The 491,654-nt window shown below is 48.8% G+C and overlaps 4 protein-coding genes and 1 pseudogene across 24 annotated transcripts; 4 read left to right on the forward strand and 1 right to left on the reverse strand.

Moving 5' to 3' along the window:
* Positions 1–17,091: 17,091 nt before the first annotated feature.
* Positions 17,092–231,176, forward strand: TBL1X (transducin beta like 1 X-linked). Of its 4 annotated transcripts, XM_072744979.1 has the most exons (17): positions 18,898–19,035; positions 94,328–94,401; positions 163,716–163,804; positions 179,580–179,687; positions 204,710–204,855; positions 206,433–206,691; positions 209,112–209,244; positions 209,734–209,875; positions 210,615–210,678; positions 210,787–210,884; positions 214,692–214,752; positions 219,299–219,420; positions 222,078–222,152; positions 222,561–222,688; positions 224,337–224,502; positions 226,717–226,818; positions 227,745–231,176. In XM_072744979.1, the coding sequence occupies exons 4-17, from the start codon at positions 179,630–179,632 to the stop codon at positions 227,769–227,771; spliced, it is 1,581 nt and encodes a 526-aa protein (XP_072601080.1). In that variant the 5' UTR covers positions 18,898–19,035; positions 94,328–94,401; positions 163,716–163,804; positions 179,580–179,629; the 3' UTR covers positions 227,772–231,176. The 4 variants fall into 4 exon arrangements, with proteins under 4 accessions (XP_025871113.1, XP_072601080.1, XP_072601078.1 ...); XM_026015328.2 differs by lacking the exons at positions 18,898–19,035; positions 227,745–231,176 and adding an exon at positions 17,092–17,255 and having other exon boundaries at positions 226,717–227,349; XM_072744977.1 differs by lacking the exon at positions 227,745–231,176 and having other exon boundaries at positions 226,717–227,349.
* GPR143 (G protein-coupled receptor 143) lies at positions 209,384–296,731 on the reverse strand. 4 transcript variants are annotated; one of them, XM_072744981.1, is made up of 9 exons: positions 276,560–276,909; positions 271,182–271,291; positions 270,261–270,355; positions 263,145–263,237; positions 260,574–260,683; positions 259,199–259,307; positions 257,740–257,857; positions 257,079–257,313; positions 209,384–209,539 (listed from the first exon to the last, which is right to left on the reverse strand). In XM_072744981.1, the coding sequence occupies exons 1-9, from the start codon at positions 276,822–276,824 to the stop codon at positions 209,472–209,474; spliced, it is 1,203 nt and encodes a 400-aa protein (XP_072601082.1). In that variant the 5' UTR covers positions 276,825–276,909; the 3' UTR covers positions 209,384–209,471. The 4 variants fall into 4 exon arrangements, with proteins under 4 accessions (XP_072601082.1, XP_072601084.1, XP_072601081.1 ...); XM_072744983.1 differs by lacking the exons at positions 209,384–209,539; positions 276,560–276,909 and adding exons at positions 231,144–232,830; positions 296,522–296,731; XM_072744980.1 differs by lacking the exon at positions 209,384–209,539 and adding an exon at positions 232,262–232,830 and having other exon boundaries at positions 276,560–276,906.
* On the forward strand, positions 295,998–441,051 carry SHROOM2 (shroom family member 2). 14 transcript variants are annotated; one of them, XM_072744967.1, is made up of 10 exons: positions 295,998–296,230; positions 369,029–369,180; positions 382,427–382,558; positions 385,739–388,217; positions 389,503–389,600; positions 420,147–420,827; positions 427,117–427,641; positions 428,820–428,991; positions 435,151–435,423; positions 438,281–441,051. In XM_072744967.1, exons 4-10 carry the CDS (start codon positions 386,334–386,336, stop codon positions 438,545–438,547), a joined length of 3,900 nt encoding a protein of 1,299 aa, XP_072601068.1. In that variant the 5' UTR covers positions 295,998–296,230; positions 369,029–369,180; positions 382,427–382,558; positions 385,739–386,333; the 3' UTR covers positions 438,548–441,051. The 14 variants fall into 14 exon arrangements, with proteins under 14 accessions (XP_072601068.1, XP_072601067.1, XP_072601065.1 ...); XM_072744966.1 differs by having other exon boundaries at positions 296,194–296,230; positions 435,154–435,423; XM_072744964.1 differs by lacking the exon at positions 295,998–296,230 and adding an exon at positions 297,164–297,452.
* A 4,850-nt stretch (positions 441,052–445,901) lies between these two features.
* CLDN34 (claudin 34) lies at positions 445,902–456,156 on the forward strand. 2 transcript variants are annotated; one of them, XM_026015303.2, is made up of 3 exons: positions 445,902–446,041; positions 448,231–448,361; positions 455,357–456,155. In XM_026015303.2, the coding sequence occupies exons 2-3, from the start codon at positions 448,261–448,263 to the stop codon at positions 456,021–456,023; spliced, it is 768 nt and encodes a 255-aa protein (XP_025871088.1). In that variant the 5' UTR covers positions 445,902–446,041; positions 448,231–448,260; the 3' UTR covers positions 456,024–456,155. The 2 variants fall into 2 exon arrangements, with proteins under 2 accessions (XP_025871088.1, XP_025871089.1); XM_026015304.2 differs by having other exon boundaries at positions 445,945–446,041; positions 448,253–448,361; positions 455,357–456,156.
* Positions 456,157–469,819: 13,663 nt separating this feature from the next.
* Positions 469,820–472,976, forward strand: LOC140596284 (uncharacterized; annotated as a pseudogene).
* The last annotated feature ends 18,678 nt before the right edge of the window (positions 472,977–491,654 follow it).

A 491,654-nucleotide genomic window follows, 5' to 3' on the forward strand; every position in this document is an offset into this window, starting at 1 on the left:
ATAAATAAAAATTTAAAAAATTTAAAAAATAAATAAATAAAAAATAAATAAAATGAAATGGTGAATGTCATAAAGTCGCAGAAGATGTGCCTTTAAAAACTAGGTGTTTTTGAAATCTTATTGAAGTATCTCTGCATTTCATTGAATGAAATTATAAGTAGGGCAATTACAAAAAGTAAAGAATACAGAATTGTGAGCTTTTGGTATGCCTACTAGGCAAACTCCAAAATTAGAAAAATAGATGCCTTCTTATGGGATAATTACCCTTCCCATACATACATGCTCACTTATTTCTATCATTTTTCACTCACAACTTTCAGTACAGATAATTTGCCTTCTACTAGAGTATAAGCTTCCAGAAGGTAGGGCTGTATCTTACTGTTTTTTCTCTTGTAGATGCATAAAATAAACTCAATAAATGTCAATTTGAACAGAATTAAATTTACATGACTATGAGGGTTTTTTTTTCCACTTTGTTTATTTTTGCCAGAGGATGTACTGAATTGCTGTTTTAGGAATGCCCACTGCCTAGAAGGTTACAGTTGTATTAAGTGAAGTTAATTCCTAAAAGCATCCAGATCCAGCAAGGAAGTGCAATTTGAAAGGAAAATTCAGGCTTACTTTGTCAAACAAGTTTCTGTTTTCAATGATGTTAGCTCAATCAAGATCTGAGCCAAAGGCAGGTGCTCAACCACTGGGCCACTGAGTAGTTTTATATATGCAACCTCTGGAGTTTGCACACAGGTTCTGCAAAGCTATTTGTATCACACCAACCCAACTGGCGGTTCAAAAAATCTGAAGTGTTTAAATCTGAATGATTTTTCGAGGTTGTAGCAGAAAGATCCCCTGAAGAAGGAAGAAATCCTTATCTGGTCTACTTGTATTGACTCTGAGACAAACATCTAATTTAGAGGGGATGTGTACATCAGCTCGTGCACATTTTTAAAATATTTTTTTAAAAGTAGGCTCCGTACTTCATGTGGGGCTTGAACTCATGATCCCAAGATCCTGAGTCCAGTGCTCTACCCACTGAGCCAACCAGGTGCCCTGGCCCCATGCATTTGTGAGCTGCACTAATTCTGCGTCTAATGTCTAGTGCAATTCTCTCAGTAGCAGTAACTGCTGTTAGGGTTGTCAATACTGTTACTGTGAGGTCCTCCCTATTGTCAAAGGGGGCCTCGGGACTTGGAGGTCCGAGAGGACTGACGGACTGGCTTCATCCCCCTGCAGGTATCTGACTGCACTGTCTGCGGGCTGGTGACAAAGAGGAGAGCCGGAGCCTTCGTGGCCCAGGGGTGCTCGATCACGCGTGCCTGGGTCGAAGCGAGCTCAGCAGCGCTTGGCTCAGTATGCGCCCCGGCAGCTGGCACCAGCTGACGGAATATGCCGCTCGACGGGAAGCCCTTGCTCTGGCTCCCAGGGTCCCGCCGCAGGTGTCACAGGTCCCCGAGGACAGCTAGGTGCAGGGCAACCGGTGGGTCAAGGGCCTGAAGCAGGTGCTCCGGCCTCCACGGGGCTCGGGCATTCATCAGGGCGCTGCCTGGAAATCCCTTTGCCCCCTTTGGTCCTTTCTGTCCCCATCCTGTCTCCTCCCTGAATGGGGAGACGCGCCATGAACACAGGGCCCTCTCCCTTGGCCACTGCAGCCTGTTGGGCCTTTGTTCCCATCAGTTGTTTCTCAGTGCCCGCTTTTGAGCTAGCAGCGGCTGGTGTCCCCAAGGTTCGTGTCTTTGCGGGGCTGGAGGGCCACCATGGCTTTGCAGGGCTCCCGACCGGTCCGCGGAGCCCCTCGGGGGACGGCCCACGGGCTGGGGAGAGGCCTGGGGATGGAAGGACGGCGACGGCTCCTGCAGATGGCGAGGCCGAGGCACACTGTCCCCTCAGGGCCTGCAGCCCGCAGGGTGGCCCCGGGCCGCTCCCCACGCCCAGGGCCCGCCGGCCTAATTGTGGTCCCGCAGCCGCTGGTGCCCGGCCCTAGAAGTCACCATCCTCCCAGCCGGCTCCCCCCCAGCAGCGTGGGGGTGCTGCTCCCCCCGCAGCCGAGCCTGCGGCCGCATCACAAGCCCCCCCACCCTGCAGCTGGCATGTCCCCGCGCTGCCCAGGTGCCTCTGTGCACCGGGTGGCCTGAGGGGGCCTCCTGCACCCAGCCCCGAGGCGCACAGCAGCGGCTCCAGGAACTGGGGGGGGGCGGGGACCGCACCCATCCTGGCTCGGGGCCCAGGTCGGGCCTGTCCGGGAGGGCTCTTCACTCTGCGCACGTCTGATGCAAAGTGGTTGCTGGGGGGGAAACAGAAAGGCCTCTGAGGACGGAGAGGGAGACACGAGAGGGAAGGGAGAGGGGAGGGCAGGGAGGCCCCCACAGCCCATCCACACCCCGGCTCGGGGGATGCTGTCCGCGGCCCCTACCCCACCGGGAGCCCCCGTGTGCACCCCCAGAATTCACCTCCCTCCACCAAAGGGGGGCAGCCTGTGGACCTGTCTCCTGATCAGCAGGCTTAGCGGGCGCCGGGCCGCAGGTCTCCGCCTGTAAATCATTAAATTGGCTCTGAGTGAGATGAGGCCCAGATCGGGTGACATTGGCCCACCTGAGCCCGGGCCTGCCAGCCTGCCGCGTGCTCCCGGAGCCCCACCCCTTCACCGCACAGGTCGGAGCCAAGGCCAGGCCGAGACCTGGTCCCTGGCACCCGGCCTACGGCCACCGCTTCTGTTCCGCACGCTCCCCCCACCCCCAAGTCAGGGAGCCATAGGGCTTCCTCGCTGACAACGTGCTGCTGCGCTTCCGGCTAACGGGTGTCAGGACAGCTCTGGGTACCAGTCACGGCTGAAAGAAGCCGTCCCTTAGTCGGGGGCCCGCATCCCGTGGGAAAGGACGGTGCGCTAGGAGCGCAGGCCTGCGGGTCAGTGCTCAGGAGCCTTGCCAGGGTCTGGCCTGCTACCACTCTGGTCCTGCTCGGCTGCGGGGAAGTAGCAGGACGCAGGAGGGACGGGCACTGGCAAAACGCAAGCCTGTGTGTGTCCTCAGGGTACCGGGGTGGTCGCCCTCAGAGGGCTGGACGGCCTGCCCCCCCATGTGCACAGCGGGGGGCGATCTGCTTCCCGACCAGGCTCTTGGGGGCCTGCCCTCCAGGGAGGAGCTCAGGACACACAGGGCTTCGGCAACACCTCGGGCACCGGGAGGTTGACGGAGCACCCGGGTGACAGCCACTATGCTGTGACCTGCCGGCCTCGAGGGGCGGGACTTGCTCAGGCCACTGGGCTCCAAGGAGCAAAGCCAGGGCCCGTGCGCGTTCACCTCTCTCGGCGCCTGCTCACTGCCACGATCCCGCAGAGGAGCCGTGCCCTAAACCCAGGTTGGGTGTGCTCTGAGGGAAGCAGGGGGCTCGGGAGGGGAATTGGAAGGGTCCTCGTCTGCACAACATGTGTCCCCTCAGGGATCGGAGCCACCAGCAAATTCTCAAGAGGCCGCCTCTTCTGTAGAGTCCAGTGCGTGGCGAGCCTGGCGTGCCAGCGGGATGGAGAACCCCACTTCGTTCCAGAAGCGCGGCCCACAGGAGCCAAGTCTCATCGCGGCTTCTGCTAAGCAGACAGCCTGTGGACAATTTGGGCTTTCTGGCAGCCAATTAGCACATAATTTCTTGGTTTGTTTAATTTCCAAGCAAGAGGGAAACCACACGTGAGAGGCGAGATCAAATCTAAGAGATAACTAAACCTGCACACGCGCCGCAGGTCTGCGTGGGGCCACGTCCAGATCCCCGGCCTTGGAGCTGGTGTCCAGCCAGCTTGTGGGTGTTTTCGGGGGAAAGACAGTCGTTTCATCCATGGGTCATTCGTGCCAAGACTCAGTTGGACCAAAATGTACCAGGAAGTCAGGCCTTCAAGGATGCTCGTTGACCACAGCCTGCGACACACACACACACACACACCCATCTACCTGGGGCTGCCTAAAGAAGGAAAATGGAAAAAAAAATAAAAAATAAATTAAAAAAAAAAAAAAAAGGAAACCACTAGATGCCTGCAAGCAGCTACAGCAGCTGGGGGTGGGGGCTGCCAGCACACAGGCGGCGAACCCTGTGGTGACAAAGGCCACAGAGATTCCCAAGCTCAGGCCATGGTGCAGGTTTCCCCGGCGGGCGGTCCTAAGTGAAGGTCACACGTGTGTATGTGACAAGAGCCAGTGGAATCCGCAGAGGCAGAGAGAGTTTCCCTGGCCGAGGACGAGGCCCAGCTGCCCGCACGCCCGAGGGTCCCCAGGGGTCCTCGGTCCCCCCGAGGCCAGACCGCCGGCCCGGGCGCCCTGGCCGAGGACGGGACCAGGGTCAGGGAGTCTGTGGGACAGTGAGCCGGAGCCACTGAGCAACGCGTGCATTCATTACCCCGTCCCGCCTCCTCTTCCAGTCCCTGGAAGTGACCTGGCAGGGGCGCAGGACACATGCCCGACGTCATCAGGGGCTGGGAGAGGCAACAAGGAGCTGCGGCCACTGGTGCGGGCGGCGGGCCCGGGGCATCGAGCTGCTCACACCCTGGCTGCAGGGACGCCCTCCTGCGCCTGCGGAGGAGCCCGGGTGGCCACGGCGTGGCACCCCAGGAGACCACCGTGCCCGGGCGACAGCGTGTGGAGGACAAGAGACCCCACTCCAAGTCAGAGCTCTGCCTTCCTCATTTTTATTTTTTTTATTTTTATTTTTATTTTTATTTTTATTTTTATTTTTATTTTTATTTTTTTCTTCCTCATTTTTAAATGCTATTTTTTTGTGGGGGGGTACTAGGGGCTTCCAAACAGGACAATTTTGTCCGCCTCCGCCAGGGACCCTGGTCACTGAATGGAGACACTTCGCAGGGAGGGGACGCGATTGACACGCATGGGCTCAAGGCCAGGCCTGCTCCTCAGCGCCCTGCCATGCACAGGAGGCCCCCCAGCAAAGGACGACCTCCAGATATAAGGAGGGTTGTGCTGACAGGGAGGAAACCCTAGGCCTCGAAGTGTGTCCCAGGGGGCAGCGTGGGCGCCACCTCGGAGCTGGCGAGAAGTGCCGTCTGGGGCCCACCTCAGCCCCACACCTCTGCAGCTGGACCCCAGCTCCCAGGTGGTGGGGCAGGGGGGGTGGGCTGACCGCACAGAGCAGCACGGGGCCTGGACGTGGGGCGCCCCGACACACCCTGGGCGCGGGGCAAGCCTTCCTCCAAAAACATGACAAGTCACAAGAAGGGAACTTTGATGTTCTCCTCCCACCGGTTCTACCTGAGGCCTCCTCAACTCCCATCCTCACCGCCCGCCTTCCCCTCACGTCCTCTGTCTGTCGGGCGTGGGGTGGGTTTTTAACAGCTTCACTGACCTATAATTCACATACCGTCGAACTCATCCCTGCAGGGTGGACACTTCAGGGGGTTTGTGCCTTTGCCCGGGTGTGCAAGCACCATCCGGCTGCTGAGCATTCTCACTTCGAAAGGAAACGCGCTGCCCATCAGCGGCGCTCCATGGTCCCCGCTGCCCCGGCCCCTGGCAACCACTAATCTGCTTTCTGTGGCTGAGGATTTGCCTGTTCTGGACATTCCATATGCTACAGGCGGGGTTGTGGAACCCCCGAGACTCACACACGGGAGCCCTAATTCTCAGCACCTCAGAACGTAACCGAATTTGTACATAAGGTCTTTAAAGAGCTGATTAAGGTGAAATGAGGTCAGTGGGATGGGCCCTGAGCCCATCGGGCCGGTGTCCTTGCAAGAAGAGGAGATTAAGACGCAGACACACACAGAGGGCTGACCACGTGAGGACACAGCGAGGAGGTGGTGTCAGCATGCCAAAGAGACAGGCCTCAGGAGGATCCGGCCCTGCTCACACGCTGAGTTTGAATTCCAGCTTCCAGAACCGAGAGAGAATCCACTTCTGTTGTTCAAGTCGCCGGGTCTGTGGTGCTTTGTTCTGAGAGCCCTAGCAGACTAACACGTGGTATAAATAGAATCGTCCAGCTCGCAGCTTCCCTGCCTGGCCTTCCCTCATTTTCCATCTGGTGGCCCCCCCTCCTCCACCCCGTTCTATCCCTCACTGTCCTCCCTTCCCCCTCTCTCTTGGGGGCTCATCAACTTTCTTCTTTGGAAAAGCTCTAGTTCCTGGCCACTACTGCCAACCAATCCCAACGGATGCGGATGTCCTGGGGACAGCCTTTGGACAAGCCTTAACTATTGTTGAGGCAGAACCAAGATGCTAAGTTGATTTTTAAGATGTAAGTTTATACATGATCTGAACCTAGCGACTCAGAAACATTAGTTGTGGCATTTGCGAACTCATTTATCTACCACTCTCATTTTTTAGCGTTGAAGATGATTTATTTCTAGTTCTTCTTATAAATGACTTGATATTTTCACCCACAATATTTTGGATTATATTCAAGGCATATCATGAACATTTTCATGCAATTTACTGTTGCAAATAAAGAAATCACATTCCTTGGTTTGTAGCTGCAGTAAGATTTGTGATCCTGTGTTTATATATCTGATAAATTCAAGGCAATTCTTGGATCTGGATAAAGCATTCAGGATTCAGCCTGAGAAAAAGAAACAACAAAAAATACATGCTAAGAGATTTATCGCAAGGAATGGGCTTGTGCCATTGTTGGGGATGGCTAGGCATGCCTGAAATCTATAGGGCATGCACTTAGGAGGGGCAGGCTAGAATTCTCTCAGAAATTCAGTGAAACTGCTGTCCCCTGGAGAAATTTCTTCATTTTTGGGGAAACCTCAACCCTGCTCTGCAGGCCTCTTACTTGATTGCATGAGGCCCACATCGATTACTCAGGATAATTTCCCCTGCTTTAAGTCAACTGATTATGGACCTTAATCACATCTAGAAAACACCTCCATGGCAACATTTAGATTAGTGTTTGTAGTGGGTTGAATTGTATCCCCTCCAAAAAATCCTAACCCTTGACTTTATTTGGAAAAAGGGCCTTTGCAGATGGAATCAAGTTAAGATGAGGCCATACTGGATTAGGGGAAATCTTACATCCAAGGACTGGTAATCTTTTAGGGAAAAGAGGCAGAGATTTGGGTACACACACACGCGCGCGCGCGCGTATACACAAGAAGAAAAAAATCCATGTGAAGATAGTGGCAGAGATCAGAATGAGGCAACTGTAAGCTTAGGAACACCATGCATTGCTGGCTACCACCAACGGTTGGAAGAAGAAAAGAAGGATGCTTGGGGTTCCCGGGTGGCTTAGGTGGCTGAGCATCCAACTCTTGACTATGGCTCAGGTCATGATCTCACACTCATGAGTTTGATTTTCACATTGGGCTGCACACTGGATGTGGAGCCTACAAGAAGAAGAAGAAGAAGAAGAAGAAGAAGAAGAAGAAGAAGAAGAAGAAGAAGAAGAAGAAGCAGGAGGAGGAGGAGGAGGAGGAGGAGAGGAAAAAAAGAAGGATTCTGTCCTAGAGCTGTCAATGGGAATGCTGTCCTCCTGACATCTTGATTTCAGGTTTCTGGCCTCCAGAACTGTGAGAAAGTAAATTTGTGCTGTTTAAGCCACCCGGTTTGTGGTCTTGTGTTACAGCAACCCTACTAAATGGACACAGTGTTTGAGTAAATAAGTGTGGACTTAGCTTCGCCAAGTGGACATGTCAAAGGACCATGACACCTGCCTTCCCTTCCCATCCCTCTAGTCTCACCACCTGTCCTCCGCTGAGCTCATATTCCAGTGAGCGGAAAAGACAACATGAACAAATGAACAAGAACACTTGAGTATGTTGGCCCATGAGACACGTGATGGAGATGGAGGGGGCGGCCCGCATCCCAACAGAACCTTTAGTGCCCTGATGGGCCAGGAAGAGGCAGGGCAAGGAGCAAACCCTGCAGGAGAAACAGCAGGTGTAGGAGTCAGGCACAAACAGGAGACATTTCCAGAACAGCATGGCCCAGGGCGGCGGTGGGATGGCAGTGTGGACGTAAGTGCAGGCAAAGTCAGAAGAGCAGCTCTCCCACCACTTACTAATGTTTATTTTTTCTCTAAGTACACAAGAAATCCATGCGTGTATATGTCTTCTGTCTATACGGCTTGAATTATTTTATACACACGGTTTTCCTGGTCCCTGCCCAAGACCCATTCTCTCTCCCCACTCTTCACAGAGATTCTCAAGTGATATCATTCTCAATTTCTTAAAAAATGTAATTGTGTGTCTGTGCTGATACAAAAATGTTTTACATCTAAAGATAATGCTCTCAAGTCAACCGAAAGCATTGTAATGTGTTTAAGCAAATTTTTAAATTTTATTTTATTTTATTATTTTTTAAAACGATTTTATTTATTTACTCATGAGAGACACACGGGGGGGGGGGGGGGACAGAGACACAGGCAGAGGCAGAGGGAGAAGCAGGCTCCGTGCAGGGAGCCCGACGTGGGACTCGATCCCGGGTCTCCAGGATCACACCCTGGGCTGAAGGCGGTGCTAAACCGCTGAGCCACCAGGACTGCCCAAATTTTTAAATTTTAGAGCAGTTTTAGAGTTATGGAAAGCCGAGAGTTCTGTTTACCCCTCACTCAGTTCCCCTCCTGACAACGCCTCACCTCCCCATGGTTTACAGTCAACTGTGCTCCAATGCTATTGCCCAGACTCCAGACTCTATCTGCATCTCCCTGGGCTTTCCCCTAATGACCCTTTTTCTGACCCACATCGCACCCAGGATACCACATTACACTTACTCATCATGACTCCACAGGCTCCTCTGGGCTGTGAGAGGCTCTTCTCCTTCCTTGTGTTTGATGACCTTGACAGTTTTGAGGAATGTGGGTCGAGGCGTTTTGTAGACGGTCCTTCGGTTTGAGTTTGTCTAATGTTTTTCGAGGATGAGATGGAGCTGCTGGGTTTTTGGACGGTCTTAAGTTTTTATTTACATTTTTTAACATATACAATGCCTCCGTAAACGTTAGGATCTCTTAAAACTAGAACTGCATGTGTAGTGCAGGAGCTGTCATGCCTACTTTTGTCCTCTTTGTATAAAACCACAGCAAGCTTGGGGAGGTGCAGCCATCATTTCATATTCTTAGCTCACATATGAAACCTTCCCATTTTCGACTCTTACCATTCTGGGTAGAACTTTAGCATCTAAAAATTCAAACCACCTTGGGATTATCTACTCATTTGGAAAAGCTATTTTAGTCATCCAAGGGGATCTCTGCACAGGCAAACTACCCTTTGGGGAGCATACGTTTTGTTTCTCCATTCCAGAAAGCATTCCTTACTTCCGAGCTCTTAGGCTCTGCTCAGACAGTTCCTGGGAAAGCCTCTGTCTGGTCACAGTCAGCCCCCGGCCCAAGCACGGATGGCCATGTGCTGGTGGGGGCTTCCGGGAGTGCGGGGGGTGGGGGGGTTTATCTGAAAGACTTATTTATAGAAATGTGACTCATTCTCATTATTATCTCAAAAGTACATTAAAATGATCACTCCTTTCCACACTCCCTTAGGGACATTTGAAGAATTTTACATGACATATTTCTGATCTTATCAAGCGGCTGTGATCTAGTCAAAATAACAACAAACAAAAAGACATATCCGTATGCAGGTACTGCAGGAAAGCCCCGTGCTGTCATTTCATTGAGATTTTATAGTGTTTTCCTCCAATTCTGGATTTTCTTTCTTTCTTCCTTTTTTTTTTTTTTGGTTTCTGAAGTCGATTTTATTGAGGTGTAATGTGCATATAGTCAAGCCCACCTTCCAGAGTCCAGGCCTATGAGCTCTGGCCAACATTTGCAATGACGTAAGCAGCACCCAAATCAAGTGAACAGCTTGGTCACTGCCCCCACCACAGACACACAAAACTACCCCTTAGCCCTCTGTAGTCGATGTCTTCCCTGACCCCTGACCCCAGCAAATAATCATCTCAGTAGTTCTGCCTATTGTAGAGAGCCAAGTGCTGTAAATGGCATCAGGGGGACCGTTGGCCTTTGAGACGGGCCTCACCGGGCGGCGCATCCACGTGCAGCGCGGGGCCGGAGCCCGTGTCCTGCTGGGGCCCGTTAGCGCTCCAGGGTACGCGAGTGCTCGGTTCCTTGATCCGATCCTCCGTCCCAGGACATCTGGGTTGTTGCCAGCTTCTGGCCACTCTGAATAAAGCTATTTGCGGACACATTTTTGCGTAAACCTACGTTTTCCTTTCTCTCGGGTTTGTCCCCAGGAGGGGGTGGCTGCGGTATATGCGATGCGCGCAGGACACGCGTCTGATCTTATCAGGTGGCTGTTCGTTTTGTAAAAACAACATCAAAAAGACTTGATGACAAAGGCAGCGGAGAGAAGGCAAACGTTCCACCTCCACTCGGTTTCACCTGTGCTTCTCTTGAAACTGCTGGGGTTCCTTTGTCGCTGCGGTGTGGTGCTTCTCGACGTGGGAGAGGAGTTTTGTGCGGCAACTATTTATAAAGTCGGCCTCTCTGGCAGGCTGGTTCTCTCCAGCCAGTTTGAAACACTCCAGGCAGAAGCAGAAACAAAGGGAGGGGGGAGAAAGCACATAATTTCTTATAACAAAATATCTTACCGAAAGAGAAGGGGAGGAGGGACGGCCCGTGGGAAATGATAATCTCCTGTTAGCTCGTCGCTCCGACCAGCTTGTCGCGTATTATTTGGGCAGAATCGGAGCTGTCGCCTGTCCTGTGCACTTTGAGGAGACCTGGGCCGTGTTTTCCGTCACTGTTTTGGGTGTTGCTGGGTGGGTGGACTGTGAAATTATTCACTGATTCACAGGCAACGGGGTTAATGTTAGAAAGACCATGGGTTTTGGAGTCATTTGCGGGATTTGAGTTGGCTTTGCCTCTTTTTTTTTTCTTAATTTTATTTATTTATTTGAGAGTCCCTCGAGGGAAGCAGGCTCAGGGACTCTGCAGAGGTGACTGACTGGAGAAGCTTGCCATGGAGAGATTGTGATGGCAGCCAGGGGTCGGCCCGATCGCATCACCAGGAGGACGTCTGCAACTGGAAGAGGGAAACCGAATGGCAGGTGGCAGTTGCGCGATGTCAAGAGGACAACACCTGCAGGAGGTGCCACGGGATGTGGGTTCTGGATGGTGGGAAAGGCAGGGACACACGGCTGTCCCCAGGACCTCCAGGAGGCCACTGCCCTGCCACCACCTTGGTATTAGTTAGCCCTGTGGTGCCCAGGGGGACTTGGGGCCTCCACAGTGGTCAGATCACACGTTGGTTTGAAGCCACCAGGTGTGCGGTAATTTGTTGCAGCAGCGATTGGAAACTGGTACAGCCACTAACCCGGGACTCAACTTGCAACCTCTGTAAAATGGATATGATCCTAATTGTATCTCCGCACCCATTTCCTAGGTTGTTATGATGATCGGTGAGGTCATCTTGAAAACGTTTAAAAGCTGTGAGAAAACTCTGTTACATAGAAAAAAAATGTGGAGTTCCCACAGTCTCGGTTCTTCCTTTGCCCACCACCGTGTACGCCTATCAGGGTAACATTTAATTTTGCTGGGTCTTTTCTGATGACCTTTCGTCTCCCTGAGTGGATGGCTGTGCCCTAGCTGCAGGCACTTACGCTCTTCTAGAATCCATCAACATCCACTAACAGGATGAGGCTGGTCCCTAAACACAATCTGTGCTTGTTTTCTACCACAATTGTTCTTGTCTTTTTTCTTAAATTAAAAGTGTTTTTTTTTTTTTAAGCATGGATACCAACAGGGCTTGAACTCACGACCCTGAGATCCTGACCTGAGCCGAAATCAAGAGTCAGATATTTAACCTACTGAGCCACCCAGACGCCCCCCTAAAAAGTGCCTCTTGATTTAACGTATTCTGAAAAATCTGTTGAAAAAAAAAAATAACAACACTAGAGTGAGGATTAAAAATCTTCGTAGGGAAAAGTTAACAAGTTATGTGAAGAACCTTGACTCATTCGGTCTCTCAGAAACAAGGGTCAACAAACTTTCTGGAACCTGCCAGACAGTCGGTGTTATTCATGCTTCGTGGGCCACAGGGTATGTAGCAGCCACTTAACTCTGCCGTCAGGGCGCTGGAAGCAGTAAAGGGTTGGGCGTTCTTGTGTTGCAATGGAACTTGATTGATGGGCACTGAAATTCAAATTTCAGATAATTTTCACATGTCACCATTCTTCTATGGTATCATTCTTCTATGGATCCAGCCCTCCCCCCACCCCCACCCCACCCGCCATCCTTTAGAAAAGGTATCCTTAGCTTGTGGGCTGTACAGACAAGGTATAGGAGCTGTCACCTGCCAACTCCTGTTCTAGAACAGATGCTCCATCAGGGCAGGGAGCTTCAGCTCCCTGGGGAACTCCTCCTTCCCACGCTTGGTGCCACGTGCCCAGCCGGTCAGATTCGGGTCCCCGGGGAGGGGTCCGTGGTGGCGGCATGAGGAGGCCTGGCAAGGGGAAGGGCAATAGAGGACCAAGGGTTCCAGCTGACACCTTCTCCCTGGACAGGAAGATCCCAGGGATGGATGTCCGGGGCCTGTGATCGCACACGGGCAGAGACTTGGCCACATTAGGATAGGAGCTCTAATCACTCACTGAAATTCGGCGTTTCAGACGCCTGTGACTATATTGCTCTCAGATGAATGACAGCAGCATTAGCAATATCTTTAATTTGTTACCAATTTGTCACCAAGAGAAGTCTGATGTATTTTTAGAGCAGGTTACAGTTGAAGCAGATTTGGTTTATACTCATCACTATTTTGAAATGACAGAAGTTATTAGAGCCTCTTCTAGAGCTTACTGTTGGAAGTATTGGAAAAGAAGCAGCACGTGCATGACTGTATTAGAACTCTAAAAAATATTTGATGACTGTATTTTAACAGAATTGGGCCTCTCTGTGATCCTATGCATTATTTTATGTATTTTATGCATTTAGAAGCAATATTCACTGAATGACTAAAGAAGGTATAAGGGGGGAATTCCTGGGTGGCTCGGCAGTTTGGCACCTGCCTTTGGCCCGGGGCGCGATCCTGGAGTCCCGGGATCGAGTCCCACGTCGGGCTCCCGGCATGGAGCCTGCTTCTCCCTCCTCCTGTGTCTCTGCCTCTCTCTCTCTCTGTCTATCATAAATAAATAAATAAATCTTAAAAAAAAAAAAAAGAAGGTATAAGGCATAGAAATGGTTACAAACCCTCTTCCCTTGATCCTTTAACCTCTTAAGTTGGGTCTTCTCCTCTGAATTTTGGAGATAAAAACCCCTGCCCTTCAGCATTACTGGGAGAATTAGATCTGATATCCTGCATGAACACCCCCTACCAAATGCAAGGTGTTCTCAGTATTCAAATGATGTGAACTGAATGTGACATCCCAAATGGAAAAAAACAAAACAAAACAAAACAAAAAACAACAACTCCCATGCATTAGTCTCCTAGAGCTGGCATAACAAAGCACCGCAGCCTGGGTGGTTGAAAAAGAAATTTATTTTCTCACAATCCTGGATGCTGGGAGCTCAATAGCAAGGTGTCTGTCGGATTGGTTTCTCCTGGGGCCTCTTTCCTTGGCATGTAGAGGCTGTCTTCTCTTAGTGTCCTCACATGGTCTTGCCTGTGTGTCTGTGTCCTAATCAAGTTTTCTTACAAGGACACCAGTCACATTGCATAAGGGCTCTCCCCTAATGACTGCATTCAACTTATTTACCACCTTAGAGGCTGTATCTCCTCGTTCGGTCATATTCTAAGGGAGTGGGGTCTAGTGCTTCCACATAGGATTTTTTTTTGGCTGGGAGGAGGACGCAAAATTCACCCCATACCATCATATTAAAAAAAAGACTGGTGCCTATCCAGATCAAGGGGAACAGAGGAGTCTGTCATCACATCCACGGCAGGTGAGGGACCTCTTTGTCCTCTCTCCTGTTCACTTCTAGTAACAACTCATGTGCGGCCACCTGCCACCACAGCTCCTTTCATAGTTTGTTTTCAGTCTGTCTAAGGAAAATTGGAAGCAAACCCCAGAGCAAAGAAAGGTCCGAGGTCGGTACATAAAGTTGGAAAGCACATATACCCAACAACCCCCGCCCCCCTCCCTTTTTCATAAGCAAAGATCGTGGTGGGCACTTACTCAAAGTTAAGGCATGCTCTGTGAACGTCAAGGAAGGCTCATTGTGACATCCAGCGTGTCAGTCGCGGAATCTCAGGGTTTTCTGAAGGGGCCACTCATGGAAACAGATCTTGGCCTATGTGTTAGGAATCTTTGAAAGTCAGATGAGCCTAGGGGATATTAGGTACTGGAGTCAATAAAAACTGGACATTAAGTCTCGTGAGGAGTTTGATACCTCGTCCTACTTTTTTTTTTTTTTTTTTAAAAGGTTTTATTTATTTGAGAGAGGGAGAGAGGGAGAGCACAAGTAGGGGGAGTGGCAGAGGGAGAGGGGGAAAAGCAGACTTCCTGAGGAGCAAGGAGCCCATCAGAGGGCTTGATCATGAAACTCGGGATCGTGACCAGAGCCAAAGGCAGATGCCCAACCGACTGAGCCACCCAAGGTGCCCCAGAATTTTTGTTTTAAAGAACAGTTTTAGATCTACAAAACAATTTAGGGTGAGTGCAGAATTCCCATAGTGTCTGCCTCTCACACACAGTTTCCAGTGCTAACATCTTTCCTCAGTGTGGGGCATTTGTTACAATTAATGAATCAATATGGATAAAATCCATAATTTACATTAGAGTTCACTCTTCCTGTTGTGCAGTTCTAAGTGTTTGGACAAATGTACAATGTCGTGTATCTGCTGTTACAGTATCATTTGGAATAGTTTTATTGCTCTGAAAATGGCCTGTGCTCCAGCTGTCCATCACTCCTCTTCCATCCCCAGAACCCCTGGCATTTGCTGACCTTTTTAGTTTTGCTTTCTTCAGAGCTTCACAGAGTTGGAAGCATTTAGCATAGAGCCTTTTCGGATGAGTGTCTTTCCCTTAGTGACGTGCATTTAAAGTTCCTCCATGTCTTTTCATGGCTTGATAGCTCATTCCTGTTTATTGCTGAATAGTATTCCGTTGTAGGGATGTGCCCCGCTTTCTCCATTCACCTCCTGAGGGGCGTCTAGGCTGCTTTCCATGTTCAGCCATTATGAGTAAACTCATGATAAACACCCCCCTGCGGGGTTTGTGTAGACACAAGTTTTCAACTTAGTTGAGTAAATATGTGGGAGCACAATTGCTGGATTATACGGTAAGACTGTGTCAAGCTTTTGGAAAATGCTAAACTGTCTTCTGAAGTGGTCACACCATCTTGTATTCCATGGGCAATGTATGTTGGTCTGCATCCTGTTAGCATTTGGTGTTGTCACTGGGGAGGGAGGGCGGCTGTTTTAATAGATGTGAGATGGTATTTTATTTACTTACTTTTTAAAGTTTAAGTAACCTCCACACCTGGTGTGGGGCTCAAACTCACAACCTTGAGATTAAGAAGCACAGGCTCCTCGGCTCCTCCTACTGAGCCAGCCAGGTGCCCCAGTATTTTGTTTTAATGTGCAGTTTCCTAGTGATAAATGATGCTCAACATCTTTTCATATGCTTATTTGCCACTTGAGTATCTCTTCCATGAAGTATTTCCAGATCTTTTGCCCGTTTTTAAAATTAGGTTGCTTTCTTATTGAGCTTTAAAAATTCTCTGTAAATTTTGGATACAACCCTTAATCAGATATGGATTTTGCAAATGTTGTCTCCCAGGCTGTGGCTTGTCTTTTCATTCTCTCAATGGGGTCTTTTGCAGAGTAGATGTTTTTAATTTTGATGTTCAACCTAATAGTTTTTTCTTAAATGGATCATGCTTTGGGGGCTGTATGTAAAAACTCACTGCTAAACCCAAGGTCATCTAGATTTTCTCCTATGTTACCTTCTGGAAGATTTATAGTGTTGCCTTTTTACATTTAGACTTACTCATTTCGAGTCAGTTTTTGCGAAAAGCATAAGGTCTCTAGCTAGATTATGGTGTTTTTTTTGTTTTTTGTTTTGTTTTTGTTTTTGTTTTTTTGCATATGGAGGTCCAATTGTTCTAGAGAACCATTCATTAAAAAGGATATTCTTTCTCCATTAAAATGCCTTTGCATTTAATTTCGTCAAATTAGTTGAGTATATTTGCGTGGGCTCCTCCTGCCTTTTAATTAAAATTTTGGCTACTGTTTAGGGGGAAATACTGATAGCATTTGTTGCAAGCAGGCTCTTGTCAGCTCCCTCCAGCCAGGAAAACCAAAAATAATTGTTTGGCATATAGATAGATCCTGAGCCGCGGATGCCGGTGGAAATCATCGCTGCTCACACTCTCCCTATTAACCTTTAGTTTTTTTTCCACAATGCAATAGCTCCTTTCCTGCTCTGCTCTATTTCCTGTTTCCCTTGTTTTCTCCCACTTCATAAGACACACACTTTTGAGAGCTCTGCAAAACACATGAGATAAAAGAGTCTAATTTACCACCTACCTACCACTCATCTAGCATTTCAGAAAGAGGAAATTTCAGTGACATCATGATAAAGGTAGGCGGTGTATTTTCCTGTCTGGGGTCTTACAGACGGGAAGAGGGGGCCTAGGATAAGCTAGGCTCCCTACTTATGGAAGACCTTTGGGATTGTTGGGACGTTACCCAAGAGACACGATGGATTCTGGGCTCATCTGGGCTCGCTGGCTCTCACTGCTACACCAAAGGCCAGCGGTCAGAATGGGCCACACAGCGGTGGTCACAGTTGGGAGCGAGGATTCCCACCCCTTTCCTATCCTTTCAATGATTGGCACCTGCCGAGTAATCAAAAGGTCCAAAGAGGCTTTTCACCGAGCTCAGCTCCGAATTTCCAGGCGCCTAACGACGGGCAGGGCTGGCCAGCCCGAGGGCCAGTTTGGGCTGCGCCGCTACTCGAGAGTGTGCGGTAGCCGAGGGCCGCGTCCCCGTAAAGCCGAGAGCTGTAATGATGTCAACTTGTTATTTACTTTCCAAATCTGAATGACTGAGCAAGGCGAAAGGAGAATCAATCAACCACAATGTGACCCTACAGGCGGAAAAAACGCAGCGCTCCCACCAGCAGGCGGTGGGGGAAGGGAAGCACGTGTAACTCGGGCAGGGTTGCATCATGAGCTTGCTCGGGCTTTCTATTGCACCCTTGGTTTTTCGATTGCATGTAATACCTCAGCATCAGTCCGCACAAGCCCAGGGAGCCGGGGAGCATCGAAGGGCAGGCTCCAGGGAAGGCCCCACCACGTCCTTTTGGGGGGCCCTTGAATGGCAACTGATACATAATAAGACACAATCTATTCTGCTGATTCACAATTATGGAGACAGTGTAAGTGTGTATTTTTTATTGATGTGCTCTAATAATGGTGTAGCAACAGTCGTTTTACATCATTGACGTTTTACAGCAGTATCTGGCCGGCTGAGGTCTAGGTCCGCCTTTTTGATGGAGGACCAGCCCCTTAAAAACTCACCTCGGGCCCCTCCTCCCCCCAACAACCTGAACAACAAATGGTCCAGTGTCCCAGAAGGAGCAAGTGAGGTTACAGTTTAAAATGCTGAGTGTACTGGGCTCTGAGCGCAAAGCTCATTAGACAGCGAAGGGAGGGGCAAAGTTATCTTCAAATATTCGACAAAGCAGACGCCCCAGTGTGGGGCGGTGGGCGCGGTGCGGGTTTAATTGAATTAAGGCCGCGAGCGGCGGGCAGGGGTCTCCAAGCCGCGGGGCGGAGGGAGCTCTGGGGCCTTGGGTGCGCTGGGCTGGGCCGGGCCGAGTAAGCGGTTGCAACAGAAAACCCTTCGCGGAGCCAGGGGGTGGGGTGCGGTGGGGTGGGGTGGGGTGGGGTGGGGTGGGGGGCGGGAGTGAGGAGGCCCGAGAGCCCCGGGCCCCCAGCCCCGGCGCCCCCGCCCTGCCCCGGAGCTCCTGGCTTCCCCCCCGTGTGTCTTTCCTCCGAGTTTCTTTCTCCCCAAGCATTTCTGGCTCTTTCCGGGAGGTGTTTTGCAAAGGTCGAGGCTCCGCCTGAGCCCCCAGCCTCTTGGGAGGGGGGACGGGGCCTTGGGGGCCCTCCGAGCCGCGCGTTTTGAGGGAGGTGCACCCTCGGGCAGCCTGCAGGGGGTGGTTAGGGCAGCGGGGCAGCTGCCTCTGGAGGTGGGGGAGGGTAGGGCTCTAGCAGTGGTTCGGGTTTCCCTTCCCCCTCCCCCCCCGGAAACCGCGGGGGTGGTGGCCCGGGTTCCTGTCCCCTCTAGGCAGTGGGGGAAAAGGTTGGGTTTGGGACTAGGGCGGCGGGGGGGGGGGGGGCGGGTAGGCCGGGTCCCCTTCCTCCCCCTGCAGGCCACGGGGTGGGGGAGGGGGAGGCCCGGGCTCCCCTCACCCGCACTAGGCGGGGTGGGGGTGGGGGTGCCGAGGACCGAGCCTGGGTGCAGGGGGCTGGATCAGTCCCCCCAGCAGCAGGACGGGGGCTGGATTAGCACGCGGCCCCCCCGACCGTGCGGACTGCGCCCCCTCCTGCGCCGTGGGGGAGGGGCGGGCGGGGACGCGGCCCCCCCGGGGCGCCGGGGCGGGGCGCGCGGACGCGGGTTCCCCTCCCCCCGGCCGCGGGGGAGGGGCCGGGCTGGGGGTGGGGGTGGGGGCTGGGGCTGGGGCTGGGGCTGGGGCCCGGGCGCCGTCCCGCCCTGCGTGCCCGGCGGCCCCCCTGGCAGCCCTCCCGGCCGGGGCCGGCGCGCCGCCGGCCGCCCCCCCGCCCCCCCGCCCCGCCCGGAGGTCACTGCCCGTGCCGGTCCCTCCCGCCGTCCCGCCCTCTGCCGCCGCCGCCGCCGCCGCTCCCGCCCCAGCCCCCCCCACTCGGCTCTCGGGAGCGAGGAGCCGCCAGCGCCCCCGCCCCGCCGCCGCCGCCGCAGCGCCCTCGGCCGCCATTCGGCACCCGAAACTTTCCAGCGCCCGCGCGTCTCGGGGACTCGCGGCGGCGGGGCGGGGGCGGCCCGGGGGCGGCGCGAGGCTGCTCCGGGGCGCCGGGCCCTCCTCGGCCGCGGCACGGCCGGGGCTCGGCGGCGGCCGGCGGCAGCGAGGCCGGGAGCGCGGCGGCGCCGCCACAAGTTGCGCGGCGGGCGGCGAGGTGAGTGCGCGGGGCGCGGGCGGGGGGCGGGCGGGGGGCGCAAACTTCGGCGGCGGGGTGGGGGTGGGGTGGGGGCGCCTGCTCGCCCCGCCCGCGCCGCGGGGTCCGCGCGGCTCCGCGGGGCTCCGTGGGGCTCCGTGGGGCTCCTTCGGGCTCCGCGGGGCCGGGGCCCCAGGTGTCCCCGCGGCTCGGGCCGGGCTGCGGCGCGCTCCCTGCAGGCGGAACAATGCCCCGGGCGGCCGCTCCCCGAAGTGCGGGCGCGCGGGGCCGCGGGGGCCGCTAAGTTTGGGGAAGCGCTCGGCCGGCGCCCGGGGTCCCTTTGTCTGGCGCTCCCGGGGCCGCGGGATCCCCGTGGGGGAGGGGCGCCCCATTCATCGGCGGGCGCCGGCCAGCCGGCCCGGGACCGGGGAGCGCGGCGGCGGCGGCGGCGGCGGCGGCGGCGGCGCGGGCCCGGCGGCTGCTCAGTTCGCGGACGCAGAAACTGTCAAGGAAGTCGGGAGCTGCCGGCCCGAGCGCGCGGCCGGCCCGGGGCGACGAGTGTGTGTTGGGGGCGCCCCGGCGAGGCGGGGTCTGCGGAGCGCGGCCCGCCGGGGGTGCAGACCTGTTGCTCGGCGCCTGGGTGGGGGCGCATCCCCACCGGGAGGGGGCGGGGCGCGGCTGGCGGCGGCGACCCGGGGTCCTGAGGCCGCCCGCCCGCCCTCGCCCTCGCCCTCGCCGAGCAGGGCCTGCGCTTCACGTGCGTCGCCCGAGCGCGCGGGCGCCCAGGCCTCGGCTCCCACTCCCCGCGCGGCCTGGCGTTTTCCGAGCCCGCTGCACTGCAAATTCCACAAAGTTAGCGGTGCCCCCCCCCCCCCCGCACCCCGCACCCCTCCCCCCCCGCCAGTCGGTGCTGCTGTGCAGCTGAACCCACAAACACCTCCGCCGCCCCCCCCCCCCCCCCATTGCATCTGCAACTGTTGGTGCTCTGTATTGTCACATGGGCTTGACCCGACTTTTCTGGATGTTTTTCTCTTCTGATGAGTCGCAGGAGCCCCTGCTTTAACCTGGAGGGGGAGTGGCGGGACTCTAAGGGGGAGGAGAAGTGGGGGGGGGCTAGGGAGAGCCCTGCTAAGGTCCCAAGTAGGGGCTTCCGGGTAGCAAATGGCTCTTCACCGTTTTTACAAAAAGTTTACAACTACTCATTTCTAGAAAAGACGCGGTGGGGGATGGGGGACCAGAATGTGGAGTATGGCCCAATGAAGACGTGAGGATGACACTTTCATTTTAGAAGATGGCAATGTCTCAGGTGTGCTGCAGATTCTCCTGCAGAAACGCACAGCTGGATAACTAATCCAGGGATAAAAGTTGAACTTCGTCGCTTGACCCACTTATTAAAATGGCCCTTAAGGGGATTCCAGCCCATAACACACACCTGTGGGACAAAAATTAGGATTTTAGGTGTTTGAGTTGCTAATGTGCGCTGCAGGGCAAGGATCCCTGGATCCTGTGGGGTTGGCTTCTCTTTTTGCTTTTATAGACAGCTTAATCAGTCCAGTAATTATCAACGACACCCCCATTTACATTTCCCAAACCTCACTCCTCCTGAATGATTGAAGGTAGGGATGGTGCCGGAGTCATGGGGCGGTTGGTCTTGATCTCATCTTCACTTGTGGGAGCTTTGGGCTCCTCATCTGTGCGATGGCATCTGGAATTTCCCTGAACGGCCTGTCAGGAGGGGCTCAGTGGTTCTAGGGCTTGCAGAGAGGTGGACAGAGCCCTGGAATCCAACTCCGTCTGGACACATAATGCTTGGCTCCAAACCCAGCCTTTGTCCCTATTTGGCCTGAACTAGTGAAAGGGCCCACCCTCTTGCGCTCCACTGCTGCAGCTTTTCTGAGCGTCATTTCTATATGTGTAAAAAGAAGAAAAGGAAAATTGCAATCGTGGTACTCAGTGTGTATTGTGAGGAAACGTGAAAGAACACGTGTGTAAGTTTTCTGAAAACTATAAAGCTGCTTATAAATTTTAGAGTTGCTATTGTGCACGTCGAATAATTGTCTTCACGTTATTTGAATGCCATGCACTGAGGATTTTACAGGCACTTCATGCCCTGTGCCAGCAATGATTATTTCCATTCTGCTGCAGAGAACTGACTTGCAAACATACAGTGGAGGGAGGGTTATCTGATTCCTGAAGCCCGGGTCTTAGGCTTGGTGTTCCTGTTTTCATGCCTACCTAGCATGACTGCTCACATTTGGACATTAAAGCTCTTTAAATTACATACACACGCCCATGAAGAGAATCTACATTGAGGTGTGTGTACGGATACAGCCCCAGCTCCCTGGGATCAAGAGGCATTGGCCGTAGTGGCTTTTATAGCTTCATTGTCCAACATGGTAGCCAGTAGCCACGTGTGAACATGGAGATTCAAATTAATTTACACTCAAGAAAATTAACAATTCAGTTTTTTCAGTCCCTGTAGCCAGAATTCACATACACAATAGATGCCTGTGTCTAGTGGCCACCATATTAGTACAGTTCTGCGGAGAAAGTTCTGTTTCAAGGGTGCTACTTTATAGTTAATGCAGTGAGATATTAATAAAACGGAGTTTGTGTACTCCTTTGTGGAGGAAGGGGAGAAGGTATAAAAGTTTGAAAATAATTAACAGGTAAACCTTTAAAATAAAAAAAAAAAAAGACCCATTTCAGCCAGGGATTGACCCAGGAAAGTGATTTCAGCAAATGGATTTTTTTTTTTACTTAAGATTTATTTATTTATTCATGAGAGAGAGGCAGGGACACGGGCAGAGGGAGAAGCAGGCTCCCTGTGGGGAGCTCAGGGTGGGACTCGAGATCCCTGCACTGGGGATCACAGCCTGAGGCAGACACTCAACCACTGAGCCACCCAGGCGTCCCCCCCCCTCTTTTTTCTTTTTCTTTCTTTTTTTAAAAGTAGGCTCCCTGCCCAGTGCGGAGCTTGAGCTGACCACCCTGAGATCAAGAGTCACATGCTCTCCTGGCCGAGCCAGCTCGCCCCCAGTGAATGGATTCTTAACCTGAAATTAAGAGCTATGGTTTTGGATTGAGGTGCTTTGGATCAGTTTTGAAATAGAAAAGCGGAACTCCAAGCCAAAGCGCCTCCCTGAGCGCTTAACGTTGACTGAGGCAGGTGGCATCTCTGCATCAGTTTCCCCATCAGAAAATGCAGAGAGCCCTTAGCGAGTCCCCGAGGTGGCCCAACTAGGCAGATCTTGGTGAGCATCGCCTGGGATGCTTGGGAGCCCAGGGTGTCCCCGTCAGCGCCGCCCTATGTGAGTGATTGCGGGTGTGACCGTGGGGGGTGCGTTTAGCCCTGGCTTGTGGATACCACGGGCTTTCGGCACCCTCTACCCCTTTGTAGTTTAAGTGTTGTTTTGAGGTTCAGTCTCTTGAGGTCAGAATCTTCTGTATTAAAAAGACTGATAGGGAATCTTTCCAACAAAGTGAGATTTCAAAGTATGTTTTTTTAAAAAATGGCTCAGTGCTAGGTGTTTCCTGTATACCGGGTCCCTGGGTTAGGATGTTATTTTTATTACTTTGTTGATAATGTCCTATTCACAGTTCTTTGTATTTTTTATAGTAAGGGGTTTGAGATTTTGTTTGTAGATGAGGATGGGGGAGGGGAAAACGCAAAATCCTGACTGTCAGAGGGGTGACTTCTCAGATCCCCCTCTGCCATTTGTCCTCAGTCGCTGCTACTTCCCCAGCGCTCTGGTGTGACCTGTTGGCTTTTGGCTGAAGGTGCTTATTAAATACCTGGGATGTCCCTGATGGTCTTCTAGAGGTGGGAGCGGGGGTCCCGCTCGCGGAGGTCCTCGGCGCCAGGACTTCAGGGTCCCCGTGACCTGTTGGGTCAGCCGTAGCCAGGGCTGCCCTAGCTGCTTCCTGCTGGGGCATCCCTGGTGGTGACATGCGACGTGCCACGCCGAATGCCTGGCCTAGGTGACGGTCACAGTTGCTCTGGGTGTGAGATGGTGACGTCTCAACTGTGGTTTCCTGATACCTTGCTTTTGTCCCCTCTTTCCCACTCTTTGAAAGAAAATAATATGCAACATCCAATAAGCTGGTAACCATTCACCTCTAAAGACATTTAAAAAATAGTTCCTTTTTTTTTATTTTTTAAAGATTTTATTTATTTATTCATGAGAGACACAGAGAGAGGCAGAGACACAGGCAGAGGGAGAAGCAGGCTCCACGTAGGGAGCCCAGCGTGGGACTCGATCCCAGGTCTCCAGGATCACACCCTGGGCTGAAGGCAGGCGCCAAACCACTGAGCCACCCAGGGGTCCCTAAAAAATAGTTTCAATCAGGAAGCAGGACTAGAGTCGTTTTGTAAACGCCTTTTTTTTTTTTTTTTTAAAACTTGGACAAGTAAACTCCCCCCACCCCCAGCTATTTTTAGTAGGAAGGAAGTAACTGCGTCCTGAGCGGAGGCTGGATGTGTTTCCCCTTGGGTCTTGCCCTCCTCGGCCCTTGCCTCCTCGCTGTCCTCTCCGCGGGGCTGGCCTGCGCTTGGCCACATTGGCAAGATGAGACCCAACAAAGCCAAAATAAGAGCTGGATGTGGGAAGGGACTAGGAAAGTCAACATGTTTATGTAGGGCAGAGAGCCTGGTCTGAGAAAATGAGCTTCAGGCCTCAAGGGAAAAATTGGCTCCCCGGGGGGCTTCTTGACCGGGGTGTGGGGAACCTGACCACAGAGTTGTGTTCGCTGTGCGGCAGGTTCGCTGGGGCATCGCTGCTATGAAATGTTTGTTGATCCGCTGGGTGATCCAAGACGGAAGGAAGCCACCAAAAAACCGGAATGGGGCAAATTTCAGGTGAATGCACGGGAGAAGAGATTTTTCAGTCTCGCGGAGGAAACCGGGCGCCACGGCGGGTGGGAACGAGGTGGAGACGGGATGGCACGCGGGTTCCAGGGACTTCAGAGATGAGGGCCGGGGAGATGGTGGACTTGAGCCCCGAGCCCTAGAATCTGGCAGTCAACTCGGGGTTCTCTGAGGGGCCTGTTTTGCCCACTACGTAGTCCCTTGGCGGTAGCATCGAGACATTCGCAGTTGTCACAGCTCAGGGGAGGCGGATGGGGGTGCTCCTGGCGTCTAGGGGCTCTGTGGATGCTGCCAAATATGCATTGCACAGGGCGGTCCCCAGCACAAAGAATGATCTGGACCCACATGCCAGGGGTGTCCAGGTGGGGAAACCAGCCGTGAGTCCGTCAGTTCACAGTCGTGTGTGGGACGGACTCTGTGGCGGGAGGTCAAGGTCTGTGTTCTCGGGGTGCGCCGTCCTTAAGTTAGGGCTGGTTTATATACACGTGTGTATGTGTAGTTTTCTGAATCACCGTATGATGACGCTATCGGCTCTTTCAACGTAGAGTTCTATGAACGTCAGCACATGCATAGGTTTGTCTAACCAGCACCAAAACGGGGATACAGAACAAGTCCGTGGCCCCCAAAGTGTCTACAGTGCCGTCCCTCTGGCGCCCTGGAGTCACCCCACCCCCGCAGCACTAACTGAGGAGCTGGCTGGGCAACTGCGCCCCCAGGTCCTGGTAGGTGCATTTCAAGTCCGGATCGGTGCCCCCACTCTCCCAGGACCCTCCTTCGTTGTTTCTCTCTGATGACACGTGAACTTCACACTTTTGCACGCTTGAGCCTGTGCGTTTGACTCAGAACAGCAGGGTTTGCGCTGTGGGTTTCATCAAAGCAAGGCGAAGAAAGCCTTACTGGTCCTTAATGGTATCTGTAAGCCATGGAGAAAGAATATCAGGTGTCTTGTTGGGGCTGCCAAAGATTTGCTCTTTTCTTATGCCAGTTAATTCTTGCTGCCAAATTAGTCGAAATGGGATGTTTTCTGATGCCCTTTCAGAGAAATGTTTCCCGCATCTTCCCATTGTACTCCCGGAAGACATTTAATATGTGAAACGTATCCGCAGGTTATAAAGTCCCGTCTTCGGTTTCAAAAACAGGACCCACGCGTTGAGGTGTGCAGTTTTGCTAATGGGGTAATAAAACAAGCTAAAAACATAGAGTTGTATTTGCATTACTTTGTAGGGAAAAAATGAATTTCAGTGTCTGTGCTTTTATGTAGTTGTTGACCTGCAATTTACTTTGGGCCATAATTTTACTTTTTGTGATCTAATAAGAACTGGCATGTTTTCTAGAGGAACTGACTTGGTCTTTTGGCATTTGGCTACTTTCGTCCTGCCCTGGGTGGTCCGCCTGCTTGTGTGAGGTCCTTTAAAACCTGTGTGTGTCCTCACGTGTAGAGTCAGAGGGTAGGTGAGCTGATCTTGGATTTTTCTCTCTCTTGTGTGAGGGCTTTAATTTGGGAAAGGGATGCTATTTGATTGTTGGGTTGGTTTTGTTTGTTTTTAGGAATGGTTATGGCTTATGTTAGTGAAAAGTTTAGAGAAACTGATGATTCTTTATGCCCATGCTTTGGCTATTACTTTACCCACTCTTAAAATAGGCACCGTTTAACTTCACGTTGGTACCTTAGTTACATATTTTACTTAAAGCATGGGCACACAAACACACACACAAAATGGCAATTCAGAAGACATTTTGCCCTGTTGGGTGCATCTGAATAATTTTTCCGACTGTTGTAGGTTCCCAGTCTCACCAGACTCTGTAAATTAAGCACAAACAATGCTACGGTACATTTCACAGTGTTTATTCGCGCAAAGGGCATCCTTTGAATTCCTGTGATCGCGTCCCCTCCCCCCACTACCTTGGTGGATGTAGCCTGAAGGCTGAAAAGAAAATGAGAGTTTTCTTCACTTGCTTCCCTGGAACCTGGAGTCTAGACTATGACCCTAAGTAGCCAGCACAGAGTACTTCCATTTCTGGAACACTTGCCAGCAACCCCCAGAGAGAATGCAGAGAGAGGTAGGAGGAGGCGGGAGGGCTTCCACCCTCCCAAGCCTGATTGCCTTCCCACTTTCTAAGAAATTGAAAACTTTCCTAACGTCTCCTGAGAGCTAGGTCCCCAGACATCACCCATATTGGAGTGAGCTTAGGACACTGTTCCTTTCCAGAGCGCTTGGTTCCTTCCTTCGGTCGACTTGCTCGCCCGTTGTCCTCAGGCTTTATAGGCCCGTGAGTACATCTGGTACTGTTCAGTTCTGCAGACGCTTCTGCTTGTTTGGATATCCCAATAGGTGGAAAGGAGGACAAAAAGAAGCTTACTATACGTGATGCCATTTCTTAAATCAGAAATAACAAATGCTTTAATACTGTAAGACCGTGTAAATCATTGTAAGAATTGGGAGAAAAATTCAGCACAGCTGAGCAGCGATTTCTGTTTCTTGTGCAGGGAGTACTTAGGCTTTAACCAGGTCAGCTCTGCTCCTCCAGTTATCCTTGTAATCCTGACATCCATTTGAAGATGAGAGATGAGAAAGAGGAGTAGAAGTCTGTCACCGAAGTCATGTCACGCAGAAATCTGTTGCACCAGCATGCAAACCTAATTCCCAGCTTCTGGGTGGTTGCAAAAAAATAAAGAAGTTCCAGGTGGTTGCAGAGTTGTAGGTTGTATTTGGTAAAAGCAGCTGAGCTGAGAATTGATGTCTCTACCATTTGGTTCATTTGGGGAACGGATTAAACTTGGGTCCCTGCCTTAGGTTCTTTTTCCAGCAGAATCCTTATCAGGCACTTGAGTCCCACGCAACTTTAATGCCAAGTCATTGTTGGTAAAGACTCAAGTATTCAGAATTATCAGCTCCAAAACAGTGATTGCCAGTTCCTGACAGTTGCAGATCGGTCTGGGAGACACGGTTTGGTTTAACTTTTAACTCGGTCATGAAAAAATACCACATCAGATTGGTATTTCTAAGATGCGCGGGTGATTCTACGCCAATTTCAACCATTTCCAGGGATTTGTAGTGGAATGCTTTAAAAAGCCTCGCCAGGAGAAACAACATTCGAGGTGTACCCAGCTCAGAAGTTGATGAAAATAAGAATTAATGATGTCACGTGTCCAGTGCATGACAGAAATTATTGTAGACCAGATGAGAACAAGGCGAGAGGCCTGTGGAAATTAGAGTTGCCTTATAAATTTCATGGGACTCGCTGAAAAATTTCATGGGCTTCTGAGTACATTTCCTTTAAACCAACACGTACTCCCTGTTCCCCGTGGCTGCAGCTGCCAGAGTGTGTGCGCCTGGGTCCCTGGGTGTCGCGCCCTGGAGAAGCTGGAACCAGATTTGTGTCTTAGCACCAGGTGACCGTACCTCGGTTGCAGGTGCATGAGGAAGCCTGGGGATAGGGCTGTTCTTTTCATGCATTTCGTGACTCGGCAGTGTTTTCATAATCACTTAATTCTGTTTATAAATCAGCTGCTTTCATTGGTGGTTGCCCTCAGGGCTCCTGAGAACCAGGCTTGTTGAAGAGACTCAGACTTTAGAGGACAACCCACGTGAGAAGAGGGTGGCAGGGACGGATGGGATTGTCAGGAACGTCTTTGGCTTTCTTCAGTTTGGCTGTTTAGTGGTTGGGTCTTTTTCCAAAGACCTCTGTTTCATCGGTCATGGTTGTTATTAAATACATTTTAAAAAATATTTCACAGTAGAGAGGGTTTTTTTTTTTTTTTTCCTTCTTCCTCTTTTAAGAGAAAACGTAGGGGGCACCTGGGTGGCTTAGTTGATTAAGCCTTTGACTCTTGATCTCAGCTCAGGTCTTGATCTCAGGGTTTTGAGTTCAAGCCCCACGTGGGGCTCCACGCTGGATGGGGAGTCTACTTAAAAAAAATAATAAAGAGAAAACTCAAAAAAAAAAAAAAAACCCTCAGTCGATGGTGTATTACTGATGTCACAGAGAGCAAATGAATATGAACATTAAATTCGTGATTCAGACCACACTGTGGGCTGTGGGTAAGAATCAAGACTTAACTCCACAAACGTAAGGTCTTTTGTCTGAGCTCATTTGCTGAGAATGGTCGAAAGTTTGGGTTTCCTGAGACTAAGTGTCCTCCGTAGGTAGCTCCAGCATTTCCACATCAGTCTGTCTGTCTAACTTGAAATGATTGATAGGTTAGCTTTGGTTTTTCTGTGTAATTTTTGGTGTTCACATCCATTTTTCCCTTTGTGAGTACTGAATTTGCAATGTAACTTTGTATGTAAAACAAAGCCCGGAAGACTTGCAAGTGAATTCCAGAGCCTGCGGTTCACAATTCTGGTTCACTTCTACATGTCCACAGGCTGCTGAGGGCCACGTGTCCCTAACGCTGCTCAGGACCTACGTAGACGTTCATTTGTCTTTTGGTAAAGTGAAATCGTTATCTCCTACTTAAAAAAAAAAATTTACTTCCTCTTTATAGCAATTGAAGGCACCTACTGTACAAGAAAGATTTTTTTTTTTTTACTGTTGTGTCATGAGCCTTTGTCTCTCTGCTCCAGTGATCAATACGTGGAAGTTCCAGTAGTAGATCACTTATGATTAGCGTCTTGGGAATGTACCTCACCTGCCCCCGCAGCCTGCCGCTTTAAGAAGAAAGAGAAGTTACACCAAGTATTTTGCTTTTAGCCAGACTCCTTGAGCTATGTCCAGGTCTTGACTTCATATTGCAAGTAGGTCAACCAGACACCAGTGAATCACTTCAGCTCTGAGCCGGAATCCTCTTCTGTCTTTCTTTTTGGGTAAAACACCAAGAATTATTCATTTGATTGTTTGCCTCCCAAATTATCCTGTGTAGTATTTCAGAGATGTAGCTCAGAAAATGGCCCTAAAAGGAGAGTCTTCCTAGGGGCCCGAACAAAAGTTGATTCTATTTCCTCAATGCAAACCTCGGATACTGGTGAAGTGCAGATATGTGTGTATGATTTCTGAGAATATGCGGCCTAGGCGCATGAAGCAGGGGTGCCGGGAAACAGGGCAAATGGTAAAATCCATCAGAACATTAAATTTATGTGTACGCTAACCTTCGAAAGAGAATATAAAAACAAATTAGTTTATAGCTTTGTTGAAGTACCGTTTACATAATTTGTATCAGAGAAGGCAGTTCCTCTTCCTTAGGAAGATTGGGTTATTAAAATTAGCTATCTTCATTTTTCCAGAGGAAAAAAAAAATCAATTGTAGTTCAAATAATTGTATGTGAAGCTTTGTAATTGGAAATTTGATGTCAGCAAAATTATATAACCTTGGTTAATTACATTCGTATACTCAACCTAAATATAGAGTAGGATTAGCTCATGGAAATAGTTCATTTTTATCTCAGGCGGTACAGTGCGCATTCATGTAATAGTTTCTAGTTTCATTTTGTTTTATTTATTTTTTTTATTATCCTGGGCATGTTTTCTGAAAAGTTACTTAAAACGGGGCTGTATGTTTTTATTTCCCGATTCGTGTTTAAATATAAAATGGCACCCACAATAAGCTGTCCCTTGGGAATTTTGATTTTCTTGGTGGCCTCTGTGTTCGGTGCCTGGCATGATACAGGGCTAAGCTGGGGGTCCCAGTTTTTAGCATGACATTTACCTTCAGGGAAGATTGGGCGCAGTTGGCCATCTCAGAGTAAATGACCAGCCTCCTCTGTTTCCTGTCGTGTTTGCTTTTCCATTGAATGTTCTATATTTGGACAAGTGTATTTTTTGGTGTGGGTTTCTGCTGGCCCAGATGTTTGGCGGAGTGGAATTTCTCTGTCCATACCACTGGGTTGGGCAGTTGGTAGAAGCCTTGTTTAGTTCACAGGATTGAGTTGTACGCGCTGTAGATTCAGGTTGGATTGTCATTCCCTTCCTGCAAGCTGTGTGTTTCTTTGTTTTTGTTTGGGTTTGCCCTAGATGTTTGCTTCGCCTTTGGATTGCTGTGGATGCCCGCTTGCGGTGTGTTTAATTTAATATGGAACTCTAAATCTGACTTATATCAGGTTGATTTTCTGAAACCACTTTATTGTGGTATAAATTACATACCATAAAAATCACCCATTTTAAGCGTACGACTCAATGAGTTTTAGTAAATTTACGGAGTTGTGCAGCCATCGTCATAATCGATTTTCATTCCTCAATACGGTCATTCGTGTCCATTTGCCATCAATCGTGGCTCCTACCTCCCAGCCACGGGAGGCCATTCATCTCCTTTCTGTCTGCAGATCTCCCTTGCCTCAGAACAAGTACTTCTGTGCCTTCCCAGTGGTGGAGGGTGAGGCCCAATTTCATGGACTTCCTGCCCTTTCCCGGGAGAGGGATTAGTGGGGGAGAAGGGGAAGGAAACCAGGATAATAGGCGGCAGGAGTCCGTTCCCTCTTCTGCAAAATCTGCAAAATCAGGGTGGTCGTCAAGTTCTTGCAGGCTCTCAACGGGGGGCCGTGTGGGAAGTGATTGGCCCAGAATCTGGAGGAGCTTGTCTTATGGGGTCATATTAAGAATCTGGGGATCCTGCATAAAGGGCCCCTGGGACAGGTGAGGAGTGTGGGCCGGAGCCGAGCTCTCCAGCGATGGGCTCCTCCCGCGCTGGGAGGCCACTGGGCCCTCGTCCTTGTCCCTGCGGTCCCCCCGTGTTTGTTCCATGGCGTTGAATCGGAGGCTTGGAGGGAAGTTTGCTCTTGGCCTGGGATATTTAGTTCTCAGCTCACTCTTCCTCCGCCGGGGGCCTTCCTGCCTCCGGGGGACACTGGACAGTGTCTGGGGACATTTTCTGGTGTCTACAAATGGGGAAGAGGTTCCCCTGGCGTCTGGTGGGTCGGGGCCAGAGGTGCTGTCACACGTCTGCGATGCCCGGGGACGGTCCCCTTTACCAGTAACAGTTCCCCAGCCCCAGAGGTCGGTGTGTGGAGGCCAAGAAACCCTGCTATCGGAGCCTTGCGTCTGGGGGAGATTTAAATGAGGTACTTGGGTCTTCCACGAAGACTTTGTGACGCGGAAGGAGTAAAGGTGGACCATGGGCCTACGGAATCGTGCGTTCCAGGGAAATGGGGATTTCTTATTTTTTAAAGCACAGGATAAACACAATTTTTGGAGTTAACTTTAGAGGGGGAAGATTACGTTTAATCCCTTTAGAAATACTCACTTGCAAACAATGAAGTTGCATCAGAGGCAGAGAAATAGGGGCCACCTCTTGGCTTTGATCCAGGACTCACATTTCATCTTTATCTGTTTCCCTAAGAGGTGAGAGGAGAGGGAGAAAGATCCAGACCTTCCAGAGAGACTCTGAAAATTAGGACTGTCCGAACGGAAGGGGCTGCGTCCAACAGCACATTGTCACGCAGAGTGTTTCTGGACTGGCTGGGGGGTGGCCTCTTTGCCTCTGCTTATGAGCCCCCGGGTTTCTCCAGGACAGGCAGTCGTTCCCCTGAAACGTGCACTGGTGGTCGCCCCCTGTGCCAGCGCCCTCCCTCTGCTTTTAGTGTCTTTGGGCCCGTGTGCCGGAGCCCCCTGAGAAGTGGGGCCTCCTGCCTGGGACTCCGACCTGCACACCTGCGTCTGTGTCTCGTCACTGCCACAGCTTCGCGTTCCCTCCAGCTCTGGTTTCTACCCCGCGGGGCCTCTTCCTCCCCTCTGTCCCCCCCCACCCCCCCAGCCTTCCTTGGCGCCTTCCAAGGTGCGAGATCTCCTGACATCCCCTTTGTGTTGCTCTTGCGTGTTCTAAGCTCAGGCTTTCCCCCGAGGTGATACATGATGGCACGCTGATGTCCACGAAGTCAAGCTCCGTGGGCTTGTATCCTCTCGTCCTCTTCCCCAGGAATAATCAATATTCAGTCTATGAGTGTGGCCGTATAGATCTGCCTCGAGCGTGCTCGGCTGTCCGTGTGCAAATGTGCAGTCCTGTGTTTTTACCCAAGGGCAATCCTACTTCTCCATCGGCCTGCTTGCTTTTTACGACTGTATTAAAGTATGATTGAAGCACAGTAAAGCGGGCGTTTATAAATTGTGCCTCTAATCAGGTTTCTCGTTATCTTGATTGTGGTGTGGGTTTCACAAACACGTAGGTAATCTACCCGTCTATCTATTTTTGTGTCAAAATAAATATTTCCCACGCTTTCACACTTCCTTGTGTCTTTCTGTGATCTCCCCCCCCCCCCATCCTTGCCTGGAGGCCGAGCGTTGATTGGCTGTTACTAGATCAGTTTGCATTTTCTAGAGTTTTATATCAATGAGATCACACAGTCTGTACTCCTGATTTTACCTTTTTTTTCACTCAGCATAATGATTTGGGGTTTCATCCGTGTTGTGGCCCGTCTCACAAACTCATTCCTTTTTATTGGCAGGTAGGATTTTTGGGGATTGGGATGCGCCACAGTTATGTTTATCTGTTGCCCAGTTGTTGGGCTTTTGGATTGTTAACATTGTTTTGGCTCTTAAGAATACTGCTGCTATAAATATTTTTGTAGCCGTCCTAGAGGTTCTCAACCTTCACCGTGTACCAGAACCCCGTGGACAGCTTGTTAAAACGCAGATTGCCAGGCCCTACCCCCACAATGTCTGATTTAGTGAGTCTAGGCTAAGGCCCAGGACTGGGTTTGCGACGAGTTCGCGGCTGCCGGTCCTGGCCGCGCACACGTTGACAGCCACTGCCTTGGAGGCCGTCTGCATACACTTTGCTCGTTGGTGCATTGTTTCTTGTTCCAAATAGTTCTCTCTGGACTGTTCCTTGTCTCCTAAGGTCTTGTAATGTCGCTTGTGGTTTTAATCGTCAGGCTTCCCCTTTTCGTGTGGTTGTTGGTATCAGTGTTTTCCTCTTGGCTTCTGGGTTTTACTTCCTTATGTCCAAGGGACGAATAGGAAGAAGACCTCCGGGTTGCCGGGTCGGGGTGCTACTGTCACCCAGACGCCAGCCGTGATGCCCCCGTCCACAGGGGTCTGCCCTCGTTGGACTTTTGGGGACCTGCCTTCTTACCTCCTGAGCCGGCGTTGGGGTCAGCCCCCAGCCGAGTGAGGCTGCCGTGGACTCAGGCCGTGGCCCCGGGGCCCCTGGTGCCGCTCTGTCCCCTGGCCCGGGGGGCGGGGGGGGGAGCACGGCTGCTCTCCTGCCTTTTCTCTCACGAGGAGACCAGATCCATCCCTTCCGCGTCCCACCCCGTCACCTGAAACAACCAGCCCCAAACCAATAACCCTCTTATTTTCAGTATGTGCTTGATCTTTAGTTTCCTCTTGAGGACTCTCGTCCAGATCCACCGCTCGGAGCAGCAGGTGATACCGGTAGATGTTTATTACCAAACCAGCGCGTGCGTAAAGTGAAAAGTTTGGTTTTGTGCTGGTGTGTGTGTGTGTGTGGGGGGAGGGGGGGGGATACGACTTTGGCTTTGGGGAGCAGCTTTAAAGATCGCAAACTCTTGTTTTGTCTCCCCTGTAGAAGCCCCTTCCCGCACCTGCTCGCAGCCCCGGCCCGTCCTCAGCGCTGCTGTGGGGGTCGCTGGAGCTCCTGGGGCGCCAGCCCCGCCGGCCCGATGCTCCCGGCGCCCGACAGAAGCCGCGTGCCCGTAGCCGTCCTGGCCGGCTCCCCGGCCTGACCTATTCTGGACGTTTCCTACAGGTGGAATCCTGTGCCCAGCGGCCTTTGGCGTCCCGTCTCTGAGGTCCCTCTGAGCTGTAGTGCCTGTTGGGCCGGTGGCTTGGGACGCTGTGGAAAGGCCGGGGGCACGGGGAGGAGCGCTGGGGAGGAGGGCCTGGGAGGAGAGCCAGGGAGGAGCATGGGGGAGGAGCGCCCGGGAGGAGGGCTGGGGAGGAGGGCCGGGGAGGAGCGCCTGGGAGGAGGGCTGGGGAGGAGCGCCCGGGAGGAGGGCTGGGGAGGAGGGCCGGGGAGGAGGGCTGGGGAGGAGCACCCGGGAGGAGGGCCGGGGAGGAGCACGGGGGAGGAGGGCCGGGGAGGAGGGCCCGGGAGGAGGGCCGGGGAGGAGCGCCTGGGAGGAGGGCCGGGGAGGAGCGCCGGGGAGGAGGGCCGGGGAGGAGCGCCGGGGAGGAGGGCCGGGGAGGAGTGCCCGGGAGGAGGGCCCGGGAGGAGGGCTGGGGAAGAGCGCCTGGGAGGAGGGCCGGGGAGGAGGGTGGGGGAGGAGCGCGGGGGAGGGCGCTGGGGAGGAGGGCCTGGGAGGGGTGCCGGGAAGGAGGGCCCCGGAGGAGCGAACCGGAGCCCCCTGCTCGGCTTGGGTCCGTGTGTGGGAAAGGCGGTTCCCGTCTCTGCTGCTCTCCAGCCTCCACGCTGCCTTCCCTCCCTGCTTCCGTTCTCCCCTCTCTGACCCCCCAGAAGACCCTTGGGGTCAGCGGCAGCCGCACCCTGTGGTGCTGCATCTGCGGGTGGGGGAGGGTAGAAAGTCCTTCCTCGGGAGAGAGCCCTCCCAGGAAGCTGGACTTTGCCGGGGTGCGACGCAGGGTCCCTGCCAGCTCTGAGGTCACGGGAGCGCGTCCAGTGAGGCTGTGGCATCTTTTTAGGCCCTCCCCGAAGCCACAGCCCTGACTTCCACCATAACAGGATCGTAGGCTTGTTGACGTTTCTGAATTTATGACCCCTTGTGTAGGACCAAACTGACCATTCCGGGGGGTTGGGGGGGATTCTCCAGCTGTCCCTGGGCCCCGGCCTGCGGGGTTGCCCATTCTCCAGCGAGTATGGCCATGTGTCTTTTCCTCCTTCATCTCTTTTTGACCGACTGAATTGGTCTCTTATTGCTGTTGTGACCAGTGAGTGCAGGCCACCTGGCTTGCATGACACAGACGTGCCATCGTACAGTTCTAGAGGGAGGAGAGGTCTGAAGTGAGGCTCCTTGTGTGAAGTCAAGGTGTCAGCAGGGCTGCATGCTTTTCCAGAGGCCCTGAAGAGAGTCCCTTCCCTTGCCTTTCCAGCTTTGAGATGCCACCTGCGTTCCTTGGCTTGTGGGCCCTGCCTCCGTCTTCAGAGCCACCAGGCAGTGTGGCTTTTCTCTGTTCTTCCATAGTTACGTCGTCCCCTGACCACAGTGTTGAGAGATGGTCCCCATGTGACGACATTGGGCCCACCGGGGTAATCCAGGGTCGTCTCCCTGTCGCGGGAGCCTGAATTTCACCCCTTCTGCAAGTCTCTTCCATGTAAAATGTCTCAGAGGCCCCAGCATTAGGGGATGGCCACATCCAGGGGTCATCACTCCCCCCTCTCCATTGACGTTCTTTATTTCTGTCTTATTTTTTTCCTCTGAAGCCAGGAAGGTCCACATATTTATTGAACATTTTCTGTGCGTTTCTTGAGTAATTTAGAAACCAGGGTGCCCTGAAACCTTTTGCTTGTGCTGGTGATACAGCCCACTCACTGAGTCTTGATCTCCCTCCAAGCACAGCCAGGAGTTGTTTTCCGTGTTGGAAAGAACCGGGATTGTTGGTGCTGCTTGGGGACACACTTGTACATTGGCCAGTGGACCCCGAGGGCGTGTTGTTTTGCTTCTTCCATCCAATATGAGAAGCAGCCAAGCTAAATCACGTGGGCACATTGAAAACACCCACTAACACCCCACTGACCACAATAGGTGACACGGCCAGATCCACACCCATGGAGCGGGGAAGGCGGGTCTAGTCTGCAGGTCCTGTCGAGTCACAGGGCAAGGGGAGCAAACACATACTTGTGTTACGGGGAGGGAGGGAAGAAGTGGGATCTGTGTGTGGGAGGGCAGATGGCCGCAGTGGAGGAGACTGCATGCACACCCGTTTGGATCCAGGAAAATGAGCTCTGTAGGCAGATGTTGGAGGTACCAGGACTCGTTAAACACACAGCTCCTTTCCATGTTGGGGCCATGTGGACGGGGGTGGGGGAGGCACCACTTATGTCCCCAGCAAACATTTGGCAAGGCCTGGAGGCATTTTTGGCTGTCCTAACTAACTAGGGGAGGGGGTGCTCCTGGCATCTTGTGGGTGGAGGCCAACGGCGCTGCTAACCATCTGAGGACGCACAACACAGGCCTCTACTAGGAATTGTGTGGCCGGGGCTCAGATATCCAATAGCCGAGAAGCCCTGCACAAGCAGGTATTTTCCAGGTGATCTCAGTGTACTTTGAAGTTTGAGAACCGTGTCTTGCCAGTACTGTCCCAGCAAGGAAGGGGAATTGGCGATCCTTTCCATGTAAAGACCTAAAGGCCTACTGAGGAGGGGAAGTGTGTTGTTTAAACAAATCTCACTGTGTAGTAGTGTAGAAGCAACTTAAAGCTCATGGGTCTTGACTGGGTCTCTATGATACCGGTGACTTTATTTTATTTTTTTATTTTTTTATTTTTTTTAAAGATTTATTTATTTATCATAGACAGAGAGAGAGAGAGAGGGGCAGAGACACAGGAGGAGGGAGAAGCAGGCTCCATGCAGGGAGCCCGATGTGGGACTCGATCCCGGGACTCCAGGATCGCGCCCTGGGCCAAAGGCAGGCGCCAAACCGCTGAGCCACCCAGGGATCCCCTGATACCGGTGACTTTATATCGTTTGCTTTGTACTGTATTAATCCTTTAAGTTGTATTAATTCTTTATTATTGCTCAGCTAATAAATGGACCATTTATTTGGTGTTGAAAAATCTGTTTTTTATTAGATTTCCATTGTGAGCTTAGCATTTTTTTTTTCCTCCAGGTGGCCCTTTGTCAACTATTTCTGTTATGTATTTTCTTTTTCCTCACCAGCGAGACTGCCAAGTTCTTGATAGCAAAGATGATGCCTTAACCTTCTTTGTTCTGCATAGTAGTGAGCGTACGATCGTTACTGGTCAGTTGCCAGTGGTGTCCATTGTAATGCAAGTTGCATTCTGAGTTAAGGGTCATTTATCAAGTGTCCACAGACTTGCCTTTTATACCTTGCTGTAAATCCTGTCTCCAGTCTTTAAGGGCCGACGGTTAGCATGTTGGCGTGTGCTTGCTGTGTGGCAGAAAGCAAGCTTTGACCTCATTAAAGGTCAGCGGCATGTTACTGAGAGGCTGACCACCTCATTCTTCTTGCTACACTCACGTTGTTTTCTTTTGGTGATTGAGATGTTTGAGGTACCAAAAAAAAAAAACAAAACAAACAAAAAAAAACAACTTCTTGCTGGCAGGATGACCAAAGTATAACGCAGCGAGGTAAAGCTTCTCTGGTCCTCACCTCCATTGTGCATAGTAAGCAAGTAGATTTTTTCTTTTAAAAAGCTGTTTGGGGAAGCGTTTGCTGTAGAGTATGCCGTATCCCCTAGAGTTGACTTTGATTGGGTCAATCACGTATCACCTCTTGGAGCTACCAGCCAGTTTTAGAAGTAATCGAAATGGTTCTCTCTATACGGATCAGTGGTGCAGTCGTGTTGAAAGTGGGGCTTTGGTTCTTCCAGAATGCCTGTGTGGGAAAAGACCTTTACTGACTTGTGGGATGCAGAGGGAAGATGAGGGCCCACTAAGGCTGTTCCATCCTTTAGTTCTTTTTTTTCTTTCATCTTTGTTATTAATTAATTTCAAGGATATTACTTATTTATCTGCGAGAGCTTGAGTGTGCACAAGAGGGGGTGGTGGCGGTGGGGAGGGGCAGAAGGAGAAGCTGACTCCCCGCTGAGTAAGGAGCCCAGCATAGGGCTCAATCCCAGGATCCTGGGATGGTGGCCTGAGCCGAAGGCAGATGCTTAACCGACTGAACCACCTAGGCACTCCTTTTTATTATTTACATTTTATTTGTTTACTTATTTTTAAAAAGATTTTATTATTCATGAGAGACACACAGAGGCAGAGAGAGAGGCAGAGACACAGGCAGAGAGAGAAGCAGGCTCCATGCAGGGAGCCCGATATGGGACTTGATCCCAGGTCTCCAGGATCATTCCTTGGGCTGAAGGCAGTGCTAAACCCCTGAGCCACCCGGGTTGCCCTAAATTTTATTTATTTTTTAAAGATATATTTTAGAGCATGAGAGGGAGAGAGAATCTCAAGCTGACTTCCTGCTGAATGTGGAGCTCAATTTGGGGTTCGATTTCATGACCCCGAGATCACGATGTGAGCCGAAACCAAGAGTTTGACTCAACCTGCTGTGCAACCCCAGTGCTTCTTATGTTTAAAAATTGAAATATCAGGGCAGCCTGGGTGGCTCAGTGGTTTAGCGCCGCCTTTAGCCCAGGGCCTGATCCTGGAGACCTGGGATCGAGTCCTGTGTCAGGCTCCCTGCATGGAGCCTGCTTCTCCCTCTGCCTGTGTCTCTGCTGCTCTCACTCGCTCTGTCTCTCATTAATAAATAAATTTTAAAAATCTTTTAAAAAATTGAAATATTATAATTGACACAATATTGTGTTTCAGGTGTACAGTATAATGATTTATTTATATATTGTGAAATGATCACCATAATGTAGTTAGCATGCATCATCACACAGTTACGTATTTCTTTTTTCTCATGTTGAGAGCTCTTTTTAAAAAATACTTATTTATTTAATCACGAGAGAGAGAGAGAGACACACACACACACACACACACACACACACAGACAGAGAGGAAGAGACACAGGCAGAGGGAGAAGCAGGCTCCATGCCGGGAGCCCGACATGGGACTCGACCCTGGGACTCCAGGATCGCGCCCTGGGCCAAAGGCAGGCGCTCAACCGCTGAGCCACCCAGGGATCCCTTAAGATAGTGTTAGAAACATTCAGATGCATAACATAACGTAATACTGCGTAAGTTATGTCCCCAGGACTCCATATCGTATGGCTGGGAGTTTGCACCTTCTGACACCCTCCACCCATTTCGCTCCCCTTACCCCCTTACACCCCCATCTATCTTCTGTGTGCCTGATGCTTCATTTTTTTTGAGGCGTTGCCTTGCCTCTCATCGGCTTGACGGTGAGGACACCTAGTTGGTGTGTCTGACAAGCAGCCGACCTAGGAATTCGCGTGTAGTAAGAGGAGAGGAAAACAGAAATATGTGAACTACCTTAGGAGGGGCGCTTGGCTTCGTTATAACGTGAGAAAGGCCCGTAACTGCCACGTTCTGAGGGACGTCTAGCAATTTCAGATGTTGTGCTTCTGGTCTTGGTGATTTCCACCTGGGCTTTTGTCGAAAATAACATTTCCATTAAGATGAGCTGACCTCTTGAAAGCCAAAATGTAGCAGTTAGAAAAGCAATGTGAGTTTTTGGGAAAGGAGCCCCACTGCGGCGGGTCACCCTCGTAGGGGCACCAGAACCTCACTTGTGCTGAAGGAGTTTAGCTGGAAGCCACGTAGGAGGAAATGGAACTTCCCTTTCCATTCTCCGTGCCCGAATCCGGATGTTAGGAGTAGTCATTCCTGGCACGCAGGGGCACAAGAGGCCCCACGTATTGCACGCGGAGCGGTGGGTGCGGCCAGATGGGAGTCGGGTGTGCAGCCTGGGTGTGTGCGCCGTGAGTGCGCTGCGAGGGTGCATGTGTATGACGGGGAGAAGGGAACCGGGGGACGAAGCCCTTTGGACCGCGGGGAATATGTTGGAAGACAGGCTTCGAGGACCGCGATGAAATTTTGCAGTTGTCTGGGCTGCTGCCCCGTGGCTCGGGCCGTGTGCTGGAGCGTGCGGCCTGCACGGTGCTCCCCGGAGAGGACATCGTCCCGCTTGCTTCTCTGTTTTAGGGACCCCGGAACCGATCCGATGCAGTAAGCGATGTCCAGGCCCCTTTGGTGATTCTGTCCTTTACCGGGGGTGGGAGGCCTGTGATTTTCACGCGAGCGTGACTTCGCGTGACGTACGGGTCCTCACGGCCCACCCGCAGGCCGCGTACGATGGGAAACGAAGGCTTCGGAGGGGGGTTGAGGCTCCTGTGTGGACACTGGGGTCATGGGAGCCAGTGTAAATCAGTTCCTGACTTCGTGATTTTTACGGCATTAAACCCAAGAAGAACCGTATAGTTGTAGGTTATGGGTTCTCTCGTCCAGTGTGCAGTGATGTTTCCCTGGAAGGAGCCCTCAAGTGGGAACAGAATTCTTGAATTCTAGTCCTAATGTGGTCATTAAGCACCCCTGTGACACTGTCCCCAAGAGGATAAAGGAATTGTCGCATTTCTCCTGCCAGCCGAGGGCTAGGGACAGATGCTCTCTGCGATCACTCTGGCACCACCACATGATGGATTTTCAAGACTGTTCACAGCACCTCGTTTGAATTAGTGAAATTACAGGCAATTGCTCTACCGTTCATGGTGGTACAAATTACATATGGTGCAGTCCAGTGCTTGGAAGTCTCTAGGATCTTCTGGTCACCTGGTAAGGAGTGTTCCATAATAACGATGCTCGCTGCAACAGTGAACAGTTCTAGTGACTGAACTGCCTTGAACAGGAACCAGGAAAGGCCTACCTTCCAGCAAGTTCCATCTTGGTAGAGTTGTCTTATACTGAGGTCTGAGCGTACTTCTTGATCAACTAGCCAAGTGGATGTGATAGAATTAAAGGCTAATTTGGACTCTATCTGAGAAAATCAAATTCAGACACTTAGTCTAAGTAGAAGTAAGGAATACGGTTACCTTTATCACATTATCTTCTCTTTGGAAGACCTAGAAGCGTGTCCGTGGTGGCAGGCATCACATACGGAGGGACTTTTGTCTTTTGTCCCTGCAAAGTCCTTGGAGAGTCATATCGGGGATTATTCAACTTTAAGAGAAAAAGCGCAAACAAACAAAAAACCTAGTTAATTTTCTTGTATTAAAATATTTAGCTTGAGAGTCTGTATTGAAAATTGGTAATCTTTTGCAAATTTACATAGGCTTTGATGCTTTTTGGGAGGATTCTTTCCTGCTCGATATGCTTGGTCCTTTCGGAATTTAGATCAGGATGGTTCTCCAGGAAAGGAGGTGTTCAGTGGTGGTACCTGCTGTGACCGATGGGCTTGGGAGACGTCGGTCAGCAGAGGGACAGGATTCATCTCTGTGCCTCGTGCTCTGTCATTTTGTTCTCTTTGGCTCCAGCTTTTTCCTTCCATAGCTGCCCTTGGTGTTTGTGTGAACCACATCTCTCCTGTAAAGAAGGGCTAGCACAGAGCTCGCTTAGCCAGGTCTAGTATATGAAGCAGCAACAATGAGGAAATCGGCTCACCTTTTGGTGAGCAAGGAGTGTGTGGAATGGGAAAACACGGTAAGATGGATTGAGGTGTATTTTAGGTTGAGTGGAGATGACTGATGGCTGGCTCTTGATGTAATTTTTACGTATCTGGGAGATTCTCGTTATTTCTGGTCCTTCCATTCTATAAAGTCACAGAAACTTGATAGAAGCTTTGCTCCTAGGGGAAAAATAGGGATAGGTTCCTGTGAGTCTCTGCTTAGTACATAAGTGTTTTTTTTTTTTTTTTTTTTTTTTAAAGATCGTATTTTTTTCATGAGAGAGAGAGAGAGAGGCAGAGACACAGATGGAGGGAGAAGCAGGCTCCATGCAGGGAGCTCAATGCGGGATTCCATCCCAGGACTCCAGGATCACACCCCAGGCCGAAGGCAGGTGCTAAACTGCTGAGCCACCCAGGGATCCCTGTACATAACTGTTTTATGTGAGCTTCTGTTTAAAGACACCTTATTGAATATGTATTGTTGATCCATTCACACCAGACTCCTGCCTGAGGAGGCTCATCCAACACATGGGCTTTCTCTGTAAGGTACACCCCCACCTTCTTGCCCTTAGAGCACCATACTAAACAGCCCGTCAGCACCGTGCTCCGGACCATTCTAAACAGACATCATCAACAAAAAACACAAGAGATGTGAGAAACTTTGGCACTGAATAGACCACATGAAGGACACTTGTGTACAGTCTGGCAGCGGAAACAAGAAGGAAGAGTATTGCCTTGTTCAACCTCACCTGGAAACACGTGTCCTCCCTGGTGACAACTTCTCTCCTGCTCCTGAGTGTCCTTGTGTGACCATAAAGTACTGTGGGTATTAGTTTTGGGGTTACAAATACATTTAAGCAGATGGGCATTCAGAGATGGTGCATGGTATATAATCCTGTGGGTTAGAGACCTGCATAAACATATTTATATTTTGAGAGAGATTTTAACAACTAGAAAGCAATCCGCATTCTAACTGTTGTGTCTGTTGGGCCCCTTGGAGATGGACTTGGAGCTGCAAGTGTTGTAATGGAGTTTTGAGAAGGCAGGTAAAAGGTACATGGGGCGGGGGCGGGATAGAGTAGGAAAGCCTCAAGCTCGAAGCCGAGCTGATAGAATCTGGACCATCCAAGTAGCTCCAGAGCAGAGATTGCACATTAGTTCGAATCGGCCTCCCTCAGTCATGGAGCTGCTCAGGAAGAGCAAAGCCTGGGTGGGTTGGAAAATTCTTTGAAAGGAGATAGAAGATTTACATTTCCATAGTTTCAATAATTGCATTAATACAGTTGTTCCCATAGTTGTAAGCCAAACTTTTGATAACATTATTACATGTAAAAAATTATTTTGCACCCATATTAGGTTGAACTGAACAATGTTGCTGGTTTTATTTTTTTAAAGATTTTTCTTTGTTTATTCATGAGAGAGAGACATTGGCAGAGGGAGAAGCAGGCTCCTGTGGGGAGCCTGATGCTGGACTTGATCCCAAGATCCCGGGATCAATACCTGAGCTGGAGGTAGATGCTCAACCACTGAGCCACTCAGGCATCCCAGTGTTGGTATTTTTAATCAGAAGTTGTCAAGTCCTGGGACACCTTGGTGGTTCAGTTGGTAAAGCCTCCAACCCTTGATTTCGGGTCAGGTCATGATCCCAGGGTTGTGAGAGCAAGCCCTGCTTCAGGCTCTGTGCTCAGCTTGGGGTCTGCTGGTCCTTCTCCCTCTGCCCCCCTCACTTGTGTGGACACGTGCTCTCCCTCTTTTTCTCTCTCAAATAAATAAAATATTTAAAAAAGTCAAGTACTAGCAGGTCTAATGGGTTAACCCAGTGGAACCTTTTTAAGGTGTAATGATGCCATTTGAAATAAGGATAACACTGATGTCTTACTGTCCTGTTGGGAAACTCCACTGTACCTCATTTGAAACATAATTTGATTCACAGTGGGAGCCACTCAGTGGCCTCAGGACCTTTCGATGATTCTTGGTTGATTGGTTTTATCGGAAGGGAACTAAAGTTTTGAAAAAAATTGAGTTTATGAGTAGGTGTTGATGTATATATATTTAAGGTAGTCTCCATTTGGGAAAATGAGCTTTTTTCTGGGCACATCCTTCCTCTTTCTTTTGTGGGTGTTGAACGTTCAAGTGCCGTATTAAATTATTGAGCAAATGTTCTGAGGATAAAGTCCGTACTTATGATTACCCCTTCAGAAAGGATGGAAATATTAAATATCATTTGATTGAACATGTAACTACCAGGGTAGAAAGTAAAAAGCTTCTCAAGTTGGACTTAAAACCAAGGAAATATGGTTCATTTCATCAAAAATATACAGCTGATAAAGGATGGGTTGTGTCCAATGGTGATAAAGTCTATTTTAAGAAATTGGAAGAGGGGATCCCTGGGTGGCTCAGCGGTTTGGCGCCTGCCTTCGGCCCAGGGCGTGATCCTGGAGTCCCGGGATCGAGTCCCTCATCGGACTCCCTGCATGCTGCCTGCTTCTCCCTCTGCCTGTGTCTCTGCCTCTCTCTCTCTGTCTGTGTCTTTCATGAATAAGTAAATAAAATCTTAAAAAAAAAAAAATTGGAAGGAAAGTACTTTGTTCTTATCTGCAGTTCGTATGGATAAGTTCTGTAAGCAGTGGATCGATTCTGTTTCAGGTGATGGGAATTGGGAGGCTCATTGTTTGAAAGAGATTTGGCCTTAATGTGTGTTTAGGTACAGTCAGTGTCCTTGGCTGTAACCAGCAGGAACACACATACATGAGGTTGGTGGACCCGGTCTGGCTTGTTGACTAGCTGCAGTTGAGGGGACCATGGACATCTCAGTAAAGGGCGAAGAGTTTAAAAGAGTTGGTCTTGTGTGCAGTGATTTGGGGCGGGACTTAAGGAATCAGATCCTTGTCTGATGTTGGTTGTCTCTGAAATCACTCATGGTCCAGCCGGACAATGCCACGACCTAGCTGCTTTTCTCTTTCAGTGTATATAGATGTGATTGGCAGATTGGATGGGTGATTGAATGAATGGGTGTGTGCTTAAACATCAGAAACATCCCAATAAAAGAATTGTCCTGAAAGGACTTCTTAATGGTTACTCATTTCTAAAGTCCTGCATTGTAGCCACTGGGCATGGTTCTGCCATCATCTGTAAGTCTTGATGCGGAAGGAAAACCAACTTATTTCTACAGAAGAACCCTGTCGAGTTGATGAGAGAGGTGGACCATGGTTCAGGATTATAGGAATCTCATGGGTGGAGGTGAGCTGTAACGATGGCACTTCTGTGTGGTTCAGATTTTAGAGCGGTAGATGTATTCTTTTTTGGTGCTCTCGTGAGTGCTATTTTCTTAATTTCATTTTTAGGTGGTTCATTTCTACTATTTGCAGAATATTATATTTGAATACAGTAGAAGACCCTTCTCACTAGTTAAGGAAGAGTTTTTTTCCTCGTTCACTGACTTCATTCATTGCAATTAATTTTTATCAACTGGGAAGGCCTTCACATGGTTCATTTATGTCCCTTGGGTCTATTATTTTTAGTTCTCCAAAGTACCAAGAGGGTGCCACAGTAACAGACTGTGATAGGTTTTCAAAAATTTATTTTTTATTTTAAGTGATTTATTTTGGTTAATTATAGACTCACAAGAAGTTGCAAAAATAGAGGTTCTGTGCACCATCACCCAACTTCCTCCAACGGTGGCATCTTACATAACCTTAGGACACTATCAAAACCAGGAAATCAGCATGGTGCAATATGCCTAACTAGTCCTCAGTCCTTCTCTGGGAGTTCACTAGGTTTTGCACGTACTTGTTGGAGAATTATATTTTATTTTTTTTAAAAGACTTTTCATTTATTTGAAAGAGCAGGTGTGCACAAGCAGGGGGGAGGGAGGGGCAACGGGAGAGGGAGCAGCAGACTGCCTGCTGAGCACGAAGCCCAGTGAGGGGCTCGATCCCAGGACCCTGAGATCATGACCCCAGCCGAAAGCAGCTGCTTAACTGACGGAGCCCCCCCCCCCCCCCCCCGAGAGTTACATTTTAAGGGTAAGTGCAAGTAATAGCAGAGGATGATGGAATAATGAGTTGAGGTTATAAAGAGGGTACCCCATAAGGATGACCTTGACTTTCTTGGCGGCCGATGTAGATGGGACAGGTGACAGCACCCTAGGATGGCCGGAGATTCTTCTGGTGGTTAAAAACCAGATGTGTGTGCCGCCCATGCCGTGTATGGGGCACGCTCCTTTTTGTTTTTGGTGCTGTAATAAACCATTTTCCCTTTAAGGTCCAGGCAGACTGATGTAGAATATTACACTTTAATGCAGTAGAAGACCCTTTTTCTTGCTAGTTACAGGGAAAGGTTATAATAATAGGGAAGGAAAAAACCCAACACATCACAATCTGAAATCCTTGGCCTTGGATTCACTTCTTCACTTCACATATTTCTTATTTTGTGAATGGATGAAACAGCCTCTTTCCCCCACTTCAGTGACAGTAATACCGTGTTGAGTACTGTCTCCTCCATTGGGACCTCACTTTGGAATCCTTTGTTTTCCTCTGCTTGGATGGTTTGCCACTCGGCTTGCTGGGAAAGTGGAGATGTCAGCTGATACTGCAGTGGACACCAACGTCCCATCACATGAGATGTGGCGGGATGGTTCTTCTTTCTTGCCTGTCTTGGCTGTGAAGGTAACGTGATTGGAAGTGGTCACTGGTGGCGGGGAAGCGGCCCCGAGTGAGTAACTCTCCATGGGCGGCGGGGCGGCGGGGGGGGGGGGGGTACTTTGTCTCCAAGAGCCACCTAATGGCAGGTCTACCCATCCAGGGCTCTGGACACAAACCGGTCAAGAATTCAGTGCAGTAGCTTCTGGTGTGAGGATTGAGGAGCTCTCGTGAGTGAGGCGTGGAGTGAACCTGCAGGAGCCTTTGTGACTTGTGCAACCTGAGCCTGGCTGCCTTCCTGGCTTGCACCACTGAGGTACCGTTAAGATGAGGACATTCGTTTGTGAATGTCATTGATGCCAGGGAGCCAGTCAGGCACTGGTGGAGACTTGGGAATGAACCAGAAAAGCTTTAAAAGACCCATCTATGGGGGCGCCTCGGTGGCTCAGTCAGTTAAGCATCTGACTCTCGGTCGTGATCTCAGGGTTGTGAGATTGAGCCCCGCGTCAGGCTCCATGATGCTTGGTGTGGAGTCTGCGTAGGACTCCTCTCCTCTCTTTCTCCCTGCAGCTGCGTGCTCTCTCCCTCCAAGCTTCTTTAAAGATTGTATTTATTTGAGAGAGAGCGAACAAGCTGGGGGGCGGCAGAGGGAGAGGGAGAAGCAGACTCCCTGCTGAGCAGGGAATGGGACTCCATCCCAGGACCCTGAGATCATGACCCCAGCGCGAGGCAGACACACAACCAACTGAGCCACCCAGACACCCCTCAAATAAATCATTTTTTTAAAAGATTTTATTTATTCATGAGAGACGCACACAGAGAGAGGCAGAGGCACATGCAGAGGGAGAAGCAGGCTCCCTGCAGGGAGCCCGATGTGGGAAGTGGGACTCGATCCCAGGTCTCCAGGATCATGCCCTGGGTTAAGGGTGGCGCTAAACCGCTGGGCCACTGGGGCTGCCCTAAATCTTTATTAAAAACCAATAGACCCATCTATTGAAACAAAGATTAGTGGTTCCCTAGGGCTGGGGGCTTGGGGACGGGGCCTGGGTTAGCCGCTGCTACAGGGGGTGCTGGGCTTCTGGGGGACGGCGAAGTGTGCTAAGACAGCTAGCTGATGGGGTGGCACGATGCTGTGAATACACTAAAAGCACTGGAATCGTGCCCATCCAGGGGGGACTTGTGTGGCGTGTGACTCCCAGCTCAGCAAAACTGTGCAGAAGAGGTTTTGTACTTTGCTTTCGTGCTTTCACTTTTAAGAGCGCTCCTGTGCTCGGAGCCCCTCCTTGTGCACCGGCGCCCTGTGCTTTCGCCGTGGACAGAGCCGGCTTTTCTGTGACCAGTTCCCGAAACCGGGTCCCCGGTCTCACGTGTGCAGGCGACGGAAGTGTGGCCGCTAGCGGAGTGCGTGGGCCGCCCCGGGTCTCTTGAACTCCGCGCCTTCCTGCTGCCTGCTCCGCCCCGGCTGGTTCCATAGGCGGCGAGCGACACACCCCGAGCGATCGGGACCCTGGTGTGACGGGAATTGCTCCGGTTCGAGCAGGAGGGACGGTGGGGGGCGCCTGCGGGGCTCGGTCAGGGCGGCCTCGGCCCTCGCCCGGGTCACTCCGCTGGCCCCCCCGCCCGTGCTCCCCCTGTCTCTGTCTCAAACAGGTGACCAGGACGCTGAGGCCGCGTGCAGCCGGCCTCCCTTTGTCAACAGCCACAGGCAGGTGGCAGTGCGCGGAGCACACTCGCCGGAGGCTCCGTGTGACTGGCTGGACGTGGGAAACCATCCGAAACCCCTGTACCCCGAGTCCCCCTACTGCCTTCGGTGCAGCCATACGGGGGTTTAGGGAGCATGCAGAGGAGATCGCGGCTTCGGGCTGGCACGTTGACGATTGGTCTCCAGTGAGTCTTGCTGAGAAACGACCAGAAGCCCGTAATCCTAAGCACCATGAACTGTTTCTCCATTCGTACACAGTTACGTAAAAAGCACACTTCTGGGGGGGGGGGGGGGAATCTGGAAAACGCCTTATGATACCCAGGTGGTCACTTCCTATTTCCGATCGGTCTGCGATTTTGCCGCGAGCTCGGAGCGGGGGCTTGTTGCCCGGGCCGAGGAGGGAGGGACCGCAGTGCCCGTCGGGCGCGACCAGCTTTTGGGGGCTTAGTCTCGCGGGGAGAGGTGGCCTCAGCTGCCCCCCTGCTGGGAGCCGGGACCCGGGAGCCGGAGCGGGAGCTGCTCCAGGAAGAGGCCCGGCCCCGTGGCGTGTCCGAGAGTTGGATTTGCGGGCGGGGCTTCTCGGTGGCCTCTGCGCTGGGCCCCGGTGGCCTGTCCCGCCTCTCACCTCTGCTGTCAGAGCTGCGGCTCTGTCCACGCGTCCTGCCTCAGCGGGGCCAGGGGCACATCCCTGGCTTGGCATCTGAACCTGGACTTCGGGGCGACGGTGGGCATGTACCGAGCCTCCTGGGGAGATGCGGCCCCGCGCTGAGCACCGCGGCCAGGACATGCGCCGTCATGGGGCGGTGGCCTCGGTGCACTGGTACCTGCCCGGGGAATCCAGGTCATTGCAAACACCCTTCCTGTTTTACAAGTGGGGAAGCTGAGGCCCGGGCGGTGCGGGGCCTGGTGTGCAGGTGTGCAGCTCTGGACCGTGGCGCCTGGGCCGTAGGCTGGCAGGCGGGGCGTTGTGACATCAGAGCCTGTGCCCTCTCGGGCCAGCCCGCATTCCCACGCGCCAGGCTGGTTTCCCTCCCGTTCGTGACGCTGCCCAGTCTTGGGATCTGCAGGCCGCCCCAAGCCTGCGCGGGCCAGTGTGATGGCTAAGAGGCTGCGGCCGTGTGCATGGGAACCCTGAACATGACAGTGCCTGGTTCCAGAAACGTCTCTGAGCCGAAGCTTGAGCCAGCCTTGCTCTAAGGCAGGGGCTGCATTTGGCCTACCACCTGTTTTTGCACAGCCTGTGAGCTAAGAATGGCTTTATATTTTTAAATGGCCAAAAAAAGAATAATATTTTGTGACACGTGACTAGGATATACAATTCAAATGTCAGTCTGCAAAGTTTAATTGGAACACGGCCACGCCCATTCATTTGTGTGTCCTCGGCGGCTGTCATCTCTACAAACCGCGTCGCAGCGGAGCTGCCGTGGCCCCGGGAAGCCTGAAGACTTTCCTCTCTGGCCATTTGCAGAACAAGTGTGCAGTCAGTCCCTTGCCTGCCGCAAGGCGTGTCCCACCCCCCTGCTGCGACTTGCTTCTCCCCCCTCTTCTGATCTCTTCATTTGCACCCTGCACCACAGCTGGAGAGCCGCTTGTCGGGCTTGAAACACGTCCCCATGTCCCGGTTCAAGTGCCCGTGGTCCTGGGAGAGGTGACGAGCTCCTCCACCTTAACATTTGCATGTTTGGGACTGGGAAGGGCTGGTGCTGGCCTTGTTGCAACAGAGCAGGGCTCGTACAGAAGAGGAGGGCTCTGGGGTGCCCCTGCGTGTGGCCAAGAGGGGAAGTTGGGTCATTAGGAGTGACCTTTGTTTGCTGCCTGCTTTTCTGCATTTTCCCGCGGTCGCTCAGGCGCTGGGAGTGTTGATAGGCCAAGTGCACAGCTAAGCCCCCCTGTGGGAAGGGCCCGCTTCGAGAGCCACCTCACCTGCCCGTGTGTCTTCCCTCCCCCCCGAAGAACACGATGACAGGTGCGTGACGTTACGGGTCCACGTGGAGTTGTAAGGCAGGGCCCGCAGCTAGGAAGGGGTACAGTCAGGATTTCACTTGGACAGCAGCCTTCCAGTCCCCATGCTTTACTACGTTCTGGCACCTTCTGTGCCGTGCTGGCTTCACCTACAAGGGCGAGAACCCATTTCTTGCCTTTTTATCCACGGTTTTTGATGGTTGCTTCTTCTAAGGCCTCGGCAAAGCCGAGAACTAGTGAGGGACATGTCACGAGGCGTGTCTCGCCCAAGGTACCTCGTCTCCCAGCCTCGGGAAAGACACATTGCCCCGGAAACATCAGCACGTCCACGCGAGGTGCGTCAACGCTGCCACGGGGTCCGGGTGCCCCATCACGCTGTCCTACTTGCCTGTTTCTCGTGGCCGATTTACATCTCCGTTACGTTTGCAGGCTTTACGAGGCCATTCTAGACTAGCTGGGAACTTGACCATATTTTTATAGCATTGTTTCTGGGAGAAAAACATTTCTGAGTGAGAAACCAATGAAGATTTGGACTCCATCCCATTTGTAATTCGGAGGCTGCTTTAATTTCAAGCTTCCTTCTTTAAACTTGTTTGTGATGCACACGGTAGCGAGGCAAAGTATTATGTTCGCTGTGGTACCTTCCGTGAGTGGCTTGCTCGCTTTGCATTATCTTGCGTTTTCTTGCTTCACTTCTCAAAGCATTGCTCAAGCATTCTAGAGGCATCTACCTCTTCTGGCTGGGGAGTGGCCTGGAGAGGGGGCTGGGGAGAGAAGGGATCAAAAATTAGCTAGAATTTAAAAGCAGCACTGACAGCCCAGATAATTTTTCATGCTAACCTACTTTAAGTGCTGCCAGAACCATTCGTAGAATGGAAAATCTCTGGTTTCTCCTGTCCTGCTCTGGCGAGGTCTAAAAATAAGTCAGTGAGGAGATGGGCATGTGGCCCTTTGATCTCGTCGGCCTGGGAGACTTCTTGGTCGGAGCAGAGGCTTGAAGAGACTTGGTGTTCCTCAGAGAGCTTTTGGGTAGTTGGAGTTGATGGATGGCGCCAATTACTGGAATCGTCCTCTGCCATCAAGCTACTTGACCTGTCACTGGTTTCCATTTCTTAAGCTTCTCAAAATCCTCTCTCTCCACAACTTTCATTCGTGCAACTGAGAAGTGGAATATGTGTACGGAAGACCCAAGCAAGATGAATCATACTTTGCCAAGCACCGCTGGACTGGATTTGGGAGCTATTTATTGAGGGCCTCCTATTCCGGAATAACTAGAACACGTCTCTGACCCCCACAGGGTCTGCGGTTTAGGTGGACAGCACGACGGCAAGATGCGATGACATTTATAGTGGAGGTGTTGCAGGTGCCTGGGCGCTCTGCTGACGGGAGTTTGAGAGCACTGGCTGAGAGCCGACCGGGGGCCTGGGGCAGGAGGTGAGGCTGAGAGGAGGTGCCCTCCTGGGAGGATAGTTGTAAAGGAGCGTGTCCTCAAGGGGAAGGTAAGAGGTCCCAGAGAGCCAGGCTTCCTCGCCCGTGCGGAGGTGGGACAGCTGTGGGTGACCTTGGGGAATCTTGAGTCTGGTTTTCAGGATAGGAGTGGTGGGTCTGCAGCAAGTGGGGCATGGGATACGTGGGGGCAGCGGACACGTGTCTCCTTGGAGAGGTCCAGCCCCGAAGGTGAGGGTAGAAGTGGAATAGCCTTTGGCAGGGAAGCTAGCATAGGCGAGAATGCTTAGAGGACAGACTTGGTGGTTGAGTGGAAGTGGACAGGAAGGGAGATGTTCAAGAGAAGATAAAGCATGGAGGAGGGACCGTATTTCTTTCAGGAAGAAAATTGTACAAGCTTTATTTAGAGTTGGAGAGGGGTAGTAGGGACATTTGGGACAGATGAGAAGGCGTAGAATGTTTAAAAGCAGAGAAGGAAATGATTCCTCTGGAAAGTTGTACCAAGAGATGACCTAACATGAAGGCCTAGGTTTTCTTTTTTTTTTTTTTTTTTAAATTTTATTTATTTATGATAGTCACACACACACACACAGAGAGAGAGAGAGAGAGAGGCAGAGACACAGGCAGAGGGAGAAGCAGGCTCCATGCACTGGGAGCCCGACGTGGGACTCGATCCCGGGTGTCCAGGATCGCGCCCTGGGCCAAAGGCAGGCGCCAAACCACTGCGCCACCCAGGGATCCCAGGCCTAGGTTTTCTAAGAGAGCAGGGAGTCCTGACTTGAAGGAAGCCGATGCACGACACCAACTGGGCTATCTGGCTGTACTCAGGAACAGAGAGTTTGTGCCCGGGGACATGGTAGCCAGTGGCCAGTTCTCTTTCTCCTGCTTTACACCCTCCTTGACCACCACCGTTGCTTAGAATCTGAGTAGCCCACGTTTAATCCACTTGAGATGAGGCTAAGGCGATTTGAACTATACTTTGATTCTTAAAAACCAGTGGACTGGGACACACACCAAGGCAGAGCAGGACTGCATGAGGACGGGCTAACCCTCAGCAGCTGGCCAGTAGAACTTTCTTCCATGATGGACAGGTTCCATCTCTGCACTAGTGGTTAGCCTCCGTATCTAGTAGATAGCTCCATACCGAGTGGGTGGCCTCTTACTGGTGGTTGGTCTCCACACCTAGTGGATGGTCTCCACACCTAGTGGATAGCCTCTACACTGGTGATGGTCTCCACACTGGTGGATGGTCTCCACACCTAGGGGATGGTCTCCACACCTAAGGGATGATCTCCACACACTGGTGATGGTCTCCACACACTGGTGATGGTCTCCACACTAGTGGATGGCAGCCTACTGATGATGGTCTCCATATCTAGTGGAAAGCCTCTGCGCTGGTGATGGTCTCCACATTTAGTGGATGGCCTCTGCACCTAGTGGATGGTCTCCGCACTGGTGGATGATCTCCATACCTAGAGGTTAGCCTCCACCCTAATGGACAGTCTCACATGGGAGCTACGGGCCATGCGTGGCTGTGGATTGTTTGGGCTTTAGACGACCAGGGAAGAAGAGGGCTTATACAGTGTCTGAGGAGGATCGTCTGCCAGCATAGCCTCCGGACGCCATGACTGTGGGGAGGGTGAACGTGACCACAACCAGGTGAGCACAGAGAACGGAGGTGGGGAGAAAAGGTCCAGGTGCTCGTGGCCCCCATGAATCAAAGCTGGGCTCCCTGCATTTCACCCGCTTCTACTTTTTTTTTTTAATATTTTTTTAAAATTTATTTATGATAGTCACGGGGAGAGAGAGAGAGAGAGAGAGAGAGAGAGAGAGAGGCAGAGACACAGGCAGAGGGAGAAGCAGGCTCCATGCACCAGGAGCCCGACGTGGGATTCGATCCCGGGTCTCCAGGATCGCGCCCTGGGCCAAAGGCAGGCGCCAAACCGCTGCGCCACCCGGGGATCCCTCTACTTCTTAGTACCTGTTGGGTGTGCTGAGGCACAGGACTGCGGCTCCCTGTGCTGAGCGGGGACAAGGGTGCCGCGCGCCCTCGCCGTCCAGGGCGCCCGCTCGGAGGCTGCCTCTGGGGACCGCGGTGCGCAGGCGAGGCCCACCTCCTGGCTTGGGGAGGGCCGGGAGCTCCGCCGGAAACCCTCCCGCCGGGCGTGAATAGGGACCCTGTCAAGCCCTCCGTCATCTCTGTTGATGTTTAGCCTTGGAAAGGAAAAGATCATCTCAGAGTTTCCATCTGTGAGCAGGGTTTTCTGAACACGTTGGAAACGTGGGTTTAATTTTGTGAGCTCAGCAGGAATCCGTGTGCTTTGGGATTGATTAAACCCTGTAGGTTCCGTGAGGGGGGCCTCCTCTCCCACCTCGCTGTTCTGCAGACGCCGTCCTTGCCTCTGGCACCAACAGCATGACGGGCGAAGGGCGCCAAGCCCTCTGCTAGGTCCCTCTGCTTGCTGCCCTTTCTCTGTGTGCCTCCCCGTTACCCATCTTCAAGGGAAGTCAGGCCCACTCTGCCTCCATGCCCTCGCCCCACACGCCGTGACCCCTTGCAGTCTGGCCTGCCCGCACTCGGAGGAAGCGCCCCTCCGGGGCTTCCCGGGACCTTGGGGTTCCCCAGCCCTCGCAGCCCCTCTGCCCCTCCCTGGCACCGCCGGGCCTCTCCCACTGCCCCCTCCCTCCCTCGTCTGGCTGCTGAGGGGCCCCCCGCCCCCAGCTCCAGGGGCTGAGCAGCCTGCATGGGGCAAGCGCTTCAGAGTTCCCCCGTGGCGATGCCAAGTTCGCAGTCCTCGTACCCCACGCTCTGAACCGTCCAGCTTCCTTATTTGCCCCGTTCTCGTGGATCCGGCTTCTGAGCCATCTTTCTGCGTGCTCGGACCCGCTCTGGCTGTCCATCGAGGCCTCAGAGGCTTATCAGAATAACTTTTTTTTTTCCAGAATAACCTTTTCAGATGCGTCTCAAAATCTAGATAGGCCTGCAAAGGAGGTGGTTGAAAGTAGGATTATCACACTATTAAAAACAAAATTTGTTTGTTGCAGAGTAGGAATATGTGAATATGTGCCGCCCCCCCCCCCCCCCCCTTTTTCTTTACTGTGGTCAAATATAAATAAAGTAAAATTTACCCTCTTGACCATTTTGAAGTGTCTAGCTTGGGACGCCTGGGTGGCTCAGCGGTTGAGCATCTGCCTTTGGCTCAAGATGTGACCCTGGGGTCCTGGGATCGAGTTCTGCATCGGGCTTCCCGTGGGGAGCCTGCTTCTCCCTCTGCCTGTGTCTCTGCCTCTCTCTTTCTCTCTCTCTCTCTTTGTCTCTCATGAGTAAATAAATCTTAAAAAAAAGTGTGCAGCCTAGCAGCATCTAGTCTTTCACGTTGTTGTTCAGCCATCCCCATGGTGCATGTCCAGAACGTCACCTTCCCCAGCTGAAAGGGTCCCCAGGAGCTTCCTCCTCCTCCTCTCTGCTGCCCCAGCCCCCCCCCCCCCCCCCCCGTTTCTGTGCCTGTGGATTGGCCCGCTAGGTCTCCTGTCAGTGAGAGCACACGGTATGGGTCTCTCCATGACCGGCTTTCACTGAGCATCATGCTATCCAGGTTCACCGGTGTCGCCGTAGCAGGTGTCAGCATGTCCGTCAGGTGTCAGCATGTCCATCCTCTTTGAGCTGAGTAATATTCCACGTGTGAATAGACCACATTCTGTTCATCCATTCATCGTCGGTAGACGTTTCAGTTGCTTACACCTTTCGTGACTGTGAGTCAGGCTGCTGGGAGCGTGGGGGTACCAACATCTCTTCGCGATCTGCTTTCAGTTCTTCAATATGGTCTTTTCAGATATTTTAAATAACTCCCATGTAGCGGTGGCTTTGACTATGACCGTCCTTTCGAAGTAGCGAAGCAGTATTTGAAGACATCTGTGACACGATAAAAAAAAACACATCTACAGTTTTTGTGGGTGAAAATCTCAGGAGTCTGTTGATTCCACACCGGCTTGTTACCTGCGTTTCTAATGTAATTCAGTAAAGGTTCGTGAAAAGAAAGCCGTGGGCCTGCGTCTGCCGTGCGGGTTCACTGATGCTCCTAAACTTTGCCCTGTGGGTACGAACACTCCAGCCAAGGGAGGCTGACTTTCCCAGAATACACGTGGGACCTTCTGCCTCTGTCACAGGGGTGTCCAACTAAAATCCCACCCACTGGGGTGCCTGGGGGGCTCAGTCTGGGAAGTGTTAAGCGTCTGCCTTTGGCCCAAGTCATGATCCCAGGGTCTTGGGATTGAGCCCTGTGGCGGGCTCCCTGCTCAGCAGGGAGTCTGCTTGTCCCTCTCTCCCTACCTGTGTGTCCCCTCTCTTTCTCTCTCTCTGTGTATCACATAAATAAATAAAATCTTAAAAAAAATCCCACCTACCAAAAACACTTGCTTGGCCAATAGTATCTTGCCCCACATCCACTCACTCACTCCTTTGTTCAACAGAAACTGGGTCAGTGCTGTCTAATAGGTGCCCCCGGTACCGGGCACCCAGCAGTGGACAAAACACACGAGGTTTGTGTTGCCGCGGCGTGCGTGTCCCGGCCAGGGCGGGGAGAGGAGTCCAGGTGTGCACACAGAGTTATCGGGTTGCAGCACTGGTGCGTCATGGGGAAGCGCAGCAGCTGTGAGCGTGTGTAGGGGCACGTCTGGTCACAGGAGGGGACATTTACGGTGGCACCTGAGGGCTGAGGAGGAGGGGATGCCTGGCCAAAGATGTGCAGAGCATGTGCAGGGCTCCAGAGGGGTAGGCGGCAGAGGGGAGGTGGGCAGGGCCCCTCTGCCATCAGGTGTGCGCTGTGGTAGGAGGTCAGCGCTCGTCTGTAGGGCGGCACCGATGGAGAGGAATGACCAGATCTGGTTGAGATGGGGCTGCTCTCTGGACACTGACTGGGAGACACTCAGTGACGAAAGTGGGTACACTGTCAGCCTACTGGAGTATTCTAGAGGTATAGTTACTCGGACCAGGGACAGGAGGGCATTAATTACAGATAAGACTCGGGCATTTTTTTTTTAAGATTATTTATTTATTCATGAGAGACACAGAGAGGCAGAGACACAGGCAGAGGGAGAAGCAGGCTCCTTGCAGGGAGCCCAATGTGGGACTCGAACCCAGACCCCGGGATCACGCCCTGAACCCAAGGCAGATGCTCAACCTCTGAGCCATCAGGTGCCCCATTTATTGGGTTTTTTGATTCGTCAGTTTCGAGAGACTTCCCTTCCGTCCTCTCTCCTTCCCTTGAAACCCGTAACGCTGTGTTTCATTCTAACACGTTTGTATTCCCGCCTTAAGTGTGGTCCCTTCCATATGCTTGCCGACTCTCTCGGAGATGGAGGTCACAAACCGAATTTGTTTGCTTCGAATGTTTAAAACATGATCCCTAATCGTTGAGCTGCACGTGTGCGTTTTGCTTTTGTATTCTGCATTCTTGGGTGTTTGAGCGAATTTCCCACTAAGTGGACATGGGACTATACGTTAGAAGAGCAGATAGTGTAGGGGACCCTCTCCACCACGTGTTCCCCTACTGAGCCTTCCCCAGAGGACCACATAGTACCTCGTTTGGCGTTTCATCAGGAGACGGTTTTGCTGTGATTTACATTCTAGAGTTTTGCTCTTAAAAAAGAAATTATCTGGGTTTTAATGGAAAAATTGTATAGTCTCCTGAGTGTTGTTTTGCCTTTTGGTTCTGTCCTGTTTAAGAGCTGATTGTGAGCCAGGGAAAATAACCCACTTTGTCTGTAATAAAAATGTATGTTTGGTATTTAAAGTATATGTGACACATAAAACAATACCAGCTTGGCCAGCATTTAAATTGTTATGTAAATCAAGTCTTTTTTTTTTTAAGATTTATGCATTTATTTTAGAGAGGGAGCGCGCACACCAGCGTGCACGTTGGGGAGCAGCAGAGGGCGAGACTCCCCTGCAGACTCCCCTTGAGCATGGAGCCCGGCGCGGGGGCCCGATCTCCCGACCCTGAGATCCTGAGCTGAATTCAAGAGTCCGACGCTCAACCAACTGAGCCGCCGGGCGCCCCAAATCACATCTTTAGATGTGCGCGTTGCTCTCTTTGCCTGTTTTTGCATAGAGAAAATAATCTTTCCCAGAGAGGTTTTGGGTTTAGACAAGCCCTAATGCAGAATGAAGTACGCTGTGTCTCGGGCTTATTTTTCCTCGCTTTGGCGGAGAGGATTGGAGGCTGAAGCATTTAGTGATGTGCGTGCACACGGGAACATTCCTGCCTTGTTTTCCCTTCTGGTCCCGTTTCCTATGCAGGAACGAGACTAATGAGTGCAGTGGGCAGCCACAGTTCAACACCAAGGGGCGTGTGTGTGTGTGTGTGTGTGTGTGTGTGAGTGAGTGAGTGAGAGAGAGAACACAGTCTCTTTGTCAAACCTCAGTGACCCCCCCTGCCCCCCTCCAGCAGTCTGGCTCCCTGAACTCAGGTGAACTTCCCTCCTCATTTTTGGGGCAGGAGGCCGAGGAGAGTTCAAAATAAGCAAACATGTAGCTGGAGACGAGCCGTGTCTTCTGGAGATGGAGTCTGCATCTGGTTTGGAATCCCACCGAAGCTGGAGGTGGCTGCCTCCAGCAGAAGGAATCCAAGGGTTAAGTTGGGGGAGGTACCTGACCCGGGGCGGGGGGGCAGGTCTTTTCTTTCCACTTATGGGGAGACTGGGCCGGGGATGTGCTGGGGGCACCGGAGATTCAAACCCTGGGTGCGCTCGTCTACACTGGGTGGACGGTGGGATAGTGCACCTACTTGTGCTGGCAGGGCGGTGTTGCAGGGCCCCCATGGAACCGGGTCCTGCGCTGAAGCAGCCCTGGACGCTCTGGCCACATGCGAGTGTGTGCCAGGGTCCCAGGAAGATTCCACTGATGGCCCCTGGAATTGGAATTTCCTATAATTTTCACATCTGAAAGATTATTCTTTTTTAAATTTTTTCCCCCACTGCCTTTTTTTTTTTTTTTTAAAGATTTTATTTATTTATTTGAGAGAGAGAGAGCACACAAGCAGGGGGAGCAGCAGGCAGAGGGAGAAGGAGAAGCTGACTCCTCGCTCAGCAGGGAGCCTGATGTGGGGCACCATCCCAGGACCCTGAGATCATGACCTGCGCTGAAGGTCTGAGCTTCACCGACTGAGCCACCCAGGCATATCCTGCAACAACCATTTAAAAAAAAAAAATCTAGAAAACCACCCGTAGCCCATGGGCTGCATGGAACAGGCCGTGGGCTGGATGTGGCCCGAGGGCCATAGTGCGCTGCCCTCTGGTCCACGTCGCGTTGACTGTGTGGATCTGTGTTCGTAACTGTTCACATGGCTCGTGCTTCCTTCTCACAGCCCCCTGTCTCTGTGTTTCCTAGACATGCATGGGATTCCCTGACCTTGTCCTGAGATGATGGATTTGTTTTTACTCATGTTCTGGGAGCAGATTGTTTCATTTCTGTGGAGTTCTGTGTACGGTTAATCCATTGGTCATTTGATTGATTTCTTCAGTGCCTACTTGTTTGTTGTGTGCAGGCCCCGGCGTGGTGGTGGTAAGATGAGGCAAACGAGGGTGAGGGCTCCTGTCCTCCTGCAGTCCATAGACTAGTTGGGGGGGTGGGTGCGAGTACTGAAGGGCTTTTGCAAACCCAGTGGGGTACCAGAAGGATGGTTCCCTGCTGATGGGGTTGCTGCCCTTCTCTGAAGGTTTGAAGGGCCCTCCCAGGGGATGGAACCAGAGAAAGCCGAGACCTGGAGGTTGCAGGTGGCTTGTCATGAGCCGGGAGCAGGCACTCTGTCCCAGGCCAGGAACCCTGATTGAGAAAGAGATGGGGCCCATGCACCCTCCACCCCTGGCCTCTCTCCACGGTTCAGGTGGAGTCAAGTTTGCTGAAGGTCAGGTTTTTGAAGAATGACCAGTTCACCTCCACCTCTGAGGAAAGTGGTCCATTTCCTCAGATTCCATAGTTGATTTTGGAGGTACAAGAGGGATTATTTACAGAAAAGGACCAGAGACACAATAGCCCATATTAGTCACTGACCCTAATTGTGCATTAAAAACATTTTGGGGGGACATTTTGGTTCACTTGTGTGAGGGTCAGCAAACTTTTGCATAAAGGGCCAGGTGGTCCCTATTTTGGTTGTTTTGGACCATATGGGATGTGGACAGTGTGTGGCCAGAGCAGCCACCGATCATAGGTAAGTACCTTCACGCGGTGGTGCAGCCAGTCACCCACTCCTCGTCTGGCAAAGTGAGGCTGTGTATGCATTTGACGACATGCTCCCCATCCATCCCCCGCAGCCCCCGGCAGCCACCATTCTGCTTTTTGTCTGTGTAACTTGGAGGAGTCTAGGGAGAGTGGAGATAGACCCGTACAGTGTGTCTCCTGGGTGACTGGCCTCTCTCACTCAGCCTCATTGGCATCAAGGTTCGTCCCTGTGGTAGCAGGTGTCAGGATTTCCTTCCTGTCTTGCAGCTGAATCCGGCTCCGCTGGAGGTATAGACCTCTGAAGAAGTATTTTGAGAGTCAATTTTCTTTGATTACTTGGAGTCCTGTTTAGCTCAGCATAGTTTGCCAAGAGTTTGCCTAGTCGAAGGAAGTCTTGGGAACGCACGGGATTTCCCTTTCTGAAGAGCGGAGACTTCTCCCGAGGCCCTGGAACTCGTGTGAACGTGAAGCACAAGTGGTAGGGGATTGGCGTCCTGGATGAGCGAGGGTGTGCGTGCGTCAGTGCAAGGGGAGGGGGCTTGAGAGCTCGGAGCCCGCCTCTCCAGGATTCACCAGTCACTCGCCCAGCGTTGCCTGCTGGCCCTGGAAGCCACCCCTGCTTGTAGCGGGTCCCTCAGAGCAGACTCCTGGGGGAGGATCAGCACCCAGCAGGCCCCCAGGCGAGGGAGAGGGAGAGGGAGAGGGAGACGGCTGTGGGGGTGAGCACCTGCTGGCCGGGCTGGGCGCCGTGAGCAGAAGCCGGCTGCGCTCAGGGATCGGGCGGCCCAGCTGAGCTGTCCCAAGTCAGGGGCGTCTCCCCTCCCCGCACCGGGGCCAGACCTCGGGGAGCACGACGCCCAGCAGTGGGCCGTGGGGTCGGGGCGGCCCGTGCGGCGTCCGTCCCCGCTGAGGCGTGTTGCCGACTGTTCCGGGGAAACTGGCGTGGAAGAGTCAAGTCCGAGGTTTTCTGACTGTTCCATCTGTTCACCTGGGAAAAGCATTAGACACCGTGTGCGGCTTGTCAAACTGCGATCCCAGGGAAGTGCCCGAAGCAGGGCTGATCATCGCGCCCGAGTCTGGGCAAGGGGCTCCCCTGGCCCGGGTCAGAGCTCCGGGCACCCGGAGGCAGTGGCGGGCGGGTGGCCCGCAGGGCCGGGGAGGGGGACCCGGCCCCCCTTCTGCTGCCCGTGGGGCCACTGGTGGGCGGGAGGGTCCCGGGGTCCCGCGGGGTGGCCCTGGGCTGGAGCCCCAGGCCCGGGGGGGTTGGCAGCCCCAGGAAGGGGCCCTGAGGCCTGGGGTGTGAGGCGTGGGGTGCGCCCCGCCCATCTGCGGACCCCGCGGCGAGGGAGCCGGCCACGGCCAGGGGGCCCCGTCGCTGCCCCGGCGGGCGCAGGCCCCTGTGGGGGCGCCTCCTTCCCTGGGGCCAAGCTGGTGGCCGCGGGCTGGGCCTGACCTCCGAGGGCGCCACGGCGGGAAAACCTGCGTCTATCACGACTCTTCTGCGTTCAAGTTTGCCTGCTTCTCCTATGTTGGCAGGAGCGAGGAGTTTCCTTACATTTTTGCCAGCACAATTTAAAAGCAATTAAAGCAAATTCAGTTATTACATTTGGAATTATTGTCTGGGTAAATTAGAGTTTAAAATTTAATTTATACTAAATCCTACACTTTAATGAACAGACCACATCACACATTTTTATGTTCTTAAATTATCCACAGCTTGAACGCTGTAAAAACAGGGCTCTTTTTAAAAAAGCACTGCTTGTTTCTTTTTAAATTAAATTTTTTTTCCCTGCCTCTTCAGAAATATTTACATTTCTCTTTGAAAATAAGGTGAGAAAATCCCTTTGGCCTGTCAGCTTTAAGGAATTATACTTGTCTTTCCATTTCAAATTGTCATTTATCTGGCTTGACTTTAACGTATGAAATCTTAAGACGTAATAAGAGGAAGGCATTTCTGGATTTTTTTTTTTTTTTTTTGGTCTTTTTTGTCTCAGAGTACATATATTTTTGAATGGCACATTTTAGCCTTGGCTTTAATTCCTGCTCCTTCATTACATTTTTAGATGCCTTCACTTGGAAGTCCCCTGTGCAGGGTGGAGCAGCCCGCGCAGGCATCTGAAAGTACTCGCCTGAAAGCCTTTCCTCTGGGCTGTTTGTGAGGTGATACCAGGTCATCAGCAGATAATCCTGGAGCCTCCTAGAGCCTCCTGGAGCTGGGATGGGTGTGTTTATGCAGGAACTTGACCCGGTGTGATGGGGAGGGGGGCATGGTGACGGAGATCCTGAGGAGGTGGCCAGGTGTCCCTTTTGCCTGGTCTCCCCGTACTTGCAGACACCTGCTCTGTGGAGTCCCACGTCTGAGCTGGCGCCCTGCCCTTCATGGGATGTGTCCGCTTCTCAGGTCTCCCTTCTGGGCGTGGGAGCGTGTCACCTGCTGTCCCCAAACACCTGCTCTGGGCGTCCTGTAGGCCCAGTGCGTGTAAAGGATGAGGTCTGTGCCCTCCGCTCCTGTCCCCCGCTAGAATGGCCGGGCCTGTGGCCTGTTACTGATTTGGGCATAATAATGGCATGAGTTTCATGAGGGCGAGTCAGGAAGTTCAAGGTAGAAGCCTCTGGGCCTCAGTGTAGTTCCTGATCTTGATCTTTCTGTTCCATCTTTGTTGTTTCTCCAACAAAATGCCCACCTGTCGCCTACTAGCAGTTGAGCGAAGGCTCCTGACCGCCTCCTACCCTCCCTTCTCTGTCTCCACTTCAGAGAGCTTGCTACTCCCTCCGTCTCCCTTCTCAACCAGAGAATTCCAAATGCTGGAATTTCTTAGGAGCTCTACGGATTTTCTGGTGCCTAATTCCTACTTCCACAGAGGCAGGTTTAATTGGTCTGGGGCCTGGCACTTGTGGGCCCCCCCCCCCCCCCAGTTTTAAAAACAATGTGTATTGAATGCTTGTAGCGTAGGAGGGGTTTTGTTGGGTACTGCTTGTTCACTCACTCAGGGAATCCTAAGTGACCGCCTTCATGTTGCAGCATGCCATGGCACAGGTGGAAAAGAGAGCTGCAGAGAAGAGAGGTGTTACATACAAGCGCATCTGTTTTTTTGTTTTTTCTTAAAAATACGAGACAGAGGGTCCCAGGGGAGGGGGAAGCAGCAAGATAAATCGTGAGCCTCCCCACTCTGTGTTTCCTATTCAGGATTGGGGGAGAGAGTAATTTTGCTCAGCATTCCCATGCCCCTCCCTCGGCTTGGCACGGAGCATGGTGGAGCATGTGGAATAGCACACTTGGGGCGCCGGGACAGAGTGCCACAGGCTGGGTGGCGGCAACAGACCTATATTTCTTGCAGCCCTGGAGGCTGGAAGTCTGAGACCCAGGTGTCGGTGGTGGTGGTGGTGGTGGTGGTGGTTTCTGCTGAGGCCTCTCTGCCTCACTGTGTGTTTTCCCTCCGTATGTCTGTGTCCTAGTCTCCTCTTAATAAAGACACCAGCCATGCTGGATTAGGACCTACCCTAATGACCTCCTTCTTAACTTAATTACCCTTTATAGACTCTGTTTCCAAATACAATCACATTCTGAGCTCCCGGGGCTTAGGGCTTCCACGTATACATTAGAGGGGACACGGGCAGCCCTCAACAGCATAAGTTCTTATTAACGCTCGTGTTGAATCTGTGAGTGCTGTTTCCATTCTGCAGACTTTCCATGGTTTTGTCTTGTTTCTGATTTTATAATCATACATCTCCTTCTTCTCCTCTCCAACGTTTCAGAAAACTTTTTCTCTAGTCCTTAAGCTTGTATAAATAAAATTCTGTAACCATAAATGCTACAGTTCAGAAATGTTTTTATTATGAGGGAGATACATTAGGAGGACAGTTTTTGGGAACTCTTTAGTTTCCTTTTGAGTGAAAAATCTTCAATGAAAAGATACACTTCCCCTTTTGCAGATGTTGAGAAAATGTTGTGTTCAAGTTCTAACCACAAAGAGTATCCTCAGATTGCTCTGGAATCCTCTGAGGACGTTCAAGCTGCTTATTTGGGGGGGAAGCTTAAGGTCAGGGCAATTTTTAATGCAAAAGTTGACAGTCTTGCACACAGAAAAGCCAGAGCAAAGACAAGTGAAAATGTGGTATTTATGCTATAGTTTGGAACCATGAAAGTCTGGGATGCTGCATTACCAGGTTGGAATGGTCAAGGTACCAGAAATTCAGATCGGGACACGAGCTCTGCTTCGGGTTGTCCTACTTGGGCTGCTTTGAAAGAAGAATCATCCAGCAGACTGTCTCTGGCTACGGTTGAGTTCGCTTCAAATCACTGCTTCTTGAGTGCTGATGGTGCCGGATGCTGGTGACGCGGAGGGAATGTGTTGATGGAGCCAATGGTCTGCTGTGGGCGATGGCATGAATCATAGGGAGGTGAGCAGAAGGAAGTGCGCAGGAGCCTGCTGGCCCGAGACGGTGTTTTGTCAAACTGTCTTTTCTGCTCAGCGCTCTCATTGCACTAAAGACTAGCCTGAGAGATGCTGAGGCGGAAATGGTGGGTGACAAATTTTTGTTCTCTTTCCCTGCGCTTACAGTGACTTTTTCACGGCAGAACCAAAGTCAGTTAAATCCTTGTCATTATAAGGATTTATATCATTTCATTTGGCAATGCTCCCCTAATTTAAAGCATTTACCTTTTTTTTTGAATCAACACACAGTTGTTACTCACTAGTCACGTGTTATCATCACATAGTTCTCTTTACTTGCTTTCTCTGTACAAAATAATATTTCTTTCAATTCAGATGACATTGTTCTGTGATTTACTTTACAACAGGATGCAACTCATTCTTGGCTCTTCTTGACTTTTAAAGAAACAGCTTTGTTAGGATGTAAGTCGCATACCCTGCAGTTCATTCATTTCAAGTGTATGACTCAGTGGTTTTTAATTTTTTTTTTTTTTAACAACATAGTGTTGAGTATTTCCCTCTTTTCCTTTGTTGCTAAGAGAGATGTGGCATTGGGGTAACTGGAGTCAGTGTCCTGTTTGACTCCTGCTGCCATCACTGACGGGAGGTCGAGGTCATCGGCAACTCCCTGGATAGGGCTTCTTGGAACATTGTGAAGCAGCTTCGTGTAGAGTGCTCGGGTGAGGGCCTGGTGCTGGGTTAGCATTCAGTCATTGATACCTGTTTCTGTTACTCCCTTTTAAGGGGCGGGACATAGGAGTTTCTGTCTTTCCACAGCTTGGAATTTACACAGACTTGCCTCCAGAAAGCATCACTTGGATTCCTACCCCTTCTTCCTGCTGCAGAAGCTGCAGAACCCTCATTGTCTCCGGCGATTTGGTGCCACCGCTCGCGAAAGGGCTTAGCTCTGTGTGCTCTGCATGTGTGAGCCATGCTCTTTTTGTTAAATGTTCAGGAGATGGAGGAACCTTCTAGTTGTCTGTGAAGAAACAAATTTACCCCGCACAGGTGTAGTTCTCTTCTGTTCCTAGAACGAAGGAAACAGGGTGAAGGATGTGCAAGATTTGCACTCTTGGGAATGTGCTCGGACATGTGCAAGTTTGCCTCCAGATTTTATTTTAAATATTTTATTTTATATTTTATTTTATTTTAAATATTTTATTTACTCATGAGAGACAGAGGCAGAGACACAGGCAGAGGGAGAAGCAGGTTCCATGCAGGGAGCCTGACATGGGACTCCATCCCGGGTCTTTAGGATCCGGCCCTGGGCTGAAGGCGGTGCTAAACCTATGAGCCACCTGGGCTGCCCCGCCTCCAGATTTTAAACTGGAAGTAAATCTGAATTCCCCTTGTGAGCACGCTGCCTGAGGGCTGCCCTGCATCTCTGATCGCAGCAAGGTCTTTGGGTATTTAAGTCAGCAGACCCCTCACACGGGAGTCACACAGGCCGGGGGAGACACGATGAGGAGTTCTGAGAAATATTTCCGGTTTTGTGAAAATAACCATGAACTCTTTAATTATGCCCCAGTGATGGGCCTTGACTCTGATTTCTTGTCAAAATTCATAATAAAGGACAGTGTTCTTTGTGTGTAACTTGTTCAGATCCAAGTATGCCCCTCTTTCACGCTTAGTGCCAAACCCGTAGTATTAAAGAACAGTGTGCTTTATGGTCTATGTGTTCGGCTGTGAATAACTTGTCTCTAAAATTTGGTATTTTAGGGGTGCCTCTGCAGTACTCCTGTGAGATTACGTAGAGAGAGGTGTCTTGGGCTTACGAGGATCCCAGGGATGTGGTTCGAGTCCCATTGAACACGCTGGCAGGAGAGTGTTGGGGACAGAGAGTGGGCAAAGGAGGAGGATGCGTGAGTGTCCCCCGAGCGCTGCTGAGCGATTGGCTCCTTGCCTTGGACTGGCTTGGCTCGGTCGGCCCCGGTCGGCCAGCGCGGGCTCTGTTAGTTTGGTGTCCTCCCGCGAAGGTCCCCGGTTGCACCTTGCTTATGGTAACTGAGGATCTGAGCACACAAGCCGTGGCGTGCTTCTGTCCTGGGAGGACTTAAGTACATCGCTTTTATGTTTTTAAAGTATCTCAGAAGCATGTATTACAGCAGCGATGATGTGGCCATGACATAGGCCATCACACCGTAACCTCTCGGCGGTTCTTGTTGCTCGGGTGTCAGAACTGAGCGCTCTGGTGTAAACGTCTTAGTGGCCATGCCCTGTAAAGTGAAATACGTCCTATTTGTTAGACGCAGGTAGTAGTTACAAAATATTTTCCACGGAATGCGAGTCTAAGTGTTGACCCTGCAGCCTCCTTCGCTTAGGTATAAAATCCAGGCACAGCTAATCCTGATAAGGCGAGGGCGCATCTTCCAAACGGGACGCCTCCCCACCACTGTGGTGCATTTAACCTCACCAGAGGGGGCACGGAGCTAGCAGAGTAAAATGACGCGGAGGTCAGAGACTCCAAATTGAATTTTGATGATAAAGACGGCATGTTCCAGCCATTGGGTTGAAGCAGTGACTTTAATTTCTCTTCCGGTGGTGGGACAAGAGCCATTTATCTCCCTTGAAAGGAAACTGAAGTGCAGAGTCTTTTCACTAAAGACTTTGTGTTATTTTAAATATTTCTAGAATGACTTTGGGGCCATAAGTTACTGTTCTGTCTTTTTCGGTCTTGAAGCAATTACTGAAAGGTCAATCCCCTAATTCCTTCCAGAGTTACCAGAGACCTTTCATGTAATCATCTGGAACTTGATTCCAAGTAGCTAATATTTATCGAGCTCTTATTTTGAGCAAAGCACAGATGTGGGGACAGGTAGTGGGGAACCTGAGGGATCTTGGTCCTTCGCTGGAGACATCTAGGGTCTTGACTGACCTTTGTATGTTAGCAGCCACAGGGCGTTGGCATCCTTGTTTGTTGGGGCATCCTGGAGAATCTGGGGTTCACGTGGTTTTGGTTCTCACTGCTCCTCACTCCCTAGCACTGCGTTGGCATTGAGTAGGTGCTTCATAAGGGTAACATTGGGGCGCCTGTGGAAGGGTAACATTGACGTGACCGTGACCCTGTTTTATGTCACGAGGGGCTTCGGCTCTGTGAGGATCACTGATCCTGATACTTTGTCAGCGGACACTGCTCACGACATTGACGAGTACCCAAATACCTAAGAGTTTTGAAGCTTTTCTGGGGTGGTTGTCATAGTCTTTGCGGGCTGCTGGGACAGGTTACCGTAAGCTGGGAGGCTGAGGAAGAACAGAAGTTAATCTCTCACATTTCTGGAGGCCAGAAGCCCAGGGTCGTGGTGGAGGCAGATTTGGGGTAGGTCTGCTGAGCCTGCTTCATAGGCCACCGTCTCATTGCGCTCTCGTGTGGTGGCAGGCCTGAGGGAGCTCTCTCGGGTGTCCTTTTTTTTTTCCCCTGAAGATATTTATTTGAGAGAGAGAGAGAACTGGGGGAGGGGCAGAGGGAGGAGCAGGCTCCCCGCTGAGTAGGGAGCCCAATGTGGGGCTAGATCCTAGGGCCCTGGGATCAGGACCTGAGCTGAAGGCAGATGCTCAACCACCTTAGCCATCCAGGCGCCCCCGGGGTGTCCTTTGTAAAGGCACCAATCCCGTGGTGAGGGCTCCATCCTCATTAATCACTTCCCAAAGGCCCCCCTCCCCCAAATGCCAATACATTGGGCATTAGGTTTCAACATAAACATTTTAGGGGGACACAAGCATTCAGTTTGGAGCAGTGATTACGCAGGAAAACAGGAGTTTGACGACCGTCAGGCATGCTGGTTTCTGAGAGACCGCCCGAGTACACGTGATAAATGAAACTGGTTCTGACGGTCACAGGTCCCACATGGGTTTCTGCAAACCTGGTTTGGTGGTGGGCAGTGGTGATCGAGGTGAGAATACCTCTTAAATGTTGCTTCTGATGCCACCTTGAAAAGACAGGCCACTGCTCTGAGAAGGCCTTTGTTGACTACCTGTGATGTAGGAATAATGAGTCCTAGGAATCCTGGGAAGGTCACGTAATACGGGGGGAAGCTTGGGTATGGGGGAGCACTGGAAGGCTTGAACTGGAGACAAAGACCTTGGGAAAGGTGGTGGTCAGTGAGGGAGGTTGTGTGTGTGCTCGGAGCTGTGGTGTGAGGGCGAAGAGCTTTTCAGAGATTTCGTTGGCATGAACGTGGCCTGACAGAGGCATAGAGTAGGCTATGAGGGTGGGTGGTGCTCGGAAACGTTTGAAGGTGAACAGGGAGCTGAGATGCTCAGGGCGGGAGTTGAGGTCTTGAACAGGTGCCCTTGGAGGATTGAATGTATTCCGTAAAAAGAGGGGAATCACTCAGATTGAGCCTGTGGCCCGTTTTTATACGACACCCCCACCCCAAGCTAAGAGTGTTTTTTGCATTTTCAAAGAGTTGTAAAAGATAAAGAGTATCACAGGACACAGACCGGTGTGATTTGCGAGCTTACAGTCTCTATTATCTGACCCTTTATTGAAGTAGTTTGCCAAGCCCTGGTGGATTGGGAAGGAGAAGACAACCCCAAAAAACCATTTTCCCCCCTACAGTAGGAGGAAATTGAGCTTGTTTGCAGAATGCAGACTCTTTTGGAATTACAGATGTGGAAAGATGAGATGAGATGAGGATGGGGTGGGTGAAGCTGGGCCTAGAACAGGCAGGAGGGAGGGTGGAATCGAGAAAAAACATTGGTGAGATTAACTTTGGAAAGGTGAAAAGGCTAATTCTTGGTTTGAGACGATGGGAAGGAAAATGGGTGTAGAAAATTAGCTCGTGGGTGGAGGAGAGGTAGGTAGAGACTTTTTAGAAGAGATCAGCACTGGGTTTGGGGGTCAACCCTTGAGAAGAGTGGAACATTCTGGAACGGGTGCTGTGAAGAGCAAAATCCAAAGACACTTAGCCTTTGGATTCTATCGGTGAAATATCGTGTGTTATGTTGTGATTTATCTTTTAAACCGTGGGCTCCTCCGTCATCCAGTGGAGCACTCGCTACTAAGAACGTCTTGCTAATGTCTCTTGAGCAACACTTGAAGCACGTGGGAAGCACAAAGATGAGTGGTGTTTAATGATACTTGGTGAATGAATGAATGAGTACTCGGTAGCACGACAGGCCAGTTAAATACAGAGAATGTACCTTTTGGTTGTGCGCATCGGCCCGGTTTGTTAGTGAAGGGGAGCTCGTTCACATCCCCCGACCAGCGCTGTCCCATGGAACTTGCTGTGGGGATAGAAGTCTTCTGTGCTGTCCAATGTGTTGGCTGTGCCAGTGGCCCAGTAAGCACTTGAAATGGGTGTGGCTTGTGGGATGGAAGAACTGCATTTTAGGTTTTATTTACCTTTATTTATTGCAGTAAAATACATATAACCTAAAATTTACCATTTTAACCATTTTAAAATGTAGAGTTCTGTGGCTTCAGGTATATCCATGCTGTTGTGCATATACTTAAGCATCACCACCAGCCATCTCCAGAACCTCTTAAGGATAAGTGATACTCTGTTGAGTGTATATGCTATTTGTCTATCATCCATAGACATTTGGATTCCATTTTTTTTTTTAAGATTTTACTTATTTATTCATGAGAGGCACACAGAGAGAGAGGTGGAGACATAGAGGGAGAAGCAGGCTCCCTGTGGGGAGCCCGATGCGGGACTCGATCTCGGACCCTGGGATCACGCCCTGAGCTGAAGGCAGATGCTCAACCACGGAGCCACCCAGGCGCCCCAGCATTTGGACTCTGCACCTTTGGGCCGCCGTGGATAATGCTGTGTGAATATGGGTGTGCATACTTGTCACTGATAGAAGCTTGCATAGACGTGGGGGGGTTTGTGAGCCACTCCTAAGAGAGATGGGTGGCATGATGGGACTTGAGCCTTGGAGGCTTTGGAAGGAAAGTGATTCTCTGTGCCTGCGAGCAGGCCCCAAAGCTGCCCTTTTGGGGTGGACAGAGTGCATCGGCGTTCAGGGTCATAGGCGTTGAGGGCCATGCAGGGGACAGGCCGCTGACTCAAGGAATTCGTTAAGTGTTAACCGCTTGGGCTGTTGGTGCTGTGTTTGATGTCTGGAGGTTCAGTTAATGGTTGAAGCATAATGATTTGTGGAGACGGAGATGAGATTTAATCTGTCCGCTGCTTATTTTTCCCTCTCTCAAAGGTCAGTTGGCATTCATGCTGCCCTCCTAGTTGTGATCATTTCAGCCTGGCTTATGTGACTTTTCTTGTAGCAAAGGGTTATGGGTGATTCCAGTTCTGTCTCGTGTATCAGTTTCCAGGATGGTATTTGTTTTTGTGCTTTTTGTTGTTTGGAGGGTGTCGCATGTCCAGAGCCCAGAGTGTGTTTATTTTCCACCCGTAAACTTGAGGTCTGTGTGATGGGCGTGTAGTAGGTAAAGGTGGTGGGGGAAAGGTCGCGTGCCTGGGTGCCCCTGTTGGGGGGAGGCAGGGCCGGGGCACCTGCACAGAAGCTGTGGGGAGGACGTGCTCAGACAGCAAAGCCCCAGGAGTGGCTGGAAGATGAGGGTCCAGGGGACAAGAGACTCGGAGAACCACATGACCATCTTGACTTCTCTCCTGGGGTAGGTCTTCCAGTGGCTTCCAGGAGGACAGGGGTTGGTTGTGTTTGGGTGTGGAAGGAACATCTGGACACGGGTGTGCTTGTTTCATGCGTGGAGGCCTCCTTGTGACCTTCCTGCCAACACGGTGTTGCCATGGGACTCGTTGGTATAATGGGAATTGGGTTGGTCTGAGGGTGATCAGGGTCAGGGAGGGAGGAGGCTCCTCCGTTGCATCGCTGTGGCACTTGGCATCCCTCTGCTGAGGCTTTAAAGCGTGCCCGGTCAGTTGCAGATAATCCCGGGGACGGCGGGCAGAGAGGCCCGGACCACCCAGTGGGCTCAGGAAGGTGCCAGGGGACACTCTGGCCCTGCGTGGGGTCTTAGACGACAGCCGCCGTTGGCAGCAGAGCACAGCACCCACAGGGCTGGTACATGCGCGACAGCTGGTAGTTGGCGGGAAGGAATTGGGCACGAGAAGCGCGGCATTGAACGCGAGGACCTGGGTCCCCCCTGTCGCAGAGCTCCCCATCGTCTCCACTGCGTCTGAGCAGACACACCGGGGCACTTTCTAGGGGCCGGGCAGAGCGTGGGGTGTGCAGGGCCGGGTGTCCTAGGTGGGCGACTGAGACAACCAGGCACGGAGTGCACGTCCCAAGAATGTATGCCCTAGGTGTCACCTGAGTCCTGCCAGCAGTCCAGGTGTGCTGGGGCCCGGGCCTGGCGGCGCTTCCCGGTGCCCGCGGGCTGTGCGGGGGGACCCGTCGGCGGTGGCGGGTGCAGGCTCCGGCCTGGCCTCTCCGTGGGGGTGGACGTCTTCTAGTGTGTCTTCCTCGCCACACTTAACCTCCTCTCGTGCCTGTGGAATGTGTGTCCCCGAAGGTTGCGGCCCCTGACGGAAAGGACACCAAAGGCCGAGTATGTGCCCTTCCAGTACGTGCCAACTTAGAAGCAGCCAAGTGTTTATATTATATCGACAAAGGCCTGAGTGAATCACAAGTCTCAGTTCAGTGGATTAGGCGGTGGTGTTTTTTTCCTGTAATTTTTTTTTTTTTTTTTTTAAACTGAGGGTGAAGTTGGGATGGAGATGGTGGTGCGTTCACTGATGCTTGGGGTGTTCTTTGGAAAATCCTATGTGGCAGTGACAAGCCCCAGGGAATGTTGCTATTAGTCTATTATTCTATATTGTTTGTGTCTCCCTCTCTTATTGCTGTTTAAAGGACGTAAACGTACTTTTTATATCAGATTAATTACTTATGAGTGGGGCATTAGTTCTCTCCCAGTGTCTAACTTTGCTTTTTCTTTCTAGTCTGAAATAAAGCAGAAAGTACTTTTTGCTATAGGCGGACACAGCAAACAAAGGGCATTTCACTCACCAGCATAAAGAAGGAGCTTGGGAATCAGGAAACCTAAGAACAAAACAAAACCAAACAAAAAACCCAAAAATGTGTTTGGTGGAATTCAGCTGTAATTAAGTGTACTAATTCAGTATTGTGGAAACAAATGATCACAAGGCCCTTGTGGTGTGTAACACATTGATTCATGATTTTTTTTTTTTCACGAAATGTGAAGCACCTAATGTGAGAAAGTCAGTGTATTGGGCCTGAGCTGTCAGGGCTAGATTTGGCAATTCTGTTCTTCTCTGGTGACGGAACCAGATTTCTGCCTTTTTTGCTCATTGAAGATTGGATTGCATTTAGCCCACAGATGGAGATGGGCCTCAGGGTGAATATTGTCCGAGGGCATTGCCTTAGAAGGAAGGGAAACAAAATCAGAAGGAAGGTTAAGCATTTCTCATGGATGAGATTTTATTTGCTGAGTCTGACCCTCCTTTTAAGTTTCTATGCATTTATTTTTATTTTTTTAAAAAATGTTTTATTTATTTATTTAGTCATGAGAGGCAGAGAGGCAGAGACACAGGCAGAGGGAGAAGCAGGCTCCACGCAGGGAGCCCAGTGCGGGACTCGATCCTGGACCCTGAGCTGAAGGCAGATGCTCAACCACACTGAGCCAGCCAGGTGTCCCTTATTTTATTTTTTGAAGATTTAAAAAAAAAATTTATTTGAGAGAGAGCGAGCAAGAATGAGAGAGAGCGTTTCTCACGAATAAATAAAATCTTTTAAAAAGACAATAAAATCATAAAAATTTTAATAGTAAAATCGTAAATTTTTTTTAACAAGAGTACGGAAGGGTATGAGTAAGAAGTAAAAACCTCTTTCTCCCTCTTAACCCCGCTTGCAGAGTAACCACTGTTGATAGCTTGTTCATGTTTTCTGGATGTTTTCTGTGCAATGAAAAGCATGTGTGTACGTACACAGTTGTATACAGCGAGGTCCTAAAACAGAAACCAAGCTGTAAATACAGTAGCACGCACACACAGACATCTTGGACGTGTTGGGGTGTACCAGTAGACATACTTCCTTCCCCGTGTAGCAGGTGAGTGTGTCCGTTAGGGTTCTTGGTTTTCAACAACAGAAACCGTTTCTGGCTAACTTCAGCTGGGAGGGTTTATTGGAATTGATGGAGTGTGGGGAGCAGCAGGGATCAGGGAGGCCCTGCGGGACTGAGAAGGGGGAAGCAGGTATCACAGCGGCGTTCCCTGCGCCAGGAACAGCTCGGCCTGGATACGGTCACATCAGTGTAACCAAGACTCTAAAGGCAAGTCCAAATACACGTCTGTTCTTGTGTCAGTACCTCTGTGTGTGTATACGTGCGTGCGCGGGGCAGGAGCACGTAGCCAGTTGGTTGAACCGAAGTCACGTGTCCACCTGTAGGCCAGAGCAGAGGCCAAGTAGAGCCAGAGTCCGGTCACCGTGGTGTGGCGGTCTTCCCAGTAGGAGTTGCCCTTACCGAGTGTGCGTTTGGCGACTGGATGGTTCTTTACGGGTTTTGAGGGGCGACTACTCATAAACCATTTTAAAGTTAGCAGGTAACCAGGCACCGGGGCGGCTCCGTCAGTTGAGTGTCCGACTCTTGGTTCTGGCTCAGGTTGTGATCTCATGGGTTGTGGGCTCAGGGTCCGTGCTCGCGGGGAGTCTGCTTGGGGACTCTCTCCCTCTCTCTGCCCTCCTCCTTGCTTGTGTGCACGCAGTCTCTCTCTCTCTCTCTCTCTCTCTCACTGAAATAAATCAATTAATTAAAAAAAAATAAAGGTAGTAGATACCAAATATCACACTCTGGGAAAAGAACATTTGTGACTGAAAGAATTGACTGGTGTGTGTCCATGTTTTTTCCCCTTTTTTTTTTCTTAAGCTGCATATTCTTAGGAATGGCCCTGGTTTTGTGAGATCATTTTCTATGGGGCAAACGGATGGTCCAGGGTTTCCTGTAGCCTGGTGACCGCTTGTTGCTGCTGTTACGATGCTTTACAACGTCTTAGGGATAATGGCATGTGGACTTCCGGCTTGTTAAATTTTGGAAAACCTCTAGTATTTTATTTGACAAATGATAAAAACTGATAAATGATGTAATACCTGATAAAATGTCTGTGGAAGGATTTCCCCCACACTTAATCGTTTCTCACTTTGTCCTCACTCAGTTTCACAACCTGATGTGCTGTCTGGCGCTGCCCATGGGGTCCTGACGTTGGGTGGCTAATCCTAAAAATAGAGCCTTCCTAGAAGGCATCTCTAGGCCCGCACAGCTCGCAGCGACAGCCATATGGGGGTACTCCGGAGCCTCGTAGCTCAAGCCCGCCGAGCCACAACGTGGCGCGTCACCGTAGCTCTCCCTCCCAGTTGTCACCTTCTGTGGGGTAGACAGTGGAAGGACAAGGGGACTTAGCCGTGGCCTGAAGCCAGTCTGTGTTGCTTTTGCAAATTTTTATCACTGAACGCTTTGCTTTGTTCCTAAAACCTTGGAAGAGGCCAGAGCAAGAGGCACTGGGGGTTCATTGGCGCCACGATCCGTTCTCCTGTTCTCAGGGGTGCTTGTGACACTTTCCCCAAAGAAATGGGGGTGCTGTCAGGAAGTGGGATAGACAAGGGGCGGTTACAGCCTCCTCCGTGTCCGCTGCGCCAGGCCCCGCCAGACACGCGCGGTCGGAATGGGGTTCCACGCCGCTCTCTATCCTTGGTGTTCAGCAGAGTCCCGGGGCGCAAGGACTCCTAGGCGGGGTCTCCCCGGAAACGGCGCCGTTGAGCCCCAGAGGAATGCGGTGCCAGCCCTGGGCCGTCCACCCAGGCCGTGGTCTCCCCTCCGTGGTTGTCTGTGCTCGCGGCCTGCAGGTGCCTGCGGTCGCCGGTCTGCTCTGCTGCCCTGTTCTCTGGGGACTAGGGACGTGACGCTGCAGTCCCCACTGACACGGGGACCCCTCCGGGCCGTGGGGCTCTGATCCAGGGTGCCTGCTGCTCAGCCTCCCTGCGTGCCCAGACCTGATAGGCCAATGCTCCGCGGTGCTTGTGTCAGTGTGTGTCCCTGGTGTGGGGGGACCGCGGCGGGGGCCGGAAGTCCGTGGGCTGAAGGGACCCAGGCGCATTGGCCGTCCGATCGGTCGGGGCCACCTGCAAGCCGGCCGGGGTCTCCCTTGTCGCGCAGCAGGCTTGCCGGGGGGCTGACCGCGTGCGCTTGCCTGCTGGTGAGCAGGTGCCCTGCGCCTTTGTCCCCCGCGGCCTCCCGGGCGTCCTGGTGCCCCCCGTGGGCGCCCTGCCCGGTGGGCGTCCAGGCCGGGCCGAGCGTTGACTGCAGGCGAGCTGAGGCGCCTTCCCCAGCCCGGACTGTCCCCGGGGCGCTCCAGGGGCCGGCGCCCTGCGCCCGGTGGGGAGCTGGCCAGTCCCGCGCCGACCTGGGGTTCCAGGCCGGGATCGACGGCCACACGCTGTCGTTCTTGGTGGCAGCAGGGAATGTGGACCTGGCGACATGGGTGCTGATTTAACCGAGCGCGGGGAAGGTCGAGGGTGAGGGAGGCAGAGGGGGGGGCATCCACAGCACGAGGGCCCGGGGGCGCACGGCCGGCGGGGGGCGCTCTGCGTGCCCCCCCAGGAAGCTCTCCCCGGCCGCGCCGTTCAGGAGGCAGCTTACGGGGCCTCGTCAGGAACCCAGAGGCTCGCAGGGTGCTCCAGCCCTGTGCGCGTGGGGTGCGGCAGGCTCTGCTCCTCAGCGTGCACTCCGCACGCCAGTCTCCTCTCACGTCGGGCCGTGGGTCTGGCTCAGCTGTGACTTGTCAACTGGGGTTTCCCTCGAGGAAGTGCTTTAGCTCAGGAGGAGGGAGTTGCAGGTACTCTTCCGCGTGGTCTCCGGGAAAGGCAGAGGTGGCAGCTTCTGTAGGGAGATCGTTGACCTTGACCCAGGCTGCCTGGAGACAGAAGGTTCTGTGCAGACTTCACTAGGCTTTACACCCGTATGTTTAAAGGAGCAATCTGTTGTGTCCTTAAAAACAGTAAAAATCCAGGGGCGCCCGGGTGGCTCAGTGGTTGAGCGTCTGCCTTCTGCTCAGGCCGTGACCCCGGGGTCCTGGGATCGAGCCCTGCATTGGGCTCCTTGCGTGGAGCCTGCTTCTCCTTCCACCTCTGTCTCTGCCTCTCTCTCTCTCCCTCTCTCTCTGTCTCATCAATAAATAAAATCTTCAAACAAAAAAAAAAAGTAAAAATCCAAACCACCAGGTCCCCGGCCTAGATGGTGGCAAGGACTGAGAAGCCTATTCACCGTATGCCTCACGCAGATACCACCACGTAGCATGACAAATGCACGTAAAGGCTATCGTGAATTACTGCAGAATATTCCAATATTAGATCATCAGGTACTTGCTCACCTGAGAGTATGGTTAGTAGAACTGTCCCATGGGGTCTGGGAAGCTTTCTGGGGAGGGGGCCTAGCTGGACAGCCTGTGGATGTGCTGTCCGTGGAAATTCTGGCGCAGTTTTTATTTTGATTCTTAGATCGACTGTACAATGCCCGGCCTTCCTGAGTCTGCAGGGGACAGGGTTTGGTCACATCTGTCCCGGACCCTGGCTGGCAGGGTCCACACACGCTTGTGGAAGTGTGCGGTGGGCTATCCATGCCAAGCCCCACGCAAGTGCAAACTCACTTTTTTTTTTTTTAATAAGGGCATTTTGAAGTATTGAAGAATATGAAGACTGATTTAACTAGGTGTTTTTGCTGAAAACAAACAATGGCCAAGTGGAGCTGGTGTCAGAGAGCAGAAGGACTTGGGTACAGCCAAAGTTGATGCATTTTTTTTTTTACTCCCGACTTGATATTCAAAAAATTTTTGAGTCTAGAGAAAAATTCATAAATACTTTTCGTCTGTTGTTAGCATTCTGCCAAATTGGCTTTGTCTTTATTGTGTGGTGATTTTTTTCCTTTCCCTTCTGTTTTTTCTCTCTCTGCCCTCCCCTCCCCCGCCCCCAACCTTGGGAGAGTAAGACTATTTGTAATATAAAAACATTTGCATGGTCTACAAGTCCAAACTCTATTAATAGGTGTTCTCCAGAGTCCCATGCTCACTCATCTCCTAATTGATTTTTTTCCCCCTTTTTTTTTTTTTTAGGATTTATTTATTTATTTGAGAAAAGGAGAGAGAGCTGGGGGAGGGGCAGAGGGAGAGGGAGAAGCAGACTCCCCGCTGATCCGGGGAGCTCAGCAGGACCGGGCTGGACCTCAGGACCCTGAGATCATGGCCTGAGCGGAAACATGACCTGAGCGGAAACCAAGAGTCCGACGCCCAGCTGACTGAGCTCCCCCAGCTGACTGAGCTCCCCGGGTGCCGCCCCTCCTAATCCATATTCACTATTTTCTGCTGCATTTCTGTGTTCCTCCCCGCACTTGTGTACTGTGTTTAAAGCCCTACCCCTTGAAGATCTGTCGATAATTCTTCTACAAAGAAAATCTTATCTCCTTAAGTAGGTTTTGTAACTGATCCTTATCAAAGCATCCTGTCTGTGCTGTTTTAGTATTAAATATTGTACTATGTATTGTACTAGTATTAAATATTGTACTAAGCTCGCTGTGTAGGATTTTTGGTGCCGCTTTGGAGAATTGTAAGCATTTCTCCGAAGACGTGATGAAAAGACCTCCGGCAGGCCACGTGTGATCAGTTGATGTCCACGTTGATGGGCGTGCAGTACAAGGAGCAACACCAACCTCCATTTGTACTCATACAGACTAACTACTAAAAAATAAGGCGCAAAGCTTATGGGTAAACAGTGTCATTTATATAAAAAATCCCACACTTTTCTCATGCTTGAAGACATCAGTTGTCCCGTGGCCTAACATTCTTAGCAGAAACAATACAAAAAGTCCATTCTGGGCTCAGAAAGCTTTTCCTCCCGGATGTCCAAGTGTGGGTTTCCCTCCCTTCCTCTGGGGCCTTGTGGCGTGGCTGTGGGGCAGCATCCTGTCTTCTCTCCAGGCCCCGAGCCGACCCGGCGGCGGGCTCTGCTCCTTCACCCCTGCATGGCGGGGGTCTCCGATGGCAGCCCCAGCCACCCCCCACAGCCCCCCCACCTCTTGTTCTACGCCCTTCATGCTGAACAGTGGTTTGGAACATTTTTCAATGGTCGGGCGAAAACATCAAAAGAGAGGCCTGTTTGGTGACACGGGGAAAATACGAAATGGTGTTCATAAGATTTCGAATGTTGTCAGTGCAGATCTGGGGGAAATTTTTTTCTTGTCATCACGGAGCAGGTGTGATGTTGGCTACCGAAGCCAACTGGGTTTCCCACCTAGCCTTTCCCAGAAACTGTCTGCCGACCCCAGCTCCATAGAATTAGACCTTCTAGACAGATGTCAGAGGTCCTGCGTCCCGAGCTGGCATAAGAGCCACTCGGATTCTTATGTTTGGTGAGTAAAAGTAAGGGGAATCGCTCGCCCCCCCCCCCCCCCCCCCCCCGAGCATAGGGTTTCCCTGTACGTGGCGCTCACCGTACAGAAATCTTGCCGTCTGGACCCCTCTGGCTCTGGATTCAGTCATGTGCAACAGCGAAGTTTGCTTTGGAATTTTGGAGAAACCGAGTAAGTACCGAGCTGGCTCCCCTCTGCTCGGGCCCTACAAGCGGCGTGAAGGACGCTTTCATTGGCTTGGCGCTGCCACGCAGGGCAGGGCGCCCTGGAGCTCCGAGGGCGCAGGGCAGCGGGGACGCGTGTGGCCCGTGCCCTCTCCAAGCCCCGCCTGGCCTGGCGCACCCCGGGAGTCCCCCTCACTTCTGATCGGGGTCACTTGGAAAGGGCATTGCGGGGCAGGGGCCCCAGAAGTAGTGCTCTGGGATTCTGCTCCCCAGGTTCGGGCCCTCGCGGGAGGAGGAGGCGGAGCTAGAGCAAAGCGTGACAGTCCTTTCTGGAGTCGTCGTGAGAAGGAGAAAATGAGATCTTTGATGTAGACTCTGTTTCCAGCAATCCATTTGAGTCTTTGTCCACAAGCCGAATGAAAATAAACAGTAATTTAGAGGCAGTATTTATGTAAGCTAGAAAAATGTCGGTCAACGGGGAAGATGGAATCTGGGTTAATGCAAGACCACCTCCCGGGCTCTCTCCCTGATTGCGGGCTTCAGCGTAAAGCTAATGAAAGGAAGCAATTTCGGGTTTTGTTAGACTCTTCAGAATCATCTTGGTGAAATATGGACTTTTTATGCATGGAAAAATGCAGATTTTTTCGTAAGAGTGTATAGTTTAGTCGTTTTAATGGAATGTAGGTCAGAAAAGTGTAATGCAGAATTTATTGCATTTTTAAGACCTCTCAAAGAAGATAATTCTGGTTGTAATTCATAATAATCTGGGAAAGCAGATTGTTCTCATTTCAAGGACTGTGAATGCCTTAAATAGTGTCAGGCCACACTGCGGACTCGTCGGTAGCTTAGAGCAGCGATTCTCAGCTAAGGACAGTTGTGTTCCCCAGGGAGCATCGAAGGTGTCTGGAGACAGTTGTGGTTGTCACAGTTGGAGAGTGGAGGGAATAGTCCTGACATCGCCTGGGGAGAGGCCAGGGATGTTGCTAGACATCCTAGAGGACACGTGACAGCCCCCCCGCTCCCCCCTCCCCACCCCGCAACCTGGCCCCAGATGTAAATAGGGCCAAAGCTTAAACGCTCTGAAGAATGTCTTAGAGCTTCATCTCATAACTTTTTTCTTTTTAAGATTTTATTTACTTATTTATTCATGAGAGAAAGAGAGGCAGAGATACAGGCAGAGAGAGAAGCAGGCTCCCTGCGGGGGGCCCCATGTAGGACTCGATCCCAGGACCCCAGCATCACCACCTGAGTTGAAGGCAGACACTCAACCACTGAGCCACCCGGCGTCCCATCTCATAAGTTTTTAAATGTCGAACATGCATGTACACACACATGTGCGTGTACACACGGAACCGTGCTCACTCTGCACACATGATGTATGCCATGGGATGTGTGCCACGGTCTCCAGCTTTAAGGTGAATACCGCACAGTTGCCCAGGGTATTGTAATTTTGGGGCACTGTTGGATATACCATGTTGATGAGGTTGGTGACAGTGATATTAAGACCAGAGGGCTTCTTCTGTTCTGCTCGGGTCTGAAGTAGAGTTGATTTCTATTTTTCAAAATGTAGTTTACAACGTTCTAATTTTTAGCGTGGTGTATTTCAACAACAAAAAATTTTTTAAATGACATCTTTTTTTTTAAGATTTTATTTATTTATTCATGAGAGAGAGAGGCAGAGACAGAAGGAAAAGTAGGGAAAAAAAAAAAGAAGGAAAAGTAGGCTCCCCAAGGGGAGCCAGATGCGACGTTCGATCCCAGGACCCCAGGATCACAACCTGAGCCAAAGGCAGACACTTAGCCACTGAGCCATCCAGGTGCCCCTCAACAGAACTTTCTTTTGCACTTGCAAATGGGTTATGTTCTAAGGTTTCCCTTTACAGCTTCCTGCTATAAAAGCAGTGATGGGTAAATAAATAGAGACTCTTAAGCAGACATGCAGCCCCCTATAATCATGGGGGAGGAATTGTATTGGTACATGATAGTTTTGGGGAATGCTTGTGTTCCAGACTGTTTGTGGGGAGGGTATTTCTCCATGTTTAGCTTTGGAAAGGGAGCTCAAGAAAAAGAGAATAATAGATTCATGATGCGGACGCTTCATGAGGACACTGCCAGGTGCTCAGCAGGTGCTGGAGTTGCAGAGCATAGTTTTGCTCCATGAGAACCTCAGATCTGGTCAAAGGGGCATGCGAGTACCGGTGGCCCCCACTGCAGGGGAAGGAGCTGCGAGGGTCATGTGGTTGTTTCTGGGCTCCCCGTAAAGATCTGCTAGACATGTGGATTGCAGGCCTTAGCTGAGGGAGGAGGTGAGGCGTGTGGTGTCCAGGAAGAGACGAGGCCACGTTGGGCATAGCTTGGCCCCACTTGCCCTGAGTCCTCGAGTGAGCCTCCATCTGGGCCTGTAAATCTCATGGTCGCATTTCTTCTGGCTTCGAGATAATATATTTCTGGTTCGGTGTTTTAGGGAAAAGGGGGTAGAAGTGTTTGGGGACTGGGCTGACCTTGTAGGTGACGACGAAGATGGGGAAGATGGCGTTTATGGGCAGGGGAAGAGGGAGTGGCCTGGAATTCAGATGCCAGCCTTTGTGTTGTGCAGCTCTGTGGTCTTGGGAAAATCATCTGGCCTCAGTCCATTAATCCATGATTTGGGGGTAAGAGTGCATGTGGGGCTTGAATGAGTAAGGTGTCAGCGTTTGTGTGCCTTCTGAGGTCAAGCTCCTTTGAGGTGGAGCCGGCCAGACTTGCCCCCACCTCTGGTTCTTGATGTCAGGCCAACCTAAACTAGTAAGTGTGCAAGGCAGCCCACACGTGCCCACCCCCTTGACCACAGTTGTCTACCAAGGAACAGCTATGCTACCGGTCAAAGTCCTAAGGATATCATTCCGGTGTCCAACCACTGTTTCTGTTGCCATCACTGCACACTGAATTATGTTTCATACACTCCAGGTGCTCCTCCCATTTCTTAAGATGGTCCTTGATAGTTGTGACAGGCAGGGCAGTGGTCCTCGACTGGTGTTCCAGTCCCAGTCCTGGAACCTGGGAGCAGGTCTCCAGGATCTTGAGATGGAAAGACCTCTGATTAGGCCACAGTCATCACAGAGGTGTTTCTACGCGGAGGAGAGCAGAGGAGGGCCAGCATCTGAGAGGAAGTGTGTCCACTGAAGCAGAGGTCAGAGGGACGGGGGCCCGCGGCCTACGGGATGCTGGCGGCCTCTAGAAGTTGGACACGGTGAGACCTGGATTTTGCCCTGGAGCCTCCCGAAGGGACACGTCCTTCTGACCGGGTTTAGACATCATACCTCTAGAACCCAGAGAACAAATCTCTGTTCCTTAAAGCCACTAAGTGTGTGCCCGTTTGCTAGCAGCAGCCATAGGAAACCAATACCATGGATAAGCCAGCTGGTGTTACAGCCAGAGTTGAATAGGCCGGGACCAGGGGGCCCAGCCAAGAAGTGGCAGCAGATCAGGGTCCAGGACTTCTGCTGACACCTCGACGGCCGCCTCTTCCTCTTCGAGTGAGAAACACAGCCTGGCAGGGAGATGGGTCTGCTGCAGATTGTCCTTTCCACCGACCCTACCCGTGTGCTGTATGCTGCCAAGACTGACCAGATTTGAATATGTCCCTTTGAAGAACCTGGGAAAACAGTAATGGCTCTACAAAATTCTGATTTTAGAGTGGTGGTTCAGCCTGAAATAGAAGAGTGTATTCACAGAAATAAGCTGGAATTAAAGAGGGTGAGTTGTAGACCTGTTTAGCACCCCTGAACCTCCTGCTTGTCTGGAAAAAAGCTCTGCAACAGCCTCATTAGCTACTGGGCAGTTTGGAAAATACATTTTACTGTCATTCTTGAAGCTTTTGTCATGTGTCACAACAGAAAATTGAATTTCTTAATCTACTTATATTGAATTTAAAATCCAGTTAAACGGGGGCTTCACATATTTGTATTCTTGACTCCTAGTAAGCAGCTATCCTATTGAGTTTCGTCTTCTGGATCCTGTTGTGACGTCTAACTACGTAGTTTGGTTTTCCATCGCAAAGCAGCTGAAAATCATATTCTGTCTAAATGTGACTTGATTCAATAAAATTTACTGTTCAGGTGCAATTTGAATTAGAAAGCCCTTCTATATGCCTCTTACCAAGTTAAATTAGGTAATTATGCTTTTGACATTATAGGAAATGCTCTAACCACAAAATTCACCTGTTGTGCAATTCAGTGATTTTTTTTTTTAGTAAATTCATCAAATTGTGCAGATACTATCACAGTACAATTTTAGAACATTTATCAGCCCCAAAAGACACATCCTGTGCCCACTGACAGTCTTCCCCTCCCTGCCAAGCCCTAGCAACCAGTAATCTTTTGTGTGTCTGGATTTGCTGCCTGTTCTGGATATTACAAATAAGTGGAATCATACAATATGTGTCTGTTGTGTCTGAACTCTTTCATTTAATATAATGCTGTCAAATCCATGTTGTAGTATGAGTCAGTATTTCATTTTTTTAAATTGTTGAATGATGCTCTCGTTATAAACAGACCCTATTTCGCTTATCCATTCATCATTTGATGGACATGTGGCTATTTCCACTCTTTGGCTATTATGAATAGCTGAGCTGCCATGCATGTTTGTTTGCTTCCAGGTTTTTGGATAAACCTGTTTCCTTTATTCTTGGGCGTAAGAGCGAAATTGCTTGGCCATATGAATATACTGTGTTTAACTTTTTGGGGAACTGCTAGAGTGTTTTCCAGAATGGCTGCTACATAGTGCCTTCCTCCCTTGGATGTATGAGCATTCCAGTTTCTCCATATCCTCACCAACACTTGTTATCATACCTCAAAGAAAATTTTGAGCCTCTATTAAAACACCTACAGCGTCCCCCGTTGAGTAATTAGGAAACGAGGGATTTTCATTACCTGCTTCAGAGATTACAAGCTCCTTAAGGAAAGGAACTGGGCTGGTCGTCTGCATCCGTGCCTTGTAGCCAGCCTCCCCTAAAGGTTGGTCTCAGTGGATGAGACAATAAAGGAATTGATGAATGATTCCCAACAGAGAAAGAAATTGTGGGGCAATACCTACCCAAGGGCCCATGAAGCCAGGGCTTATTAGGCTCAGAATATGAGTGTGGACCATTGAGTGTGGGTTCTGTGCCATTTGTCCCGGGAGAGAAGTTCCCAGACTGAGAGTGAAGCTCTTTTCCAGGTCGTTAACCATCATTCTGTACTTCTGAAGACCTTACTGGAAGACTCTTGAATTTTTGGGGGACAGGTTGAAGTTTGAAGCTCCTGGAGTGAAGGCAGGTTTTTCAAACAAGCTCTAATGCAAGGAGGACAGCAACACCACCATTGGTTTGTCAGTCTTCTCTTGGGAGGTGCTATAGAGACCTCGCTTGATTGTAATGTAAATATTGAGAGACCAGGAACTCTCTTTTTTTTCTTTAAAGATCTTATTCATTTATTCGAGAGAGCTAGTGAGAGAGCACAAGTGGATGGAAGGGTAGAGGGGAGGGAAAAGCAGTTTCCCTCGTGAGCGGGGAGCCCAACATGTGGCAAAAACCTCTAGGACCTGAGGTCATGACTTGAGCTGAAGTCAGACACTTAACTGACTGAGCCATCTGAGTGCCCCTAGAACTATGTCTTGGAGTGATTACAAGGGATACAGTCAGCTGTTTCTAGTACAGAGCGCTAAATGAACATGGAGAGAGAGAGATTCCATGGGATCGCAGTCGTAGGACTTGGCATCTATTTGAGGGAATGTTGGTAGGGGGATGGCAGAGAGAAAGGAGTGAGTCGGTGGTGGGAACAGCAGAGTTTGGGGTGTGGGAGTGAAGGGTAACAAAGGATGGGTCAGAAGACATACTAATGTGAGGCTGGGGAGAAAGCGAAGATCGCCTTTGAAATTTCAGGTGCTGGACAGTGGCCCAGGTGGAAGGCAGGTGGAAGAAATACTGCCTTGAAATAGAGCTTGAGAATTCTCCCTGCAAAGAGGACCACCGTCTTAGATGATAATTGCAGGGGAGCAAAGCTAGAGGGAAAAGATTCAAGAACAGAGCGTTGGGGGATGTGCTTACATTTAATCATTTAATGGATGAGATGATGAAGAAGAGCCAGAGAAACAATCTGAGAAAGAGTAGTTATGAAACAGAAAGAGGTTGAGTCATTCAACACATATTTATTGGGTGACTACTACTTACCAGCTACTAAAGAACTAAAAACAGATGCAGTTTCTGCCCTCATAGAGTTTATGATCCAGCTCGAATGCTCTGGGCCCACTTACCTGGATGTGTGGCCATTGCATTAGCCAGTGGAGGAGGAATGCCAGGTGTTCCTGAGGAGTGGGAAGGATGAAGTGCGGTCATTACGTTTGATGAGTTTGTTGACGTTACTATTTCAAGATAGCAGATGGAGGAAGCTTCCTTAGATGATTCACGTGGTTCCAAACAAGGGCCCTTCCCGCCCACTTTGCCATGTGAGGATTTCCAGGTTTAATAAGTCCCCGTTATTTTATACAGAACCCTTGCCCGGGACTTTGGCGTTCCTAGTTTGTCATTCTGGAGCCTGGGCCATCTTCGTTCCTGACTTGTCTCTAGCATCTAGAGTCGTCCCCTAATTTATTGTCCATATAGGACACTTTTGAGCATGAAAGGCAACACTGTTCCTCATTACCTTGAAAGAAAGGGATCCACCAGAATCGTCTCGAACACCAAGACGAGTGAATATGTTGCTGTCCTGAAATAAGTCTTCTTGGACTCTTTACATTTCTCCTGAAATTCTCAAATTAGTGAAAAGTTTTAAATGTCAGATGTTTTGTGATTATTTCCCGGGAAACCTGGAAGTGTGTTCGTACGCACTCACTGTGGGCATTGTTTACGGACTGTGGCCAGTTGTCTCACGCGTGCTGCTGTCCTGCAGACGCGCAGTCCCAACTGTGATTGATGGAAGCACTAATAATCGTAAAGGCATCATTGAACTTACTGCCATTATGTAGTCTTGCCATTAGGTATTTCTTCCTTAAACATTAGGTAATAAGAGCACAGCTTTCATTTTTTATGTAGGTGGCCCACACAATTTTTTGACACTTAAAAAATGGTTCTCCTTATTTATCGAGCCATTGCTTAAAATAGCAAGGAGTTGAATGCAATGGTGAAAAAAGTTTATTTAGCCCATACAGTGGGTTCCTAGGCAACTGTTAAAAATGATGTTATACAAATGGTATATTTATTGGCATTGAAATGTGTTTACAATATATCGCAGCGTGTTGCTGTGACCCCGGGAGACCCGCAGCCCAGTTGGGACTCTGAGCACTTCTAAAATGTATCCTTGGGGTCATACCAGCTGTGGGGAGATGTGCACACCGCTACCATGTTGTTTATCCGCTCAGACTTGGCTTATTTACCTACACTTCGGTGTTCTGTAGTTACCTCACATGAAGAATTATTAGAAGCAGCAACCCAATGAAACGTGTCCTGGGCCCCATTTACTGAGAACAGGGTTGGACGGAGCCCACACTTTCCCTCCCTGGGGCCCCTGGGAGAAATTGTGCACGTGTATCCAGTCTAGAAGTTGTGTTTTTAATTATCTTTTTCATTTTCTGGATACAAACATCTACTCATACTTGTTTCTTTGAATAGGTGGCTAGGAAACTCAGAATCCGATTTTAGTTCCCTTGCAACTGAGGTAAAGTTGTGTCTTTTCGTAGGCTTTGCATCTGGTCTTCATCTCCCAGCTCTAGCTCTTTCTGACTGCCTTTACCTTCTCTTTGCTCTGATTCCCCAGCTAATTATTTTACTGTTCCTCGTGTGTGTGTGTGTGTGTGTGTGTGTGTGTGTGTGTGTTTGGAATCCACTTCAAGTCCTTTATTCTTTTTCCTGGTGGAGAAAGACTGCGTATTTAGTGAATGAGTGCAGTGTGGATTCTTGGAGGTTGTTGGCTCACAATAGCTTTTGAATTCTCCTGTGTTAGCAGCATCTTATTTTAATCTGGCTGCTTCCTGCTGGTGTACGTCGGGACAGAGTATATTTCTAAATTTAGTATGATGGAGATGTGGGCAAAAGCAGCTGGTGAGCAGACCCCAGGTAGAGCTTTCTAGGCCTTTCAAGTCTGAAAGTTCAAGTTCTATAAAAGCAATTTAGGAAAGAAAAATTTATAACAATTAGCAACACTCTGGAGTCATTTCATTTTCCTGGGGAAAAAGCTCGCACCATTTAGGAAAAATAAATTCTTCGGCTTGAAGGTCCATGGAATGGAGCAGAAATTCTTTTTCGGTCTCTGCCAGCGCGGAGGGGCCGTTTCCTGCATGCTCCATGGGAAATGGGACTTCAGAGCTCTGAGTGTGCTCCATAACTTTGGTGAGAAACAGGAAGGGAAAATGAGGTTACAGAAGCAAAAGTTCTTAAATGTCTCCCGATAACAAGTATAAAGAATGAGCGCAGAGGGGCGCCTGGGTGGCTCCGCGGGTTAAGCATCCGACTCCTGGTTTCCGCTCGGGTCGCGATCTCGGGGTGCTGAGATCGAGCCCCGCCGTGGGCTCCCGGGCTGGCAGGCAGTGGGCAGGGGTGGGGACGGTGATGCAGTTCCTGGCCTGGCCCGTGTGGTCCTTCCGAGGGTGCAGGGCTGGGGAGTGTGACCCCCGGGCGGGCCTGCCCCGAGGGTGTGTCAGCGCCCCACCCGGGTGGCGGCCTCCGGTGCCCCTAGCCCTTGCCCTGGGCTCTTGGGGGGGCACGGTCACCCCAGTGGAGAACCGCCTGTCTAAACCCTTGGAGCAGCAGTCACCCTCGGTGTAAACGCATCACAGTTCCCGATGGCCCCTTTCTCCCAGCTGTTGAATTTGACGCTTAAAAAATTCCAGGGGTGCTGGCTGGCTCATTTGGGGGAGCACGGGTTGTGATCTTGACCTCAGGGTTGTGACTTCAAGCCTCACGTTGGGCGTAGACATTACTTAAATAAGTAAATGCGGGCAGCTCAGCAGTTTGGCGCTGCCTTCGGCCTAGGTCCTGATCCTGGGGTCCCGGGATCGAGTCCCACGTCTCTGCAGGGAGCTTGCTTCTCCCTCTGCGTGTGTCTCTGCCTCTCTCTCTCTTTCTCTCTCATGAATAAATAAATAAAATCTTTAAAAAAAATAAGTAAACGCTTCTCAAAAATTCCAGTTTTGGGAAAGCCTGGGGTTTAAAAGTTATTTTGAAGGCATCTATCTCCAAAGGGGTATGCATTAGAAAGTCGGATGGTTGGGGGTTTGCTTTTATAAGAGTTCTTCAATTTCTTTTGATACAGTGAAGCTACAGTGTCTTTGTGTAAGAGTGTTGGGTGTTCCTAGTCTTAGTTTTTCATTTGGGATTTTTTTTTTTTTTACAGATTTTATATATTTATTTGAGAGAGCGAGAGAGCGAGAGCAGGGGGAGAGGGAGAGGGAGACTGTGCTGAGCAGGGAGCCCGACCTGGGGCTCCATCCTGGCACTCTGCGATCATGACCTGAGCAGCTCCTGAGCGATGCAGATGCTTTCCTGATCCAGCCACCCAGGCGCCCCTGAATTTTTAGTTGGGACATCTTCCTGATATCCTGAATGTGGAGATGACACTGGAAACACTGTGCTTCGTGAATAGGAAGAGGTGTGTGTGTGTGTGTGTGTGCACGTGTGTATTTTAATACTTAGTTCTTCAATTAGCTGATTGTTGATATTGGTGTCCCAAAGTTTGAGGTATTTATGTAAGCAAATAATTGAATTTAATTGTTTCACAAAAGGGATTTGCTTGCCGCATTGTTCAGTGAAATCGAAGGCAGTATAATTGACCTTTCCAGGTGAGTGGGGGTAGCATGTGTTTGCCAAATGATAGAAACTGAAATGTGAACACTAGGACCATATGGTGTTCAGAAACTTTTATCATAATTTCAGTGAATAGATAATGTGCTTGACAATTACATCTAAAATTATGCTTAATGCTCACTGCAAAATGTGGAGACGGTGCTTGGGGAGATGAGGAAGAGATTAATTGGGATTCATTTCTACCTCATGATGCACTATGTCATCTATAAACAAAAAACTGATTAGAGTCACGTGAGGATTATCTGCATACACTTTGCTATTGTATCTGAGGGGAGAGATTCAAATCACTGTTGATTGACAATTTGCTGAATAAAAAAGATGTTATCCTAATACTTTAATAGGTCTTCTTTAAATGTGGTTATTTTTCTCACTAAAGATTAGTTTCATGCCATTAAGTAAAATGTAATTTATCATTCTAATTTAAATAATAATAAATGCTTAGAAACAAATATTGTACGACTGATAGCTTATTAAAATTTGCTGTGGGTTTGTTTTCTCTCCGGTGGTGTTGGCTCTAGAGAGATTATATATGATTATAAGCCCAATTGGGTCATGCCATTTCCTTATATCAGATTTTCATATGACAAATCATGTCTTGGTCTTTCTGTATGGAATCTTTTTGGTATATCATAGTTTTGAGCCAGGAACCCACTTTTTATTTGTTGTGAGTGGCATATGGTTGACTCTACTGGTGTGGGGTGGTGGGTAAATGATATAAGTGTCTAACCATATGCATTCAGATGCATCAAGTATGGGTTTAGAAGCATTGATTTTGCTGGTTATACAAATTCAAAAATCTTATTAGCATCATAATATATTAAAAAAGAAATCAAGTTTATATAAGCATCTTGTTTGTTGTCTGGTTTTTCTCCTTTTTGAATAGTTTATGCTAAACTTGTAAAACTGACAAATATAATAAAATGTCACGTTTTGCAGGAATGAATAGATATTAAATGGCTTATCTGAAGACTAGATGAAGAAAATGTGTTTCCCCGTTGATCCTTAAAAAATGAATGATTCCCCCTGTACGTTTATTTCCCTATTCCCATAGTGCTAGTAGGTTTGTTTTTTAGTTAGTTTGTTTCTTTTTTTCAAAGCTGAAAAAAATAATGACTTTCTTTGGGTATTGAGCTTGCTCTTAATTTGTTTTCAGTGCACACCTGGTACCTGCCTCTGTATGGTGGGCACTAGCTTTAAAGAAGTTGGTTTGCAATGATTGAGATGAAACAGTAGGCTCATTGGCTTTGGCTTGGGTGCCCAGAACTTTGGGAGTCTTGTTTTTGTTTCAATTTTTGAGGTTTCAGTTTTTCAATTTTTGAGGTTCTGTTTTGTGTCATGGTCATTGTTAATACAATGTCTGGATAACAATTTATTATGTTGGTGATACTTGTTGAGTGAGTAAATGAATGCCCAGAGATTGCCCTGGTATGCCTTTTCAGTCTCCATCCCCTAGAGCACCCACTATACAGAAGTAGTAGGGGGTCTTCAAGTTCTTAAGAGGAAGGAGGCCATAAGGAATGAAGTCTTAGAACCTCATATTGAAAATAGTTGTGGTGAGGATTTAGAAATTACATTCAGGGCAGCCCCAGTGGCGCAGCGGTTTAGCGCCGCCTTCAGCCCAGGGCGTGATCCTGGAGACACAGGATGAGTCCCGTGTCGGGTTCCCTGCATGGAGCCTGCTCCTCCCTCTGCCTGTGTCTCTGCCTCTCTCTTTCTGTCATGGATAAATAAAAAATTAAAAAAAAAAGAAATAAGAAATTACATTCAATTTCTTTTTCTGAACATCTTAACATCTTCTGATGTTTATTTTTTTATTTTTATTATTTTTTTTAAGATTTTAAAAAATTTATTCATGATAGAGAGAGAGAGTGAGAGGCAGAGAGAGAAGCAGGCTCCATGCCGGGAGCCCGACGCGGGACTCGACCCCAGGATTCCAGGATCGCGCCCTGGGCCGAAGGCAGGCACTAAACCGCTGAGCCACACAGGGATCCCCTTTTCTGATGTTTACTATCATCTTAGAGTTGGTGCTACAGACACTGCTTCTCCTGTGTTGGTTTTTTCCCCCATTTGTCATAGTCTTTAGATTTGTATTAATACAGTAACCCCTGGCCACATGTGACTATTTACACTTAAATTAATTAAAATTAAATAAAATTTGAAAGCCAGTTCCTCAATTGCACTAGCCAAACATTTCAAGCACTTAGTAGCCACATACTTTATTGGTCAGTGAAGACCTAGTGCAGAAAGTTTTAACACATAGATGAGAAATGATTATTCAGAGTTTTGTCTAATAGCTATTCCAAGGAAGAGAGGGTGGAAAAAATCTTAAATCTGAAGAAGAGAGAAATTTCATACCAGTGACTAGAACAGAGAATGAAAAGCATATCCCCCAAAAAATTATTACATGAAAGCTCATATTTGTCATTTTGGAATATTAGAGATAAAGTCAGTATCTAAGCATTATCCTAGATTCAAAAGTCATATGAAGGATCTGGAATCAGAATGATATTAGGTTTCCTGGTAGCAGCATTGGAAGTTGGAAAAGAGACTAAGTATAGAATTCTATGCAAATAATTTTCACTCAGATTCTAAAGCCATTCCTCTACTAGTTGTTAATTAGAGTAGAATAAAGATATTTGTACATATTCAGGATATCAGTGAAATTCAGCCTTTACACATCACTCCTCAGAAATCTACTAGAGAATGTGTCCAACCAAATTGAGAGAGTAAACCAAGAAAGGGAGAGATTTGGGATCTTAGAAACCAAAAGAGACAATATATTTTCAAGATGTTGTGGTTTTGAGGTGGCATGAACTCTGTAGCAGGCCTAATACAGACAGGTGCAGACTGAACAGAGATGAAATTTCAGAAGGTCTAATGAGTGAATATTTGGGTGATGTAGGAGTGATTGAGGGGGAAACCCATAGAGCTAACAGATTATCTGAGAAATTTGATCATGTGAAAAATTGAATCAGAAGATTGTGGACAATGCTGCATGAATTCCCAAAGGATAGAAAGAAAGAAAAAAAACCCCAAAACCTAAGGAAATAAGAAACAGATGCAATTAGTAACCCCAGGAAAACAAAAGGGTTGCATAAGAAATGAATCATAATCATACTATATTGCTTGCTCCTCAGCAGTGCCCGTTCCACTGCCAAAATAGTATCTGTCAGATACAGATTTTTAAAAAAAGATTTATTTATTTATTCATGAGAGAGACAGAGAGGCAGAGACACAGGCAGAGGGAGAAGCAGGCTCGTCACAGGAAGCCCAATGTGAGACCCCATCCTGGGACTCCGGGATCGCGCCCTGAGCCAAAGGCAGATGCTCCACCACTGAGCCACCCTGGCGTCCCTTAAATACAGATTTAACCAAAAACTATTAGACTATTAGGAAAATGGTAGGGTGAGCAAGGATTGAGGATGGAATTTAAATAACCAGAATCCTCATTTATGTGTGAAAAAATCAAGTAATATCTAAAGCTGATAGGGAATATTACAAGCAGATTATTTAGAAACATGGAAGTCATCCTGAGGGTCACTGCCAATAATACAAACAGTTCTGAGATTTGAAAATGGTTGCTTTGGGAAGTAGAATTGTGGATAGACGGTGCTATAAAAAGCTTGTAAGTAAAAAGAGGAGTCTTTTTGCCTCACCTGTAATTTACTTTTATTATTTGTTTTGAAGATTTTATTTATTTATGAGGGACATACAGAGAGAGGCAGAGACACAGGCCGAGGCACAGGCCGAGGGAGAATCAGGCTCCTTGTGAGGAGGCCGATGGGGGACTTGATCCCAGGACGCTGGGATCATGCCCTGAGCTGAAGGCAGATGTTCAACCACTGAGGCACCCAGGTGCATCTGTATTTTACTTTTTTTTTCCCCTAAGATTAATTAATTAATTAATTAGAGAGAGAGAGAGAGAGAGAGGCAGAGACGCAGGAGGAGGGAGAAGCAGGCTCCATGCAGGGAGCCCGACATGGGACGCGATCCCGGGACTCCAGGATTGTGCCCTGGACCAAAGGCAGGTGCTAAACCGCTGAGCCACCCAGGGATCCCCTACTTTTTAAAACAATGTACCTGCATTACTTTGAAAGGAATAAAAGTGGTTTGGAACATGAAAGTATGTAAAGGATGTATCTCCTGTAAAATTAGAGAAACTTTAGTGTGGTTGACCTTGGCAGTATTGATATTTGGGCCAGATAATTTTTTTTGCTAAGAAGGGTTATGCTGTGTGCTGCATCCCTGGCTTTTCTGGAGGCCCAGAGCATTCTTCCTCCAGTCCTGACAACTAAAAATGTCTCCAGACATTGCCCAGTGTCCCCTGAGAGACAGCCCCATCTGAGAACCACTGATTTAAAGGATTTAAAATCTGTTATTGAATGAATCATCACCATACATAAAAATGATATTCAGTGTTGGTAATGGAGGAAACAACAGCTTCATTACATAGAACTCGAACCTCATAGCAAATGAAGTGTTCAGAATTCTCTGGCTCCTCAGGCCAGTACCCGGCTTAGCCCCTGGCTCTCGGCCCGGTTAATTCAGGGTTCCCTAAAAAAAGAAAGGACTCAGAAGGAAATTGCAGCTTCTCTGTTATGCTCAGTGGCTTCTGAAAACATATTTTGGATTTTTTGCGTTGTTTTCATGATGGTACAACTTGAATTTCTCTGGGGTGCAAGTGTTAATCATTATGGCCACTTTGGGAAAATATAGCAGCCTTAGGATATAGTTCTGTGGTCAGTGGGCTGCAGGACAGACAGATCCATCCCCCCCGCCCAGCATTCTTGTGCATGTTTCTGGTTCACTTCTTTGCAAGTGTTTTCCCTTCGAATTTACAAGGGAAGTCAACAGGAAAATGGTTCCTCAGATTTTTTCATGTGTGGATGAAACCTCATAAATAATTTAATACCCTCATTTCACAGCCGAGGACTCTCTGGTCCAGAGAGAGTTTCTTATAATTAATTAGGAGCAAAGTGAGGCCTGTAAACCTGCCCTTCTTTTTTCCCCCTTTCCTTTTTCTATTTTTTATTTATTTTTTAGTACAACAGTATTAAAAGTGAGACTGCTGCTGTGGAATGAAGACAGAGCAGGGTAGGGCAGTGGACCGGCCATCTGGCACCTTGTGTCAGCATTTCACACAGTGCAGGGCTCTGAGCGTCGGCTGCCAGGGGCATGAGCCCTTGTTAGCTCAGAGAAAATGAAAAAGAGAACTGGCTGGCTCAGCGGGGGGCCCTGGCTCCTGCCTGGGTGGACCTGTGGGTTGGCTGCTATTTCGGGGTCGCCCCTGCTGGCAGCGCACCGTCTGCAGGGGCATCTTGCACAGGTGGCCTCCTCTCCCCTCTGCTGGACGGGGCACCCGTTCTCCCCGCTGCCCGGCGTCCCGGCACTCTGCTGCCCACACGCCCTCTTCCCGAGCACCCCGGGAGCATCACCTGACGTTTTTAGCAACCTCGTTGCTCTCTGGCCTACGTTTGTGGCCTCCAGCACCACTCAGGCTGCAGTTCCCTTCTCTTCCTCCTCGCCTGACTCCAGGGGCCCGTAGAAATGCTGCTGCCTCCAGGAAGCCTCTCTAGGTTTCTTCCGGGTGGTGAGCAGGGGCAGAGGAGACCGTGTGGTTTCTTGCCATCTGCTGTCCTTGTCATCCATGTTTCATGCTCCTCTTTCCTGCTGGCACTGCGAGCCACCAATGGGTCTCTTCCGAGCAAGAGCTTCTCTGGATTTCATCCTGAGCATGATAGGAACCCCTGAGGGTTTTTTTTTTTTTTAATTTTAATAGCTGAATGATCAGATTTTCTTTTCTCATTAACTGATGCTGGGTGAAGAATAAGGCATTGTTGGGCCCGTGTAGGATCACTTTCCTTTCCATGGGCTCTCAAGTCCTCTGGGACCTGGGACCTGCTATTACTCACCCAGCCCACTAGGCCTCCTCCCTCTTGCCAAGGTCATTCTCACCACAGGACGTTTGCACTTGCTGGCGTCTGCGGTCTGGCCTCCCTGTCCCCCATTCAGATGCTCTCTCCTCCAAGAGTGCTGCCCCAGGCCCCGCTGTAAACTCCTTGCCCCTGGTCTCTTCCTCTTCCACCACCAACTGGAGTTTCCGTAGTTCTGTCGTCTGAAGTGGGCCTTGCTGTGCGTTTGCTTTCTAGTTAATCGTCCCTGCTCTTGTGTCACCAGGCTCTACCCCCGTTTTCACTGCCAGGATGGGTACATTCTGCAAGACCAGACACTACGTGTCCCTAGTACCAGAGCAACACCCAGCACCGTTTGTGTTTCCCGCAAGACGGAGCGAGTCGTGGTTGTCAATAAAAACTTGCTGAGTCGGGCTGAGTGTAGAAGTACCTGTATTTTCACTTGGCGTGCTTTGGGGGGGACGGGGTGTTAGCATCGTAATTGGTTGTGAGATAAACTTCCGAGCAGATTTGTGTGAGCAGTTTCATCGTGTGCTCTAAGTCGAGAGCGAAGCCTGAGGTTCACCGATGGTGCTCGTGTACCCGCTGACGTAGCAGACGTTTCCCTTTGTCCCATCTCTGGTTCCATATCCTCTGCTGGCCCGTGGAACGGTCATCGGTACACTTGAGGACGTTTGCATGGACACGTTGGCCTTACTCTGGGTGTTTTTCATTACCAGGTAACTGAAGACCGAAAACAAGCCCAAGAATAAAGCCTCGAAGGAAGGAGGGATTTGCCTGCATTTGGCTCTGAGTAAGTGAAGTTGTACCATGGATTCCTTATTATGTCATAAATATCCTGTCAGCCTCTTCAGATTTTCTGCGCTTAAAAATTAAATGTCAAAAAAAAAAATTAAATGTCACTGTATTGGCCGTAAGTCCTGGAAATGGTGATTTCTTAAGATTTCGTGTAACAGGTAATTGTGCTAGCAAGAAAATGCTGTGCGTCTGCGTGGCACAACTTCTTTCCTGTTTCGGTTCCGGGAGCCGGAAATTTTCGAGAAGAGAAATGGAGATGATTGTTAAAATGTGTGTGCTTTGGAGAGGAGGAGCAGCACTTCTGTTTTCTTTCCCATATACAGTTGAGGTATTTGTCCCTAGAAGGCTGCTGTTTGCACAAACCAGGGCTTTTGACTCTGTATCTGCCACAGGCTCCCTCAGGCTTGTCTGTTCTTCCCAGTATGTGTTTGGGACATGACAGGCCACCCCGGCCAGAATTTTCCAGAACGACCTCCTTCGGGCCCGGAACGGGGCCTTCGGGGCCCCAGAGCCGTCACGGTGGCCGCAGCTGCAAAGCCGGGCCCGGCGTCCAGAGCACTCGGGTGACAGCTCTTCCGTCCCCGGACGACCCTGGGGAGCCCGTCCCTCCGGAGCGTGCTGCGGGCCCAGCCGAGGCGCGGCTGCTGTGGGTGGTTCCCGGGTCGCCCGCACGCGCGTGTCCGTGGGTTTGCCCAGGCCAGGGCGGTCCGTGTAAACAGGGTCACACGGGGCACGATCACGGCCGGCTTGCGACCCCCCGCGGGACGCCGTCGCGGTCCCCACGTGTGGGGGGCGTGCGCATCCTTCCTTCTCACCAGATGCTGGTCTGTTGTATGAATAGGCCACGTTTTGTTTATCCGTTCATCAGACGGTTCGCAGAGAAGCTGCTTTTCCGAATTAACCTGAAGCTCCCGAGAGTTTGCAGAAAGAGCCCCTGAGATCCAGAATACCGGCCCCTCCTGCCCGTCCTGGGGGCATCTTGCCTCCCCATCCTGCGACACTGCTGTCCGAGGGCGAGGTGGACGCTGGCCTCAAGTGCAGACCTTCCCTGGATCTCACCAGTTTGCCTGTGCACATGTGTGTGTTTGCATGCACGTGTACACGTGTGTCGCATGTACACGTGCATGCAGCCACTGCCATCATCTCCCCCAAAACTGTGGCCTCACCAGCAGAGCTCCCCTTGCCACTCCTTTATGGCACTGTCTCCAGCTCCTGGCAGCCCCTGGGTTCTCCATCTCTAGAACTGGTCATTTCGAGAATGTTCCATAAATGGAATCATGGCATCTGGCCTTTGGAGACCACCTTAATTCACTCTGCCTAAAGCCGTTGTGATCCATCCACGTTGTGGTGTCAGCAGCTCGTGCCTTTTCGGTGCTGAGCAGTGTCCCACTGCAGGGGCATCCAGAGCCTCTTTGTCCGTTCGCTCTGTACAGGGCGTTTGGGCTCTTTGGGATGCGGGGACAGGACAAGTTGAGCTGCCGTGAACATCCGTGCACCGCTTTGGTGTTCTAAGTCCCCACTTTTGTTCCTCGTGTGGTCCTGTGAGATCGGTGCCATTGCAGGTGTCCACTGACTGGACAGGGAAGGGATGGCACAGGCAGGCCCTGGGCCTCCCAGGTCCCCCCCGGGGCAGCACCCCCGAAGCCCGCAAACCGCAGCCCCCTGGGGGGTGCAGCCCTGCTGCCGGGCCTTCTGCCTTCTGGCCCGTGGATGTGGATACAGACCCGAGACCCGACATGCAGACTGAGGGCTGCTGGCCATGCCAGGGGGTGCCCATGGGGCGCCGAGCCGTGCCACCCGGGACGATTGCCTTCGTGGATGACACAGACCTGCCACCGGAGGAGCAGAGCCCAGCGACATGTCAACCTGCTTCCCCATTGGGGGACCGTCGTGTACGGGGCCGAGGCGGCTCAGGGAGGCAGCTTCCAGTTCCTTCGGCAGGGCTACAGCCCGGCGGGGAGTCCTGGGGGTGCCGTTAGCTGGTGGGGTTGGAGGCAGACCCCCCCCGGGGCTCTCCTGGGCTCGTGCCCCCCCACCTGCGAGTGACTGGGAACCCTCGGACACCCAGTGTTTGCTGTCGGGCTTTATCCTGTTTGCCCAGCGCGTGCGCGTGCGTGTCATTCTAAACCCCTGCTGTCTACTTTCTCATTTATCTCTGATTGCCGTCCCTTTGGGGTCTACGTTACAGGATGGGTGACCGATCCTCGCCAGTTCCGTTTTTATTCTTACAGTCCAGGAAGGGCACAAATGGTCCATCCAGGTAGTTGTGATCAAAGGGCGCCGTGGCCCGCAGAGTGGCACGTCGAAGCCTGAAGGATCGGTTCGTGTTAGAGTCGATTGGAGCCGGACGTCGTGGCAGGGACAAGCCCGGGACTCCGGCCCGTGTCAGCTGGCTGGTGCTCGGGTTGCAGAACAACTGCCCTGCAGGTGTTTTCATACTAACTGGGTGAAGGTGGCGCCCCCGAGGGGTCTCCGAGCAGGCCAGGGAGGGTGGGTGGTGCTCACCTTATCAAAAGCAGTGAAGCTTCACAGGTGACCTTGTGGCCATAGCTTTTTGATTTAAAGGCGTCAATCCCGTATGGATAATCCGATAGAGCAGTTGCTTTCTGTGGTCTCCCGCGATGAAGAGTCCCTGATGAGCGCTATTTGACAACACGATTCAGCTTTTTGTTCTCCCTTTCGGTTTGCCGTGCTGATTTATTGAGTGTTCTTTTCTTTCGAGCGACATTTGTCTTCACCCGTTTTTGCAGATGCCGGGAGCACGCAGATGCTGCTGCCTCCGGGTTATCGGGAAAACGGCTTTCTTGGGAGAAGCTGGGTCTTCTTTTCTCTTGAGCCCAAGCTGACCGGGAGGGCCCACCCTCCTCCCAGCTAACACGTTGAAAGTCTAGTGGGTTCCTTCAGGGTGGAGCTTGATCACATGGGCATTAATTAAGTTCTTGATGAATTGAACTCAAGAACAAACTCTGGAAATGGTTTTTAGATTCTGGTCGTAACATGGCTAGGAAGGGGCCTCAAGATGGTGAAAGAATTCTTGGCATTTCTTTCATTTTTCACTACTTCTGCCTCTTATAATTAATCAAAGTATGTTGTTTTTCCTAATGTTTGCTTTGTAAACATGGGCGGTTCCCAAAGTGTCTCTCAGGTTAGGACCGTGGTTGTCAACTGGGGTGTTTTCCCCCCCAGGGGACACTTGGTAAAGTCTGGAGACATATTTTTCAGGACGTTGAGTGTGTGTGTTGCGGGGGTGGATACTTAAATCTAGAAGGTGGGCCCCAGGGATGCTGCTAAACATCCTCTAGGGCACAGGACGGCCTCCCACACCAGAGGTATCTGGCCCAAATGTCAATAGTGTTGAGGTTGGCTGGTTTGGGACCTGGCCCACAAGTTTGCATATGTAAAATACGGCCCTGTGTCTGGTTTCATAGTAGCTTGGGTGTGAAGCACTGTAGCGAGGAGCTAGACACGTTGGGCCTCCGACAGTGACTCCGATGCTCACTGTAACTATAAATTTGGAAAAGAATCAGGCTATAGGCCTGGATTTTCTATTCCTGAATAATGTTTTTTTTTGTGTGTGTTAAGAAATACAGTTTTGACAACATGATCATGTGTATATTTCACAGGCATCAAATCGGGTTAATTTCATTTAATTTGTATAATCCATTAAGAAAAATAATTTACATAATTTGTGGTGTCTTTAGAGTCAGTAGCGATTCTGAATTTATTACTTAGAATTATTATGTAATTCTTCAAATCTGTATGCAAAATTAGCAAAATTTTTAAAAAGATTTATTTTAGAGTGAGCAAGAACCTGAGTGGGGGGAGGGGCAGAGGGAGAGGGATGGGGCAGACTCCACGCCCCGCCCTGTACGGAGTCTGACACCGAGCTCCATCTCATGACCCTGGGATCATGACCTGAGCCGGTATGAAGAGTAGGACAAAATAGCGAATTTTGACATGAAAATAGTCCCCTGCGGAAAGAGGAAAGATCATGCCTTTACTTAATACCTATCAAAGTCAGATTTTACAAAGAATTCTTTTTTATCGTGATAAAATACACATCACGTATAATTTACTGTCTTACCCATTCTTGAGTTTCACCTCAGTGTCATTATGTTCACATTTTTGTGCAGCTCTTTCATCTTTCATCCCAAACTGAACCTCTGCCGCATTAAACACTGACTCCTGATTCCTGTCCCGCAGCCCCTCGCTCCCACCATTTCATTTTCTGTCTCTGCGGATTTGCCTTTCTAGGTACTTATATAGGTGGAATCACACAATTTTTGTGTGTGGTTTATTTCACTCAGTATCATATCTCTGAAGTCCATCCATGTGGTAGCGTGTGTCTCCTTCCTTCTTTAGGCTGAATAAAATTCATTCTCTGTAGAGACCACATTTGGTTTATCTGTTCATCCATTGTTGGGTGGTTGAGTGGTTTACAACAAATATTTTAAAGCTGGATCCACTGTGTCTGGCTCATCACTGCTGTGTAGACATAGCTAGCAAGCGGTTCTGGGTTCTGGTGGTGAAATCGTGTTGTACCCACGCAGAGACTGGCACAGCTTTCCTCATGCACATCCTCAAGTGCTGTTAACACAATATTCTACTATTTTACGAACTACAGTTGACCCTTGAATAACATGGGTTTGAACTGCGCAGGTCCACTGAGATGCAGGTTTTTTTTTTTTTTTTTTAGTAAATACTGTACTGTACAGTACAGAAGAAGTGAGGTGTCATTACCCAGGAGCTGGGGGAGGGGCATCTCCTGCTCCCCCTCAGCCCCAACCCCCTCCTCCAGCCCCCCCACCCATCCCAATTTTAGTTTCATGCGATAAAAAGGCCGAACTTTTTATTCCATAAAACATGAAGGAAAAAACTCAAAATAAAAATATATTTCAAGTTCATGACCAGAAAACTCCCACCCCTTGCCATTCCCAAAAGGACCTTTTATGTACGTGACACTTTTTTGTTGTTTGTTTTGTTTGGGGTTTTACCATTACTGGGATTTTTAAATTTGTTTTCAGGGGGTTTTTTTGGGGGGAAAAATTTTTAAAAATGGAAGCTTCTAGCAAGCCCCCCCCCCCCCCGCCCACCCCAGTCAACCTCTTTGCTTTCTTCTTTTAAAAAAAAAAAAGAAAGAAAGAAAAAAGGCCAAAAAAAAAAAAAAAAACAAAAAAACAAAAAAACCAAGCCCTGCTGTCTGTACCCAAGCCCTTCCACCAGGAAAGCTAGTCTAGGTGTGAGGTTTCATGCTGTCTTTGTAGCCATCTAAAAATAATGATAATAATAATAAACTGGGCAGTTTTTTTTTTTTTAAAACATAGTGCATTTATTTAAACTGTTGCTTTTCATAATTCATTGAATCTTATCCCAGGTCAATATCTTCATTTTATTACTTTACTGAATACATTCATTAGTGTTACATAAAACTTCACATAAAATTACATACAAATTAAAAGTACAGTTAAGAACATAGTCATGATCTGTGTGAAAGGATTCACCGTTATGGCACCCTAGTCCCTGATGGGAGTACTTTTTCTGTTTTGTGGGCTTCACAACCTTAGACTCTCTTCTGTTTTAGAGAAAATAAAGCATCTCCTCTGAGCTCTATGCCACGAGGTGCCCAGCCACTGCATTATCGGTTTGTGTTCACCCAGTGGTACCTGTCCACCCGGTGGTTAGCAGCAGACCTCTGACCTTTAGGATGTTTATGCAGTGCATGAGAAGTGTTCCCTAGGAGGCCCATATGGCCATCTGCCATATTCTTTTTGCGGGAGACATGGAACCAAGTAAATCTGTTTTCTATATGATTTTTTAATTTAATTTTATTTTTTTAAGATTTTATTTTTATTTATTGAGACACACACACACACACACACACACACACAGAGGCAGAGACACAGGCAGAGGGAGAAGCAGGCTCCACGCTGGGGGCCCACCGTGGGACTTGATCCAGGGTCTCCAGGATCACAGCCCTGGCTGCAGGCAGCGCTAAACTGCTGCGCCAGCGGGGCTGCCTTGATTTTCTTTCTTTCTTTTTTTTTTTTTAAACGTTTTATTTATTCATGAGAGACAGAGAGAGAGAGAGGGGCGGGGAGTGGGGCAGAGACACAGGCAGAGGGAGAAGCAGGCTCCATGCAGGGTGCCTGATGTGGGACTTGATCCCAGGTCTCCAGGACCACGCCCTGGGCTGAAGGCAGCGTTAAACTGCTGAGCCACCTGGGCTGCCCCTGATTTTCTTTTTTAAAAAAATTATTTTAGAGCGAATGAGAGGGTACACATAAGCGAGTGTGAGCAGAGTGAGGGGCAGAGGGAGAGAATCTCAAGCAGATGCCCCACTGAGCGCAGAGCCCAATGCAGGGCTTGATCTCACAACCCTGGATTGCAACCCAAGCTGAGTTCAAGAGTTGCATGCCTAACCGACTGAGCCATCCAGGTGCCCTTCCGTATGATTCTTGCTTGCTTGCTTTTTTCTCTTCTCTCTTTCTCTTTCTTTCTTCTTTAAAGATTTTATTTATTTATTCATTAGAGACATAGAGAGAGAGGCAGGCTCCCCCTGGGGAGCCTGATGTGGGACTCCATCCCAGGACCCCTGGGATCACAACCGGAGCCAAAGACAAATGCTCAACCACTGAGCCACCCAGGTGCCCCTATATGATTTTCTTTTTTTTTTTTTTTAAAGATTTTATTTATTTATTCATGAGAGACAGAGAGAGAGAGAGAGAGAGAGAGAGAGAGAGAGAGAGAAGCAGAGACACAGGCAGAGGGAGAAGCAGGCTCCATGCAGGAAACCCGACATGGGACTTGATCCTGGGTCTCCAGGATCAGGCCCTGGCTGAAGGCGGCGCTAAACCGCTGAGCCCCCCCAGGCTGCCCCCCATATGATTTTCTTAATGACATTTTCTTTTCTCCAGCTTACTTTATCGTCAGAATACAGTGCGTAATACATATCACATACTAAACGTGTAAATGGAGTGTTTATGTTATTGTTAAGCCAATTGGTCAACAGTAGGCTGTTCATTTGGGAGGAGTCAGAGCTTTTATGCAGACTTTGAGCTGTGTCAGGGGTGGATGTCCCCATCTCCTGAATTGCCCAACGGTCAACTGTACTCTTCTGAGATGAGCTTTTATACATTTGTCCACCCTGCCTCTTTATTCCCCTAGCTTCCAATGGAGTGAGCAGTAGAAGTATTTATTTTAAGCAGTAGCAGAAGCATCCAGAAAGGCACTCATACCCTCCCACTTCCTGCCATGCACTCTTGAAATGAGATCTCTTTCCTGCCTCCCTCGCCTCGTTTGCCTCTGGCCACCCTCTCTATGACACGTAACCGTCCCCACCTGTACCTGAATGGACTTTCTTCCCCCCCCCTGCCTCCTGGGACCTCACTTCTCTGCCATAGAATAAACTTTGGCTCTGTGTGCATAAACCTTTGAGACATTTTGTGTTCAGCACGTTGAGATCTTTACATGGAAAGATTTTTCAGTTACTCTTAAATGAGGTGCCTGTAATTGCACACTGCTCGGTATTGGGGTCTGACTTTGTCCTGGCCTGTTATCCCTGTACTTCATCCTCAAGCAACTGCTGTGTTTTGTTTTTGTTTTGTTTTTGTTTTTTGTTAAGATTTCATGTACTTATTCATGAGAGACAGAAAGAGACAAGAGACCTAGATGCAAGGAGCCGGATGTGGGACTCGATCCTAGGACCCTGGGATCACACCCTGAGCTGAAGGCAGACACTGAGCCACCCAGGCGTCCCGCAGCTGCTGTATCTTTACCTGAGTATCTATTCAGTTGCAATGAGTTTCTGACTTTAATCACACACAGCAATCAGAATGGATTTCTTTGACATTTTGGTGCAAAGTAGGACAGCAGAACTGCTATTGATTTATCTGTTTATTTGTTCAGCAGGTAATGAGTTCTTCCCGAGTGCTGGGTGCTAGGGATGGAGCGGGATGTTGTTCGTGAGGGCAGCCACTGCCGCAGGGACTTGATTTGATTTTTTGTTGTGGATGATGAAAATGTCAGGAGCAAGCATGGAGCTCATTGAGGCAGTTTAAAGCCTCAGTTACAGAATCTGTAGGATCTGTAGCAATTTTTTTTTTAAACATTTTATTTATTTGAGAGAAAGGAGGGAAGAGCACAAGCAGGGGGAGTGGCAGGTAGAGAGAGAGGGAGAAGCAGACTCCCCTTTGAGCGGGGAGCCTGGACTTGGGGCTCAATCCCAGGGCCCTGAGATCACAACCTGAGCCAAAGGCAGACGCTTAATGGCCTGAGCCACCTCGGTGCTCGAATCTGTAGCAATTTACCTTACTTAACAAAATGCTCTAGTGGCATTTTAAGTTATTCAAAATGCACGTCTACTTTTTTATTTCAAGCTAATGAAAGAGACACTGTCAACCACTTGTTTTGTGAATCTAAAGAAAAACTTCCTCTGTAAGGCAGGACTTCACTGCTGGAGGATTTTTCTGGCTTAGATAGTGGGTTGCATTTAATCTGTTTTATATTGCTGATTAATTTTAAGTAGGACTTAAATTTCAATTTATGTTTTCTTTTTAAAATTACATTATTGGGTGCTTTCATGATTTCATTAAAAAAAAAAAAAACCTTCCTATTGGAAGGCACCGCATTTGACAGCAGTGGGGGGGGGGGGCAGAGTGTTTGACCTTTAATATTTTTTTTTTTACGTCTCCTTTAAAGACATTTTTTCTGTGTGAGCACACAGCGTTTGGTTTTCAAAATCCAGATTCCTCTAAACTCCCAAATTTTCGTTGCAAATACCATGTTTGCTGCTGAGTTCTTCTCCCAGTGTTTAGTGCCGTGGAATATTGTCATTTTGTACTCTGAAGCTATTTGTCTTTGTCAGAGGATGTAGGTGGAATATTAATCTTGTATGAAATTCAGATAAGCAGGGAGCAGATGGATTTATGGCTCTTGAAACCTCTAAACTCTACAGCTGTGGTGAGTCGTTAACCTACGAATAAAGAAATTCTGGAGTGTGGTTAGCAAGGGCTGGCGTGACCCGACTGGCACAGAATGCATCACCCTGCCGGGGAGAGTGGTCTTGAGCCCCCTCTCCCCTGGTTTGGTGTTGACACTCTCCTACTGCGTTCTGGGCTTCCTCTGAGCGAAGGAGGAATGCTAAGGTGTGGGCTTCGCGGGAGTTTCCTGGGCTGCAGGCAGAGCTACCCCACAGCCCCGGGAGGCTTTGGGGGTCCCAGTAGCAAAACAGGTCCCCGGGTCTATTATATCCGCAGAAGCTGAGGAGAGTGTGCACCCCAGGCCCTGTGTCAGGCAGCCACAGGCAGGCGCAGGAGAGGCCCAGCGTAGAGAGGACCTGTCGGGGATCCCTGGGTGGCGCAGTGGTTTAGCGCCTGCCTTTGGCCCAGGGCGCGATCCTGGAGACCCGGGATTGAATCCCACGTCGGGCTCCCGGTGCATGGAGCCTGCTTCTCCCTCTGCCTGTGTCTCTGCCTCTCTCTCTCTCTCTCACTGTGTGCCTATCATAAATAAATAAAATAAAATAAAAAGTTTTTAGAGAGGACCTGTCCCGGCCGGCATCTTAGAACACGCAGCCTGTCACATCTAGTACGACTTCATCAAGAGGACGAAAGCACATGCAGGTCATAGTAGGGTGCGCTGGCCCTTGTGGGGATTTCAGCGATGGCAGTGAGATGACTGCATCTGAGGATCATTCTTTTGGACTTGAGCTGATGGCCAGAGTGCAGCACAGAAGGTGCCTGATGCTTACAAGAAGGTGTGCTTGGTGATTTGCCTCTCACACCTTGGCTGGGATGCCCTTGATGTAGGATGATGGAGGGAGGGGCCTTGGGTGAACTGGGAGCACCTCGCTGCCCTGAGTGTGTGTGATAGTCACCAGCAAGAAAGAAGTGAGTGTCCTGTCTAGAAAGGGCAGAATCAGTTTTGCAAAGAACCTAAATTTTATTTTATTTTTTATTTTTTTTAAGATTTTATTTATTTTAGAGTATTTTCAGTCCATAACAGGGACTCCTCATTTCTTCCTCTCCAGCGCCTGGCAAATGCTAGTCTGCTTTCTATCCCTATGGATTTACCAGTTTGGGACATTTCATTAAACAGAATCCTAGAATGCATGGCCCTCTGTGACTTGCTGCTTTACTGGGCATCATGATTTCATGGCTTTGCCATGTTGTAGTGTGTCAGTGCTTCATTTTGAACTTTTCATAGCCAGGTAATGTCCCTCCATTGTATGGAATGACCCCATTTTCTCTATCCATTCATCACTTGACAGACACTTGGGTTGTTTCCACCGTTTGACCGTGGGAATGATGCTCCTGTGAACGTTCTAGTACTGGTTTTTACAGGGATGCCTGCCACCTAGGATCGAGAGGACCCAATGAACTGTCGGGTATCAAAATAATACAGGAAAGTTTTAAAGATGCAAATATACATTTTAAACATTATTTTTATTGGGGTGCTTGGGTGACACAGCCAACTCCTGGTTTCTGCTCTGGTCATGATCTCAGGATCATGGGATTGGGTTCTGCATCAGGCTCCACGCTCAGTGCACAGTCTGCTTAGGAGTCTCTCTTTCCTCTCCTCCTTGGCTCTCTTCTTGAAAATAAATAAATCTTAAAAAAAACCCCACGTTATTTTTATTGTTTTAGGTTCTATGTGAGGTAAGTGTACTTTAAAATGTGTTGTGATGTTCTTGCCCCGCCATCTCTCCTCAGTGGGTATCTGTTCACATACTCATGCCTGAATGTGCTCTGTTCAGGAGTCAGGCTGGGTCTGTATCTCCATATTTCAGCAGATACAGAAGTACATGTCAAGTGTGTCTCCGTATTTGAGCAGATACCAGGCGTACATGATGAGATGAGGCAGGTCATTTAGACAGGTCCACACATCTCGCTTGGATGAGTAACTGTAGTCAACCATGTTTCTTTTGCCCAAATTTGCAATTTTAGGCCAATCAGGTGTTTTCTAGGTTCATACTTTCTCACTTATTGCATGTACATTTAGAGTAAATGTCTTCTCGCATGAATATGTTCTACACCTAAAACTGTTAATAACGTCCTATGTTAAATATATTTCTGTTAAAAAAAAAGTTCTTAAAATTATGACTTTAAGGTCAAGTGGTCAGTTTGTAGAATGGCCAGGGCTTTTGTTTTTTTGTTTTGTTTTGTTTTGTTTTGTTTTTTGTTTTTTTTTTAACTCTTTGACTAGCATGACTTTTCTTAAAGAAAGGGAGGTTTCCTTATTTTCCCAAGCATAGAACCTCCAGTGTACCTGGTGTTAGTTTGAATATGTGCACTAGTTAGTCATTCTTGCCCTGAGGTCTTCAAGAAGCATACCTGGGTGTTAGAACAGTAAAGAACTTCTTAGATGACCTGGAGTCGCTTCCAGCAGAACTTTCTGTGTCGAGATCGAGCTGTTCATATCCGTGTTGCCAGTGGAGTAGCCACCAGCCACACGTGGCTCTTGATCACTTGAAATGAGCCTGCTGTGCCAGAGGAACTGAATTACAGGTTTTATTTAATTTTAGTTCATTTAAGCATAGAGGTAGCCACATATGACCGGTGGCTGCCCTGCTTGAAAAAGAGAAGATGGTTCAAGAGCCTTATTTGATGTCTGAGTGCAGTGAGGCTGGTGACGGTGGTAGGAGACAGGGCACGGTTGTGGAAGAGCCAGACAAGCTGGGTCTTTATTGTGGTGGGTAGCTGGACACCGGTGTGGAACCTAACCAACCCCTTGAGAACAGGGATTCTCTACGTGGGTAATTTGCATTCACCTCACCTCCTCTGAACATCTAGCAGTTTCTGGAGGCATTTTGGATGGTCATAACTCAGAGGAGGGTGCTCCTGGCATCTGGGGTGGGGGGTGGGGGGAAGACCAGGGATGCTGCTCAGCACCCTACAGTGCACAGGACAGTTAACCAGGAATGATTTGGACCCAAGTATTAACAGTGCCATGGTGGACAAAGCCTGCTTTTATATTCACAAGGCTGGCCTGGTCCTTGGTTATGATTTAGACAGCTGCAGACCCGTCTCACGAAGGGAGAGCTGGAGCTTGCTCATGGTGCCAGGGCTCAGCAGACATGCAGCCTGGTGATGCCAAAGCCAGGGCAGGAAGCCAGGCATCCGCCTCTGCATGGCTTGGACACCCAGTGCAGGAGTAGACAGTTGATGTTTGTTAGGAGGCAGAGCGGTGACACAGCAGCCGTCCTGTGTGCTTTAACATCCTGGTGTGTGTTGCTAAGTGAGAGGAGGAGCAAAACTCCCTGCTTCTGCTCTGTGTTCTCTCAAATCCAGTTTAGGGAAACCTGACCCTTGACTCTGCCCACCGCTGTTCACCAGCATCATGAAAGGTGCCTGCAGTGCCCAAACACATCCTCATCACTTCCAGGTTTGCTTCCTCACCTCTCCAACATACTTTGAAAGCATTTGGAAAGGTCCTCTTTTGCAAACCAGTCTTGCAATATTTGGCAGAAGCAGAAACAATTCATTGGAGCATTGCAAGGGAACTGTGACTTCCTGTGAAGTGCCCTGATGAAATTCGTAAGGGTGCTAACCCGTCAGCATGCCCCCCAGCACACACACCGGTTGCAGGTGGTCACCCACTTCCCGGGTCCCCAAGACCCCCCACCCAAACCGAAGTGCCATGCTTAGAGGTGGCCCCGATGCTGAGAAACACGAATTGTCAGCGTCGTAATTAGTAACACACACACGTCTAAGTGTTGAAAGTGAAAATTGGACTGCGCCGAGCTGGAGCAGCAGAAGGGAAGCCCCAGCGATGGACGGCTGAAACGGGGCTCTGTTGGCCTTGCGAGGCGGCAGTCAAACAAGTGCCGTCCTGTGCCCGAGTACAAACGGGTCGCCTGTGACGGGATGCAGGGGCGGCTCTGGCAGGGAGGCCGTGCCCGGCATAATGGACTTGAATTGGCCGTTTCTTTTCAGGATCCTGCACATGGTTGCAGCATCTATCATCCCGGGGAAGCTCGGATGGCTTGCCAAACAGATAATATTGATGGTTTAAAAAAAAAAAAAGGGAATTCATGATACTTCGATTCCATGAAAATGATTTTTATCCTATCTGCAAAAACCAGAGATGTAAGTAGGGCGCATGTGTCAGCAACTTAATAAGACAGTTATCCAAGGAGTTAAATGGAAATCATTCAGAAAAATCAGCTCTCTGGCAAACCCGAAGCCCCAAGGGGATTTTGGATGTTATTTAATGTAAAATTCCTTGAAGCAAAGACTAGCAGGCATTATGTTGTGGTTCCAGGCGGTTTTTTTGTGTTTTTTCCCCCCTTAAATATTTGTGAATGTGTGAATTACTCTGTGTGCTTACCATGGGAAGTAAAACCGCAGGCAGGGGGAGGGAGGTGTCAGCTAAATTCCTTTTCAGCAGAGAATTGAAGCATCTCGTTACAACAGACTCTATCTCCACAACAACGTGATGCAAGAAGCTGTAACAGATCTGAAACGAGCCGCCTCCGTGTCCACCAGCAGCGCGTTGGGAAACCCGCTCGAAGCCGTCACCGCAGCGCGGGCCTTGAACTTGGCTCCGATGGGAGCTTGTCGCCCTGACTGTCGGGTAGCAGATGCATTGCTTCGGGGATTTTCACTGGGCCTCTTTTTTTTTTTTTTTTTTTTAAGATTTTATTTATTTATTCATGAGAGACAGAGAGGCAGAGACCCAGGCAGAGGGAGAAGCAGGCCCCATGCAGGGCGCCCGACGTGGGACTCGATCCTGGGTCTCCAGGATCCCAGCCTGGGCTGAAGGCGGCGCTAAGCCGCTGAGCCACCGGGGCTGCCCAGTCACTGGGCCTCTTTAACGGGGACTGGCCTTCACGGTCCTTGCACGAACACTTACCGAGAGAATGGGCGGTTGGAAGGAGAATGATGAGATGGGCTCTGACCACACCCGTGAGCCGAGGTCGGAAGGTTGGAAAGCGCGTCCTCCCGCAAGGCCGAGGGCGGGAAGCGAGGCGCTGAGCTACGGTTGTCCTTCCCTTCACACAGCCCTCGATGGCCTCTGCGTCTGGGGATTCTGGATCCGGTGGCTTAGATGTCGTGATCCCCGTGTGGCCTCTCGGGGGGAAGATTCTTGGTTCCCACCGAGCCCTGTGGGAGACACAGGTGCACACTGGCGTGGAAGAGAAGTGGGTGCCTTGGGGAGGGATGCTGCCCTGCACCTGTGCCTTCTCCCCACACCTCCGCCTGTTGATCTCAGCACGTTACCCCTGCTGTGTTCTTCCCCTGGGAGGAGAGCGGACGAGGAGCGCACAGCCCTTGGTCTCATGCGGGCTGTGGAGCCAGAGTCAGGAGCAGAGATGGCTGAGGGACCCTTGAACTGGGGTCCTGAGAGTCCAGGGAGCCAGGCCGGGAACGGGCTTTGATGTAAGTTAAAATCAGATCCGCAAACCACCATCCTTATTAGTGGCCGTATGGTCCTCTTTGCTGTTGGAAAAATAATTGCACCATCCATCTGGAGGTGCCTAGAAATTGCAACACAGTTAAGTTAGAAATCTTAAAGACCTCTTTCCTGTGAGGCCTGACTTTGTAATTATTCAAAATAATTCTTTTTTTTTTTTTTTTAAACCTTCCCAAAAGGCCATCTGAGTGAGTCTGATTAAACTTGGATGCTTGCATGTCCACATGTTCGTTTCCCTTGGTCTCTTTGGTGATGATGATTGGTTCTACCATTTCTTGGCCACCAGGTTAAATTAAAAGGAGGCAGCATTTGTACTTTGTCCCAGAACATTCCAGGGATTGGGTTCTCCAGTGAGGAGCTTTCTAGGACTCTGGTTTTCACTGAAGGGGGATTCCCCTCCACCACCGCCCCCAGATAACACTTGGCAGTGTCTCAAGATATTCTTGGTTGTCCTAAGTGGGGATGTGCTGCTGGCATCTGGTGGGTGAAGACTAGGGGTGCTGCTCAACACCCTACAGTGCCCAGGACGGCCCACCCCAGAGAGTGATCCAATCCCCCGTGTCCATGGTGCAAGGCTGAGAAGCCGTGCTTCGCGGTACTTGTCATTTGCCCAGCACTGCCGGAAGGGTTCTCCGCCAAAAGATTGTCTCGTGGGAGAGGGCCGAGGCCCAGTCCTGTCCAGATGTGCAGGTGTCCGAATTCTGAAAGGAAATTGGAAATTTGAGGGTCAGATCCAAGGAGACTACTGCATGCAGAGCAAATCAGAGAGCCTGGAGAGCTGGTGGCGGCGGACTTCCAGCCCAGCTGAGTCCTGTTTCTCATTCCGTTTTTCATTTAGATTCTGCTGAGCTTTTTCCTGAAGGCTGTGGACTCGAGCCTGCCCCTCTGATTTCATTTCTTTCCAGTGCAATTTAGGTGAAGCTGGAGCAGAATGTTCCCTGAGGAGGGATTATGAGAATCAGGCCCGGCCTTTGCTAAATAAATGTATCAGGAAACTTCAACATCTTTACAAGAATGTGGCTAACCATTTCCCACAGCATCGTCGGGGTTGGAGGCCGTGCGGCAAATGGCCACAGCTTCCCTTGTACAGATGAAGTGTTGCAAAGGCTCCCCGCCCGTGCACGCACGGCCTTCATTACTGCTTCACAGCTACAAGTCTGTGTTTAAAGAATGTGTTCGTAGTAGCTCTAAGTGGGACCCTCCCAAGGTCCTATCGTTGGCCTTGGCGTCCATTACATTAATGAGGCCTGTAGGCCATCGCTGCTTTGCAGGCAGCGTGCCGATGCATCCCATTGGGGGCCTCAGTCCTGAGGTGGTAACCTTGGCAAAGGGTGGTATTTTGAGCATGAGGCTTCCATTCTTTCTGTTCCAGTGGTGCTGGTGACTGCATGTAAGGAAGAGTCCCTTATTTTCATACAGATGCGTGTGTGTGTCCTCTACCCTGGTGATGGTCTTCATGTGAACAGGCACAGAGGGAGGTGAGCTTCCTGAACGTAAGATCCATTTCAAGAAACTCGGTTGTGTGGTTGCCCGCCATGGGGCAGCTTGCAGCACCAGCCTCAGTGAGTGGGGTTCCAGTGGGTTTGTTGTTTCTCTTTCAAAGAGGGTAGTGACTAAAATTGGATATGAAAGTGGATTGCGTTGGCTAAAGATTGGGACGTGCGTTGCACCTGTCGTTTTTGTGCTTGCCTGCTAGTCCTCGACATATACACTCTTAGCTTGTCAAGGTGGAAATCGTCCGAGATCCTCGAAGCATACAGAGTATTTCATATATTTCCATGTACCCCGCACTGAGTTTCAGTCGCTGTCAATATCTGCCCCTCGCTATTTTGTGATTTTTCGTAGGGCAACTTAAAGCAAATCTCAGACACCACATCATTTCACCCATCAGTATATCAGGATACACCTCTGACATAGGATTTTATGTACTTACATATACACCCCGTGATACTGTTGTTATCTCTGGCCACCACTGGATGGCTCAGAACAATGGAATTTATTCTCTCACAGGTCAGAAATCCAAAATCACGGTGTTTGAAAGGTGGCTTCCCAAGAGATAGTTTAGTTTTGTGACACTGAACATATCTGACAAATTCTACCCAATAGTATGCAAATAAAGTAGCAATTATTCAATAATATACAATACATATAAATTTTCGTCTAAGGATAGTTTAAATTATTTTTCAATGAAGCTTTAAGTGTTCTTTTAAAAAATTGTCAAATATTGAACTAAATAAATATATCTTTTGAACCTCTACTAGTGTGAACAGAGTTGAAGGTTCTCAGGGATTTGAGGGGAAAAAAAAAAAAAAAGAAAGAAAGGTGGCTTCCTTCTGGAGGCTCTGAGGAGGACTCTGGCCCATGCATCTCTCCCCACTTCTGGTGGCTTCAGGTGATCTTGGCATGTGGCCGCATCATCCAGTTTCTGTTTCTGGCCTCATGTGGCCGCCTTCCATGTGTCTGTCTCCAAGGCTCTCCTCTCTCTTAAAAGATGGCAGTCATTGCATTCAGGGCCCACCTGGAGCCAGGATGACTTCAACTTAATTTGGTTCCATCTGTAGAAGACCCAATTTCTATTGAAGGCCCCATTCCCAAGTACTGTGGGTTAAAGCCTCACCGTAAGTTTTCAGGGTACACGGCTCACCCCACTACAGTGATTGTGTGTTTATTCCCCTGGTCCACCTGCACTGAGTTGCTCTCTGTTGACATCAGCTCCCAGAAGTCTTTGCTGGGGCATGGCAGGTTCGTCGTACGAATGGTTGCCTCTGAGAGGTGCTCTTATCCACCGTGCTGTGCCTGTGAGGGAGGTGAGTGGTTTTCTCAGGGTCATACGTCTTGTGGGCAACAGGGCTGGGTTGGCTCCAAATCCAAGGAGGCTGCTCATGGTTTGCAATGCAGGTTCGTGAGAGATGTCCGCTTAAGTTGATGGAATATCAACTATATATTACATGATCCTATGTTTCTTAGGTAAGGCTGTACATCCACTCCTTTATGATCGCGTAAGAAAGTTGTTGCTGCTTAAAAAAATACAGTAGCCCTCCCCCTGCTCCACCCCCCCCCCCCACCTTAATTCATGATTCTGCTTTCCACAGTTTTGGTTACCCACGGTAGACTCTGGTCTGGAAGCAGATGGTCTGACAGTAGGTCAGAAGGTCAGTCGTAGGCTGATGCGGTGTCATCCACCTCGCCTCCTGTCACCATGGGCATTTAGTCACCTCACATTCCCACAGGAAGGACGAGTGTAATACAATAAAGTATTTTGAGAGAGGGAGAGAGCCGAGAGCACGTTCCCATACGTTTGAATGCTATATATTCTTATAATTGCTCTTCTTTAGTTCTGGTTAATCTCTTACTGTGGCTGATTTACATGTCTAAGACCAAACATGTTGTAGGTACAGGGTTTGGCACTATTTGCAGTTTCAGGCACCCACTGGGGGGTCTTTGGACATATTCCTTGAGGATGGGTGGGGGGACTACTCTACCATTTGTAAATGAGGGTTTTACATGTATTTTTAAGACTTTTGGTATGTCTTTAGTGTATTTCTTTGTTTAAATATGCTAGACTCAGCCATTCTTTTCATTTATACACCGCCCACCAAGAACGTCTGATGTAGGGTTTCTGTGGCTTGACACTTGTTTTTCTTCCATCCTGATTGCAAACTGATGCTTGTAGATAAATGAATCTGTTGAGTTAGCGCTCCTAGGTCTTGATGATGGAACTAGAATGTGTTCATAACTTCAGGTCCTGTGGACTTTTTTTTCTTTATTTTTCGTTATAATTTTTTTATACTAATACTTTTAATTTTTTTAAAGGAGTTTTAGGTTTACAGAAATCATTTTGTTAATGGATGTTTTATTGTCAATGAACTTAGCCATCAACTTAGTAATTTTTTAGTATCATTTTGAAATAGAGCTTTTGTTACAGTCAGAATAAAAAGTACACAAAATCAAGCCATGATTAGGCATATTCTTTGGATTATTGGTAAGTGGACTAAATTCTTCCACTCAGGATGTGTTTTTTTTTAGGGTTGCCTTTCTCCCTGATGAGCTGCCTGGACTCTTGTTCACACACACATCCCTTGACATTTTTTTTTAAGATTTTATTTTATTTTATTTTTTTAAAGATATTAATTATTCATGAGAGACACACAGAGAGAGGGGTAGACATAGGCAGAGAGCAGGCTCCAGGCAGGGAGCCTGATGCGGGACTCGATCCCAGGACTCCAGGATCACACCCTGGGCCGAGGGCAGGCACTCAGCCGCTGAGCCACCCAGGCGTCCCTAAAGATTTTATTTACTTGAGATAGAAAGAGAGCACAAGCCAGGGAGGAGGCTCAGAGGGAGAAGGAGAAGCAGACTCCTTGCCGAGCAGGAATCCCGATTCGGGACTCGATCCCAGGACCTGAGATTGTGACCTTGAGCTGAAAGCAGATATTAACCTATAGAGCCATGTAGGCACCTCATCCCTTGACATTTGAAGTATTCTCTGTGTTCTTGTCTAACTGCTCATCCATGATTAAACTCTAGACTTCGTTTTTAAAATTGCATTTTAAAATATTTCCTCTTGGGAGTCTATCCTTCAAAAAAGGATGCAAACGAGCTGGCCATTTGAACTCTACACTATGAGCCAGATGTTAATTTTGGTATCCATAACGTTTAAGAATCATGAGGTAACCTTGCTATGGGCTTAAAGTATCTCTCCTAAGATACTTAGCAGTTACTAAAGGGACAACAGTAGTGACCAGTGGGGACAAAACCCAGCGGATCCAACACTTGAGCCAAGTTAAGAGGGTTAACCTTGCCAGGAACAAGGCACAGTGACACCATGTTGCCCTGAAGAGGGCGCAGTAGCACTTCTGTGCTATCCCTGCCCCAAATGCATCTAATCAAGAGAAGTATTAGACAACCCCAAACTGAGGTGCATTCCACCAGATAACTTCTTGCACTTATCCAGAGTGTCTGGATCTGACTGACAAGGAAGGCAAAAGCAACAGAGCAGAGCGGACTAGGGACTCTAGTGGAACGTGGGGTCCTGGATGGGATCCCGGATGGGTTGTGCAGAGGACTCTAGTTTGCTCCATCTGTTTTGATCATTGCTTTGTTTATGTCCAGTATTAACACAAGGGGAAGGCGGGGGGGAAGGGTATATGGGAACACTGTACCATTTCTGCAACTTTGTGTAAATTTAAACTGATTTCAAAATAGTTTTTTTGTTTTAAAGAATCATTTTTGATATGTCTTTATATGACTCATGCTTTGGTTGGCATCGCCTTAACTTTCTACAGTTCTGTTTTTTGCTAAAGAATGTACATCAAAACCTTATCTTCATGTGACAGTATCAGCTGAGACCTTACTGAGTTTAAACAAGATGCCGAGGAGGTAGGACTAGTTTCCTCTTGGAATTCTGAACATTTACTGGTTTTTTAAGGAATTCGTTGTATAGTGTCTCTCTTTAGATGAAAGGCCACTCATGTTGAAAACACAGCCTCTTTTAAACACACTTGAATTTTAAAAGATTTTTTTTTTTTGCTTTGTTTTTTATGAGTAGTGCTGTTAGGGGGTATTCTGAATCTCAGATTTACATCACTGCTGTGCATCATTCTGTGTGATCTGTAGTCTTGTCTTCAGCCTCATGGAAGGGGCCCCTCTTTCCCATTCTTAGAAATGTAAAAGAAACCAGTGGGGAAAAGTTGCTGTTTGAATGTTGGTTGGCTCATCCCACAGGGCAGAGGATGCTCCGCGGGGCTGTGCCTCCCTCAGCGACTCCATGGCTCCCCCCCGAGTCCTGAGGGAGCGTGTGTGTTGGAGGGTTGTGAGGACAGTAGTGATGGAAAAGGGGAGTCGGGGCGGCAGTGACCCAGCAGTGACCCAGCATGGGAGACCCGGGACAGGTGGCAGAGGCTGCAGCAGGTGCAGCCTGGCGTCTGCTCTCCTGGCTGGGACTCTGTTACCGGGGACTCCTGCTCACTCCGTGTCCCTTGAGCAGGTGCTCCGTCCAGGTTCTTCTTCTTCCTTTTTTTTTTTTTTTTTAAAGATTTTATTTATTTATTCATGAGAGACACAGAGAGAGAGGGAGAAGCAGGCTCCATGCAGGCAGCCCGATGTGGGACTCGATCCCGGGTCTCCAAGATCACGCCCTGGGTTGAAGGCAGGCGCCAAACCACCGAGCCACCAGGGATCCCCCGTCCAGTTCTTTTTTTTTTTTTTTTTTTAAATTTTTTTTATTTATTTATGATAGTCACAGAGAGAGAGAGAGAGGCAGAGATACAGGCAGAGGGAGAAGCAGGCTCCATGCACCGGGAGCCTGACGTGGGATTCGATCCCGGGTCTCCAGGATCGCGCCCTGGGCCAAAGGCAGGCGCCAAACCGCTGCGCCACCCAGGGATCCCCCCCCCCGTCCAGTTCTAAGCCTTATTTTTGTGCTCTGTCAAAGAATAATATCTTTCTCCAGGCACCAAGGTGGCTCAGTCGGTTGAGCATCTGCCTTCAGCTCAGGTCATGATCTCGGGGTGCTGGGAGGGAGCCCTGCATCAGGCTCCCTGCTAGTGGGGAGTCCGCTTCTCCTCTGCCCCTCACCTTGTTCATGCTCTCTTTCTCTGTCAAATAAATAAAATCTTAAAAAAAAAAAAAGTACCCTGCCCCTGATATCAGCATTACATGCAGTTCCTCGTGGAAAGCACCCCGCACACTGCCTGCCCCTGGTGCTGCGAGCACTAGGCCCGTCTGGTGGTGGTTTCTTCCGTCCTCATTCTGTGATGCGGAAGACATCCTTGAATTGCTCGCTCTGCTGTCTGCTTCCCTTTCCTCGGATGCGATGCCCTGTGTCCCAATTTACTGCTTTCCTTTGTCCCAGTCGATTTAAGCTCTTAGTGTTGACATATTTAAATATTTTTAAAAATAAATCTTGTTATTCAGAAAAGTATGTATTCATTCGAGGGTGATTTACTCTCTGCTTGCTCTGTACTGGTTATTATTGCAAGGAGCGGTGCTGGGGCTGGGGGCTGGGCAGTGGGCAGAGGCCGCTGAGCCTCCGTGCCCGCTGGGGAGCAAGGCCCTGGGCCTCGGCCTCCGCCCTGGACCGCTGATTGCGCATCCTCGGCTGGTGGTGAGGGGCTGTGAGGCTTCACCTGCTGCTGGAGGTTGGAGAGGGGACAGCTGCGTGGGTCCACGAGTGCCCGGGAGGAGGTTTCCGGAACCCCGGGGAAGGGCTTTCTGACCGCGAGGGCAGCGTGGCCTCCTCGGCGTGCCTGGGAAGTGGTCCTTCGGTGCAGGCGGGACACGGGAAGGTGCTCCGGGGTCGGGGCGGGGGGGGGGGATCTGGAGTTCATTTGTCAGTGAGTAGAAGCCACTTGCTCCCCAGAACAGCTTGGGGTTTATTTTGGAAATCTAAACTGCTTTGAATAGCGATATAAAATACATTGTCCGCGGGGCACGTGTGTTTTTTAGCTGTTGATGCCCTTCGGTACCTGTGAAGTTCTATCTGTTGATGCCGTGTTTTTCCCTGGTCGCCGAGAGAGAGATCGGAACCCGTGGGCCGTGAACCTGTAGCAGATCGCGGGGCCACCAAGTAATTGTAAGAACGCCCACGTTCGGTCACATTCTATACGCCGTAACACGTACCCATCGTTTTAATCGTCCATAAACGCTAGTTCGTTGGCGTTAAAGTCCATTCATTTTGTCGTGCAGCCGACCGTCTATACCTACGACCGTGCCATCACCCTCCCTAGGAAACTGTCCCCGTTAGGCAGCAGCTCACTTCCAGCGTCCCCTCTCCTCCCGTCTCCGGGTTGCGCACCCGAGGTCCTCGAGCGGCTGAGATGCCACCGGATGGCCGCTTAGCATCTGGGGAGCGGTAGGTACGCTGCCCACCTGGGGTCACCTGAGGGCCGCAGCGTACACAGCTCTGTCCGTGTCACATGTCATCTCGTGTGCTTCCTGTCTCCGTTTCCATGCCGCCTGTCTTCACGCCGGAGTCTGGACAGGCTGATGTGGGGGTGTGGTGCGCCGCCGCTTTGGGACCTGGTGACGTGGGCACGGTGGGGTGGCTCACTGGGCTGATGCCTGACTCTGGATTGCGGCTCGGGTCTCGATCTCGGGCCCTGGGGTGGAGCCCGCGCCCTCGGGCTCTGCGCTCAGTGCGAGTCTGCTGGAGACTCTCTCCCTGCCCTCCCCCTGCCCGCGCGCACGCACACGGTCTCTCTCAAATCTAAAAAAATAAAATAAGTGTATGAAGTTCTGGTACTGGAAGTGCACCTGTGTGGCTGAGTCAGACCAAGTGAAGGCATTCATTCATTCATTCATTCATTCACCCAGCCAGCATTCACTGACCTCGCACACAAGCCAGACATCGTGGTGGGCCCTGGCTGTTGCTCAACCGACCAGCTGTACCCGGACGGTCTCTGACGTGGGTTGGTTAGCTTCGGGGTGTACGACATCCTCTTCCCTGGATCTGTCGTTGTCTTTTCTTCTCAAGGAATTCGTACATTTTGATTTCAAGTAAAAGGGTTTCACGCTGTCTCTGTCTTAACCGGTGCCTTTTAAACCCGTGTTTCTGTTTTGCATGACAACAGTCCCCTGCCATGAAAAATGTGGAATTTAAGAGTGATTCATTGCCACCATTTGTAACTGATTTTCAAGTAGGACTTTGCTGGTTCTCTGGCACTTGTCATGCAATCATAAACCTCCTGTCCTGGAGGGGAAAATAAATGCATGTGTCTGTGGGGAGATGTGGATGGGCGGCTCTTTGGTGTAGGGGGTCTGTAGTCACCCCATCTTGGTGTTTAGGTATCACTAGAAAATTAAGGCATGTAGGCATGAAGGTGATGAAGAGTAGGCCGGGATTTTTCTGTGCTCGGTGTTGTAGAGAAATTGGGCACATTTCACACTTTTTAAATGGTGAAGGAATAGGAAGCACAATGAGAGGAGAAGGCTCACTCCTGACCCAAGGAGAGCTAGTCCCTCTTCCTTTCTCGGCACAGTCCTGGCTCCTGCTTACTCACCGACACGTGAGCCCCAGAGCTCTGTGAGGCCCATGGATCTCCTTGGGGAGCAGAGTGTACACTGGGCTGAGCACGGTTGCCTCCCTGAAGTGCATGGAACACTCTCCAGCACCAAGCGGTGCATTCGCATGTGCTCTGTTTGTAAAACGTCTGGAGCATCGGACGAATGGACAGCAGGGGTGCTGGCTCCTAAGGCTCAGCTTCTGGAACTCAAAGATACCAGGTGGAGTTCAGGTTATCCCAGGTGGTCCCCACCTTGACCTGCCATTGAGATCTTGAGGCCTAGTGGGCTGAGGTCTGGGACCCCGGGGGTGGGGGGTGGGGTGGGGGGGGGCCACAGGGAAGGCTTGCCCTCGTCTGGTCTAGGGCTGAGCCCTGGGTATCTTGGGGTGGAGGCTTGTCTCATTTTCTCCCCTCACCTGCCCTTCCCTGCCGGCCCCACACTCCCCTCCCTGCCTTCCTGGATCTCTGCCTCACACATACCCCGCCTTCCCACAGTCAGCCCGCTCTCTACTCAGGCTCATCTTCTGCCCTTGCCCCCATGTCCTTCCCCTCCCTCCTCTCCAGCCACCCCCTCCCACCATTGCTTCCCATCGTCCTGTGTCCACACCCCACCTGGAGCTCATACCTGGAGCACCACCCTCAGCCCCATACACACTGCCCTCTCACACTCCGAGGACGACACAGGCTGGTGGCGTGGAGCCCTTCCATCACCTTGGCTTCCTCCCAGGAATTTCCCACCAGCCCCTGGCCATGCCCCATGGAGCAGAAACTGCTCCCAAGTTGGGATGTTGCTGGGCTGGATCAGCAGGGAAGTGGTTTGAAAACAGGATGGGGAAGGGGGGGGTGGGGCGGGGCGTGCTTGGGTGGCCCTGTATTGAGCCCCATGTCAGGCTCCCTGCCGAGCGTGGAGTCTGTCTAGAATTCTCTCTCCTTCTCCCTCTGCCCCCGCTCCTCTCCCACTCGCCTGTGTGCATGTTCTCTCTCTCCAGGAAAAAAAAAAAAAAAGATAACAAAAACCCCCACAAAACCCCAAAATAGGATGCAAGGGGCCATTGGTATACAGTTATTCAAGGGAGTGTATTTCTTAGAGGATGGCTTCCCAAATGGTGCTCTTACTGTGCTTCCCAGATAAGGGGCATGCAAACAGCAGAGTGAATTAAATTATATTTGTGAAACAGGGCGCTCTCCCAGCAGGAACTTGTTTGAGATTCCAACGAAACACTTTCCAACAATTTTTTTATATCTGTGCCCGAGATTGTAATAACTAGCTCTAGGTATCTTTATTTTAAAAGGAACATAGTCATGTGTGGACACATTTTTAGGCAGAGAATGGTACATTTTAGTTTTCAGGATTCCTAGGAGGATAAAAAGGCAGTGATTTCATAGTGTTGTACTAATAGTACTTGGTCTGGGGAAATTTCTCTATGAAAATATGCCCCGTTGATGCTGCCCTGCCCATGCTAAATTTACTCTTTCTGGGATTTATAGGAATTTATCCTTAGCCGGCTCTGTGGTGGGCGTGAAGGTGGGGGGAGATCTTTTTGAAAACTAATGTCTTAAGAATCCATGAGTAAAAAGATTTTTGCCTCGAGGGATCCTTGCTTTGGTCTTTTGTGAGCACAGAGCTTCCAGCAGAATGGATTGTTTTGTAGCCAAGTACTTTAAGGAAGGTAGGATGCTGGTATATTGAATTGTTGTTTTAAGCATTTTCATCAGCTCTCATCCTAATTTAGGACTGGAAAGATCTTCCCTCAGAATCACTAAGTTGTGCTTGCTGGGGTGATTTTATTTTCCTGCTGTCGCATTATTAGCATATACCAGCATCCTTCCAGGCTTTCCTCCATCCCTCCAAATGCCCTAATTTGCATTTAATCTCTCTGAGAGCTAACCCTTTAACTAGTAATCCAAGAGGTTTCAAAACTTGCACTTTTTGGGGGCACCCTGGGTGGTTCTGTCGGTTAAGTGGCTCCCTTCGGCTCAAGTCATGATCCCAGGGTCCTGGGATCGAGCCCCGCTTCGGGCTCCCTGCTCTGCAGGGTGGGGGGGCTGCTGCTGCTTCTCCTTCTGCCTGTCCCCCTGCTTGTGCAGCTTCTCTCTCTCTCTCTCTCTCTCTCTCTCATTTAATTGAGAGAAAAGCTTTAAAAAAAAAATTACACTTTTTTCCTGACCATAGGATGAGCTCCCAGCACGGAAGGGCCCTGGCTTCATCGGTTTCCAAAGCAAAGTGAGCATCAAATGCAATCAGCGTGGCGGCTGTGGGGTGGACACGTGGCCAGACCTACAGGAGGGCTCCTGGCGCGTTGCCTCCCTTCTCGCCTCTATTTGCAGAGCTGTGCCCCCCACGCAGACCGCTGTAGAGCTCGCCAGTGGGGCAGGGCCGAGAAAGTTCGGGAGCCCGATGGGGCTTAGCGCTGGCCAGCGGTGTGCTGAGCGCTCGTTGGATCCTCAATCCTGGACCCTCGGGCGCGGCCGCCCCAGGCCCTAGGGGGCTGGGAGGCGATCCAGTGGCTCCAACGGGTTGTTCTTGTTCCGGCTAATAAGGTGGAGTCGGTGTATTACCTGCTGGTTCCATTTGGTGGCAGCGCGGGGGCGGAAGCAGCCTGCTGATAAGAGGGAACTCATTATTTCGTGTTTGAAATGTAAATACCTTTTTGCCCAAATGTTAATCTTGTTTCAGTTTTTCAATTTAGAGGGTTCATATAATAAATAATTCCCCTTAATAGAGTCGCTGATTGCATCGCTCCTGGTGACGACGAGTTAGGTGTCCTTCTGTTCGCCGTCTTGCTGGCTTTTAGGAAAAGGGAGTTGGAGATGAAAGAGAATTCTTAATCATGACTTGCATCCCTAGGGCATTTTAAGAATTGAAAGCCCTCGGTGCAAACGAGCACAGCGTATAAATTGAGGTTATTTCTCCTCCTACGTGCGCCAGTGCCCCAGCGGGTTGGTCGCCAGCTCGCGTCTCCAGCGGTGCCAGATTGTCACAGCGGAGATTTGGCAACAGCGTCCCACGCGCGCCAGTGGTCGGCACGCAACTGAGGACACACTTTGCCACATTTGAAAGAATACGCCGAGAACTCATGCAGTATGTGTTGGACATGTGGTCCTTGAAGTTTTAGGTAATTTTGTTTTGATCCTTAAATTGTTAACAAAAAGCCATTCTCTTAAACGTAAGGAGAGCCAAAAATCAAATATGCAAAAAGCCTGCACCTGTGGGATTTTTTTTCCTGTCCAGATTTGGTGTTCACCTGGGCTTAAAAGAAGTGAATTGTTTTATAAACAAAAAAATCACAAGAAGGCTGTAGCCTATGGAGGGAAACAGGCTGTTGCGTTATTTTTTTCATAAGATTTTACTTATTGAGAGAGAGACAGAGATAGAGCATGAGCAGCAGGGAGGAGAGCAGACTGTTGAACAAGGAGTCCCGACGTGGGGCTTGATCTCAGGACCCTGGGATCGTGACCTGAGCTGAAGGCAGAGACGCCCAAACCAATGGAGCCACCCAGGCACCTCTGTTGCATTAGCTAATGTGGGAAAAATATTGCAGGCAAATGTGTGGCTTCATCACAATAGATGAAGTCTATTGCAATAGATGTGAAGTCTCCCCCTGCCCCCAAATACTTTAAAAAGATGGTCTCGATGTGGCTGCTTCTCTCAAGTTGTTTATGATTAGTAGGGAAGACAGGAAATTTTTATAATTAATTACATAAGCCAACTGTCTAAATCTGAGTATCCATAGAAAACAAGGGTTCAAGAGGTGCCTGGATGGCTGTCACTTGAGTGTCCAGCTCTTGATTGTGGCTCAGGTCGTGATCTTAGGGTCATGAGATCGAGCTCAAGTCCTGCTCCATGCTGAATGAGGAGTCTGTTGAAGATTCTCCATCTCCCTCCCTCCTTCCTTCCCTCTCTCCCTCTCTCTCCCCCTCCCCCTTTCTCTCTCTCTCTCTCTCTCTCTCAAATAAATCTTTAAAAACAAAAAAGGAGTCAAGGAAATCAGTCATTCGCCTTGACAGAGTTCTCAGCCAGGGTGGATTTAGCTCCCCTGGGGGACATGTGGCAGTCACTGGAGGCATTTTTGGTTGTCACAAGTGGACAAGGGAGATGGTTCTGGCATCTAGCAGGTGGAGACCACAGATGCTGCCGAACAGTCTACAGTGCACAGGACTGTGCACAAATAATGATTCACCCAGTGTATGCCAGGAGCACCATTTCCCCTCTACTTGTGACAACCCGGGATGTCTGCAGAATTGCCCTGGTTGGGAGCCACTGCCCTGGGCTCTGAGATCACCCACTGAATGCCCTTCCCTCTCTTTAAGGCCTCTTGACTTCAGGGGGGTTTAGGTGGCTCCTCGAAGCGGGCAGGGCCAGGGGCAGAAGTAGGCCCCCGCCTCTCTCCGTCCTCGCTCACCTAGAGCACCACCTGCCGACACAGCCCCAGGTGACTTCGGTCGTGGTCTCTGGACATGCACATGTTGGCACAGACGTGTAGGAGAAAGAAAGCTCATCAGTGAGCTTTTGCCAGCACAGAACTTCCCCGACGTGAATCTGGGTCCAGGCGGTTACCTCCGGCGCCTGTGGAATAATGCGGGCCGTGCCCCGGGTTGCCCTGTAGTCACCCATGATTGCTCTGGCTTAAAGCAGCGTGGGGTGCCCACGTCTGCCCAGGTAGAGAGCCGCTGGCGCGATCGCGTGTCTGCGTGCGGCCCCTGGTTTCCTGTGACAGTCATTGGGCCTACAGTACCTAGTTATAAATAATTGGGCGGAGGCTATAAATTTTTGACATTGGTTCTCAAATATTCATAAGGAAAAAGTCACACGAGACTAATTGTTACGGAGCAGAGCGGAGACCCGAGCGGCGAGGACGCTCACGGAAAGCGAGGCAGAAACGCAGATTCCAACGCCTTTCCAAACTCGGACCTGGAGCGTTATTTTTCGAATGTGAGTTTGTTGTTGCAGAGGACCAAGAGCCTCTTCCACTGAAGTCCTTAATGACCCTATAGAATTCTTTGCCTTTCATTTTCTTTATGAAATTCCGAGAGCATCTTTCCTCCCAGAGATGTTAATTGAGAACAACGGCGAGGGCCCACGCTCCCCTGCTCCTGCAGCCCACACGCATTTTCAGCTTCCCACCAGCCAGAATGTGTTTGAAATGCCAAAAGCCACAGACACTGTCAGAATGCGTTTTTTTTTTTTTAAGACAGAAATGCGTGATATGCCCAAAATTTATGGAAAATGTTTGCATCCAGCAGTCCTGAAGTCAAATGTGTCCTTCGGGAGTCGTGCGGTGGGATGGCCCTTGGTGTAGCCCGGCTCCCGGGGTGCAGGCTCGGGGGTTTTTACTGGAGAGCAAGCCCAGGGAAGGGATCCTGAGGCCACCATCCTCCTGTCTCTAAGCTGGGTTCCTCCTCTGTGCAGGTGTGGTTAGTTGTCGCCACTGATAGGGCTTCGTACATCAAACAGTCGGTGTCACTGTTTGGAATGGATTGAACTGTGTTCCCCCCCATGCCCCCCCAAAAAAGATAGGTGGGGTCCCAACCACCAGCACCTCAGAATGTCCACTTATTTGGAGATAGGGTCTGATGGAAGCCGTCAAGTTAGGTCGTTGGGGTGGGTCCTGATCCAGTCACTGGTCCTTTTCAAAAGAGGAAATTTGGACACAGCTGTATGTGAGCGTGGGGATCACCGTCCATGAGCGAAGAAGGGCGGCCCTCCCTCGCCAGCCCTGTCCACAGCCCATCTCCAACTTACAAACTCCAGAATGAGAGGGGCTATGTGTCTATTACGTGTCACAGCTCGTGTCCCTTTGTCACGGTCGCCCTGTGAAACTGCGACACTGGTTCTAGCCTTTTCGTGTATTTTAGTCCGGGAAGGGCATCCAGGATTTGCGTGGTAGCTCCTCAGTTTATGGCAATGGAGAGGAAAAGGAATATTGCTATTTGCTTACCTTGACTTCCCCCTGCAGAGCCCCTTTTTCTAGTAGAGTTACATCTTCAGATCCTAGGGGTTAGGTTTTCATCATATTGTTTTGGGGGGACATAATTCAACCCATAACACCACACGTTAGATGGTTGTGTTTTGTTATCGTGCGCAGCCTGGCCAAGGACGGCAGGACTGCCTGGCTGGAATTGGTGGCCAGGGTCTCTCTGGGTGTGGTAGGGTCGCTGCAGTGAACAGGAGAGGGTCACAGAGGCACGAGAGCAGATGTATTCCCTTGTCACAGCTTATCATGAGCCTTGAATCTTTGAGCTTTTATGGATTTTCAGAGCGTTCTTTCAGAAGTCTCTGCTCCTGTCCTTTTCCTTTTCCCCATTTCCTTGTGTGGCTCTGGCCATATTACACTCCCAGTACACCTGATGCAGTGACTTGTTTATAATTCAGAATTTATATTTGGTTGTAACTCTTCCTAAAACTTAGAAAAGAAAAAGATAAAGAGAAAAAAAGGCTGCCCCTGAGTATGTTACACATTTTGCCCACAGATAAAAATATGTGATCAAGGGGCATCTGGGTGGCTCAGTTGATTGAGCGTCTGATTCTGGTTTTGGCTCAGGTCGTGATCCCAGAGTTGTGAGATCGAGCCCTGTGCCAGGCTCTATGCGTAGTGCCGAGTCTGCTTGAGCTTCTCTCCTTCTCCCCACCCTTCAAAAAATAACTGAAATGTTTTTTAAAAACAGAACATATGATTGACAAACAGAATCTTGATGAGAAAATAAAACACGTCATAAATTAGAACATGAGGAAATGAGTTGTTTTTTTTTTTTTTTTCCAATTAATCTTCATCCTTTGAAGCATAGCAATGAAACCCAGCTGGTCGTGGATGGAGCAGATCCAGGATGAAGCGAGACATGGCAGTGGTGGTGTAGAGTATGTCATGCTGGGAGAGACCAGAGCTGTCTCCATCCCAAGCTGGGGGGTGTGTGTGCGCTCCCAGACAGACGTTAGAGGTGGAAGAGATGTGGAGGCTGTGGACGACTAACCTGGGGTTATATCGGACCAGAGCTGGCTGGGAGTCTCCAGGAGTGCACTTTACTGCCAGGCAGTCTTCCTGTAGAAAACGCGAATGAGACGTGGCACTGAGCTTTTTTCTCTTTTTTTCTTCCCATCGGGGGGCTACCTGATGGGCGAGGAAGGCATCAGCCCCCATGGGTTCACAGGGAAGTGGTACTTGTTAATAAAAAAATAAAGCGTGTGCTTTCCTTCCATCCTCTAGTTGCTAAGACACAGCTTTGTGTGAACGCGGATGAAGAACTAGCAGGTGAGGCCCAGCGCTCCTGTACCACCTGGGAGCGCCCTGCAGGATGGCCAGTGCCGCTTGGAACTGGGGTGTGCAGGTAGCTACAGAGAACTGTCTCCTTTTAAGTAGAGATCATGAGCACTGGCCTTCTGGGGGTATTATTGAAACATCCCTAAAGTCCGTAAAATGAAGAGGAGCTCCTCTGTCTGGGGCTGTTGATCATATATGGACCCCACAGATGTGCGGGGGAGAGCCAGATAGCCCTGTTCAGTCTGTGAGTCTCTGTTGCCAGTGGTGTGCAAAACACACACCCACGACGGGAAACCATTGTCTGGCCCTTGCTCTGTCTCCTTCACTTGGACCCGTAAAGCTCACTAGGACTTCATTTGCTTTTTAAGTACCTGTACTGCGGGACAGTACAGCTTGGAAAAAATACCACAGAGAATGGTATCCTTCCTTTATGACAGAAAGATACTCGGCTCTCCACCTAGGTAATTTTTTTTCCCACCTAGGTAATTCTGATGAGCATTTCTGACCTCAGTTGGAAGTACTTGTTGATAAATTAATTCTTATTGACTCCTAAGAGGCCCACGAGCCTGACTGTGTTGTGCTTAGATCGGTGGAAAGCCATGCTTTTTGCCTTTTCCGATGGTGTTAATATAATATCACATCTGATTTTGATTCACTGCAGCCAACCCTTCCTTGCTGAGTATCTCCTGTGTATCATGTTCGGGAGGTTATACTGATAAATGAAACTTATTTTTTTTTATTTAAAGATTTTATGTATTTATTTATTCATGATAGAGAGGCAGAGACACAGGCAGAAGGAGAAGCAGGCTCCCTGCAGGGAGCCCGACTCGAGACTCGATCCCGGGTCTCCAGGATCGCGCCCTGGGCCAAAGGCAGGCGCCAAACCACTGAGCCACCCAGGGATCCCTGAAACTTAATTTTTTATGGGAGTGATTGGGTTGGATGGGCAGAACACGGCCAGACCCCTTACTGTTGGGAGAGCAGAGCAAAGGGTCTGATTCTGCCCCAGAAGGTGACAGAGGCTTAAGGACAGCACTGACGTTTCAGCTGGACCTTTCCAGGGTGGAATTTTAGCCGGAGGAGAAAGCAGAGCTTCCTCTTGGTAGAGGGAACACACCAGTCAGGACATGTGGACTTTAATTCACGTTTGTGTGTGTGGGGGTCACTTGGAGATTTTGTTCCTTAGAGGATGGTGTCCCACATCAGTGTTTCGGGGCATTACTTCTGGCGCCGGTGGAACCCGAGGCTCTGGGGTGAGCATGTTAGCAGAACTGCAGGGGAGGGGTTCAGGCCCGGGGAGGGGGGCGATACCATGCATCCACCATATGCATTTAACTAATCTCTGTCCTCACGGTTGGACAGTGTGGACACCTGGGCCACATAGGGCTGGGATCCGTGGCCACGTGTGGTCTCTGTGGAGCTGTGAAGGGTGGTGGGAGAGGGTCGACAGGAACATCCTTCCCGGGCAGGGTACACAGGAAAGGTTTGGATTGCTTTTTTTCCCTTTCATTCCATGGATGATAGCTGTCCAGCTTTAGGCAGCCTCTTTCTGGAGGCAAGTGACCCATCTACTACCCCCAGGAGTGTAGCTTGAGGATGAAAGTCTTCCAGGGACGTAAGGCAGAGTGGTGTCTCAAGTGGCTGGGGCGCTCTTCCCCTTTTGTGTTGCTTTGGCCCCTCTGACCACAGCAGGTGAGGAGGGGCCGGGTGTCCACTGGGCAGGAAGAAAGCCCCGTGAACAAGGCCCCGGCCTACAAGCGTGTGCTTGTGGTTAGATAGAAATACTGACTATGTTTATGGGAGGTCAGAGGCATAGCTACCATAGGATTTCCTTGCTTTTTCTTTTATTATTTCACACACGCTCTGTTTTTGAGGGAGGAGGTAATAAGCACGGCATGTGTGTGGTTCCCATTTACAGAACTCTCTAGAATGTCTGATGATAGAGCTGAAGCTCAGTAAGGTGACTTCAGGGCTATGAAGCATAACATTTATAACCATTAAGTATAAATTCTGGATGCATCCTCAACGTCCTCTTCTTTTATTGTAGGTCGGGGCGTTTGAATGTCCCCTGGTCTTGCCACTAGTGTTCAGCCAAGCTGAGTGATTTTCAGCAACGCATTGTCTCTCTCACAAGCCCTTCTTCATCCTGAGAATTCCTGCCTCAGAAAGCTTTGTCGTGAAATCGAACCAAGAGCAGTGGCTGGCCCCGGATGCAGGGCTCACCTCCTTTGAGTGTTTTGTTTGGAGGTTGAATGTCAACGTATTTTTAAATGGTAGTCGATGAACTAGATGGTCAAAAGGTGATTTCTTTCACACTGGACGATGCCGAGTATTGGGTAGAGTTGACTACAATTTCTCTTTTTTCATATGCAGACTCATTGAATTTCGATTCTTATAAGGTATATACTATTTAATGGTAAGAGACCATATTTTTTCCTTTTATAAATGTGAGGCTTTTAAGTAATTTAAATCTCTTACATTTTCTTTTTCTTTCTTTTGTTAAAAAATATTTTTAAGTAATGTCTATACCCAACATGGGGCTCAAACTCACAACCGCAAGATCAAGAGTCACCTGGTCCACCTACTGAGCCAGCCAGGCGCCCCTAGTTTCTTAAATTTTCAAATCACTGGTCCTCATTGGCTGGAGGTGGAACCGTAGGTCCAGAGGTTCTAAAGACAAACTTACTTCTTCATTCAATACTGGGACGTTTGTCATTATCCACGTGGCAGTGGCATGCCTGCCAGTCGCTGTGAACGAGGAGTCCCGCTGCATAAATTGTTGAATGATACGCTGGAGAGATCCCAGAGTAAACGAACATTCCTTTGCTTTCAGATGTCCTAACGGGTGAGAATAAAAGCAGGTGAATAGTGTGCATACAGATTCGTGCTACTTCCTGTTCTTGCAGACAAACCAATCTTTCTCCTTTAAGGGAGGCCATTTCGGAATTGCTAATTAATTCTTCAAGCGGACTCATTACTGGGACAGGAGAAAGAGCTCATTATAGTAATGGTTTCTCATCCGTTCTGTGGTTTGATGTCACAGACCCTAGGGGCCAGGCTGAGCTGTAGTTCCAGGGTCTCTCTTACTGAGCTCAAACCCACTGTATCACCTTTGTTTTTAGAGTAATTATCTAGTGATTTTATAAATACAATAAAAATTGCACTGCTTTAAAAAAGCTAAGCATGCATATGTATGGACACATACATGGATGTCCGTGTGTGGACTGGTAAAAACAACACGCTTATTTTTTTTAATTCTTTAATTATGTTTTTCAACAATACGCTTCTATGTGTACATGTGTGGACGGCATTTTGTAATCCCTAAAATATCAAGTATGTGGTTGGAGATCAGCTCCGTCCTCTCTCCAGCCCCACCTGCACCCCAGGTGTCTCCCCAGACACAGAGAGGCAGGTGGAGGCAGGCACAAGCGCTGTTGCGCTGGGGCACTAGTGAGCGGTGGGGGGGCCGCTGAGGTCAGATCAGGGCTGGGACCAGGGCCAGTTGGCGATGGCTTCTCCTCCCAGCAGATTAGCTGAGAGTAGGATTGAAGCCCACGGTGAGTGGTTGTGTTCGTCTCCTAGGACCACCGTGACAGAGTGTACCATGGACTGGGGGACTTGAAACAGCAGGAATGTATTCGGTGTCAGGTCTGGGGACCGAAGTCTGAAGTCCAGGTGTCTCCAGGGCCACCACCGTCTACAGGCCCTGGGGGAGAAGATCCTTCCTTTCCTTGTCCTGCCTTCCAGTGGCTGCCGGGGACCTGGGCACCCCTGACCGTGGGGAGACCCCACTCCATTCTCTGCCTTCCTCGGGTGTCTGTTTTCACACCGGTGGTACAGATAAGGGGCACAGCCTCCTCCGGCGTGACGTTGCCATGCTGCATTCCCTGTGTGGTGACCCTGTTTCCAAGTAGGATCTCATCATTCCGCAGTGCAGGGGTCAGGGGTCAGGGCCGCGGCCTGTGGTTTTGGGGAGACTCAGCTCCGCTGGCACACATGCTCACCCCCCCACCTCCTGGGCCCTCCCTGGCTCCTCCCAGGTGGCCACCCGGCCCTGCACGTCCCTGCCCGTGGCCCTTAGACATTTTTACAGGGCGGGGAAAGAAGTCCAGTTGAAAATTTTGTCTTTCAGCAGATTAGCCTTAAGTGAGTGGTGCCACGAGCGCCGCGGCCCGTGCGAGGCGCCAGGGCACACTCGGCGCGAGGTCTGAAGGCCGGCGGTGCCAGCCTCGACGAGGTGCCCTTCCCGGGTCACGGCTTTGAGCCACGGGCCTGCACCTGCGGCGCCCGGTCCCTCAGGTGATGTGATGCCGCCGCTCCTGGGCGTGCGGGGTGGCGTCTGTGGCGGCGTCTGTGGCATGTGCCCCTCGCGGCCCTGTGCTCTGAAGTTTTGGCCTCGGAACCCACTCCCTGTCACGCTGCCGGCCGGGGCTTCTGCACACGACTGAGCAGGAGGCATGCGCCCGGGGCGGCGACAAGGTCCTCTGTGGGCCCGCGCCTGGTCCCTCGGCGTACTCGGGGATCCAGCCACACCGCCAGGACTCGAAGGCCTCTGCGCGGGTGCCTGCAATCCGGAGGCTCGCCCGTGGCGTCCCGTGCGGTTTTCTCAGAAGGCGGAGCGTGAGCCTGGGGTGTGGGGCTAGACGTGGGTCCCGGCTCTCTGGCTCTTTTGAGCAACACGTGCTCGAAAATGCTGCATTTGCAAGTCTCAGAGCGGGAGGTGCAACCTTGACCTTGGCCTGGGAGGTGCAACCTCGCGGGGAGGGGGGGGGGGGTGGCTTCAGGTAGTGACCAGGAGGGAACGGGGTGTGTTCCATCACCGAGTTCACCCCCTAGAGACAGAGTCGGGGCCTGGAGGATCAGCGTCCAGTAGCAGCTTTGACAACAGGGAAGGGGGTTTCGCATCATAAGGACACTCCGCGAACAGGATCCAGCCTCGTACCAGAGGCCCAGGTAGAGCGTGTACGCATCCGTCAGTTCGGTGCGTGCCGGGTGTTCATGTCCTGCTCATGAAAAAGGGCAACCAGACAAACCAGAATTTTGCTTTGGAGGTAAAAAAAAAAAACATTGAAATTCTGTTACATAAGATAATATAAGAGGCTTAAAGCCACAAAGGGACTCTTTCAGGTAAATCTGCTGTTCTGTGGTGATGCAGAACAGCACAGCTTCTTGAGTTTTTCTGTCGGGAATTTGCTAAGATAAATCAGACAGGTTAGGATTTACCTCACAGGAAACCAAGAAATTGAAGCAGTAACTTTTCTTCTAATCTAAAGAAAAATACTGCTTCTAGCATTTGGACATGGAAATGCCTAGCTGAGGGGAGCAGGAGCAAGGTGTTTGCTGGGGACTTGGGGGGGGGGACAAGTCTGCTCTCTAAGGCTGCCTGAATGTGGGAGGTAAATGACTTACCCAGTAGAACCAGTTTTACTCTCAAGTATTTGAAGGGTGCCTAAGTGGCTCCGTCGGTTAAGCGTCCAACTCTTGATTTGGTTCAGGTCATGATCTAAGGGTCATGAGATTGAGCCCCACATCCGGCTCTGCGCTGGGTGGGAAGTCGACTAGAGATCCTCTGTGCGACTGTCCCCCCTTCCCCAGTTCTCTCTCTCTTTCACAAAAACAAAAACAAAACCTCTTTGGCAAGACAGATCCATTTAGAATGTTTGCATGCTTGCTTGAATAGTAATTATTAGCTCCGAGAGGGTGGACAGGGAGCAAATGGATGGGGTTAATTTCTAGCTAGGTTCCTTCATTTCCCCTAGTACACGCCAGTGTCAACCCTTGTATAAGTTAATTATCAGTTGCTGTGTAACAAATTCTCCCAACACTCAACAGCTGAAAATTACAAACATTTATATCTCTCAGTGGTTCTGAGAGTCAGAAATCCAAGTACGCATGAGCTGGATGGTCTGCTCCAGGGTGTCTCATGATTGGTGGCCCAGGCTGCCATCTTTGAGAATTGTCCCAGCTGGAGGATCCATTCCAGGCTTGTTCGTGTGTGTGGGAGTTGGCAGGAAGCTTCGTTCCTTGCCTGTATGGGTCAGTGATCCATATGAGAGACATGGACATTGGGGGCGGGGGTATAGAGAAAGTACGTTCTGGAAACCATAGTGCTTTCATAACCCAAATGCTCAAGAGATGCTCCATCAATTATGCCATATTCTATTGGTCACACAGACCAATCCTGGTAAATGTGGGGTTGGGGCTGTGCTAGGGTTTGAGTACCAGGAGGTGGGCTCATCGAGTGCCATCTGTGGGGCTGCCCACCACAGCACTCTTTTATGCCTATAAATTTGCATCTTGGTTAGAGAATTACCCCTTGGAGTACAATTACCAATTCTCAAAAAATGTTGGAGGAATTCTTTGCTTATTTAGCCATACCCATGGCATGACCTTTGGAGCCGTTAGAACCTACCTGTGAACACTCTCCCATTACTTCATAGCAGTTTATTGAATCATAATTTTTTATGTACTTCTTTTTTGCCCTTTTTTTAAAGATTTTATTTATTTGAGAGAGAGGAAGAGAACATGGGGGCACCCCCTTATTTTGTGCTCCTAACTGTATTCTTAGACAGAAAAATCGTTTCCATCCAATCAAATGGAAACATCTGTCGAGTCCCTAATGGATGAGACTTGTCAGTGCCCATCTCCACTGTGTATCCAGTTAGTCTTCCAGTTAGTGTCAGGATTGCTACTGCCCCTCCACACACTTCTGCTGCCCCAAGACAGCAAGACAGCAGTTAGGAAATGTTGACCTTTCCCTTTCAAAACGATGAAATTGAATTACTTTCTTTACCCTCTGACATGCAGAGTAACGAAAGCAACGTTCATGAAATTTTTTTCCCCCAAGTGTTCCCACAGTTTACAGGATTTTATCTCTTGAAAATTTTTAATTTGTAATTCAAGTGTAGCAGACATCTATTAGTTTCAGGTGCACACTACAGTGATCCAACAATTCTACACATTACGAAATGCTCACTGTGATCAGCGTAGTGACCATCTGGCCCCGTACAGAGTTATTGCAATATTATTGACCATATTCCCTGTGCTGTACTGTTCATCCTGGTGACTTAATTATTTTATAATTTGGAAGTTTGTACTGCTTCATCCCTTTTACCCATTTTGTCCCTCTCCCAACTCCCTGCCCTCTGGCCATGACTACTTTATACTCTGTATTTGTGAGTCTGCCCCTTCGTTTTTTTTTTTTTTTTTTTAATTTTTTTTTTTTTGCCCCCTTGTTTTTTATTGCATTTATTTGTTCATTTTGTTTTTTAGATTCCATGTGTAAGCGAAATTGTATGATATATTCTCTGGCTTACTTCACTTAGCGTCATACCCTCTAGGTCCATCCGTGTAGTCACGAATGGCAAGAGTTCACTCTTTTTATGGCTACGTATTCTGTTGTGTGTACACACCACCATCTTCTTTATCTGTTGCTGGACACTTGGGTTGCTTCCATATCTTGGCTCTTGTAAATAGTGCTGCATTACACATAAGGGTGCATATGTCTTTTCAAATTAGTGTTTTTGTTTTCTTCAGGTAAATACCCAGAGTAGAATGACTGGATCATGTGGTACTTCTATTTTTAGTTTTTTGAGGAACCTCCATACTCTTTTCAGCAGTGGCTGCCCCAATACGCATTCCCACCCACCGTGCACAAGGGTTCCCTTTTCTCCACATCCTCACCAACGCTTGTTATTTCTTGTCTTTTGATACTAGCCATTCCAGCTTGTAGGAGACAGTATGTCATTGTAGGTTTTGATTTGTATTTCCTTGATGACGAGTGATGTTGAGCATCTTTCCATGTGTCTGTTGGCCATCTGGATGTCTTTTTTGGAGAAATGTCTGTTCATGTTTTCTGCCCATTTTTAATTGGATTGTTTTTGGTGTTGAGTTGTGTGAGTTTTTTATGTGTTTTGGATTAACTACTTTTTGGGTATATCACTTGCAAATATTCTCTCTCTTTCAATAGGTTTTGTTTTCCCTTTTTGTTTTCTTCATAAAAATTTATTAGTTTGATGTAGTCTCAATTGTTAATTTTTGCTTTTGTTTCCCTTACCTGGGGAGACATACTCAGAAAAATATTGCTAAGGCCAGTGTCTAAGAGGTTACTGCTTTTAAGAGTTTTATGATTCCAGGTGTCATGTTTAGCTCTTTAATCCACTTTGAATTTTTTTGTGTGTATGGTGTAAGAAAGTGGTCCAGTTTCATTCTTTTGCATGTAGCTGTCTAGTTTTCCCAAGACCATTTATTGAAGAGACTTTTTCCCACTGCAGATTCTTGCCTCCTTTGTTATAGATGGTTTGACCAGTAGGTGTGGGCTTTCTTCTGGGCTTTCCATTCTGTTCCATTGATCTTTGTGTCTATTTTTGGACCAGTACCATGTACAAAATTTTATCTCTTACTCACGAGTTCAAAGATGATAGCATCTTCATTGCTCTTTGCTCACACAGCACTAAAATCATTCCTTCATTCCTTCAGCAGGTACTTATTGAAAACTTTTGTGCACCAGGTGTTGGGTGACGTCCTAGAGATGAGGCTATAAAGATGGAATAGAATAATAAAGGCGAACATTTTTTAAGAGTAATTGAAAGCATATCAGACATAAAGAAATAAACCTGGTGAGTAGGAATTCCATTTTATGAATTCAGGTCACTCAGGCTGACTTAATGAACATTTCATAGGATCTCAAATCGAAGATTTTCGAGTTGAGAAGGAATGTTTAAGATTCTCTCTCTCTTTTTTAAGATTTTATTTATTTATTTATTCATGAGAGAGAGAGAGAGAGGCAGAGACACAGGCAGAGGGAGAAGCAGGCTCCATGCAGGGAGCCCAACGTGGGGCTCGATCCCGGGTCTCTAGGATCAGGCTCTGGGCTGAATGAGGTGCTAAACCGCTGAGCCACCCAGGCTGCTCTTTAAGATTCTCTTCTAGCTCTTGAGTTTTCTGGGCAAGGTAGCTGCAGTGCAGAGAGGGGAGTGCCTTTCCTGAGTGGAGAGCCAAGGATGCAGTGGGCTGACCCCCCCGCCCCCCCAGGGCATCGTGAGCAGGAGCCATGTCAGGTGGTCTCTGTCAGCATCTGGAAGGTTAGAAATTCTGGTGTCAGATTGGAAGCCTTTATCTTGTCCTAGATGTGGCCAGTCACTTTGGCCTGAAGCTTGGGGGTGCCAGACTTTCGCCTCCGTGGCCCTGACCCTGAGGCCCAGCATTTGAAGGGCATTTCCCTTTTGACTTTAAGTTTCTCCTTGAAGGATTTTCATCCCTGCTGTTCAAGTCTGGGTAAGGGGAATAATCTAAAGAGGTAAGGCCAGGATGGAGGAAGCTGAAAATAAAGGCGGAATAATAAAGAGAATGGCATTTGGAATGGTGCACATGGGAGACCTGTATGAAAGTTGTAGACTGGGTAGGTGTCTCCTCGGGGGTTTGCCAGAGCGAAGCATCTTTGATGTGTTGAAGATTTGCGGCGAGGCCGACTCGTCACTATCAGAGCTCCTGGTGGCAACCTTCAGTCACAGCTGTGACCCAGATCGGGTTGGCTGGCTCATGTACGTGTTCAGGCTCTCTCCCCAGGGGAGTAAGCACGCCGTGGCTCCCAGTGCGCTGCTTCTGCGATGGTGTCTCCGGCTCGGGTGAGCCATGTTCCCTGCAGGAGGGAGACCCGGGGCTGGTCAGTGTCCCAGAGCATCGGGTAAGTCGAGGAATCACAAGGAATGACACTCCTACATTATTTTTTTTCAGATTTACCCATTTTTCTCATTAATATCCTTTTTTTTCTGTGCCTGGATCCCACCAGGACACCACACTGAACTTACAAGTTGTCCTGTCTCCTTTATTTTCTCTGGGCTGGGACAGTTTCTCAGACTTTTCCTGTTCTACACGATCCTGATCGTTTCAGGGAATGCTGGTCGTGCGTTTTGTAGAATGTTCTTCAGTTTGGGTCTGGCTGACATTTTTCACATGATCAGATTGGAGTTGCGAGTTTTGGAGACAGAGAGCACGGAGGTCAGGTGTCCTGCGCCCACGTTGTGGAAGGGGTATGTGCTGTCCACGTGCCGCAGCTCTGCCACGCGACCCCTGGTCCCTGGGGGTGGTGCAGCCGGCTGTCCCCACCCTCCAGGTACTGTTTCTCCCTGTCCGTGGGCCTCGTTCGGGCCCACACTCGGGGCCAGGGCAGGCGTGCTAAGCGTCGCGCACTTTCTGGGGTTGTTCTCGTTTTAAGCTAAAGCACGCCCGTGCACGTTATTCCAACCTCCTGCTAGAAGGGAGCAGAGCCTTTTCTTGGGACTGCAGCTCCGGGTCAAGTGTTGTCATGACCTGAGCCCAGGACGTGCCCCTGCCGTTTCCGTGCGGCGGGGCCTGGGGAGCTGGGCAGCCTCCCAGCACGCAGTCCGCCCGCGGCTCTGTTGCCCCTTCCCGCGTCTGGTCACCCCTGCCTGGCCTGCAGCCGCTTCGACGACGCGTTTCTGTTTGGTGGTGCATCCCGAGTAGTTTTTGGGAGAAAAGAGTGTTGCACTCCTTGTTCATCGACGGATACGATTTTTAATTCCCTTTCACACGTGCCGTTGGCAGGTCCAGCCGGCATGGGCCCCGGGCGAGGCGCAGGTGGCCGCTCAGGCCGCGGAGGACACAGTCCGGGAGTCACGTTGGAGGCCTTGTAGGGAGACCTTCTCTGCGTATTTTTAGAAGCAGCAAATATCAATCATAAATATTTAATGTTGTGTTTATAGACTTTAGCATATCCAAAAACTTCAAAACGGTGACTCAGAGGAGGTGGGTGCGCGAATAACTGGAAAAGGAAAGAACTTCCCCAGCACATCACACCCAGAAGGAAAAGAGTCATTGATGTACTTAGAAAAGAAATAAGTAGGTAAATAGCCATCTTATCGATCTTATTAATACTCACCAGATGTGGAACTAGTAATTATTCTTTGCTTGCCAAGGTTTTCATCACACTTTTCTGATTTTCAAAATACGGTGCTGTGAGCGATTCGGGGTGGGGGGTGGGGCAAAGAGCCCATGGAAAGACTCTGAAACCAGACAGCTCTAAACCCACCCATAGGTGTTCCCCATCAGCGTGTTGGCTTATTTTTTTCCAAATGTTTATAAATGTGCATGTGTAACACACTGTATGCTCAGCTTTGTAATGCTTATCTTCCACTTAACCTTACAGAGTAAGCATTTGGTCATCCACCAACATTTAATGAAAATATTTTTATGCAACTCCCCTGTCAAGTTCATGTACTGTAATTTATTTAACACGTGTAGTTGGAGATTTAGATTGCTTCCAATTTTTGCTTTAGGATAGTTTGCTTGAAATAGAATTGTCGGGCTCTTGAGACCGATTACCAAATTGCTTTCCTGAAAGGTTGTTCCAGTTGTATAGTATTGGGAGCAGGGGTAGGGGGACAGCCTTCTCAAGCAGCTCACATGATGGTGGTCAGCAGAGCTGGGAATGCATGGCGTGTTTTTATATAGATATTTCCATTTCTTTAATTACTAATAAGGTGAGATATTTTATCTTGTGTCAGCCATGAGCATTTTTTTTTTTTCCACTGTAAATTGGACCAAAGCCCTTTTAAAAGGCATACCTCAGGTTCTTTAAACATTACAGTTTCTGGGTTTCACTTGAATGCCGATTGTGTTAAAGATTTGCAAAGTCAGAGTTTCAGCTAAATGGGTCATTTCTGGTGTTTGCTGGTACGGTTAGTCTCCTGACTTGAGCCATACTGTGAATTTACATATTAGGGCTGCATGTTAAACAGGATCTATGTCCAGAAAGCAAGAAGGAAGTTAGCAGATGAGTTTATTAATATTATACCTATCATGTACTTCTAATGTCGTTGGTTGGACCCCTTTCCTTAAAGGTGCCCACATATACCAGAGTTCTGACCACTGGTTAATGTGAGCTGATGTGTTCGAATGTCACAAAGGAATGTGGATTCAGCTCATCTCATATTTCCTAGTATGCTTATCAAAAGACAGTATTTTTATAGAATGACAGCTGTAGGAAACGCACAGATTCTTATGTTAGCCAATAAAAGATTTTTAAAATATAATTGTAAATCAGCAAACTTGCCAATTTGTTTCTGCTCATCATTAGCCAAAGTTCAGTGTTTCCAAAGGATGTGTGTATATGTGTGAATGTGTGTATATGTGTGACATATGTCTTATTATGCAAATGAATTAATCGAGTATTTTGTGACAGGCTCTGTGCTGCGTTTGAAGCACTGAGCCATTTTATAATACACTCAGGGCAAGGGAAGAATTGTTTTCTACATCGCTCGGAGGTCATTATGCAAAGAAATGCTGTGGTAATATTGGGGCGGGATACCTGTCCTTTTAAACATAACCGATCTAGCTTCTTTGGTTGTTTGTGTAGTTTTGCTCAAAAGTACATTGACTAAGAGGCTAGCCAGTCATTTCTTGCCGGGTTTCAGTAGACAAGTTAATCCATGGAGAAATGGCCATATTTCTCTAATATTGGACATTTCTTTGGGATTCAACATTCCATTTCCTCTGTGTTTTCCTACCCCAGACTAGGGGTTGTCTTTGTTCTACAGTGTGCAGGTACGCACAGTTGCATATGAGCAGCAGACTCTGTCACATTCCTCTCCGAGGTGTGGCTCAAGGTCGATGCCTTTTTTTTTTTTTTTTTTTTTTAAGATGTTATTTACTGGAGAGAGAGAGTGCTTGCACAAGCAGGGGAAGAGGCAGAGGGAGAAGTAGGCTCCTTGCTGAGCAGCCCCCCCCCTTACGTGGCACTCCATTCTAGGACCCTGAGATCATGACCTGAGCCGAAGGCAGATGCTTAACCTACTGAGCCACCTAGGTGCTGCTAGGTCAGTGACTTTGGATTTGAGCTCAGTTTCACAGGGCGTAGGTGTTCACACACACAATGCCAGTGTCCACTTTGTACAAACAGAATCCATAGTCTCTCCACCCAAATAATAATAAAAGGACAAAGCTCTCTTCTAATACCACGTCATCTGCATCCTTCAAGATGAATTCCCTGTCCTTGCTGCCGGGGACTGTTTCATTAGTTCAGCATAGAACTTAGGGCGGCAGCGATGGACTTCTTACAGAAACAAAGACAGTCAAGTGTGCTGTTTGCCGTCATGGAGGAGAGGCCCTCAGTTGCCCAGGTTCAGGAGGTGTTGATTCCAGGGCTGGTAATGGGCAAGGCTTCATTCAATCTCGAAGTGATCCCTGAAAGTGAAGGGACAGAGTGTCCTACCTGAAAGGAGACTGACTATAACAATAATAACCAGAGTCACTAGCAGTATGGGCAGGATGTTTTGTTCAGTCACCCAGTCCTAATTGGTGGCCCGCTGGGATTTGAGCCGTGCCATTGGCTGTTGCACAAAGCCCGTGCCTGGCATCCTTGCCTTTATGTTCCTGCTATGTGCTAGGAAGTGGGACACAGTTATCGTGATGTCACCCCCATTTTATAGATGAGGGAGCTTTAGCTGACCTGGGTCCTTACCTGGAGATGAGACTTGGAAGTTCACAGCCTGCTGGGCCAGGTAGCTCCAAAATCAGTATGTATAAAGTGCACAGAGGTGAGTATTGGGCTGTTTGCTCACCACACGGGTGACCTACTGATGACCTTGGCGTTTTGAGACTTACAGGCTTTCTACCTACACTTTGCTCAGGTGTCTGATGGAACCTATAATTCACTGTATTCAAAGTAACTTCAAACAGAAAATTATTTTTTTCCAAGAGAAAGCTAGTCTTCAACTAGAAAGATGCGTGACTATTAATGTGTCTCGAATTGGTCAAGGAATAAAAAAGATGTTACGGCATATAATTAAAAATTGGCAGTGGTCACAATTAAAACAAGAATCATGTGGCCTAAAAAGACTATATTTCCGTCTTGTTGACTACTGCCAACATGTTAGAGCCTGAGGGCACCGTAGAGGCCATCTACATGGGTGCTGTGCAGTAGAAATAGAATGGGAGCTGCAAATGTAACTCTATGGTAGCCACAATACAAAGTAAAAAGAAACCAGTTAAATTAATATTACAAAATATCTCAATATATATCAGGTTTATATTGCAATACATAATTTAATATATAATAATGGAACAATATGTTCTATTTGAGTCTATATCCATTTCAACAAGTGATCCATATAAAAAATTATCCATGAGATATTTTGTCTTTTGTACCATCTTGTCTGTGAAATTCAGTATGTAATCTAGATTTACATCTTGTATCTAGATGCTGTAAATGTGGACTCATCACACAGGTCAGTTGGATCTGATCTCCAATATTATCTAAAATTCTGAATATTTGTAATATGAAACGTGATTTTCAAGAAGAAGTGTACACTATTTTTAGGAGCTGATAGTTTGAAACTTCGATAATTTATTAATATGTGGAATTGGTAGAGAAGAGAAAACATGAGGTGGGCATATAATTTAAAAATCTAGCTGTGAAAAAAAAAATCTAGCTGTGGACCAATTATAGAGGAATCATAGCGCCTAGAAAGTCCCCATATCCCTCCATCCTGGAGACCAGAATCGGGATTTTTCGTAGTAGCCATGCTGACCTGCTCTGTCCAGTAACGTGGCCACTAGCCACATGGAACTATGGAGTACCCAAAATGTGACCGCTGTCGAGGAACAGACTTTAAAATTTTACTTCCTTTTAATTGATGTAAGTTTAAAGGTCAGTAGTTGATTTAGTTATTGGAAAACTTCTAAGTATGTTAGGAATCACATACATAATGTGATCTCTTTTCACCTCTGCATTTTCTGAACTGTAATAGCAGTCGTGTGGTTCCAGTGAAAATTTAGCTTCCTAATTGAGATGAGCTGTAAGTAGAAAATACATAGACGTTGAGGATTTTGGAGAGTTAGTTGGAAAAAGGAACAGAAGATCTCAATAATTTTGGATACGGGGAGTACCTGTTGAAATGATGCTATTTTGGATGTATATTAGGTTAAATTTAAATGTATTATGAAAATTTACAACATTTTTAAGATTTAAAGTTCTGTATAAGCTGCCCTTCTATTTCTGTTGGATGGTGCAGGTCTCGATCAGAGTTCTATAACCAACAAAGGAAGCGTAGTGTTGAAATTACAGGCTCTCGGTTAATGATCAAACCCCAGACTGTGCTTTCCACTCTACTCTGAAAAGCATTCTGTACACTCCCAAGTGAGTCCACCTGATTTGCTCGGCTCAGCGTTGGGCCATTTTGAAGCATGGCCACCTCACCTTATGTCTGCCAAGCTCCCCAATCGAGGTTGACCACGAGAAGGCAAGGCTTGTCTCTCTTGAAAGAGAGCCAGGTCCCCTGTCCCACTGTTTTCCTTATCCCCACGGCCTCCCTGTGAGGTAAAACTGGTGATTCCCATTGTACACTTAAGGTAAAGGGCATCTACCGGGTTGAGTAATTGAGCGTGACTGTGGAAACTGGAGCAGTTGAGTCGGGGATTAAGTCCAGGGACTCTTCTTCTGAGGAGGATGCTTTTTCAAGCTTTGCTTAGGTGATGCCCCACCCCAGTGCTCTACAGAATTAAAATTTGCTGCCAAATCCCCCCCAAAATGAATGATCAGATGGAGCAGCATTTGGTGTTTATGGAGGCCCTGTGATTGTAAGGACACAGTCATGCAGTTTCACATTTGACTTCTCATAGCCATTGGCCAAAATTGGGTCCCATGGATAACCTCCTTTGAGGAGGGTGCAGCCAGGTGCCCACATAAAGTCCAGGTGTCGTGTTCTCAAAGGGTGAAGGTGGCGAAAGGGTGACAATAGACTAGCCGACTCGGCCCCGGTCCCTGCCCTCACTCCCGGGAAGGTGGCGTTTCTGAAACAACCGCATGTTAGATGGAGAATTCTAGACTATGGGACAGCAGAGCCATGTGTGGTGCAGCAGGAGCTTCTACGAAGTATATCTCTGTCCCATCTTCTAAAGCCAGGTGCGTACTTTCCATCTCCTGCCCACTGCTTCCTCCTGAGTTTCTGCCAGGTGACCAGAGACCTCTTTCTTTGTCCACAAAACAGAATATGATCTCCGCTGTGTTATAAGGGCTACACAGAGTACCCGAGATGAAAGGGAGAGTTTCGGGCAGCCCGGGTGGCTCAGCGGGTTAGCGCCGCCACTGGCCCAGGGCCTGATCCTGGAGCCCCCGGGATCGAGTCCCACGTTGGGCTCCCTGCGTGGAGCCTGCTTCTCCCTCTGCCTGTGTCTCTGCCTCTCTCTCTTTCTCTCTGTGTCTCTCATGAATAAATAAATAAAATCTTCAAAAAAAAAGAAAAAGAAAAAAGAAAAACAAAAGAAAGGGAGAGTTTTTGTTGTCTTTCCTGTCCCGCATCAGAAATAATCTAATGCAGTGTCAGGGAATTACCTTTTATATATAAGTGCATGTTGTATTGTGAGCTTCTTGCTCAGGAAAGGACCTTATCTTCTATCTTTGTGATCTTCTCCCCCCCCCCTTACCCACCACATGGAATGTTGCATAATATTTGCATACATTAAACTCTTGAGGACCACTTCTGTTCTTCAGTCATTTGCATTCGCTTCATCTCTTGGTGTAAAACATTGGGCTAACCAGCATGTATTTATTGAGCACCTACTGTGTATGTCAGGAACTATTTTAGATGTGGAAGATAGAGTAGTGAACACAGCAGACAAAAATCTCACATTCCCGTGGGTCAAAAGTATATGCTATGTGAGACACGTTAGATGTGGAGCTAAAAATGAGAGCCCATGAAATCACTTTAATATCATTTACCTTGCATTTTATAGTTTTGTGGAGATGAGCAATAATTATCAAAGAGCAGATACTAACAATCCTATATACCTCCACCACCGCCACCAAAGAATACCATAAGAATATTGAAATACTGATTATTTTAATTGTTATTATAGTATATTTGAATATTTTTTGTGATTTTTTTTTCCAGCCATGTAATTAGAAGCTAAAGTTCTTTTAAATTCCTGCTTGTTTTCGAGAAATATGTAAGACACCATTTTCCATTGTATAATTGTACTTGGTTGAAAAAAAATCCACACTTTTTAATGTACCTTTGCCAATTCAAAAAATTGTAAAGTGAAATTTATTTCTCCTGGGATTTGTGTAGAAATTAGCAAACATAATGCTTTTCCCCGAGCACAATCTCGTTTAAACTACCAAAAGGCTTGTAATCATGGCAGGTTGAATGAGGTGAACTGATTCGTAAGAAGCCCCCGATTTTCTTTTAATAACATGATCTGACCCAGTAAGGAAAATTCGGGCTGTGTTTTCTTACGGTGGCAGTGCCACTAAAATTTATGCAAATGGGGACCACCTCTGTTCTCACCTAGCCTTTTGTAGCATTTTGCTTTCGGAGGAGCTTCGTCCATCATCATGTTTCCTCAGTATATTGGTTCTAAGCGCCCCTCCTGACCTGGCATGCTGAGTTTCCATTCGGGGAGAATCGTATCGTTAGATGGAGGTTTCGGCCACGGAGACATTAAGAAGAGATGAATGCAGTTCGACCCAGCTCCCGTGGTGATGGATTACTTCCTTACATTTATGGTGACTTTTACACTCCTGATATCCATGTGCCAGTAGAACGAGTGGCGACAAGCACATAAATGTGGACTTCATCCATATGACACTGTTTTGAGTAATCGAGCCATTAAAATCCAGTAGGGATGGTGTAACGGGGAGATGGGAGGAACAGTGACGGGGTTTTTAATTTGATTTTAATTTGACAATCGTTTTTGGCTAAATTGGTTGTTTTTTTGGTGTCTGGCAGGTACTGCTTTTTGTGACAGGGGTTATGATGAACTAGTGTTAATAACGATTCATCTTCTGCATTTTAAGTAGATGTCCTGTAAATCCTGAACCTGTTGGTGTGTATCTGATCCTGTTGTTCTTCTTTTCTCCTCCTCCTCCATCTGTCCACTAAGCCTCCTCTGATGGTAGACACTGTTCTCTGGTAGTTGAGCGCTGCTGCCCTTTCTAGGGGCGCCGGGGTGGTGAGTTTGAGCCCCACTTTGTGGGTAGAGATTATTTAAATAACTAAGAGATTTCAAAGTGTCTTCTACATAGAATAGAAATTGAGGTTCATTGAGATCTGTTTGACTCAGATCATCCTTGGGTTTTTTTTTCCCATGTGCGTGTGTGTGTACGCGTGTGTGTGTGTTTTCTCATCTTGATGAAGAAGATACTGTAAATAAAAATATTCTGGGATAATTACTGTCCATTAATGGTGTTATATGACCTAATTTTTAAAACTGAGTGGCATGTGGTAAGTGTTTTATTATTTTAAATTTAGCAGAATATATTTGTTCCAAACAATTATATTGAATGTTGTATTTTAAGGACAGTGGCTTTAGAAGATAGAAACATTAAAACTCTGCAGATTGTCTCTCAGTGCTGGAAAAATAAGGAAGATTGAGTTCCTACCAAAAGACAGAGATGTCTTGCAGACAGCATAGGAGGAGCAAGGACAAAAGTTAAACTTGTATAGAACATGACAACTGGCTGTAGGACAAAGAAAAATTCCCATAAGGGGACAGATTGGGTTTCTGAGCCTGGGCATTATTGACATTTGGGGTAACCCAGTGTCCCCATCACCCCTGCTGGCAAACCACTGGAGTAGATAGGTAGATGCAAGCATGTATAAGGGTCTTAGGTCTCACATTTGGAGGAGGCATGAGAAATGTAGAAGAGAGCCCTTCCTGGCGCTCGGAAGATGGTTCTTTCACGCACCTTGTACGGAATATCGTGGGACCCCAAGGAGGCAATGAGCAGGCCATTCCTTTTGGGATCAAGAAGGCCATATGTCACCGTCTTTTGGAGGAAAGGAGTTTCAAGCCCCTCTTTGGAAGGTGGAAGTGAAGTTAAGTGATTAGATCAAAGATCAGCATTTTATTTTCTTTTTAAAATTTATCATATTTCACAGGTTTGTATTTCCCTTCGGTGATAGCTGCATTTAGGGGGAAAAAAAACTTCCAAAAAAATCCAAAAATTTTTAGGAAAAAATTCTTATAAAAAAGAATTTTATGAGCTAACATTCAACAAAGTGGAAAATTAACTTACTTCAATTTCAAATTAATATTCTTTTCTAAAACTAAGAAACCAGTTTTAGTGAAAATAATTTTAATTTATCTATGGTATGTATTAGGCACTCAGACATTTCATTTTGTAAAGGGGCTTCAGAGGATTTGTGTAGGGCATGGTGTCTGGAATATTATAGTGATTTTACTGCATAATTTCATATTGAAGCTTTAGCCGTGTCACCTTAGGCCTTCTCAGGACTCCCAAACGTGTGAGCAGTCACTGTTAGCTGTTTAGAATTTCATGGTGTAGGGACGCCTGGGTGGCTCAGTGGTTGAGCATCTGCCTTTGGCTCAGGTCCTGACCCTGAGGTCCCAGGATCGAGTCCTGCATCACTCTCCCCACTGGGAGCCTGCTTCTCCCTCTGCCTGTGTCTCTGCCTCTCTGTCACTCATGAATAAATAAAATCTTAAAAAAATTTCATGGCATAATCACAGATGACTTCTTGATTCACACACATTATAAATGCACATTTATCACTCAGAGATAACGTACACAGTTTTGTGTGGGGAAAAAAAACCACAGAAGTTATCTGTTACCACCTCCCCCAAAATGTGGCCGGGGCATGGTCATGTTAATTTAAAAAGTCAGTAAAAGCTGGGCATCATAAAACAGGCGCACACATCTTATGTGTTGTGTTGTTGTAACCTAAAGCATGCGAATACGCAGTCATGCGCCAGTATTTGGAGGACGGAGGAGGATTCCCACGCAGAGCTTCTGCCCGGGAGACTCCAGCCACAGGGCATAGTGCATTTTGCTGGGTCTCTAGCTTCTAGTTTTCTCACGTGAAACGTGCACAGAAATCTCTCGTCTGTGTCTCCCGATCCCCCAGCCTGTATCTGTATCTACCGATCCCCAAGTCTTGGTTGTCTTGCGCCAAATCCCAGGGCGTTTGTGTAAAGGACTCCGACTTAATCCAGTCTGTAGAGCTTTCGGCTTCGTTTCTGTGAGAAGCTAGTGGCAGGCTCTGTGCGCACTCATACTTCGTCAGTTTGGGTGACGTCTCGATAGTCTATAGTTACAGGAGCAGGGACAGCAGAGCACGGGAGGGCAGGGGCAAGCCTGGACCAGTCTGGGGACACCGCATATGGAAACTTGGGGGGGAGGGGAGGACGGGCAGGGACAGGTCTGCCTGCCACTGTCCAGCTGGGAGCACACATCTCTGTGCCTTGGGCATCGGTCCTTAACGTTTCTTCTGCAGAGGAAGTGAAAAGACTGGATGCGTGTCGGTTATATCTGGGCTTCCTGGCTCTGAGTCGTGCAGTGGAAATAAGCCAGGGCCTGGGGGGCAGTGACAAGGCCCGGGAGCGGCACCCGGCCGCTGGGAGTAGCAGAATCCTTTACGAACACTGGGTGCTGTTTATCTTAGAGGGAAGAGCGAAGTCTAGTAATTCCGTATGTGTTGGACTAAGTTGGTTGTAAAGTTTATGTGCTAATGATATTAAGCTCTTATGTGTAGGTAACGTGGGGATGCGTCGCCATCTGCTCGTGACTGTGTACATTTAGAGGGCTGTGAGATTGCACAGCTTCTACTTCTCCCCCTACTTTATGATTATCATTAGCGTGTATTATAAAGCCCTGCAAGACCCGAAAATGGTGCATGAGTCATCGAGAAGGAAATTGCAGTGTTCAGTGGAGTTTTGGCATTAAGTACATCTTACTGTATTCTGAAGTAAGTGGGGTTTTTAAAAAAAAATTTGTCCTGTGTATTAAGCTTCGTTCTTATAGGAGGCACAAAGCTCAGCTTTGAGTTCCGCACCCTCTGAGCTCAGTGTTGTGGATGCAGAGACCCCTGCCCTACTGGAGCTAGACAGGCAGTAGGCAGAGAAACAGATGTGTTGGTAACAACATGTGCCGTGAAGGACAGGAACAGGACTGTGACCAGGTGACTTGGGTGGAGGGGGTTCTGTGTCAGAGGTAATAAGGAGACATGGGGCCGAGCTTGGGAACGTGAGAGGTGAAAGCTGTCCCGGCCGGAGGAGGGTGGGTCTGGTGATGTTCGCTGAGTGGGAGGGAGGTGAGGGACGGTGTGCTCAGGGCTCCATCGTAGACAGGCCACGTTTGGGATCCTGGTTGCACTTCCAAGTGGACACATCATGTGGGATGAGTGTGGAGCTGGGAGAGCCAGGACCAGAAGTGCATTTGGGGTCTCGAGGCGGGGAGGGGATGTGTTCCCGGGGAGGTGACCGGCAGCGCAGGCCTGCCCCGAAGCGCACACTCTGCTGTCACTGCGAGGGGCCCAGAGCTCAGGAAGGTGCCTTTCGGGATCTTAGGGTGCCATAGTTATTTGCTAGCCCCTTATATTTTCCTAAAGACTTAGGCAAGCTTGTAGAAGATCAGAATTTGGTGAACCACCATCTGGAAACTTTTTGAGAGAAATCTGTTAATGTCATCATCTTATTAACTCCTTTCTTGTTATAAAGTAAAGGGAACAGCCTCCACTAAGAATTATGCCTGAATTTCCTTTTTTTTTTTTTTTTTACCGTGAAGCTTTCATCAGAGGTAGGGAGAGATGATTTGGCAGAGATTAATTAAATCTGAATACCTGTTACTTTTCTTAGGCTTCTAGAGTTTTTGCCAACAACCAGGAGTACGGTCCTGAACATCATTTAATGGCATAATGTGTTAATTTTGTTTTGAATGACTTTTATAAGATCTTGATTGAGCAAGAACTTCCATCCCATTTCCCAGCCACAGAGATTAATATGAATTTAATTAAACCGTATGTGTCATTCTGCTACCATGTAGCTAAAATTCTCCAGGGCCAGAAACTGGCTTAAGAATTTCTGGGTTTGACTCACATGCAGACATTTCAGAGAGTGCCAAGATTCTGAGATTGTTTCCAGAGAATGACTCTTCCACCAGGAGGTATCTCACAGTGTCACCTATGAATTTGAAGAGAGCGCTGAGTCCATTTTGCATTTTGTAGGTAAGAGTTTGAAACTGGCTCAGGAAAAAAAAAAGTGGTTATTCTTGATGTTAGCTCCAAATAAGTTGGCTGGTGTCCAGTTTAACTCACACCATTTTGATATATATTTTTTTCTTTTTAGCCAGTGAGCAGGATCTTTTGAAAGAAAAGCATTTGTATTGAAGACTCGTTTTCTTTGAACTTTTCTTTTGTTGTGGTATAAATGATGCATAACATAAAACTTACCATTTGGGGATGCCTGGGTGGCTCCATTGAGCATCCAACTCCTGATTTTAGCTCAGGTTGTGATCTTGGGGTCCTGGGATGGAGCCCTGCATTGCGCTCCCTGCTCATGGTGAAGTCTGCTGGGGATTTCTCTCTCTCTCTCCACCCCTCCCCCCAATCTCGGCTCATGCACACACTCTCTTTCCCAAATAAATCACCTTTAAAAAAATAAACACAAAGTGGCAAACTTTAACTATACTTGCATTAAGATTGATGCACTGGGGATCCCTGGGTGGCGCAGCGGTTTGGCGCCTGCCTTTGGCCTGGGGCGTGATCCTGGAGACCCGGGATCGAATCCCACGTCGGGCTCCCGGTGCATGGAGCCTGCTTCTCCCTCTGCCTGTGTCTCTGCCTCTCTGTCTCTCTCTGTGTGACTATCATGAATAAATAAATAAAATCTTTAAATAAAAAAAAAAAAAGATTGATGCACTGTCCATCCCCAGAACCTTTTCATCTTCCCAAATTAAGACTCTGTACCTGTTAACAGCAGCAACTCCTTTCTGTTCAGCCCACCCTCCGGTCCGGCAACCCCATTCTGCTCTCTGGGTCTAATTTTAGCCACGCTAGGTACTTCTCATGAGTAGGATCTACACTCTTCGCCTTTAGGTGTCTGCTTATTTCCCCTCACGTAATATCCTCGAGGCCCACCCACAGTGGAGCATGGGTCGGAATTTTATTCTTTTCAAAGCCTGACTACTACTCCATCGTGTCTATATGTATGTGTATAATACATATAAGCTTTGTTTTATTCACTTGTCCCCCATTGGACACGTGGGTAGTTTTCATCTTTGGCTGTTGTGAAAAATGTTGCCGCTACACAAACACCACAGTCCAAGTATCTGTTCACCTTCCTCCTCTAAGTTCTTTGGGTTCTATACCTAGAAGTGGAATTGCTGGATCGTATGGTAGTTCTATATTTAATTTTTGGGGGGGGACCATCATACTGTTTTCCTGAGGGTTCATTTTGAAGTAATCTTTGTGAGATGTGATAGAAATGGCATCCAACCATGACTCATGTTATCTAACATAAGAGCTAGCGAACGCCCACAGGCCAAAATTAGCCCCGGTGCCTACTTTCGTACAGTCAACAAGCTAAGGATGGCTTTTACATTTTTAAATATCAGAAGAAGAAGAATGTCATGATACGTGAACATTCTCTGAAATTCAGATTTTATTGTACATAATTAAAGTTTTGTTGGAACGCAGCTCCACCCATTGGCGTGTGTGTTGTGCATGACTGTTTCTCCCTACAGAGGTAGAGTGGAGTGATTGTAGCAGAGGAGGCCATATGGCCCACGACGCCAAAAATAATTACTCTCAGACCCTTCGGGAACGAGCCTGCCAACCTCTGGTCTAACAGGTTAGAATTGTAAGAGGTCAGACAAGCATATTTACATCTGTGTCCCCTGCGCCTCCGAAACCTGGGCTTTTGCAAGGTTCTCCATACATCCATCACGCTACCCACCTCCTTAATCACGCTGTTCCAAACCTCGTTTCCGCCCCTTTTTCACATGTAAGCATCCGGTGCTCATTGCTGAAGCCGCAGAGTCAAGTTTTTTGTCTTGTTTTAAGATTTTATTTTTAATCTCTTACACCCAGTGCGAGGCTCAGCCTCAGCACCCGAGAGCAGAAGTTGCACGCGCCACCTCCTGAGTCAGCCAGGCGCCCTCACCCCAACCAGGTTCGAGGCTTGCCCGTTTCAGACACATTTCCTTTTCCATTTCCAGTACCAAAATTTGCCTCTCTGTCCTGTGTTTTAAGAAATTCTCCCTTCCAGTGAATAAGAGAGAAAGCTCTGACTAATGGAGGAAACGAAATTTGTGGTTTGTTTCTCAAAATTCGCTTTTTTTTTTCCTACGCTTTTTTGGACAAGGTCTGTACCCTACTAAAAGGCAGTCTTCTATTTTCAATCTGTGATATTTCAATAAAACCATGTAAATGTCACACTTGGAACCGTAGGGTGTTTTCAACATTTTTTGTAAAGAGCTTTTTTTCTTTTTCTCCGCTGCGAGGGCTGCGTGTGCGTTGTGCAAAGTTCTGTTCGCACAACCGGGCACCTGAAATAGCATCGGTTTCCTCCGTTCAGCATCTCCCTTCATCTGAGCGGAACGTTCAGAATCTCGTTTCGGGGCAGCCCTGCGTTCAGAGAGTAATTTGTGGCCAGAGCATCCCGGTGGGCGCGGCGCGCTGTACGGAGGCCCCGCTGCGGCCGTGGGTGCTCGCCTCCGCCGCCTCCACGCTGGCAGCCTGGGTTTGTTCTCTGCTTCTGGATCCGTGAAATCAGACGGCACTTGTCCTTCTCGGACCTCGCTTGGCATAGCGCCCCGGGGTGCCACCCACCTAGGATTTTCTGTACCTCGGGACCGTGATCTTAGCTCCTAGCAGAAATTTGAACAGGCTCCACGGAAACCAGGCTGCGCTTAAATCGGAGACCACACCGAAGTCCTACCCTCCCTGGATGTGATTTTTAGAGGAAACGGAGCGCTGGCACTTTTCCCCCCTTTTTGAAATTGTGTTCGAAATTGTACTTGCATGGACAACGGGGCCGTGACATGTGTCGGGAGGAGGTCGGCCGCTGAGGCGTCGGGCGAGCGGAGCTGAAGCGCTTCCCAGCCCGCTCTTCGAGAATCGTGTCCACAGTTCGTCTGATCCGGTTTGTTTTCCCCTCGGACTGTGCTTACTTCCCTTCCCAAACACGCTTGCTCAGTTAAAAATGCACTTGTTTGCGAACCAAGTAATACGCCTCCGTTTAAGAAAACCACCGATAAACAGGATTATGTCCCAGTCGAAATGGGAACCTGATTCCCTCTCACTCGTGTGACCGTCTGCGTCTCTTGGGAGAGACTTCGTAAAACCTAGGCCTTTAGAGTAGTGAGTGGTGTAAATGTTTTTGGGTTCGTCTTGGCTTTTTATTTTTTATTTATTGAAACAATTTTGAATTGTGTGGGGCGCCTGGGAGGGCTCCGCTAGTTCAGCATCTGCCCTCGGCTCAGGTCATGATCTTAGGGTCCTGGGATCGAGCCCTGCACCTGGCTCCCTGCTCAGTGGGGAACCTGGCTTCTCCCTCTGCCTGCGTCTCTGCCTCTCTCTCTGTGTCTCTCATGAATAAATACATAAAATCTTAATCTTAAAAAAAGATTCTCTTTTTTAATTGTGATAAAATACAAATAAGATTCATCTTGTTTTGTCTTTTTAGGTTCACAGTTTTTCTCTTCCCTGTAAAAACCTGAGAGAATGATTAGTAGAACAAAAGGAACATAGCACCATTCCAGCGGCCAGGGTTGACAGCTGTTGCTGTTGCATGAGTATTCTCATAATTTCATTTGATACAAGCCTACGTGTCCGGTGTCACGTATATTTGACTATGTGAATCTGTGCCGTGTCACTATAGAGCGCTGTGCGTGTTGCGTGGCACAGAGATGAAGTTATTCACCAGGAGACACACAGCCCTCCGTGGGGGATGCTGGGATTTAGCCACGGCCGGCCTCACTCCAGGGCCACGATGCTTCTCCAACAGTCTGCCAAATTGCTTTGTAAAGGAGACATTCCCCTTTCCCAAAACTGAGTGTAATTTCTGGGAAACAAGAACGTTGGAATCCAGGGAGGAGGAAGCCAGCTGAGACTGGGTGTAAGTAGAGCGTGGCTGAGAGGGCCAAGCAAGATAGAGGCCAGACTTTGACCTTCAAGGGAAATGCTGACCGCTGCAACAACTGGGTTTCCTGGTGCTTATTTTTAAGAGTCCCTTAAAAGTGCACCCTGGAGACAACACTGTGGGGTAGGGGAGGAGGGTGGAGGGTTGAGGGCCAGATGGCCTGGGACTGCTCCCAGGTTCACACCTTCCTGGCAGTGCACTTGCAGAGCCCCTGAGATGCTGGGGTGGGGGGGGGGTGACCGTGTGGGGGACAGAGCCACGTGGAACACCGCATTCCCACCACCATGGAGCGTCACACAGCGCTGTGCTTCTCTTTGCACCACACACGGGCGTTTTGGCCTATGTGCTCCTGATTGAGCAGGACGAGGTGCCTCTGCTTTCTGTGGCCTCAGCACCCCAGCTCAGGCTCAGAAGCCAGTGGGACTGTCACAGCCCCCAGGAACCTGGGGATTTTCACCCGTCAGCTGAGCTCTTTTGACTTATAGAAAGTTTACAAGTTTTTAAACCATGTGTTTTTCTGTCACAAGATTCAGTCGCCCTTTTATTTTCTCTAATTTATTTTTATTATTTTTTTTAAAGTTTTATTTTTTACGTTATCTCTGCCCTCAGCATGAGGCTCAAACCCATGACCCCGACATCAAGGGTTGCGTGCTCCATCAGCTGACCCAGCCAGGCGCCCCTCCGTCGTCCTTTTAAATCGTAGGGAAATACGAGTCATCATTTTGTGTGTTTGTTTTTTTAAGTAATCTCTGTGCCCGTTGTGGGCCGCAAACTCACGACCCCGAGATCAAGAGTGGCATGCTCTACCAGCTGAGCCAGCCAGCCGGGCGCCCCAGAAAACATGAGTCTTGCTGACAGATGGAGTGCTCGGCCCTCCTCTGGCCGGAGTCTGTGCTCTCGCAGTGTCCTCTCTCGTTCCTGTGCAGAGGTCAGCGACAGCTACCTGCCTCCCACGATTGACGTCCGAGCGCGTTTTCATGAGATGCTAGGATTCTTGGTCATGGCTTCAAGCAAAGCTCCTGAAGTATCTGTTTCCCCAAGCGATTGACTGCCACAGACTCCGTTTGCAGCCATCACACACAGGAGTAAACCGGTGTCACTGCCGTTCAGCCACATGACATTGAGGAAGAAAATGTAACTACTGGGTCCCCCCCAAGAAAGCAGAGGCGGTCTCACTCTCCAAGGGCTGAGTGGCATCCACACCTGCGGTGGATTCGAGGGGGCAGTGGCAGATAGCAAGAAAGGAAAGGTCTGGAAGTACATTGAGAGGTTGGCGCTTCTCACAGAGAGAGCGACATTCATCTTAGGAACGGGGTGAAACTTCAGGTTGTAGCTACAGATGCATAAAATAAGGCCTAATGTAAGAATACACACTTCTCCAGTGCGGTGTACGTACTTCCCTTGATTTTATAACCATCTGCTCTAATAATTCCTGCTGCTCGTGGCCTCGCCACGTATCCAGTACCAGGGGTGGACTGGGGGGAAGCACTGCATCGGAGACAGATCGAGCAGCAGTGTAACCGTTCTCACAGGAATTAGGGTCCGTAGACATGGCACGGCATTTACTGCCCAAGACTGGAATTCTGTGGGTAAGAAAGGAAATTTGTTTTCCACAGTTGTACTTACTCAACTGGCCGCGCACTCTGCTGCTTTCTTGGTGAGGGGAATGACCTTTTCGTCTGTGAATGAATGGTCTCCATAAATAAGATACGCAGTGTTGGTCCAAGACTCCAGTCTGCCTGGATTTTGCGTAATAAGAATGAGCAGAATGCAGACCCCACGATGGCTCGCTCTTGCTCCTGCCGCCGTGGTCTGGACACCTGACAGAGACTGGCTGGGAGAGCTTGATGTGAGTCCATCAGAAAAGATCACATCTCACAGAAAATCCAAAAACAAATTGAACCCAGTTGCTTGTAAGTACGGTGTAAATGGCTAAATCCATTTCAGACCCACTCAGGCTATGAAAGAGGAGCCGAATGAATGACATGTAATGGGTGCAAATCCATTATCCAGAGTGTTTGGAAGACTTCTCTTCAATAAGTGGTATTATCAGCTGCAAATTCCTGTTTATTTCTGTTGTACAACATTCTGACCTGCCTTCCATCCAGATTATTGTACATTATGAATTGGTGTGATATGGAAGGATATGAGCACTCAAATCAAAGCCAGAACTCTGGGGTTCAAATTCTACCACTTAGAAGCTTTGAAACTAGTCTAGACGGTTCACTTAAACTCTCTAGAGCTCAGCCTTTTTACCTCCCAAATGGGAATGATGAAGAGGGCTGCTGTCACATACTGGACATAAGGGGATTTATAGACGATAACACTTCCTCTGCGCGTGGGGGCAGGCCAGGGAGCAGTTTTATATTGGTGAGAGCGTAGTGAGCCTTGCTGTTCAAGACTTTTAATGATGGAAACAGCTGAGTTGTGCCTCTCGTGACCGAATTAAAAGATTATACTTTGTAAAATTTGTGTTAAAAATCAGAACACGCAGCAGCAGCCTGCTACAGAGCTTCTCCCTACACACTGAGAGCCAGCAAGGTAGCGACTTACAAGACTTTGCACATTTTACCTACGTGTGCGGATTGCTCAACCTGGGCTCTGTTGACATTTGCGACCTGTGCTGTGAGGTGTTGAGCAGTGTCCGTGGCCTCTACCCATTAGATGCTTGTAGAACCTCCCTCCCACCTTGCGACAACCAGAAATTCTCCAGACATTGCCCTTGGGGCAGATGGACCCTCAGAGGTCGAAACTGCCTATGACTGAGACCCACTTAAAATCTCTCCCGTGAACACCTAGTACTTACATAATTTTAATGGCATTTAAAAACCTAAAATTCACCCAATGGAGTTGAAAACTTCTGTCCATGCAGAAGCCTGCACACAGGTGTTTACAGCAGCCTGATTCATCCCTGGCAAAACCTGGAAGCACCCCAGATGACATGTCTTTCAGTAGGTGAGCGGGTAAATAAGCTGTGGTCCATCCAGACCCTGGGCTAGTATTCAGCACTCAAAAGAAATGAGCTATCAGGCCATGAAAAGGTCTGGAAGATCCTGAAATGCACATGATCAGGTGAAAAGAAGTTCGTCTGAAAAGGCTTCGTATTCTGTGATTCCAACACTGGGGTGTTCTGGAAAGAGAAAGTTTGACACAAACAGTAAAAAAGGTCAACGATCGCCGGGCGTTGGGGAAGGAAGAGAGGAAGCGGCGGAGTACAGAGGCTCTCTGGGGGCTACTGTAGGGGTGGATACATGTGACCGGACATTTGTTCGGTCCACGGAGCGCACGGTACCAAGAGTGAGCCCTAAGGGAGACCACGGACTTCGGCTGGGAGTGCCACGTTAGTGGAGGAGGTTCAGGACGCGCACAGGCCCCGTCCGGTGGGGGTGCGGAGAGGGGGCCGGCTGGGCGGGAGTGCGCGCAGGGGCGTGTGGAATTCTCTGTACCCCTGCTCAGTTTTGCTGTGAACCTAAGGCCTCTCTAAAAACTGAAGTCTACTTACCTATCATAAGTTTTAAAGGCAAAATAAATGAAAGATGTCGTTTCCCAACTGATGAGGTCATTCTGTTTAATTTCACACTTCTGTGACCCATGAAGGAACTGGGAAGTTTAATGAAACTTTCTGCACTTGGGTCCTGAAAGCACCACGTTAACATGATGCGACATTTGCACGACTGGCCAAAGGACTCCTGGTGGCAGCCGTGTGAATGCCCAGGGCCCAGAGACCGGTGCTCAAGAGCCCGGCACGCTCCTGCTGGTTCTCCTTCACTGTGGTCATTCTCCGTAACAAAGCACAGACCTGCTTTACTTCTGGAATAAAGCACTTTTCTTTCTTTGCACGTGGGGTGTCTAAAGTCCCCCTTGAAATTAGTAGGTTGTCTGTTCAAATTTAGTAATGAGTCAGGAGTGCACAGCTCAATAAATCTAACACGGTAGTGCCCCCAGGCAGGTGTGGGCAAGCTACTGCCCAGAGGCCAACCCAGCCCACGGCCTATTTTTGTGGATAAAGTTTTACTGAAACAGCCCCTCACGCATCTCTTTGCGTATTGTCATTCCTGCACTGAGCTTCCGGGGGAGGTGAGTAGCTGTAACGGTCTGGCCCACTGGCCGCAGAATCCAAGAAAGACACTTACTGTTCGGCCCTTTACAGAAAAAGCGTGCTCACCGCTGCGCTGTGGCCCTGGAATTTGCCCTCTGTTGCCATGTCCAGAGAGGTCCCAACCTTTTTTGCTTGTTTAAAATTTTATTTATTTATTTGAGAAAGAGAGAGCATGAGCAGGGGGCAGAGGGAGAAGCAGGGAGCTCGATGCGGGGTCGATCCCAGGATCCCGGGATCGTGACCCGAGCTAAAGGCAGACGCTTCACTGACCGAGCCAGCCAGGCGCCCAGTCTCCTAACTTCAAAGCTCAATTTCAGAAGAGGGGAGGGTAGTAAATAGAGGAGCCTTAACTGGACAAATAATAGAGCACACGGAGAACATTTCATCATTAAGTACTTTGGGGAGTTCCTGTGTGTCTCTCCACATGTAAGATTCACACAACGTGTACCTGTGTACACTCACTAAAGTGCCTGGCTTGCACGCATCTTCATCAAAGATACAAAAAACATCATTCTCTCTGATTTTAAAATGAAGTGTGGTAGCCTTCATGGTAGAGGCTCTTGATGGGCCAGGCCAGCTCTCCGGGAGTCCTGTACTGGCTGCGGCGGCGGCCAGTGGCCCAGGGCCGTGGCCCAGGCAGCTGACTCGGGTAGACTTGCACGGGAGGGTCGCCGGGGTTACAGACCAGCACCTCTTAGAGGGTGGGGAGCGGGGCTTGCGCAGGGTGGTGCTGCCGTGCCTTCTGGAAAGCCACTTCTGCTCCATTCCTCCCATGGCCACCACCCCGATCAAAGCGGGTTTCCAAGAGCAGATGTTGTGACTTCTCACATTTGTGACATTTCTTAATCCTCTAGAGGTGTGTGTCCTTGGTGGACAGCTGGACGCAACCTCCGCGTGCTTGTGCTCAGACTTCTTAGGGAGCCTAGTGGTCTAGGCTTTGTACAGTCGGCCTCCGACACACCAGGACCACTGCATCGTGTTACCTTCACTCAGGAATCCCTTACACAGGCACATGGATGTTGTGCCCGGAAACACTTGTGGTACATGTTCTTTAGGTTTTCTTCACCCAAACGTGTCTTCCCCAGATTCAAGAAGAAAGGTAAAAAGTGAAAGAAATCACAAAGGAGAGCGCTAAATTGAGAAGAATTCATATATCCAAAGAAACTGTGTCCATGATATATGGCCAGTGTGTGTACTGGGTATATATACGTGCATAGCTCTGTTCGTGGACCGAGTATATTCTAATCCAGAGTGGCTTTGTCATGGACAGTGTAGTTTGATCTTGCTTTTATTTGTTTGTTTGTTTGTTTGTTTGTTTATTTATTTATTTATTTAATCAATCTTGCTTTTTGATCCAGTCCCACAATCAGCGTTTTAATCAGAATGGCTATACCATTTACCACGGGCTATTTGTTTTCTATTTGTACCATTCTATTTCTTCCTGCAGTTCTTTGCATAAATTAAAAATGTTTTTGTGATTCCACTTTACTGCTATTAGCTGTACCTTTTTTTAATTTTAATTTTTAGTGTTTTTCTTTTAAGATTTTATTTATTGGGAGAGAGCACGAAGGGGTGGGAGAGGGAGAAGCAGACTCCCCGCTGAGCAGGGAGCCCAATGCGGGGCTCCATCCCAGGACTCTGGGATCGTGACCTGAGCCCAAGGCAGATAGATGCTCAGCCGACTAAGCCACCCAGGCGCCCCAATTTTTAGTGTTTTTCTAATGCTTGCGATAGCTGTCTTTAACTTGTCACAGTCTTGCATTGGCATCTCTTGCCCCATCATGTGTGAGGATCTAACAGCAGTGTGCTTCTCTTCTTCCATCCCTCCTTCTTGGTACTACTATTGTCATGCATTTTACTTTCATGTGTTTAGGAAATCACAGTACAGTTAACTAATTTTGCATTAAGCAGTCAATTATACGTAAAAGGAAATTTCAGATGAGAATAAAATGTTCTTCTGTTTACCCCCGTGTTTTACCATTTCTGCCGCTCATCGTTCCTTTGCATAAATCCAGATGTCCATCTGAGCTCATTATTCTTCCCCTTAAAGAACTTAAATTAATTTTTCTTGTAGGACAGGCATATTGGCATTGAATTCTCTCTGCATTTGTTTGTCTTAAAGAGTCTTTATGTTGTCTTCACTTTTGAAAGCTGTTCTGAGAGTGGAATTTTAAGTTGACACATTCTTTGAGCTCTCTAAAGATTTCATTCCATTGTCTTCTGGCTTGCATCGTTTCTGACATGAAGTTTGTAAGTTTTATTATATTTCCCTGTGGGTGTAATTTGTGTTTTTTCTCTCTGTTCTTAAGAGTTTCTTTTACTGCTGATTTTTCAGGAAATTGGTTGTGTCTTGTTAGGGTTTTCTCTGGTGTTTATCCGGCTTGGGGTTTGTTCAGCTTTTCGGATCTGTTTTACCTTTTTTAACTTAGAATTTCCCAGACTTACTCGATCTTGGAAGCTTTGCATTAAGTAACACATGTTAGTGTATCTAAGAACTGGTATTTTATGAACCAACACTAAAATGAACCTTGCCCCAAGTTTGGGCAACATGAAAATCAGTGCTTATAGTTTTGCATGGTTTGTAAGTCCACACTGTCTACTTGGACCACAGAGAATGGGGTGCTAAAGAAAGCTCCTATACATGTCCCGGGTCGTGTGCAGAGTGCTAACGGGATGACTTGGGAAATGGATGTCAGCCGTAACTGACTGTGATGGCCAGCTTTATGGACACACTTTACTAGTAGCCATTTTTCCCTCTCAAATATGGATCAAGAATTTTACCAAACTTTCTCACATTGGCAGAGTAATGATCCATTGAATTTACTGTGCACTAAAAGAGAATTGATGGCACACCCAGGATTACCACCTACACATAATAATATTAAAGTGTTAATTCTGGAAACATTCCTACTAAATGTTTTCTGTAGACGCTGGACAGCAAATATTGTCATGTGACCATGCAAACTTAAAAAAATTTTTTTTTAATTCATTAGAGAGAAGAACCAATGGGGGAGAGGGGGAAAGGGAGAAGCAGACTCCCCACTGAGCAGGGAGCCCTATGTGGGACTCGTTCCTAGGACCCTGAGATCATGACCTGAGCCAAAGACAGATACTTGACTAACTGAGCCACCCAGGTGCCTCGACCATGCAGACTTCTAAAAAGAATGTTTTAACGTGTCCCTATTTGTAATTTATGTGTTTGACATATAAGCTTATTTTTAAAGAACATCAGAGGTAGACCTTAGAATTTGTGTACAAAATTAGTGTCTTTTATCACTAACAGTACAAAAACATTTCTAGGTCATAAGCATAACTCTAAGAGGGAAGGGGGCCTTTCGATGTGGTCTCTTTGATCTTATGTATAAACAGAAAAAGGCACAGTTTACTAGGGTGGCAAGAATTAATCCGCCTAAACTAAATGTATTCCAAAAGTGACTTTTTAAAAAAACAGATGAGATAAGAGAGGAGGAAATAATTCATATGTTGTGACTTTTCACTCTGCAGTACCCATTTTCCTAGTTCAATGAGTAAAAAGAGAAATGAGGATGATGGCCTGATTAATTCCCAATGGATAAAGGCTTATCTAGAACTGCCCTATTTCTTGATACTATTATAATATTAAAAGTAACATTTATTTTTATAAGTCATTACCATCTTGGCACAGTTGTGTTCGTTTTAGTCAAGTACTGTCATCTTTAGATTTCAAGCTTCCAAATCTAAAAAGTGTGTTTTTTATATTTCTCTTGGAGAGCGTGCAGTCTTCCGATGGCACAACCTCCATTTATGGGAATGTCTATTGACTGATGTGTTCAGAGTCCATCAGAAAATTGTCTTTTGAATTTCAACATTTGTTGGAAAGCTGTTTAGGAGAGGACTTTGAGAGTGTTGGCAGACCACAGTTATTGACCGTGGGGTGCCATCACCCATGGGACGCCTCCATATGTGGAAGGGCCCATTAGAAGTGAAGCTCCATGAAGAGGGTGATTCACAGCTTTCCCGCTGCCTCTGGCTCCGAGCCTTGAGGGGATCCTGACAGCAGGATGATGATTTATTGTATGTGATCACCTGGTGTGATATGGTTGGTGGTGGGGCCTGGGGGTACAGCCATGAAAATGTGGCATGAGGTTCTGGTAGGTAGGCTTCTTTCATTATTTAATAAAGCGTTACATGACTTTAAAGTACTTGGAACAAAAAAAATTTTTTTTTTAATTAAAAAATTAAAAAAAAATAGTACCGGGAACAGAGCTGGGCACACGATAGGCATAGTTTCGTGTTAACCATTATTGGTTTTTTTTTTTTTTTTGCTTTGTACTATTGTTGATTTTTAATAACTGTACAAAAAAAAAAAACGTGTTTCCAATCCTCTTGGATTGTGGAAGCAGTATTCAGATGATGCAGAGCAAACCACCTGGAAAACCTCCTTCTGAGGAACACACTTTTTGGCAAACTCTCCCCTACTTATTTTAAACCTCCGGCTGCTTGGCTTCCAGTTCATTTAGTGCTAGGTTTCTCTGGCAGCAGCGCCACACATCATGCTCCTCAGCCTGTGGATAATGATGCACAGGCACGTGCAGAGGGGGCCCTGCCCCATGCACCTTTCCTGCCTGCCCTTCACAAAGTATTCAGTTCTGAGGGGCAGGAATGCTGGCGTGATTCAGTGGGTGGTTCTGTTGGGGCAGCTCTGAAATTGCAGTGAAGAGGTCAGCTGGGGCTGCGGTCATCTGACTGTTTGACTGGGGCTGGATGAGCTTCCTTGGTGGCTTTGTCACATGGCTGGCAAATGGCACTGGCTGTCGGTAGAGGCCTCGGTCCTGATCCACGTGAGATTCTATGTAGGCAATTAAAAAAACAAACAAACTGTATTGTGCAAATTAGATTCTGTTCTACCAAGAAATAGAATTGATATTTACATAGATAAACATTTAATTTATGATCAGTGAAAATGTGTGTTTGTCTTGACTTAGTGATCCTTGTGGGCTATTTGTTTTAATTTTAATTTTAAAACTTCGGGCAACCAGGAAGGAAGCATTATGACAAATCTAGGGAAGCCTCCCGTGGACACTTCCTTCTTAATCTAAGAGCTGTGGGAAGGTATTATTTCACCTACTGATATTTCACAGTAAAAATTAGAAGCCACGAAGAGAAGAGCTTCGTCTAAAATCTGTTCCATTAAAAAGATTTCTCTAAATAAATAAATAAATAAATAGATAGATAAATAAATAATAAATAGATTTCTCAACTTCAGCATTATTGACATTTTGGGGTGGATCAGTTTCTTCTGAGGAGACCACGAGTTGTAGGATGTGCAGCAGCATCCCTGGCCTCCCAGCATTAGATGGCATTGGACCCGCTCCCCCACGTGTGACAGCCAAAATCTGTCTCCACACTGTGCCTAATATATCCCAGGGTGCAAGGTGCAGTCGCCCCTGGTTTAACACACTATGAGCATTTCCATGCTCTTCTTAGGATCAATATTGAATTTCAGTATTAAACTTGAGAAGGTTGGTGGACAACCATTGCCCAACTCAGGTGGCCCTGGTGGGTCTGAGGGAATGTGAGCTCCCCTGACCAGGTGCTAAAGCTGGGGAGGTGGGGGCGGCCAGAGCCAAGCAAAAGAAATCCCAGTTTCTCCGGTGCCCGACCCCCTCGGAGAAGCCGCTGAGCGGGGAGTCACTTGCTCTGCTCCAGGTGGGGCGGGGGCCCCTGTCCGTCCCGGAGCCCTGGGAGGGTAAGGCTTCGGCCAAGGACCCTGAGGCCCCAGCGACTAGGGCAGGCCCCGGGGCAGGCGGAGCGGGCCCGGCGCGGCCGCTGCTCGCCTTCTCGGGCTGGGCCGCAGGCGTCCCGCTGGGTGACAGGCCGGGCGCAGAGGGTGCCACGTCTTCCGTTCGCGCGAGGTGGTCGGACTGGCGAGTCCGGAGAGCCCAGGGCGGAGCGGGATCGCGGGGTGCGTCCTTGACGGGTCACAGCTGGAGCGACGGCAACTCTGGGACTTGCCAGGGTGGATGTCGGCGCCACACTGGGACTGTCCCCAGGGCACCACGCACGGGGGGCCCGCGGAGGGTCTGCACCATGCCCTGCCGGAAAATTGTGCCGTCCTTTTCACTTACCTTTGAGAATAAAGAGTGTATTGCATTTGCTAAAATCCTTGGCATGGGGCAGCCCCGGGGGCCCAGCAGGTTAGCGCCGCCTTTGGCCCAGTGCGTGATCCTGGGGACCCGGGATCGAGTCCCACGTCGGGCTCCCTGCATGGAGCTGCTTCTCCCTCTGCCTGTCTCTCTGCCTCTCTCTCTCTCTCTAATAAATAAATAAAATCTGGCATTTCACACCAGTCCTCTGCAGTGCACCAACCTCTTGGCCAGCACCGCCAGGACGCTGGTTCTGTTCGGGTACTGATGTCATGGGACAATCAGTTAGGATTAGGTATTGGAGGATCGGACTTATCATTTTAATCTATTGTTTCTATCAATACGCTAATTAATTTTGACACGTTGCATAAGCAGAAGAATGTTACAAACCAGTCAAATTTTCCCATTTTTGTGTGTTTATAACACACAGATGATGCTAATTACACTTACTGAGTTTAACAACATATATAAAAGATAATCTTCAATTCCAACACTCTCATTTGTGAGTTACCATCTGGTTTGGACCAAAGAATAAGAATTTGATTCTAAAGGTTTTTTTTGAACAGCTTGTAATAAGAGCTGTTTATATATTAATTACTTATTGAATTATTATGGATTTTAGTATTTTAATTTTCACGCAATTTGGGGCTTATTGTGGTGACATCTGCTCATATTTTGATACTTTATGGTATTTAGCGATTTCATCATAAGGCCATCCCCCCCCCCCCATGGCAATTTACAGCTCAATTCTAAAAATATTAATTTGCTTTCTGTTTCAGGTACTGTAAGGAGTATTGTCCTATTTTGGCTCTACAGAAATTGTCTTCATTGTGAAATGTATTTTTATTTTATGAGCAAAATCAATATTCCTTTATCCCTGCTTCACTCCAGTGAATAATTTCTGCTCAAAGAGTTGTAGGGAAATTTTGTTTAAATCTCATTATTTTTCTTCAATGGTAGAGTTTTAAAAATTGCCCTGGTTATTACTTTTATCCTACATATCCTTATGATGTTTCTTTAAAAAATGTACCATAGGGATGCCTGGGTAGCTCAGCGGTTCGGCGGCTGCCTTCTAAGCTCAGGTTATGATCCTGGGATCTGGGATCGAGTTCCGCATCGGGCTCTCTGTGAGAAGCCTGCTTCTCCCTCTGCCTGTGTCTCTGCCTCTCTCTCTCTGTGTCTCTCATGAATAAATTTTTTAAAAAATGTACTGTAATGGAAATTAAGGACCTATGAACCTACCTGTTAAATCCTTTTAATCTCCTTTCTCTGAGGAGTATAGCTATAAACATGACTCAATGGGAATAACTTTCTTGAATTTCCTTAAAACATTTCATGAGTTTCTGTATTCACTAATAAGAAACACCTTTACTGGGATCCCTGGGTGGCGCAGCAGTTTGGCGCCTGGCTTTGGCCCAGGGCGCGATCCTGAAGACCCGGGATCGAGTCCCACATCGGGCTCCCGGTGCATGGAGCCTGCTTCTCCCTCTACCTGTGTCTCTGCCCCCCCCCCCCCCATGACTATCATAAATAAATAAAAATTTAAAAAAAAAAGAAACACCTTTACTCATTGCTTCGCTTGTGGATTTGAATTCTATTAACCTTGCACCTTTTTATCACTTAAGATGACTAAATAAGGATTTAGAGAAAATGACAGTTAATTTCCTTAGATTTTGAGCTTATAGACAGTAGTAGCTAATTTAAATGTTGGAGGCTGGATTCATTCACAACTGAGCACATTTTATGAGGAAGAAGGTAAATACTATTACAGCAGTGCTGGTTGATTGCTTAGTGTTTATATTGACTGAAAAGTAGAAACACGTTTTTGATATGAAGGTTATCTTAGGAGCTTACAAACCTGGCTTCTTCAGAAGTGCAAATGGTGGAACCCTTGTGAAATTCAACCAGTGCCTTTCTTTTGCTTTATGATAGGGAAGTCGAAAGGGGAAAAAAGATTTTTTTTTTTTTTTTGAAAAAAAGATTCTAATGTTTCTTTGTGTTTTTAAGCACAGAACGTACAAGGGTATATATGTACACACATGGACATGCATGCAAGACTTATAAACATTAGCCCAAATGATGTCTATAAAGTTCCCTTAAAGTGTGTTTTCTTCTCTTAGAGGTGTATATAGTTTCTTGGTTGCATGTGAGACAGTCCCTAAGACAGAAGTGTTTCAAATAGGTATTAATTATATCGTTAAAGGATACCAGTAGCAGAATCTGAACTAAAATTAATTTTATTTACTTTGAGACTCTCTTGGGATTTCTACACATACAGTTGATACCGACTGGCTACTCTCATTTCTCATCTTTCACTCTGCAAGTATAACTGCATTGTCTGCGTTAAAGTGTAAGACAGATCGTGACATAATCAAATGTGTTAAGTTTGAGGTGAGGTGAAAAAGGGAAACAATGCCACCGATGTGAAAAAGAAAACAATGAAGTGGGAGAGGCCGGAGATGAATACTTCCCAAGGAATTTTAAGTTTCTTCTTCATATCTCTCGTTTCTCACCAGGCAGGTCCTGGCAGACACTTTGCAGTTAGTACGATCGGATGCTGGGGAGCTCACTGGTTCAAAGGTCTACACATGAAGTCACCATAAAGGTAAGCAACCCACTTGCTGTTGGATCTTTTCCTTTAGCTGAAATCCCTTAGAGAAGTGGAAGTGCGTTTTGCCCAAACTGAGCAACTTCTGTTTTAAAACAATTTTTTTCAAGTCATGGGTCTTTCTCCTTGTTGAATTTGAAGGTAGTAGAGCACCGTGAGATCCTTATGGGTATATAGTAATTCTAAATGATGAATTCGCATTTTACTGCCTTCTAGAAATTTTGGACACTGTACCAGTTATCATAAACTTTTCTAGGTCTTACCAGGAGAGGATGACACCTTCTAAAACTAAAACCAAACTTCCTTGTCAACAATGTGACTTTATAATTAATTTTTTGGTTTAATTTTATCAGGCACATGAGTATAGACATTGTCTGCTGTATCTTAATTCTGTAAAATTACAGAATTAGATTAGAGAAACTAATCTTTTTTAAAGATTTGAAAAAAAAAAAACTGTTTAAGTTATCTCTACACCCAGCATGGGGCTTAAACTTACAACCCCGAGATCAAGAGTTGCGTGCTCTCAGGGCATCTGAGTGGCTCCATGGTTGAGCATCTGCCTTTGGCTCAGGGCGTGATCCCGGGTCCTGGGATTGAGTCCCAGATCGGGCTTCCCACAGGGAGCCTGCTTCTTCCTCTGCCTGTGTCTCTACCCCTTTTTCTGTGTCTCTCATGAGTAAATAAAATCATAAAAAAAAAGAGTTGCATGTGCTACTGACTGAGCCAGCCAGGTGCCTTTGTGCTTTATTAGTTTTTTAATGCAGTTTCTGTGTATCTGCAATCTGATTTGCTAGTTAGCCTTGAAACTTATTAGAACAGCATGTAGATTATTATTTGTAGGTCAAGGAGATGATAAACTTTGCAGAAGACCAAATCAAACAGGTGCCGAGAGTTGAAGCCCACATGCCAAACTAAAACAGATGGGCAGTTCTGTAAAAGTTGGTATCTTTGGGTAGATGGAGTTTTATTTTATTTTGTTTGTTTGTTTGTTATTTTTTTTAAATTTTTTTTTATTTTTTGGGGGGTAGATGGAATTTTAGGGTTTGATTTTATTATTTACCTTTTTTTTTTTAAAAAAAAAAAAGATTTTACTTACTTATTTGAGAGAGAGAGTGAATGAGAGAGAGTGAGTGCAAGTAGGGGGAGAGGGAGAAGCAAACTCTCTCCGCTGAGCAGGGAGCCCGATGTGACCTGAGCTGAAGGCAGATGCTTAACTAACTGAGCCACCCAGGCAACCTTATTGTTTGCTTTTTGTATCTGCTGTATTATTTAATTTTTATATTTGTATTTTTGTCTTTAAATTTTTTAAAAGATTTTATTTATTCATGAGAGACACAGAGAGAGAGAGAGAGGGAGGGAGAGACACAAGCAGAGGAAGAAGCAGGCTCCATGCAGGGAGCCTGAAGTGGGACTCTATCCCGGGTCTTCAAGATCAGGCCCTGGGCTGAAGGCTGCGCTAAACCACTGAGACACCCGGGCTGCCCCGTCTTTATTTTTTTTTTCAGAAAAAAATAAAACATCTTTCAGATTTTTAAAAAACATAAAGATGGAAATTTGGTGATGAATTTTGCTTATTGCTTTAAAAAATTGAATCAGAACTGAGGTGATGGTCCTTAATTTAACTAGAGTATGTAAAGGGACACTTGGGTGGCTAAGTCAGTTAAGCATCCGATTCTTGATTTTGGCTCAGGTCATGATCTCTCAGGATTGTGAGATCGAGCCCTGCAATGGCTCTGTGCTGGTGTGGAGCCTAACTTAGGATTCTCTCTCTGCCCCCCCCCCCCCCCCCCACCACCACCCAGCCCAAGTATGTAAAAATTGTTTGATAAAGTAAATGTATAAGAATTTTGATATTTTACTTAAATATTTCAAAACTGTAGTGTGCTGATAAAAACTAAAATTTGACAATGTTAACTAAGTTGAGTTTGTGCCTGGCTTTAGCCTAACTTAATATTTTTAAGATTCATCCATCTTGTAGCATGAACCTTTTTTTTTATGGCTGAGTAATATTCCGTTGTACGGTCATACCACATTGTGTTCATCAGCCAATGGACATTTGAGTTGCATTGACCTTCCAGTTACTATGAATCGTTATTCATATTTTTGCTGTTAGGAACATTTGTGTACACGTTTTTGTGCAGGCATCTCTTGAGTCATATCAGGGAATAGAAGTGATAGGTTGCATGGTAACTATATTTAGCATTTTGATGAACTTCTAGACTCTTCCATTCATCATTATGTTTTGAAATGTTGAACCATCTTCTAAATATTAGAGGGAAGATGGGAGAGGTCTGTTTGACATCAGTGTGTTGATTGAGAATTAACTCAGTGCTTTGGGAACACAGGTTTCAATCGAATTGAGCGCACATTGAATTCCCACTGTGTGCGAGGGACTGGTGTTGAACTTTATAGATGACTATGGATTTTTTTTTTCTTGGTAGCCTTTGGTGACTCATTGTATAGTTTACAGATGCAGATGGTCATTGGGGATTGTGCGAGGACATGACACTGTTGTGTACCTACTGCAGTACCCGCATTGCAGGTGCATCAGTAAGATCGGGAGTCTTCTGTAAACCACATGCCCTGTCTCTCTCTGTCGCCTGCCATGCATCAGAAAGTGAGGACTGATAATATGTTCCCTTAGACTTACCTCGTTTCTACACGTGCCTCCTTTGAAAGACACTCGTGGCCGACCCTGGCAGTGGTGTTTCTTGCTCTCACTTTAAAGCGATAGGATTATTCCTGAGGAGCATTCACATTTGGGGGCATCGCCTGCTGGTTAGCAGACAGGCAGCTTTTCAAGCTGGGAATAGACAAGGAGGAAGGCAGTTGTTGTTTAATGTAGAAACCAGAAACTCAGGATACCTGAGTGGCTCAGCACTGAGCGTCTGCCTTTGGCCCAGGGCGTGACCCTGGAGACCCAGGATCGAGTCCTGCATTGGGCTCCCTGCACGGATCCTGCTTCTCCTTCTGCCTGTGTCTCTGCCTCTCTCTGTCTCTGTCTTTGTCTCTCTCTCTCTCTCTCTGTCATGAATAAATAAATAAAATCTTTAAAAATAAAGTAAAAAGGGAAAGAAACTGGAAACTCTTCAGTAGAGCTGGGAAAACCAGAGCATTTTCTGTCACGGGCCAGCCGGGCTCTGTGACAGCCACTCAGCTCTGCTGTTGTGTAAAAACAGCTGTTGATCATACATAAACGAGTGGCCGTGGGTGAGTGCCAATAAAACTTTATTTGTGGACACTGGAATTTGAATGTCATATCAATTTCACGAGTCACAAAATATGGTTCTCTTGATTTTCTTCTCAAGCACTCAAAAATGTAAAAACTATGCATGGCCTGCAGGCCATGGTTTGCTGGCTCTTACCTAAAGGAACACACCTGTTTTATTTCCCCCTCTCCTAACTTCTGCTTCTTGAATTGGTGGACATTTGGAGGAACAGTGAGGTCCTTGATGTGATTAAGACAGAATCCAAGTCGTGGTCCCTTAGCAGACGCACTGCCAATGTTCAGGGAGCTAAGGCTTTTAGGAATGTGAGGGCTGCCCTGCCATGACCTGAGGAGTGGCCCTGGACCTTTGTCCCCGCCCTAAGGATTCTGTCAGAGGCGATCCTCACCCCTTCCCAGGGGACATCTGGCTGTGTTGGAAGACCTGGTGCTACTGGCATCTGGTGGGCAGATGCCAGGGCTGCTGGTTAGCATCCTACCATGCACAGGAACGGCCCCACCACAGATTCAGGTGGTCCCAAATGTCTCTAGGGCAAAGCCTACTCACTACTACTATCACTACTTTATTTTGTATTTTACATCTTTAACCAGTCTTGTGGCTGTGAAGATGTAAGTTGCTGAGCATTTGATGATAAAACTTGTTTCTTGCATTTGCTGACATACATAAGGCAGATCCTTGAAGTCTTATCTAATATATAGGTTCATAATATTTTTTTAAGATTTTATATGTTTATTCACAAGACACACAGAGAGGCAGAGACATAGGTGCAGAGGGAGAAACAGGCTCACCACAGGGAGCCTGATGTAGGACTCGATCCCGGGACCCTGGGATCACGACATGAACCAAAGGCAGATGCTCAAGCCCTGAGCCACCAAGGTGCCCCTAGGTTAATAATATTTTAAACATTTTTTTTGAAAGATTTTATTTATTTGAGAGAGACTGAGAGACTGAGCATGAGCAGGGTGAGGGGCAGAGGGAGAGGAAGAAGCAGACTCCCTGCTGAGCAGGATTTCTGAGGATGCGCAGGGTTCAGTCCCAGGACTGCAGGATCACAAGCCAAGCCAAAGGTAGATGCTTAACCAACTGAGCCACCCATCTACCTCTTTGTGTTTTTGTTTTTTAATGTTTTTGTCACTCATTTAACTTGAAGCATCAAGAGGTGCTATTCTATGAAGACGTAAGAGTTCCACAGCACTTGATGGGTGAGGCATCGCCTGCTTTTACATCTTCTAGAGAAAGCCACAGGGTTTATTTTTTCAAAACTCCAAAGGCCACGTTCTATGAGTAAATGACCTCACTCATGACTCCGTGATACCAGAAAGGGAACTGTCAAGACCCAAATAAATCCTGCATGTGTGGGTGAGAATCAGTGTCTTAGGCTTCATAGCCAGCCTGTGTGTCTTTCTAAAATTCACTGGAGGGCCTCGTGTACGTTGTGGAGAAGCCGTTTCCGATTTTTCAGTGTTAAAGGCAATTAAGTCTGTAAGTTGATTTAGGGATTAATCGAAAGTGTTGGCTTAAACCAAAGTCTTGAGAAAAGCAGTACTCTTACGTAGAAGCAATAACTGGCAGTGTCTCCAAGGTAGTCTGCTGACATCTGGGTGCATGAGCTCACATGGTAGTTGTAGAGAGCAGGGGACTAGGAAAGGGCATCATGTGTACATCGTCTGGCTCTATGACGCAGGCTGTCTGAGCAGCGGTTTGCTGTTACTAGGTTGAGCACTTTTAGGAAGGCTTCCTTCTGGGGTTTCCTCCTGGACAGACAGAGATGGGTAAGTAGGGTGGAGAGTTTACAGAGTTTGAGAGGGGACTCTGTGGCCACTTGGGAGGCGCGCAGATGGTTTTGGAGGTAACCCCAGGGACCGGACGCCTTTCCTGTCACGTCAGCATCGGCTATTGATGTGCACACGGGTCTTGGATGAAGGCCCCAGCCAGCCATTAATTAACCCAGAAGGGCGGCCAAGTGCAGAAAGGACCCTTTCTGAAGGCCTCCCCCTGGGATGTTTTTTATTCCGTGAAGAGCGGCATTATTTTTCTAACACAAGAGCCCCTCCTCTGCTCTCCGAGCCCTGTAGCCTCATTTCCTACTTAGAAGCACTGAGTCGTTCTCATGCAGATTATTTCTGGAGACGTTGCCAGGTTTTAATTACATTTTAATGAATGTGAAAACAGTTCATGTTCATAGGAGAAAATTTGGAAAATACGAAAAGCACACAGATAAATCTAGCGAAATTCCACCCCCAGAAGTAGATGTGAGACTTTTTTGGAAGGTTATCTACCATTTGTGTGTGTGTGTGTGGGGGGGGGGTGCACGTGTGTTCATGCAAAACAAAATTTATCATGCACATTCCATCTTGAAACCTACTTTTTTCCAACATAACACTGTATGATGGACATTTTGCCTGATGCTGAAATACTCTTTTATGGACTTTATCCTATTGTACTGGTTTATTCCCATATTTTAAATGGTAGTACTGTTGCTAGGACTCTGGTAATAAAATAATAGACCCTAATAATAAAATAATAGTTGTTTTGTTATATTTATAATTATGGGCCATCTGACTTCAAGTCAATAAATAAGATTAGTGAAAAATCTTATCTTTGGGTGGTATCTTTTCTTACTGTAAAATAATAGACATATACTCATTGGTCAATATGATAAGTCCATGAAAGAAAGAAAGCAACCAGCACGTAACTACCATAGATTTTTTTTTTTGTTATGATCTCCCCCCCCCCAATATTTTCCATGTGGATGTTTTCCTGTAGTTGGGGTCCAAGTGTAAATGCCATAATTTATTGAATCGTATTGTGATTGAGCAACAAAATGTTGGATCAGCTACATGTTGTCTTAATCACAGTTATGTAGGAGAAAGAGATAATGCGAAGTGATAACAAAGCCAGCCTGTTTCCCCTCCAAAATAAGCTGGTCCCCAAGCAGGTTTTAGGAAAGGATTATATGTAACTGCTATTACATGCATGAAACATTTCCTCCTAACCTGACCGCTGGGTTGTGTAATCAGAATCAACCCTGGGCTGTATAAAGAGAGAAACACATCATGAGGGAGGTCGGAGTGTCCACGGAGAAAGGCAGAGAAAGCGCCTGTGGTAGGATGAGGTCACTTGGAGTGGACTTCCCAGCCGCTCTGCCTCTCGGTCCTCAGGCTGCGTGGAGACCAGGCCCAGAAAGCTGAGCCTTTTCCAGAAGGTTACTTTAAGTGATGGATTCTTCGGCATCGACGCCAGCAGGCTAAGAGGGATGAGAAATGAGACAAACTTTCTTCCCTCCCTGGAGGAAAAGAAATACTTTAAAAGATTTTAGGAGGATGTTTCGTAATGGGGCGGATTGTCACGGGAGCAGCGTTCCCCTCTGATGATACCAGATGAGCGCTGTTTCCCCTTAATCTGTGCTCACAATTTGGGGACAGGGCCCCCTCCTGTTGGCAGGACGCTGGCCTCTCCGCCGTGAACTTGAGCGCCAGCTCCCAGGTGGGCCTGCCCTGGTCATTACGCTTAAGATGCTTAAGTAGCGACTCCGGCCCTGGGATCCTGCTGCTGGGGGTGCCCCTCTGCCTTCCCGGAGATTGCTGGCACGTAAAACCCTGCGAGGACCCGCTGAGTGAAAGGAAGGCCTTACACACCGTCTGTCCTGCGACTGAACGTTGAACTAACTGGCTCAGAACCTTGACCAGTGGGAGTTTCCACCACCTTGAGATGAACTGGCAAGAGGTACCATAAATACGTCCGCGTGGGGTTTCTGCACCGCTTCAGCCCCAAGTTCCCGAGGCTGCAGGGAGGAAGGTGTCTCAGTGGCGGGGCCGCTGCGGACAGATGGACAGACAGATACACGGACGTGCCCTCAGCCGGGCTCCGGGCATCCCCAGGTCATCCTCAGGCGGCTCTGGGAGGGAGGGGACGTCGTGGCTTTCCCTGGGCACCCCCCTGCGCTGAAGACCTCTCATCAGCCTAACTGAAGGTGACTCAGATCAGAACTGGGTCAGGCAAGAAAACGCACACAGATGCGCTGAGGAGGTGTATAGTGTCTTGGGGATTTTCTTGCTTCCCTTTTGTTGGAGGCCAAGGTGGCCGTCCCAGGGCCGGCAGAGCTCTCCTTTATCCTCGACCTGGAGAGGTCGGAAAGCCCCTGCTGGAGTGTCCGAACTGGAGCTGGAAACGGATGCCGTTCTGGAAACCAGCGAGGTGTTGAGCAGTGCACGGCGCCGGCACCCGTACACGGGAGGAGAGGACTAAATACCCGCCCGCGGCCTCTGCAGACACTGCTGGCTCTGACGGGTTTTACACGGGCTTGCCTGTTTGGAGCCCGCTGATCCACCGTTCCCAGGGGACCGGCTCTGAGCCGATCCCTCCAGAAGGCCCATTTAAGTCCCTCTTTGGGGATGCGCGCAGTTGGCTGGCGAGGCGGCATAGCTAGCTTGCCCTGGATCTCTGCTGTGTCTGCAGCCCTGCTCTGAGAATTTCTATAAAAGCATTCAAGCCTCACAGCCTCTCCCAGCATAGGGGCTATTGCTCTCCTGAGTTTGGAGATGAGAAACTGAGGCACGTAACCTGCCTGCCGATCTGGAGCTAGAAAGGGGTGGTGACGTGATGAGAAATCAGGCTGTCTGGCTCTTAACCACCAGGCGCCCTGAATCCCACAGTTTCCCCTGACTGTATGCAGCCAGCACAGGCATGTGCCTGCAACGATCGTTCTTCCAGAATGAAGAGAGGACACCAGCCAGCCTCCACCCCACGTGATAGGCGTTCATGGTGTTTCACGTCAGACCGTAGCACAGACGGCGATCTTCCTGCCCTGGGTGCAGGGGAGCATTTGGTGCATCATAAAAAGTCGACGTCGTTCTGATGCAGCCCCCCCGCCCCCCCCAACAGCTCCTGCACTGCTTTCCTCTCTTCCTCTTCCCCTCTTTCTCCCCAAATGCTGTCATCGTCAGCAGGAACGTACCCTCCCCATCTTCCAGAGCTTCTCTCCTTGAACTCGGCTGCCCTCTCATACTTTGTGGGGCTTTTGGGGGCTTGGCTAGGGGAGCCTCTCATTATCCACGTAGATGCCTTAACAGCTTAAAGGAAGAGGTATGTGTGCCGCTGTGTGTATGAACGTGATCAGTCCCTGCTGCTGCCAGACACTGTGCCTCGACTGCAGCAGATCCTCACTGTTTTCTCTCTCATCTCCACCTACCTCATTGCCCTTCAGCACAGAAAATGCTGGGCAAAGCGCATGGATATGTCTTCATTTGCAGGAGGATTTCAGTAAATATGGGGCTAGGATCCGGGTGTGCTTATCTGATGTGAAAGACCTCCTGCTTTCCAAAGTCAAGGCTTCTCACTCTCTTCACACGGCTTTCTCTCCTCAGAGGAGTTTGTTGGAAATGACACACGGTGCTGATAATTTAATAAAGTACGCAGGAAGAGCTGGAGCCATGGTGGGATTGGCGATCTTACAGCGCCTCTAAACCCAGATAGGCCAGCCTCCTCGTGGTAAATGTGCCTTCTCTGTGTTCCTATTTCACATAGCTGCAGCTCTAATGGGGGGCAAGCAGGGTGAGTTAGGGGATTTGTTGTGGTGGGGTTATTTTGGCTGAGGTCTCGAGTGGTGAGATAGGGACTGGCAAACCTGGGCCAGGGTAAGGGTCAGGCCCAGAACCTCATTGGAGGGGGGTGGTTGCTGAGTGGCTCTGCAAAGCATCCATGGGTATGCATATTTCTGGGCAAGGGATACAATGGGGACACAATGGGGTCACAAGGACCCAGGAGACATGTCCTATGGCCTCGGTATGCTCTTTCTTCCCCCCGAAATCATCCCAGTGGTAGTTTTATATTGTCCCATTTTTTTTTTGACACAAAGCATATAAATTAAAAAGCAGACTTCAGAGCTTCCTGGAAGAGCCCAATTCATAGAGACAAGAAGTGAGACAGAAGAGTGGGTGCCAGAGCCCAAGGAGTCGGGGGGAATAATGAGTTAGTGTTTAATGGGGTTGGAGATTCAGTTTGGAAAAATGAGAACATTCTGGAAATGAATACTGAGGATAGTTGCACAACAGTGTGAATGCACTTAATGACAAATGCGCACTGGAGGGGTTACGATTGTAAATTCTACGTTCTGGTTACCACACTGCAGACAGAAGAGCTGAACCATTCGTGTCCGTCTGACTTTCCTTTGTCTGCTGTAGACAACCCTGCCTGTCCTGTCCCCGTGGAACTCGTGCAAACGTAGAGCAGCTCATGTTAAGGGATTCACAGCCTCGCCTTGCTTTTTCTTTTCCATCAGAGACAGCGGTTTCATCTTTAAGCAAAGGCAGGCGTGCGCGGCTTGAGAACCAGTATCCCTACAATCGAAACTCCTGCCGTCGAAGTGATTCCTCACGACCGGTGATCGTAGAGGACGACGAGGGCCTCTTCCCTCGTCTTCGCTCGTGCGCGGCCTCAGAACACGGCACGCACGCGGGCAGGTGGCAGGAGAGGTGAATGTCCTCTCTGACACCCCGAAACCTTGTGCTGGGAATGCCCCCCCCTCTGGTGGCGCTGCCTGCACCAGCAGGGCTGTGAGTGCCACGAATGCCAGTGCGTTTACTTACATGATGCTACACAGCAGGACCCTGGGGGAATCCGTCATTTTATTCTAACATCCTCCTGGGAAACTGAGGTCTCCTCTCGGAGGAAACAGGAACTTTACTTCCCACCCTCATGAGTGGATGTGGGTGAGGTTAGTCTAAACGGTAACTTTTGCTGAGTGAAGATGAGTCATTTTACTCATCGGTGTCCAAAGAGTAAAGTGGACCCCGCAGAACCACCACCACCACCTTCGAGCACGTTGCTTAGCGGTATTGCAGCTAAACACCCCCATTAATTGTTGGTTTCTCTTGATTTCAGTGTAATCCAACCCAGTGACCTGAAGGGCGCCTGGGTGGCTCAGTGGGTCAAGCGTCTGCCTTTGGTTCAGGTCATGATCTCAGGGTCCTGGGATCGAGTCCCGCATTGGCCTCCCTGCTCAGTGCGGGGGACCTCCTTCTCCCTCTCTCTCTGCCCCTCCCCCTGCTCGCTCTCTCTTCCTAAAATAAATAAATAAGGGCAGCCCGGGTGGCTCAGCAGTTTAGCGCTGCCTTTGGTCCGAGGCGTGATCCCGGGAGCCCGGGATCGAGTCCCACGTTGGGCTCCGTGCATGGGGCCTGCTTCTCCCTCTGCCTGTGTCTCTGCCTCTCTGTCTCTCTCTCTCTCTGAATAAATAAATAAGATCTTTAATAAATGAATGAATGAATGAATGAATGAATGAATGATCAATCAGTCAATCAATCATAAACCAACGAACCCAAGGAGTTGAAGTGAACTGAACATCGCTGGTAGGTTTACAGTCAGTTCAAAGAACATTCTCGTGTCTGTATTGAATAGTCTAAAAATATATATGTACATTGTACTTCACTAGTTAAATCCTTTCTCTTCTTCTGGAGTTAGGTTTTATTATTTTTTTTTAAAGATGTATTTATTTTAGAGAGGGAGAGCATTTGCATGCGTGTGCATGTGAGGAGGGGGCAGGGGCAGAGGGATTGAAACTCCGGCAGACTCCGTGCTGAGCACGAACCAGACATGGGGCTCCATCTCATGACCCTGAGGTCATGGCCTGAGCCGAAATCAAGAGTCAGACGCTCAAGAGTCAGACGCTCAACTGACGAAGCCACCCAGACCCCTGGAATTAGGTTTTAAAAGAAATACTCACTTAAAAGCTAGTGAAGAAGTTGTTCAGTTGCAGGGGAGGTTTGATCCAGTTACTATGATTTCAAAAATTAAATGATGTAGTTGAGGTAGAGGACCCAGGGGGGACACGTGACACGTCTTGTCATTTCACCTGGCATGACATTTTTTTCACTTGGTTCTCTTGCAGGCCGAGACTGGTTTCTGTTTTCTTTCTCTGCTGCTTACAAATCAAAAAAGCCTTTAGAAAATTAACACTGTCTTGGGAAAAGCTTATCCCAGCTTACAAATTTAGAAATTCCATCCATGATCAGAAACCAGAGAGCCAGAGCTTATTCGGAGCTTTTCCTAGTTGGAAAAAAAGATTGTGCCTAAAGAAAAAGAAGAGTAACAGACTAACAAAATTTGTCCACCGTCCTTGGTGTCTCGAGGATGTTATATCCTTGTGCTTCATGGTCCTTTGGGCACACGTGTGCAGACGCCTGTACTTATTACAGACACTTGTGGGTGGGCAGTGAGAACGAGGCTCTTGGGGTGCAGGTGTGCCCGGGGCATCTTCCCCTTAGAAAACAAAAAAGATGTGGATGCTGAAAGAAGAAATCAATATTTTCTTTTTGAATGAAAATCCTGATAATTCTGTAGAAAAATTTTACATAAGCTATTTAAAAAAGCCCAGCTCCTGGGCCACCTGGGTGGCTCAGTGGTTGAGTGTCTGCCTTGGGCTCAGGTCATGACCCTCGGGTCCTGGGATCGAGTCCCACGTCAGGCTCCCTGCATGGAGCCTGCATCTCTCTCATGAATAAATAAATAAAATCTAAAAAAAAAAAAAAAAAAAAAAAAAAGAAAAAGCCCAGCTCCTGTGGTGCATTTTAAATGTTGGCTTCTGGGCAGTCCATGTGGCTCAGCGGTTTAGCGCTGCCTTTGGCCCAGGGCGTGATCCTGGAGACCTGGGATCGAGTCCCACGTCAGGCTCCCTGCGTGGAGCGTGCTTCTCCCTCTGCCTGTGTCTCTGCTTCTCTCTCTCTCTATCTGAATAAATAAATAAAATCTTTTAAAAAATAAAATAAATGTTGGCTTCTAGTAGCCTGGCCATGTCGTTAAGCGGCATCTATGAGCTAGCTGCAACGTTGCCCTACATCTTTGTAAATGCATTTGGTGTCAAACACAAAGTGCTGGTTTTTCTTCTGCAGAGAAAACGAGCAGCAGTTTTGGAATTTGGGACATGTGCCAATGTCTGGGGAAGGTTTTGATCATCACAACTCTAGGGGGTGGGGGAGGTTGTCCTGGCATCTAGTGGGCAGAGGCCAGGGAGGCTGCTCAGCACCGTACAGTGCGCAGGACGGCCCCATAACAGAGAATCATGGGGACCCAGATGTCAGAAGTACTGCCGCGAAGAGCCTGTTAGTTAGATTTTTACTTACTTCTAAGTGTCTGACGTGACACACAAAAAGAGAACGGAGCTGGGGGAGGTGTGTGGGTCATTTCAGGCCCTGCAACAACATACCACAGCCGGGGCAGCTTAACAGACGTTTCTTTCTCGAAGCTCTGGAGGCTGGGAGCCTGAGATCAAGGCACTGGCGGGTTTGGTATCTGGTGAGGATCCACTTCTGTTTCCTACATGGGCGTCCGCTCATTGTGTCCTCACTGGGCAGAAGGACAGAGAGCTCGGGGGGCGACTTTTATAAGAGGGCGCTAATCCCATTCGTGAGGGCTCCACGCTCACGACCTAATCACCTGCCAGCGGCCCAGCCATTCACCGGAGGGAAATCGTCATTGGAGCCGACTCCTCCTTACTGCCCCTCGACGTCACCAAAAGTCGGGTCAGCGTTAGTGTTCTGTGGCGTACGTTTTTGTTATTCTTTACTTTCTCTCCCCTAAATAACAGGTTTTTTTTTTTTTTCATTTGGTTATGCTCTGATTTCATAGCTTTTTATTTAGACTCTAATATTTTCCTAATGCTGTCTTACGAGTGAATTCCTCAGAATGCAAACAAATCTCAGGACAGATCTGTATTTTGACTGTCAGGTTTGTTTTTTTTTTTTCTTTTTTGTCAGGTTTTTTTCTTTTGGTATGCACAGAAGTACAGAATATCACCAAAGTAACTCAAGAAGAGAAGCATTTTTTTTTAAGGCTTATTTATTTATTCATGAGAGACACAGGCAGAGGGAGAAGCAGGCTCCCTACAGGGAGCCCAATGCGGGACTTGATCTCAGGACCCCGGGATCACGCCCTCTGTTGGAGGCAGATCCTCAACCACTGAGCCGCCCAGGTGTCCTTTTTATTTTATTTATTTATTTATTTTTTAAGATTTATTTATTTATGATAGAGAGAGAGAAAGAGAGAGAGAGAGGCAGGGACACAGGAGGAGGGAGAAGCAGGTTCCATGCGGGGAGCCTGATGTGGGACTCAATCCCGTGACTCCAGGACCGCGCCCTGGGCCAAAGGCAGGCACTAAAGCACTGAGCCACCCATGGATCCCCCCAGGTGTCCTTTTTAAAAAGAATTTACAAATTTATTTGAGAGAGGGAGAGAGAGAGAGAGAAAGAGTCTGAGATCATGAGCGGGGAGCAGGGGCAGAAGGAGAGGGAGAAGCAGACTCCCCGCTGAGCAGGCACCCTGACGCAGGGCTTGATCCCAGGACCCTGAGATCACGACCTGAGCCAAAGGCAGATGCTTTTAACTGACTGAGCCATCCAGGAGCCCTGAAGAAAATTCTGGTAACTAAAGTGAGAACTGGAACGACCCAAGACACAGCGTGTTGGTTATCCATTGTGGCCTAATAATCATCACAAATTTCCAGAGCAGCTGGAAACCACACATTTCTTGTCTGGCAGTTTGTCTGGACACTGAGCTTGCCTTTGCTGAGTTCCCTGCCCAAGGCCTCCTCGTAAGGCTGTAGATAAGGTGGTTGCTGGGCGGCATGTGCATTTGGAGCTTGAGCGGAGGGGAGATTGTCTTCCAAGCTCATGTTGTTGGCAGAATTTCGATTCCTTGTGGTTGTAGGGCTGAGGTGCAAAGCTTCCTGCAGGCTGTCTCCATTTCCGTGGGCGGTTCACATGATGACAGCCTTCATGTTCGAGGCCAGCAGGAGAATGTCTCCCTCCAGTCCACTGTGCTAGAGCAGAATAATTATGACATCTGGTCACTCTTACCATAGGACATAACCTAAGGAGTAGAGTGACATCCTCATCCTTTGACACATTCCATGGGGTAGAAGTGAGTCACGGGTCCTGGGATCCACAGTTGGGGATGGGATCTTCCCAGGGTGGGGCTCACTGGGTGTGTCTCTTATAATAGTATTTAGTGTGAATCCTCCCAAGTGGAAGGCCTACATTGCCCTTTTATCTTTTTTTCTAAGTAAACAAAAGTTGATTCTTCTTTATTTTTTATTTTATTTTATTTATTTTATTTATTTATTTTATTTTTATTTTTAATTTTTTTTATGATAGTCACACAGAGAGAGAGAGAGAGAGAGAGAGAGAGAGGCAGAGACACAGGCAGAGGGAGAAGCAGGCTCCATGCACTGGGAGCCCGACGTGGGATTCCATCCCAGGTCTCCAGGATCGCGCCCTGGGCCAAAGGCAGGCGCCAAACAGCTGCGCCACCCAGGGATCCCTGATTCTCCTTTAATGGGAAAAGTTTAGCCACCAGTAAAAATGCCTGGACACGAATGGTGTGGACCTCTGAAGACAGTTCCTCAACAGCCTAAAATGTTTGGTGTTGGTGACCTCTCTGAAAGGGGTCATGGCCTTTCTTTGCTTTGGCTCTTTTGGGAGCGAGTGTTGTTGACGTGTGCATTCTAGTTTGTTGGTGTCTAAGAGTTCGGCTGCTTGATTGGCCTCTCTCTCCTCTTTGGGCTAGCTTGCTCATACGCCTAACAGGATCATTGAGAAGAAAATCAGATTCTTCTTATTTGGTCTGTGTCCATGCTTCACCTTCCTGAGACCCGGCTTCTTCATAGAAATGATGTCAAGGTGACATACACACTTCACTCCTCAGGGATCTGTGTTTCCCTTCTCAGTGCTGCATACAGCCTATAGGTAGAGTGACCATCGGGTTTATCATTTCAGCCTTATGAGTGAAAGGTACCATGGTTGATCATTTATCTAGAACAGCAGGTGCAATCTGGTTTATGTGGTCACCTGCCCTAGGGGTGTTGACGTGACTTCTGGTCTCCTCACAAGTCTTCTCTGTCTGGAAAAGCAAGCACTTAGTGTCTCACCCAACCGAACCCGTCAAAGTGCACTTCATGACGCCATTCATGCTTGTTACCGAGTATGTTGTGACTACCATGCACGTGTGATTTTTATTGAATAAAAAATTGGGTTTTGTTTTCATTTTCTGTTATCCCAGAATTTGTCATAAGTATGGTTTATCCCTGACCCTATCCCAGCCTTAGAAAATACAGCAACAAAAAAAATAATAAAATAAAAAAAGAAAAAGAAAATACAGCAATGAGCTTTCCCCTCCTTTTGAAGCCTTTCTCCAGGATGTATTTTTTATTTTTATTTATTTTTTTAAAAGATTTTATTTATTTATTCATGATAGACATAGAGAGAGAGAGAGAGAGGTGGAGACACAGGCAGAGGGAGAAGCAGGCTCCATGCCGGGAGCCCGATGCAGGACTCAATCCCAGGACTCTAGGATCGTGCCTTGGGCCAAAGGCAGGCGCTAAATCACTGAGCCACCCAGGGATCCCCTAGGATGTATTTTTTAAAATATATATATTATTATGAAATTATACCATCACGGGTATTATTTTTCCAGTCGTCTCAAAAAGAATACAGGGACAAACATATGGGCAGTGTTTCAAAACTCTCTTCCTACTTTTTCCTGTTGTCTCACAGAGGGTGGCTCCCGCATCATACAGACCTCATCGCCGCGAGGTGAGGCTAAGATGAGCATAACCAGTGACGAGGTGAACTTCCTGGTGTATCGCTATCTCCAGGAATCAGGTAAGAAGCTTGGGTTTCCGTCAGTCGGAAAGTCGTCTGCAGCATGCGACATGCAGAACCATCCACCAAGGATCGAAAGCCCAGGCAGTAGAAGAAGAAGGGCAGATGATGTTCTTACTGAGAAAGCTGAAGGGGAGGGGAAGGTGCTGGGGTTGCCCAATTCTGGGGTGGAATAGGGCACGTGTTCTTTCTTCCCTTGACATTTCTGCCCAGATGAGATCAGATTGGAGTCAAGGTCAAGAGCAGTTGGGATAGATGTGGAAATGGGCATCGAAGGGCTGGTGTGTGTTCATGGTGTGTACGTGTGAACCGTTCAGATTTAAGACCACTGATGTGCTGAGCTCCTAAGCCCCCCCGCCCCCACGGGCCCTTGGCAATTTCCCAAAACATAGGGATGGTTCTGGTCTCTTCCAACACTTTGGATGATGACCAAAAAGTTACTTTATGATAAGCAGTGAACAGGCCAGAAATGTGCTGCCTGTCGGCAGAATGGACCTTGTGGGTGGCAGCTGGGATCCGCAGGGGGTGGGAAGGGGACTGACGAGCGCCCGGGGCACGGGGTCTGGCCTGGCTTTGTCACAGGACAAAGGCGGCCCTCTGAGGAGGCCTTAGACGCCTCTGCGCCTGGATTCCCACGTTGGCAGTGTCGCCGCCACCCCACCCAGGGCAGCCTCAGCACAGGCTTGCTTGTGGGTACTTTTTTAACTTCTCAACACTCTGAATTCCTTTTTAATTAACATTGTTAGATTTTTTAATTAATTTCCAAAGGAGTATTGTCTTTCAGCTTTGAAAGCTTTAAAATAGATCATTTAAGACGTACAAATGACATCGATGAAAAACATCCTTGTAGCCATGTACGTGCTCTTCCAGGGCCCGAGGGACGCCTGCCTCAGCCTCTCTGGCGCCGTCCGCCCCGTCGTGGGGGTGGCAGTGGCCCCTCCTGGGCTCGGGCTTTGTGTGCGTGCGCCTCCTGCACCCACGATGTCCTCTGAGCAGCGGGCCGGGCAGGCAGCGTGAGCACAGGTGCGCGGCCCGGCGTGTCCGCTGCCAGCCCGAGGCCTTGGCCGCGCCAGCCGCCCAGCCTCCGCCGTCACACGCCTCCTCCCCGGGCTTCTCCCTCTGTCCACACTTGTCCCCATTTCTCCTTTGCTCGGTCTCCCTTCCGGGACACTTTCCTTCCGGAACAAGCCCTCCTGGATGCAGAACCAGCCCTCCTGGATGCGGGCCTCAGCAGACCCCACCCAGCCCCCTGTTGACTCCGATCCCCGTGGCAGCTGCAGTGACCCCGTCTCCAAATAATGTCACTCTGGGGTGTACCGGCACTTAGGCTTCAACTTAGGTATTTGGGGCAGGACACGGTCCGACCCATACAGTATGCACAAGACTACTGCTCTCTCTCTCTCTCTCTCTCTTTTTGTTTTTAAGATTTTATTGATTTATTCGTGAGAGAGGCAGAGACACAGGCAGAGGGAGAAGCGGGCTCACTGCGGGGAGCCCGATGCGGGACTCGATCCCAGGCTCTGACCTTTGAACAAGCTATTTGCCCCAGTGGAGCCTCTTCTCCTCTGCCAAAAAGAAAGAGAAAAGTTAACTTGGGCAAGAGTAATGGAGTACACGGGACTCGTGGCACGTTACAAGCACACACCTCTGCCGCCCGCATATGTGTCCCTGGGGGGCCCCAGCGAGCGATTTTCATGGGAAGCGCACAGTCTTTCTGCACATCTAGTAGGTCATTGGGATCGGCCGTTGCCAGACATGGTGTGAGAGTGGTGAAATGTGTCCGACCTCAGCCCGTGAGTCTGGGGAGTACGTCGCGCGGCTCCCCACCTGCAGCACGGATGTGGCCCTGCGGCCAGCTGACAGACGCCCAGAGCTGCTTGCTCCCCTGTGGACTTCCAGCCTTGAATTCGAGGCTCCTTTCTTTTAAAACCCCTCCGCACAGAGACAGGACGAAGGCAAAATACAGCCAAAATGTTTGAAGAAATCACAGGCTGAGGTTCAGGATGAATAAATGATGTGAAAACCTTGTGCGTGGCCTGGGGAGAGGGCTCTGGGCGGGCCTGTCCCCGGGGCCTGGGCAATGGGGCCGGAGCACCGCTGGCCTCTTTGAATAAACAGCCAGCATCGCTGCCCAGAAAGGCCGCACTTCCTTTTCTCGGGTTTGTTTACATCTGGCTCCTGTTTGTTGCTAAAGCTTCTGTAACCAGACAACTGAGGAGGGGTGTCGGGGGACAGGAGGACAGAGTTTCACCTCTGAGCATCTTGCATCCCTGAACTCCTGCCCTGTTTGTGGGAATCCTTGCATAGGGCCCCACCTGTCGCGGACAGACGGACCTTGTCAAGGAAGCTCTGCTTGCGCTTCCCGCTAAGAACCGTGTGAGCCCTGGACTGGACCGGAGGCCCCCACGAGGATGTGGTCACAAGCAGGCAGAGAAGAAATACCAGGCATTCTTTTGGGGTCGTTTTCTATGTTTTCTCAAATCCTGAAGTTTCAGTTAAGCACCTAGTTATTGAGCACCCACCCAGGGCAAAGAGCATCATCTCAGCCTGTCAGTGTCTCCCTTCTGGCTTTGCAGGGAAGGGAGGTACCGAGAAAATGTGTCCCTTGACCGCGCCTCCCCTTCGGGCATCTCTGTTCTCTGCCCAGCTTGCCTAGAGCAAGTCATCGAAACGAAGCCCTGTGTTACCGCAGGTGACCCATTCCTCAACGCCTCCCAATCTGGCTTTCTCTACCAGAAGGTTCTCTCCTGCCAGGTGTTGTAGAGCAGGCCCCATCCTTATGTCCTGTGTGGAAGAGAGGGCTGTGGAGCCAGGAGGGAGGATGTGGGCAGGGGATGGCCTCACGTAAGGAAGACACTGGTTCTCTGGTCCGTGCGCTCTTTGAAGCCTCTCCGACCAGGGCCAGCCCCACCAGGTCCCAGCTCACTGTCCCATGTGCAGGGACAGCAGGTTCCTGGACCCCTACCCAGGGGTTGCTGGTCCTGGCCAGCTGAGCTGGAGGCGAGCCTGCCTTCTGCGCGCTGAGCCAGCAGGTGCCGTGCCCGGCCGTCCTGTCCCAGCACCTTCTGTCTTCATCCCGTCCCCGTGTCCTGTGCGTCGGTGAGGATGCTGCATCCCCAGAGGAGGGTTTCTGCCCTCGAGAGCGGGGAGGCAGTGCGTTGAAGATGACCTGCTGCTGGGGGCACAATCCAGGTCGCCTGTCTTCAGACCTGGGAGAGAAGCTCAGAAATGGGCCAGCTTCATTCCTCCGCTCGCAGGCTGCAGAATTGAGGTCATCGGGGTTCGGGTCCGGCCTTCACCGGAAGCGAAGAGGCAGGTTCCACGCCCAGAGGTGCATCCCGCCACCTGCCGGGAAGGGGCGATTCTCTCGTTGCCGTCGCTAGTTGGGTGAGGCGGGCGCCGGGCGTCCGAGCCCTGGGCAGGTGCCGTCGGTCGGTGGTGCCGGGCCGTTGGTGGAGAAGCAGGTGGTGGCGGGCGCTCCCCGACCCAGGGCCGGGAGGAGCCGGGAGAAGCCCCGGGCGTGGGTTCCAGGCCGCGGGGGCCTCCGCGAGCAGCTCCTGCAGATGCTGCCGAACCGGGAGTTGTTTGCCCCGCTGGCGCGGAATGTGGTTGGAGGCGGACGCCCCTTCCCACGCTGTATGAAAAGTGGGAGACATCACTGAGTCCCTGCAGGCGAAGCGTTTCCTCCAGGGCTTCATCGCAAACTGGGACTGTAAAGGAGCCGTTTCCTCCCAGATCCGACCGGGGAGGGGTTCGGTGGACGCTGGCGTTGCTGGAGCGAGGGGACCCCCTACCCCGGGGGGAGCCGCCTGGGCTGGCCCGGGCCCTGGGGAAAGAGCCGAAATGCCTGGGTTTGGCAGGTTTGTGCCGAAGGTGAGACTCTGTGATATCACGTGCTGTCCGCAAGGCTAGCTCCGTGCGTGGCTCAGGAGCGGAGACGGCCAGTGCCCCGCTTGCCTCCAGAGAGCAGAGGTGTGCCGGGCGTCTGGAGCCAGATCTCCCACGATCGTTAGGTGGTGCCCAGACTGGTTCCGTGGTCCCAGGCGGCAGTCCCCGAGAAGGCACATCTCCCCCGTCCTCGTGCGACGGGACTCGTTCGCCACCTCTCCCTCCCCCGTCACGTGTTGCATCTGTTTTTCAGTGAAGATGTAATTTCCGTGCAGCAAAACTCACCCTTGGAAGACTACAGGCTTAGAGCTTTTGCCAGATGTTTATCCAGTCCCGTAACCACCAGTGCCATCGAGACAGGAGAAAAGCCCATCACCCCAAAGAGTCCCCGGGCTGGGGAGAGAGACCTGTTGCCTGTCCACCTACTTCTGCCTTTGCAGAGCGTGGTGGCCGTGGCCTGGGACAGCGTGCAGCCCTCGGAGCTTGGCTGCTTTCGCTCAGCACCGTGCCTCTGAGGTCCGTTCGTGCTGTTGGATGCGTCGGTCGCTGGTTCTTTGTTGCTAACTAATATTCCATTTTAAGAATGAGTAGCCGTTGGCTTGGGCATTCTCCCGTTGAGGAGCATTTGAGTTGTTCCCAGGTTTTGATGATGACAACTGCAGCTACTGAGAAACGTCTGCATACGGTGTTTCTGTCTGTGTGATCTGTGTGATCGTAGGCTTTCATTTCTCTTGGGTAGGAATCTAGGCGTGGGATCACTGGCTCGTGGAACTCGTGTGGGCTGAAGGTCATCGGAAGCCCCCGCATCCTTTTCAGGGTCAGTGGCAGCGAGGCACTCATAAACATCGGTGCTTCTGTAGATTTGATTGGAGTAGCAGCGTGGATTGGTGCCTGTCCACAGGGTTACTGGAAAGTAGGTAAAAGGATGTCAGCCCCGGCAGATACATCTGCAGGATCCCGATGAAGTTTTACACTTCCTCTTTGGGTTTAAAATTAGCCTTACTGAACCTGTTCGGGGCCATGGTTTCCGCCAGTGAATGACCAGATCGCCTGGATCTTTTTTTTTTTTTTTTTTTTTTAATTTTATTTATTTATTCATAGAGACACACACACAGAGAGACAGAGAGAAAGAGACAGAGACACAGGCAGAGGGAAAAGTAGGCTCCATGCAGGGAGCCCGACATGGGACTCGATCCTGGGTCTCCGGGATCACGCCCTGGGCCGAAGGCAGGTGCTAAACCCCTGAGCCACCTGGGCTGCCCAGATCGCCCGGATCTAAGTGATGGAGCATCCTCAGCGCACACCTTCTCCCTCCTCGGCAGTGTAGCTTCAGGCATGGAAATAGGCCACCGTGCAGCCTGGCCGGCCCGCCAGGGGACCCGACTGGGTGCGGGGCTGGACACGCGTACCCCTGTGCGGGCTCCCGGGCACAAACACCATTCCTGCACGCGGGGCCCCCGAGACTGCTCGCGGCCGAGCTCAGGCACCTCGGGTGCTCGGGGGGCTCCCCACCTTGAGGTTTGTGACCCATGCCAACAGCCCGCAGAGGACAGACGGACACTCCTAAAACCGCTCCACGATCGGTGGTGGTTCCGCTGGCGGGAAAGAAACAAAGGCGAGAAATTGTTTTGTCGGGTGCGGTGTGGGTATGTTACCACGTTGTGCGGCCCCAAGGGCTGTCGTTCCAGACATTTCAGGTAATAAAAGGCACTTATCGTTATGGTAGATGGTAAAAATTGATTTATCATATATCACAAATCAGCAGGATGATGAACTTCTTTCTTTATTGGGAATGGTTTCAAGTATGATGGAAAACTCTTTCTACACAGAACTTCTGATTTGTTGTGGAGAGGCCGATTTATTATACATATTTATTGCCTCTATTAACATCACAAAACATGCATTATTCAGAGAGGAACATTGGCAGTTTCCTAAAATGAAAATCTACATCTTAGACAGGTTCTGTTTTCCTAAAGAGCCTTATCCACACACGCGTTGACTAGCTACATAGAATTAGGCCTGTTTCCTTTGATTTATGTAATAAACACATAGTTCCAGATCACGTCTCCTCCTTGGATGGTTCTGGATTATCTGTCATCCAGGAGGATAGTGAAATATTACATATTCGGGCTTCCAAGGTTCACAGCAGGACCTAGATGTCATTCCACCTTCATCTCGGGGAGCTTCTAGGCCAGACAAATGGGAAAGATTTCCTTGCCAGGTGGCAAGCACCCCTTTGTTCCCTGCGATGCCCGTATACGATGTCCACGTGGTTATGACCTGAGAGGAGAGTGCATAAGGCTTAGGTGGGATTTTGTCTGTACAGCGAGCTCTGGCACAAAGCTAAAGATTGTTCTGTTCTAAACACAGAGAGCTTTTACTTTCTGGAAAGATTACTGAGCAGTTTAAAAATCACGCATGTGTGCACGGCCACTTCCTGGGGCAGGTGGGGAAAGAAGCGCGTGTGGGTAAGAGAGTGAGCCTGGCTGTGCTGGGTGGGCTGGGCTAAGGGAGGTCCCTGTAGGGTGCTGACGGGGTGGGTCTCCTCTTTGGGAAGGGTGCCCACAGCAACTTGCCCACTGTTTGCTCAGAAACATTAGATAGAGGGTACAGAAGGCCCCCAGAAACAACACCAGGTGACCTGGGGCCTGTAAAATGGCACTTTTGAAACCCACCTAGATTCAAGGTTTCCTTGGAAGGGGCCCCTGAGGGGCTCAGTCGGTGAAGCATCTGCCTTTGGCTCAGGTGGTGATCCCCGGGTCCTGATATCGAGCCCTGTGTCGGGCTCCCTGCTCAGTGGGAAGTCAGCTTCCCTGTACCTCTCCCCTGCTCCTGCTCGCTCACTGTGTCTCAAGTAATAAATAAAATCTTTTAAAAAAATAAATAGAAAGAAGGGTTCTTGGGAATTGTAGTTCATCAGTAGAAGACACTTCTCCGAGGCCCTGCCTCCTGAGCCGGGAGCTGTCAGTTATGTCAAAAGTCTGGCTTTTGCTTAATTTTTTTTCCTGTCTTCCTCTTCCTCTGGCTTCTTGCTTAATTTTTTTTACTGTCTCTGCCTGGTTAAAGACAGCGAGCAGTTTGTATGGAAGGTCACTCCTGTCCCTGTTCACCATCGCAGATCTGTGAGCAGCTGTAGCAGGAGGGGTGTTGGAGAATGTAATGGACAGGCGTGCTCCCCTTCCTGCAGAGATAAGCTGCTGCCTTGAGGGGTACAGTAGAATGTGCCTTCAGAAAATCACAGTGGAGACAAACCCCAGGGTCCACGGTGGATGAACAGATAAACAAAATATGCTGCATCCGTACAAGCAAATGTCATTCAGCCTTACAAAAGGAGGGACATTCAGACATGGGCTACTGCGTGGACGAACTTTGAGGGCCTGATGCTGCATGACATAAGCCAGACCCACAAGGCTCTGCTGATGTGAGGCACCTGGAGTCGTCAAGTTCATAGAGACACAAAAGTAGAACAGAGGTTTCGGGGCTCAGAGGGCGGAATGAGGACTAGTGTTGAGTGGGGCAGAGTTTCTGTCTGGGAAGATGAGAGTTCTGTCTGGAAGATGAGAGCATGGTGGTGATGTTTGCACAACAGTGTGAATTACTTAATGCCACTGACCTGTGCACTTAGAAATGGCTAAAACGGTACATTCTGTGTTACGGGTGTTTCACCATAATAACCTCACAGTGTTAGAGGTAAGAAGTTTCATGTGTAGACTATTTCAGAGGAAGAGAAGAAAGCACCTGAATTCCACATGGATGTTATTATATTAAAGGACTTTTTTTTTTTTTTTAAGATTTTATTTATTTGTGTGAGAGAGAGAGCAAGAGAGCATGTGAGTAGGGTTGGGGGAGAGGCAGAGGGAGAAGAAGAAGCAGAGTTCCCACTGAGCAGGAATCCTAACCCGGCTTGATCCCAGGACCCGGAGATCATGACCTGAGCCAAAGGCAAGACGCCCAACCTACTGAGCCACCCAGGTGTCTCTACATTCAAGGGCTTTTTAATAGAACTCTACAGCATTTGGGACAAGTCCTTGGCACACGCAGCGTCATTTGTAAGTTAGATTGCTGTCTGATGAAATCCAGTTATTTAAAAAATTAAACAGAAAACAGCAGCCTCATTTGTAATAACAGTATATTGGAAACTCCCCAAATGTGCTTCACTGGATGATCGACTCCGCAGACTGTAGTTGCATACCCAGGGGTCCCTCTCAGCATTAAAAAGGAATGAACTACGGATATGTGCCACAATGTGGATGAGTCTCCAGAGAAGTGTGCCGGCTAGGACAAGCCAGTATCAGAACACTATGTACTGGATGGTCCCATTTGAACTGGAAATGAGAAGACTGTAGCCATGGCTGCTAGGAGTTGGGGTGGCTGTAACTAGAAAGGCATAGTTTAGGGAGTTCTTTTGTGCTGATGGAAAAGCTCTGTCTTGACTGTGGCGATGATCATGCCTATGGACATACAGAATAAAATTATACATGCATAGATTAGCCGCACGCGCGTGCGAGCAGACACTCACGCAGGTCAGAAGGTTTGCAGTCTAGCGACCAGTCAACGAGAAGTCATTGTCTTGGTTTTGATACTGTAGTACAGCAAGAGAAGATGCCCCCCCCCCCCCCGGAGGAAACTCTGGATGAAGCAAACACAGGACTCTACTATTTTTGTGGCTTTCCATGAGTCCATAATAATTTCCAAATTATAAAATAAAAAATAAACCAAAAAATGTAATTTTGCACATCTGTTATCTGCAGTTTTGCGTGTGTGTGTGTGTGAGAGAGAGAGAGAGAGTGGTCAATAATACAAAGACAGTCAAGACATTTTAATTAAATGTTGCAGGTCATTAGCCATCCTGTGGGCCCGGGCTCTGATGGGATACTCTTGTATAATAGATTTGAGTAAGGACCATATTAATTTGAAAACGGATGGCCATACAAACCTTCTGAGCCTTCTGGAAGCAGAAGAATAATGAAAAATCATCTGAAGGTGAATAGCACTGGTCTCATATCACTCAAATTTTTGCATCCTTGGGAGTTCAGCCAACGCGGGTGGACATCGTATACTGCGCCCACCTGCCCGGCTCCTCCTGGGGAATTATCACAGAAAAGAATTCTGCTTTCGACTGGGGCTGTAGACACTGGGCAGGCTGCATTTTTACTGGAGATAAAAGTCTATGCGTGGCTTCTTCCCCACTCCTTTTCAAGTGAGTCTTAAAATGGTTTTGAAATAGTCCCCCTTATGGGGGCGCCTGGCTGGCTCCATCAGTGGAGTGTGTGCGGCTCTTGATCTTGGGGTTGTAAGTTCGAGTGAGTGTAGAGATTACTTCAAAATAAAATCCTTTACAAAAGTAAAATGGGGAAGGGCAAGGAAAAAAAGGCCCCGTTACGATATTCAGCTCAAAGGATTCTATAACATGGATGTGGTCAGCCTAAGAGCGGTGGGCAGGTTTGAGGGTCTTATTCCATGGAGATACTCTGGCTGACTGCACATAATGCATTATCCAGAGGCTTCCAGCCTATTCATTACGGTCAGGGTTCTCAAGCACTCTGGACACTTGGAGCTGGGTCGTTCTTTGTCCTCTGGGGCTGCCTGGTATGATAGGATGTTGAGCAACAACCTGGCCTCCATCCGTTAAATGCCAGCAACACTCCTCCTCCCCTGTGTTGTCGCAGCCAAAGATGTCTCTGGACTTTGCCAGATGTACCCTGGAGGGTGAAACCACCCCCAGTTGATAACCACTGATGCAGATCCTTTAGTACGGGATGTTTTTCCTCCACTGGTTTTTATTAGTAAATGGAGTTTTAATGGGATTCTGTTTCTTCACACTTTATCTTCTTGGGCTACGTTTTGATTCCTTTTGCTGCAGAACTCAAATAGACTTTAACAATGAGCAAAATGCAGTCTTCATTTTTATTAAAATTTTCCAGGGTATTTTTCCCCTCTAGGAAGGCGGAAGCCTGCCAAAGCATTCACCAGCAGATAATAAAATAATTGGGAGTAGCAGACTTTCCATCTGATTTTTTAAAAAAAAATCAAATTTTTTTTCTTGGCTTCTAGCAAGGAGGTTAGATAATCAGGGTCAGGGCGCTACTCTCAATATTTGTGAATATTTTTGTCGACAAAGGTGATTAAGCAGCTTTGCCCACCACCATTGGAGCCCCTGACAAATCATCCGGTAGGTTGCACTGTGTTTCCAAAGACCACTTCATGCCTTCTTATGCAAGACGCGTTTCCACAGATTGGGGAAATCATTTTAAAACGGTTCAGCTATCTTAATTTAAACAAAAGTTCAGGGCTTATTGTTCAGCTGAGTCTCTAAAAATGTATTTTGACTGAACTGGCCTCTTTTCCTGGCTAATGTGTGTCCCTGTTTAAAAAGAGGAGCTTTATGAAACAGTAAAGGCAAGCATTTCTCTGAGATATTGGTAGTCTTTGCTTTAGAAATAATAAAGGAAAGCATTACTTTCATCACATAATAAATAAGGAGGATCTGAATCATGTGTCCATATTAGTACCGGGTAAAAAGAACCTTCGAAGTCCTGTGGAACAATAACAAGACACGCCTTCCTATCTCCCACAGACATAAGCAGCGTATTTGTTATGGGTGTCAGGACCCCCCAGGAGCACCTTCAGATTCTACGATTTGCTGAAAGAATTCACAGGACTTAGTAATGGTTATACTCACAGTTAATTACAGCAAAAAGATGTGGATCATTAGGGACAGCACACTTTGTGGTTCACAGTGGTGTGTGTTGTATATTCGGAAGTTGCTAGGGGAGTGAATCGTCGGTGTTCTCGCCACACCAGGTATATGTAACTCTGTGGGGTGATGGAGTCATAACTCACGGGATCCTGGTGATCATTTCACAACGTATGTGGCTATGAGAGCATCACGTCGTACACCTGAAACAGACGCGATGTCGTCGTATGCCACTCCTGCCTCCATAAAGCTGAGGGGAGAAAGAAGCAATGAACATCGGCGTGGACAGGTGTGCCGTCCCTATGGACGTACACGATGGCACCTCCTTCCCCCAGCAGCACGGACTGTCACACATGGCAAGTGTCCTAACCACCCGAGCTTTGGCATCCAGTGTTTCCATGGAGCATCCATCCTATAGGCCCGCAGCATCCGCTCAGGGCAGCTGTGTGGCTGCCACTGCCACAGTCCCAAAGTTTAATTTTTTAAAAAATTTATTTATGATAGAGAGAGAGAGAGAGAGAGGCAGAGACACAGGCAGAGGGAGAAGCAGGCTCCATGCACCAGGAGCCCGACGTGGGATTTGATCCCGGGTCTCCAGGATTGCGCCCTGGGCCAAAGGCAGGCGCCAAACCGCTGCGCCACCCAGGGATCCCCCAAAGTTTAAATCTGGGTTGTGGTTGCTTATTTCTCATCTGTGCATTTGTGTGTATGTTGTACTTCAATTAAAAAATCAACAACAGGGCGCCTGGATAGCTCAGTCGGTTAAATGTCTGCCTTTAGCTCAGGTCATGATCCTGGGGTTCTGGGATCGAGTCCCACATTGGGGCTCCCTTTTCAGCAGGGAGCCTGATTCTCCCTTTGCCGCCCCCACCCCGTGAATAAATAAAATCTTCAAACAAAGAAACTGAAAACCGTTGGGGTGAGTAAGTAGCTGGAGAATGTGATACCCATGCCTTTCATTTAGAAAAGAATAAAACATTCCCCTCGCTGGCTTTGTGGCATCAATAATTCACACTCCTCCACTGAATAAGCATATCCGTGATCCCTTTGCACAATACAGGGTGTGGGGCGCCCATCCTCAGCTTACGCTCCCGTGCACGTGAGCGGTTTCCTTACAGACCCTCTCGTGATGGTGCTCGTCGCACCCGAGCTCCTCTTCGTTCAGGACGGGTGTAACGTTGTCCTGAGCTGTTGTTTGGGTTCCATCGTGATTCCGCTTAGAGCGACCAGATGGATCGTGAAGCTGCTCTTCCCCGTGTCCCGGACGGTCCCATCCACCGCGGCCACCCCGGTTCCCGGGCAAGTGCAGTTGTACGATCTTTCCGGAGTTTGCTGTCCTAACCTGCGTGTGTGTAAACGCTAAGATTCAAGACCGGCCATTCTCGCGCTTCCTGATCGGGTAGAGGGCGGAAGGCATCGGAGTGAAAACCGCGTCGTCGTTGTAAGTTGTTTAAAGATGGGTCTGGCTCGATCGGCCAAACCATTCCATCGGCGTTAACATCAAGAAAACTTGCGATCGTGGGGAAGATGCCTCTGGCGTGGAGGCTTCCTGCTTCCACGGTTGGTGACGGCGGCGCGAAGTCCCCGATGGCGCAAGTTCCCTTTTCAGCGAAGATGCCGCAGGCCCTTGCGAGGCGCCTGTCTCCCCGGACCGCAGGCGGGCCGCCCGCTCCCGGGCCTGAAAAGCGGCCAGCGCTCGCCTATGTTATTTCCTGCCAACTTCCCGCCTCTCCCGTTCCTGCTTCCACACGGATGAGCACGTCTGGGCTGTCGGACGCGACCCTGTCCCTGCCCTGCCACGTGACCGTGTGTTTCTTCGCTGGTGCCTCTCCCTACCCGCTCCATAAATGCCGCGGCCCCCGAGGACGTCCTTCTTCCCCCCCCACGTCATGCCTGAGGTCAACTGGCTGCCTTCTCCCCCAGCCCAGGGGCCCACCCCAGCCCCTCCGGTGCCTTCCAGACTGTTTTGGGTGCATAGCTCCAGGCATTCCTTAATGGAAAATCCCGCTTACGCAGCCCCAGTGGCTCAGCGGTTTAGCGCCGCCTGCAGCCCAGGGCGTGATCCTGGAGACCCCGGATCGAGTCCCACGTCGGGCTCCCTGCACGGAGCCTGCTTCTCCCTCTGCCTGTGTCTCTGCCTCTCTCTCTCTCTCTCTCTCTCTCTGTGTCTCTATGAATAAATAAATAATCTTTTAAAAAAAATCCCACTTCCTACCATTGCCATTTCCTGACCCCTGACCTCCCCCATCAAACAAACAACTCCACCTTTTCTGTAACCTTCCAGAGTATCTTTCCTCCTGCCTCCGTTTTCATTTTTCACCCACTGTCCACCAGCCAGGCACTCCTCATATCTTGCCAGGGCTGTTCCTGTTGTCGCGGCTTTGCCATAGTCACGGAACTAACATTTATTGAGCACTTACTGTGTGCCACGCACAATTCTAAGGACATGATGAATAAAACCATTAACCCGTCGGAAGCAGATACAGCTGCATTTCCGTGTCCAGACGGGAAAGCCCAGGCCTGGAGTGGACATCGCCTGCTCAAGTCCCGTCGCTGGAAGTCCTAGAGCTAGGATTCAGAGCGGGCCACCGGGCTCCAGAATCCTCCTCTTTTATTTTATTTTTTCATAAGATTTTATTTGTTTATTCATGAGAGACACAGGCAGAGGGAGAAGCAGGCTCCATGCAGGGAGCCCGATGTGGATCCCAGGATCCCGGGATCACGTCCTGAGCCAAAGGCAGATGCTCAACCACTGAGCCACCCAGGGTTTTGAATCTTCCTCTTTTAAACAATTCTTCTTGGTTCTGTTAAGTGTGATCATCGATTCACTTTCTGACCTGAAACTCTGCCTTCCTGGAATGGACCCCACTCAGCCCGGACCCTTTGTCATTTTTGTACGTTGCTGAATGTGGTCTGTTAATACCGTGTTTGATACGTTCGCGTTTATCTTACTGGGAGAAACTGGGGTGTCCTGTTCCTTTTTGAATGTCCTTGTCAGTTGTGGGTATCAGGCTTTGCTGGCCTCGTCAAACAAGTTGACAGACCCAGAATTGCTTTCCTGGGGACCTTTTGGCCCTATTCCCGAGGCCAGATCTCTCTTCTGGATACGGGTGGAAGGAACTTTCTTTCAAGTTTAGATACTTTTGTGTCTGTCGCAGCTCTTTGTGCCGTCTTTATAGGAGAGAAGCAGCCTTTACACAGGATTTAGTGTGCAGGCCCCTGTGCAAGCCTCTTAGTGGAATGTGAGGCCCTCCCCCCGTACCTGTAACCCAGAGTGTGCACCCAGTGCGTGTTCTTCACGTCTTTCCCCCTTGGCAAGTGTCTGTGGCCCTCCATGTCTCAGTGCGTGTTTCCCAGCCTCAGCTGTGTGTGTCCCATCTGTAGCATGTTGGGCACATTTTATTAAAATTGATGAGTATTTTTCATAAGTTGAAACAGTTCCTTAGATGTGCCAGGCAGTTGGATTTGCACGATATACACGAAAATAAATGACTTAGATACTAAGATGTTTGCCCCTGTGCTACCTCAACTGATTGGGGTACTGTCAGAGGGTGTGGGTGCCAACAGGGAGGCCTCGCCGTCCTGGGATAGAGCAGCCGTCGTGGTCTTCATGCCCTGGAATCTCCCGAGGGTTGTCCTTTGCGTGGTGGCACCGCGCTAGGTGCTAGGGTGGGAAGGACAGACGAGAAGCGGGAGCCTTCCTCCTCCTCCTCGCCTAGGAGGGCCATCTGTCGGAGGCTGCTAAGTGTAACATCGCAAGTGTGTGCGGAGGGAGCTCGACCCCCTGACAGGGCACGGAGAGGAGGTGGCGTGGAGCTGGGTCTTGAGCTAGGATTTTTCAAGCAAGTCAAGGGACAGAGCGTTGCGAGCCCAATCCAGAAGGTGGGTCGAGGAAGGCCCTGAGACTCGGCAGAGGGTTCAGGGAGAAGGAGCCACCTTGGTGAGAGGGACAACAAGAAAATACTGGGAGGTTGGGCCGGCCACACGTTCGTGGCAGGTGGAAACACTCGAGCCCTGTGCATTTGGAAGCCGTGGATTCCTTTCGTTTGGTTTAACTGAACAAAATTTTGTATTTTATTTAAATTCAGTTAATTAACATATAATGTATTATTGGTTTCAGAGGTAGAGTTCAGTGATTCATCAGCTGCATGTAACACCCAGTGTTCCTCACATCACCTGTCCTCACCCAGTGACCCCGTCCCCCCACCTCCCCTCCCGCAAACCTTGGTTTGTCTCCTGAGTTAAGAGTCTCTTAGGATTTCTCGCCCTCCCTGATGTTGTCTTACTATATTTTCCCTTTCTTCCCCTATGTTCATCTGTTGTTTCTTAAATCCTACATATGAGTTATATTGTATTTGTATTTGTCTTTCTCTGATTGACTTATTTTGCTTCATATAGTTCCATCCATGTCATGAAATCTTGCAAATGGCAAGATTTTACTCTTTGATGGCTGAGTAATATTCCACTGTGTGTCTGTCTGTCTGTAACACATCTTCTTTTTCCAGTCATGTTGATTCCTTTTTGAAAGTAAACCCAGAGGTAGTGTGAGTAAAGGATGAGTGAACACGGGAGAATCTACCCAAATGGTGGCTATTGAGACTACTTACCAAGCGGGGGACATGCCTTCTGTTGTGTGAGGTAAAGAAGCGGGGTACAGAATTGTATGATCACAAGAATTAACATAAAAACTAATTTGCACAGAGAAAGGGGCGGACAGCAGCTGTATCAGGTGTAGAACCAGAACCATGGGAGTTACTTTCTCCATCTTCCAAATCGCTTTCTCTGTTTTTCCCAAAGTCATAAGTTAGTTTTTAAGGTTTAAAAATTTTTAATGCCGCTCTCCATTGTGAACCTCCCCGGCTTGGCCTCCAAGCTCCTACGGTTTGCAGATTTCAAATGTCGAGTCCCCGGGGTTCAGACTGGCGGGGGCTCTGGTGCCAGCAGGTGGCGCGTCTGCACCTTGCACATCCTTCTGGAGGCTTCTGACGCTTCCCACCACAGAGCCCCGTGAACCCGGGCGGGACAGCGGCCTTCCTCGCCAGGCCGCCTCTCTCCGAGCCAGTTGTTGGCTCGGGAGGAAGTAGCGACGTTAGTTTATAACCTGACTAATGCCTTCCCCTCCTGGATGTTTCCCATGTTGAGAGGGATATTAAAATCTTGGCAGGGCGCGCGGTCTGCAAAAGTCAGAGGCCCGCGCTGTACTCAGCCGCCACCCTTGGGGTCCGGGCCAGATGTTATAAGTGAAACCCTATTTTAACGAGGCCCTTCTGGTATTTCTTTTGGGCGCCATCCAAGACAGTTCCATTTTACACCAAAGTCCATGTTATGGCGGGTCATCTAGAACAGGTCTGCGGCCCATAAAGACGTTCTCGCTGCATGCGGTTTTCTGTGGCAGGATGTCAGAGCAAAAGGAGAGAAAGTGAGGGCTGGGTCTTAAGGATTTTTTTTTTTAAGTTAAAAAACATCGTGAAGCTGATATGAACACGTGCAGCGATTGAGACTGCAAAATGGAAAAGAATTCTCGACATAGTTTTATGCTTTTCACCATGGGTAATAGGAGAGTTTACGTATAAGAATTGCTTCTTGGGCAGAAAACATAACGCTCCGGTGAGACTCATCCATCACTTCCGAAAAGGGGAAGTGAACCGACAGCAAATGAGCTTCCAGAGATGAGGGTACGTGATTTTTACTCTCCCGCCTTTTGTGTTGACGGCTTCCAGCTCCATGTGCATGTGTCTGGTTTTTCTGCCCCAGCTCCCACGTCCTCACCCTTGGCCTCTCTCCCATCTGTATTTCTTTTTTTAAGATTTTATTTATTTATTCATGATAGACATAGAAAGAGAGGGAGAGGCAGAGACAGGGGCAGAGGGAGAAGCAGGCTCCATGCAGGGAGCCCGACGCAGGACTCGATCCCAGGTCTCCAGGATCAGGCCCTGGGCTAAAGGCAGGCGCCAAACCGCTGAGCCACCCAGGGATCCCCCCATCTGTATTTTGATCAGTGCCCGCCCCCCCTTCAGTCACCCCGATCCCGCACTGAGAGGACGGCGGGCAGGGTGCCAGGCAGCTGCGCTCCTGGTGCGGACCCTTTGCGAGCCGGGACCCGCGGACCCGCCGTGAGTGAGGATGTTACAGGCACATCCGGATTCGGAGGTACCGAGGAGGTGCGACACGGTCAGCTGGCAGCGCACGGTCCTGTTTCACGGTGACTTGTAAGATCCGTGCTCGGATGGGCGTGCGGTCGTTTCTGTTCCGTTGCTGCCCAGCGAGAGGCTCCCCCCGGGTTCCCGGCCTCCGGCCCCGGGAGTCGGGGGGATCCATCCCTCTCCGGGGCGGGAGCCTCCCCCTCCCCTGCTGTGCGGCCGCTCGGGCACCCCTGTGACTTCTGGTCATCTGGGTTTGGCGGGACACCGCGGTCATCTTAGCCTCTACGCGGACTTTCAGAGGAGAAAGGGACCCGGGAGTCGTTTCACTCCGCCTGTTCGCTGGGCGGGCGGCGGGCGGCCCGTGTGGACAGACCCACCTCGCGCCCGGGAAGGGGCCGTGGGCGCGGTGGCCGCCGGCTGGGCTGAACGTGTAGTGCGGACGGCGCGGAGTTGGCGAGGTGGCCCGCTGCCTCTTACTCACAAGGCACCATTTGGAATGAGTAGAGGTTTCCTTTTTTCTTTTTCTTTTCTTTTTTTCTTTTTTTAAAGATTTTATTTACTCATGAGAGAGAGAGAGAGGCAGGGACACAGGCAGGGGGAGAAGCAGGCTCCATGCAGGGAGCCTGATGTGGGACTCGATCCCAGGTCTCCAGGATCACACCCTGGGCTGCAGGCGGCGCTAAATCGCTGGGCCATCCAGGCTGCCCAGAGGGGAGGTTTCTGAGCGGCTTCCAGGGTTCCACGGTGTGTGGTTAAGGGCGCAGACTCGGGACCCACACGGCCACCTCCTCACTGTGTGCCCTTGGGGGAGTCACTGAACTGCTCTGTGACTCAGTTTCCCCATCAGTAACATGGAGGTCGTAAGCCTAACTCCTAGGTTGTTGCCACCTCTGAGCTACTGCGTTTAAACGGCTAATCCACGTAATAAGCACTGAAGAGCATTACCTTTATTATGATTCTCAAATACTATAATCTTATTTATTTATTTATTTATTTATTTATTTATTTATAAAGATTTTATTTATTTACCCACGAGAGAGAGAGAGGCAGAGGAGGAAGGAGGCTTCAGACAGGGAGCCAGACGTGGGGCTCGATCCCGGGTCTCCAGGATCACGCCGTGGGCTAAAGGCGCCGCTAAACCGTTGCGCCACCTGGGCTGCCCCATGATCGTTTTTAAATCCAGGTATACACACGGCCATACACACATCCTCTTCGGTGCTTTTCTGAACCGTTGCTTGAACGGCAGGCAGAGGTGTTTAAAGACTGTTCTCCTTCTCTTACGCTTGTGCTCAACCCTGAGTTCCCGTCCTCCTCCAGCCGTCTTACTCTGAAAGCAGCAAGGACTCAGTTTTGTTCAGTGTCTCCTCGCCCCTCCTTTCCATCAGCCTGAGTGGGTTCTCTTAGCCTTCCTTGAGTTTTCTTGATGCACGTCCATCTGGAGCTGCGGCCCCAACCCCGGGGAGGCTGCTCTGCCTGTTAGGAAGGGAATCCGGAAGGGCTTCCTCCCTTCTAGAAGGTTCCACCTTCCCAGAAGTCAGGAGGTGCAGACGAATAGAGGCCGCTGCCCAGTGACTGGGTAACTGGGTGACTGGTGACCTTGGACCAGCGGGAGGGCAGCCCCTCCCTCCTGCCAGGACAGGCGAGGCTTCTATGGAGCACAGAGGCCTGGCCACACCCATGACCACTGAGCAGGTGTCAGTGGTGGTGACAGGGGTTCAGGAGCTGGCTGTTGGAACTGGGCCCAGTTCCGGCTTTATTACCCAGAGCCTCCTATGCGCTGCAGGCTGTGGGGCACGGGCCTGGCCTCCAGCCATTAGATGCTGTGGCGCCCTCCATGCACGCACATGCACGTGCACACACAAACACATACCCACACACCCGACACACCCACACACCCCCAAACACATATACACACACTCCTGGGGCAGCCAAACACACATGCCCATACCCTACACACAATCCTGGGGCAGGCACACAAACACACACACTCCACATACCTCTACACACACACCCCACACACACCCCTGGTGGGACCAAACATACCCCACACCCGTGCACACCCACACATACCCACACCAACACCCCCACCGCACACACCCCAGCAGCCCCCCCCCACACACACTCACACTCCCTGCAGACACAGCCCTCCCCCGGGGCAGCCAAAACCGTTTGTGGCCATTGCCCACGTGTGTCCCTGGGGGCCGGAGTCATCCGCCCTTGGGAACCATGAACCGCCGTTCCACAGCGAGCCCAGAATGAGCAGAGTCACTGTGCAGGGACGCAGGAGGTGGGTTCGAGCTTTGGTCACAGAGGCAGTGGCTCCCCCCGTATCAGGGTGACTTCCGGGCCGTGCTCAGCTGAGGAGGTGTCGGGGGTGCGGGGGCCTGGCCCGGCTGCAGGCTCTCGAGAACTCCAGACCCGTCGAGGCGGGTCAGCCACGTGACCGGGAGGGCTTCGTGTTAGGGCGCGTGGTGTCCGTAGATCGGTGGGCCGCTGCCCGGCACAGAGGACGCTCTCCCTCGCCGTCACTCCCACGTTGCCAGGTGTCACAGAGGAGCGTCTTGTGCCTCTGGGCCGCCGTAGCAAAGTCGCACACCCCGAGTGGCAGAGAAGCAGCAGACGCGTTGAGTTCTCAGTCCCAGTAAAACTTTATTTGCAGCTACAAGCGGTGGGCCAGACCTGGCCTGGGGGCCTGTCTCTGCCCTCCGCTTGATCCAGACGGTTAGGATTCAGCACGCCCCTCGGCCTTGGGTGGCTGTCTACATCCAAGTAAGCACGTTCATTAAATACTTACTGAAGAGCCTGCTCTTGAAGATGCCTCAAATTGGAGCCCTTGGCATTTGTTTCAGCTGAAGATGCAAAACCACCCTCACCGCTGCCCGGGTAGGTATTACACGTCTGCTTTTCTCTGCCAGCTAAGCAGTACTTTTTAAGGGCCAGAGAGTGATCATTTAGCAGGTTTTGCTGGTGGATTGGGCCGCCATTAGCTGGACAGAATGGTTCGGTGTTCAACTAACTCAGGTGGTTCGTGAAGCCGTTTGTCTGGCCGCGTGGTAATTGCAAGAAACGGAAAACACGTACTTGGTTTTAAATCTATTTTTATTGCCTGGTCGGGTGAGACAAATGCATGTGCACGCTCTTTTCCTCCCTCGTGAGGAAAACAGAAAGGACTTTACCCTTGGAGGTCTTGCCACACTTTGTAGAACACGTAGCGCTTATTTTAAACCTTTCCCGGTTTGTCACGTTTCTCACGGTTACACCCTTTTTCTCCTCCTTGGAAACACTCTCACCTCATCTGGTTGTTCCTCGTTACCGTGTGTTTGGTGAATTCTCTGACCAAGCGCATATAGACGGTGTCTTGGTCCTGCTCTTCACTGGCAACTGTCCGCCTGTTGTGTTTATAAATCAAGTGGAAATGTGAGTCGACTATGGATAGTGTCCTCTGGGGGGTTCGGTTTCTCTAGGTTAGCGGTGATCGGCCATGGCAGGGTCAGTTAGGCAGTATCTGGAGACGCTGTGCGTGGTCATGATCCAGAGGAGGTGCCGGCAGCATCCAGGGGGCCAGGGGTGCTGGTCAGCGTCCTGCAACACCCAGGATGGCGCTCCCCACAACAAGGAATGAGCTGGCCTCACTGTCCGTCATGCCATAGCTTGAGAGATTCAGCAGGGATACCTCTTACTAAGTAGGGGACAGGCCTGCTGGCTTCGGTCACGACCCCAGACTGGCTGAACGTTGGACACCAGGGACGCTAATGCGTTGCCCCCGCACAGAGCTTTCCTCGAGGTACCACCGAGCTCTCTCTTCTCCCTCTTAACAACTTCCACATCTGCCATTGGGCCAGTCCTGACTGTTTCCATCTCTGTCGTTGACATAATGAGCTTTATTCCTACTGCTGTCCCCTTGGGAGGAAGAAGAGCTGCAGGAAAGCTGAGGAGGCACTCATTAGCCTCGGAGTCCTGTTGGGAGGAGTGGGGCGCTGGTGGTGGAGGCTGGGCCAGTCCCGGCGGAGCAGCATCCTGCCTGGAGGTGTCAGTCCCCCCAGATGGCGCCTTACGCAACACGTTGGCGCACGGCAGGTCTCCAAGAACCAGGGCCTAGGAGAAAGGGCTCAAGCAGGCCTTGAATATGTGGTCAGTGGGCCTCCCCCCGTTCCACGATGAATGCATGTCGGGTCTACAAAATATCCGAGTGACCATTTCGTCCGGTGTCATCACTGCACAAACGAGGAAACGTCAAGAAGGAATGTCTCCACTGGTCCATGGTCTTCTATACATTCAAAAATGTGTGCAGGCCTGCTGCTCTCACATCTGGTTCTCCCATTAGCTCCTTGAGGTACTTTTTATCCCCACACCATAGAAAAGGAAACGGGGGCCCAGCCAAATGAAGTGAGTTGGCCCAGGCACTCATTGGGGGATCAAGGACGGACCCAGTGGTCCAGATTGTTCCTGACATTCTCTGCACCTGGCCCTTCTGCTTGCCTCGATGAAATCAGGTTGGCCAGAAGCCACGAGGAAAGTCTTCAAAACAAATGGATTAAAAAAAATCATTGAGGGATGCCTGGGTGGCTCAGCGGCCGAGCATCTGCCTCCAGCTCAGGGCGTGATTCCAGGTCTGGGGATCGAGTCCCGCATCGGGCTCCCCACGGGAGCCTGCTTCTCCCTCTCTCTGCCTCTCTCTGTCTCTCATGAATAAACAAGCAAATAAGTCTTTAAAAAACAAAAAAGCCATTGATTCAGAGGCCACTCGTGGATTCCGCCGGAGAAACGCGGCTCACGGAAGTTCATAAGCAAATAGGAGACTGTCTCTGCAATGCAAGGGAACGTGGCCAGGTGCGTTTCTGAAGAGCCCAGCCTTCCGGGCATGGTTTTCTGTTCCCTCCAGGAGAGGACACGAGTTGTCACCACCGACGCTCAAGGTCCCGGCACTCCGCGCACCTCTTCGCTAGTCCTCGTTTTGCTTCGGTGGGGCCGGGCCTGTGGTGCCTCTCTCGGCCCCCCGCGCCCCGCGGCCTTCACCCCGCGGCCGCCTGGCCGCACTCGGGGGGCTTCCTCGGGCCTCGGGGGCCAAACCGGGGCGCCCCTGTACCCCCCCGGACATCGTGGAGCGTTGGGTCAGAGGTGGGCTTACCCCTCGTCCCCTGCAGGCTGCGCTGCCCCCACAGGGCCGCCGGTGCCACCCAGGGACGGAAGGATCTGGGGCGGGTGCCGTGGGTGCCGCGGGCGCCGCGGGCAGGGCGAGAAGGCGGGTGCTGCAGTCCCGGAGCCTGCGGTGGCAAGCGTGCCTGTCACGTGCGCTGCCCCCGGGCCACCTGTGGCCTTGGCTGCTACCTGCCTGCGCCGGCCCCCCTGCCTGAGGCAGCAGCGTGCTCGGGTCCGCCGTCGCGTGGCCGGACGCCACGGGAGAGTGTGAGGGAGGGAGGCCCGTCGGCCGTGTTGGTCTCCCCCAAGTTGTTACGCTGGACTCCCAGCCCCCGTGTCGGCATCGGGAGGGGGCGCCTGGGGGTGCTCCGGGTGAGGACCGCCGTCCGGGAACCAGAAACCGGCCCTCACTGGACCTCAGTGTGTACCGAGATCTGGGACTGACTCGGGCCTCCGGAACCGCGAGACGAGGTGTCTGTCTGTCTGTACGTCCCCGCCTGCCGCTGAGCCCCGAGGCTTGACCTCCCTGCGCGCCGTCCCCGCGTCACAGACCGGACCCTCCACGCCGGGGCCCTTGGGGGCGGCGCGGCCTGGCGGGCTGGGAGTGGGGCCCCGCTGCCCGGCTTTGGAGGTGTGAGGGGGCGGGGCCTGCCGGTGACCCCGGGATCTCGAGACCGCCGCACCCCCCGTGGCAAAGCACAGGGCTCGGGGAGGCCCGAGCAGGTGCTGGCAGGTGCCTGTGGTGTGCATCAGCCCTGCGTGGGGTGGGCCCGCCGCGTGCTTTCTAGAGAGAGCAGGAGACCCAGTGTCCGGCCCTGTTAGCTGCTCAAGACACCGACGGAGAAGGGGGGGGGGGGGGCGCGAGTGGGGCCAGCGGCCAGGAAGAGTTCAGAGTTCAGAGTTCTTCACAGGCCGAGATCACTGTGGCCCTGAGTGCGAGGCGAAGGTTCCAGGTAGGCGGGAGTCGGGCCCCAACCTACGTGGTCCCGCTCCATCCTCTGACCTGGGCCTTGCCTCGTCTGCAGCCTCCCTACACCTGGCCTGTAAAAGCATGGAGATAAGGCGTCTGGCATGGCACAGGCCCAGGGGGTGGTCACTGGTTAACTGGGGGTGCTGGTTCTGTGGTGGCCCGAGGGGTGGGGGAAGGGTAGAGACGGGAGGCAAGGGAAGGGCAGAGGGGAGGCCCTTGTAAAGTGCCCTTGCTGCTGGCCTTGGGAGAGCGGAGGGGGTGGGGGGCAGTAGGGGCCTCGGGGGCCTCGGGGGCCTCTGGGGGCTGGTCTTGGGTGGCTCACGTAGGCACGGCGGTTACATAGGAGGTTGGAAGCCTCTATGCGGCCGGTTGTAACAGCAACGGTTGCTGACACAGGCCTCGAGGAAGTAAGTAAAGCACACGTTTATGTATTCCTCATAATCGGGCACTGGGGGACGAGCGGCCGGGCTGGGGAGCAGCAGACAGTAGGCCGGAAAGGAGAGGACAGGAAAGGAGAGGACAGCGCAGACACAACGGCCTTTCCTGGAGGAACAGGCCCATCTGCTGGGCACTGCGTTTATTGCAACGGCTGGTCATATTTTGCTCAAGGGAGGCGGGGAGCCGATGATGTGGAATCTGATGGAAACTGGGGCCTGGGCGATGCCCATCAGTCTGGCTTCTGAAGGCGGTATGCTAGCGGTGTGGGTGGCCTCGCAGGCCGACAGTGGGGACACCCCGGAGCCCTGCGCAGCCCACCAGCATGTAGGATGAGCCAGTGGTGATGGGACGTGCTCGTGGAGGAGATCCCCTGGGAGCAGGATTCTGGGGACGCCCCCATCCCCCCGCAAGGGAACGGGCGGACAGAGCTGAGGACAAACTACAGCAAGGGGATAACCCTGAGACCAGTCGAATGGGTCCAGTGTTGTGGGACCGGCAGCGTGTAGCCGCATGCGCTGTTGCCGTGGGTGGTGGGCGGGGTGTCCTGCAGGACAGTTAGCGGGTTCGCCCCCACAACTCGTGCTTGCCTTCTGTCTGCCTGATGGACGGACCGCGTAGACAGTGCAGGAGTTCAGAGCCACGTGCTGGGAGTGCCCCTGGCCCCGCACCACCTGCAGCCCGGAGCTGAGCACAGGGGGCTCTGTTACCCCTAAGGCCTGCACCCCCCAAGGATTCCCAGCTCCCGGACACCCCTGGCCGCCCCAGACCGAGGTGGCTGACGGTACCCCCAGCAGACAGAGCCGCCCCCCTGCAGAGAAGGCCTGCAGCAGCCGGGAACTCCAGCCACAGCGTGTCCCCTGACTCTTGGAGGAAGGGCCACTGCCGGTACCCGGTGGGCCCCCACATGGGTCCCCGCACCCTGCCCTGCCTGCTGCCTCCCTTTCTTGGTTACATGCAGTAACCATCCTGACCAGGGTTGTGACCAGCATCTCACAGCCAAGGCGGAAGTGCCAATTACTCGATAAAGTGACTCAAGCCACCCAGTCAGTCCAGAATGTTCTCGTTTTCCTCGGATGCTTGATCGTGTGGTGGCTCGGCGCCCCCTGCTGCAAGCGCTCGGAGCCCGGCCGCAGGAAGGCGCCCCGTGTGCGCCCAGCAGGGCCCGGGGTGCGGGGTGAAAGGAGTGGTGGGCACGCGGGAGGGAGCCCGGAGCTGCCCCTCGGGCAGCAGAAACATTTAGCGGGGGGCTCCCGGGGGGTCAGGCGATGGCTCAAGGCATGATCCGGGTGTCCTGGGGCCGAGCGCCGCGCCGCGGGGAGTCTGCTTCTCCCTCCGCCTCTGCTCTTGCTTGTGGGCCCCGCCCCCCCCCCCCCCCCCCCCCGCGCAAATAGATAAATTAAGTATCAAAGTATCAAAAAAATTAAGTATCAGAAAGAAAAGGAAACATTGAGGCAGGGCGGACCGTGCTGTGTTTTGCTGTTTAGAACAGGGAACCCGCTGCACCTCTAAAGCTGTGCGTCCGTCCCCTGCGCGCAGGTATCACCCTGCCGTGGCCTCCTGTCTCCGGGCCCGTTCCCCCGCTTCACCCCACACCTGTAGGTGGGCATCCCACAGCCACGGCTGCACCCCCGCCCCGCCCCACCCAATTAGGAGCATTTGTACCACCTTTGGGTCTCAGTGGCCGCACCTCCCGCCACCCTTCCCTTCAGACCTCACGACCCCCTTTGCCCCGTGTCTCCCGCTGCAGGTTTTTCCCACTCGGCGTTCACGTTCGGTATTGAGAGCCACATCAGCCAGTCCAACATCAATGGGACGCTAGTGCCGCCGGCGGCCCTCATCTCCATCCTGCAGAAGGGACTGCAGTATGTGGAGGCCGAGATCAGCATCAACGAGGTACGTGCGCTCGGGGCGCAGGCGGGGGCCTGGTCCCCGCCGGACAGGACAGTGGGGCCCGAAGCGCTCGCGGCCGCGGCCCCGGCCGCCTGCTCCGTTCCTCCGGCTGCAGCAAGCCTGTCGTGCTCCGCTTTCTCTTTCGCCTCTGCAGACTTCGAAAGTAACAGATCCTGTAGCGTGTCCCCTGTGTTCCTCCAGCAGTTCCATTACCCCATCTTTGCAAACACCCGAATTTCCACCCGCCCTGTGCACATTGTTCCCTGACGGTGGCCGTCGCCTCCTTCCTCCTGTTAGATTGGGTGCCCGGAGGCCGTGTTCCCCAGCCCCTTGAGGCCCCATCGGGTCTCTTTTCCCCACAAAACAGTCCAGCGTGGGGATAGGAGCGCGTGACCCTCAGGCCCCCGCCAGCGCCCAGATCGCGTGACCCTGTGCTTCCATTTCCCCGTCCCGTGACCACGTCTTCAACCTGTCGAGAAGCCCTCATGGCTCCTCATGCTCAGGTCCAAATTCCAACACGTCTCGAGGTGAGTGGGACGTCTCATTTGTGACCTTGGTTTGCAGTCATTGAAAAGTGGGGCAGCATGCTTTAGGGTCTAAACTAGGAGGTGTCCTCACTACCCTGGGCCGTTGCTGCCTCTGGCTGAGTAGTGGTCCGTTTGAGGTGTGAACAGCTGAAGGAAGGTGACACCCCGTATCACCCCACTTGGTCAACAGCGGCCATGCCATGGCCAGAACCGCAGCATGAAGGTGGCTGATGAGGTGACCAGCTATTTGTTGACACATTTTTGGGGGGTTTCTTATCGTTTCTGTGTTTTCAAATACGATATCGTATTGTGGCCCCAAGTCAGCTGGGTCACGTTTCAGGTAGATGGTTTCCCGCTGAGACTCATGCCATCCGATTTTTCCTAATCTCTGAGGTAATTCCGGTTCAGAACGTGCAAACACATGGTTGCACATCCCGCAGCCTCAACCCAGAAGCACTGATTTTTCGTGTGACTCTTCTATTCGGAGCAGTCTCTAAGGAAAGAACTTCCTCCCTCATTTTTAAGTGTGTGTGGAAATTTTGTCATTGCCGATAGAAGCCAGAGAATCACAAGAAGTTGGCTAAAATACGCGTGGGAACTAAACGGTGCTGCTGGCTGCGTCTCATGATATTTAGTGTGCACCCTGGGCCCAAACGGCAGCAGCTGCGTATTTTATTAAGTGGACTGGACAGGTGCAGGGGCCCCAAAGCCTGAAGGTGCCGGAATCTATCACTGGGCCTTGAGGTTTCCGGGAGCTACCTCTCCCCCACGAGAGTGAAGCTGTTCACAGACGTCCCACACTAACCGTAGCATCGGGGCAGGGGGGCCCCAGCCCTGGCACTCCGCACATGGGGGCCAGATGAGTGTTCGGTGGGGCATCCTGTGTACCCAGGGGTGTTGAGCCCTGTCCCCAGTCCCCCAGGCCATGTGTCGTCCCCCCCACCCCGCGCCCACACTGGATCGCCAGGCATCGCTCTGGGTGCCCAGGCCTGCCAGTCCCCCGCGGCACCTGCTGCCACCAGGGCTGACAGCGGCCCCCGGCTCTCTCCCCAGGATGGCACGGTGTTTGACGGCCGCCCCATAGAGTCCCTGTCCCTGATCGACGCTGTGATGCCCGACGTGGTGCAGACACGGCAGCAGGCCTTCCGGGAGAAGCTCGCGCAGCAGCAGCAGGCCAGTGCGGCGGCGGCGGCGGCAGCAGCGGCGGCGGCGACAGCGGCCCCGGCGGCCCCGGCGGCTGTTGCCCAGCAGCACCCACCAAAGAACGGGGAGGCCGCGGTGAACGGGGAGGAGAACGGAGCACACGCAATAAGTACGTGCGGGGCTCGGGGCTGGCGAGCTTCCGGCGCCTCCTGTCCGGGCTGCGGGGGGTGGAGAGCTCCCCGAGCATCGCCCGCCGTCCGTGTCCGGGCTCTGCTGGTGGGCACGGTGGGCGTGGAGAGCCTCGCGCGCCTTGCATCGAGACCCTGGGCAGGGCGGCCTTTCCGCGCCTACACGTCCTACTAGGCAGAGAACTCCTCTAACAGCCAGATGTACGTGTGATTCTTGTCCGACGGCAGAGGGTTTCGTGGGTGGAGGCCCCTGGTCCCTCGCATGGCCTTCTGTGCCGAGCCAGTGGGGCCAGCACCCGGGGTAACCGGCAAGCTCAGGGTTAGGGTGAGGGCCCCGGGCCCCAGATGGCAGGCATGGCCTGGCGCGGTCTTCTCAAAATGCTGGGCTCTCCATCTCTGGCAGGTGATTGCCCTTAAGGACGAGGCCGATCAGAGAACCCGAATTTCTACCCAGAGAACCTGGCTGCACTCTGACACGTGGCTTATAAACTCAAAGACTGTGTCAGGGTCTGAGCTCAAAGCATGCTCGTGTATACACGTATCATGCGTGGTGTGCATGCGCGTGCGTGCGCAGGGCTTGCTGACATGCGGCTCGCTGGCCAGCTTCTCAGATGAGGCTGCAGCTTGCAGCCAAGCCCTGTGGCAGGTTGTCATCCACGGGCACAGGGTGACAAACTCTCTTCAGCTTGAGGATCAGATCCAACAGCAAATGGAAAATCCACATGGTCTGTGATGCAGATTCCATAGAGGAGGGTGACTTGCAGGCCAAGAGTCTGGCTTGTGCACAAAACACTTCTCACCTGGAGCCTCCATAGTCACTGTTGATAACATCCCAAGTGATGGGGCGGGAAAACCAGAAGAAAATCTGTGGCTTGTGCCAGAGTTGGTTTGTCGGCTCTCCACCCACCAAGGTGGGATACAAACCTCAAGTTCTCAAAAATGAAGCAGGAAGAAACTAAGTGTCATTGTTTTCTTAGTCTTCCATCACAGAAACGAATTTGTAATTGGTGAGCTTCAAGAAACCTGTATGTTTGCTGGGATGGAAATTTTGCGGACTTTTAAATTGAACGGATTTCTTTTAAATCTTAGGACAATCTAATGGGGGAGAGGAGAAAATCTTAATGGGTGCGACCGACACCTGAGTGGCTCAGTCATTTTGGTGTCTGACTCTTGATCTCAGTTCAGGTTTTGATCTCAATGTTGTGAGTTCAAGCCCTGTGTTGGGGGTCAATGCTGGGCACAGAGACTACTTAAAAAGAAAAAAAAAGAAAGAGAGAAAAAGAAAAAATCTAATGCGACATAGCTGCATAGAGACACTTACACGCCTTAAAGCACACTGGCCACTCACACAGCCTTCATTTCATGGGTACCTGTGGGTTACCTGTCACATCACAGGGAACACACCCGAGGGCTCACTCCTCCCTCCTCCCTGGCACATCATCCTGCAGCTTCTCCTTTTACTTTGCTTCTGGTGCCATCTACAGCTTGTGATCATCTTGCTGCAATTTGGGTTGAGGCCAGACTATGGTATCGGAAGTGATATTTCATTCTGACCTTCAAGAATCTTTTCTCTCCTGCCACTTGGGAAAAAAGCAGCCACCTTCCAGGATGGTTCTTTTAAGGGTGGCATTTAGCGTGGCTTGTCTCCACTGTCACCAAGCCTACTCAGGAATTCAGGACCCAGATCACATGATTCATCAAGGGCGTGCTTATTCTGTTAGAAACCTGGCAGTTCTGCTTGGCTTAAGAAGTCTGCTGCAAAGGTGCCTCCAACAACATAGCCCCTGAGTCCCAAGTATATAAGGATGTTTGCAGTGTTGCAGGGTGGGTGCTCTGAAAAAGTGATGGCTCTCCTGGTGGGAACTTCACGCTAAAATGTCCCATCCTGTCTGGAGAATGGCAACCTTTGGGCTCCAGCTCGCTCTCATCATCCCTCCCCAAACTCATTGTGGTGGTTGCGAGACCTTAGCCTGGTCCTAGTTATGAAGAATATATAACTCTTGGGACACCTGGGTGGCTCTGTCGGTTAAGCAACTACCTTTGGCTCAGGTCATGATCCTGGAGTCCTGGGATCAAGGCCCACATTAAGCTCCCTGCTCGGTGCGGAGCCTGCTTCTCCCTCTCCCTCTGTCTGCTGCTGTGCACTAGTCTCTCTCTTTCTCTCTCTGACAAATAAAACCTTTTAACTGTTTATTTTTCTATCAAATTTGGATGCAATTAAAATAAATAGTGTATTTACTAAACTACACAAAAGCTAAGATATAGTTATGATCATCAGAAGTAATATTGCCTAGTATATATAAAGAGGATGTCTCTAGTATTCAAGTTCCCTAAGAATGCATTTTTTTATATATATATATATACTGGTCAGCCACATGTCTTTTTCTGTTTCCTATAACAGATAATCATTCGAAACCAATGGAAATAGATGGGGACGTTGAGATTCCACCCAACAAAGCCACAGTCCTTCGGGGCCATGAGTCTGAGGTGTTCATTTGTGCCTGGAACCCTGTCAGTGATCTCCTAGCTTCAGGGTAAGGATGCCAGGCTGGGGGTGCCGCAGGGTCTGGGGGACCTGAGATGCTCACTCCTTTCTGGAATCGCGCCTCATGGAACACGTGCTCTCCTCTCATCTGTGTGCAGTCCAAGACCTTGGGCTGTCCGTCTGCACTCCTTCCCAGGTTGTAAGGAAGTCCTCACTCCACCCTGTTCCCACTGGGGCGGGAAGCAATCTGAAGTCACTGAGGGGCACCTGGCTGGCTCAGTCCGTAGAGCACACGACTCTTGATCTCAAGGTTGTGAGTTCGAGCCCCAGGTTGGGTGTGGAGCCTATGTAGAAAACATAAACCAATAAAATTACATTATTAAGAACAACAAAAATTGTGAAGAGAAAAACACGGTGAACGGGATTAGGAAGACACAGGGCCACGGGCTAGAGATACCCCATGTAGGCAGCCCAGAAGTCTGATGGGCTGTTTGCACTTGAACCAGAAGCTGAGTGCTTGTGCGTTTTCGTTCCACAGATCCGGAGACTCGACGGCAAGGATATGGAACCTTAATGAAAACAGCAATGGGGGCTCCACCCAGCTCGTGTTGAGGCACTGTATACGAGAAGGGGGGCATGATGTCCCGAGTAATAAAGACGTGACCTCCCTGGACTGGAATGTAAGCATGTGCCACCCCCCAGAAGCTGTAGCACCCAGCGGCCACCCAGCGCACGGCGGGCTCTGTGGGGGTGGGTGAGCAAACCCGGGGTGGCGGGTGGTCCTGATTATGAGCCCCCCAGCCTGGGACCGGTCTCACAGGCGCTCTCCGTTTCTGTGGGCTTCTGACAAGGCCGCGTTGGACGTTCAGCTAGGCGTTCAGGGTGTTCAGGGGCCCTCGGTTTCCCTCAGTGAGCCAGATGAGCCTAGTGGTTTCATGGGGCGTTGAGGGTGCTGTTCTGCGGACAACACGTGCCGTGCAGCCGGGCCAGGGGACACCCCAGGCTGTTCGGGCTGTGGGTGCTACAGACGTTGACAGGTGGGGGGCCCGCATTTGTCTGCAATGTCTTTACACTTTCCCTGCAGCACAGACTCTTCTGTGTGTGCAGACACGTGTTGACAGCTTCCTTAAGCCTCTCAAAGTCTCGCTTTAACTGTTCGGGTTGCGGTGTGGTTACTTGTGTCACAGGGCAAGCAGTCGCAGGTGTTCCCTGGTCCCTGGTGTGTCGTTAGAACGCCCCACGTTGTCGGCTGAGAGCCGTGTGGCCTGAAGCAGCCACGTGGGCTCGACGAGTCTCCTCCCTGGGAGCCGGTCACTGGTGGGAGGAGAACATTCTGGCCCCGGGATAAGGTGAGAGGCCTGCGCTTCCGCGGCACCACCCGCCCTGAGCACTTTGTGGTGTGTGTTTCCCTGCCCGCAGAGCGACGGGACGCTGCTGGCTACGGGTTCCTATGACGGCTTTGCAAGAATATGGACAGAAGACGGTAAGGCCTCGCCGGGCACTGCGGGGCGGGCGAGCATGGCCTTGGGATGTGGCCGTCGGGGGCAGAAGGCTCTGTGTCACACCTCTTTGTGGCTTCTCTCCATAACAGGCAACCTGGCCAGCACGTTAGGACAGCACAAAGGCCCCATCTTCGCTTTGAAGTGGAACAAAAAGGGGAATTACATTTTGAGCGCCGGTGTAGACAAAGTGAGTATTAGCTTAAAGTAGGTCCCCCCCCCCCCGCAAAAAAAAAAAAAAGTCCCTTTGATCTGTAGATGCTTATTTATTTTTAATCTCTGGATATCATCCCACTTTGCTTTTGTTTTTAAGTCTGAGACTTTCTGTTTCTCCTTAGCGCAGCCAAAGAGCTTCTTTAGGTTTTGTTTTTGTGGTTTTGCTCTCACTGTTCATTTATGACACGTACTCTCTCCATATATCATGCAGTTCCGCAGACCTTTGTGCAGAGCTTCCCCCTCCCCCCTTTTTTGAGTTACGTCATTCAGTGATGGGAAGAGGAACTCCCCAAATTGCATGTGTCCGATGCTTGAAGGAGCAAAGCGCTGTGGGGTGCGGTGGACAGAAGCCTTTCGCCCACGGAGCAGTTTGGAAACACAAGCCAGGCTCTGTTTCCCCAGTTCAATGAACTGTCAGCTGCCGCCACCGTGGGCCATAGGCTTCTCCTTTAGCGGGAGCAAAGCGGACCTACACACGAGGGGGCAGGCCCCGGTGGCCCACGGAGCACCCTCAGAGTAGACTTTGTGCTCGGACACGTCTGCCTGGCAGCCAGGGGCCAGTGACTGGGAGCAGCAAGTGCATCTAGAAGCCGTGAGCGGGCAGGGAGTCAGGGGGTGTAGGCATCGTTCTGGCTCTGACTTCAGGCCACTCTCTCTGGGTTTGTTTCCTCAACTGCCAAGCGCCAGGCAGCATGACCCCCAGAGAACGTGCAGTGAACAGTTATGTCATTCCTACGACTCAGCAAGAATTTGAAGTCCTTGCTTTGGAAAAGAAGTATTATCAAGAAATGAAGCAGAAGGGAAACAAAAGCATGCCCTCCCACTAGTTGGTGTTTCTACAACCACAGACTGGGTCTGAGTACTGTACTGTTTGGTTTCCAAAGGGCTTCTTTACATTTTCTCTCTTTTTTTTTTTCTTAAGATTTTCTTTCTTTTTTTTTTTTTTTTAATGATAGTCACAGAGAGAGAGAGAGAGAGAGAGAGAGGCAGAGACACAGGCGGAGGGAGAAGCAGGCTCCATGCACCGGGAACCTGATGTGGGATTCGATCCCGGGTCTCCAGGATCGCGCCCTGGGCCAAAGGCAGGCGCCAAACCGCTGCGCCACCCAGGGATCCCAAGATTTTCTTTATTCATGAGAGACACAGAGAGGCGGGGAGGCAGAGATACACACAGAGGGAGAAGCAGGCTCCCTGCAGGGAGCCCGATGTGGGACTCGATCCCGGGTCCCCAGGATCACCCCGTGAGCCAAAGGCAGGCGCTCAACCACTGAGCCACCCAGGCGCCTCTGGGCTTTACATTTTCACACTGACATCAGGATAATTTGCAAACCTGGTTCAGTTACTGCTTTGTATCCATCCAAGGTCTAAGATGAGTGTAAAGTAATAGTGGTGACCTGTAAACATGGTCACGGTCTTGGTCTCAAATACCTACTATCTGGCCAGTGGCAGAAAATGTGTGCTGACCTCTGTACCAGAGTGTAACCCTGTAGGTCAGTGAAGAGTTCAGTCTTTCTCTCTCTCTCTCTCACCCGTAAGCTTTCCTTTCAAACCCGGCGGCCTAGTGTCTAATGTTGGTCATCCATACTGCTGACTGGATTATTAAAATGACGATCGCTAACCCTTACCGAGCACTTCACTTTATGTGTTGGCCTGTTCACTGCTCCCAAGAGAGGAGGTGGGCACTGCTGCTGGTGGCCCTGCTCCTTAGACCCAGCTCTCACTTGCCTAGGGACACACTGGTCCAGGGGGCAGGCCCTGGATTGTGCTTTGACCTCCACACCCCTTCTGAAAAGTTCTTTGCAACCTCACCTGCCTCCTGCCCAGGGGCTCTTTTATAGATTTCATTTCTGATTTTCAACCTTACGCTCAGTTGTGACTCTACCAGGTGATGAGCTGTACGGCCAGTGAAAATGCACATTTGGAATCCGATTAGTCTTGGCGTCCTACGCTCTCTGCCATTGTTAATCAACCGTGGCATGAATAATGGTCGTGTTCTCAAAAGTGATACCGGGGAGAAAGGTCATTGACAGCGATGCTGGTGTTCGCCTTCCCTGCATGCGTAACCTGAACGTGGTGGCAGGAGGATAGAGCACGTCCTTAAAAGCTTTCATGCAATTAATTTTTAGTTTTGTCTCTTGTATATTTAACTGAGATGTCAGCTAAGTGATATGATTACTCATGTAGCATGGGACACTGTATCAGGGAAAAGTACTGGGAGTTTATGTATTTTCTGCAGTGCTACATTTATTTGAGTGGCTACGTTAAGAAAAGAGTGACCTGGTGGCACAGCGGTTTAGCGCCGCCTATAGCCTGGGGTGTGATCCTGGAGACCCGGGATAGAGTCCCATGTCGGGCTCCCTGCATGGAGCCTGCTTCTCCCTCCGCCTGTGTCTCTGCACACTCCCCCCCCTCCATAAATAAATAAATAAGTAAATAGTAGATTAATTAATTTAAACAAAAAAGAAAAGGGTGACACTCCACCAAACAAAGACAGTTGGCCTAGAGGCACCTGGCTGGCTCAGTCAGTGGAGCGTGCAACTCTTGATCTCGGGGTTGTGAGTTTGAGCCCTACGTTGGGTGTAGAGATTACTTAAAAGTAAAATCTTAAAACAAAACAAAAGTTCATCTGTCTGAGCTGGTCCCAAACTCAGAGACCCAAGTTTCAAAGATACTTGGTGCTCTGAAAATTTCTTCTGCAGTTGATGCAAAATATAAGCAGTTTTCTTAAAGCAAAATCTTAAGTGCTTTGGACAGGGAGGTGGAAAAGTTTCAATTAAGGTGAAAGTTCCAGTTGATTAGGACTTAATTCCTGTGGCATTCATCGAGCTGCCTCCACTTGCTTCCCTGAGTGTCTTCCTGATATTAGTAAGTTCCTAAGGATTCAGGACTTACTTTGCCAGTTCTCCGCCAATGTGGAGAGAATTTTGTCCTCCCTATTTGTAGACTCGTGAATTGGTGCCTGACCCCAGTGTAACACACTGCTCTGCTGTGTGCAGTGGCTGCGATTCAGGGGGTGATGGTCGGGGAGGTGTCAGAAAAGCCAGTTTCTATAGCTCTTCATTTGGGAAAGTGCCAGAAAGGTGTGTCGGGGTGCTTCACTGCAGGTTTTTCAGCAGGTCTCCATGGTGGGGGTGAGGGAGAGGCCTGAACCCCCAGTCGGGGCAGTTATCCAAGGATCAGAAGCAGCTGCTGTGTCCTGGGCAATAGCCACCGGCGCACATGTAGCTGCTGAGCTCCGCAAACATAGCCATCCGGCCCGTTAAGCATAAAACATGCTGGGTTCCAAAAATCTAGACGAAGACGGAATGCCAGATACCTCGTTAATGTTTACCGATGGATTCCATGTTGAAACACTATTTTGGCCACAGTGGAGTGAAATAAAATATATTATTAAAATTTAGTTTACCAATTTCTTTTTAAGATTTTATTTATTTGAGAAAAAGAGCATGAGCAGGGGGAGGAGCAGAGGGAGAAGCAGGCCCCCCGCCGAGCAGGGAGCCCGATGTGGGACTCGATCCTAAGACCTCAAGACCACAACCTGAGCTGAAACCAAGAGTCAGGTGCTCAACCGAGCCCCAGATGTGCCCCCCCCCCCCATTTTTCTTAACGTAGTTACAAGAAAATTAATAATGACCTTTGTGGCTCACATTCTGTCTCTTCAGTGTTGGTGTTGAAGGAAGGGGGCTGGTTCACGGTCTTTTTCTTGTACGTTAAATTTTTCTAGAGAAATCTTCCCGTGAAGAAGAGTCACTAACTTTTTCTTTCTGTTTGCGGAGCACAGACCACAATAATTTGGGATGCCCACACAGGAGAAGCCAAGCAGCAGTTTCCGTTTCATTCCGGTGAGTTGCTGATTTTTCTTTTTTTCTAATTCAAAACCGGTAATTGCTAGTCCCAGGAGACGTCCCCTGAAGTGACGTGGGAGCGGTCTGGAAGGCGCGCACGCCCCGCGGCCGCCGAGCTCTCCGGTCGCAGGTACAGACGCCGCGGGCCGCGCAGGACTGGAAGGTCCCCGGCCCAGCGACCCCGAGCCGGCGCCAGCCTCTCCTGCTGCCCGAGGGGAGGCTGCGTGGGCTTCCCCGCGGCCACACCGTTGCCCAGCTCCCCCGGGGGCCCCGGGACGCCACGGACAGCTGGCCTCGGGGTGACCTCCGGGGTGACCTCCGGGGTCCCGAGGGCCCTCCCCCGGCGGGACACCCGGGCCGCGGCGGAGCCCCCAGGCCCCGGGCCGGCGACACGCGGGGCCCTGGCAGGGGACTGTGGGCGCCGGGCCCAGGGAGGCAGACGGTCCGCGCAGGCCCCGTGAGCTCCGGCAGGCGCAGGCACCAGCCCTGTCGGCCGGGGAGTGGGGCCGTGGGCCCGTGGAGCTCCGTGTTCCCGCCGTGACGCGTGGCCACGGCTCTGGCCCTCGGCCTGCACCTCTGTCGCTTGGTCAGGCCACGCCACGCGGGGCAGCCCGCGGTCTGGAGATGCCGCGCTGCACCTGCTGCTTCATGCCCGTGGCGCCGCGTGGGGCCTCCTAATGCGGGCCCGGGTGACCCCCCCTGGGCTGTTGGAGACTCCTGGCTGCAGGGGGCCGACGCCCCTCCCTCCCTCAGCAGGACGCGCGTGTCCGACTGTGGCGTTGGCGAGTCCCGGCGGGCGGTGGCGGTGGTGACGCGCTGCAGCCCCGCGCTGGCCCCAGGACCTCGCGCCGCTGCCCGTCTCTGGGCCCACGGAGGGGCTGCACGTGGGGGACCTGGGCCTGCGGGGAGCCGAACAGTCCACGAGGCAGGACTGTGCTCAGATGTGTGGACCCCAGGCTCCCGTCACTCCCCGGTACCTCAAGGAGCAAGGGGACTCTGCTGTCGCAGTTACCCTGCTGCTTCGGGGCCGGAGCCCGTGTCTCCCGTGGCTGTCCTCCTGGCTTGGGCGCCCCACCGGCATGCCTGTGGGGTGCCTGTGACTTTCGTCGTTACCGTTGCCTTCGTCGGACACCACTGATGACATGGACGGTGCTGAACGTGTTCCAGAATGTGTGTTCTCACCGGGCAGGAGCGGGGCTCCGGACGCAGGCAGCTCGGGGTTCCAGCCTGTGTGGCGTGCGGCGGCGGAGGCCGTGTGCGTCATGCGCAAGTTCCCATTAGCCAGGCGACTACCCGTTCCCGTCGTGGGCAGCACTACCACGGCCCGGTTCCAGGATGTTTCCACCACCCCAGAGGGAAATCCCTTCTCCGTTAAGAGGTCGGTCTTCTTCCCCCGGCCTCCGTGGATCTGCGTGTGTTGCCATCTGCTGGCCACTCACGCTCCAGGCTGCGTATTGAACCCAGTAGCCAGTGGGACTGTCCTTCCTGGTGGCTTTCCAGTGCGTTGGCATAAATGCCTGCAGCGTCCCGACCTTTGTTGCCACGGAGGACACAGTAACAGGTTCAGAGCCCTAGGCCATCCAGCGTGCTCACCTCTGGGATTGGAGGGAATTTGGAAACCCAGCTCTGGGTTCTACTTTTCAGAGAACAATGTGCCCAAGATAAACATCAGTGAGGGTCCCCAGACACTTTCAAGAGCTGATTTATGGGGCGCCTGGGTGGCTCTGTCGGTTAGGTGTCTGACTCTTGGTTTTGACTCAGGTCTTCATCTCAGGGTTGTGAGGTCGAGTCCTGCATCAGGCTCTGTGTTCAGTGTGGAGTTGGCTTGTGCATACTCTCTATCCGCCTGCCCCTCGCTCCCATAATTATAATTTTTTTTAAAGATTTTATTTATTTGTTTATGAGAAACAGAGAGGCAGAGACACAGGCAGAGGGAGAAGCAGGCAGGAGCCTAATGCAGGACTTGATCTCAGGACCCCGGGATCATGACCTGAGCTGAAGGCAGATGCTCAACCACTGAGCTACCCAGGCATACCAATTATAATAAATCTTTAAAAAGAAATCATTCAAAAAAAAAATAATAAATCATTTATGAAGCTTTTGAGCAGAATGTAGTATTTCCCAAAGCATTTCTAACACTTTATGGAAGGGCTTTCCATCACACCGGCCCGAGAAGACCACAGACCATGTGTTTTTTAGGTACTGAGAGACCTTCTCACCTGTAATTTTGCTGCCTGCAAGGTAGACCCAAACCCCATTGCTGGTTCACTATGCTCCAGGTGTTATTTCCTCTTTTCTTTCTTTTTTTTTTTCTCTTTAATGTTAAGCAGAGACGATTCAGGATGGAAAGATGAAAGAAAAGAAAATGTGCTCTTTTTCAGGGTAAAACAAAGAGTGTTTCATTTATTTATTTTAGATTTTTCTTTATTCATGAGAAACACTGAGAGAAAGGAGACACAGGCAGAGGGAGAAGCAGGCTCCCTGCAGGGAGCCCGATGTGGGACTTGATCCCAGGACCCCGGGATCACGCCCTGAGCCAGAGGCGTAGATGCTCAACCCCTGAGCCACCCAGGCGTCCCAAAGATAGATTTTTAAGGAGGACCCTTCCGTAGCATTCAGAGACTCCTCATTTGATGGGCTGATCTGAGAACTTGCTTTGCCTTAGTAGGCTTCCCTGTGAACACCTGGTAGGGCCACCGTCCGTGACCATCAGCAGGAAGCATGAGCTCAGAGCCTAACCATGCGATACCACTCAGCAGTAACAAGGACACATTATCAATAAATTATAGGTGACACATAACAGCTTGATAGATTTCTGCTGAGTGAAATGAGCCAGTCTCCAAAGGTCACCTGCTGTATGATTCCATTTATATATAACATCCTTGAGATGGTGAATGTTTAGAATTGGAGAACCCACGAGTGGACTGGAGTTTAGGGGTGGTGCCGGGAGGGCTTGGTGTGACTATGAAGTGACATGAGGCAACTCTCTGGGACGATGGGATGGTTCTGGACCGTGACTGGGCAGGTGGTGGCACAGAGCTGCCTGTGTCTTAAATGGCATAGCCCCCCACCCCAGTGCTGTACCAATGTCAGCCTTCGGGTCCTGCTGTTGGACTGTGGAACCACAAAATGCAACCATTGGGGGAGCTGGAGGAGCAGTAATCTCTCAAAATTAAGCTTAAAAAAAGAAAAAGCAAAGTCCGGCTGTGCCTGAAGTGGCACCAATTATTGAGGCTCACGGGCCCACATGTGGGCCGGGGGTGCACACAGCCCCCCAGAATAGCTATACCCCGTTACCTGTCGCTTAGCTACACTGTGTGATGGTGAGATCCCACGGAGCAGGGCCCTGGGGGTCCTGGTGGCAGGGGCCACTCACGGTGGGGCCACCTGCCCAAGTACAGATGGCAGAGGTTAATTTTTACAACAGTTGCTAGGCCCTGTCCCCCGATGGGCCTGCCAGATTGTCCCGTTTCCAAGCATATGACCTGCATGTCCTGACTGCAGCGGGTGTGGCCAGGAACCAGGACATGGCTGGCGCGGCGTTGTCAGCAAGCAGCCGGGGGCTTCGCTCTCTGGCTCGTGGGGTCGCCGCCTGCCTTCTGCGCGCACGTGGAGGCGTGCCGGGAAGCGTGGGGCTTCCGAGAGCGCCAGTGCTCGCCCTGCACCGCCGCCCCCCACGGCGCCCGAGCACTGCTGCCTCGGAGGACAGGCGCGTGGGGAGGGCTGAAGAAGGCAAGGGCCGGTGTGACCGTTAGCCCTCCTGAGCCATCCGGATTCTCCTCCCAGTCCAGCCCTGACTTGCCGTGGAGACAGACGCGAGACGGGGTCGCGTACGGATGTGTTGATGAAACCTGCACGATCACAGGCTGGCAGGGACCCACCTCCTGGTCCTGGAAGCGAGGACGTGTCCGAGCAGGGAGGCTGGTGGTGTGGCGGGACGTCGGGGGGAAGGGGGCGCTGCGGGCAGGGAAGCCCCGTCACCATGCCGCAAACCCTCCACAGAGCTCTCACGGCCACCCCGCCCTGGGCCGGCCCAGGGGGCAGTAAGGGTGTGCGTGACGTGTGCCGAGCCCCGGGCCCAGTCTGTCCCCACGGGGATAAGTACCGTCCCGTTGCCGGGATGGTTAAGGTGCTGCAGGAAGATTTTTCTTTTTTTTTTTTTTTTAAACAAGGTGTCTCGAACACAGGCCATGAGACCTTTTTCATCTCCTTTTCTGTCCTTCCCATCTAAAACAAACCAGCCCGCCACAGTGACACTTCGGGAAGCAGCAAGGTGCACGAGGTGGCAGGCAGCGCGAGTTGTCACCCGGCCTCTCTCACCGTGTCGGGGGAGCGGGGACTCGCACGCCAGCCCCCGCGGGATCCCTCGTTCCCGCGTGGAAGCTGAGGTCGTAAGGGCAGTGAGGATGAGGCTGCCTCCGCCCTGGGACCACTTGCGCCGGGTTTCTAGATAAGGCTTCTCGACGATGCTCGTCGTCGGTTGCAGTCCGCCGAGCTCCGTGCCCGTAGTAACCGCGCTGTGCCCGTCTTCCCTGCCCGGCAGCCCCCGCTCTCGATGTCGACTGGCAGAACAACACTACCTTCGCCTCCTGTAGCACGGACATGTGCATTCACGTCTGCAGACTCGGCTGCGACCGCCCTGTCAAAACCTTCCAAGGACACACAGTACGTATGAGTGCGGAGCTCGGGCCCCGGGCCCCGACTGGGTGCTCGGGGCACCTCGGTGGTGGGTGAGCCGGGTGCGGGCAGGCGGTGGCGCAGGGGCTGACCTAAGGGCTGTCGGACGCGGGGTTCTCCGGGCAGGAGCTTAGGTGCGCGCACGCGGAAAGCCAGGGATGCCCGTGGGGAGCGTGGGCCGAGCGGGGAGAACCGTGTGCCTGAAAAACAGCCCAGTGGGACTCGGAGGACCGAGGGCTTTAATGTGGGAGGTGACGACCTTAACGGGTGGGTTCAGCGGCGGGGCGGGTGGGGGCTGCAGGAAGGTTAGGGAGGCCGAGGCGAGCTCCCAGAAGTGAGCCCGAAGGGATTGCTAAGCGCCGGAGCCGATCCCTCAGAGGCCCGCTGGCCTGCGGACGCCCGGAGCCCCAGCACGTACGCGTAGTGGAGACAGAGGAAAAAGACAGCGGCGAGCAGAAGTTACACGAAGCCACAATGGCCGAGGTTTCCTAAATTTGGTGGGAATAACAACATTCAGTTGAAGAAGCTGAGGTGTCGGCTGGCTTCTTACCAGATTCCTTAGTGGGCACGTGAGGCTCTTCCCTGGAGCCCCCCAGCCCCCCCCCCTTCTGGAAGACCTGCGGGATTGACAAATGCCCCCGTCCTCAGCACAGCTGGATTCCCACCGTCCTCACCGTTTCTAGCAGCTTCTGCCCCTACAGGTGCCTGCTTCTGAAAGTGCAGGCATCACCTCTCCTGGGAACATCTCCCCTGAGCCCCCTCCTTTTCTGGCCTCCTCCTCTGCCCGAACCCTAGACTCTCCCAAGCTGATAAGAGAAGTCCTCGCGGCCTCCCGCTGTCCCGCTCCGTCACCAGCACCTTTTCAAATGGGTCTTAGCGCAGCTCCTCCTCCCGCCCAAGACACACGCTGCGTGCGCCGTGGGGCTCTCTTCGTCCCGAGACCCCGGGAGCCAGCCCTGGCTGCGTCCTGGCAATCGTGGCGGGTTGCGGAAGCAGGGAGCGAAAGGGCCGTGTGGGGCAGGCGTTCGCTGCACCCTCGGGGAGTCCCCATGGGTCCAGCTGGGGCTGCCCAGCTCCGCTCTCCTGGGCCCTAGGAGGTGTGCCCCTGGGTCGTCCTCTGGGACCCCTCAGCCCCCCTGGCTGCCCTGCGCTGCTCATCCTGGCCCTGGGCACCCAGTTCTCCGGGCTCCTGGGCCCACTGTCCTGCACCCCCTCATCTCTAGGCCAACCCCCAGGCCTCCCGTAGCTCACCCGAAGCCTGCTCCTGGGCCACCTGGGCCTCCTTCCTCTCCTTTCTTCCAGCCTGCACTCTGTCGATACTGCATGGAACACAGGGGTGGCCTTGTCACCTTCTCCACTTCACAGTGTCCAAAACTCCGTGTCCTTAACCAGCAGCAGGAACGTAAAATTCATCATCCAAACCGGAGCACTTAGGAGTGGGAAATTAATTGGGGAATTAGTTGTGAGTGTGGAAGGAGCTCATCATTAGGCACACGTGGGACCCTTGGGGGCAAATGGGCTGTAGCGAAGCTGCTGGAAAGCCACGAGAGCCACGGCCTCGCCCCCACATTCCTCCCCGCTCTCCAGGCCCAGCGTCCCGTCCGCCACCTGCACATGTAGGCGCGGTGAGCTCCTTTCCAAACGCACGTCCCTCGGGGTGCGTTGGCCCTCCCCACCCAGGACCAGCGTCAGGGTCACCCGGTCCCCAGAACGGGGCGGGGGGAGCTGTTTGCAGCCTCGTTCCTGTCTGCCCCCCAGCGCTCCCTGCGCCTGCGCTGCAGTATTTGGTTGGCCGGCCACGTGCTCTGGATTTCGGGCCTGTCGCCCCCCTCGAGGTGTATTGCCCACCGTTGCACTTGTACTTCGGTGTTGGTGTGCGCGTGTCCTTGTGCCTCTGGATCCCGGCCTCAACCGGGATTAAACCCTCTTGCACATTAGAGGTCTTAAATCTTTGCCTTGTCCCCCACCTGCTCCCACCTCTCCTACCTGCATCCACCTGCACCCCTCCCCCCCGCGTGAAAGGGGATGCTCCTACCTATGCATTCAGACAGGAAGTAGCCATTGTGTGAAAAGTATGCAGGAGAACGACATTCAAAGGCAGTTTTTATTTTATTTTATTTTATTTTATTTTATTTTTAAATGATTTACTTATTCATGAGAGACACAGAGGCAGAGACACAGGCAGAGGGGGCAGCAGGCTCCTCACAAGGATCCCGATGCGGGACTCGATCCCTAAACTGGGATCACACCCTGAGTGGAAGACAGATGCACAACCACTGAGCCACCCAGGCGTCCCTCAAAGGCAGTTTTTAAATGACCACGGTCTTCTGGTTTTGCGCTGCCCTTATTAATTAATTCTACGTAAATTCCCTGGACTCCCTTCCTAGTAGGGATTTCTCTTTTCTCAGGGAAGCGTGGCTGAGGGTGCTGGTCCCCTAGGGGGTATGGCCAGGGTATGGCCATGCACTTACGCAGATGTGGGGGGCAGGGTAGGAGAAAGGGAGACAGGAGGCAAGTGTGGCCGCTGGGATCAGCTGCGGGCAGGCGGGCGCTTCGTGGCTCCCGCGGGGCACGGCTGCCCCCTGCTGGAAGGCTGCGGTTCTGCTCACCAGCCTTTCTCTTTTAAACCCGTTGCTCTCTTTCAGAATGAGGTCAATGCCATCAAATGGGATCCTTCTGGAATGCTGCTAGCATCCTGCTCTGATGACATGACATTAAAGGTAAAGCCGTCTGAAAGGATGGGCGGTCTCGTCCTGGCCAGCCCCGTCCTCGTGCAGAGCTTGCATTCACTGCTCCTCTGCTGAGGATTTTGTTCCTGGCACTCTGCCTGCGCCTGGGCTTTTCCTTTTCCCCGTTACTAACGAGATGTCGCTGGCATGCAGTTAACTCCTATCTGTCCATTGAGGCTCCTGCTGAGACTCCCTTCCCCGTGGCCTTCTGCACAGGTGCAGCCCCTAGCATGTTGCCCGGCTCTCTGTCTGGGCTTTTTCTGGCTGGCGACCTGCTGACCGGGCAGCTGCACTCCCCGCTGGGCGGCAAGCTGCCCAAGAGCTCCCGAATGAGTGATGCGAACCATTCTTGGCTGGACAAACGGCATTTGCTCACACTGTTCCTGTTATGTTCTCCAGATCTGGAGTATGAAGCAGGACACGTGTGTCCATGACCTTCAGGCTCACAGCAAAGAGATATACACCATAAAGTGGAGTCCTACCGGGCCAGCCACCAGCAACCCCAATTCCAACATCATGCTAGCAAGGTAAAGGGCAGATGGCCCACAGCCCGGGCCCCGGTTCCTAAGAGCAGCCTTGCTCGCTGTGTGGCTGCGCTAGCCGGGCGGCCAGCAAGAGTTACTCGTAACCAACGAGAACAGGACGTTCTGCTAGGTTGTGTTGCAAACCTTCCATACTAGACGCAATGATTAGCTCACTTTGAAAGCGCACACAAGACTATAGGGTGAGGCCTACGTAGAGGTAAGAATTGTTTTGACCATGAGGTGGGTAGGAAGCACTAGTTCTGTGTCCAGGCTTTGAGCACTTGGCTTTCGTGAAGGTTTCTGTTAAGACCGAGAAAGGAAACGGAGTTCGGGTTGGACACTGGGGGTGGTTACTTGGGGCAACTTGGACCAGCAGGTGGGAGAGAATGCTGAGCGAGGCCAGAGGACCCCCAGCTCTAGGCACACCTGACCCAGCTGCTTACGTGGTGAACCCCCTGTGACAGCAGCATCGAGAGGAATGGAATGGCCAGTCAGGCCAGAACTGGGGTGTCAAGGGACCCCATTCAGGACGTGACGTCCTACTACTCTAGGTATCGTGCTTTAAAAGGAACATTCAGAAAACGAGCTGAGGAGATTCTTAGACTGAATGCCGGATAACTGGGGGTCTGGAAGCTCCCGAAAGTGAGCTAATCATTGCGTCTAGTTTGGAAGGTTTGGAAGAAGCAACACGGGTGTGTGCTTTGCCTGGAAAAAAGGAGACTCGAGAGGGATGTTTCGTTACCAGAAACAGCCGTGTGCTGCTTCTTGCCGTTTGAGAGAGCGCGGAAATATGGGCACGAGGCACCCTTCTGTAAACCGAGAGGAACCTCTTGGTTTGTGCATCGTTGCGGTGGGGTGGGCAGCCTCGCCCTGCAGGAAGGACTCGACCCAGGGCCATCTCTTAGAAAGTACTGGAAGGGATTCCTACGTCGACTGACGGGCTAAAACCAGAAGAACACGAAGGCAAAAATTCTCTTTTATTTCAAGGAATTGTCCTAAAGCCCCCTTAAATTACTGCGCTAAAGAACACAGTACAGTTGGTTGTGATGGCCTGGACGGTGTGTCTGTGTTACACGGTACCCGTCATGAGCGTGAATTATCCTTTCGGGCAGCAGGTATAAAGGGAACGTACCTGTTGTGAGACAGAGGACGGCTGTACTTTTACATTTGAAAATAACTCCCGTTTGCAGCTCTCCACAGTGCGATCGCGTATCCGGACGTGATCGTATTTTAATTCCTGTCGGATTGAGTCGTATTCGCGCAGTTTGCTGTTTTTCCAAATTCCTGGGACCATTTTAGTTGCTGACAGTAGATGTTATCTTTTAAATTGCGGGAGCCCTTTAGAAAATGTAGTAAATCTCCTACGAACGTGTTTATCATTCACAGCGGTAGGACACGCAGGGAGACATTAATGCGGATATCAGCTTGTTTCCCTACTAACAGCACCCGAAGGAAGGAAGGAAAGGGTTTGTTTGAGAGCTGGGGCCTTGTTTCAAGGTGTCTGAGTCACATTTTGGAAAAGGCGTGCCCATTTATTGTCTCCCGAAACGTAAAAGCTTGGAAAGAAAACCTCATGATACGTGTTCTGCGTCTCAGGGAAATAGGAACCAGCGTGTTTCCTGTGCTGACCTTCTGTCTCCTGTCCTCCTAGTGCTTCGTTTGATTCTACGGTTCGACTGTGGGATGTGGAGCGGGGCGTCTGCATCCACACGCTCACCAAACACCAGGAACCAGTCTACAGCGTAGCTTTTAGCCCCGACGGGAAGTATTTGGCCAGTGGCTCCTTTGACAAGTGTGTGCATATCTGGAATACTCAGGTAATGCCCCGGATTCCTGTGACTGAATCCTTTGCAAAAGTAACCCCCGCGGTGTTTAGGGTGCGCCAGGCTAGGAGCGGCGGCGGCTGCAGAATCTGTGCTCCGGGATGAGTCGCCTCAGTCGGAGCCTTGCAGCCAACCCTGCCTCCCCGGGCAGGCCCCAGGCTCGTGCCGCCTGCTCTGTGCTCCGTACAGGCTGAGGGTCTCCCCCACAGGGGACACCCCATCTTCTACTTGTCCTGAGTTCCTGGCATCCAACCTTCTACCTGCCTCATCCTTGTCCTGGGCACATGCATCTCCAGAGCTTTCCGGGAGCGCCAGCTGGTGGGCTGCGGCCAGCCCTGGCCTCCTCTGCACCCCACCTACACCTGTACCTCCACGGAGCAAATCAAGGAGTGCAAAGGGGCGTTGGGTTGCTGTGCTCATGACATGCACCAATGGAGTGAAAATATTGTGCTTGGGTAGCAAAGGCTGTGTCAGTAATGGATTGGCCTGTGGTCAGAACGAAAAGGAGACCATATTTGATTAAATGTAGCCACCGTGGGGACCTCTGGCCATACCTGAGGACCACAGAAATCTGAATATAAAGAGTAGAAGGGAAGGGCAGGTAGGAGTCCTTGAAAACAGCTAATGACCCATTTTGTTTGATCTCAGGATGGCTCCGATGGCTTCCGTGCCCCCCTTTTATTCTGACCTACCTTCTCCATTCCCTTTAGCCCAGTTGATGTTCGGGTGGGTTCACGTGCCCAAGTCCATGTCCCCCTTGTGGCAGGGTGGGTGGCAGATGAGCCCCATTAGCTGGTGTAGGGGTGCAGGAATCACCGTGACCTCAGGCTTCCCGGGGCTGCCTCCCATAAACCACACGCTCTCGCGGAAGGAGACACGATGGTGGGCCCTGCGTGGAGCCAGCCTGACGCCGGCTGAGCCTCCCGGCCCTACTGGGCCTCCTGGAAAACACATCCCAGGAACAGCATGCCACGGTCTATTCATGAAACCCTGGCTAGAAGCCACGATGGATGGATTTGTAAAATGACAGCGCGTTCGTCAGGTGCCGTCTACTGCCAAAGTCGTCAAATCCCATCCCCCCCCTTTATATAAATCACAAAACTCCTTGAGACATTTTAATTTTTTTTAAAGATTTTATTTTTTTCAATGTTTTGTTTTGTTTTTGAGAGAGAGAGGGAGCGAGAGAGCCTCCTAGTGGGGAATGGCAGAGGGAGAAGCAGACTCCTCGCTGAGCAGGGACCCTGACGGGGGGCGATCCCAGGACCCCGAGATCATGACCTGAGCCCAAGGCAGATGCTTAACTGACTGAGCCACCCAGGCACCCCTATTTATTTTTTCTTTTTTAAGAAAGGTTTTATTGGGCAGCCTGGGTGGCTCAGCGGTTTAGCACCACCTTCAGCGCAGGGCGTGATCCTGAAGACCCAGGATTGAGTCCTGAGTCAGGCTCCCTGCGTGGAGCCTGCTTCTCCCCCTGCCTGTGTCCCTGCCTCTCTCTCTCTCTCTCTTTGTGTCTCTCATGAATAAATAAAATCTTTAAAAAAAAAAGTTTTATTTTCTTAATTGAGAGAAAGGAAGAGACAGAGCGTGAGCTGAGGGGGAGAAGCAGGCTCCCCACCGGGCAGGAATCTTGATCCCCACACCGGGATCATGACCTGAGCCAAAGGGAGACGCCCAACCACTGAGCCACCCGGGCGCCCCTATCTATTTATTAATTTTTTGAATAAACCCTCCACCCAACGTGCAGCTTGAACCTACGACCCCATGACCGGGAGTCCCATTCTCTACCGTGGAGCCAGCCAGGTGCCCCCTCTTTGAGACACCTTAAAGCTCACTCTAAACCTCAGGGACGTGAGTACCCTCGCTAAATCTAGAAAAGACGCCTGACATCACTGCATTGTCCCTCGCCCTGTGCCACCTGCAGGCCCAGCTGCCCTAGCATGCCCAGCGCCACCAGCGGCAACCCAAGGGAGGCCCGACCTCCTCCGCCACAGCCGGGCCCACGCGGTGGGGTGCCCCCGTCACTCAGGCTCCCGGGGTGGGAAGTCTGAGAGGCACGTATCTGCAGCCGCCAGATAGTTTTCCGAAAACTGTTTTAATTTGGGTTTGACCATGTCCGAGAGCACGTGCCCGCACTAGGTACTGGATGACGAATGCCCGCTGTGCCACATGCCCCTTTGTGTCCTAAGTGACGGCTGCTTTGCTTTGCAGAGTGGAAGTCTCGTGCACAGCTACCGAGGCACCGGCGGGATCTTCGAGGTGTGCTGGAACGCCCGAGGCGACAAAGTGGGCGCCAGTGCGTCCGACGGCTCTGTAAGCAGCAGCTCTGGCCTGCGGGGTTGTGGAGGGGCGAGGGCGGAGAGGGGGCAGGCCCGGTGCTTGATGCCAGGAGCGCTCGCAGGCCGCGTGGCGGCCCTGGTCTCCGAGGGCCTCGCTCACCGAGCTATGGGACGAACGTGTCCGGGGGGCGAAGGAGACGTCTCGGCTGGAGCCCATTGGGCTGGCACCACCCGAGACATCCTGGCCCGCGTTTTCTTGAGCACGATGATTCTGCCCCGGTGAGGACGCTGGGCAGCGTCTGGAGGCCCTCGCGGCTGTCACTGCTTCGGTGGTGTGGGGCGCTCCTGGCGCGTGGCGGGCAGGGGTGCTGCTGAGCCTCCTGCGATGCACAGGACGGCCCCCATGGCAGGGAAGTACCCGGCCCTGCGTGTCACTGGTGCCGAAGCTTAGAAACTTGCTCCTGTTGTAGCTCTGTGGCCGCGCCCCGTGCCTGGGCCCTGTGGTGGTAAAGGCATGGCCTTCCATTCCATGGGTCCCACGGGTCCCATTCTGGCCCCATGAGATGTCTGGCCTTTTGATTCCTTCCTGCCCTTGAACTGGCCATGAGCTCCAGGGCGGGGGTGGGGGGGCGGCAGTGGACTGGCTTCCGAGCGTCAGCGTGGGCCCCGGATGTTCCCATGTACTCAGGCTTGGGCGGTCTCCTGTCCCGTCGTAAGCGTCCACCCCATCGTTCCTAGCGCTGCCCTTTCTTTCTCATCCGTGGTGTCTGCCTGTGGTTGGTGGGTCGGTCAGATGCTCAGACGCCAGCCTCTCGTTAGAGCTTCTCTGAACCTTCGTGACTGTGTGCCAATAAAACTTTATTGACAAAGCATGGTCGATGGGCCAGATTTGGTCCAGAGGCTTTAAAGGCAACTGGGTGCTGTCTGTGAAGATAACAGGCACTTCCTCTTTCCTTCCAGGTGTGTGTTTTAGATCTTCGAAAGTAAACACAAAATATTATAGAAAAGAATTCTAATGGACCAGCAGTGAATGTGTGGGGTTGCAGCGCGCGTCAGACACGGTTCTATCCGCTCCAAAACTGTACGAACTTGACTTGCATTAGAGTGTACTTGGAAACGAACTCATCCCTGGCCACAGGAGTCTCTATTTTTTCGTAACTTTCATCAAGAAGTTTAAGAAACATACAGTCCTATCAAAGCGGGAAAGAATGGTTCCCACCCAGAACATTCAGCCTGGGAAGCACGAAGCCACCAGCTAAACGGTGCACGGTTTGGTTTCCATCCAGAACAGGCTCTGATGGCAGAGAGGAGAAAACAAGAAGGAAAAGGAAAACAGGAAGGAAGAAAAAAAAAAAAAAAAAGCTGTGCCAAAAAAAAAAAAAAAAAAGGAAAAACAAGAAAAATGCTGTGATAAACCAAAAGGGGGGAGGGGACTCTCCTCCACGTGGCGGGTTTGTTTTTTCCCTAACAATTTGGACACTACAGTTGTTCTCACAAAGGATGTTCAGAGACCAGTTTGTACCGATGAAATGCGCAACTTTGTAATCCCAACACTTTCTATTTTCTAGAATCTCCTTTGTCCGGTGGTTTTTCTATTGGCTGGAATCCTGTCGTCTCGGGGCCTTCAGTCTGAGATGGAAAGTGTTTCTGGTTTGTTGCTTCCTTCCCGTTGTCTGCCCCGTGCACCTTCCTCCTCCGCTCCGTGTGGTCTTGGTTCGCAGTCCACCCTCAGTAGATGCAGCCTCATGGACACCATGACAGACTCTGTGACGGACAGCTTCCCCGTCCCCCCCGGCTCCCCTCCCCCATCGCCCCTCGCTCACTCTCTCTCTCCCTTTCTCATACTTGCTTTGGATCTTAGGTCTCAAGGGCACTTTCGGCGCGTAATAAGTGCTTTATGTAAGAAGGCAGGACAGGGGGACTTTTTACAGGAGAAAAAAAAATACTTATAAGAGAGAGAGCCCGGAGTATTTTTGGAAAAAAAAAAAATATTTTTATGTTAAAACAATTTTAAAATCCTAAAAATGGCCATCAGACATAGAGAGCTTTGTGTGATTCATATTTTAAACAAATTTTAGGAAGACACAGGCAGGGTCTGAGGTAGCATTTCCCTTCAGCTTCATGAAAATGGTTGGAACTCTGGGTGGAAAGGCTGGTCCTGTGGCTCGGTCGCGGGCATGTTCCGCAGCCAGAGAGTAAAATCCCAGCGCTCTGTGGTTCGAAGAAGAGCACTGCGTCGGTCAGGGTTGCGTTCACCCTCGTAGCCGCGGGAGAGCAGCGAAGAACAGTGCCCTCTGACCCCCAGGAGCGTTCCCCAGACCAAACGGTATTGAAGAAGCCATCACAGCCGCCCTCTGGGCTCGATGTCCCCGCGACATCCCGGTCACGGCGCCATAAATAACTGCTGGTCACTCACCCAGAGCAGGGTGGCCGGTCCTTGCAAAGCTGACGTGAAAGCCTCCAGGATCCCACCTGGTCTGACAGGGACAAGAAGGAATGGGGAAGCAAGATTTTTCAATCCCGAGGGTGAATTTCCTAGGTAGACGTCACTAATAATTTCTGCTGTCTTCATAATTTCTTTCTCTCACAGGAGACTAGGAGAAAGAGTCTTTTTTTTTTTTTTTTAATAATGAATCTTTTTACTGTTTTTAAAAAATTAAACATGGCTTTGTGTCGCTAGAGGAGTTTCCTTTCATTGGACCAGGTGACCTTTGTACTCTGGTTGTCATAACCCGACACTGACCTGTTGTGTTAATCAGCAGTGGGGAAGGACGGCTAGGTAAGTCCTCTTGCCCCCTCTGTTTTCCAGCGGCCGAGGACGGGAGGACGACGTTGGCCTGGCCCGGGGGCGGGGGTCTGGCGGTGGGCAGGCTTCAGCCGGGTGTGTGTGCCAGCGACGAGAGCGGAGGTGATCGAGAGGGTGGCATCTATCCATGCAGCCAAAACCCAACTGGCAGGCAGGGCAAGGGCTCCCCGAGAACTCGGACTAGGCCGCCACCAGGTACAAGAACCAGAGTGCGTTCATCCCTCTCAGACCAGTTGGCCTCCACTTGGATATCTTGAGTCATTCCTGCCCGCTCGGATATGGGGAAGACCAAGACGTGCTCTGTGTACGACTTGGGTATTTTGTTCAGGCTCTGTTGCCTCAACGTTTGGCCCAGAGGTCAGAGCTCCCGGCGTCCCCATTCCCATCTTTGGAAGGCAGCAGATGATAATTCACTCACTGCCTGCCCCAAGAAATCAGTAGGTTTGGGATGCAGTTTGTTGGGGGTCCAGACTGACCCCGCCTTGATCCCTTTGACCCCAAAGTAAAAATGTCATCGCTACAGAGCAGAAGTTGAGGGGTGGCCATGGTCAGGACATGACTCATGTTTGACCAGCCAAACACCGCTGGGTAGCCTTGGCGGGACATCCTCTAAGGGGGTTCACTGAATGATCTTCACGTGCAGGTCAGGAGCCAGGGTCTTGCAGGCTTTAGCCTCTAGACAAGTCTGAATCACTTGGGAATGGCCAGGCAGGGGCTGGGGGCTGAGGGCTGAGGGCTTGGGCCCTGCACAGCCATCGGCGAGGAGGGACCCGCCGTGAGCGTGTGGGCAGCGCCCCGGGGATCCGTCCCCATCCTCGGCCCGATGGCAGCGATGTGTGGCGCCTCCGACCTTGGCCCTGCTGCCCGCCAGCTGACAGACGCCCCTCTCCTCGAGGGATGGCCCACGTGCGAAGTCCGTGCTCGCCGTGGTTGACAGCGCTTCAGGATTGTGGGTAGATGCGAAGTCTTAGCGACCAAACTTCACCTTGATTCCGAAAGCAGAGTAACACAACCAGCCTTCCCGGAATCTTCCATCGGGTTTCGAGTGACCAAGAGCATGTCCCGCACACACACTTGGCCAAGGGATGCCGCCCCCTGGGAGACCGAAAGGCCAGACGTTTCAGGGTTCAACCCTCTGACCCCACACGACACCTAGGACTTGACGTTCGTTTTGTCTTTCTAAAACTAGATCACGGAGCCAAGTGAAGTGCACTTTGTCAAATGTAAGGGTCTGCGTTGTTCCTTGTTATTTTTAACCTTCTGTTCCACTTTTTTTTTTTTTTTTTAAATCGTGTTTCTTGTCAAATGCAGAAATGTTCCTTCCGCCACTCACTGAAGTTTTGAATTCTGGCTTCTGCAGTTTTTATTGTCTGTGTCAGACGTACAGCCAGACGTCCTCTGTCTGCATTTTCTAGATTCTGTTCCGTGCACATCGACCCCCGTTCTGTTCTCTTCCACCCCCACTCACCCTCACGCTCTCTGAGAAAAAGAATCACCTTGTGTGTCGTAGCTCATTTGTTTCAAGAGAGAATCAACAGATCATACTCAGTGTCTTGAATAAATCGCTCTATTTTGATATTAGAGAACTTGGTGGCTGTGCTTTCTTGGTCTCGCTCGGCTGAGCTTGGGCCTTCGTGGACGTGGCGAGCCAAGGCCATCCGAGTGCCCGTTCCCGGGATGGCTCCGCTGCAACGGGCAGGGGCGCGGGCAGCCCCCGGGTTACGTTAGGGGCTGTTCCACCAGCTCCTCCTCCAGGACTGCAGGTGGGCTGTGGCGGGGGGGGGGGGGTGGGGGGGGTGGGGGGGAGAGGGGGGCGGAGCTGTGCCCTGCACGAGGGGCTGCGCGTGGCCAGAGGCCCCGACCAAACTGGGCCACGTGCTGGCAGGGCCTTTAGGGGCCTTTGCTCACTTGGTGGGTGTCCCCCAGGGTGTGTCCCGCGCATCACGTGCCTGTGGGGAGGACGGGGGTGCGGGGTGCCGGGCACCTTGCTGCAGGCGGCAGGCCGGGGCCCCAGCTGTGCGGAATCCAGCTGCGTGTTTTAGGCCCCGCCGGGCCGGGCGGGCACATCCCCCCACTTCAGGAGTCAGGGTGAAGCACAGCACAGCCTGGGGCACAGGGGGCCTGCAAGGGGTGGGTGCCCGGCTTCGGTGGGGTTCAAGCTTCCAGTCTCTCAACACCGCACTCGCTGGACACGGAAGCTTCTGGGCACCGTGTGCAGGTGGTGCCTCCTGTGCACGCAAGCCTGGCCTCACGCGGGGGTGCAGGGTGCACCCGGGGGCCGAGCGGGCCGGGTCTGGCTCCATCCCTCGACCTGCATGGACGCGGGTCCCCCGGAGCTGGGCGGGGACGGGGCGGGCACCCCCTTCTTCTGACGGGAGCTCTCGTTTCCCTCCAGGCAGACGGGGCCGTGTGCGGCAGGTCCCCTGGGCGCCGGCTTCCAACCCCGACCTGGGAGACGGTGCGGCCGCAGGGGTCGGGGACACGGGGACGACGTGGGGCTGCCTCCGTGCCCTGAGCCGCGGGGACGGCCCCATGCCCGGCCCCAGGCCTGCAAGCAGGCGACTCTCCAAGGGTACAAACCTGGAAGCTTCCTGGGCGGCTCTCTGGAGCCCACGGGACACCCCGCCTGCAGGCAGGAGTCACGCGGCAGACTCCGCGGCGTCCTGAGAAAGGCGTCTTGCTTCTCTCCGCACCTGCCTGCGGGGCTTGCACGTGCAGGGCGCCCGCTAATATTCTTGCCGATAAATAAAAAAATTCTACGTGTATGTAGACCTAATGCACGGACAGCGGGATTCCAAGCTGAGCAGTGGCCTCGGTCCGGTGCCGAGGACCCCTGAGACCAGCCCTGCTCGACAGCACGGGGACACACGGTGGCCGGTGAGCGGCCGGGCCCCCTGCCCCCTGCTCCCAGGCGTCGTGCCGGGGCCCCCGCCCGTGGGGCCAGGAGCTGGGCTGCAGCTGTCCCACTGCACCCAGCGGCGGGAGCCGTGACCTATGTGTACAGGACGGGCGGGGGCCCCGGGCGGCTGAGCATGTGCAGGAGCAGCCGAGTGCGGCGTGGAAGGCCCTCCTGTCCCCAAGGCCGCGCAACCTCCGGCCACAGGTGTCCCCCGGGGGCGACACGGCGTCCGGACCGCCGCGACCCTCACAGGTCTCCCCGGGGCTCAGGAACGGGGCCAACCTCGTTTCTGTCACGGGACTCGCTGGTGACATGGATTTCAATTGTGCTGGCATCGGAACCTGTGGAGGGAAACAGCAAGCCTGTGCCCGTGTCGCCATCCCCAGGCTCCCTCCCTGCTCCCCTGCCCCTGGTGTCAGCAGAGGCCCCTGTGAGCTCCGGGCTGTTGCCGTCCGGGACACCAGCTCGCGGGGCCTGCGGTGACTGCGGGACAGTGGCCACACCGACGGCAACAGGATTGCCGGGCCCCACACACGGAGGGGACCCGGGAGGGGGCCACAAGCGCTGGGTGCGGTCACGGTCCCCAGAGCCAGATCCCGGGAGAATCCGGAGAAGGCCTCATGCTAGGGGCGGGGGGGGGGGGGGGGGGGGGCTGCCCTTCCGGAGACCAGGCGCCAGCGGGGAGGACTTCTGGAAGACACTTCTGAAACCACAGTGCCGCTGGAGGAGCTGCTGGCACTTCAAAGAGTTGCTTTCCACAGGGTCACCCACTGTTGATGAGGACATCCTGCGCTCATGGGAACTCGTGTGTGTGACTTCTGAAGACCCTGGGGGGACGTCACATGGCGGCCTGCGGTCAAGGCCTGGGCTTGAGACGCTCCTGCGTGACCTCACACTCGAGGGCATGCTCTGGATCCTGCGGCTTTGTAACAGCTCCTGGTTCTTTCATCCTCCCCCTGGGGCTCCCGGGGAAAACCCACGTGTACCCCAACAGCTTTCTCAGATGCCAGTGCTGCTGGAGCCAAGCCACCTGAGCCCAGCCCTGCCCGCGCGGACCTCACTGGGCACTTGCAGCCGAGGGCCTGTCGACACGCCTGGGTTTCCACGGCTTTGCTCTCCCGGTCCCAAGGGTCTCCACAGAGACAATGTGCCTGCTGAGCAAGGCTCTGAGAGGATCATCCAACGAGGCCATTGGGGAATTTGCACTAATGCTCTGCTGGAGCCAAGTGTGAATACCTGACAAGTGTCCTTCCCGATACACAGACACCAGCAAGCTCACGGTCCCCAAGGGCCAGCCCCCTTCGAGGGGCCCTCTTCCAGGAGGCCGCAAGCCCACGCAGGTTTTTGGGAACTTCCTGGCCCCGTGCAGATCTGAGATTTAGAAGGTGCGCACTGGATGTCTCTTGCTCCCTCCCTCGGCTATTGTTCCTGGATTCCTTGAAAGCCACGAAGCCCTAGATCACAGAGCCCCGTCTCATGGCATCATGAGCCATGGAGAACATGTGGCACCCGGGCCCAGGTCTCCTTCTAGGTGTGGAGTTTGACCTTGGGGGTGCAACCAGAGCTGGAGCCCCGCGGTGTGTTCTCTTCCACATTTCCCGGGCGACTAGCCTCCATGTGGCCACCTAGTGCTGCACTCAGGGGGGCCAGTGACACAACAGGGACCCGGGGCTGAGATAAGGACTGTGGGAGTGACGGGGGACCGTGGACGAGAGACCCGTGGGGAACACAAGGGGATATAGGAGAGAACGGAACTGCGGGAAAGGGGGGAATTCTGGAGAGAATGGGGAGCTGTGGGAGAGCAATGCAGCATGGGGAGAGCTGGGGGGGTGACAGAGAGAACTGGGGGGGAACAGCATTGTGGGGAAGAGACGTGTAGCAGACGGGCAACTGTGAGAAGGCATCACGGGAGGACAGAGTACTCGAGGAGAAAGAAGTTTAGGAAAGACAGGAGATGGACGAATACTGCATTGCAGAAGCACACAGGTTTGTGAGGGGCAGTGAGGAGCCCAGAATTGTGGGAGGAAGTGGGAAGTTGTGGGGAACAAGTGTGAGAGAACTAGGTTACAGGCAGGGTGGGAAGCTGTGGGAGAGACAAGGCACAGGAGGACAAAAGGGACACGAAGGACTGGGAGAGCAGGAATCGCGCAAGAGACAGGAGATGGTGGGTGAGACCAGGGATTATGGAAAAGGAGGGAGACCTGTGGGACAGAAATGCAATTATGTGAGCAAAGGGATGGTAGAGGAGATGGGGGAATCGTGGAAACCTGAAAAGATCGTGACGGAGAAAGAGGTATTAGGGAGAGCAAGAGAAACTGAGAGAGAGATGTAGTATTACGGAGGCGGGGAATGGTGGGAAAGCACGGGGGGGGGGCGGGGGGATGAAGAGTTCTGGGATAGGCAGGCAGTATTTTTTTTCCTTTTGTCTACTGACATTTATTTTTAAGTTTTTATTTAAATTCCAGTTAGTTAACACACAGTGTAATAGCAGTTTCAGGTGTGCAACCTAGTGATTCAACGCTTCCACACAGCAGCTGGTGCTCGTCAGCACAAGCGTCATCCTTCAGCCCCATCGCTTAGTGACCCCCCCCCCCCCCCCCCCGGTAGCCAACAGTTTGTTCTCTATGGTGAAGAATCTATGTCTGCATCTCTCTCTCTCTCTCTCTCTTTTGCTTTTTACCTTTGCTCAATTGCTTTGTTTCTTAAACTCCACATGTGAGCAAAATCATACGGTATTTGTCTTTCTCTGATTTATTTCACTCAACATCCAGCTCCACCCGTGATGTTGTAAATGGCAAGATCTCATGCTTTCTTTATATTATGCGGTTTTCCACTGGATCTGCTTTATCCATTCATCAGTCAGTGGAACTTGGGCTGTTTCCATAGTTTGGCTATTGCAGATAATGCTGTTCTAACCATCATGGCACAAGGATCGCTCTGAATTAGTATTTTTGTATTCTTTGGGTAAATACCTAATAGTGCGATTGCCAGATCACGGTTAGTTCTATTTTTAGCTTTTGGGGAACTTCCATAGTGAAAGACACTAAGTTAAAAAATACTAATTTTTAAAGATAATATGCACCCCTATGTTTATTATAACATTATTTATAACAGCTAAATCATGGAAGCAACCCAAGTACCCATCAATACACGAGTGCATAAAGAAGATAGGGTATATTCATGCAATGAAATATTATTTAGCCAAACGAAAGAATAAAATTTTGCCATTTTTAATGACACACATGGATCTAGAGAGTATAATGCTAAGTGAAAGGAGTCAGAGACAGGTACCATATGATCTCACTCACTATGGAATTTAAGAAACAAAACAAATGAACAACAACAACAAAAGAGATCAACAAAAACACCAGACTGTTAAATATGGAGAACTGGCGGTAACCAGACGGGAGGTGCGTGGGGGGATGGGTGGAATAGGTTAAGGGGATTAAGACTACATTTATGAGCACTAAAGCATAGAGTTGCTGAATTACACCTTAAACTAATACTGTTAATTATGTTGCAATTTTTAAAATAATGAAACCACTCAGCAAAATAACCAAACTGTAGGAGAGAACAGTAAGTTGTGGAAAACCAAAGGGTTACGGGAGAGCAAGCGCTGTGCAAGAAAGGGGAGTTGCAGGACACTAGAGAGAGTTGTGGGAGACAGAGCAGTGTGGGAATGACAAGGAAGTGAACGAGAGAGCTGTGGGATGGAAGAGGAACTGTGGGAGAGACAGGGCATGTGGGAAGAGCGGGGATTACTGGAAAGAGCATCTGGAAAGAAATGAAATGGTGGGGACACGGGCTTATGGCAGAGAAAGGGGAATTCTGCGGAAGGGCATTGTGGGGAAGACGAGATCATGGGCATGAAGGGGGGCTGTGAAGGGCAGGAATTAAGGGAGATCTCGAAGGCATTCTGGGAGGGAGTCCTGTGGGAAAGACATGGGGTTGTGGGAGTAACACAGGGTTTGGGGAGAAAGAGTGTTAACTGTGGGAACAAGGAGGGGTTGTACAAGATAAAGGAGAACTTAGGAAAGGGAACTGCGGGAGAAATGGAGCATCAAGGGACAGATGGGAATAGCGGGAGAATAGAGAACTACAGGAGACGCAGACAAGTACGAGACAAAAAATTAGGGGAACAAAGAATGTGGGAGAAACAACTACAGGGAAGATAAAATGTGCCCCAGAACACAGAAACTATCGAGAAAAATGCAGATTTGTGAGCACGGACAGATGCCAGAACTGTGGGAGACAAGGGACCTGTGAGAGGAACAGGGTGTTGCTGGAAAAGCAGCATCGTGGGAGGGAGGGGGCAATCCTGGGAGAGAGAATAAACTCTGGGAAAAACCGTTTTCTGGGAGAGATGGGGGACTGTGGGGTGTGACACGGGGTTGTGGGAGAGAAGATGAGCCGCGTGGAAGATGCTGTAGGGAAACGTGGTATTGGGAGCGAGGCGGGGAAGTGCAGAGCAACACGGGAACAGGAGAGGGAAAGAGAAACGTGGGTGGGGAAGGGCAACTGTGGGGGAAACAGCAGTCGGGACATGGGATCGTGGGGAAATGGGTGATGGGAGAGAAATGAGAATTGTGGGGAGAGTACAAGATTACGGGAGAAAGGGCCATCGTGAGAGGGCACGGGAATTAGGAGGGAAAGGGGAATTGTGGGGGACACCGTACTTGGGAGACTCGTCGGGGAGAGGATTGTGGGGACAACGGGGACTGTGGGCTCCACAGCTGACCCAGGGACAGAAAAATTAAGGGGGGACAAGGGAACGCGGTACAAAACAGAACTGGTTGGTGAAAGTGGGGGTTTGCGGCAGGCAAAAGAGTCCAAAATCGTGGAAGAAAACGAACTATAGATGGAACCTAGTTTTGAGAATAAGAGTATTGTGGGAACGGTAGGAAACGGTGAACAACAAGGGCCCGTGGGGGAGAGAAGGAAATTTTGGGAGAAACATGGAATTGCGGGAACAATAAGGAGTTTATAGAATAAAGAAGTTCTTTAAAGATTCCTTATTTATTTATTCATGAGAGGCACAGAGAGAGAGAGGCAGAGACCCAGGCAGAGGGAGAAGCAGGCTCCATGCAGGGAGCCCGACGTGGGACTCGATCCTGGGACCCCCAGGTCACGACCTGAGCCCAAGGCACATGCTCAACCACCGAGCCCCGGGCGTAAATAGGAGCAGAGCATCGTGGGGGACCGAACACTGACGGAACGATGCGCCGTGGCGCGCATGCGCAATGCTGCGGCAAACCGTGCCTTGGGGGGACACAGGGAACGCCGGGAGCGGGCGTGGTGGGACAGGCGCAATGCATTCTGGCAGCGTGTGGCCGCCGCTACAAGCAATGCATTGTGGGACACGTGGGGGCATGGCGGCCGGAAGATGGGATTGTGGGATACATGGGACACGGCTGGCAGAAGTGTATGGACTGTAGGGCTCAAAGGGGTATGGAGGTGCAAAGACTGGATTGTGGGAGCTGAGGAGCCTGTTGGGAGAAGCAATGTAATGTGGGACACACTGGCCATGCTAGCTGAAACACTGAATTGTGGGGCACATGGGGACAAGGCAGCCAAAAGATTGGATTGTGGGAGCGGAGGAGCATGCTGGGGGAAGCAATGCATTGTGGGAAACATGGAGCATGGCGGCAATGTTTGCGGGAGCTGAGGGGCACGCTGGGAGAAGCAATGCATTGTGGGACACATAGGGGCATGGTGGCTGAACGATGGGATTGTGGGACACATGGTGGAATGGCGGCCAAAACACTGGATTGTGGGAGCTATGCGGCATGCTGGGAGAAGCACTGGATTGTGCGAAACATGGAGACGTAGAGGCTGAAAGATGGGATTGTGGGATATACAGGGGCATGGCAACCAAAACATTGGACTGTGGGACACATGGGACACAGCGGACAGAAGTATGGACTGTGGGACTTATAAGGGCATGGAGGAGGAGAGACTGGATTATGGGAGCTGAGGAGCCGGCTGGAAGAAGCACTGGATTGTGGGACACGTGGGGGCATGGCGGCCAAAAGACTGGATTGTGGGACACATAAGGGCATGGTGGCTAAAGGATTGGATTGTGGAAGACGGCGGCATGGGGGTCAAAAGATTGGACTGTGGGAACAGAAGAGCATGCTGGGAGAAACAATGGCTTGTGGGGACACATAGGTGCATGGCAGTCGAAAGATGGGATTGTGGGACACACAAGGGCATGATGGCCGAATGATGGGATTGTGGGACATATGGCGGTACAGCAGCCAAAGAATGGATGGTGAAGCTGAGGGGCACGCGGCAAGAAGCGATGGATTGTGGGCTACATAGGGGTATGGTGGCCAAACAATGGGATTGTGGGACACATGGTGGCATGGCAGCCAAAAGATTGGATTGTGGGAGCAGAAGAGCATGCTGGGAGAAACAATGGATTGTGGGACACATAGGTGCATGGTGGCCGAAAGATGGGACCGTGGGAAATACAGGGGCATGGCGACCAAAATATTGGATTGTGGGACACACGGGGGCATGGTAGCCAAAAGACTGGATTGTAGGACACAGGAGGGCATGGGGGCCAAAGGATTAGATTGTGGACATATGAGCATGGCGGCCAAAAGACTGAATTGTGGGACACATGCTGTCACGGCAGCCAAAAGAAGGGATGGTGGAGCTGAGGGGCACGCTGGGAAAAGCCACAGATTGTGGGACACATAGGGGTACGTCAGCAGAAAGATGGGATTGTGGGACACATGGTAGCATGGCGGACATGTTTGTGGGAGCTAAGGGCCATGCCCGGAGAAGCAAAGGATTGCAGGACACATAGGGGCATGTCAGCTGAAAGATGGGACTCTGAGACGTACAAGTGCATGGCGGCCAAAAGGATGTATTGTGGGGACAGAGGAGCATGCTGGGGGAAGCAATGGATTGTGGGAAACATGGAGCATGGCGGCCATGTTTGTGGGAGCTATGGGGCATGCTGGGCGAAGCAAGGGATTGTGGAAAAGATGACACATGGCCGATGAATTACAGGATTGTGGGAGCTATGGGGAATGCTAGGATAAGCACAGGATTGTGGGACACTTTGCCCAGGCTGGCTGAAACACTGAATTGTGGGACACACGGGGGCATAGCGGCATAAGATGGGATTGTGGGACGTACAGTGGCATGGTGGCCATGTTTTTGGGAGCTGTGGGGCAACCTGGGAGATGCAATGCATTGTGGTATACAAGGCCCAAGCTGGCTGAAAAACTGAATTGTGGGATGCACAGAGGCATGGCGGCCACGTTTGTGGGAGCTATAGGGCATGCTGGGTGAAGCAAGGGATTGTGGAAAAGACACATGGTGGAGCTGTGGGGCCTGCTGGGAGACGCAAGGAATTGTGGGAAAGTGGAGGCATGGCTGCTGAAATACAGGATTGTGGGAGCTGTGGGGCCTGCTGGGAGACGCAACACATTGTGGGATACATTGCCCATGCTGGCGGAAAGATTGAATTGTGCGACACACGGGGGCATGGTGGCCATATTTGTGGGAGCTGTGGGGCAACCTGGGAGATGCAATGCATTGTGGGATACAAGGCCCAAGCTGGCTGAAAAACTTAATTGTGGGATGCACGGGGGCATGGCGGCCATGTTTGTGGGAGCTATGGGGCATGGTGGGTGAAGCAAGGGATTGTGGGACACATAGGGGCATGTCCGCTGAAAGATAGGACTGTGAGACGTACAGGTACATGGCGGCCAAAAGGATATATTGTGGGGGCAGAGGAGCATGCTGGGGGAAGCAATGGATTGTGGGAAACATGGAGCATGGCGGCCATGTTTGTGGGAGCTATGGGGCATGCTGGGCGAAGCAAGGGATTGTGGAAAAGATGACACATGGCCGGTGAATTATAGGATTGTGGGTGCTATGGGGCATGCTGGGAGAAGCACAGGATTCTGGGAAACTTTGCCCAGGCTGGCTGAAACACTGAATTGTGGTACACACGGAGACATGGCGGCCATAAGATGGGATTGTGGGAGGTACAGTGGCATGGTGGCCATGTCTGTGGGAGCTGAGGGGCATGCTGGGAAAAGCCACAGATTGTGGGACACATAGGGGTATATCGGCAGAAAGATGGGATTGTGGGACACATGGTAGCATAGCGGACATGTTTGTGGGAGCTGAGGGCCATGCCCAGAGAAGCAAAGGATTGCGGGACACATAGGGGCATGTCAGCTGAAAGATGGGACTCTGAGACGTACAAGTGCATGGCGGCCAAAAGGATGTATTGTGGGAACAGAGGAGCATGCTGGGGGAAGCAATGGATTGTGGGAAACATGGAGCATGGCGGCCATGTTTGTGGGAGCTATGGGGCATGCTGGGCGAAGCAAGGGATTGTGGAAAAGATGACACATGGCCGATGAATTATAGGATTGTGGGAGCTATGGGGAATGCTAGGAGAAGCACAGGATTGTGGGACACTTTGCCCAGGCTGGCTGAAACACTGAATTGTGGGACACACGGGGGCATAGTGGCATAAGATGGGATTGTGGGAGGTACAGTGGTATGGTGGCCATGTTTTTGGGAGCTGTGGGGCAACCTGGGAGATGCAATGCATTGTGGTATACAAGGCCCAAGCTGGCTGAAAAACTGAATTGTGGGATGCACAGAGGCATGGCGGCCACGTTTGTGGGAGCTATAGGGCATGCTGGGCGAAGCAAGGGATTGTGGAAAAGACACATGGTGGAGCTGTGGGGACTGCTGGGAGACGCAACACATTGTGGGATACATTGCCCATGCTGGCAGAAAGATTGAATTGTGGGACACACGGGGGCATGGTGGCCATATATGTGGGAGCTGTGGGGCAACCTGGGAGATGCAATGCATTGTGGGATACAAGGCCCAAGCTGGCTGAAAAACTTAATTGTGGGATGCACGGGGGCATGGCGGCCATGTTTGTGGGAGCTATGGGGCATGGTGGGCAAAGCAAGGGATTGTGGGACACATAGGGGCATGTCCGCTGAAAGATAGGACTGTGAGACGTACAGGTACATGGCGGCCAAAAGGATATATTGTGGGGGCAGAGGAGCATGCTGGGGGAAGCAATGGATTGTGGGAAACATGGAGCATGGCGGCCATGTTTGTGGGAGCTATGGGGCATGCTGGGCGAAGCAAGGGATTGTGGAAAAGATGACACATGGCCGATGAATTATAGGATTGTGGGTGCTATGGGGCATGCTGGGAGAAGCACAGGATTGTGGGACACTTTGCCCAGGCTGGCTGAAACACTGAATGTGGGACACACGGAGACATGGCGGCCATAAGATGGGATTGTGGGAGGTACAGTGGCATGGTGGCCATGTCTGTGGGAGCTGAGGGGCATGCTGGGAGAAGCAAGGAATTGTGGGAAAGTGGAGGCATGGCTGCTGAAATACAGGATTGTGGGAGCTGTGGGGCCTGCTGGGAGATGCAACACATTGTGGGATACATTGCCCATGCTGGCAGAAAGATTGAATTGTGGGACACACGGGGGCATGGCGGCCATATTTGTGGGAGCTGTGGGGCAACCTGAGCGATGCAATGCATTGTGGGAAACAAGGCCCAAGCTGGCTGACAGACTGATTTGTGGGATGCAGGAGGGCATGGCGGCCATGTTTCTGGGAGCTTTGGGCCGGCTGGGAGAAGTAAGGGATTATGAGAAAGATGACACATGGTCGATGAATTATAAGATTGTGGGAGCTGTGAGGCATGCTGGGAGAAGCAAGGGATTGTGGGACACTTTGCCCATGCTGGCTTAAAGACTGAGTTGTGGGACACACAGAGGCATGGCGGCCATAAGATGGGATTGTGGGATGTACAGTGGCATGGCGGCCATGTTTTTGGGAACTGAGGGCCATGCTGGGAGAAGCAAGGAATTGTGGGAAAGATGAGGCATAGCCGCTAAAATACAGGTTGTGGGGAAATGTGGGGCCTGCAGGGAGAAGCAATGCATTGTGGGATACATTGCCCATGCTGGCTGAAAGACTGAATTTTGGGACACACGGGGGTATGCTGGCCATATTTGTGGGAGCTGTGGGGCAACCTGGGAGATGCAATGCATTGTGGGATACATTGCCCATGCTGGCTGAAAGACTGAATTGTGGGATGCACGCAGGCATGGCGGCCATGTTTGTGGGAGCTATGGGGCATGCTGGGAAAAGCACAGGATTGTGGGACACTTTGCCCAGGCTGGCTGAAACACTGAATTGTGGGACACACGGGGACATGGCGGCCATAAGATGGGATTGTGGGACGTACAGTGGCATGGTGGTAATGTTTGTGGGAGCAGCGGGGCATGCTGGGAGAAGCAATGGATTGCGAGAAACATGCAGCACGGCCGCCCAAGTATAGGATTATGCAAACTAGAGGGCATGCTATGAGAAGCAATGGATTGTGGGAAAGATTGAACATGACTGTGGATAATTGGATTTTGGGAGCTAAAAGGCATGCTGGGCAAAGCAAGGGATTGTGGGAAAGATGGTGCATGGTTGCTGAATGGACTGTGAGACCACAGGGGCATGCTGGAGAAGTAAAGGGTTGTTGGAAAGCTGGCACATGGTGGCCGAGAATTGGCTCGTGGGAAAGATGGCACATGGCGGCTGAAAGACTGGATTGTGGGAGCTGAGAAGCATGCTCGGAGAAGCAATGGATTGTGGGAAAGTTGTGAATGGTGGGTGAGAGATGGATTGTGGGACCTAGGAGCATGTTGAGAGAACCAATGGATTGTGGGAAAGATGGAACATGACTGCTGGAAAACTGAATTTTGGGAGCATTGGGGCATGTTGGGAGAAAAGCAAGGGATTATAGGAAAGATGGCGCATTGTGGCAAGAGATTGGATTGTGGGAAAGGTGTCAGAAGCAATGCACTGTGGGAGAGACGGGTAATGTCAGAGAAATAATGGATTGTGAGAAAAGCAAGGACGTGGGAGCGGCAGGGAATGGCAAAAGCCAAATGGGAATATGGGAAAGGTGAGATGGTGAGACAGGCAAAATATTGTGGAAGAGGCAGTGGATTGTGGAAGGGGTGGGGAATAGTAGGGGAAGCAATGTATTGTGGGAAGGGTGTTCTAGCCACGCCTCTCCTGCCCAGCCCGGGCCCCACCTCTACACCAGGACCACGCCACTCCCACCAGGGCTACACCCCTACCCTCCTGCCCCAGCCACACCCACGAGCTTCATTCTGGCCACGCCCCTCCTGCCAGGGCCCTGTATCTGACCTCCTTGTAGCCCCACCCCTGAGCTCCGCTCTGGCCTCGCCCCTCCCACCAGGGCCCCACCCCTGAGCTCCGTTCTGGCCATGCCCCTCCCATAAGAGCCCCGCCCCTTCCACCAGGGAAGGACACTTCCACCAGGATTCTGGGAAACTTTGCCCAGGCTGGCTGAAACACTGAATTGTGGGGCACACGGAGACATGGCGGCCATAAGATGGGATTGTGGGACGTACAGTGGCATGGCGGATGAGCTCCGCTGAGCTCCGCGCTGGCCACGCCCCTCCCACGAGAGCCCCGCCCCTTCCACCAGGGCCCCACCCCTGAATTCCGCGCTGGCCCCGCCCCTCCCACCAGGGCCCCGCCCCTCCCACCAGGGCCCCACCCCTGAGCTCCGCTGTGGCCACGCCCCTCCTGCTCTGCCCAGGCACCCGCCCCTCCCACCAGAAACACTCCTGGCCCCTCTCCTACAGCGCGGGGGCACCTGATCCAGGCCGACCTCGGAGGCATTGGTGAAGCGAGCTCCTGAAAAACACACACCGCCTTCTGCACCCCCCCCAATGCCCATGGTAGTAACAGACTTAAAAACTCATCCTTTAAAAAAAAAAAAAGAAACTCATACCTTCTGAGAAACGTGTCCTGGTTAAAAGAGGCCCAGAGAGACTTGACCATTTGACTAAAACCATTTAATACTCACGTTAAGAGAAAGTATTTTAAGTTTTTCTGGAGTTCATAAGATAAAAACCAAGTTTTTCTTGACTTTTAGTTCTTTTTTTTTTTTTTAATTTTTATTTATTTATGATAGGCACACAGTGAGAGAGAGGCAGAGACATAGGCAGAGGGAGAAGCAGGCTCCATGCACCGGGAGCCCGACATGGGATTCGATCCCGGGTCTCCAGGATCGCGCCCTGGGCCAAAGGCAGGCGCCAAACCACTGCGCCACCCAGGGATCCCTTGACTTTTAGTTCTGAGGGAAATTCCAATTCCTTCTGAAGATGCTATCTTACATAACACTGTCCTCGGAGATGACAGACAGATCCCCTCAGTGGAAGCTTGCCAGAGCCACAAAGGGCGATCAACAAACCAATTCTCCCGCACTGATGCACTGGGTAGGAGTCTTTTAAGCAAATCCAAGTCTCCCTTAAAAACCTTAACTAGTGGGACGCCCGGGTGGCTCAGCGGTTGAGCACCTGCCTTTGGCCCAGGGCATGATCCTGGGGTCCCGGGATTGAGTCCCACGTCAGGCTCCCTGCAGGGAGCCTGCTTCTCCCTCTGCCTGTGTCTCTCTCTCTCTCTGTCTCTGTCTCCCATGAAGAAAGAAATAAAAAATCTTAAAGAAAAACAAAAACAAAAACAAACCAAAAAACCTTTGTTGAAGATCAAATTCAGTTAACTTCTAGAAGTTAAGTTCCTAGTAAGTGCCCAACACCACATCAGATACTAATGGAGGTTTAAGGTGAGCCTACTGGCCTTGGAGTGAATCCTAAAGTCATAGATGCTTCAGAACATGATGAATAAGTCAATTCACCACAACAGCACAAACACAGAAGCTAACTGTGTTAACTGCTTTGAATTCTATCTCTGGGTCTTTTCTCCCCAACAGTATATTCTGCATTATGCGTAGCTCTTGGTTCCTAAAAACACCAGTATCAAAGGAGCTGGGGGGCCGGGGGAGGAGGAAGGAGACAGCCCAAGACTAAGGCAGAGCTCAATCCTAAAATTACCACATTAGAAGAGGCAGCAGCACATTGCCTGGGGTAAAATAACCAGAGTCTCCTGCAAGGGATCACTCTGCCCTGGGCTCTTTCCCTTTAGCTCAAACTAAACTGCCTTGATATTTTAGATGCAGATTAGAAATTTTCATTCTCGTGTTTTGCTTCTGAATTCCACTCCTCACAAATATTTCCCCATTCTCCCCTCAAACTACAACCACGTAAGATGGTGTGTTATTACTAGAGTTAGCACTCGTTGAATGTTAGCACTACTTAAGTACACAGCATACAGATTTATTCAATCTTATGAAAAAGGACCATCATTAGCACCCTATTAGAGGTAGACAAATACTAAGTGAGATTTGCTAGAAGGCCTTGTTGTCCGCTCACTTGGACGAGGCTAACTGAACAGTTCTGAGGCCAGCTACGCTAAGCCTTCCTTGAGGTCACTGTGACAGCTCCAGCATGGCTCGTCCATTCCTTATACTTAGCTCATATGTCACCTAGCTTCTGATAACCTTAACAAGTGCTGCTATGATTCAAAGACAGGGAGCATAATTCATTACACAATCTTAAACAAAAAAATGCTGATGATCCAAACTCTTCTTTTTCCCAACTTTAACAGAGATATCACTGACATAGCTCCCAATTCTTACATTACTAAGAATTCTTTAAATATTATAACTAATTACTCTTATTTTTCAGTTTAGGCCTTCAGTTAGCCATGAGCTGCCACCAATTTTCCGTTAAAAATCTGTAATTTAACATTGTTACAAGTGACCAATGGTCACTTATCAGGTGCAAGGGTTCAAACATCAGGTATGAATGCCAGATGGAGAATGGAATGCATAGCGATACTGGAGTATACACACTCTGGTCAAAGGTGCTTTCAGACAATCTCAATGTCATACAGTGGGAAGTGGGAGGAGCTTCAGGGCCTCAGTGGAGACACAGGAGAAGTGAGGTGGCCTCCTCCCCAAACAGCATTTGTGGAATCCACTTGCTGTTCCCAAGAAGAAAGTGCTCTGAACATGTCGTCTCTGCTTGTAAAGAACGTTCTATCTTGTTACTCCGCGTTAACAGCAACAGGTTTACTTAAGAAGCATCTTCTGAGGGGTTAGAATGTGAGTAGAAGAGAGAGGATGATATTGTTATCATAACAAGGACAGTAACTGAGATTAGATTAGAAGTAAACATCACAGGTCTGGTTACTATTCTTGCTCATTACTCACAGATTAAAATATAAATGAGCTTATGGTAAGAGTAAATTCACAATTAGAACAAATGATAAAATACACTTAATGAAAAACATATGACAGATTAATAGATATACATGAATATGTAGTGATTAAACATATGTAATAGATTGATTAAGTGGCATTCTTTAGATAAACATTATTTTGGCCTTAACTACTACTTTCTTCCTCCTTATCAGTTGAGTTAATGGGTATAAGCCCAAATAAGAACAGGAGTTTAAAAAAAAGAAATGTAGGGCAGCCCCAGTGGCGCAGCCAGCGGTTTGGCGCTGCCTGCAGCCTGGGGTGTGATCCTGGAGACCGGGGATCTAGTCCCACATCAGGCTCCCTGCATGGAGCCTGCTTCTCCCTCTGTCTGTGTCTCTGCCCCTCTCTCTCTGTGTCTATGAATAAATAAATAAAATCTTAAAAAGAAAAAAAAGAAAAAGAAATGTAAGGAAAATGTATAGGGACACCTGGGTGGCTCAGCCATTAAGTGCATCTATCTGCCTTTAGCTCAGGGTGTGATCCTGGGGTCCTGGGATCGAGTCCCACATTGGGCTCCCTACATGGAGCCTGCTTCTCCCTCAGCCTATGTCTATGCCTCTCTCTTTCTGTGTCTCTCATGAATAAATAAATAAAATCCTAAAAAAAAGATGTATAAAGACAGGTTGGGGTACTGGGAGAAAGCTTCATAAGAGCCCTGAACAGCCAAAATGCTGTGATTTAAAAGTCAACTTTTACAAAGGGAAAAGAGTCATAGACCATCCAAAGAGAAAATCAATAAGGAAACAGTGGCTTTGAATGACACACTGGACCAGGTGGAACTAAGAGATATGTTCAGAATATTCCATCCTAAAACAGTGGAATACACATTCTTTACAAATGCACATGGAACATTCTCTAGAAGAGACCATATCTTAGGCCACAGACCAAGCCTCAACAAATTTAAAAAGAACTCAAGTTGTATCATGCATCTTTTGCGACCACAACACTATGAAACTAGAAATCAACCACAAGAGAAAATCTGAAAAGAGCACAAATACATGGAGATTAAAAAACATGCTACTAAACAACGAATGGGGCAACCAAGAAATCAAAGAAAAAAATAAAAAATACATGGAAACAAACATGAAAACACATTGGTACCAAATCTTTTGGGTGTACCAAAAGTTACTCTGAAGGCAAATTTATAATAATACAGGCCTACCTCAAGAAGCAAGAAAAATCTCCAATAAACAACCTAAACTTAAACCTAAAGGAGCGGGCAGCCCTGGTGGCGCAGCGGTTTGGCGCCGCCTGCAGCCTGGGGTGTGATCCTGGGGACCCAGGATTGAGTCCCACATCAGGCTCCCTGCATGGAGCCTGCTTCTCCCTCTGCCTGTGTCTCTGCCTCTCTCTGTGTGTCTATGAATAAATAAATAAAAATATTTTTAAAAAATGAAAAATAAACCTAAAGGAGCTACCAAAAGAACAAACAAAACCCAAATTCAAAAGGAAGAAAATAACAAACATTTAGAGCAGAAATAAACAAAAATAGAAACAAACAAAAAGAACAGATCAATGAAACCAGGAGCTGGTTCTTTGAAAAGATCAACAAATAACTGATAAACTTTTAGCCTGACTCATAAAAAAAAAAAAAAAAAAAAAAGAGGGCTCAAGTAAACAAAATCAGAAATGAAAGAGGTGAAGTAACAACCAACACCACAGAAATATAAAGGTTAAAGGTTATTATTAAAAACTGTATGCCAACAAACTGAACAACCTAGAAGCAATGGACAAATTCTTAGAAACATATAACCTCCTAAAACTGAATCAGAAAGAAACAGAAAATTTAACAGACCAATTACCAATAATGAAAATGAGTCAGTAACCAATTCCCCCCCAAAAAAAGTCTAGTACTAGATTTCACAGGCAAAATCTATCTACCAAACATTTAAAGAAGAGTTAATAGCTACTCTTCTGAAGAATAACATAGAAGAGAAAGGAAAGCTTCCAAATTCATTCTCTGAGGCCAGAATTACCCTGATATGAAAACCAGATAAAGACACCACAAAAAGAAAGAACTACAGGCCAACATCTCTAAATAACATAGATACAAAAATCCTAAAAAAAAATACTAGCAAACAGAATCCAACAATATATTAGAAAAATCATTCACCATGACCAAATAGGATTTATTGCTGACATGCAAGGATGGTTCAATACTAATATCCCAAATCAATCAATGGGATATATCACTTCAACAACAACAAAAAAAAAGGATAAAAAACCATATGATCATTTCAACAGATGCAGAAAAAGCATCTGACAAAGCCAAACATCCATTCATGATAAAAGTCCTCACCAAAGTAGGTTTAGAGGGAACATACCTCAACATAATAAAGTCTATATATGAAAAACTCAGAGCTAACACCATACTCCATGGTTAAAAATTGAGAGCTTTTCCCTGAAAATCAGGAGCAAAACAAGGATGTCCACTCCCACCACTGTTACTCAAAATAATACCAGAAGTCCTAGGACACAGCAATCACATAAGAAATAAAAGGTATCCACATTAGTAAGGAAGAAGTAAAACTTTCATAATGTGCAGATACTATATGTAGAAACCCAAAAGACTCCACCAAAAAACTACTGGAACTGATAATGAGTTCAGTAAGATTGTAGGCTACAAAATCAATATACAGAAATCCATTGCATTTCTATATACTAATAATGAAGCAGCAGAAAGAGAAATTAAGAAAACAATCCCATTTACAATTACACCAAGAATAATAAAATACCTAGAAATAAGCTTAACTGAAGAGGTAAAAGACTTGTACTCCGAAAACTATAAAGCACTGATGAAAGAAATTAAAGATGACACAAACAAATGGAAAGATGCTCCATGTTCATGGATTGAAAGACCAAATATTGATAAAATGTCCTTACTACTCCATTTAAAGCAATGCCTATCAAAATACCAACAGCTTTTTTCACAGAACTAAAACAAATAATCCTAAAATTAGTATGAAACTACACAAGAATAGCCAAAGCAATCTTGAAAAAGAACAAAACTGGAGCTATCACAATCCCAGATGTCAAGATATACTAATAGTATCAAAACAGTATGATACTGGCACAAAAACAGAAACACAGATCCACAGAACTGAATAGAGAGCCCGGAAATAAACCCATTGACTATAAGGTCAATTAATCTTCGACAAAGAAGAAAAAAAATACAATGAGCAAGAGACAGTCTCTTCAACAAATGGTGCTGGGAAAACTGGACAGCAATATGTAGAAGAATGAAACTGGACCACTTTCTTATACCAAACACAAAAATAAACTCAAAATGGACTAAAGACCTAAATGTGAGACCTGAAACCATAAAAATCCGACAAGAGAGCAACAGGCAGTAATTTCTCTGACATTGGCCATAGCACCATTTTTCTTTCTTTCTTTTTTTTTAAAAGATTGTATTTATTTATTCATGAGAGACACACAGAGGCAGAGGGAGAAGTAGGCTCCCTGCTGAGAGCCTGATACAAGACTCGATCCCAGAACCCTGGGATCATGATCCAAGCCAAAGGCGCCCAGCACCATTTTTCTGGATATGTGTCAAGAGGCAAGGGAAACAAAAGCAAAAATAAACTATTGGGACTATATCAGAATAAAAACTTTCTGCAGGGCAGCCCGGGTGGCTCAGCGGTTTAGTGCCGCCTTCAGCCCAGGGTGTGATCCTGGAGACCCAGGATTGAGTCCCACATTGGGCTCCCTGCATGGGGCCTGCTTCTCCCTCTGCCTGTGTCTTTGCCTCTCTCTCGCTCTCTCTGGTCTCTCATGAATAAATGAAAAATCTTAAAAAAAAAATTTCTGCAGAGTGACAGAAACAATCAACAAAACTAAAAAACAACCCTACTGAATGAGAGAAGATATTTGCACAGGACATATCCAATAAGGAGTGAGTATCCAAAATATATAAAAAACTTATAAACCATCACCAAAACCACAAATAATCCGACTAAACAAATGGACAGAGACATAAACAGACATTTTTCCAAAGAAGACATCCAGAGGGCCAATAGACACATGAAAAGATGCTCAACATCACTCATCATCAAGGAAATGAAAATCAAAACCACAAGGAGATGCCACCTTACACTGGTCAGAGTGGCTAAAATAAAAAACACAGAAACAAGTGTTGTAAGTATATAGAAAAAAAGGAATCCGCGTGCACACTCTTGGCAGGAATGCAAACTGTGGAGCCACTCGAGAAAGCAGTATGGAAGTTCCTCAAAAACTGCGAAATAGGGACACCTGGGTGGCTCAGCAGTTGAGTGTTTGCCTTTGGCTCAGGGAGTGATGCTGGTCCCGGGATTGAGTCCCACATCGGGCTCCCTGCAAAGATCCTAATTCTCCCTCTGTCTATGTCTCTGCTTCTCGGTGTCGCTCATGAATAATAATAAAAAAAAAATCGAAACAGAATCACCATATGATCCAGTAATTCCATTACTGAATATTTACCCAAAGATTAAGAAAACACTAACTCATAAAGACATATGCACCCCTATGTTTACTGCAGCATTATTTATCATAGTCAAATTATGGAAGGAGCTCAAGTGTCCATTGACAGATGAATGGATAAGGATGTGGTGTGGGGATCCCTGGGTGGTGCAGCGGTTTGGCGCCTGCCTTTGGCCCAGGGTGCGATCCTGGAGACCCAGGATCGAATCCCACGTCAGGCTCCCGGTGTATGGAGCCTGCTTCTCCCTCTGCCTGTGTCTCTGCCTCTCTCTCTCTCTCTGTGACTATCATAAATTAAAAAAAAAAAAAAAAAAAAAAGATGTGGTGTGTATACACCCACATACACACACAACCAAATTATTCCTCAGCCATAAAAAAGAATGAAATCTTGCCATTTGCAACAACACTGATGGAGCTAGAGAGTATAGCGTCCTAAGTAAAGTGAGTCGGTCAGAGAAGGACAAATACCCTATGATTTCATTCATATGTGAAATTTAAGACACAAAACAAGCAAACAAACAAGAAACAAACCAAAAAACACTCTTAACTACAGGGAACAAACTGGTGATACCAGAGGAGAGGCTGGTGGAGGAATGGGTGCAATAGGTGATGGGGATGAAGAGTACACTTATCATGGTGAGCACTGAGTAATGAGTGGAATTGTTGAGTCCTATATTGTACACCTGACACAGAACACTGTATGTTAACTGTATTGGAGTTGTAATAAGCAAGAAAAAAAAAATAAGTAAGGGCTTCATTTGCACCTGCATGGTGAAAGGTTAAAAGTAAACTCTACGTTCTGTTTCAATATATGCACTGAAGGATCCAGATTGAGAACTCCTTAAAAGAAAGGGGAAAAAAAGCTTTTATTTACTTGTGATAGCAAGAAAGAAAACACAAGTGGGGACGAGGGGGCCCAGAGACACACTGACCACTTAAGACTTAGAGAGAATCCTGAAATTGTCCCCAGAAGGCAGTGGTGGTGACAGCCAGCCAAAAGTCTGATGTGAAGACCTTCACAAACATGCTAAAGTGTCCTCGGCAGCAAAACATTGAAGTGATTTAATTCTGAATGAAGTCCCTCTTTGCTCTTCTTAGCAAAGTCCTGCACAGGATTACTATATAAAGTCCCAGACTGGATCTAAGGACCAATTTTATTTATTTATTTTTTTTATTTTTTTTTAATTTTTTTTATTATTTATTTATGAGAGTCATACAGAGAGAGAGAGAGAGAGAGAGAGGCAGAGACATAGGCAGAGGGAGAAGCAGGCTCCATGCACCGGGAGCCCGACGTGGGATTCGATCCCGGGTCTCCAGGATCGCGCCCTGGGCCAAAGGCAGGCGCCAAACCGCTGCGCCACCCAGGGATCCCTAAGGACCAATTTTAAAAGATTCCAAGGATGACCAGATACAAACCAAAGAGCCTAACTGCCACCTCACTTGCACCTCAACCGTATACTTTTGCAGATGACAGTGGTTAAGTTTGCAAAGTTACTCTGAGCTTCAAAATTCCTCAAAAAGCCTGATATACATCACTATGGCTCTAAATCAATAGCTCCTATTATTATAGATATTCTTTCCACATCAAAAATACTGACTGTATTCCTTGTTTTTCTCCAGAAGTGTTCCTTATATGCTTTCTTTTTCCTCCAAATTTTTCTCAAACTGGCATTTCCATAGCTTATTCTATTCCTAGATTTTTTTTTTTTTTTAGAGTGATAGAGTGAACATGAGCAAGGAGAGACACAGGGAGATAGAGAGAATGAGAATCCCAAGCAGGCTCCCTGCTTACAACAGAGCCATATACAAGGCTTGACCCACAACCCCGAGATCATGACCTGAACCCAGATCAAGAGTCAGACACTCAACTGAGTGAGTCACCCAGGTGCCCCTATTCCTAGCTATTTTCTTTTGTCCAACAGACTGTGAGACCCTTGAGATCCAGGTTTGCAGGCTCTGGTCCCCACACTCCACACAGCTCCCAGCACAAGGCTTGGCAGGGTTGTGAGAGGTCACTGGTCACTATCACCAGAACCAACTATGGCTCTATCCATATAATGCACTATTATTCAGACATAAAAAGATCAAACTTCTGGGGGCACCTGGGTAGCTCAGCTTTGAGCATCTACCTTCAGCTCAGGTTGTGATCCTGGGGTCCTAGGATCGAGTCCCACATTGGGCTTCCCGCAGGGAGCCTGCTTCTCCCTCTGCCTGTGTCTCTGCCTCTCTGTTTCTCATGAATAAAATGTCAAAAAAAAAAAAAAAAAAAGATGGAAGTTCTGACTCAAGCTACAACGTGGATGAACCCTGAAACACGATGCTAAGTGAAAGAAGCCAGACAAATATTTGTCCATTTAGATGAAATCTCCAGAAGAGGCAAATCTACAGAGAAAGAAAGCAGATTAGTGATTGAGGGGAGGTAGGGATGGGAAGGCATTGAAAACAGGTACAGGGCTTGTTTTTCAGAGTGATGACAATGTTCCGGAATTAGCTGCACAACTTTGTGAATATACTAAAACCCAGTGAAGTTTAAAGTACACTTTAGGATGGGATGGCACAGCGGTTTCGCGCCTGCCTTTGGCCCAGGGTGCGATCCCGGAGACCCAGGATCAAATCCCACGTTGGGCTCCCGGTGCATGGAGCCTGCTTCTCCCTCTGCCTGTGTCTCTGCCTCTCTCTCTCTCTGTGTGTGACTATCATTAAAAAAAAAAAAAAAAAAAAGTACACTTTAGGAGGATAAATTTTATAGTATGTGAATTATGTCTCAATTTAAAAAAAAAAACAAAAACAAAAAGCATAGGAGGGAGGCAACACCTACATGTGACTAGGGCCGATCTTCTCTCCAGCTACAAGTGTGAGGCACCTCACTAGGGAATGCCAACATCCGCACCTGTGCAACTGCCCCAACACGAAGTTTGTTTTTTTTTAAGATTGTATTTACTTATTCATGAAAGACACACACACAGAGAGAGAGAGAGAGAGAGAGAGGCAGAGACACAGGCAGAGGGAGAAGCAGGCTCCATGCAGGGAGCCCCACGTGGGACTCGATCCCGGGTCTCCAGGATCACACCCTGGGCTGAAGGTGGCGCTAAACCACTGAGCCACCCGGGCTGCCCCAACAAGAGCATTTTTAAAAGATTTCCTTATTGCACTATTTTCCTGAATATACATTGACTAACCAAATGGAGTAAAGTTTCAAAGACAAACTCTTCGTCACACGACAGCACAGCTGTAGATTTTTTTTTTTTAAGATTTTATTTATTTGGGATCCCTGGGTGGCGCAGCGGTTTGGCGCCTGCCTTTGGCCCAGGGCGCGATCCTGGAGACCCGGGATCGAATCCCACGTCGGGCTCCTGGTGCATGGAGCCTGCTTCTCCCTCTGCCTATGTCTCTGCCTCTCTCTCTCTCTCTGTGTGTGTGACTATCATAAATAAATAAAAATTTTAAAAAAAGATTTTATTTATTTGACACACAGAGAGTGTGCAGAAGCAGAGGAAGGGGCGGAGGGAGAGGGAGAAGCAGGCTCCCTGCTTGGAGCCTGAAGGGGGGGGGGGGGGGCTTGATCCCAGGACTCTGGGATCATGAGCTGAGTGAAGGCAGACTCTTCACCACCTGAGCCCCTGGGCACCCCAGCAGGGCCACGAACTCCTCCCTTACGTCAGCCTTGCTGAGGGCTGGCACGAGGAAGGGGAACAGAAGGAAAGTTTGAGAGACAGCAGCCGTGAGGAATCCAGGCCCAGCTTTCTACAGGCTGCCTTTGCTTTCTTGAGAAGCCCTGTGTGGATACTTCCTACCTTGGGGGCAGATCTGCGCGACAGCGAACTGAGGGCACAAAAGCAGAGAGACACTCACTGATCTCTGTCATCGGTGGCGACCGGGGCAGGGGCACACTGGGATGGTTCTTATTGTCATTTCTAACATTTAACTTGACTTCCAAAGATGGGCCCAACCACTTGGAAACACCAGGCTGGGAACCAAGCAAAACCGAATAGATGAAGGGAAAATTCTTTGCCTCATTCCCCAGGTGGTAGCAGGCTAACAGCAACTCCACTTGGTGGTTCTCTCATCCTTGATGAATGATTTGCTAGATAGAAAGTCTAGATAGACCAGATAGAAGGCCGATAAATGCACAGTCCCTGACTTTTAGCTTTCACCAGAAAGACTGTTTTTCTTCGAGGCTTCCAATTACAACCAGACAATACTCATCTCAGGGATTTAATCCATCGATTCATCACTGTATTTTTTGGCCCCAAGAATAGACCAAGCTGGTCACCTGAAAACAAACCCCGCTTTAATGTATTCTGAATTGAAGGAATGGAAAACCAAACCAAACCAAACCAAAAAAAACTCCCTCTAAAGTCACTTGCAATTAGCCTTTGTGTATTTTCCCTGCTCTCAAATTCCAGCATTATTTCCGTACAAAGTTGTCTGGATTGTGTGGTGTTTGTCTTTGGCTTCACACATGTGTGTGGGTGTGTATGTGTGTGTGTGCATTTAGCTCAAACAACACGCTGGGGAAGCCAATGTTTGGATCCAAGCTTTCGGACCGCCTAATTATCCTGAGACGTTGGTTCCAAACTGGGTTCACTGTGCCTCCAGGGGATATTTGTTGATGTCTAGAAACAGAGCTGGTGTCACAATCAGGAAGGTGCTACGGGCACTGAGCACTGAATCTAACCACCCAGGCCGGCCCTCAGGACAAGGCATCCCCCAGCCCCAAATGCCAACAGTGCTGAGAAGGAGAAACCTGCTCAGAAGACAGACACAGTAGAGGGGGCGAGAGGCTGACAGGAGACGAGCATTGCTGCTAGTCCTGATGTCAGCAGGAGGAAACGTGGAGAAGCTTCTATGTCCCAGAACATACTCAGTCAACATTCTTCAACATTGTCTCTTCACCTGACTCCGGCTCCTTTTTAAACAACCAATGGAGGGGCGCCTGGGTGGTTCAGCGGTTGAGTGTCTGTCTTTGGCTCAGGGTGTGATCCCGGGGTCCTGGGATCGAGTCCCGCATCGGGCTCCCTGCAGGGAGCTGCTTCTCCCTCTGCCTGTGTCTCTGCCTCTCTCACTCTCTGTGTCTCCCATGCACAAATAAATTTAAAATAATCTTTAAAAAAAAAAAACCACAACCAATGGACTACCATAAAATTATAGCCACCACTTGAACAGCTAACCTTTCCTGTGCTTTGATCTGATAGCACCTTATCCAGGAAATTCAGTTTCACATGGCTAAGGAGCTGAAAATGTAGGGTTTTTAGCTAGCTCATCTTCCCACCTCAGGTTAGGCCTCCCTTCAACCAAGGTGAATGTTACTCCACGCTCCATGCACACGTCAGCTAACTGGTAGGACAAGTTAACAGTTGCTGGGCCTGGGTGGGTTAGTATTTGGCTACCAACACATTTCACTATGTACAATTTCTCCACGGATTTTCATGCAAATTTTGGAATTGAATAATTTCCTAGATGTCTAAAGGACCACATCAGGGAACCCAATTTGATGACCACAGAGCAGTCTGAAAAGCACAGGACTGGAGTCGTTAAATGAAAAGGACAGATCCGCAGAGTCAGCACCGGCGGACTGGCTTTTTACCTGCAAAGGCCCCACGTGAGCTGGGCAAACCGATCTGTACCTGGAACCGGTTTGGAGTGACCACCGATCTCCTATGCATGAAGCCACCCAGCCAAGGCGGACACCGCTTACAATCACACAAGGCTACGGTGCTCAGTAACTGACCGGCAGATGCCATGAAAATATTAAAAAGAGAGGTGGGTGACAACATGCCAGACTAGCCTCCATGTCAGCGACCGTAACTCTCATAGGTGTGATGACACCTGTCCCACACCATGTCACCTCGTTGGTTCGATAATGGCCTACCGGCATGCCCTGGGACTCTGCAATTTACCTGCCTCGGCAGACAGGGCTTACCTTCAGACAACATGCTGAGCGCCTCGTCGGAATTGTGCCCGCCGACACGCGCCACCTTGCCAGAGGGGGGACATTTGCGGGAGCCCTCTGGGGACAGGGAGTTCCGCTCGGCAGCAGAGGTGGTCACTGATTCCCACTGAATCTCCTTCCTGGGGCACTGAGAATCCAGGCTACATCCTGTCCAGCCGTAGAAGGCCAAGGACAAGAGAAATCCTTGGGCTGGATTCAGTATTCCCTGGGAGGCGGGACAAAACGACATGGGTCACTCAGTGCGATATGGTGGGAATCAGAGCACAAAGTCCACTGGGATGCCCACTGGGCTGACTTGCTGGGAAGTGACCTGGTTGCCTGGTCTGGGGCAAGACCAAGATCGGCTTCAGGGGCTGTACCTTCCAGGGTGCCTGAAATATTTCCTCGAGTTAAATTCCCTGATATTTTGAGTCTGCCTGAAAGGTCTGATACGCTGTGCCAAACTGATGTACCGGGAGTTATGCTGGTTTAATAATGATCCCAACAACGATTAGGACTAGCTAGCTAGTATTTCCAAACCTGATGGAGGTACCAAGGAACCTATTAAACTCATACATCATACTTCAGAGCAGTTCTTTTCCTTTCGACCTCTACTTTCCAAGAAAAAAATTAAAGATCAAGAGTGACCTACCATAATAAACCACGTGGTCCTGGCTGCATTTCGGACAGGTTTCAGAGAGCTTCCACTGACATCTGGTTGCAATTCAAGATAGAATAAAAGGCTTTCATTGATGATGTTCGGCAACCAACTGTCAGAAAGAAAACAACCCAGGGTAAAGAGCCGATGGGATACAATTCATTTTTAAATGCTAGGGGTCAAGGAATGTGTCTTCCAAGACCAACAAGTCCTGGGGGACGAGGAAGATCCACTTCAGCAGCAAGGAAGAACCAGTGCATCCAGAATTCAATTTAGGAGATGTAACTCCTTGTCTCAAGTCTAAAGCAGAGATCGGTAAATCTGTCCAAGGGTGAATGACACTCAACACCCCATCAGGTGTAAGGTACATCTAGCACTCTGTCAAACTACCCAAAATTCGTTTTTCATTTGAAGAGTAATGTAACATTTTGAGGGAGACCCCAACAACTCTTGCTATCTTAAGGTTTGAATTTTTGGATGTTATTGTTGGTAGACCAACGAAATTTAAAATGATGAGCTGAGTGTATTTTTAGAGGGAGATAATTTCCGTCTCTCCTAGGAGGATATCCAAACAAACCTCCTCCTATCAGGTAAGTTATTAACACCACAAAGGCACACCTTGTTTGGAAAAGTATTGATTCACCCTAGCAAAAGGTGTTCTGATTCCCATCTGTTTTGCATTGGTTACCGATCCATTTGAAAGCATCCACCTGAAACTTTGGGCAGAATGCCGGGCAATTGTGAGGCAAAGTGAGGAGAGAAAAATTGACTCTCTCTGCTTCTTGACCACACCCTGAGTCATCACACCAAAAAACATGCTCTGGCGCTTATGTCTTGTCAAATACAGGAATCCTGGGGTCAAGACTGATAGAAATGGGTAAATGTTAAAAGCTTGGTCCAGCGCTTTATTTCAGAGTTCACCTTAGCAGTGGGACTAAACACTGGGTGCACATCTGGGATGTAACAAAAGCAAACCCGAGATTTTTTGTGCCAAGGGCTTTGTATATAATCTGAGTAGATGGAAATATCTTCCCAGGACTTCATACACTGTGGACCTGCCTTCCTGTCTCATGTGTACTTCCTTAAAGGGCCCCTGGCATCCTTACAAAGATTTCCTTTCAAAGACTCTTCTCTTTGCAACTTTCAGGTCACAATCGGAAAAGCGAAATGGCAAGCTGACCGCACATCCCTTCCCAGTGGCAATTAACAAAAAATAAAATAGGGACGCCTGGGTGGCTCAGTGCCTTCAGCTCAGGGCATGATGCTGGGGTCCCGCATTGGGTTCCCTATGTGGAGCCTGCTTCTCCCTCTGCCTATGTCTCTGCCTCTCTGTCTCTCATGAATAAATAAAATCTTCAAAAATAAATAAATAAATAAATAAAATAAAAAGTAAAGTAAAATAAAAAGTAAAGTAAAGTAACGTAAAGTAAAATAAAATAAAATAGAAGGTTACCAAATAATGAAAACCAGCATTATTTTGAAAAATCGGATCTTGATTGTGGCTCCCATCCGTCTCTCGTTCTCTGTGTAAATGCCTTGTCTTCCTTTAAGTAAAGAGGCCACTGTGGAAAAAAAGGAGAAGTGCATGGAATGTTCGTTATTTACTTTTCCTGAGTGACAGGGAAGGGAGTCCATGAGGATAGAAGCCCGTAAACAAAGGCAGCAGGGCATGAGGCACAGCAAGGTGTTGCCATTCCTCCTTCCCAGCTTCCAAGCTGAGGATGCAGGTTTTCAAACTTTCACTTTCAAGTCACTGTCGACTTCCACAAGAGCTGCAAAGATAGCACAGAGACTTTCTATGGACCTGAACCCACATTCTTCCAATGTCAACCTCTTAACACACCTAGGCTCACATTTGTCACAAAGAGATTAGCAATGGCGCTTCACTATTAAGTTCCAGATTTTATTTGGATCTTACAAGTTCAAGAACTGTATTCAAAGGTTTATATTTTTTATTATACATATAATGCACACTGGGGGCACCCGCATGGCTCGGTTGGTTAAGCGTCGGCCTTCAGCTCAGGTCATGATCCTCTGCATTGGGCTCCCTGCTCCATGGGGAGTCTGCCACTCCCCCTCCTGCTTTCCCTGCTTGTGCTCACTCTGTCAAATAAATAGCGTCTTAGGGATAAAAAAAAAAAAAGATGCATTTCTTCATTGTCATCTTCTCATTCTGCACTTGAGAGATCCACGGGGCTTGAGGTTGGAGGCTTGCTCCCCATCATGCTTCCCTGAGGATGCAGTGAGGACCGGGAAGTCCCCGTCCTCAGCCTAGCGGTCTTTCCAGCACTTTCTGCTGGCTCACAACATCCTCCTTATCCAGTTCTTACCATTGCCTTTGACTCATTTCCTGTGCTCCACTTCCTGTTTCCTGCCAGACTGAGAAAAGACAGGCCAAGCACATCACAGGAGGAGCCAGGCTCTCCACAATCCAGGCCAGACTCCATCCCGCCCACCCTGCTCCTCATTCCTCTCCTTCCACTCCTCTGACCTCCACGACTTTCCAAGGGCACTCCTGGGGCTCGTTGGGCACATGCAGGGCAGACCCACAGTGAGCCCAGATGGAAACGTAAAGTCCCTCACTCCTGGAGCTATTCACCTTGGGCAAAGAACTGGTGTAGCCTATAATTACACAGGCTTGCTCACTTTATTAATTCAACCTGCTTGCTTTCTCCAAGCATACTGTACCTCTGTCTCTGGAGGATGACAAATGAGGTCGGTTGTCCCAGAGAATTCCAGAAAGGACCACACAGGGCATTACCTGAGCCCCAGGCATGGAGGCATACCCACGGCCATGCACCCAGAGTGCTTCCTTGTTTGTTGCTCACCTGCAGTCACGGTCTTCTGGAACAGGACAGGGTTGGCCACAAGGACCAGCAGCAGCGGCAAGTATGTGGTGACGTAGTGGGGAATGGCATGTTCCAGATCCCGCTCGCACCTGGGGGAGGAAAACCAAGTCATTCTCGAAAACAAGGCTTTGCCTAAAATACACAGACTTATCTGGAAGCTGAGATAAGAGGAGGAGAGTGAAAAGGGAAATGCATAAATCCACTTCTCAGTCTACCCAAAGGAAATCTGACTCAGAGCTTATGTCTGTGAAAAGGCAATAAATCACTGAAGAATAAGGAAGATCAATCATGTTTCTATTTGTCTTCTAACTGGGAGGACCTTGAAGGCATTCCACTGTGGGAGGTTTAAAAAGGTCCCTGCTGGGGAAAGGAAAGGAAAAGATAGAAACAGACAGTCTGGAATGGGGGAGTCCTCGCACTGTGTCTCTTCAAGGTGAAAAAGACACAATTCAAGTAGAGACAGAGGCGCTCACTGAAGTAGTAAGGCTTTATTTAAAAAAAAAATTTTTTTTTTAAGATTTTTTATTCATGAGAGACAGGTGGGGAGGGGGAGCCAGAGACACAGGCAGAGGGAGAAGCAGGCTCCATGCAGGGAGCCTGATGTGGGACTCGATCCTGGAACTCCAGGATCACACCCTGGGCTGAAGGCAGGCGCTAAACTGCTGAGCCACCCGGGCTGCCCCCTGAAGGGGGAAATGATAGAAAATGCAAAAAAAAAAAAAAAAAAAAAGTCAGGAAGGGAAAACACAATGCCCCCTTTGCTTGCCATCACAAGGAATGCAATATCACCTATAAATACTACTTTCCTTCTAACAGAAATTTTCATTTGCAGCTGTGAAGGCTGAAATGTGGTCTGGGAAGACTTGAGGAGAGAAACAAGTAGAAGGGCCAGGATCTCACAGAAGGACAAAAAGTGAGCAATGGGTGAGAGGGTGAGGATGGGAGCCTGATGCAGGCCCAGGAGTGGCCTTGTTAAGGTCCACGATGGCGCTCCTCACAAGCCCTGCAGCCATGGCTCCCTTATGCTCAGATGCAATCTTTCCAGGAGCCCACAGGTGAAGGCGAGTGATAAAAAAACTCCCTTCCCAATGAAGTGCATTCCACTGTAACAGCCATGGACACCGCACTTGTCCTTTTAAAGTTCCTCAGGAGAGTAACTGTATGGATGGATCTACACAGAGCTTTGCAAGTATTCACCATCAACTAGGCAACCTTACCAATTTGGAGATGTCTGAGTAGCTGCAAGAAGTCAAAAAAAGGGGGGAAGAAGTAGTCTAATCATGGGTCAGCAAACTTTTTCCGTAAGGGAACATTTACAGTAAGTATTTTATGCTCCATGGACCACACAGCCTGTCAAAACTGACACTGCCAGGTGAAAGCAGCCATAAACTGTGCATAAACAAATGGGCATGACTGTGTTCCAATAAAACTTTATTTATAAAACCAAACAGAGGGCCGGATTCGTCCTCAGGGCTGTGCTGTGTTGATGCTTGTCTACACTGCCCTAAAATCACAAAGAGACACCTGTTTTTCAGTTTTCCATTGGATGTTAGAATATACATCCTTGGGCAGCCCCAGTGGCGCAGCAGTTTAGCGCCGCCTGCAGCCCAGGGTGTGATCCTGGAGACCCGGGATCGAGTCCCATGTCGAGCTCTCTGCATGGAGCCTGCCTCTCCCTCTGCCTATGTCTCTGCCTCTCTCTGTGTGTCTCTCATGAATAAATAAAATCTAAAAAAAAAAAAAAAAAAAAGAATATACATCCTTGGAGGGACTGTGAGACCTACAAATGATTTGCATTGATGAGATTTTTAAGATTGAAGAAAAACCTGAGACAATTTCAGGTGTCTATCTCCCTACATCTGTGTTCAGGATAGCTGAAAGATGGAAGAGAAGTGACAAAGTATAGCAAGCAGAGGCTCAGAACTAATTTTTTTTTAATTTTTTTTAAAGATTTATTTTTATTTATTTATGATAGACACAGAGAGAGAGAGAGGGGCAGAGACATAGGCAGAGAGAGAAGCAGGCTCCATGCCCAGAGCCCGACGCAGGACCCGATCCCAGGACTCCAGGATCGCACCCTGGGCCAAAGGCAGGCACGAAACCGCCGAGCCACCCAGGGACCCCAGAACTAGCTCTTCTAGGAGCAACGCTCTGATTCTTCTAGGCCATTTGAATTCATCCTTAGGATGTTAAGTTCCCCTGCTCATCCAGAGGAAGCTGGCTTGAAGAATAAAAATTAAAGAAAAGGTGTGCCCGAGAAAGCTCCATCAATATGGAGGATGCACCTAAAGCTGTGTGCACATCCTTACATGGAGGAGACACATCTAAAGCTCTGCACACATACTTGTGTATACAGGTACCTGCACAAATGTGAAGAGCAGAGGCAGGGAAATGAAATCTGGAGTACAAGGTAGTGAGCCCCTCCCAGGGGATCAGCTGGGCAGGTCTATGGACAATAGCCTGACCTGCAAGGCGCCCACTCTGGGCCAGTGCCCATGCATTTGCTGCAAGAGAACACAATGGGTCAGGGAGCTGGGAGTCCTGGCTTACCTGGACACAGAAGGGTAGTAGAGCATGATCACTCCCTCCACGCAGAGCAGGGTGGCCAGGCCCCAGGCCATGATGTGGTAAAGGACGATGGTGCTGGAAAAGAAGCAGGACAGGGGTATGTATGTGCGTGTGTGTGTGTCTTGCCTGAGAGCAGTGATGGAGACATCCAGCAACAGAAAGTACCAGACCCACTCCTGGGCCCCCAGTCAGGAAAACGTACACTGAACAAACCCTTGGCAAAGCCTATCCCTCTGTTTATTTTTAAGTTAAGATGAAATTCATATAATGCAAAAGTAACCATTTTCAAGTGAGCAACTCAGTAGCGTCTAGTAAATCCACAATGTTGTGCCATCACCTCCTCTCTCCAGTTCTGACACAGGCATCACCCCAAAGGAAAGCCCGAAGGCACAGCACTCCCCCTTCCTCCTGCTCCTAGCTGCCAGCAGCCACCAGCTTCCCTTGTGTCTCTATGGCTTTTCCTCTTCTGCACAATTCTTGCAAATGGAGTCACACTGTATGTGGCCCTCCGAGTCTGGCTCCTTTCACTCAACATGAGGCTTTCAAGGTTGGGTGGACCAAGGCATGGGCACCTCATCAGTCCCCCCTCGGTACCCGGCTTTCCCACAAAGTAAGGAGCTCCTATCCACCAACCTTCCCAAAGGCACTTCTGTACCTAAAAGTCCAAGGGTCTTGGTGCTCAGCCCAAACCAAGGTCTTGGAAGAAACGTGTGCTCCTGGGATGTTCCAGGACAGTGGGGGGCTTTCCTTCCCTGCCTCCCTCCCCCTGCTCCCCATCATTCCCTGCATACTTAGCATTCCTGGACCATCTCTACCCTTTCCCGTTCTAGGCCCACACACCCCGCCTTTTCCCCTGAGGACACAGGCAGCCAGCCCTGCAGCTGGGGTCAGAAGGCAGAGGCACAGCCATCTGTCCCTTCCAAAGCCGCCTCTTCTGTACCGCAGGATGGCGGCGGCCCAGGGCTCCACTGGATGCGCTGGCCACAACCCAAGACCCTACCAGACGCCTGGGAAATAGCGCAACCCTCAACCCACGGGGATTTTAACTCTGAAGTTCAGCTGTGTAGACGAGGGAATGGTCAGGGATCTGAGCGAAGGGATGCCCTGTACAAGGAGACAAGAGGACAGGTAGACAGCACACAGGAAAGAGGTGCAGGAAGAAGAAACGTTTCATAGCCCGCTCTCTGGAAGGCCCCAAGGAAAGGACTCCAGCAGGTTTTCCCTCCCACATTGGAACTGGTCCTGGAAGCCGCCCTGCCCGGCCCTGCCCCAGGCCCTGCCCCATCTCTCGGGGTTTGGGAGCTGGTGGGGTGTGTCTTGCTCAGAAGCCAGAGGCTTTGCATGAAACAAAGGAATACAGGAGCAGCTTTCTGCAAGGGCCTGGGTGGCTGAATAGTGCAGAATGTCTGCAGGCCAGACCCTAGCCCAGGCTGAGGGACCTGGGAGAACGATGCAGCCACGAGGAGCAGCAAGCGGCTGAAGGGCCTCCTCCCTCTATCTGACCACTGGACAGCTTTCAGGTCTGGGCACTCGGGGGCCCTCCCCAGACCCCCTTTCTCTCACACTCGTGCTCACAGGGCAAGTAGTGACTTCGATTAAGGGCTTTTCCCACAGTCTCATGCTCCTTTTTTAAAACAAATTTTGCTTATTTGAGAGAGAGACAGCACACAAGAAAGGAGAAGGGGCAGAGGGAGAAGCTGGCCCCCGCTGAGCAGGGAGCCCGATTTGGGGCTCAATCCCAGGACCCCAGGATCATGACCTGAGCCGAAGGCAGACATGTAACCGAGCCACCCAGGGGCCCCTTCTCCTCTGTTATTATTTAAAACCTTTACCATCCCACATCTGGAACAGAAGGAGCAGTTTAAATTTTAACTTTAAATCTGTCTTAATGATCTTTCTTAGAATTAAGATTTTAAAAAAGATTCTCCCATGCCAAAGAAAATAGCTTAGTACCAGCAGGATCTAGAAAGGAACATGGAGTTTCACCCAGCCCTACCTGCAATGCCTTGCCCCTGCCCTGGAGTTGCTCAGGACCCATCCCAGGCAGCTCCCATCTCAACTGTCGCCTGCACAATCAGCTGCGCTCCGGGCTCTGGAGCAAGCTGGCTCTGAAGAGAGGAGCTCCAGGCGTTTCTGCACCCACATCTCCAGCTCTGGCTCCAACACCCTGTGCCAGCTCCGAAGTGCCCTCACACCAGGCAGCAGGCCTTCTGCCAGGGGAGATTAAGGGCTGGGTCTCTGTGGCTCCAGAACACCTTATTTTTCTGCTGTGCTCTCTACTCTTTTTTTTTTTTTTTAAGATTTATTTATATGAGAGAAAATGCAAAAGCGAGCATTGGGGTGGAGGAGCAGAGGCAAAGGGAGAGAGAAACCCAAGCAGACTCCTGGTTGAGCCTGGTGCGGGGCTTGACCCCATGACCCTGAGATCAGGACCTGAGCTGAAACCAAGAGTCAATGCTTAACCAACTGTACCACCCAGGCGCTCCAACCCTACTCCCTTTTGACGGGAAGGCCCACTTCACTCTCAATGGTCTTCCTAGTGCTAGACCCCTGCCCTTACTCTTGTCCTTACAAGGCATCTGGACGCTTCACATGTTTGGACGTTTGCCTCCTGCATGCCTGGCAGGTCCTCAGAAGCTATGCTCTGTCAGCATCCCCTAATCTCCGCACCCCCCCTGCATCCTGCTATACTTATTCTGTGCTCCAAGTGAGTTCCGAACACTCTTCTGAGCATGAGGAGGGCGTCCTGAGGCTCTGCCTATCTTCTACATCCAGAAAGCACTCAGGCGGCTCCATCTGACCACAGTCATCCAAAGGGTGGGGGTGAAGCAGTGCACTCTCCTGTTAGAGCAAGAGATACACTCTTCTTCCAGCTTCCTTTTGGTGCCCCGAGGCTCCTCTTCTCCCTACAACTGGCTGCCTGTGAGACCTCTAGTGTGTCGTAACTCCAATCCCTCTAAAACTGAGAAAGGTATCAGACAGGAACACACACTTGCACTGGGCTTCCCGGTCGAAGACCTCTCATTGCTGCTAGTTGGCAACCCAAAGCCATTTTCCTTTGTCCTTAGTAACATAACCTAGACGTCATGCCAAGTAGCAGTATGCCTGGCTAACAGACTGTACTTCCAACCTCCTCTTGCAGTGAACTGTGGCCATGAAACTGAATGCTGGTCAATAATATGAAAGTGCAATTGTGTAAGATCCCCAGGGAGCCTGCTTAAAGGGAGCTGGCTCAGGGGAAAACAGGCCCCTTATGCATCATTGCTTCCTCTACTCCTTCCTGTTCCCTGGAATACAAATGTGATGGCGAGAGTTCCAGCAGCTTTATTGAGCCACTATACCTTGAAGTTGGAAGTCCTACAACTGGATGATGGAGCAAGAAGATAGGAGCTTGGGGCCCTGATGCCCATCATTAGGGCTCTGGATTGCCTACCTCTGGCCTTTTTTTAGCATGAAAGGAAAATTATCTTGTTTAAGTCACTATTATTTTATGTATTTTATGTAGCCAAACCTAATCCTCACTGGTACACCTGCTTGTCCGCCTTCAACCTTCACTGGCTTCCCTAGAGAATTTTCAAAACCAAAAATATATAGGTTCTGTACGGATGTATAAAAGTTTAAGAACAAAGGTAAAAAGATGGAAGGAAGAAGCAAAAACATAAACACTAAACTTGGGCAGCCCCGGTGGCACAGCGGTTTAGTGTTGCCTGCTGCCCAGGGCATGATCCTGAAGTCCTGGGATGGAGTCCCACGTCGGGCTCCCTGCATGGTGCCTGCTTCTCCCTCTGCCTGTGTCTCTGCCTCTCTCTCTCTCTCTCGATGTGTGTGTGTGTGTCTCTATGAATAAATAAATAAACAAATCTTTAAAAAAATAATAAAATAAAATAAAAAATAAACACTAAACTTCAGGCCACAGAGCCCAAGGTTGATGATAAGGACACATGAGGAATACCAATGATTTTAGAGCAAGGATTGCCCAGCATATTCTACAGTCTGAATGGGACCTTTGTTTACTGATATTGGCTTTAAAAGTGTATTTACTCAAGGGTGCTTGGCTGGTTCAGTTGGTGGAGCATGCAACTCTTCATCTCGGGGTTGTGAGTTCAAGCTCCACACTGGGTGCAGAGATTACTTAAAATCTGGGTAGGTCAGTTGGTTAAGTGTCTGCCTTTGGCTCAGGTCATGATCCCAGGGTCCTGAATGGAGCCCCCCTTTGGGCTCCCTGCTCAGTGGGGAGTTTGCTTCCCTTTTCATCTGACATTCCCCCTGCTTATTCTCTAGTAAATAAATAAAATCTTTAAAAAAAATAAAAATAAAATCTTTTAAAAATAATAACAAAACATGAATTTATTCAACAAATGGTACTGGGACAACTAAACATCCACATGTAAAAGAATAAATATGGACCTTTTCTTCTTCACCTACACACAAAAATTAATTTAAAATGCTTCAGAGGGGGACCTGGGAGCCTAGGTGGCTCAGTCAGTTAAGCATCTAACTTTTAGTTTAGGCTCAGGTCATGATCTCAGGGGCATGAGATCAAGCCCTGGATCAGGCTCCACACTCAATACAGAGTCTGCTTTAAATTCTCTCACCTCCTGCCCCTTCCCCCTAATAAAATAAATAAATAAAACCTTTTTAAAAAATTAATAAGGGCAGCCCCTGTGGCTCGGTGGTTTAGCGCCGCCTTCGGCCCAGGGCGTGATCCTGGAGACCCGGGATCGGGTCCCACGTCAGGCTCCCTGCGTGGGGCCTGTTTCTCTGCCTCTCTCTCTCTCTCTCTCTGTGTGTCTCTCATGAATAAATAAACATAGTCTTTTTGTAAATAAGATTAAAATTAAAATTAATAAATAAAATGAATCATAGACCAGGGCACCTGGCTGGCTTAGTCAGTAGAGCACGTGACTCTTGATCTCTGGGTTGTGAGTTCAAGCCCCACACTGGTTGTCAAGATTAGTTAAAAAGAAAAATCTTGGGCAGCCGGGGTGGCTCAGCAGTTTAGCTCCGCCTTTAGCCCAGGGCATGATCCTGGAGACCTGGGATCCAGTCCCACATCGTCGGGCTCCCTGCATGAGGCCTGCTTCTCCCTCTGCATGTGTCTCTGCCCCCCCACCCCATGAATAAATAAATAAAATCTAAAAAAAAGAGTTTTTCTTAAAAAATTAAAAAGAGAAAATTTAAAAATCTTTAAAATGGGTAACAGACCTAAATTAAAGTGTTCAAACTTTTTTGTCGTTGTTGTTCCCAAGTTTTATTCAAGAACTCATACAAAATATTCCACATAAATGAGTTTTTATTGCTCATTTTCCTCATCTTGGTTACTCTGGAAATAATGTAATTTCTAAGTGTCTTTGCTGTTAGCAACTATGCACAATCCATCATGGAGATTATTCTACTTCAACTATTTTTTGGTGAGATATTTCAAATACCTTTTGGAACAAAGCACATTAGAGGCACCTGAGTGGCTCAGTTGGTTAAGCAACCAACTCTTGGTTTCAACTCAGGTCATGATCTCAGGGTCATAGAATCGTACTCCATGTCAGGCTTCAAGGCCAGCTCTGTGGGGAGTTTGCTTGAGATTTGCTCCCTCTTTGAGAGAGTGTGTGTGCGTGCTCTCTAATAAATAAATCTTTAAAATAAAATAAAAATTTTTAAAAATATACTTAATATATAGTACATCCAGGGGTGCCTGGGTGGCTCAGTTGGTTAAGCATCTATTTGAGTCTTGATTTCAACTCAGGTCACAATCTTACGTGAGATTGAGCCTTACATCATGCTCTGTGCTGAATGCAGAGTCTGCCTGAGATTCTTTCTCTTTCTCTCTCCCTCCACTGCCCTGCTTGTGTGTATGCATGCTATCTCTCTAAAATAAATAAATAAATAAATAAATAAATAAATAAATAAATAAATAAATAAATAAATAAAATGTAGTACATCCGTAAAATAGAATACTATTCACAAACAAATGAGAAGCAAGTACTGATGCTGCTGCAACATGACGAAAGCTTGAAAATGTCATGCTAAGTCTAAGAAGCCAGACACAAAAGATCACATATTGAATAATTCAATTATTCAATAATTCAATTCATGACGCAGTGCCCAGAGTAGGGAAACCTAGAGACAGATAATAGGTTAGTAGTTGCCAGGGGCTGGAGGATAGGGGAGGGTAGAGAGGAATTAATCAATGGTAAAGAGATTGAGGGGGGGTGATGATTAATGTCCTAAAACTAGTTGGTGTGACGGTTGCACAATTTTGTAAATATCCTAAATACAATGGATACAGTTAAATGGGTAAACTTTATGAAACTGTTAATACAGTTAAATGGGTAAACTTTATGAAACTGTTTTTAAAAAAAAAGCAAACAAGGGTTCCATCCAAAATGGGGGGGCACATGCTTCCTGGAGCAAGAGTCAGGGGAGCTAGGCACTCACCCACCTCCCCACCCCCCGCCATCCAGCTTCCCTTTGTCACTTAGGCTCTCTGTATTTCTGTTGCCCTAATGCACACACACATCCCAGCTGCAATCCCAATCCACAGTTCCTGAGAGCCTACTACGTGCTGAGCAGGAATCTCAAGCATTTACGTGTAGTATTGTGTTGACTGTCCTGTGACCTGATAAGGGAGTCCTATTTTACACCCAGGAAAACAGAAGTCCAGAGAGATTAAGCAATTTGCCGACAGTTCCACAGCTGGTGACTACTGCACGGGGCCGTACCCACTGGGCCATCCTTCACCAGGTGGCCACCTGCAGCTCTCGTGTTTTATACTTGGCATAAGGTGTCAATACACACTTCAAAGAACTTTGTCCTCAAACCTTTAGATACAGTCAAATACTGTCTATATTCATGCCAATTCTTTTTTAGTATGTGTCCAAAATGCAAGTATTTAACCTATGGATCACTTATCATGGTTTAAAAAGCCTCATTTTAAATCTGCCTTCAGCCTTTTATAAAACTAAGCTGCCAGAGAGGTTTCTTGGAGAGGGGCTGGCTGACATCCTGTGCCTGCCATACTGACGAATATTTTGGAGCTTTCAGTGGTACCCCCAGCCCTCCATCATATGACACAACCCGGTTCTACGGGCTTCCTCTGAATACCTCTGTCCTGCTGATCTCCGGACTACCAGGTAGGCATCCACTGCATAGCAAAACAGCCACCAGAAGCAGGCGCTGTACAGCAGCTCGATCCACATCTGTAATCAGGAAGAGCCTGGCATCAAAGCTCCTGGAAACAGGCACCAGACTGCTCACCCGTGAAATGAGCTGGCCTGACATCAGGAAGCAGGACATGAAAGGCCTCGGGAGACGGTGCTCAGTCTGGGAAAGCAAGGGTGGGATGTGCCCCAGGGCGGTGTGTGTCCTGGTGTGCTCAGTGGGACTGGCCTGCGGGCCCTGCCTCCCTGGACACCTGCAGGCGGGGGAGACGAAGGCCTCACAGGCCTCATGTGCGCACCGTGCACCAGGGTCAGGGCTCAGGGCGCCTGGGAAGGGGCAGCTCTCTGCTGACAAGGACGGACTTTGGGCGGGAAAGGGCTTCCCAGAAGAGGGGCAGGAAGGGGCTCCATATGCTACAGGCAGCAGGAGCCTGGTGCGCCTCCCGGGGTGGGCTGAGCCAGATGCTCCACTGCACATAGCTGGGAAGCAATGCGGACAGGGGGGAGAGAGGCGGACGGTTCTGCACAGCAATACAGATACGTGTATTCAAATACAGGTTTCATTAAGCAGAATACATCCGATAAATCAGTAACTTTCTTCTTTCTCTCTCTTTTTGGCCAGCTGGTTTTAACTGCAGCTCAACCTAAGGTAAGGACTGTATACGTGTGCTAAACTGAGCTGGCAGTCAGGAGCCCCTGGAGGGTTCGTCACTCGCAGACGGCCCCCAGCCCCAGCTCTTGATCAGCAGGCTCAGAGAATCTGCATTTCGGACAAACCCCCATGGGGTGACACCACTCTTTGGGGACCACAGCCTAAGAGGAGCACAGTGTACAGAAGAGGGTGACCAAAAGGCGGTGTACTTACTGCACTCCCCACACAGTACACAGTGGGCCAAACATCTGTCCCATTCACACTGGAGATGTTTTCGACGAGATCTGGGAATCCTAACCACACCGCAGATCGGAACAAGATACCTGAAAGAGAATCAGATGACACTATCATCCCACGGGGGATGCAGTCCAAGCCCCCCTCCAGTGGATATAGAAACTGCTGATTGTCCTGAATCCTATATATACCATGTTTTTTCTGTCACATGCATTCCTGTGATAAAACTCTATTTATAAATTAGGTACAAAAGTTTAACAACTAATAATCCAATAGAACAATTATAACAATATACAGTCCCGGAAGTGATATGAATGTAGTGGCTCTCAACCTCTCTTACCGGATTCTACTCCCCCTTCTTCTCGTGCTATGTGAGAGGATAAGATGACTGGGTGATAGATGAAGCGCGGTGAAGGACGCAGGGCAGGGTGATGTAATGTTAGGCTACCACAGACCCTCTGACAGCACCTTCTGAGGAGCACCTGCTCCCAGACCACAGTGCACTGCAGGGTACCCACAACCACGAAACCAAGGCTGTGGCTAAGTGTAAACTAGTGCACACTGTGATGCTCCTAATGCAGATCGAAAGCTCGTTGCTCTCTAAGAATAAGTAAATGAATGGATGAGTAGATAGGAATGCACAGAGAAAGAAATGAGGGAGGAAAGAAACACACAACGGTGTGTGCAGAGAGACAGAGAAACAAGGAAGATCCAGGGAGTGATGATTTCGGTCACAAACCCAGCACAGGCATTTTGATTTCATCTGAAACCATCACTACCCCCAGTCATATCCTTAATATCCTTATTTGTTTACTTGATATGAAGAAGCAATTATTTGAATAACAATCTATATTTCAGGACGCCTGGATGGCTCAGTGGTTGAGCGTCTGCCTTTGGCCCAGGGCGTGATCCTGGGATCCCAGGATCGAGTTCCACATTGGGCTTCCTACATGGAGCCTGCTTCTCCCTCTCCCTGCGTCTTTGCTTCTCTCTCTGTGTCTCTCATGAAAAAGAAATAAAATATTTTTTTAAAAAAAGAGCTGTATTTCTTGGCTATATTTTCAATGTCCGTGTCAACTATTCCTCACAGACGAAATAAATGACTGAAAAAGCACAATTCTGAAATGCAAAAAGATAGCTTTAAGAAAAAAATGCATTTGATATTTTCACAAATTAACTCTCGATGATTTACTCTTGACTTTTATTATTTGTAAGTTTTCTTTGTTATTAGACCTAAATATCTAATTCTCCTCAAAACAGTATACGCCCTTAAGATATATATATTAAGGCTCCTTGGTAGGTAATGTGACACCCTTTATCTAAGCATATACTATGTAATATGATACTATAGTAAACGGTAACTGTAAACAGTACAAAGTTATACACTATGCACTGAAATACACTAATTAGTGTGTAATATATTATTAAATATACAATGCATAATACTTACTAAATAGACACTCTCATATACCATCAAACTCACACTGCATACTTCACTACCAAATACATATTATACAGTACATCACCAAACGTAAACTGTGTAATATACTCTAAATATAGGGTATTTAGCCTGGGGGCTCAGTGGGAGCATCAGCCTTCGGCTCAGGTCATGATCTCAGGGTCCTGGGACTGAGCCCCACGTAGGGCTCCCTGCTCAGTGGAGTCTGCTTCTCCCTCTCCCCCTCCCCCCTTGCTTGTGCTTGCTAAGAAACAAATAAAATCTTTTTTAAAAATGCACTCTAAAAATACAATGTGGGGTATCCCTGGGTGGCTCAGTGGTTTAGCACCTGCCTTTGGCCCAGGGTGTGGTCCTGGAGACCCAGGATCAAGTCCCATGTCAGGTTCCTTGCATGGAGCCTGCTTCTCCCTCTGCCTGTGCCTCTGCCTTTCTCTCTCTCTCTCTCTCTCTCTCTCTGTGTGTGTGTGTGTGTGTCTCATGAATAAATAAAAAATCTTTAAAAAACAAAAAATAAAAATACAGTGTGTGATACACTACATAATATACACTAGGTAATACAATACTAAATTTACATTACGTAACACACCACTGAAGAGAAACTATGGACACCAACAAAAGCTTAAGATAGATCTTCTCCTTATCAAGCACTGCTCACAAAAATAATGCTTTTCTTCTATAGAATGCCTTATCATTTTCAGCATCTAGCACTCCTCTAAGCCCTATATATAAATGCCCTACATATTTTTATATTGATATAAGTTGATGAATGTCAACTTACTTTGGTAAACATTTCACAATATGTGTATGTTAAGTCATTATTCTGTAGCTCTTAAATTTTTACTCTACTGTATGTCAATTATATCTCAATAAAACTGAAAAAAAACCTCTGCCCTATGAGGTAGGCATCTTAAGTATTCACTTTTCAGAGAGGGGTCAGTCATCAAGCTTTCCCTTTAATTCTGCCTCCGTTCATTTGTCAAGATCATGCAGCTCCCTTTCCAAAAGCAAGAACATATACAAATATTTTTCCACTGATCCTTAAAAGATATTTGGGTGCATCTTTATTTCCACATATCCAAGCTACAGAAACGAAATTGCTATTAAGATGCTTTTCCAGGGCAGCCCCGGTGGCTCAGCGGTTTAGCGCTGCCTTCAGCCCAGGGCGTGATCCTGGAGACCCGGGATCCAGTCCCACGTCGGGCTCTCTGCATGGAGCCTGCTTGTGTCTCTGCCTCTCTCTCTGCCTCTCTCTCTGTCTCTATGTCTCTCATGCATAAATAAATAGTTTTTTTTTTTTTTAAAAAAAAAAGATGCTTTTCCAGGGGTGCCTGGATAAGAGTCATACACTCTTATCCAGGAGTTGTGGGTTCAAGCCCCACATGAAGTGTAGAGATTACTTAATAAACTTAAAAAAAAAAAAAGATGCTTTTCTAAAATATTTTAGCAGAATCAGGAAGAAAACAAACTTCTGATTTAATTAACCCACACCAAGATGATTTCATCCCTAAGAGAAAGGAAGTACTGCTTCCTGTCTGATTCTTCAAATCTGAGAAAGTGACTACAGGTTCCACAGCATTTCCTGGAAGTCGAGGTCCTTGAGGGTCTCCAACCACAAGAACACAGACCGAGAGAAGGGGGCCTTAAGACACATGGTCATCTCTACTGCTACCTGCCCAAGGCAGGGTAGTAGCTGCAGCCATCTCCTCAGGGCTCAGAACCAGTGCTATCAACAGCCTTTGCTTCAAAAGCAAATTTACCAAAAAATACAATTCCAAAATGGTTAGCACCTGTCAGCCAACTGCAAAGTGTGGACTGTATCTGGATCTCGATTCAAACCAACTGTAAAATAGCATTTATGAGACAACTGAAGTGGCATTAAAGAACTGATTTTCATTATTTTAAGGTGATAATACTAGTGTGATAAACATATATATTTGTATACTTAATTCTTAACTTCAAGAACTGTATACTGAGATCTGTATGGATCAAAGTACACACATTCTGGGATTTGCTTCAGATTAAGCCAGTGGAGAGTGTGATACCAGGATGGTGGTAGACAGAGTGAGGTCATGGGTCCAGGGGTTCATTAAACAGTCTTTGTGATTTTTGTTAGAAAGTTTTCAAAATAAAACCTTAAACAAATGGTCAGAAATATTTAGGTAAGAGATCTGTAAAAAGTGCCATGTAAGTTTGATGCAGGGGGTGGCAAAATTTCTGCAGAGGATGGATAGAAAATATTTTAGGCTCTATAGGCCATAATTCTCTGCCAACATCCACCTCTGGCCTTCTAGGGCAGACATGGCAGGAGTCAATGCACAAGTGTCTGGCATGGGGCAGCCCGGGTGGCTCAGAGGTTTAGCGCCAACTTCAGCCCAGGGCATGATCCTGGACACCTGAGATTGAGTCCCACATCGGGCCCTGCATGTGGCCTGCTTCTCCCTCTGCCTGTGTCTCTGCCTCTCTCTCTCTCTGTCTCTCATGAATAAATAAAATCTTAAAAAAAAAAAAAAAAACAGTATGGCATGGCCCTGTTTCCATAAAACTGTACTGAAGAACATAGACATTTAAATTTTATTGAATATTTTATATGCCAGGAAATATCTTTCTTTTGATTAAAAAAAAAGACTTTTGGGCCACAGAAAGGAGGAAGCAGGCAGGATTTGGCATGGGGGCTAGTTTGGCCACCTGTGGTACAGAACCCAAGCCTGGGGATGCCTGGGTGGCTCCGTGGTTGAGAGTCTGCCTTCAGCCCAGGGTGTGATCTGGGAGGTCCTGGGATGGACCACATCCAGCTTCCCACAGGAAGTCTGCTTCTCCCTCTGCCTGTGTCTCTGCCTCTCTCATGAATGAATGAATGAATGAATGAATGAATGAATGAATAAATAAATTCATTCCTAAAAAAAACCCAAAAAACTCAAGCCTGACAATTTATATATATTAGGGATACATACACCAAGTTTTCTTCCTGATTCTGCTAAATCATTTTGGAAATGACTCTAGGTGTGTATATACACAAAATATTGTTAGTCTCTGGCAGAATTATGGATCCATTATAGTATATATTATGTGTTTTGCTAACCTCCCCATCTAAAATTTCTCCTAGTAAGCTTGCAATAACAAACTTTTTTTCCTCCAACAAATGTCCCCGATGCATATTTTTACTGCCTACCTTGTATGCGGAGTCCCCTGGCCGTCCTGTCTGGTACCTAGGGAGCCTCCTTTGATTTCATCCTCTAGGCTAGGACTATGCAGACAACCCGCCCAACCCAAGGGCAGTGCTCTGGGCCCCGTGCACCAAGTTTGGTGCAACCCAGCAGGTCCCACCCGGCTGGCCACGCTCCCTCCCCAGGCACCTAGCAGGTCCCAACCTGCGGGCCACCATCCCTCCCCAGGCACCTAGCAGGTCCCAACCTGCAGGCCACCATCCCTCCCCGGGCACCTAGCAGGTCCCAACCTGCGGGCCACCATCCCTCCCCAGGCACCTAGCAGGTCCCAACCTGCGGGCCACCATCCCTCCCCGGGCACCTAGCAGGTCCCAACCTGCGGGCTACCATCCCTCCCCGGGCACCTAGCAGGTCCCAACCTGCGGGCTACCATCCCTCCCCGGGCACCCGGCAGGTCCCACCCCGCGGGCCGCGCGCCCTCCCCGGACACCCAGCAGGTCCCACCCCGCGGGCCGCGCGCCCTCCCCGGACACCCGGCAGGTCCCACCCCGCGGGCCGCGCGCCCTCCCCGGACACCGGCAGGTCCCACCCCGCGGCCGCGCGCCCTCCCCGGACACCCGGCAGGTCCCACCCCGCGGCCGCGCGCCCTCCCCGGACACCCGGCAGGTCCCACCCCGCGGCCGCGCGCCCTCCCCGGACACCGGCAGGTCCCACCCCGCGGCCGCGCGCCTCACCCAGGCACCCGAGCAGGTCGCAGGCGGCGGCGGCGCGCAGGATGCGCACGGAGGCCGGGGCGCGCGGCGGGGCGGGCGGGGCGGCGGGGCTCCCGGGGCCGGCGGGCCGGCGGCGGGGCAGCAGCTGCAGCAGGCCGAGCGCCACACTGCAGGCGCCGCTGCCCAGGCACAGCGCGTGGAACGCCCGCGGCTGGAAGCTCAGCACCAGCTGCGTGGCGGCGTCCCGCGTGGGGCAGCAGTAGGTCCCGAGGCGCGGGGAGGCCATGGGCCGTGCTGCCGGGTCCCAGCGGCCCGTCTGGGTCAGGTGCCCGCGGGGTGGGAGATCATGTGCCCGGGCCGTCGCCGCGCCCCCGCCCCGGCCCCGCGCGTGCGGAGAAGGCGCTGCCTCGGCGGGCGGGGGGGCTGCGCCCTCTGCTAAGGCCACGAGGGCTCACGAGGGTGAGGCTGGGTCCGGAGGAGGAGGAGGGGGAGGAGGAGGGGTAGGGGTGCGGGGTGCGGGGTGCGGGGAGGGGAAGCGCCCAGGCGCGCAGGTCAGCCTTCCCCACTTGCGCCGAGCCAGCTCCCAAACTGCCGTGTCGCCGCCACCGATCTGACCACGAACGCACGCCCCGTTTGCCAGCTCCGTCCTACCTGGGCCCCGGCATCCCTGATTCTGATGCGTTACAGGCACCCCAACAAGTTCATGACCCCCGAGGCGGCGGGTGTTAAAATAGTGCTTTCACGCCCCCACTCCGCCTCGGAAACACCCCCAGACTAGGCTTTTCGGAGAAAATCAAACCTCAGACAAAGACAGAGGCACTTGGCCTAAGGAGACACGTCCACACTGACATTTTGCACTTCATTGTTCAGTGTTCCGTTTTCACTGTTTCCTTATAGGTTTTGGTATTCTCAATTAGCTTTCAAGAGTAATTAAAAAAAAAAAAAAAAAAAAAAGCCCAAGCAGCCACCCTTTGATCTCTGTCCCCAATAAATGGGCCCCTCTCCAGGTTTTCTCCAAATCAGCCTAGGAGAAGGCATCCCCACTGTTCCTCCCTCCCCTCACTTATTAAACACCTAAATGCAAACACATGCCCTCCCACCCAGCTGTTCATCTGCATTTCCACCGCCAGCTTTGCAACCTTAAGTAAGGCAAAGTTTGGGCTCAGCTCCTAGGCCTTCTTCCTGGAAGACCGCAGCAAGGGGCTGCCCTGCTGGAATTCATGGTAGGCAGACAGGAGGCTGCACTGCCAGATGGGAAGCAGAGCCTTTAACAAAGGGCTGTGAATGCCAGCACTTCAAAAGGATCTGACCTGACACGTCTATTAGCAGGGGCAGATGCTTTGAGAGAATTCTGGAACAGACCAACATTGTCAAAACCGCAACCGCTCTTGGGCATTATACTCTTGCTTGTAAAAATAGCAGAAAACATCACAGAAGTATTCCCCACACGTGGATTTCCCAGTCCCTTAGAAAGCGTGAATCCGGCTATTTTGGACCACTGATCTCCTCCTTCCTTTGCTCCCAGAAAGCAGAGATTGCCTCTGGAGTCAGTGTGTGGAATGGACTTCAAAAGATAAAAATGACAAAGGAGCATCTGTATCTTTGCCCTAATGCCCAGGGTTTGCGTGGTCAATCCTTGCAAAAGTGCTACCGCATTTCAATCTCTGCTTTGTGCCCAAGCTGCACATAGCCCACCTCTCTGCTTCCCACATGCAAACCTGAGGGCTCTGAAGATTCAGGTGCCAAGTATTCAAGGATAAGGCTCTCAGGGGGGTCAGTAAGAGGGAAATTATTAGAGTCCTAGGCCAGATCGGCTCACGTGATTATGCTACAGATGGGCCTCAGAGCAAACCTGTGGAAGGATGGATAGGAGATTAAACTTTTTAACTGTCAGAAAGAACTTGAAATTAGTGTAAGAAATAAAACTAAGTGGATGGAACTAGAGGGTGTTATGCTAAGTGAAATAAGTCAAAGAAAAATAAGTATGTGATTTCATGAAAAAAAAAAAAAACAGATGAACATAGGGGAGGGAGGAGGAAATAAGAGGGAAACTCACCATAAGAAACTCTTAACTCTAGGAAACAAACTGAGGGTTGCTGGAGGGGAGATGGGTGGGGGACGGAGTAACTGGGTGATGGGCATTAAGGAGGGCACTTGATGGAATGAGCACTGGATTTTATGTGCAACTGATGAATCACTGAACTCTACCTCTGAAACTAATACACTATAATTGATTTTAAATAAAAATTTTTAAAAGAAAAAAAACTTTTCATACAAGAATGCAACTATAATATGAAAAAGTAGACAGGTCGAGCACACACACGGCAGGTGGAAACATCTGGAAGTATGTAGATGTGAGAAATGCAAAGTTGATACTGCCCAAGCCAGTCAGCTGAGCCCGAACACTGAGATATCTGTGCTGTAATCATCAGGGCCTTGAAGTGTATGATGTTCATTTTTGCACCCACTCTTCCTCCTTTCCTCCCTCCCTGGATCCCACCTTGCATTTTCAGTCTGGGCTGTCCAGGAAACACTCTGTTGTCTTGGCTTTCCTTTGCCTAAGGCCAAAATGCACAGAGGTTAACAGGTAGTGGGGTAGGCAAACAGGACAATGAAGGATGGGCAGCAAGAAGCTGCTGGCACAGAAATTGGTCTTACATCCTCCCTTCCTCTGGAAGTTTGAGGAAAGGCTGGATACGGCCCTGAGCAACCAGCTGTGTTTCTTAGGAATTTATGGTCTCTATATAAATGTACCACTTTTAATTTGCTCTTCCTCCGAAATTCCCTCCTTTACGTCCCTTTTGTCCAGGGATGCAATGATGTTCCCCGGGAAAAGCTTCAGTGCACAATTTGCTGTAGGCTCTGCTTTCTAGGGAACCCAGGCTAAGACTCTGCCCTCCTGATCAAGGATTTCAGCTGGAGCAGCCACAGCCCTGATGGGCGTCCATCATCAGATGTATCAGTATTATCTTGGCCTCTCAATTCATTTCAACAGAAATTTATCGAGTACCAAGTATAAATTGATTGAAAAGATGAAGAGACAGGCTGTGTCCAGTAAATAGGAGTGTTACCAGGCCTTAATAAGAAGAATATATAAAGGACAAAGGCATTGTCAGTGCCAAGTAAACTAATTAATCATAGATATAAATGGAGAAAAGTAGAAAGAGATAGACACTGAGTATGATTTGAAATCAAATTGTAGGGCACCTGGGTGGCTCAATGACTCAGCATCTGCCTCCGGCTCAGGTCGTGATCCTGGGGTCCTGGTATTAAGTCCTGCATCAGGCTCCCTAAGGGGAGCCTGCTTCTTCTCTCTCTGCCTGTGTCTCTGCCTCTCTCTGTCTCTCATGAATAAATAAATAAAATACTTTAAAAATGAAATCGTACTTTATTTTTTTTAAAAGATTCCATTTATTTATTCATGAGAGACAGAGGCAGAGACACGGCCAGAGGAAGAAGCAGGCTCCATGCAGGGAGCCCAACGTGGGACTCGATCCCGAGACTCCAGGATCACGCCCTGGACCAAAGGCAGGCGCTAAACCTCTGAGCCACCCAGGGATCCCCTGAAATCGTAAAGAAAACATTGAAATGATATCAGACTTGAGAATAAAAGTCATAAAGTGTAATGTGCATCCCATTGCATATCTCATTGAAAAGCAGATTCTGATTCTGCTTGTTGGGATGTTTGAGTGAGGCCCTGCACTTCATGAAACTCTGCATTTCTAGCAAGCTTCTAGGAATGTTGTTGTTGCCGATCAATGGCTCCTACTTTGAGTAGCAAGATCCTAGAGCTTGTATCTCAACCTAAAAAAGAAAGGGAACAACCAGCCCACATTTAAAGGTGGGGAGGGCTTCCTTCTAAATGGCAGAAAAACTGATCAACATCCAACTAAGCCAAAGACCATTCCAAATGCAAATGATGAGTTAGGGCTGGAAGCAGGAGGTTAGCCTTGATGAGCAACATCCTTCCTCCAGGTACTGAAAGCCCCAGTGGGGGAGAAATGTTTGGCACTAACCTGGAACAGAAGTCAGGATGCTGCAGGGGGAGACGGAAGCCAATAGGAGAGGAAGGAGGATAAGAACTGAAAGTGACAAAGTAAAGTGATTTTGAGTTGAAAAAGGGAGAATGGCCTGATGAGGTTCTCAGGTAGAAACTTAACTACTTTCACCCTGGTCTAGATAAAAGACACCCGGGCTATGCTATGAGAGACTCCTATGGAGGCTCTTTTTGCACAGCTGAGCGGTTCAGTGAGCACAGATGGACCTATCTAATCCCAAACGACCCCACCTCCTTATACACCACTTAAAATGCTTTCTTCCTGAAGGCCAGCTAACCAGCTGTTAAATAAGTAGAGCTCAAATAGAAGGCAAAACAGGATTTGCTTCACAGAGATTGGACTTTTCAATTCACAGCTAATATGCTGGAGCACAGCCATTCCACAAAATAAAAACCGTTAGTTACTGTGATGCAGTCTGGGCACCTGGGTAGCTCAGTGGTTGAGCTGAGCTCAGCTCAGGTCGTGATCCCATGACCCCAGGGTCCTGGGATTGAGTCCCACATCAGGCTTCCCGCAGGGAGCCTGCTTCTCTCTCTGCCTAGGTCTCTGCCTCTCTCTGTGTGTCTCTCACAAATAAATAAAATCTTAAAAAATAAAACAAAGCACTGTGATGCAGTAAACGTACCAAAAGTAATAGTAGAGAAAGTTGCAATGGACATTAGTGATGGAATAAAAACCAAGGAAAAAGAAAACAAGAATTTATTCAAAGCTGACTTGTGATTATGAATAGCGAATACTATTATTTTAAAACAAATGTTTAGGGACACCTGGGTGGCTCAGCGGTTGAGCATCTGCTTTGGCTCAGGACGTGATCCCGGGATCCGGGATCGAGTCGCACATCGGGCTCCTCGCATGGAACCTGCTTCTCCCTCTGCCTGTGTCTCTGTCTCTCTCTCATTGTCTCTCATGAATAAATAAATAAAATTTTTAAAAAATAAAAAAAATAAATAAAATAAATGTTTAGTAACTAAGAGAATGCAGCCACAAATAAATGGGCAGGCATGAACTATTAATAAGGATAGTTCAGGGATCCCTGGGTGGCGCAGCGGTTTGGCGCCTGTCTTTGGCCCAGGGCGCGATCCTGGAGACCCAGGATCGAATCCCACGTCGGGCTCCCGGTGTATGGAGCCTGCTTCTCCCTCCGCCTGTGTCTCTGCCTCTCTCTCTCTCCCTCTGTGACTATCATAAAAAAAAAAAAAAAAAAAAAAATAAGGATAGTTCAGTGGTGAGTTAAGAGTTAAGTCAAGGGCAATGTTTTCCATCTAAATCTGCATTTTGTGCTTTTTCGACATGTGTGTGCAAGCAAAATTCTACAATCCTTTGTGATAAGAAACAATAATTTTTCCATTTCCATATCTAAAGACATCTATCATTCTTTATTTTTAAAAATATTTTATTTTTTCATGAGAGACACAGAGAGAGGCAGAGACACAGGGAGAGGGAGAAGGAGGATCCCCACAGGAGCCCGATGTGGGACTCAATCCCAGGACCTCAGGATCACACCCTGAGCCAAAGGCAGATGCTCAACCGCTGAGCCACCAAGGCGTCCCAAGACACACTGACAGCAGTCTTGATAATGACAAATGCCAGCTTTTCAGTTCAATTTGGCTCATTCTGTATACTGACATTTGGACCTTTCTGCTCAAAGAGAGAAAAACGTTTTATTTTTAATGACTATTACTAATGCCCAAAAAAGGAATGTAATGATTTTGAGGCCTAATGCTCAGTTTGTATTCGAGTCAAATGACACTCAAGGACCACTAAAGGCAAATTCTTTTACATAAATCTGCTGGCCTGCTGGGGATTTACCCCAAAGATACAGATGCAATGAAACGCCGGGACACCTGTACCCCGATGTTTATAGCAGCAATGTCCACAATAGCCAAACTGTGGAAGGAGCCTCGATGTCCATCGACAGATGAATAGATAAAGAAGATGTGGCTTATGTATACAATAGAATATTCCTCAGCCATTAGAAATGACAAATACCCACCATTTGCTTCAATGTGGATGGAACTGGAGGGTATTATGCTGAGTGAAGTAAGTCAATCGGAGAAGGACAAACATTATATGGTCTCATTCATTTGGGGAATATAAAAAATAGTGAAAGGGGAATAAAGGGGAAAGGAGAAAAAATGAGTGGGAAATATCAGAAAGGGAGACAGAACATGAGAGACTCCTAACTGGGAAACGAACTAGGGGTGGTGGAAGGGGAGGTGGGCATGACTGGGTGACGGGCACTGAGGGTGGCACTTGATAGGATGAGCACTGGGTGCTATTCTATATGTTGGCAAATTGAACACCAATAACAAATAAATTTATTTAAAAATAAATAAATAAATAAATCTGCTGGCTTTACATAAATCTGCTGGAGTGGCTTCAAAGTACACACAAAATTATCTCTTAATTGCTCACCCTTGGGGCACCTCGGGGGCTCAGTGGTTAGGCGTCTGCCTTCAGCTCAGGTCATGGTCCCAGGGTCCTGGGATTGAGTCCCACATCAGGACCCCCACAGGAAGCCTGCTTCTCCCTCTGCCTCACTCTCTCTGTGTCTCTCATGAATAAGTAATCTTTAAAAAAAAATTACCCATCCTTAATTGGCAGCCAAATTGGACTCCAAAAAAGTTGTATCTGTGCTTTTAAAATCATAAATGATGAAAAGGACTTATTCAATGAAAAGTTGGTGAATCCATTCCAATTTGAAGTTATGTCCTGACTGTAGAGATGTTCTTGAATGTCTTATCTCCCACTAATGTCAAAACACATCGATGCCATCACAAGTTTTTGGTGGGAAAAGAGGTGACAGGCAGCACAGAGAATCGCTTGTATCTCTGAGGAATCGAAAGGAACAGGTATGCTGATGGCTGTTAGCAACTCCTGGCTGGCTCCCATCAGAGGACTGTATTTCCTCTTGATCTCGGGGTTGTAAGTTTGAACTCTACATAGAGTATAGAGATTACTTAAAAATAAAATCTTAAGATCAAACAAAACAACGACTGGAAAGAAGGCCAAAGTCTTAAAGCCTAGCTGGTTAGAAACCAGGAGGGGCATTTTCTGAAGTTACACACACAGTCTTCATGACTAAAGATGCAAGATGTAAAGAAAGATTTGAAATCACACCACACACACAAAGAAGGCAAGCCTGACTGTGAGTGGCTGGAGGCCTCTCACGCAGGACCTGAGGTGAGGACGCACGTGGAAGGGTCTGTCTGGACGGGTTTCTGGGGAAGGCAGAAGCGGCGGAACCGTGTGATGTGGAGGCCGAGCGTAGATTCGGTGTGCAGTCCCATGACGGGGGACTTGGGTTTCATCCCACAGGAGCTGCAGATGGGCAGGCCATTGAAGCAATCTGCACTACATAACGAACTACCCAAATTTAGCAGCCTAAAGCAACACACATTTATTCCAGCCTCCTGGAGTACAGAGCGGATGCTTGCTCTGTCTTTACAAACTGTTTACTGCCTAAGTACGTCTTGTAGTTCTTTGTTTAAAGCTGGACATGGGGGTGCCTGGGTGGCTCAGTCGGTTAAGCAGCCGACTCCTGATTTTGCCTCAGGTCATGATCTCAGGGTTGTGAGATGGAGCCGCCTTGGGGATGGAGCCTGCTTAAGATTCTCTCTCCCTCTGCCTCTCCCCCCTTAAAAACAAGCTTGACATGAGTCACGATGTGCTGGGGAAAAAAATCAAGATAAATAGGTGGTTTGTGGCGTGGTGGGGAGATTGATGGGAGGAGATGCAGTTCTATGACTGGGTCTGTCTTGTACTTAGCCTGTACCCTTGCCTGTGAACTTCCTAAATGACTCTTAATTGTGTGTCCATCCCCCCTACCCTCCCAGGGCCTTAGGTGGGAAAGGATGGCTGGAGCTGGTGGGAGTTGGATAGTGCCCCAGGACGGTCAGGTTCAAGTTTCTCTTGAGGGTATTGTTCGGAAGAACAGAATGATGCAGCATATTTAAAAATAGCCATGTCCCCCCTGTCTCTGCAGGAAGCGCCAGCAATTTTTCTCATTTTCACTGTGGGAACCCGGTCGACCTCCGGGAGGTAAAACTCACAGAAGCATGAGGACCCCTGCAGTCTGTAACTCAGACTCCTCTACAATGAGCCTCCTGCAATTCAATTACGGTTCCGATTTTCCTTCCCTGGCGCTGCTTCCTGTGGAAGTTTCTGCTAAAGGGTTTCGGCTCCAGTTGTTCTCTGCATCTGCCTGTCTTTTCAATTTGCAGGGCAGCAATCTGTCCTGTGACCTCACTTTTCTGACAGATCTAAGAGTTGATTTTTCAGCTTGTTCAGCTTTTTGCTTATTAGGATGAAGTGCTGACCACTAAGCTCCTTACAAGCCAGACTACAAATCAGCAACACACATGTATTTTCTCACAGTTTCTGTGGCTTAAGAGTCCAAGCATGCTTTAGCTGGGTCTCCCATCTCGGGGTCTCTCGATGGCTGCAGTTAAATGTTGACTAGCCGATCTCACCTAAAGGCTCGAGTGGGGAAACATTTGCTCCCAGGCATTTGCTTACATGTTTAATGACAAGTTTTCATTCGTTATGGGCTATTGGCTAGAGGCCACCTTCAGTTCCTTGGCACATGAGTCTCTCCACAAGGCAGATTCCAATAAGGCAGCCTCATTCATCAAAGCCAACAAGAACAATCCACCAAGTGAAAGCCACAATCTTCTGTAACATAATCACAAAAGTGACATCCGTTCACCTTTGCCACATTATGTTGGTTAGAAGTGAGTCATGGGTCCTGCTCACACCGGATGGAAGGAATAAGGAGTGCGAACACCAGCAGGTGGGGTGCATGGAAGAGGTCATCTTAATTTCTATATGGCACAGCTACCCCTCAGGGTTGTCTGATGGCACAAGAATGCTGGAGTACCCATGTTAGTCAACCAGGAAGGGTGGCCTTTGGGGTGGGCACTTCAAATCCCAGGACCTTCTGGTTGCCCAAGGTCTCTGAGAGCATTGGCAGAGGGAGCTTCTGCCACCTGAGGGCATCCTTCTTCAGAGAGGTGCAAGGTTGCCTGCCAGAGCTCAAGGAATAGGTGAAGGGGATGGAAGGATGACGATCCTCTCCATCAAGAATTAAATTTGCTCGGTCTGACCCTGTAGAACAGACAAAAATGCTCAGGGTTGGCCAGGACGCATTAAGAGATTAATGAGAGTCTTGGCTTGAAGGAAGCTTGCCCTTTCCCCTGACAAAAGCACAAATTTACGAATTGAGAAATGGTGCCTAAGAGTACATCTTCAGTTCCACAACAAGCAGACTATGAGTCTTTGAACTAAATCAGCTCAGCCTGAGAAGAGATGAGACCAGACCATGCCACGGGAGGGACGGAGGGGTGGGGTCTGTGTTCTGAGAAGAAGAAAAGTCACCTACCATTAGTATTACCTGACTGCCTTCCATGAGCTGGCAACATTAAATACTCAATGTCTTGCTTAACTCTCATCTCCACCCTGTGTCTCATCCTTTTATTTTTTTTTTTAATTTTTATTTATGATAGAGAGAGAGAGAGAGAGAGAGAGAGAGAGAGGCAGAGGGAGAAGCAGGCTCCATGCACTGGGAGCCCGACCTGGGATTCGATCCCAGGTCTCCAGGATCGCGCCCTGGGCCAAAGGCAGGTGCCAAACTGCTGCGCCACCCAGGGATCCCATGTCTCATCCTTTTATCTCCAGTTTTTACACAGGAGCCATCAGAGGAGGTGAGAAAACTTGTCCAAGGTCATGGAAGTGGTGATAATCAAACTCAGGCAGATTATACCACAAGCACTTCCTCCAGAGGGGATGGGAGATTCATTTCCTGTCACCATGGATGTCTACAAACTAGTGAGGCCACCGACATGCACCTTCCCCACCGCACCATGTTGAAGCAACAAGGAGTCCACATTGGAGGAGTTGGAGGCAGGTCCACAGATGGCCAATTTCGGAGCCGTGTGACCCTAACTGTACTTTCAAGGAGATATGTGGGGAGGCGGGGTGAGGGGGTGAGGATGCATATGTATATACATACCACGTATTTCAAACTTTGTCCAAATTTTATGTTTCTTTTGTAGCACACTGTACTAATATAGTGAAATGAGGTGACTATTATTTCCGGGAGGACTATACCCTCTGCAGTTTCCATCTACAGGAAACTGTCAAATCTCATATTATCTAACAGAAAGGACTAAATACACTCAGACTTTGGCTAATTTTGAAATGACTGCTTCACTGGCACTCAAGTGGCCATGAGGAAGAAATAGGAAACCCACATTAACCTCAAGGGTTTGGCTTGTGGTTAGAAACACAGTGTGTTAGGAGACGGTACAAACTTACCACACCCGGTTGTGCACAGTGCTGAAACATTTGTCTGAGATGTGCCAGAGCACATATCTCAGTATCAGAAGGACTGAACAATATTGATAAAGAAAATGTGGCTAAATCAGTCCTCTGAAGGGAGTCTGATAATTTCAGTGCAATGGCTCCCCACCCTACTGCCCCACAAATCCTTTGGGTCTCATTGCACTGCACTTGGTTGAACATCTAAATAAACCACGTGTATAACCCAAGTTTCTCAAACTCCTGACATTTCTTTAGTCTATCACAGGAGTCAGAAATTTATTTTTAAGGGGCCAAATCATACATATTTTTGCCTTTGCAAGCTACAAGGTCTCTCTCCCAGTTATTTCTCTCAAGTCGACTTAATCAATGGTGTGATTCAAGCATTTTGATTTGGTCTTTTTAAAAGATTTTATTTATTTATTCATGAGAGACAGAGACACAGGCAGATGGAGAAGCAGGCTCCATGCAGGGAGCCCAACGTGAGACTGGATCCCGGGACTCCAGGACCACGCCCTGGGCCGAAGGCAGGCGCTAAACCGCTGAGCCACCCAGGGATCCCCCAGATTTGGTCTTAAGGAGAGCCTGTCCAGTTACGAACTTGGTGGCTACAACGGAATCAAAGTGATTTCTCAGAGAACACCTTTGCATTATAAAACCCAAGTTGTTAAAAGAGTTAATCAGGAAAGGGACAGTTCTCCCCATAACTTGACAGTGAGAAATCTGGCAGCCACCTCCTTATCCATGTAATAAGGTGACAGTCACAAGTGACAAGCCACGTAGAAGGTAAGTATTCCCTGATGCGGTGTGCAGAGAAGCCACATCATCTACGTATGTGTTTTTTCCCCAAATCCATAAGCCAGTCTGGTCATGAGAAAACATGAGAGAAGCTTAAATTGGGGAACATTCTACAAAATACCTGACCAGTCCTCTTCAAAACTCTCAGGATCATGAAAACAAATGAAAGATGGAGACCAAAGTGAACATGACAACTCAGTGCAAAGTGGGGTCCTGGGGACAGAAAGACGACAGTAGTGTGCCAAGTGGGGGAATCCACATAGGACTTCAGTGACTAGGACTGTACTGCATAAAGGGCATGCACATGCTCCCTATATTACCTTTGCAACTTTTCTGTAAATTTCAAATTGTTCCAACAGAAAAACTTATTTCTTATTTTTTTAAAGATTTATTTGACAGACCGAGCGTTCGTGTACACAAAAGCAGGGGGAGCAACAGGCAGAGGAAGAGGGAGAAGCAGATTCCTTCCGGAGCAGGGAGCCCAATGTGGGGCTCAATCCCAGGACCCCAAAATTGTGACCTGAACCAAAGGCAGACACTTAACCAACTGAGCCACCCAGGCGCTCCCAGAAGAATGTATTTTTAAAAAAGTTAATCACACCATATTTCCTGTGGCCCTTCCATGTGTGTAATTACACAAAAGTAAGGAATTATCATCACCAACTAAATTTTCAGAAACTTCCTACGTCTGCCTGGAAGACATCTGTCCATTGTAATAAAAATACGACCACCCTCCAGACAGCCATCCTTTGTGACTTCCTGTTATTTCTACTGCTAGTCAAATACATTCCTTGCAGTTCAGGTGAAAAGATTCAATTGAAACAAGTATTTTGGCCAGTGGCCAACAAAGGAATTTCCCCGCATCCAAATCAACAGTCCCTGGGACACCAAAGCAGCAGTGGCTTCCACCAAAGCAGCAGTGGCTTCCGTTTCCAGGGCCCCTCCTTCCCACGAGGCACCTGAGTTATTTCAGCTCTAAGGGAGTACAGACGGCCCCTTTCTCCACGTCTGTGTGGTTGCGCTCATGTTGGGAGGTGAGAGGGAAGGAATGAAAGAACATATATTGAGCTCTGCAGTGTGCCAACTCTCGTGGCTAGGTTATTTTATTTCATGGTTCTCAGAGTGTGCTCCTGGAGGGGTGGCTTCAAAGTTAGGTAGGAGTTTGCTACAAATGCAAGCTCCTGGGGTGCCCAGGTGGCTCAGTTGGTGACGCACCTGCCTTCGGCTCAGGTCATGCATGATTTCAGCGTCCTGGGATGGAGCTTCTAGGACCATCCTCCTTTGCCCTCTGCCCCTCTGCATACTTGTGCACGCTTTCTCAAATGGATTAACAAAAAAAAAAAAAAAAGCTCCAAACAAATGTCACTGTGCCTTCTCTGAGAGCCTCATATAAGTAACTCTTGGTTTTTCTCCCTTAAAATATGAAGGATAAAGTAAAAAGGCCACACAAACGGTATCATAGCAAAGGAACAAGATTCATGCCGTATTCGTGTTTGGGAAAAATAGGATGTTTAAGGATGTCTGAAATCTGACAATACACAATTATTTTTGGCTGTTTGGAAATTGCTTGTGTTGACTTTCACTAGAACCACCTAGATGGTATTTGGGACTCAGGTATCGTATTTCTATAGTGTGATTTAGTTGGCAAATTACAAGCAGGTTGGGATTTGAAAAAAATCTTCCCCACATTAAGTGTTGTAAATGAAGGTAAGGTTGCCATGCTGGTGGCAAAACTCCCATCCTCTGGAGTTCAGGTACTCCAAGCCTTGCACTGAGCTCTGATCTGTGACCTCCAAGTCTATGCCTTTGACCTCAACTGAGGGTCACATGGAGGATGGCGGACATGGCCCATCCACATGGCTACTTTTTTACCCTTCTTTTCCTCCTCTTATCAAGTCCCCCTAATTTTGAGTTTTGAAACAGAAGTTAAACTGTTGGTCTCTGCCCTCCCAGAAACCCCTGGCTTCTACATAAAGCAAAATGCCCCGCCTCATGCCGGGGCCCCAGGGAGACAGGAGGAATCTTAGACTTGGCGGCCTACATATTTGCATGACTAAGGAAGCCCCTTAGATCTTGAGACCTTAATTACATCTCAAGAACTACCAGGATAACAGAGGATTTATACCCCTCACTATCCATTCCTTAAGTGAAACTGTTTTGTCCCTTGCAAAGACGTCACCAGCATTTAAAATCCTTGCTTGGATCTGGGCAGATGGGATCTGTTAACCTGAGTAGCAGTCCTGGGTCAGGCCTGAGTTTGCAGTTTCAAGCTGGTAAATTTGAGGATAATTGGATATGCGGCGACATTCTCAGGTGTACTTGGAGCCCACCCACCCACCGCTGAGCCACTGATGCCTTCTGCTAATGTTCATAGAGAGGGGCTGATCAACAATCAGCTGCAATTCTAGAAAAGCAACCCGAGAAGGAGATGCCAATCTGTCTTGTAGATATCCCAAATCTTGATGAGGGATTCTTTGTGAGCAGTTCTCACTTAGCTAGAGGGTGGGACAAGCCCCCCACCCCCACCCCCCACGCCCCAGCTGGGGGTAGGCAGATAACTGGCCTGTTCTGCAGCTCACTACTGTAAGAACTTGGAACTATCAGCATGATCAGTGAGGCTCAGGCCCCAATGCTTACAAAGTAAGGAGAAAATTTCCATTCATGGTCTTGCAACACCCCAGCTATTTCCCCTGGGATAGCTGTAGTAAAATGACTAAAGATAACAGGTCCTAATCCCTGGAACCTGCAAATGTAAACTTATTTAGGAAAAGGGTCTTTGCACACAGGATTAGATGAAGGATTCTGAGATGGAGAGAGCATCCTTGATTTTCAGTGGGCCCTACAAGGCAACCATAGTGACCTTATAAGAAAGTGACAGACCCAGGTGGAAGAGAAGGCCAGGTGACCACGGAGGCAAAGGGTGGACTGATATGGTCACAAACCCAGGAATGCCATCAGCCAACAGACCCTGGAAGGGATAGGGATCAGCTCTCCCCTAGAGCCTCCAGAGAGGGTACAGCCCTGCTGACACCTTGATTTCAGACTTCTGGCCTCCAGGAAGGAAAAATGTGGTCTTAAGCAGCTTATGTTAATTTGTTAAAATAGCCTTAGAAAATCCACACGGTGTTCCAGAGGCACTTCACTTTTTAGTCTGTCCACAGGAACTCATGACTGCCTCCCCACCAGCTGTTTTCTCCAGCCACAATCTCCAGGTAGCTGCCTCAGGGCTCAGTTATGGGGGGAGGAGGGGGCAGGAAAGGATTGTTCAGACTTCCCCACCCCTACTGTGCACACGCTCCCTGGGATGGGGGAGTGGAGGCTCAGCACAGATTCAGGAGCAGGATGGGGGCACTTCTAGGACTCATTAACAAGATTTCAGCCTTTTAGTTCTGATGCTTCCAACTTCCCTATAAAGAACATTCCTCTGTTCACAGGGTCCCCACCCAGTGAACTCTGGGCTCTACTTCCTCTCAGCCTCCAAGATAGCTTAGCCATTAGCCATTCTATCCTGGATGTGTTTTGTAATTCTCTTGAGAAAAAAGTGGGCAGGAATAAAACCACATTTTTGCGTCCATTTGAAGCTTCCACAATAAAAGGAGAAAAATTTAGAAATTTCACCTACAGTTGTATGCACTTTTTTTTTTTCCTTCTCTACTTTTGGCTCCTCTCCTGCTGAAACTTTTGCAGTTAAAGTTGTTTTGCACATAATTGTGCTGGGTTTTCTTCCTATTATATTTTCTTCATCAGCTAGAGTTAATGTGTCATATTTCCTGCATCTTTTACATTCCTTAGCGACCACTCCCCAGTACTGGGCATGTTAAAAGTGCTCAAGAAATAATCCTTGGCAGGCGCCTGGGTGGCTCAGCGGTTGAGCTTCTGCCTTTGGCTCAGGTCTTGATCCTGGAGACCCGGGATGAAGTCCCACATCGGGCTCCCTGCATGGAGCCTGCCTCTCTCTCTGTGTGTGTCTCTCATGAATAAATAAAGAAAATCTGAAAGAAAGAAAGAAAGAAAAGAAAGAAAAGAAAGAAAGAAAGAAAGAAAGAAGAAAAGAAAAGAAAAGAAAAGAAAAGAATCATTGGCTACTTTATTTAAAAAATTGTCAATGGTTTCCTAAAACTGCACTTTAAAAATTTTACTTATTTATTGGAGAGCACAATGCAGGGGTGGGGGGGAGGAGGGAGTGTGAGAGGAGGAGGGAGTGTGAGAGGAGGAGGAGAGACAGCATCTCAAGCAGACTCAGGCTGAGCAGAGCCCCACCCGGATTTTGACCTCAGCCAAAATCAAAGAGTCAGATGCTTAACCAACTAAGTCACCCAAGCACTCCTAAAACTGCATTCTAAAACATAAATACTTTTAAAATAGCTTTCTAATTACTCCCAACTTGAAAAATTAAGTACTATTCTAAATATATAGTATATTTCTTAATGATTAAGACCTGAAATCAAGACCTAAACCAAGATCAAGAGTCAGAAACTCAACCTATTGGGCTTCCCAAGCACTCCTACATATGACACTTTAAAGGACGTCTCCAAGGAAACGGGATTGGAACTCAACCCAAACCTAAATTAGCACCCAGTTTTATAGGCAAAGTTTCCACATAGGAGGCTTCAGCCTCTTTCTTGTATGGAGATCAAGGGAATCTCAAAAGGTGGCTCTGGATCTAAATGTCTTACAGAGCAGAGCCAGCTCACCAGCTCAGTGAAAACTGCTCTGCTGCCGTACCCAATCTGGCACTGATCCCTGCAAGTAGAAGAGCAGGAGTCCTTCTTGGTGCTGGGCTCGGCAACCTCAAGCAGGGTATTAAGCCCCTCTGGGGCTGTTTCTTCCTCTATAAGATGGGGTGATGCATGCTGTCAGAAGCTTTGCACCGGAGTCCATTTATGTAATGTGCTTGGTACAACATAGGTTCCCTGTGAATGGTGGTTACTACTTAGTTGCTACTGCTTGCTTCCTCAACTAAAGGCACTGGGTGCTAGGATGCAAATTCCCAATGTGGAGCCTTTTTTTTTTTTTTAAGATTTTATTTATTTATTCGTGAGAGACACACAGAGAGAGGCAGAGACACAGGCAGAGGGAGAAGCAGGCTCCACGCAGGGAGCCTGATGTGGGACTTGATCCCGGGACTCTAGGATCATGCCCTGATCCGAAGGCAGACGCTCAACCACTGAACCACCCAGGCATCCCTCCCAATGTGGAGCCTTAACCAGACACCCACAGTCTCCCTCCCATCTCTGCACAAAAAGAGCAAGTCTCTCCCCTAGAGATCTGTAAATACCCTGACAAGATCCAGGGTAAAATCCTTCTGAGGTGAGAGGGGGAGGTGATGGGGGTACAGTTGTGGGGCATTCAGCTTGTCACTTGGCCAAGATCTGCAGCTAAGCTAAATTACAATGTTTCTAATAATTGCTTGTAGAAATCAAGAATAAAATGATAAACACTGGTGATGAAGGGCAAAGTCATTGCATGAATGTTTTCCTTTAGCTGTTCTCACACTTCTGTTCTCTGATCTAGAGGGACTCTCCACCATCTAAATTCATAGGGACCCTAACTCAGTACACGGTGGCTTAAGTGGAAAATGGCTAAAACTGCCTTTTAAAAAATTGCTACAGGTGTTCTGGAAAGCTTGACCTTACCGAACTACTACTTTGAAAGGTAAAGGCAAATTTTGGAACTCCATCCTCCACTACATTTTATAATTCTCTTTTCTCGGGGTGCCTGGGTGGCTCAGTCGGTTAAGCATCTGCCTTAGGCTCAGCTAATGATCCTAGAGTCCTGGGGATCAAGCCCAAGCCCTCCAGTGCTCTGCTCAGCAGGAAGCGTACTTCTCCCTCTCCCGGTCCCTACCACTCCCCCTGCTTGTGCTCATGGGATCTCTCTCTGTCAAATAAATAAATAAGCAAAATCTTTAAAAAAATAAATAAATAAACCTCTTATCCTGTTAGAAAAAAAAAAAAACCTAAAATAATTTGAACTCTATTTCATAAAAAATAGCTGTTGATTAAATCTGAAAGTTGGTTCAATTTGCCTCTTATTCATTGATCGATTTATGCACTGCTGATAAAGTGGAAGAACTACCTTTATTTTTCAGTAATTTCACACCCAATGTGGGGCTTGAATTTATAACCCAGAGATTAAGAGTCACATGCTCTACAGACTGAGCCAGCCAGTCTAAAAGAACTGGTGCCTAAAAGAACTACCTTTAATTTCACGTATATCCTATCAAGGAAATAAGCCTCATATCTGAAAAACTGGCAAAGTCAGGCTAGTGAATGCCTGGATGTCATAGGGTCATGCTCACCCTCAAATCTTCTGAGCAATGAAGCTATGTCCAAGAAGTGAGAAGCTACACAGAAGATATCTGTCCCCAGCTTTCCAAAAGATAAAGCTAAATGTTGACAAATATACACTGTCCTTGGAAAATCTGGCTGAGTCGAGCTCTTAGAAAAGAAAGACATGGGGATCCCTGGGTGGCGCAGCGGTTTGGCGCCTGCCTTTGGCCCAGGGCGCGATCCTGGAGACCCGGGATCGAATCCCACATCGGGCTCCCGGTGCATGGAGCCTGCTTCTCCCTCTGCCTATGTCTCTGCCTCTCTCTCTTTCTCTCTCTGTGACTATCATAAATAAATAAAAAATTAAAAAAAAAAAAAAAAAGAAAGCCATTATTATACTGGTTCAATGTCTTACTAAACTCTTCCAAAAGGGGTGCAGAGGTAAAAAAATTGGGGCAATGACTCTCAGTCACAAGATATTTTCCAAGATATGTGATGTGCCTAGTAAGGATATAATGGACATAAAACAGAAATATAGATGTGATGATAGATATGCTCACCTATAGAATCCCAAGAGTGTTAATGAAAAGATTTATGAGGGTCTGAGAAGAGGGTATCTTTCTCAAAGCAGGCCACACAGACTGGGTCCAGTCCCTTCTCATGTATTTATTAATGTCTATATAGACAGTTGCCTTATAAATATTCAAATAATGCTCAGCTGGGAGAGACGCCTAACATGAAGATTAAGAAAAAACTCCACAAAATGGTAATTTAGTCAGGATAATTGTAAACCTGGACGTATGTTGAAGGAATGACAGTATAACCCTGTCAAGTGGCAGATAGGGGGAATCCCTGGGTGGCTCAGCATTTTAGTGCCTGCCTTCCGCCCAGAGCGTGACCCTGGAGTCCTGGGATCGAGTCCCACATCGGGCTCCCAGCATGGAGCCTGCTTCTCCTTCTGCCTGTGTCTCTGCCTCTCTTCTTGGTGTCTCTCATGAATAAATAAGATTTAAAAAAAAAAAAGTGGCAGATAGGTAACCTCATTATACGATCAACATAAAATGTTAAAGATGACTTTGGCTGTCATTTATGGAGACCATGAAATCTTTCTGCTTTAGTGAGGTCTGAATTTCAGCCCTAGTTAATAGCTGAGATTTCACTTAATACTATGGGATAAGTGGGCTGTTTGGAGACCAAAGAACTCTCAAAAATACTTGGGGCACTTATGTGGTCCTTCATCTTTTCACTTCTCATATCCCACCAGTTTCTAAATTAAACTTTTTATCCAAAGGTAATTATAGATTCACATGTGGTTGTAAAAAAAAAAACAGTCTAGGGACATCCTCTGCACCCTGCATCCCACAATCAGAAACGTCAATAGTGACACAATCTACCAAGCTTACTGATTTCCTCATCTTACACCCACTCCTGTATTTAGTTCTGTGCAATTTAATCAATTTGTGCAATTTAATCAGATCTGTGTGACCACTATGGTCAAGGTAGATTCTAACAGGCACACTCCTTAAGCCTCCACTTAGAAAGAAAAAAATCATTCCTCCAACTGGAGACATTCTGGACACTGTAGCTTGGAAGCTACTTATGGGGGCAGTTTCACCCCCAGAGGCACGCCAAGTGCCCAGTGAAGTTTGCACTCTTACTTCAATTGGCTGGATGCGACACAAAGCGAACAGCCACACAATGCAGACCCTAGAATGGAAATCCCTCACGTGACCACTGAAAAAGCAGAGACAAGAGCTGAGATTCCTTGTCCCTGCTGGAACCCCTCACTCTTTCCATCCAGTGGTCTCCACGCCAGTTCTTGCTACCTATCCCATCCTCACCTGTTCAAAGAATCTGCACGGAGCTGCTTTGAAGAAACAGGGAACCACCAGCGATCAGCTACGTAACTACAAACGAAATGAAAAGATTCTTTTTTTGGCAAAGCATGCAAATACCTAGTGCAGATATATATTTACACCGAGCTTTTATGTAAATTACAAAGGGAGCAGAAATAGGCGGCGCAGCCTTTCAGTAATTTCAGACCACCACGTCTCCTTTGTTGGCAACCCCGACGTGGGACACTAAGACCTCGTGGCACTGCTCTACCCAAGGGAGAACAGGATCTGAAGGCAAAGACTTCCTGGACCGCACCCCCAGGAAGAGCCAGAAAGAGCTAGGACGAGACGGGAACAGGCCACGGCCCGTGCGGGCTGGGCGCTGCGGCGGGGAGTCCTCCGCGCGAGCAGGTCGGGCGCCCTCTCCTCGGCCCCGACTCCAAGGGCGCGCTCCGGGCGGCGGGGCGGCGGGGGCTCCCCAGGAGGGCCGGGCAGTGTGCGTGCGGGGACCGGCTGGCCGCCCGCCGCGCTCCGCGTCTCCCCGTCTCACCTGGGCGGCCGCCGCCAGCCCGCGGTCCGCGCGAACAAAGGCGGGGGCGCCGGGCCGGCCGCGCGCTCCAAGATGGAGGGCGCCGGGGACTCGGACCGCCGCCCGCCCGCCCCGCCCCGGCCCGCCCCGCGCGGGCGCTTCCGCCGCCTCACCTGCCGCCGCTCGGCCTCCGGGGCAGACGGCGGGCGCGCCCCGAGCCTCCGAGGGCCGCCCGGCGCTCGCTCCCGAGCAAGAGCCCGACATCGCGTGGGGCCCCCGCGGCCCCCCGGCCCCGCGCTGCAGCGCGAGTCTCGGATGCGCGCTCCGCCCCCTCCCACCCTCCGGGCAACAGCGCGGAGCGGGGCGCGCTCCTGCACCGGCCGGCGGCACAGGTTCCGCGCGCGCCGGCCCGCGCCCCCGCCCACCCTCCCGGTCACCAGCCGGGGAGCCCCGAGCGCGCACGCCTCGCACCCCGGCCGGGTGCGTGCGGGCCCTCGGCCCCTCCCACGCTCCGCGCGCGCGCCCCGGCCCCGAGCGCCCGCCGGGCCTCTGTCTCCCCCGCGGCGGCGCGGGTCCCGGAGCGCGCGCCTCCGCCCGCCCCTCCCGCCCGCGGGCAGCCCCCGCAGCCCAGCGCGCGCCCCGCCCCCTGCCCGCCGAGCGGCCCGGGCCTCGGAGCGCGCCGGCCCCGCCCCCCGCGCGGCCCGCCCTCCCCCGCGCGCCGCGCCGCCCGCGCCCGGCTCCCTCCCCGGCGGCGGCCGGCACTTTCCTCCCAAGTTGCCGCGCAAGTTCGCCAGTGGCCGGCGGCGGCGGCGGCGGCAGGAGCGCCCGAGCCCCCCCTCGCCCTCGGCCGGCCGGGGCTCCCCCGAGTGCATGGGCGCGGGCCGGGCGGGCCCCGGGGGCTGAGCGGCCGCGCCGCCTCCGCGCCCCGAGCCCCGCGCCATGGAGGGCGCCGAGCCCCGCGCGCGGCCCGAGCGCCTGGCCGAGGCCGAGGCGCGGGCGCCCGACGGCGGGCGCTTGGTGGAGGTGCAGCTGAGCGGCGGCGCCCCGTGGGGCTTCACCCTGAAGGGCGGCCGGGAGCACGGCGAGCCGCTGGTCATCACCAAGGTGAGGCGGCCGCGGGACCTCACGGTGACAGCCCAGGGGTGGCCGCGGGGCGGGGGAAGTGATGGGGGTGGGGGCGCCGCAGGGGCGGGCCAACCGTGCCCTCCGGCGGGGGGCGCTCGTCCGCTGGGTCACCTGCGGGCACCGGGGCACCGGGACGCGCGAAGGTGCGCGGTCCCGGCCGCTTGGCGGCGGCGCCCTGCCCCGCTGACTCCCAGCGCCGCTCAGGGTTTAAATGGCTCCTGTTCCGGGTGCCCTCCCCTCCCCTCCCCTCCCCTCCCCTCCCCTCCCCTCCCCTCCCCTCCCCCTTCCAGTAGGGGCCCGGCTGGGTCCCCTGTCACTCCCGGCGTCGCCAGCGGCGGCCTGCAGCCGTGGGGCCGCCCAGGGGTTGGGGTGAACTGTCCCACGTGCCGGGGGCGGCGGTGGACAGAACCGTCCCCGCCTGTGCTTGTCACCGAAGGCCCTCTGGTTCTGCACCCCTGAACCTGTACCCCTTATCACTAGGAAACCCAGACGAGCAGCTGTCGCCAGCCCAGCTCGATTCCCATCAGCCCATCAATATTTACTGACTTTCAGCCTCCAGCCCTAGCCCCACGGCGCGCTGGGAGCTGCAGAAACGGACCGAAACTTTGAGGATCCTTTTTAAAAGTGGGATTTGAGCTCCAGTGTTTCTAATGTGTCTCATCAGGAATGTGTTTCCCGTTTTCTGTGTGTGTGTGTGTGTGTGTGTGTGTGTGTGTGTGTGTGTGGTGGGGCGAGGAGGCTGCTCTAGCACTTTGAATTCTCTTGTCTCAAAACAGAAATCGATCTTGAAATTTACCGGCTGAACTTGTATGGACCTGTGAAAGCGCAAACAACCACCTATCATCCTGTTTTCCTCTGATTAAAAGTGTCAGTTTCCCTGGGGAGGGTTGGGTCCGGCCTTTCCTGGGGACAAAGTTCCCTTTAAAATGCAAAAAATTCTTGGCTACGCGGGTTTGAAGGTGACTTGCTGGGTTTTTTCCCTACTTTCCTGCTTCACCACAGCAGGAAGGTATCGTCACCCCCACCCCACCCCACCCCACCCGTGCTGAATTTTCAGAAGTGGTGTAGCTTTGTTCTTCAGGTAGCAAATGAGACACCAAACTTCTCTGTTCTGTATTTTTTTTTTTATCATTTTTTGTATTTACAAAACCAGAGACTCTGAGGGGAGGCTTGTTTGATGTGCACTGAATTTATGTTCAGCTGGGGAAAGAGGCTGCCGTTGTTATAAATTTAATGTGTAACCCATTAACGAATTGGGTTCTTTGAAAAGATGGGCAAAGTGTGTACAGCTTGCCCTGCGAGGGCACTTTCCTGCATATGTGCATGTTAAAGCGTATTCCCCTGTGCCTTTTTTTTTCTTTAAAGATGTATTTATTTATTTATTTATTTATTTATTTATTTATTTATTTATTTGTTTATTTTAAGATTTTATTTATTTACTCATGAGAGACACACAGAGAGGCAGAGACACAGGCAGAGGGTGAAGTAGGCTCCCCGCAGGTAGCCGGCATGGGACTCGATCCCGGATCCCGGGACCACGCCCTCAAACCGCTGAGCCACCCCGGCATACCCCCTGTGCCTTTTTAATAAAGATTTTATTTCCATTTCTGATGGTAAAAGTTAAAAAGATCAGGTTAACTACTGACACCCTTAGCGTTTCATGTATTTCTTTTAAAAAAGAGGTACACAGGCAATTCAATGTATCTTTTTCAGACTTACCATTATAATTGGGGGAATAAGCTGTAACACATTAGTGAAGGTGAAATCTTGCCTTTTGGCCTTATGTAGTCTAAGGGAGTTGGAAGGCACTTTAAGCTCTGAAATTCAGTTGTTTAACCAGCAGCTGGAGAAGGGGATCCCCAGAGCACCTCTTCCTTTCTACGCTCCTCCAGGTACGAAAAATAAAAACCCTGGTGTATTCTCAGTGGCCTGTTGTTCTCTCTCCAAGAGCCCCATTCTAGACTGTAGGAGGTGGGCAGTAAAACCAATAAACACACACCAAGACCTTTGGGGTCACGTGGGGCCCTTTGCTCCCGATTTGGCCTGCTGGTTAGCTTTCACAGTACTTGCTAAGGTGTTTTTGTTTTCTTTTGGAAGTTTTTGTGGGTAGGCTAGTACCGTGTACTTGCTGGGCTTTTCCTGGTGGTGTTTCAGAATTTTGCAGGAATAAAAATGTTTGTGGTTCTTCTCTGAGAGGCTCATCCATCCCTCCCTTAAATTGCTACTTAGTTCTTATAGATGCTCCAATGTGACTGAAAATTGGTGATTCCTTTGCTTTGAATCCTGAATGGATTCAGGAGAGTTTGGGACTTCCGTACTGAGTTTCCCTGTACACTTGTATGTACATGCAGGGGTGCATGCTCACACACGCGTGTATTATATATTTTCAATTACATGTTGCGTGGTATTGGCGCTATTTCACATGCTTGTCTTTTCTCTTGGATTAAGTCATCAATTATGCTTGCTTACACTCCAACAGCTGGTAATTAACTGTCACTTTATTAGAAAAGGATGAAGGAAAGTGTGTCCATTTAGAAGAATCACTTAAAGAGCAAGAGGAAGCTATTGTGATAGAGACTTGGGAAAATGGTTCCACCTGCAGAATTTGGATTAATCCAAGTTTTGACTCTTTCTCTCAGTAGCTACTGAAAAATCTGTGGGGCTCATTATAACAATTGTTATTTGGGGCCCAAATTATAATGTTCTAATAGGATTTTTGCGTTTTTTAAAAAGATTTTATTTATTTATTCGTGAGAGACACAGAGAGGGAGAGGCAGAGACACAGGCAGAGGGAGAAGCAGGCTCCATGCAGGGAGCCCACTGTAGGGACTCTATCCTGGGATCACGCCCTGAGCTGAAGGCAGGCGCCCGACCTCTGAGCCACCCAGGCATCCCCCCCCCACACCTTTTTTTTGGGCTTTTAAAAAATCTTATAGTTAAATATTTTACATGTAAGATCCCTAGGATATTATACAATTCATTTTTTTTAAAGATTTCATTTATTCATTTGAGACAGAGAGAGACAGAAGGAGAAGCAGAAACAGAAGCAGACTCCCCACCAAGCAGGGAGCCAGACAGGGGGGCTCGATCCCAAGACCCTGGTATCCTGACCTGAACCAAAGGTAGACGCTTCACTGGCTAAGCCACCCAGGTGCCCCTATACAACTCATTTTTTGTAAAACAGAATATAATGTAGGGGAAGCTTGAGCAAGTATGAGATGACACACTCTTTTAATAATAATAGAAATCTGATTTGAAAGCCTCATAGGAGTGCACATCTTAGAACTGGAAGGAGTGCCCAGAACAAGGCTAGTTCAATCCGTGATCTGCAGATCGAGAAATTTTATCAGCCCATTTTATAGATGCCCCAGCTAAGGCAAAGGGAAGTTAAATGGCGTGCTCTGAGGTCCCAAACCTGATAAATCATGAGAAGGCCCCCAAGGACCAACTCTTGATCCTACATGTCCCCACTTCCTCTCTAGTCAGTTCCATCTGCTCTTGCCTGGAAACACTTGCAATGCCATATTAAATAACTTTGTCACATCAGATGAGGATTTCTCAACCCTGCCACTACTGGTATTTTGGTCTACATCATTTTCTGTTGTGGGGACTGTTCTATAGGATGTTCAGAAGCGTTCCCCGTCCCCACTCACTCTATGCCACTGGTACCCCCACTCCAGGTGTGATAGCCAACAAAAGTCTGCAGACACTGTCAAATGTTACCTGGGGGCAGAATTGCCCTGTTTAGATTAACAGCATCACTACTTTTGTTTTTAAAAGGATTTCAGCTTTTAAAGCTTAAGTTAACTTTTCTTTGTGAAGACATTGGCCTTTTGAAAGGTTTACTTGAGGGGCTGTTTTCTTCCCAAGTGCTGGCCCTGATAATAGGCTTTATTTACATAGTAAAACTCAAACAAATACTTGCTTCATCTGCATTTTTGTAGCTGGAGAAAGGAAGTGAAGCTGGAACTCCTGAGTGCTGTGTTTTATGAGCTTTCCGTGGGGCTACTGGGTAAGGACAGTCTTTTCTTTGGGTCTAGTTAGAAGTCAGAGGGATAGTTAACTTCCCAGGAGTGGCATTCTTGGAATTTGAAGTGCATGTGTAAAGTCCCACCAGACCTCTGCTGAAAGGTGACCACCAGATTTGTATCCACTCAGGCCATTTACGCTGGCTTATAGCTTGACATTTTACTAGGGCTACAAAATACACAATCCTGCTGTTTTTCCATGCTCCTGTCTGAGAGGGATCAGAAGTGATGTCTGTGTCCTAAAAAACCACAAAGATTTTGATTTGTTAGTATTTCCAAGGCCACGTCCTGCTGTGGGTTATCTGGGGACTTGTTCAAACAGATATGATGGATGTAGGTGGTCCCCTGTTTTTGTGTGTTCCTTTCTCCATTGATTCAGCAAATGTAAAATATCAGTGAGGCTGGGCTTCTAAAATGTCCCTGGAGGGCCTAGAATTTCAAATGGGTGGTTGAGGATTCAGTAGGGAGCATTCTGTGCACCAGCTGGGTGTCAGGAGGCCCCCTGCAGTCTCAGGAATGTTTCTTAAAGGGGGAAGGAATGAAGCTCTAGCCCCTCCTTTTTGCCATTTGTTTGAGTCCCTCCCTGAAGAATCCCAGAGCCCTAGCCAAGGAGCACCAAAGAAGACAGTACTTTGGTCCTGGTGTGGTCCCAAGGGTGGCCCCTTTGGGAAGCCGCTGACTTTTGGGTTGCCTCTGGGGAACACTGCCACTGGTGGAGCAGGGCGGGAGAGCTGTGGCTTGGGATGCCCCCAGCCTGACTCATCTCTCTGGGGCTTCATACCTCATACCTCATACCGTTAAAACGTTTCTCTGGATATAAGACAAAGTCCTTCAATGTCCTTTCTAGTTTGAATACTGAGGGTGGCATGGAAGGGAATCAAGGCACGTATTTTGGATGGAGGTCACACAGCCAGGTGGCAAATGTCCTATGTAAACCATTAGCCAGAGCTCCCGGTAGCAGAAGACTCAGGGCAAAAACAGACCGTGGGTGGTGGGTGGTGGGTGGTGGGTGGTGGGTGGGGGTGGGGGACACTGAGCACCTGAGGTATGTTCTTTAGTGGTTTGAAAGGGACTCCATTTTGAGGCACCTGGGTGGCTCAGTAGGTTAAGCATCTGCCTTTGACTCTAGTCATGATCCCAAGGTTCTGGGATAGAGCCTCATGTCAACCGTCTGCTCATCATCAGTCAGCTTCTCCCTCTTCCTTTGCCCTCCCCCCCTTCTGCTCTCTGCTCTCTCCTGTGCACAAGCGCATGCATGTGCTCCCTTTCTCTCTCTCTCTCAAATAAATGAGAGAAATATCTCTCCCTCAAACAGCTGCTTTTTTAAAGAAGAAGAAAAAGGGCTCTATTTTCTTGGACCTGGCTGAGTCACTGTCATTGGTGACCAGAGAGGTTGGAGCTAGTGGCAGCCTTGGTCAGGACACATTGCTGTCCACAGGTCTTTATATTTGCCCCCAGGAGCCAAGTTCTTTGTCAGACATCAGTAAAAGTCTTGAAAATGAAGAATCTGATGAATTCAGCAGGGGATTAGGAACTGTCAAATGTAGACTTTTTTGTGCATCTTGCTCTATCTCTGTGTGAAAGCACACCCAGGTCCGTACGTGCATTGACAAGACCCTGAACATCTGAGGGTGGTCGGTGGCCGAAGGCTGGGCTCCCTGGGCCCTGGGTGCTGTGCTGGCTGCAGGAGCTCCTCTGTTGGGAGATCCCAGACGCTTTCTGAGGCCAGCCGCCCACTTCTGAGTTGTTAGCATGAGTGTAATTCTAAAGGTTCATTTGTATTTTAAGAATCATTAGTAGATATGGTTTAAAAAAAAAAATGAGTTTTCTTCGGTGTGCAGGTAGACCTGCTTGGCAGCTGGCACTCGCACGTGTCTGTGTTACCCTGTCCCAGTCTCTGCCTCACGCATTTGACCCGCTTTTCATCTTGTCCTTAGGCCTCCAGAGGTGGGTTGGGTGCAGAGTGGGAAGTCAGGTAGTGTAACATCATATCCCAGGGTCTGGTGGCTGCGAGGTTCAGGGGTGGAGGATTCTTCCTTTGACATTAATTGAGCTTGACTCACATGTATGAATCAAGAGGCTTCTGTGGTATAAAAAGCTGTAAACTTAAGCTGTGCATCACACTTCTGCACCGTGTTGCATTTGGACTTCCTGATGCAGTTTCAAGTATTTCTTTAACATGTTCTGATGTTTGTGTTTTGAAAAAAGAAAGCTAGTTTGCCCAGAGAGCTAAATGTAAAATAGCAGGATACTGAAACGCTCTTAAAAATGGTCATTTGCACCTTGTCCCAGTGAGCTGGGAACTCTTAACTTACCTTTCTGTTTCATGGCCACAGAAACTGGGCTCCGTGCTTGGAAAGGGCTGGTTTTTCTATTTGGAAAGCAGCTTGGTTTTGTCCTCTTGCCAAAGTAGTTTTGTGTCAGCATGCAAATAAACCTGGATTTGTGGATTTCTTAGGGCCTCTGTGGAGCTTTTCTTGTACACTTGGAACACTGTAAACATTCGACAAGATAATTTAAGGACTAAAAAGCTGAATAGACTTTTTATTCAGGTCTCACTTTTACTTTCAAACACCATGGTCAGGAGTCGGGCGATGTTTAGAGGAGAAATTCTGCGAGCCACGGCTCTTCTAAGCTACAAACTTTCACTCACATAAAGGATTTTTAAACAGCTGAGGGTTCCATGTTACTCTCTCTGGTCTTTTTATTATTTTTTTATTATTATTTTTTCCTCTGGTCTTTTTAAAACATTGGCAGTGTCTAACACTGGGATATTCTGGACAGATTGTTTTTCTGTCACCTTGTTGGATCAAATATTTGCGTTGCCTTCTAGTAGATGGAGCCTTTCCGTTTGTCTTTGGGGAATGTATCTTAGTAGGAGGACAGTAGGCTATCATCAAAAAAATAATCACACTAACCTTGTTTTAGGTTCAAACAAATAAGTGGTTCTGACAAGGCAGGATTTTTCTGAAATGTAATGCAAAAGTAACATTTTTTAACCGGGGCTGTTTTGTTAAACGGCCAGGGTAATGTTAGGGACCGTTAGCCCTATTGGGATGGGAGAAGGAAGAACTGAGCTCTGGATCTGCTGGGCATGGTTGGGATTATCTTTCTTTTGGCCAGAGGTGACTAAGATGTTCAGATCAAAAGCAAATAATATTCCAGGCCTGGTAGATTCTGTGTGCTTTAAAGGCAACATTTTTACTTATTAATGGAAGGAAAGGGACAAAATGTTAGTGTATCTTTTTTGAGTTTTGTTTTCATTTATATCAAAGTGGTTCTGGCACAGTTTAAATAATCAAGTAGTTCTTTGGGGACTGTTATCATACCAACAGTTCCCCACTGCCATTTCCCCTTCCCTAGAGACCACGATTGAAACTTTCTAGCTGCTATCTTTTGGCATCTGCTTACATTCTCTATTGCTGCTACTTCTGTTCCTAACTGTTGACTTTCTAGTATACAGAAAATTTGGAACAAGCCGTTTCTCCACACACCTCCTTCCCACTGTATACCCGGCACATTTCTTCCCACCCTCCTAGTTTGATTACATCACCATTTGGTTAAGAAGAGAGTTTTTCAACCTAAGGTTGAATAGTGCTAAACACTATTGACATTTTGTGTCAAATACAGTTTAGCCTTGAATGACATGGATTTGAACAATGTGGGTCCACTTATGTATATATGTATTTATTTTTTTAAAGATTTTATTTATTCATGAGAGGCACAGAGAGAGAGACAGACACAGACACAGGCAGAGGGAGAAGCAGGCTCCATGCAGGGAGCCCGACACGGGACTCGGGACTCGATCCCGGCTCTCCAGGATCAGGCCCTGGGCTGAAGGCAGTGCTAAACCGCTGAGCCACCCGGGCTGCCCCTGTATTTTTTTTTTTTCCCAATAAATACAATACAGTACTGTAAATGTGTTGTCCTTAATTTTTTTTAATATTTCATTTTATTTGTTTGAAGATTTTACTTATTTATTTGAGAGAGAAAGGGGGAGAGGGAGAAGCAGGCTCCCTGCTGAGCAGCGGACAACCCCCCTCCCCCCGCCCCCCCATGTAGGACTTGATCTCAGAACCCTGGGATTGTGACCTGAGCTGAAGGCAGATCCTTAACTGACTGAGTAACCCAGGTGCCCCTAAGATTTTATTTTTAAATAATCTCAACACAGCACAGGGCTCAAACTTAAAACCCCGAGATCAAGAGTCATGTGCTCTACTAAGTCAGCCAGGTGCCCCTGCTTACGATTTTCTTAATCATATTTTCTTTTTCCTAGCTTTATTCGTTGTAAGAGTACAATATATGATACATACAATGTAGAGAATACGTGAAACATACAAAGATCACGTTATGGGCCAGGCTACTAGTCAATAGTAGGTAGGCTATTAGCAGTTATGTTTCGGGGAAGTCAGAAGTTCTGTACTTATTTTCCACTGTGTGGGGCATCAGTATCCCTAACCCCCTTGTTCAAGGGTCGAGTGTAATTGTTTGTTGTGGGGGGGGGGGCTGCCCTATGCACTGTAAGACGAGTAGTATACCTGGCCTGTACCCATTATATGGCAGTAGCACCCCTCACCCCAGTTGTGACAACCAAACATGTCTCCAGACATTGCCAAATGTCTCTTGGAGGGGGTGCAAAGTCACCCTCTTAGAGAAGCACTGAGTTAGCAATATTCAGTGTTTGCGTTTTTTTTTTTTTTTGATGGCCAGTGCTAATCTGGTGGTAGAAAACTATGATTATTTTTCCTGTGCAAGTTTTCATAATCACTAAGGTTAATGGTAGTTTTTGTTTCTTTGCTTCATTGCCTGCACACTCATCATTGATTAAGCCTCCAAATCTTCCCTAATTGTGAAAAATCTTTTAATATATTCGAACACACAGGAGGTAGTCTTTGAAGACCTTCCCTGTCTGAAAATGTCATTTTATCTCGACAGCGAAGGATTGTTTGGTCTAGAGGTCTCCATTGGAGATGGTTCTCCTTCAGCACTTTGCAGATGCAGTTCATTCTCCACTGGTGCTCGGTATTGCTGGAGAGAGAGCAGACCTCTGTGTTTCTTGCTCTTTGGAGTGGTGCTGATTTTTTCTGACTTGTTTTTCATTGTATTTTTGTTTTGTTTTGTTTTTAAGATTTTTTTTAAAGATTTTATTTATTTATTCATGAGAGAGGCAGAGACATAGGCAGAGGGAGAAGAAGGCTCCCTGTGGGGAGCCCAATGTGGGACTCAATCCCAGAACTCCGGGATCACGACCTGAGCCCAAGGCAGACAGGCAGACGCTCAACCACTGAACCACCCGGCCGTACCTCTGTTGCTTTTTTGTTTTGGCTTTCCTCTTCCCTATTAAAGGCTCCCTTCCAATGTTTAGCGATCCTTGCTGTCTGCAGGTACTTAACAGTAGGTGACCAAAATATCCTTTGGAAGCTGTGTGTTTGTGGCTTAGAGATCTTGTGAGGTTGCTTCCCTAGGGAGTCCTTTAAGGGCATAGCTTTAGTTGGTTCTTTTGGGCCGATCCTGTCCTTGTCAAATGGTAATTCTTACCTCTACTGAAAATAAATTTCCAGTATAGGGCAGATTTGAATGGTGATGTGAGGTATACCAGTTTAGGGGATACCTGCTTTGATCAGCAAGGTAAGAGTGGTCACTTCTGCCCCCTGTGTGGCCACAGTGGTTCCAGTTTGTTGGGAAAATTGTTACCAGTGTTAAGTGGCAGTGGTATGTTTGAGGCTAGATCTTTACTCTGTCTTTAACCTTTTTAATCTTCCATCCTCCGACTGTCAAACTAGAGTCATTCCTATTCTATTATAATATCATGGGAATTAAATGAGGTATGATATATAAAGCTAGCTGTAGGGAATTTAAATTCCTATCTCCTCCCCTTCCCCTTGTACTATTCAATTCTGTTTCATTAAGAGTTGGAAAACAGGGGTGTGGGGGTGACTGGGTGACAGGCACTGAGGGGAGCACTTGATGGGATGAGCACTGGGTGTTATTCTATATGTTGCCAAATTGAACACCAATAAAGAAGACATTTATAAAAAAAAAAATTGGAAAACAGGGGAGCCTGGCTGGCTCAGTCAGTAGAGCATGCAATTCTCGATCTCGGGGTTTTGAGTTTGAGCCCCACGTTGGGTGTAGAGATTACTTGAAAATAAAATCTTTAAAAATTTTGGAAACTACAACAAATAATGTTAATGTGTTGAACCACCAACTCACTATGAAAAGACTTTTAGCTAGATTTTGCATGGCAACATTTTAATTGTCTCCTACAGATTTGATTTGTTTTTATTTTTGTAGAGATTTTATTTATTCATGAGAGATAGAGAGAGGCAGAGACACAGATTCACAAACCTGAGATCAAGAGTCACACATTCCAGTGACTGAGCCAGCCAGGCACCCCATCTGTCAGTTTTTTTAATAATAATGTTCCTGGATTTTATAATAGTAACAATAGCTCTTTCAGATGAATGTGATATTCAGAAGAATAGGATTTTAGAAGAGTGACCCTGGGAAGTGAAAATAAGTAGGAGAGATGAAAGCTGACTACCCCTGTGTCAAGAGGTTCTGTTTGGTGACTGCTTCAGTCTGTGGCAGTAGCAGGGTGTTTCAGGGCATGGGGCTGGAGGCCGGGCTTATCAGCGGTGCTATCAGCTCACTGGAATCGTCCGGGTCTCCTCCTGGACGCACTGCTGGACTACATTTCGCAGCTTGCCACAGCTGTCTGTGACCTCGTGACCCTTCTGCCCTGGCAGATGCAAGGGGGGTGATGTCTGCCATTTCAGCCTGTCCTCCTTCCTCTTCTGCTTGTCTGGAAAGAAGCAGAGTCCTGTCAGCATGGATCCCCGAATACGTGAGAGAGGAGGGGGCTGCCCGCAGCAGGATTACCCTCCAGTAACACCAGTACGGCGCAGAAAGCAAGCCTCTGCTGTGTCCGAGCCGTTCATTACACATTTCTTGGATTACTTGCTCTAAGAGACCGTTCTAACAAATGAAATCCAGAGAGAAATCAAAGTTCTCCTTTTAACACATGTATACCCGGCTTTAAGAGATCGGATATGTGGCACTTAACTTACATGCGTCCAGGAGGGAATGATTATTTGCTTTGTAGAAGGAATCACTGTGGGTGTCCAATTAGCACGTAGCTTATTCCCCACACTCTGATTATAGAAAATGGGACCTGTGTGCCATCGTTTTGGCTTCCTTCCACCTTAGCTTTTTGTCTCAGACAATAATTTAATTTTCACCCTGTCTTGGTTTGCCTTCTCCTCGCTGCAGAGGATTGCCTGGAAGCTACGGAGAGGTAGGGCTGAGCGGGGGAGCCCGCAGCCTGGGTCCTGAGCTGTCAGTAGGGCTGGGCCTGAGGGGCGTGGGTGGCCAGCTGCTGCTCTGAGGTCCCCGAGGTCCCTAACGGACACTCCTCCTTTCCTTCGCCACTACTGTTAAAGTGCAGAAGATGCTGCCTGGAGGGTTCCACATTCCAGGCCCAGGGGCACGGCTGCCTCTATCAGAGTAATGAATTCTAACCGTGTATGACAGACATTTCCCCTCTGGGGAGCAGGACGTTTCCCCTCTGGGGAGCAGGACTCGACTCCTGGGTTAGAGCGTGGAAAAAAGGGAGGCAGAGATGAGTGCGCAGTCTGAGTGCTCTCCGGAGGAAGGGGCAGTTGCTGTAAGGATCTGAGGGAGAGGAGGAGGATCCCTCCTACTTTGGGGCTGGAAAGCCTGGTGCGGTGGTGGGCAAGGTAGGCCTCGCGGCTGCTAGCCCTCCAGGTAGCCCTCCTGACTTTACGGGGAGGTGAAGGTGGCTCTTTGCCTGTGGCTTGCACATGCTCAAGCTGCATCTGTTTATGATGACCGTGCATATGTTTGTAAATTTGTAAGCACAGAGATTTTTTTTTTAGCACAGAGATATTTATCAGTGCTAATTGTACATATGCTTTATAAATTTTTAAGCGTAGTGATGGTTATTCTTGGCGCAGAAACATTAAAACATTATTTTCCTTGAAAATAAAGGAAACGATTGATCAGTAGCCCAAAACATGGTAATCTTGTTTCTGTGGTATAGCTATATTGATTCATTTTCCCCATCTCTAGAATTCTTTGCTTTGTACCATATAGATCTAATTATTCATTCCTTGAAGGTAATTCTCCTAAGAATTGTATTGTTAGTCTTTGGAATCAGATTAAGCTTAGAGGAAGCTAAGCCTTATGTATGCTGCTTGAAATTTTTAAATGACATGTTTTGGGGACGCGTGGGTGGCTCGGCGGTTGAACGTCTGCTTTTGGCTCAGGGCATGATCCCAGGTCTGGGGATCCAGTCCCACCTCGGGTTCCTGCAGGGACCCTGCTTCTCCCTCTCCCTATGTCTCTGCCTCTCTCTCTCTCTCTTTATCTCGCATGAATAAATAAATAAAATCTCTCTCTTTTTTTTTAAGTGACATGTTTTGTTATTGTGGAATATATTAAGTTTTTTTTTTAGGTATATTTTTTTCAAAAGCCCTTAACTTCTGGGAAACTGACTGTATTGGTCAAATATGTCACTCTTTCATACAACTGTGTGCTTTTTTTGGTATGTTTAGCTTTTCTTTTAATTTTCCTTCGTGTTTACATGTCACTGAAACCACCCCCCCTTTTTTTTTTTTTGAGTAGGCTCCACCCTGACCCAGTGTGGGACCCGATGTGGGGCTTGAACTCATGATCCTGAGATCAGGACCTGAGCTCTGAGATCAAGAGCATCCAGGCACCCCTAGATGTCCTGTACCTTGAATGAAGTTTGGGAAGGAAACATCTGGACTAGGATAGATAGACCTCCTGCTGCTCCAATCATACTTATTTTGTGGAAGTTAAACTTCCACAAGATCTCCCAGCTGATCCTCTAGGGTTTATAAGGTTGGTGGGGGAGGGGGTACTATTTCCATCCTCCTTCCCCATCTGCAGTGACAGGTGTTTAGGAGAAAGGAATGACAACCTGACACCACAAAGGTACATTCTCCATTCTCTGCTAGTAACTAAGGATGCTCCTTCTTGTGTCCTGGGAACTGGGTCTGTTTTTCCAGAGTTCTGGTCTCAAAATACCCATGGCTGCAGTTGTTGTCTGAAAAAGATGTCTTACAAAAAACTGCATTGTCTGCCTTTCTTTGTGACCATTGTACAGATAGCTTTGACAGCTCTTGTTTCCTTTGCCATCTGCTGCAATGTTGGTTTCTCTGGAAGGTTCTTCCTTTGCTTACGTGTCCTCTCGTGTTTAGGTGCTCTCAAGTGCTTCCTTGACAGAGCCTGTGTGTGCAGATGCCTCTGCCATCTGCAGGTGGAATGTGGACTTGTGCAACGGCCAGATGGACTCCTTTTTAAAGATTTTATTTATTTATTCATGACACACACACACACACACAGGAAGAGAGAGGCAGAGACAAAGGCAGAGGGAGAAGCAAGCTTCATGCATGGAGCCTGACATGGGACTCGATCCCTGGTCTCCAGGATCATGCCGTGGGCTGAAGGCGGCGCTAAACCGCTGAGCCACCCAGGCTGCCCCAGATGGACTCCTTGTGATCCAAGTGGAGCTCACTCATCTTCCTTTACCCTCCTGCATTTCCAGTCTTGTCCACACTTTATCCCTACATCTAAGAGTCACCCTTCATGTCTTGCCCTCCTTCCACAGACAGTTGATCACCAAGTCCTTTGGAGCCTAAATGACTAATGTTTGTTTTTCAAACACAGTGTCACTGCTTCCAGTATCGTGACAGATTCTGGATTCTGCGTGCGTCAGACTCTTCTAGAACACCAGCAGTGGATGTGCCAACACGCTAAGTGGTGTCTCAAGTTCTTGCTGGAAAGGCCTCAGTAACTCCTTGTATTACACCTTAGCTAGGTGTAGAAAATTCTTTACCTTGTGGTGGCTGCCTATTTCCCAGCCTCATCTGCCGTCCTTCTCCTGCCTTGACACTTTAGCCTGCACTGTCCCAGGTGGTGGCTGCTTATCATATGTGGCTGTTGAACACTTGAAATGTAGCTAGGTCAAGCTGACATGTACTGTAAGTTAAAATAACATTGGATTTTAGACTTGATCTGGTTTAAAAAAATACATAGTATAGCTTATTAATAATTCCTTTATATTGTATACCTGTTAAAATGATATTTTGGCTCCACTTGGTTAAATAAGTTAAATATATCATTAAAATAAACTTCATATATTTTTTTGCTTCCTAAAATGCAGCTCCTACAAGAGCGAAAGTTATGTATGTGGCTCTGATATTTCTATAGACAGCTCTTTAGACTCTTGTTAGACAAGCTATGGTCCTTGGACCAAATAGCATCCCCTGGGAGCTTGTGTGAAATGCCCTACCCCAGACCTGCTGAATCAGAATCTGCATTTTAACAGGGTCTTTGGGTGATTGAGAAGCATGCTTAGGATTGCCATATAGTGCTTTGGAGAGCTATTACCTGGCCTCCAACATCCTGTGGTGTGTGACGCTTTGCAGGGTTCTTTCTCTTGGTTTCTCTCAGACATTCATGGTTATGTGCAAGGCTCTACTCCTGTTGCACATCCCAGGCAAAGTGGCCCAGGGCCCTTCCTCCCACCCAGGCATAGTATGCCCATGGTACCTTCCATGGGCCCTGTAGTCAGGACCTGACAGCGTCCGTGAGGCCCAGCGACCAGGATGTGGCTAACATGCAGTATGAAGGCCCTCGTCAAGGACTGGTGCCTCTAGCAGGGCCAGCATCGTGCTGCGCTTTGCTTCTGGTGTGGGTCTTGGGGGTGAAGGTCAGAATATGCCCAGCACCAGACAAGTCATACAGGGCACTGATTCCCTGAGCCAGGGCTGCAGGGCCTGTGAGGAGGCTGCAGGTCTGCAGGAGATGGTAAGGAAGAGGCCTCAGTGTGTCTAGGGCGCTGCAGAATGATGCCTCCTTGGCCTCCTAGCAAAGTACTATAACCCGGATCATGGAAAACAGAGGAAACAAAGCCAGCATACACAATTGTAGGTACTGGTCTCAACTGTAAAGATGTCCCCACGCCACCAAAAGAAGTAAAAGCAGGCAGATGACAAAGGTAGCATTAGAATGTTGAGCTGACAGTGACCTGTTCTTTCCTCTCCTCCAGATTGCTTATGACATGGCGGGTGCTGCTTTGTCCTGGAAGCCATGCTCACGGCGTTTAAAGGAAGCCCTGCCCTGAGTTTCCTTCCCCTGCCCTCCTGGGCTCCATTTCCCTATCTTAACTGCTTCTGACTCCCATTGTTACCAGGAGGTCGGAGAGGGGGTCGCCCAGCAAGTGAAGACGAGACAAGCCTGACTCGAGACCAGCGTGAGTGACAGCATACACGAACACCCATGGCCCCTGGCTGTTGACCTGAACCAGCCCAAGCCTTACACCACGGGAAGGGTTGTCCCGTGGATTCATGTGGGGTGTGCTCGCTTCGGCAGCACATATACCAAAATTGGATTCATGTGGTGGCCACAGACTGACCTCCTTCCAGTCCTTGCGGCCCTGAGAGTATCCTGATCTCTGGATCTTTGAGACTGTCTTCTAGTAAATCTGGTAGAGAACTACAACTGCATTGTCAGATTAAAGGTGTGCTGTGCAGTGTTTAAGGAAGCCTGATGCATTTATGGGGTGGTGGGGAGGGGGGAGGCCAGTCTGCATTTCTTCTCCCTTGAGTTTTTAGATTTTTTTTTTTTTTTTAGTTTTTAGAAATTTTTAAAACCTGAGATGTAACTCACATACCATAAACTTCACCCTTTTAGACTGAACAATTCACTGTATTTTAATATATTCACTTAGTTGTACAGCCAGCACTCTCTCTGATTCCAGAACATTTCCATCGCCCCAAAGAGAAGTGTCATACCCATTAGCAGTCACTCCCTGTCCCCTGCTGGCCCCCAACCCCTAACAATCCCTACTTTGTGTTTCTGTAGTTGCCTGTTCTGGTATTTCAAAGAAGTGTGTCATGATATGTAGCCTTTCGCGCCTACCTTCTTTCGCTCAGCATGTTTTGTTTTTTTTTAAAGATTTTATTTATTTATTCATGAGAGACAGAGAGAGAGAGAGAGAGAGAGAGAGAGGCAGAGACATAGACAGAGGGGGAAGCAGGCTCCATACAGGAAGCCTGATGTGGGACTTGATCCCAGGTCTCCAGGATCACACCCCGGGCTGCAGGTGGCGCTAAACAGCTGCGCCACTGGGGCTGCCCCACTCAGCATGTTTTCAAGACTCATCTATGTTGTAGCGTGTGTACATGGTTCGTTCCTTTTCAGGGCTGAATAGTGTTCCGTTGTATGGGGACAGAACACATTTGATTTATCCGTTGATGGACATCAGGTTGTTTCTATTTTTTGGCTATCATGGACAATGCTGCCATGGGTAGTCACCCACTCACACAGTTGTATTTGTGTAGACCTATGTTTTCAGTTCTCTGGGGTATTTCCTTGCATTTTGAGGTGGACACACACAAGCCTGGTACCTGTGTTTTCTGGGCACAGGGGCATCATACCTCTGATAAATTAAAGGAGTAGTGTTGGTCACTCTGGCTTGGAGGTTGTTTAAACAAGATTAAAACTAACAGTCTTTAAGTCTTAACATTTATTGTTTAAAGATTTATTTAGAGGGGGAGTGTGTGTGTGCATGCAAGTGTGGGAGGATGGGCAGAGGAGGGGAGAGAAGCAGACTCCATGCTGAGCAAGGAACCTGACTTGGGGCTTGATCAAGACCCTGAGATCATGACCTGAGGTGAAATTAAGTCAGATGCTTGGGTAGCCCGGGCGGCTCAGCGGTTTAGCGCTGCCTTCAGCCCAGAGCCTGATCCTGGGGACCCAGGATCGAGTCCCACGTTGGGCTTCCTGCATGGAGCCTGCTTCTCCCTCTGCCTGTGTGTGTGTGTGTGTGTCTCTCTCTCTCCCCCCCCCCTCCATCTCTCTCTCTCTCTCTCTCGAATAAAAAAATAAAATCTTAAAGAAAAAAAAAAAGTCAGATGCTTAACCGACTGAGCCACCCAGGTGCCCCTAAATCTTAAAATTTAGAAAAAACTTCAGATGAACAGTTTTGGAAACTCATGATGGGCTTGTGTCTTAATGACATGAGATGGAGTGTGGACCCCTGCTCTGACACACATGGTCTCACTTGGGCCCTTAAAACACCCTGGATACAATGTGCCTGAGTTCCCGGCATCCTCTCCGTGCTGGCAATTGCAGCTCACAGTTGCTAAAGCCTTTCTGTTGGCTGCTGCTGTTTGCTCTGTGAGCGTGAGCATGGAAAGTCTCAACAACCCTGTGATGTAAACACTGTTATGTACCGTTTTGCAGAGGAGGGTAGAGGTTTGCCTAAAGCAAGGACTGCACCCCCTGTCCCGGCAGCTGTGTTGGGAGCCACTGCCTGGGTGTGCTGCACCCCGCAAGGCTGTCCTCAGAGGAGAGGGAAGCTTTGGCCTGCGTTGCTAGGTGCTTGGCAGATGCATGCAGACCTTCTTGGAAGGAGAACATGGCACCGTGTCCACCTCCGTTCTCTTCTATTGGCATCGTTAGAGGATGCTCTTTGCCTTCCTGCCAGGATGATTCTCTAGTGCAGATACCCAGAAGGGTCATTTCGTGCCTAAGGGCAGTAATGGATCAGCGAGGCATCACTCCTGTAGGAAATGAGCTCCTCTTCCCACCTCCCTCCCTCTCCTCTTTCCAGCAGTAACACAGCTTTAAAGAAAAACGGAAACTTCCATGTCTTGAACCCAGACTATAGGAGAATCTCTCAATAAACCTCACCTTTCCAGGGTTGGGGACATTGGTACAATATTCATACAGCATTGTAGGGTTTAGAAAGTTTTCTATTTTTTACTTCACTTTTTTTTTTTAAGATTTTATTTATTCATTAGAGAAAACACCAACAGGGGGAAGGGGCAGAGGGAGAGGGCGAGAATCTCAGAGAGACTCATGACTTGAGCCCAAACCAAGTCAGAGACCTTTAACCGGTCAAGCCACCCCAGTGCCCCTTTCTGTGTGAATTTTTAAAAAAATCTTTCTTGAGAATTCTTTTTTGAAGACTTTTTTATTTTTATTTGAGAGAGTGCGTGTGCACATGAGTGGGGCAAGGGAGGCAGGAGGCCGAGGGAAAAGGAGAGGGAAACCACCACCACCCACCAAGCACAGAGCCATGACCCTGAGATCAGGACCAGAGCTGAAATCCAGAGTGGGACTGGATGTGGGCCCTGCCTCCTTGGGCTCCCTGCTTTGAGCCTGCTTCTCCCTCTGCTCTTCCCTCCCCTCCTGTGTTCTTATGCTGTCTCTCAAATAAATACAATCTTAAAAAAAAAAAAAAAAAAAAACTGGACACTTAACTGACTGAGCCACCCAGGTGCCCTGAAGTTAATATTTAAAGTGTAGGAATCCTCAGGATTTTATAAAATGACATGTTCTATGTTCTCTGAAATCCATATCAAGTATTATAAATCTCACCTTGACAATAGACCTGTTCGTGATATTTCTGATATTTAGAGCTTTCTCCATAGATTAGAGATCAGCAGACTTTTTCTGCACGGGACCAGAGTCATTATTTTTGGTTTTGTGGCCCAAACTGCTGCCCCCTGCACTTCCAGCATGAAAACAGCCATAGGCAATACATAAATGGAAGGGCTGGGTGCCAATAAAACTTTATTTACAGAAGCAGGTAGTGCTCAGGATTTGGGATGCTGGTGGAGGGATTGCCACCCCCCAGCAAGCAGTGGTTTTCAAAGTGTGGCCCTCAGACCAGCTGTATCAGTATCACCTGGAGACCTGTTAAAAATGCAGTCTTGGCCCTCACTCTGAACCTACTAAACCCCAAACTGGGGAGGCAGTCAGGAATCCTACAGGCCATGTTGGTGTTGGCTAGTGCTTGAGAACTGCTTTAGGGAGCTGTGGCCCACCTATGATTTGCATTAGAGTCAGCTACTGTCTGCTGAAATTGCCTTGCTGGGGCCCAGAAATCTGAATTTTAACAATGAGCCCAGATTGTCCTCTGTGCGCTGAAATAAGAATGCTTCTAAAACAGCGCTTCTCTGGATCAGTAGAGAAGATGAGGGAGGGAGAGGTCAGGGAACAGAAAGTACATTTATTTCTGATACTTCGTGTGCATCCCGGAGCCAGGAGTTTCTGGAACTGAGATTCAGGCCTTCTGCGCAGAACTGCTGCACACCCAACCACATTTATACACATGGGTATTTCATATCTGCAATAAAAGCGAGTTGAGAACGTATTGTCTGATCCCATTGATACAAGTGTCCGGCATAGGCCAGTGCATAGACTCAGAGCGGATGGGGGTGGTTGCTGTCGGGCTCGAGGTTTCTTTTGGGGAGTGATGAAATGTTTTGGAATTACAGAGTGGTGATATTCACACAAGTATACTGAGTGTAGTAAAAACCACTGAATTGTAAACTTTAGAAAGGTGGATTTTATGGAATGTGAGTTACAGCTCAATAAAGCTGTTATTGAATAAAAGGAAATGGGTTGAGGCATTCCGGCTCATTCTTGAATTGCAAAGACTGACTGGGAAAGTCCCATCCTCTGGGCAGTTCCCATTGTGCTCATCTCCGGGTTCCTCTGTTGGTACTGGGTCTGGCCATGGGCACCTCTTCCCACCTCCCTCCCGTGGCCTGGGGAGAGATAAAGTATGTGTTCTTTTGGGAGAATCACTCCTGATAGTCGGGAGGCCCCTGGGCTGAGAGAGCCTCTTTCTGCAGGTTAAAGGAAGTAGGGGAGTTGCCTTTCTTCAAGAGCACTGGGAGCCATGGAAGGTATGAGAGCAGCTGGTGGTGGCAGGGGTCACTCTGGCAGTAGAAGGGCAAGTGGGTTCAGGTACATGGGGAGGAACTGAGAATCCTTCAGCTACTGGTGGTGATAGGGAAAGTCTGGGAATCTGAGTGGTACCTCCAAGGCACAAGGGAGCCTGCCTGGTGGTGCCAGTGCTTGGAGGGAGGATGCTAGAGATAGCACCTGAGCTAAAAGTGTGGGTACAGGTGATCCCCCCTCTCCCCATCCCATTTAGTGGCGGCTAGGGCTGAGCAGGGATGAGAGTCCCAGCTTCTAGAAGTGGGAGGCCTCCAGAAAGCTCCATGAGCAAACAGGTGAGTCCAGGGTAGAGCTGGCCCTTCTCTTTGGAGCAGGCACTGTCTCAGGATGCTGGCTCGAGGCAACATGGAACAGGTGCACTCAGGGCACCTCCCCCACAGGCCTCTGTCCCTTCCCAGCACTTCTGACAAACATTTAGCTTGCTTTGCTCCTAAGTGCATTTTCCATGCTCTGTTCTAACTGCTTCTGGAGGAAACGAGCAACTGGTTGGGAAAAAATTTCCTTTTAAGAATAAGAATTATTAAAATGTCATCTAGCTAAATCATATGAGTTACTTTAACTTAAATTTTGTCTGTTTTATGAGACATGAATCCAAATAAGTATGTCATTGGGATGCCTGGGTGGCTCAGTGGTTGAGCACCTGCCTTCAGCCTAGGGCCTGATCCTGGAGACCCGGGATTGAGTCCCGCGTCAGGCTCCTGGCATGGAGCCTGCTTCTCCCTCTGCCTGTGTCTCTGCCTCTCTCTCTGTCTCTCTCATGAATAAATAAATAAAATATTTTTTTAAAAAACGGTATGTCACAGATATATGGGAAAGATGTTTGGCTCTCTGGAAGGCAAGAGCCTTTTTTTTTCTTTTATTTTAATTAAAGATTGTATTTATTTATTTATAGAGATTGTGGGCAGAGAGAAAAGGAAAGAATCTCCAGCAGACTGCCCTGAGTGCTGAGCGCAACTAAGGGCTCAGTCTTATGACCCTGAGGATATGACCTGAGCAAAAATCGAGAGACCCTCAACTGACTGAACCCCCCCAGGCAACCCCCTTTTTTTCTTTTTCTTTTTTTTTAAATTTTATTTATTCATTCATTCATGAGAGACACACACACAGAGAGAGAGAGAGAGAGAGTGGCAGAGACACAGGCAGAAGGAGAAGCAGGCTCCATGCAGGGAACCCGATGTGGGACTTGATCCCAGGACTCCAGGATCAGGCCCTGGGCCAAAGGCAGGTGCTAAACCACTGAGCCACACAGGGATCCCCTTCTTTTTTTTTTTTTAATGCGCATATAGCAAGCAATTTCCTGTTGGGGGATTGAATGTCATAATTATGATTGACAAGCTTGACAAGTGAAGGATCAGTTGCCCCTATCACTAACAACGTATGGGTGGAGAATGTCTCTATGTAGAAGTATGTTCACGGTTTTAAGGGATTACCCATCATGTGTAGAAATGTCCTTTGTGTTGAATAGAGAAGAAGGTGTGTTGGTTGTTTTTTTGTTTTGTTTTGTTTTTTTAAGGTTTTCTCTATTTGAGAGAGAGAAATAGAAACAGCACCAAGAAGGAGGGCAGAGGGAGAGGGAGAAGCAGGTTCCCCGCTGAGCAGGGAGCCTGATGTGGGGCTTGACCCTAGGACTCTGAAGATCATGACCTGAGCCAAAGGCAGACACTTAACCCACTGAGCCATTCTTATTGGGTGCCCTGAGGAGGAGGTATTTTCTAAGTCTCATTGGGAGGTATACCGAATATCAAACAACTTTGGGGGAACCTTAGTGGCTCATTCAGTTAAAGTGTCTGACTCTTAATTTTAGCTCCGGTCATCATCTCGGGGTCATGGATGGAGCCTTGAGGGCTTTAAACACAACCCTCGCCCCTCCCCACAGGTGTTCCCTTCTGTCTCTTTCAAACACAAAAACAGAGCTCTGGGCTGAGCTGTCTAAACTTTGAGGACCCAATTTCAGTAGTAGCATTTAAAGCCAGACCTGCCCTTGTTACTCAGCCCCAAGCTGTAGCTATTAATAAGTAGTATTAATCACCACAGAACTGTAGCTCATCAAATAAATCATTTGTCTAATTTTGCACAGATTACTAACTGTTCTGGTTATGTGACTACTGCCAAATTAATTGTACTCTAGAGTAAAAATAGGTTGTGTGATTGAATAAGTCTTCTCAATGTGCTTTTTTAAAATATATATATAAAGATGTTATTTGTTTATTAGAGAGCCAGAGACAGAGCAGGAGTATGAGGGAGGGGACAATGTTTTATATTAAAAATGTGTTGTTCTTGGAGTGCCTGGGTGGCTCAGTCGGTTTAGCATCGGCCTTCTCCTCAAGTCACGATCCTGGGGTCAAACCTCGAGTCAGGCTCCTTGCTTATGGAGGAGCTGAGGCTGCTTCTCCCTCTTCTTCTGCCCCTCTGCTGCTCGTGTTCTGTCTCTCAAATAAAATATTTTTTTTAAAAGTGTTATTCTTGATCATCATAAGATTGTATTTGAATTGTCCTCATAATAATGAGATTTTATATCTGTTATGGCTTTAGTTCATGTATACAGTGTTCCATAACACTTCAGTTAGTGTAGGTATATGCAGTGTGCCCTAACAATTTCATTAGGTACTTTTTTCAGAGGCAGGATCTGTACAGCAGAGGGTATAAGGGGAGCAAAACTTGTAATGAGCCAGGTGGGAAGGGTGTGAACCGCTACCATGACTCCTGGACTCTGCTCATTTCCTACTAAGATTTGGTTCCACATCTTCCCTCCCCCCCCCCAAATGTACTGGTTACATGATTACTACTTTTGACATCATGTCAGATTTTAAAGAGGCTAGTTACATTGTGAGTTTTCCCTCTAATCTTTTTAGTTCAACTGTTTAAGATCTTAAAGGATTGTTGATTTCTACTAAGAGAGGGGAGCATCTAAGTTGGGATACATAAGCCCAGAAATCTTCCACCGATTCCCCTACCCCACCCCCCCAGGAATAATGCACTTGGACAAAAGTAATTGCATGAGCCCTTTTGTAGCTAGCTGCCGGAATTCAGAGCCCCAAGCTGGGGAACAATGATGGAAAGCCAAAGCCGGAGGAACATTCTGGGTATTGGAATGCCAGCGAGTGTGGATCAATACCCCTGCTGTGCTTCTGTGATCCCAGCACACAAGAATTCTGCCCTTTTGAACTGTGCAGGGTCTAACTGGGCTGGCCCAGCCAGTGTGGCTGGTTTCCCCGATGAGGCCGCCTGCGTTATCTTTCAGAACCTGGGAAGGGTAGGCCGAGCCGTTCCAAGCCAAACGTTCCCAGAGGTCTCCCGTGCGACGCACACAGCTTGGGCAGACGCTCGCTGGGACCACTGCCTCCCTGAAATTCTCAGGCTTGCTTTCCTGGAAGGGGCGTTTCACTTTTAGAGAAGGAGCTCTTTTTCAGCTGGGATGCAGTCATGTCAGGAAAGATTTCTCCTGGAGGAAAGGACACTATTCTTATATTGGGAACTTTGGAAAAGCCCTAAATATCAAAATACAATGGTTATGGAATAATGTGTGCTTGGGATAGATTTAAAGGACTCTAGAAAATTGCAGGTTTTGAAACAATTCTCTTTGCTCTGTATTTTAAAAAGGAAAGGAATTGCTAGGGATGTATTTTAAGGCCACATTGTTCGCTAGGGTAATTGCCCCATGGCGCTTTCTCCCTCGTAGAGACCATGTTTGTAGTATAATCAATCCTTGCATCCAGAAAACAGTATTTGTACAAATAATCCCATGACAGCATGAAATTTTAATTTAACTCTTAAAGGTTTTTTGGTTGTCACAGAATGATGGGAATCTTTCAGTGTTCTGTTCCCATAAAGTGGACTGGGGATAAGAACATTAATGAGCTGGTATTTTAGAGAAGGTTACGCTTGTTAACTTTCAGGACTCTTACTGTGTTTATGGCCGCACTGATAAAATGCTACCTGGCCCAGCTCATTCTTCAGGAACTGCAGTGAAAGGACAGTCTGCATAGCCCTTGGGAAACAAGCATTCTGTAACATTCCTTTTCTAAGACTTTATTTATTTATTTAAGAGAAAGAACATGATCCTTTGGGGGGGAAGGGTTGGGGGAGGGCAGTGCTCAGGCTGTAGTTCCATCCCAACCCCTGGTTGTATTTTAAACTCCCCAGGTGATTCCACCTTGACCTTTGGCCCCTTGAAGTTGCACTCTTCTCCTTAGTGCAAGCTTTTCCCACTAGCAACTCCAGGGCTTGACAGCGTGGGCCTGGGTTCCTCTGGGATCAGCATCCTACTGCATGACCCAGCACTGATGGATTATAGGCACTCAGTGAACGTGTAATGCAGCAACCTTTGTCAAGTTCAGGGGTACTTTCTTTTCCTTTTGGCAGGTTGGGTTTTCGACGTGGTCATCAAAGCCATGTCTTTCATGAGTAAGCTAGCCTTAGGCATCAGTGCTGAACTTGGGTGACCCAGAGGAAATAGACTTAGGAATAAGACAAGTTCATTGTAACCTCTAAGTGGTATTCCACATAACTTCTTGGATAGCTGTCTTTTTTTTTTTTTTTTTTTATAGCTGTCATTTTTAAAAACATTTTTAGGGCAGCCCTGGTGGCTCAGCGGTTTAGCGCCACCTTCAGCCCAGGGCCTGATCCTGGAGACCCGGGATGGAGTCCCACATCAGGCTCCCTGCATAGAGCCTGCTTCTCCCTCTGCCTGTGTCTCTCATGAATAAATGAATAAAATCTTAAAAAAAAAATTATTTCAAAACACCTGTTTGTAAGGATAACTTTATTTTCAGCTTTTGATTACTTAAAAACAGTATTAACAACAAGAAAAATCACTATACATTCTCACCTTGCACCAGATGAGCAAGATTTGAGGAAACTTCCCTAGAGGCTCAAATGCTTTTTGAAACGTGTTCAGTTGTGAAGCCTACTGAGCCTTGAGGCTGCTCTTGGGCCTTAAAACTCCAGTGAAAACTGATTCTTAGAAATGTTACAGCAGGTTTTGGGTAGATAGAGGAAGAGGGATGACTTCATGATTCCTCGAACACAATGTATTGAAACCTGAGCCGCGTATTTGAATCACCCAGGGAGCTTTGATAACTATTGATTCCCCGGGTACACCCCAGACCATACACCCCAGACCAGGGTCACAGGGTGGGCCCAGGTATCAGTGATTTTAAAGCTCACCAAGAGATTCAAATATGTAGTCAAGGTGGAGAATCACAGTCTTACCTTTTTTCCTTAACTCGTATTGGCAGGTTTACAACCAGAGGCCAAGAGTTCTCTGCAAAGCTCAAGAAGAAAATTCAGTCCACCTGGCCAGAGGGCTCGCTGGCTGCCCCACACAGGTGTGTTTCCTGAGTCACAGGAAACCATGTTGGTTCTCTTTGGGCCGGGGCAGGGAAGCAGGGTCAAGCTGTGGCTGAGCTCTCGTGGCCAAGGGATCAGAAGATGTGTAAGGGGGCAGACTTTGCTGAGGCTGGAGCTGAGGGGTTTTACAACAGAAAAAGATTTTGGTTGATGAGCTGCGTTTTATGGGGTACCAGCTACCAGTTATGGACTTGCGAGGCGCTAGGCTAAATGCTTTGTTGCAAGGTTTTTTTTTTTAATTTTTTTTTTTATTATTTATTTATGATAGTCATATATATAGAGAGAGGCAGAGACAAGGCAGAGATAAAGGCAGAGGGAGAAGCAGGCTCCATGCACCGGGAGCCCGACATGGGATTCGATCCTGGGTCTCCAGGATCGCACCCTGGGCCGAAGGCAGGCGCCAAACCGCTGCGCCACCCAGGGATCCCCTAAGTGGGATCTCTTAATGTAGCATCAGCCTCCTCCAGGGGCTTGTCACAATGCAGACTGTCAGGCCCTGACCCCAGACTGGCAGCATCAAAATCTGTGCATAGGGGCTTAAAACGAGCTGTTTTAAGGCCCTCCATACTATCCTGATTGTAGGCTGGCTTTGGGGAACTTCAGCTTTCCATGCTATATCTTACTTATATCTTCTCTAAGGAAGCACTTACTACTTTTTACATGTTAACAGCTGAGGAAGTCATTCTTTCACATATTTTAGCTGTTGGAAACTGAAGTTCAACAATACAAGTTCAGCGATGCAAAGTTGGTGAATGGCAGAGCTGTGAACTACCCCCGCAGTTCTGGGGGTAGGCTCTGGAACGTGGGGCTGCTCCTTTGGGAGCCAGTCTTAGTACAAGAAACCTTTTTAAAAATTTTTATTTATTTATTCATAAGAGATGGACAGAGAGAGATAGAGGCAGAGACACAGGCAAAGGGAGAGCAGGCTCCAGGCAGGGAGCCTGACGTGGGACTCGATCCCGGGGCCTCCAGGATCATTCCCTAGGCTGAAGGCAGCGCTAAACCACTGAGCCACCCGGGCTGCCCAAGAAACCTTTTTCATACATGAAAACCGGGACCAAAAATCTCAGATTTGAGAAACTGCCACTGGCTGAAGATGAGTCATAAAGGTATATTCTGAGTTTAGCATCTGAGATAGAAAGTATGATTCAGGTTGGAAAAAGTGTACACCTGTCCCAGCCTAGTTACCTGAATGTGCTTATTGTGACATTCTAATTCGGGTAGGTTAGTTATTGTGAATGTTTCCAGAATGAGAAAACCAAAGACTCAGACTTAAAAAAAAAAGATTTTATTTATTTATTCATGAGAATAAATAAATATATAGAGAGAGGCAGAGACACAGGCAGAGGGAGAGGGAAAAGCAGGCTCCATGCCGGGAGCCCGACATGGGAGTTGATCTCGAGTCTCCAGCATCATGCCCTGGGCTGAAGGCGGCGCTAAACCGCTGAGCCACTGGGTTGCCCAAAGACCCAGACTTCATGCAATATGATTCAGGTGTCAGGTTCAGTTGGGAGAACATTCCAACCCAGTGTTCTTGAAGATCACTAGTTCATGGCTTCAGAAAAAAATGAAATATTTTCCCAGTGGCATGTCCAGGTGCTTCTGTGGGTTTGGATCTGGAAGAGGCAAGGTAGCCACTCTCTGCACCTTGTCAAGTGAGCAGGATCCAGTTGGCAGAAAATGAACGGAAAGAGACTCTCCAATCCCAGGATTAGGAATGCTGTGCCGGCCTACATCTCTCCGAGGGGTCTTTCAGAACTCGCCAGTTGCCTTTAATGAGACTGCATGTGCAAGCCATTAGAGCTGGTGGTGGAGGTGGGCTCAGTAGTGAGGGAGCCCTGTATTCGGAAGTGGGGGCGCAGCTCGAGCCAATGGGCCCTCCGTAGTAAGCTGGAAGAGCCAGCAGGAGCCCGAGTGTAAAGCAGATGTGGTGCCATAAACTGTGTGGATTGGTGTGTGGCGGGGCTGTGAATCATCAGGCTCTGCAGCTTGTCACACACTAACGTGCGCGTAGCACTGGGGGCCTGGTCACCTGCCACAGGCTGGCTTCACCCTGGCATGCTGATTTCTCGGGTGTTCCCCTGCAAAGGTCCAGACATCAGATACTTGATGTCTCTTGTATCCAGGCCCTAGTAGAAAGCCACCTCCTCATGGGTCAGAGGGAGTGTGGTGACCTACTTGTCCTAGTTCCTGCAGCAGCAGGTGGCCAGATGCAAGGGCCTTCATGGGGTGTGCGTTTGCAGAGGGAAGAAGAGGAGGGAGTGGCCAGTACCACGGGGGCTGCTTGCTTTCTACTTACTAACAAATTTGTTCTGGTATCGTTCGATGAAAGAAGCCCTCAAGCAATCCCTAGACTCTGTGTACTGAGAAAGGACACATCTCGGCACCCCTTGGGGGTCAGTGGGTGAAGCATCTGCCTGCAGCTCCGGTCATGATCCCGGGGTCCTGGGATGGAGCTCCGAGTTGGGCTCCCTGCTCATCTGGGAGCCTGCTTCTCCCTCTGCCTCTGTGCATGTGCTCTCTCTCTCTCAAATATATTTTTTAAATATTTATTATTTATGATAGACAGAGAGAGAGAGAGAGGCAGAGACACACAGGAGGAGGGAGAAGCAGGCTCCATGCCAGGAGCCCGACGCGGGACTCGATCCCAGAACTGCACGATCGTGCCCTGGGCCAAAGGCAGGCGCCAAACCGCTGAGCCACCCAGGGATTTCCCCCCCCCCCTTTTTTATAAGGACAAGTGAAAACTGTAGCCTTAGAGAAAGCCTCACCTGGCACCGCTAGCCATGTGGAGATGCCAGCCAGTTCCCCTGCTCTGGCTGAGATGGGCCTCTTCGGGGAGTGGGCGTTCTGCTGCCAGTAGTTCCTCATTGCCCAGTGGGCAGCTAAATGCTCTTCTCTCTGGCCTTCCCCTTATGATCACGACCTGATCTCTCCTCTGCAAGGCTGAGAATTCCATCCTCCGTTTTCCCAATCATTCTGAAATCCCCCTCTCCTAAGGTCATGATTGAGAACATGGTTCAAAATATTGGGTGATGTTTGATCTGCAGATTTTTTTTACTTCAGACTCCATTGTGAAGCTCTGCTCATTTTTAGTTTCCCCCCCACCCCTGCACCTGCTTCCCCAGGGACCTCATTAGGAACCTCCTGAGTGCTAGGTTACTGTGACCTTGAATTCAAAGGACAAGTTGGAATGAAAAGACTCCCATGCTTGTCTGTGTGGTTTGGAGGACAGAACAGGAGAGAGCCAGGGCGATTTGGGTGCATGGACTGGCAGCGTCTGTGAAAAAGGCACTGCATTGGTTCATTCACCTGGAGCGTCGCAGATGTGTCTGTCACGTTGGGGTGCTCATACAGAGGCCAGGGGGACGTGTCTGTCTCTTTTCTTGCTGGCTCCATTCTCAGGTTTTCCCCAGGGGATGTGAAAACCCTTCCACAGGCCTATGTTCTCCAAGGAAGGGAATCCTTACTCCCTGGCAGGCCTCACAAAGGTTCTCTCTTCTCGACAACGTTAGCTGGGTATGAGTTTGCCTCCCAGATACCTGGCAATTTCTGCAGGCATTTTTTTTTTTTTTTTTATGATAGTCACACACAGAGAGAGAGAGAGAGAGAGAGAGAGGCAGAGACACAGGCAGAGGGAGAAGCAGGCTCCATGCACCGGGAGCCCGACGTGGGATTCGATCCTGGGTCTCCGGGATCGCACCCTGGGCCAAAGGCAGGCGCTAAACAGCTGCGCCACCCAGGGATCCCTGTCTGCAGGCATTTTGGTTGCTGTAGCTTGAGGGGAAGGTGGCTGCTGGCACTAGTGGGTGGAGACCAGGGAGGCCGCTCAGCACCCTACAGCAGACAGGACACCCCAGCACAGAAAAAGATCCTTCCCAACATGTCAGTAGTGCTGAGTAGACAACTGTGGTCCTGGAACTGTCACTTTCTGAAGGGACTGTGGTCCTTAGCACAGGTTTAGTGGTGTGCCCTGGGTGTTGGGAGTCGGACACGTCTGGGGGTACTGGGTTTTGGGAGCTGGGCAGAGGAGGCAGGAGAGGGATGGGAAAACCGGTAGGGGAGAGCAGGTTTCCTCAGGAGGAAGGAATGCTGGCAGACTAGGAGTCTGGGAATTAGACACTAGGTGTGGGCCCCTGGAGGCACTTCGTGTCTACTCTCCAGAATAGTTGCAGTAGATGTTCCTTCGATGCTTGCTAACATTTTGTGATCCCTCAAGGCATCTGGTTTAAGGCAGGGCTGGATCGCCCAGCATTTCTTGCTGTGGTCAGTGCTGTGCGTTGCTGGAACTTAGAAGAGCTGAGTGCTTCCTGAAGTCCTGTTGTTGCTCCTCTCTGCTCCGGGACGCTCCTCCAAGCCCCTTTCTCAGCCGCCTTCTCTTTATGTGAACCTTCTCCATTCCTCTGTCCCTGTCTTGGCACTCATTCTCTTTCCCTACCTGCTAGGTCTCCTTTCTTACAGTCACACCCGCCCCTGCATGTCCTCATGTCCTCTGCAGACCCGATGACCTCAGAGCAAGCAGGGACTTCTTACACGCCCTTGTGCGACGAAGAACATGCTCAAGTCCAGAGATGGGGGACATTCCCCAGGGTCTCACTGCTGGTTTAGGGCAGGATTAGTGTCAAACTGAACTGCAGTGACTTCAAGTCTGTTTTGGGCTGGGTCTTTATTTTTTTTTTTTTTTTAAGATTTTATTTATTTATTCATGAGAATACACAGAGCGGGGAGAGAGAAGAGAGAGGCAGAGACACAGGCAGAGGGAGAAGCCGGCTCCATGCAGGGAGCCCGACATGGGACTCAATCCTGAGTCTCCAGGATCACTCCCCAGGCTGAAGTCAGCACTAAACCGCTGAGCCACCCGGGCTGCCCTGGGCTGGGTCTTTAAAAGCAACTAATATGAATGATTATAAAATTATGACTTCAAAAGAGTCATAAAAACAAGGTCAGTAGATACTTTTAAAATCATTCCAGCCAGACTTTCAGAGATGAATGCAAAATAAATGCAGACTTGCCTCCTCATCACGTGGTATTTTTTTTCCAATTAGAAATTTGGTGGGCTGACCATGTGAAATTACAGGAGCAAGTTTTTTTTTCTTTTAAGACTTTTTGAAGAGCAGTTTTAGGTTTCTAATGAAACGGAGAGAAAAGTTGAGTGATTTCTCATACCTTCTGCACCCCCACATGCGTAGCGTCCCCTGCTATCGCCAGCACCTCCTGCAGTGGGACGTTTGTTAGAATGGATGAACCTACAGAGACCCCTCCTCATCACCCCAAATACCTAGTTTACCTTAGGGTTCACTCTTGTGTGGTTCATTCTGTGCACTTGGACCAACACATCATGACCAGTGTCCATCGTTGGTGGTACCATACAGAGCATTTCCAGGGCCTTAAAAACCCTGTCTGTGCTTTGTCTCCCACCTTCCCTGGCAACCACTGATCTTTTTACTGGCTTCATAGTTTTTGCCTTTTCCAGAATGTCCTAGACTTGGAATTCTGCAGTGAGTCGCATATTCCGGCTGGCCCGATGCAGGTCTCCATCCCAGGACCCTGGGATCATGACCTGAGCAGGGGGCAGATGCTTCACTGACTGAGCCGCCCAGGCACCCCTGGACCACTTTCAAAACCATCTTGAGAGTTGCTGTCAGGATGGAACAAGGGTCACTCCAGAAAATACTCTTTAAAAATTCATTAGGAGTTGTAGCCAAATATATTTCTACCTGAGCTTGCAAGGTCTGTTCCCGTTCTTTTGGTCCAGTGCATTGTTTTGCGTGTTCACTAAAATCACCCCGTCTTGAAGCACAGCTGTCAGCTCCATTCTGTGACACCTCCTCCTCCTCTCTGGGTTTGTCCCCTTGTCCTCGCTGGTTGACCTTTGTCTCTTGTTTTCTGCCTTTATCTTCTGTCCCTTGGAACCTTCTCTTCTGCACATCCTGCCCTGTCTGGTTTCTAGGCACCTGCCAGGCACTCCTGCCCCTCAGCATCACCTGTTCTGCAATTTCCCTCTGCTTTCTGCCCACACACTGTACCATGGAGGGGGGTGTGGACTTAGCTGTGGTCAAATGCTTTGCATCCATACATACTACATTGCCTGTTTTTTTTTTTTTTTTCTTTGTTCCTGGAAGATATTCAGGAGGTAGCTGTAAACGCCTGCCTAGGAGGTGTCAGGATGGGGGCAGAGCAAGGGCTGGGGGTCCTTTGCTACTTAAACAACCTGGATTAGAGAAGGTGTGGTGGACACCCTGGAGAGAGGAGGGGAAGGGAGGGGAAGGGGCGAGGGACAAAGGCAAAACATAGGAGAGGAGCAGGTAATGAAGACTAGAGAAGCAGCCAAAGGAGAGTGAAAGTAGACGAAGGACGGACCGCGGGCTAGCGCTTGTGTGCGAAGGGGTCCCAAGGGAACCTCTTCTCTATGAGCTGCTGGGATACTTCCTTGCCTTCCCTCTGATTCCCCTGCCCTGCAAATATCCAGGTGATGTGGGTGGTTTGCCTCAAACTGCCTTAGGAGCCTCTTTGGGAGGGGTTAGGATGGGCATCACCCAGGAAGGAAAGAGAGCCCCAGGCCAGAGGTGGGCAGGGAGGCTGGAGGCTTTCTCACTAGAGGCAAGTGGGGGTCCCAAGCACCTGCAGACATGCAGCAAACCTGTCTCTGGGTTTCCTGCCCCACAGTCTGGTGAGGTCGGGGAGCAAGCACTACCTGTGCCTCCTCAGTGGTGCGGAGCTCACGGGGCAGGTAGCTTCAAACCGGATTTGTTCTGAAACTTTAAGCAGCACCTGCCAGCACGAAGAACCAGGTGGCTGTATTAGCAGGCGAGGTGCTCCTGTGTCCTCATTGGCCGGTCAAGGTCGTCTCTGCTCAGAAAGTAGGTTTTATCCTGTTAACCCTGGAATCAGCTTGCTGATGGGGAGAAACACAATAGCAATATTTACTGTAAATATGGTGACCTCATAGTTTTGTTTTAGAACTGGGAGTCAGGAAATTTGACTTGAACTGCCACTTTTTTTTCCTTGACCTATAACCTGTGTTTGGCGGTTGCTTGGAGGGCAGGATCAGAAGCCCTTAGGAACAAGAGGTGGGCTGTGTACACGCACAAGTCGATGTGTGTGGCCTATGGTTTCTGGGAGTCCTGCGTTCCCCATCCTGCCCCCGCCCCGTCTCCTCGGGTCCTGTTCTTCCGCCCCTTCTATCTGTTTCTTGGCTGGTGAGTTCAGGTAAAATCCAACCATTGTGGGCCTTGTCTGTAAGGGGGGTTGAAAGCTGTATGTTGCAGCACTGCTTCAGGAATCTGAGGGCCTTGTGCCTGCTGCCTGACAGTTGGCCAGTGCTCAGCTGAGTGGGGCTAGAGATGACTGAGCATCGATGCTCCTCTGGGTCCACCTGCCCTCCCCTTGCCTTCCTCCTTTAGGTCTATCTGCCCTCACCTTCCTCCTCACCTCTGTGAGCTCCCTTTCTCCCTCTCATCCTCCCTGTCCTCCCTTCTGCTGTTTCTTTAGACCACCTTCATCACATATAGGATTTCCCTGCTGGAGGGGCACCTGGGTGGCTCAGTGGTTGAGCATCTGCCTTTGGCTCTTGGGATTGGGTCCTGCATCAGGCTCTCTGCAAAGAGCCTGCTTCTCCCTCTCTCTGTGTCTCTACCTCTATCTGTGTTTCTCTCATAAATAAATAAATCATTTTTTTCTTTTCCTTTTTTTTTAAGCTTTTCTTTTTTTTTAAGATTTATTTATTCATGATAGAGAGAGAGAGAGAGGCAGAGACACAGGCAGAGGGAGAAGCAGACTCCATGCAGGGAGCCCGACACGGGACTCAATCCCGGGACTCCAGGATCACGCCCTGGGCTGAAGGCAGGTGCTAAACTGTTGAGCCACCCAGGGATCCCCTCCTTTTCTTTTTTTTTAAGATTTTATTTATTTATTCATGAGAGAGAGAGGCAGAGACAATAGGCAGAGGGAGAAGCAGGCTCCATGCACGGAGCCTGACGTGGGACTCGATCCTGGGACCCCAGGATCATGTTCTGGGCCAAAGGCAGGTACTAAACCACTATTAGGGAGCCACCCAGGTGTCCCTAAATAAATAAAATCTTAAAAAAAAAAAAAAGATTTCCCTGGATTTCCCTGCTAGAAACTTCACCCATTCTCTGTGCATCTACCACCACAGTCCAATTGTTTGGACCATCTCCATCACCCCTGAAAGATCCTTTGTACTCTCTCTCTCTCTCTCTCTCTTTCTCTCTTTCCACCTCAGCCTCAAGCACCGTCAAATCTTTTGTCTGGAATAGATTTGCCTATTCTGGGCGTTTCCCATGCACAGAAGTCCTGCCCTCCTCTGGCCTTCTGTGTCTGGCTTCATTCACTTAAGAACACCTTGTTAAGGTTCATCCCTGCTGTCATGTGTCTCAGTCTCCTTGCAACATTCCGTCGTGTGCACAGACGACATCTGTGTGTGTTCACCCGCTGGTGGGTGCGCTCCTTGATCCCCCATGCTGCCTTGACATCTCCACGCATGTGGTTCTCTGCCCCATCTCCAGGCACCCCAGGGAGGTGGCCGGGCTCTGCGGCTGGGGTGGCGGGAGGACAGGTCACATAAGTCCTTGGAATAGCCATTCTATCACTCGTAAGCAAGGATGGGGGTTTTTCTTGTAATACATCATAGGATTGTTAGAAAATCTAATAAACCAAATATTTGAAAAATGTGTCTCATGTCGTTTCTCTCTGACCTCAGGAAGTAACTCTAAATTCTTGTAGTGTGGAGAAAAATCCCCAGCTTCGTCAAAGTGACAGCTAAATGGAGAGCGGCTTCAGGAGGCATATTCTCTATGTACTTTTTTCTTAAAATGTGTGGTGTGCACATGTCTCGTCTTGCCCTCCTCGAAGTGTGGAATGTGTAATGAACTTAGCAAGAAAAGCCCTGTTTCAGTAGAGGCAAGCTTCGAGTGTCTGTGTGATAGTGGGCTGCACTCTGAGACACAGCTGTTTGTGGCGTGGAGCCGGGATGTGGTGGTCAGACTCTTGCCACGCTGTACCCCTGGGGCTCCAGCTCCCCCCTCATGGGGCCCAGGTACGGCAGGACCCCCAAGTCATCCTGGGCCTGGGGCAGGGGAGCACTTTGCATAGGGCTCAGCATTTGGTCTTCACAAGGCCGCTGGGTGAGGGGGGATCACTGTGCATCAGTGCGACAGCCAGAATTGACCAGTCCCGCACATCTTGGAGAGTAGGGTGTCGGGTAAGGGCAGGATGTAAGCGCCCTGGGCTTCTTGCAGATCCCTGTGATGGCGGGCACCATAGAAGCACCTTGCAGCTACTAGCAGATCTTCCTACGGTCTGCACATCTCAGGGGGAGCTAGGGATTTATAAACCCCACAGTATAGATCAAGTCTTGACTACTGAGGACGGAGTTGAAGTAATTGCGCAAAAGCATCTGTAATGGCAAGCCATGCATCACCATGATCCTTTGTTTCATCTCAAACTTAGAATGTAACTAGAAGCCCTCCAGAGTCAAACAAGCCAGAAACAAACAAACAAACAAAAAAACTTATGAGAATTTTGAGATAACCTTTAGTTGATGCCCCAACTTAATTTGGAAAACATTTGCATGCAGTGGTCAAAGCAGGCTGGCACTTTGTCCAGAAGCAGCCTCCGCTTTGTCACTTGGGTGCCAGAGCGATCCTCCAGGAACATGCAATGATTAGCCTTCCATGGAAGGAAGTCAGAAACCAAACAACAGCACTGGAAGCGATAAAACAGTGGCATCCTTTTCTTGACTGAAATTTCACCAGGGGGCTCTTGATGTTGATAGGCATCGTTGAGCAGTATCCAGTTACGTCGAATATTATTTGTCCCTTCTTAACTGCTGTCCTGGTCCCCACCAACCTATGTGCGTGCCATGTGCACCATGTGTGCCATGTGTCGTGTGTGCCAAGAGGTATTGGGTTTCCATATCAACAGGAAGGAGGATGGTTTCCACTGCTCACCTGTGCTTTGGCTGTGGCATACTCGACTGATTGTCACCCACGTATCCTTACCCAGCCTGGGGGAAACTTTATTTATTATTGATATGGTTTGTTCTAAAGTTTAAGTGTTTCTTGGCATTCCCAGCCCTCCAGAAAACAAATGACTGAGAGTTTTTGAAAACTACAACTGAAACTCCTTGTAGCAGCCTTATATGACTTTTTTTTTTAAAGATTTATTTATTTGAGGGGATCCCTGGGTGGCGCCGCGGTTTGGCGCCTGCCTTTGGCCCAAGGCATGATCCTGGAGACCCGGGATCGAATCCCACATCTGGCTCCTGGTGCATGGAGCCAGCCTGCTTCTCCCTCTGTGTCTCTGCCTCTCTCTCTCTCTCTCTCTCTCTCTGTGACTATCATAAATAAATAAAAATTTTTTAAAAATTTAAAAAATTAAAAAAAAAGATTTATTTATTTGAGAGAGAGCATGAACAGGAGAGGGAGAGAGAATCTCAAACAAACACATTGCTGAGCGTGGAGCCCAGTGCGGGGCTTGATCCCATGACCCTGAGATCAAGACCTGAGCCGAAACCAAGAGTCTGTATGCTCAGCTGACCGCACCACCCAGGCGCCCTGCCTTATGTGATTCTTAACTGCTTAGAACCCAACTATGAGGCCTTGCAAAGTCCTTTGATGGGATTTTTTTTAAGCCATTAAGGAATAGAGTTTAGTTGAATGGTTCAGTGGAGGTTTTGACCTATGTATACAATTGTGAAACCCACCATGATCAAAGGAGGAACAACAGCCATCACCCCAGAAGTATCCTTCTGCTGCTCTGTAATCTCCCCTTTCAGCCTGCCCACCCCCTCCCCACCCCTGACCCTGACCTGCTGTCACTCTGAGACTGTGTGCATGCTCTGGAATCCCCTGGGAATGGAGTCTTGGCAGGGGGGTGATTGCATCTGGCTGGTGTCTCCCACTCAGAATGACTGTTCTGCTGCTCACTGGTGTTCACTCCTCTGTTTCACTGAGTAGTGTTCCATTGGCAGGTCGTGTGTTAGATGTTGGCGGTTTCTTCTTCTTCCTTTTACCATCAGCAGCTAATTTTCAGGAAATAAGTGAGAGGAGAGCCAACAGGAGAACAGCCTTTTCCTTGTCTGCGAACATACCTCTCTAGGCTTATGGAAGCAGGGGGCTGGTGCCTTTTCTGAGTCCTGCTTTCACATCAAATGCCACTGGACTCTAACTTCACCCTCCAACTTGACTCGTCCAGTTGAAATAAGACCTACTGTGTGTCAGATGTGAGGTCCTTGGAAGCCTTGGTTTTATCACCAGCAGGAGGACAGAGGAAGGTGACAGGGGATTATGGGATGTGATGTCAATTTGGAAAGAGAACTCCATTCTCCACGATGCCTTGCACATCTTTGCTTCCACATACCATTTCCTAAGCCCCCTTGCCATGATAATCTTTTAAGAGTTGAAAGAATGTATATTACTCTTTTTTTTTTTTACAGAAAATCTGTATGTTTTATACAGAAAATACTGTGAATTGCAAAAAGTTTAACTTCATGGTTAAAATGTGTCGCTGCTGTTTTCACAGTTGCTAACGGAAAAGTCCGAATTCTATGAAATTATTCAAACTGAATATCCTACAGCAATTCAAGCTGCTATTTGAAGAGTTTATAGGAGGGCAAATGCTTATTATTTAAAGTTGGATATACAACATAGAAAAAAAAAACCCTGAGGATATCGAGATGTTAAATGTTCTTTAGTTAGGGAATGTGGGTGAATGTTTTTCCACCCCCCCCCCACACACTTCTTTATACTTTTATGTAACTTAAAACTCTTGTACTGAATAAAGAAAGCAAATGAATGTTGTATACAGCTTTGCAGAACTTGGCTTTTCCAATAGGGTTCTTTGAAGATGGAAAGATTTATTGGTTTTAAAAATTCTTTACAGCATCTATTGCAGTCAATATGGTAAAATTGTATGTATGCAAGGGTTTTTATGATGCATAGAATAGCGTGTAAGGTATCATACATGCCTTCTGGTGCGTTTCATGCCTTGTGCCTCTGGCTTATGTGATGACCGATGGCGTTGTTGACTTGGGCCATCTTGAATCCCTAGGAAGAGCAAGAGGGGAGAGGACAGCAGAGAGTATCCTGGAGGTGATGGTTGAAGAACAGTAGTGTGTTATTTCTTTGGTTTGCTGTGTGCCAGACCCGAGGTGCTGGCTGCATCGTTCCTCACCCTGAGGACTCCTGCTCCGAATTCCCTGCTCCCTATCCTGGGTGGCCAGACCAGTTGAGTCTGCGCTGTTGGAGTCTTTCTTTCCAACACTGCTGGGCACTCTCCAGCAATCACTCACAATAAGTTATGTGCAAACATGATCAGTTTTCTCTAACGGGCCACAGAATTGGATCTTTATGTTCAAATATTCTGATGCCGAGTGGGGTGCGTGTGTCTGTGCGTCAGCAATCTGCCAGCATGAGTGTTCTGTGTTGGAAGTTTCTCTTATTTATGACTTCCTGAGATTTCTTTCTTTCAGTGCCTCTTAAAGTTATGTAAATTTAGGGAGTTTGGACCGGTTCCCTTTTAACCTATTATACTTAGTGATGCATTTTTTATTGAAAGAAATTTCTGAAGGTCCTTGTGGGACTCGGAGGGATTTCTCTGAAGTATTCTTTTTTTTTTTTTTTTTTTTTTTCTTTTCTCTGAAGTATTCTTATTTTTCCTTTGAACTGTGGTAGGCACAGGCCTCTCCTAGGGTCCTTGTGAGAGAATTCACTCTACCTGGTACATGGTGGCTGGATGATTTTGAAACAAATCATAAACACAGTAGGCTCTTTATTTTTTAGTTATTTTAGTTTTGTTTTTATTGAAGTTCAATTTGCCAGCATATAGTATAATACCCAGTGCTCATTCCATCGTCCCATCAGGTGCCCTCCTCAGTACCTGTCACCCAGTCACCCCATCCCCCCGCCCACCTCCCCTTCCACTACCCCTTGTTCCCAGAGTTAGGAGTCTCATGGTTTGTCTTCCTCTCTAATTTTTCCTACCCAGTTCCCCTCCTTTCCTCTATAATCCCTTTCACTATTTCTTGTATTCCCCATATGAGTGAAACCATATGATGATTGTCCTCCTCCGATGGATTTACTTCACTCAGCATAATCCCCTCCTGCTCCATCCACGTCGAAGCAAATGGTGGGCATTCGTCCTTTCTGATGGCTGAGTCATATTCCATTGTGTATGTAGACCACATCTTTTTTTTTTTAATAAATTTATTTTTTATTGGTGTTCAATTTGTCAACATACAGAATAACACCCAGTGCTCATCCCATCAAGTGCCCCCCTCAGTGCCTGCCACCCAGTCACCCCCACCCGCCACCCCCCCTCCCCTTCCACCACCCTTAGTTTGTTTCCCGGAGTTAGGAGTCTTTCATGTTCTGTATAGACCACATCTTTATCCATTCATCTGTTGAAGGACACCGAGGCTCCTTCCACAGTTTGGCTATTGGGGACATTGTTGCTATGAACATTGGGGTGCAGGTGTCCCGGGGTTTCACTACATCTGCACAGTGGGTTCTTTAGAGTGAATCATAAGGTCCCAACCACACCTACTCTCTTTGAATCTAAAAGGAGTGTGTCATCTGATGGCCAAATGCCTGTGGTGCAGAGTTTCCTTTTTTTTTTTTTTTTTAAGATTTTATTTATTTATTCATGAGAGAGACACACAGAGAGAAGCAGAGACACAGGCAGAGGGAGAAGCAGGCTCCATGCAGGGAGCCTGACGTGGGACTCGATCCCAGGTCTCCAGGATCAGGCCCTGGGCTGAAGGCAGCGCTAAACTGCGAGCCACCCCGGCTGCCCTGGTGCAGAGTTTCCTAAGGGATCTCCTCTACTTCACCTCCCACCAAATGAAGGCAGAGGGAGGTGACCCATTTCAGTCTGGCCCTCTGGTTGAATGAATCTGCCTGGCCTCAGGAATGCTGTCTTCATTCCCTGTCGTGCTGAGTGTGGAGTTTGGTGGCATCCTCTTGTCCCTCCCTCACCTTTTCTGGGAGTGGACTGGGGCTTGTCTTGGGAGGGAGGGAAAGCTGAAAACTGTCCCCAGTGCTTCTATGACCTTTTTTGATCCTGTCCTGCCTGTCAGAGATGCAGAGTACCATCCATCCGCCTGGTGGGGTCTCATAACCCAGTGTGCCCTGAATACCAGTAGCCTGTTGTCCCCGTGTCTCAGGAACACAGGAGCTCCTGGGGTCTGCAAACAGGACAATAGTGCTGGTCACTTATGAGGTTCACAGTACATTGTTGCTGTTTTTAATAAAATTGGTATTTAGGGAAGAGTTTTTGATTTACAGAGAAGTTTCAGAACTGGCACAGACCATTCCCATATACCCTACACCCAGCTTCCCTGTTGGTAGCATTTTGCATTATGACAGTGTTTTTTCCCAGTCAGTGAGTTAATATTGATACATGATCAATAAGCACATACTTTATACTCACATATTCTTAGTTTCCCCTTTGATGTCCTTTTCTGTTCCAGGATTTCCTCCAGAGTGCCATATTATGTTTGTCCTCTTGTTGCCTTGGGCTTCTCTTGACAGTGACCATTTTCCAGATCTTCGTTTTGCTGACCCTGACCGTTTTGAGCAGGGCTGATAGGCTGTTTGTAGAGTGCTCTGCTACCGGGATTTATGTGATAGTTTTGTCATGGTTAGACCATCGTTCTGGTTTTTTGGGAGGAAAACCACAGGGGTAAATCACCATTCTTATTACATATGGTGTTTCTTGATTGTCCACGTTTTCTTAATTCTAGAAGTTAAGATTTTTCACAATTTCTGTACTTTGGAAATTTGGACACTTTTAGGGGAGGAAAATCAATGAATTTCCTTCTCAGACCTTTTGGCAAAGAAACTTTTCCTAATGGAATTATCCAGGTAGGGTGACAGGGGCTGAATTTTGCCCCTGAAAATGTAGCCATATTTGGAGATAGGGCCTCTTATTAAAGGGATGACAAAATTAAATGAGGCTCTATTCCAATCTGATTGGTATCCTGATACGAAGAGGAGGAGGTACCAAGGATTCTTGCACACAGAGGAAAGGCCATGTGAGAACATAGCCGAAAAGTGGCTGTCTGCAAGCCAAGGAGAGCGGCTTCAAGAGAAACCAGACTTGCTGACCCCTTCATCTTGGACGTCCAGTCTCCAGAACTGTGCAAAAAAATTTTTTTCTGTTGTTTAAGCCACCCCTTCTGTAGAATTTGTTCTGGCAGCCTGAGCTGACTAATATTAGGGAACATGGGGGGAATCCACAATCAATGTTGCTGCACTGTTTGTGTGTATATAGAGGTGATTGTTTGGGGCAGGAAACCCTGCTAAGCATGTCTTGTATTTATGTTATTTATTCTTTCCATTCTGTACACTAAAAATAGTTTAGGTTTCAAAATAGTGTGGAGGGGATCCCTGGGTGGCTCAGCGGTTTGGCACCTGCCTTCGGCCCAGGGCATGATCCTGGCGTCCCAGGATCGAGTCCCACGTCGGGGTCCCTGCGTGGAGCCTGCTTCTCCCTCTGCCTGTGTCTCTGCCTCTCTCTCTCTCTCTCTCTCTCTCTGTCTCTCTGTCTCTCTGTCTCTCATGAATAAATAAATAAAATCTTAAAAAAAAATAGTGTGGGGATTGCTTGAATTGACAGGCTGTTGGCTACATCTTTTTCCCCCTTCAGCAGAGTTGTCTGTGGTCAAGGCAGATCTTATTATGTTGAGTTGATGAATGAATCTCTTTCTGTCGTGTGCGAGCTGGCAAGTGATCTCTAAGGGCCAGACTGTGCCGTTTCAGGTTTGGTGGGCCTCATGGTTGCTGTGGCAGCTACTCAGTGCTACTGTTTACTGACCCTTGCTCTGTTGCCGAAGTATGTAGAACCGTGACTCTTCCTTGTGGCTTTTGTTTGTTTTTGCAAGCATTTCATTGCTTTTTGTCTAGGTGAGTCCATCCCTGGGTAATAGTCTCATTTGTTCATCTGGCAAGTGTTTCCTGGGCACCTAGTTTGCAAGACTGCTTACTGAGTACTATATGGCTACAGAGTGTTCTTGGAGACCTAGAGTAACCCATGAATTCTAATTGAAAATCGAGCCTGAGCAACCAGGCTGGGTCACAGTTCTCCAAAGCATCTCCCCCTGACCCTGCTTTTGGAACTGTAGGGGAGTCGTTTCAGGCTAGCATTCCCTCCTCCCAGATGTTTTTTTTTTTTTTCTTCTTGAAAACAAAGGCTTTTATTGTCTCTATTTGTCGGGAAGGGAAGGATGATGGGGGTGGGAGGCTCAGGGGGGTGTGCTATAGCCTCCAGAGTTGAAAGGGCTCAGAACCAGGGGCTGGACTTTGTGTGGATGTCAGCCCTTCCTGGCTCCTGGTCGCTCTCCTTTCTACCTGTCTCTCCCCCTCCTCAGCCTCCCTCCATCTCTGCCTCTGCTGCAGACTCACTTCCTGGTGAGTTAAATGTCATCCCTGTGGCTGCATTCCAGGCCTAGGAAGGGGGATGACCAGGGCTTCTGTCTAGACCTTGTCCCTTACACAGTTGCCAGAAGATGCCTGGGCAGTCCCTGTGCCATGTGGAGCTGGGCTCCACTTTTTTCCCCTCCCAGAGACCTACCTTCTGCTTCTATCCTCGCCCCTTCCCTTCCCATTCCATGTTGCAGCACTATCTCAGGTGTGTCTGAGATCTGTTCTGTGTCTTTCCACTTGGCTCCCCCTGCTAACTGCTCTGCTCTTCGTCACCCCTCCAGGTACTGTAAGCACATTTGTGAGCCCAGCTCTGTTCATGCAAGTTCCCTGCTCTAAATACTGTAACGGCTTCTTCATGGATTACTGATTTTTATCTATCTATCTATCTATCTATCTATCTATCTATCTATGTATTTTATGTATGTATTTATTTAAAGATATTATTTATTTATTCATGAGAGACACACACAGAGAGAGAGAGAGAGAGGCAGAGACACAGGCAGAGGGAGAAGCAGGCTCCATGCAGGGAGCACGACGTGGGACTCGATCCCGGGCCTCGAGGATCACACCCTAGGCCGAAGGCGGCGCTAAACCACTGAGCCACCTGGGCTGCCCAGGACTACTGACTTTTAAAAAGAATCTTGGCAAACCACCTAAGCCCCTACCGGCTCTCCCAGCCTGGGCACCCTGAGAAAGCCTCTGCATTCTTCCCTTTTATGAGCCATCTGCCACTACCTTCCACCTCTATTTCACATGGTGGCCCCTGCCCAGAATTGCCTGCCACACAAGCATCCCACCCTTCACTCTGTCTTAACAACCCACTCCCTTAAACACATGCACCTCCTAGAGCTTTCAGTATTCCTTCCAAATAGAGAAAGGCCTCTCCCCGTGATTCCACTTGGAGCCTTGTTTTGTGACCTCATATGGCCTAGTACTTTGTTTCCATGTACAGGTGAATCCATGGGGGTCACTGGCTGCCAGTGTGGCATCTGTTCCCTCCTTACATACCCACTTCATACCCACCCTTCCTGGGGCCGTGTCCTCCAGCTTTGGGAGTGGACCACACTAGTCTGGGGCAGTCCCCATTTGTCTTTCCAGTGGGCTTGTTGTTGCTGTTGTTATGTATTGGTAGTGGGTACACGTTTCTGTTCTGGCCAGTATAGTGGGTGGAGAGTTCTGGAGGGCACTTCAGGGAAAAGATGCCCCATCATGTGTGGGGTCAAACCCAGAACAAAGGGTGATCCTCGCAGACCCCTTGGTGGAGGGCAGACTGACCAGGGAGCTCCTAGCCTCCTACTGGCCGTGTTCAGGAGTGGGGGCCTCACTTTCTCATTTTCAGGGTTCATCCAGGAAATTAGAAAACCTTATAAGAATTGGACTTATCATTGAGCCCTTGAAGCTCTTCAGGGGTTTAACTGTATATGAATTTCCTAACACGTTTTACTTAGTGACTTGCATTGTAAAAGGCAGTGGATGATATGTATGTCCATTTCTTAAAGACTCTGTGATGTTTTCAGGTTACTCTTAGGGAAACAGTAATGCGAGTTGAATTTGATGCCTCACCATAAGCTGGAAATTGCATGTTTCAACCAGGAACCTTATCCTGCGTAGCTATCCATTTCTCCAGGCCTCTGGAAGGCATTGTAATGATAGTGGGTGTCTCACTTTGTCCCGTTTCTGCTTCCCCGCAGCCCTCACTGTGAATATTCTCTTGTGGCACTCTCCTTTAGCTCCCCTGGGCATAATGTCTCAGATCCCACCACTGCCAAAACTGGAGGGAGGTACAGAGTGCGAGGGGATTGGCATCCTGGTTTCCTGATTCTTCTGCTGAGATGCCTTTTATCAATCAACATAACCTTGACTCCAGGGGCCCAAGGCCTCTTACCAGGGAAGGAGCTGGCCTGCCATTGGATACAGTTCCTCACCTGTAGCTCTCAGACACCAGTGTTGTGATGGTAGTGATGTAAAACCACCTAACCCTAGTATATGGAGGTGCCACGCCACACCCCAAGAAGGAGCTGATTCCCTCTAGAACTTTCAGGGAGGTGCTGCTGCATGTTCTCCGAATGCTGTTGCTGTTTTATTTGAAATGCTGGGTACCTTTTATTTGCTAACATATATATATTTTGGTAACGAAGTGCAACTTGCATTCTAGGAAAGTGACAAAATGGCCAGAACCGCTGGCCAAGTTTTCATGGAGCGAACACAGCAGTGTCGCTCATGATCCAGGTCAAGAAACAGAACGTTCCTGTCTACATGTTCTAGGTCCCCGAGCTGCCACTGAGCCTTGCCCCTAAAGATACTGTGTCTTACATTTTCACACCACAGGTTAGTTTAGCTTCTATTTGACCTTTATATAAATGGAATAAATGTATTTATTTGGGTCTAGCTCTTTCACTCTTCTGTGTAAGAGATGCGCACATATTATGGCTTGTAGCTCTAGTAGCTCATCAGTTTCTCTGCTGAACCGCAGGGGTATGTGTGTGTGTGTGTGCATGTGTGTGTCTGTTTAAGGGTACTTTTGAAAATTCTTGGTGGCTTTGACCTCCCTGTGGTCGCTTTTCATCCTTCCCAGAGATTAGCCATCTTGAACACAGATTTGACATCTGTTGCCTCAGAGCCCATCCCTGGTTGCTCTGTGGTTGGGGTCTGCCTTCCAGAAAATTCACTGTTGTCCCAGACACTTTGTAACTAATTCGTAGAGCTTTGAGATTCATGCTAGCTGCTTCTGGGTTTCATTTCCTTTCATGGAATTTTATACAAGGAATCTGGGCTCCAAGGCACATCAGCTTCCCACTTTTAAGAGGGTAATCCAACTGCTAGAATATTGCCTTTGATCTGCTGGGTTTTGTCTTTTTGGTTTCTTAAAGCTGTTAACTGTTCTTACTGTTCTGTGCTTGTCTTGGCTTCAGCTCAGTATTCATGAAACCAGGCAAGTCTCCTTGTGGAATAAGCCTAGCATGCCAGGATGATACCCATCAAACCCAAGGGCAAGGAATTAGGCCCTTCACTGGTTGGGGCTTCATTTTTATGTATAAGATAAAGTGCTCGGGGAATGATGTTCATCTTAGGGCCTTTGAGGGCATGCCCAGGTCTCTGAATGAAATGCTGTTTCACAGAGTCTCTTGCAGTGAGTGACCACAGTGTGTTGGAATGTAGTGTTCATCAAAGGAAGATAGGGTTTATTTATATATTTTGTCCTAAAAGCTGCATGAATCCAGATATGATTGCAAAATACCAGCGTACAAAGGTATTCACAGATGAGCACAAGAGATGCAGTATCTGGGGTGTCCAGATAAGTTGAAGTGTGATAAAAGGTGGAAGAGAGTAGCTAGTGGAGTAACTAGGTAGATGGAGGGAGAATGAATGACCGACATCCAGTGGTATAAAGTGTGCTTGTTCCTAAGAAGTCAATGGGGTAAGTCTTGGCCAGTCCGGAAATATGAGTGATACTTGGGATTTGATTTATTCAATATTGTCCTCACCAGTGATTTTGGAGTCTGTGTTCTCACATCCTGCCAAAATGCTTGTGCTAGCTTCTCCATACAGCATTCCCCAGTCTCATTCAGTGGTGGCTGGTTCTTTCTAAGGATTTCTCCCCTTTAATTTAATCATGTCCCAATGCAGTTAACTTTTAAAATGGTTTTTCTTGAAACCTTTGCATCTGTGGCTGCATTTCTTCTTACTCCTAATACAGGAGAGGGGCAGAAGAAGGACTCTCATGGATTTGCAAAGCATGTTATTGGGGAGTTAATACCACCTATTCCATGGAGCACACGTGAGGATTCAAATAGGAACCTGTGGTGTAGATTACAAACCCACATTCAGGAATTCACCAGTGCATTGCCAGGTCACCAGGGACCCCAAATTTGTGTGTTCTTCATGGCTGTTGGATGTCTTAGTGAAGTTAAGTCAGGTGTCTATTGAAAGGTAACTTCTAGGAGATAAAATCCTTTGCTACAAGGTTATAAGGAGAGGGAGATTATACGATATGTTTTATCTTTCACCACTAATTAGACATATGACCTTGAAGGAGTTCTTCATATCTCTGAGCTGAATAAACTGTCCATTGGTCAACTTCTTAGACTCATAAATCTGTTTATCTCCAAGATAGCGGTGTTCAGGTACATTTTCCATGCTGCGGGCAGGTTTAACAGTGCGTGCCAAGAGCCCAGCACAACGTCACTGAGTGAGCCATTCACTGAGGGTCTTTTGTTATTATTCCTGGAACACACAGATTCTGTTCCATTCATCTACCATGATCACCTAAAGGGCCAGAGCAGGGCAGCCCTGGTGGCCCAGCGGTTTAGTGCCGCCTTCAGCCCAGGCGTGATCCTGGAGACCCGGGATCGAGTCCCGCGTCGGGCTCCCTGCATGGAGCCCGCTTCTCCCTCTGCCTGTGTCTCTGCCTCTCTCTCTGTGTCTCTCATGAATAAATAAATAAAATCTTTTAAAAAATAAAGGGCCAGAGCAAATGAGCATCCACTTAGACAGGAACGTCTTTGGCACAGAAACATTTACCCAGTAGTTCAGCTAACAATACAGCCAGACTCGTCCATCCGTGTGTGTGTGTGTGTGTGTGTGTGTGTGTATCTGCATTAAATGCAGAGTATGGGAGTACCATGTAGCCTTTTCTCCCTGCCCCCCCCCCCCCCAAGCATGGTCATCTGCAGCTCTTAACCATCTCAGGGTGACGCAGGCAGGAATGCTGCAAGCCAAGCATATCTGAGGGCCAGGAAAGCAGGGAATGCCCTCTGTACTTAAGCATGTGTGCCAAAGCAGAGCCTGGAGGTGCCCACTGGCAGGAGTGGTCCCGATGGAGGGTACTACTCACTCACCATTTCTCCTTTGTCTTGTTCCCTCTATGACATGCACAGTTAGGTCTCTGACTCTTGATTTTGGCTCAGGTCTGGATCTCAGGGTTGTGAGATCAAGCCTCTTGTGGGGCTCACGCTCAGTGCAGAGTCTGCTTGAGACTCTTCCTCTGCCCCTGCCCCTCTTCTCAAATAAATAATCTTTAAAAAAAGATTTTCAATACATTTGTTAATGCTTTACAGGTGTGTTAGTCATTGGGTTTTTATTAAGTTGAGGGTAAATGACAAGGGACCTCTCGTTACACAAGATTTGGGTTATTTTCATGCATTTGTTTGTCCAGAAAGTATCTGAGAGCTTACCATCAGCCAGGCTCTGTAGTAGGCAGCATACTACATGAAGACTTCTAGGAAAAGGAGTTGTTTCTGATTTAGATTTATCACATAATATTTTCATAATTGTCCCAAACTCCAACAGTATGTCATTATCTCAGTTTTAAGATCACCTATTCACAAATCTTTCTAGCAGTCAAATAAGGCAGGACAAACTTCTCAACTTCCAAGGACTGTTCATTTAAAAACTGCCCATTATGTAATTAAATAAGCATGTGGTTAAAAATCTCATACTAAGGATGCCTGGATGGAGATCCCAGGGAAGCATCTGACTTCGGCTCAGGTCGTGATCCCAGGGCCCTGGGATAGAGCCTTGTGTCTGGCTCCCTGCTCAACAGAGAGCCTGCTTCTCCCTTTCCCTGCTGCTCCCCCTTCTGCTGTCTCTCTTTTGCTCTCTCTGTCAAATAAATAGTCTTTAAAAAATCTCTTACTAAAGGGTCACCTGCGTGGCTCAGTTGGTTTTAACTATCTGACTCTTGATCTCAGCTCAGGTCTTGATCTCCGGGTTCTGAGTTCAAGCCCTGCATTGCAGCCTACTTTACACACACACACAAAGAAAAGAAAAGAAAAGAAAAGAAAAGAAAAGAAAAGAAAAGAAAAGAAAAAGAAAAAAATCTATTACTAAAAAGACCTTTTTAAGCTCAGAGAGACATCACATCTAAATCTTAGGGTTTTATGTTTCATTGAATTAGATACATTCACCTTAGTGAAACATTATTGATACTAGAGTGTAGCTGTCAATTGGAAAATACCCTTGTTTGTTATAAAAACCGAGTGCCTTTGGAATGCCTGAGTGGTCAGTGGTTGAGCGTCTGCCTTTGGCTCAGGGCATGATCCTGGGATCCAGGATCGAATCCTGCTTCGGGCTTTCTGTGGGGAGCCTGCTTCTCCTTCTGCCTGTATCTCTGTCTCTGCGTCACTCTCTCTCTCTCTCTTTCTCTCTCTCTCTCATGAATAAATAAATCTTTAAAAAAAAATCTTAAAAATAACCTGATTGCCTAATGCTGGTAAAACTTAATGCTGTGTTTGCCTAAAATGACAGGAGGGCCTGCATGCGATTTGCAATATTGATCACCCTTTGGGGTTCTTTTGATCTCTGTGACTTCCAGTTAGTTTTTTTTTCTCGTGGCCTACTTGCTAACAGCCTCCTGAGTGTCTGTGACAATAAATGGCAGGCCGCATGATAGAAGTTTGGTAGAGTCTTTTTGGGACTACTTTTTAAAGTGAGTTAGTAACCTGCTTCTCCACTACAGAGAGTTCACCATGTCCTCAGAGCATACAGTGGACGTCAGTGGTGTTTTTTCTGGCTCATGTTCACCATTCCTCATAGTACTCCTATTTCCTTATGAAAATGTCCCCACTGTTAGATTTTGTCAGAAGGACCCCCTACTGGGACACCCTGGTGGCTCAGCGGTTTAGTGCCTGCCTTTGGCCCAGGGTGTGATCCTGGGGTCCCAGGATCCAGTCCCACATCGGGCTCCCTGCATGAAGCCTGCTTTTCCCTCTGCCTGTATCTCTGCCTCTGTGTGTCTCTCATGAATAAATAAATAAAATCTTTAAAAAAAAAAAAAAAAAAAAAAGGAAGACCCACTGCTTGTCACCATTACCTTCTAAGGGCCAGCCAAATCTCTGCTTCTTGCCCCTGGTAGAGCCCTGGTAGCCTTATGATCTCTTTGCCAGCCTCTCCTCCACCTTCCCCAATTTAAACACTTATTCTGCAATAACTATAGATTCAATTGCCAATGTAAAAAGATGTTGGGCAGCCCGGGTGGCTCAGCGGTTTAGCGCCGCCTTCAACCCAGGGCATGATCCTGGAGACCCGGGATCGAGTCCCGCATCAGGCTCCCTGCATGGAGCCTGCTTCTCCCTCTGCCCGTGTCTCTGCCTCTCTCTCTCTCTCTCTCTCTCTCTCTCTCTCTGTCTCTCATGAATAAATAAATAAAATCTTAAAAAAAAAAAAAAAAAGATGTTTCCCTGGTAGTAACACCTGCAAAACTCTAGTAACAATATCCCAAGTGGGATATTGATGTGGATAATCAAGATACACCTTTCCATCACCATGAGGACCCCACACTGGTTTTAATCCAGCCACATCCCACCCTTAAGTCCTAGCCACTGTTTCTGTAAGTTGTGTTTTAAGAATATTACCTTCATGCAGTCCTACAGTCTGTAACCTCGGGATTGGCTGTTTTCACTGAGCATCATTCTCTGGAGATTGACCCAGGCTACTGGATCAAGAGTTCATCGGATTGCTGAATAGTAGTCCATGCTACTTAATACAAACAATACATATTCATTCATCTACATAATACGTATTCATGTATTGCATCCTGACCAGTAGGTTTCTGCCCTGAGGCCATTGCTGACTTCCTGCTTTCCTCCTCTTCACTGTCTAGAACCTTCTGGGGCAGTTCCCAGTCCTCTGGTGTGCATGATTACCTATATCCTTGTAAGAGATCCCACTTTGCTATTGAGAAAGAGGGTGTTTCCTTCAGAGCCCAAAATGATGGAGTGTGTGGGGACGACCCGGTCAGATCAGTGGCGCTTGTGCTAACTGGCCTCCAGCAGGCTGGCCCACGCTTGGCACTCAGATGTTTCAGTTCCTTGCCTGTTGGTACAGAATCTTCCTACGAGGTCTGTGTGAAGACAATGCTGTCCTTCAGGTACATGTGTAGAAATGTGGGAAGGTTCAGAATTTCCGTGTACTCTGTCAAAACACTGCTACTTTGGCTCTTTGGTGACACTGCATTCTTTTAGCTTCTGCCCTGTGGGCTGCCTGTGTCCTGCCTTTGTAAGGATAAAAAGTTGAAAATCTCTTTCTGTAGTAACGCTCTGTGAATGATTGACTGTTTAGCCTGGAATTAGAGCCAGAGATGTTCCCCAAGTGGCTGGAGCCTGTTTCATCCCTTCAGTGTCTAGTTTTGAATTAACAGGAGTTCTCTGCATTTGAGAAGGGGCCCTTCACTGCCTCCTTGTGCTGCTTTAAAGAGTTATGGCCCCATAGAAAGAGCCTGCTTGTTGAAGGCAGTCTCTCGTGAAGATAGAGATCTGTTGGAATGCCGGGCATGACTAGCAGCCGGCTGAGCCATTCAGACCTTTTGGGAAGTTGTGTCCATGAAAAGGCTATGTGGTGGTCGGCAAAAAACCCACATTGCCTCCCGACAACACATTCCACTGAGGATGATGGACTGGAATATTCACTTAACTGGGCTTTTTTCCAGGCTCTGCTTTTCAGAAGGACCCTCCTCCACACTCCTCTTTGCCTTGGCAGCACCGGTGGTCCCAAACGTATTCCCTTCTGATGCCCCAACCAGCTGCACGAGTTCTTCAGCTAAGAATCTGTCTTGCTCCTTGCTGGCTTTTCGTAACATCTGGGGCTTCATTCTTAGGACCACCACTTTTGATTTCTGTTGGAGCTGGGTCTGTCAGAGACATGCTTTCTCTCATACCCTGTCTCCCCTGAGACATTGCACAAATCTTTGTCAACAGCAGTTTTCAAGACTGTTGAATTAGACCCACAAGAAGAATCATTGTAAAACTGGAGTTTTTGAACTCCAATAAAAAAAATACACAAAAAATAGGGCAGCCTGGGTGGCTCAGTGGTTTAGCACTGCCTTCGGCCCAGGGCGTGATCCTGGAGACCCAGGATCGAGTCCCACATCGGGCTCCCCGCATGGAGCCTGCTTCTCCCTCTGCCTGTGCCTCTCTCTCTCTCTCTCTCTCTGTGTGTGTGTGTGTGTGTCTTTCATGATTAAATAAATAAAATCTTTTTTAAAAAATACACAAAAAATAAAACTGGAGTTTTGAGATCATAAAGCTGAAAGAAAATATAGTCAGGATTGAATTGCTGATTTTGATGAGTTAAGAAACAAAGGCCCAGAGACCAGTGATTTGACCCAAGTGTGTGTGTGTGTGTGTGTGTGTGTGTGTGTGTGTGTGTGTACTTCTGGGGAAAATTGGGCATTTAAGCTCTTTCTTCAGTCCCTGGCACCCAGCCTGTGAGTTTTCCACAGTGGATGATGCCTGACCCTGCACCCCTCCTGCTCTCCACCGCCCACCCCCACTACATGCAATTTAAAACAATCTGGAAGCCATCTTTAAAGCATTGAGAACATACCTCTTGAGCTTTGCAGGTTATTTCCTTTACAAGAAAAGGAAAGCCTGTTTGAATATGGATATTTCTCGGGTGCTCAGCGACCTGACACCACCAGCTCAGGAGGGAGCCCCCCAGTCTTTCCTTGGTTGGGGAGGGGGAGACTCATCATCCCATGGAGGGGCAGGGTATATACCCATCTTCCTGCCAGTACTCCAGAAGGCAGGTAGCCAGTAAGGGGGCTACTGTGGATCCTTCAGAAAGCACATGCTTGGGACAGCCTGGTCTTATTCTGGAACTTTCTGTGCCGAAATGCCTTTGGGTCCATCTGCATCATAGCCTTTTCCTGTGACAAAAGTTCTAAAATTCCTGGTGCTGTCATAACCAAGTACTGCAAACAGGTTGCTTAGGTTTATTGTCTCGTGGTTCTGAAAGCTGGATGCCAGAAACCAAGGTGTCAGCAAGGCCATGCTTCCCTGAAGGCTCTGGGGAGGATCCTTCCTTGCTTTCTTCCAACTTCTGCTGGTATAGACCTTCCTTGGTGTTCCTTGGCTTTGCTGATGCATCACCCAGTCTCGGCCTCTGTCTTCACATGATCTTCTATCCTGTATGTCTGTGTCCAAATTTCACTCTTACAAGGACACCAGCCATTGCATTAGGATCCACCTTCATCCAGTATGATCTCCTCTTAACTTGATTCCATCTACAAAGACCGTTTCCAAATAAACTGGCATTCACAGGTTCTGAGAGTTAGGACTTTGGCATGTCTCTTGGGGGAACACAACTCAGCCCGTAAGAGAGTGATAAAACTTCAGCTATAACCTACATACAGAAAAGTGCTCACATTATAAGCATAGGCTCTGATGAATTTCACATAGCAAATCACACGTGTAATCCAGATGAAGGAATAGAAGAGACAGGTATGGGGATACCTGGGTGGCTCAGTGGTTGAGTGTCCGCTTTTGGCTCAGGGCCTGGTCCTGGAGTCCCGGGATCGAGTCCCACATCGGACTCCCTGCGAGCAGCCTGCTTCTCCCTCTGCCTGTGTCTCTGCCTCTCTCTGTGTGTCTCTTATGAATAAATGAATTTAAAGAGAAAGAGAAAAGAGAGAGAGACAGGTGTCTTTTTTTTTTAACCCCACAGACTCTGCTTTAAGGAAAGTCTCCCTAGGAAGGCTCCCTACAGCTCTCCTCCCCCTCCTCCCCCAGGCTCTTTAATTTGGTTTGTGCTTTTGAATCTTGTCTGTTGTTGACACTTCAGGCCTGGTATATTGTAATAAAACACCTGATGATAGGTGTTAGGAAGGTGTTCACGTGATGCTTCAGTCTTAGGTATATTTATATGTTTGTTTTTATTTAGAAAAACCTCATACTGAACCATTTCACTCTTCGTCTCCAGTGGTGTACTGAGAACTCTGTGGTAAAGAACAGGTATAAAACAAATGGCAGTCTTAGTGGCAGTCATCATATTTAGGTTAGAGATTCCGGGGAAAATTCTTTTATTAAATTTCAGATAGGACCCATTCCATTGTTCATTTTTTCTTTTCTTTTCTTTTTTTTTTTAAAGACTTTATCTGTTTATTTGACAGAGAGCAAGACAGCACAAGGCAGAGGGAGAGGGAGAAGCAAAGAACCCCCTGAGCAGGGAGCCCGACATGGGGCTCGATCCCAGGACCCTGAGATCATGACCCGAGTCAAAGGCAGGTGCTTTACCGACTGAGCCACCAATATACCCCATGTTTTCGTTACTTGTGTTTTATTTTTTTATTTATTTTTTGTTTTTTGTTACTTGTGTTTTAAATTTTGGTATTTTAAAATCATAATTGTAATCTGTCCACTCTTTCATAAAGAGAAAAAAACAGCATTTCTGTCTTCTGTCCTAAATGTCAAGTACGGTGAGAAGAACTTTGCCCATCCATTGGATATTTTAACTGTATTTGCAACCTGTGGTGTTATCTATGCTAACTTTATTTTCCAGATCCTTGGGCGGAACTTTTTTATAGTTTGTCATGGGTGAAAGCTGCCTTCCTGCTTTTCTGAACAGTGATTTAAAAATCCCAAGTAGGGAACCCTGGGTGGCGCAGCAGTTTGGCGCCTGCCTTTGGCCCAGGGCGCGATCCTGGAGACCCAGGATCGAATCCCACGTCGGGCTCCCGGTGCATGGAGCCTGCTTCTCCCTCTGCCTGTGTCTCTGCCTCTCTCTCTCTCTCTCTCTCTCTCTCACTATCATAAATAAATAAAAATTTTAAAAAATTTTAAAAAAATTAATTAATTAAAAATCCCAAGTAGTCCTATATCAGTCCTAATAGATAAATACTTTTTTTTTAAAGATTTCATCTATTTATTCATAGAGACATAGGCAGAGACACAGGCAGAGGGAGAAGCAGGCTTCATGCAGGGAGCCCAACGCGGAACTCGATCCCGGGTCTCCAGGATCACACCCCCGGCTGCAGGCGGCACTAAACCACTGAGCCACCGGGGCTGCCCAACAAATACATATTTTACAACAAATTTTATCCTAAAAGGACTGGGTGAAGCATGAGAGACAGAATGAAGCCAGGCTGCAGCCAGATTTAAAACATGACTTTGCTGAGCTTTACCATGTTGTGTTAAACCACCCAGACCCGGGAAGAAATGGTGACTCCATCCATCCTTCATGTGCACAACCCCCAGGGGGGTGGTGGGCTCTTGTCCTCTCTGTGCCTTGCCTCTGCACACTTTTGCGTATCATAAACTAAGCACATAAAATTAACTCAGTGTGTCTTATTAAATGGCAAATAATTCACTCTTTAACCTGGGACAAAGTAGAGGTGGGCAGCCTAAGCAAATTCTGACATCTGGTGAAAGGTTGCATGCCCCCACGCCCCCCTACCCCCTGCCGCCACCACAACCAACTCGCTCTGAGTTTGCTCTGCCTTGGCTGTGGCACTGCTGTATTAGAAGAATTACATCTTTTTACATTGACTCTATTTTTTTTTCTTAAGACCTAAGAATATTTCCATTTTTTCCCCCAAAGCTGTGAATGAACTCAGGAGAAATAAACGACATTAGGGATTGAAGACTTAGCCTGCACAAATTGGCTGCTGGAAAAAGTCAGCAAAGGGTTTCTGATTTTTGTGCAGTCTCGTTATGATTGGAGGAATTTCAATCTTCAGTGTTTTTCGTGACCAAGAAGAGTTCCAAGTTAGATAATAGTTTGGCTATTTTGGTTTGATTCTAACTTCAGTTCACTGTGGAGAAATAATATTACTAATGAGATGAGGAATGTGTTTAGTGTAATAAAAACCTGTTTTCATGTAGTCCCATTGCATTTAAACAATTAGATTTTATAAATATCAACCCCTCTTCTGCTCCAAGGGTTTTTATATATGTCTGTGTGTGTGCTGATTATTAATTTTTTTACAGTGCTTTATATCATTATTCTTTGCCGGCAAGGAGTACAAGCTTTAGATGAAGAGAAATGTAATGACTCCTCATACCTGCTAGATTTTTTTTTTTCTTTTTTTAGGGCAGATGCAGTATGTCTTACTCTTAAATGCAAACATCAATAACCAAGACATTATAGGTTTTCTTAGCCTGTTTCTCAGACATAATAAATTATGCCCCTCAATACCGTTAGCTATTGTGATTTAAAAAAAATTTTTTTTTGTTCTTTAGAACTATTCCATTTGTTGATTTTCAAGTTACAACAGAGGAAAATGATCTGGATTTGTAAAGAATTGTGACTCATTTGAAAGCATCCATGTCTGCTGGGTGAATTGTCCTGGTTTTCTAAGGACTTCACCCCAGGCACTTCAAGGGAGCACAGACAACCTAGATGGTTGAGTTTGCTGTGCTGGACACTCAGCTCTGGTGCATAGCTGGCTCTGGCCCATGGCTGTCCACTTCCTGGGCTCCGAGACTCTAGGTCTTTCTCTGTGCTTGCACAACATCTGTAGGCACCTGTGTGCATTCTCAGAGGCACCAGATATTTCTGCCCTCTGTTGCAGCCGCCAGCTGACACCTGCTTCCATACCCTCTGTCAGAACTGCTGCACGACCGCCCCTCCCTGCGGGGACCATGGCTGTCCCCTCCTGGGGCAGATTCCAACTCTGGGGAGAGCAGGGCTACTGGCCATCAGAGACTGTCTTAGGCTAGCAATGATGGGACAACATCACCTAAAAGATGCAGTCACACCTGTAGAACTTGGGACTTGAGAGAGGCTGAAAGAGGACACACAGGTAGGCACACCAGCACAGTCCCTGCCGCAGAGATGTTCAGAAGACCACCTGAGTGTGTAGGGCTCCTGTGTGATTGCTACGGATTCTGACACAGAGGAGGAGGTGTGTGTGACAGAGTAGGACAGGAATTACCCAAACCGGAAGCTGCCATTGGAGCTTACGTGTATGTGACCTTCTGGCATGATTCTTTTTTTATCTTGTTTTTAAAAGCCAAGGACTGCCAGCCTTTGAAGACCTAAGGAAAGTACTCATAAAAATCCAGATGGTCAGTTTTAGGGGAAAAAAAACAGATCTGCTCCCACTGAGTGCCGATTTTGTCAGAGCTGCCCATGGTTAACTCTGGGTAGCAGGTGCATCTTCAGAGGGAGCACCTGCCACTTCCCTACTGGCGCCATCATAAGAGCTGCATCTTCTGTACACACGGCCCCTTCTCGGCCTAATGGGCACTTGGTGTGCAACCCAGAGCTGCATGTTCTCCCCCCCTTGCTCAGCGAGGCTCTGGACTGAACCTCTGACCACTGTTGTCATTTTTTTCGGGCTCCTGTACCAAAGATACCCAGACTGGGCAGGTGATGAGCCAATAGTTATGTCTCACAGTTCTGGAGGCCAGAAGTCTAAGATCCATGTGGTGGCAACTCCCGTGTGTGGTGAGATCCCCCTTCCTGGTGTATAAAGGGCTGAGGTAGCACTGTGGGGTCTCTTGTGGAAGAGCCCTAATCCTAGGCCTGAGAGCTGCGCCCTCATGATCTCATCCTCCCCAAAGGCCCCACCGTGAAATATCCCACTGGGGATTACGTCTCCACATATGAATTTGGGGAGGACACAGACACAGACACTGAGAAGAGTTTTTCAGAAAGACAGACACTCCTTGTGATGGATGAGATCATCCATATTTTACTGAGTAAAAAGACAGAGGCTCGAGGGGAACCGTGAGTTTACTCAAAGGAAAGGTGAATGTAACTTTGGCCAAGTTCCCTCTGAGCAGCGCCTGTCTTGCATTGCACAGCGGCAGCGTTATCTCAAGGAACAAGCACTGTTTCTTTGAAATGGCAGTAGGCTGGGGACGTCCATTAAAAATAAACAGCCGTGTGTTCTGAAAAGCAGGGACACTTTGTTCTGATGTCCAGCAGTTCCTTTTCCTGTTTCGTGACTGCCTATCAGCTCTTTCAGATTGCTTTTCTACTTTGAAAATGGCAAAACTAAGTCACTGCAGTCATCGCTGTGTAACCGGTGCAGCAGTGCTCCCACCATTGGTTTTCTGAATCTGTGAGAGAAGGGTCAGAGCCCTGAGTGGCTTGGTGGGGAGCCTGCTTGGGGTGCTTTTGTCCCGCACCACTCTTGTGATTTCTAAGACGGACTTGAAAGACCCAGACAGTTTTGGGGTTTTCCTCCCATGGTCCTAGGATAAAGGCAGGGCTTTAGACAAAAACCTTGTGGTCTTTGATGATTCTCTTCCTCTTTGTTCACCCTTTCCAGAAATGTCGCCTACTGCCTTGCAAGAGACATTGGTACAGGAGGGACTAAGCAAAGGTACCACTTTGTCCTCAAAGATGTGCTAATCTTGCCATGGGGCTAGAAGCACAAGCAGGGAACCGTAAACAGGGTCCAGAGCAGTGGTCAACAGTGCACCCAGGATGTTGGGGAGGCCAGGAGGAGCACATCTGGTCCTGTGGTAGAGGAAGTAGGGGCCTTGTGTGGTGTCGAGCCAGGTACAATGTGTGCATGTCAGTGATGGGGCTGGGGGTGTGAATGCAGGGGACCCAGCCAACACAGCCTGCAGACAAGGACCATTTTCTCTGGGGAGAAAGAACAAAGGCTTCTTAGTTGGGGGTGTGTGATGTTGGGACAGGCCTCATGGTGCCCAGAACAATGAGGCCTGTTTTGCATGATAATGCTGGGCTATATTAAACAGTGGCTCCACCTGGCCCTGTTGACCTTCTACATAGCTGCCAGCAACCGTTCTCTGTGTGAGGCTGCCTGCTTCTTGACTTGGTGGATGTGTTTTGCGTGGCCGGAGGTTAAAATGAGATTTAGGGGACAGCCTGGATGGCTCAGCGGTTAAACGTCTGCCTTCAGTCCAGGGCGTGATCCTGGAGTCCTGGGATCGAGTCCTGTATCGGGCTCCCTGCATGAAGCCTGCTTCTCCCTCTGCCTGGGTCTCTGCCTCTGTGTGTGTGTGTCTTTCATGAATAAATAAAATCTTTTTAAAAAATTGAGATTTTGGAGGTGTCCTGCTTTGTGTGGATGTGCTCACGAGAGCTGTAATGGTTTTCTCAGATAATACTTTCCCTAGAGCAGTGGTTTTCAACTAAAGATGATTATTATTTTTTTTTGGCATGTGTCCCTTAGGGGACATTGAGTAATATCTGGACACATTATTAGTTGTTACAGCTTGGATGCTGGATGCTACTGGCATCTAGTAGGTGGACAGCAGCAATGCTACTAACAAACATTTTGTGCCCAATACAAACCCCTGTAACAAAGAATCATACAGCCCCAAACGTCAGTAGTGCTGAGGTGGACAAATGTGACATGAGATTCTCTGTTTGGCTGTCCCATGTTTTACTTTTTTGGACATCTGAGTTGTTCCAGAGTTTGAGCTGGAGCTATAGATGATGCTGATAGGGACATTCTCGTATGTGTCATTTGGTTAACATACAGGCGCATTTCTGACTTACAGCTTATGCAGTCTGGCTTCCCAAGTGGTGCTCTCGATTTATATATCCACCTAGGCTACAGGAGTTGCAGGTACTGGAAGCAGCCCACGTGTCTAGTGACAGATGGAAAAATAAAGAGAAGGTGGCACATATGTGCAATGGATTATCATGCCGCCTTAGAAAGGGAGGCTGCTGAGCCAATCATGCGCTATGACACAGATGAAGCTTGAGTGCTAGGACCAGACAAAAGGACAAATGCTGTATGATTCCACTTCTACAAGGTGTCTAGAGTAGTCAGATTCATGGAAGGAAAGAAAGAATGATGGTTGCCAGGGACTGGGGGAGAAGGGGAATGGGGCGTTGTTTAGCTATAGTGTCAGGTGTGCAGGATAAAGAAGTATAGAGATCTGTTATTCACAATGTGCTTATACTTAACACTACTGAACTGTACACCTTTAACATAGTTAAGAGGGTAGATTGTGAGTGTGTAAGCACAGTGACACAGCTGCGGGTAGCCCCCCATTTCCTTTCGGGCACTGAAAGAAAGTGCTGGTGGGGCGGTGCTGTGCTCCCGTCCATGTCATGGGCTGCTCAGAGCAGTGATGCACACTAGCACTGGCCCTTCCTTTCCAACCAGTGTGCACCCAGGAACAGAGACTCCATGAGTGTCACAGACTAAGAAGATACACCGAAGGAGGTAGAGCTTCTGTAATTGTGGGAGAAGGTCTGCAAGGGCAGGTTGGGGACGCAGAGGGCCCCCGAGCATCCATGCGCATCCAGCCTGGGGAGCCCAAGAGAGGCAGGACCCTCTGTGTGGCCAGCCCTCCGTGGATCTGAGCCTGGCATCGCCCTGTGGGCGTGGGTCCCGTGGCCACAGTGTGAAGGAGGGCATGTGCAGTGATGGAATGTGAAGACACGCTGGATCCTGCTGGGCCCCTCAACATCCGTGCCTTGCTGAGGGTGAGCTTCTAGAGACCCTTGTTGCCAGTACAGAGTAGTGGTGCTGTATTGCTTCTGCCTCCCAGTCTTGGGCAGGTTCTTTCTAGTGAAGATGGAGATTCTAGAAAATACAGTTCACATTTTAACCAGGAGGACCCACTACCGATGCCTAAGCTTCAAACACCAGACACCAAACACTTCGTACATTCAAAGGGCCACCTGGGGAAACTCATGTTCCTTTTTTTCCTCCTTTGCTTGATTACAAATCTCCAGTATTTAAACCATGAGTAGTTTCGAGAGGTGTTTGTGTCTTACCCTTAGAATTTCACTACCACTTAAATCAGGCTTTTTTAAATGGGGGAGATGTGGCCTGGGTTCTGCATAATCCACTTAGGCTAAATTCTTGTAAAATACCCCATTTATATATTGTGACTTTGTCTACTTCGAAAGTTTTCTGTAATGCTATAGTAGCTAACCCGGGAAAAGAGGAAACTTTAAACAATAGCGTCTAGGTTAACTGAGCTTCATGATTTTTTTTTTCTAAACAGCCTTGTAAAAGGATTTAGAAACCATTCTACCTAAGTAAATAGCTTGGAGCATTGTAAATGAAGCTTTCTCCCCAGCCACAGCCACCACGTCAGCCTTGCTTCCTCCAGTTAAAATACAGAAGGGGATCATTTGTCACTGAACTTGAGTCTGGAAGCCTAGCCCCGTAGTCCCACCTTGTAACCAACAAATTATAAATTGAAATAATTTGTGAATATGCTTGCATAATACTTTAGAGTTTGTAAAATATTTTGAAAAACGTTTTAGGTGACAGAACAGACAAAAATAAGGGACCTTCTCTAAATCAAGTAGTTAAGTAAGTGGTGGAGGCAAGTCTTAAGTACTAGATCTCACACCTCATCTTTTAAAAAAAATTCTTAAGATTATTTTTTTAAAAGATTTTATTTATTTAGTTGAGAGAGAGAGAGAGCACCAGTGAAGGGAGGAGGAGGAGAGGGAGAGGGAGAAGCTGACTCCCTTCTGAGCAGGGAGCCTGATGTGGGGCTCAATCCCAGGACCCCGAGGTCATGATCTGAGCCAAAGGCAGACACCCAACCAACTGAGCCACCCAGGAGCCCCTAAGATTTAATTTTTAAGTAATCTCTACATGCAGTGTGGGACTCAGACTCACAACCCTGAGATCAAAAGTCACACTCCACCAAGTGAGCCAGCAAGGTGCCCCTCACCTTTTTGAAGCCTTCCCTAATGCTCATCATCTCCCCCACTCCCCACCCACACCATTATATAATTTGCTGCTAGGGCCCCGTGCATGTCTCTTACTGCACTTGACCCCTGGATTTTCTGTCTGTCAAGGTCTCGTTAGGAGACAAACCATACAGTAATTTGAGCAGGAAACAATATAAAGCAGCATTCAGCACACTGGCCAGATACCAAGAGAGCATTCTATGTTTTGTCGGTTGGGTAAGGTTGGGCACTCGCCATAGACTGTAAGGCCCAGAAAGCCCAAAACACTTATTATTGTATGGTTCTTTATAGAAAGGTTTGCTGGCCCCCAACATAAAACATAATTAACAGATAATTACTCAAATTGACAAATAATTATTCCTAATTGTCACAGGTGAGGAGAACTCTGAGGAATGCACAGTTGGGGCGCCTGAGGGCCGCAGTTGGTGAAGCATCTGCCTTGGGCTCAAGTCATGATCTCAGGGTCCTGGGATCGAGTCCCACGTCGGGCTCCCTGCTCTATAGGAGCTTGCCTCTGCCTGCTGCGCCCCCTACTTGTATTCTTCCCTCTCTCTCTCTCTCTCTCTCTCAAGCGAATACAATCTGTGGAAGCAAGCAAGCAGGCACGGTAGCGGCTCTAAGGAGCGGCCCCGCTCCCAGGACTGAGGCAGATGAGCTAAGGAAGGAGGACCTGGGGCAGCGGCCGCCCCGAGACTGGGAGCTGCGGAGCAGGACGCGCCCCAGGGAGCTGGCAGGGTACAGGGGCCCCCGGGAAGGGACACAGGTGCTGCTGCCAACATCCCCCCGAGGCTGCCCGCTGGCCTGGGCCGGGGGCGCTTGCCAGGAAGCCACCACGCTGCCGGCCGCATCCACGGGAGCAGGCCTGTCCTCATGCCCCTGCCTCCTCTCCCTCCACTGCCAGGGCTTGGCCGCGGTGCCAGGCAGCAAAGGAGGGATGTTCTCGGGGTCCCACCGCAGTACCTCCCCAGGGGGCCGGGGAGGGCACGTAGTGTACATCGCTCACTGGCATACTGTTGGGATCCATCGTGGACAAACCCTGTGTCTCCTGGCTTGCGACCTCCCTGATGTACAGTGCGGGTTAGAAAATGCTCCCGGGGCGCCTGGGGGGCTCAGCGGTTGAGCGGCTTCCTTCGGCTCAGGGCATGATCCCAGGGTCCTAGGATCCAGTCCCGCATCGGGCTCCCTACAGGGAGCCTGCTTTTCTCTCTGCCTCCCTCCCTGTGTCTCTCATGAATGAATGGATAAAATATTTTATAAATAAATAAATAAATAAAAGAAGAAGAAGAAAAAGAAGAAAGACAAAGAAAATGCTCCCTGCATGTTGCTTTCCAGAAACCGTCCCTTTCATGGGTTGGCCTGTGTGCCTGGAGTGCAGTGATGATGTGGTGACGCCCTAGACCCTTGCCCCATCTGGAGGGGGGCACATACCTCAGGCCTTATCCTGCACCAGGCAGACAGCTATGCCTTGACTCAGAATGAACGCTTCTCCGTTGGTCCCTCATCCAGCTGGCCTGGCTTCTGAGCTGCCACTCCCGACTGCCTGATGCAAACACCCCCCTTCCCTGTTCCTCCTTGAGTGGTCCTCCCTTCTTCTGTTTAGACCTCTGGCTGCTAATTGCAGCCTCCGCAGCCTCCAAATCTTGTCTTCCTCTTCTAGTTGACTTCTCCCTTGACATTTTTGTTGGCCATTTGCCCCCTTTGCACATGAGTACGTCATCCAGTTGTCTCTTCCTTCCATACATCTCATTGGCCTGGTTCTGTCCATTTAGCTGCCATGGTCTCTTCTCCAGGCCACATCTGCCTTTCTTTGTTATAGGGCCTCGTGTGACAAACACTCCTCTTAGGCTGAAAGGAGTGTGTGAGAATCTTCAGAGCAGACTCTCATGTTCCTTAAAGCCTTGGACTAGACACCAACTTGCTCACCAGAGTCCAAAGCTATGAGGTTTGGTGAGCTATGAGGTGGATTGTGGATTATTTGATTAGTTTTGGGGGGGCATCATTTAGTCACTCGGCACCAAACCGCCAAGCCACCCAGGCTGCCCTACCAGTGAGATTTTATTGGTGGTTTCCCCCCCTCCTTTTTTTTTTTTAAAGAATGTATTTATTTATCTGACAGAGAACAAGCAGGGGAAGCAGCAGACAGAGGGAGAGGGAGAAGCAGATCCCCTGCTGAGCTGGGAGCCCAATGTGGGGCTTGATCTCAGGACCCTGGATCATGACCTGAGCTCAAGGCAGATGCTTAACCAACTGAGCCACCCAGGTGCCCCTTATTGGTGGTTTCCATCTATACACAGACACTTCATTTTGTATAGTTTTTAACATAGATACCAAAGATCTAGAAAGATTGGGGGTCCCTGGGTGGCTCAGTGGTTTAGCCTTTGGCCCAGGGCACAATCCTGGAGTCCCAGGACCAAGTCCTACATTGGGCTCTCAGCATGGAGCCTGCTTCTCCCTCCTCCTGTGTCTCTGCCTCTCTCTCTCTCTCTTTCTCTCTCTCTCTCTCTCTCTCTGTGTTTATCATAAATAAATAAATCTTAAAAAAAAAAGATCTAGAAAGATGGAGTCTGATTCTTTTCTAAACTGTTATTCTGGTGACTTTCCAGCTTAAAACGTGGAGCAAATTTTCCTTAAGAAGATATAAGTACCAGTGTCTTCTGTGTTGATGGTCTGTTCAATCACAGATCCCACTTATTCACAATTCACAATCTAAATATTGTTTAGATTTTCAGGTTTTCAAGGCACTATCACAAAATATTTAGGGAAGGCAGCCCGGGTGGCTCAGCGGTTTAGTGCCTGCCTTCAGCCCAGGGCGTGATCCTGGAGACCCAGGATCGAGTCCCACGCTTTTCTCCCTGCATGGAGCCTGCTTCTCCCTCTGCCTGTGTCTCTGCCTCTCTCTCTCTCTCTCTCTCTCTCTCTGTCTTTCATGAATAAATAAATAAATAAAATTAAAAAAAATATTTAGGGAAATGGGAATAGCATGCTCAGGGACTGTGAGAGCTAGGATCAAGGAACTGCTTTCTTTAAGAAATGTGGGGATGGAGGTAACTTTCAATATTCAAAGCACGTTAACTACAAGGCCATGACTCCAAAGTGCCATGTAGCATGCCCTTGAATTGGCTATAAAAATTGCTCCCCCCACCCGTGGAATGTCAAGCTAACCCCCAGACAACCAGAGCCTCCTGGGATTCAATATCCCACACTTTTTTGGTTGTACCAAAAAATAACCAGCAAATTATTTTACCTCTTGCAAAAAGGGCAGGGGGCATCTGGGTGGCTCAGTAGATTAAACATCTGCTTTTGGATCAAGTCGTGATCTCAAGGGCCTGGGATCAAGTCTCACATCGGGCTCCCTGCTCAATGAGGAGTCTGCTTCTCCCTCTCCCTCTGCCTGCGGCTCCCCCTGCTTGTGCTCTCAATCTCTCTCTCCCTCTCTCAATAAAGAAATCCTTAAAAAAAAATATTTCTGGAGCTACTGAAAAGCTTACATTTCCAAAACAGTGATGAAATCTTCCTATGGATTGTGCTAGGAGACAGGGCCACCAGTAAGACACGGCATGTGATCTGAGAACTAGGCTTCCTTCTCCTCTGCTTCTCGAGAGGCTGGACTCTGCTCAGTCTTTAGTTTCTCCATTTTCTGCAGGTAAATCTTCAGGTTCTCGATTAGCCCCTTCACCGTGTTTTCCCTTCTGTTTGCACTGTTTTGTTTGATGACTTTTCTGCTTCCTTTCCACTTCTGCAGGAGCAGGTTTTAGCCAACCACTTGTGGCTCTCCTCTGGGGCTCCCTCATAGCCCCTCCACCTGAGTTGACCTTCTGTTACATATCTTGGCAATGGAGAGGGTGCCAGTCGGTGCTGGGATGCTGGAAAGAAAGAACCTTCTGGAAGCTGGGCTGCCTGGCTGGTGTAGCTCCTCCTGCCACGGGGGGCCAGGAATTATTCCTTGGTAAAGTCTCAACACCTGTAGGTGGAAGTTTCCAGTTTTCAGTGGACTTCTCTGTCACCAAAGGTACACACGCAGATTATTTCACAACTTGATACTTCCCCTGACTGAGTCAGCTTTCCTTTCTGAAGGAACAGGGCTCGAGGAGAATGAGTAAAACAGTCAAATGAAGCCGACTGAAGTGATAACTTCAGGGATTTTCCTGTCTAACAACACGCACACTTTGTCACGGAGTGCCTCTTGTCTGGACAGTGAAGCCTTCTTGAGATAGAACTGATAAATGGCAGGTGTGATTCATGGCCTTTGAAATAGGACCTTGGGCTTAATGTTCTTTCATTTTGATCCCTGGCCTTTGTGATTTTCTGAATCACTGGAGCTCAACAGCTCGGCACCACCAGCCTCTATCTTTTGGTGCATCGTGTTCATCTCTGACCACATTGTTAAGTCTTCCCTCACAGCCTCTGGAGTCCTTGCATTCGGTCCTTTCTCTGCCCTGTGTTGCTTTGAGCCCTCGTTTCGGTCCAGTGTCAAGATGGAGTTCAGGATCTCCTTCCTTGCCACTTTGTTCTTAGGAGAAATTCATTTTGCCTCTACCTGCAAGAAGAGTATTTGCTTGAATAATGTCACTTCCCTGCTTCCATGCCTACCTTCCCTGGGCCCCCACTGCCTCCAGGATATTGTGCAGATTCTGATTCGTGGTCAAGTTCCTCATCTTCCCCTTTCTGCCCTTATCTTCAAACACTCCCCGTGAGAGCTCTGCACCCTGCCCGGTGGACATTCCTTTGACGTGCCCAGGCTTCCTGCCTCTGCCCCTGACTTCACGTCAGGAATGTCCTCCCCCATCCACGCTCCTCCTTTCAAGCTGTGTTCGGGGCCCTTCCTAATCGGGAGACCTCATTTCCTCCCCCGACACAGAGGTGAATGTTGCCACTCACGTTCCCGCCGGGCTGGAGGAGATTCCTTTCGATCCACTACCGGACAAGATCCTTTTGCCTTCCTGGGCCCTCATTCTTGATCAGCTGTAACGTCCGTTCACCGAAGTAGGACACCTTCGTTCCAAAAAGACTCTCATTACCTGTGCCCCTCCCTGCTGTTTCCAGCCAAAACATTTCCACGACGACAGTGAGACGTTCTGTGCGGCGCGGGACATCTGGCCCTCGCTGGGGCTGCAGGCGTGAGCCCGTGTGAGGGCCTGAGTTGACAAGGCGGAGCCCGTGGACTGGCCTGGGCACCTGGGGCTCTCGGTCTGTACGCGTGAACAGCGTGGCACGAGGGCGTGCCCCGTGGGCGTGGAAGGATTTGTCCCTGCCCGCCGGCCACTTCGCACAGGGACTCCTCCGAGGTGAGCGGTGACCTCGGGAATGTTCCCCGCCTGCTGTCGGGCAGCCGTGCCTTGTTGGTGGCCCCCATGATCTGCAGACGTCGGCAGCTGTGCCTGCGGCTGAGCAGGGCGAAGGCCCGCGCCGGAGTGATCATCCACGTCGCCTGTGCTGGATGCTGTGAGATGCGGGCGGGCAGCACGCTTGCCTCCGCCGGCACAGACTTCGGGTTTCTCCTTCGCCCACTCCAAGCCTGATTAGTCCTGCCCCGCGGGAGCCGTCGGGGGTGGCAAGTACAGAGTGGAAGTTTTCAGAGCTGCTTTTTGGCTTTAGAGCTACTCTCCGCATAAGCTCAATGAATATCAAAGAGAAACTTTCTCTTGGCAAGGAAGCCAAAGGGTGGGGGGCCTAAAAACCCAGCCAATTTTTTTTTAAAGATTTTATTTATTTATTCATGAGAGACAGAGAGAGAAAGGCAGAGACACAGGCAGAGGGAGAAGCGGGCTCCCTGTGGGGAGCCTGATGCAGGACTCGACCCCGGGTCCCCAGGATCATGCCCTGGGCCGAAGGTGGCGCCAAACCACCGAGCCCCCCGGGCTGCCCCCAGCTACTTTATCTCCCAAACACAGACCTGTTGTTTCTGGGAAGCGTAGGTGCAGTGTGGCTAGGACAAGGCCAAAGGATGCTCTGCAATGCAGTCTTCATTTATAGATGACGAACTTCGGGAGTCTTTGCAGATGAGAAGGAACACGATGTTCATGTCCGTGGTGCAGCCAGAGTAGATGATGTTGCTTCACCAGAGCCTCACAGAACTTGTTCACTGAAGGGCTTGTGGGAATGAGGCTGAAAAACCCAGCAAGTAGTAGCTGAGCCAGACACTGGTCATGGGTCCCCTCTGGGATGTGCTGCCCTCAGCAACTGTCCCAAGACCCTGCAGGGCGTTCCTCATAGAGATTTTGCCTCAAGACTGTCTTGTAATACTCAAATTCAGAGGCAGTCACTGTAGGGAAGACACCCCCCTCACTCTTCTAGGGGGTCAGAATCCTTTTCTTGTCAGATGCTCCGGCGTGTGTGATTATGCTAACCATACATAACATGAAACTTCCCACTTTAGCCACTTTAGAGTGTGTGACTTGGTGGTATTGACTACCAACACTGTTAACCGTTGCCAGAACTTTTCATCTTCCCAAACCTAAACTCTGTACCCACGAAACTACGATTCCTCCCCTACCCCCAACCCCTCCTAACCTTTATTTTATGTCCTGTGTCTATGAACTTGCCTCTTCTACATACCCCATGCGAGCGGAATCCTACAGTCCCACTTCCCATGATGGCGTATTTCACTGCGCATCACATCCTAAGGATCCATCCATGTGGTAGCAGGTGTCAGAAAGTCCTTCCTTTTTTTTATTTATTTATTTTTATTTATTTATTTTTAAGTCCTTCCTTTTTAAGGCTAACATTCCATTGTGTGGGTGGACCACATTTCATTGTCCATGTTACTTCTTGATGGATATTTTTGAGTTGTTTCCACTTGGAATATGCAACTGTTTATTTTTTTTTAATTTTTTTTAAATTTATTTATGATAGTCACAGAGAGAGAGAGAGAGAGAGAGAGGCAGAGACATAGGCAGAGGGAGAAGCAGGCTCCATGCACCGGGAGCCTGATGTGGGATTCGATCCCGGGTCTCCAGGATCGCGCCCTGGGCCAAAGGCAAGCGCCAAACCGCTGCGCCACCCAGGGATCCCCAATATGCAACTGTTTAAAGGCAAAAACAAAATTCTATCCTGAGAAATCGGTGACAGAATGAATCGGACTTTGTAAATGTGCATTTCTGAACACCATTCAAAATGCAGGCCAAAGTATATTTCTAAGTTAGACGCCCTATCAGCTTGTGGTCCTGTGCCATGTCTTCCTCCTCATTCAGTCATCGTGGGACTTGGACTCCCATTTACCACCATGTTTCCGTTGGTGGTAGAGCTGAAAATCCCAGAAAATCAGCTACATTCGTAGAGGTGGACATTTAAATGTCTAAAATGAGAGAAGCGTATATACCCATGTGCGTGGTTTTCCTTTGCTGCTTTATTCTGCAGCAGATTTCTCAAAATGATAACGTGGAGCACGTATACGCTTAAGGGAGAAACCTCTTTTATCAACGTGTACTTAAGAGGTCCAATCATCAACTCCTTAACGTGAATAAGTTGTATGTTTATGTTCAGTCATGAGAGTGTCTCTTCAGGGAGAAAGCACTTATCTTCCATTATGAATAAGGTGCACAGCAGACAGTTTCAGCTAGAAATTGTTGAGAACAGATTTATTACGCTTCACCTAAGCTTTGAATTTGGAAGTTTGTGACATTAGACTTAAGAAGTACGTTGTTGGCTGAAATCAGTGGCATGTGTGTTCCGGGTTAAGTTTTGTTTTCCTTGTAAATATCAGCAAATAAGGAAACAGAATTGTTAAGGGTTTGTGGCCATGGAATACATACAGACAGAAAAGACTTCTGTGGACTTTGAAGCAGGTGGGATTTCTGAGAGTCTAGAAAAGTTACTGAAGACAGGGAGTCTGGAAGGAAAAGACCTGCCCCTAGATGTCAGGAAGCTGGAAGGCTCTGGAGTCCCTGGGCCCTCCAGAGTTGTGAAAAGCCTCCATCTGTACCTTGCCTCCTCATCTGCATCCCGATTTTCCATATCTTGGAACTCCTAGGTTTTCCCACATTACCTAGATGTCTTCTCCGATGCAGTTTGCGATCAGAAATGAGCAAAGTCCACCTCGTCAGTGGTTAGGCTTTCTAGCAGTGGTGCACCCATGTGCGTGGATACTTGCCGATGCAGCACTGAGCGGTGGCGTGTTGGATGCAGCGCTTCCCTGCCCTCTGTCCTCCGGAGGGCACTGCCTGAAATGAGCCCTTCCTCTGCACAAACATGCCAGGGCTCCTTTAGCCCACACAGCACTCGGGATCAAGTACCCCGTGCCTGTCCGTTTGGGGGCCCTTTCGTGTTCTGTTGCTTCATTTGCCATACGTGTCCCTTATATATTCTGAGGTGTCTCCAGAGCCTGCATTCCTTTAAGGCTGTACCAAAGGCCTCGGACTCTGAAAATCTTTTTGGAGCATCCATACCCAAAGAGGGCAAACATAGTTCTTACTCATCTTGTACTTCATTTCTACATCCCTCATATCTCTACATTGCAAAGCACAGTCTGATCTCCTGGGAGCTTTTTAAAGATGTCTCAGAAATGCAGAAGCTGAGGGGTGCCTGGGTGGCACAGTCGGTGAAGTGTCTTGTCTTCAGCTCCGGTCATGACCTCAGGGTCCTGGGATTGAGCTTCCTTCCTCATCAGGGAGCCTTGCTTCTCCTTCTCCCTCTGCTCCTTGCACACATGCGCTCTCTGTCTCTAATTAATTAATTGAAAATCCATTAATTAATTATAATTAATTAATTAATTAAATCTTTTTTTTAATGCAGAACCTCGGGCCCAACCATGGGACTGCTGAATCAGACCTGCATTTTAAATCCTGGGAGACTTGTCTGCACATTACAGTTTGAGAAGTGTTGGTTCATCAAGCCTAGAAATGTCTTCAAGGCAGGAACTATATCTTGCAAGACCCACCTTCCCCCCTCACAATATCTAGCGGGTTTTGTGCATAGTAGTTGTTCAGTAGATACTTATTAAGAGAGTAAATACAAACTCTAATCTCACCACGTGGCGGCTTTTTTGTACTCAACACCACCGAAGCATTTAACGACTAGTATTTAGGCAGGAGTTAGAGGTACAGACCCAAGGTACTATCCGCATATATTCTTTCTGTATTCTAGATTTTGCCCTTAAAATTGTATACCTGGTGTTTGGGAGGTGGGCTGGGAGGAGATGAAACAGATCCAGGCGCTCCTTGGAGGACTGCCACGTGCCTGGAGAGTTGGCAGCCCGTGGGTCGGGGTTGGGGGGGGGGGGAGGCAAGTGCTGCTCTTGAGCCCAGCCACCACGATGCTGCTGGCTCAGGTAGTGACCCCAGCTGGGGCGCTGATAAGCTTTCCGTGGGAGCCTTCCCCACACCACCAGTCTCACCCACCATTTTTGGTGGTGTGTACTTTGGTGCTGGTGGCCTCTGCGATACTCACTCTTCCTCCTCTATCTCCTGCCCTTTCACCTGGCCCCTCTTCTACCAAAGCTTGAATCACTGGGGACCCAAGGTTGCATTCTCTGTGGTTATCTGCCAATGGGTCTGTCTTCGGCTGCCTCCTGACGTCTCCCCACCCCTCAGTCCTTAAATACCTCCTGCTGGGATGGGGGGGTCTTTCCTTTCCCCGAGAGCCTCCCCTCCTTGCGCTGTCCACCGGCACAGCCTCTGGACCTCTCCCATGGGGCATGTCTCTCCAGTGCATGTAACATGCACCTTGACTGTACATGGCTGAGGCTGTCATCTTGGGCGGGTGGAAACTTACTTGCAATCTCTCTGTTATTATGTTGGGATAAAATTGTCTAGACTTTTGAAACCAGTTATTAACAAAACCATGAAGCAGTCCATTCCGTTAGGAGTAGTTGTTTAATTTTGTTTATGGTGTTGACTTGCAATGAGTAATTGCCTTGTCAACCAAAGAGTTTGGCTGTCCGTGGATCTAGGTGGAGGCTTTAGGAAAATACCAGGCACTTGCAGAACTGAGCCATGGTCATTGCTTAGTACCCAGCTCTTTAGCTACATAGGAAAAACGTACTGCTCTAGCGCTTTGTGAGGACTTTAGAAGTCATTCTCAAGTTAGTCATGGCAAACAGTCGAGCTGTGAACTTTCAGACTGTACACAGCTCAGAACTGTTAACTTTTTTCACTAGTTTTCCTAGCAGTTAGTAAAGATAATAGCTTCCTGGTATAAAACTGGGGTTGGCAAACTTTTTTTTGTAACAAGCCAAGTAGTAAATATTTTTGGTTTTGTGGGCCGAAATACTCAATTCTGTCCTGTAGCAGTATGTAAACAAGTGGGTGTGGTTATATTCCAGTAAAATTTTATTTACAAAAAAAAAGGCACAGCTGGCTGCTCATGGGCCATAGGTTGCCAAGCGCTAGTACAGAAAGGCTGGGTTAGTTGCTGCCAAGTTGATTATTACTATATAGGAAAAACTAGGATTAAAGTTCAAGATGTCCCAGGATTAAAGTTATCATCAAATGGGTCACATACAAACAAGCTTTAAATGAGTCCATACACGTTCATACATCTGTGGCACGGAGTCGTGAATACCTTAATAGGCCCAGTGTGGCATAATCTAAGTAGGACTTTAATCAAAGAAATTGCTAAGTGTTAGGCAGGGATGTGGAGGATTTAGAACCTTCACACACAGGACACTAGCAAACCGCCCGGCGCCTCCTCCAGGTGTTCACCGCAGTTGCCATATGACCCAGCACGGTCATTCCTAGGTGCATACCCACGGGAAATGAAGACATATGTCACACAGAAACTTGAGCACCAGGGTTCATAGCAGCATAATAGCTGGACAGTAAAAACTCCAGTATCTAGCAATGGAGGAGTGGATCAATAAAATGTGGTATTCCATACAACGGAGTATCGTTCAGCCATAAAAAGGAATAATGTACCGACAGGTGCCGCAACACGGTTGAGCCTTGAAACATTATGCTGATTGAAGGAAGCCAGTCACAAATGCTATGTATCATAGGATTCTTTTTATATGAGCCGTCCAGTAGAGGCAAATGCATAGTGAAGGAAGTAGGTTAGTGGGTGCCGGGATGGAAGGGATCAGGAAATGACCACCCATGGCTATTGGGTTTCTTCTAGGCTTGGGAAGTGTCCTGAAATGGGATGTGGTGCTTGCACAGTTCTGCGAATATACTAAATAGCCATTCCCTTGTATATTTAGATGGATGGGTTTTGTGGTATTTGAATTCTATCTCAATAAAGCAGTTGCAAAAACCTAGGTATGGGATTCATGTATGAGAAATAGTAATTTAACAAAAATAATATATCATTACTGTTTGGATAAAGGAGATGGAGAAAACCAACCTGTGCCTTTGGCTCCACTGTTTGGGGTTGTGTTGTTTGTGAGTGCTCATGCTCTTCCCTATTCCCTCGGTGAATAGTAGCCCTCGTTCGTGCAGAGGTGGCCCCGGGTGAGGCCCCTTGTTCCCCAAATAGGAATCATGTGGCCTCAGAGCCCAGGAAGGGTCCTGGCTGATCCCGCAGGTGGTCCTAGAACCTGTGGGCAACACATGTCACAGGCGTGTTGTTTCTGGCTGAGTTCTGGGCACTTGCTTTGCTCGTTTGGAAGCTCATGGGACATGCCTCTTTGTTGCAGATTGAAGAAGGAAGCAAAGCTGCGGCGGTGGACAAGTTACTGGCTGGGGACGAGATCGTCGGCATCAACGACATCGGACTCTCAGGGTTTAGACAGGAAGCGATTTGCCTGGTGAAGGGGTCTCATAAAACCCTAAAGCTGGTAGTGAAACGGTAAGACCCGTGCCTTGTGCCATCTTTGCAAACAGAAGTGCGTGAAATAGCAAAATGTGAAGCCAGGTTGGCTGATCGGTATCGCAGCAAGCAATGTCCCATTTGGACTTGAGTGTGTTCATGCGTATGTGCACATAAAATTATATTTCTTGGCCAAGGATGAAGCGTGTATGCACACATAGAATTATGTCTCTTGACCAAGGATGAATCCAGTGCCAAAAACTTAAAAGATGCCTTCTTTTATTAGTACCGATTGATTTATGAAGTGAATTTGAATACTCTTACCTTTTCTTTTTTTTTTTTTTTTTTTTTTTAAGATGCAGGGTTTCATTTTTTTTTTTTTTTATTTTATGATAGTCATACAGAGAGAGAGAGAGAGGCAGAGACACAGGCAGAGGGAGAAGCAGGCTCCATGCACCGAGAGCCCGACATGGGATTCGATCCCGGGTGTCCAGGATCGCGCCCTGGGCCAAAGGCAGGCGCCAAACCGCTGCGCCACCCAGGGATCCCTACTCTTACCTTTTCTTAAGCAATACGTAGATTATTCTCTTAAGAGAACTATGCTCATCCTCCACATGAGGTGTTGTTGCCTGTTATTTCCACAAGGTGGCAGGCTACTGCGTTTTTGGTTTTCATGCCAGAATCGAGAATTAATTGCACCAAGAGGGAAGTCAGCTACCAGGAGTTTGCAGTGCTGTGCTGGGGTCTGGGGGGATTCAGCTGCTTGTTCCTACAAACCAGATTGCTGGTGCAAGTCTGGAGGACTTGAAACGATTAGGAAAGTGGAATTAGGGATGTGATGCTTTTACACACAGGAGCTACAACAGTTCTCCTGGACCCCTGCCATGAAATTACTTATGATTGGTTATCTTCATATAGAACAAATGTTCCACCTTGCATTTTGTAGATGGGTAATTATAGTAAAGTGTTTGCGTGTCCCCCCGACCCCCCTCTTTTTTTTTTTTTTTTCAGAATTAGTGCAGTCCTTCCAAGCTTGGTTGTAAATTTTTTTAAATAAATGGGCTCAAGCATTTACTTACTTATTTATTTATAAAGATTTTATTTATTTACTCCTGAGAGACACACAGAGAGAGAGAGAGAGAGAGAGAGAGAGAGGTAGAGACACAGGCAGAGGGAGAAACATGCTCCACGCAGGGAACCCAATGTGGGACTTGATCCCAGAACCCTGGGATCACACCCTGAGCTGAAGGCAGACGTTCAACCGCTGAGCCACCCAGGTGTCCTATTTACTTCAGTTTTTAATACAGACCTGAAGGTATAGTCCCAAAAGACTTTAGTCTTTTTTGTTGTTTTTTGTTTTGGACTCACCATATCCAAGGAGAAGGCTCAGAAACAACGAAGGAAAAACTCGTTCGTTGCCTCACTGAATTAGCAACCTCATTCCTAAGTGGTGCGGACTATCCTCTTTGTAAATCAGCAAAGTTTGGGAACCCTTTGGAGAGGATGAGGTGGGAGAGATGCTGTTATACTGTATGGCTATTCCTTTGTGGTCACATTAATGGCCTTTCTAAGGCAGGATGTGTGTTCTCACAGCACTCTATGGGACTTGGTGCGGTGATGATGACGGGAAGGGACACTTGGTGCACAGAGGTGAGCTAGGCTTTACCAAGCTGTCTCCAGGTGTCCTCACCAGTCTCCAGGCTCATTGGACCTGCTGCTCTCCTTTGTCTCCCATAGGAATCTGCAGGTTGACTTGAAAACAAGATGCTAGGTTTTGACAGAGATTACCAGTAGCAGGCCCCATTCTTGGTGAGAATGTGGGGGAATAAGCATGTATTTGATCTAATGCCAGTTAGAAAACAGAGTAAACAGACTTTGTGGTGGGTAGTTTGGCAACATGTTTCAGAAGGTGTCTCTTGCACCCACAGATTTTGTTTCTGGGATCCCAGATACTCAGCAAAGGGAAATTACCGAAATGAATTAGAGACCATCCAGGCTATGAAGTACTGCTGTTACAAGTGATGTTAGCAATTGCTGCCGTGAGAAGATGCTCCACAAAGTCCAGTTGAGTGGAGCACATAAAGGTAGTTAGAGAACTGTGTATGTCCATTCTTACAGTTTCTTTAAGATTTATTTACTTCTTTGAGAGAGAGTATGAACGGAGTCGAGGAAGCAGAGGGAGAGAGAGACGAGCCTCAAACAGACTCCCTGCTGAGCGGGGAGCACAAGACGGGGCTCGATCCAGGATTGTGAGACCATGACCTGAGACAAAATCAAGAGTCGGACACCCAACCACCTGGGTCCCCCAGGCACCCCCTATTCTTAATTCTTAGTTTTAATTTTTAAAAATATTGTGGTACAACACACATAGCATAAAATTGACCATCTTAACCATATTTAAGTATACATTTAAGTTCTATATGGGTGCTCACGTCGGCAGCACATATACTAAGTACTATATGAGTTTTATCACAGTAAGAACTCTTGAGATTGTTGCATTTTTAAAGAGGAGAAGCCTTTGGGATTCTGTGTGCCTCTGTTCACAGGACTCAGCAGAAAGTGGGGTCCCCAGGAAACCGTCAGCTGTGGCATCGTGTTCTGTACAAGGCAGGGCCCCAGAGGAGGTTGATTTATTACTCTGGGATGAAGACAGAAGGAATGACCGTACGAAGGGTGGGTGTTTGAATGCTGGCTACAGTATACTCGAAGGCTGTTTATTCTTCATTTACTTAGTTTTTAAAGCAATACCTGGGCATAGTTAGTAGAGTACCCATGTTCAGAGGAACACGTGGGGTGGAATAGGTCACTCGCACACCCCTGTTTTGCCTCTCCAAAGAGCAGTGTTGTCACTACTGATCTCTTGGGCTTCTTGGAGTTCTTTTTTTTTTTTTTTTTTAAGATTATTTATTTATTTATTCATGAGAAACCCACAGAGAGAGAAGCAGAGACATAGGCAGAGGGAGAAGCTGGGTGCCCCAGCTTCTTGGAGTTACATATGTGCTTGTGTATTTACATACGTATCTGTGGAGATTGTTCTATGTTGTGTGCAGTAAAGTCTGACTCGTGATTTCTCTGAACGACCCCACGGTGCTGCACAGTCTGGATCGTCTGGTGTCGTTCAGTGAACAGCTGTGGTGCTTCTGGTGGGTACATGTAACACACAGAGCTGCCATGTGGTGTCCTTGAACCCCATTGTGCGTCCCTGTCCTACGTAGAGAGCGTTACAGTGCATTTCCAGCCCCGGGGTACTTGAATCAGAGGGTTTGTGCAGCATGAACCGTTACAGCTACCTCCACGTTTCTCAGACCACTTTTCAGACTCAGATCCACTCTAGCAGAAGCGTTTTCAGTTTGTTTCTCTTCTCTTTTTTAATGTGACAGGTGAAAAACGGCTTCAGTGTTTAAGTGGGCATTTTTCACTATGAGTGAAGTTGGGCATCATTCCTTATGTATAGAAACTTTTTTTGACCTAGAGGAACATCTTTAAGGATATAAAAAAATAAACTAAATTCTGTTGAAAGCAAAGCATCTCTGCCACAGGGATCTTGTCAGTAGAGAGTCCGGGAAGGCCTTTGGGGCCTGTCATCTGATGGAGCTAACGAGTTATGTAAAAGACTCTTGGGGAGAGGGATCAGACTTTTGCCCCAAAGGATTTATAGGAGCCACTATGTAGAACCCTGCTTTTGCATTTGTATATCCCATTTTCTCTTTTCTTTTTTGCAAAGATTTATTTATTTACTTGAGAGAGAATGTGCACAAGAGAGAAACAGAGCAAGTGCACAGAGGCAGAGGGAGAAGTAGACTCCATGCTGAGCAGGGAACCTGATACAGGACTTGAACCCAAGGATCATGACCTAAGCCGAACGCACATGCTTCACCGACTGAACCACCAGGAGCCCTCCAGTTTTCTTTAAGCGAGGGGTACGCATAATAATTACCTAGTTTAGATGGGAATTAATGTTTTAAGGAATATATAAAGCAAGATATAAAAGCAAACCCATGCAGTTTGTTCATTTTTATTTATTTATTTTTTTTGCAGACATACTTTTCTTTATGTTATTTTTTTTTAAATGTATTTGACAGGGACGCCTGGGTGGCTCAGTTGGTGAGTGTCTACCTTCAGCTCAGGTCATGATCCTGGGGTCCTGGGATGGAATCCTGCATCAGTCTCCCTGCTCAGTGGGGGGTCTGCTTCTCCCTCTGCCCTTCACCTCACTTATACTTTCTCTCTCTGTCTCAAACAAATAAAATCTTAACAAAAATAAAACAATTTTCTCTGAAATTGGTAACATGTATTCTTCATCTAAATTTAAATTTCTGCTTAAACTCTGCCATTCTCTTTCTCCATCCCCAGGCAACCACTAATCAGACTTCTGTCTCACACATCAGTTAGCATTCTCTAGCATTTTCTGTCGAGCTCCAAAATAGATCATGCACTCGTCCAAAAAAAAAAAAAAGTGGCCAGTTTAAAAAAGGCACTCTACTCTGTAAATTATTCATAGACGGAGCCACAGACACATAAATACCCTATGTTGCCCTACCCAAGAGTGTAGCCAATGATAAACTAGCTTGTTCAGCTCTTGTTTAACTTGATTCTGATACCTGCCCCGTCTTTAGGTACCCCAAGAAAGGGTGGCATTTATGATGAAGACTGCAAGTGGCCAGTACAGGTTTGGTGGTTCTGGAAGGTTGTGGGGACAGGGGGGTATGCACTTTATTGTAAAATCCATACCCATAGTTTTTGGGATTTTTGTTTTTTTTGTTTTGTTTTTGTTTTAAGTAGGCCCTACACTCATTACGGAGCCCAACATGAGGCTTGAACTCAGGACCCTGAGATCAAGACCTGAGCTGAGACCAAGAGTCAGATGCGTATTACCAACTGAGCCACCCAGGTGCCTCTCCCTACTCGTACTTTTATTAATAAAATGAAGTAGTGGGCAGCCCGGTTGGCTCAGCAGTTTAGCACTACCTTCAGCCCGGGGCGTGGTCCTGGGGACCCCGGATCGAGTCCTGCGTTGGGCTCCCTGTATGGAGCCTGCTTCTCCCTCTGCCTGTGTCTCTGCCTCTCTCACTCTCTGTGTCTCTCATGAATGAATAAATAAAATCTTAAAAAAATAAAATAAATAAAATGAAGTAGTGGTTCACATACTGACTCCTTCCTGCTACTGATAGCTGCTACCTTTTTTTTTTTTTTTTAAAGATGTGTTTATTGATTTGATGGGGAGAGGCAAGAGGAGAGCCAGCATGGAGTCCCAAACAGACTGTCACTGGGTGTGGAGCCCGACATAGGGCTTGATGCCACAGCCCCAAGACCCTGACCTGAGCCGAAACCAAGAGGCAGACACCCAACCAACTGCGCCACCCAGGCACACACCCCACACCCCCCCCCCCCCCCCCGCTATCTATCTTTTCTTCGTAGGCTGGTTTTATTTCAGAGTGTGTGGGGATCAAGCAGCCAGGAAAGGATCACAGTGGGCCAATCCGACAAAGCCATGGCATCTTGTTTCATGGAGCATGGGTGGCGCATATCTTGTCATCGCTTAGAAGCTGGGGCTTGGGAAGGTGACACAGCAGGAGATATGTGCAGATCATTATCTCTCCCCAGCAAAGTTTCTTTCCCAGACAAACGAGAGCAGGCACTTCCTTTCTCCCAGAGCGCAGTATCAGTTGGAAACAAAGAACTGTAACTTTGATCCCTGCCAGGTGCACATATGTTCTCTCCTGCGATGCCCAGGTGGTATCCGCTGCCAGTGAGACGTGGAGGGGAGTGGGGAGGGGTGGCGGTGGGGGGCGTCTGCCCAGGAGTCAGAGGAACTGTTGTACCATGAGGAGAGGCTGAGCGGAAAGTTCTTGCCTTGTCCTTTCCTCCTGGGTACTCTGGGGTTCCAGCTTTGCTTGGCCACGGACGTGCTACTCATGGGAAAGTTCAGGGCGGATGTGGTAACCTTTCCTTGTGTGTCCCTATGGTTGTCTTCTGCACTTTCTCCTCCGTGTCCAGGCTCCACCCTAGGAGTGTTGACGGTCTGCAGCGGATCCTGTGCTGGTATTTTCACAGAGCGCCATAGGCTGGCTGTTCTGCTGGGCAGCCATAGCGGCTTAAGCAGATGTGCTTGGAAAAGGTTAAGACCAAAAACCGGGTCATTTGTGGTGTTTTCCTGATCCAGGTAGCCGAGTAGATGAGCCTTCGCTGTTGGAGAGGTGCTGAACATCTGACGCCTGATGCACTCGGTGTGTTGGGGAAGGAGAGCATCTTGCTCAGAGCTGGGGTTAAGGCTGTTGTGTCTGATTCTGTAAAATGTGCACTGAAAGCTCTGCGTGAGGAGTGCTGGGACACAGTCCTCCTTCCTTCTCACTTCAGAGGCAAATTATCATAGGTTCAGCTCCTTAAAAGTATGTATAATTTCAAATATCCTATGGGGAATTTCTTTTAAATATCATGCCTTATTTTGGAAAGCTTGCAGTTGCTCTTTTGGCTTTTCTTTCAAATTTGCATGGTAATACTAGTATTGCCTACAATGAAGTACACCTGCCCACCTCTTCATTCATCTTACTCTCAACCGAGACTCAAACAAAACTGTTGGAAGCAGTTTTGCCAAGGCCAAATTATCAGTAGGGTTGATTCATGTGTTTTTCTGCCTCTTTTGCTGGCAGCCTTAAATTCTTTGTGACTCTAATTACGTCCACTAAGCTTGCATTCAGAAGCAGATTAGCACCCATGGACAGATAGAGGTTCTTTGCAGGAGGCTGTAAGGGTTGGCCTGGCTATGGGCGTAGTTACATATTTGAAGAAAGGGAGTTTCAAATCTAGTGGCCACAGCCATGCTTGCTTGGAGCAAATCTCTTGCCACACACATCGTTTTCCAGATGTCACTAAGTTGCAACAAATTTTGCTCCAAGCCCATATTGGGCTGTGCTCCCCTCTGCTCCTGGCTCCTTGGAGCTGTCCTTAGCAGGTGGTTCCGTGTGCCGCCCTGACCCCGATGAGCACAGAGATTCTTGGAAGCAGCTTCATACAGCGATGCAGCAAGAGTGCAGGACTGGCTAGGACGTCGGCAGGTTGTGTCCCTCTTACCTTTCCCTCTCAAGAGTTCTCCCTGGGACAGAAACCATGTGTGTGTGTGTGTGTGTGTGTGTGTGTGTGTGTGTGTGTGTGTGCTGTGCCTCAGTGGGGATGTTGGCAGGTCTCCGTGAGATCTTGTGCTTTGGGAGGGTGGTCTGCAGTCATTTGCTCAACTTCTGGGATAGAGTTTCTATGGTAAGCATTTCTGGGATTATGGCTGTTTGCTACATGCTTATTGTTAAACAGAGTAGACCCAGAGATTTATGAGGGACAGACACCCTGACTTCTTCAGGCTGTTTTCCATTGTTGTTTTTATTAAATAAAATCAAGAGAAAAAAAGAAAAGTTACTTCTGTTCAAATTTAGGCTTAGTGTATGGCTTGAGCAATTTAATCAGATGAATTTCCAATGATGTGAGACATTTCATTTTCTAAACCAAATAGTGGTAAAAAGTTAAGATTGTGTTTTCGTTGCAAAGCACGTTAGTGATGTTTATAAAACTTAGTGTGGCGACATCAATGGTTTCCAGTATGTTAAGACACACAGAAAATGTTTTACTTATCTTCGTTTCTTTAGTATATGACTCATCAGCCCTGTTGCTAATCCTTAGAGCTATTTATAATTAGTTTTATTAATGGTTTCACATTTGAATGTCCTGAGTTTCTTTGCCAAAAAAAAATCCATTCTCTTGAATTGTAGCAAGGAAGTTGGGTCGTCGCCCTTTTAAAACCATGGGTTGAACTTACTGGTGTGTTAGTCAGCTGGGGAAATACACTGAGAACACAGGTGGGTGGGACAGTCTGAGGGTTTTTTTCCTTTTTTCTGACGTTTGTGGATTATAAAAGGAAATAGGAAAAGCAAGTCATTTGGGTCTGTTCCAGTTCTGCATGTGTTCATTACATGACATTTCCACACAGCTTTCTCTGCTGAAGCACCCTTGCAAGGGGAAGGATGAGGGGTGCCCTGGCCTCATGGACAGGAACCCTGGTGCTTTCATCCTGTGTGAATGCTGCTTCTCAGCCTGGCATCTGTTGAAAATGCAGCTTTGATGTCTTGTATCAGTTGCAGCTGCTGAGGCCATTAGGGAATTTTTATCTGAATTCTCCTCATGTATAAAAGCAGGAACTGTCTGACTCTTATCCCATAGGACTAGAGATTCCATCAAGCATGACCTCCCCTTCCACTGCATTGTGTCGTCTGATCACTGCCCAGGAAAAGAACTCTCTGCCATTTATAGAGTGCTCTGGCCTATGTTTTTGTACATTCATGTAACGTGTGAGAAGCACTGCAGGCAAATGGTGAAGATCATACTGCTACGTCCTGCCCTCCAGGAGCTGGCTGGCTGCTGAGTGTGCTCAGAGGCATGGGCCGGGAAAGCTCTAACAAGTGGTGAACCAACAGATGTCAAGAGGATTGGAAGCAGATCTCAGCAGTTTTTCTTAAGGATAGGCCGTTGATCTTTCCTTGGAAGGTTGAGCCAGATTTGAGCTACATATCTGGTCCTACATCAGTGGTACCAGGGCCTCCTAAAGAGAATGGCAGAGGGGATGCAACCAAAAGGAGTGCAGGGGGAGGGATGACTAGGTGGCTGGGGGCGGGCAGTGCAGGACCTGAGCTTGCATATGAACGGCCAGGAAGGCGAGTGCAGTTGCATCAGCCTGGCCAGGTCTGTCCCCAGCAGATGTCCATGCTGCTGGCCCCGGGGAACACTCGACACAATAGCTTGGCTAGATGCCTTGAGAATGCGGGAGCTTGGCCTTCCTTCTGTGGCAGCTGGGAGTAGCTGAAGGTTCTGGAGTGAGAGCAAGAGCTGTCCAGAGCAGAGCTGCAAGGAGATTGATCTGGCAGGAGGTAGATAGACCAGCAGAGGGAGAGGCCCATCAGGACATAGGCTTCCCTGGGCTTGGCAGGAACTGGGAGTTGTAGGGTCAGAGCAAGGTTCATTTTGTGTTTGTGGAGTGGTGCATTTTCTTTGTCTCCTTTTGAAGGAATAAGAAGAGAGCTTGCGGTTGCCCCTCCTCTGGCGCAGACTCCCGTCCCCACCCCACCTCCCATGCTGGCCTCCGGTCCTTGAATCCTGTGGTCCCCTGTGTAGGGCTGGCACCGTTCACTCAAGGGCTCACTGAGGAGCATCGCCGTACTGTCCAGCTCACCCGCTACCCCAAATCCAGGCCTTTTCCCCCTGGGGGGCACCCAGTGCGTCACTATTGATTCCCCCCCAGGAGTGTTCTCTGCCCCCAGTATGGCCTGGAGGCCCCCACACGCCGTGCACACGGCATCAGTGTGCGCGCAAAGCCAAGGCCCCTTCTCCCCTCCCTGCGGGGCTGGTACCATCAGGCCGAGCTCGTGGTGACCGGGCACAGACTGTGTGTGTTGTGTGAGGCTTGCCTGCTGGCTTCATTCTAAAAGGTCATGAAAATAACTCAACACTCATGTGACTTTTGGGGTCGGGGTGGGGGAAGGAAGGGATTCTGTTCTTTATGAGAGTGATAAACATTTTATTGCATTGAAGCATTTATTTTAATAATTCCTTTTTTAAAATGATTTCTGATGCCTGGATTTGTTCTTAATTTTCAGTGATAGCTTAGCATTTTTCATATTTGTGATCTAAACCGTGTCCTTCCAAAAATCCCACAAGGACTACCTAGCATATAAAACTTTTTTTTTTTTCAAAATTGAAGTAAATATCAATTAATTGTGGTATGTAATTTGTGGGAAAGGCTTCAGGGGAACCGTCATTAGGATGAATAATTTTATCTGGAGTACCAGACAGTGTTCATAGTCAGTACTGTGGCTTTTTAGTATCTGTATGAAAGGAATATTAAGCACTGATTAGAGATTACATGTCGGAAGAGTGCCAGGGCATGAGGGAGTGCTCGCAGAACCCGGCCGGCTGCAGAAAGCAGTGAGCCTGCTGACTCTGCAGATTCTCTGACTTGTCTAGAAACAGATGGGAGGACATGCACAGAGATTACCTGTGATTATCTTTAAGTCATGGCTTATTTTCCTTTGTCTTCTTGGTGGCTTCTTAATTTTCTTTTTTTTTTTTTTTTAAGATTTATTTATTTATTTATTCCTTCAGAGAGAGAGAGAGAGGCAGATACACAGGCAGAGGGAGAAGCAGGCTCCTCGCAGGAAGCCCGACATGGGACTCGATCCCGGGTCTCCAGCATCATACACCAGGCTTCAGGCAGCGCTAAACCGCTACGCCACCGGGGCTGCCCTTAATTTTCAAATGTTCCATATTTTTTAAGATTTTATTTCTTTATTTGACATAGAGGAAGAGACAGAATATAAGCAGAGCAGAGGGAAAGGGAGAAGCAGACTCCCAGCAGAGCAGAGAGCCCAATGTGGGGCTCGATCCCAGAACCCCGGGATCATGACCTGAGCCGAAGGCAGATGCTGAACTGACTGAGGCACGCAGGCGTCCCGTGTTCCATATTTTCTACAATAAGCATGTATTTTAAGGATTCCGAACATCAGTAGCCATTTGAATAAAGATTTCTTTCCTGGGATCCCTGGGTGGCGCAGCGGTTTGGCGCCTGCCTTTGGCCCAGGGCGCGATCCTGGAGACCCGGGATCGAATCCCACGTCGGGCTCCTGGTGCATGGAGCCTGCTTCTCCCTCTGCCTGTGTCTCTGCCTCTCTCTCTCTCTCTCTGTGACTATCATAAATAAATAAAAATTAAAAAAAAAAAAAGATTTCTTTCCTATACACTGGGATGACTGTAGTTTGGTGTGACTGTGGACCGACTTCCATTGCCCCTGGGATTCTGGGGCTCCATGCACAGTGTGGGACGTTGTTGGTCTTAGTCTATGACATCCCCGCCCATGCCGCCCTGCAGAGACGCAGGACCTTGGGCATCTGGGGTGCGCCGTATAGGCCTTCGCGGCGGTAGTGAGCTGCTCGCATCCGCCCCTCCTGGATATTTCCAAGGCCGGAGATCACCCTGTGTGGGTTTCCTTCCCCGAAGGGCCTTCCTGACTGGTCTCCCCAGTCAGCTTACATCTGACTGTGCCCAAGGAGGAAACATGCGATTGGCGGCTTCCTGGTTCATTCCTGTTTGATATTTGCCACCGGGCCATCCGGACCGTCGCAGACATCCAGGGGGAAGGAATGATTTGGGAGTGGTTTGCTACCCGCCCGTCGTGCATTTACGCACTTGTAATGCCCTTGGCTCTGCTAGGTGGCCAGGGTGGGTACAGCTAAGAGCCGAGTGTGGCGTGGGTTCCCCCGGGCCCTTACCCTGGGGCCTTGTGTTCCTCTGTGCTGGCACACCGTGTGACCTGTGGCCCCCACATTTGCAGCAACTGGATGATTTAAAGCCACCTGAGTGTGTGTCTTGTATGAAAAGAAACCCCCCAATCTAGTGACAGTGAGGCCCGGAAAGCTGCTCCTGTGTCTGTTCCAGAGGGACAGTGGCTGTGTGGGCACACTAGGTGGCGCCAGAGCGCCCGTCCCCAGAGCCCGCCTGTCCAGCATCGCAGGACTGTGACCATGAACGTCCTCCTCTCCCTTATCAACACGAATCCAGCCGCTTTAGGCAATCAGAGGGGCTGACAAAGCAGCTGGAACCTTGCCAAATACGTTCATTATGCGCTAGGAGATTCAGAGGACCTGGCGAGAGCTCGTATGTTTTAAAGAAAACATCAGTGTGCCCAGTAGTCATGACGTCCTCATTCCAGGGGTGACCTTTCCACTGTGTTACCATTTCTTCTTCTTCTTTTTTAAAGCCCCTAATTCGTACTGTAATTGTTGACTATGTCTTCTTGAAAGAGACGTGTATCTGTGTTACCTTCACAAGGAGGAAAGCCTTTTACTCTTGGAGCGCCGCTGCCTGCCCCAGTGGGCCAGCCCGTGGCCTAGTCTTGCCAGCCGCAGAATGGGAAGATGTGGCCACAAAGTAGGGGGCCTTTTCCTTTCCTAGCCTCCTTTTTTTATCTGTCTCCCTTTGCCTCTGCTCTCAGTCTAGTTTCTTTCCTTCACTGATTAACCATAAAGGAAGATGAAAGAAATTGTGGACATGATAGCACAGAAAAAGCCATCTGAAAATGAAATTCACGTGGCCAGAGCCTTCCTTACGAGGATTTTGAGAAACTCTATGAGGTACGGTTGGGTTTTACTTCTGCAGTGTGATGAATTTGTCTGCTTCATGCTTTCGTTCACGGGGAAACTCCTGAAGTCAACGCTTTCCACATTTTGCCATCCAGATATTTTTCTTCATGAATTATGAGTTGTCAGGTTTATGTTACAAATGCTTTTCAGATTCCCTTGATATCCTTTACCGTGTCGTATCCTTTAATGTTTTTGCCCACTTGGAAGAATGTTTGCTGTCAGGTACCAAACGAGCGAGGATCATTTTGAGCTCTTTCCGTGTCCTTGATGGGACAGGAAGCTATCCAGAGCAAGCGAGCTCTGTCCCAAATTGGAGAAGTAGAGAGTGGGAGAACCAAGTGTGAGTGGGTCTCCTCCTCATGTAGCAGCCTTTTCTTAAAGGCTCTGTTACATTTACATGGCAGCTGTATAGATTTCCCACCAAACTTCCCGTCTCACACCCAGGCAGTGCAGCCAAACAACTAATGAGCCACCCGTGGGATGGTGGGGGCCCCAGAGTAGCAGCGCAGGCAGGTGCCGCATACCACATCCGGAGCCTGTTGGTCCAGGGCATCATCTTCCCATAATGAGGACCCTGGGCTGACTTCACAAACCCTCCACGTGGCTCCAGGGAATGGATATACATCTACCAGTCTTAGTTCGTGTCCAGATATCTGTGTTTGCTTAGTTACGTGAGTGAATAGAAGTGGCCTAAAGTGTGTGTTGACCTGGCTGAGCTGGGGATGTTCTGGGCTCTTCTCCAGTGCCAGCTCTTTTCCTCAAGGAGGCCGAGGGCTGTATGCACAGGTATGCTGAAACCATAAAGATTCAAGAGTTGGTCTGGGCCCTACTGGTGGCTAATAAGACAAAGACAAGGTACCTTTGAATACATTTTGAAGAATAAGGGTTCATTCACATTTTGGAGCCCGTGATTCTCACTCTGCATTAGGGTGAGTTTTGCGTCAATAAAAATGGAAGAACTGTATTCATGTCCAGAGACCGTGGGAAGCACCTGGCAGTGAAGCCTACAAATCATACAGAAGTTGCTGTGACTTACTTCCATGTTTCACTCCCCTCTTGGCACGGGGTCGCCCTTTGTTCAAAGTCCCTGAGCCATCTGCGTTCTTTTTCAGGAAGAATGAGGTGAGCTGGAGGCCTCACTCCTGGCATGCCACCAAGTTCTCCGATAGCCACCCAGAAACGTCAGCGTCTCCGTTCCCCTCTGCCAGCGCCTGCCCTTCTTGGCACAGCCGACAGCTCACGAGGTAGGCACCGGTTCCCCACTAGGATGGACAGTGTTTGACAGCATTCAGAACTTCCTAGGCCTGCCATGATGGCACCTTTCTCCACTTCAGAATGATTTTGTTTTTCTGATGAGGAAAAGCCACTAACACACCATTACTGGTAAAACTCGGACTTTTTCACTGACTCGGTAGGTGTCCAACCTTTGAAAACAAACACTGAAATGCCAAGAATGAAGATGAACAGGTGTGCTTTCCCATTTATGTTGCTTAATAAATCAGAAGCCTGGGGACTTAGCTTTTTGGGCCAAATCCCTTTGGGCCAGCTGATTTGGTGGGTCTGACCTGACTGGGATGGCTACCATGCTACCCATGTGCCCACAGCCACCATCATTCTTTTGAGATTTTGATACACAGATTGGAAGGCAGGAGCTCCTTAAGGGTTCAGCAGGTGTATTTCACAAAGGCTCCCAGACAGTTCTGTTACCATCAGGAGCTTCCCCCCAGCCCTCAGGCCTCTCGAATGGAGAGGGCATAGAGAGGTCTCTCTGCGTAGAGAGGGCTTCACAGCCGTATGCTAGGGTGGCATCCAGCCTTGACGGCCTAGGAGTGGTTTCCCACTGACCATCAGATCGAGATGGTGGGAACTGTACGTCAGCAGAAGGAGGGGGAGTTCTGGTCGACCTCACATCCACATTTCAGGGTCAGAAGGGCTGGTGTGTTAGGGAAGCATGTGGTAGCACTACGGGATGGTTGGTTTGTCATAGATCGATCACCTTGGGTTAGTGGCCAGTGTCCTCACAAGTCTTCTATTAAAAGGATGACGGTAGCAACAGGTAGGTGGCTTTAGGTGTATGGGAGCACATGTATGAGTATATATATTTGTATGTGCTGGTCTATCTGTGCACATTTATGGTGTGTGTGCATGTACATATGTGAATGCATGTGTGTGTGCATGCACTTAAATGCATGTGGTATGTATGTGAGTGCACATGCATATCTATTCTGAGAGTGCGTTTGTGCCTGTGTGTGTGTAACTAACATAACCATCTCAAAATCTCTCTCTCTCTTTTTAAGATTTTTATTTATTTGAGAGAGAGAGAGAGAGCACAGGCATGGAGAGGGTCAGAGGAAGAAACAAACTCCCTGCTGAGCAGACTCCCCCAACACAGGGCTTAATCCTGGGACCCTGAGATCATGACCTCAGCCAAAGGCAGATGGGTAACCCACTGAGGCACCCAATCACCCCTCAAAATCAGTTTTTGATTGTCAACAAACACTGCCTGATGTAAAATTATGTAGTACTTCTGTGAAGGAAATGTATCTCAAATACACTACCTATTTAAAGTGACAAGAGGGCAGCCCGGTGGCTCAGCGGTTTAGCGCCACCTTCAGCCCAGGCCGTGATCCTGGAAACCCAGGATCCGGTCCCACGTCGGGCTCCCTGCATGGAGCCTGCTTCTCCCTCTGCCTGTGTCTCTGCCTCTCTCTCTCTCTCTTTCTCTGTGTGTGTGTTTGTGTCTCTCATGAATAAATACATAAAATCTAAAAAAAAATAAAAAATAAAGTGACAAGAGATGGTGGTGTTTGGAGTCCAGGGTATTTTTGAGAAACCACAGATTCTCAGCTGAGTAGTAAAACTTAGGTGAAAAGTGGGCCTTTTATTTCATTACTGAAATGACTTAATGTAATAGGTTTTCCATTAAGCCCATTTGATGGTTTCTTGATGAAAGACGCACATAAGCTGCCCACATCTGTGTGGAAATAGTGCTTAGCATTATTTATATCTCCTTGGACTTAAGACTGCATGGATAAATCACCTCCAGAGCATGGGTGGGAGGATAGAGCAGAACATGCTCCATTTCTCAGAAGGCCACCTGCTCTGTCCTTACGGGAAAGGGTATAAAACCCAAACAGTCCACTACCTCCCAAGAAAATCTCACAGTCTGCAGTAGCCATGAGATCTTGAGAGCTTATAGGTATAACCTTTTCCCTCTGTTTTCATTTGTAAGAGTGATTTACCCAGTTCAGTGTCCTGTGTCCTTGCTGGTGACACGATTTTCTTCCTCCTCCTGGTTCTCTCTAAACCTAAAGTAGCAACAGTTGTGGTAGTGAGTTTTGTTCTTTTTTTTTTTTTGCATGAAGGCTCCAGCTTTGTTGAACTTTAATGAAAGCATTTTCAACATGCCTGGACAAAGTCCTACCATTGAGAGTCATTAGCCTCATATAGACACTATTACTACCTCGTGGAATAATTAATTCCTTAATGAACATATTACCCACTAAACCTGATTTTGTATTTCCTCCCCTTAGACCCCATCGCACTTATGAACCTGTTTTTTGGCATTTGGGTACAGCTCCGATGAGCTCTGTCAAGCCCCTGTGCACAGCAGGGTTTGGTTTTGCTGAGAAAGCCTGTTGCTGGAGTTCTCTCTCACATATGCCATCAACTGACAGGTGAAAGGAGCTATTGGTACTCTAATATTTAGGTGTGGAAAAGTCACATTTTCCCAGGACTTCCCTTTTAATGTGAAAATTGTCATTCGGTTGCTTCTTTTGTGTTAGTCATCCAAACGATGTGTTGCTCATACGCTCGACCCCATGGTCCACAAACCTGCCGTATAAAGGGCCACGTAGGGAATATTTTAGGCTCCATGGGCCCGTGTCTGCTGCAGGTACCCAGCTGAGAAGCAGTCACAAATGGCGTGTACACCAATGGCCACGATTGGATCCCAATCACGCTTTGTCTGTGTGCACTGAGATTTGAATGTCCTGGCATTTTCATGGGAGACAAAATGGTCTTTGATCCCAGTCTCCCCAACCATTTAACTGTCTAAAAGCTGTTCTCATGGGCCAGAGCCCGCCAGCTGCCATACTCAGGAAGAAGGTATTCACGTGGGTGTTGCGTGCCGCTGAGCGCTGTGGACTTCACAGCCTGAGGGCAGGCATGTAGAGCTAGAGCGTGAAGGCATCTGTTTAGAGAAGGAGCATCAAGTGCATCGGGCTAGGTCCTTCCGGCCTGTTGTCAGAGTTGCTCTTTAAAATGTCACGTCTCAGGTCCTGCAGCCATGTTTTGGGAAGAGTTCTGGGCATCTGGATGTTTCTGCGCAGGGCCAGCTGCATTCACAATGCTGCTGTCCTCATTTCCCCCTTGCTGTTACTCCATTCTAAAGCAAAGCCTTCCCTCTGGTCCCTCCTTCCTAGCTCTTCCTCTCATGACCTGTCTGGCACGTGGGAGCACACGAATCTGCAGCGTACCTCTGACCATTTTAGCTCCCTTGGGAGCGTCGACAGCCTGGACCAGCCTTCCCAGCCCTACCCCTCCGGACGCCTCTCTGCCGCCAAGTCCAACAGCAGCATTGACCACCTGGGTGGCCAGAGCAAGCGGGACTCGGCTTACGGCTCATTCTCCACCAGCTCCAGCACGCCTGACCACACCTTGCCCAAGGCTGATGCCTCCTCTACAGAGAACATCCTCTACAAAGTGGGCCTGTGGGAGGCCTCCAAGCCAGCCGGCAGCCGGCAGGGCCAGGCTGCCAGCGATCCTCAGGGCCTGGAGGAGAGGCTTGGGTATTTCCCACCCCGGGTGCCCTGTGAGAGCAGCAAAAGCCCCAGGCCAGAGGACAGTCCTGAGGCCAAGCTGGCTGCTTCTGGGAGGTCAAATTTTGGGCCAGTCTGGTATATCCCTGATAAGAAAAAAGCACCTTCATCCCCTCCTCCTCCTCCTCCCCCTCTCCGTAGCGACAGCTTCGCTGCCACCAAGAGCCACGAGAAGGCCCAGGGCCCTCCATTCTCAGAGATGACCAACGTGCAGCACTTTCCAGGCATGACCCGTGCCCAGCCCCGCAGCGACTGGAGACCTGAACCCACCGATCAGCAGTGGAGGCTGGTGCGTCCCAGCAACGGGAAAAGAGCTGGGAGCTCAGGCTGTGCACCAGATGTCCCCCTGGACTGTGGAGTGCTGCCCTCTGACCACAGGACAGGCGGCCTCCCAGGGGTCCCCGGCCGGCTCCAGGCCTCTCTGTCCAGCACAGATGTACGTTTCCCGCAGTCCTATGGCTGCCAGCACCCACGCCAGTACAGTGACGAGAGTCCCTTTTGTCATGAGGGCCCCAGGGCCGCCACGTTGCTGAGGGAGCAGCCCCGTGTCGCCATCCCCGGGGGCCGCCAGGAGCCTTCTGCTAACCCTTTCCAGGATGACAGCCCCACTCAGGTCAGATGGCCCAGTGCCACCAACCAGAAGGGGGACAGTGGTGGGCAGAGCCGCTACTACTGTGTGACCACCAGACAGTGCCTTCAGGGAAGCACACAGGCAGCGCAACTCCACGAGGATTACTGGCATCCTGACGTGGCACCAGGCCCCCCCGAGCACCCTACCACACACCCGATGGGCCAGAAAGCCCGGTGTTACCTGCCTCAGCACGAGGAGGCCCCGGACGCCCATGAGAGAAACAGGGGTGACCCGGTGGACAGAGCAGCAGAGGGCCGCTCCACTGGAAGCGAAGAGCCGCAAAGAGCCAGCCACAGCGAGAAAGCCTGTCTGAAGAAACCTGCGGATGACTTCACGTGGGCTGATGGAGAAAGCAGCAAAATCTCTCGTCAGAAGACCCCTATGCTGCACTCGCTGGCCCAAGAGGGGACGCTCCGGCCCGAGAATGGCCAAGACGGTGGTACGGAAAGGCCGCCACCATTTGATGCCCAGGTGGGCAAACCGACACGGAGAAGTGACCGGTTCGCCACCACTCTGAGGAACGAGATCCAGATGCGACGAGCCAAGCTTCAGAAAAGCAAAAGCACAGTGACGCTGACTGGAAGCGGTGATGCGGCTGAGGAGGCCGGCAGCTGGAGGGCGGAGCGGGGAGGTGCCACCAGTGCCACCCCAGAAGGTTCCTTCACGGGCACGTATAAAGACCACCTGAAGGAGGCCCAGGCCCGGGTCCTGAGGGCCACGTCGTTTAAGCGCCGTGACTTGGACCCCAGCCCAGCCGATCATCATGCAGGGTCACCGGAGCACCGGGCTGAGGAGCACAGCGCAGATCCAGACACCGCCCCCCACTTCTGGGAGGGGGCCCTGGCCAAGCCGCCCCCATCCGGAGGTGGCATGCCGCACGTTCTCCGCATTGGAGGCCGGAAACGGTTCACAGTGGAGCAGAAACTGAAATCCTACTCTGAACCAGAGAAAATGAACGAGGTGGGGCTCTCAGGGGATTATCGCCCTCACCAGCACCCTGATGCACCCGAGGAGACCGTGGTGGGCACATTCGCCGACAGGTGGAAGTTTTTTGAGGAAACAAGCAGACCCGTTCACCAGAGACCTGGGCAGAGGCAGGCGCTGTGTGGGTTCCCGAAAGAGAGGCTGGAGAGGCCGCAGACAGCAGGCCATGGGTACGAGGGTGCAGAGCCTTCATTCCAGAAGAGGCCCCGTACTACCTCCTTTGGAGAAAACCCCAGTGGTCCCAGAAGAGCGGGGAAGGTGGGAAAACTGGAACCGCCTCAGCGACTTGGAACTTTTGCTGAATATCAAGCCTCTTGGAGGGAACAGAGGAGAGCTCTAGAAGCCAGGAGTTCCGGGAGGTATCACTCAGCGGATGACATCTTGGACGCGGGCCTGGATCAACACGAGAGGCCGCAGTACATTCACGGGAGGTCCCGGTCATCACCATCCACAGACCTCTACAAACAGGTAAGCCTGGCACCTGATTAGGGACCGAGCTGCCCCCTGACTGCTGCTGTACAGCACATACAGGATGCACCCCAGAATATAACGGCCCGGGGTCCGTGTGACCTGTGTCCAACTGTTTGAGCATGTCTGTGCGCCAGCTCTTCTCATGTCAACCTGTGTGAAAGGTACCTGGGGACAGGATCCGTATGTTCGTGGTAGTTTAAGTGCCATCTTTGAGTGCCTATCTCGAGTCCCCAGCCTCCTCCTCCTTCCCTCTTGCTTCAGCTGTCTTTCCCCATGATTAGCTTCCCCAACCCAATCAAAGAATTTGAGGAGGACTCTACAAATTGGTAGGTTCTCCTCTGAGATGGAAAGGGGTACCCATGTAAAGAAGACCCAGGACAGTGTGCGATAACCAGTCTTAAAACCTTGAAGCCGTTTAAAATTTTGAGTATTTGTTCTTTTAGTTTTTTTGTGTTTTTTTTTCTTCAAATATTTTTAGAGATTGCTCCAGGGCAAACGTAATGAAATATGCAATGCATTAAACTACTGCACTTTTTATAAGGTAAGTGCTTTGATGGTAGAAGTTGAATTTAAGCTTTCTAGAAAAGCAGAGTATTCGTAGGCATACTCAAAGTTGATTGCCAGGCTGGCTCTCCCTCTCTTGGCCTCTGCTGCCTCTTAAACCTACATTCATATATTTCAAAGAAAATTTTTATAGCAAGAGGTGCAGCTTCTCTTAAAAATAACCAGTAGTGAGTTCAGTGCACCATAGTCCGTAGGTGCGTGTAGAGAGCTGCCTGTTTCTTTGTGATGTCCTGGTGCCAGTGGGCCTACAGATGCCATGGGTGTGGCTTTCTGCCGTGGCTGTGTCAGCCTGTGGCCCGCACAGCGTGACCTCTGAGAATTCCACGCTGTTCCCAGGAGAGAAGAATCCAGACTCTAGCAGGTCCGAGGGCTGGAGGCTTCGCTGTAGTCAGTTGTAACCAGCTGTATGTGAGATGATTTATGCTTTTGTTTTTGCTTGGACCAGTTGTGCCACACGGTTCTATAGGCCTCACACAGGCCTTCTGCTAACTGCCCCAGAACAGAAGTGGACTTACAGTCTAGTTCATTTGTTTTGATAAGTTTGGAGAACTGAGCTTGCCAGCCCCATGGCCAAGTGGCAGTACAAGACAGCAGGCTGCGTCACTGCCTCCGTGGTACAGGCTCACAGGACAAACCCACAATGACGGGGTTCATAATAATAGATGTCTTAAAGAAGGCAGCTTGATGACTTGGTGTCTTACTGTGCTGCTCTTGGCAGGAAGCTGCCATCGAACCACAACAGCAAGTGGGGGACCCTGGTGAGCGCAGAGAACTTTCCTCCGCAGTCTGGGCCGAGGAGGGACATCCCAGTCTGAGGTAGGTGAAGTTTGGATCTGGGGTTACTAAGAAGACATCTTGGGGGTGGCCTTCTTTCTGCTGGGTGAATCCCAAGTGAACATGATTGGGCATCCATTTTTTGCCAAACCCAGAGCGGCTGCTAACTGGATGCAATTTCCAGCGTGCCTGGGGGGAGATGCCGCGGTGCGTTTCGAACGGAGCCTGCAGCCCTGCCCTACTGCCAGGAGAAGCATCTCCAGGGCGCTGACACCCTCTATTGCCTTCGTGGCATTTTTTGGTTCTTAAAATGGCTGCTGTGTTCTCTGTACAGTAAGGTTCTTTATGTTGATAGAATGAGAAATCCAGTGTAATGTGCTTGAATGAAATGCTTTATCCAGAATGCTCGATTGAAGGGATGCTTTAATGATCGAGTACACAGCTGGGTTGCTGGGGCATGGTCTCCAAATCAGAGTTGCCCAGGATTGTCAATCAGGAAGGAATAGAGCCAGCCTTTCTAAATTGGGCTTATTTTGAGCATGAAAACAGAATTAAGTCTGCTGGCTCCTCAAGAGGATCAGAGCATCTGAAAGAATTCTGCATGGCAGTAGCGTATTACCGTGTTGTATCCCATAATTCTTAAATGTGGCCAGTGTAGCTGTTTAGATATAGTTTAGATCAAATATGTAGGTAGGTAGGTAGGTAGGTAGGTAGGTAGGTAGGTAGGTAGAGTCCTCTTGCCCTTAATATGCATGAGGATGGAGGGAGAGGAAAACATAGATTGCTGTAGGATCTGTGGTATCACCTTATTTTAAAAGGGCTGAAAGAAGCCCAGAAATAAACCTACACAATTGGGTCAGTGAATACGGATTTTTCTGTTGCTTTGAGAATCTCTGGTGATTTGTGATACTCAGATTTAAACACTTGACCTCATAAGGTACTGTTGCAGAAATAACTGATTTAAGTGTTTGCTTTTAAGGGCCTTTTTTTTTTTTTTAAGGGCCTTCTGTAACAGGGTTTTATTGCATTTGGCCTTAAACGTGAGTGCTGTTAGCCTTATACAAGAGCAACCAATCTTTACATGGCTCTGCGAGGACAAGAGCAGCATTTTGTGTAGGAAGTCCCTGCAATTAACAGTCTGCATGGCTCAAACCAAGAATCCCTGTGTAAGAAAGAATGGCTGATGAATAATACACCTACAGAATTCAGTAGTTTCTGAGAAACATAATTATAGCTTTATTACTACAGATTCTGAGTACGTCACGTGCCCAGCACCAGCTGTAATCTTTCCCAGCCCTCCCCTTGGCTCTGCTGCAGTGGTGAGGATGTTCAGTGCACGGTGGACCTGCAGGCTCTGGCTTTGCTCCTGTGCCCCTGCCATAGGCATTGCACTTGCGCTGCAGAGAGTTCACGTGGTGGTTGGAGTGGGCTCTGCTGTGAACAGAGTCCTAATGAGTGGCTAGAGTGTACACTGTGTGTGTCTGTGTGTTGTGAATGGCACTATCGATAGTGAGAGGGTCAAGAGGAATGGCAGGAGGGACCACATGTTCATTTATCATGGCAATGTCTTCCAGCAGACTGCATAACCACTCCGAAGAAATTAGTTCCAGAGCCTTCTGCTTTGGAGCTGTAGACCCAGCAATTTTCAGAACTTTGTGCATTCTCAAAGGATGGTGAGATTCAAAATCTAGAACAGGAACATTGAAGAGCCATTTCCCGCTTTTTTCAGAGAATGTTTATTTTCTAAAGGATCAGTAAAAAATAGTGTACTTAAAACATTAAATCTGGGGGACAAAAAAAGAAAAGTCTTGTAGAGGACTGTCTTGCTCACCAAAAACAAAATCCTATAATGCAGAGATTTCAAGACACCTAATGTTTTGCGTAAATTTATAACAATGTCTGTATAAGAAATATGAATTACTTGGGGCACCTGACTGACTGAGTCAGTACAGTGTGTGACTCTTGATCTCAAGGTTGGGAGTTCGAGCCCCACGTAGAGCATAGAGATTACTTAAAAATCTTAAAAAAAAAAAAAAATTACTGATCTGATAACCAGTACAGGATAATGAATGTTTTTCATTGTATTCTGTTGAGACAACACAATATCAAGATAAGAGTTACTTGTTCATTCAAACCACATTGAGAACATTTTTGTGAGGTTCAAGATTCTGTTCCATGTAAAGATAAGTAGGACAAAGGTTCTGTTCCCAAAGGACCTCACAGTGTAGGAGGGAAGGAGAGACACCAGTACTCACACTGAAGTGATGGCACATAATTAGAATTTTTGTAAAAAGTTATGTGGTCCTTCATGATTTTGGAAGGAGCATGAGGTGAATCCTGACTGAGTCCTGGGGGAAGACCGGAGGTGTTGGAGCCTAAAGAAACCCAAAGCCAGGAGAGCAAATCCAATTGCATTTGCTTACTTCTAGCACTTCCTGTGGTGAACAGCACCCCCTTTCCCCACTCCGACTGGCTTAAACTTAAGGCCAGCTTCCCAGAGGCTCTGCAAGTACTTCCCCCCCCCCCTCCCCGACTGGGGTACCTCGTAAGCTGGATGTAGCAGCTTGCCGGGGACTGTCATAACCCCCCACCACAGACTGAGAGAGTAAATTTCTGTTGTTGATGTTGCCCAGAACCCCAAGGTCAGGGTGTCAGCAGGTTTGGCTTCTGGTGGGGGTGGGGGGCGCTTCTCTTCATGACTTGCAGGTGCCGTGTCCTCCTGTGCTCTTCCCTTTGTGTGTCTCTGCCCCATCTCTTGTAAGAACACCATTTAGATTGGATGACCTCATTTTACTGTACTTACCTCTTTAATTACCCTATCTCTAAATAGTCACATTCTGAGGTCCTGGGGCTTAGGACTTCAGCTTCCAAATGGGGGGGGGGGGGGGGATACAATTAGTCCAGAACACCGGAAGAAATGTCCTTTCTGCCTTATACCTTTTAACCAGTGCTGTCGGCTGCATCAGTGCTCTTGGGAAGTGTCATCCCACCTTTGAGCTAATGAGGCCACCCCTGATATGGGAGCATTTAAAATGAAAGGAAGAGGGACCCCTGGGTGGCTCAGTGGTTGAGCATCTGCCTTAAGCTCAGGGTGTGATCTTGGAGTCCCTGGATCAAGTGCCATGTTGGGCTCCCCTCTGCCTATGTCTCTGCCTCTCTCTGTGTGTCTCTCATGAATAAATAAATAAAATCTTTTAAAAAACAAAATGAAATGAAAGGAAGAGGGAGTGGCATTAGCACTGCCAGCAGTGCCTTGCAATTGCAGGCACGTTCTGATTCAGTGATTCCACTTTTAAGAGTTGACCTTCCGAGTGTATGGCTGCACAAAGGCATTCTCCACAGAGGCTGGGTGGGGAGGAAGGGGACCTGGATATGTGTTTGTACACTCTTTCCTAGTTCTCATGGAGCCACTCCCATGCTGCCTGCTGGTCTCCCTGTGACTGGCTGGTAGTGCCTCTGAACAGAGCAGCGATGGAAAGCCTGTCTTTGCCACTCCAGCACCCTGCTTGCAGGGGCTCCCATCTGAGCCACAGTACCCCTGGTCACCATGCTGCACAAGCCAAAGCCCACTTCCCCCATGCAGCACATTGCTCTCTGAGGAGCTCTGCTTCAACTCTGGGATCAAGTTCTCCCCTTCTTTGTTCCAGCTTTCATCATCTCCAGCCTGGACCATGGCTGCTGTCTCCTTGCTGGTCTTGGAATATAAATTAAATTATAATAGTCCCCATCCCCAAACCATTCAATGGCTTTTGGTTGCACTCGGCATAAAATGCAAGCTCCTGACCTTGCCCCGCAAGGCCCTGTATGACCCTCTCTTTTGGGGGGGCACCCTTTCTCATTCTTCTTTCTCATCCAAGCTCCAGACTCAGAGACTCATTGCCACCTTTTATCCCTTGAATAAGCCAAGCTCATTTCTCCCTCAGGGCTTTGATGCTTATTAAAAGGCTGTTCTTGGAATACTACAAGCCTACCTCAGGACATCTGCCTGGCAAATGGCAATTGGGAGTTCATGCTCAGCTTCAGGAGGGGACCTTGTGTAAGCCCAGTGGCTGGAAAATGGATGGGCCAGTTGTCCAGTGGATGGAGATACGGGTGGGTGGTGGGTAGATAAATAGATGGGTAGGTGGATGGGTAAACAGGGTGGATTGGTAGATGAATGGATGGGCACCGGCCTAACAGCCCTTGGCTCAGTCCTTGGTTATGGCAAATAATGATCCATATTGAAACATTCTGTGTGCTGAAATTTTAAGATTTTAGTTTACACAATAGTAAGTGAAATGGGCTTGTCTTTCTATCCTGACATAACACTGAGAATCAGGACATAAACATCTCAAAATAAAAGTTAAGTTGTGCTAGGGTCAATTATTGCTTTCAAATTTGAGAGTTCAAGGAGTACTGTGTTCAGGGAGGCTCCAGAGACCAAAGGCAAAAGGAGATCTGGGGGTGGAGCACGGTGGCTGTGGGTGCTGGCGGGTTCCTTCTTCATAGCTGCCTTCCAGCCATTTCCACCCCCACATTTAGGAGCTGCTGCCAGTGGGCTGGCACTGACCTGCAGGCTGCTATCTTGTTGGGACAGATGAGGGAGTAGGAGGAGAATGAGATTATATTCTGAATTCCCAACAACAGCCATAAAATTGAATCCGTATGAAATCAAGCTTGTTAGGGAAAATGTGCTTTAATATAAAATTCATAAACAAGGTAAACCCACCAGGGGATCACCTTCCTGTATGTTTTCCCTGAGAGGTGACTTGGTGCACAGAGGTTAATGCAAAGACTGATTTTTTTCATTTACTAAACAAGCTTCTTACAAATCAGTTTCAAAGTAAGAGAGAGAACTCAGCCAAAGTCTGCGCCTCGTTTGTTGCTTTAGGGAAGACATTTGCTTTTCCTGGCCCTCAATTAGCTAAGGGGCAATTGAAGCTTTACATCCTGTACTGCTCCGCCGGGTAATTACGAAGCCTGAAGCCCGTGCTGGGATAACAAGGCGACACTCCAGCTTGGATGCCTTCCAGGGCGGAGCCAGCACGGGCAGAGCCGGCACAAGCACGGGCGCAGCCAGCACGGGCACGGGCGCAGCCGGCACAGGGACGGGCGCAGCCAGCACGGGCACGAGCACAGCCAGCACGGGGACGGGCACAGCCAGCAGGGGGACGGGCGCAGCCAGCAGGGGGACTGGCGCAGCCAGCACGGGCACGGGCACAGCCGGCACAGGGACGGGCGCAGCCAGCACGGGCACGAGCATAGCCGGCACGGGCACGAGCATAGCCGGCACGGGGACGGGCACAGCCGGCACGGGGACGGGCACAGCCGGCACGGGGACGGGCACAGCCGGCACGGGGACGGGCACAGCCGGCACGGGGACGGGCGCAGCCAGCAGGGGGACGGGCGCAGCCGGCACGGGCACGAGCACAGCCGGCACGGGGACGGGCACGGGCGCAGCCGGCACAGGCACAGCCGGCACGGGCGCAACTCCGTCCCAGGGCGGTGGTGTTTGTGCGTGGAGCGCTTGCAGGCTCGCTTCTGTCCTCCCTCCTGGAGCGCAGAAAGGCTGCCGCAGGGAAAGTCCCTGGGGGCGGGGGTCGTCACTCCCGGTCCTCCCCTACGTTTGCAGCCACGTGGCTCCAGCCGCCGCGGCGTGCGGACCGCAGAGCGGCCCCACGGTGGCTCCCGTGCCGGTCCGGCTTGCGGACTGCACGTTATCTGGAGGGAAGCGTGGCGAGGCCGCGGCGTGGGGCTGGCGGGGGGAGGGGGCGGCTGCCGAAGGAGGGCCGGCGGCACTGCGTGCGCGGGGTGCGGAGACCCGGGGAGGGCGGGAGGCGCGGGGGGGGGGGGGGGGCGGGTGGCGCTGCCGTGTGTCGGCGGCCGGAACCGCGGCGGTCACGTGACTTCCGGTGCTCTTCCGGGGAGACCTTCCTCCGGGTCGGGAGCTGCGCCTGCGCCCCAGGTGGCCGCGCGAGCCTGCTGCTCGGCCCCGCGACCTGCCCGCGCGGCGGCGCCCTCTCCGCGGACGGCGCCACCTGCACAGCCCCCCGGATGCAGCAGCCCTCTGGTCTCTCCTGTCCCCTGGCCGCCCTCTTCAGAGCTCACACCCTTGTCGGCCGGCCTTGCTTGGCTTGCACGTAAAGGCGCTCACCCCTCAGGCCTTCCAGCCGTGTTTCTGTCGTCGCCTGTGTTTTAGGGCTCAGGTGGCCGGGAAGCACCCCTCCAGACGGTCCCACAGGTTTCGCTGCTCCGCACATTGACGCCGTGGCATATTGTCAAAGGTGCTGGCGAAGCCGGCTCTGCCGCCTTTGGAGATCATCTTAGTTGCCCTTTGACATATGGAGGCTCTTCTGGTTGATTGCCTAGGTCAGGCGCTTTCTATCTTGACTCAAGAACCAGGCTGTGAGGGATCGGGCCTCCAGCTCGAGTTTCTTCTGATGGGAACTAGCGTGACACGCTACGGAATCCACATTAAGTTGGCTTTCCTAACAGTACTGGGTGAAGTCACTTGTCTTCATCGAACCTAAATGATTAATCCATGTTAGAAATGTACGCACAGGGCGCCTGGGTGGCCCAGTGGTTGAGCATCTGCCTTCCGCCCAGGGCGTGATCCCGGGGTCTTGGGATCGAGTCCCACATCGGGCTCCCTGCAGGGAGCCTGCTTCTCCCTCTCCCTCTGTCTCTGCCCCTCTCTCTGTGTGTCTTTCATCAATAAATAAATAAAATATTTAAAGAAAAAAAAAAGAAAGGAAGGAAGGAAGGAAAGAAAGAAAAAAAGAGAAAGAAAGAAAGAAAAAGAAAGAAAGAGAAAGAAAAAAAGAAAGGAAGGAAGGAAAGAAAAGAAAGAAAGAAGAAAGAAAGAAAGAAAAGAGAGAGAGAAAGAAAGAAAGAAAGAAGGAAAGAAAAGAAAGAGAAAGAAAGAGAAAGAAGGAAAGAAAAGAAAGAGAAAGGAAGGAAGGAAGGAAAGGAAAGAAAGAAAGAAGAAAGAAAGAAAGAAAAGAGAGAGAGAAAGAAAGAGAGAGAGAGAGAGGAGGGAGGGAGGGAGGGAGGGAGGGAGGAAGGAAGGAAGGAAGGAAGGAAGGAAGGAAAGAAAAAGAAAGAAAGAAAGAAATGTGCGCACATCCGGAGATCCCTGGGTGGCTCAGCAGTTGAGCCCCTGCCTTTGGCCCAGGGCATGATCCTGGGGTCCCGGGATCGAGTCCCATGTCGGGCTCCCTGCATGGAGCCTGCTTCTCCCTCTGCCTGTGTTTCTTTCTCTCTCTCTATGCCTCTCATGAATAAATAAAATCTTGAAAGAAAAAAAGAAAAAAATGAATGAATGAATGAATCAATGAATGCACATCTTTGGGTGCTTGACTGGCATGATTGGTTTCGGATTCTTGATTTCAGTTTAGGGTGTGACCTTAGGGCCCTGAGATCTAGACCCTCCTGGGCTCAGCTCATTGTGGACTCTGCTTGAGATTCTCTCTCCCGCTCTCCTGCTGCCCACCCCCCCCCCACTTATGCATGCTCTCTTCCTCTTGCTCAAATATATAAATAAATCTTGAAAAGAATAGAAAAGAAGTATATACATATCTCATCCATGAACTGTGAACATTGGCTTTTAGTTTCTCCCTTGCAGAAAGTACAGCCTGTGAGAGGGCATGCTGGTGTTCTAATGTGACTAAGTGTTGTGCAAAAGTCGACATTCTAGGGGGGCCTGGGTGGCTTAGTCAGTTGGGCCTCTGCCTTCTGCTCAGGTCATGATCTCAAGGTTCTGGAATTGAATCCCACATCAGGCTCCCTGCTCAGCGGGGAGCCTGCTTCCCCCTCCCCTGCACCTGCTCATGCTGTCTCTCGCTATCTCTCAAATAAAAAAGAGAAGTCTTTAAAATAAATTTTTAAAAAGTGGACATTCTAAAATAATGGTAAACTGAAACTTGCTTCACAGACATGAGCAAGGTTAGGGAGCAAGGTCGTAGGGGGTGACCCAGTAGGTGCATTCCTTCTACACCCGCCTACCCCTGAGGCCACCTCCAGTAGCATTCAGTATTAGAGACTTCAGAAAGTAGGCAACAAATGCAGACAGCCACTTTGTTTGAGGCCAGGGTAAGGTAGCTTAGTTACAGCAAGTTTTTCCTTTGCTAGCATTTATTTTTATATTAGAACCCTGAAATCATGGCGTGTGCAAAAGACCATTGGGGAATGTCAGGCCCACCAATGCAGATCTCCCTTACAAGATGACTGTGAGAGCTGGACAGCCATCTGGTTCTCTGTCTACCTCCTTCCCCTTGGAACCCGTAGGCTCATAGGTATCTCTCCATAGAGCCACAGTGACTGGTCTTTGTCTCTGAGGTTACTCTCAGTCACTTGCCCTTTTTTTTAATGGGGTTGTAAAGATGTATTCAATTGAAAGATCCACATAACCTAAAACATACTGCTTGAACGTGTACCATTCGGTGACATTTAGTTCGTGTTACGCAGCCATCACCACTATCTAGTTCCAGAAATTTTGTCACCCCAAAAGAAAACCACTTTGCCATTGAGCAGTTACTCCTGAACTGGGTTTACTTTTTTTTAACTTGAAAGATAAATTGAAATGATCCACTCTGTGCAGTAAGAGTATGTCTTACTCAAAAACAGTTGCCATCATTTGGACGTGAGATGAGTACTTGGCTGTCAAAACTCATTTCCCACAGACTCAGTGTGTTAAGTGGTTGTCAAATTCTTGAAGCTGGTCTCTAACCAGTTTAACTCATAAATTTGAAATTAAAAAAAGACAGTTCTGCAAGTCACCTATTTCTCTTAAGCAATCTAAAATGCATCCAGATATTTCTGAGTGTGTGTGTGTTAAATCCACATATCCCCCAAGAACTCGTAGAAGACAACACAGAGCCAGGAGCATGCTTTATGTCTGACCCCACCCCCATCCCTAGCAGCCTTCCTTCCTCCCACTCCCAATACAGTAATCCTCACCTTCTACAGTAATCCTTACCACCCCCACCAGAATTCAGACAAAGAGAAGGTGAAGGAGGAGGGTGGACAAGCATGGATAGTGACAATGTGGTAGCCAGAAAAGTACATCTTCCTCAAGTTTTCTCAGACACCATTTGGAGCATATTCTTGGGGATATACATGTTCTCATTGTGAGTGTCATTTTCTGTCTCTGTTTCCATATTAATCCTTAAATTCATAACAGGATATTCTGGATGATGTGCATGACCACACCTTGTGTGTGTGAGAGTTGTCTCATTGCCAGTGCCTAAGAACATAAGTGTTCCTGGCTGAGAGGAAAGAATCTGTCCACATTCACATGCAAACCAAGCTCTCTAGATCAGGGAAAAGACATCAAAGCACCAGGCCCTCAGAGCTCTGTGTCCTATCAGTCAAAAGAAAAGCAGTGAGTGAAATGAGTCCTTCTGTGACAGCAGGGAAACTGTGGTAGCTAAACCCAAAAGAAAAAGCTGGGCCACAGGAGAAACAGCTCATTCTCCGCAAAGCCTCATCACCCTTTGCATTAAACATTTGCTTTATAGTTTTGCTCTCCTATAACTTGCAAATTTGTTTTGTAATTTATAGCCAAAGAGCTATGAAAATAGGGAAAATACAATGTTTTGTGTTTAGACATATTCCACAATGCAGTAAAAAATAAAGCCATAAACTCCATGGTTTCATATGTAGGCACAACCTGTAGACAGAAAGTAGATTCATTTGCCAGGAATTAAACGTTGAGGGGAATGGGAATGACTGCTGTAGTAGGTGTGGATTTTCTTTTGGGGGTGATGAAAATGTTCTGGAATCAGATAATAATGATGGTTGCACAACTCCATGAATATACTAAAAACTACTGAATTGTATACTTTCATAGGGTAAATTTTATGGTATGTGGACTTTATCTTAATTTTTAAAAATCTGTCAACATTGGGATGCCACAGGGGAAAAAGTTAATTTAATATAAATCTCAGGTGCCTGGGTAGCTCTATCAGTTGCACATCTGTCTTCAGCTCAGGTCATGACCCTGGGGTCCTAGGGTTGAGCCCCACATCGGGCTCCCTGTTCAGCGGGGAGCCTGCTTCCTCCTCTCCCTCTGTCTCCCGCTCCGCCTGCTTGTTCCCTCTCTCTCTCTCTCTCTCTCTCTCTTTCTCTTTCTCTTTCTCTCTCTGTCAAATAAATAAAATGAGTCTGTGCATTACTCAAGTCTGAGAAATGTGGCTGCCGCTCTGAGGTCGACAGAATTTGTAAAGGGTCACACAGGAAATATTCTTGGCTTCAGGGGAGAAACTGTTCATGGTGTGATGACTCAACTCTTGTAGCATAGAAGCAGCCATGAATAGTACATACAGGAGTATGTGTAGCTGTGCTCCAGCAAAACTTGAAAGGTTTGCCAGCCCTTGGGTTTGGTCAAGGGATGGCCATCTCTGAATGTACTTTCAGGAATGGGAACATGGGACATAGATGGCAGTCTGTCTAGATATTTCAAAGAGATTTTGTGGGCGGCCCAGGTGGCTCAGTGGTTTAGCGCCACCTTTGGCCCAGGGCGTGATCCTGGAGACCCGGGATCGAGTCCCACATCGGGCTCCTTGCATAGAGCCTGCTTCTCTCTCTGCCTGTGTCTCTGCCTCTCTCTCTGTGTATCTCTCATGAATAAATAAATAAAATCTTTAAAGAGAGACTTTGTTTATGATTCTCTTGGAAGAACGAGATCCATTTCTTTTGTCATCTTCATCTTACTTGTCTCGTGGGTAGTGGTTGAACTTCAGGAGTTTACACTGTCCCCCCAAGTAGAGGTGGCTGTGATGCCTTCACAGAGCAGGAGTAGAGGAGAGTGCAGGATGCGCTAACCATGGGCTCCTTTGTGATGTGTTCTGCATTGGAGTGATGGCATGGGGTGGGGAGGGCACCATCAGACCCTAAAGACTGGCATGCTACCTTAGGTGAAGTGACTCCAGAAGGGCTTAAGGGCTCACCAGGACTGCCCGAGAGGCTGGGGGGAAGAGTTCTCGAATGTAAGTGCTAGGCTGCTTATCTTGTTCTGTTCCCTTTTTATTTGTGGAATTCTTCAAGAGCACAAATGTTCTGGGTCAAAGACAGGATATGTATGCAATTTATTACAAGTATTTATAATGTAAAGGCTTACTAGTGTTAACATAGCACAAACTATGAAAAGACGTGAGTGTCCTAGACACCCTGATAATTATGCCTCTCTCTAGTAAACGTGGATGTATGAGAACCCAGATTATGAATCTTGATATTACAAAAGTGCTCTCTCTTTGGAAATAATTCATGGAGGTCATTTCTTTAAAAACTCCTCAAGTACAACCAGCATCCAGATCTTGTTTTCCAGTACCCTTCTGTAGTCAAAGTGACCAGGGCAGGGAATATAACAAAATGAGCCTGGAATATCTTGTAGTGCCAAAAAAAGTAAGGAAATACCAAACCAGAAAGCCCAGTAATGTGTCAGAGGGACACAGGAGCCAACTGAAATAGCTTCCTATGACTATAGCTAGAATAATTTAAACAAGATAAAGTAGTGTTAGACTGTAACCCAGTGTATAAAGTTTATTCCTGAGTTCATAACTGACTTGCATTAATGATTGAACAAGTAAGTGGAGAGAGAAAAGACAAATTTCCCAAGCAGAAAAATTCCAAGTAATCTGTGTAGATCTTCTGCCCTGAGGCAAGTGGAATAGAACTCCTGGCTCCTTAAATATGGGCTGTGTATGGCTCACCTCCTTCCAAAGAAGGCAGGATGAAAAGGTGGAGGCAGAGAAGGAGCTCATGATGGAGAAATTGGCATACGCTAACCCCTGCCAGGCGATGCACAGAGACAAGTTGCGTTGACAGCATGACCCTTGCTATCACGTGATGAGAATGGCACTTGTTACCTTTGTGATCTTCCCTAAAATCCATAACCATAATCATGACATCAGGCAAATTTCAGTTGGGAAACATTCTACAAAATGCCTGAACAATACTCCTTAAAATTGTCAACGGCATCAAGAACAAGGAAATTCTGGGAAGCTGTTGCTTGGGAGAAGCTGAGGAGACGTGACAACTGAATGTAATGTGGTACCCTGAACAGGGTCCTGGCACAGAAGAAGGACGTTAAGTAAAAAAGAAATCTGAATCAAGGATGGACTGAAGTTAATATTCATATCCCAAGATTAGCACATTAATTATAACACGTTACCATACTGAGTAAGATGTTAACTGTTGGGTAGACCAGGCAGTGGGTATATGGGAACTCTCTTATTGTCATAATTTTTCTGTAAACCTAAAAGCATTCTAAAATGAAGTGTTTATTTAAAAGAGTAATTTTATTAAAGATTTTTTTAATTTATTATTTTAAAATAATTTATTCATGAGAGACACAGGCAGAGGGAGAAGCAGGCTCCCTGCGGGGAGCCAGATACAAGACTCAATCCCAGGATCACACCCTGAGCCGGAAGCAGACACTCAACCATGAGCCACTCAGGTGTCCTTTGAGATTTTATTTTTAAGTAATCTTTATACCCAACTTCGAGCTGAGAACCCAAGATCAGGAGTTATATCCTTCAGCAACTGACCCAGCCAAGTGCCTCTAAAATAATGCATTTTGAATTATTCAGCTTGTAAATATTAGGAACACACCTTTTGAGCAGTAAGTGTGGTGAAATATCCAATCAGCTACCAGATTCTTAGTAGATATGTATTATGTGGATGGCTGTGCATCCTTGCACTGAGTGTTGAGGATATAGTCTGGGGCAGATGTCACCCACTCTTAGGAACGGGATCATGTACTCAGTAAAATAATAGGTGGCGATGAGAAGTTGTAGAAAGAATGTAAGCTTTGGGGTTGAAGACACAGGTTCAAATTCTCATTCTCCTTTTCAGTGTGCTTGCATCAGGCCACCTAAGTTAATAACCTCGTGTCCCTGGATGATGAGGTCTCATAGCAACGTTCCTTGCAGACCTATTTAAATGCTGACTGGCTATAACATGCATGCATCAGCATGGGTGCTTAGGATCAAGAAGGTGTGGAAAAAAAGGGAAAAGTCACTCTTACAAATATAGCAGTAATCTGGGAGATGCTGCAGAGTAGCATGTGTTATTGGCCAAATGGGCAAGACTCAGAAATAATTGCCATGAATTCAGAAAGGGCTGACGGAAGCAGGTTGAAAAGAGAAAACCCATTCTGAAGGGTAAGCATGAGACTGGAGAGGCCTTGGAGCTCAGTCTGGGAAGGGGCTGTCCGGGACAGCGTTGGGGGGGTTCCTTCCGTGTGGGGGTGACTCTGAGGTCTCCGGCTGCTTCAGGAGGGAGGTGGAGGGCAGGGGCTTTCAATGCGGATCATTGTGAGATGACGGACTGGTAAGTCGCGGTCAGGCTGGGACTTTGTCTTCTCCCCTGAATGCTGTGCACACAGTAAAACTTCCGGAAGTACTTTGTTAGTTGTTTGCTGGATTACGTTCCTAATGAGTGTGTAATAAACCTAAGAGTACAAATAGAATACAGAGAGACATAAATTAGGCTATTCAGCGGGATTTTTTTCCTTTCATTGTTCCATCTGATATTACTGTGCATGTGAAGTTGAATAGTGTATCGCACATACTATGTGATTAGCATAGTTAAATAGATAAAGCTGAGTAAAAATATGTTCAGCAGGCTTTCCTGTATTTCCCCCTTTTAGATTATAAGGAGGAAGACGGCCAAGCGTTTTGGGGTTTTCAACGGGCAAGTCTTCTGGCAGGGTTGGGGGGCGGGGGGGTGGGGGAGCTAAGCGTTAGGAGCCTGGGGAACGTTGGCCCTGAGGTCAGGAGTAGTCTGAGTCCCGAGGTTAGAGCCGCCGGAGCCTGCGGGAACTTGCCCATCACGAGGCAGCAGGCACCGACAGGCCAGCTGCTGGGCGCGGGGCTCTGAGGCTGGTCCGGCAGGAGGCGGCGAGCGCTGCGCCCCCAGACGCCCCGCATTTGTCCTCAGGCAGCTCAGCCCGCACGGGACTGCTTGCCTGACGTCCTTAGCGTCTGCAGTTACCAGTGTTTCTTTTGTTCTCCTGTCTTTAAAAGCAGGTTGTCAGCTCACGGCGCGGTGAGTAAGATCTGGGGAGATCTGCACACATTTGTCTTGTTTATTGTTCTGCCTGAAAATGAAAACTCCTGCCAGGTGGGCTGCAGATTCCAGCTCGAGCTCTGCATGCGTGCACGTATGCGTGTGGGCACACTACGCGTGTGCTGCATGTGTGCCGATAGGTGCCTGCAGAGTTTGCAGCGTTGGTTTTTGCGCTTGGCTGAAAGCGCACTGAAACTAGGAGGCAGTGCCTTCCAGCGCCGGGGGCCGGGCTGCGAGCCCTAGTGCCCGGTAGCCTTGGCGCGCGGGGAGCCCTGCTCCGCGGGAGAGCTGCAGACCTGCCTGCCCCGCGGGAGGCCAGCATTGCACGAACACCCGTGTGCCTTGTCTCGCCTTTTCATTTTTCCATACCAGCAAGAAATTAGCATTTGCATGACTGAGACGCTGAATGTGGACACTGAAAGAAAATGGTGAGTCAGCCACATGGAAGTGGAGGGAAAAAAGCAAAATCAGGTGTGCATGTTTAGTCATGAAAAAATGCTCTGTGGGTGAATTCACACATAGCCTGCTTGCTAATTGCAGCGACAGCATCTAAAAGGAGAAAATGGAATCGGTGCGGTTCTGAGTATTTTCCAGCTCTTAGATTTTGCTCTCTGGTGGGATGTGACAGTTGAGAGGCATGCCATTTCTTTACAGGTTTCACCGTACGTACGTGTGCTGTGGATCTTTTTTTTACCTTTTATATTGTAAAAGAAACATCCGTGGGCGTTATTTCTAGATGATTGAAATGCCTTTGCTTTACTACCGGATGCTTTTGTGTGTGGAGGGAGGATGCCATTTTCAGAGAAATTGCTGCATATATGTGTGTGTATGCATACACATGCACGCACATGCATCTACTGTTTGGGTCTGCATTTACTGACTCACATAGGAAGGAGTTATTTTTAAATGCATGTTTTAGCGGTCATGCTATTGAGAAGAGAAAAAGGAGTTTGAAGAAAGATTTTTGGAAATCTACCTGGCAGCATTTATAATTAAATCATTAAATAGCCTTACATATTGGAGACTTACAGAATGAATGAATGAAACATGTTATGTAAAATGTCTTAAAATTTGGTACAGATTTGCTGGCTGACTGGCATATTTTCCTTGGGAAGCAGAGTCCTTGAGAGGGTATTCTATAAATATTCTTTATGGCTATGTTGCAGAAAAGTATTCCACGGATGGTAGAAAGAGGTGCATCTCTACAGTTGCTTTTTGTCATGCATGATGAAAAGAACATTCTCTGTCTCTCTCTGTCTCTGTCTCTCTCACACAGACACACACACACACACTCACACACACCCCTTAAAAAATTTGCAGGGTATTCTCCTAGATGCATGAACAGAATACACATAGAAGCAGTTATTTTAGAAGGGTACTAGGAATACCATACATGTTGGTATGAATGGTATAGGTTGTATTAGGCATCTCTTGCCCAACTGGAGTGACATGACCCTGGTAAGTGTATGCTTGCTGCCCCTTATTCTGCATGGACTGGCTGCTTCCCCAAAGTCCACCTTTGAATTTCAGAGGTATATTAGGAAGTTAACATCTCGTGTGGCTTTTAGAATGCATTTGTTTCATTTTTCATGCCTTTAATTCTTTGCCTCTTGTGTGCATTAAAATTTAAGAAGATTAAAGTGGAGAAGTAGTAGAAACAAGGGCTGCTATTGTGTGTCCAGTGGATCAGTGGACACTCGTGTTTTCTACCTGGCTTTTTCTAGATAATCAGGTCCTTTCTGAGAGGCTTGTAGACATAGCTGGATGTCTGAAGAGATGCTAGAGTTACTTAGTTTTCTGCCTTAAAAAAATTTTTTTTCAGAATCCCTTGTGTTTATTCTTAAAGTTGACAAAGCATTACATATTTCTATCTCTGTTACACACACATACGCATATGCACGCTCACACTCGCACACGCATGTAACTTGGGCCTTATTATATTGCATGCTATGCTCATTCTATAATAAACAAACTGGGGCTGAAGTGACTGGATTCACACAGCCAGTTCATAGAGAAGCCTTGCCTGCGGTATGGCTGCTTTGTAATGTGGTGGGTTCTTGCTGACTCATACCTCCCACCTCTGTGATTAAGAGAGTCCTCCAGGTAAGTATGGGCTGAGTGAGATGGTGGTACACGTTGCCAAACCTAGTGTCTTACTAACTTTCCTGTCCCATACCCAGTGTGCTCATTGTACAGTGAGAAGGACTCCTAGGATAGGCTCCCAGAGAGTGTGTGGTACAGAGAACCCCTCACCAGATGGAGAGACTGGAGACACGTGTCCCAAACCTGTGTGGATATAATTTGCAGGTTGCTCAACCTTTCTGACCTTCCATCTATCCATTAAAACAGGAGTTCAGAGTTACTGATTTCTAAGGTCCCTATTAGAAATAATAGTTTTTCATTGTCAGAGAAAGAAGCCAGGGACTCGAATTCCCCTTAAGATCACCCTTCCAGGGTGATCCAGGCTCATAGGTCATATTATCTTACTCCTGTGCCACCAACATTCACGTGTAAGAAGACATAGAAATATATAGGAGACATACACACACACACACACACACACACACGTGTGTAATATCTCTGAGATCCACTTAGAGATAAAAGGAGCTCCTGCAGCAGAGTCCGTCTTCTGCCGATAGGCTTTGCTGAAGTGGTGGCAGTGCTCTTGACAGCTACACCTGCTTAGGTGTTGTGTGCTATCACTCCATAAAGTCCGTGACTAACAAATGAAGTGCTCTGGGATGTCACCTACATAAAGTTTGTTATTGAATGACTGTTATAAACTCTAGCCAGTGGGCCCTTAAACATACTCAGAGGCCATTAAAGGTAGAATAACTAGAAATTCTAGGAAGGTGTTTAACATTTATATACACATGCACGCATGTGTACGTACATGTGTATATATGGACAGCATACACGCACTCGCATAGTAGACGTTTTATAGAGTAATTAACTATATAAGGTAAATTTTTATGTACAATAAAAATATCTAAAGCCTATTAGGTAAATAATCCATTTCCAAATACGGTTCAGCTGAGGAATAATAATTAGACCATCTCAAATGTGGGATTTTCAGAATTTTGGATCATATACTGTAGGAAGAAGACAACCAAAGCAAACAATTTTCTTTTAAATTATAGGGAGAATATAGTATTCTAACTATTTTAATCTTTTATTGCATAATTACCCACATTCAAGATGGCTCCTTATTTCATAAGCTTGACATATGTTTTTGAGAGTCAGGATTTTTACTAATTTGAGGATACAGCCTCCTAGGCTGTGTATATGTTATTTTAAAATCTGTTTTACTAATTAAAATATTCTTACTAAATAAGGAAGTTTTGTGAGCAATGCACGGCATTCTAAGATCCGAATGCCCAGTAGAGGTCCTGTGGACTTTTAGTGTTATCTCCTGTCTTTCATTGTTATAAGCAGTACTGTAGCAAACATCTTGTAGTAAAATATTCATGTTCTGGCACGCTAATTTCCTTAGGATGAAATTCTAGATGTGGAATTGCAAGGCAGGCTTTTGGGAAATATGCTCAAGGTGCCGTCCATAAAATGTGTACTATTTATGTCCTACCCGCCCCCCCAACAGCCTAGGACAGTCTTGCTTTTCCCAAAACTTGGTCCATATCAATAATTCTGGGACTCAATAGGCAAAAAGTTCTTTCTTTCAAGTAGGCTGCATGGTGTGGAGTCCAACACAGGACTAGAACTCATGACCCTGAGATCAAGACCTGAGCCCCGATGAAGAGATACTCAACCAACTGAGCCACCCAGGCACAGTTGCAGAGAAACTCCATTTGTAACTTACTCCATTTGTAACTTACTTTTTCTCAGTAACTAGCAAAGTAAAGTTGAACTTTGTGACTTATCTAGCCATTTGGTTTTCTTTTCTTTTGTTTGTTACCGCTCACATTTTATGTTCATTTTCCTGTTGGGGATGGGGCCTTTCTTTCTTGATCATTGTTACTTAGGTTCCAAATAGATGGCTGAAGTGCATTTGATGTGTACTTTTGAAACCTTTATGTTTGGTTCCAGTTAGGTTTTTCCTTTTTAATGTACTAACTGGTGTTAATGATGTCATTATCCCTTCCTGGTGGCTTTGCACAGTCCATTCCTATTCTGCTGGCTCCTGGCTATTGTGTGCTGGCCTTTGCATTAGTACCTAGAAAGCATAACCACCTGGGGCTCTGTGGGTGTGAAATTTCCTATTATTTGTAGCCTGCCGCCTGAAATATTCTCCAGTATTTTCACGAGAACAACCCAGGTGTTTTGGTTTTGGTTTTTAAACATTTTATTTATTTATTTGAGAGAGAGAGGGAGAGAGCAAAGAATGAGAGGGAGAAGCAGACTCCTCACTGAGCAGGATGGATCCCAGAACCCTGAGATTGTGACCTGAGCCGAATGCAGACACTTTACCTACTGAGCCACCCAGAACCCAGGTGTTTTAGAAGAATGTTTTAATGTGGTGTGGCAAAGAGAAAGCAGCAGGGAGAAACGAACATTACACCTGAGCTTAGGTTATTAGGCACATTACTTAGGCTCTTGGGGCTGCAGTGTCCTGCAAGTGCTACGTTTTGTGGGTCATATTTGCTCTCTGCAATGGAGGTTAATGATACAGTTGCCTCTGCCACAGAATTGAGAAGTGCTTGGCTTCCCAGTATCCCCCTAGCATCCTGCCACCCTTACTGCTCCGGTTGACAGGACTCCCAGGGTCCATCTGAGGCACAACTGTCAGACTTCCTTATATTCTAGGGTCTGCTCATGTGAGCACTTGTCCATGCTTGTCCCTTTGTCCTCGTTGTTTTCTTTCATTGGGATGTCTTTTGTGTGTGTATTTTCATGTTCCTTTTGTGTGTTTTCCTTTGATACACCAAACATCAAAACGTTTGATCACTCAGTGTAAGTATGTCAAAATAAAATAAGTAGAAGCCATATAACTATAGGTGTAAACATTCAAAAGAGTAAAGGGCTCGATCACCAGTTAGTATTTTAATTATGGTCACTGCTTTGTTGAAAAGTTGAGTTACTTCACATAGCCTTTCATGGGCAAGTAGACATCATTGAATCTGTGAGTTGTTTCTATAGCATTCATAGCAATGTATGTGAAAACGGAAGGAGAGAGTCAGCAGACTGCTACGGACCAGAGCTGACAGTGTCCAGCTCATTTATGACCAGGTGAGAACATGAGATCATCTCCCAGGCCATCCAGCTCCAGCATATAGTTGTGTGTGTGTGTGTGTGTGTGTGTGTGTGTGTGTGTGTGCGCGCGCGCGCGCACACATGTGCAGGTGCGCCCCTATGTTTTAATTTCCACTAGATCAGCAGAACCACAGTCTCAATGGTCTTCCAATGACAGGTATGTCTCTAGTTACCTGTATTTGTGTGGTTACGTGCCAGCAAGCCTTTAAGGTTGAATCAGGTTCAGAGAGAATCTCCCTTGAGGGATCTTCTCATCTGTTATTGGGGAAAATAATACATAACAGATTACCATAGACTAGGTGTTTAAACAACAGACATTTCTCCCAGCTCCAGAGGCTGGAAGTCCAGGATCGAAGTCAACTATTTTGGTTGCTGGCGAGACCCATTTCCTGGTTTGCAGATGGCTGTGTTCTTGTTCTTGCTGTGTCCTTACGTACTGGAGACCACACAGCAGGGCAGCAAGCTCTCTTATGTCTTTCTTATCTTTTTTAAAAAAATTTATTTATTTATTCATGAGAGACACAGAGAGGGAGGCAGAGACACAGGCAGAGGGAGAAGCAGGATCCATGCAGGGAGCCGGATGTGGGACTCGATCCTGGACCCCAGAATCATCACACCCTCAGCCAAAGGCAGATGCTCAACCACTGAGCCACTCAGGCATCCTTTGTGTCTCTCTTCTTTTTTTTTTTTTTTTATGTTTCTCTTCTAAGGGCACTGTCCCTCCACTGAGGGATCAATCCTCATGATCTAATTACCTCCTATAGGTCCCACCACCTAACACCTTCCCATTGGGGGTTACGATCTTATACATGAATTTGGAAGGACACAGAAATGAATGTAAATGCTGTGCTGCAGGGTAGTCAGAAAGCCCAAGAAAATCAGCCCGCCAGCCTTGCCTTCCTCTCCCTCCCTGCCTGCCTTCCTGCCTCCTCTGTTTCTTCCCCTTACCCCACTGAGTCTTTGCTGAAGCCTTGCTTTGTGCCAGGGACTGTGTGAGGCCCAGGGACAGAAATGGGTGCTATGAGTGTACCCAGGAGAAGCGATACCAAATGAAAATAACACAAGTGAATTGAGAACAATTTGTGAATAAGCAGGTGGAGATTACATCTGTACAGAGGTTCAGCAGAAGAAAGGCTTATCTTTGTCAACAGGTCCAGGAAACACTTCGTGGAAAAGGTTGCAGTTCATGTGGATCTTAAAGAAAACAGGAATGGTTGTCTGTGGGGCACATCCTGAAGAGTGGATCCAAGTGGAGATAGGGAAATCACCAGGCATGGATGGCAGGGAACGGCCTCTGGCTAAAATGCCTGTTGCAGGAACAGAGGTCCCTGTGGAGTGGCAGGTGGCTCGGGAAGGATGAGGCAGGCAGCCTGGAACACCAAGTGTGCAGTCTGCCCTTAATTTGGTGGTGGTGGGACGAGAGGCTAGAAGTTTCCGGAGGAGAGGATCAAACATATCTACTTTTCATACTAATTGGAACAAAAATGTGTACATGTTTGTAAAATGCAGTAAGTGGAGGAGAGAAGATTGGAAATGCCCATCACAGGTGATCCATCACGCGGAATACTTCATTTAACAATCTGGAAAAGTTATGGCAAGATGGTTCTGCTTTCAGAAAATTTAACTTGCAAAAGTTGTGAACAGATTCACCCTCAAATTTGTTGAAATGTGTTTCCCTGTGTTCTATTGAATTTTAATCTTCTACATCTGCTTAAAGTTGGCTCTCCTTGCAGATAAGAGCACGGAGTAGGAGTAAATTACAGGGGTTTCAAGCAGGGTTACAATGACTGCCCTAGAGCAAGAGGGAACTTTCTGGGGCAGTGCAATTGTGCAATTAACTTGATTGTGGTGGTGAAGATACAACTCTGCCCTTTTACCCAAACCTCCAATCGCTTGAGTTTTATGATGTGTAAACAATACCTTGATAAAATTGTGGGGTGTGGGAAACACGAGAGGTGAAAATGTGTTGTGATGTGAAGACCTCCCAGATCTGTAGCTAGAGTTCTGGGAATTCAAACACATAGTTTTAAAAGCTTAAGTGGCTCAGAAGAAAAGCAGGTAGGTGTAGAGGGCATGATTGAAGGTAAACCCAAATTCATTTGTCACTTGTTACCCATGCCCTAATGCTTCTAGCTTTTAAGTTTTTATCAATGATAGATCATACCTAATAAAAGCTTACGTAGCCTAGATGTTCCTGAAACTATCATTTAGATGAATGAAATGTCTCCCATAATAAAATATTAATCTGGTCCGATTTTTCCTTCTAGCTGTATCTAACAACTTCAAGTGACAGTTTGTGGTTCACATGAGGTTGGTCACAAGAGACTATTGCTCCCACGAGTAGCTAAAAAACAGCCATAAAAGTTATAAAAATCATAGCTTTAGGGCAGCCCTGGTGGCACAGCGGTTTGGCGCCGCCTTCAGCCCAGGGTGTGATCCTGGAGACCTGGGATTGAGTCCCACATCGGGCTCCCTGCATGGAGCCTGCTTCTCCCTCTGTCTGTGTCTCTGCCTCTCTCTGTGTCTATGAATAAATAAATAAAATCTTTAAAAAAAAATCATAGCTTTAAAAGAACTCAGCAGGCCTTCCTCTGTGTAAAGTCTCCCCTCGTCACCCTGTTGGCATTCTCCTCAAACATTCCTCTTAGTACTTTTCAAAATGAGCTTGAATTTTTTATTTATTTATTTATTTATTTATTTATTTGAGCTTGAATTTTTAAAGACTTAATATCTGCCTTGCCTTCTAGCCCAGGGTTGGGCAGACTACAGCCCAGGGGCTGAATCCCCTGGGCCCAGGGGCTGAGAAGCCTTTCTGGGTGAAGGATTAAGGATCAAGGATTGGTCCCTCCAAGGGTGATACCAAGGGGTACTTAATCTCACTGAGATTTTTTTTCGGATGATAATAATCTAGTTCTGGAGGGACATGCCAAGCCAAGGATTAAAAAGCTTTAGGAGTTGTTTTTAATATTCCGATCAAGGGGTTAGGAAAATGGGAGATAAGGAATTTGGGAGGGAAGGGTCCCATAAGGTAGAGATTCTCAGCACTGGCTTGACTTCCACATTACTTCTGCTTTTGCTCCGATACAGACATGCAGGCATGCATGTCCTCATCAGCCCCTACCTCTGCCCAGGCCTGGCTTCTGATGCGGTTAAGTTTTGAAGAGAGCATAGATTTGTACATCTGAAGCCATCCCTTACATTCCTTCAGAATACTCTTGAGAATTAGAGGGGGAGATTCAAAAACAAGATGCACCAGAAATACAAAGTGGTTGATTCTAAGGCATGGATACCTGGAGGTTGACTGTGTATTCCCTCATATATTTTGCTGGAAATCATCTTCCTTATAAAAGCTTTAAAACCAAAACTTCAGACAAAAACATGGCCTTGTTCTTGTCCATCAGGGCAGGGGTTTATTCTAGGTGGGAGGGAGGTCAGGGGTTGGGGTCAGGACAGAGTCTAAGGAGGGTGTGTGTATCTGCAGCATTACTCTGCTTTTTACAAACCTCAGAAGGAAATATAGAAGGATAACCTCATGCCTGGGAGGGGCGAAAAACCTCTAATAATTATTAAACTTTCCCTGTTTTCTTTAGATTGGCTTCCAGTTGGTAATAGCTTCCCATGCACTGTGAAAGGAGCTGTCAGGGGATCAGGAGGCAAGAGAACTTTTCTTTTTCATGTGTCTCTTGTGGTTTGCATTTTGCGTCCTGCTTCACTTCTTCTCTGGTCCGACATTCGCTGACCCATGCTGACAGCGGGGTCCTGGCTGGCTCTACGTTAGCTGAACTGGGGCACCCGAATGCCTATCAGAAGAGATAGCAGGTCTCCACCAGCACTGTGGGGTGACTGGTGGCATTCCTGAGGGCACTCTTGTGTCCTGCAGCTTCAGAAGACGAGCGGGGTCCCCGTTGAGTCACCTGGTCAGACTTGCAGAGCACGCTGAGTGTACCTTGTGGCCAGGAGCTGAGCAACATCCATGGCCACCCCCACTTGCCCCTAAAATCTTGATTTGATCGTTCGGCCACTTCTAAAAACTTGCAGTTGGTATAGGCTTGCCTGTTCTTTGAACTGCATAAAACATGTTTTTAGGAAACCCAAAAACAAAGAACGCCAGGACAAAACTGCTAACAGATCACATGCAAATATCATTTATATTCCATTTATCTGTGCCTCTGATTCTAACTGGCTTGGAGCTCTGATTGGCAGAGGGAATTTGGCTGATTTTGTTCAAGAAAAAAAATTTTTTTTAAAAATGTCACATCTGGAACCAGAAATGAGGGTCTCGAGCCTGGAATAGATTCAAAACATGTGTTCTGACAACAGAGTTGGATACTTAAGGACCCTCACAGATTATAATCTCTGAATCTAGGTGTTTTCTGTGACTGCACACTAGCCCTTTCAGAAGTCTGTGCTCGTATATTTGGTTTTGGATCATCTGTGAGTGGAGCCTATTAATCTGTTCTCTAACTACATAAATGACTTATCAGGCTCTCTAATTTGAGTTCATTGCTGTTACCGTCCAAGTATCTACAAGCGAAAATAAAACCCAAAGGAAGCAAATCTTTTTATCCATCTGTTAAGACAATGAAGAAATAATGTTCATCTGATTTTCTAAAGTAGTTGCTTTCCCCACGTGGCATTAGAATCACAGAAGAGAAACACCTGGGTGGCTCAGTGGTTGAGCGTCTGCCTTCAGCTCAGAGCGTGATCCCAGGATCCTGGGATCAGGTCCCGCATTGGGCTCCCCACAGGGAGCCTGCTTCTGCGTCTATCTGTGTCTCTGCCCCTCTCTCTGTGTCTCTCATGAATAAATAAGTAAAATGTTAAAAGAAAAAAAAAGAATAATCACAGAAGAGAGAGCCTATTTGGGCTTGGCACAGAGAGAAAAGCTTCCGTGGAGATGTTGCAGTAAGGAGATGACTGAATCGAAAATGGTTCAGGCCTCCTACCCTCCCACGAGGTGATTCTGCAAGACACAAAAGTGGAACAGCTCTCGCCATCATCCCTGGTGTGTCTGCTTATCTGTTCAGTCGATGTTGTTTGCATGCTTAGAAACTGGTATAGGACAACCAGACAGCTGCTAAGCTACGGGGGTTCACCATCTAGGAAGTCCCGTGGTAATCTGGCACCTCCCAGGAAAGAGTGGGCGATGCCATTATTCCTGGTGTTCCTGATGTTTGAAATGTTTCCTGAGTGTTTCTGTCCACTCATTAGCGAATGGGTCAGTTGATCGGTCGATTACGTCTGTTGAGCTCTGATGCCTCGCCCATCATCTCCTTTTCCCGCCTCATTTGGCTTTTAGGAGGGGGAGGCTGTGTAGATAGAAGAGCTTTCTGCCTGTACCTCGCCAAGGTGATGTGTGTCTGTTGGGGATTCCCTGGGGGACGAGAAGAGCAGTGGAGACGCCAGGGACTCGTCCAGGACACTCGTGTTTGTTGTGGTGCGAGTGTCCCGTGCATTCCCGGCCACCGGGGTCGTCGGAGTGCCTACTCCCGTGGCTGCTCTTCGGACTGCCTGGCTGGTGCTGGTGCGTACGCCATGCTTTCTATTTTTTTTTTTTTTAAGAATTATTTATTCATGAAAGACACACAAACACAGAGGAAGAGAGAGGCAGAGACACAGGCAGAGGGAGAAGCAGGCCCCACGCAGGGAGCCCGATGTGGGACTCGATCTCGGGTCTCCAGGATCATGCCCTGGATTGAAGGAGGTGCTAAACTGCTGGGCCACCCGGGCTGCCCCGCCGTGCTTTCTAGCAGACGATTCTACACTTCACAACATCACTGCTGTCGACGCCCATCAGCAATGGATGTGTGCTCTCTCAAACTGTAAACACTGGCCTCCACAGTCCTTCATGGCAACCTGGCTCCATTTGGAAGGCAACTCCTCTGGGTCCTACCCAGTTGTCCTTGGAGGCAGTTTTGCTCTGTGCAAAAGTGGGCTCTGGGTCTGGCTTTGCAACCTCCACTCACAAGTACTATTCTTACACCGTCTCCAGTACACCAGCCACCCTATCCGTTGCTAACGTCAACATAGGCTGGTTTTGTGAATGGCATGAGTTAGTATTGTTTGTGATTTTTTTTTTTTTTAAGATTTTTCAGAGAGTGAGCAAGACAGAGCACAAGCAGGAGAAGTGGCAGGCAGAGAGAGAGAGAGAAGCAGGCTCCCAGCTAACCAGAGAGCCCAGTATGGGGCTCGATCCCAGGACCCCGGGGTTATGACCAGAGCCAAAGGCAGATGCTTAAGCCACCGAGGAGCCATAATATTGAAATGACAGGAGGAAACACCTGAGTATCACCCTCCACTGGAAGCTTGCTCTTCATCTCTCTGTTGTTGAGTCAGTTCCACGGTGCAGAATTCTGGTGGTACGGTTGTAGCACAGTGCCCTGCAGCAGCCTGCCACGGCGATGCCCTTCCCTACGTGGAGGTCAGGCAGCCCTGCACCAGCTGTGCAGCACAGTGGTGTGTAGTGTGATGGGAAGGGAGTTTGGGTGGTGTTGGTGTCCTAGGGACCTGCGCTCAGATCTGCTCCACCACAGCTGGCCCTTTCCTCTTGGGTGCCCAGTGCAGCATCTGACTGGGAGGGACCAGTGCACGGAGCCTACCATCCCGGGGTCTTCCATCTGCCTCTGCCTCACATGGCAACACCCCCCACCCCCACCCCTCACGTGGTGTGGCCTGTGATTCACCTTAACAGGTGAGGAAATGAAGCTTTTTGGCACACTGTTTGTTGCCTGATGTACTTTGGAAAGAAGGACCCTGTATAAATGTTACTTAGGTCATCCACGAGATGGACATGTTTTTCTTTTCCTTGGTGAAGATGATCGTTAACCCTGTTTGCAAAGCAGCAGTGAATTACTGATCACAGAGCAGTCTAAAAATGTTTAGTTGTGTTGGGAACGTTCACATGCAAAGTTATTTCACTGAGAACCTAACGAACAGCCTGCAGCTTTGCTCCTTACCATTCTGCCTAGGGACCAAAAGCCACAATGCACCTGGAGGTTTACTGGGCTTTCAGGTGATGGTGTGACACGTGTAAGCTTCACTCCTGAGGCCCCGGAGAAGAGAACCTGGTGCCCTGCCCTCCTTGGAGGTGCTCACAGCCCAGTGAGGAGAGCGGAGACCATGAACCACGCAGTCACTGGAGAGCGCCACGAGGCCTGTGCTGGGGGGCGACCTCCAGGAGCCCAGGGACTGTGTGATCGGGAGCAGAAAATTGCTACCCAGAGAGGGAAATCCAGTGCTGCCACAGGACTCCTCTTGAACAGATGGAATCTGGAAATAAAACCGCCACCTCTCAGATATGGAAACCGATTTAGACACAGGCCTGGCCAGCTCCATACCCAGATCAAAAATGTAGATGTGACTTAGAACAGTGTTGGGATTTCCAGAGCATTCCGTGTCTGTAACCTTTTTCCTTTTGGCCCTTTGGTCCTTTCTGCCCTGTCACAGGCTGTTTGGGCCACTGAGCAGCATTCACCAGGGCGGGTTTTCCTCTTCAGATTTGTTTTGTTTTGGTTCGCTGCCCTGTTGGAGACCTTTCACCTCCCGTTGCCCCCACCCCAGCCAGGCCAATAGGAAAGAACAGCACGGTGCTGGGCTCCAGCCCCAAAAGGGGTTGCGGGGCTCCCGGGGGTGTCGCCACTGCTTACATAGAGCCTAGAGCTGCAGAGCTGCAGCCAGGCCTCCCTCCTCCTGGAGCTGTGCTGGAGCTGCTCTGTTCTCCTTGGTAACATGTGATTAGCATGTTCTGCGTGACAATGAGAAGCCTAAGCTGCATATCAATTGCTGGGACTCTGGAATGCAGCTGCCTTTTCAATTTTCCTTTGTATGGCTTGACTCAGCTGCTCCAGTGTATACCTAGGAGCAAATACTTAGATGCTGTTGCTGGCACATCCTTAAGACATCTTATTTTTTTTATTTCACCATTGACTTTATACTTGAAAAGGTTTTATTTATTTTATTTTTTAAAAGATTTTATTTATTTTATTTATTTAGAGAAAGGCAGAGACATGGGCAGAGGGAGAAGCAGGCTCCATGCAGGGAGCCAGACGTGGGACTTGATCCTGGGTCTCCAGGATCACGCCCCGGGCTGAAGGCAGCACTAAACCACTGAGCCAACCAGGCTGCCCTGCCCGAAAAGTTTTTTTTTTAAATGGGGGGATATGCATACACAGAGACCGGCAGATACACATCAAAGACATGCAGAGCATAGACACACGTGCAACATACGCGGTGCACACATACATACACACAGGTACTGCGTCGTCACTTGGAACCTATTAGAAACAGATCGGAACATGACCCTTGCAGGACCCCAGATTCCCACTTGTGGTCCTCCTTGTGACCCTGATTTCCTCACTGGGGTAATAAAAACCAATTAGTGGTTTTATGGCTTTGGCTTTGTAAGTGTGGTGGCTGGGAGAAGGAAAGAAAAAATAAGGGGATGGAAACAAACGTGTCGCAGAAAGTGCTGTGCTAATGTAAATCTAACGAGTGCGGCATCAAGGTGGAGCACAGTGAACCCCATTCTAGAACAAGGAGAGACTGAGCAGTGTGCACACCTCCCTGAGGGAACTTAGTACCCTGCGGTCCTGCAAAGATGCCCCATCAGGAAGACAGGAAGGAGCCCGTGGGACCGTCTACCTGAGAGAAGCCGGGACCTACCCCTTGGGCAGACTCTGCAGCCGGTCTTTTGCTCCAAGTCCTCCTTTCACATATGTGAGTTCTCTTCTGTTTCTGGGCAGATCTCAGCACATCCTGCCTAAAACTCTGCAAATAGAGCTCTTTTTTAGTTAACATATTAAATGTGCATCCAGATGGCCAAAAGCACTTAGAGTTAAGCAATATATTATAGCTAATTTAATTATCTGTTTCTATGAGGTGGTGGATATTTTCGAAGTAAGTGGTACCAGGTGCCCTCGTGAGGATCTGTGGATACTGTATTTCAAGCGTTTTGTAGGAGAGGAGAAAACGTTCAAGCATGGCTCAGCTCTTTGAACCGAAGTATTGGGGAGGCACTTGTGAATGGTCATGAATGAGGTTTTACAGTCTTACAAGGCACAGTGGCCATTCCGCCACAGCAGGACAAAGCTGTCACTGCCAGGTGGAGGTGGGACACCGGAGCCCTGAGTTCTTCTCAAAAGGCGTTGTCAGCGTGTTTAATAGCCATTCAGTAACCACATGGCTGCTTGACTGTGTTCTCTAAGCATCCATCGTTATGTTCAGGTTATTTTGAAAACTTCTAGTTTCTCTTAGTGTGCACCTGATATGTATTTTTTTTTTCTTAAATGCCTAGCTTCCTGGAATGGGGTTAATATTTTAAGTTCTTATGCTTGGCCATTTTGCCACCATGTGTTTCGTAAGCTGAGGCAGTGTGTTCAGCATCTTAGAAGCAGAAACCAAAGCTGCCTTCTCTCTGGGTCCCGCTGGGACTGGAACTCCTCTGCCCTCCCCCACATATGTGACTTCCAGCTTTAGGTGGGGCAGGGTCCAGCTCTGTGTGGCCCAGGGTGGGGGGCTGGGCCCCAGCTGGCTTACAGTGGGGAAAGGGAAGGGAACTAAGTATGGTCTGGGTTCTGCTCTCCAGCATCCCCTGAAGCCAGAGGGGCCCATTCTTCTGAGGACATGATCAGAGGGACATGCACAGGGCAGTGCACCTGCAGGCCAGCAACCTGGGTGCGCTTGGGACATCTGTAGCACCCAGGCCTGGCATCACGATGTCCCAGGACACAGGCATGCTCCTGGGTCTCAAAGAGGATACTGGAATGAGGCTCCTTCCCTAGTGTGGGGGGGCGGAGTGGGGGGGGAGCTTTATCTGACTTGTTAGTTAGTAGGTTACATCTCTCATGGGTGCTGGTGCTCCACCTGCTGGTTCTCTGGTTGCCGCCCATCTTAGAGTTCCCTTTAGCAACTGCACAGTTGTCTCCCGGTGCAAAACTGCCCCTTCCTGAACAGAAGATTCCATCAGAAGCTCATTTTAGGACTTTGTCAGGTCAGGTGGAACCGTGGGTTGGCAAAGGCATGGCCTGCTGCTTTATTGCAAGTTTGGTACTTGTTAGCTCCTGAGCGTTGGCTATAGCACAGATAACCACACGCATGAGCACGCCTGTGGGAGTGTTTTGTGGGGACCTTTCTGTGTCTGTGTCTGTGCATATTAAATACTTGCATATGTGCATAAAAAGTGAACATAGAACTGGAAACAGAACAGTATGGAAAGATCAATGAACCACTGGCAGTGCCTGAAAGTCTTTGTTTTTCTCATTTTTAATAATATGCTACTGATTTTAAAGGTTTGATCAGTAAGTGGATTTGTAGGGACGCCTGTGTGGCTCAACGGTTGAGCGTCTGCCTTCGGCACAGGGCGTGATCCTGGAGTCCCACATCAGGGTGCCTGCATGGAGCCTGCTCCTCTCTCCGCCTGTGTCTCTGCCTCTCTGTCTCTGTGTATCTCATGAATAAATGAAATCTTAAAAAAAAAAAAAGTGGATTTGTAGCTCATGTTAGAAAGTTCTATCTCTTTGCATATGGCAATTTTCCAACATAAGCCACTTAAAAATACTGTTGCAACACAAAATAAGTATTTTTTAATAGAGCCATATGAGAATTTTCACCAACATTGTTTGTTTTGTTTTTGTTTTTAAAGATTTTATTTATTTATGAGAGACACACAGAGAGGAGAGAGAGAGAGGCAGAGGGACAAGCAGGCTCCATGCAGGGAGCCCCATGTGGGACTTGATCCTGGGTCTCCAGGATCAGGCCCTGGACTGAAGGCAGTGCTAAACCGCTGAGCCACCCAGGCTGCCCACCAACATTGTTTTAAAAAATCTTTGTGTAGGGATCCCTGGGTGGCGCAGCGGTTTGGCGCCTGCCTTTGGCCCAGGGCGCGATCCTGGAAGACCCGGGATCAAATCCCACGTCGGGCTCCCGGTGCATGGAGCCTGCTTCTCCCTCTGCCTGTGTCTCTGCCTCTCTCTCTCTCTCTCTCTGTATGACTATCATAAATAAAAAAAAAAAAATCTTTGTGTAAGTTTTTTTGCCCCAGAATGCAACTTGCATGTACGTGTATGTGTGTGTATATCTTACATGTGTGCATGTGTTTTTAATACTTCTCATCCTGTGATATGACATGCCAACATACAACCTGATGTTGTCCACTGGCTGTTTGGATTGGGTATCTTGCATTACAAATTGCAGTGGAGACAGGTGTCAGAAAACATATATCGATTTAATTCCTTAAAATAATTTAAGAAGGTTATCAAGATCTGGTTCTAGTCCTGTTTGCAGAAAAGATGTTACTTGGAATCATTTGCTCATTTTTATACTTTCTTCCTCTAGACAAGCAGATGCCCAGTGTCCAGAAGACAGTACAACAGCACAGCAGGACTTCCAGAAGCCATCCCAGCCCCCTAAGCCATCTCCCGCCTGGGAAGCTCCAGAGGTGCCCCAGGAGGCCCGCAGCCGAGCGGGGACTCTACCTCGAGATTACAGATACCCAGAGGAGACGCTCCGCCCAGGACCACAAGTGCAGAGCGCCCCCTCAGCCCTGCACACTCGAGGGCAGGACCCAAGGCCTGTGAACACTACACCACTCACCAAGAAGCCAGCCCCACAGAGGCCGCCACCGCCCAAACGTGAACCCAGGCCATTCAAGGGCCTGGCCGGTGGCACACCTGTGGCCACTCACCTAGGAGCCCCCAGCAAGTCCCTTCCACCACCGTCCCCAGAGGCCCTGGAGGCGTGTGTGGACCGCTTGTCTCTCTCCCACATCCCCTGTGCCTCGGTGGAGAAGCTGAGCAGCTCCCAGCCTGAAGACAGTTTGAGGGCCGCTGGTGAGCACAGCAGGCAGCATGTAGATGAGCACACAGCCTGTCCTAAGCGTGAAGCCCTGCTCCCCTCCAGATTCCGGCCCCTGCACATGTCCACCATGGAGACCTCACGCTCACCTTCTCCTCAGTTCGCTCCCCAGAAGCTGACAGACAAACCTCCCCTGCTCATCCAGGATGAGAATTCCACAAGGTACCACACTGGGACGGTGGCCCTGTGCCCTTCCCCTTTCATGAGCTCCGGCGGGAGGTTTGTGGTGCGTCTTTCCTGGGTGGTATCCGATGGGTACCTTGCTTCAGCTCCACACAGTGGATTTTCACTTGCTCCTGGGGACTAAGTCCGGGGTGGGGAGAGAATCCACAGTTCCAGTGGTCAGTTGGATTTTGAACTTGGTAGAGGGCTGTTCTGTTCCACAGGAGCAAGGGGGATGTGATGGAGGTGGTGACTATCCCCTGTCCCTTTCACCCAGGGCCAGCATTTAGATACGCAGCACCCACAGGCATCTGTGCACAAGGGCTATGTTTTCCCCAAGCACCTGTTTGTAATCAGAATCCATTTTATATTTTATTTTATTTTATTTTATTTTATTTTATTTTATTTTATTTTATTTTATTTTATTTTATTCTTTTTAAAGACTTTATTTATTTATTCATGAGACAAACACACAGAGAGAGAGAGAGAGAGAGAGCAGAAGCAGGCTCCATGCAGGGAGCCCGATGTGGGACTCAATCCCAGGACTCCAGGATCATGCCCTGGGCCAAAGGCAGGCTCTAACCCGCTGAGCCAGCCAGGGATCCCCAGAATCCATTTTAAAATAAGCATCAGACCTGCAGGAGAAATTGATGTTTTTCATAATGTCCAGTATTTCCACTCTGTTTATTTTTTTCTTTCTTTTTTTTTTTCTAAGATTTTCTTTATTTGTATGAGAGAGAGGGAGCACAAGGTAGAAAGGGGCAGAGGGAGGGGGAGAAAGAGAGAGTCTCAAGCAGACTCCGTGATGAGCATAGAGCGCAACTCGGGGGTCAGTGCCAGGACCCTGAGATCTTGACCTGAGCTGAAACCCCAAGAGTCAGCCATTTAACCAAGTATGCCACCTAGGCACCCCTCCACACTGGTTTTGTTGTTTTTTTTATTGCATTTTTATTTCTTTCATTAAAGATTTTTATTTAATTATTAGAGCAAGAGCATAAGCAGGGGGAGCAGCAGAGGATGAGGAAGAAGCAGACTCTGCTGAGCAGGGAGCCTGATGCAGGGCTCGATCCCAGGAGCTGAGGGCAGATGCTCAATCGATGAGCCACCCAGGCGCCCCCACGGTGTTCTTTACCTTATGTGAAGAGCCAAGCTGGTACACACCTTTAATTAAAGCAGACGAAACATGTGTTATATTGCATGGTGCTGCTGTTAGAAGTGCAGGCATGGGATTGTCTATCGTGCCTATTGAGACAGTGATAAGTGTCATCCAACAGGGACTGGCCAGTCAAGAGCACTGACTGTTTACTTTTTTCCTCCTCCCTGAGTGCCTTTGAAGAGCTGAGAAATGGAAGAGGTGGAGAATTTTCCTCTTGTTCTCTAGACCAGTGCTTCTCAGCCTGGGGGAAGGCAGTTTCACCTCCAGGGACATCGGGCTTTGTGGAGATGTTTTAGATGTCACAGCAGAAAAGGGAGTGTTGCTCCCGGCATCTAGTGGGCAGAGGCCAGGGAGGCTGCTCAGCCTCCTGCAGTCCCCAGGTCAGTCTCGCAGCAAGGAATTCTCGGTCCCGGATGTCCTGTGCTGTCAGTCACACGTGACCATGTGAATGTAAGTTAGTGAAACATAAAATAAATCCCGTGGCTCACTTGTACCACAGGCGGCTAGTGGCACAGATACTGTTCACTTCCTTCATTCCCAGAAAGTTCTGTTGGACCTTCTTATTCTAGAGTCTCAAGCTGCCTCTGGGGCCGCACCTGTGCTTTATGTTGTTCAGTGTGGATATCAGCTAAACATCCCTCCGGTGGGAGGTAACATTGTAAGTTGTGAAAGGAAGGAAAAGCACTGACATGGTTGTGGTGGGTCAGGTGTGCGATGCTCTTGCCAGGAAGCCAACAGAGGCCACTCAGGTCTGGACGCCAGCGTGAGCAGCATGGGGTCCCCCAAGAACACACCTGTGTGCTCCCGCCGTGCTCGTGACCCGTTGGTCTAGAACTAGGGAGTGGGTTTCATCTCTTCTCACCTGAAGCAAATGTGGATGTTCTCCGTGTGCCTTTGCTGAGCTCGAGAGAGATTTCAGTGAGCAGCGATGATACTTATTGGAGATACTGAGGGCAGAGAGTCTTTGGGGACCTGTATTACCTGGTTTTCCCACCACATCACTTGGGCCATGTCCCTGGTGGTAGAAGTGCTCATTCTCCTCTGTCTCTCTCCCTCTCTCTTTCATGATTAAATAAATTAAAAAAAAAAAAAAAAAAGGGCAGCCCAGGTGGCTCAGCAGTTTAGTGCCGCCCTCAGCCAAGGGTGTGATCCTGGAGACCCAGGATCGAGTCCCACATTGGGCTCCCTGCATGGGGCCTGCTTCTCCTCTGTCTCTCTTTCTTTCATGATTAAATAAATTTTTTTAAAAATCTTAAAAAAAAAAAAGAAGTGCTCAGACAGCTAGATTCTGGTCGGCATCTGGACCCATTGCCAAATTTGCCCTCCCTGTTCTGCGCTAGAAATGCGGTGAGGCAGATGGTGGCCGTGCCGCCTTCGAAAGTTGCTCCCCAGGAGATCGCCCATAGTGCTCTGAAATACTCCCCGTTTGCCCGGGTGTTGTCTGCCGCTGCACCGTGGTGCAAGAGCGTGGAATCCCAGGGCCCCACGGGCCCGGCCCTGCTCTGTGTCCACACTCCCCCACCGGTCAGTAAGGAAAGCGTGCCTGGGCCTGGCCTTCCTCCCCTGCCTGTCGTTTGAGCTCAGCTCCAATATCCTGTTCTTGCCCGGCCCTCTGCGGACTTTAATTTCCCTAGTACGAGCTGCTCCCCTTCTCTCCTTCTCTGTCTGGTCTCCCCTTCTTCCAGTTACCCCTGGATCACGGTGTGCATGTGCCAGCTGCCTGCTGGAGCTCGGGACAGGGTGCAGGGCAGACTCCCACCTTCGCTCACCTTTTGAGCAATTCCTGCGTGCCAGGTGCTGAGAGCTGCAGCCGGAATGCAGAGCAAAGGAGGTGCATGCTGCTGCCCTCCTCACTCAGGAATTCCAGAACAGGCATTCATGCCCAAAAAGGGGGCGGGGGCATCAACTCCTGTCCTAAAACTAGGTAGCTTACTTTTTTTTTTTTTTAAGATTTTATTTATGACACACACATGCAGAGAGAGGCAGAGCCACAGGCAGAGGGACAAACAGGCCCCATGCAGGGAGCCTGATGTGGGACTCAATCCCGGGTCTCCAGGATCAGGCCCTGGGCTGAAGATGGCGCTAAACTGCTGGGTCACCCGGGCAGCCCTGGATTAGGAATTGATACGATCCAGTTGTGGTAAGGTCTCATCTGCTGTGTTTTGCCCCTGATTTTGAAGTAAACATTCATCCAACTTTTCCGGTGTAGAAGTCTGGACACTTTTCTAGAGGAGAGAGCATTTATGTTTAGAAAGGACCAGGAAGAGATGCTTTGTTGGAAAGTATATGTCGGTGTGTGAAGGACTTGTTCTCATTGTGTTCTTTTTTCCATGTCTTCCTGCCCTGGAAATCATTTCTCCACAAGTGTGGGAAAATAAATACAGGCAGACTTAGAAGTCAGTAATAGAGCCTGGCTGGCTCGGTTGGGAGATCATGGGATTCGGGTTTTTTTGTTTTTTGTTTTTTGTTTTTTTAATTCATGAAAGACACAGAGAGAGAGGTAGACATAGGCAGAGAGACAAGCAGGCTCTACACAGGGAGCCAGATGTGGGACTTGATCCAGGGACTCCAGGATCACGCCCTGGGCTGAAGGCAGACGCTCAACCTCTGAGCCACCCAGGTGTCCCAGATCATGGGATTCTTGATCTCAGGGTAATGAGTTAAGCCCCACACTGGGTGTACAGCTGACTTAAAAAAAAAAAAAATCAGGGTGCCTGGGTGGCTCAGTCCTAAAGTGTCTGCCTTTGGTTCAGGTGATGATCCTGGGGTCCTCAGATTGAGCCCCATGTTGGACTCCTTGCTTAGAGGGGAATCTGCTTCTCCCTCTTTCTCCCTCTGCTCCACCCCCCCCCCCATTCTCTCTCTCTCCAATAAATAAAATCTTAAAAAAAAAGAAATAAGTAATAGGTGGTCCAGGTTTCTAAGTGTGGAATGAAAGGAATGAAGAGGGGTTCTTGTTTCTCTGTCTTTGCTTAAATAAAATGCCAAAAGTTTCCTTCTGAAGTTTAGCACATCTAAATGGTATTTTCCACCAAGCTGGCCTTTTAAAATTTCTTCACAAAGAAGGCATTGGGGGGGACTATATGTGAATACTTAGATAAAACATCTAGTAATTTCTACTGGAGGAGAGAAGACAATATGAAATTATTTTAGCCTGTACACTGCAGTAAACGGGAAAAAACACACTGTGTTCCCAGCCACCAGTTAAAGGGCAGGGGGTGGGGGGGAGCATTTAATATAGAGCACTGGAACATTCCTTGTGCTACACAGAATTTGGTCTGTTAGCATCACACTGTAGAGTGATTTTTTTTTTTTAAAGATTTTACTTATTTATTCATGAGAGACAGAGAGGGAGGCAGAGACACAGGCAGAGGGAGAAGCAGGCTCCACACAGGGAGCCTGACGTGGAACTCGATCCCAGGACTCCGGGATCACGCCCTGAGCCAAAGGCAGATGCTCAACCACTGAGCCACCCAGGTGCTCCTGTAGAAGTGATGTTAGGCCCACTAAGTTAGAAACAAGTTTGGAGTTTTGGCTTTGTGGTTTTCACTTGTTTTTTCCTTCCCTTCTGGGCACCAGCAGGTGGCTCTCTTTATCTAATCGGTCCTTTAAAAGTACTTGAAACGGAGGGCACCTGCATGGCTCAATCGGTGAAGTGTCTGCCTTCTGCTCAGGTCACAATCCCTGGGTCCTGGCATCAAGTCTTGCATCAGGCTCCCTGTTCAGCGGGGAGTCTACTTTGCCCTCTGCCCCTACCTCTGCGTGCTGCTCTGCCTACTTATTCTTTCCGTCTGTGTCAAATAAATAAATGAAATCTTTATTTTTTAAAATTTTTTTTAAATTTTTATTTATTTATGATAGAGAGAGAGAGAGGCAGAGACACAGGCAGAGGGAGAAGCAGGCTCCATGCACCGGAAGCCCGACGTGGGATTGATTCGATCCCGGGTCTCCAGGATCGCGCCATGGGCCAAAGGCAGGCGCTAAACCTCTGCGCCACCCAGGGATCCCTAAATGAAATCTTTGAAAAAATTTTAAATACTTGAAACAGATTTTTGTCCCAGTGGCCCTGGTCCACAAGGTCCCTGGGGTGCAGTCCAACGAGGTGTAGCTGAGGGCATCCACAGTGTGCAGGGTTCCTGGATGAAGCCCCATCACACTGACCAGTTCCGTGTTCTCTCTCCTGTGGGGTGCACCCCAGCTACTCTCACTGGGAAATGTTTTTTTATTAATCTTTCTTTCTTTCTTTCTTTTGAAGCAAAGTATGTATGAGCAGGATTGAGGAGGGGGAGAGGGAGAGAGGGAATGTTAAGCAGACTCCACACCCAGTGCAAGGGCTCCATGTGGGGCTCGATTTCACAACCCTGAGACCAAGACCTGAATGAGCTGCCACCACCACCACCACCCCCTTTTTTTTTTTTACAGGAAAAGTGTGTCCTTAGTGAATCACTTAAATACTAATGAAAGCAAAGTGTCCTGTCTTTGCCGCCAGATCCATATGTGGCTGGTGTGAAAAGCCGTGTGAAGCGTGGCTGGCAGTGCTGAGTGGTGGCAGGCAGGTGGAGGGTGACACCCAGGGCACACACCACAGGAGGAAGCTTCAAATTGGGGCCGGGGGATGGGTGGAGCTCAGTGTCTACTCAAAACACGACCACTCTTTCTAGAAATCTTCCCGTGGCCCAGACCCACACAGGCCCCCGTGGGTGTGTGCCGGCCCTGCTTTGAGCATTACAGAAGGCTGTGAGGATAGTTCGTGAAATAAGCCTAATAAGTGTTACAGGCTTCCCGACCAAACAAAGCATAACTAAGTAGAAAATGTAACTTGTTTACATTTGCACTATTATCAGCAAGAAAATGAGCTTTAAACCATTGCCTCTCAGTGAGCCCAGGGATACACCCTTAGGCTTCTCTAGGTAGGTGGGTGTGGGGGTGACTTTGAAAATGGAATCTGGGTCCGGAAACAGGGCCTCTTGCACCTCCATTCCCTGTCCTGGGCCGTGTGATCCTAGAGGCTCCTTCCAGCACGTTCTCCAGCTGTCCGGGGAGGCGAGGGACCAGCCGATCGCCATCCCTGGTAGCACCCTGTGCGGAGCTCGCTGTGTGTTTTCAGCAGATGGCTCTTCCTTCTCTTTCCAGAATTGAGCGGGTGATCGATAACAATACCACGGTGAAGATGGTGCCCATCAAGATTGTGCACTCGGAGAGCCAGCCTGAGAAGGAGAGCCGCCAGGGCCTGGCCCGCACCGCCGAGCTGCCCGCGCTGCCCAGCGGGCTGGAGAGAGACCAGATCAAGACGCTCAGCACGTCAGAGCAGTCCTACTCACGCTTCTGCGTGTACAGCCGCCAGGGCACTGAGCCCGAGCCGCAGCCGCCCAGCACCCCAGCGCCCCCCACCAAGGACAGTGGGGCCTCTCCTTCGGGGCTCAGCTATGTGAAGGCCAAAGAGAGGACAGCCGAAGACCTCAAGTCAGAAGAGCTGGCCCGGGAGATTGTGGGGAAGGATAAGTCCCTGGCCGATATCCTGGACCCCAGTGTGAAGATCAGAACCACCATGGACCTGATGGAGGGGATCTTCCCCAAAGATGAGCACCTCCTGGAGGAAGCCCAGCAGCGGAGGAAGCTGCTCCCCAAAATCCCCTCTCCTAGAACCACGGAAGAGAAGTAAGTACACGTGTCTTCAGTTCTGCAGCTTGCCCGTGCATGCTTCTGCCCTCTTGCCCTCTTAGGCTTAAAAGGGCAAGAGGCTTATCTGTAGATTTCTTTTCATGATAACTTTTGGGGGGCAGATTTCCATAAGCCCTGCCCGGTGCTTTCCAGCACATTTTGGTTGTTTTGTGACCCTCCCAAAGGAGCCACTAAGGCCCCTTCCTGGGGTTGCCAGCTTTGGGGCCTGGCAAAGATGTGAAAATACCACAGCTCCAGTGCTGTCTTGGCTCAAGGCCACTGTGATTCGGAGTGATGCCCACAGGCTCCTTTCTCAGAAGACAGCGCTTCTTAGCTGGGACATTGTATCCCTCCAGGGGACAGCTGGCGATTTTCTGATGCGTTTTTAGTTGTCATATCTGGGAGGTAGTCCTGGCATCCTGTGGGTGGAGACCAGGGAGGCTGTCAACACACTACAGTGCTCAGGACACCCTCATAGCAAAGAAGCACCCAGCCTCAAATGTTAATAATGAAGATTGATGATGATGATGATGATGATGATGATGATGATGATGATGGAGGATTTCTGTTCCTGGTGATGGAGCGCAGTGAGTGGATTACGTGGCCGCTGGTTTGGTGGCATGTCCTTTGCAGCCTGTCTCATTCACAGCTGCCCACACCAGTGTGTGTGTGGTTATGTTTGTCCTGTTTGTGTACGTCCTGTCCATCAGCACCCTTACCTGACAATATGTGAGAGTACCGGTGAAATGCAGCACAGAAGTACAAAGGGAGCGGACATGGCTGCAAGTAAAAAGGTGCATGTTGCACTTGGGGTCCTGTGGCCCCACTTACACAGAACTGTGCACATCTAGTCCTTGTAGATGTGAGGCTTCTGGTGAAAACCATCCCTCTGCTCTCTTCCCTCCTGCGGGGAGATTTTTAGACATCTCTGCTTATTTGACTTTTTCCCCTTTTTAAAAAGCTGCATTCTGTAGACTTTAGGAGTGTCCATTTGGCAAATATTTTCTAGTTGTAACATTGTCACCTACTCCCCTTCCCCCTTTGGCTGTCTCATGCCCCTGGCTGTCGTCTTTTGGTTAGCACCACTGTTAGCATGTCACAGGGCAGGCTGTGGGCTGGAAGGGGGCCTCTGTACCTATCATCTCAGCTGATTGAATTGCTGAGTTTTTCCCCAGGAAAGAGGAGCCAAGCGTGCCAGTGGCCTTGTCCCTTGCTACCAGTTCCACCTATTACAGTACATCGGCCCCCAAGGCCGAGCTGCTGATTAAGATGAAGGACCTACAGCAACAGCAGGAGCCAGAAGAGGATTCGGGGAGCGACTTGGACCATGACTTGTCGGTGAAGAAGGTAGGAAAGCCCACTGTCAAAGACTGCACGTTCGTAGGTAGGCAGGGGGAACTCGTCTCTCTGCTCCCAGCGTGGGCCCTGCTCCACATGTCCAGGGGCATGTGCATTTAGCTTTTGTGCAGGACGATGCTGTTTGGGGCAATAGCGTTAAGTCCTTTGTAGTTAAGCCTACTATTCCAAAACTGGGCCTTTTCCTGACTTGCCATCTTTGTATAATAAGATCCAAGGTCATATTAAGTGGGTACTAGTCTCATTCAAACTTCAACTTGATATGACCCTTGTATCCCATTTAATTTTTTTTAAGATTTATTTATTCATTCATTCATTCATTCATTCATGATAGACATAGAGAGAGGCAGAGACACAGGCAGAGGGAGACGCAGGCTCCATGCCCGGACCCCATGGGACTCAATCCTGGGACCCCAGGATCGCGCCCCGGGCCAAAGGCAGGCACCAAACCGCTGAGCCACCCAGGGATCCCCTTGTATCCCATTTAAAATCTAGGGACTTGGGGCGCCTGGGTGGCTGTCAGTGAAACATCTGCCTTCAGCTCAGGTCATGATCTCAGGGTTCTGGGATGGGAGTCCTGCAACAGGACTGCAACAGGTATTCCCTCTGCCCCTCCCCCATGTTTGTCCTCTTGCTTTCTCTTTCTCTCTCTCTCTCTCTCTCTCTCAAATAAATAAAATCTTTTAAAAAAAAATAAGTAAAAATAAAATCTAGGGACTTAATTGTGTGCCCTCTACCAAGTCACATGTTCTCTTTGAATATCAAGTTCCAGTACCTGTAACCAGATGATCATAATCCCAACAGTGGTTATAAAGTGCTTTGTCAACCAAAAAGCATCACTTGTTAACTCTAAGAACTCCTTAGGCATTTGGGGGCATAACAGGAGACAAAACAGAATAGAGTCCTCCCTGACCCGAGGGGAAGCTTGTGTTTAGCCAACATAAAAACACCCATACAATACAGGGTCAGCACGCTACGGACTCTGGGCCAAATGTGGCCCACCACCTGCTTTTGTAAATATTGAAATACAGCCACATAGATCCATTTCTGTATGCTCTCTGGTGGCTTTCACACCACAGCAGCAGAGCTGAGTGCTTGCACCTGGCCGTGTGGCCTGTAAAGTCAAAAATCTTTACTGTCTGGCCCTTTATGGAAAGACTTTGCCAGCCCTTAACATAGTACATTGGATGGTAAGAGAATGAAAACAGAGTGAGGAGTGGAGTGAAACAAAGGAATGTGATTACAGAGAGGGCCCCAAGGAGCTGATTACGGAACGGTGACCTGGGGTGCTGTGTGAGGGGTAAGCCCTGAGGGTGCCTAGGGGTGCTGTGGGGACAGGGACCAGCCCGTGCTAAGGTCCTGACATAGGAGCCTCACGATGTGTTGAAGAAGCAGCAGGGGCCAGGGGCTGGAGCTGGAAGAGGAAGAGGAATGGAGGATTGGAGATGAAGTCAGAATGAGGTTGGGGACCAGCGAGTAGTCATGAGGTCATAGTAGGGACAGAATTACCGCTATCCGTGTCAGTGTCATCACTACTATGTTAGCTTGAAACCTTCATGATGTGTCAGCACGCCAGATCTGTGCCAGCTAGGTGCTGCTCACCTGTTTTTTTAATAGGAAACCCTCAGCATTAAAGGAATGAAGAAATTGCCAAAGAAGGTCTGTCCCAGAGGACACCACATACTGTTTATTCCCAGGGCCTGGAGCCGGTTTAAATGCTACCAGGAAGACAAAAGGAGGGAACCAGCATTTTGTGAATGTTTTCATATGCTTAGTACTTTGGAAAAGAGCTTTCATTACAAAATACTTTTTTTTTTTTTTTAACAAAAGTCTTTGCAAAAAAATTATGCTGGAAGTCTGCTTCTGTCATTAGTGGTTTAAAAATGCTGCTGGTTGATTTCAGATATAATAGAAGAAATACCGTGACTCGTGCCGAAACGAAAATTACTTTCAGTGTTTTGGGAAACAGTACCTTTTTTTTTTAGATTTTATTTATTTATTCATGAGAGAGGCAGAGACACAGGCAGAGGGAGAAGCAGGCTCTATGCAGGGAGCCTGACGCGGGACTCGATTCCCAGTCTCCAGGATCACACCCTGGGCTGCAGGTGGCGCTAAACAGCTGAGCCACCCGGGCTGCCCAACAGTAGCTTTTTGATTCAAGGAATCGAAGGAAATGATTAGCATTTTGGTCCTGGGACTTCTAGAGGCCCTGTGTCTGGCTTAGGGTTGCATTTTCTGTTTGTTTGTTTATTTGTTTAATAAAGAATCAAAAATGTTTTTACTTATTCTCATAAAAGTAGAAGAAATGTACCCTTTGGTACATTTTGGTACATTTCTAATTCCATCCTCACCCTAGATACAGGTGACTGTGCTCTTCCCGACGACATGCCCTTGTTTCTCCTGCTGTAATGAATTTGGGGCACAGCATGCCCTATGTGGCACTTTCTTTTTTTCTTTTTTTTTTTAAGATTTTATTTATTCATGAGAAACAGAGAAAGGCAGAGACACAGGCAGAGGGAGAAGCAGGCTCCATGCAGGGAGCCCAACGTGGGACTTGATCCCGGGTCTCCAGGGTCAGGCCCTGGGCTGAAGGCGGCGCTAAACAGCTGAGCCACCCGGGCTGTTATGTGGCACTTTCTTGTTTTGCTTTTGGGAGGCACGAGATGCTGGGCCACCGCCTCCTTTCCTGTGGCTGCTTCGGGATTGAGAGGAGTCCCTATGAATTGAATTTACCGCCTGACAGCCTGCCCCCGCCCCACCCTCCATGATTAAGCTCTTAAGCCGACTGACACATTTTGTTCAAAATGCACCTGTTGAACAATTTCACCATAAATGGCAAATGCTATAAATCACAGTTCTGTGCAGTGTCAGTGACTCAGGAATCCTGGTTTTTGGCTTGATTTGACAAAGGCGACTGCTACCCTTCTTTCCACTACCCACAAATACAGTGTGCCCTGTGCTTGGGCGAAAGTGTGCACAGGGGCAGAAGAGGAAGTGAGTGCTGTGAAGGTGTACCTGATGGGCCAGGTGTACCTTCTTAGACACCGTGGGATTTGGGGTCTAGAACAGCAAGTGTACCAGACATTCCACAGCGACCTGGGCTGTCATGATCACAGTTATCGCTGCATGGTCACGGAGCTGAATCGAATGACCCCGTGCCCTAGGGGAAGACTAAGGACATAGGCAAGAGAATGATGGGCCCCGCACAGGGAAGCAGGGAGGGAATTCTGATGTCTCGTTGAAAGCATCACACTGGGAAGGCTGAATGTATTTTTATACCTGGGGCGGCCCAGGCACACTGCTCAGAAGGCGCCCTGGTTGAGGCGTGGGACTCTTCAGGAGAACCAGACCAAACACACTCATTGGTCAAAGTCTGGAATGTGGGAGGGTTATGGTTTCTCCCTAGAGCCAAGAGGTGGGCAAAGAAGGCCCAGAGAGAAAAGACTTCATTTCCCCCACGGAGTGGGACAGAAGTTAGGTATGTGGGGACCTGCAGAACAGAGGTGAGAGGCAACAGTGCAGCTGCGGCGAGACCCGGGGGCTGGCCTCTGCCACCACTCGCCCTTATAACCCAGGCCTCCCCGAACGCCACGTGCTGCAGAACAGACGCAGATGAGCTTGCCTGAGGCTCCTCTGTGGTGGGCTAGGCCTCCTGCACCCGGGCTGCTGCTGAGACGGATTGATGCGTGTGCCTCCTGGGTCAGGCCTCGTCCCAAGATCTTTGCAAGTCCACGTCTATGCTGCTTATAATGGCCCTTTAAGGAAGAAGGGGAGGGTGTTTCTAATAAAAACTTATGTAAGGCATATAAAGGAATCAAAGGAATTTGGGCTCCTTCCAGAACACCCAGTTTCAAGTTAGCTCAGCTGATACTACAGGTTTGAAGGCAAATTTTCATGCATTGGCATGAAATCGTTGTTATGGTAATTGCTAAAGAATAGTGACACTGAAGAATTACCAGGAACACTGGCTAGGGCTCCTCATACATCCACAATCCTCTGAATTACTTGAGGTATTCATTCAGCTTAGGGTCGACTTCAGGCAAGAACTTGGAAAGTTCTCCATCCCTATAATCTGTTTTGTGCTTTTCCATAAAGTAATGAATATCTGCAAAAGAGCCATCTTTGCTGTGGCATTCGAAGTTGATTTAAACCATCTCGCCAGATAAGTTGGATACACGGACACACAGATAGGAAAGCACAGGCACACTCAGATTCCCACGCTCGGAGACAAAACATCAAAGAAATGTAGATGCATACAGTTTTAAGTGACTGAGGAAGAAAATGTCTTCGCATCCTGAGCAGCTAGAAGCTGACCTGAAAAAACCACTGAGTCAGGGAAAGCATCTGCCTTCAGCTCAGGTCATGATCTCAGGGCCCTGAGTTCAAGCCCCATGTCAGGCTCCCTGCTCAGTGGGCAGTCTGCTTCTCCCCACCCCACTCCCCAGCTGTCTCTCCCTCTCTCGTAACCTCAAACAAAATAAAATCTTTATAAAAAAAAAAAAGAAAGCCTAAAGCAATTTATAAATTCCATGTGGTCTGTCTTAAGAGAAAAACCATGCTGATTGATCAGCATTGAGGATAGCTGTCCTTTAAAACGGCTTCCCATTGGGACACCTGGGTGGCTTAGTGGTTGAGCGCCTGCCTTTGGCTCCGGTCATGATCCCGCAGTCCTGGGATCGAGTCCCACGTTGGGCTCCTTGCCTCTCCCTCTCCTGTGTCTCTGCCTCTCTATCTGTATCTCTCATGAATAAATAAATAAAATCTTTTGAAAAAATAAAACTGCTTCCCATTGTAATCTGCCAGCTGTCTAGGGGCACTGATAAGCCTGAGGCACATTGAGCCAAGAAGAGGCAGTGCCCTGATGAAAGCCTGTGCCTTTGAGGTCTGGGGGGTTATTTTTATATATGTGTATGCACACACAGATGCTGGATGGAGATTCTCTGTCAATGCTTCATCCTGAGACAAAACTGCCGTGTGATCAGCTCATGCCAAGTGTGCAGTGCTGCGCTAGCGGTTCAGTGTGTCCTTCCTGCAGGCCGCCATGGGTGGACCTAATGGCAGAAACATGTCTGTGATCATAAGAAAGTAATTTTTTCCAGGGCGGGGTTCACACATTGTACTTCTTTAGAGCCATCCCTATAACTCTTCCCAAATATAACAAAGGAGACAGCTAATCTTGCCACTCAAGTCAGATCATATGGCACCGCTTCACTTCACGAGGGTGGACAATTTATAGGTTTTGTTTTTTACTTTTGCCCTTTAAAAAATAATCTTTTTAAAGATTTTATTTATTTATTTGACACACAGGGAGAGCACAAGCAGGGGGAGTGGCAGGGACAGGGAGAAGCATGCTCCCTGCTGAGCAGGGAGCCCAACATAGGGCCTGATCCCAGGTCCCCAGGATCATGATATGAGCCAAAGACTGACGCTTAACCCACTGAGCCACCCAAGCACCTCAAAAATAATCATTTAAAGGGCTAGTGGGAAAGGAGAATGGGGAGTTCGTATTTAACGGCCAGAGCTTTAGTTGGGGATCATGAGAAAGTTCCAGAGACTAGTAATGATGACGGTCATACAAGCGCATATACTTATTGTCACAGAGTGTTGCACTTAAAAATGGGTAAAATGATCAATTGTGTTATATGTATTCTAAATAAATAATATATATAAATATATATATTTAATTTAGAAATATATTTTAGAAATACATATTAATATAGTAATACATTAATTATAATATATAAATATATAACATATTAATTATATAAATATTAATATATTATATCATATGTAAATATATTATTGTTAATATATTGATATGATATATTAATTATATATTTATATTATATTAATATAATATGTCATATATTATATTTATATATTATATAATGTATTTTATATTTTATATTATATATAATTAATTTAGAAATATATATATATATTTCTAAATGCCAGTGACTACCAGGAGCTGTTACCCTTCCCCTCGTCTTATAAGTCCTCTGTTGTTTGATGCAAAGTAAACCTTTACCCCATTCAGCTGAATTCCACACAGGTCACTTATCTCAGAGCATGGGAGCGGTGACCACGGCTGCAGATGCCAGCTTGGGGCCGTCCTCATGGGTGTTTGCATGCCACCCTGTGTCCCCACAGCAGGAACTCATTGAGAGCATCAGTCGCAAGCTGCAAGTGCTTCGGGAAGCCCGGGAGAGCCTGCTGGAAGACATCCAAGCCAACAGCGCCCTTGGGGACGAGGTGGAGGCCATTGCCAAAGATGTCTGCAAACCCAACGAGTTCGACAAGTTCCGCATGTTCATTGGGGACCTGGAGAAAGTGGTCAACCTTCTGCTGTCGCTGTCCGGCCGCCTGGCCCGAGTGGAGAATGCCCTCAATAATTTGGACGACAGTACTTCTCCTGGTGATCGGGTAGGTACCTCGTGTCTGATCTGGGCGTCAGCGTGGCCTGTGGGCAGTTGTGCACAAGGTGTCATAAGGTCACTCCGTGAAGCCACACACAGTTCTCTAGCAGCCCATCCTGGGCTCTCCCCCTCTTTCTGGTAACTGAGACAGGTGCTGCCGCGGTGTCCAGGGGCCGGAGCGCCGTCATCACTGGACCGCCGGGCTGCTGTGATCCTTGGGAGGAGCCGTGGCTGCTTTGTGACATCTTTTCATCTGTCCCCATGGATCGTTACTAATAACTGTCTCTTCCTAGGAAAGAGTCCTTTTCACTTTTCTTGACTACGTGTAAGTGGAGCTCACCTACTCTGACAAACTGTAAACACTCAGTGATAGTAAAACGTGATGTTGCTGCTTTTAACAGGAGTGCACATAGCAGTCTGGAAAGAGGCAAACGACTTGCCAGCCTTTTCTCCTTCCTGGAGGTGTGCAGCTTGGAACATGTCTCATAGTTTCCGTGTTTCACACACAGAATACGGGAAGTAATACCTGCCTCGTTGGCTTTTCTTCCAGGTCAAATATCAGCAAAAGATTGAGTTTGATTCTTTGAGTAGGCTCTCAAATGATCATCTTAATTATTAATAAGACTTCTTAACTTCTCTGAAAGGGGGGGGACAGAAGAAGCACCCTTCTCCCTTATTCCAGGTGAGAGTGGTGTCGTCCACATAAATCTTCTCAAGTGTGGCTTTCAGACCATTGTTGTTCTGCACTAAGCTAAGTCATTAGTTACCACCATTTCAACATACTATATAAGCATTTAAAAAATAACTGAGACCCTTGGGTGATTTCAGATTCCATATTGCTGTTTTTCCCATCCTTACCAGGTGTATCTATTTTTTTTTAAATATTTTTTAATTTTTTTTTTTTTTTTTTTTATGATAGTCACAGACAGAGAGAGAGGCAGAGACACAGGCAGAGGGAAAAGCAGGCTCCATGCATCGGGAGCCCAACGTGGGATTCGATCCCGGGTCTCCAGGATCGCGCCCTGGGCCAAAGGCAGGCGCCAAACTGCTGCACCACCCAGGGATCCCTACCAGGTGTATCTAAAAAGAGTTAGGGGCACCCGGGTGGTTCAGTGGTTGAGCGTCCACCTTCAGCTCAGGGCATGATCCTGGGGTCCTGGGATCGAGTCCAGCATCAGGCTCCCTACAGGGAGCTTGCTTCTCCCTCTGCCTGTGTCCCTGCCTCTCTCTCTCTCTCTCTCTCTCTCTCTCTTTGTGTCTCTCATGAATAAATAAATAAAAATAAATTTTTTAAAAAAGAGGAAAATAACACAAACAGGAAAGAGATTTATTTTTACATAATTGGAATATTCTCAAGCATTAAAATAAGTGAAAAAATAGTATGGCCTTTGCAACTCAGCTCATCTTTGATTCATCTTTCTTTCTGTGTATGTGGAAGAACAGAGACTATATTTAGAATTTCAGGTTGATAGAAGGAATCACAACACTAAGTACCACATGTGTGGTCCTCCTGGGTACCAGACTCTGCAGCCCTCACTCCGTCCCTGGGGGTCCCTCCAAATGCAGTGTTTCATGGCCACGGCCAGATGCAGTGCAGTGGTCCAGTCTCCAGCATAGCTGGCATTGGAGGGGAATCCATTTGGGCAGCCAAATCTCAGGGAAGCTAAACTTTTCAGAGACAGACATCGTAACCAGTTAAAAGCCATGGAGGGAGGTTTTATAAGGCTCCCTTCATCTTTCCAGATAGAAAATGAACACGTGAGTTGATGCAGACACATCAGATCCTCCTCACAATCTCTGCAGCTTCCTGTCCCCACTCAGCCCAACTGATTTCAATAGCCCGAAGCAGACTTCTAGAATCCGTTAACATCGGCTTCCCTTTGGGTTGGAATTAATTTGCTTTGCCTCCCCTCTTTCTGTGAAAATTCACTGTATGTGTGTTTGACGTGAAGCTAGAGGTGTCCCTCAGGACCGGGCAGGGTGCCCTACAAGGCAATGGGGTTTCCAGGTGCTTCCTGGAAGCCTCGCGTCGAGAGTGCTCTTCCTGAGTGTGCCTGTTTTACAGAGCGCCGCTGCGTCCTAGACCGCTCCCGTGTGGCTGTGGGTCAGTGTCCGTGGCCAGGTTGCAAAGTAGCAGAATAACAGAGTGGCTGTCCTGGTGCCCGAGTGCAAATCACACCGAGGAGATGAACCCCCCGGCCTCCCCCAGTTGACACTGGAAGGCATTTAATGCATTCGTCTCTTCCTTCTTAGTTTTCATTAAACTTGGGGATGGTAGGGACAGCTAAGTGTGTATTTTGCAACTATGAGTGCCATGTTTTGGGGACGGGGTCGTCTGTGTCCCCCCCCCCCAGCAGGACCCTTGTAAGGAGCCCAGGTATCTGCCCCCAGCCCTGTATCCCTTCTGCCTGCCCTGGCCCCCTGACCCGCGTTCTTCTGCAAGGCTGCCCAGAGGCTCTTCCTCTAGACTCTATTTCTTTTGCCTCCTTTACCCCATGTCTTGCCACAGACAGGCCTCTGGCCTGCCTGGGATCCCCGGGTCCTTTACACCTCTTGAGCCTCTCTGAACTCTCTAATTGTCTGTCCCTGGCCCAGTCTTCTCATCACAGCGGTAGGAAGAAACGAGGGTGTCCCGAGCCGTGAGTGCTTACGGGGGTGCTGGGGCTGGAGTCTGCCGCAGCCACCGAGTACATTCTGCCCACACCCCAAGTCTTCCCACGTACATGTCATCAGGTCTCTAGTCCCTGCCTTTGGTGTCAGGGCCTCCACTGAACCAGCCCCCACACCTGCTGGCATTGTCAAGGCGTTGGCTGCAGCCCCTGCTCTAGGCCTGTTCCTCAACGGGCTTGTCTCTCTCTCCATAGCAATCGCTGCTCGAGAAGCAACGGGTTCTCATCCAACAGCACGAGGATGCCAAGGAACTGAAGGAGAACCTGGACCGCCGGGAGCGCATCGTGTTCGACATCCTGGCCAGCTATCTCAGCGAGGAGAGCCTGGCGGACTATGAGCATTTTGTGAAGATGAAGTCCGCCCTCATCATCGAGCAGCGGGAGCTGGAAGATAAGATACACCTGGGTGAGGAGCAGCTGAAGTGCTTGTTCGACAGCCTTCAGCCCGAAAGAGGCAAATAGGAGGCCCGTCCCTGGCAGCGGACAGGGACTGGCCCTTGGAGCTCCGTTCCTGAGGATGCAAGTAGAAACCTCAGCCTGTATTTATCTCCTGTAGGGCAAATCCTCTGGTAGCAAAATGGCTCTTAGGAAAGCAATAACTTCCATGTATGTTTGCAATGATTTATTTAATTTTTTAGTTTCCCTTTTGAATGCTGAGCAGAATGTCTCACTGGTAGCCATTCTCCTTTGCAAGTTAGCACACGTGGCACCAGGCTCCGGTGAACGGCGACTCTCCACAGTCTAGACTGTGGGCTCCGCTCACGCCATGCATGCGAGTGGTTATAGTCACTGCTAGGTCTGCCCTTCCTCCCATCCACTCGGGAAGCGGCCCCGCTGGGTGGGGTGCGTGAGACGGGAAGCCCTGGTGCACATCTTACTCTGTGATTCGTCCAAAGCATGGGCTGCCATGTTTTATCCCTCTTCGTCCAATGGTGTGGAGTGTTTGTTGTCCCTCATTCATTGTCCACCAGCAAAAATCATGATGATAGGATGGTAATTTATTAACATTTAGGAAAAGTGAATAGTTTCCGAGTAGTTAAAAACCCAGCTGTGAAATGAATAACCTGCATGTTGGGTTCACTCATTCTAAAACCACCACTGAAAGAAACAGTCCGCATGCTTTAAAACACACCCACAGAACAAATAGCTTTAGTACTGACGTTATGGCCCAAGGGATGTTTTTTCCTGCAGAGTGAAATTGCTTGGTTAATCGTGGATCCAGTAGTGTTATGTGCTTGCTAGACATTCGTTTCATGAGACCAATGGTGTGTTTCCGAAATTACTTTTTCCCCAAAACACTTCTTTTGTTGCATATGGTTGTTAACGATAATCGGCTACTTGTCTCTTTTTGCCTCCTTAAATCTGCTACCTTGCTATAAGGGTCCTATGCATTTGCTTATAAGAACCTTTCCTCTGGCTTTTCAGAGGTCCTATGAACTAGACAACCCCTAAAGTTGATCTTCTTCTGCCCATTTTATTGGTTGAAATTGCAAGATTCTAAAGAGAGTCTGTGCAGTAGGAAAACACTGTCGGGCTGTCGGTTTCCAGTGGACAAGTCAGAGACTGGGAGAAAAGACTTGCCAATCATGTATGTGACAAAGGATCTAGATCCAGAGCACATAAAGAACTTTGAAAACTCAACAGTAAGAGAACAAACAGCCCAGTTAGAACGTGGGCAAGAGACTTACCTTGGCACTTCACCAAAGAGGATATGTGCATGGCAAACAAGCATGTGGGAAGATGTTCAACCACCAGTGGCTTGGTTATGACTCATTTTTTATCTACGTCGTTGCAGACCTAATGTGTGCTCGTTCACAGATGCTCATCTGATTCAATGCCTGGTAAATGGCAGGAGAACCCCTTGGGTGAATTCGTATTGAGCTGATATCCAGACATTTGTTTGATGGAGGGATCGTTTAGATCCTCATTTCCCCCTATTCCCACAAAAGTCTACCAACAGGTAGGGAGATGTATGTCCCTTTGTCAGCAGTGACCATTGCCTTACCAAAACACACGTGCACATGAATGTCTTAACTGACTGATGTCTATACTTCCTGAGCCAGAGAGGGTGAGCTGGACTCCTGAGCCACAGCATGGATGTCTGTGCACCCCGGGGAGGGGTCCCAACTGGCAAGCTTCAGTAATGCAGGCAATAAACACTCTTTTTGGCAACCCAGCCATGCCAAAAAGATAAATGCCTTTTCACAAGTTTTCATTCCTCTTAAATTAAGCTATTTCTATCTGACTTGAAAAATTCCCCATCCTGCCAATGAAGTGTCCTCCTTCCCTCCTGGTGCAGTCCCTTGCTGTGAAAACTGGTCACTTCAGAAAAGGTGAAGCTGGCTGTCCACGGACCTCCATCGTTCTCCCTCAGGGGGACAACCACAGTAGTTTGAGTGTAGTTTGCTTTTAATTTAGACAAAGCTTTTATCTGTGATTCTTTCCCCTCAAATACAGTATTGTGAATCATTTTGATGATCAGTATGTAAAATGTGAATAATAGAATTTATGTGTCTGGATCCAGCCTTTTGAGGGCTATTGAGGACTTTCTCTTACACATAGCAATATATAGTGCTCTATTACCCTCTCAGCAAAGCACATGTCATCATACGTGTCCTGTGCCCGTCCCATTTGCCTCTTAAATGTCTGGTTAGCGGGGACCCAAAGATTTCAGTGAGTCAATGTACATAACTTTGTATATAGCTATATTATTGCATACGACAACGATCTGGTGCTAATGTTCTGCCCTTGGCATTCTTAGGTGGTGGCTGACTCCCCTCCTCTGTCATAACTCAGCTCTGGAATGCTCTATATAGCAAGGTTTCAGTCAGGGGCATTGCCTGTGGCTTTTATCCTGCCGTCCACTGTGGAAAATGTGTACATATTTCATGCTTGACACTTACCACTTACCTCTCAACACATCATCCTGCTTGACTTTAACAAAATAAATAGTGTCTCTGAGTGAATGGAGCATGTCTCTGATTTACCCAGGTTAGTTTTTTGTTTGTTTGTTTTTAAATAGTTAGACTGTTCTCACCATATGCCCAATTCTGAAACTACTGATAAGTTGTGGGACTGATTACTTGTATACGCATAACGTTATGCCAGTCTAGCCAAGGCTGATGAGTTTGCAGTCAGGAAAGAGTCAGGGACACAGAGTGTATCCATTCGCTGTTGCCACAGTTATGCTGTTTAACAAGCAACTATAAAACTTCAGTGTGCCATAGAGTGTTTCTTTAGTTCGTGAATTTGTAAATCCTGATAGTCTCCGCCCCCTGTGCCTCTCCTCTTCCTCCCGGGACCAGCAATCTGGCCTGGGCGTGTCAGTGGCAGGTGCGTGAGAGAGCAAACCCAGACACGAAGGTATCTTCCACATACCTGGTTACATCACACTGCTCCCCTTCCATTGTCAGAGCAAGCCCCACAGCTGAGCTCAGGTTGTGGGATGTGTCCCACCTCTTCGGGGGCAGAAGCCATGAAGTCATGTGGCAGAGTGTGAATGAATGCAGGGTGCAAAGAATTGGGGCCACTGACGGGCTCTGTCCTCCCACACCCGCGTCTCCTAATCCGGAAGGACACTAAAGCCACGCTTCTGGAGCAAGGGCACCTCTGCCGCTCCCTAGCCTTACGGCCGTGGGCAACATACTTGGCCTCCCTGAGCCTCTGAGTTTTTGCTCTGTAACTGGAGAAGAGCTCCAGAGCTCAAGTGAGCTCACTGCTGTTCATGTGCTTCAGGCCATGCCTGGTTCAGAAAAGTCCTCCGTAAGTGTACGCTCTTGTGGTTTCCTCATTCCATCTGCCCCTGGAGGGAAATGCCTTCCCTGAACGAATCTGCCAGAGCCACCAGGGAGATGGGGATTTCTTTTGCTTGGGACGATGAGAAAGGTTTCTTTTTCTTTTTTTGAGAAAGGTTTCTGTTCCAGGGTAGGTTTGTGGGACCTGAAGGCTAGACGGGGAAGGGGGGCGGGTCTCTTTAATAAGTTATTCCAAACTAGAGTGAATATTTACTGAAAATAGGAAGATATTCACAAGTTAGACTTTTTTTTTAAAGATTTTATTTAGGGATCCCTGGGTGGCGCAGCGGTTTGGCGCCTGCCTTTGGCCCAGGGCGCGATCCTGGAGACCCGGGATCGAATCCCACGTCGGGCTCCCGGTGCATGGAGCCTGCTTCTCCCTCTGCCTGTGTCTCTGCCTCTCTCTCTCTCTGTATGACTATCATAAATAAATAATAAAAAAAAAATTTAAAAAAAAAAAGATTTTATTTAAATGAGTAAATAAATAAATAAATATTTTATTTATTCATGAGAGACACAGACAGAAAGAGAGGCAGAGGGAGAAGGAGGCTCCATGCAGGGAGCCTGACGTGGGACTCGATCCCAGGACCCCGGGATCACGCCCTGAGCTTAAGGCTATGCTAAACCACTGAGCCACCCAGGCTGCCCAAGTTAGACTTTTAAAAGTGGATGGACACCACACATTTTGCTTTTATTTCTGGCTTCTGACCAGGCTACTTCAGCTTGTCTCATTTGAGTTCTGAAACGGTCAAGAGATGAATAAATGGGGACGATGCAAATGCAGTCATAGGTGGCCACTGTAGTGCTAGGGCTGTGGTCCTTACGGCATGTTCCATGACCCACTGATGACAATGTGCGGGGCGTTTGTCCCCAAGCCCTCGCCAGGCCAGCAAGCCCCACTGGTGTCAGTTTGATCTTTGGTATGGGCCCATCAGACTTCTTGAGGAGGAGCTCTACAGTGGGTACCCTGAGACACTGTCTGGGACAGGGGGACACCAGACATTCATTCCATCTTCAGACCTAGCTGCTGTACTGCCACAGGCCTGTGCACTACAAGGCAGGCATTCTGGAAGCGTGTTTTTTGCATCTCCCGTTAAGAGAAGAAAAGCAACACGCGGTGTGTGTATTCTTGTATGTGAGGCATCTTGAGTCAAGATCACACAAGATTGCTCACTCATCAGCGAGCTACGTAAACATCCCCCTAAACCCAAGCTATATAGGCGCACCCTCCTACCTGTCCACCTGGTCCCCCAAATGCTCACGTCCCTTACAGCACCACCTGAGACCGGCAGGCGGAGAGGAAAGGGGGTGGACATAACCGAGTGCAACGATGGTGTCTTTGGCAAATTTCACCAAAGCACAGGGCTGCGCCAGCTTAAACCTGGTTATCAAGTTCAAAGGCGAGGCCTGCCGGATAGCATTAGCCAGCCCGGGAAGACAGCGGCGAGCGGGGTTCACGCAGCTGACGGCACCAGGAGGGGACACGATGTCATCCGGGGCGCACTCTAAGGACGCAGTTTGCTTTCTGAGGTGTGCTTGCTGAAAATACATCAGACCCAAAGTGAGGGAAATTCTTTAAAAACAAAACCAAGCCCGACCAGTTTTCTTAAAAGGGCCAAGGCGATGCAAGGTAGAGCAGCGATTCCAAAAAGGCCACCTGGCAAGGGAACGCGCCGCACGACCCTGGAACGCGGCCCGGGGCAGCGAAAGGACGTGCGCCGGGTGACTGGCGAAGTTGGCCCCTGGATCGCAGCCCGGTGCGGATGGTAAGTCCTGGATTCCGGTCGCCGCGGCGTGGTCGCGTAAGCTGTTTCCGTTCGGGGGTCGGGGTGGAGGCTGTAGGGGCCCGTGCTACTGGCCACCCCTTGGAGGTCGGAGACGATTTCAGAGTGGAGAAGTGCCAAAGTGTTTTCTCCGTTTCTGAGGTTTTCCTTCTGCTCATCCAAAGACCCCTTGCTCGTAGGTCTCCGGTCCCATGGCCGGAGGAGCTCCTGGCACGTGGAGCTGCCGTGTGTCGTCACGAGCAGGACCCAGGGTCCCGAGGCCACGCAGCCCAATGCGGCTCATGTTTGCTCGTGCTCCTAACCCCGGCGCCTGTCCCACGTCATCCAGTGTGAGTTTCTGTGAGACTCTTGCCCACCAAATCTTTTTTTTCTTTTTTTTGAAGATTTTATCCATTCATTCATGAGAGACACAGAGAGAGAGGCAGAGGGAGAAGCAGGCTCCCCGCAGAGAGCCCGACGTGGGACTCGATCCCGGGACTCCAGGATCACACCCTGGGCCAAAGGCAGGTGCCAAACCTCTGAGCCACCCGGGCTGCCCTTGCCCGCCAAATCTTAAGCCCTCAAAGCTCAAGGTGGGAAACTGTGTGTATTTGTGCTCATCTGCTCGGTGCCTGGCACTAGTGAGCGCTTCATATATACGCAAGCTTTGAGCGAACAAATAAATGAAACAGGCCATGCAGCGTGCATCACCGAGCAACGTGAGATTTCCTCTCCTTTACTCTCAGGAGACTGCAGGTCGGGTAGGCCCTCCGCGTGCTCGATCCCCTTTCACGCCCGGAATGGTCGTCTTCCTTCCTGTGCAGATAGAGGTGCCAAAGCTGCCGGAGACCTATTGCCATCTGAGGCCATATATTCACACATCTCCTTCCCTCCTTCTCTCTCTCTCCTTTCCTTTCCCCCGTTTTTTTCTATGAAACAGGATTATGCTAATTACGTTTTTGAATTTTTTTTATTTAATAACGTTGTGGGGGGCACTTAGGTGGCTCAGTAGGTTGGGCGTCTGCCTTCAGCTCACGTCTTGATCTCCTGGGATCAAATCCCACATCAGGCTCCCTGCTCCTTGGGGGGCCTGCTTCTCCCTCTCCCTCTACTCCTCCCACTACTCATGCTCTCTCTCGCTTACTCTCAAATAAATAAGTAAAATCTTTTTTTTTTTTAATGTTGGGAACATTAATTATTTGTTGACATAGTGTTGAGTGACTGTGTAATATTTCACTATAAGGGCATAGAAAGGTTCACTAGATATTCTTTAAATGGACTTTTTTTCTGTTTGTCTTCCCGGCTGTAACCTCGGTTATAAAGGTCATTGAGTATGTGTTTCACTTACATCTTTGTACATCTCTCCACTCATTTTCTTGGGATAAATTCCTTATTATGGAAATACTAAGCAATTCTGATGGAGCTTCGGCTTCTGTATAAAATCTAGTCCTAAGTGCTGGCTAGGTGACATCATGTGACCTTCCAGTAGTCTCCTGTCTACAAAAGCCACATATGAAGTCTTCCCAGTCTTAGGTCAATTTCTCACAAGTTAGGAGTTGTTGCACGTACTGTACTGTCTTATCCATGTGTATTATGTGTCAACAAGCCGGGAAGCCAAGCCTCAGCTACAAGGAGGCCCTTTCCTACGAATGAAGAGTATCTTCCCTAGTGTGTTAGTTGCCTGTGGTCTTTCACAACTAAATCTCGCCCTTGTGGGTGCCACTTCTGCTAACACGTGCATGCGCACCTTGCCACAGCTTACTTCCTGATGATGTGGCTTAGAGACCGTTTCTGAGGGCCAGGAGAATCAGTGAGGACTTCTGTGATCAGTCACATCCTCAAAGTGGATTCTGGATGGTCCAGGAGTAAACATGACCCACCCCCTAAAAAAACCTGATAGAGGATACATGATGAAGGAAAGAAACCAAAGGGACGCGCTGATCAGTGAAAGAATGGATATTGTCCTGGCACTCGGGACTTAACAACCAAGGGGTTTGTTTGTTTTACCTTTTTGTTTTTGTTTTATCTTATTTTTTTTAAGTGGAGCCCAACGTGGGCCCGAATTCAAGACCCTGAGACCAAGACCTGAGCTGAAATCAAGAGTCAGCCATCTAACGGACAGAGCCCCCCCCAGGCACCCCCCAGGACCTAGCAACCGAGAACTTAGAAGGTGAGGACAATGAGTGACAGAATGTGGGGACAGCAGAAAGCTGAGGACAGGGCAGCTGGCTGGCATTGCGGCTGAGGACTTGTGTCCGGCCTTCTGAGGAGCACTTGAAGAAGGAAGAAGGTGTCCTGAGAAGAGCTGCGTGGGCTTCTGTGCGGCGGGCCCCCGCTGTCAGTGGCCCTCCTCCCCCAGGGGGTGATTCCCTTGAAGACTACATCACTGATTAGCGAAGGTATGGCCTTTGTCGTGTGTGTGTCACCGTGGTAAAAGAGAGCACACAGTTGCTCGTTTTGCCACACTTTAAGCACGTGGTTCAGTGGACATTTATCATGTTCAACGAGCAGCACCGTCCGTGTCCAGCATGTGTTTTCCTTTTCCCCAAACAGAAGCCTTGTCTTCGCTGAACCCTAACCCACGTTCCCTTGTCCCCCAGCCCCTGGCAACAGCTGTCATACTTGCTGTCCCTGACCCTGACTGCTTCTAAGTGCTGCATATAAGTGGGATCACTCTCTTGGTCTCTTGGGGACTGGCTTATTTCACCGGGATGCCTCAAGGTGCATCCAGGGCAGAGCAGGTGTCAGAGTTTCCTTCCTCTTTAAGGAAGGCCGATAAACACTCCATTGCGTGTAGAGACCACACTTCATGCATCCATTCATCCGTGATAGGCACTTGGGTTTCCCGCTTTGGGCTGTTGTGAAGGGGGGAGGGGGGCAGCTGGCTGCTTGCTCCTCTGTTGCGTATATGTCAAGAGCTGGGATTGCTGCATCATGGGGTCATGCCACATTTCATTTTTTGAACGTTTGTTGTGTTTTCTGTGCCCCTTCATTGTGTTCTGACTCCTTGGCCACAGGAGTATTTATTTCACTCGCTCTCAATGATTGAATTGGCTGTTCCTTGCTTTTCACATTCAGATGCCCATTCCTGGTCTCTTCTGACATGGACTCGAGGGGCACCACCTCAGGCCACCTCATCCCACTTAGGACCTCAGCAGTTCTCTCTTTGTTCTGCGGCCTTTGCACTGTGACACTGTAGCAATGCCATCATGAGGCAACCTCACTAGGGGCTCTTTACGTTATTGCTGTTGATTTTGTTGGTATTTCATTGCCCTGTTCAAGTCCATCTTTCACACTCCACAAGGCCCGCCGCTCCTGAGCCTGTTTCTCTACCCGAGTCCTCACCATCTACTTCCCCTTTTCTCCTCTTCATTCTCCAGTTACCTGACATGTGTAGCCCTCAAGTTTGGTCTCCTGGCTAGGGAAAAACAATAATACTCTGACCCTGGGAAGAGGCAGCCATATGCCATCGTTCCACCCTTAGGAACAGAGACTTTCCCGTCTGAACCAAAGACCCATCAGAACACAGGCAAAGTGTGAGGTGTACATTGCAAGTGTTAATGAAAGCTAACACCTACTAGAACACTCCATTGAAAGGTCTCCCATCTTGGAGAAAGCATTTCAGGGTTCACAAAGCTCTGTTCAATTCAGAGGATGGAAATTCCATTCAGGTGATGAGCCAGAGTCTGGTAAGAATATTTATGTTTCAAACTTCACAAAGCCAGAAAATAACCAGAAAACTACAATTAACCTCAAAGTACCCCTTCTTCCTAAAGGTCCTTTACACTGAGCACACATAGTGACTCCATATACACAGTCATCAAACCCAAATAGGCAAGCAATAACTAGTGTTACCAGGAGGTGGAGGAATCAGAGCCCTTATACGTTGCTTTTGGGGTTATCAAATAGTGTGGCCACTTGAGAAAACAATTTAGTGGTCCCTTAAAATGTTAGACATAGAGTTACCTTGTGACCCAGCAATTACACTCCTAGGTACCTACCCAAGAGAAATGAAAATCTATCTATACAGAGACTCACACATTACTATGGCAGCATCATTCACAGTAGCCCAAAAGAGAAAACAACCCAAGTGTCCATCACCCACTAAGTAAACTGTTGTATACAGTGGAATATTAGTGGGCCACAAAAAGGAACGAAGTACTGACACATCTATGGATGAACCCCCAAAACATCATGCTTAGTGGAAGAAGCCAGGCACAAAGGCCACATGTGGTAGGACTCTGTTTATAGGAGATACCCAGAATAGGCAAATCTATAAACACAGAGAACCAAGGACCAGGGGGACAGGGGAATCGGGAGTAACTCTTAAGGAGTGCAGCATGGCTTTTATGATTCTCTTAGGTGGTCCTTCCTTTTAGCAAACAGTACACAAACCATAAGATGGCTATACTTGTCACTCAGCTCCCGTGTCACAGTGGCCCCATTATTACAAAATTTTCTTTGAAGGCTTTTAAGTGTGGGATAAGTACATAAGTCTGTAAGTGGTACACAGTGAGCCAGAACACTTTGCTGAGACCCAGACTATAGTAACAGCATCCTTCAAAGTCTCATTGCTCTCATCTAACAGTGGGCTGGCATTGGCCCAATAGGAGAGAAGATGCCAACTACCCAAAGACAAAAGGATTATCAAGTTTCGGAGGCGGAGAACTCCAGTGGAGTGGCTGAAAGTGGATCCCCCTCGGAGCCAAAAACAGACAGGTAAATTTCTCTGCTTTTCCCATCAGATCATGAAGCCTTATAACATGTATTTTATTTTTATTTTTATTTTTATTTTTTATATATATAACATGTATTTTAGAGCAAGAATGCTCCTTGGTCATGTTCCTCTTGACCTCATGCCATGGATTACAGAGACTCTAGAGTTCCATTAGGAGTTTCCTACTCAACAGGCCATCAGCGCTGGGCTGGGTCTCCATCCTACAGATTAATTCAGGTTTGAGGAGTTTTGGAGCAGGCCTCCAGGGACACATTTGGCCCATTCAAAAAACTTCCCGTGCCTGTTGGGTACTGACATCATGCTAATAAGTACTTACAATAAATACCACAAATGCTATCATAACCATTTGTGCAAGATGTATAGTATTCCATCATATAAAAAAAACCCACAATTCCTTTGTCCGTTCTACTGTAGATGGATATTTGGGTTTTCTCCAGCTCTATCATGAACCATGCTTTTTTTTTTTTTTTTTTTTTTTTTTTTTTTTTTTTAATTTATGATAGTCACACACACAGAGAGAGAGGCAGAGACACACAGGCAGAGGGAGAAGCAGGCTCCGTGCACCGGGAGCCTGACGTGGGATTCGATCCCGGGTCTCCAGGATCGCACCCTGGGCCAAAGGCAGGCACCAAACCGCTGCGCCACCCAGGGATCCCATGAACCATGCTTCTGTTGATAGTTTGACTCTTCCTTTCCATTTTCAGAATTTAATGTGTAATTTACACACAATAGATATTTGTCTTTCCTGTGTTCAATTTTGAGAGTTTAGACAAACATGCACTAGGTACATAGTGTATCCACCAGTATGATCAAGATAACAGTTCCATCACCCCCCAAATTCCTTCTTGCTGATCCTTTCCCTACACCACACAATATCCTGTATGTCTCCTGGCCCTACAGTTTTGCTTTTGGGGTTTTCCAGATTGTCCTATAAATGGAATCATAGAGCATGTAACCTTCTGACTCTGGATTCTTTCACTTTGTATAATGCCTCTGAAATTCATCTCTGCTGTTGCCTGCAGCAGTAGTTGGCTCCTTTGGATTGCTTTCTTGGACTGGGAATGAAATTCGATTCCATTAATAGGATCCTGAAAGCCTTGCAGTATGCACCGCCCCCTCCCCCCCACCTCTACTATAGCTCACCACACCCCCCCTGCATTACCCTTAGAGCAGCATAGAACTTGGCCTCATGTCTACTCCATAAACTTTAAAATAGTGCGATATCCTATTCCTTTTACATACTCCGGAGAGAGTTCAATGTCCATGAGGTAAGAACTCCAAAGTATTTAAGTAAATCTTATTTTTAAAAGTTTTTATTTAAGACTATTTATTTATTCATGAGAGACACAGACAGAGGCAGAGACACAGGCAGAGGGAGAAGCAGGCTCCCTGCGGGGGGCCCGATGTGGGACTCGATCCCGGGACCCAGGGATCACGACCTGAGCTGAAGGCACACGCTCAACCACTGAGCCACCCAGGTGCTCCTAAAAGTTTTAATTGAGGTAAAAAAAAAAAAAAAAGTATAACAAAATTTACTATGTTTACCATTTTAAAATGTACAATTTGACAGTGTTAAGCATGCAGTATTCACATTGTGCAACCAACCTCCAGAACTTCTCCATCTTGCAAAACTGAAATACTGTCCCCATTAAATGACTCCTCACCCTCTTCCCCATCCCCTGGCAACCACCATCCCCTTTTCTGTTTTTATGGATCTCTCTAGGTGTCTCATTTATGTGGAATCATACAATATTTGTCTATTTGTGTCTGGATTCTCTCAGCATAACATTCTCAAGATTCATCCATGTAGTAGCAGGTGTCAGAACTTTCTTTTTAGACCCAAATAATATTCTATTGTATGGATAGACCACCTTTCATCCATTCACCTGGCTGATGGACATTTGGGTTGCTGAGATTCTTTTATTTTGAAAAATGACTCCATACTCTACTGTCATTAAGTGTGTACAATAATGGCATTTTTAAAAAAGATTTTATCCATTTTTTTTTTGAGAGAGAGAGAGAGAGTGTGTGTGTGTGTGTGTGTGTGTGTGTGTGTGTGTGTGTGTGCATGCACCAGCACAAGCTGGGAGAGAGGCAGAGGGAGAGAGAGAAAGGGAGAAGCAGATTCCCCGCTGAACAGAGAGCCCAACACGAGGCTTGATCTCAGGCCCCTGGGGTCATGACCTGAACTGAAGGCAGACATTTAACCAACTGAGCCACCCAGGCGCCCCACTAATGGCATTTTTAGCATCAATTCGATCTCGCTTTATGCCTCTGTTTATACTATCAGTGTTTGCATTTAGAAATGATATGTTAGTTTAGGAATATGAATTATGAGGGAATTTCTTCTAGTCTCAGACCCAGTGCACACCCAAGGTGTAGATCGTCAGTTGGAGTTGCACACTTGGACTCTGAGGGATTGGGATGAGCCAAGATGACTTTTCTGGAGGCCCTCTTTGTCCGTGAACATACAGATCTTCCGAGGAATAGGCCTTCTGTCCACTTCTGCTTGCCAGTGCTGTCGTGGTATTTCCAACTGGAGTCATCGAGAGGGTTGGGGGTTCTGCCAAAACTTTGGTCTTTGGACAGTCCCACAGAAGACATTCTAATATCCTTGAGCATGTGGAGGGCCAGGTGCATCATGGATGTCTGAAGACCAATCGAGCTCTGGCCTCATGTGAGTCAGAGTGAGCTTGTGAGCAGTGTGGAAGGAAGGGACAGTCCCAGGGGGCCCGGGGGGGAAAGGAAGAAATCAAACCCCAGAGATCTTTTTGTTTTCATGGTGGTAAAAGAGTCACAACACAAAGTTTACCATTTTCATCACTTGAAATACACATTTCAGGGGCATAAAGCCCATTCTCATTGCACAACCATCACCACCATCCATCTTAAGAGCTTGGTCACCTTCCCAAACTCGAACATGCCCCATTGGATGCTAACTCCCTGTTCCCTTGCCCCGGCCCCTGGCAACCACCATTTTGACGATTTAAGTATTTCATGTAAGTAGAATCACATGGTATCTATCCTTCATGGCTGGCTTATTTCGTTCAGCATAGATTAGTCTTCAGGGTGCATCGATATTATAGTGTGTGAGAGAATTTCCTTCCATCTTCAGGCCAAATACTATTTCATTGTACATATATACGACGTATTGTTGATCCAGTCACATGTGGATGGAAAACTGGGTCCACCTTTTAGCTTTCATGAACAAAGCTATTAATGCCCCTGGCTGTGTGGATATCTGTTCAAGGTCCTCCCCTCTCCGTTCAGTGGAAGAGGTCCCCCTCCCTTCCCTAGATGACTCTCCTACCTTGGACTTAAATGTACTTGCTACCACCTTCCCCCAAATGAGTGTGGTAAGAGGATGGAATCTGCAGCCAACCTGTCTCCACCACTTACTTCTTCCTGCGTAGACTTCAGGCAAGTTTTTCAACCTCTCTGTCCTTAGCCCTCTTGCTTAGAAAATGAAGATCAAACTACTGCCCACCTACAAGCGTTGTTTGGGGGGCATTCATGGATTAAGTGGATGAATGGATTAAATGGAGTTGATAAATAGAAAGCCAATAGCAGGGTGGTTCTGAAAATGTGGTCTGGGGACTCTTTCAGGTGCTGGATGTGGGGTGCCATCCACAAGGCCAAAACTATTTTCACAATATGAAAATGTTGGCTGCCTTTTTCACTCTCCTTTCTCACAAGCATACAGTGGAGTTTTCGAGAGGCTCTATGCCATTTGATCTAAAAAAAACCGGAAAGCAGAAGTACACATGACTCCAGCCCCCTCCCATTAAAGCCTGATGTTAAAGCTGTTTGTGGATTGCAAAAACAGTATCCTCTAAATTTTGTTTGGATAATAGTCACTTTTCATAAAAATCCTTGTTAATATATGATGTTTATTACATGAATTAATAATTTAAATTTCAAAAAATAATTAAATTTCTCATTTTTAATTCCTAATATGGTAAATATCAGTGGATGCAACCATTTGGGGTCATCAAAAAATGTTTTGTTTTTATTTCATAGTGCAGTCAAGTATACATAACGTTGTTGACCATTTTAACCATTTTTAAGGGTACAGTTCAGTGGCATTAAGTTGGCAACCATCACCTCCCTCCAGTACCTTGCCTCCAGGACTTTTTTCAGCTTCCCAAACTGAAACTCCACTACCCAGTAACTGCCACCTCCAGTTTCTAAGCGCAAAGAGCAGAGACCTTTTCAGTCCTGAGACTGCAAAGCTTAGGAAGTGCTGTCTTGGCACAGAGCCGGGGCCTCAGAAGTGCTGCGGGAGGCTGGGCTGCTACCCACGAAGGCCTCCCGAGCCCCCCCCCACACACACACCGCACCTTACAGATTTCTGGCAAAAAATTAAAACCATGGAGGGAAAGTTGTACCTCCGGGGCTCTTACCCCAGGACTGCTGCCCAGAGGTGACAACTGTTAACCATTTCCTGCACCCAGAAATTCCCTATTCATATACAAACACGTTCTGCATATTTGCATATATTGTGTTTATACATATATAAATATGTATTATGTTTGCCCTAATTTTCACTGAAATGAAACCATTTCCCTTTTTTAAAGATTTATTTTTTTTTTAAGATTTTATTTGAGAGAAGCAATGGGAGCAGCAGAGAGAGAGAGAGAGTCTCCCCATTGAGCAGGGAGCCCGAAGCGGGGCTCCATCCCAGGACCCTGGGGCAAGGACTTTAGCTAAAGGCAGATGCTTGGGCAGCCCCGGTGGCTCAGCGGTTTAGTGCCGCCTTCGGCCCAGGACCTGATCCTGGAGACCCGTGATGGAGTCCCCATCACGTCGGGCTCCCCGCAGGGAGCCTGCCTCTCCGTCTGCCTCTCTCTCTGGGTCTCTCATGAATAAATAAATAAAATCTGAAAAAAAAATAAAATTGCTCCTTTGGAATAATATGCTCAGCATTACCTGGCCAAAAATAAATGATCTTTATAAATATGACATCTGCCAGTAATGTTCTGGCCAGGAGAAGGAATTTCTGGCAGGAATTTGGAAAATACCCTCACCTTGTCCCTCCCTCCCATCTGGGATGCCCCCTAATAAATTCCAGACCCCTCAATTCTATCCATGCCTGCTCCTGCCTTGTCCTTTCTATGCTTGTATCACTGTGCCCCATTTTTCCCCAGTTGAAAAAGTAATAGGGACGCTTGGCTGGCTCAGTGGTTGAGCATCTGCCTTTGGCTCAGGTAATGATCCCGGGGTCCTGGGATCAAGTCCCGTGTCAGGGTCTTGCAGGGAGCCTGCTTCTCCCTCTGCCTGTGTCTGCCCCTCTCTGTAGGTCTCTCATGAATAAATAAAATCTTTAGAAAAAAGAAAACGTAATAGACTTTTACTGTAAAACATGAAAAAAAAATCACTAGTGATCCCAATAGTCAGAGGCATCTTGTTTTGCATTTTTCCAGCTTATTTCATGATGGGCAAAAATAAGATCACACTACAAAGTTGTGGTTTTATTATCTGTGTTTTAAATTCAACCCTCCACGGGTGTTTTCCCACATTATGAATTTTTATGTCTGCTGTGTCTTACGGCGAATGAATGGCTGCAGTACCTCCTACAGCGTACTTGTGTGCCAGACATAATTCTTCCTCCATTGCTTCACTTTAACGAAGTCTTTGTTATTGTTTTTCTTTTTAAAAATCATGCTCATGACAGAAATTCCTTAAAAGGTATTGAATAGCCCAGACATCATTTTAAAAAATCACAGCCCAAGATCATAAACACAGTGTTGAGTGAAAGAAGCCAGTCACAGAGGAATGCCTACCGCATGATCCCTGTTTTGAAAAACAGGCAGGACTGAATCAAGATGCGTGGGGGTACATGCTGAGGCACAAAACGATAAAGAAAAGAAGTGATAATGTTATGCGTCTTAAACCAAGTGGTGTCTATGTGGTTATTTGCCCTGGGATAATTCATTGAGCTGTACACTTCGATGTTGTGTGCTTTTTAAAATATATGTGTGTGTTTCTTCACAATACAAACAGCTTTAAGAACTCATAATCCCTCTAACCCAAATAAAAATGTCTCTTACTAACTTAGCATATAGACTTCCAGTTCTACTTCTGTCCATGATTATATTATATGTACTATTTTTGTAACTTCCTATTCGTCCCTGCTAGCTTCTGGACATCTTCCTTTTGGCTCCATTATGTTTTAATGGCAATTAGAATGGATGTAATCGAAAAGACTAAGCATATCAACTGTTGGAAGAGATGGAGAAACTGGAACCTTCATGCAGTGCTGGTGGGAATGTGCAATGGTGTGGCCACTTGGGGAAGTGGTTGAGCACTTCCTAAAACATCCAACGTACACTTACCATACACCCCACTAGCCCCACTCTAGGTATCTATGCAAGAGAAATGAAAACATCTTCCCATACAAAATATTGCACAGAAATGTTTAGAGCGCACTGTTTATAATAACCCAAACTTGCAGCCAATCCCAGTGTCCAAAAACTTCAACTGTGGCCTATCCCTACAATTGAATCGGACCCAGCAATAAAAAGAAACCAACTATTCAAACATGTCACGACATGGGGGAAACTGGAAAACGTTATGCAAGTGAACAGAGCCAAACAAAAAATCCTACACCTTGTTCAATTCCACTTATGTGTTTGGTGTTGGCACATAGCCCCGTTGCATGGATATGGCATGAATTATTTAACCAAGCTCTGCATTGGACTTGAACCTGTTTCCCACTTGTCAGTATTATGAACAGTGCCGCGACGACCACGTTATGACTAAGTATTTGTGGCCAGTCTTAATTATTTCTTTGGACAAATAACTAGACATGGAACTGCCTGTTAGAAAGTAGGTGGTGGTGATGAAAATAGTGCCAGAGCGCCCTTCCTAAAGTTTGCTTGCTCTGTGCTCCCACCAGCAGAGCGTGAGTGTCAAATGTCTCCATCCTCCAGTACACTGCTTACCCACCCTCACGATGCTCTGTGCTTGTTTGCAGGCCTCCAGGGTATGCAGCCACCATGCTACTGCTCATCAACAGCACCAATCGCCAGATGGCGGGCTTCACCATAGCCACTGTGGGATGGATCCTCACCACCACATCCACGGGCCTCGTGGAGTGGCGAGTGTGGTACATGAACAACTCCTCTCTCTTTCCCTCTGGCCTGGTCTGTGTGGGAATGTGGAAAGTCTGCATTTACCAATATATCACCAACTTCAACAGAGCCACGTTGTGTCATCGCTATACCTACCACGATACTTACCTGCCTCTCGATATCCGTATTTCTCAAAATCTCCTGCTGGTCGCCACCATTCTGGGCCTTTTGGGAAGAGCTGCCATCATTTTTGCACTTAGGAATGTGTACATGGGAATTCATCAGGACGCCACCTTCAACCCATTTATTGTTTCGGGGATTCTGAACGTGGTTGCTGGCGTCTGTATCTCAATCACTGTGGTCTGGAATTTTTACTCCGTGATAAACGAAGAGGGTATCACCTTCCCACCATCTCTCTATATACCCTTCAAGCCAGATAGTCAGGAAATTGGCAGTGCCCTTCTGGTGGCATGTCTGGCTGCCTTCATGATGCTGTTAAGTGGGCTGCTTTTCCTCTCCTACAAGCGCCCCCCGGCCAGACAAATACATCCTGAAACTTCAGAGATGTAGAATTCCTGCTTGCCTTGGCTTTGCTGCGAATCCAACATGACCAAGAGTTTATGAGAAGTATTAGCAAAAAAAAAAAAAAAAAAAAAAAAGTATTAGCAGAATGTTCTATTAAATATTTCCAAAGATTCAAGACCATGGCAAAGGTAGTTTTAGGCAGGAAGTGGCCATCTATTTCCTTCCTTTATCTTCTGTGTCTTTGTTTTACTGACGCACCAGTTCATTGATTAAAGAAATTTCACTTAAAAAAAAAAAATCTCACCAGCCAGTTGGTCTTCTTGGATCTGAATTTTAACTATTGCTGAATAAATAATCAATGTATAAACCTAGTGTATGGAAATGAGATTTTCTGTGATTCTCACATTTCCCTCCTAAATGTCTGCTACAGACAACCAACCTTATTTCCTGTGGTGTGGTGATAACATCACTCTATCATATAAAATTTTCCAAAATACGCAGTAGAATAATATAAGGAATCACCCCACACCCATTATCAGATTCAACACCTATCAAGATACTGTCATATCAGCTTTATATCTCCTTTCTTCTCCCGTTTTTTTTTTTTAAGATTTTATTTATTCATGAGAGACACAAGGAGAGGGACAGGCAGAGACATAGGCAGAGGGAGAAGCAGGCTCCCTGCGGGGAGCCCAATGGGGAACTCCATCCTGCAGGATCATGCCCTGAGCCAAAGACAGACACCCAACCGCTGAGCCACCCAGGCATCCCCCTAATGTGAACATTCCTATCAGATTTATTAGCTGGGATGCTTTTGTAATGAAGACCTTTCCCTCATCAAGTATGGCTAGTTGGGTTCTCCAAAATTCAGCTCTTACCCAAAAGGCAAGGTAAATGCTTCATTTTTTCCCCCTTTAATTGTTAAATGTCTAGAGGAAGGGGGAAGATTGCATTAATTATCTTGGTGTTGACCAATGTAGTTTTTAAATTGTTTTCACTATCCGTTTTCATTTTTGTCTTTTTTCTGAGTATCACCTCAACGCTTGAGTATGAACTCGTGAGATTGTCTCCATGTTCTTCTTGTGGAAATTTTCTGATGCATTCAAAGGTAGACAGACGATTATCTCAGCTTCAGGAATCCTCATTATGTGCCCAGTAGTGTTTCATCCCTATCCTCACTCTCACCAACCCTAGCCTTGGATTATTTTGTAATAAGTCCCTGGCAGTATGTTATTTTATTCATGAATACCTCAATACACATCTCTAAAAGATAAGGATGCCTTTTTCTTAACAGAACCACATTGTCATTATCACACCAAGAAAAGTGAATTTCCTAATGTAATCAAATACATAGTCAATATTCAGATTTCCCTAATTGTCTCATCAATGTGTTTAACAGTAACTTGTGGTATCTATATATTCAAAGTGTTTCACTCAATTGCATTCAGTATTCCTTTTATGATCAAACTGTCCCATCTTTGGCTATAGAGCCGCAGGGACATGTGTCCTTTGACGTGTCTCTATCAGTATAATTTTAAGATTAAAAAAACTTTATTCAAGACCATCATAACCTACTGTTACCTCAAACTACTTTATCAACAAAATTCACTATATGAAAATGATTTTCCTAAAGAACAAAATAGTAGAGAGAAAGCCATATCAATAATAGAGTTAGCAACTACATTCATCAAATGTTAGATGTTGAAATTAAAGTATATTTATTTACTTTGCGTCTAATAACTTTTAATACCAGAGGTTCTTGACTTCGTGGAAATTCTCCACAGAATAATTCCCATACACACAAAATTTTGCACCATTTCACAGATCTCTTGAAACCTATTCATGGATCTCATTTTCAAAATAAGTGAGTTTTCCAAAAATTGATTTATTGTTTTATGGACTTGCTAGAAACTCATAGTTTTCAGCTTATTTTTTTAAACAAATTAACTTTACCAGCTAAACACCTACCTACAATATTAATGAGTACAGATACACGCTGCTTAAAATCATTTTATTAAATATTTTTCAGTGATGATTCCTATGTTTAAAGTTTAAGAAAAGGTTTTTTTTTTTTTTTAAGTAATCTCTGCACCTAACACGAAGCTTGAACTCATGACCCGAAGATGCTCTAGTGGCTGAGCCAGCAAGGTGCCCCAGGAGAAAAAAGCATTTTTTTCAAAGATACATTTATTTATTTTAGAGAGAAAGCACATGAGCAAGGGAGAGAGGCAGAGGGAGAGGGGGGGAAATCTCAAGCAGAGTCCCTGCTGAGCCCGGAGCCCGATGCAGGGCTCAATCTCACCATCCTGAGATCATGACCTAACCCAAAACCAAGAGTCCAGTGCTCAACCAACTGAGCCACCCAGATGCCCCAGAAAAACATTTTTTTAAAGGTTTTATTTATTCATGAGAGACCCAGAGAGAGAGGCAGAGACAGAGGCAGAGGGAGAAGCAGGCTCCCTGCAGGGAGCCCAATGTGGGACTCGATCCCGGGACACCAGGATCACACCCTGGGCCGAAGGTGGACACTCAGCTGCTGAGCCACCCAGACGCCCCAGGAGAAAAGCAAATTATAAAAGCAGTAATCGTGCAACTGCCTGATTACAGTCTCGAGAATTTTGAGACATTAGCCTGTCAATAATGTGCACGCCCACCATCTATGTGCATGCCTGTTTCTTGAACTGTCTCCATTTCTGAGAGCTTGCCATCATTTTGATGAAGGTTGCTGAGGTTCATGGACATAATATTGTTTTCATCTCAGTTTTTCCAGCATGTTTTTCAGTATGTTGGAAGAAAAACTCTTTTCCCAGAGTATGTAGCTCTTTTATGGCTCATGCCTGTTTGGATGATGCTGTAATACTTTTGCAAAAACACTGGATTCTTGACTATTTCTTCCATACTAGTTTTGCTTGAATAATCTGCTTTTTTTTTTTTTTCAGCATTTTTTTCATGTTCTTCGACTATGCTACATTCTTAGGTCTTAGTGATTTTTTTTTTTTATTATACTTTTCCAATTCTCTAAGATTTACGTTATATACCAGCACGGTTTTGCCCATTGAAAATCCATTGTGACAGTGTGCTCAGTACACGTTGGTATTAGTCATATCCCTCCTCCAGGATCCAGAGTTGCACCTTTTATTTTTTAAAGATTTTCTTTATTCATGAGAGACACAGACAGAGAGAGGCAGAGACACAGGCAGAGGGAGAAGCAGGCTCCATGCAGGGAGCCCGACGGGGGACTCGATCCCGATCCCGGGTCTCCAGGATCACGCCCTGGGCTGAAGGCGGCGCTAAACCGCTGAGCCACCCGGGCTGCCTGAGAGTTGCACCATTTAATGAAACTCTTAACTAGCTGATTAATTCTCGGACTATCCCCATCAAGTGAGAGATACTTCCTACGACTCACAGTCAGTCATGATTCCTGTGGCCTGCACAGTGGTAGTGATGGTGATTCCATCCAACTGTTATTAAAAATATTTTATTTAAATAACATTTTAATAACTATTGAAGTATATAATTCACATACCATATAAAACCACATGTATAAGCGAGTGGTTTTTAGTATATTCACAGCACCACTTCTATGACTACGGACCATTTCATCAGTCCAAAAAGAAACCGCACTAGCACTCCCCATTAGTCTTTGAGGGTTTTTTGAGCCTCAGCGGGTGTCCCATGTGCATCGTGTACATCTCAGGCCCGAGACCTTGACCCAGCATGCTGTTCCTTCAGTGAGCCCGAGACATGGAGATGGTATTTAGGCACTGGTGGTGCTTATTCTTTGGTTGTCTTTATATCTCGGTATTTTAGTAGACAGAATTAGTATATATAATTTGTTAAGAAGAAAAAAAATCATTATAAAACTTTTTTCAATTCAACCTTGTTCTTTAACTAGCTGCAATTTTACATTATATTTCTTTCTCCCAGGTTGGAAACCCACCGATATTTTTTTAAAGATTTATTTACTTTTTTTTTTTAATTCACCAGCTTTATTTATTTTAAAGATTTTAATTTTTTTTAAGATTTATTTATTTATTCATTCAGAGAGAGCGAGAGAGAGGCAGAGACACAGGCAGAGGGAGAAGCAGGCTCCATGCAGGGAGCCCGATGTGGGACTCGATCCAGGGTCTCCAGGATCACACCCCAGGCTGCAGACGGCACTAAACCGCTGCACCACCGGGGCTGCCCTATTTACTTATTTTAGAGAGAGAGAGAGAGCACATACGAGAATGGGTGCAGGGGCAGAGGGAAAGAGAGAGAGAGAGAGAAGCCGACTGCCCGCTGAGCATGGAGCCCCCAACACAGGGCTCGATCTCACTACCCTGAGATCACGACCTGGGCCGAAATCCAGAGTCAGAGGCTTAACCAGCTGAGCCACCCAGGCACAACCCAACAATATTAACATACTTATTTATTCTGTGATATATAAAATATTTTAATTGTTACTAATATCACCATTAGCCATAAGACTACTGAATAAAACATAAGGTTTCTTTTAAGCCCTGTTTGTCTCTAAAATGCATTGTCTTAGGTGTATATGTCAAAATACAGCATTGTAAAACTTGTTCACATGAGGATGGTTATATTACCAAGTTGGTAAGCAATTAAGTTTATTCATTTTATCTTGTTTTCTATTTTTAGTTTTGTGTTTTGACATAGTTCAGTTTTTGAATATGTGAAATACTTATTTTGTTAAAGACATTTATTTTAGAGTGTGCAGAGGCAGGAGGAGAGAAAATCTCAAGCAGACTCCACGCTGAGCTTAAGAGTTGGACATGGGGTTCAATCCCATGACCCTGAGAGCAGGACTTGAGCTGAAACCAAGAGTCGGACGCTTAACTGACTGTGCCACCCAGGTGCCCCTTAAATAACTTATTTTCGAGGATCCCTGGGTGGCTCGGCGATTTAGCTCCTGCCTTCAGTCCAGGGCATGATCCCGGGGTCCTGGGATCGAGTCCTGCGTCGGGCTCCCTGAATGGAGCCTGCTTCTCCCTCTGCCTGTGTCTCTGCCACCCCCATCATGAGTAAATAAATAAAATCTTAAAAAAAATTATTTAAAAAAAATTATTTTTAAGTCAAAGTTACTTAAACAGTCTCAAGAAACATCTGTTCCTATCCCCATTCTATTCTTTCCCATCTTATATAACTTAAAATTTTTGGTTTATTTTCCAATTTTCTTTTGTAACTATGGATGTTGTATACTCATATTTATTCCATCTTTTTCAAAATGCAACCATAATATATATTTCATCCGGTGGTATATATATATATATATATATATATATATATATATATATATATATATACCAGGCTTTTTCACCTGACAATAAATTCCTGCAGACCACTCTGGATGAGTACTCAGAGATACCCTGAGCAATCTATGAGAATACCTGCTTCCTCATAGCCTTGTCCAAAAAAAAAAAAAAGAAAAGAAAAGAAAAGCTCTGTAAAACTTGAGCATTTTTCCATTTTTCTTCAGTATGATGGGTGAGAAATGGTATCTCCATATCATTGCCAGTGTGTATTTCTCTTGCTGGTGAGGATGAGCATTTTTTCAAATGTTTTAAGGCTATTTTTCATTTCTGCAGTGATAATGTCAGTTATCTACAGCTGTGTCGCAAGTTACCCCCGAAATTTAGTAGCTTAAAGCAACACACATTATCTTACAGCTTGTCTGAATCAGTAGTTTGAGAACAGCTTAGCTAGGTCCTCTGCTTCGTGGTGTCTCCCAAAGCCAAAATGCCAACCAGCCCCCTTCTCTCATTGTAAGGCTCAGTGGGGAACCCATCTCAGAGTTTACTTACATCGTTGTTGGCAGGATTCATTTCTTTTTTTAATCATCATTTTTTTTAAAGGAAAGGTTGTTTTTTTTTTTTAAGATTTTATTTATTCATGAGAGACACAGAGAGAGAGAGAGAGACAGGCAGAGGGAGAAGCAGGCTCCATGCAAGGAGCCCGATGTGGGACTCGATCCTGGATCTCCAGGATCACACCCCAGGCTGCAGGCGGCGCTAAACCGTTGCGCCACCGGGGCTGCCCTAATCATCATTTTTTTAAAAAAGATTTTATTTAACAGAGAGAGAGAGAGAAAACACGAGCAGGGGGAGTGGCAGAGGGAGAAGGAGAAGCAGACTCCCCACTGAGCAGAGAGCCCTACACGGGGCTCGATTCCAGGCCCCCAGGATCTTGAGCTGAACCGAAGGCAGGGGCCAACTAAGCCACCCCGGCGCCCCAAGGCAGGATTCATTTCCTTGGCTCCTCGTAAGCTATTGGCCATGGTCTTCCATTGCTTGCCAGATGGGCCTCTTGGTAGAGCTTCTCAAAACATGGCAGCTGGCTTCATCATAGCAGGGAAAGGAGAGCGAGAGAGAGTGCCAACAGGGTGGAAGTCATGGTTTCTGTTACAAGCTAAGCACAGAAGTCACATCCCATCACTTTTGCCATTTTGGATTCTTAGAAGCAAGTTGCTGGGTTCAGCTCACAGTCAAGAGAAGATCAAGGGCACGAATATGAGGAAGGTGGGGCTCCCTGGAGTCCATGTCACAAGGTGCCTCCCACCAAGCTACTCCTATTTCTAGCCCACTCTTCTACTGAGTTGTTGATACGCTTGACGCTTAGGAGATCTTAATATAGTAAGTACATATGCCCTTTGCCCTCCACCCCTTCACTTATAATACCTTTCCTAATCTGAAGAGTTGTATTAATATCCCCAAAAGAGAAGAAATATTTATGACCCCTATAACACACACACACGCACATACACACAACTGAAGTGCTGAACGGAAAAAGTAAATATGGGTCGAAAGTCTAAGCATACACCCCAGCAATCCTACTCCAAGATATCTATCCACGAGAAATAAAAATGTATTCATCCATAAATCCAAATGTGAATGTGAATAGCACCTTTTTTCATAACTGCCTCATTCTGGCAACAACCCAATGCAAAAAAACTACCTGAAACATTCCTCAAAAAACAAAAGTAGACTCGAACAGAGGGAAAGACATGCCATGTTCTTGACTAAGGAGATTCAATATTATAAATATGTAAATAAGTCCTAGTTTAATTTATAAACTTAGCACGATTCTAGGGATCCCTGGGTGGCGCAGCGGTTTGGCGCCTGCCTTTGGCCCAGGGCGCGATCCTGGAGACCCGGGATCGAATCCCACATCAGGCTCCCGGTGCATGGAGCCTGCTTCTCCCTCCTCCTGTGTCTCTGCCTCTCTCTCTCTGTGACTATCATAAATAAATAAAAATTAAAAAATTTGAAAAAAAAAATAAACTTAGCACGATTCTAATAAAAAAAACTAACTTTTGTTTTCCAGTTTGGAGTAACACAAGTTGATTATGAAATTCATATTGGAAAATAAGCAGAAACAACTAGGTAATTCTAAGGAGGGGGGAGAAGAAGCATCCTATATAGCATAACATTTTTTAAAATTATTAATTTGGGGATCCCTGGGTGGCTCAGCGGTTTAGCACCTGCCTTCGGCCCAGGGCATGACCCCAGGGTCTTGGGATCGAGTCCCACGTCGGGCTCCCTGCATGGAGCCTGCTTCTCCCTCTGCCTGTGTCTCTGCCTCTCTCTCTGTGTGTCTCTCATGAATAAATAAAATATTTTTAAAATAAAAATTATTAATTTATTTAAGTAACCTCTACACCCAACGTGGGGCTCAAACTTCGCATGTGGCCCAGTCGGCCCCCAGGGTAACTCCTAAGGCCTCCTGCCGCCCTATTTGATTACATTCCAAAATCATGCTTGATTTTGAGGAGAGAGACAACAACTTCAGCTCATTCACTCACTGACGAATTCTTTTCACCAAACATTCATTGGCTTTCACGTGAGAGATGCCACCAAAACGTTTAAGCAAGAGCTTTCAGGATCCAGTGTATACAAAACACGCACATTCTCTCTGTGCTGCTTGACTGCCCCCACTTTTCACAGCTCTTCAGATGTGGAAAGGGCCTCAATCAAGCCAAATAAATGACTTAAGAAATAAGCTATTGATGGTCAAAAATTAGACCTACTCACTGTAACCTAGAGCGACAGGCTGAGGGTCGCCTCGAGTTCACAGGAGAGAATTCAAAGGACCAGCGTGGAATGTCCTCCTTTTTAAAGAATATTTAAGTCTTTGGGAGCACAGTGTTCGAAAAAATTTTTCCCACTGTGACAGAAGTCTCTCGCTATTTAAAAACAAGTTCCAAAAACACTGCCTGCGGCCCCAAGTGGGCTGGGTGCTCCCCTAGAATGTTAAGCAGACCCTGCGCCTTTAGGCTTTGTGTGCGATCCGGGGCAGCTCTGTGGACAGCGGGGTCTTCCTCTCTGATGGAGATTCTCTAAGACTTTACTAGCATTCCTGGGGAGGTCCCCTTTCTCCGCACAATGCCCTTAGCTCGCAAGCCTTGGGAAGAGGGAGGAAATGACACCCTTTGCATTTAGTTACAGCTCCTGGCTTCCTTCCCAAGTCTTTGAAAGGAGCTGGATGGCAAGGCCGAGGCCCACTGGACCTTCGGGGCCGGCCTTGGCCCGAGTCCCCTGCTTTCTCCACGCAGCTGCGAGAAAGGCCCATAGAAGGGTCCCTGGGAAAGCCTCCTGTCTCCCCCACCGAGCTCTTGCCCTGCAACCGGTCTCGTTAAGGCCACCTTCGTGGACAGGGGCTTTGAAAGTGGCTCTGCGTGATTTAAGTGGATCAAGACCACGGGTTACTCGGAAAATGGGAGCTTGTTTGTGAGGAAGGGTGGAGCCGGGGACCCCGCAGAGGGGCCACATCTGCCACCTGTTGGCCGCAGAGGGAAGTGACAGAGTTGGCAGTGCCCCCTCGGGCCTTCAGTCTCAACACAGAGCAAGCCCGTGGGTCATAAAGACTTCAGACACGGAAGGTGAGGGGATCGCCAGGGCCAGGCCTGCTGGGGGGGGGGGGGGGGGAGAAATGGGGCAAAAATGAGTTTTGAGACCTTCTGAAGTACCTTTCGGAAAGATTCTTTTTTTACAGGAACAAGCAGAGCGAATGGAGCCTGTGTGTTTCCAGTGGGTTCTAGAGGATGCTGTGGGGCTGGGCTGTTTCTCCCACTCCCTCTCCCACAGAGGTCCTTCCAAGGTAACCAGGGCCAGAGAGATGCCACATGGCATTTGGGCGGGAGACACAATTGAAAGTGCCAGAACGTTTGTTGTTGAGACGGGATAAGGGGGACAGCTCTCCCAGCCCGAGGGGGCGGCCACTCGGTCATCCTCCCCCCACTCCCCCAGGAAACCCGGGGGGCGGCAGCCGGCCTAAGGCCCGATGAGTGGACGGCCTCGGCTCTTGAGTCGCTGTCGCCTCCCTCCCTGGCAGCCCCGGTCCCGTGGCAGGGCATGGGTGCGGCCCCTGGCTCCCACCCGCCACGAGGGGCCCGTCCCGGGGCAGCGTGGGCGGCGGTTTGACCACAGTCCCCCGACGGAGTAGCCCCTGCAACCAACAGAACCACCTGCTGGGGGGCCGTTTTCCTGCTCCAAAAGCTCCGGGCCCAGCTGACTGGGGCGTCTCACCGGACACTCCCACGCCACCCAAGGGCCGCAGCATATTCTCCTTAGGAAGAACGGCGGCGACCTCTGGAGCCTAGAAGGTTCCATCCATCTTTCCTGGAGTTCTCTTGTCTCGTCCTCTAAGAGAGAGACTCCTCCAACAGAGAAATCAGGGGAGCAGCAAATGGGGGGTTCCCTGTGGGATGTCGGAGTTCCCCCTAGACTCCTGACCGGCCACACTTGTCCTACTGCCGCATGAGCGTACGCATCTAATCAATGAGAAAACAGATGCCTTCTTTTTAAAATATCAATAAATAGGGATCCCTGGGTGGCGCAGCGGTTTGGCGCCTGCCTTTGGCTCAGGGCGCGATCCTGGAGACCCGGGATCGAATCCCACATCGGGCTCCCAGTGCATGGAGCCTGCTTCTCCCTCTGCCTGTGTCTCTGCCTCTCTCTCTCTCTCTCTCTCTCTGTGACTATCATAAATAAATAAAAATTAAAAAAAAAATAAATAAAATATCAATAAATCCCGCACACACATAGTAGCTCCAAACTGGAGACAACCCAAACGGTCACCCATGGAAGAATGGCTCCCCAAACCGGGTGCGCCCATACAGTGGACGCTATTCCACCATGAGCATGGCCGAGGTGATGGTATTTTCAACAACGCAGGTGAAGCTCCAAAACATTCTGCCGAGCAAAAGAAAGCAGACACTAAAGACACATTACGTTCTGTGTGTTTCCATATATGTGAGGTTCGAGAATACGCAAACATACTTTATGGTGGGGGACACCAGAATAGCGGTTACACGTGGGTGACGGGCAGGCCTACGTGGCCATTGACCAGCAAGAGGTCACAATGGTCTGTCTTTTTATCTGAGTGGAGGTTCCAAGGGAACCCGTATAAAAATTTCTTGAGCTGCACATGTAAGGTGAGTATGTTTTAGTCTTTGTAAGTGGTGCCTCAACGAAAGCATGAACCAAAAAGAAGTAAAAACTACAAATAAAAACACAAGTTTCTCCCACCTTTCCCTACTGGCGGTCACCCTTCTGCCCTCTTCTCTCCTCTCCGTACGGTCCTGACCTTGGTTCACTTAACAGCATGCTTAGTGTGTGTGAGTTTCTAGAATTTTGAGCTTAAGAAGTCTTAAAATCATATAGATTCACAACCCTAAGAATAGGCGACGACCGCAGTTAAGGTGGAAGACGGAGGGGAAAGAAGGGCATCGACCTTTGCAAACGAAACAAAACAAAGAGACCTCACATGAGGGTCTATGTCAATACCTATGCGTGGATCCTTGTCCACGGAAACTTAGGGAAGGTACATCCCGATGGCCCTGACCTTGGCTCCAATCATGACACATCTTTCTCTCAATCCATCGTGGACCTTCTTACAATCTTCCTCCTCAGGACTCTCATGAATGACAGCGACTATTTATTTGGTCTAGGGCCCCAAAAAAGAAGTTTCTACTCTAGAAAGTCTTCTCAGCTCTTCAAGGGCAATTTGCTCTGGTGCTTTCTAGCATCTCTTGTCATAGACCCGCTACTCAGAATTCACAGACCAGCCTTAGTAGTTGTGGAAACGTAGGAATTTTTTTCAAGTCATCTCTAGGCCTGGTGTGGGGCTTGAACTCACAGCCCCGAGATCAAGAGTCACATGCCCTACCCACTGAGCCATCAGGGGCCCTAAGGACGTTTTGATTTACTTATTTTCCTGAAAACCTGGCGGCTACTACTATTTGTAGTTCTGAGAAAGTCTTCTTTTTATTTATTTTATTTACTTTAAAAGTCTTGCTTTTATTGTCAAAGTAAACTACTGTGGTTTACTTTTTGCCCTGGTTAAGGGGAACCTTGAGATGTCTTAGGATCACTTTCGTTGAATCATTTCATCTTCTCTGTGAAGAGGTTAAATGTCACTGGCTAGTCCTACGAAGGAGGGAAGCCTGGGCCCCTGCATTTTGACATAAACACGCATCGTCACATTCCTGGCATGGTCACCAGCCTTTATGCTGTTGGCTTTTTTTTAACTGAGTTTATTTGAGCATCACTTGGAATGTGAAGCACAGGTCCCAGCACTGGGTAATGTCGCCTCCACCATCAAATCTCTCTTCACGTACCACAGTGACATGACTGAGTGTGCGTGGGGAAGCAAATGGCTGACTTGTGACTTAGAAATGGAAGCGATGACTTATATGTGGAATATAAGGAGCAGCGCAGAGGATCATAGGGGAAGGAGAGAAAACTGAATGGGAAGTCATCAGAGAAGGAGACAAAGTATGAGAGACTCTGAACTCTAGGGAACAACCTGAGGATTGCTGGAGGGGAGGTAGGTGGGGGGTGGGGTAATTGGGGGATGGGCACGAAGGAGGGCACATGATGTGATGAGCCTGGGTGTGACGTGCAACTGAGGAATCACTGACCTCTACCTCTGAAACTAGTGATGTACCATATGTTGGCCAAGTGAATTTAAATTAAAAAAAAAAAAGTAATAGAAGTGATGGTGTGGCCAAACCACAGGGTGTCATGCCCTCAAAAAATGCACACCTTTGCTCTTTATGAAATATCTGCTTTTTTGTGATACTTTTTTATTGTAACAAAATATATATCACATGAAACACCATTTTAGAGGCCCCTGGGTGACTCAGTTGGTTAAGCGTCTGCCTTCGGCTCAGGTCATGACCCCAGGGTCCTGGGACAGAGTTCCCTGCTCAGAGGGGAGTCTGCTTCTCCCTCTTCCTCTGCCCCTCCCCCTTGCTCTTGCACACTCTCTCTCAAATAAATAAATGAGATCTTTTTAAAAAATTGACCATTTTAACCATTTTGAAGCATACAGTTCGGCAGCTTTAAAGACAGTCTCATTGTTGCGCAATCATCACAACCATCCAGCTCCAGAACTTTTTTCTCCTTCCAAAGCTGAACCTTGGTACCCAATGAACACTAACTCCGCATCCTCCCTCCCCAGCCCCTGGCACCCACTATTCCACTTTCTTTCTCTATGAGTTTGACTATTCTAGGTCTCATATAAGTAGAACCACACAGTATTTGTCCTTTGGTGTCTGGCTTCTTTTACTCAGCATAACGTCCCAAGGTTCATCCGTGTGGTAGCAGGTGTCAGGATTCCCTTCCTTTTTCAGGCTGAATATTATTCCACTGTGTGGATGGACCACATTTTGTTTATCTGTTCACCTGCAGATGGGCATTGAGGTTGTTTCCACTTCGGGACTGTTGTGAATTATGCTGCCATGAACGTGACTGTGCAAATACCTGTTTGAGTCCCTGCTTTCTCTTCTTTTGCTTATATATTTATCCAGAAGTGGAGTTCCTGTGCCATATGGTAATTCTACGTTTAAATTTTTGAGGAAAAAATAAAAAAAATTTTTAAAGATTAAAAAATTTAAAAAATGAAAAAAAAAATAAATAAAAATTTGAGGAATCTCTGTAGTGTGTTCCACAGCGGCTGTACCATTTTACAATCCCATGAGCAATGCACAATGATCCCAGTTTCTCCACATCCTTGACAACACTTGCAATTTTTATTTTTTAATAAAAATATTGGGTTGTTTTTAAAGATTTTATTTATTTATCTGAGAGAGAGAACGCATGAACAGGAGGAGCGGCAGATGGAGAAGCAGGCTCCACGCTGAGCAAGGAGCCCAACTCGGGTCTTGATCCAGGACCCCGGGATCACAACCTGAGCCAAAAGCAGACACTTAACCAACTGAGCCACCCAGGCACCCCTAATAAAAGTGTTGACTTTTATTTTTTTTAAGATTTATTTATTTATTCATTCAGAGAGAAGAGAGAGAGAGAGAGAGAGAGAGAGGCGGGCTCCATGCAGGGAGCCCGATGTGGGACTCGATCCCGGGTCTCCAGGATCACGCCCTGAGCTGTAGGCGGTGCTAAACCGCTGCGCCACCAGGGCTGCCCAAGTGTTGACTTTGGAAGGGTCTTTAGTTACAATAAGATAAAGGAGACAAGGAGGCAGATATTTATATTTTCCCATATGTTGCTGTCCTTCAAGATTCAGTTTTATTCTTTATGGGACATTGAGAAGGTCACAGATGGCCATTATTATAATCGACATAGAGTTTGTCTACTTTTGATGCTCTTTCGATGTGAATAAATGCCATTTGCTACCAGAAGGGCGAGGAAGCACTGTGTCAACAGCAAGGGCTCTGGAGCCCAGCTTTGCCATTTATATCTATGTGACCCTGAGTAAGTTACTTAGCTTCTCTGTGCTCAGTCTCCTCATCTAGAAAATGGGATCGCAAGTGTACATCTATCATTGGGCTGTCATGAAGATTGAATGTGTTAATATTCATAAACTATTTGCAACAGGGCATGGCCTACACAGAACACAAGATATGTGCAATAAGCCTTCGGTAAGAGGCAGGATGCATTGGGCTTTGTTCAGAGCCCCCAAGTCTACCTAACCGTACCTCTTTTACGAGAAGTGGTTCATCTCTCTTCGTGGACCTTTTCATGCTGGCTGCACCTCTTCCCCTTCCTGTTTGAAACTTCCTACCACCACGAGGAAGATTTGCCATCCTCCAATCTTCTGAATGCCTGAGTCCACGTGGCCCATGGGGAAATTTTTAAAATAAGATAGAGGGAGTCTTTCGGATTTGGTTGGAGAAACAGGTTCCCACCCCACCGGTTTCAGACACAGATGCACCAGAACTTCCCTGAACTGGCATGTTTTCCTGCATTTGGGATCTTCTCCCTAATTCCTTCATCCTGTCAAAGGTCACCGGGCCCATGGTCCATTCCCGTCTGACCTCCATGAGTAGGGAAAGCTTATTCCCGGAGAGGGAGGTAATCAACTTGGCAGTCCACCCCCAACTCATTTTGCTAACGTAACGGAAACTGCTGCCTTCATGTCATTAGAAAGCACGTGCCCCGGAAACCGCGGGCTACAGTGTCGGGAATCCCAGGCTTGGGAGCGAGGAGATGGGCCTCGAGGCCCTAGAGCCTTCCGGTGGGCAGTACCCACGCGCCGGGCCCTCTGAGCAGACCCCCCCTCGTTCCCTTCTAATCAGCCGAGGGAGAAGCCCTAGGAGTCTCATTTCCTGATGACCCCTGCCACGAGCTCCCAAGGAGCCAAATGGAAAAAGATCCAAAGAAGTTGGTCCCCGATCTAGATTTTTCTTCATAGAAGATACTTGTTTTGTGCAAAAGACAGCAAGCTAAAAAAAAAAAAAAAAAAGACAGCAAGCTATTTCTAATTTGTTCCCAAGAGAAGCCAACCTCTACAGGTGCAGTTTGAGCCAGTGATGGGTAGAAAAGGTAAATCGGCATGTCGGCATGACTTGTGTGCAACACGCTAGAGATCGACAGGGTCATGTTTATTCTGTTTTTAAAGTATGTATGTAAACCACACAAAGTATAGAAACATGAAAATAAGAGTCTCTGCCCCCCTTAATTAATCAGGGTTACTCTTTTTTTTTAAAAAAAGATTTTATTAAAAAAAAAAAAGATTTTATTTATTTATTCATGAGAGACACACAGAGAGAGGCAGAGACACAGAGAAAGGGAGAAGCAGGCTCCGTGCGGGGAGATCAATGCAGGACTCGATCCTGGGACCCTGGGATCACGGCCTGAGCCGAAGCCAGATGCTCAACCGCTGAGCTACCCAGGTGTCCCTCAATTAATCAGGGTTACTCTTTTTGTGTGCATCCTCCTCGATGTTTCTGTTAAGATTTTATTTATTTATTTATTTATTTATTTATTTATTTATTTAAGAAAGTGAGAAAGAGCATGAGCAGAGGGAAAAGCAGACTCCCCACTGAGCAGGGAGCCGGAGGCAGATGCTTAGCACACAGAGCCACCCAGGTGCCCCATCCTCCCCAATTTTCAAAAAGGTATGCATACATCTATCTATTTGTAGATATGTAAAGAAAATTATATGTGTTTTCTTTGACACAAATGGTCATACCATATGTATAATTATTCATTTTCCTTTTTTTTTTTTTTTGGTGTACTACAGAAGTTTCTTCAGACACTTCATGTGGATTCACTCATCCTTGGTAATGGCCATGTCATATTTCATTACACCCTGTGGATGTACCACAATGTAGTTAACCATTCCTCTTTTTTTAAAAGATTTTTATTTATTTATTCATGAGAGACACACACAGAGGCCGAGACACAGGCAGAGGGAGAAGCAGGCTCCCCACAGGGAGCCTGATGCAGGGCTGGAGCCTGGGACCCCGGGATCATGTCCTGAGCCGAAGACAGATGCTCCACACTGAGCCCCCCAGGCGCCCATAACCATTCCTCTGTTACTAGACATTTATTTATTACTGTATTTCCGATTTTTCTCTCTGATAAATGGTGCTGAAACTGACATCTCTCTCTGTATATTTTTGCAAACTCTTAGCAATCCTTCGGTATATAACTCCTGGAATTGGACTTGCTGGACAACAGGCATGAACAGTTCTGCCTTTGGGAGACATGTCACCTTGTGTTTCAAAAATGCCTTGCAAATTAATACTGTCACCATGGTCCTTTTATCCTTGCATAAACTATTTAGAACACTAATGGAAGCCAACACATACATAGGACACTTAAATATAACTTTCAGACAAGGACAAGCCATAGATATTTAGCACTTTCTAAATTGTGGCTCGCTCATTTTATTTTTTCTCTTTGGTGTTCCCGGCTTAACTTCATGATGCCTCTACCCTGTCTTTAGTCAACCCGAAGTGAAGCACTATTTTCTCAAACTGACCAGCCTCTTTTTCAGTTATTTGGCCTGGGCTCCTGGCATCAGCCTAGCCGGCAGCCCATCCTGGTGCAGGTGGGAGTTGAAGAGCAACGTCGTTGGACTTTGGGAAGCTCCCCAGTTTCAAAAATTGAAAGCTCTGGCTCCATTGTTGAGTTGCAGGATCAATGGGAACTGGGTCATTTCACATAAAATCTGGTATGGGCAGGACCTGATATTGCGGGCAAATTTTATCAAGTCAGTAGTCCTGATTTTTGGCTCGGTGCCACTTTTGTTCTGCGGGATCCATGCCCCGTGCCCAGATTTCCTTTGATCGTGTTACAACATCTCTGCCTTCTTTCTTTCTTTTTTTTTTTTAAGATTTTATTTATTTATTCATGAGAGACACACACAGAGAGAGAAGCAGAGACACAGGCAGAGGGAGAAGCAGGCTCCACACAGGGAACCCGATGTGGGACTTGATACCAGGACTCCAGGATCAGGCCCTGGGCTGAAGGCAAGCACTAAACCGCTGAGCCACCCAGGGATCCCTCTGCCTTCTTTCTTGTCTTCGGCTGTAGTTACACTGCAGTTACAGTGAGCTGGAATTTTGCTGTGGATTTTTATGGCCAAACCACCCCTGACTTCCCACTTAGCTTTCCCACTAGAAAAGAAATGCTCAGAAGGAGATGCTTCTACATGTTCCCACTAGGACTCACGGCTGCCACCCTCTCGCTAATAACTGCCGCCGTGTTCTTCTGTGAAATATTTTCTGTAGAACAGTGGAGTCAATGAAACCCAAGGTTGTGGGCAAGTGTCCCAAACACGAGGTCTGAACGAAGGGCCTACTCTTTAGAATGACTGCCCATGGTTTTCTTGAAGAAATCTCCTACCTACATATCATATTGTTGTAATCATCTACTCATTTAAAAGAAAACATATTTGGGGGTGTCTGGATGGCTCAGTGGTTGAGCGTCTGCCTTCAGCTTATGGTATGATCCCGGGGTCCTGGGATCGAGTCCCGCATCAGGCTCCTTGTAGGGAGCCTGCTTCTCCCTCTGCCTGTGTCTCTGCCTCTGTGTGTATGTGTGTCTCTAATAAATAAATAAAATATATTTTTTAAAATATTGGTTTTCCAGGGTGTGTCTGGAGTTTTTATTCTCCTATTCTGCTCTATTCTGCAAACTTTGGGGTTTTTTTACTTCCTGAACCCGTAGACGAACATAGTGCGTGCATACACTGTCAAAACATCCAGCATGGGACTCAAACTCAAAACCCCGAGATCGAGGGCCTGAGCCAGCCAGGAGCCCCAATAATTTTTTACAGAGCTTGAACTCATGACCCCAAGATCAAGACCTGAGCTGAGATCAAGAGTTGGATGCTTAACTGACTGAGCCACCCAGGCTCTTAGAGACCTATAGGACGTTATAATTGGTTGGGTTGGAACAGGCTTTCTCAACCTCAGCACTGTTGCCATCTTGGGCTAGGTTCATTGGGGCTGGGGGGCTGCTGTACATTGTAAGATGTTCATCAGCATCTGTTGCCTTTGCCCACTAGATGTCAAAGGCACTCCCTCTCCCCGCCCTATTGAGACCAAAAAATGTCTCCAGACATTTTCCAATGTCCTCTGGGGGGCAAAATTGCTCTTCATTGAGAACCTCTGGGTTCTAGGTAGCCAATGCCCCTGGCTAATGAGTGCTATGGCATCTTGAGAAGATTTTGAGGAAAACCACGGAATAAAATTTCATTGGCTCAATATATCACAGCATCCATTTGCCTAGGTCTTTGGCTACTTTTAACTCAAGGGTCTAGTGGGGGTGATTTTGCTTCCCTCCTCCAGGGGACATTTGGCAATATCAATAACAAATGTAATTTTCGGGCAGCCCCAGTGGCCCAGCAGTTTAACGCCGTCTTCGGCCCGGGGTGTGATCCTAGAGACCCGGGATCAAGTCCCACATCAGGCTCCCTGAATGGAGCCTGCTTCTCTTCTGCCTGTGTCTCTGCCTCTCTCTCTTTCTCTCTCTGTCTGTCATGAATAAATAAAATCTTTTTTTAAAATGTAATTTTCTTTCTTTTTTTATTTTTTAAACAGGCTCCTTGCCCAGCATAGAGCCCAACACAGGGCTCAAACTCACAACTGTGAGATCAAGACCTGAGCCAAGATCAAAAGATGGACTCTCAACCAGCTGAACCACCCTAGTGCCCCCCAAAATGTAATCTTTGAAGTATAAAACTCTATGGTAGGGTGAGGTAGCTGGATAGGTATAGCTGATGAGAGAATTGGAAAATATGGGGGAGGAGGTGTAAATCTGAAGAGATTGCCTGAAACACAACCTAGAAGACATGAAAGAGCACTGAGAGCATGGAACATAGAGTGAGAAGGCCTGATGTATGTCTGTGTCCAGGCATTGCAGTGGAATAGAAATGGATTGTGAAAAAAGTGATATTTGAAATGAGGTTGAAAATTTTCCGGCATTAGGGATGCCTGGGTGGCTCAGTGGTTGAACATCTGCCTTCGGCTCAGAGCATAATCCCAGGGTCCCGGGACTGAGTCCCGCATCAGGCTCCCCACAGGGAGGCTGCTTCTCCCTCTGCCTATGTCTCTGTTTTTCATGAATAAATAAATAAATAAATAAATAAATAAATAAATACCTTTTTTTAAAAAATAAATTTTTCCAGAATTAGTGAAAGATCTGAATCCTCAGATGGAGAAAGTACATTGCGTCTTGAGTAGGATAAATAAAATAGGATCCACGCCTATCAGAGGGAAAATGCAAAAACTTCAGATACAAGGAGAAATTCTTTTTTTTTTAAGATTTTATTTATTTGGGGGATCCCTGGGTGGCTCAGCGGTTTGGCGCCTGCCTTTGGCCCAGGGCGCGATCCTGGAGTCCCGGGATCGAGTCCCACGTCGGGCTCCTGGCATGGAGCCTGCTTCTCCGTCCTCCTGTGTCTCTGCCTCTCTCCTTCTCTCTCTACATCTATCATGAATAAATAAATAAATAAATCTTAAAAAAAAAAAAGATTTTATTTATTTATTTATTTATTTATTTATTTATTTATTTATTTATGATAGACACACAGAGAGAAGCAGAGACACAGGCAGAGGGAGAAGCAGGCTCCCCACAAAGAGCTTGATGCAGGACTCAATCCCAGGACCCCGGGATCACGCCCTGAGCCGAAGGCTGATGGCCAACAGCTGAGCCAGCCAGGTATCCCAGAAGGAGAAATTCTTAAAGGAGACCAGAGAGAACACAGAGATTAAATGATAAAGGACCTACAATTAGACCAACAAACACCAGCCAGAGCAAAACCAATAAAATAATACCTGCAAAGTGCTGAAAGAAAGTGATAGTCGAAACGGTAATTCTAGGTCTACTAACCTACCTCACAAGAATAAGGACAAGATGAAAAAAAAAAAAAAGAATAAGGACAAAATGAAGACTTTTTTTTTTTTTTAATGAAGACATTTTCTTTTTTTTTTAAATTTTTTTATTTACTTATGATAGTCACACAGAGAGAGAGAGGCAGAGACACAGGCAGAGGGAGAAGCAGGCTCCATACAGGGAGCCTGATGTGGACTCGATCCCGGGTCTCCAGGATCACGCCCTGGGCCAAAGGCAGGCGCCAAACCGCTGTACCACCCAGGGATCCCAATGAAGACATTTTCAAATAAGAACTTACAAAAAGGAGCACTTTGGGAAGAAAAGAACTGGGCCCAGAAGGAAGGATTTGTATCCTGAAGCAATGATCAAGAAATTGGTAAGCATGTCTAAACCAGCACTGATTATAATTTTTAAATGTTAATATTACGGAGTTCACAGATAGTGTGTAGAATAATTAGGGCTAAAGCTTTTTTTTTTTTTTTTAAGATTTTATTTATTTATTCATGAGAGACACACAGAGAGAGGCAAAGACCCAGGCAGAGGGAGAAGCAGGCTCCGTGCAGGGAGCCCGACATGGGACTCGATCCCGGGACCCCGGGGTCACACCCTGGGCCGAAGGCAGCGCTGAGCCCCCCGGGCGCCCCATGTTACCGTAACTGACATGCGAATCCCCATCGGTATTTGGTCGTTCTGTATGGGTGGAGGTTTCTGTGATTTGTCCCGTAACCGCCCACTGGACCCGCAGGTTCGCGGGCAGGCTGAGCAACGCGGTTCGTGAGGCCTGTGCTGTGCGAATAACCTCGGAGCCCGGCTGCTGGAGCGCTATCATCTGGCCTCCGGCTCAGCACCAGCACCGGCCCCTCTGCCCTGGACGCCAAGAGCTACGCGTCTTGTCCCACACCCCTTCCTGCTCCAGGGGGGCGGGCCCCCCAGAATGGAATCTGGGAGGGGAGGCAGACACCCCAGCCCAGGCTCCCTGAAGATACAGAAACATGGAAACGTGGAAATGCAGCTTCCTCCGGCTGCACGCACCGAACAAACGTTTCATTTCAAAGCCTGTTATTTGTTCTTTCGAAGCCACGCGGCCCGGTGGGGAAGGCGGGGTGCAAGTCTCTCCCGCGGGGAGGCCTCTCAGTGGGCACAGCAGCCTGGCTGGCTCCACCTGGCTTCCCCGGCTGCTGGTGTTGGATGTTGTCAAGCCCCTGTATGATGTCGCTTTGCCTTATTCTCATTTATTGCCTCCTATTACCTTCATCTATGTGTAGGTTCCTTTCCTCTTCTGTTTCTATGAGGTTTCTATAATAATAATAAAGCTGCCTTCCCTTTTCGAAACTGAAACACAGCTGTTGTGAATTTTTTGTTCGGAACCATCGTTTCGACTTGTTCCCTGTTACGAACAATAGTACGTAAGCATCTTGTTGTTCGCACCTCGGCCGACTCATAACTAACTTGCTAATTCACAGGACTTATTCCACAGGTCCAACTGAGTTACAACCCAAGGCATGGATCAAAATACCTCTTTTTGTAGTTTTTAAGAAAATGTCTAAGTGCCAACTGAAGGCAGAGAAGTATGAGTTGATTTTCCAAAAGATAAAGAAGCAATCCCTGGCATCTGGTAACTGATAAACTTGAATTCAATAATCCATAAAAGTACAATATGGAAGTAGGTACACAATTTATGAACTCCTAGAAGGAGGGCGATCATGGGTGGCCAGCATGAATTTTCTAGGAACAATCTAGCTAATCTGATTTCTACTTTCTTTCTTTTCTTTCTTTTTTTTTTAAAGATCTTATTTATTTATTCATGAGAATACACAGAGAGGAGAGAGAGAGGCAGAGACACAGGCAGAGGGAGAAGCAGGCTCCATGCAGGGAGCCCGACGCGGGACTCGATCCCTGGTCCCCAGGATCATGCCCTGAGCTGCAGGTGGCACTAAACCGCTGAGCCACCGGGGCTGCCCTGATTTCTACTTTCCCTCATGTCAGGTGCAACTCAGACATGAATGGGCTGCAAGGCACTCTGGGACTTGAGTGATCAAACCCATGAGAGAAGGAAGAAAGTCCAGCCCGGTAGAGCAACGGCTAGGAAAGTATGGGTAAGGTCACAAAGGGGGGCTTCAGTTGGGCCAACATAGTTCCATGAGGTCACTCTTCACCCTACAAACCAGGTCTACAGCTGGCCCAGAAAAGGAGCTCCAGGGAGGAAGCCCTGTCAGTCCTATAGGGCAGTGTGATGAAGGCCAGGAAATGGACATTCATGGCTGCAGGACTGATTCTAGACCCTACTGGCTACGGAGAGAAGCTGCCACTGTAAGTCTTCCCATACCAGGACCGCATTCCCATTTCAGGGCAGCAGCCCTTGTCCTACCTTGAGAATGATGACCCTTTGGATCTTGACGGGAACTGGTATGACTGTCACTCTCAGACCGGAAGCCATCTAAATATGGCCGGCGTCTTACAGGTGTAGAAGTCATTGCTCATCCAATTTTGAGGTCCCTCCAGTAAGAGAATTGTGTCTTCCCGGGATGTTGGGGAGTATGAGGGATGTGAAGACTCTCTCTCTGCAAATTTCTGGGTGTCCCGGAAATGCCCCGCTTCCGCCCCCCTCCCCCCCCCCCGCCCCCTGACCTCCTGACCTCCTGAGAGCCCGGCGTGACACTCCTTGACCTCGCTGCCCCGCCGGCCCCGCGCTTCCAATACCTGATTTCATGGGTTCAGTCCTTCCTGGGGATCCCCGGGGGGCTCCGCGGTGGAGCACACGCCTTCGGCCCAGGCCATGATCCCGGGGTCCTGGGATCGAGTCCCGCATCGGGCCCCCCCGCGGGGAGCCTGCGTCTCCCTCTGCCTGTGTCCCTGCTTCTCTCTCTCTCTCTCTCACTCTGTGTGTCTCTCATGAATAAATAAATAACATCTTAAAAAAAAAATCCTTCCTGTTGGAAACATCTAGAATCTTCCTGACTAAAACGGACGGATGTAGCCAGAAATGGTTTCCAGCACACTTCTCACCGCACATTTGATGACCCCTTGGCTGGTAGCCTCGCTGAAGGCAACCTCAGACACCAGGGGTCTTCCTGCTTCCCGCCAGGCCTGAGATCTCTGAACACCCCCCTCCCAGCTCCATCTTGAGGGTGTCTCAGAAGATCCCTAGAAGGCCGGACAACAATTTCTCAACCCCCCACCCCAGCATTTCTGGTTCAGTAGGTCGGGACTTGGGACTTCAGACTTTGCATTTCTCTTTCTTTCTTTCTTTCTTTCTTTCTTTCTTTTTTCTTTCTTTCTTTCTTCTTTCTTTCTAATTTTGTGTGTGTGTGTGTTTTTAAGACTTTATTTATGTATTCATGAGACACACACACACAGAGAGGCAGAGACACAGGCAGAGGGAAAAGCAGGCTCCACGCAGGGAGCCTGACGCGGGACTTGATCCCGGGTCTCCAGGATCACACCCCAGGCCGAAGACAGGTGCTAAACCGCTGAGCCACCCAGGGATCCCCAGACTCTGGATTTCTAACAAGTCCCACCAAAAGTTGACACTGTAGGTCTAGAACCCCTGCCGGGAAACATTGCCAACCAGAGCCTTCCTACTCCCACCCAAAGCTCACTCATTTGAACACCTGGCTGAATTATTAATTAGACATTTTATTTTTTAAGATTACATTTTTTAAGTAATCTCTACACCCAGCATGGGGCTCGAGCTCACGACCCCGACATCAAGAGTCGCACGCTCCACCGACTGAGCCCTGAATTACTGGGATACTTAAAACCGAACTCTTGGGTGATTGCTTTGCTGCGGTCTGCGTCCACCGCTGCAAATCCGACATGACTGTTACTGTACGTTGTGCCCTCGTTTTCCCGGTGCTGTGCTGGTGGCCCCGGGTTCGAGCCCGCCTGGCTGGGAGCATGCGAGCTCTTCCAGGCGCTCACTGCTCCCAGGGAGAGAGAGCTGACTATGAAGTGGGGAAGTGGGCTCTAAATCTGCCCACCCGGGGACACTTTTTCAGCTGCTATTTAATAATGAGCAACAACAGGCTCCAGCTAAGTCACTCCACTGCGGGAAAACAAAGACAGAGGGAGCGAGAAGGAGGGAAGGACAGAGATAAGTGGAACTCCTGATACCTCAATTTCAAAAAAGTGTCAACCACACTTTGATTTAAAAAGAAAAAAGGGGGCAGCCTGGGAGACTCAGCAGTTTAGTACCTGCCTTCAGCCCAGGGCATGATCCTGGGGTCCAGGGATCGAGTCCCGCGTCGGGCTCCCTGCATGGAGCCTGCTTCTCCCTCTGCCTGTGTCTCTGCCTCTCTCTCTCTGTCTTTCAAGAATAAATAAAATATTTTAAAAATATATAAATAAATAAATAAATAATAAAGTCTAGCATAAGGTGCTTTTCTTGAAAAGTCCGTTTTGAAGGGCTGGTTTTTCAGCCCCTCTCGTGGCCTAAAGCTGTGACAGGATCAGAAGACCTCGGGTCAATAGGAAGACCCCTGCCACCCAACCGCTAACCAAGGCATCACCAGAGTCCCACCGGGGCCCGTCGGGCGGGGAGGCAGGACCCCAGGACCCGGCACACACTGCCACCTGTGTCTCGGGTCTCACACATTTCCCACAGGCCCAGCGTGGACCTCTCGCTCTCAAGTAACCCCAAGGAGAGAGGCAGCTTCTGAGGCATGCGGAGGGTTGCCAGGGAACAGGCTGGCCAGCCCCGGAGCCCAAGAGCCCCCCTCGTCCTCTTGCTGGCCAGGCCCAGGTGTGCGGGGGAGACTGTGCCCCTGGTGACAACAGGGCTGCCTCGTCGGATGGGGGTCCCCGAAGGCCTGCCTGCCGACGGGAGTTGCCTCCCCCGTGAGCCCATCAGAAGGCAGGGGCTTCTGACACCAGGCACGTCCGTGACCGGGCTGCTCTCTGTTGTTCACCCCTAATTAATGTAGCTGAAAAGCTTTTTTTTAATTAAAAAAAAGGGGGGGGACGTCTGGGTGGCTCAGCAGTTGAGCATCTGCCTTCGGCCCAGGGTGTGATCCCAGTTCGGGGATCGAGTTCTGCCATTGGGTTCCCTGCGGGGAGCCTGCTTCTCCCTCTGCCTGTGTCTCTGCCTCTCTCTCTGTGTCTCTCATGAATAAATAAAATCTTTTTAAAAAATGCAGCTGAGTACCTACCATGACAATGGACCCGATAGAAAAGCTGCAGCCAATCCAGGCCAAGGGCAAGCGTGGGCAGGCCAGGACGTGTGTACCTACTTGGGAGAACTCTTCCCAGGTGGCAAAGTATTCACTTAGGCATTTTATTGTCAAAAAGCAGATGGTTTGGACTGGAGTTATTAAGCATTGGAACCACTGGTCAAGTTTCTTTTTTTTTTTTTTTTTAAGGACTATTTCATCATTTTTAACTATCTTAAAGTCTCCGTCGTACTCTTTTCCAAGGTTTGGTATCCGGTTCCATCAATCCCAAACCTGTCTTCCTAAACAGGAAGCCTCTAATTACCCACACCTTAAAAAAATAATAATAATAATAATTACCCACACCTTCCATTAAAACAGGAGATTGGGATCTTCCTGAATTAGGAAAGACTTATGGACCAGCAACAGCGCTCCTTGGTATCTGCCCAAAGAAGCTGAAAGCTCATGTCCACACAAAATCCTGCAGCAGTTTTATTATCATGGCCAAAACTTAGAGGCAACCAAGATGGCCCTCGGAAGGCGAGCGGATGAGTCAACTGTGGTCCCTCCAGACACGGGATATCACTCAGCGCTGAAAGCAAGGGAGCCATCCAGGCATGAGAAGACATGGGGGGACCTTAAATGCATGTTACTTAGTGAGAGAAGCCAGTCTGAGAAGGCTGCATGCTCTATGATTCCAACCACACAACTTTCTGGAAAAGGCAGTGCTACAGAGTCAGCAAAGAGATCAGTGAGTGGTTGCTGGGAGGAGGGACGGGAAGGCAGAGCACAGAGGATTTTTAGGGCAGTGAAACTGCTCTGTATGGTATTATGATGGTGGATACTTGACCAAAACCCACAGAATGTACGCCGCCGAGAGGGAACCGTAACATAAAGTGGTAACGACGTGTCAATGTAGGTTCATCAATTGTCACAAACATAGTGCTCTGGCGCCAGATATTTACAGCGAGGGAGGCTATGGTGTGTGGGGGCAGGGATTATAAGGGAAATCTCTATACCTTCCCCTTAATTTTGCTGTGACCCTAAAACTGCTCGAAAAAAAGAAAGCCTATTAAAAAAGAGAGAGCGAGAGACTCTTATCTGTCACCCCAGCTCCCAATTGCATCATGACCACTGATAAAGGAGAACCATCTCCCATCTCTCTGCTGGGTCCAAAGTAATGCTTGGGTCGCTCAGCCTGCCACGGAGGCTTCTTCATGAAGCCCGTCCCAGTGCCTCTTTCTTCAGGAAGTTCCCTGTACTCGCCTCTCCATGCAGCTCATCTGCACCAGCCAAACCCCTTGGGTTCCCAAATTCTCCTCCTTTGGGGCTTGGGTACACACCATTTTCTCTTGGAATGCTCCACCCTCATTTCTGTTGTCACAGATGTTTGTCAAACGGAAGACAAACCCACCCTCCAAATCCTACTGTCTTTGGCCCAGTTTGAGATACGGGGTTATGAGAAATCTAAGAAAATGTAGAAGCACAGTCAGCTCATCCGTTAGTCAGTGTTTTTTTTTTTTTAACATTTATTTATTGATTCGTAGACACACAGAGAGAGAGAGGCAGAGACACAGGCAGAGGGAGAAGCAGGCTCCATGCAGGGAGCCCGATGCGAGATTCCATCCTAGGTCTCCAGGATCACACCCCAGGCTGCAGGCGGTGCCAAACCGCTGTGCCACTGGGGCTGCCCCGTTAGTCAGTGTTAACCAGGAATCAAGGATCTCTCTGTTTCTCCCACTTCTAGAATGAGCCCTTGAAGGAATACCACACACACACACACACACACACACACACACACACGCATAGTTTTCTATGAGAAATGAAAGGAAGGGAAGAAGAGAACTTGACCTGTTAGGAGGAAGAGCATCTCACCCTAGAGAGGGTACAATGATCCCACAGCCAGTCCCCATTCCTAGCTTCCAGGTACCATCCAGAGGATGGTCACCCACAGCCAAGGGCACACAAGGTACACTTGTATCTGTGGCTTGTGGGGATGCCCCGATCTTTCACTCCAATGAAGGCCAATTCTGGTGAACCCCAAACAGGGTCAGAGCCTGTTACGTTAGGGTGTGTTCCCAGATTTAAATCTTCTACTTTGGGGATCCCTGGGTGGCTCAGCGGTTTGGTGCCTGCCTTTGGCCCAGGGCATGATCCTGGAGTCCTGGGATCAGGTCCCGCATCGGGCTCCCTGCATGGAGCCTGCTTCTCCCTCTGCCTGTGTCTCTGCCTCTCTCTCTATGTCTATCATGAATAAATAAATAAAATCTTTAAAATAAATAAATAAATAAATAAATAAATAAATAAATAATAAATAAATAAATAAATAAACCCCCTACTTTGACATTCGTATCCAATGGTTTTATGGAGCCCTGCATCTCACTTGCACGGGGCAGATCTGAAGGAGCACTGGCTTTTGAGAGCTGCTGCAAGGACTTCAAACACACCCGTGCTCGCCTCTTAACGAGAATGAATCAGCTTCTAGAGAAAACCGTGTTGACACAGGTGTAGCCCAAATGGCCGCATGACTCGTGACAACAGCATCCATGCGCTAATGGGCCTGCAGCGTCGATGGCTCAACGATGCCTCCCCTCCACCCCCAGGACGTGCACTGCTGAGGCAGAGCGGCAAACACCTGCACGTCTCCAGCAGGGTGCCCATGTCTCTCGACCCAAAGGACTCTTTAATTTTTAGAATCTTTTTTGTTTTCCTTTTTACTAAGTTTTTATCTTAATTCCAGTTAGTTAACATACAGGATTGCATTAGTTTCAGGTGTACAGTCTAGTGATTCAGCCCTGCCATATGTCACCCCCTGCTCATCATGACAAGTGTGCTCCTCCATTGCCATCACCTGATTCCCCCCTGGTGGCTTGCGGTGTGTTCATTCATTCATTCATTCATTCGAGACACACAGAGAGAGAGGCAGAGACACAGGCAGAGGGAGAAGCAGGCTCCCCGCAGGGAGCCCAATGTGGGACTCGATCCTGGGACTCCAGGTTCACGACCTGAGCCAAAGGCAGATGCTCAACCTGAGCATCAACCTGAGCCACCCAGGTGCCTCAGCAGTTTTTTGGTTTATCTCTTTTTTCTTTGTTTCTTAAATTCCACCTATGAGTCAAATCGTATGGTATTTTGTCTTTCCCTGATGTATTTCACTTAGCATTTTACTATCTAGATGCATCCATGTTGTTGCAAATGGCAAAATTTCATTCTTTTTTATGGCCGAATAATATTCCTATACATGTGTTTTACATCTTCTTTACCTGTTCATCTATCAAGGGACACTTGGGCTGCCTCCGTAATTTGGCTCTTGTAGATAATGCTGCAGTAAACTTAGGGATACATGTAGCTCTTTGAATTAGTGTTTCTGTATTCTTTGGGTAGATCCCTAGGAGTGCAATTGCTGCATCATAGGGTAGCCCTATGTTTAACTTTTTTTTTTTTAAGATTTTATTTATTTATTCATGAGAGACACACAGAGAGAGGCAGAGACACAGGCAGAGGGAGAAGCAGGCTCCATGCGGGGAGCCCCTCGTGGGACTCGATCCCGGGACTCCAGGATCATGTCCTGGGCTGAAGGCAGACGCCTAACTGCTGAGCCACCCGGGCGTCCCAGGTCTCACGTTTAGATCTTTCATCCATTCTGAGTTTATTTTTGTGTGTGGTGTAAGAAAGTAGTCCCATTCCATTCTTCTGCATGTGGCTGTCCAGTTTTCCCAACACCATTTTTTGGAAGAGACTGTCTTTTTCCCATCGGATATTCTTTCCTCCTTTGTTGCTGATTGACCATATAATCGTGGCTTTATTTCTGGATTTTCTATGCTGTTCTATTGATTTTTGGGTCTATTTTTGTGCCTCTACCATACTGTTTTGATGACTATAGCTTTGTAGTATATCTTCAAGTCTGGAATTGTGCTATCTCCAGTTTTGTTTTTCTTTTTCAGGATTGCTTTGGCTATTTGGGGTCTTGTGTGGTCCCAACCAAATTTTAGGATTGGGGCAGCCTGGGTGGCTTGGCAGTTTAGTGCCGCCTTCAGTCCAGGGCATGATCCTGGAGACCTGGGGTCGAGTCCCACAGGGGGATCCCTGCGTGGAGCCTGCTTCTCCCTCTGCCTGTGTCTCTGCCTCTCTCTCTCTCTCTCTCTGTGTCTCTCATGAATAAATAAATAAAATCTTTTTTTAAAATGTAGGATTGTTTGTTCTAGTTTTGTAGAAAATGCTGTTGATATTTTCATAGAGATTTCATTTAAATGTGTACATTTAAATGGGTAGTATGGACGTTTTAACAATATTTGTTCTTCTAATCCATGAGCATGGAATATCTTTCCATGTGTTTATGTCATCTTTAGCTTCTTTCGTATTTTATAGTTTTCAGAGTACAGGTCTTTCACTTCCTTGGTTAAGTTTATTCCTAGATATTTTATTTTGGGTGCAATTGTAAATTGGGATTATTTTCTTAATTTCTCTTTCTGCTACTTCATTATTAGTGAATAGAAATGCAACAGATTTCTGTACATTGATTTCATACCCTGCAACCTTACTGAATTCATTTATGAGTTCTAGTAGTTTTTTTGGTGAAGTCTTTCAAGTTTCCTATATATAGTATCATGTCATCTTGTAAGTAGTGGAAGTTTTACTTCTTCCTTACCAACTTGGATGCCTTTTATCTCTTTTTGTTGTCTGACTGCTGTGGCTCTCTGGCTTCTAGTGCTACGTTGAATAAGAGTGGTGAGCTTTTTCACACACCTACTTCAGGTCGAGGATATTTCTGGACAGGAATGCTGCTCCATAGACAGAGCCCTGTAGGCAGGAGCTCAGTTTTCTTTCTGCCCCAGTATTAACCTGAAACAAATCCAGATTCAGAGATGGGAGACGCTCTGATCAGGAACGAAGGACCTTGGCAGTTATTCTTGTCGGATGGCTTTGGTGTCAGCCAGTGTGTAGGCCTCACACATTTGGGCTCTTCTCCAGCCTTCCTGCTTTCTTCTTCCCCGAGACTGTGTTTGGCAAGCTCCAGTTGGGGCCCACTCCTTCCTTTGCGGCAATCTCCGCGGGTTGCTGCACGTAAGCCAGAAGGACACACACGGCTTAATTATTGCTCAAGAGGTTTTGAATAGGGTTGGCATTTATATTCAGAGACACACAGAAGTATTTTTTTAAGATTTTATTTATTTATTTGTGAGAGTGAGAGAGCACACAAGAGTGGGGGAGGGGTGGAGGGAGAGGAAGAAGCAGACTCCCCCCCACCCCAAGCACAGAGACTGAGGCAGAGCTGGGACTCAGGGCCCTGGGATCACGACTGGAGCTGAAGGCAGACAAGCTTAATTGGCTGAGCCACCCAGGCGCTCCCAAAAGTATTAACAAATTTTACAGAGATTGATACTATGTATGCACACCATGGGCCAGTTACTATGGATTCAGCTGGCCAACAATTTACCTTATATGCAAAGATTGTAAAATCCCTAGCACATCACAGGCCTCAACTGCAGGCTGTTTCCATAAAAATGACGAGTGGAGGGGCGCCTGGGTGGCTCAGTTGGTTAATCATCTGCCTTCAGCTCAGGTCATGATCTCAGGGTCCGTGGATCGCCTGGCATGGAGCTCCCTGCTCAGCGGGGGTACAGGGGTGTCTGCTTCTCCCTCTGCCTCTGCCAGTCTCCTCCATTTGTGTGCACACACACACTCTCTCTCAAATGAATTTATTTATTTATTCATTCTTGAGAGACACACAGAGAGAGAGAGGCAGAGACACAGGCAGAGGGAGAAGCAGGCCCCATGCAGGGAGCCTGACGTGGGACTCGATCCCGGGTCTCCAGGATCACACCCTGGGCTGAAGGCGGCGCTAAACCACTGAGCCACCGGGGCTGCCCCTCAAATGAATTCTTAAAAAAAGACAAGTCTGGTGGTAGGATTCAAACTCTGTTCCTCATATTTTTTTTTTAAACAAATATCTTATTTATTTATTCATGAGAGACACACAGAGGCAGAGACACAGGCAGAGGGGGCAGCAGGCTCCCTGCGGGGGGCCCGATGTGGGACTGGATCCCAGGACCCGAGAGCTCAACCACTGAGCCCCCCAAGTATCCCATCCTCATATTTCAAAGGTGGCAGAGACTGTAAGAGTGAATCATAACCTGCAACTGTGTTGGCCCAATGTTCCAAGCAATTGCCCTTCCATTACACTAGTTGTTTTTAAGAGGAGGGGGAGATGGATGTAACAATAGACACAGCTGTGTCTCTTTGAAAGCCACGAAGCCAATGGAAAGAAGTGCTGTTAAATAAGGCCCAATCATTCTAAAGGATTGTGTTCACTATTTAAATCCCCACTACTGGGATCCCTGGGTGGCGCAGCGGTTTGGCGCCTGCCTTTGGCCCAGGGCATGATCCTGGAGACCCAGGATCGAATCCCACGTCAGGCTCCCGGTGCATGGAGCCTGCTTCTCCCTATGTCTCTGTCTCTCTCTCTCTCTCTCTCTCTCTCTCTCTCTCTCTCTCTGTGTGTGACTATCATAAATAAATTTAAAAAAATATTAAAAAAAAAAAAAACTTCTTAAATCCCCACTACTCAGTTGGTAAAGTGGCCTGCTCTTGATTTCAGCTTGGTTCCTGGTCTCGGGGTTCTGGGATCGAGCCCCGCGGCAGGCGAGGAGTCTGCTTCAGGATTCTCTCTCCCTCTGCCCCTCCTCAAATAAATGAATGAATCTTCTTTAAAAATTAAAACAAAAATTCCCACCGAAGCATTCCAACCACTCATACACTCCAGCTGTTAGCATTTGTTGAGGACTTCAGCGTTCCAGGTGCTGTTCTAGATTCTGAGAAGACAAATACGGTCAAGATTTGAGGTCAGAGGACACTGACCCAGGGTACCACTGAAGCAAGGACAGAGACATGAAGGCTTTGGCCCCGGGGTGGCAGGTGGCGGGCAGAGGGAGCCGGGGATGGAACAGAAAAGGACCCTTCCCAGACTTGATGCGGGGGAGGGAGGCTCCTGGCGGGTTTAGCATTGCAGGAAGGTCCTTCTGGCCACAGTTGAGAAGGGGCTTTTGTTACAAGCTTCTGGTGGCCAGGGATGCAACCGCCTGGGGTGAGGAGGTGTGAACAGGGGAGCACAGCCCGGTACTCCCCCACATGCCAGAAGCTTCCTCGCCTCCAAGCTGTCCTGAGCAAAGGTGCCGCAGCGAGAGCCACTGTCTCAGAGCCGCAGGCCATCGAGCCTTGGAAGGGCCCAGGCTGGAGTCGGAGGGGCTGGGTCCGCAATCTGCTCCAGCCACTTAGGAGTGAGGGGACCTGGGGCAAATTGCTCAGCCTCCGGGGGGGGGGGGGGGCGGCTGCCCCCAGGGGGCTGGGCCAGAATGGCCCCAGGTGGGTGTGCTACTGTACTGCGCCCGGCCTGGGGGCTGCGGCACCTGCTGTCCTCGGGCTCATGGGTCTGGGCCGGGGGCCCGTCGTGAGAGGGCTGGAGAGCCCGTGGCAGAGAAGCCGGGGAGGGACGGGATGGGGGTCCCCAGGTTGGGGGAGCGCAGCGCAGGTGCAGGCAGCCTAGGAGAGCCATAATCAAGGCAGGGAACAGGTGTGTGGGAGCGGCGGGGCACAGGAGGACAGCAGGTCGCTCGAGTTGGCGGCATGGGCTGGGTTTGGCTTTAGAGAGCCGCGGGGACGGGGACGCGCTGGGGACAAGGAATGCTTGTCCTCCCCCTGCCCTGCTTGTGGTCTCATTCTGTTCGGACTCAGCCGGAGGGAGCCGAGGACAGGGGCGTCCTGAGGCCAGTCGGTGCCCCCACACAGCCCATCTCACCAGCACTGCTTCCTTCTGTCACTGATGTCTCACAGGGAATCTCAGCCTGGCGAGGATTTGGCCCTCAGGGGAGAGTCGCGATGCCTGGGGCCATTTCGGCTTGTTGCGCCCCCAGGGTGCTACCGCGCCTTTGGTCGGTAGAAGCCGGGGGCACGCGGGACAGCACTCCTCGCTGCGCCCCCACCGGGAGAATCACCTGGCCCCCCGTGTCACCAGCGCAAGGTCGAGCGACCCGGACTAAAGAAATATTTCCTGCGAAGCCACCGAGCGCCCGCATCGGGGTCAGGGTCGTGGGCGCGGGAGCGCGGTGCGGATCAGCCAGGGCGTGCAGCCCGACGGGGGCCACCAGGGGGAGACAGAGTGGGCGCCCAGGCGGGGACCGCAGAGTCCGGGAGAGGAGGCGCCGCCCGGGGGGCGGGCCGCGGGATCGCAGGGCAGAGCGACGGGACGCAGCAGCGCGGGGACCGGGGGCTTTGTTGGGCGACAGAGGCCCGGCGCGTGTGCGGACTGGCGGTGACACCGCGCGTGGCCTCGGGCATGAGAGGCATTCCGAGGCCGCCCACCGGGGGACCGTGGAGATCGGCCGGTGAGTACAGCCGGGCCGGGGGCGGGGCCGGGGCGGGGCCGGATCCGGGGGCGGGGTCGGTGAGTACAGCCGGGCCGGAGGCGGGGGCGGGACCGGGGCGGGACCGGGGCGGGGCCGGGGGCGGGGCCTGGGGCGGGGCCGGAGCCGGGGGCGGGGTCGGTGAGTACAGCCGGGCCGGAGGCGGGGGCGGGACCGGGGCGGGACCGGGGCGGGGCCGGGGGCGGGGGCGGGGTCGGTGAGTACAGCCGGGCCGGAGGCGGGGGCGGGGGCCGGGGACCAGGGAGTACAGCCGGGCCCGGGGGCGGGACCGAGGGCGGGGACCGGTGAGTACAGCGGGGCCCAGGGAGAGGGGGCCGGGGCCGGGGCCGGGGGGCCCGCCGCACAGCACACAGGATGGGCTTACGGATTCCGGGCGAAGGTGTGGGGAGAGGTCCCGCGAAGGCGCTGAGCCCGGGCGATGAATGGGGCCGCTCGGACCCGGACCCGCCCCCGGACGCGGCGGCCACGCCCTCCAGCTCCGCGGTGCCGGCCCGCGCTGAGCCAGGCGACCTCGGTAGAAAGAAATCAGGAAATGACTTTTCTCCTACTACTACGCGGATGAACCTGGAAAACACGATGTTGGAGCGCCTGGGTGCTCCGTGGTTGCGCGTCTGCCTTCGGCTCAGGGCGTGATCCCGGGGTCCTGGGATCGAGTCCCTCCTTGGGCTTCCGTAGGGAGCCTGCTTCTCCCTCTGCCTGTGTCTCTGCCCGTCTGTGTCTCTAGTAAATAAATAAAATCTTAAAAAAGAAAAAGAAACATGATGTCAACTGAAAGAAGCCACATACAAAAGACCATAAGTGATCTGAGTGCGTTTGCATGAAACATCCAGAGAGCCGGCGAGGAGACAGGGAGAGGCTGGTGGCTGCGGGGGGCTGGGAGCAGGAGGCCCAAGGACTGCTGGCAGGGACCGGGGCTTCTTTCCGTGGAGGTGGAAATACTCTCGAACCACTCTGGTGATGGTTAACCCCGGGCATATACTAAAAATCACTGACTTGAACACTTCACATGGGTGAACTGTATGGTATGTGGATAATAGCTCCATAAAATGGTTCTATCCCTTTAGCTGACAGATTCACACCATTACAGCATCAAGTTCTGATAAACACTGTATAAACTAAGAAACAAAAGACACTTCGTTTGACGATACACATTTTATTTTATTTGAGAGAAAGAGTAAGCGAGAGAGAGCACAAGCAGCGGGAGGGGGAGAAGCAGGCTCCCCACTGAACAGGGAGCCGGACGAGGGGCTCGATCCTAGGACTCCAGCATCTTGACCCCAGCCGAAGGCAGCTGCCTAACCGACCAAGCCACCCAGGCGCCCCATGATGATAGCTATTTTAAATGAAAACTTAAATCTTTGGTGAAACATGACTGTGGTTTTATCTAACCCCGGAGAGGTGGCGCTTTTCAGAATCGCCTGTGGAGAGTTTTCAAACCACCCATGCTCCAACTCGGCTCCAGCAAAGCACCCCTCCACTGACCCTGGAGTCCCCCCAGTTGTGAATCACTGCCCTCGACAAATTCCCTGATAATGAGGGACCAGACTCAAAAACTCATCGTTACCATTGTTCTGTAAGATTGTTCTGGAAGGTCTAGCCAGGGTGACATAAATCAGAGGCAGAGAAATGAGGTATAATTATTCTAGACGGGTGTGTGAATCATTGTTTGGCTAGCCTGATTTCTAGACCTAAAAAAGTCCAAAGAACACCCGAAAAAGCTATTCCAACCCAGCAGAAACTTCCATTACACTGCTGGATACTAAATACACAGAAATCAACCACCTTTCTATGTACCTACAGTAGTCCTTTGGAAATTAGAATTGAAACAAAGTCCTTTCACAAAAGCAACCAATTCTCAAATATCTAGCAATAAGCTTGATGTAAAAAGTGCAGGAGCCTGTCTGAAAATTCCTTAGCTTTCCCAGGAGCCAACAAGAAGACATGAGATGTGTCCAGCTCCAGGAGGGGGAGACCGTATCTCACAAAGTTGTTCAGCCTTCCTGGATTAATTTGTTGGCTTGCTGTGATTCCAAGCAAAATACTTATGATAAATAGTGAACGAGAAAAAAAAATAGCTAAAATCCACACATACGAAGATTGGTGCAGTTTACTGTGCGTCAAGTTTATTGCAAAGAAAACCGCCGTTAACAAATACGGATCACTAGTTAGTGGCACGCTTGGCAACATACTTAGAGACGTGCTCACAGAGGTGTGCAATTTACTGCGAAACGCGTCAAAGAGGAAGATGGATTGATTGGTGGATACAGGGATGGACACATATGTGAGAAAGGAAACCTGGTAAAATGGCACTGGTAGCATCTAGGTGGTAAGGAGTCATGTGTCAGCTGTAAACTTTTTTCAACCTTGTTGACTATTTGGAAATGTTCACAATAAAACGTTGGGGGAAATACAGAGTAAAGGATAATAAAACCCAGAAAGCATACATAGTATGAGTCCAGTTTTATTTATTAAAAGATTTTATTTATTTATTCATGACAGATAGAGAGAGAGACTGAGGCA

The sequence above is a fragment of the Vulpes vulpes genome, chromosome X (genome assembly GCF_048418805.1).
Source record: "Vulpes vulpes isolate BD-2025 chromosome X, VulVul3, whole genome shotgun sequence".
NCBI classification, from domain to species: Eukaryota; Metazoa; Chordata; class Mammalia; order Carnivora; family Canidae; genus Vulpes; species Vulpes vulpes.

Excerpts from the sequence above, each read along its gene's own strand:
- TBL1X (XM_026015328.2), top strand. The coding sequence starts at position 179,630 with ATGAGCATAACCAGTGACGAGGTGAACTTCCTGGTGTATCGCTATCTC. Across the intron at positions 214,753-219,298 it reads GCAGTTTCCGTTTCATTCCG|CCCCCGCTCTCGATGTCGAC; the intron begins GTGAGTTGCTGA and ends CCTGCCCGGCAG. Across the intron at positions 222,689-224,336 it reads TCCAACATCATGCTAGCAAG|TGCTTCGTTTGATTCTACGG; the intron begins GTAAAGGGCAGA and ends CTGTCCTCCTAG.
- GPR143 (XM_072744980.1), bottom strand. The coding sequence starts at position 276,824 with ATGGCCTCCCCGCGCCTCGGGACCTACTGCTGCCCCACGCGGGACGCC. Across the intron at positions 270,356-271,181 it reads TGTACTGTGTGGGGAGTGCA|ATGTGGATCGAGCTGCTGTA; the intron begins GTAAGTACACCG and ends TCCTGATTACAG. Across the intron at positions 257,314-257,739 it reads GGACCACGTGGTTTATTATG|GGAATACTGAATCCAGCCCA; the intron begins GTAGGTCACTCT and ends CCCGCCTCCCAG.
- SHROOM2 (XM_072744964.1), top strand. The coding sequence starts at position 297,288 with ATGGAGGGCGCCGAGCCCCGCGCGCGGCCCGAGCGCCTGGCCGAGGCC. Across the intron at positions 297,453-369,028 it reads AGCCGCTGGTCATCACCAAG|ATTGAAGAAGGAAGCAAAGC; the intron begins GTGAGGCGGCCG and ends TCTTTGTTGCAG. Across the intron at positions 369,181-382,426 it reads CTAAAGCTGGTAGTGAAACG|GAAGAATGAGGTGAGCTGGA; the intron begins GTAAGACCCGTG and ends GTTCTTTTTCAG.
- CLDN34 (XM_026015303.2), top strand. The coding sequence starts at position 448,261 with ATGCCAACTACCCAAAGACAAAAGGATTATCAAGTTTCGGAGGCGGAG. Across the intron at positions 448,362-455,356 it reads TCGGAGCCAAAAACAGACAG|GCCTCCAGGGTATGCAGCCA; the intron begins GTAAATTTCTCT and ends GCTTGTTTGCAG.